At 36.5% G+C, this 576,716-nt stretch overlaps 20 protein-coding genes, 2 long non-coding RNA genes and 1 pseudogene across 29 annotated transcripts; 9 read left to right on the forward strand and 14 right to left on the reverse strand.

The window, feature by feature from the left end:
- The first annotated feature begins 15,744 nt into the window (after window positions 1–15,744).
- Window positions 15,745–68,711, forward strand: LOC105834878 (branched-chain-amino-acid aminotransferase, cytosolic). 4 transcript variants are annotated; one of them, XM_012677703.3, is made up of 8 exons: window positions 15,745–15,957; window positions 16,049–16,261; window positions 42,280–42,387; window positions 42,474–42,683; window positions 44,813–45,043; window positions 46,554–46,863; window positions 68,012–68,166; window positions 68,249–68,440. In XM_012677703.3, the coding sequence occupies exons 2-8, from the start codon at window positions 16,244–16,246 to the stop codon at window positions 68,438–68,440; spliced, it is 1,224 nt and encodes a 407-aa protein (XP_012533157.1). In that variant the 5' UTR covers window positions 15,745–15,957; window positions 16,049–16,243. The 4 variants fall into 4 exon arrangements, with proteins under 4 accessions (XP_012533157.1, XP_012533156.1, XP_028048793.1 ...); XM_012677702.3 differs by having other exon boundaries at window positions 15,745–15,940; XM_036284836.1 differs by lacking the exons at window positions 15,745–15,957; window positions 16,049–16,261 and adding exons at window positions 29,427–30,089; window positions 30,187–30,355 and having other exon boundaries at window positions 68,249–68,711.
- Window positions 68,712–89,498: 20,787 nt separating this feature from the next.
- Window positions 89,499–100,843, reverse strand: LOC105840677. 2 transcript variants are annotated; one of them, XR_004962763.1, is made up of 3 exons: window positions 100,677–100,843; window positions 100,052–100,136; window positions 89,499–91,528 (listed from the first exon to the last, which is right to left on the reverse strand). It is a non-coding gene; the product is annotated as a solute carrier family 35 member G1 (long non-coding RNA). The 2 variants fall into 2 exon arrangements; XR_001139404.3 differs by lacking the exon at window positions 89,499–91,528 and adding an exon at window positions 99,631–99,812.
- Window positions 95,575–98,267, forward strand: LOC118645007. Its single transcript, XR_004962767.1, has 2 exons — window positions 95,575–95,611; window positions 96,215–98,267. It is a non-coding gene; the product is annotated as an uncharacterized LOC118645007 (long non-coding RNA).
- Window positions 100,844–109,484: 8,641 nt separating the features above from the next.
- Window positions 109,485–110,682, reverse strand: LOC118647252. The gene is made up of 2 exons (XM_036291760.1): window positions 110,041–110,682; window positions 109,485–109,985 (listed from the first exon to the last, which is right to left on the reverse strand). Exons 1-2 carry the CDS (start codon window positions 110,680–110,682, stop codon window positions 109,485–109,487), a joined length of 1,143 nt encoding a protein of 380 aa, XP_036147653.1.
- An 8,969-nt stretch (window positions 110,683–119,651) lies between these two features.
- On the reverse strand, window positions 119,652–120,548 carry LOC118645004. The gene has a single exon (XM_036285182.1). The coding sequence runs from the start codon at window positions 120,294–120,296 to the stop codon at window positions 119,667–119,669; it is 630 nt and encodes a 209-aa protein (XP_036141075.1). The 5' UTR covers window positions 120,297–120,548; the 3' UTR covers window positions 119,652–119,666.
- Window positions 120,549–189,515: 68,967 nt separating this feature from the next.
- LOC118647652 lies at window positions 189,516–197,358 on the forward strand (annotated as a pseudogene).
- Window positions 197,359–198,496: 1,138 nt separating this feature from the next.
- LOC105836037 (cilia- and flagella-associated protein 44) lies at window positions 198,497–446,068 on the forward strand. Its single transcript, XM_036295384.1, has 24 exons — window positions 198,497–199,907; window positions 226,107–226,246; window positions 234,677–234,971; window positions 243,674–243,818; window positions 250,060–250,250; window positions 301,553–301,792; window positions 325,659–325,840; window positions 348,715–348,853; window positions 348,928–349,198; window positions 351,846–352,080; window positions 352,551–352,821; window positions 364,601–364,767; window positions 377,809–378,027; window positions 393,986–394,099; window positions 394,164–394,380; window positions 394,489–394,677; window positions 400,938–401,129; window positions 401,311–401,826; window positions 425,466–425,637; window positions 438,282–438,568; window positions 442,006–442,202; window positions 444,526–444,743; window positions 445,338–445,480; window positions 445,547–446,068. The coding sequence occupies exons 2-24, from the start codon at window positions 226,116–226,118 to the stop codon at window positions 445,760–445,762; spliced, it is 4,947 nt and encodes a 1,648-aa protein (XP_036151277.1). The 5' UTR covers window positions 198,497–199,907; window positions 226,107–226,115; the 3' UTR covers window positions 445,763–446,068.
- LOC118648877 (ATP-dependent DNA helicase PIF1-like) lies at window positions 303,486–306,966 on the reverse strand. The gene has a single exon (XM_036295379.1). The coding sequence runs from the start codon at window positions 305,014–305,016 to the stop codon at window positions 304,117–304,119; it is 900 nt and encodes a 299-aa protein (XP_036151272.1). The 5' UTR covers window positions 305,017–306,966; the 3' UTR covers window positions 303,486–304,116.
- Window positions 358,959–359,875, forward strand: LOC118648879. Its single transcript, XM_036295381.1, has 2 exons — window positions 358,959–359,549; window positions 359,628–359,875. Exons 1-2 carry the CDS (start codon window positions 359,225–359,227, stop codon window positions 359,759–359,761), a joined length of 459 nt encoding a protein of 152 aa, XP_036151274.1. The 5' UTR covers window positions 358,959–359,224; the 3' UTR covers window positions 359,762–359,875.
- LOC118648880 lies at window positions 408,209–425,472 on the reverse strand. The gene is made up of 2 exons (XM_036295382.1): window positions 424,604–425,472; window positions 408,209–408,720 (listed from the first exon to the last, which is right to left on the reverse strand). The coding sequence occupies exons 1-2, from the start codon at window positions 424,654–424,656 to the stop codon at window positions 408,384–408,386; spliced, it is 390 nt and encodes a 129-aa protein (XP_036151275.1). The 5' UTR covers window positions 424,657–425,472; the 3' UTR covers window positions 408,209–408,383.
- Window positions 410,098–411,285, reverse strand: LOC118648881. The gene has a single exon (XM_036295383.1). It carries the CDS (start codon window positions 411,049–411,051, stop codon window positions 410,641–410,643), a length of 411 nt encoding a protein of 136 aa, XP_036151276.1. The 5' UTR covers window positions 411,052–411,285; the 3' UTR covers window positions 410,098–410,640.
- On the reverse strand, window positions 420,083–422,624 carry LOC105834488. The gene has a single exon (XM_036295378.1). It carries the CDS (start codon window positions 422,590–422,592, stop codon window positions 420,139–420,141), a length of 2,454 nt encoding a protein of 817 aa, XP_036151271.1. The 5' UTR covers window positions 422,593–422,624; the 3' UTR covers window positions 420,083–420,138.
- Window positions 422,671–424,607, reverse strand: LOC118648878. The gene has a single exon (XM_036295380.1). The coding sequence runs from the start codon at window positions 423,557–423,559 to the stop codon at window positions 422,678–422,680; it is 882 nt and encodes a 293-aa protein (XP_036151273.1). The 5' UTR covers window positions 423,560–424,607; the 3' UTR covers window positions 422,671–422,677.
- A 168-nt stretch (window positions 446,069–446,236) lies between the features above and the next one.
- On the reverse strand, window positions 446,237–478,798 carry LOC105838034 (E3 ubiquitin-protein ligase HECW2). Of its 3 annotated transcripts, none has more exons than XM_036295386.1 (11): window positions 478,417–478,798; window positions 476,375–477,203; window positions 475,364–475,709; window positions 472,928–473,913; window positions 462,315–462,602; window positions 461,392–461,593; window positions 455,231–455,763; window positions 454,813–455,150; window positions 452,339–452,539; window positions 450,643–451,602; window positions 446,237–450,138 (listed from the first exon to the last, which is right to left on the reverse strand). In XM_036295386.1, the coding sequence occupies exons 3-11, from the start codon at window positions 475,671–475,673 to the stop codon at window positions 450,027–450,029; spliced, it is 3,930 nt and encodes a 1,309-aa protein (XP_036151279.1). In that variant the 5' UTR covers window positions 475,674–475,709; window positions 476,375–477,203; window positions 478,417–478,798; the 3' UTR covers window positions 446,237–450,026. The 3 variants fall into 3 exon arrangements, with proteins under 3 accessions (XP_036151279.1, XP_036151278.1, XP_012538748.1); XM_036295385.1 differs by having other exon boundaries at window positions 476,375–477,291; XM_012683294.3 differs by lacking the exon at window positions 476,375–477,203.
- Window positions 478,799–485,163: 6,365 nt separating this feature from the next.
- Window positions 485,164–489,486, reverse strand: LOC118648882 (protein ALP1-like). Of its 2 annotated transcripts, XM_036295388.1 has the most exons (6): window positions 489,228–489,486; window positions 488,942–489,145; window positions 488,594–488,851; window positions 488,306–488,521; window positions 487,841–488,225; window positions 485,164–485,584 (listed from the first exon to the last, which is right to left on the reverse strand). In XM_036295388.1, the coding sequence occupies exons 2-6, from the start codon at window positions 489,021–489,023 to the stop codon at window positions 485,572–485,574; spliced, it is 954 nt and encodes a 317-aa protein (XP_036151281.1). In that variant the 5' UTR covers window positions 489,024–489,145; window positions 489,228–489,486; the 3' UTR covers window positions 485,164–485,571. The 2 variants fall into 2 exon arrangements, with proteins under 2 accessions (XP_036151281.1, XP_036151280.1); XM_036295387.1 differs by lacking the exon at window positions 485,164–485,584 and having other exon boundaries at window positions 487,729–488,225.
- An 8,465-nt stretch (window positions 489,487–497,951) lies between these two features.
- Window positions 497,952–507,565, reverse strand: LOC118647254. The gene is made up of 3 exons (XM_036291779.1): window positions 506,461–507,565; window positions 498,958–500,230; window positions 497,952–498,152 (listed from the first exon to the last, which is right to left on the reverse strand). The coding sequence occupies exons 1-3, from the start codon at window positions 506,481–506,483 to the stop codon at window positions 497,952–497,954; spliced, it is 1,497 nt and encodes a 498-aa protein (XP_036147672.1). The 5' UTR covers window positions 506,484–507,565.
- On the forward strand, window positions 500,295–501,868 carry LOC118648883. Its single transcript, XM_036295389.1, has 3 exons — window positions 500,295–501,109; window positions 501,744–501,748; window positions 501,856–501,868. Exon 1 carries the CDS (start codon window positions 500,600–500,602, stop codon window positions 501,089–501,091), a length of 492 nt encoding a protein of 163 aa, XP_036151282.1. The 5' UTR covers window positions 500,295–500,599; the 3' UTR covers window positions 501,092–501,109; window positions 501,744–501,748; window positions 501,856–501,868.
- A 10,318-nt stretch (window positions 507,566–517,883) lies between the features above and the next one.
- On the forward strand, window positions 517,884–519,083 carry LOC118647256. Its single transcript, XM_036291785.1, has one exon. It carries the CDS (start codon window positions 517,884–517,886, stop codon window positions 519,081–519,083), a length of 1,200 nt encoding a protein of 399 aa, XP_036147678.1.
- A 747-nt stretch (window positions 519,084–519,830) lies between these two features.
- On the reverse strand, window positions 519,831–520,673 carry LOC118647835. Its single transcript, XM_036293497.1, has 2 exons — window positions 520,505–520,673; window positions 519,831–520,413 (listed from the first exon to the last, which is right to left on the reverse strand). Exons 1-2 carry the CDS (start codon window positions 520,549–520,551, stop codon window positions 519,831–519,833), a joined length of 630 nt encoding a protein of 209 aa, XP_036149390.1. The 5' UTR covers window positions 520,552–520,673.
- Window positions 520,674–525,342: 4,669 nt separating this feature from the next.
- On the reverse strand, window positions 525,343–528,531 carry LOC118646411. Its single transcript, XM_036289200.1, has 2 exons — window positions 528,326–528,531; window positions 525,343–527,075 (listed from the first exon to the last, which is right to left on the reverse strand). The coding sequence occupies exon 2, from the start codon at window positions 527,072–527,074 to the stop codon at window positions 525,458–525,460; it is 1,617 nt and encodes a 538-aa protein (XP_036145093.1). The 5' UTR covers window position 527,075; window positions 528,326–528,531; the 3' UTR covers window positions 525,343–525,457.
- Window positions 528,532–539,508: 10,977 nt separating this feature from the next.
- Window positions 539,509–543,369, forward strand: LOC118645902. Its single transcript, XM_036287808.1, has 2 exons — window positions 539,509–540,653; window positions 540,733–543,369. The coding sequence occupies exons 1-2, from the start codon at window positions 539,533–539,535 to the stop codon at window positions 543,302–543,304; spliced, it is 3,693 nt and encodes a 1,230-aa protein (XP_036143701.1). The 5' UTR covers window positions 539,509–539,532; the 3' UTR covers window positions 543,305–543,369.
- A 135-nt stretch (window positions 543,370–543,504) lies between these two features.
- LOC118647259 lies at window positions 543,505–544,428 on the reverse strand. The gene is made up of 3 exons (XM_036291789.1): window positions 544,145–544,428; window positions 543,802–543,970; window positions 543,505–543,714 (listed from the first exon to the last, which is right to left on the reverse strand). Exons 1-3 carry the CDS (start codon window positions 544,426–544,428, stop codon window positions 543,505–543,507), a joined length of 663 nt encoding a protein of 220 aa, XP_036147682.1.
- Window positions 544,429–551,249: 6,821 nt separating this feature from the next.
- On the forward strand, window positions 551,250–552,459 carry LOC118647292. The gene is made up of 2 exons (XM_036291894.1): window positions 551,250–551,819; window positions 551,891–552,459. The coding sequence occupies exons 1-2, from the start codon at window positions 551,700–551,702 to the stop codon at window positions 552,101–552,103; spliced, it is 333 nt and encodes a 110-aa protein (XP_036147787.1). The 5' UTR covers window positions 551,250–551,699; the 3' UTR covers window positions 552,104–552,459.
- Window positions 552,460–576,716: the final 24,257 nt, after the last annotated feature.

The following is a 576,716-nucleotide window of genomic DNA, read 5'->3' on the forward strand; positions in this document are numbered from 1 at the left end:
CCTCCATCTCTTGGTTCCTTATGAATCTGGCTTTTTCGATACTATCCATACGGGAGAGTTGTATGGAGATACAGATGGGGGTGACAATGTCCTTGTCGATTAACTTCTGTACTTGGCGTATTATCTCCTCTCGATGCACAGGCGGGAAGCGATGTTGTTTGCTATAGTGTATAGATATATCGTCGGAAGTAACAATCTTGTGAGCTTGCAAATGAGTTTGTTTTACATATTCGTTAGGTATATAAAATCTATCATTATGTACCTTTACTAGGGCTATAAGACTATAAAGCTTTCCTTTTCCGATTTACTTAGATGCTCTAATTGCAGTAATTGGAGTTTCGCGGATACTCGATCGCAGTTAAATGATTTAATATCGTTTATTTCGCTAGACGCAAGGTATAATCTTTTTGTTTTTTGTGGCGTGTGGGCGCGTTATGCTCGATCGCACTCGTAGACATGGTTTATTTTTACATTTTTTGTACGTTTACAATTTATTTCAAATATCGACGCTGAGGAAGAGATTAGAATGGCGCGCGAGTTCCGCATGAAAGGACTATGTCCTTTGATACTCAGGAGAGAATGATTCGATCGGTGAAAATTTAGTATAAGTGACGACCGATGAACAGAAAGATCCCTCTAGAGAATCTGAATTAAGATGGAGATTAATGCAATTAGAAGACTCAGCGAGATTTATAATTTTAGCATTTGTAGGTAAATTTGTTTCGTTAGTAACGCGTCGATACAATTTATCAGTGCTTTTTGGTGCGTCGGAGAAATGGCATTTCTCGTGCAAATCGGGGTTATTTTCCTTTTTATTAATGTGCAAGTGTTCGTTATTAACGACGCAGAATAGCGATTTAAATTCAGTGGAGCAGTCGGTGTCGATTAAACCATTATCAGATTTTTTTGACTTAGTAGGCGAATTAATGGATTGTTGCGTGTCAGGTTTAATTTTGTGAGGTACAGGAGGTAGGCAAGCGTAAGATTGTGAGGAGTCAGTAGGTTGACTTGGTTCGTGACGTTCATCAGAATGGTACAAAGGAGTGTGTTTCAAATTAAAGGGAATTTCCGAATGCGGAGAACTCTCCAGTTGACGACGGGACCGAGAGGGGGATTGCGTTCTTTAAAAAAATAATAACAAATAACGACGTCATTCTAACTGCTTTTTTGTCTCGAGTCTCTTGATCAGCGTAGGCGATGAAGCGTCGCTAGATTCTTTTTTTTCTTCTTTCCATTCATTCTTTTATTGATCGGCAATGTGTTAACAGGCGAAGCGTCTGATCCGTGAATCATTCACTTTTCGTAAAATTTACATTATCTAGTGTGGTGGTTTGAATCATTCTCATCTCTATTCAAACCTATTTAAAGAGAAGTGAAGCTTGCGAATCGCAAGATTAGTGGTGTTACACCAAAACGAGATAAAACAAAAGGAGCGAATACGTACAGATATATCTCATTGTCTCACAAGGAGAATTGACCGAAACGCTTCAACGGCGACGTCCTTCTCCATCTCACCCAAATTCGTGCGAAGCGCTACGACGAATCTCAATCCTTCGCTCCCGAAAGGCGGACCCTTCGTCATAGAAAGGCAAATCTATCTTCCTGTTGGACTTGCGAAGCGCAGAGCCGCATCTTCAATTCTTTATCTAACTATTCATACAGGTATCGTTCATAACTCTTGTTAAAAAGTACTCATACCTTCGCGGGCTAGCATCGAAGATCGGCAACATGCAAAGTTCACACCGTATCGGTTTTCTTTAACTTGAATTAAGATACGAACATTATTAATTTATTATCGAATGTTTACGAACATTATTAATTTAATATCGAATAGATACGCATCAAGTGGAATTATACATTCGTAAATAATACAAGAATAATTTCTACATATGATTCTTATCGAATAATTTATTATTTTTCTTTTCATCGTATTCCTTTTCAGCTACTGTTCATAAAATTGTTTATTAATCTTATTTTTATAAAATCATGATTAATTTGACTTCTTTTTTCTTCAAATAATTACCTGTTTCTACGTTAAAATTTGTTTCAATGTCCTATTAATAGTACAATCATTAAAGAATAATTGATTGAAAATTATTGTAATTTAGATTAAAAATAAATATAAATCCTTCAAAATTATTCCAATTGGTTTCCCTTTGCATGACCTACCACAATTTTTATCGATACGCATCCTATTTAGTCTAAATGTTTCAGTAAATTTTTCAACATACAATTAACCAAACAGAGTGCTTGAGATTTCGGCAACTTCGAGAAGTTTTACGGTAGGTACTAATATTTCAACTTTGTACTCGAGAGTATTAATAATTCTAGTACAAGTTTTGTCATTAATACAGGTTACGAGAGAGTCACTAGCGAGGACTCCACGGTGGGCGTGTAAGCGCGGGAGATACTCCGTTTTTATTTCAGGGTTATAGACGCGATTCTCTTTCCTTAAATGGAAAGACGTGATTGCGACAGGTGACATTATTGCTTCCATAAATTATGCAAGCATTGTGTTCTGTAAAAAATGATCCTAATATGCCTTGTGGTATTATAGGAAAATTATCAGCCACGATATGGAAAACCACTGAGATATCGACTATGCGAGCCTTTATAGATCCTAGGGTGTTAAGGGCTTCTTCGGTGATCCCGGTAAGTGAGAGTATGTCATTTTGATTTATTTTAACGTTTTGTTTAATACATCTCTTTTTTAGAATATTGAGCTGTGCCCCAGTGCCTCCAGCATAAATGCTACTGGTCCACGGAAGCATGGAGATTCGAGCTCGACGACGGGTATATCTCCGTTATCTTCTCGGAGTATGTGGACGGATGCCTGGGATGCCTTCCAGCGGGAGTACGGGACGAGCGTTCCCTTGGCCTCGGTGTATCTCATTGGCCGAGACCGTCAAGTAGTTTCCCGGTTTCTGAGCAGTAGTGCTATTTCCGTTATTGGTCTCTGCGCGATTATAATTATTAGCGTAATTCTCGCAGTATTGACGTTTACGACACTCGCTTACTAAATGACCGAAATTTTTGCAATAACTGCATTTTTTCCGCCCGCCGCTATCTGCATTTTTGACGAGACGTGTATTACTTTCCGAAAAGGTCGAAGGAGAGTCAGAGTTATTGCGTTTAAATATTTGAACTGGTGGTTGCGCGGTGGTTGAATCGGCACGCGGGTTACGCGAATTCCTGTAGCGCGCTTCTTCTCTTTCGAGCCGTTTGTAAATGGTTATAGCTTTAGAGCATGCCTCTGAAAAATTATTGTATTCTTCGGCTTTTAATTCTAAGCGATATTCGCGTGGGAGTCCCTTATAAAACACTTCCAACGCGTATGAATCTATAGACTTTATTTCGGTATCATTTAATGGGCAATTGAGTGTGACTTTATCACATTCGATAATTGTGGTTTTTAGATCCTTAATACGACCGATGTAATCTAATATATGTTCCCCCGGTTTTTTATAAGCAATACTAAGCTCTCCGCGATAATAACACAAGCACACAAAAAAGAAAAAGTGGTTGGTCCGACGGACCAGATTAGTCAATCCTTATGTATTTTGACGCGCTGAATCCAAATCCAAGGTCAAAATTGCAAAGTTAGCACGTATTTCCTAACTTCAAAAAAAAAAATTTTTTTTAATGTTGGTCCGGCGGACCAGGCTAGTCAATCCTGGTGTATTTTGATCCGCTGAATCCAAATCCAAGGTCAGAATTGCAAAGTTAGCTTGTATTTCCTAACCTCAAAGACAATTTTTTTAAAATGTTGGTTCAGCGAATCAGACTAGTCAATCCCTATGTATTTTGACACGCTGAATCCAAATCCAATTGCTGAATTGGTTCATTTTTTCCTAACCTCTGATATGTGATACTATAAAACCGGAAAAACATTAATGACAAAATCAAAGATCTCTACAAAAATTCCTTCTGTATCAAAATTGCGAACCAAGAATCCGATTGGGTTCCCCCAAAAATATGTAGTTTTTGTCATCCCTTACGGAAAAAACACTCTAATTTTGAGAGTTTACATTCAAAATTGAGTGTTAATACTCGATTTTAGGAGTTTACTCCCAAATTTAGGTGTATACGCTCAAATCTTGAGTATTTACACTAAAGATTGAGTGTTTATACTCGAACATTGAGTGTGTACACCCAATAATTGAGTGTTCATACCAAAGTTTGGATTTAAATACTGAATATTTGAAAGTATACTCTCAACATTTGGATATGACACTCAATAAATGAGTGTATACTTCCAACATAAAGTGTGAACACTGAAACGTTGAGGATGTACATTCAACATCTATCGGTTGAAGGTATACACTTAATATTGAGTGTGCACTCTCAACCATTTAATTAGAAAATATTAAATAAAAAGAAAAACAAGACAAGCAAGTTCAATCCCTAACAGCACATGATATCCTACGTATTATCCCATTTTAATACTCAATGTACTGTGATCATCGTAGAATGTTAAAATCATCACTATAATATCTTTTACAGTATTATTCGGTTTTCTTTCGTGCGCGTACATTCTCAGGTTGTACTCAACGTACGCAAATGATACTTACGCCTTTCTATCGCGCGCGTACATACTCAGGTTTTACTTAAGATACGGAAACGGTACGTATACTAACGACATCTGCATACGTCGAATCACTGTTCCAATCTCTTTTCTACGGACCCGCATGGTAATATATATTAATTATATTGAAGCGTGATTGATATAAAGGTAATTTTTCTTTATAACTTTTATTTCATAAAATATTGAATAAAGTTAGCAAAACAATTGTTACGTAATATAAATTACGCGATATTTTTTAATATTTTGTACAACTTCGTAAAACTTCTGATTAAGAGGTTATCCTTGGTCACAAAGCCGCATTTAGCAGAGGTATTATTCATGCTAAAAGATGTAAAACTATAATAATTAAAACGTTTTGCGTTAAATATCTTATTTGATATACATACAGTTTCCAAATAGTGTCGCAAACGTGAAGTGATACGGTCAGCATATTCGTCTAAACTTGTATATTTTTGAAGGTTACTGATACAATCAACCGTCTTTGTTGTATTTGTTATTATTTTTGTGAGAATGTCCGGAACGTCACGCGAATCTTATTACTATATTGGTAATTATGTCTTATAACATTAACAATACATAAAATTGCTTTCAGAGGTGCTTACTTTTGCGGTTCAATTTCTTTGTATTATTTGGATTGGCTGCTGGTTATTAGTTCTACGCTGTAGAAATTTACGTGACAGGTATGCTTTATTCAACACATAAACTTAAAATTAATTTAGTTTTATTATATTTTTTTAAAGATATAATTTGAATTTGTTAACTTGTAATTGTACAATTTATATCTGTTACAGGCAAAGCTCGCATGGTGTGACAGCCTGCTCGCCGAGTGGTTGAATATGTGATTGATTGGCTCTATAAGAAAAAATCATATTTAATCGCTCGGCGAGCAGGCTAGCTGCTTTGTCATCTTAAACGCGCAATAACCTTAACCTAATCCTAATCTATATGTAAGCGCGCGCGTCCCACTGCGTAAATGTGTGCGTGAATAAGTGATCGACTGAAGCCTTCCCATTTTCATCATTGCGTCAATCTATAGACTTTCGCAGCGACATTCTATGGGAGAAAGTACCGCGGACATTCGAACGTTCTCAGAATGTACTTGATTAATCACAGTACGTAATGCGATTGTTCTGAGAATATACGCAATATACGTTTGCGATATTCTCAGAACGTTCTCAGAATCTCCGTGTGCTGTTAGGGACCGAGATTAAAATTAATCTGCATTGGTAGAAATGGATATAAAACAAATATCTAAAATAAACATTCAACTATAGAGTGTTCAGCTGGCTTTGAATATTAATTTGAGTATTACTTTCAACTTGGATATTTGCCATTTAATTGAGTGTTAATTTCAGTGTTATTCTTAAATTTAGGATTAACATTGAAATTAACACTCAATAAGATGGCGAAGGTTGAGAGTAATAACACTCTAATTAAAAGTAAATTAAAGAGCGAACACTCAAGTTGAGTGTTTACACTGAATTGAATGTTTACCTCTTGTCCCAAATTATACTTAACTTGAGTTTTTTTAAGTGTTATTTTTAGTGTTTTTTCCGTAAGAGATAAAATGTTGCGAAGTAAAAAGAACAAGACAAAACTGAGAATGAGAGTACCTGCCATATGAAAGAAACCGATGATCAGAAAAGATTGCTATTTCTGTATGACAAGTCTAAATGGAATAAAACACAAAAAGTCGGTATTATGCTACGCCAATGTTTCGAGTTTAACGAAACCTATATATGTATCAGCATCCGACGAAACAAACGACGAAGTCATGGATACAAGTATTACTTCTGAACTCAATCGAATGGAAATTTGGAAGTTTGGAAGGATCTGAGAATGAAACTGAGAGCGAGACTGAGAGTGAAAGTAAATCAATTAATGGTGACTATGTTCCGTATAATATTTCAAAAAAGCCAGAAAGAATAACACATTAGAAGGTGAACGATCTCGTTCGAGATTTAGGTTTGCTCAAGGATGGAGCAGAATTTCTGGCGTCCTGGTTGAAACACAATGCTAGGGAGGCGAAAAATGAGAAAACTTCCTATTATTGTGACAGAGAAAAAGAATATCGGCAATATTTCTCTGCAGATAAAAACATTTATTAGTCTATTGTCACGATGTTATCGGATTAATGAACAAACTAAAACCAGGATGTTACAAGTCTGATGACTAAAGACTATTCATCGATTCTTCTAAAAGAAGTTTGAAAGCAGTGTTACTGCACAATACTAATGTATATGCCTCCATTCCTGAAGTGCACTGGGTAGTGATAAAAGAAGAGTACACAAACCTGAAAACAGTTCTTGAAAAAATTAAATACACAGAAAATAGATGGCCTGAAAATTCTCATCATATTATTGGGTCAACAATCAGCTTTCACAAAAAATCCATGCTTCCTATGTGAATGGGATAGTAGAGATCGAACGAACCATTACATAAGAAAAGAATGGCCAACAAGAACGTCTCTGCAACTTGGGTCTAAAAATGAACCGTTAGTTGAGCCTTCAAAAATTCTTCTTTCACCTCTTCATATCAAATTAGGACACATGAAACAATGGGTGAAAGCTCTAAATAAAAAAAGTAAATGCTACCAGTATTTACAAAAAAAATTTTCCAACATCTCTGATGCAAAATTGCGGGAAGGAATTTTCGATAGACCTCAAATACGTAAAATGTTGGGAGACGACAATTTTGTCATCAAAATTAATAAAGATGAAAGAGCAGCATGGCTGAGTTTCAAAGATGTTACAAAAAATTTTTTAGGAAACCACAAAAGTCAAGATTACAGAGAAAGGGTGGCGGAAATGATAGAGAACTATAGAAAACAAAGTTGCTTAATAAATCTTAAGTTACATTTCTTGGATTCTCATATCGACTACTTCCCAGAAAATCTAGGTGATTATAGTGAAGAACAGGAAGAAAGATTTCATCAGGATATGGAGTATCGATATCAAGACAAGGGGGGTGCGAACATGGTTGATTTCTGCTGGACGGTCAAATAAGATGTTTCTGTGAAAGGGAAGAAACGTAAGAGAAAGCCATTGCACAGAACCTTCTAGAATAAAAGAGTTAGATATAATAGAAAAGGGGAGTGAATTTTCTACGCTATTCATTCACAGAAGCTCAGACTTGTCATACGTATTGAATTTTCCCCAGGTAATGTGGTTACGCAAGCCTGCACGCTCCAGATTATACATTTGTGACCCAAACTGCTTTTACAAAGTGTTTTTTAGGTTAGGAAAAAATGAGCCACTTCAGCAATTCTGACTTTGAATTTGGATTCAGCGGGTCAAAATACATAAGGATAGCCTAATTTGGTCCGCCGGACCAACATAAAAAAAATTTTTTTTTAGGTTACGAAAAAATGAGGCAATTTAGCAATTCTGACCTTGGATTTGGATTCAGTAGGTCAAAGTACATAAGGGTTGACTAGTCTGGTCCGCCGGACCAACATTAAAAAAACATTTTTTTAGCTTAGGAAATACGAGCTAACTTTGCAATTCTGACCTTGGATTCGAATTCAACGGGTCAAAATATATAAAGATTGACTAGTCTGGTCCACCAATCACTTTTTTGTGTGCCTATGTAATTAGCGCTTCTACCTGGCTCGAAGGCTCTTTTCAAAGCGTCGAGGAATTTGTCGACGATTAAATGCGTTTCGTCTTCGACTGCTAAATACACGTGATGCGATAGTTTATTACTAAGCATTCGTACGGAAGCGTCCCAGATGCGCACAGTAATAAACGGACACAGCAGGCTGACTGAAACGGACACAGACCAAATGTGCACGGACCAAATGCGCACAGACTAAACGGACATAGTAACCAACAGACTTATCACATGGGTTGCGACTTTTCGGGCACCTCTACCGACGGAGTGGGTGCGGGAGGGAGGGCAAAGCCCTCCTTGCACCACCCCGTGTGTATGTGTGTGTGTGCAGCGCAGCGATGTTTCATCTCCCACGTTGTTCGCGAAGGAGAAAGAATGAAGCACCACCGATCAGCTTGGCGCTCTGAAATTCGCGAATAAAGAGGAAAAAAAGGAAGGGAAAAAATAACTCGGCTCAAATTTAATAATGGCGCTGATGTACTTTAATAAAGAGAAATAAATAAATAATTGATTAATAAGAACTCGCACCTTACAATCGCTGATTTCGCTTTAAAGTTCGAATGCGCACGCGCAACGCTCGCAACGGTCGTTGTTTTGAGTCTAGAAATATAACAGAAATCGAATTAATTGAATAAGAGGAAAGTCGCTACCTTGAATTTGTTTCAATAACACGAAAATATTCTAAGTTCGAAAGTCGGAAATAATCTAAGTTCAAAGAGCCAAATTTAGAAAAGTTTGGCTAAGTCAGTAAGTCTGAAAATATTTTAAGTCCGCAAAGCGGAATTTTTCTAAGTTCGAATGTTGGAAAAATAATTCTAAGTCTGAAAATCAAGAAAACTTCTAACAAGTAACATTACCCAAGTACTCACCGATTTTGATATGCTTAGAATGTTCTAGTTTAAGTCAAAATAAGAGACATTGAAGTGATGAAAACTTTTTGAAGAAAAATCGGTTTTTATTTTTCTAAGCAAATATCGTCGAAACAATAGAAGATATAAAAAAAATTTCAAACAAAATTTTTATGGTTTCTAATGTACTTTAAAACTGTGCAATCAAATTTTTCGAAAATTTTATGTTTTTCGAAATCCTTCTCTCCCCTCTCAATTTTTGAACATTAAAAAATTTTGTTTATAGCAAAAGTTATAGTATATTTAACAACAAATTTAACCATATATGATAAAGTAGTTTTAAAGTACATTAGAAACCATAAAAATTTTGTTTGAAATATTTTTTATATTTCCTACTGTTTCGACGATATTTGCTTAGAAAGATAAAAACCGATTTTTTTTGAAAGAGGGTTTTCAATGCCTGTATGAGCAAGCACGTATAAAAAATACATGTCTCTTATTTTGACCTAGACTACAACATATTCTAAGCATATCAAAATCGATGAGTGGCACTTGCGTAGTATTACTTGTAAGTCCGTAATCCGAAAATTAAGAGACACGGTAGTGGCTCGCGCCAAGTAAACGCGCAGCGCGAGCCCAATCGTGCTTTTTACACGAGTACGCGACTTGCGAGCCGAGATTATCGGATTTCAGAAACGGCTAAACGGATCGAGTTCTAACTAGGTTCAATCGAAAGCTTGAAGTCGATTTGTATAAGAAAACTATTTTTATTTTTCCTCTACGTACCCTATGAGAGGAGATATCACGACGCAAAGTCCAAATGTCAAAATTTTCATGTAAGAAACGTCGTCATTGTCGTCATTATCGATCTCTCAGATCAGAAAAAGTCACTTTCACACTTTTGATACAAGAGGCGCTTGTGTGCTATGAACGCGCATCAGGTTATTTAAGAATCTGTCATACCGACGAAATATAGCGGCGGTTACATTCACATGACTCTTGGACATTTCGTTTCACGCGTAATAATGTCAAACGTTAATCATGTGCGTAATAAAACGGAGCGCAGCCATTCGCATCGTCACTACGGCGTTTGCATCGTGTGTAAAGAGTTTTGTGGGTCGCCAGGGGTTCACGTGAAATGACGTGCAGTGTGAGATTATGTTGTTATGACAGTTCGTGAAGTAATAATGCATATTATATCGTTATGTTTAATGCAAGGTCTACACTGTCAACAGGAGTAAGACCGAAGAATAAAAATTAATATTATAAAAAACGTTTATTTAAAATTTTATTTAAGTTAATTAATAGTTGTGAATATTGATTGACAATTGGAGCAATATTTAACTGATTCACAATTCTATATAACACAACATCTCATCTATCTCATCGACACCTGTGTAATGCAAGGTCTACAATGTCAGCAGGAGTAATGGAGTAGGAGTAAGAAGTAAGAAATATGAAATAATATTTGCCCATTTCGTTTACTCCCAGTTTTTAATTGGTCAATTGCTGCTCTTACTCCTTACTCCATTGCTCCTGCTGACATTGTAGATCTTGCATAAAATCTGAGCTTCTTACTCACTGATTATTTAATTTTACATTGGTTAAGTTGTACATGTGGTTAAATATTAAAAGGTATAAGTATATGAAGCATCTTTTGTCACTAATTGCATGGGCAATTATTATCATCACACGTCATCTATTTAATCATCAATATCAATGTAAAATTAATTAATCAGAGAGCAACATAACTCAGATTTTACACTAGTGTCGATGAGATGGATGAGATGTTGTGTGATATATAGGGTGCGTTCGGGGAGCTCACTATTAGCGCTACGTAGCACTACCGCTGTTCGCGGAGACGCTGGATAGCGCTATCAAAATTATGATGATGTCACTGTCCGTAGCGTTTGACGTCATAAACGCGCGCTATCCATGCTACTGCTTCCGAGGTAGTGCATGGATAGCGTTTGGCTCAATCCCCACCATTGTCTGTTTAAACATCACGTGCTATCTCTCTTTTAAGGTTAGAGAAAATTTATGCGTGATCTTGAAAGTAGAAAATAAGAAATTGTTTATATGTCCTAATGAAAATATTTAATTAACATAAAAATCTCTCTTCATTGAGAGAGAGAGAGAGAGAGAAAGAGAGAGAGATCTGTTTCATTGAAATTTATTAAATTTATTAAAATATATTAAAATTCCTTAATATATACTCATTTAAATTTGTTAAAATTTCTTAAAAATCATAAAATTTATTTCATTGTTATTTATTATATAAATAAATTTTTTAAATTTTAATAAATGTTAAATATTAATTTTTAATAAATTTTAATGCATTTTAATAAATCTTAATAAATAATAAAAAGGGATCAAATAAAAAAGTTTCTGTGAAATATTTCATTAATATATTTCTATCAAGGTGATCAAGACTGGATCTTTGAGTTTAATATTATTTTTCATCAAAATATGTATATAATAATATATACTATTTTGATTCATTAGACTGCATGTACTGTTTGTCTTAAAATGCAATCCTTTTCTATACCAATTGCAAATATGTAAACGACTTAAGTATCATTATTATCAATTAAATTGATAACGTAATCATATATTATTTTAAAATTTTAGTTTAAATAATTAATGCAATTCAAGAGCGACAGTATACGACATAGTGCAAAAGAACATAAATTTACATAAAAAAATTATATTAGGCATAAGCTTCAAACATATAATATTATGTAAAATAAATATAAATTAATAATTAATTAATTTAATTTTGAATTGAGATAGAAAAATGGAACAAAATAAAAATTTATAGGAAATTGTTTAAATTATTTTATTTTATTACATATAAAATAATTTTAATTAAAGAGTAATATATAGGACTTATTAATTATTATTTAATTTATTTAAAAATTAAAAAATTTATTTAATAAGATCGTAAATAACTTTAATAATTTTTATTTTGTGAACTTCAATAATTTCAATTTTCATTGAAAAATTTAATTGTTTAATAATCATTTTATAATTATTAAAATATTGAATATAAAATAAATGTAAACAAATAAGTATCATATATATATAAAGAAAAATAATAATAAATATACTAAGTAACATTGTTAACATAAATAATTATTAATATATATATAAACATTTTGTTAATATTGCTGGCAGTGGCTAATCAACTGCCCAACAGTGTTTGCTACGCTATAGCTGTTCACGGAACTCGCTATCACTACCGCGCTATTGGCTCCACGAACAGTTCAGATAGCGTTAGCGTTTGTAGCGTTAATAGTGTCTCCCCGAACGCACCCATATAGAATTGTGAATCAGTTAAATATTGCTGTAAATGTCAATCAATATTCACAATTATTAATTAGCTTGAATAAAACTTTAAATAAATGTTTTTAATAATACTAATTTTGGTAATTATTTAGATTAAGGGACACCGCACCGATGACCTTGACCTTGACATATGTTGTCAAGGACATGACCCTGAGTAACTTTTCCTTATAACTTAATCGGCGGTCATTGTTCGTTAAAGAGTTATTAACAAAAGAAGTTTAAAAAATATTCATGTAAAATAGAACATACATGCACACACACACACACGCACGCAAAGTGCAAAAAGGAACGCGTGAGCGAAGGAGGGGCTCCGCCTCTGGCCCTGCACCCCTTCCCCGTAATTTTTCCTAATTCTAATCTACCAATTTTACGTCACTATTTGATTGATGTGAAAATATTGGAAACGAACAATCGCAAACCCATGTGGTACAGTACAAGCGTGGACATCATTTCAATCAGATTACTATTTTAGTTAATGTTAGAATAAATTTATAGAATTTGACTGGTGATGTCCGTTTTACACTGTGCGCATCTGGGATTCACTCCCTTCCTCTTGCTTACAGAGTGTATGAACGCAATGATATTATGTGTGCAATGTGCATATGCGCAATAATGTCATGTGCGCAATGTGCATGAGCGTAATAATATCATGTGTGCAATGTGTATAAACGTTTTAATATCATATGTACAATGTATTAATATTGTTCCTTTAGCTTATGTGTGCAATAATGTCATGTGTGCGATGTGTTTGTGAGCAATAATGTTATGTGTGCAATATGTATAAATGTATTAATATCATGTGTGCAATGTGCATGTGTGAAATAATATCATGAAAATTATTCGAAGAAAACGCTTTTACACAATGCACACAACCCGACGCGAAAACTCAATGTCAACAGAACGAGAGATTAATATTTTTTGAAGAGCATTAAGTGTAAATCTGTTGATAACTGCAATCGATAAATCAATTACTCTGATACCACGGTAATGCAGAGTATTAATTAATCGGCAGTTGAACGTTTCGAAGAATTATTATGTATTGTTATTTAAGCGAGACTTACATATGTATCAGTTTTTAATTATTAGAAAAAAAGACAAATCTGTCTTAAAACTAAAATAAAGTTGGTGCAATCGGACGTTAGCAATACATATATGCTTTGGAGCGTTCTACTGCCGATTAATTAATACTCTGCATTATCATGTTATCAGAAAAGACACTTCGTTATAGTGTTTTGGAAAGCTCGTGATTTAAGCTACAAGAATATGTAATAAAAAGAATGTTCCATTTAAGAAATTAAAGCTGACCTTAACGCGACCTTCAAGCGATTAATTAAGGTTAAACCGATGGCACCACCTTATGTTCTTCTTCAAACACAATAACTTTTGTCTGAAACATTTTCCTCTAAAATACTTCTGAGATATAAATTTATAACACTTTTGGTGACTTACCCTATATATAGTTTATCTGATTAATAGTTGATAAAAATATAAAATGAAATTTATGATCAAAATATTAATATTTACTACTAAAACAATTGATTTTTTACTCACAAACAAAATAATTTTTTATAATTGCGGGGAGCGGAGCCCTCCACAAATCCCTTAACTTTACCGCCCTAACTCTCCACTTCCGCCCTGAACCACTTCTTACCTTTATCATTTCTTACGCATTTGTAACAAAAAGTAAAATATGTTACTCGTGTGGATTGGCTATTTCCACTCGTGCAGGTGAACGTACTCGCACACTATGGCTCGTACGTCCACTCTCCGCACTCGTGGAAAATAGCCGATTTTTCACATTTGTAACACAAATATCTATTACCAGGGTTAAAGTTATTTGGCTAAACGTACATTGTAATAATGCATTTTTATTTTTCTTGTGTTTAAAATAGCTATCTTAATGCTCTGTGTAACAAGTTATCTTTTTCTTGTAAATGCATTCTCTTGGTCCATGTATTGATAATAAACCGATTAAAGAAGTAAACGTTTCATTTGGATCACATCTAAAAAAAATTTTTTTTATATGTATTTTTTATAATTATTAAACTTTTTCTGCATTTATAATATTTAATTGTAAAAAGATAATAATAATATAAACCTCTGAAAAATTGAAAAATTGAGAAAATAAAATTAGCAACCGAAAGTTAGCTCAATTAAATTATAATTAATCATTGTAATTAGTGCGTAATTTTTAAATAAAATTTTAATAAGAAATAATAAAAAAATGTAAACATTTCGGTGCCCATTTTCGTCATCAGTTGCGCAAAGTTTCAAATCGTCTATTGGATTGCATCATACAACGTCGATCAAAATCATTCTCGATAGAATCAAATGTTCCACAGCTGGATGGATTCAAAGATTCATATATGTATTTTAAGAATAATGCCTTAATAAAATGTTAAAATTAACTATATGTAGATAAAAAATTCAAAATTCTGTGAAGAAATAAAGATTAATTTACAAATTCGCAGCAAATAGGTCACACTACAAAATGTATTGCATATATGAGTGTAATAAAGTAAAATATAATGTAGTTTAATATTAAAATAACAGACATTGTGGGATGTATTAATATTTAAAATGAATAAATCATATAAATAAACAATTCAAATTTTGAATCAGTGAAAACACAGACTGTGATTAGTAAATGCATTTAAATGGAGCGTTTCAATTGCTGTTAGGTTACGCACAGACGTTGTTTCGCGTTAAAAAAAAAGAACTTGAAAATCGGCGTATCTGCCATACGTCACCGCTTGATGTCGTTTTCCTTGTAAAACTTCCCGCAAATTGCAACAAAAATTGAAAACATTGCGTATAGACGCCACGCCTCCAGTTAATATTCATAAGATCGTGTACTTTCGAGAATCGAATGAGTGTTTCGTTTCTTATGAATAACATGCGTGTGTTGTCTTTCGTCCGCTTATCAGGCGCGGAGGGGGCGCGCGATTATCACATGTTTTTGACGTCCTGTTCGCGCACGAGCGAGCCTGTGTACGCTCTGACGCAATTTTTCCTCCCCTTTCCTGGGCGATCATGCGATGCCGTTGTTGTGTTTCCGACATCTTCTTGTATACGTAAAATTGTCAATTTATTCCCACTCCCTCCTTTTTCGTTTCGTCATCGTCAAAGATGACCAGCACGCTGTTCGATTGGGAAAAGGAGGGACGTTGGTTCTTAGCAGTCGAGTTCTTGCTCTTTCCCTCCCTCCCTCCTCTCTTCCCTCTCTCTCCCTCCTCTCTCTCTCTCTCTCTCTCTATTTTTCTCCCTCTCTCTCTTTCTCTATCTATTTGCCTGGTTCCTCTTTTTCTCTCCTTTAAGCTTTACTGATAAATAAAATATTAATCGACGCTTAATTCGAGCACACTGTATTCGTGATCGAGCGACCGTATCAGTAATCAGTGAGCGAGCGGACAAACGAGTGAACGAACGAACAAACGAACGAACGAACGAACGAACGTTCCACCTGAATAAACGCGCTCGTTTTTTCCACTTGCTGATATTATAAAACTTACTGATACTAAACCACTGACCGGCCTCCGTGTGATCCGTACGTGATTTGTTCGAGTTAGTGGGCCATTTCAGGCATTGAGAACTGGCACGAAAACCGTTTTTCCAGACATTAATTGTTCTTTCTACATCTTTTCCGCGATTGCAGATTTAACGAGGACGACTTGTCAATTGTTCATTTTGTTTCCTAATTCCGAGAACGACGTTTGCATCTCAGAAAGAAATTGCAGAGCGAACGTTCACATAGAATAAACTTCGCGAAACTCAAAACAGCGCAAACGATCGTGTATTTTCTATTGATTTTCTCTCTTTTTTTTCCTACTAATCGGATATTCAACTCAACATGGTTCTCCGACGCAAAGTAAGTAATCCTATTATTACAGTAGAGATATTAAATTAAGAGATTTTTTTAAATTTGGTTTTTGTCATTTTCATGCAGAATTTTTTAGAAAGATAAAGAATTTAGAATTTTTAGAGAAGGAATATATAAAGATCAATGTCAATTCTTTTAGAAATATTGTATTGATTTATATTACATTAATTTTTTATTATAAATGTTTGTAATAATTATATGTTTTATATTTTTCTTCCTTTAAAAACGTTTAAAATTTTTTATTTTTTCAAAAATGTTAAATTTATTGACGTATAGAGGAATTGATATAGTTCATATATATAAATCCTATTACTATTATTAAATATTTATAACACTGCCCTATTACATTATTTACATTTGTTCCTCGGTCAGGGTTGCATAGTCAAGATTGCTTAGAAAATCGAATTTTCAAACGGTAATTTTATACGCTCAATTATGCATAAAAGAAAATTGTATTCTCATTTTAAGAATATATGTATCACATATCTCAAAACATTACTAAAAATATAAAAAGTTTATAGATTGTTCTGTTATTATATTCTATTATGTTCCATTTTATTTAAGTATCTATGTAAAATTTGAGCATAATTGGTTTCCAAATTTCTAATTGATTTAGAAGTTATTTAATTTTTGTTTATTTTTGTTTATGTAAAACACAGTTTTGCAGTTATTTGATGAGAAAGTAACATTATGGATTAAATCAATTTTTTATATATTCTAATAAAACTTTAATAAATATTTGTGCAAAAATTTATTCAGATCCACTTATGTTTACTTCTATCAATATAAATTAACTGAGATTAATTTCAGTTTAACTTACCCAGATAACACAGTGTCTTCTTAAAGAATTCATAAAGTAGTCTTCCTTTCTGAACAGTAATTCCTGAGGAATTCATAGAAGAATACTTTAAGAATAACCTAGGAAGTTACTATGAATTCCTATGCACTATGAATTCCTCAGGACTTCTTAAAATATTCATATAGAATTATTTGTTAGAATTCCTCAGAACTTCTTAAAGTATTCATATAGAATTACTTGTTGGAATTCCTCAGAACTTCTTAAAGTATTCATTAGGACTTCTCCAAGTAGATATGTCAATGCAATTAAAAAATTTATTTTCAAGATTTCTGATAAATTTTCCGATTTTTATAATATTGGGACGTTTTTCAGAAAAATTTAAAAAATAAAAAAATTTGATTAATTTGGTAAGAGGAAGATTATACCATGTTTCAGTCAAGCCATAGTCGTACCTGTTAAAGCATGTTTAATTTCTGTACCTGAAAAAACGGTCACCCATCCAAGTGTTAACCATCGCCAACGTTGCTTGACTTCAAAGACCGTACGCATTCTAACGCCCCGTGATGATCCATGAACACTTCTTGTTTATGCATACATATTTGTTATAGATTATTACAATAGATGTTGTCAGAAGGATGAAACATATGTATAGTTAACACAAACGAGGATAAATGTTGCATCATGCAAATCATGCGTGAAACGGAACGCGACACTCTGTCGTTGCAGATCAGCACGCTCTTAAGTTGTATATTAATTGTTTTGTTAATTATATGTAGCGCATTTCGCGTATAAAAGTATAAATTAGCATTTATTAAACGATATATAATTATACAAATGTAATTGAGATTATCCAAACACTCGAGTAATTTCTGATAAATACTCAAAATATTCCAAATAATAAATCGCGAGGTATTCATTGCAATGAACTCTTAAGGAATACTTCAATGTGAACTCATTGTGGCTAATTCCTCAAGAATTCTTTATGTATTCATTTTTTTACTTCGCCAAGTATTCTTTAAAATGACTTCTTTATGAATACTCTAAATGTTCCAAATAATAAATCGCGAGGTATTCATTACAATGAACTCTTAAAGAATACTTCAATGTGAACTCATTGTGGCTAATTCCTCAAGAATTCTTTATGTATTCATTTTTCTACTTCTCCAAGTATTCATTAAAATGACTTTTTTAGGAATTTTTGTTCTTCTCTGTGTTATCTGGGTATTCTTCTCATCTTTTTCTCGTTTTTATAAGAGACAAGCAACCCAAAAGTTCAAAAAATTTTAAAACTTTGTATGCAAGTAGAGCAGTTTATTCGATTTTCTCTGATCTAGACATGGAAACAATAATCCGTAGCAAAACAATTTTTTGTCAGATTATAGTTTAAGGGGGTAAAAGGTACCTCTTGAAAAATGTAGATTTTTTTCGGAATAACTACTCACACAGCACCGCAAGATTTCAAAAAATTTTCAGAAAACTGTCAATAAAATATGAAATATTTCAAAAAAATATTTCAGACCTGTTTCAGATATGTTTCTGATACATGAAATGTCTGCTTTCATATAATGAGAAATATTTCAAATACATTTCTGACATTACATAAAAGCGGACATTTTATGTACCTCAAATATCTGATCGAAGTATGTCTCAAATATTTTTTTGAAATCTTTCACATTTCATTAACAGTTTTCTGAAAACTTCCTGAACTCTTTCGTGCTGTGTGAGTATTGCACCCAGAAAAACGGTCACCCGTCCAAATGTCAGCAATCGTCAACGTTGCTTGACTTCGAAAATCGTACGCAATCTAACGCGTAGTAATGATTCACGATAAAAAACTTTAAAACTTTATATTTATTTATAAAAATATAAGTTGACCTTACATGTTTTATCCTTCTGACAGCATCTATTAAAATGATCTATAATAAATATATGTACGCATAAACACGAAGTATTTATGCGTACATATATTTATTATAGATCATTTTAATAGATGCTGTCAGAAGGATAAAACATGTAAGGTCAACTTATATTTTTATAAATAAATATAAAGTTTTATAGTTTTTTTTACTAATTTCCCACACAGCAGATATCTTTCAGAAAACTTTTTGCAAAATGTGCTGTATGGCGCTGTACTCTGCTCACGTTGACGCGAAAGAAAAAAATATTAATAAAATAAAAGTAATAATGTTAATAATATTTTAGAAACTATTTTATATTTGTATTAAATATTTTAATATCATTCAAGATTATTTCAATGTTGGCTGTCATATTAAATATCAGATTTTTTAAAACTTTTAATGATATTTTATACATTACATACGAAATGTTTCTGAAATATTTCAAAATATTTCGCTGAAAAAGTCGGAAATAATTTTGATGAAATATTTACAAATATTTTTGAATGATTACTATGTTATATTTCAATATTAATTTCCAAAATATCTTTCAGAAAGCTTTCTGAAAGATGAGTGCTGTGTGAGTACTGAACAGTGGAAAATATTGAGAAAAGCTACACCTTTTTTTATATCTACAAAGCTGTATATAGATAAATGTTTAAAAAATTCTAAAGTTACCACTACCAATTGCTCTTAAAATTGCTTAGTTTTATGATAGAAAAAAGAGATGAAACTTTTGTTTAAACTTTTTTTCAATATTTCTTATTTGATAGTACTACAAAAAAAGAAAAATTTTTTTTCTGGAGTGATTTTACCCTTTTAAACTATAAAATGGAACAAACAAAAATAGTTTTGTGCTGCAAATAAACCGTTCTTGCAAAATTTCAGAATTTTCTGACATTTCGAGTTGCTTTCTAAAACTAGAGAAGGAATAAATTAAACCGAGACCAAAATTAATTAACATTGGTAAAAATAAAAATTATTTATTTTATTCAAAAATTATTTAATAAAAAAATTACAGTAAAATAATGTTTCCACTACGTAAATCAACTTTTTGGAGTTGGGTTAGAATAAAAATTGGACATTTATAACCAAAATTTTGGTAAAACTGTATAATAGGGGCCTATACGAAAAATCAATTCAAAGGTAGTAGATCTTATATATTTTTGATCCTTGAATCCAAAACTGTTGTTAGAATTAGGGGGTCACTTGTATTTTTTAAGATATCGTCATGAAAATAACAAAAAACGGTAAATTTGCGTTTAACGAAATACAACACACACACACACACACACACACACACACACACACACACACACACACACACACACACACACACGCACGCACGCACGCACGCACGCACGCACGTACGCACACACACACACAATATATATTCTCAGAAAACGTGTGGGCGGGGGAGGGGCGGAGCCTCCCCCCCTCCCTGTAATTTTTCCTAACTCTAGCCCATCAATCTTATGTCGCTATTTGGTTAATGCGAAAACATTGGAAACGAACAGCGTTGAAAGTCGCAAACTTAGATGGTCCTGAACAAGCGTGGATGTCGTTTACTTTACGTAAAGCACTGGGCCCCGATTCTTGAATTCATTCGCAAGAGAAACGTATTCGCAAATTCTGTTCTTACAGAAAAGTTGGAAATTTATTGGCTATCGTATGACTTTCAACCAATAAACTTGCAACTTTTCTGTTAGAGCGGGTATTTGCGCATACGTTTTCTTGCGAATGAATTCAAGAATCGAGCCCCTGATATCATGTATCGTATTTATGAAACGTAAAGTAAACGATGTCCACGTTTGTACAATATCACATAGGTTTGCGATTTTCCACGCTGTACGTTTTCAATGTTTTCGCATTAACCAAATAGTGACATAAAATTAATGGGTGAGAGTTAGGAAAAATTACGGGGAGGGGGTGTAGGGGGTGGGGCGGATCCCCACCCCCGCCCACGCGTTTTCTATACCATATAACTTTACTTTTCACAAATTTCATTCCATATTAGTCAGAAAACAATGGTACATCTTTTAATCTTTTTTACCTCTTTTTTACATCTCTCTTCCCCTGCTTACAGAGCAAAGCAGAGAGACGAAGCCTCTCCCTCTGCATCCTTCCCACGCGTTTCTGCATCCTACTCTCCTCTCTGTTTCAAAACTAATAAAATTAAAGCAAGAAATTAAAAAAAAATTTTTGTGTATAACTCGGAAACTAAGGCCGAGTGACGGTAACATGTATAGGGAAAAGTTGTTCAGAATAATGATTCTGACAACATACATCAAGGTCATTGAAATCGGTGAGGTTGCCCTCTATCTGCATAATTACCGAATACGTTTTTTTGTGTGATTTTGCACATCATGTAGATTTGAAATTTATCGGTGGAAATTTGCACTTACTGATCTGAATATATGGGAGAGCTAACTTATCCAAAAAATATTGTACTTATTCGCTAAAATACCATAAAATGCAGTGCAAATTTCTAACTTGTGTATTATCAACAAAAAACATCGTATCGATGTATATTTCTTTTAATTGCTTAGAGAAGAACGAGCTTTAAAAATCTGGATTAATATTAGCCGAAATGATTTTAACAAAAAACTTGTGAAAAAGGATAACAAACTTTTTTCAATAAAAAGAAAAACATGTTTGGTTTTCATGCGATATGAAAGGGTCACACTTGATAAATCAAACTTTTGTCTAGGGATTTTTAAGGTAGAGTCTTTACCCTTTAATTAAAAAAAATTATGTACGTAAAGTTTGATAAGTAAAGTAATTTGGATTTTTTGTAAAGTTACGTCACTTTGAAGACTACCTAAAAATTCAGTCAAAATTTTTGTCCCGTTTTTTTTGCGCCAGTGTCTAATAAAATATATGGATTCGACCATTCAAATTTTGTGAAAACGAAATGATAATCTCGTGCTATAGGCGCCGCGCTAGAAGTAGTGTTGCGTTATTTTTTTAGTCGCGTCGCATTCTATGTAACTGCCTCTTCTGCATATATTTTTATATTAGAACATAAAAACTAATCTTAACGATATATTGTACGATGTAAATCATAAATGCATATGTAACACAAATATACCTACATATGTTAATTTTGTTACGAAAAACAATCTGCAAATACATGAAATTTCCTACAGAATCTATAGGAATCTATGAATGGTTTAAGAAAATTATGAGGAGCTTTGTAGAGATTATTTCTGCAATATTTGAGCCATTTTCGTGAGAGGCCAAAAAGTGGCCTTATAGGCCTTCCTCCTTTGCCTTTGCCAGTGAAAGCCGCAAAAACGGGATTTTTTAACCTTTAGTAATTACACCTCGGAACAATTTAATAATAATCACATAGGATCATTCCGACCCCGATGATTTTGAACGCTTGCGGCACCAAAAGTATGTGTTCTATTAAGATTAAAAAATTCTTATGCATAATTTGTACATTAAAGAATATGTTTTCATAATTTAAATAATAAATATTTAAAATATTGAGAAAAATTCTTGAAGAAAAAAATAAAAAGTCTCTTTTTACTCAAAAATTTATAACTCTGTCAATATTTTATAATTTTACCTTAAAACTAGGGTTCTACTTTTAAGATATAATACTCTAAGAATAAAAATACTGGGTGCTTTAAAAAGTATATTTATTTCGAAGATTAAATTCGATGATTTTGGGGCAAAAAATGCGGTTATTCAATAGTGAAGAGTGTATTTATTTAATTATGAAAATAATTCTAATAGATTTTTATTCTTGAAAATTCATTCAATTTTTTTTTCTTGAATTTTCATTCTACAATCGAGTGTGAACGCAAATTATACAATTATACCATCTAAATATTCAGAAATCACGAGAAAACGCAATAGAAAAAAAATTTGATAGAACCACAATATTACTTATCATTTTTTGAGACGTTTGGAGTACAAAAATGGCGGAAAAATAATTGCCCGAAATTAACAAAAAAGTTATGTTCTAATCACACTTAGGATTGCTGTGGCCCCAGATTTTGGAACGTTTACTTCAAACACAGCTGGAAGCACACTGATGTTTTGCGAGTTGTGGCATGTATACAGTCGTGGACTAGACACCTCATACCATCAGGAAATGTTGCGCACTCTTTTGAGAATTTAGTACTTGTAATATTGATGTGAAAATTTATTGAGATCAAATAGACTCCGGGTGATACTTACTAAGAGTTAACATTGTCCTTTTGAATATTATTTCAATATGATGTACTATATTGTAATATTGATTTTGATGTCACTTTGATGTTGATTCGATAGATTATTTTTTGTTGGATAAAATTGATAAGATACGTTGAAAGAGAAAGTTGTTAATAAAAAGTTGACAAAATTATGGAAAAAGGCGAAAATGAATATCATTAAATTTTGATAAATAAAGTAGAAAGATAATAGAGTTTTGGATTTATTTTACATTTGGTTTATTGAATTTGAATTTAAAAAATGGTCAAACTTTGACTTTATATTTGTAATCAACTACTAAAAAATAGAGTTTCAAGTAACAAGATCTATTTTTTATATTTGTAGTGCGCTAAATACCATGTCGAATCCATCATTTTAAATTTTCAAAAATTCAAAATTTAACTTCACTATTTGTAGTCAGCCCCCAAAACACCTGTATACTAAGAAATTCATAAGAAAAGATGTTTGTTTCAAATTCAAATGATGATAATTTAATTGTCAAGAACATAACTTACAAAATTATATGAAGAGCAGGAATAGTATATTGTGTAACAAGTGCGAAAAGTTAGTTATTATCCAGGAACACGGGAAGTCGATATATAAGTCGAAGGCGGGAATTGTATTTAAAAAATCGTCATTCTTCCAGGAAACAATTTTTTCGTACAAATAATTCATTATTTCATCGTTTTTGTCCTGTTAACAAATAGTACAAACAGTGAAATAATACATTCTCCCTCTACTTGTTTTATGCACGCTACTTCTTATTACTCGTATGTGCGGCATTTTGTAGCGCATATGATAACGTATGAACTCTCACAGAATTATCAATATTACGTCGCTTTCACAAACTTAATTTTAGTTAACTTGTCAAGTTCGGTTTTTCCGAAAATAGGATGCAACGGCTTCCCACGCACTTGCAACAAAAAATTATTCTATAATGTTTTTAAAACGTCTTGATCTAAACGTCTTGATTAAAAGCATTTATAATATGCCCTATAGAAATATATCTTATATCTCATTTATTGATGCGTTAGTTGTGGGAACCTGTGATATGATGATTTTGAGAAGATAATAGCTTAGAGTCGATATCTTTTTACAGAGTTGTTGTTACATAAGAAAATATGTTGCAATTATTGCTTTTTCTACATGCTGTTGCTACATTATTTTTAGCAGAAAATTGTTACAAATTATTTAATGCATCTGCTGTGCTCTCCACGAGTTGTAATTTTTTAATATGTTTACATAAAATAAGCTGATAAAATTCTAATTTGGATTACTGTAAATACATTTATGTCCAAAACAATCTTTTCTTGTCATTTTGATAATGTGTCTGTTTAAACATTAATTACACAGGCACACAAAAAAAAGTGGTTGGTCCGGCGGACTAGACTAGTCAATCCTTATGTATTTTGACCCGCTGAATCCGAATCTAAGGTCAGAATTGCAAAGTTAGCTCGCATTTTCTAACCACAAAAAAAATTCTTTTTTAATTACACAGGCACACAAAAAAAAAGTGGTTGGTCCGGCGGACTAGACTAGTCAATCCTTATGTATTTCGATCCGCTGAATCCGAATCTAAGATCAGAATTGTAAAGTTAGCTCGCATTTTCTAACCTCAAAAAAAATTTTTTTTTAAATATTGGTCCGGTGGGCCAGACTAGTCAATCCTTATGTATTTTGACCTGCTGAATCCGAATCCAAGGTCAGAATTGCAAAGTTAGCTCGCATTTCCTAACCTAAAAAAAATTTTTTTGAAGTTAGGAAAAAATGAGCTAGTTCAGCAATTCTGACCTTGGATTTGGATTCAGCGGGTCAAAATACATAAGGATAGACTAATCTGGTCCGCCGGACCAACATTTAAAAAAAATTTTTTTTTAAGGTTAGGAAAAAATAAGCCAATTCAGAAATTCTGACCTTGGATTTGGATTCAGCGGGTCAAAATACATAAGAATAAACTAGTCTGGTTTGCCGGACCAACATTTAAAAAAAAAATTTTTTTTTTTAGGTTAGGAAATGCAAGCTAACTTTGCAATTCTGACCTTGGATTCGGATTCAGCGGGTCAAAATACATAAGGATTGACTAGTCTGGCCCACCGGACCAATATTTAAAAAAAAAATTTTTTTGAGGTTAGAAAATACGAGCTAACTTTGCAATTCTGACCTTAGATTCGGATTCAGCGGGTCGAAATACATAAGGATTGACTAGTCTAGTCCGCCGGACCAACCACTTTTTTTTTGTGTGCCTGTGCTAACTGTAATATTTTTTCAAGAATAAATTTATACATTTTGAGACATAACGGTTCATCAGTTGTATGTGCCGTAAAGAGAAAATTGAGTAATTGTGTGACTTTCATTCAATTTATAATCCTCAAAATAATTTTAAAACAATATATTTAGAAGAAGAAGCATAATGACAATAATTAAATTTATAAAAGTAGGTTCTTTTAATATAGTGTTTAAATCAAAAGAAACAAATAAAAAAGCTTTGTGAATATCTGATTATCATACATGCGCATCATAGTATATATAACTATTAAAAAATGTTAAACATTAATGTTTATAAAATGTTTATAAAATAAACAAGTTTTGTGGTAGGTAATTATGAAAAGCATATACAGATTTAGCTACTCTTTTACTAAATTAGTAATTTCATCCATTTGAACTATTATTTGAACAATAAAACCTGTTTTTCTTATAATGGATATGGAAAGAATATTTTAGTGACAAACAGAATCAATTTACTTATTTTTAATATTTATTATGTTGAAAACTTTAACGCTCAGAGTGTTTATTATGCGCTGAGTTCTTTTATAATACTGTACAATAATATCCCACACAGCATGAAATATTTTGAAATTTTACATTGCAAAATTTAAAATGTCTGTTAGAAATCCTTTATGAAATATTTCTAAAATACAAATATGTCCATGAAGGATCAAAGTTTTGAAATATTTCTTGAAATATTCATAGTGTTTCATACAATATTTTCAAAAATGTATGAGAAATATTTTATAAGATATTTCCTAAAATATTTCTGTATCATATGAAAAATGTCATCGATTCTTTTATTAATTTTGACATCTTTTATAAAATAATTTAGAAATATTTCAAAAATCTTTCATGAAATATGACAAGCAATATATTTAAAATTTTTCTAAAAATTTGATAATGAATATTTTAAAAATTTTTCAGAAATAATTTAAGAAATTATTCACGAAATATTTTGGGTTATATATATATATATTATATTTAAAAAAATGTGTGTAAAGGTTTTCTTGAAATATTCGGGTACCTTTATGGTGCACAGAATTAAACAAAATTAAATAAAAAAGGTATTAAAATTGAGCAATTGCTTAAAATTGTACAATAAAATAGCTTAAGGAAATGCTGGACTGTCTCTCAAACTTGATCGGGATTGATAATGTACCCAGTGAACACATTTTATAGCGGCAATATAACATGGAAGTTACATGTAATTTAACATTGTTATTCTTGTGATATGTAGTTGCTATATGACATGGAAATAACCTGTTACATAACATTTGTTATACGCAAGTAATATAGCTGTTATACATCGTTTTGGCGTTACAGTTATGTAACAAAAATTGTATAATCGTAACATAACACGCTCGTATCAATGTTATTACGGAACGATGCGTCGTAGTTGACTCAGAAATCAGACAACATTATAACATCCTGAATGAGAGATCTATTTGATATTTAAAAAACTTATCGTAAAGATAATGTTTTAAAAAATAACGGTTTATCTACAATTACTGCACACAAAAAAATGCACAAAATCTAAATTCATCATGTACTAAACAAAAACAGAATAATAAATGTACTATTCAATTTTTCTTAGAATTATGATCTATATAATTAACCATCTAATTAATCATTTGAACGCTTCAAAGATTAGTGCTAAATAGATCGCAATTTCCATCAAATTATTAAGGTTATGAAAAAAGATAAATTTAACAATGAAATTAATAAATAAATAAATTAATGCTATTTATTTTTAATATGTTTTGCAAAATTTAGTTGCTTTTATAAAAAATAATATAGTTGCGTCAGTTTATAACATATAGGTAGACATATATGTAGACAATAACAAGTACTCATATCGATGAGTCAAATTGGCGTAGCAGGTAGAGTACAAGGTTCGTCATCTTAAGGTCCCGGGTTCAAACCTAGCAGCGGCAAGTAAGAATAAAATAAAAAATAACATAATTTAAATTTAATTAATTAATTAAAATTTATTCTAAATTTAGTATGTGCTGTTGATAAAAATAATTTTAAAAAAATGAAATTTTTATTTTATTTTATTTTTTTTGTAACTGTTGTGTGACGGTTAGATAACATGTAATTATAACATGTTATATTGCTGAGTCGGAAATTGTAACTTACATGTAAGTTACGTGTAACTTCAGAGTAACGTAACCTGTTATATTCGGTTACATTGCTGTTACACTGCTACTATATTACTGTGTTCACTGGATAGAGTCATTTGTGCATACCATTAATGAGATTTTGTATATATTTCTTTTATAGATTTGAAAATTCTTTTCCAGAATTAAAGTACAAATATTAATATCAATCTGTGAATTGGATTTTATATCGAGAACGAAAAAATTTTTTTCATATTACTCTACTTATCGACTTCTTCCAAATCCGCCCTCACACATACATATGAAATATTCAGGTACATTATTCTTCTATACCAAAAGCTTCTAAGTCATTTCTGAAAGCACATTATTATTATTTCCTGTAATGACAAGGGTGCATAATAGTTATTTCATATGTATAGAGTCTTTAAAACTTAGTGCTGCAGATTAATTTTCTCTGGAGTTATATTGGCCTATATATTAAACATATATGTATTCATCATATATATTATTAGGTGTACAAATAAGTTTCCGCCGTTTTTTATAAAAAATTGGGCATTTATTTATTGGGCATTTCTTGGGGGAGCATTTATTATTTTTTTAAATATATTAACCATATATGAGAGCCAGACTTTAGAAAACATATTATACAAAATAACTATTTGCATAAAAATTTTGTGCTACGTTAAAAAATTATAATCTTAATAAAAAAACATTTAAAGCTCAGAAAACGTATCTTAAAATTTTTTTTTTAATTTTTGTTTAATGATGTTTTGTCAAGCTATGTAATATTTTAAAGTATTGAAAAGTATTGAAAATATTAATTTTCAATTTTATGTAATTTAGGAACAAAATATCGTAAAAACGAAAGTAGAAAATAGATTATTATGGAATAATATTAAAATATTATGAAATATTATTTCAAAATTTATTCAAATTAAATTTCCGTATAGTATTTTTAATGTGTCAATGTACATACAGGTCATAGTCATATGACGTAAGAATGCGTTCTTACAGTTGTCACGCGACATTACACGTGCTTTCGTTCATAAAGTAATCTTATCTTCTAATTTACAATTCTAATTCCAGTTAAGTGTCTTTAAGAAATTAGTCTATTCAACTATATTTCTTATATTATTTGTACTTATAATGAATAAATAAATATAACATATTTTTTGTAATTTATTGATGTTGTTATATTATGTATTTATATACATGAATGTGTGTGTGTGTGTGTGTGTGTGTGTGTGTGTGTGTGTGTGTGTGTGCGCGCGCGCGCGCGCGCACGCGCGTGTACGAATATTTTTGCATTTTGAGACAGAAAATAGAGAATGATAAAATGTAAAAGAACGCAAATAAAGTGAATAGAGTAATATTTATGCCAACATCAGTAGATCATTTGATTTCAATTTAATCAAGTCATGTTTGCTTGTTCGCACATGATTTCCGATGAGTGACATTGAACGCAATTTGCGTGCAGATTTTCCATGACTTTTAATACATGTCCATTGACATATAATACATTTTTTCTAAGTATGTATTAAATACATTATACAGAGTGTACAATAACAAAGAGAAAAAAATTTAAGGCGCTACCTATATGATAAAATAAAATTAAGAAAGAAATTACAATTAAGACTTACAATTAGTTTTTTTAATTTTCTAATTTTAAATATTTAATTATTCACGTAAAAGGGCTTAAAACATGTTAATATTTATAATCTTAAAAAATCCTTTAATTTAGTTTTTCTTGGTTTTCTTATTTTATCATTTAAAGGCACCCCTTAAATTTTCTTCTACCTGTCGATTTTACATATCAAATATGTACCTTTAATAAATATATATTTCTAATAAATATTTATAAGAACAGGAGCACAGACTTTTACATAATGCATAATGTATAACGCATAAGAAAATAATCCAATCAGAAATCTTCTATCCTGTGGAGAGAAATGGACGATTTTAATTGAGCGATTCTATTATGCGTTATGCATTAAGGTGTCTTTTCATGCTGATGCTTGACGCTCATTTTAGCGTCAAAACAGGTCACGTGATCAAACCTGATGCTGAGATTTTAAAAGATGCATGAAAAGAGGTTTAGCATTAAGTTTAAAGCGTCAGTGTTCTGCATCAGTGTCAGTACATTGTGTTGTTCAAATATTTACATCATGTCATTCAAAGAGAAATATCATATGTGGTTAAATAAGTATACAAGAAAGATATTAGAAATAAAATCAGTGACGTAAACTTTTGGCAGCAGTTCTAACGAACGGATTACAACAACAAAATAGAAAAAATTATCGTAGGAAACGTTATTGAAACGTTAAATCCAATATTCTTAGATTGATATGTAACCACAGATTTTACTATTTGATTTTTTCGATTATTTTGAAAGTAGCACGATTTAGAAATTATTTTCGTATGACTCCTACACAATTTAAAAAGTTGTTGAATTTAGTAACACCATTTATCGAAAAGCAGACAGTGGTTTGAAAGCCTATACTTGCAACAGAAAGATTATGCCTGACACTAAGGTAAATTTATATATAGAATTAATTTTATTATATACTTTTATTATATTTATTTATTTATTTTTATTATTTATTTATATATTAAAGTTTTTTATATTAGATTCCTAGCTTCTGATGATTCGATGACATCTATTTCATATTAATACCTTATCGGATTAAGAATGTTGGTGCCAAAATGATTTTCTTCAGAATTGCTTGAAACTTGGAGGATACCTTGATCGCAATAAATTCTTAAAAAATTTAGAAAGATAGCACGTACAGAAATTGAGGTAATTAATTTTAAAATTCGATCCTTAAACATGTAAGCTACTGAATCATATCAAGCTACTGAAAAACGTTATTCATTAGCAATTGGGAGAAAACGGATTTTACCAAATAAACCAAAAACTGACACTCATTAATTCATAATAGTACAAATGTTCTGTCAAAAATTACGAAAAGTGACACGTATGGTTTTCGAGAAAAGTTAATACAAAAAGCAATGTAGAGGCATTCTTACGCGCGGAGAACGCACGTCACTGAAGATGTGGCAACGCTGCTCGTCTTTCAGGGAACGACCGAGCGCGTACGCGGAGTGATTTCCGTATAAAACTCGGATCTTTTCAACTCACTTAGATCGAAAGGCACAGACTTGAAAAAATAAACAAAAGACACATATTGACAGAATTTCGCCTGCTCTTCAAAGTGGTATTATTACTTTTCATTTAAAATGGTTTGTTCAAGGTGAAATCTGCGTTTAAATTTCAAGATGATTTCCAAAAAAGTATTACATTTTTTTATTAACGTCAATTAATTTTATAAAACCAATTATTTTGAAGATACAGATTTTTTTTAAATATTATAAAAAAAATGTTTACATTGTAAACAAAATTATACGTCAGTAAACCTAGCACCCCCATCACTAAAAAAAAATTCGGACCTACCGTATAATTTTCTGCTAATTTTCTGCCCTAGTCCCGAATTTTTTGCTCCTACCCGTTTGCAGGAAACTAAGATCAAAAGTGGGGGTGCTAGCTTCGCGTGACGCAAGCATCCCCACTTTCAATTTTAATTCCCTGCAAACGGGTAGGAGCAAAAAATTCGGGACTAGGGTAGAAAATTAGCAGATAATTAGCAGAAAATTATAGGGTAGGTCCGAATTTTTTTTTAGTGGTGGGGGTGCTAGGTTCACTGACGTTATAAAAATATACGCATAAAAGGCAGTTATTGAGTGTGACGCGACTAAAGAAATAACGCAACACTACTTCTAGCGCGGCGCCTATAGCACGAAATTATTACTCGTTTTGCCAATAATTGTAGAAATGGTGGAACCCATACGTTATTATATGTGAATGGATTCGGCTTTTAATGCTCTTTAATTTTTATTCGTACAAAATTTTTCAAATGTTGCAAAAAAGGAGTGGGGTAAAGGTAAATTAAAAAATTTAAAATTTTTGAAAAATATAAATATACCATTGTAAAGAGTATAAGTAGTATGTATTTATTAACTGCTTCCCCTCAGGGTTTGCAGACTCATTTAATCATACATCTCATTTTACAACATAACATTCTAAAAACTAACCCCCTACGCGCCCTGGCCATTTTGCAACCCTTACATACTCTTTCTCCCTCCCCTCCCCATCCCTATCTCCACCTGTCCCCTGTTCTTCCCGTTCTTTCTACCCCATACCTTACTCACTTTCCTCCTTCTCCTTCCATTCCCTCTTCTCCCCTGTCTACCTCCATTTCTTCCTGTCCACTCACATTTCCCTATTTGTCACCCTCACATTTCTCCCCCTCGTCCTCTCCGCTTTTGCTGCTTCTCCTCCATCTCATCCTTCTCTCCTCCATGCTTAAATCCTCGTCCACCCATATTCCCCATCGTCCACCCTCCCCACCTCCCTCCTTGTCCAGGAGATCTGTCCTCCGTGTCTTCCAGCTTCGTTATCACCACGTACCTTTTTGCTTCCCCTTTTCTTTCTTCCATCATGCTTATTCCAACCTTCTTGCCTATCACCTCCTCCATCACTCATTCCACGTAGCTCTTTCTTTCTGTCTCATCTTCCCCTTGCACTCCTCTCTTTCCTGTTCTTCTCCTCCTCTCTTCTCTTCTCCCTGTCCTCCTCTTCTTTCTTCCTCTCCCTGTCTATCCTCTCCGCTATCTTCTCCATCCGTCTCCTCGCTTTCCTTTCTGCTTCCTTCTTCTTGGATCTCTTCCGTTGCTCTTTCTCCCACTTACTATCCTCTTCTTTCTCCACTAACCTCCACCATTCCTCCATTCCTCTTGCTTTCCTCCTCCTTGTATCTACTCTCCTCCTTCTTCCTTTCCTCTTCTTTCACTACTCTCTCTTTCACTTTCCTTCTTTCTTTCACTGCCTTCTCCGTCTTTTCCTCTTGCTCCTCTCCTCGTTTTTCTCTTCTCTCTGCCGCTTCCTTGTCCACCGAACTCTGTAAATCACCCTTTCTCCTCTGCTTCACCTTGCCTCTCTCCTCACCCTCTATCCTCTTCTCACATCCTCTTGTCTCCTTCTGTCAATTCCTCTGGCTTCTCCCCCTGCTTTCTCTCTTCTTCTTCTCTTCTTTTCCTCTCTTCTTTCTCCTCTTCCTTTACTCTTCTTTCCCTCCTCATCTCCTCCCTCCACCTCTTCTCCTCGAACTCCTCCTTTTCTTCACTGCGATCTCTTTTCTGCGATCTCTCTATCTTATTCTTTGCCTCCTGTCCCCGACTTAACCTCACTTCCCTTTTTGCCTTCTCTCTTTCCTCTTCCCATCTTCTCCATATTCTCACCATCTCCTCCACCCCTCTTCTAATCTCCCTCAATTCCTTCACCATCTCCTCCATGCCTCCAATTTCTTTCTTCATAGAACAAAACTTCTCTACTTTCTTTTCCTTTCACTTTTCGTCTAGGCTCACTCAATTATTGTGGACCACGCGTCTCGTGAACATATGCGTTCCCAAAACCCGCTACCATCTTCCCCTTTCTTACTGCCATCTACCTGCTCCCGTTGCCCAATCTCTTTCCTCCTGCTTACGACTCTACCAATCTTCTCCATATCTCGTTTCCTCCGCCAATCATTGCCTCTCTCCTCGTATATCGATGGTCGATCTGTCGATCATCATGTCCTCTCCTGTAGAGTGGATATAAGGAGAGTGGAGCCAATGCTGGTTCTTTTCCCTGATTGGTTCCGCCATTTTACGATCACTTTCCGGCAGCCAGCCAGCCAATTAGGTCGCCCGAGTGGGTTAAGTGCCACATACATATAACCTTACTTTACTTTTTTTTGTTTACTTCACATTTGTGTAAAATTAAATGATAAGTTATTGTTTTTACGTCATAATTACTAAAATGCCAATTTTTTAACACTTAAAATGTTTAATTGCCTTTTAAGAATTTGAAAATTTGAAAATGACAAGCGGATTGAAGAATAAATTATTCATTTACGTAGTTGAAATTTACGCGCCTCAGTTCCGCTGTCATCATAAAATGGCGACTTTTGGCTTATTGGCTCCACTCTCCTTATATCCATTCTACTCTCCTGCCACCTGTCACGCCATTTGCCGACTCTTCAGTACACTTTCTCCTCACTCCCCAGACAGCACATGTAGATTATGAGAACGATAGTAGGATATTGCGAAAGTATATTACAATATTTGTATAATATTGGAGATACGTCTGTGATATGCCGAGTATATACTTATAATGCACTATGTCCACATTGCCTTATCCCATAGAATTTCGCTGGCAGTTTGTGAAAATATACCGAATATATCTCAAAAATGTTATACGTATGTCTAAAGTATATCTTCAGCAAGACCGCGAGGACGGGCGTCACGTTCTTCCGCCACAGAATAACGCGCACGTACAACGTAAACGTGGAAGATTTCAGAAACCTGGCTTGCTTACTGACAAACGTCTTGAAAACAAAAAGCCTGAGGCGATCGTACGGAATGACGTGCGTCCGTTTTTACGTGTGCCAGCACGGCATGCGTTTGCCAAAAATGAACGAACGAAATTTATTGTCGACGTACAAAACGAGCATATTGACAATGGATTTTTGACTCCAATTTCGAGTAATTGTCGACTTTCGTTTTGACATCGTTTACAACAGTCATGGACAAAATTTTTCAAAGTTTTCTACTATAAAAAGTCAATAGCCGATGAAAAAATTTATATCAACTTTGAGCCGCCATATTTAATTTCTAATAGAAAATTTTGAAATTTTGACCCCGGAATCTGAAAGAGCAACACTTTTTACGTAGAAGAGCATATTTTGTTTTAAGTTTTCATGTGATCTCATCACTTTTCTGAGCCGAAAACCAATCGACTATAAAATGTCCGCTTGGGAAGTAATGGGTTAAATAAGCCAAAAATAAAAGAAGAATACTTTCACTTTCCCAACTCGAATCAATGGACGAGTTCAAGTCAGCCAAACGGCTAGGTCTGCTTGCCGAACGATTAAACATGATTGTTTTCCACCTTTGGATCCAACCAATTATATTTAACTGCTTGGCAGGCCTAGCCGCTTTGCTGACTTGAACTCGTCCATTGATTCGAGTTGGGAAGGTAACATTATTCTTCCTTTATTTTTTACTTATTTAAAATAAAAGATGGTTGAATTTAAAAAATATAAGATTATTATAAACTTTTTCGCGTTAGAGCCCCCGCACATGCTTTTGCATAATGTATGTACATAAGCAAATTGATTGGTCCATAAGCAAAGTGCATAAGAAATTCAACCAATCGAATTTCTTATACATTTATGTTATGCGTTATGCAAATGTCTGTGCGGAAGCCCTTACGCGTAACCAATCAAAAACATTACGCGGGAAGATCTTTCTTTTTCTCTTTCTCTTTCTCTTTCCCTAATAGGTATCTAATATTTAATTTCTATTCCTAATATTTCCTCTATTGTGCGCAGGGCCTTACATCTCTATATATAATTGATCACGCGATATACTTTACGGGAAAAATCTGTACCATAGGGACAGCATCTTTTATCCGATATTAAAAATCGAAAATCTGAAATGTTGAATGAAAAAACAATTGATCAATTGCATTAGTTAATTGGCAGAATTATTCAAATGTCAATTTTCTCTCTATCCGGAAATGTCGAAATAAGATCGAAATAATATCAACTGTTGGAACGTCGAAATGAGATCTAAATAACATCGATTCAAATTTTGAATGAAATCTTTGGGAATATAAGATTATATATCATATATATATATACTTAAAAATTAAAAAATATTGAAAACTCTCATTATGCTTTATTTATACACAATTATTGGTTACTCGAAAATGTTGAAATTTCGACACAAGTTTCGAATCGACAGCTATTTGATATTAACGACATCGAAACGACAACATCGTTTCGAGAAATCATTTCTGACTGGGCAGTTCGTCCGCCAAGATGGCTCTACCGACGGACTGGGGCCACTTGGCGGCATACGTCGTATGCCGCGGGTACGCCAACGCGTCGTGCGCAACACTAAAAAAATGTGCGTCCTTGACGCGTCAGTACGTGCGCGACTTGGTATCGTACACGAATAATTATGTAAGATCGCGTCACGCACTACGCGTCGAGGAGGTGTTAACTCTCGACGCAAGGAAAATAAACATTTAAGAGGCGTAATAATATGAAAACTTGTTAAATAATACATCAAGTGCATAATATTGCTCTCTTGTACATCAATGAATCTTGTAAAGATTTATAGATGTACAAGATTTATGGATGTACAAGTATTTTTGACTCTTATAATAAATGTTATAATAAATTGTGATTATTAATGTTTAATTTGACCTCAAATTCGTGTTCCGCGGCCAAAAAAACATATATGTACCCATTTTGAGGTAAATATGTTTGATATCATAGGCGAAAGTATCATTTGATAGCATTTTAATGCTTTTGACGCTCTATTCCTATCCGCCATTTTGTATTTCAACTCTATATCGATAATGCCTCAGCATTACGTCAAAGAGCAAACCTTAACGAGTAAAACAAGCCAAACAAACTTAAAATTGGCTGAGAATTGCACCGTCGGTAGATTTTTGTCCAAAAAATGAGCTTTTTTTCCCACTGTGCGCCATTGCGGGATCGTCCAAACAAGACGTATCTTACTTGGCCCCGCGTCCTATCAGCATCGCGTCGTCGTCGTCGTCACTACCGTCGCCACGGGCACCAACAACACCGCCGAAAATGCCGTCGCCACCGGTTGCCTCCGTTGATAACGTTAACGATTGTCGTCGCTTACCGGTGACCATTTCCTTGACCCGTTCGTCCGCGCGACTCTGAGCCAAGAAACGGGTAACGTTTAATCTGCCGCACCACGACGTTCCATTATCCGTCATCTCACTCGGGTCGTCTTCCTCGGTTGTCTCTCGGCCCCGAATAAGAAAGACGGTCGTCACTCGTCAAGAGCACGATGAGTGCTTGCTAATGCACGCTCTGCACACGTGCAACTATACAAAGGTCGCACAATGGTCCCGACTTAAAAGGGAAAAAGAGGACCTGTTTAAAAACATCACGGTGCAGGAAATGAAAAGCAGAGTCCTGCAAATTTCGCGGGGATTGGTTTTCCCGACTTTTCTATCAAAGCACGAGGTCATCAAGAGGCCATATATTCACAATATATCTTAAGAATATTATATGTATGTCTAAATTATATCTTCAGTATATTCACAATCCCAGATAGCACACGGACGTCCTCAGGACGTCCAGGACGGACTTCGTGGATATCCTGAGGACGTTCTGATTTTATCCCGGGACGTCCTCAGGACATCCTGAGGAATAGCAAACGAGCGCCACTTTTTAGTCCTCAGGACATCCTGAGGACAGTCTATCGGACATTCTGAGGACAGTCCATCGGACGTCCTGAGGATACCATAGGATTTCCTCAGGACATCCTCAGGAATAGCAAACAATGACCACTTTTTGTCAGATTTTTTAGATTTTTTTTTTTTAGGATTTTTGATAAATGTATCGATTTTTTATAAGAATTGAAACGTTTCTCAGAAAAATTTAAAAAATAAAAAATTCCGATTAATTTAGAAAATGTTTTAAATATTTCTAAGTATTTTTAACAGTTTTTGAGAATTGAAAAAAAACTTTAACAAAAAATTAAAAGTTCTAATTATTTCTACGATAATTTTGTAAGAGGAAGAAGACTATACATGTTTCAGCGACAGTTGTACCTGTTAAAGCATGTTTAATCTCTGTACCCGAGAAAACGGTCACCCATCCAAGTATCAACCATCGCCGACGATGCTTGACTTCGAAGACCATACGCATCCTAACGCTTCGTGATGATCCATGAGTACTTCTTGTTTATGCATACATATTTGTTATAGATCATTACAATAGATGTTGTCATAAGGATGAAACATATATAGTTAACTTATATTTTTATAAATAAATATAAAGTTTTACAGTTTTTTAAAATCATTTTTACATATGCGCGCGAAATAGCATGTGGAATAACTTATTAAAAAACTGTTTTTGCGCCGTTTGTATAAAATAAAATTAAAAAATTATTTAATGTCATTTTTTATAATTTTTTAGTATTGTTAATATGCCATATTGTTTCAATAAGTGTAGACATTCAATCTGACTTTAAAGTCAACATTTTTACACATTTGATTTTGCAATACATTCTAGAAATACGTACGATATTCAAAGATTTCTCATTTGCTATATTAATTTACGTTTTTTTAAAAAATTACTATACGTCCAGGATGTCCCTGAATACTATTTTAGGATGTCCTGAGGATTTTCGTAGGATGTCCTGAGGACTCTCTTAGGACGTCCTAAGGACTGTCTTAGGATGTCCTGAGGATTGTTTTAGAACGTCCTGAGGAATTTCAGGATATCATATTCTTAGAACATTCTGTGCTATCTAAAATGTCTGGTATTTATACAGTCATTATATTTAAGTTTATCTTCAGACATTTTGTAGCTAATGAAACTCTTTATACAATATTTTAAGAATAACGTTTTCAGCTAGAATACATATATCCTCAGGACATCCCAAGAATGTCCTCAAGACATGAGTAAAATTTCAATTTATATTAATACTATTACAGAATTTAACATTCTAAACTTACTTTAGAAGTCAAATTTATACATAAAATATTTACAATAATACAACTATTATATCCTGACAAGATCCCAGGACATCCCGGGACATATTCAGGATGATCCTGAGGACGTCCTGTGCTATCTGGGATATGTCTACAGTATGTTCGCATTATATGGGTTCATACATAATGAGAGGAATAAGGAACAAGAAATTAGCATGAAGAAAGAAGAAGAGAAATTAATCATTTCGCACATCAGGGAGCTATCGCGAGAAATGAAGTGTAATATCTGTTGAATACGCTGGGGTGCGTTGGGAAATTATGCTCAGATAATTGTAGGTTATAACCTAAATAATATAATATAATATAGTAACACGTAAACCAAACATGTTTTTTTTAATTGAAATAGTTTATGTTACTATATTATATTTTATGTGCATACCAGAATTATCTGGGCTTAATTCCTGAGAAAACTACGTTGTCCGTGAATTCGTGTTCGCACGTTCACATTTTACACTTTACCACGTGCCTGCGTCACACGACGAAAATGCGTAACGTTACAGATCACAGATAGCGTTGACATGATTCACTTTCGATATTAGACGGATATTTTGGAAATATGTGATAGATATACATGAGATATATCATAGAATATTCTACGGACGTTTTGAGTATATTAGATATAATCTTGTACATTCAATAGTAGTTGCGAAGTTCAGTTGCTATATTCTAAGTTTATTTTGAGGATATACCAAAATGACATTCTACTGAGACGTTATATGAATGTTATACGTATATTCGGTACGATCACAGTACATTCCGTATGAGAGTAGAATATTCGCACGATATCTGGTGCTGTCTGGGTCTCCACTCTCCGACTCTCATCTCGTTTTACATGCTACCTCCCTGTTTCTGTCCGCTCCTGCACATTGACTCCTCCTCTAAAACTCGCTATCTCATCACCGTCACCTGCTCCGATTTTTCTCCATCTCTCCTGTCTCTTCACCTTCTTTCTCGCACCTCCTTTCAATGACCGAGGGACTTATCCTCCTTCTTCTCTTCTTTCACTTACTCTCACCTCCTTTTTCATCTCCGTTCCACTTTTTCACTACTTTAATACCAAGAGCACACCTCCCAAACAACCATGTCGTCCACCATCTTTTTCTCTCCTCCTCTTGTAAAGAGTATAAAATGCCATAAAACTTTTGTGTAGAACATTTTTTCATAAACCTTACATTTTCAAAGATATTCGCCAGAAACGAAAAAATGCGTCATTTTCGAGGGGTAGTTTCAATCTCTAAACGTCGAGATACATCGCTAAAAAAAAATATGATTCTAATATTTTTTTTATATTCTACAAAATATTTTATATTCTACAAAGCTCATTAAAATCGGTGAGGAACACTTCTCTCCGTTCCCTTGTTAGTATACCTTGACAGTTTTGCGCAAAAGTCGCTCTCGCTACCGTGCGCGAAGGAATATGTGTTTAACCAAGCTTGGATTGATAGTTACTTAATTCTCGATATAATTACAGCATGGTTTGATACCATCTTTTGTGTATAAATTTTGTATATAAATTTCGTATTAATTAAGAAAGACTAAAAAGAATAATAGCGTATAATTGTCGTAATTTATTCTATTACATAAAAACGAAAAACCTTACAAGGTAAAAAAGATACGCCAAGTACATAAATGGATTTGAAAATGAGTACAAAATCAGTAAAATTAGCCAAGTTGAATATTTTAGAAAAAAAATTTTTATAGATATTTAAAAAAAAACTTAGAAAAATCTTATAAAAATTTTTCAAGAATTATTTAAAAATGAAAATGTTATCAATGATAACAGATAGTAGAGCAAAGACTTGGCGTCAATGATTGAAGACAGAATATAAATTACATACATCATAAATATGAAATTTAGTTTAACAAAAGTAACGATAAAAGTAACTGTTTAATTCGTTACCGTTACTAAAAAAATGTAACTACGTTACCGTCACAGTTACAGAAAGAGAAAAGTAACGCCATTATCAGTTCGTTACCAAGAAAAGTAACTATAACGGTAACGGTGTTACAAGTAATTAACGGTAACGCGTTACTTTCCAACCCTGTTATGAATGTTGGAATACAGAAAATTTTCCATTGCCATTTTCGTTAGAATAACGAAGTTATCAGCAAGCAAGACAAACTTTTTCGATAAGATGTTCCTGTTATTTTATGTAAGTACATGATCGTTAAAGAGTTTTATCCAAAAATAATTAAAACAAAAATTTTATATTTTTCTATGCTTTTATATTATTACATATGGTAATTCTCTACGTAGAACATTTTATCTTTTCTCATTCATTTTTTCTATTACTATTTTAGTTATTCGTAACATGTTTTTCATCTTAAAGCTTATACTACATCCTTATCTTATAATTTTTATTGAGAAATTATAACATTGATGTTATGTTACTAATAGATGATGTTTACCGTGTTTTAATTGTTTCAAAAAAACTTTGTCCCTCATAGAAAGTAAAGATTCATTTCAAAAACATTTAGTTCTTGTCTGTCATGCATATGCAAGTACTGCTTGTAATATAAATTGTTTTACGTATTTATAATATAAATTATAAAATAAGTATAATTAAATACTGCTTATAATATAAATAATATAAATCTTGTTAAAAAATTAAGTTTATTTTACCAGATGTTTTAAGCCTTAATTCTTTAAAATATTCTTTAAAATATTCTTTAAAATATTCATTTAATTAGTCGAATAATTGAACAAATACGTCTAGTTGATGTTTGTGTCAATGAATATACAGAATTGCAATCGCTGGTTTCTTTTATTGATATCTACGTATTTTTCTAACTGATAATTTAATTTCGTAATAGATCGCATTTTTTTTCTTTTTCTTTCAAATGCATATCAATTTGAAAGTCTAATGAGGTCATAAAATTACACTTTTTATAGTAGTGCTTCTACTTTCTATGTAACAAATAATTACACTGATCAAACAACAAAATTTCTTCTTTTTTGTAATGCGAGTATGAATAATCATTTTCAAATATATTTTTACTTGCTAAGCATAAACTTATTATTCAAAGTTGAAAAATATTAAAGTAGCAAAATTTTGATTTTAAGAGACTTTATGACTATATAAAATTTTATTCTAAATTTCATTAAAGTCATGTGAAAGTATTAACTTTTAATATTTAAAATGTATTTTTATGAGTAATATGAACTATTCAATGTATATATCCGATATATATCCGATGGATACATTCGGATGTACTTATGTCTATAAACATAAATTTGTTGACCAAATTAAATCACAATACGTCGCACTTTAATAAATAAATTAATGATTAATTAGAGATTTCTAAATTTATTTTTAAAAATAATTTTCTTTAAATAACCATATAGTTTTTTTTTTAATAACTTTTGAAAATAGCAGAGAGAGAGAGAGAGAGAGAGAGAGAGATTGTGTGTGTGTGTGTGTGTGTATGTGTTTATGTGTGTGTCTTATGAAAAGAAAAGTTTTAGCACTTTAAATAATTTAATTTAATATTGGCGACATATTTTTATTCGTTTTTTAAATAATTTAATCACATATATAAATATTTTAAAAAATTATAAAAAATTTATAGAAAAAATAGAATTTAAAAACATTTTGGAATTAAAAAAATGAAGTTTTATCTATCATTTTCGTGTAAGAGTATAAAGTATTTATAAATTATACAATTCCCTTTAAATTGTGACGTCACACTGTCAAAATGTAGTATGGTTGTTGTTATTACATTTAAATTATTACTATAGATAATTTTTTTTAATTTTTGTAACATTTACATTTATCAATATTATAAAGAAAATGTTTAAATAATAAATAATATTTTATTTAAATTTTGTTTAAATTTCATTACTTTGAATACGACAGAAGCTCTTATATCAAAAGAGATATATGGATAAAAAGTCACATAATTTCTTTCCATTCTAGGGAACTGTTTTAATGTTCGTGATGACGCGTGACGCGTTTTAAATATAACGTTAGAAACATTTTTTTAATTTATTGAAGGTATTCCTTTGTAAAGATATACATCCTTTAGGAAGAAACACTTTCTTATAAAAAGAAATAAATGTATATGGTTTATTCTAGATTTTATCCTTTGGGAACGTAGTTAACCAGTTGCAGCAGAACGTTAAATGGAGCTCTTTTTTGAAAACCAAAGATAAGAATTTTGTACGACCGCAACGTTCCTTCAAGGTATTTATCTCTCTTGTCACGACAACAATAATTGAGTAATTAATTTTAATACTCGAAAAAAGTAAAAGAGCGTAATCTCTTTGCAGTATGTAGATCTATCTGTCCGCCTCGCTGAACCAAAACAGTTAAATATCAAACCCAATGTTGATAAACTTGCATTTGGGAAATATTTTACTGATCACATGCTTAAAATACATTATTACGAAGGCATGAACGGTTGGCAAATACCAGAAATTATACCTTTCGAAAACATAGTTCTTCATCCAGCTGCGAAAGTTTTTCATTATGCTGTGCAGGTATATCTAATATTACTTTATATTATGAAAATTACGCGTGTGTATAACATTTTAACAATATTGCAGAAATGTTGCTGCAACCATATTGGAATATTTTGTGCTACTGTTCTGTGTTGTTTCAATAATTTTTTAATAACAATTAGAATAGATTTATTTAAAATACATATCTGAATAAAGCTGGCAAGTCATTTTTTATTAGACGGGGACATTATATTGCGCGCGCTTTGCGCACGCCATTTAGCTTTCTCTCTTTCTCCCTCTTTCCGTTCTTTCTTTCTGCAAAAGTCGCTGTTTCTCCTTCCAATTTCTTACATCCTCTAATCCTTTTCTTTTTTCTATTTCTCAATCTATCTACCTATCTCTTTCCTTTCCGTCTTCTTTCTTTCTAAAAAATTTTTTAATTTTAAAGATATGTTATTATTATTTGGTCTATTTTATGTATTATTTCAAAGTAAAATTTTTAATTAAATTATAAATTATATTATAAATTATATTATATTTTAATGTTATTCCCTACTTCTTCCTCTTTACCCACCTATCTATCTATTCCTCTTTTCCCTTTTTCTTTTCCCTTTTATATTACCTTTTTTCTTGCTTTCTTTCTATAAACTCTGTCAGATACGAAAAGTATGCGAAATATCAAATTAATGTTATTCCTCATTTTATTTCCTTTTCATTTACAACAAACAACTAACAATTTTACCTGATTTTTATCTTCTTATTTCTTTCGTTTCTCCCTCTCTTTTTCTCTAATTTCTTTTCTTTCATTCTCTTTTTCTAAAAAAATTCCTGCTCTGTTAGATACATAAAGTACGCGAACTGTTAAAATGTATCATTTTCATTTAAATGTTTATTTAAATTATTAATTATATTATATTTTAATGTTATTTCTTATTTTATTATTATTTGATGTTTCTCCTTATCTCTTCTTCCTCCGTAAGTCGTACATATGACTATTATATAGTCTACTTTATGTCACGACATGTATAGATTACATTTTTCTCTGTCTTACTCTACGACCACGACTACGGCATCTACGTCTCGTTCTCTGTCTTCGGTCTTACTCTTGCAACACTCTCTCTTTTTCCCTTTCTCTTCTCTTTTTCACTTTCTCTTTCAGTTTCTTCTTCTTACAAAAGTCGCTGTTTTTCTCTTTAAATTCCTCTTCCCTAGTCTTTCTCTCTCTCTCTCTCTCTCTCATTTCTTTCTTTTTCTGCTTTCTTTTTGAAAGCTTACGCGTGCTTCGCGTGCGCTATTTAACTTTTCAATTTTTACTTTTAAAAAATAAATTGCAAAGATAATTGCATAGTTACCCTTTATACAATTTTGACAGCTATCAATATTCAATCGTAATGACAGTAAAGCCTGAATCACACTAGCGATTGGCGACGGCGTCTGCATTCGGTTTGCATCTACGATTGTCTCTTGACAAATAGATGAATGGCTAAATAAGATTCGCTGATCGTAATCGTCAGCAGCTGCCTTCTGATTGATCAAGAGACAATTGTAGACGACAAACGCAATCGTGTGATTCGGGTATAAGGCTGAATGCAGAGAACGAGACGTAGATAGTAGTCGTGGTCGTAGTCATAGAATAAGGCAGAGAAAAACGTAAGTCGTACATATGACTATTATATAGTCTACTTTATGTCACGACATGTATAGATTACATTTTTCTCTGTCTTACTCTACGACCACAACTACGGCATCTACGTCTCGTTCTCTGTCTTCGGTCTTACTCTTGCAACACAAAGTGAGTCAAGCGAGAGAATCAGCATCGCGGAAAAGCGGCAAGAATACCGTTCGACCACGAGCGAACTTTTCGCGTTTCCACGGCCTTTTTTATTATATATATATATAGATGGATTAAATTTCCATAAAGAAATTATTGAAACATCTTCTGCAAATGAAAGATTCATTTGGGGAAAAAAAGATTTGAGTGATAAGAAAATTAGAATTTCGAAGGATATTTATTCTATCGTCCGTGAATCTATTAGATACAAAATGTACATATTTAAAATTGTATTATATGCAAAGATTATTAGACTAATTATCTAATTATCGGAGGTGAAATTCCTTGTACGCTTCAAATTGACATGATGGTAATACATATATAAATCTTTCCTTAGTTGTTTGAAGGGATGAAAGCTTATAGAGGTGTTGATGGCAAAATAAGATTGTTTAGGCCAGAGCTAAATATGGAGAGAATGAATAACTCAGCAGTAAAATCCGGTTTGCCTTCTTTTGGAGGGGAAGAATTAATTAAGTGCATTTGCAGATTAATTAGTATAGATCAAGAATGGGTGCCACATTCTACTTCCTCTAGTCTTTACATTCGTCCTACGCTCATAGGCATCGATGTAAGTACTGTTTTATTATTAAAAATGTGTTATCGACTATTATCTAGTCTTTAACGTGGAAAAATTTTTAGAAATTTTTGAAAAAAGACGATATTTTTTCAGCTTTCTTTTTCTTATGTGTTTCACGTTTTTTTTTTCTTTTAACATAATATCACCTTATTGTTTTTTTCAATAGGTCAATAGGTTTAAGATTTCTTCACATTTAAGAACGCTAATCAAATCTGCTATCATTACTACTATCGAAAAAAAAAGGAAAAACCGAATTGTTTCTAAATTTTATTTTCCTAGAATGTTAAGAACATATACTAGTAACATCCTGTTAGTATTTATTTTATTAAAATTTACTTATTGTAACGATATACGGTAAATGATGTAATTGTATGACCATTTGTTATATTAAGTCAAACATAGTCAACGAAAAGCAACATTCAGGTTTTACTTAAATGCTACCAGACATTATGAAGACCGTTTTGTGTGTGTGTGTGTGTGTGTGTGTGTGTGTGTTGCGTGTGCATATGCGCGTTATTAATCGTTACATTTCTCAATACTTTAATGATAATACTTGATAAATGGAATCACAGTCTTTTGTTAGCGCACAGTCACATGTTACATACGAGACGAGATTCACATCCAATCATGTTATTTTGACGTAGTTTGATTTATCATTTAAGAGCTTTTTCACTTCCTTTTTTTCGATAAATTTGATATGATAAAAGTCGAACATCACTTTCACGTATAAGTATCATATATATATCAATTCTTACTATATAAAAATGTAACTCAAAACCTATTAAATTAATAGAAAAATTATGTTTATCGCCAAGATTGGATGCAGATCGTATAAGCAATCAACTTCATTTATATATATAAAAATTTATATTTTTAAAAATATTTTTTATTTTAAAGTCTTATATTTGAAACTTTTATTCTACTGTATTCTAATAAAACATCATCAAATAAAAAATAATTTCAAAATAGGCTTTTTTAAATTTTTTAATGCTTTTTTTTAATTACTCATAAAAGATAATTTTTCACAATAATATGTGTGCGTGTGTGTTTGTCGTGTGCGTGTGTGTTTGTTCGTGTGCGTGTGTATACATGCGTGCGTGCGTGCGTGTGTGTGTGGTAAACCCTTTATTTCATATTATATCTTTTCAAATTTAAAACTATAAATAAAAATAGAACAAAGTTAAAAAATGTTTATTATGTATTATGTTATTATGTGCTTGATTTGCATAAATTTTCTTGAAAAATTTTAAAGACTTATACTTAAATTTTTATGAAATGCAAAAAAATTTAAGAATTCCCCAACTTTTAACCGACAGTTTAAATTAAAAATTTGTTTTAATATTACAAAACAAATGAAACAAAAATAAATATAAATTTCAACTTTTAAAAATTAATGCGTACGTAAAATAGTTCTTGAAATAATGTTGCATCCTTAAATTTTAATAAAAATTTATCTAATTTAAAATTGAATTTAAGCGAACTTTTACTTGTCCTTATATAGCCTACACTTGGAGTCGCAACCTCGGATTCAGCTTTATTATATGTAATCCTATCTCCCGTCGGATCTTACTTTATATCTCCAGGTCAGCAAGTCGGGATTTCCCTGCTTGCAGATCCTAGATATACGAGAGCCTGGCCTGGCGGTTGTGGTGATGTCAAATTAGGTAGCAATTATGGACCTACGATTCATATTCAACAAGAAGCCGTTGAGAAAGGTTTACATCAAGTACTGTGGCTGTATGGCGAGAATAATGAACTGACAGAAATTGGCACCATGAATGTCTTTGTCGTTTATATAAATGATAACGGAGGTAAGAGAACAATCTTTGGAGAACAATCCACGGGGCATGTAACATTGCTATAATATTGTAATAATCGGAAATGGTACAGAAATATTTCATTAATATTTTAATTATAACTTTGCATCCGAAATGTTTCAGAAATGTATTCGTACTTTCTTTATATTTTTTCATAATATTACAAATGCAATATTTTTGAAATCTTTTAGAAACATAAAACAGTTTATTTTTACATTTAAATCTTTATATAGTATTACAAAAGAAATGTGGAAAATAATATTTTAGAAATATTTCTAAGACATTATAAAAGTAATATTATATTTACATTGCAAATAATATTTCTATAACATATTAAACAGTGTATTTAAAATATTACTGAAAACTTTCTGAAAAATTGTATAATAAAAATTTAAATTAAGATACCTGTACCCAACATCACTATGTACCAATTTGGCTCACCTCATTTTCAAATAGTTATACAATAAATTTCACATATAACACTAATATATTGCTCAGGAAGTCGATATAATGTATTTATGCTAGTTAACTGCTCAATATCTCTTTTTTTAAGATTGTAATTGCATTTTAATCAAAATGTGTTGTTCTGAATCTAAAATTTCAGAGGTAAGTTTTTGCTTTGTGTAACTATGACGTAAAATTTATAAATATCTACAATTCCTATTATTGTAGCTCTTAATTTGTGCTTTTTAACACTATATTTATTTTAGATTTTTATTGAAACTTCTTGTTTATAATTAATGAAAGAAAGATCTTTGTATTCTAAAACTATTATGGCCAAAGACACTACTAAAAACACAATATATCTTATTAATATACAAGAAAGTTAAGATTCTGTTTATTTATTTAATGTTTAATTTTTGATTAGTATTTCTTATCTTTCTTTAGTTAGTTGAACTTTTTGACAGGTAAAAGTTAATATAACGTCCTTTGTAATAAATAAACACATTTTATTATTTAATGAATAGCTGTATGTATAATATTTCCATAAGTATGTTAATAAATGCTTAATTAAACATTGTTGATTCTGTTATTTTGCATTTTTTCAAAAATATTTACGAAAAAGGGGAAAATAGATAACTGAGCCATATTGGATATTTATGTAATCAGTATAACTCAAATGCTATCTTTACTATACTTATATAAATAATTGAAAGTATTTCATATATTTTTTTATTTAAAAAATATTTCTTATTTTAAATTTGACCTTTATTTTTCAAATTTCGTATTTATCAAAAAATTAGAAAAATCTCAAAGCTTAGTGGGGGCATATTGGGTACAGATACCTTATAATAAAATAACTATTATATAAAAACTTTATTGCATTTGATATCTTTGTTATTAAATAGTATTTTGGCTATACCTCCGAAAGCATACCTCCGATTTTTTTTGAAACTGTGTATTCTTACGTATTTTGTCACGCTGATTACAAATATAATAGTGAAAATTGGCGCAAATTTGATTTTCATGGCGAAAACCATAAAAAAATCATAAAAATCACGGTTTTTTCCATTTACATATTTCCGTAAATAATAGAAATTTCAACAAATACTTCAGATAAAAGTTGTAGATCTCATTGAAATACATATTTCATGTTGTATTGATTTTTTCCATAAAGACAATAAGTTTTAAGAAAAATGACGTTAAATGTTCAAAACTTTATAAAACTCATTTAACACAATTCGAGTTTTATTAGTTAATTTTGTTAGTTAATAATGGAAGGGGGTGTGGCAAAACCTCTTTTTCGCCTACGTGTTTTCTGTATTACATGAGTTTGCAACGTTACGAGGTTCGCCCATACCCTTCTCTCCTCTCGCCTTGCTTACAGAGCGAAATACAGACGTCCACGTTTGTGCTGTACCACATGGATTTGCGACCTTCTAGACGTAATGAGGTCCATTTTTGTACTGTATCACATAGATTTGCGAATTTCTACGTGTAGCGAGATTTACTCTTGTACTGTACCACATAGGTTTGCGACTTTTTATGGCACCCCTATCGACGCACAGTGGGAAAAAAGTGCCTCTTTTTGCAGTTATTTTCGTTTACAGAGTTAAGTGCACCAGGATAGAACTATGTTATGTTACAAGACAGAAAATGTGCAAGTTGCATGCGTGCGCGTACTCGTGTTTACGTTCAGCAGACCGCGCGCCAGGTGAAAATTGACGATCACTACACATATCACTTGTACGCAGCGATGCTCAGTGCGTGACATGAGATCTCGCACGAACGTCTACAACTTGCACATATCATTTGAGGTGACTTTTGATCTTAGATGTACAATGATTGACGAGAAGGTTTGTCATGTTCTTACTGGACAGAAGACGTCCAACCGTTGTAATATATGTCATGTCGGACTCAAGTTGGTTAATAATTTATCTTACGTTAACAATCTTTTATGTAAAGCGGAAAGTTACAAATTTGGGCTCTCTACCTTGCATTAATTCGATTTATGGAATATTTATTACATATTTCATACAATTTAGAATTCAAGAAGGGGTCCGCAAGAACAAAGGAGGAAAAAGATTCGAATAAGGTAAGAAAGACATTAATCCAAAAATCTATGAAAAAGTTATCAAACACAGTGGATGTTGTTAAGCAGGGAACTGGAACAACGAACACGGGAAATGTTGCTTGCACTTTCTTTGCACAAGCTAAATCTGTTGCTACAGCTATTGGATTAAGTGAAGTTCTAATCACAAGACACTCAGGGTGTCTAGCGGTCATGGAAACCTGGAAAACCTGGAAATGTCAGGGAATTTTCGGACATCTGGAAAAGTCATGGAAAAGTGATATTTTGTGATTTTTCTGGAATTTCGTAAAATCCTTAAAAATGATATTTTTACTGTCCTTTTTTATCTCGCAAAATTTTGCATTTTGGAACAGAAAGAGACACGGCATTGATGTATACATATTTTTTTTTCTTACCCGTATTCTCGAATGATCCGAAATCTGGCGTATTATTATCGTCGCTAGATGTCGCAAAGTGTCAGATCTCATCGTCAAGGTTAAGGTTATATTTAGGAAGGTTGCGATATTTACGTTATATCTGTCATTTTCGACAATATAGTAATACAAGACAAATTGTGTTCTTGAACCATTTATTTAACGACGGTAAGCAATATATAAAAAAGTTTATTTTGTATAATTAAAGTTTCGCGATAAAGTAATTCATAAATATTAATAAAGCCGAAATGAAAGTAAATGAGGTTAGATGTGTTTATCATTACTTTATTTTGATATATATGTCATGTTTACTTGTAGCGTTGGTGTCGACTAGCAAAGTGTATACCTCTATTTAGCTGAATTTCTTGCAAGCTAAAAAAACAAGCCTTTAGTGTGGCATTTTTTAAATATGAAAAACAAAAAGCAGAAATATTCTTGTGCGGATTAGAAAACGAGTTATGACTAATGAAAAAAATATCAAATAATTTATTTTATTCTCTCAATTTTTTCCCTTTCGGTTTAAACTCCTACCAAAAATAAAATAAATAAATAAATATTGTTGATAAATATTATGAAAATTAACAAGATTTAATAAACATTAACTTACCATTACAGAAAGAAAATTATTTTTTATAAAGAAACTAAGTTTTAAAAAATAATAGAAAAGCGAAGTATCAATTTAGATTTACATTTTTTTTTTGTCTGTTAATATTTAATTTCATATTTTTGTTTTAGCAATTTTTAAGCCTTTACTTTTCTTTGAAGATCCCGATCATCAATTAATGCATACGCCATGTCAAATACCAATACAAACATTAAAAAATGTAGTTTCAACAAAAAATGGACTGAAGAGTCCATTTCTCATCATGGGTAAAGGAATCTTTAAATGACAAGTTTCCTGCCTCATGCTCCTTAGGTAATTCAACATTTTCGTTGAGCAATATGGATCGAGCAGCGTTACACAGTCATATGAATAGCAAAAAACGTCAGAACATCATAAAATATAAAAACTCAATAAACGTATCGTTTGTCGATGGGAATGTAACTAAAGCTAGAAAAAGAGATGCGAGCACTGTAACTCTGTCTACTCCAGATCCCAAAAGAATTCTTCAGTCAGCTTCATCGGTATTGTCACATGAAAATCATTTACTCTTTAAATACTGTACGAACGTTTGCATGGAACATTGCTGTGACTCCGAAATATCTGCTGTGACTCAACAAGGAAAATTAACAAAAATGAAAAATTTTGTATTGACGGATGAAACATCGAAGGCGGAGATAATGCTGTGTCTGAATGCAGTGATGGGTCACAACTCTTTAAGAGACGTGGAAAGTAGTGTCTCGTTAATAAAAACTATATTCCCTGATAGCAAAATTGTAAAACGGATAAAATTGTGTAAAGATAAAGCGTACACAATTACGTATGGGATAACAAAACACTTTCAACAAAAACTTTATCTGTTAATCCAAAAATGTAATGAACTAGTCATATCGTTTGATAAAAGCTTAAATAGATAGATAGATAATTCTTTATTCTTCCTCTTGGGGATTGAATGGCGTTTTTGTAATAGGAACGCTCCCAAACCTTTACATCATTTTGTACATTTTCTACACTTTTATTACAATTCTTTACGTTTCCTTACATCTACATCTCATCGTATCGCATCGCATCGCCGCTCATCGCACGCACCGCCAGCCGCCTTCTTATTTCTCTACCTGCCTATTGCACGCAGCTCAATTCTGCCTACTCCTTACCTGCCTAATTCTCTCTCTCTCTCTCTCTCTCTCTCTCTCTCTCTCTCTCTCTCTCTCTCCCTCTCTCCCTCTCCCTATTCCTATCCGACCTTGCGCCTAAGGGATTTCCGTTTCCTTTAATCATCATTCATCTCACTCTCTCCACACATACGCATTTACTCTCCTCTACATCCATTCACCCCCCATCCTTTCCCCCCTCTCCTCCTCCACCTCCCTCATCCATTTCTCCCCCTCTCTCCCTCCTCCCAAAATCCTCCCACACACCTCCTTCCATATTCCCCCTCCTCCCTCTGTCCACTCCCTACATCTCGCCCATACGTGCTCCCATGATTCCCTCTCACTTCCGCACAACCTACAAACTCTCTTTTCCTCCTCCTCCCAATATTTCCCCTCTAACATTTCATTTCCTAACCTAAACCTTGCTATCCTCCTCCATCTGCTCTTTCCCCATCTCTTCTTCAGGTAATCCGGGATTCCTTCCTCCTTGATTAAACTATACCATCTATTGTACCTGGTCTTTCTTATCTTCTCCTCTCTCTCCTCTCTCTGTAACCTCGTCTCCCTCTCTTCGATCTCCTCCCATACCCCCCCTCTTCCTCCATCTCCCTGTTATCTCCTCCTCTTAATTAAAAAAAGTCCCTTCTTTCCACCTCCCACCCTCTCCAAGCCCACTTCCTCTCTCCGCTCTTTTCCTTATCTCTCTCAGACATTCTCTCACCCATACTCCTCCTTCTCCCTCTATCACTCTTTTTTCGAAACCCCATGCTCTTCTTCCTGCCCTCAACCTCATTTTTTTCCTTTTTAATTCCTCTCTTATTAGATACCCCGGTGTCCTACTCTCCACTCCTAGCATCCATCTCAAAAACCTTTCATGCGTCCTTTCAACTTCCTCTTCTTCCATCCCCATATTTCCACTCCATACTCCATTACTGTCCTCACCAGCCTGTCAAACAGCCACATCCTTCTACCCCAATCCTTCCCGTACCTTCTCTTTCCAATTCCCCAAACCTGTCCCATCGCCGCTGCCGCTTTTCTCACCCTTTCCTTTATATGTGTTCCCTGCCCATTCGCCTGTAACATGTAGCCCAAATACCTGTACTCCCTAACCTCTTCTATTTCCTTCCCCCTCTATCTCCATCTCATCTTCTTCTTCCTTCCTCTCCTCTTCCTAAATCTCATAATCTTCGTCTTCTCTACGTTTACCTCCAGATCTTTCCTCTTTATATATCCTTCCAGTCTCTCTATCATGCTCCTCGTCTTCTCCCTCCGCGATCAGTACCATATCATCTGCATACGACAGCGTGAATATTTTTCCTTCTCCCAGGGTCACTCCTCCCCATCTTACCTTTCCCATCTCCTCCTCTAGATCTGCTAGCACTATATTAAAAAGCATCGGGCTCAGGGGACATCCCTGCCTCACTCCTCTTGCCGTCCAGAAGCCTTCCCCTACTTCCTTTCCAATTCTCACTCTGCTCTTCGTTTTCGCTAGTACCTCCCCGATCCTACCAACCAAATCTTCTCTTACCCTTCTCTCCTTCAAGGCCCTCAAAACTGTCTCTCTTCCCACCGAGCCGAAAGCTGCCTTTAGGTCGACAAACAATGCCAAGCGTCCTTTTTTTCTTGGTCACTTGCCTGTTTATCAGGTAGTTTAATATGTACACCGCATCCATCGTCCCTCTCTCTTTCCTGAAACCAAATTGGGTCTCAGACAGTAATCTTCTGTCTTCTATTTCCTCCTTTAACCTTTCCGTTAAAATCGACACGTATTTTTTATATAGTGAAGGCATTAGCGTCACCCCCCTATACTCTTCTACCCTCTCTCCATTTCCCTTCTTTACTATAGGAATTATGACCCCCTCCTTCCATCCATCTGGTCACCCCTCTCCCTTCCATATCCTCCCACACATTCTCCACACCCATTCTGTCACCCTCTCTCCCCCATACTTCCATACCTCGTTTGGTATCCCATCTATTCCTATAGTCTTCCTATTTTTTAGCTTACCTAACGCTCTTATTATCTCCTCCCTCGTTATACTTCCCTCTCTATCTTCTGTCCTTCTCCCTCTCCTATCCCCCATGATCACTCTCCTTTCCACCCCTCCTAGTAGGTTTCTAAAATACCCCTCTCATTCCTCTAACTCGATACCTTCGTTTATCCCCCTCCATCTCTTCCTCTCTCTGTTTATCACCTCCCAAACTTGCCCCTCCAGTTTCGCCTCCTCCACCATCCTCTCCCACCTCTCATTCTCCTCCTTTTTCTTTTTACATAACTTTTTATATTCCTTTTTTCTTTTTCTATATTTTTCTCCTTCACTTCTTCCCTTTCTCCATGCTCTCAGCTCTCTCCTCACGTCCCTCTTTTTTTCCCTGCATTCTTCATCCCATCAGCCCCTTCTTTTCCCTTTCCTTTCTCTCTTCTGCCTCCCTTCCACCTCCTCTAAGGGAGCCTTTCTCATTCTATCCTCCATTTCCTTTACTTCAGTCATACTCAAGTCCCTCTGTCCATCCTCATCTTCCTATCCTTCTTCCTTCTTGATCCCACCTTTCTTCCTTTCCCCTCCTTTAGCCATATCGTTAAAGGGTGATAATCCGAGTCAATCTTATCTCCTACCTCCATCCTTCTCACCTCGCTCCTCTCCTCCTCCCTCACTAGCACATAATCTATCACTGACTCCCCTCTCCCTCCTGTATATGTCCACTATCTGTTTTCATTTCCACTTATCCCTCCGTTTAGTATTACCCACCCCTTCTCCTCTATAAAATCTACCATTTTTCTCCCCCCTGTATTGACCTTCCTGTCCTTTGACTCTCTCTGTTCCTCCTCCCCTTTTCCGTCTCAGCCCGCGACATTCCCTCCCATCTTCCCTGTTCTCACATTAAAGTCCCCTCCCACTATTGTCTTTACCTTATACTCCTTCTCTTCCATCCATTCTTTCAACTCTTCTAATTTACTCTCCAAATCTTCGTTTACGTATACACCTACTACTCTCCTTTTTTCCTTACCCCACCTTATTCTCCCCACTATTATTCCTTCCCTATCTTTAATTTCTTCCTCTTCCTCATCGATCAAATCCTTCCTGATCCCCATGATCATCCCGCCCATCGCCCTCCTTTTCCTGTTCCTTCTCCTTGCCCATTGATTTGTCCACACATAACCCTTTGGAAGCCTCTCTAACAGTCTTTTCCATCCTTTCTCCTCTACCCATGTCTCTATCAAAATCATAATATCCTAATTCTCTAGTTCTTTCCAAAAATCCTCATCCTTTCCTTGCAACCCTGCCACATTCCAAAATGTTATCCTCACTCCCCTTTTATCCCCCTCCCCTCCTCCCCCTTTAACTGTTACTTCTCTCACCCTTCGCTCACTTCCTCTTTCGTCCTTCTTTTCTTCTTCTAGCCTCCCCCCTTTTTTCCTTTTTCCGCAATTCTTTATCTCCTCTCTTACACCTCTCTCGTCCCCCCTTTTTATTCCCCCTGCTCTCCTCTCTCCATCTCCATCTCCTCTCCTTTTTCAACTCGACCTTCCTTCTCCTTTCCCTCCTCCCATCTCCTTTCCCTGCTGTCTCTCAGCTCCTCTTTTTCCTCATCCCACAGTCACCATACCCCCTCTATCCTCAGCTTTCCCTTACCTATCCACACTCTGACTCCTTTTGCCTCTTCCTTTAAGGCTATCTGTCTCAACCTCCACCTCGTTCGTCTCTCCTTCCATGATAGATCTTCTTCTATCCAAATCCTTCCTCCCTTTAGTTTTCTTTTATTCTCCATGACTTTTCTTTTTTCCTCTATATTCCCTAGCCTTCCCTAACCACTGCCATCCCTCCCCACTCCTTCCTCCCCGTCTCCAGACTCCTCACCTTCTCCACTTTTACCTCCACCCCTATCCCCTTCAGTATCTTTTTTATTTCTCCAACCTTGCCTTTTCCCTTCTCTTTTAGACCTTTCACCACTATATTCTTTTTTCTCTCTTCTCTCTCTCTTTCATCTCCCATAACCTTTCCATCCTTCCCACTCTCTCCTCCACCTCTCCTGTTTCCCCTCCCTCACCTTGCTTCTCCTTATCCTTCCCCTCCTTCACCCTCTCCCCTCTCACTTCTTCTATCATCTGCTCCAACCTCCTCAGCTCCTCTCTCATCTCTTTCCTTTTTTTCTGCCTGTCCTCCTCCCTTTTTTTTAATCCTCCTTCAATTTCTCTATTTCCTCTCTTACCAGCTCCTTTTGATTTATCGCCATTTCCTTCATTTCTCTACTTAGTTGCCTCATTCCGTCTCCTAGTTCCACTTTCATCTCTCTAAGTATACTCTTCCAATCCTCCTCGCCATCTCTCTACTATTATCTCCACGCCTGGACTCTCGCTCCTACTCACGCCCTGCTATCTATCTCGTTACTTCCTCTATGCCTACTCCGTCTCGCTTTACCCACGCTCCCGTCTCACCGGCCTGATGCCCCTCTCTAATCCAATTCTTTCCGTGCCCGCTCGTGCGTCTCTGCTTCCTCGTCTGTTTCCTCTCTCTATTTTCTTGTTCCTTGCCTATACTTTCGCCTGCTCGGCCTCCCCTCTCCCTCTTTCTAACCTCTTACTCTACCCACTTTTCTCACCTTTCCTCCACCCTGTCCTAAGGTCGCCCTTCTCTCCCTTCACTCACACCCACTCACACCCCCCTTCTCTCCTACTCTCAATACTCATTTTCTCTCTATCCTCTCCCAAACACTCGCTCACACTTCACTTTTACTCTCGCTCTCTATTTCACACCTTCTCTCACTCTACCGGAAACGGAAGTCCCGTCTATGGAAGCTTAAATAAAATATGCCAAAAAGAACAAATGGACATTGTGATCCGGTTCTGGGACGATGAGAAAAATGAAACTTCGACGAGATATTTAATTTCAACATTTCTTGGACACACAACGGTAATCGATTTATTTGAGGCATTTAAAAGCTGTGTATCACCGAATATGCTTAAGAAGATGATACAAATTTCAATGGACGGGCCAAACGTCAACTTCAAGTTTTTGAGAAATCTGAAACTCGATTTATCTTTCGATCCAGAAAACAAGAAACTACTTGATTTAGGCAGTTGCGGATTGCATACTATGCACTGCGCGTTTAAAGCAGGCATAAATGCAACAAAATGGAACATAATTCAATTTCTTCGAACTCTTTACAATCTGTTCAAAAACGTACCAGCTCGAAAAGCATATTATATTAACGCTTCTGGTTCTGCAGATTTTCCTTTGAAATTTTGTGGAATTCGGTGGTTGGAGAATATCGCTGTTGCTCAACGTACTTGTGCCATTCTACCGAATATCCGTAAATACGTGGAGAAAGTTACTAAAGAAAAAAATTCCGAAATGCACCAGTTTTGAAACGGTTTTGACCGCGTTAAATGACCCATTGCTCGTTCCAAAATTGATCTTTTTTCAAACCCTTGCGAGCGATGTACAGCCATTTATGTCCGAATTTCAATCCAATCATCCGTTGGCGCCATTTCTTTACGATGAAATTTATGCACTTGTGAGGTCTCTCATGGAGAGATTCGTAAAGGATGATATCTTGAAGAAAATGGATCTTTTCAAAGTTGATATTACTAAAAAAGATAACTTGGTAATAACGAAATACATAAAAGTTGGATATGCAACTGAAGCTGCACTCAAGCACAAAAAAGGTGTTTTAGATCTCGAAATACTACAATTTAAAGACGAAGTACGCAAATGTTTTCAAATCTTTGTAGACAAAATTATGGTTCGCTCTCCTCTTAAATTTTCTCTAACGAAATCTATTTCTTGTATGGATCCGGCCATAGCAAGTCGAGGAGAAATCGCTTATAAGCGATTGTCTTCCGCATTACGGATTTATGTGAAAAACAATTTGATATCGGGAATAACAGCTGATAAAATCGACCGTGAGTACAGACATCTTACTGGTTCTCCATTGTGTCTCCAATCTCCATTGTTCAAGAGAAGTTTAAAACTTTCAAGCGATTTGAGATTCGTTTAGATCATTTCTAGAGCAATCTTATTACGAGTTGCAGTAAGAAAAATTATGAAAATTTATGGAGTTTCATGAAAAGCGTCATAATTCTTTCTCATGGAAATGCTGCCGTAAAACGAGGTTTTTCCATAAATAAGGAATGTCTCGTCGACAATCAAAAAGAAAAGTCCTTGATTGCTCAAAGAACCATCTATGATACAGTCAATGCCAAAGGAGGACTTCAAAATTTTATTGTAACAAAAGATTTGATACATGCAGCTCGTAATGCGCATACATGGTACAAAGAGGAGCTTGCGAGAGAAAATCGAGAACAGAGAGATGCAAAAGAAATATAAGAGAAACGAAAACGAGCGGCGAGGGTTTTAGGAGAACTCGAGGCAAAAAAGAAACAAATTCTTAACGATGCAATTAAAGAAACTGCGAAAATCGACGATGAAAGGCACAAAAACTGTGATTTTATTATTAATATGATTAATATGTTATATTTTATTTGTTAATACGGATAGAAACTATATATTCTCTCATTACTAACTCAGATAACAAAATACGTCAAATATATTTAATAACTTCAAAAACATATATCTTGCTACCTAGGAATGTAGTAAAGTCATTAGTTATTAAAGTAAACTAAGAATACAACTAATGGATGTTTTGTGATAACAAAAGTATAATCATATTTAAGTTTTAATCATAAAATTATTTAATTGCTGTATTAAAGTTTATATAAGTTTATATAAACGTTGTATTAAAAGAGTTTATATAAATATTACAAGATTTTAAACAAATTGAATAAAAAAGCTTTATGTTGAAGATTATTTTTATAATAGGATGTAATGTGTTGTAATTCTAAAAATTAACACTTCACAAATAAAATAATGTTTTCTTCCATCCTGGAGTATTATAATTTATTTTATTTGTATTTTACCGAAAACTAACTTTTTTATTAACTCTCGAGTTATGGATTAATGCTCTTGTAGACACAAATATTCGTTAAAAAATGGTCATGGAAAATTGAGATTTTTTATCTGGAAAACCTGGAAAAGTCATGGAATTTTACCGCTTGACTCGACTAGACACCCTGACACTATATTCTAGTGCTTACATGTGGTAACATGGTAAATTGTAGAAAATTTGAAAATTATTATTCGAGGACTACTGAGTTGTGTGTTGAACTTCACCCATGGTACAAGCTATTCTCATCCGTTCACAAAGTTTTACTTCACGGGAGCAAGATCATCGAGTCATTTGCGTTGTCTATTGGTTTGTTTTCAAAGGAAGCACAAGAGGCAAACAATAAAATTTTCAAGAAAACTCGAGCAGATAACAGTCGAATGTGTGAACGAAAACTTACCAATGAAGACATTATGCATCAACTGTTAATCTCATCCGTTCCACTCATTAGTTCTCGAAGAATAAAGGAAGACAAAAGAAAGAAAGCGTTGTCAACAGAAGCTGAGGAGCTGTTATTAAAGGATCATTAATTCAGAAATTTGGAAATGTGCTTACCTAGATAACTTTATGGTTGAAAGAAGATATTTTATGCAAAGAATTCATTAATGATTGAATAAACTGGCTGAAATAACAATGGATGAAGAATAAACAGTCCAAAAGATAAATAAAAATGAAAAAAGAAAAAAGGAAAAACAAAGCCACTTAATACATAAATTTACACACACTGTCACACACATACCTATACATACACACACGCGCACACATTCACGCTAAAAAAATTTTAAAAATCATTAAATAATAGAAATAAAAATCATACATCTAAAAATAAACTTGAAAAAATATTTCAAAAACATAAAAAACAAAAAATTAACATAAATCTAGAATCGGCCCTTTTCAGGGCCAAATAATGTGCAAAGACTGATCGAGCAATCTCCATATGGTGCACATTGGGTAATGCTAATGCCGACAGCAAGGTTAGATCGCATCATTTTGCATTTGTAGCAATCATAGTCGACACATCATAGTGGACGATTCCCTGAGTATTTAAAAAAAAATTCATTAAAATCAATGAAGATTTGAATTGTCAGCAGATTTTTGTCCAAAAAGAGGCACTTTTCTCCCACTGTGCGGAAGGGGAGAGGCGAAGTCTCCCTTGCACCCCCGTGTGTATGTGTGGGGGGGCTATAGCAAAGAAGTGTCGGTTGATTTGTGTTGGATGAGTTATATGAAGTTTTGAACATTTAACACCGTTTAAAAACTATTGTCTTTATGGCAAAAATTAATAGAACATAAAATGTGTATTTCGATGACATCTACAACTTTTATCCGAAGTATTTCTTGAAATTTCCATTATTTACGGAAATAAATAAAAAAACCCGAGTAGTCACGCGCCGACACATATATTCATGCCCTTTTCCACGTAAAATCTACTAAAAATGAATTTGTCAAAAGCGATAATTTTATTTGCATAATTTTCTCTTGCAAATTGCACAGTGTAAACACTGTAAACAATAATGAGTATATTATCTATGAAGACTAGAACCAGGAGACTGATCTCTGTGATTTTGAGTGAGGCGAAAATCTGTTAGAAATGTAGCACCAAATGGTGGCGCTGACGATACATCAGAATATATTCCAACTCTAGATACAATCGTCTAGTCTAAGTTTATCGTAGTCAGCCGTGCTAGTGGTGCTAAGCTGTACGCAGTTGTATGTTTGGTATAAGAAAACTGAGATAAGTAATTTAAATATAAAATTAAAATCTAAATATAAGATTTTTATTATAAATTTGCATTTATTGTCAAATGCTTGTCATTATACTCCATATTGTTTCTGGTAAATCATTGTCGCCAGCGCCACCATTTGATACAATTCTAATAGATTTTCGCCTCACTTTTGGAGGCGAAATCAGGTTTAGTTCGGTCTCCTGGTTCTAGTCTTCATAGTATTATCAATAACATTACCATCATTTCACATGTTGATAGTTTCTTAAAACTGTTTTTTTTTAAATTTTCTTTTTTATATTTGTTTTGTAGTACAGTTGTAAATATAAAGTTGTGGTATGTGCGTAAATTGGAACACTCCGTGAGATTAGAGGTCTAGTAATGATAAATGTTACTATACCGTGACCGTAGTATAACTAAGCCGTGATCGGACTTAAGGTCGAAAAAAGCGTACCTGTTAAAAAATATGCTTCTTAGGCAAACCTAACAGAATAACATAGAGTCTATAGAATTACGTAATTTAAATAAGATGTATGAATTAATGAAATGTAACATTAATACTTCGTATCGGTTCCAAACTAGCCGTCCATTTCGTCAGATGCCCTTTTCGACATGTATAATAAAAACAATAATTATTTAAAAAATACAAAACAGTATTGTAAAAATTACTACATTATTTGATAAAAGATACTTTGTAACTTAAATTTGTATTTTCAAAAGTGTTTTTGTAATTATTTAAAAAATATAGTTCAAAACAAAGTGGTGTTCCAAATTCTTTGCCTTTCGTCTATAAATATTCTTGGAATATCTTTGAAATTACAAATATTACAGAAATATTAAAATGACCACAAAAATAAATTATAGTAATATAAAGAATAAACAACTATGTAGTCGACTGACTGGCTAAATTTCTTTATTAAGTTAAGCAATTACGACGTTTCGACCATGAGATTTAGTCCTTCTCAAGTGATTACAAATTAATTAATTGCGAGATTACAGTCGTTAAAACGACACTTGTTTGCGCTCATACACGCTTAATGATAAATATAATCTTGTTGTAACTTCTCGGTGTAAATGAATTTGACGTGTCTTTATTATATTCATTGTTTCACCATTGATTGACCAATGAATTAATAAATTAATTTGTAATCACTTTAGAAGAACCAAATCCCACGATCGAAACGTCGTAATTGTTTAACTTAATAAAGCCAGTCAGTCAACTACCTAGTTGTTTAATCTTTGAATTTAATTACTGACGACAATAAGCGATCCCTGCTGATTATAGTAATATAATAATAATGTACCACAATTGTATTATTATAATATTTTTGTCTTTACAAATATTTAACTCATTTTAAAATTTTTGTATAATATTACAAATATATTGCTGTTATGTTATTGTATATAATTCATTTTTATCTCGAAATCTACCCTTCCCAGTTTTGGAAGGTTCATCTTTAAAAAATAACATTTTATCTGATATTGTTTCATTAAAACATAGCTGAGAAATCTTAATATCGTATCTTTCATTTTATCCTGGATGGGTTTTTAATTACAAGAAATACGAGTAGAACGCCCATTTGTTGGCCATATATTGTTTGTCTATTGTAATATTTGTGTAACAATATAGTAATATTTCAAAATTATATATTACACTGCAATACCAATATTATAGAAATATTACATTGTTACATATTTCGTTATAACATCTTAATAATACAACTACAATATTAAATTATGATATATCACAAAATAGTTCCAATTTTCATTTTATTGTATTAGTAATGTAATAATAGTTCGTAATATTACTGCAATATTGTAATATTTTAACCTTTGTTGTGCATTGTGAGGTCAAAACAATTTCAATTTTCAATGATGATTTACAATATATTAATCTTCGAATATATGACCCCTGTCGAGCTGGCCCCCCCACCATGCAAGTCGACGTCAACTCAGCCCCCCCCCCCCCACAAAAAATGTTAAATTCCTACTCAGAATAATGAGCTCAAATATTTTAATTGGTGGCATGTAAGAGCTCATAAATAGCTCATAATTGAGAAATTGAACGAACTTACCGTGAAGTTCGATTACAATTATGCTGTCTCGTCCGGATGGATGTATTGTAGTAGCGTTCCGCTGCACTATCCTCAACAGGTATATTTAAAGATATTATAAAAACATTATAATATTATTAATAAAAAACTGAAGGTGGCGTGTATGGCGCACACGCCGCGTATGCCGCGCTCGTGCTTACGTATCCAGGGTCCTTCATTAATTCAAAGCCAACAAATCTGTTCCTAGGAAGCGGGTGGAGGGTTTGTCCATCCGGACGAGACAGCATAATTGTAATCGGAACTTCACGGTAAGTTCGTTCAATTTCTCAATTATGCTACGTCTCGTCCGGATGGATGTATTGTAGATATTTAAAGCACAGATTTGTTTAATAAAAGTTAATGAACTAAACTTTTAAATCCAATATTAAAAACAATTTATAGGTTTGAGAGTATCTCCGATAATCGACAATAGCAAATTGTGTTAAACAACATAAACTATATTGAGAATTGTAGATTGAAAAGAAGAGGCTTCGACTATTGGCCGATTATAGAATCGCGCGAGAACTTCAGAAGACCTACTCCAACCGGCCGCACGCCGAATTTCATCTAAACTAACACCTCTACTAGCCGCGAGAGAGATGTCGAGGCGTGCCAGAATGAGCTGAAAAAATTGAAGCATTAAGCTCAGCTTTAACCCAACGACCTAAAGTTTGAGCAGAAACTGCGTTATAGGGGGAACGAAAAGAAATAAAAAATGAGTCAACTATTTTGTCGAAGCTCTCGAGTGAGCTCGACGTAGTATTTAGATAAGGTAAAAACGCATAGTTCTGACTTAGCAACAAATGGCTTAAAAATAAGTAACGGCTGAGATTTTCTGATCCCGGAAGTCTTAAGTTTCGCTGGAACTTTAATAATTAACGAATTCGAAATAGAGACATTAGAAAGCTGCATGGATGCGAGAGTCTGAAACCTCTGCGCGGTAGTAAGAGCCAAAAGCGTTACTAATTTTTTAGATACGACTTCGAGCGAAAGACTTTCATGAAGGTATAACTTCACTAAAGGGTGAGATCCAGCCTCATCAGAGGAGAGCAGAGAAACAACTGATCTGTATGTATTCGTGTATGCCCTTAGGAAAATTTACTTTAAATGAAGTTAAAGTTTTCAAAATAACCTTACAAATCTAAAAGTTTACTGAAGAAATTTTAAGGTAATTTTTAAGTAATTTAAGGTATGTAAAAAGTTTATCTAAAGTAATTAAACCTTTTCCTAAGGGTGTATTCGCGTGGAATATGATCCCACTTGGGATAGAGAATTGGATAAAAAATCAAGGAATAAACCATAACTTAAAAGGTTTGGCATATTGAGCAACTGTCGAATCTGAAATCAAGACTAGCGTAGCCTTCAACGCCGATACAAAAGTATCTTTGATTAAAAAAGGCTTGGCGGATAAACTCGCGGCTGCCAAGGAAAATCTGCTCCATGCCGGGTGAAAATCTCTGAAAGGAGATGATAACATGTTAATGTCAGGGACAAAATGAATCGGAGGACAGAAAGAAAGAAGACGGTAAAAGGGAACTATTAAGGCTGGGCCGGCCACCAAGGAACTATCATCACCCTCTCTGCTCTGTCAGTGATGATCTTGCGTAAAACTCTTAAGATCAAATTGAATGGAAGGCAAGCATAAAAATAAAAACCACTCCAGTTTAAGGAAAAGGCATCACTGCTTCCGCAAGAGGGTCTGGGAGCCAAGAAGTAAAACAAGAGCATTTTGCGTTGATAGTTATGGCAAAAAGATCAATGTCAAACTGATCGAAAAGAGAAATAATTCTATTAAAGTAGCCCTGATCTAAAGACCATTCAGAATCTACAGAAACAATTTGAGATTCAGCGTCTGCTTCAAAGTTTTGAGCTGAAGGGATACATACGGCATATAAAAATAAATCTCGATCTGCACATCAAGACCAGATTCTACTACCGAGATTAGAGAGATGTAGAAACTTGATCGAGCCTATGCGGATAATGTATGAAAGGGCGGTTAATGTGATATAGTTTTTCTTTTACGGACCAAAAACCGTGAGTCCGAGCATCACCACAAACGGCACCCCAGCCTATTAAGGATGCGTCCGTAAAAATTTCAAGACTGAAAACGCCTGATGTAATAAAGTTACGATGCGGTGAGTTCGCAAAAACAGGTTTCCACCAGAGAAGGTCTTTTCTAATCGAAAATGGAAAAGATATTTGAGCATCAAAATTCTCGTCCGCAGCTACGAGAGCTAGAAATTTTTCTCTCTCTCCAGGATCTTGATATGTAACATACTGTACTGCTAGGCAAACAGATGTTAGAGAACCAATGTAACTGGCAAAAAATCGAATTTTGCAAGATTTCATACCTAAAAAAGTAAGCCTCGCCTGGAGAGGTTTATTTCGTCTGTCCGATGGTATCGAAATCGAGAATAATTCTGTATCAAATATAAAACCAAGATATCGACAGGACTTCGTTGGGATAAGCATGCTCTTTCGCTCGTTGATTTTAAAACCTAAAGGTAAAAATAAATCTCGTGTGACAAAGATATTTTTTTTTAAATAGATCGTAAGATGGTGCTATAGTAAGAAAATCATCTAAATAAGAAAATGACAGAAAGCCCTTTTTTTTAAAAGAGTAAAAAACTGGTTTTAAAATTTTTGTAAAAATATAAGGGCAGATGCTAATCCAAAGGGTAAAGCTTTAAATTTAAAAAGTTGACCCTTAAATCGAAATCGTAAGAACTTTCTATCTTCTTGGTGAATTGGCAGCAGTAGATAAGCGTTCTCTAAGTCGATAGACGCGAGAAAATCGCCTGGAGAAATAAGGCGGATAACTGTCTTTCAATCCTTCAGTCTAAAATGCGGAGCGATAATAAATTTATTTAAACGTTTCAAGTTTAAAATAATTTTCCAGCCGCTTAAATATTTTTTTTTTTTTTTTTTTTTACAAGAATTAACCTTCACAGTCAGAGACCGGCTCGATTGTTCCCTTATTACACAACCTTGAAATTTCTTGAGAGCAAATCTTTCAGATAAGAGATAAGAAAGAAGGTTCTGTAAGCTGAAGAGGCGGATGGTGACTAAAAGGTAGCCTATACCCCGCAATGGATTCTAAAATTACTGGATCAGAAGTAATTTCTCTCTAGCGAGAAATAAATAAATAAAAAGTCTGCCAGCCGAATGTATCTCTTGTTCGTCTACCTCCTCCTGGAGTGAGATCTGTGGCGATATGACGACCTTCGACTGTTGTTCGCCCCTGCAGTCCTAGTCGTCGTTGGTCTCGAAATTTCGTGTAGGGGCTCGGAAGTTTCCCGACTTCATAGAAGATGTCTGGATTGGCTGCTTAATAGGTTGTTGAACCTTTCGTGCAACGATCAAAGGGGTCTTTACGATGTCCTTCGAAGATCTTTCCATCGAAGTTGCCTCTTATTCGCCACCAAATAAGGCACCAAAGAGGAAAATGTCTGCAGGGATAGCATCGGCAATATTTTTGGCGATCAGATTTAAGGCAGGTAGGATCTGCACCCTTCTGGAAAAGGAGAAACAATAAAGAAGGCCTGATAGGATTTTCGCACCATCAATGACCTTTGCTACCGCCAAACGCGCCTCGGAACTAAAAGTGCCTTGAACTTCCGGTTTCAGAAAATCCGAGATTGCTCCGCCGAAAGCGCATAGCGCAATGCCCATCTGATTCTGATCCTTGCAGTTAAAATCGTCTCGCTTAACTATCGAGTTGTTCCTCAAGGCCGCTCTGCATTCCGGATTAAACTTGGAGGCTCTAAGAAAGGAAATCGTATCGGAGGGAGAGAATTTTCTTAAAAGCGGGTCTCGTTGTTTTGCCAAAAGACCTTTGCGGGTAAAATCCTGCCACTTAAGAGTGACTAAGTCTTTCCAAGCTGTCCGCATTGTCCTCAAGAGTAGGAAATGGATAATCCACCAGAGTAACAATATTAGCTCGAGAGGACGTAGAAGACACCTCCTCCGCCTGATTACTTACCGCATCAGAAAAATACCTTGATATGCTCAATCAAATAAAAAAAGGCTGTGTCGTTATGCCGCCTGTATTCCGCAAATACAGATCCAGCAATCACGTACATACCTGTAATATGCGGATCCACTGGCCCTTCCTGACTCGCAGGCGCTGCCAGAAAATTGCCCTCCGATCCGGATCTCGATCGGTTATTAACGGTGACGTCAGCTCAGTCCTCGGAAAAAGGTTCACCTTGAATCCCCTGGATATCCCGATGCAACAGAGATGCGGAAGAACATTGAGGAGGAGGGCAGATTGACGCTCTATTCTCCTTATGAGATAAAACATCAATAAGACGGGATAATTTTTTCTCCAGGCTCGAAATACAATCACCGGAGAATGACCACCTCCTCTTCCTACTATTATGAGAAGACTTTTCCATCCTAGGAATTAATAACTTAATAAAACTGTGAGACTATAAAAAATAGATGTTGAGGAATCGCACAACAAGAAAACAATGAAGGACCTTGGATACAAAAGCGCGAGCGCGGCATACGCGGCGTGTGCGCCATACACGCCACCTTCAGTTTTTTATTAATAATATTATAATGTTTTTATAATATCTTTAAATATACCTGTTGAGGATAGTGCAGCGGAACGCTACTACAATACATCCATCCGGACGAGACGTAGCATAATTTTGCGTTATTCGTTTTTTTATTTTTGCATGGTGGGGTTCGACAAAGATGAAAATAGGACTTGTACTACTATCTAGTGTTAGTTTTGTGTTTCCTCTTTCAACTCAAGCACGATGCACCATAATCTAAGGGTCAATAAGATTCTGAGTGTGAAAAATCCTGATTTCAATTCTCAAAATAAAAACTTTTTTTAAAATCCTATTATTGTATTTATAGTTTTAAGACTCGGGAAAAAACGGTTTTTTTCATTTTTTTCCGCGGATTTTTTCGGTTTTATTTAGAAATGTAGAAAAATTTATTTCGAAAAATTGGCATATGTGTTTGTAAAACTTACATTTTGTACTTTCGTATTTCTAAATAACTAGAGTTAGTTTATAGTTGGTTTGTAATAAATTTTTGGTTTTTAAAGTACTTTTTAATTAAAAATAATATTACAAGGGAAACATCAAATCACAATAAATAAAAATAGAATTATTGTTTTTAAATAATTCATATATTTTTTAAGTAAAATATATTTTATCTTCAAATTAAATCGTAAACTTATAATTTAAACAAAAACATATTATACACATATTATAAACTTTACAAAATAGAAATAGAAGCATTTATATGTTTTAAGCAGATTAAAATAAATTATAAAAAATTTTTTTAATAAAATAAATTATAAATCTTTTTAAAAACTTAACCTTATTCGCAGGTCTAAGAATTAATGTTTTTTGTAACCCCTAATATTATAAGTACAATACGTGTGCGTGCGTGCGTGCGTGCGTGCGTGCGTGCGTGCGTGAATAAAAACTATGCTATTATTTAAAAATATATTTGAAATATGTTCTGGAATTTTTTCCAGTCTAAAATTTTATATTTTATTGTAGCACACATTTTTGTAGCTGGGGTCGCAAGAGACCCCAGTATGACTATTATGCGATTCTAGAGAAGTGATCACAACAAGGGTTAATATTATTGACATATTATGTACTATATGAATCGATTTAACAATCCGATTTAGTGACTTGATTACTATGTTATTTCCAGAAATGGAATTACTTACACCACCCTTGAATGGTTTGATTTTACCCGGTATTGTGAGAAGCTCACTTCTAACTATAGCTAGACAATGGAACCAATTTAAAGTTACGGAGAAATCTATCACCATGAAAGAGATCATGCAATTACTTTCGGAAAACAGGGTAAAATTAACAGATGCTATTTTTTCTCTCTTTCTATCCCCTTTATCATCGTCCTTTCTTACAATTAATTCTTTTATTACAGCTTTTAGAAATGTTTGGAGCGGGAACTGCATGCGTAATTAGCCCCGTGTCTTATATTAACTTCCATGATCAAATATTGTATGTACCAACGATGGAACAACCCAAACCAATTTATCAGAGGCTCAAGAAACATTTATTGGACATACAATATGGTGTTATACCTGATCATCCGTGGAGTTTAGTTATTGATTGAAATGTTGATATAAAATTGTATTTAAAATTATTTGATTTCTAGCCATATTAATCGCCATATTCAGACACACGCATACACATGCACATACACACATTCATTTGTATGGAGTTATATGGAATGAGTTAAGTTAATATTTATTTATATTTGTGAAAAAAGTACAATACATATAAAACTCAAGTGTGAAGTATAATCGTGCGTTGTACATAAATTTTATACATAACGTACTGATGACTGGTACATATATAAATATACGTTGGAATATAAACTTAAACACATTTATTGCTGTATATACATAATATTAGAATAAATTTTACAATTTTACAATTTTATACATATGTTAATTTTTATTAAATCTTATTATATGTCAATTTATTTATAAATATAGTTCTAGATTTGTAAAAATGCTGTTTTTGATAATAATAAAAAATTGCATAATAAAACTTATTCCTTTATGTGTTGTACTTAACCAGATTAGCAAATCGTGGATATTCCACGTTTATTTTATGATATAGAAAACAACATAATTGATTCTTTTTTAATTAAATATGACCTTGTAAAAAGTGTGGACACCTTGATTATTAATTTTTGATTATTGATCAATAAATGGAATTAAAAATCTGAATTTCAATGATTAATTATTGACCCTATGAGCAAACGTATCTCGAGCAATTATTATTTTAAAACAAAGTAATTTTGGTGTTTATTCAATTGCTTCGCTTGGAAAGTACGCAAATATGAAAATAAAAAGTTATTAACGCTAGCTAATACACAAATTACATTAAGAGAAACGTAAGTGTCTCGCGCTAAATAAAAGCGCAGCGCGAAACAGTGTATATTTACGCGAAGCTACACACAGATCGACACCGTAACATCTTGGTCTTTTGGGTATAGGCGGAAACTCCCTAAAGGCGATAGAAAAATCGACGTCGGCTGGGATTCGAACTCGGGATCCTTCGTTCCGATGACTAACATTCTCACCGCTACCCCACGACTTGCGAGCATCTAAGATTATTAGATCTCAATAACGGCCAAACCGATTGAATTCTAACTAGGCTCAATCGAAAGTTTGAATTTTATTTATATAAGTAAACTTTTGTCATTTTTTTGTATCCTACGAATGGAGGTATTGCAACGCAAAATCAGAAATCTGAAATTTTCATTTCAAATACGTCATTCTATGTCGAGTTCATATTAGCTCACGCTAATTGGCGCTCGTTTAATCTGTTCTTTGCATATCTCGAAAACGGTTAGCGATGCAAACTTAGGATAAGCACTAGTATCATCAGAACACTTCAGAGAGTTAATGCTTATCTAAAATTAATTAATTAATTAATTAATTAAACCTTATAACATGCATATATCGAGAACAATTGGAGATACGAATTTCGTTGGTACGATAGGTTTCTAAATAACCGCGTTCACTAGATGCAAAATGTATCACATGCAGTATAGCACACAAGCGCCTCTTGTATCAAAAGTGTAAAAGTGACATTTTCTGAAGTCGATGACGACGTTTCTTACATGAAAATTTTGACATTTGGACTTTGCGTCCTCTCTCATAGGGTACATAGAGGAAAAATAAGAGCACGAGGTATAACCACTAGTATTATCAGATGTCTTCGAATCAATTAATTAATTAATTAATTAATTAATTAAACTTTAAAACATGCGTATCTCGAGAACGGTTGGAAATGCGTACTTGGGATAAGCGCTATACCTTTGGAAAACTTCAAAGAGTCAATACGTATTTAAAATTAATTAATTGTTTAATTAAACTTAAAATATGCATATCTTGAGGTTGGAGATGCGAACTTGAGATAAACACTTGTATCATCGGAACACTTCAAAGAGTCAATGCGTATTTATAATTAATTTGTGACGAACGTCACTTAGTCCCGGGGCCGACCACCGCCCCACTACACTTCCCACCACGCTGCTGGTCACAAGACCGCTCTGCCGCCTGACGTACGGCTTTCGACTTCCTGATTCTCGCCGACGAAGCAGGTCGTCAGACCGTTTCGCCGCCTAGCGCACGCCGGCTTTCGGCTTCCTAGTTCCCGCCGATGAAGCAGATCATCAGATCGTTTCGCCGCTTGGCGCACGCCGGCTTTCGGCTTCCTGACTTCCGCGTAACCCTGCGACCGCGAGCCAAGGTGCTGCGCATCAGCGCGCTCTCGTCTGACCGACATCACTAGGCTAAGATATCTTGTAAATACATACATAGGTTAAGTAATGTATCTAGGTTAAGATAATATGTAGGTTAAGGACTTTAGTAGACTAAGAATCACATGTACGCAGAAAAGCATAAATAAAGAATAGTTAAGTCAAGCTCGGTGTACGCAAGTCGGCTTCCCCCCTTCTTCCCTCTACAAATTAATTAATTAATCAAGAGACGGTAGTAGCTTGCGCCAAGTAAACGCGCAGCGCGAGTTTGACCTGTTCTTTACGCGCGTACGCGATTTGCGAGCAATCGAGATTATCGGATCTCAGAAATGGCTAAATTGATCGAGTTTTAAATAGGCTCAATCGAAAGCTTGGGGTCAATTTGTATAAGAAAATTGTTTTTATTTTTTCTCTACGTACCCTATGAGAGAGAGTAAGTTCCAGATGCGCACAGTAATAAACGGACACAGCCGGCTGAGTGAAACGGACACAGTAACAAACGGACACAATGCGAAACGGACACAGACTAAATGCGCACAGACCAAACGGACACAGTAACAAACGGACACAATAATAAACGGACACAGTAACAAACGGACACAGCAATAAACTCACACACTAACGAACGGATACAGGTCAAATGCGCACAGACCAAATACGCACAGTGCGAAACGGACAGTCACAAACTCATGTGGTGCAGAGAATGCTTTGCACACACACACACACACACACACACACACACACACACACACACACACACACACACACACACACACACACACACACACACACACACACACACACACACAGGGGGGGGGGCAAGAAGTGCTTCGCCCCCCTTCCGCACCCACCCCGTCAGTAGGGGTGCCCTGAAAAGTCGCAACCCATGTGGTAAGTTCGTGCGCATTTGGTCTGTGTCCGTTTATACTGTATCCGTTTCACTTAGCCTGCTGTGTCCGTTTATTACTGTGCGCATCTGGGACGCTCCCATAAGACAGGAGATATCACGACGCAAATGTCAAAATTTTAATGTAAGAAACGTCGTCATCGACTTCAGAAAATCAGTCACTTTTACACTTTTGATACAAGAGGCGCTTGTGTGCTACACTGCAAGTGATACATCTTGCATCTAGTGAACGCGATTATTTAGGAATCTAACGTATCAACGAAATAGAGTGGCATGAATATGCGCAGCAATCACATTCGCATGCTTCTTGCATCGTCACTACAGCGCAGGGTTGACACGTTTTAAATACATCAAATATGCCAGTGTTGCTAATCAAACGCGCCACATTGCGCCCAAAATTTTTAAACGTTATAAAACATTACAGATACTTTATTATTATGTATGTTACGTCCTAGATTTTTTGTATGCGTGTGTGCCGGGACGTAAGGTGAATGAGAAAAATACGAGTGATGCGTGAGAATGCGTGCGTGAGTGTTTCGCGTATATAACTGTATTTTCGTATTTTTACGAAAAGTATCGCCACGGGGCCGAGCGGTAGACTACGGGCGATACAAGGTGTGTTTTTGAGTCAACTTATGGATAAGGAGAAGGTTTGAGAGGATAAGAAGTAGAGCGCCTCAGACAGACCAAGCGCGTCTACTCTACGGGAGGTAAAAAAATTGTAAGGAGGGGAAGCGATGGAGGATAGAGCGCCTCTGACAGACCATGCGCGTCTATCCGAAGGAAGGTGTAAGTCGTTTTAATTCCTTTTCTCCCCTTTTTTATATTATTATTATTTTTTATTTGTTTTTATTCATCCATGAATTTTATGTTTTTTTTTCTTCGATTATAAATGTTTTATTTGTATTTGTGTCTTCGGGGTCTATAATTTGCCTGATATTATACCCCTTAGGGGGAATTAATACTATGACGCACCCGGTGAATGGTACGTTATGAGTTATTCGGGGTTTTGAGAGAAAAGTCGTTCCTTGTATCCCTGGTTTGTCTGATCTGGCGGTGGACGGGTAATGGGCGCGTAGGCTTTCTGGTGGGTATCGGATCTAATACGGGGTGTGATATCCTCTGACTTAATGAGAGTGTTTTTATGTGTTGCGTCAGAGGAAGAGGAGGTGAGCGTTTGGTTCGCAGCGCGAATGGGTCTGGTAATGGCGGCCGTTCTGATGGATCTCTCGGGGAATACTACCACCCGGTTGAAAATATGCGAGGGTCGAAATTTTCGGTTACGTAGTATGATTTCTTTAATCGCTCTAATTGGCGCCTCCATTCGTTCTTACGCCCTCATCCCATAGCGTGTCACTATGAGAGAAATGTTACATATATCCATTATTATATTTTTAGATTATTGAGGCTTTTTAGATAGAGGTGGTTTCGAGGTTGATTTCAAAGAGAAATAGGAAGGGGAAAAGGTAGAGCGCTTCTGACAGACCAAGCGCATCTACAGTGGCGCTCAAAAAAATAGAGCCAGTGCAATATTAGGGAAATAACTTAAAATTTTAAAGCAAAATATATTTTTATTATAGAATAAGCAATTTTACATATTATAAGGAATGACTATTGACCAGAATTTTATCACATTTTATCTCTACTGACGCGAACAAGATAAAATAATTCTAATGCAAATCTTTTGCTTTTAATTAATTAGGCCAAAATAATAGAGCCACTTAATAAGTTCACTTGTTTATTAGGTTTAACTAATTAACAAAAATATTTTTTGTTATTTTGGTGCTCTAATACTTTGTAGGGAACCCTTTGTTTTTCAAAACAGCTCGACATCTTCTACCCATAGAGCCTACTAAACATCTACATTCTTCTTCAGAAATTGAATACCAAGCTTTTTGGATTTCCTCCCAAAGGTTGTCAAGATTTGTAGCTTTCGAACGATCGATTCTTTTATCAATTGTATTCTACAGGTTTTCTATCGGATTTAGATCCAGACTCTGCGGTGGCCATTCCAAAATGGAAATTTTTTCCGTCTCAATAAACTTTTTTATTATATTAGCAGTATGTTTCGGATCGTTGTCGTGCATAAATTTCCATATCAAGGGCATCTCACTTCTGGCATACATCTGGCACACGGTAACATAACATCTTTAAGAATGTGTTTGTACATTTCTGCATTCATAATGCCATTGATTCGAAATAATGGACCAACGCCATACCAGGAGAAACATCCCCAGACAGTAACATTGCCGCCACCATGTTTCACAGTTTTTAAAGTGTACTTAGAATTGTTTTCTTGATTTGGTGGTCGTCGCACATCCACTTTTCCTTCCGAAGAGAACCTATTAAACTTTGATTCATCGGACCACAACACATTATGCCACCATTTATCGTCTTTTTCTCTGTGGCTTTTAGCAAAAGTTAATCTTTTTGCAATATTTCGTTTAGACACATGTGATTTTTTCTTAGCAATGCGACCATTAAGTTTTGCATCACACAGTCTTCTTTTTATAGTTGATGTTGATAGTTTAATATTATATTGACTGGATATCATCTCTTTCAAGCGTGGCACACTCAAGAAAGGTTCCTTTTTAACTTGTAATATAATTTCTCGGTCAAAGCGCGCAGAAGTTTTTTGAGGCCTTCCTCGATTTTCAGGTGTTGGTTTTGTTTGTTTCGCTTTCTTAATTGCATTCTGAACGCGTTTTCGAGAAACATTTAACTGTTTTGCAATCTTATTCATTATTGAACCATTTTCCACATTTGAAATATTTGTTCGCGTTCATCATTACTTGTATGCTTTGCTCTTCCCATTTAAAAGTACGAATAATATATTTTAAATAAATAAATAATATATTTAGTACATATTATTTATTTATTAATAATAATATAGTACGAATAATATATTTTAAATAAATGTGAAATAAGATGGCTCTATTATATTGACCCAATTAATACTGACCTTTAGGTTACGTTCAACTTTTCGTATCACACAACACTTTTCCGCGACAATAAACTAGCATCAATGTCTTCTCTACACTCGTCTAACGGCCACAAATTGCTGTGCCTCATGTGTAAATAAGAATAACTGGTAATAATATGATTCATTCTGTTTCCGTTAGAGGTGGCTCTATTTTTTTGAGCGCCACTGTACCTTATGAAAGGTAAAGAATGGTCGATGGTAGCGAAGTGAAGAGAGAAGGAAGGATAGAGCGCCTCTGACAGGCCAAACGCGTCTATCACAAAGGAGAGGGAGAGAGAAAGAGAGAATTATATCTGTAGTCTTTTTATATATACATATGTGTATATATATATATGTGTGTGTATGGTCAAACCCCGTTGCGCGGGCGTTCCTAGGATTGACTGGTCAATGCGCGGAATAACCAAGCGTTTTGGTCAAAGCCCGAAATAGTTTTGTATTTCGGTCTTTGACTGATATGTTTTTAGTCCATCCTAGGAGTAACTAACATGGCTGGTCAAAGCTAGAAACTGAAAAAATCACTTCGGACTTTGACCAAAACGCTTGATTGTTTCGCGCATTGACCAGTCAATCTTAGGTATGATTACAATAACGCCATCTAAGCCTGTTATGTGCCTTGCAGTTGTTGTAATCTGTCTGCTATTCGTGAGCGATTCACGGCACGAATGCGTTGCTGTCTAGCACAAGCCAAAAGCAAAAAGTGCGCGAATTTCAAATGTCTATATGTATTTTTATGAGCATCTCGTTTATCGTGGAAAGTCGCAAACCCATGTGGTGCAGTGAATTTGCACGCACGCACACACACACACACACACACACACACACACACACACACACACACACACACACACACACACACACACGCGCGCGCGCGCGCGCGCGGGGGGGTGCAAGGGGGGCCTTTGGCCCCCTCCCGCACCCACCCCGTCCAAGTCGTTAACCTATGTGGACTTTACTTTGCTTGCAATGTATATGGGCAATCCACGTACATTGCAAGCAAAGTAAAGTCCACATAGATTAACGACTTGGACGGGGTGGGTGCAGAAGAGGGAGTCAAAGGCCCCCCTTGCACCCCTCGTGTGTGTGTGTGTGTGTGTGCGTGCGCGCGCGCGCGCGCAAAGCATTCACTGCATCGCAGGGTTTGCGATTTTCCACGCTAAACGAGATGCTCATAAAAATACATATAGACATTTGAAATTCGCGCATTTTTCAGAGTACATTTTATGTTCTTAAAAGAGAATATATTTTATGTTCTAAATATTTACCAAAGGTTTGTCTATTTTAAGTAAAATCTACTTTATGTTAACAATAAAAATATTATTAAAAAATCTTGGCTTTATTTTTTAAAGTCTGAATTAAGCCACACCTAGGATTGACTAGTCAAAGTCCGAATTAATTTTTTCAGTTTCTAGCTTTGACTAGAGATACTATAACAGAGATTCGCCAATGCATTAACGATTTCTGATTGGCTCCCGTCGCTTGGGGTATAACCGGAAGTATGAGAGAGAAAGATAGATATAACTGACAGAGAAAGCCTAGCCGATCTAATCTGTCACCTGTCACCTGTCAAAAGAAAACAGAGTGCCTACCAAATAGAATATGAAATCAGAGAGAAACCTGAGGAATTATAATATTTGAAACTTCTATTCCAAACGCTCTCCACATTGCTCGATTGCTTGGTCCCATATCCGAAGTGACATTATGAACAATTAAACCAATTTCCTTAGCTTTTTTTATAATTGTTTCAATTATAGGTTTCAATTTTTCGCCGTTTACTTTATTACCAGTTAAATAATAAACCACTTGTTTCCATCTTGAAGCAATTCCGGCTAACATAAACACAAGACCATGAGTAGCAATAATACTTGTATCATGATCTGGCAATGTAACGTTGCCAATGATCGTGTTTGTTGATGCATCATAAAAAGTACCAGCGGTAATGCTCATCTCGTCGAGCACTAATGTACAATCTTTATCAATCTCCTTCTCGAATACAGAAATTTTTATAGTTGAAATATGTGTGTAAACCTTTTTTTTAAATATATTGTGTTTTAATATTCATTTTGTTCACGATTATTAAATATCAATAACTACAAATAAAAAAAAATATATATATATTGTATTCTTACATTTACAATCAAAATAAACCGCCATCGAAAACGTCATATCCGATATCCGGTTTTACCCCAAGACGGCGAATCTCTGTTATAGTATCTCTAGCTTTGACCAGCCATGTTAGCCACTCCTAGGATGGACTAAAAACATATCAAAGGCCGAAATACAAAACTATTTCGGGCTTTGATCAAAACGCTTGGTTATTCTGCGCATTGACCAGTCAATCCTAAGAATGCCCGCGCAACGGGGTTTGACCATAACACATATATATAGTTAAACTATTAATTTTCTACATCTGGTTTTATATATATATATATATATATATATATATATATATATATATTTGTCTTTTGTCATTTTATTATATAAATAAAGTTGATAGTTTACTGCGTATTATTAATTATGCATTTTGTATCGATAATTTTTTTTTATTATCAATTCTTTATTAAACGTATAATATGTACTTATAGTATTTAAAAATTTTTGAAAATATAAAAAGACATCGCAATTTTGGAAATTGTAGATACATATATCATATTCATCAAGTTTTATAAATAATTAATAATAATAATCATTTCTTAAATCTAACATTTGTAATACTTTGTTACGTTCAACGGGGTTGAGGGAAGGAGAGCAAAGAGAAAAAAAGAAATTACAGAAAAATAAGTTTTATTATTTATTTCTGGAAGTATTAGCTCTCTTGTCGCGGGTATACAAGTACACAGGGACAAGGCTTTTACGACGATTATTACGGGCCCCTGTCCGTCCAGAGTAAAGGAATGCCACTTCTATAATTGGTGTTGAGTCGACGCGTGGCTCGATACGATTTAGGGAAGATGGTTCGGAAGGTTGCCTTTATTAACAAGAGTAATTTGGCCGCTGTGATCGTCTTATAGTTACTGACGAGACTGTGAGAGAGAGAGAGAGAGATAGGGACCACGTCCAGTCCCTCTGAGGGAGCGCTAAGAAGCGCTCGCGCAGGGCTGATCGGAGTAACCGCGCTTCGGGGAGGGGACGCGAGCATCGCGCGTTTCCCGAAACGCAAGATATCTCTTCTCTCCTCCGCAGACGTAATCGCGAAAAAAAGAGAAAGGTTGTCTCGATACGGAGACACGCTCAGATGATAGGAAAAAAGAGATTGATTGATTGATTGATTGATTGATTTAATTTATTAATGCCTTAGATAACTATGAGGCAAATAAAAATTAAGAAATAGCTACAGTAGATTTAAAGATAAGTAATAATACAGTAGGCTAGCATACAAAAGACTAAGATTGCAAGAATGACTAGTAACAAAATAGCGATACGCTTATCTAAGATATAACAAGATTGGGTTAAGGTTAAAGTACTATAAAAGTAGGCGAGTATGGAGTAAGCGAGAGAAATAGCGCACGTGACCCGTTACGGAGGGTCACTGTGCATGGGTGCACTTATACATTCGCGCGAAAACAAATAGTCATGTAGACGCAGTTTGAAGGCGGAAAAAGAAGTCTCTAAGGTGATAGTGAGTGGAAGAGAGTGCCAATAAAAAACACCAGATAATTGAAAAAAAATCCGAAGGGATGAAGTGCGATGGAGCGGAATGTGAAAGTAAGCAAAAGACGAAAGGCGAAAGGAGAAACGAATAGTGGGATCTCTACAGACGAATAATTCATTGAGATAAGAGACAGTTTCACCCCGCCGAATGCGAAACATGAGCAAGCCGAGAAAATAAAGTCTGCAATTTCTGACAGACAACCATCTCAGCGATACGAGGTGATGTGAACATCACGCAAATCAAAGATGAATCTGATTGCACAGTTGACCAGTTTTTGCAGCCTGGAGTTAAGCTCCTCAGTCAGATCATTGGGTGTTTACGATAATGGCTATCCGAGTAATTTTTTCTACGACCGAAATATATGATAAGCACAACCATCTACTATCATCATGATTCGTGACAACTCAATGCTGTCCGGTATAGCCAAATCATCACGAGCAAGTTGCGAGTTGCGAGTTCCGTGAGTTTGTAGCAGGTAACCTAAAAAGTACGACATAAATAATTTGATTATTACAATTAAAAATAATCTGTTTTTAATGTATGATAAAATTATTAACTTTAAAATAGTAATTATATGTAACACAATCATGTATTTTTAAAGTATTGTCTAAAGTAATATCAGAGATTATTTTATTTACAAATATTTATTTTGTCTATCAAGTTTCTATCATAACGGTATTATTTCAAAACCTAAACCCACATAGACATACCCAAATTGCGAGCAGACGAAACGTACGGGATAGACGAGCCATTCACGCTAACAGGCGGAAGAGAGTGAAGGTCAATAGAGCGAACATGAACGTCACTTTCCAAGATCATAACCTTAGACTTAGCCAAGTTTAACTTGAGACCATTAGTAGACGTATAATTAAACCCCTCAGCCGCATCAACCGCTATACTCTCCAAGCCATGGGCCAATAGGTTTGGATAACAACTGAGGTAAATCTAGGAGTCATCGGCAAAGATCATATGACTGGAAAACTTAAGGCAGGAGCCGATATCATTAATAAATAATGAGAAAAGGAGGGGGTCAAGTACCGATCCTTGGGGCACGGCAGCAGTCACTGGATGCCAATAAGTGGTGTTATGGTTTCTGTAGTGTCCTATACGTTACTGCATGTGTGTGTGTAAACGATTTAACCCAAACAAACTTGTAGCCTCTCTTTTTAGTCAAATCTTTAGTGCGTCGCAGTAAATTATAGGTGTCCACGGCCAGCACCTTATTGACATATATGTTGCCATTGTGTAGAGAATCAAATACTTCTTTGATGAGTAGACTACGTTTAGCACGCTTCTTATTAATAATAAAATCTCTGATCTGAGATGACTTAAGAGAAACTACAAATGATTGAGACGAGGGACTAACAGAGCCTGTAGCGGATTGACGGCTAGCAACAGGAGTAGATTTTCGGGATACAAGACAAACACCGAGAACGTCTGAGATCAAATCAGGGGCACCGAGGGCACAGAATACACTACTGATAACATGTCTCGAGTCAACTTTGATCTTACAGGAAACTCCAGCAATGATAATTTCCGATGAACTGCTCTCAGAGAGCTGCCGAGGTGCCGACGATTTAAGTTGCTCTAGTTCCTTAGTAAAACTCGCGTTTTGACTCATTAATTGATGTATAAGAGTATCATGTTTATCAACTTTTTTTATGAAACCAGGCAGGCCGCTTAATCTGTCAGCCATACTTTAGTTGGTAGCTGTTTGGTCATTGATAAATTTGTCCATTTTAGAATCAGAGGCATTTGGCAATGATCTGCTGTAGCAGGAGGTTGGTATTGTCTGTCGAGTCATCGTGCATTGCTGCAGAGGGAGATAAACTCATAACAGCACTAATCGGAAAGAGATCATTGACAAGATATTTAAAGTTGTTAACACAACAGATGCTCGCGGATTTGTATCTAATATACGATTTACAGCAGCCAGGGTGAAATACTTTGAGACACTCGGTACACTTAAGACTGTCGCCGACAACAGTTTTAGAACACTTGAAACACGTTGACATAGGTACAGAGTTTAAGTATGTAGCTCCAGTAAGTACTCCGGGCAGTTGGCAGCAGTGCAGCGCAGCAACCACAGAGAAACAGCTGATGAGTTCAGGAATACAGCAAGAACGCTGTCACAGGCGCAGGCGCAGGGTAATGGCAGGCAGCGATAGCGTAGCAATCCGCATGCGACACAGGCAAAGAAGCAGGAAAAACTCCACAGAAAAGCAGAGAACAATACTCACAAGAGCAGAGTAGCATCTAATAAAATAGCTTAGATACATAGTCTGGAAAGGCAACAAGCGGCAGAAAAAGGCACACAAAAACGGAGCGATGTTAAACGTGTCCGATGATACTCACGTGCCCAGAGAGACGAGGGAGGAAGGGAGGGAGGGAGGGAGGGAGGGGAGGGAGGAGGGAGGGAGAAAAGGGAGGGAGAGAGGGAGGGGAGGGAGAGAGGGAGAGGAGGGAGGGAGGGAGAGAGGGAGAGAGGGAGGGAGGAGAGAGGAGGAGAGAGAGAGAGGGAGAGAGGGAGAGAGGAGAGAGGAGAGAGAGGGAGAGAGGAGAGAGAGGAGAAGAGGGAGAGAGGGAGAGAGGGAGAGAGGAGAGAGGGAGAGAGGAGAGAGGAGAAGATCGGGAAGAGGACGAAGGGAGAGAGGGAGAGAGGGATGGAGGGAAGAGGGGAGAGGAGAAGGAGACGAGAGGGAGACGAGGAGAGAGGCGAGAGGAGGGAGAGAGGGTGAGAGGGAGAGAGGGAGAGCAGGAGAGAGCGGAGCGAGGAGAGAGGAGCGAGGGAGAGAGGGAGAGAGAGAGAGAGAGAGAGAGAGAGAGAGAGAGAGAGAGAGAGAGAGAGAGAGAGAGAGAGAGAGGTGAGAGGAAGAGAGAAAGAGAGAAAGAGAAGAGAGGAGAGAGAGAGAGAGAGAGATGAAGATAAGTATTACAGAAACACTCTGAAACTGCGGTACTATGGGGACAAGCACTACAGGAACAGGCACAGCAGTAAAGATCTTATATATTGCACCGTCAGTCTTCGTTAGTTCTTGGTCATATACACTACTACTACTACTATTAGTAATTCTCTCTTTTCCTGCTGTTATAATTATAAAATATGGACATCGTTATCGATATACAAGGCTTCAAGGATACTGAAGAATCTTTTTTTCCAAAAGAAGTTGCTGTTGTCTCTGTAAAGAGGCCCATTGCGCTCATTGGATCATTGCGCAGCCGTATTCTTTTACTGAACTGTCTGTCCGTTCAAAATCTCAAAACAATTGGCTCAGTAAAAATTTCCATGGTATTGAGTGGTTTGAAGGAGACACGCCGTATAAAAACTTATGTCGACATTTGAGAGCTGTTACACAACTTACCAACCGAATATTCACTAGAGGCGCTGATAAATTAGCATTTATCCAACGTATTACTAGCAGAAACATTATAAATTTAGAAGAAGAGCAAGAATGTCCATCATTTCATCGTTTGCCACAGTTAGAGCAAACTTGTCTCATTCATAACATAAAAAGTAAAACAAATAATAGGGAATATACATGTGCTTTAGTATTTATCAAAAATTTGTACCACTAAAGTATTTAAAAAGGGAAAAAGAGAGAGAGAGAGAGATTTCATAAATGTAACAGATTTCATAAATGTAACATTTGTACCACTATAGGGTAGCCGCCTGTGACACTGAAGCCGTCGTAGAAAGGTGGGGAACGGCGCCAGTGACGTCACAGGCGTCTCCCCATAGTGGTACATACCTACTAGCGGACCTTGGTTCGAGAACTTCCGATGGAGATGAGGTACGCCTCGTCTCCTGGTGGCCGAAGGTTACGTCGAGAACGCCCGACGGCCAAAAGGCACAGTCACGGGTGAACGACCGGCTTAAATACGCGCTCGGACATCCCCACTCCGCGCCGGGACAGGCGGCAGTGGTGGAAGGGATGACCACAGGGCCGTAGGGATGGGGAGTGGCGCGGTTGGCGGTGGCGGCGGCGACGGGGGCGCAAAATAGAAGCGGCCTTGAGACCATTACGGTCGTGACGATACCCTATCGTCACATCTTGAAATTCAAAATATATTATAGTCTTATTTCAATACTATAAGTATTATTTTAAAAATATGATACAAGTGTTTTGATAATTTTATTCTAAAAAAATTATGATCTTCGATTTAAACATGTAGTATTTACCATCCAATACTTTTTCTTTTCCATTCAAGAAAATTATTCTTAAATATCAAGAATATTATTTTCTTAGTTAAACTACATAATATTTTAAAATAAATCTTCATTCAAGTAAATCTTTTTAATTTAACAAGAATATTCTTTTTTTCTGTGTATGTTTCCAGAGAAGTGAATATACGGAAAGTGGATAGTTGATTTAATTTCTTTATATTTTTTTATTTCTTTATATTTGAGTTAAATAAACAATAAATAATCATGAAAATGTTATTTTTTATCGTTTTATTCACAAATATTTTGATGATTTCGATTTTATAGTATTAACCGTTAGATCGAAAAATAGTGAATATTCATATCTTTAAAAGAATATACTTTTTGGTACAAATAAAAAAATTCATAATAGATTCTTAAAATATAACTCTTCAGCTTTCCGATTACTATATTTTAAAGATTATTTTCTTTTTTTTTTCTACAAAATGCAGCCGTTTAAAAAAAAACAATTTTTTATGCAAAATTTTTTGATTTATTGTCTGTCTAACAAATATATCTCTTTCCACTTTATACATACGATTTTCTAACCTATTTTATCACAATTCTGAGAAATTTTTCTTAGGAATAAAATGTTACGTCCGGCAGACTCCACGATTTCTCTTCTTCGGAGAAACAAATAAGATTACAAAAGAAATTCCGTTTCAACGGTCTCCGATAATTTTTTTTTGCATCTAGGATTAATCCGTTAGAAACGTGACGACAAACATGGATGGACGAAACGACCAAGTTGATAATTTCAACTCCTTTTGAATATCGAGCCAACAAACAATAAATTTTGAAGGTAGAAATACAAAAAACAAACTCGGGTTCAAAACAAAGTTTCACGTTTCTTCACAAAAATGAGTAATAAGCGTTATAGCGAAACAGCTATAAGCGTTTTCGGAATGAGGCCAATTTTGCGATTCGTAGAGAGAAGAAAGTATTCCTATCTCGCTCACTCTCAGCCTCCTCTCCTCGTTAATTCTGGCGTAACTTTTCAATCCTTGGTGGCACACGCTCCCCCTCCTTCTCCTTCTCCCTTCCTGCCCACCTCCTCAATCTTTCTCTCTTAAATGACCACTTTATTGATTCTCTTCCGGCTTCTCCTCATTCACCTGAATTACTATCCCGTCTATCTTCCTCTCCTCCGTCTGTTGCCAAAAACTTCAGCTTCTCGCCTATCTCTCCTCGTGAGTTGTTCAATATCCTCAAACACATCCGCTTCACATCCTCTGGTCCCTTCGACATCTCCGGCAGGATGCTTCTTCTCTGTCTTCCTAACTGCTTAGACCCTTTCCTCCATATTTTAAATACGGCACTATCCACTTCCATCTTTCCTACTTCCTGGAAACACTCAATTATTCTTCCTATTCCAAAAACTCGAAACCCGTCCTCACTCTCGTCTTTCCGTCCTATATCTCTTCCCCCTTTCCTCTCTAAGTTGCGTGAACATATTTGTTATATGCAACTTAGCTCGTTCATCGAGACGTCTGCTATCCTCCCCGAGCATCAGTCGGGCTTTTGTCGCATGCATAGCACAACGACGGAGCTACTCCACCTCTCTCACTGTGTTCTGCGTGGCTTCGACTCGGGTCATCTTTCGGCCATTGTTGCTCTTGACCTTACCAAGGCCTTCGATACTATTAACCATGACCTTCTTCTTGCCAAGCTCAGGATCTATGATCTCTCTCCCTCTGCTATCCTTGCTTTGCTCCTTTCTTTCTAATCGTACGCAACAAGTCCTTGTCTACAACCCATCTCCCTTACTATCCTCTCCTCGTCAGGTCATATCTGGTGTTCCACAAGGCTCTATTCTGGGCCCGCTTCTTTTTAACATATTCGTCTCTGATCTGACCTCCATCTCTCTTTCTTCGCAGCTGTTCACGTACGCAGACGACGTTATCCTTCTTAGCTCTTTTCATCCCTCCGCCTCTTCCAGATTAAACGATCTTGCTATCGTTGCCAACTGGGCGTCCTCGAATGTCTTCTGCCTGAACCCCTCGAAATCCTCCCTCCTGATCGCTGGTTCTCCTGCTCTTCAGTCTCGTCTCCAAGCTTTTGATATGTTCCTTGACTCATCATCTATCCCTCACTCTTTTTCCGTTAAGCTCCTTGGTGTACATTTTGATTCCTCCTGGTCCTTTAAACCTGTGACGAATGTCACTAGGTCCCGGGGCCGACCATCCGCCCCACTACACGGGACTCGGCGTCCACGGACGCCCCTCCCGAAAGTCTAGTATCCCCGTCGGGAACCGATCCCACCACGCTGCTGGGAGCGCGTGGGGATTGCCCCGACGGGTATAAAAGCCGAGCTCGATCCGGATCGAGCACCATTCCTCGTCGACAGAGCTGGTCATCAGACCGCTCTGCCGCCTGGCGCACGCCGGCTTTCGACTTCCTAGTTCCCGCCGACGAGACTGGTCATTAGACCGCCTCGTTGCCTGGCGCACGCCGGCTTTCGGCTTCCTTGATTCCGCCGACGGAGCAGATCATCAGACCGTTCCGCCGCCTGGCGCACGCCGGCTTTCGGCCTCCTAGTACCCGCCGACGAGACCGGTCATTAGACCGCCTCGCCGCCTGGCGCACGCCGGCCTTCGGCTTCCTTGATTCCGCCGACGGAGCAGGTCATCAGACCGTTCCGCCGCCTGGCGCACGCCGGCTTTCGGCTACCTGAAATCCGCAACCCTTGCGACCGCGACCGCGTGCTACAGTACTGCGCATAAGCGCGCTCCCGTCCGGATACCGTTAGACTAGCCTGTAAATATATTGTAAATATATCTCCGTAGGTTAAGGTATGCAGCGAGCATAAGATTACCCGTAGGCTAAGTATGTACATAGAATAAGCTTTATAATAAAAGACTGTTAATTTGATATCAGTATACGCAAGTTGGTTTCCCTTCTTCTCCCAAATCCTGGCATCCGGCGAGCCTGTCCGAGGCGATCGGGAAAAAAGAACAAACCTCATGTTACGGCTAAATATCGTGCAGCTTTCTCTCGGCTACGCTTCTTTTATCCTTTCCGTCACATCCTCTCGTCTTCTCAAAAACTTGTTGTTTCTCAGTCCATGATTGTCTCCTTGTTCAACTATGCTGATGTCGTTTACGCACCTGCTCTCACCCAACATCTATCTGATCTTATTCAACGTGTCCAAAACTCTTGTCTTTGTTTTTCCTACGGTATCCGTAAATTTGACCACCTTACTCCTCTCTTCAACAGCTCAGGTTGGCTCAAAATGCGTCCTCGCTATATCCTCCACCTGTGCTGTCTTGTTTTCTCTCTTCTTCGCTCCAATTCTCCTCGATATCTTAGGCGGCTTCTTCAACTCACCTCCGAACTCCATTCAGCCTCAGCGCCTGACACTCGTCACAATCACCTTCTATCCTTCCCCACTCATCACTCCTTTAAATTTCGTGCCTCCTTCTTTTATATTGCAGTGTACTATTATAATCAGCTTCCGTTGTCCATAAAATCCACTACCTCCCTTCTTTCGTTTCGCAAGGAAACTGCCCGTTTCATTTCATCATCCTTCTTCTCTCTTAATGTTTAAACCTGTTTACTTGTTTTGCGTTGTTCTTCTATGTATGCGTATTCAATTCTGTCGGCTGAGTCAGACTTTCTATTTTCGAATTTTGTGCGACTTTTCTTTTTTTTTGTTTTGGTTCTCTTTATTTTTTATTTTTTTTATTTTTATTTTTACTTTATTTATTTTATTTTTAAATGTATTTTACCTTAACTTCTTATGCTTAGTGCTTGCTTGTGTTTCTCTCTTTTTTTTCATGTGTTTCTGGAAGGCTTCATAGCAATATTCTTTGTTGTAGCCTTTCCTATTGCTTGTACATGCTCTGTAACTTTCCTATTGTATTCTAGCTGTTTTGTTATCAAGCAATAAAGTCCTATTATTATTATTATTATTATTAATAAAGAATCCAAACATTAGCAAAAAATAAATAACCGTTTCCTCCATCTACAAACAATACTGTCACACGTCTAGCACGATAAAGAATTATTTATCTTTTAAACCCAAAGGGAAAATAACCTACGCGATAAGTCGGATCCCTTCGATAAAATTAAAGGAATGTGGGAGGAAACAGAGAAACTTTTGACAGATTACTCAACGTATGATTGGTCAAAAAGAAAAAACTATTTTTCCAATAAGAAAACGTAGAATTCACCCACCACACAATCCTGAAAAAGAGTCCTACCAACTAGAATATTTGAACCACCTACTGGATCTTCCCTCTGTAAGACTCTGTATATATAAAACCAAATCTTGAAGAAGAGAGTTCAGTTCAGTTAATTAGTCAATGAGTAAGAGAGTTAGTTAGTAGCGACTTAGTTAGTAATCGGTAACGAGACAAGTAGTTAAAAGAAATAATCATGTAGAATCAGTGCGCGAGTAAACTTTAGTGCCGTTCCACCCGGTCAAGAAATCTTTCCCTTTGATTCCGACAGATTTGTTCGAGAACCAATAATGAGTAAGTGCTTGATTAGTAATTAGTCTTGTTAGGGACTAATTATTACAGAAATATTATTAGCAACACATAGTTATAAAAACTTAGAATACTAAAATTTTTTTTTGAAAAATGTGTCTAAATTGTTTTGTGCCTAATTGTACGTGCATATATAGCAATTATAAAGACAAAATAATATAATTATACAATAATATTATTTATACCTACCACTACATATGTTATTGGTATTTGTTTCGTCATGATAATTTTTGCTTATTCTGTCTGTTCCGTTGGAACACAGCTAACCCCAATAATATTGAGCGAGTGCTGACTCGCCCGGGATTTGTCGATCGAAGAGACGTCGATCGGCAATCATTCGCGGGCGGGTCCCCTCTTCGCAGCACACCAATTTTCTCGAGCGTCACCGGCGGCGCTGCTGCGGGGGGGACGGGGGCTTGTGGACCGGCCGGCCACGAGCTCTCACTCTCTTCCGGGCAACCGATAGATTCAGTCTTCTTAGATTCAGTGCTCATCGTGCTCAGTGATACGATCAAATCCATTTCGAGAAAACGTGCTAGTGCAGACTTTGGCTACGTAGCCGCGCTTACACATTTCACGCGAGATTTAGATTCTTTTAGATTATCCACGCGCGGCCGCGCTTATAGCCGGCCCGCGACGAGGCCGAGCCTCCCTTTTGCGTCGCGATCTCTAAGATCCGACTCACGGGAACCGCCCTTCCCGCCTTTTGCGTGATCCGACTCGTTGGGATCTACGTATCCCATTCGCACAGCGACCTTCAGATTCGATATCGTTTAATTCAATCATACGACGCTCGCACTTCAAACCCGCGTTCTTTAGTTTTCTTTTATATACATAGATCAAACTCAGTGTAGTGAATTTCCTTTCAATAAACTTTCAAAGGGGGTTTTTGCCGGGCTCGCTCTTGCGGGCTCGGACTTTCCTCCTTGGGTTCGCCCTAATCATTGTGTTTTATTACAAAAATTCAAAGATTCCCATAACATTGCTCGTTACAAACTATCTCGCCTATTGACAGGGTCGAAAGGCGGGAACGCGATTACGCGCGATCGTACACTGTCAGTTTTAATATCAAAGCTTTTATTTATTTTATTAATTTTAATATCACAACTTTTGTTTTTATCAACCTTCTTTTTGTTTCCATTATTAAAATTAAGGTTTTCACATAATATGTAGTGTATTTTTTCCACATTTTCTTTTATTCTTTACACTTTTATCATCTATAATAAGAAAATTTTGTTTGTAATACGTTCCGTGATACAAAAGCGAAAAATATCTTGTAATTTACCAATTTTTGTTATGATATTTGCCGCGTAAATACGTAAATACATAAGTTACGCCCATCATTGTACGTAACTTTTGTAATTTCTTTACAATTAGTTATGTGTTTTGATCGGGTTACGTAATAAATTCTATCTTCATATTGCACTAATGTATACATTTGTCACTGTACTATTCAATAATTTTGCCGGATCGTTAATATTAAACAAATTAATTTTAGGGTACATTCCGTTTCATATATGATACGCATATGGGCGAAAACACGGATTTTTGCATTTTGGCCGGGTTTACAATAGGTATAGTAAGCCTTAAGCCATAAAAAATTAACCAATTATAAGGCGATTTTTGGCAATTGTTTGGTACATGTATCAAAGTGTACTAAACTGTACTAGAACCAATGAGATATTAATAAAGTTTTCTTATTGGTTCTGATACAGTTTAGTACATATACCAAACAATCGCCAAAAATCGCCTATAATTAAATGTAAGAAGAATCAAATGTAATTAGTTAATTCTTTACTATTTAAGGCTTACTACACCTATTCTAGACTCGGTCTTAAGGTTGATTTATAGATATAAACTGTTAACTTATGCCGAAATTGTAAAGTTTCGGCCAATCGTGTAATGTCATAGCACATAAAAAATTTGTGACACCCTGGGGATTGATCATCGTAATTTTTTGAAACTAAACTTTTTACTTTTCCATATAAATTAAGATTGCCTACAGTGGATCTTGATAATAGTTTTTAATGGGCGTCAATATTTTCTATTGGTTGTCAGGATAAGCGACAAAATTTTAGCGGAAAAAATTTTGTCGTTTACGTTGTAATGTGATGGGATGTTAAAATTTTTCTAGCGATAATGTATAATTACGATATTTATTAATACTCCCGCACATAACAATATTATTAAATTATTACTTATTAAAATAATGAAATTATGTAAAAGTTCAAAATTGAAATAATACATAATATTAAAAATAATTTATTTGATTTTGTTTTTAAAAAGTACGTTTATGTATATATTAAATTTCATATGTGATGCTTTTTTTAAATTATTTTAATTATTTATTTCTTTTTAATTTGACTTTTTAAAATTATTTTTTTGCTGTCGTCAAAATCGCTAATGTACCACTTACTGTCGTCAAAATTGACAATGTCGTTAATGTAGCCATTTTATTTATAGATGTTATTTTGACGACGTCGTCAAAGTATACGATACGTCTGTAAAACTTTGACGACGGTCGTCAAAATAGCCAGAAGTCATCAAAGTAGCTAATAGTTATGTAAAATCGCCGTCAAGTATCCGATTCACACGCACAAACGCGCGCGCGCATGCAGGTACGCACGCACATGCACACACACATATATAACAATATACACGAAAGAAACAGATGCAACCAACTGTATTTTTATCCTTTACATCAGCAGATCATAGTTTTCACAGAATGAAGAATGCTCGCTCCATTTATAATACAGAACTCAATAATACTCACTGAAAATATATAATTTACGTTATGTACACTACACACTATTTGTACATTATTCATCGTTTATCCAGTATGCAATTGGTCATAAGTCCAATAGATTTTACATTCTCAATAAAAATCACTGGAAGCCGCCAAATGAGATTCACTGGGATTTACGCTGACGTCACTACCTCTTTTTGCCAATCCTCCTCTTGCCCAAAAACTCGACAATGAGGCAACCTTATAATCTAATAATTTTTTTATCACATGAGATATTTCTTTAATATCATAACGCGTCCGCAGTTCTAATATGCTATCCTGAGTAGCATATGTGTATGCACCTTTGAGGTCATATTATATGAATGCATGCTGAGTACACTATGACTTTATACGTATAAACTTTATACGATTTGGCAATTCCAGATAGAAAAATAAATTCATAGTGTGCTCAGCATTATACTATAAAGCATCATACTATAAAGTCATATATTATGTCATTGCAACATTCACCAGAAATTTCACAATTAGTTACGTGATATCGATATACATATGAATCATGTTTCAATACTAGTTAAAACGCCAACAACAAAACGTACGAGTTAAGACATCATAATAACGTGCGTGCTACATACAGTGTTGGCAGGTTTTAATACTAGAACAAACCCGTCAAAATAATGGGTGTCAGATTTATGGATTAAATTACAAATGTGATTTTCGTCGGATTTTTTTCAAATTAATTATTTAAATATTTAAAAAAATAAAAATAATGTGTAAAGAATTTGAAAATAAAAACAAAAAATAATAGAAATAGGTACATATTTAATGCCGGTTGTTCTAGTGTTAAAGTTAATTAATTTAGTTTAAATAAAGTTTCCTTTTTCATCTCTAAAAAATCATCGTTTACATCATTAGGATCCTAAGAAATTTTTTAATATTCGATGTTTCCGGTAATGAAAGAGCCCATTTTCTTAATCCTATTAACAAAACCGAGCTAGTGACTAATATAGCCCCGCCTATGGAATATCGATTTGGTATTTCGTTAAAAAATAATACCTGCCAAAAGAACGCAAAAACAATGTCTGTGGACCTTGCTATGGCCACTGGACCAGCTTGCTCTATCTGAAGCGCTAAAGTCAACAAGATTTGACCCGCGAAACTAAACAACGCAAGCACGACAACCAACAATCTATCCGTGCCACAATGTGGCATGCACAACGCGCCGATCGCCCATGATATAAGCGTGGTTTGAATTAGGGCAAATGAACCAAAGTTCGTCATTATAACAGAAAAATGAAGATCTTTTAACGCACGAAGTAAAACATACGCGTTTGCTCCAAACAAAGTAGCTGAGAAAGCGGCCATAGCACTCCATAAATCCGCATTCTCCGGCTTAACGTGGCCATCCGAGAGAGATTCCACAGTGTGACTGAAAATTAACGACGGTCGCGTTATTAGAATCACGCCGATCAACGTCAGACATATAGTGACAACATTGAATAAGCCACAGGGCTCCTTCAAAAATATCCGTGCAAATATTGCCACGAATACCGGAACAGAAAATACGATAACCGAAGCATCCGCCAATGGCATATACCTAAATGCATAGAAACTTAACATAAGTCCCGTCGTGCCGATGAAACTCCTTAAAATAAGTATCAGTCTGCGTCCTTTCGGAAAAGGATGTTCGCCTTTGTAAATCACAATTGGAATAGCTGGTAACAATACTCCCATAAATCGGAAGATTGCCATTTCCATGGGATTTATCTCCACCAAACTCTTAACGATAACACTACATAAAGAAAAAAATAGAGACGATAGTATTGCTAATGTTAGGCCCCAATATGGACACGATTTACACAATATCATAGAACATTTTTTTTTGTAATTTGTCATATTACTCTCCACATCGGCGTCAACCAAGTGTTGTAATTCCACATGCTCTGACATATCTGCAAGAAACATAATTGATATTACAAAAATGATTATAAATAATTACAAAAATGTTTACACATACGCGCGCGTACACACACACACGCACGCACGCACGCACACGCACACACACACACACACATTAGTATTTGTAATCACATATATTAGTATTTGTAATCACACACATAATTAGTATTTGTAATCACACACATATATTAGTATTTGTAATCAGCTATATATATATATATATATTGCGATCGCTAAAATGTTAGAGGACTTTTCTACTCGGTTTGGTCCGTTTTTCCTCTATACAAGTGTGATGTTAAAAATTTTTGTTTATTTTGAACAATATTTAAGATGTGATCTATATATCTTAAATATTGTAACTTTTATATCAATAATCTGATACTTGTGTACCCATAAATACTTTTCGTAAAAATTTTTGTTTCGGTAATGATTTTATTATTGTCGTTATAAATTGTCGTGATTTAAACTATTTGAAAGTGAAATATACTTTTATACTTCTTTTTTGTACTAAAATATAAAAAAATATTGCGTTAAAGTTAACATAATTATTTTCAATAATACCTGGGATACCCATCTCTATGGAGACAAAATTTATAAATAAGTTAGAAATAAAAAAATAATAAGCTACCTATATCTGTCATACGACCCACCTAAGCTTTGGAAATTTGTTTAATTTTTTTTAAATAAATACGAAAATTAAGAGTTAAGTTTGAAACATTTTTGATAGGAAACACTTCTAAACCCAAAGAAAAATATATTTTCAATTATTTATGTACAATAATATAAAATAAAGATTTTTTTTAAGTATTATTTGAGCCATGTTAAGTACGTATGCATCTAGTAAGTTGAATAATTATGGTTATATATTTTCTTTTATAAAAATTTTATTTATAAAATGTAAAATAAAAAATCAACATATTTAATTTATTACCATGCTTATGGAAAAAATACATATACAATTATTAAATATAAAACTGTACTTATTACGAGGCGTTATTTCAACTTTTAGTCATCAAAAAGCTAACCTTTAGCTAACAAAAAGACAAATAGAAATACTAATCCAAAATTAAACACAAGAGACTATTGTATTGTGCAAACAAACTGTACATCGTTTGTGAATAATAATTTATTTATCAGATTCTTTCTTATCACCTTCATCACTATAAAGAAATTGATTTTTTACATAATTATATTTTCAATATACAAATTCTTTATAGCAAAACATTAATATGCAAACATTTAGGATAATACAATTAATGCATTTCCCATATTCTTTCTATCTTTATCACATTTATCTGTTAAATAAGTACTGTGTAATTTATCTTATCAAATTACTTACTAAAAAGATAGTATAAATTTTACTGAAAACTTGAAAGTATGATTTTTAACATTAAATAAAATAGTTTTATAGTTTCATTGTTTATCTGAAGATGGAACAAAATAAAGAAATACCGGCCCTAAATAAAGAAATGAATTCTGTATGATAATAAGGTATAGTATATTAGGTATATTTAGGTATTTTTAGGTATATTTAATAATGTCCCTGGCCATGTCTTTATTTTACAAAGTTTTTTTCTTTAATTATAAACAAATTTTTCTTTAATTATAAACAAAAAGTTGTGATAAAAATGTAAAGTAAATATAGTGTTAAAAAGCATAAATAAAGAGCTACAATAATGTGAATTGCAGATATTAATAATAATTACACAAAGAAAAAACCTCTGAAATTTTAGATTTAAGATACAATTTGAATAAAGTGTAAATACAACCTACCATAGTCCTCTTCAGTCGTAACAAATTACTAATATTTATGAACTTAAATATGAATAAAAAAACGCAAACGAAATTATAATTGTGTAGCTTGTGAAGTTACACGTGAAATTCCAAGTACAGTATTGTAGGATTCAATGCATGCCGAAAAAAAATAAAAACAGCAAATTTCATTGCAAAATGTCTTATTGTACATTTTGTGCTTCAATAATAAAAATAACGAGTTCTTCCCTAAACTTCCTCAAAAACAACTTTTATTATTTTTTTGGGCAACATTTTATTATTTTAATAAAAAATAATAAATAATATATGCAAGACGGGCGATTATAAAAAAGAGCGAGTCTCTACCTGTTCGTATGCCGACGTAAAATATCCACCTAAAAGTTGATCCATTTTATATACTCGGCCTTATATGAATTTTAGACGATTTGGGGACTGCACAGCAAACGCGAATTTCATACGTTTTTTTTGTATTTTTTCCGTAGAATTAAAAAATCGACCTTAAAATTACGCTTAGTAAAGGGAAAAATAGTTACAGATATTTAAACGTTAATTTTCTTTAAAAATTATGCATTTTCTAACATTGCTACTTTAACTCTTGGGGTGCGTTCGGGGAGACGCTATTAGCGCTATCAGTTTATCCTTGTTCTACTTTTAATGAGTAATGAAGATGGACTGATGCTGGTAGCGCTAATAGCGTCTTCCCGAACGCACCCTTGAACGGTATACCCATATTTTTCGACCTCAAACGTTTTACTGAGTTAAAAATGTACCCCATTCGTTCTAAAACGTGCTGCATTGAACAGATGAACTAAAATCAATACTGTGCTACATGAATTTCTTCGTCTTTTCATAACAAAGATGATTATAATTATCATTAAACATGTAAAACATTAATTTAAACAAAATAAGGTTACAAAAAATCGCAAAAATTCTTTTTCTTTAATTTATCGTATTTTCGTCAATTTTTTACGAATTTTTAAAAACCAAACGGTTTTGGAAAGGTAAAAGATAGATCTAGAACTAGGATAAAATAAATTTTAGGTATCGTTTAAAAAGTATAATTATTTTGACAGATAAAAATTGGAAAAACGATATGTTGAAAAAAAATAATAAAAGAAATAAAAACAATTAATCTTTTTTATTTTGCTATAAAATTGTAAAAAATGTTTCTTTTTTAAATATAGAATATATTAAAGTAACGGTTCTTATAAGTCGACAAACTGAAATAAGCGATTAGTCTTACCACGTTGTAATTTCCACTTGATAAGGACCAAAAATATAGTCGAAATGTTGTGATGTTCTTTAGATTGATAAATAAAAAATCTTTTACCAGTTTTTGTGTGTGTGTGTGTGTGTGTGTGTGTGTGTGTGTGTGTGTGTGTGTGTGTGTGTCGACTTATAAGAAATACTTTATTTCATTACTGGCAAGTGTTAAGCATTCTCTTTTTTACTATGGAACATATTATTAAAATAAAAAATATTATTAAAATATTTTCATAACTTTATTCATTATTTGTTTCATTATTTATCATTTTGTACAAGTTTCTCGTGAAAATCTTGCTAATATTAATTCAGATCCTTAAAGTTCATTCTTTTCTAAGCAATTAAAAAAAAACATGTCGATGTTTTTTGTTGAATGCACACGAGTTTGAAATTTGCACTGCATTTTAGGGTATTTTAGAGAATAAATACGGTATTTTTTGAATATCATGAATTTTGAATATCAATATGATATTGCACATTGATTTTATTCGTGTTTAACTCAATCATACCACCGTCATCAAAGTGACTCGATGTGCACCACGTGGAAAATAACGGTCGGATTTTGTACATCATGTGGCTCTGAAAAAGCTGATTTTTTTAAATAAAATTTGAACTTTTATTTTTTATGTATGAGTATGTGTACATGTACCCAGCTAGCCAGGTCTGTTAAAATCACATATCGTGAAAGCTTTACAGCAAGGATTGTTTCAATTTTGACAACAATTTTATGACAAGTAATTGTCTGTTGCTTTGTCTTCTAAAAGTTTCGAGCAAATTTATAGCAAAAGTTTTCATCACACGATACTGCAAATAACAGAGAAAGACTTGTACATAAATATTACGTAGATAAATTACAAGATTTGCCCTGACACGTTAAAATGCAAAATTTAAGCAAATAACAGAGCAAACCTTGCTACACGACATGACAATAAATTTATTGCAAAAACAGGAAATCTTGTTAGGTACTGAATAACGGCAAATTAGTAGCAAGAACAAAATAAAACTTGCCGAGCACACTTTTGCAACAAAATTGCGACAAGGTGTGTCCGTAAACAGCTTAGTTTTTGCTGGCAAAGATTGTCGCAAAAAGTATGACGTATATTTTATGCAAATAACAGGGTTGCATTATCGGATTTTAAACTTTATTTCTGAGTGACTTTACTATCTATCTCGAGATGGCGCATTTCTCGTGAAAAAGATTTACCTACTGAATTAATAAAAGGAGCTCGTCGAGATTGTCGAGAACAGAGAACCAAGTACGATTGCACCATTCACATATGATATTGGACTAATCAGTCCAATATTTCTGTTGATCTTAATTTCGACAAGATTTGTCCTGTTCTTGCCACAAATTTGCTATCATATTGTGCATGGCAAGGTTTGCCTTGTTTTTGCCACAAATTTGCTATCATACTGTGTAAAGCAAGGTTTGCTCTATTCTTGCCACAAATTTGGTATTATATTGTGTACAGCAAGGTTTGCCTTGTTCTTGTTTCAAATTTGTTGTTATGCTTTACTAGAAAATTTTACACTGTTATTTGCATAAAATATGCATCATACTATTTACAACAAGCCTTGCCAGCAAAAGCTAAGCTTAATGCGGACACACCTTGTCGTAATTTTGCTGCAAAGGTTTGCTCAAGTTTGCGGTAAACTTCGCGCAAAGTTTACGTCATTTTGCTAGCTGGGTATGTTTACATGTAAGCGTGGGTTTATGAGTATCTATGAATATCTAAAAGCCTAAAAATTATTTTTTATTATTACATGCAACATTTTTTAATTTTTTGAATTTATCAACAAAAATAATTTTTTACATTATGATTGATATATGACTTTTAATGCATTAACAGATAGATATATAAATTCTTGCTTGCATGCCGTAAATGTTAATTTGAGAAAAATGTAATATCAGTGACGTTTCTTCTCTACCTAGTGTATACAATGATACTGTGATACGAGGTACATTATATTCATTAAATATACCTGTCATAATTACCTTAAATAAATTAAAATGATTCTTTTATACTAAATGCATTATATTTCAACAAACAATATTCTTTCCTTTTATACTTGGTCATTATTGCGATTAACTGTAGTGATTTAATATCTAGACAGATAATAATTTAATAAATAATATTTTTTTCATTTTATTAAAATATTTTTTTTATTGCAGTATTTGAAGAATTTTATCTATTGCTCATAAAATAATTTTATATTTTATATATTAATTTTTATACTTTGATAGAGATAATAGAGATATTAATTCTTGCTTAGAAGCAATAAACAATAATTTGACTAATTTAGAAACAATTTTAAAGCTATTTCATCCGTATTAAATATAGATAATAATCTATTTCTAGTATACAGTGTTTTTAATAAACTATTTAAATAGCATTATTTTTCATAAAAATTTGAATTAAAAAGTATAAAGCGAAAATGTTGAGATTTCAATAATTCGAGATACAAATGATCAAAGAAATAAGGCTTTTTATTGAATTATGCTTTAAAGAATCACAAATGAATAAACAAATTATTTTTTCGATTAATTTAGAATAAATTTTTGTATAACAGAATTTTAATTTAGAGTTTAGCTATAAGTATTTCTTAAAAGGTCACCATAAATAATTCTCTTTCGATAGAATAATTCTTTCGATAAAATAATTCAAAAATTTTTTTATTTAATTTTTCATAAGAAATAACGTGTAAATAATGAATGTTAATTGACCTATACATGTATATTCTAGAATATATTTTTATAATCTTTTATATTTTCAATATTCTATCTAACAGTTTTTTTACATTTTTTATATCAATATATATTATATTTAGGCAAAGAAGTTTTTGCTTTTTATATTTCTATTTATATATTAATGTATGACATTTGTATGTATGACATCTGCACGTATGACTAATGTATAACTGTCTTATATTTCCAAATAATAACATTATAGTATTAGGAAATGATGAAGAATGTCACAACCGAATACTGCCTTAGACATGATAGACACACAATAATGATTTACGCTTATATATGACTGATAACTGTAATAATATTACAGAAAAAATTACTCTTAATGCTCCATAGACAATATTGACAAATAATCATGTATTAAATTGTATGGGACTTTTATTTTTTTATTTATTTTTTCTGTTCTGTAAATCTTCAAAAAATTTTTTTTTCTTTCTCGTGTACATATATATTGAGATGCATACATGAACAGTTCTTTCATTTCTTGTATTCTTGATACATTTGTTATTACAGGTGATAGTGACATAAACACCATAGTCGCATTTGGCATTGCTTAACTTCTGCAATTAGAAAAACGATCACCCATCCAACTACTGTGAACCACTATCGACGTTGTTTTACCTCGAAGATCGTACGCTATCTAACACTTCGTGATGATCCATGAACACCTAATGCTCATGAATACATATTTATTATAGATTAGTTTAATAGATGTCAGAAAGATAAAAAAAATTATAGAAATAGGTACTCGGGTATCTCGCTTATATTGAACAATGTTATAAGTTATTGACATAAGAGTTAAATAAACTTTGTTATACATTTTAGAATTAAAACTTGTATATACTTATAGTCACAAGATACGATAAATTTTGATTTTGATTTTTGTTGTTCTATTGTTTTATAAGTAAAACATATTGACATAAAACAAATATTCAATAAATATTAAATAAAAAAAATAAAAATAGATTAGTAAATTATATTGAATCTTATGCTAATTTTATATTGTAAGTTAAATATAGTCATTTAAATTTATAGCATATTTCTTACATAATAAAAAAAATAGATTAATGAATACAAGTGTAGTTTGTGCTATGCGAAATGTAAATTAGTTTATTGAAACTTTCATAATAACAGTATTAACGTTGTTTAATTACTTTATTATAGCAACAAGATAAATAAACTATTTATAATTTGTTTCTTTTGGAAATTAAGGTGAGGCACGCAAGCATAATTTTCTTTATACATAATATAATTTAAATATAAAATTAATAACATTTTCGATAATTCTTTATCCTTTTAATATTTTTTAAACATAAAAATGAGATTGCTCATATAAGCTTCCAATGGATTTTGGTGCTTAATGATATAATGTTGTAAATTTTTACAATCTCCAGCTCCTACAAATTGCGCAGCTCTATTTTATCTTAAAATATAGTCCTTACATGAAACGTAATACCATAAATTAAATTGACTAACAATTTAATAGTATCAATGCTAAGAAGCATTTATAAGATTTCTTGTCCGAAAAAATGGTATAAAATTTATTTAAAAATTATTTAATATTTAATAATTAATATTTTTAATAGGCACTGAAGCGTATTACAAATTCTTTTAACATTGTCAAGAAATTTCATACTAGTTTTCTTTAACATAACTATGTATAAAAACTACTTGTTATTATAATATTTCACAGGTTTGTCGATCTAGTTCTTTCTATAAATACTCTATAAGATTAATATCCGCACTTTGCGACGATCAAGATTATGATCAGTAAAGATATATTATTTCTAAAAGTCATTTTGTGACCCCTAACATCATGCTTAGGATAATTTTATTAGAATATGTAGTTCTTTATCTTTTTCAAACTTTTGAATAGAAGTGAATACATTCTGTTTCAAAAGATTTCTATGTATTATATTCTCAACAATTTGTTCTCAATGACAATAAGATTTTCAATTTACTCTTTAAGCAACAAACATAACCATGTTTAATAATAAGATTATTAAATTTTGTTTAAATGCATTACTTTCTTTTTTTCATACATATTTCCCTTTTTTATTAAATTTTATTTCAAATTTTAATTCACTATTCCAAATAATTTTTTTCTAAAATAAAAGTGAAATTATTCTTTTATATTAATTTTATTTTAAACAGTTTTCTTATTTTTTACATTTTGTTATGTTAACAAATGTTTCTTATTGTAATAAAGTTAACTAAAAGTATTTCTTAAACTTTCAAATATTTAAAAATAATTAAATATTTAATTATAACAATACATTTTTATGTATGAATATTTGCACATTAGTTGCTATATGTGTGTGTGTGTGTGTGTGTGTGTGTGTGTGTGTGTGTGTGTGTGTGTGTGTGTGTGTGTGTGTGTACACACACACACTACTCTGTAGAAATTAAATTTATATTCTATGTTTCCAAAGTGAGACTGATTTGTCAACAACTATGACAAAGTTACAACTTAATGTAAACAATAGAAAGTCCTAAAACAATAAATAAAAAATTGTAAGTAAGAAAATTGAAAATTTCTAAAATATATAGTATCAATATAAATTAACACTACATACATTAGAAAAGCTCTTAAAAATGTTTTGACTGTACAGTGTTATCAAGTTATTTAATAACGTAACTTAAACGTAACAGTAGAACAACCTATAAATTGTTCTGTTTTTTTAAATAATACTTTAAAGTGTACATCCTTAATCATATTGTTGACACTTACCTATTAATGTATTAACGATTTCATCAGATACGTTTGTGAATAACCATGAAATTATCTAATCAGTAATGTAGCCACAAAATGTAGCCTAGATGGAAAATAAAAAATATATAATTACGATTTGTTGATAAGCTTATGATATGTAATATTCATATGCCATTAGACATGCCCATCTTATTCTAATGATTAATTGCCACATTTTAGCAGTCATATTATCAATGTTTTTATTTTTGTTATTAACAATTATATTTCAGCTATTACATTGTCAACTCTAATAGGTCTGCATATTAATAGAGATTTATATACTTTAATCTATAATCTTACAGCTAAACTGGTATGCAATCTCTATACTTAAACTAAATAAGATACATATTTAGAATTTAATAAAAGTGAGAAGGAAAATTCTAGTGAGGACAGTCCATAATAAACAACAGATTTAACAATAAAAATTGGAAATCTTATTGCGTTCGTACTCGTAACTTACAAGTGATTTTAATAAACTCACGAGTTTTACTTGCAAATGCCCTCCCTTTCATTTATTTCTATTTCTGTTTTTTAAATTATTATCTTGTATACCAATACAAAATAATAATACAATAATTATTTTATTAATAACAAAATATTTTACCGTTTAACTGTGGATTTGCTCATTTTGACTGTACTCTTTTGCATTTTCTAGCTTTAAAGAAAATGAACGTATAATTGTTTTTTGAATTGAGAGACGAGGAAAAACAAAAGGTAAAATATGCAACTAACAGATCTGTACTGATCCTGCACTGGTGCTGCTCAAATACAGTGTAGCACAGTCTCCGGAAACTCAGTAAGTCACAGTCATTGAAAATAGGTATACGAGAACGCCTATTGTTAACACCAAGGTCCGTCGATGGACAGATGGCGCTAAGTAAGGTCTTCGCACTCAAGTTATTTAGACTGAAAATGGCGACGACTCATAAGCTCAAATGCTGTAATTTACACACAAACATCAATACATACACACATAGTAACAACTACAGATATGATCCGTGTCATGACACGCACTAATAGCGTTTTCAACCGGTCTAGGATTCGCTCTAGGAGTCACTCCAGGAGCGATTAATGACGTCATAAGACCAATCACATTCTTCTGAAGAAGGGAATAACTATGATTGGCCAGTTCTAGAAAAAAAGAACCTGAGACGGGTTAACCCAGCACCGGTCGAAAACGCCATAATACAACTCAATGGACAATGGACTATAAATGGCTGACTATGCAAAGAGGGAAGGTTTCCTCCCCCGTTAACACATATTTTGATAGCACACATCTACTTATATCGGCCGATGCATAGAGATTTACTGCTAGACTACCAATTAGAAAATTTTATATTTAATTGGCCAATTGGCATTGTGAGCTCTTGGATCTTTCTCATGAAGAACTTATTAGCGCTATCTGTCCATCGACGGACCTGGTCGAAACCACAGACTTTTATAAAGCTGCCAATTGATGTAGCAAAAAAATCGCTGCGAATAGAGACCACGTGGTCATTCGCAGTTCGCTAACGAACAAACACTATTTGCTAGATTTTTTCAACTTTTAGCGAGAGTTTGCTAAAATCATAACGTTGAAATAAAGCGATAAAAAAATTGCAACATTATTTCAACAAACTTAAGTCATTAATCAAATTTATAGGTACTTTGTATATTTACCTATTTTATAAACACCTTTGCTAACTTAACTGTTAAAGACTTTAACCTTAAATATGAAGCAAATCTGTAGAATGTACCTTGATATATGAATTTAAAAATATAAGTTTTTACTACCCGGGAAAAATTTTTATATAAGAACATATATAAATATGTATAAAATATGTGACTATCAGGAGACATGATAGTAGCTTGCGTTAAGTGAAAGCGCAGTGCGAGATCGACCGTGTTCTTTACGCGAGTATGCAATTTGCGAGCATCCGAGATTATTGGATCTCAGAAACGGTTATGCAAACTTGGGATAAACACTAGTATCATCGGAACACTTTAGAGAGTCAATGCTTATCTAAAATTAAATAATTAATTAATTAATTAAACTTAGTAACATGTATATCTGAACGGTTGGAGATTATTATCTTTATATCACATGTGCGTCGAAAAGTGCCCTTTTTTTAACAGTTTTCCGTGTGAAAAGTAGTCAATCGCACACAGTAGGCTACTTTCGGCACGAAAAGATCATTCGTACGCGACGTGACGTCATCAGTGCCGAAAATGATAGTAAGATGTGCCGAAAGAACATCGTCGCACGGATTTTAACGTTATCTCTCAGCACACTTTGCACAACAACGTGCCATCATCAATGTCTTTCGCACACTGTGTTTAACGCCATTTCTCAGCGCACATAAAGAAGTTCTTGGAAATGCTTCAGCACCTTCGCAGAGCTAACCTCTCACAATAGTCTTTGTGAAATATCAGTCGTGGTCAGTCCTATTAACCAAAAATTTTTATAAATTTTAAACATGAATCAAAACGAGATCAATAGTGATAGCCCACTCACACCGGCAGAGATAGTGCAAACTGCTCAAAGCACAATCAAAAATCTTTTGCCACAAAAATCAAGAGAAAGATACACAAATGCCTATAACCAATTTATGGACTGGAAAGCTAAAAATAAAGCAAAATCATTCTCCGAAACTACAATCTTGGCATATCTAACAGAAATGTCACACACTCACAAGCCAACCACTTTGTGGGGAATTTACTCGATGCTGAAAACCACTCTGAACATCAACAATAATATTAATATTAACAATTATTAAAAAGTTATCTCGTTTCTAAAAAGGCAATCACAAGGATTTCAGTCCAAAAAATCAAAAGTTTTGACATCAGAAGACATTAGTAAATTTCTTAATGAAGCTCCTGACTATACCCAGCTAGCAAAATGACGCAAACTTTGCGCGAAGTTTGCCGTAAACTCGAGCAAACCTTTGCAACAAAATTACGACAAGGTGTGTCCGCATTAAGCTTAGCTTTTGCTGGGAAGGCTTGTTGTAAATAGTATGACGCATATTTTATGCAAATAACAGGGTAAAATTTGCTAGTAAAGCATAACAACAAATTTGCAGCAAGAACAAGGCAAACCTTGCTGTACACAATATGATAACAAATTTGTGGCAAGAATAGAGCAAACCTTGCTGTACATAGCATGATAGTAAATTTGTGGCAAAAACAAGGCAAACCTTGCTATGCACAATATGATAGCAAATTTGTGGCAAGAACAGAACAAATATTGTCGAAATTTAGATCAACAAAAATAAAATATTAGACTGATTAGTCCAATATCAAATGTGAATGGTGCAATCGTACTTGGTTCTCTGTTCTCGACGAGCCCCTTTTATTAATCCAGTAGGTAAATCTTTTTCACGAGAAATGCGCCATCTCGAGATAGATAGTAAAGTCACCCAGCTAGTTGACAGTGATTTTATTTTAATACGCGAAATCTGAAAGAACTGTTGAACAAATGATCTTAAATGAACAATTACGAATAAATAATTTTGAATGAATAATTAAAATTATTAAGCAACTACAACGAAACATATATTGAGATTCACATTCCCACAGTCTGGTGACTTCTTTGAGCAATCCCGCGTTCGCGTTAACATTGTTTTCTATTAATTTGGCAATAGTCTGAATGTGTCAACACCTAATTAAGGGGTTACACCAACCTAGCGGAAAAAAAATTCGATTTTTTTTTTATTACATTTTCTTGAAGCTTCAAGTTTCGAGAATATATCCTGAAAGTTTTATGTTGATATCTGAAAAAATGCCGGAATTACAGAGAGTTGAGTAAAACGGGATCGAGCGTTCAAGTGCTCGAATTGGAGCAATATCAACATAAATCGCCACTGGACGATGATGTGATTAAAGCCATTCGTCCAATATTTGAAAACAACTTTCTAGTGATAATTTACTGGAGAAATGCGTCGGTGGATTTACGCAAAACGTTAACGAAAGTTTGAACAATCTGATTTGGCGCATAGCGCCAAAAGTGCAGCACAGCGGTGCACACGTTGTGCAAATTGCTGCCAATATTGCTGCATACACATTTAATGAAGATGCTGCCGCATATTTATTAATGATAATAAAAGAATTGTGCTGCATATTGCGAAAATCAAGACCGAGCGCGCATCAATGTGGCCGAAGTACGAGCGCAGAAGGCGACGCGCGAAGAAAAGATTGCTCGCTGTCAACAAAAGTCTTCACAAAGCACTGCTGTTATTGATGTGGAAGGAATCTCATATGGCCCCAGAATTGTCGACTAGAGGTAAAGTGCAAAATTCGGCTATTAACAATAGTAGAACTAAACTTGAAACTTTAAACGCGTTTTTCTCAAAACATGGTTTTCAAAGTCGATGACCACCAGATCTCAAAAACTAATGGATGGATTGTTTTCAAATTTTTACACAATACTCTCAGAAACATTCTTTTGTCGGTGACGATCTATTTTTTTTTTAATCGGTCTTCATTAAAAAATAAAAAAATGAAAAGGACAAAAATTTTTCGTTTTTTTTTTTTAATTTTAACTTCAAATCATCGCCATTTTGTAACAAACGATAAAATCGACAATCGGCGATCGTCACCGACAAACCACTACTGTTAACTTAAAAACACCATTTTGTTTTTTTTTTAGATGGATCGTTTAGACGGGACAGTGGTCACCGCAAAATGCGTTTTTCCAAACCTCAATGTGTGTCGGCGGCCATATTTCTGCTTTCCGTCGCCATTGTTTAATAAAAAAATTTTTTTTATATTGTCGAAACATAAGTCAATAATCACCCAAAATTTCATTTAATTCCCACTACCCGTTTAGGAGGAATAAAATATCAAAGTTAGGCCTGTTTTTCGACCGTCTAGGTTGGTGTAACCCCTTAAGGCAGTTGAGTTCGCGTGCAGCCTATACATCTGTCTATTGACGGGTGTACACTAGATTAGCCTGACGGAGATGATCCCCCATGTGAGAGGAATGAACAGTAACCGCACAACGGTCGCTCCACATTTAGAGAATACCACTAGTTGTTAAATGTAAATCCGTTTCGCTAAATCAAATCAAACTAAACCATTTCAAACTAAATATTTAATTTACGATCGCTCATCTTCCATACACATCCCGATATCATTCCTACAATCTATACAAGGATCTTTTCTTTTTGTTTATCGCCTATGTCACTTCACAAATCAAGTAAGACGCTTAAATAGTAACAGCATTAACCATTCTTCAGACGTGGAGAATTTGGCTGGACTGGCAGCTCTACTCAACAATACAACAAGAAATATTCATCATAAGTTTTTGCAATCAATAAAGTAAATAATTTTCGTTCAGATTATATAATCAATTAAATCAATTAATTTCATAAATCGATCTGCCATTATTGAATGAATAAATGTTGACATAACTTATACCTTACCTGATTATCAATAATTTAATAACGTACTTATCTTCACTATTTTATTCAATCATTTCATATGCATACCTTGGCCTCACCTATTACATACCTTTTTGAATAATAAGAAGCATTGACTTATCCGTTACAAGGCCACTACATATGAATATGTGAGATAACACGATTATGAACAAACCGATTTTTCAGTTTGTTTCTCGCGTGGTAGATGTCAGGAGCGCCCCCCGCCTTTATGTATTGTGGACTAACCCAAGTCAGACGAACTATATCTGTGTAACACGTCTGTTGATCTCTTAATAAACATTTATATATTCACACAAATTGTCATTCTATCTGCATCATTACGATATCCACAACAATTAGCAGCAGACCATGGTCTCTAGAGGAAGCAGAAGGCAGGAACTGTGACGAATTCGACAATTGTGAGAAGAGAAGCGAGAAGATACACAAGAGGTTAAATTGCATAAAGATGGCGGAGAAGACGGCTCTACCCACTGTCCCATTATTAACAGGAGACAATTACTTCCACTGGCGAGTCAAAATGGAATCAGTCTTACAATTAAAAAGGCTGATATGTGTTCTTACAAGCGATCGGCCATCGGGAGATGAATAAGAAAAAGAAATAAGAAAAAGGAAAAAGAAGAGTGGGACGAAAAGAATGCCGATGCCATAGCATGCATCCGCTTATCGTTGAGCGACAACCACCCAGATAGCCAAGCGAGATTAAGCATATCGGGCAAATTAATGCACTGCATGTATGTTGTGAACTTGCTCACAATTTGCTGTCATTGTAATTTAACGTGGAACGAAGTTAACATCAGGAGAGTAAATAACCTTCATGAGTTTATAAAATTATAAGTGCATGCATTGAGGAATAATAAACTTGTCACATTGACAGCAATTGTGCATGCATGTTGACAACTTGCCGTCAGTTTGTTGAATTCTAATGTAGAATTTTACATGATGTCAGAACAACAGACAGTTTGAGGAAACACCTTGGCTTTAGTTTGATAAAATTAATAGGGAATAAGTGACAGCAAAATAACAACACGTTGCCTTTATTTGGCTATCTGGGCAGATATTACAATTCGCATGAAATAAACGCAAAACGATTGTGGAAGTCAATCCATGATACATACGCTGGTCCGGCCGAAGACAGAGCAATTGATGCCGGCGAGGAGTTGAGAAACATCAAGATGCAAAACAATGAGACAGCCTGCGAATATATAAGCCGTGCGAGGGGTCTTGCAGTAAAATGTACATCTGCAGGATTAAATATATCGAAACGGCAGCTAGTGTGGTCAGAGGACTACACAGCAAATTTGGTCAAATACGTGAGATACTGAAAACTCCACGGGAGAAAAAATTTGAAGAAATTCTTGAAATTCTCGTGAGAGTATTCTCGTTTTGCCGAATAGTTCTTTCACTGTTATCAATGTGGGCGATAGTGGCTTGCATTATTTTTATTTGGTTTTTTATTGAGTGTTTGTTTAATTTATGTGAGTCGTGTAATACGTTCGTTAATTAATTTTTCGTCGTTTGCGTCCATCATACCGAACAATGACTTTGCGACTGATCCTATCCCGTCGATTAATCCTCTTCAGTGTATTCTTGTATTGTATGTTGAGTTTATGCGTTCTATCAGTTTATTAGTTCTTTCACACCCTTTTGCAATAACGTTGTGTAGATTTTCGCATGTTTCTTTACCTATGACTGCTATCATCTTGCATAGATTATCTGTTTTGCGTACGTATTTTTCTACCTGTGTGAGTCGTTTTGATAGTGACGTCACGTCTATCTTGATGATCACCTTGCAGAAAGATTCAACCTGTATGTAATTATACAGGTACATAAAAATGTAGTCCTCTTAGTTTTTCAAAAATATATCCCTGGATGGTGCGTAAATTTTTCTATTTCATACGGCGCTTTCGTGCCCGGGTTTTCTGCGGAACTTAGCATCACCCAGATTATAAATCGGGAAAAACCGCTTATCAGAAGTAAACTGATATCCCGCTTATCAAACGTAAACTATTTTGCGGTGCCTTTGAAAAAACTTGATATGTTTTTGAAAACTTGATATGTTTTTATAAGGGGGTATTGATATAAAAAATGCTACTTTTTACCCCCTCCCTGTTTTAAGTGTTAGAGGGGGGGGCAACGTTGCATTAAACATGTTGCAACATGTTTCGCGATAACGTGATTGGCTCTCGATGATCACGTGATTTAAACGTTGGCAACGCTGTAATTTTATAAACGTCGGCAACGCTGTAATTTTATTGGGTGTGATGAGTGCTCCAGTTGAGACAAAGGATTAAAAAATTTGTGGAGGGGTGTACAATATAAGAAGAGTTCTGACAATGGTACCGCATCACTCGCGTGTTACAAGACGGACAGCAAAACTTCTCGTTTGCTCCTCAGTCGGTGGAAGACAGACTTCAAAAGCTTCCCGAAACGTACAGCATGAACTATTACGTTCCGATCCAACAGAACGAGGCGAATGATAAACCGTAAGTATTTTTTATAATTTTTAAAATTTTCTTCGTATTAATATCTTATATTTTTCTATAGCGAGCTATATTTTTTTTACAGAACATTATCGCAGCCGCGTTATACTCCACGCATCTTGGGTAGGAGATACGTCTTGACCGCCACGGCATACAAATACTTGGATATTGCAATCGGCGTGGGACCTATATCTTATGTGGAAATACTGCTTGGTGACAACAGGGGCAATCAAATAATTTTGCCATACGCAACATGGAAAACGTTTATAGATCGACGGGTGGATATTGAACGATTTGTGCGGTCAGCTTATTTTGACTGCACAACGATTTGTGCAGTATCTTCAAGATTTGCAGTTTGTGATCTGATTATAAAACTTGTAAAAATGCGCGATGAAAATATTATAAAGTTGGTGTTGCATGATAACTGCATGTACATGAAGCCGTCAACCTTACTGTTCCTATATGAACTTGAAGATTGTGTTGATTATGTATGTCATCAATTAGATCAACATACGTACAGCGTGAGCGATAAATATAAGAAGTTTATTACTATTTTGCGTCAAAATCATATTACTAATCAAAGCGACGCTGCAAAGTTATTACGCGAAAAATATGATAAAACATGTCTCGTAGAGTGTGAGCTAATTGCTTACGCTTTCGATAATATTGTATATGATGCTTTATATGACAAGTAAAATGTGTAAAGAAAACCAGTCTTGTAAACTGTAAGCTAATTACGTTGTGAATCATATTGTACGTTATGCTTTATATAACAAAATAAATGTATAAAAATGATATTGTTTGAATTATTTTTTCCTATATAGTTTTAAGTTAAAAATTGTATACATAAAACGAGATGGGGAAAAAGGGAAATATGAGGGGGTAAAAGAATGTAAAAATGGATACGATATATATTTTTTATTCTTAGACCACCAATTAAACAGCTTAAATACATTTTGTAAAGCACAGTTGTTCACATGATTCTGACATCGTAAAGTGTACATAATGTCCAACTTGTTTAGAGGTTCTATGTCTTCGTAATGCGTCTCGATATTCTCGACGTAAGCTTCCTGTCTCGCCTCGTCCAGAAGCAAATAACGCAACCATTCTCGTTTCTCACATCCCTTGACGTACACGAGAATTTCATCATCGGTTGCGGTTGTACCCATTACCGCCTTTGTAATCAAACTCCTAGCCATGCTGTGTGGAATTAATCCATCCTCCCATGATATTCCATGATGATTCACTTTCAATCATGCCACCTGACATCTTTCTGCCTTGGTAAGGTATTCCCATGGATAAGTGGGTGTAAACAAGTAGTGAGTGAGTTCAAATCCATCTTTGAGAGAGGCAAATTCCTTAACGATAAATTTTCCTCCAACGATGAAACCTTGCAGGTCTACGAACGTTGGTACAAGCATGACAGCTGTCGTTGAGAATACTGTGATTGACTTCGATGCGTCGTAGAGTTATATGTTGTCTTATCTCCCTCTCCTTTAATGTACAACGTTGTTAGGTGATTTTGCGCACAACGTTTGTCAACGGGTTGTACTGAACCACGCGGTCGTGTATGATGAGGCAGTACGCGGTGGTATTCATCGACACATTCTCTTTGCATTCAAATTCTATGCGCACGTCCACGGTTGCGCTCTTGATCGATTTATTTTGTCGAGAGCAATCGATGATTACGAATGGACCGTTAAGTAGAAAAGTTGAAGTGGTGAGGTTTGGCTCGAGATACTCGTATCCATAATAACCCTTGCAGAAACGCGCGTACATGTCGTACAGAATCGCCCATTTATTTTTATCGAAATCCAAGTTCATATCGTCGTATGGATAACATTCCGAGTTCAGATACAGTTTCACGTTTGTCAATTTGCAATGATCGAATCGGCTTAAATCCTCGGACACAATGTTCTTTCGACCCGTCTGCAGAGCAAAGATAACATATCGCTTCGACGGCTTCTCAAGCTGAGTAGCGGTCTTGATGGTCCACGAATGCTTAGTTGTTTGCTGCAATAGTGGAAACTCGTACAGATCCCACGAACGAAAAGCCATGCTCAGGTACCGTCCGCTCTCCAGAGTACGACAACTTATGTATCTCGTTCAGCAGTACGTGAGGCATGCGCCATTGTATCTTGAATATATCAATCGTGGATTCCAACTCCGAACTTCCCATTAGACTGTTGTTATCGTTACGCGCGCGTATTAAAATTAACTCGTGACGAGCGTTGATCACCACGCGTCTGTAATCCTCGCAAAACCCCAACAACATGTTGAGTGGTACGCAATAATTAAAGTATCCATTCACGTCCCAACCCGAAATCCATCCTGCGTTCCTCAGAATCACGTTTTTGTCTGACGACACAGTTGCATAGTTTTTCAGTGTGCTGGTTATTCCAACATTTCTGTTGCGATCAATTTCTACACCGTCGAGTTTGTATCGAATCTCATCGAACATGAACGCGACACAATTATTTCCCAGTACCACCGAAAATCCCTCGGCTGGTTTGTTTATTGTCACTTTTCCCTCGATGTATAGAAAACTTTTGAACGGCAATGTGTACAGATCCTGTTGGTGTATGGGTATTCGTATCTCGTCGCTGTGCCCGAACGTTGTGTTGGCAAACGGATTGTACGTATGAGTCTCGATCTTGACGATGCGATCATCGAAAATCGGCTCGTCTCCGATGTTTAGAATGTCAGTCATCGTTATCAGACGTTTCGCACCGCGAATCCCAGAGATTGTAAAAATTTAACGTTTGACGCGTTGAGCTTCTTTTTCTCGGGACAACAGGATGATTGAACATTATTAAACGTTGTCGCAAGAGTATCGGGTGATTGTTGGAATGTTGGCACTGGTGTGGAGATAATGTTATCTTTCGCGCGCTGCGATGTGTTTAGCACGAGCATCTCACGTTCGCGTTATTGTTGCAACCGTCGTCGCACGTGCAGTCTGACGGTGATTTCTTCTCCTCGAAAATCAAGCAATCGTCCGTTCTGATCGACGGCGCGTATTGTCAGATCCGTAATGCACCGCACGATGATTGGCAGATAAATGATTTGTGTGGGCCTTTCCGATATCTTATATCCTGGTGGCACGCTCGGTGAAAACTCATGTATCGTGTGTACACTCTTATTGTTGCTGTACGCGCCCGCGGTCACGTTGCATTCCACGCGAATAATGTTCACGTTCATTATGTTGATCGACACGTCCGATTCGTGCCATTTTCGCGGTAGCAGTACACCACGCTTTGGTGAGAATCCTAGCAGCGATCCTATGTTGTTGGGTTTACCAAAATGTATACTGTAGGCGCATTTGATCTCACATCTCATTGTATTGTAGTTGGCGCGAAGCGTTATCGGATACTCCCCATCATTATCATCATCGTTGCCCCCACGCGTAACGTCACCGGAATGAGTTCCATCGTGTTGCGGACGTTTTCGTGAAATTGTGCGTTTCAAAAATTCGTTTATAGCTCGCAGTTCGTAGGATCCCTCGGGAATCGTAATCTCCGTGTTATCCTTGTCAAAGTAAAACGTATTGTTTGAGGCATTCACGTTCGGTATCGTGTTATAGGTTTCAAAAATCGTTAAACCGAGCTCATAATCATCGTCGCTCAAATCTATAGCTGGAGAATAGTGTGCCGCGAGAACGCTGCTCTTGCCGCTCAGGGTAAACGTCAGCGACATGATGGTGGTGAAATACTGAGTTTTTGCGGTACTAGTTCAGCTTTTTAAATTTACACGCGTTGAAGAAACTGCAGGCAGAGTTGTCCACAAATGCTCTGATCGTACGTTTGATAGGACGTTCGATTATACTCAATCGTTATCACCCCGTCCCCAAAGTATCGTACTAGTTCTCTAGGTGGTCGAAGATTGCCGAAACTATCGAAATACGCGACGTGGTTACCCCTCTTTGCGTACGCCAGTGAGTGCCGGGGCCCGTCGTATCGTCCAAATTTATGATACCACTCTCGTTTAGACGCGCACCACTCGTCGGTAACGCGTTACGCATAAAAACACCTCTGAAATATGGAATACGCGCGCGTTTTGCTAGTTGCGTCAATTGCACGTTCGTCGTCGCACCTGTGGGTAGTGTTAATGTTTCTTCGACGTTTTTTTCTTCTTCTGTACACCTTTTCCATGTTTGTACGGGGCGAGATACAGTCCTCGCCCGCGTTTGTATGGGGCGAGATATAAGCCGTGACCTTCCATCGCGCGATTGTGACGCTGTAACTCCTCGAACTGACGTCGCGCGGCTTTGTTGTCGTTCACCGCCTTTGCCACACCAGCCGCTCCACCAATCAAGGATCCGAGTGCACCCAATATTGGTAAAATCGGTAATGCACCACCTCGTTTTGCAGCCTGAAGTATGCGTTTTTTTTTCGTCGATTTTTTCGTTGAATTCTTCTTCATACCCATACCAATCTTCGTCTTGGCTTTCATGGCTGCCCAGACAGCAGCAGCTGCTGCTCTTTCCCCGAGAGGTGAATCTTTCGCGATTACCCGTTTTAGCGCTTTGTCCGCGAGTATCTTGTCCGCCGCGTGTCTGTCGATGAGCTCGTTGCTCTGGGAGTACGCAATGTCGTGTTCGCGACACGCCGCGTCGAGCGGATTTATACCTTGATCACCTCTGGCCAATCGTTTTTTCAGCCGAGTACCCGGACCGCAAAACTGGTAACCGGGAATATGTAATTCGAAAGGAAGAGCGTTTATCGCGCGATTCAGCAGTTGACCACAACCGCGTTTTACCGTTGCGACAGCCGGCATTCGACACAATTTTTGATCAACGGCGCGGATCCGTCGATGTGCGTCCGCTGCCACGGTTGATTGTAATGCTCGTAGCAACGACGATAGCTTCGAACCTCTAGATCAGCCCTTATATGTTCCGGAAGCCTGTCCCACACGTGTTCGATGTAGTTGCCACACACGCGTAGCAAAATAGGTTTTGGCACGAATTCTAACTGCTCGGCGCTCAATTCGAGTATATCGGAGGGGTGTGACAGTATAAGATACGTGTTTGATACTGAGCGATGCGTGATTTTACACGCCTATAAATAGCCTCAGATCGCAACATGTTTCGTTCTGAATAAAGAAAAAAATATATAGAGAGATGTTAAACATGAAACGGTTATACATATACGTAAGGATGTTTAAAACGTGAAATGAACGTAAGAAGTACGTGAACGAACGTGGAAAGTACGTGAACGAACGTGAAACGAACATAAGAAGTACGTAAACGAACGTGGAAAGTACGTGAACAAACGTGAAACGAACATAAGAAACACGTAAACGAACGTGGAAAATACGTGAACGAACGTTAAAAGTATGTGAATGAATTTAAGAAGTATGTGAATGAACGTAAAAATATTAATTCTATATTAATTTAGCAGTCATCTTCAACAGGATCGCCCATCAGTACGCACGGTGATAAGTTGTGTCACGCCCGACTATTGATAAACACAGCGATCACGCCCAATCATTGCGGGGTATAGCGTCACGCCCGCGCAGCCATTGATACACGCTGCGACGAGCTTAACTTCCTTCTTCGCGCGGCCATTGATACGCGCCGTAATGAGCTTATCTTCTTCCTTTATGCTTTCTCTATCCGTACGCTGCATTCACACACACGCACACATACTCATATACAGCATACGCTGCACTCACTCGCCTATAAATAGGTCGTTCGATTCCACTATATAATCAGATTCCGAAAACATGAGATTTGTGCGACAGCCGTTGGCGATATGCGTTACGAATTACGATGACAAGTTACGACTAATGGGGGATGACGGAGAGAGGCGCAAGCATGGCGCGATGCTGCCTACTATCATACGCGCGATTATTTGTGGCCCATCGAACTGCGGTAAAACCAACATTATGATAAACTTGTTGGAATGTGCGCACGGTGTACGTTTCGAGAACGTGTACGTGTACTCGAAATCTTTGCAACAGCCAAAATATCGGTATTTGGAAAATTTGTTAAGATCGATGAATGAAATTAACTATTTTACGTTCTCCAATAACTGTGACGTCATTCCGCCGAATGAAGCGCGTCTAAACTCAATTTTCATCTTTGACGATATTGCGTGCGACAAGCAAGATGCCGTGAGAGAGTATTTTGCGATGGGTCGGCATTCGAACGTCGACTGCTTTTATCTTTGTCAGTCGTACGCGAGGATACCTAAACATCTTATACGCAACAACGCAAACCTGCTGATCCTGTTTAAACAGGATGGTACCAACCTGAAACATGTGTACAACGATCATGTTAACACCGATATGTCATACGATGATTTTTGTGCGTTATGTCGTGATTGTTGGCGGCGTTATTATGGATTTCTAGTAATAGACAAGGATAGTTCACTTACTAACGGGCGATATAGAAGAGGATTTAACGAGTTCGCGATGCTGCGGAGCGATTAGTCGTCATCGATACTTCGTTGGGGATGAAACGTGAGCGATCGACGCTGTCTGTCAACATGATTGGGAACAATGAAACGCGTGAGCGCGAGAAAATCGCGAAGGAAATTGAGAAAACGAGCGAATCGATTCGTAAGAAACATCGCGCTTTGAAGACCGGTAGGATCGAGGAGAATATCGCGGCAAAGAGACACTTCGAGCCGCTCATCGAGCCGCTGCAAAAGATCGTCGATAATTCCGGCGTCCGCGTGATAAAGGAAGAACCGCGTGTCGATGACATAGGCATCGAAACATCGTTCATCCAGAAGGATGTGATAAAAAATAAGAGAAAACGAAAAGACAGTTCAGTGGACCATGCATTAAATGAATCGAACAAATGGATGCGATATATGTCAAACGATGCAATGAATTTACCGTCGCCATCGGTGCAGCATACGTCAAACGATGCAATGAATATACCGTCACCGTCGGTGCAGCGTACGTCCAACGACGTGATAGATCCGTCAGCGATAACGTCCACACCGCGTACGGTAGCTGTACAATCAACGATTGAAGCTCCAAAACCGTTAAATAAGGCTCTCGAGACTGTTTTTGAATCCGCCGACGATTCGTTTGCGACAACCATTCGAAATCGATTACAAACGTCAGAAGGTCTAGAAACGTTATCTCAGCACTTGGGGCCGCTGGGTCAAAAGTACATCGGAGATTTTCTCAGCGGTCGTGGTGAAAAAGAGAAAATTATGAATACCGTGTACGGCGTTCGTTTAGACAAGGATGGTATGATGTTGGGTAATAAAACGTTCGACGTCAACAGTAGTGATCACATAATTATCGGTGATGTAAAATACGTTGGTACACACGGTCTTTACGAACTGATCTTTAAACTGATATCCCAACGATTCAGTCTACACGGAAAACGATAAACGAAAGTACAAAGATATATTGTTGGTTACAAACGCGCATAAACGTAATTACGTTACACACGGCCGATTATTAGCCAATAAGGGATACAAGTATAAATATATAATTGCACCGTTATTAAAATATGATTTTACGAGCGGAATGGGATTACCTCGCGCTATGACACCAAACGATGATGCAATCGGAAAGGAATTACCTCGCGCTATGACACTAAACGACAACATGATCGATTACGTGCATTGGGACGATCCTAACGAACTGGTGGATCGTCTACGGTTGCTAGAAGCCTCGCATCGGGCTGGTCATAACGCTCATGGCAACGAGATGCTGTCCATCATCGAAGAACTTCGCGAGGCAGGCCTTATTATAAATTAACTTGCGTATCGTCAAAACAAATCAGTTGATCGACGTCACCCCATACATCAAACATGAAATTACCGAAATCTAATGTTAGTTCCGAAAAACGACGACTCGTCGAGGAACTGCACGCTACAGCGAGAAAAAATTTTCCACGGAGACACGTCATAGTTCGAGGATACGATGATCTGTGGCAGGCCGATATCGTCGAGATGATTCCGTACTCACGTTTCAACAAAGGTTACCACTACATACTTACCGTCATCGATGTGTTGAGCAAGTACGCGTGGGCTATACCGCTCAAGAGCAAAAGTGGAAGCGAGACAGCTGACGCTATCGCTGAGATAATTCGAGAGAGCGGCAGACGTCCGAAAAATTTACAAACCGATATGGAGAAGGAGTTTTACAACGCCGACGTGCAGAAACTATTGCAAAAACATGACATTAACCATTATTCCACGTACTCGGTAATGAAGGCGTCGGTCGTCGAACGCTTTAATCGCACGCTGAAGAACGATATGTGGAAGCAGTTTACGCTCAACGGTAATTACAAGTGGATTGACCTGTTATCACGTCTCGTGTCGAATTACAACGTTCGGAAGCGCCGAACGATCGGTGTGCGACCCGTCGACGTAACTCCTGCGATGGCTGAAAGACTCTTGGATACGATATACAGCACTATAAAGATTGCTGGTCCAGCGAAATTCAAAGTAGGCGACTCTGTACGCGTGAGCAAGTACAAGACAATTTTCGAGAAAGGTTACACACCAAATTGGACAACCGAGGTGTTCAAGATCGTTAAAGTGCAGCGTACCAACCCCGTAACTTATTTACTCGAAGATTATCGCGGAACATCTATCGCTGGAGCGTTCTACGAGCATGAGTTGCATCGCGCGACTCACCCGGACGTATTTCTGGTAGAGAAAGTATTGCGCAGGAAAGGAAACGAGGTTTATGTCAAGTGGTTGGGATTCGATGGATCACACAATTCGTGAATACACAAAGACAATGTTATTTAATCAGTATAAAAAATTGTTTTTTATTATAAACATAAAAAGTGTAGTGCATACATTATATAAAAAATATATAATTTTTGTGACATATATGAAGCATCTTTATTATCCTTCCATCGTCCATTTCTAACGTTACACATAAATTATCAAATAATTTTTAAAAATACATATAACATAAAATACACAATACGTGTAACACGTAAAATATATGAAGTATTAAATATAAAATTATAAAATAAATGTAAAACGTAAAATACATAAAATATAAACTATAAAATATGTGAAAAGTGAACATTAAAATATAAATGTAAAATATAAAATACATAAAACGCAAATATAAAAATGGCTGTACAATACAAAAATATTATAAAGGTATTTGATAATGCCCCCACGGCAACGTCTTTACCGAATCAGGTACGAGATACCGCTTGTCGTCGTATGGACTTAGAGCGATTTTCGTTTCACGTACTGTGTATACCTCATGCAATTTAGATCGTATACACATCTGATGACGCGTCATCTCTATCTCATCTCGCAGACACCGCATGTAGTCGTCGAATGTTATCGTTCTTGCGACAACGTTACACTTTACACCCTTTGCCTTTTTAGCGTCATTCTTTCCATCCACTTTTAACGCGTACATTTTTGCGTTGTTTTCGTCCTTCATTAGCTCGGGAACTTTCTTGTTCGCAAGAGGCATACCGTACGCGTTACCAGTCGGATAATCGCTCGTGTCGAACCTTGCGATATCACGTTTTATATTTTCATATACGTCGTCGCACTCGATGTGATACACGAGACTATCAGTATCTGTGTACATCACTCTAGATTTGTCATGGTACAAAGATAGCATGTACTCGTGGTGAAATTCATACAAGCAAATTTTCGATATGTCTAGTATACACATACCTACATAAATCGGCTTGTTGAATTTCACTTCAAGTTTTCGGAGTTCGACTGCAATTAAATTTTCTGCAAAAATACTGCGACTATGGAAATTTGGTTTAGCGATCATTGCCTCCGCACCGTATCGTCCTGTCCATTTTGTCAAAAGTTTTTTACATCTACGTGATTGCGCACATTTTCCATAGTTTTTCCGAATACGGCGTTATTCATCAATTTATATAAATTTTTCTCAAAATCGTTTTTCGCGAGGGTACGAAATTGTGTGTTTAACTCGATATAATCGCGAAGCCAGGTAAATTGAACGAATTGTAATACACGATGTATCCGTGTTATACGGAGACCATGACGAGTGCATTGCTGCAAGTTGCGATAATGTATGACGTACCGCTTCTTATCATGCAAGGTCGCTAAAAGTTTACGTTCTCGCTTGCCAGGCGGCTTATCGCGCGTTGGGCAGAACGGTAGGTCAGTGTGTCGATCATGCAGATATTGTGGATACTCCAGATCGACTTCAAGAATGTACCCTGTGGGCGAATCAACAGCGATCGCGTTTACGTCAAAATTTGAGACGTCTTGGACCCATCGAAATTCTCCATAGGGCAGCGGTTGACACATTGCCCATCCGTACAAATTATTCACATCGAAATACATAAGGTACGACGATGGTTTCGATGAGTCGTACGTCTGCATGTACTTGTTGTTAGCCTGCGCGTATCTGCCGGAACATTGACTCAGACCTCCGCGTATACCGCGCTCGATAAACATTACCATATCGATGTCGGTGAGCAAATCGAAATTGACGCGTGTATATTTAAGCATAGCGTCCCACGTGAATCCCGGTAATGTATAGTAATGTGCGGGGTCAAGACCATAACTTTCGACACATTTGTCACGAAAATTTTCAAAAACGTCGGCTAACAACAATACATCTGTTTTCAAATACAGATCGCTGTATTCGCCCAGCGTTCGAATAGAGAACCGATCCCATACGTTCTTGGCGTGCGCGTAATCGCTCTCGGACACGGTATCGCCCGTCAACGAACTAAAGAATAATTCGCGCGATGGCAAACGCGTTTCCTTCAATTTTGTGACACAGTCAACATACTCGTATGGGAATATGCCTTTACGAGTCAATAAATCGAATTCTTCGTTAGATAAATTCAAAAATTCCTTACGTACAATTTTTAGTTTTTCTTTACCAAGAAATGATGCCAATTTTTCAAGACTAGAATTGAGAAATTTATATGAATCTATGAATCGTAATTTTATGTGATTGTGTGGGTCTAATTCATCGGCGGTACCTATGACATGCTTCGTAAAAGAAATATATTTTTCTTTTGTAACGGGAAGCACATCGATATTCCCTTTGAATGTTGTGGCTATTTCTCTAATAATAAAGTGTGAATCGTATCCGGATAAATTATGAAAAATTACCGGTATGCACAACACATTCTGATAACACAAGTTACAAAGCGAATGCGCGGGACCGCGATAACGACCGTTGAGATGACAATGATCTCGCACTCGTGTATCATCCGGTGCGAACGGCTTATCACAAATATGACACTGCTTTGCGTTACGATATGCCTCCCATTGCTCTTTCGATAGAGTTTCCATGGGGACCTTAGCAGATAAAATTGATTTTACGCGATGCGCTAATTCTTCTAGCTGTTTAGCGAACCACGCGATACAATGCTTATCGCGATGAAACCAATACCTCGATAATGTGTCATCGTACGAACAGTGTACATAATATCCCAAGCTAAATACTTGATGATGATGCTGTTGGTATGATATTTCCATATCCTCCTTCTCCATCTTCTCCAATGTACACTCTAGATCGGCATAGACGACAAACGGCACACGCTCCTTATTGTTGATGTTGCGGAAGCTCAGCCATTTCTCGTCTTCAGTAGGTAGTTGGATGGCGCAGTCGTTCATTTTCTGACAATCTACGCTGTGGACATCCAACTTTTCCACAGAACTAAAGTAATGTAAACATCTGTAAAAAATAGCGTAAATTTTTATTTTTTATTATAAAAAATTAATACAACATTTATAAAATTATTACTCACCGGTCACAAATATATTTTTTGTGTTCCTTTTTACTGAGTTGTGAGATCACTAGACGAGACAGATCCTTGATGCATGCAAAGTGTCCCACGTTGTCTTCGCGTAGATCTTGCACGTATAGCAGATTAACATGCTTCTCCTTCTTGTCGTTGGAGAGTCTTAGCGGGAGAATTTTATAGGTTTCAGTTTGATCCTTTTGGATCTCGTAGACGTTGACCGAAATATTATTTAGTCTCTCGAATTTTTTAATGTCTTTTAACGCGATTGGAAACTCAATGTCATCGAAATTCAGAACGTTTGTATAATGAGGGTATGATGACTCCCTTTCTGAATTTCTTTCTGCGGGATATAGAGCGGCTATCACAGACCATGCGAAGCAAGCATTGTCCATCGATTTCACGTTAACAACCGCACGCTTTGTTATTATTTCCCGCGGTAATGTCATGTGACATCCCGCGCGCATAAAATTGTACTTATTCACATTTACAGTCAAATTCTGTATACGCGACAACGCCCGCCCACTATCACGTTTTTGGAATTCCTCGAGCGATGCTAACGTGGACTCGATAACGCACCGCTCGTACCACTCATCCAAGTCCGATGTTCTAAAGAGATCACTGTTTTTCATGGTAATACTTTTATTGGCGCGTTTGTCGCCCGTTACAAATACGCCATTGAATGCGGTGTTCACTTTCACAGAGTTGTGTCTTTCGATAGCGTCCCGCACTCGCTCGAGTACTATACCACCAGCGTCTTCTAAAAACTTTCGCGGTTCAATGTAGTTCCCATTGATAACCGCTCCTGTCAGAACGCGATTCTCAAACGCGGTGTCAATTTCTCGCCACACGAGTCTGTCCGCGTTGTCACTCGCGTAATTACCACCGACGTGCACGAAACGTCTTTGCAGTCACGTCTTTTCACCCGCGAGTCGCGCGATTCTCGCCACCAAAGATTGTCTTTGTCTAACGTTGAGTCGAGGGCGCTTGACGCGGTTATGTTTCTCTAGTCGTTCGATACACTCGTCGCACCGCTGCAACCACTCGAAACACTCGCCCAAGGTAGCGACCCTGTCAATTTGGTCCAACAGCTCGCGCTCAAAATGTTCCATTTTTAATACTATTTTTTATCAATAATTATTAATAAGTCTTTACACTGTGCAAACCGGACACAAGTTACTGGGAATCATTACAAACATGGGCTGTCTACAATTTGAGCAATATTTTCCATCCAGCCTACCGAACGCATTAGTAATATATTTACTAAAAGCATGCATTATTCCGAAATCAGTGTCCGCTATTCGCATAATGCATTCGGCACATACTGAATATGTACCACCCGTGGTGTAATAAAAGTATATACCGCAATGTTTCGATCTTGCGGTTATGGCACGCACTTCCGCAGGTGTCAAATGTTTCTCAACGACATCGATATAATCCTCGCTGTCCTCGCTGCAATCATCACTAATGTAGTTACTATCTTCCGATGCTACGCTCTCTTCATCCATTATATCCTCAAAATTAATGTCATTCACAACGTCTATTATCTGGGCATTGTCCATTTGTTGTATATTGTCCACAACATTAAAGTTTTCCGGATGATTATCCGCAATGTTTATCACATTATTTGCACCATCCACAATATCTATCACTTCGTTTTCATCGTCTGCAATGTCTATCATTTCGACATCATCATCGTCCGCAATGTCTATCACTTCGACATCATCGTCCGCAATGTCTATCACTTTGACATCATCGTCTGCAATGTCTATCACTTCGACATCATCGTCCGCAATGTCTACAAGTTCCACCATCACTTTATTCGAAGTCATTTTTTCACGTCACACTGATTCGCTCACATGAACTTCTCACATCTTGAACTTCAAGTCGACTGTGCGATCGTGCATTTTCTGACCATTTATATACTTCCTATAACCCTTTGTCTTCCTTTGTCTCAACCAGAACATAGGCATCGCCATTTTTGTTTATATATAATTTCAAAGAAAGCTCCTAATTCTGCGAACAGCTGGATATCGGTGCTAAACCGCGAATCGCATCCCTTGTAGCGATTGAGGTGTCGGTGCGACAAACGTCTTTTATTTCTCCATCCTATACCACTTCTCAAGTTTTCACATTATTTTATCTTCGATGGATTTCAAGAGTATCTTCTCCCATGACTACGCGTCTCATAAGTTAGCAGCCGATAAAAAAATTATAACATTGTTGTTTACAAATTTTAACCGTTTGGACAATAGATTTCGTCTATCGCTGATAGTAGAGAGAATTTCAAAATTTTTTTTCCAACGACTTCCCCCTACCCACATCTAATCTTTGTATATTTTATCTTTTTTCCCTTTGTCTCAACCGAAGTATTTTGTTATTTTGTTTTTTTAACTATACAATTTCACAGCGAGCCGCTATTTTTACAAGCAACTATCAGATATCGATACTTAACCGCAAATCGCATCCCTTCCACGAATCGCATCCCTTCCACGAATCGCATCCCTTATTTACAATTCAGTTAAAACGTCAGTCGGTGTGACAAACGTTTCTTATTTTGAATTATACACCACTTCTCAGATTTTTTTATATTATTTTGTCTTCGGTGGGTCTCAAAAGGTATCTTCTTCCACGACTACGTGCATTGTCCCCCCTCATTAGTCGACGCCGACACAGAAAATTACGGCGTTTCTATTTACAAAATTTTAACTGTTATGGCGACACATTTTGTCTATCACCGATAGCAAAGAGTAAGATTATTCCCACGACTTCCCCTCTCCACGTTTTCCCTTATTAATATCATGAGCTTGGTGTGAGTAAAAACGTGCAAAAATATATATGCGGTGAATGAGAGTAAGAGCGCGCGAGAGAACGCTAGACCGCATCCCTTATTTACAAGTTGTATCGATCGAAGCGTTGGCGCTGTCTTATCTAACGTCTAAATAATAACTTCCGACTGATGAAAGATTCCGCTACGTACGCAGCATCTCGCACAATAAGAAAGATGTACTTACTCATTATCAGTCAGTCAGTCTCGAGTCGTCCACCCGTCGAGATGGACATTTCCGCGTCGGGACGGGCGTTTCCGCGAATTCAGTTTTTTACGCTTGTGAAAATTACATGCAATCGGTCGCATGGTGGATGACTGCACTTCGCCTTCGGAGTCCGAATCATTCATGTCGTAACTGTTTTCCCCTAATCGATAAATTGTTATATTTGTAAAAAACTGGTAAATATCGAGGTCTTGCGTTAGATCTTGAAAAAATTTTTTCACAAATTCAGAGTCCATTAGCTCTTTTTGCTCCCAGTTCAACACACAAGTGACATATGGATTACGCAAGTGACATGGATTACGTGAAAAAAATATCTCCTAACACGACGAAAGTCGTAATGTAAGTCTAAAAACTATACGTTTCTAATATCTTGGGGGAGGGGGAATCTTTTGAAGTCGGCTCATCGTTAAAAAAATTAAAAAATCTAATGATGGCTTGATTCCAAAAGATCTTTTCATTCCCAGTACAACATGGTATACAGTGACATATGGAGTACGTGAAAAATCTTGGGGGGGGGGGGATTGGTTTAAAAACTCCTGAGCTCCGAGGGGAGTGTGGGGGTGCGGGGGTCTCTTGCTGTTAAAGGAGCAGGGGGCGTCACGTTGGTGGGGAGAAAATGACGCCTCCCCTCCCCTTTACCAGCAAGAAATCCCCCGCACCCCCGCACCCCCCTCGGAGCTCCCGAGTTAGAACCGGCTTAGCTTTCCTACTATCTAACCATTGTTACCAAAATAGCAGATTTTTATGTCTGCTATTAATTGGTTGAAGGGATCTGCCTCCAATTTTTTAACTCGTCGCCGCCATAAAAATTCACAGAGGTGATCTGCAAGATTGCTCTTTTGGACGCCACCTCAAGAAAGGAATCGCCTCATACCCCGCCAAGAAGACTCAATGTTTTGAGTGTGAGTTCCAGTATTGGGATCCACGAAATTCTCGGAATGATTCACAGTTCTATGTATAAAACCATGATTTTCAATGTTTATGTATCTTTTCCAACAATCGGTATGGATCTCTGTCCCTTCTGCAACGTGTTTCTTGATCAAGCCAATTAATGTGGCTTGGTCTCTTTTATTATCGGGACAAATCTCCAAACGATAATTGTGTGCATGGCCTCTATGAATCATTCCAAGGATCCAGGATCCTTCCACAATACGTCCTCTCTCATACTTCCGACGCCCAATTTTGCACTCGTCAATTTCAACCACTTGACCAACATCTCCAATTTTACCTTCTTCTTCTAAGTGTTGATCAAGAGCAATCAAGCAGACCTTTCTGCAAAAAGAGAATCTATCGGCGACAGTTTCGGATGAAATTGCTTGTCCCTCAACAATACTGCTCTCACGTATAGTTTGCTCAAAATTAAAATTAAGAGCAAAATTATACGTAATTAGCATGCATGCTGCTGCTGAAATATGGCATTTTTCAAACCAAGTGTTTTCAGCAACAGTATGTACATGCCGATCTTTTTTTTTTCACAAACAAATCGACCACAAGTCATATATGATTCTTGTAATATCATTCTCTTCTTATGTTTCCTACAAAATCGTTAAACTGGAATGAGTTCTAAATCCCTTAACCATTGGAGAGTCTTCTCCCGATCTTGTAGAATTAAATTTAAATTAAAAATATTATATTTTTGATCCATTAGGAAGAGAAAAAAAAAACAAGAAGAATAAGAAATGAAAGAAATAAAGATAATATATAAAACAAAAAAATCGGGAAAACAATTGCCTCTGCTCACTATAATATCGCCTCAAAAATACTTGAGAAGAATAACAAGAACGCACGGTCAACAGCTCTGCTTATATACCGCGAACGCTAAGATAGTTTTGTACCATAAACACTGAGGTGCAATGGTGTAATCAGTGCTCAAGTTTAGCTGCCCTTTCCAAGCCGATTCCCGAAGCGACGCCTCTTATCGTTGCAGCTTCCACCACCGCGCAAAGCCTTGACGGCCGAGCCGCCGATCTCGCGCGTGACGCTTTGTCTCAGTCACTGTATGCGGACCCCCCCTCCTCCCCACTAACAAGACCATTTTGGTGCTAGCGTCCAAAAACTTACATCACAGATAAAAAGGTATGGGTAGATCATGCTTCGCATGGAAAGTCAAAATCCCAATGGTACAGAAAACACATGAGCGAGGCTCACCCCGTTCCAGTATTAACAAATAAAATTAACTAATAAAACTCGAATTGTGTTAGATGAGTTATATGAGGTTTTGAACATTTAACGTCGTTTTTCTCAAAAACTATTGTCTTTACGGCAAAAATTAATAGAATATAAAATGTGTATTTCGATGAGATCTACAACTTTTATTTCAAGTATTTTTCAAAATTCTCATTATTTACGAAAATAAATGAAAAAAACCATGATTTTTATGGTTTTTTCATGGTTTCCGCCATGAAAATCAAATTTGCGCCAATTTTCATTATCATATTCGTAATCAGCGAGTCAAAATACATAAGAATACAAAGTTTCAAATAAATCGGGGGTCCGACCTATTCGGAAGTTTATCCCCCGCTTCACGTTGCGACTTAGCGCGTCGGCGTTCGCGTTCGCTGGACCGGCCTTATAAATGATTTCGTAATCATATTCCTCCAGCTTTAATCGCCATTGGGTCAATCTTGATCTGGGGTCATTCACGTTAAATAGCCATATGAGGGGTTTGTGGTCGGTTACTTAAATCTCGTTCCATAAACATATGGTCGAAAATGTTTTACAGCCCACACTATTGCAAGTAGTTCTTTCTCTGTGGTGCTGTAGTTTTGCTCGGCGCGGTTTAATTTTCTGCTCGCGTAGGCAATGGGACAGTCTATTCCTATCGGTCCCTGTGACAGTACGGCGCCTATTGCATAATCTGAGGCGTCGGTAGTCACGTTAAATTCTTTTGTAAAGTCTGGATACCGGAGTACGGGTGCCGTTGTTAATTTCTCTTTTAACGTATTGAAGGCTGTTTGCTGTTCGGCAGTCCACGCGAATGTTTCCGTCTTTTTTGTTAATTTCGTTAATGGTTTTGCAATCTTGGAGAAATTGCTGATAAATTTTCTGTAATATCCGGCCAGGCCTATAAACGATTGGATATCTTTGACCTTTTGTGGCTCCGGAAAATCTTTTATGGCTTGCAGTTTTGCCGGGTCGGGCGATATTTCATCGTCGGAAATTACATGTCCTAGGTAATTTATTCCTTGCGCAGGAACTCACATTTGTCCGGTTGCAGCTTTAAGTTCGCTTCTCATAAGCGTTGCAATACTTCCGTTAGACGTTTATTATGTTCGTTTAGACTCGATCCGTATATCACTATGTCATCGAGATATACTAAACATCTGAATTCTTGAATTCCCATGAGTACCCCCCCCGTATCCCCCGAATATCCCCCGAGTTCATCAGCCTCTGGAATGTGGCTGGCGCATTTTTTAATCCGAAGGGCATTCGACTATATTCGTAATGTCCGTATGGTGTCGAGAACGCTGTCTTTTGTTTATCTTGCTCAGCCATTGGTATCTGATAATACCCTGACGCTAAATTTAGCGTCGAAAAATATTTGGCGTTTCCCAATTGGTAGAGGAAAAGAATCGCCAATTGTCAGATCGTTAAGCTTTTGAAAATCGATCACGATTCGAAGCTTTGGTTTTCCAGACGAGTCAGCTTTTTTGGGTACCACTAGTAGTAGTGCATTCCATTGGCTCGTGCTGGCTCTGATAATGCCATCATGTAGCATTTGTTTTATCTGTGTATTTACCTCTTCCTTATGCTTCGCGGGGAGGCGATACGGCCGTACGTTGACCGGCGATGAGTTGGCTTGTGTACGTATCTCGTGTTTCACTGCTGCAGTGCATGTTAGTGGTTCTCCATTTAGGTGGAAGGTATCTTGGTATTCTTCATATATCCGTGTAAGGGCCTGTCGTTCTTCCGAATTGAGATGCCGGGTACGCAATGTTTGTCAGATCCGTTCCGCCTCGTTGATAACCGCGATATCTGGTGATCATTTTCGTCGTGATCTTCTATGATCACGTGCGGCGTGCGTATCTCTACCGGCTTATCAAGGTCGGAGAGAGGCTTTTGCGATAGTATTTTAGTCTCCAGAGGGCACCGTTTACTCGGCTGGAAGTGGCCCCAATTTGCTCCGACCAGTTTAGGGTGCTGGAGAGACGAACGCCAAGATTTGTCGCGCTGTCGACGAACTCTATGGAAGACCCGTTTAAAGATAGCTGTAGGCTCCCGCCTGCGCGCATAGTATGCACGAAACGGGCACTGCCCAGCAAGAGCGCCTTCGTCTTCCCAGCATTGAGCGCCAGTCCATTTCGTCGAGACCATCGCTCAATAGCGGCGATGTCCTCCCTGATTCGTCCCAGAGCCGTTTCTAGGTCGCGCGGTGGAAAGTGAAGGTAGAGCTGCAGGTCGTCTGCGTAGAGGATGTGGTGACAGTGAGAGATGGAGTACCGTAGGTCATCGATGAAGATGGCAAAGAGGAGGGGGCCAAGAACGGAGCCCTGAGGGATACCACTGGTGACAGGGATCCAAGACGAGAGACCATCCGGTCCACGCACGCATTGGTGTCTGTCGGAGAGGTACGATCCGAGCCGGGCGGCGCGTGAGAGGCGGAAAATGGACAGCTTTTGCAGGAGGAGGTCGTGCCGAACCGAATCGAAGGCTTTGGAGAAGTTGAAAAGTATAAGCAGGGTAACCGATTGGCGATCGATGGCAGACCTGATATCGTTCGTTAGTTTGATAAGCGCTGTTTGCGTGCTGTTACCGCTGTGAAAACCAGTCTGCATGGGGTCAAGAAGATTGTGAGAAAAGAGATAGGAAGAGAGCTGGTCGAATACAATTCGCTCAAGGATTTTGGACAGGTAACAAAGAAGAGAGATAGGGCGGAAATCGGCGTGGGACAAGGGGGACTTTATCTTAGGAAGAGGGATAATATGTAATTTTTTACAGGGGGAGGGGAAAGTGGAGGAGTTAAGAGAGAGATTAAAAAGGTCGAGGATACAGGGGAAAGTGATGGGAAGGCTGTTTAAGACAAGACGGCGATTTATGCCATCGGGACCGGCAGAGTTCGAGGAGCACCTGGAAAGAGCGGAGCGCAGGGTGACTGGTGTTATATGAGAGAAGAAAAAAACAGAGGAGTCGAAAGATGGAGGGAAAGGGGGATAGGAAAGAAAGGGTGTAAAGAAGGGGGAAAGCTAGGAGGAGAGGGAGGAGGAAAAGAGTGAGAGGAGGCAAAATAACTATTGAGGCTATCAAGAGAGAGACTCAAGGACGCTTGGGAAGATTTGGGCCTAGCGAGCCCCAGCGCTCGGAGCTCCGCCCAGAGCTGAGACGAGCCTACTGCGGCATTGAGACGTTGCATCAGATAGCGGTTTTTGGCAGAGGCGATGCAGAGACTGACCTCGTTGCGCAAGGCAAGGAAAGCAGCGCGGTGTGCCGCGGAAGGATGCCTGGAATGTAGTCGTCTAGTGGCATCTCTCCTGCGTATCAGAGAACGAATCGTCGAGTCTAACCAGGGAGCAGGTGGCCTTCGTGCGAGGAAGAAGCGCTGGGGGGCAAGGAGGTCGCGCGCGGCAGTGAAGTGCCCGGTGAGACACTTGACCCTCACATCCACAGAAGGGGCGCGGTAAGCGAGAGACCAATCGAGTAAATCTAGCAAGTCGCAGAAGGCATCGGCGTTGAAACGGGAGTAGTCGCACACGAAGACAACGCGTGGGGACATCCGATAAACGTGGAGATCGAGCGTGACCTCGATGAGGTCGTGAGCGGAAAGAAACGGAAGCGGTTTTTGGGAGTGGGATATAAGGAGAGCACGGTCGCTGATGAGGCAATGGTCAATCAGAGTATGTGAGGATGCGGTATGATGCGTAGGAGAGAAAGGAACGATATATAGGTGCGAGGAGGTGCAGAAATCGAGGAAGATGTCGGATTCGAAAGAACGGCGATTTAGGTCGACGTTTAAGTCACCCATGATGACTGCGATGGGAAGAAAGGGATGTAGCCTCTCGAAATCGGTCCAAAAGATGTCGAGGTGACCCACCTTGGGAGGGCGATAAACGAGAGCCAGTAGGAGAGACCTCCCGTTCGCTAAGGATAGGTCCAGGAAAAGGTATTCGGGCTGAGCGTAGTACGGATTTAGAGACGCGGCGAGGAATTTTGTTTTTAGTTCTGCGTGCACGTAGCAGCCAATCCCTCCATCCCCTCTTCCCACTCGTGTCTAATTAAACTGTAGCCATGGAGACAAACAAAAGAATCAGGGGTATGAGACTTAAGCCATGTCTCAGACATGGCCACAATGTCGTATGAGTTTCGGGAGAAGAAATCATCAAACTCGGCAAAGTGGGGGAGGAGGGACTGGCAGTTCACGTGACAGAGGCGGAGAGAACCACCACGATCTACCGGGGGTCACTTCTTTGGCCGGGATGGCTGCTTGGGGACCGCCCCAGGATCGGCAGCACGCCCGCCCGACGAGGCCGCAGGGCGCACCGCAATCGCGTCAAGAGATGTAGAGCCAAGGCACTGGGAAGCAGAAAGCCCTCCCGCACTCGTGGATCGACAAGGGACTGGGGAGCACGGAGCCCCAGCGGCAGGAGCAGCAGACCCCGTCGAACGCAGCCGGAGGGGGTCGGCGATGAGCTCGGCGAGGTGGCAGCCATGGCGCAACCGAACGGGAGATGCGGAGAGATCGCATTTAACATATATGTAGCCGTTGCGGACCCAAACGCGGTGAAGCCGACCCTCCGCGGCCGCACGTCTCGCCTCGCCGAGAGTACGCCTGGTCGTAGCAGGCAGCCTCTCATTTACGTCTATCCTGGAGCCAGCAAGCGACGTCCGAACCCTCGAGAGCTCCCCGGGTCCTCTTCCCAGCCAGCCAGCGGTTTCGGACCACAGGCGAGGAGAGCCAGACTATCGGAGGGCGAGGGCGATCCCCGCGCGCCGGATTGCGTCTGCACGATATTATGTCATCCGGGGAGACAGCGACCCCCAAGGCCGCGGCGATACTGGCAGCCACGACGCGAGGGTCCTCCGCCGGGCGCTCCAGGACGCCGAAAAGAATGAGCTCGGCGCTGATTCCGGCGCGCTCAAGGGCCTCCAGCCGCTCCTCAAGGTCAGCACCGCCGGAGCCCCCGGAGACGCGCGCACTCCACGAGTCTCGTCCGGTCTCGATCGTGAGCGTGGTCGCAGAGAGGTCGTGGGTCCTGAGGTCGAGAGCATCCGTCCAAGCAGAAAGGTCGGTCAGAGAAGAGGCGAAACCCTGAATGCTCCGCTCCAGTGAGGACAGCTGCGCTCCAATGGAGGAAAAGCCCGCAAGCGTTGATTTGATGTTGGAAATCTTGGATTCAACGCTTATGAGTTTGGAAAGAAGTGTCGAGTGGAGGTCTCCCGATGCAGCAGAGGCCGCCGGAGAGACGTCGCGAGCGCCCGTCGCGGCCGCCGCCGCGCCGCCGTGCGGCGCAGGCTCAATGAGCTTGTTTGATTTGCAGATCGGACACCAAAACTCCACACGAGCCGCGACGTCAGCGTCGCCTGAAACATCACGGACAAGACAGTATTCGAGATGAAAAAGGTGTTGCGGAAAACGTTCACATCGCCAGGCACCGGTGGCCGCGATAAATCGTTTGCATATGCCACAAGCGAATGTCATTGCTCACCGTGACGGTGTATTGCGAGTCGGCCAACTTACGATGATAGTAAATAGAGAAACGGCCGCGTCGAGCTCCAAAGTTGTCGGTAGGCCGGTGTACGCACGTCAAGCACAAGCAGCACAGGCAGCACAAGCGGAGGGGACAGATCAACGACCGGCAGGCAGATATAGAAAATTCTGTCCACGGTCCGTGAATCCGAGCCACAGGAAAAAATGGAGAAATCTCGATGGAAACAGAAAGAGTACTCACGATGCGTGTTGCTGAGTCAAGCAAAAAGGCCCTTGACCAGATATCTGCAAGAAAAAAGGGGCAAAAAACAGCAGAAACAAGCGCGAAAAGCGGAGCACCAAATTAACACGTCCAAAGTGATACTCACGTGAACAGAGAAGAGAGGTCGAAAGGAAATTCTATTATGTCTTGTGTAGGAGACCCAGCGCGATGAATAGGACGGTTTGAAAGGATATTAGGTAAATCAGAGTTTCTTACAATTATTGGGAACTCGGGTAGCGCAAGAAATAAGGGTAGAATTTCGTTTAATTCTTGTACCGGTTTGACGCGAATGGTTGGACGTGTAATGCTCCGTATTGCATTGCGGCGATTATATCTGCTACGTGAATTCAAATGTGAATGTCCTCTATTAGACAGGACCATCTATCGATATTTAATCGTTTAATAATAACAGATCGGTTTGTGAAATATGATTGAGTTTTATGAAAGTCAGACAAAAATCCCTTACTTTATTGATAATGAACTTACGATGAATATTTCCTGTGAATAATTGAGTTGAGCCGCTTGTTCAGCAGAACTCCCGACACGTAGGGTGGTTAATGCCTGTTAGTATACGTCTTACCTGATTTGTGAAGCGACATAGGCAATAAAGAAAAAGAAAAAATCCTTGTATAGATTGTAGGAATGATATCGGGATTGTATGGAAAATGAGCGATCATAAATTAAATAATTAATCTGAAATAATTTAGCTTGATTTGTTTTAGCGGTACGAATTTAAATTTGGCAACTAGTGGTATTGTCTAAATGTAGAACGACCGTTATGCGGTCACTGTTCGCTCCTTTCACATGGGGGATCATCTCCGTCAGGCTAATCCTGTACATCCGTCAATATCATAGACAAATGTATGGGCTGCACGCGAACTTAACTGCCTTAGTTAGGTGTTGACATCTAGACTATTGCCAAATTAATAGAAAACAATATTAACGCGAACGCGAGATCGCTCAGAGAATTTACCAGGCTGAGGGAATATGGATCTCAATATATGTTTTAATGTTGTTGCCTAATAATTATAAATATTCATTCAAGATTATTCATTCAATGTTTGCGTTTAAAGAGTAAGATCGCTGTCAATTAGGTTGCGTGAACGTATTTTATGACTCCATTCTTGCTCTTCGGCGGAGTTTTCCACGTCACGTCGGGAGTAAAAAAAAAAAATAAAAAACAGAGTCAGGAATAACCAGATTGACAGGATATATACAGGGTGTCCCAACGCACGTGGATCATTACTCGTAAAAAGGTAAAAGGGATCGAGATGAACATAAAAGTCCAATATTGTCTTGGGTTAGGTCTGCAAATAATCGAGATATTAACGTATGGAATTCTCAAATAATCGAATTAATTTCTATCGTAATTGTGAACAGTAAATAATAAAAACTTATCAAACATTCATAATAGATTTTTTTTCGTGTTATGGCTCAAGCGGATCGAGCTCTTCTCGGCGCGCTCTCATTCGCATAATTTGAAAAATTAATACCTTGATTATTGGTGGACCTAATCCGAGACTTAACCCAAGACCTAACCCAAGACAATATTGGACTTTTATGTTCATATCGATCCCTTTTACCTTTTTACGAGTAATGGTCCACGTGCGTTGGGACATGTATATTGTAATATAATCAAACTTAGCAAACCGATGGATTAAAGCTGGTATTGCGTAGTAGATATTAATATCCACTGTTCAGCTTTTAAAGGAGCTATAAATTTGTAATATTTGTTGATGAAGCAACTCTTTTGTCACGTTCTGATTTTAACGTCCGTTTTGGGTCAATACATTTAAGTAATTGACCCGGGGATGGACAAGTTTGTGAGAAAAATTAATCTTTACCGAAAATATAACGAATTTTATAAATTTGATAACGAAGATCTGTTTTCTTAATATTTTTAAAATAAGGAAAGTTAATTTCAAAATCAACTCTTTTGGGTTTATATTTATTTGGTTCAGAAGATTGACTCAAGAGTTTATCTAATTCAGTTATTAATTTCAGAGGATCGCGATTTGAGATTATTGCTTGATTAATTGATATCTCAATCTTTCAATTCTCAAACATTTACCATTCTTTTTGGGCATTTAATATTTTAGAGTTAGATTAAAATTCTCTGTTGCCACACCTGAGAAAGAGTCAGGATTCAGGCGATCTGTTGCCACGCTAACGTCAGGACCCGAAAAATCAATCTCAATGCTCTCGGCAGCAACAGAGTTTTGATTTGATCTGTTGCCACTCAAAGGCAGCGACAGAGTTAGAAGGAAAACTAAAATGATCTTGAAAGAGAAATCAAGTTAATTACCTTTATTCCGAAAATCTGATTTCGAAACAACAAACCGAACTGAGCCTAAATGCTTAGAGTAAGTCCGCTAAGGACTTCGATTAAAGATCGCTCGAGTTTAAAGGTCACGACAACCCCAGACTAACTGATTAACTGTCGGACTAACCTAAGTTACCGTAAGCAAAGTATCGCAATAGACTTTAGACTATGGACTGAGGACTAAAGACTGACAAGCGTTATTATTCCCTCATATTTATATCTAATTTCTTATACATTTTTGCCCCTACTCAATCTTATTTTTCTAGTGGAGGAGGAAGGTTGTGTCTCGGCGTGTAACCCTATGCTCTATCGATTTCGATTCCGGTATCGACCTGCGCCTAGTATCACCAGTAACTGAATAACAAATCAATACTCATGCATTCCAATATTAAGATTTAATTTAAAATAATAATTATTATTACAATTTAAATTTAGGTGTTCCTGCGTACGTTACACTTTAGTCAAATATTTGAAAGGTAGAAGGATGCGATCATAAATTTACATATTTAGTTAATTTATTCAAATAACCTGAGTATAAAAGAACGATTCATCAGATCACGAGTGATATTCCCTTGTGATCTGACTATTGTAATATCCGAGATCGCATATAGGATTAAGGAGTATGGGAGCACTTCACTTGATTTCTTATGTCTAAATTAATAAGAACATGCAATAATTACAATAGGCAATAATAAAACACTAGTGTATAAATCAATGATTAAGTCAAATAATATAATTGTGCAATTAAATTGATTGAGTCTTGAATGCGTTTATGAAATCAAGTATATAACTGTTGAACTTAGAATAATTATTGAATTGTTGCGTATAAATTATTGTAATCAATAAATTGAATATTATTTTATATTAAGAGGCGTAAAACGTAACGTAGAATATCGTAATAATGATTAGATTGTAAACGTACAAGTTGGATATTAAATAAAGTTAAAATGGATGGAAGAATATTAAGTCATAAATTAAATTGCATTAAATGAAATTAAATTGAATTGAATAGTAGTATAAGTCGTATTTAATTAAATTGAGTTGTCTGATTTGTTGTATTAGATTGAATCGTGAATTAAATCGGATCGTGAATTAAATCGCATTAACATGAATAAAATCAAATCGAGTAGTAGGTTGTACACAGTATTAAAATGAATTAAATTAAATTAAATTAGAATATCAATGCACATTAACATAAATCAAATTAAATCGGATTGTAGAATATATCACATTAAAATAAAATAAATCAGAATATCAGAATATCAATGTACCAATATATCAATGTAACAGAATGTCAATGTGTCAATCAAGCTGCATTAAATTGAATTAAATTAAGTTGTCTTGAATTAAAATAAAATCAAAGTGTGAATTAAATTGTTTTAAATTAAAATTAAATTGTTGAAATTGTGAATTAAATTGAATTAAATTAAATTAAATTGTGAATTATAGGCATGCAAAATCGCGAATAGCAAACATGTATCTCATACTATCACATCCTTTCAATATTATAAATTTGAGCGCTGAACAATAACAATTCGTACCAAAGATCGTTCTGTTACGCGAGTGCGACAACTATGTCGAACACGTGTGAGACAAGCTCCCGGAACATATAAAGATTGTTTTCGAAGTTCAACAATATCGTCGCTGCAACGAGCATTATAATCAGCCGTGGCAGCAAACGCACATCGACGGACCCGCGCCGTTGATCAAGAATTGTACCGAATGCCAGCTGTCACAAAGGTGAAAAGCGGCTGCGGTCATCTTTTGAATCGCGCGATAAACGCATTTCCATTCGAGCTACATATCCCCGGTTATCAATTTTGTGGACCGGAAACGCACTTGGAAAAACGATTAGCTAGAGGCGATAGGGGAATAAATTTGCTGAACGCGTCGTGCCGCGAACACAACATTGCGTATTCTCGGAGCAACAAACTCGTTGACAGACACGTGGCGGACGAGATACTCACCGCGAAAGCACGAAAACGCGTAATCGCGAAAGACTCGGCTCTCGGAGAAAGAGCAGCCGCCGCTGTCGTCTGGGCAGCCATGAAAGCCAAGACAAAGATAGGTATGGGTATAAAGAAAAAAAGGTAGCGAAGAAAAACGTATACTTCCGATAGCGAGACAAGGCGGCATGTTATCAATTTTACCGATGTTGGGCGTGCTCGGATCATTGATCGGCGGAGCGGCTGGTGTAACAAAGGTGGTAAACAACCAAGCAAAGTTGCGCGACGTTAGCTCGAGGAGCTGCAACGTCACAATCGCGCGATGGAAGGGCGCGGAATGTATCTCGCCCCATACAGAGGCGGACAAGGGCTGTACCTCGCTTCGTACAAGTGCGGAAAAGGGGTGAAAGCGAAACGAAAAAATATGTCAAAAAGGCATTAAACACCCGCAGGTGTGACGACAAATGTGCAACAACATCAATTGGCAAGACGATTGCGTATTCCGTATTTCAGAGGTGTTTATGCGGAACGCGTTACCGACGAGCGGTGCGCGTCGAAATGAGAGCGGTATCGTAAATCTGGACGGGAGTATCCCGTTTGGACACGTAACGATTGGACACCGCTCGATTGGGCACGCACGGTTGGACACGCACGATTGGACACTGCACGATTAGACACTGCATGATTGGACACCGCATTATTGGATACCGCATTATTGGACACCGCACGATTGGACACCGCACGATTGGACACCGCATTATTGGACACTGCACGATTGGACACCGCACGATTGGACACCGCATTATTGGACACCGCATTGTTAGACACCGTACAATTGGACACACACACACATTCACGTGTGTGTATGCAGATTTCTAATACAGTTTACATGGGTTAGCAACTTGGACAGGGTGGGTGCGGGAGGGGGGCCGAAGGTCCCCCTTGCACCCCCCCCCGTGTGTGTGTGTGTGTGTGTGTGTGTGTGTGTGTGTGTGTGTGTGTGTGTGTGTGTGTGTGTGTGTGTGTGTGTGTGTGTGTGTGTGTGTGTGTGTGTGTGTGCGTGCGAGCATTTTCTGCACCACATGGGTTTGAAACTTTCCACGCAAAACGAGATGCTCCTAAAAATACGTATATAGACATTTAAAATTTAATTTTTTTTTCTGGCAAATCGAAGCTTTTTTCTGCCAGATGTTTCTAAGGTTAGATAATCTGTTATATAATATATAAATGTTATTCACTAGAAGACTGCGGTGTCCAATAATGCGGTGTCCAATAATGCGGTGTTCAATAATGCGGTGTCCAATCGTGCGGTGTCCAATCGAGCCGTGTCCAAACGTGCGTGTCCAATCGAGCGGTGTCCAATCGTTACGTGTCCAAAAGGAAGTCACCCAATCTGGACGATGCGGAGGGTCCCAAACTCACTGGGTAGCGTACGCAAAGAGGAAAACCACGTATTTCGACAGTTTCAGCAATCTGCAGCCACCCAGAGAACTCGTACGATACTTTGGGGACGATGTGACAAAGATAGAGTACAATCGAACGTCATATCAAACTTACGATCAAAGGAATTGTGGACAACTTTGTCTGTTATTTTTACACTCGATTTAAAGACTGACATTGCGCTGTTTAAACTCAGTATTCGTGCAAACATGTCGCTGACACTTACACCTGCAAGATTTTATCGTTGGTGGAGAATTTATCGTTAAAGAATTTGCCTCTCTCAATGATGGATTTGAACTCACCCATTACATGTTTACACTCACCTATCCATGGGAATACCTTACCAAGACAAAAAAACGTCAGGTGGCATGGTTGAAAGTGAATCATCACGGAATATCATGGGAGGATGAATTGATTCCGCTCAGTATGGCTAGAGATTTAATTACAAAGGTAGTGATGGGTACAACTGCAACCGATAATGAAATTGTCGTGTACGTAAAGGGAAGTGAGAAACGAGAATGGCTGCAGGACTTACTCCTGGACGAGGCGACAGAGGAAGCTAATGTCGAAAATATTGCGAGATGCATTACGAAGACATAAAATCTCTAAACAAGTTGGACATTACGTACATCTTACATTGTCGAAATCATGTGAACAATTGCGCTTTACAGAATGTATTTAAACTGTTTAATTGGTGGTCTAGCAATAAAAAATAATTTTTTTTGTGTTGTGCATTTCTTTATATTTCCATTACCCGTTTATATTTTCTCTTCCTTATTTTATTAATTAAAATAGTTTTTAAGTTAGGATAATTGGTAGGAAAAAATAATTTTAAAACAATATTTTAAAACGTTTAAATATATACATATTTATTTATTATTCAAAGTATCATATACAATATTGTCTGATGCATAAGCCATCAGTTCACAATCTACGAGCGATGTTTTTACACATATTTCATTTAATAGCTTTACAGCATCGCACTTATTATTAATGTTATTTCGTTGCAAGCAGTTTACAAATCGATCATATTTTTCTTTCACTACAAACATATCCCGCGACAACTCAAAGTATACATTATTGATGACATCTTCAAGATTTAGTAAAAATTGCACGGTCAATGGTTTCATATACAAAGCTTTGTTATTCAATGTAAATTTTACGACACTCTCGTTATGTAATTTGACGAGTTCTATAAGAAGATTATCAATCCACAGCGATGTAGCGGTGCAGGCGACTGCAGGAGTCGCTCAATATTCATGCGTTTCTCGATTATTATTATCCATACGTCACGTGACAGCGATATCTGATTGTCTTTGTTGTCACCAAGAATCATCTCTACAAAAGGTTCAAGTCCCACACTGACTCCAAATATTTGTAGGCAGTGGCGGTTAAAGCAAATCGCTTTCCTAGGATGCGAGGAGTATAACGCGGTTGCGATAATGTTCTGTAAAAAGAATATATCAAGTTATAGAAAAATATAGAAAATATATAAGATTTAAATATATAAAAGATTTTAATTTAATTAAAAATACTTACGATTTATCGCATCCATCATTCTGTTGGATCGGAACATAATAGTTCATCTCGTACGTTTCTTTCTTCAGAAGCTTTACAATCGGACTTCCACCAATTAACTGTTGCGGTAACGTTGTTGAAGCTTTACCGTTCGTATTCCACTAATTGACAGTTGCAATAACGTTGTCGGGGACTCTTTTTATGTTATTATCCCCTCTACAAAATATCTCAATTTTTATCCCTCTCTACAAAATATCTAATTTTATCCCCTCCACAAATATCTAATTTTTAACGCGTTCACTGCCGATTCATTATCTAGAAATTTAAGCTGCCGACGATTCGGCGTTTCGTGCAATAAATATTCTTAGAAATTTGTAATTGTTTATATTAGGTTGCAACTCGCATATTATTTTACTTAGAAATGTTTATACTGATAAGCGACAGAATGACCCATACCCATAGATAAAAATTATTTATACCTAATTACTACTCTTAGCCGCAGAGTCTAATTGTTTATATCAGGTTGTAACTCGCATATAGTTTTACTTAGAAAGGTTTATACTGATCGATAAGCGATAATCGATAAGTAATTGTTTATATCAGATTACAACTAAGTTTATATAAAAGTTTATACTGATAAGCGGCGATCGACTGGTATTTGTTTATATCAGATTACAACTAGCATGTTGTTTACATAAAAGTTTGTACTGATAAGCGGCGGCACCCGCACAAGTGACGTCACCCCCCCCCCCACGTGACGTCATACCCCTCCCCGCAAATACCCCCCCCCCCCCGCGCCTCACCCCCCTGGGTCAGAACCACTCTATATATCCTACTTATCAGCAATTTCAATCTGTAAAAATAAAATATTGGGAACACTGAATATTAAATATATATATATATATATGTAACGACAAAAGAAAAATTAATATCAATAAAAAAAATCACGAACTTGATGTTAAAAGAATTATTACGATCGAGTCAAGGCTGTTAATTAATGAAAAGAATAATCAGAAACTAACTGCTACAGCTAATTAATTAATTAATGATTTAATTAAACTTTTAATAAAGTGACAGTTCGAATACATCACTCGAACTCTTGCCCCTTGTACGAAGTGACTGCTTGAATCACCTTTTGATTTGTTCAATTTGATTTATTAAATAACTCTTGTTAAAATTATCACAATTTTATTATCTGCTAAATAATAGCTTAATTTAATGGTAACATGTCATCTTGATTAAAATTTACGAAAAGAAAGAGTGCTTGACATTAACAATAACCATTAATTTTTATTTTGTCGAATTTATACGTTGTGCCTATATGAATTATCTCTTGTGAATGTATTTACAATTGAACGATTTATTGATGTGTCTATTATGTATTTGTGCCTATTCTTGCTTGATTTGACTTGAAATTTTAATAAGTACTGTAACTACCTATGCAACTTATTTTGGCAGTCGCTGCGCGCATGCGAGTGACAGCCAAGATCTTTGCTTAATCAAACCACTATGAATTATTGTGAATGAACCTATTTTAATTGTATTATTGTAATTTATGTGTATTCAGCAATCTTAAAACTTGATCTGAACTGCTGTATTAGTAATATTTAAAGAATTTAACAAATCATTTAGATTGCTAGGAACATTGTAAGAATCTAAGGCACAGTTTAGCTATAACCAGTTACGACAGTACAGTCGGAACCTTTGATGTTTATGTTACCTAGTTACGTGACCATCCGCCATGTTTTGGATTGTAAGAAAGCGCGTTATTCGAAGATATAAAACAAAAAAAGATAGTAAAAATATTTCTTATGATTCGTGTCGAATTGTTATTAAAGAGATAAGTGAATAAATAAAAAAAATTACAGAAAAAGTTAAAGTTAAATTCTGAAATGAGGTTAAACAATAATAAATAAATGGATTTTTTGGAAAACAAAAAAATTTTATTCTTGCGTTTCGTCCAGATATGTTTTTACACATGACACAGAAAAATCCACCTTTACTAACTTTACTCATTATTATAATTTATTTCAAAATAAATAATATTGAAAAAAACACTGAAGATGATCTTCATTAATAATCTTTTCAAAATAATACCTAATTAATATCGCTTAATATCATTGAAAAATTATTCACACAATATAACCTCTAACACGCAATTATCACATGTCTAGCTCATAGCTTCGTACCGCGTGGCTCGCCATGTCCGCCATATTTTAGATAGTACAGTTGACGCATGCGTCGTAAAATATTATACGAAGAATTTCGCTGACTGTCGTAACTGGTTATAGCTAAACTGTGTCTAAGGCCTTATATGCATACAAGCATGCAATTGGTCGATTTTGATTGCATGTAATTGGTCAATTTTATTTAAGTGCCTGAACATTGTAATTTTTTATTAATTCGCGTACAATACCGACGAACATTCAATACCCCTTACTGTCAACCTGTATCTTTGAGAATATGTTGTGAAAAATCGAAAATTACTATTGTACTGTGGAAATCTCCAATACCTGTTTTGTGATTGGTCGATTCATTGAAACTGCGAAATTCTGAGCTATCATTGAAGTTTGAAATATCTTGTCTAAACCCTGTTAGGTGCTCCTCTATGAACCCTATTATCCTAGTTTAACTCCTGTACGATCCTTATTTTGATTAAATTGTGCTTTTCTGAAATAAATGAGTATAAAGGATCCCATTGTGCAAAATACGTAGCTATAATTGAATAGTATTTGGCGGCCTGGCGGCACGCGACGCGCACGCGCGCACAGCGTCCGGCGACCGCGAATAGTGCGCGTGGCCGCCACTAGGCGAAAGCGCGGCGCCTTAACTCGGGAGTAAAGTGACAGCATCTGGCTTACATAAGGAGATCACCCACGACGAAGGATCAAGCTAAGCTTCCTACGCTGTATAGTGAGCTCGACAGAGCCTATACCAGCAGCTTCCTTTTTTTCGTACGAAGTACTTCAGGGCCTTGGTATTCTGATATTTGGCCCAAGAGAGCTCACATACTTCTAGGATCTCCTCCGGGAGACACATCTTAGAATCCTGCCTCGCTGCCGCTTACCTGGCCACCGTGGTCTCCGGACCAATCTGGTGCGACCGGACAACAGAAAGCCTTCAAGGCCTTCGGAGTCCGAAAAACCACCAGCGAAAAAGGCTGTCATCCCGTGGCGACTCATCCGGATAGAGTTCTCCCCGGAGAAGCTGAGGGACCCGCGACTCCAGCCTAGAGGTCCTCATCGCTATCCCTCGGTCACCAGGGCTACGTAAACCGTAGGACGCGGAGCGACGCAGACCACAACTTCTGGTCCTGCGATCACCATCGGCCGATCGACACAGACCAAGACTGGACCTCGAGTCGTGTCAGACCTCATCACCACGACCTCACAGACGACACCTGAGGCTATCATCGATTCGCCGGAAGCTGCCAGAACGCCTCGTACTTTGATGAGATAGTTAACGCCGTGCCTAGGAACATCGCCTCTCAACGGTCCCCGCGTCGCGCACCCCCTCGAACAATAAGCTATCCCCTTCCAGCAACAAGGGCGGCAACACCACCCCTAAATTCGCCCTCTAATCCCCGGCAGCGCGACAGCTGATATTGAAGAAGCCCTTAGAGACACAGTAGAGTGGAATCGTTTAACACCATACCGGCAGAGGCACTACCTAGCGTAAATCAAGAAGAATTTGACGAATATTTACGGTCTTTGGAATTGCACTCAGCTCCCCCTCAATAAATTACTATGTCAGTAGTCTCGACAAGAATAGGTCAGAAGTCATAGGAATTTTGGAATTTTGTATAACAAATAAAAGTAGAAGAAATTTTATTTGACTAAAGAACTATTTCTATTTCTTTTGCGCACGCACTCGACCCTCCCCACACCGATCCTAGCTCTCGACATCCCGAAGTATTGCCGGCCCAGCAGGTAACCTCAAAAGCACAGAGAGCACCCCTAATTTGTGCGACTTAGGTACGCATAAGCTAGGAAAGTCACTCTTCCGGGACGTGACACTATTATGACAGCCATTCAACTGTCGAAACAATTAAAAGCCGAAAATTTGAGAAAACCTAGCACGATTCCTAGACCACCCCCTCTTGTACGAGCCGACGTTTATAATGGAGGAAGACGTCCTCCAGATAATGGTAGCGAAGTGCCACCGAATAATTCCCCTGCTGCTTTCCAAGCTCCTTTTATCAAGGATAAAACGTTACAAACGATTTGTAAATAAGGGATGCGGTCTAGCGTTCTCTCGCTCCTATCCATCGCGCGCTCTCACTTCCACTCATCGCATATATATTTTTTGCGCGTTTTTACTTACACTAAGTTCATGATATTATAAGAAGATGTGGGGAGAGAAAGTCGTAAGAATAATCTTACTCTTTGTTATCGGTGATAGACAAAATGTGTCGCCACAACAGTTAAAATTTTGTAAATAGGAACGCTGTAATTTTCTGTGTCGGCTGCCGACTTATGAGAGAAACAATGCGTGTAGTCGTAGAAGAAAATACTTTTGAAACCTATAGAAGACAAAATAATACAAAAATCTGAGAAGTGGTGTATGATTTAAAATAAGAGACGTTTGTCGCGCCGACTGACGTTTCAACCGTTACGAATTGTAAATAAAGGATGCGATTCGTGGAAGGAATGCGATTCGCGGTTTAGCATCGATATTCGATAGTTGCTTGTAAAAATAGCGGCTCGCTGTGAAATTGTATAGTTAAAGAAACAAAAAAATGACGAATGCTTCGGTTAAGACAAAGGGAATAAAAAAGTAGATGTAGGGGAGGGGGAAGTCGCTGGAAAAAAAAGATCTTTGAAATTCTCTGCTATCAGCGATAGACGAAATGTATTGTCCAAACAACTAAAATTTGTAAACAACAATGTTATAATTTTTTTGTCGGCTGCTAACTTATGAAACGCGTAGTCATGAGAGAAGATACTCTTGAAATTCATCGAAGACAAAATAATATGAAAACTTGAGAAGTAGTATAGAATGAAGAAAATAAAATACGTTTGTTACACCGACACCTCAATCGCTACGAGGGATGCGATTCGTGGTTTAGCACTGATATTAAGTTGTTCGCAGAGACTTGGTTAGGTGGTGTGAAAGTGAATGGTCGTGTTATGCCTCTTATTAGTAAGAGACACGGTATTTCGGGATCGCTGTCGTTACTCCTCGGATCAGGTTTTGTGAGAGATAAAGCCAATTGTTAATTAATATGTTTACTATATCTTCTTACATTGAGTTACAATAGTTCGTACAAATGGTATGCTGAGCGACACAGGTACGTCGCTGTATGACACGCAAGTAAGCCCACTCGTTGTCTGTACCTCAGTGTTTATACAGGGTGTAATGTAATCGGAAGCCATCCCGTAATGGAAAGATAGACGGAATCGAGATGAACATAAAAGTCCAATATTGTCTTGGGTTAGGTCTATCAATAATCGAGATATAAATTTTTCAAATTGTACGAATGAGAGCGCGCCGTGTGAAGGGCCGAGACGCTCGAGCTGTAGCGCGGCCCACTGTGTCGAACATTGGCTGCCGGCGGCGGGGAGAAGGAGGAGAAGCGGCGCCGCTGCCTGTGCTTCGCCGCCCTCACGTCCCGCAGCACCGCGTCTAGACTCGCGTCGTTACGCACATTCGCAATTACTTGACAAAATTATTTAGCAAAGATAGGGACAAATTAAAACCGTAATAAACTGCTGTGATTAAGAAAATCGAAAGAACGAAAGCGATAGATACTTATGGAATCTACAAATAATCTAATTTCTATTGTAATTGTGAATAAGTAAATTAATAAAAGTTTTTCGTACATTCACGAAAGATTCTTTCTTTTTCTTAAATATCTTATTTACAGTATCATACAATTCTAACTTTGTTTCTTATCGAATTGTGTCGTACTGTTAAATCCTTGATGAAAACATTAATAAAAAATTACCATAAATTCACGATTGATTCTTAAAGTGATAATTTTCTTTTATAAGTGTATTATAATATTTGCCGCATCAAATTCTCTCATCGTTTCTTATTGTTTTTTTTCCATGGAATGTTAAATTAACGAAGATTTATCACGATTAATATCTACGATTGATTCTTCCCACCAAACACCAAGTTACATGTAACGTACCTGTTAGTTGTAATTTCCCACTCAACAATGTAATTGTAATATAACACGTGTGTTATATTGCAATTATATTATTGAGTGGGAAATTACAACTAACAAGCACGTTACATGTAACTTTGTGTTTGCTGGGTTCATATATTCTCATTTCGTAAATATTTAATTAGAAAATTATAAAATGCGCGATATATCCGTATAATATGTTACACTCATTGTTCATAACACGATAGAAAAGTATCTCTTGATGTAACGATTTCACAATAGATTATGCCTTCTACGATAATTATGCTTAGAGATGTTCAATATCAAATATTATTAATAACGAAGAGTTTTTTAAACGAAGAAGTATTCATGCCTGATCTAACGATTTCGTGATAAATTATACGATACGATCGTAATTATATTTGGAGATGTTAATGTCACCAGTATGGTTAACAACAAAGTGTTTTCTTTCGTAATTATACAATAGAGAACTTAAGTTTACGAAATATTCCAACCGAACTATTAAACACGATGTCTCCGTAGATATTTTGTCATATTCCAACGAGAAAATATACTTTCCTAACAGGAAACGAGAGAACGATAGACAATGATATCACTTCTTGAAATTCTTTTTTTTTTATTCAGACAAGTAATGGATTACAAAAGAGAAATCAATTAGATTCTCGTATTTTTGTTGGTATCTATTCTAAATCAATCAGTGGAAATCTGTCGTAATTAATAATGTAATTAAAGATAAAAGAAATTCCGAGTTCCCTATCGTTATGAAAGAAAAACTTTTCGTTATATTAATAATATTTGATATTGAACATCTCTAAGCATAATTATCGTAGAAGGCATTATCTATTGTGAAATCGTTACATCAAGAGATATTTTTCTATCGTGTTATGAACAATGAGTGTAACATATTATATGGATATATCGCGCATTTTATAATTTTCTAATTAAATATTTACGAAATGAGAATATATGAAGAATCAATCGTAGATATTAATCGTGATAAACCTTCGTTAATTTAACATTCCATGGAAAAAAAAACAATAAGAAACGATGAGAGAATTTGATGTGGCAAATATTATAATACACTTATAAAAGAAAATTATCACTTTAAGAATCAATCGGGAATTTATAGTAATTTTTTATTAATGTTTTCATCAAGGATTTAACAGTACGACACAATTCGATAAGAAACAAAGTTAGAATTGTATGATACTGTAAATAAGATATTTAAGAAAAAGAAAGAATCTTTCGTGAATGTACGAAAAACTTTTATTAATTTACTTATTCACAATTACGATAGAAATTAGATTATTTGTAGATTCCATAAGTATCTATCGCTTTCGTTCTTTCGATTTTCTTAATCACAGCAGTTTATTACGGTTTTAATTTGTCATATCTTTGCTAACTCCTAATTTGTCAAGTAATCGCGAATGTGCATAGCTGCCATCGCCACGAGTGTTGGCGCGGTGCGGTGAGACGCGAGGGCGGCGAAGCCCAGGCAGCGGCACCGCTTCTCCTTTTTCCCTCCCGCCGCCGGCAGCCAATGTTCGACACAGTGGGCCGCGCTACAGCTCGAGCGTCTCGGCTCTTCACACGGCGCGCTCTCATTCGTACAATTTGAAAAATTTATATCTCGATTATTGATAGACCTAACCCAAGACAATATTGGACTTTTATGTTCATCTCGATCCCGTCTATCTTTCCATTACGGGATGGCTTCCGATTACATTACACCCTGTATACACCGTTTTTGGGCGTATGACCGGGGAAGGTACATCCGCGGTCACTGGCCTTTGGACAGTGTATTTGCTTAGCCAGCAATTGCTGGCTACGCGGATTTCACTCCAAAATCAGATGATTTTGGGTGTTATGTCTTGAGCAACCGGGTGCAGTGCCCGGTGCGACGCCCGGTATGGAGGCCGGGCGATGTCCGCGCGCGTCATTTGACACCTTCTGTCGCTTGTGACATTTCTTATGTAAATGTGATGCACTTACAACAGTCGTGTGGCGATAGCGGTGTGAGAATAGGGATAGGAATAATCGGAATAATGAGATTTAGGTTGTAAAAATTGTTGTAAGAGGGAAGAAAGGAGAATAAAGTTGTAAGATAATTGAATGGAACGCGTTAGAAATAGGAGATAAGGTCAGAATTGGGATAAACGATTATAGGAATGGAGGTTAGAATACGTAGTTGTGCGCGGAAAAAGGCATAGAGAGGAAAGTGGAAAAAGAGGTAAAGAATGTTAGAAGACGGCTAGAGAAATCGAATAGGTAAGATATAAGGTAGATACATGTGTCATAATGAAGTGATAGAGGATTGTAAGAAAAGAATGAGTATAGAAATGAGCAAGAGAAGTTACGTTAAGTTAACGTTCGAAGGTCTGAGTGAGTCCCAGATGCGCACAGTAATAAACGGACACAGTAATAAACGGATATAGTAAGTTACTGTGTTCGTTTTACTCAGCCTGCTGTGTCCGTTTATTACTGTGCGCTCTGGGACCCTCTCGAAGGTTCTAGAGAGATGACAAAACGAAAATAAGAGGTAAAGTGTATATGTTAATGAAAGCGAAGGTAATATAATTATAGAATATGTAGGATAGGTATGTAGAATAGATAATAATACTGTCTCGCTAAGAATAGGAAATTTAGAACACAGGAAGAAGTGAACTCAGAACACATGCCCTAAATAATGAAAATGACAAGGATAAAGAAGAGGAAGAGGAAAGGGAATGCACAAAGGACAAGGATAAGAGAGGACAATTCACCTACAGAATGATAAGAAAGAGTGGGAAAGGTAAATGGATGAAGACTCTGGTAGGTTAACGGCTGTACACTAGAGAAGAGGAAAGCAAGGTTTTATGAAAAGGCAAACAAAATGTAGAAGAGATGAATAAATTAAAAAAAAAAAATCAAAGGGTTTTCTGGTCCGAAAACAAGAAAATAATGGATCAGAGATGCAGTAGAGAGAAGAGATAACGGGTCTAGGATAATGGCAGTATACATTAGAGAAAAGAAGAGATAAGTGCTATGAAGAGGTGAAAAAAAGGAGAGAGGAGTAAGATAAAAGAGTAATTTAAAGGACTTTTTGGACCGGAAACAAGAAAAAATTAAAGCAGTAATGCAAGAGAGAGAGAGAGAGAGAGAGAGAGAGAGAGAGAGAGAGAGAGAGAGAGAGAGAGAGAGAGAGAGAGAGAGAGAGATAAGACAAGAGGAACTAATAAGGTAAAGGATTAAAAGGAAAGAAGCGAAGGATACAGTTTTATTGGTGATCCATATAGTACGGACTGCGTGGAAAAAGTAAAGAAAAAAGAGTTGCGGTCTCCTTTGGGTTATGGATCGGGACTTGAAAGCAGCTTACAATAGTACAAAAAGAGAAAATCCAGGAGATACACAAGAAGAATGTAAAATATAGGAAGAAGTGAAGATGGAAAGAAGATTCGAGAACACGAGGGTGACAGGAGGGATAGAAGAATAAGGAGTAACAAGTACAACGAATTTAATATGACGAAGAGAGCAAGACTGGGAAGAGGCTGTGCGATGGGTTCATTGTCTTTTAGAGAGTAGATAGTAGATAGCGAAATAGATTAGCTGCACGTGGAGTAGAGGGATAGGAATTATAAGTAGAGTAGGAGAAGAAAGAATTATCAATGTATGTAGGGAATGGAAGAGGTAAAGCAGTTTAATTATCTTATCGTTGTCATTGGTATATTAGAATATTGAAAGTAGCGAGAAAAATGATTTAAGGAAGATTATATTGTATTCTATGTAAGATTCTCTTCTTGGCAATGGATGCTGAAAAGAAAAAAAGATTTGTTGTATAAAAAGGATTCTTGCGATTATAGGGTAAAATAAGATAAGATATATTACATACATTACATTAGGTTTATAGGTATATAGGTTTATTTGATAGTGAGAAGCCATGCGACTGGAGATTAGGATAGAAGGCTAGTTAAATGATTGAAGGAATATACGTAAAAATGTAGAAGATATAATATATAAGATATAGTATAAGATATAGAAAAAGAAAAGGTGTTTAGAAAATAGAGGAATTGAATGTAAATAAACAGGTAAATGTCAAGAGAAATAATGATTAAGAAATTAGGAGTTTAGGTTAAACCAGTATAAGATAAGGTGTGGATAAATGCAAGGTTAAGATTTCGAATGTAAACCAAGTCCCTTCTTGGAATTGGAAGCAATTGTATATGCTTGATGTAATAAAGATTCTTCTTCTTCTTCAGTTGTTTGCGGAACTAGGAGCTCGTTTTCAAATTATATAAATAACGAATGCCGATGTTCTGGTTGAGACAAAGAGAGATAAAGGGTTATAGGAAGTATATAAATGGTCAGGAAATGCACGATCGCACAGTCGGCGTGAAGTCTAAGATGTGAGCGAATCAGTGCGACTTGAAAAAATGGCTTCGAATAAAGTGGCGGAACTTGTAGACATCACAGATGATGTCGAAGTGATAGACATTGCGGATGATGTCGAAATGATGGACATTGCGAATGATGTGATTGTAACGTACGCGGGAACATTTAAACTAAATTGTAATAATTACCTTAAAACTAAATTTAAATAATAGAATACATGAGCATTGATTTCTTCTGTATTGATTTCTTATTCGGTTGCTGGCATTATCAAGTGCAAGTCGATATCGGAATCAAAATCGATTGAGCATAGGGTTACACCCTGAGACAAAACCTTCCTCCTCCACAAGAAAATAAGTTTGCGTAGGGGAAAAAAATGCGGCTTAAGTAGAGGGAAATTAAGTATAAATAAATGAGCTAAATGCTCAGCGTCAGTGAGTCTTAATCTCAGTCTTAGTCTTGAATCTTAAGTCTTAAGTCTAAGTCAATTGCGATACTACTCGGGTTAGTCCGACAGTTATTCAGTTAGTCTGGGATTGTCGTGATCTTAAACTTGAGCGTTCTTAAATCAAAGTCTTTAGTGGACCAATTCTAGAATTCAGGCTCAGTTTGTTGTTTCGAAGTAGATTTTTGGAATAAAAGGTAATTTAGTTAAATACTTCTCAAGTTCATTTAGTTTTCCTTTCAAACTCTGTCGCTGCCTTTGAGTGGCAACAGATTCAATTGAAACTCTGTCGCTGCCGAGAGCATTGAGGCAGATCTTTCGGGCCCTGTCGCTGACATTTGTGTGGCAACAGACCTGAATCCTGACTCTCACTCAGGTGTGGTAACTGAGTGTAATTAATTTAAACTTAACTCTAATATTAAATGCCCAAAAAGGGTGGTAGGCGTGTAAGAATTAAAAAACTAAGATATCAAATTAATCAAGCAATAATCTTTAATCGTGATCCTCTGAAATTTATTTACGAATTAGATAAACTCTTGATTCAACCCTCCAAAAAGCCTAAAGAATTAAATAAATATAAACTTATCAGGATTGATTTTAAAATTAACTTTCCTCATTTCAAAAATATAAAGAAAAAAGATCCAAGATATCAAACTTATAAAATTCGCTATCTTTTTGGTGAAGATTAATATTTCTCACAAACTTGTTCATCCCCGGGTAAATTACTTAAATGTATTGACCCAAAACGGACATAAAATCAGAACGTGACAGGAGTAAATTTTTGGTGACAGCGGTGGGATACAAAACGTTTGTGAGGACCAACAAAATAAAACTCAAATCTGTAATGTTTTAAGGGAAATGTGCCCGCCTTATCGTGTTGCGCGAAATTCAATAGTGATACATCAAGAATCGTACGTAGAGTGGAGAGAAACCGCGTTTTGTGCCGTAGCATTATTTTTCCGAGATCAAAATAATAAAATTATTTGTGACGAGTGCTACGAAGATTACCCGGAATCAAATTCTTTTAGTCGGGTATATCGGCACTATTTACATTTCGGAAATCGCGAATTATTCGAGGAGTGTGAAAATTGTTGCGTAATAATACCAATAACGCGTTCATATCAAGATTGTCAAACGACGATAATATTATCCGCGACGATTTTCTACAATACTTAGAAGACTCAGAGGAAGAGCCATATAATTATTTTGACTCAACAATAGTAGCAATCACTCAAATTGTAACACCGCCAACAGAATAATAATTAGCCGGTTAACGTAAATAATTTTGAGTTAAATAAATCGCGTTAAAGTACAACGTAAAACTTTAAAATGATACGAACACCCCGGACACCACCTCCAGAACCAGCGGAATCTTCAGAAAGAAGTTTAGAAGAAATGGACCTACAAGAAATCCGAAGAATAGTAGCACAACAACAACAAATGATTCAACAACTACAACAAAGTCAACGTTCTACCGAAATATCATCAAATCAAGGATCAGCGGGAATGGTAATAAATGAAGGAACATTAGGTAATTATCTACATTTTTCATTACGAGATGCCTTAGAAGCTGTGCCAAATTTTGACGGGGGAAATATTCCATTCATATATTTTGTCGAGGGTTGTGAAGAAGCGCTCAGCATGATCACTCCTGTTCAAGAAATGAATTTAGTTCGAGCGGTACGAAATAAATTAAAAGGAGACGCACATAAAACCATTTTAGGAAAAACATTTAATTCAATGCAGGAATTTGTAGAATTTTTAAGAACAAAATACGGTTCAAGGGAAACAGTATATGAAGCTCAAGGACGTCTAGCATATTTATGTCAAAAGAAAGATGAAAAAGTTGTAGCATATGCGAATCGAGTCCGCGAATTAGGTAAACGAATTTTAGACGCTCAAAAAAGAGAAACCGGACAAATAAGTTTTGAATTTCGAAATTCAATTGATAAACATTTAAAGTCGAGTTTCACGCGGGGATTAAATAAAGAAATAATAATAAATAAAGAAGGAACTTTTGAAGAGGTAGAAAGTCGTGCAATTGAAGCTGAAAGAGAATTAGAGACCGCTAATATGATAAGACGCGTAGTACTTGCAGAGAATATAACGACCGAAAAACGAGCTCCAGTGCGATATATGTAAGGTGAAACCGTGACATGTCAGTATTGTAATAAGAAAGGACATACGGCAGACAAATGTTGGCAAATTAAATCTCGAGAAAATAATCGGATTCCAAATCAAAATAAATTTTATCCACAGTCCAAAAGCTTTAATAATATTAGTAATAATAACAATAATAACCCAAGACAGTCAACATTTTCCGGAAATACGCAAAATTCAAGAAATGAAAATTCAGGCGCGATAATAACTTGCAGATATTGTAAAAAGATTGGTCATACTTTAGAAGAATGTCGGAAAAGAATATATAATAACAGTGTCCGTCAGAATGCGCAGAGTCAGGGAAACGAAAAGGTTCCCGAGAGGACAGGGGCGACCCCGGGAAATGTCAAGACTCGCCCCACGCGAATAATTTCGGGGGAACCGGAATTAAATTCCGAACAGTAAATATAGCTCAAATAGAGGAGGTCCCATCAGTAAAATTAAATAGTCAAAATTTTATTAATGATTTAAAATTTTTAATAGACAGCGGATCAGGACCAAATATTATTAAAAGAAATTTAATAACACCCGAAACCACAGTGGATAGGAAAGAAACTCTAAGACTGAGTGGAATTACGACGCACTTTGTGGACACCTTAGGGCAGGCACAGGTAGACATCTTAGGATGTCCAGTCGTTTTTCATTTGGTCGAAGAAAATTTTCCGATTCCACAAGATGAAATTTTGGGAACAGACTTTTTCAAACAATTTCAAGCAAAAGTTAATTATGAGCGAAATCAATTAGAATGGGATAATATAAATATACCTTTTGAAGAAAAGGAAGAAATATTTGTAATTCCTCCCAGAGCAGTTTCAGTAATGCATATTAAAATCAGAAATCCGGAATTAAAAGTAGGATATGTTCCGCGATTAAATGTAACAGAAGGAATTTATTTAGGAGACGGTTTAGTCTCAGTTAAAGATAATAAGGCATACTTACGAGTTATTAATACAAATGAAGAAGAAGAAAAAGTTTATATTCCTGAAGTTAAAATATATGAGTTTGAAATCGATCAAATTCCTAATTCAGATACAAACTCGAATTACTTAGGTAATTCAAATCCAAAATCGAATTCAAACTCTGATACAAACTCGAATTACTTAGGTAATTCAAATTCAAAATCGAATTCTAATTTTAAACCTTGTCTTAATATTAAATCAGAAAACAGAAAGGAGAAAATAATTAATGCGCTAAGACTAGAACATTTAAATTCAGAAGAGAGAGAACATGTTGAAGATTTAATAGAAAAGTACGCAGATCGTTTCCATTTACCTGAAGAAAAACTTGAACATACAAATGTCTTAAAACACAGAATTCCAACAATTAATGACATTCCAATTAATACGCGACAATATAGATATCCAGTTGTTCATAAAGATGAAATTAATAAACAAGTTAATGACTTACTGGAACAAAATATAATTAAGCCATCGAAGTCACCGTATAATACGCCTGTATGGATAGTGCCCAAGAAGGCAGACTCAAAGGGAAATAAGACATGGAGAATAGTATTAGATTTCCGTGACCTAAATGATAAGACAGTAGGTGACGCGTACCCACTACCAAACATAACAGAGATATTAGATCAGCTGGGAGGCGCGAAATATTTTTCGGTATTTGACCTTGCATCAGGTTTTCATCAGATTAAAATGCATCCGGAAGATAGTCATAAAACAGCATTTACAACTCCCCATGGTCATTACGAATTTGATAGAATACCTTTTGGACTTAAAAATGCTCCTGCAACTTTTCAAAGATTAATGAATTTAGTTTTAACAGGAATTCAGGGAAATGAAATGTTTGTATATCTAGATGACATAGTATTATATTCAAGTTCATTAACAGAACATGCAATTAAATTTGAAAAATTAATGTCTCGATTACGTGAAGCAAATTTAAAATTACAACCAGATAAATGTGAATTTTTGAGAAAGGAAGTAACTTATTTAGGACATGTAATAGGAGAAAATGGAGTCCGACCAGATCCTAAAAAGATAGAAGCAGTGCAAAATTTTCCAATTCCTAAAACTCCAAAAAATGTTAAACAATTTCTGGGTTTAGCGGGATACTATCGTAGATTTATCAAAGAATTTTCAAAAATAGCCAAACCTTTAACTAATTTATTAAAAAAGAATTCTGCTTTTATTTGGGGAGAAAAAGAAAAAGAAAGTTTTGATATACTAAGAAATGCACTTTGTCAGGAACCAATATTACAATATCCAAATTTTACAAAACCTTTTCTTTTAACAACCGATGCATCCGGAACTGCAATCGGAGCAATTTTAAGTCAAGGACAGATAGGGAAAGATCAACCGATTAGTTATGCCTCGCGAGTATTAAATGACGCCGAGAAGAATTATTCCACAATAGAAAAGGAACTTTTAGCAATAGTATACGCTGTACAACATTTTAGACCTTATCTTTACGGAAAAAAGTTTCAATTAGTAACAGATCATAAACCGTTAATTTGGATTAATAAAATTAAAGACCCAACCTCACGTTTAGCAAGATGGAGAATAAAATTGGCAGAACAAGATTATGAAATAATTTATAAGCCTAGAAAGATAAATGAAAATGCTGACGCTTTATCTAGAAACCCCACGACAAAAATATATCCAATAAATCCTTTTTATGACTTAATAGAAGAATGTCCAGAAGATGATGAAGCAAGACAAAGAAATGCAAATCCTAAACCTTTACCAGCTTCACCAAGAAGGGGAACTATGGTAGAAGAACCGGAACCAATCGTTTCAAGAATGCAAACTAGGAAATTTGAAAAATCACAAGGAGAAAGTGTACCTTTTACTCGTAGGGAGTTAGAAGAGCCATCTTCGATTGAACACATAATTCAAGCACAAATACATAATTATCCAACAAATCAAACAAACAACACCTTATCAATCACAGAAACAAATAACACTCATTCAGAAACAAATAATACTCATTCGGAAACAGAAAATATTGAAAACGAAATTCAGGAAACACTTGAAACAGAAACAATACCTTTAAGAAACTGTAGCAACAATAATTTTAACACTTCACAAATAATAATACCACCTAATCTTTTACAAATAATAAACAATTTAACAGGAGACGAGGATGAAAAAATTGAGAGCGGGGAAATAAACGAAAGAGAAGAAGAAAGAATAGAAGAAGATAATAACGACGAAGTAAGTGACCGTGACGAAGACAGTGACGACGACCTTAGTGATAAAGACATTGATGAAACATATAATGAAATCAATTTGGACAAAGGGACAGATAATATTGAAAGACAAATAATAACGCGTGGACAAAGACATAGTATAATAAACAGTCGTGATCAAATTTATATGAGAAAAGAAAATTATTTATACTTTTTAACCGCGGATGGAAAACCTTGTGATGAGGGCTCGAAACAACTTCAAAAACAAAATTTAATCCCTAAAATAAAAGAAAAGAAAGTAGGAGATTTTGAAATTTTGAAAAAGGGAAATAAAACACATTTAATTTTTATTTGTAAAGAAAATAATAAAGAAAAGATAACAAAGGAAATTTTATTAGAATTTACAAATAAACTTCGTCAAATAATTAAAGAAAACTCAATCAAAATAGTAAATATAGCCAAAACAAAAGAGTTAGATAATTTCTTATGGGACGAAATCTTAAGTTTTATACGAGAATCAATTCTCGGAATTCCAATCAAAATAATAATTTGTCATGGCTTAGTTAAAGTACCAGAAATTAATGATAGGAAAGACATTATTGAAGAAGCACATTCATCCAAAATAGGAGGTCATAAAGGAATAACTAAAACCTATAATTGAATAAGACAAAATTTTTATTGGAATAATATTAAAGATGATATTAGAAATTATATTAATCAATGTTTACAATGTCAAATCAAAAAATTAGTAAGAATTAAAACTAAACAGCCAATGATAATAACAGATACCCCTTATTCTTCTTTTGAAAAAATTTCAACAGGTATAGTAGGACCATTACCAGAAACTTCGAAAGGAAATATATATATTTTAACAATACAAGATCATTTAACAAAATTTTCTCTTGCAATACCTCTTAAATCAATTACTGCAATTAAAGTTGCTGATGCAATTTTAAAATATTTTATATGTATTTTTGGAGCCCCTAAAACAATTTTAACAGACCAAGGAAGAAATTTTACGAGTAATTTAATGAAAAGATTTGCAAAACAATTCAAAATTAAACAACTTAAAACAACGGCCTTTTATCCACAAGCTAACGGAGCTTTAGAAAGGTCACATTTAATATTAATAGAATATTTAAAGCAATATGTAAATAAATTTACAGAATGGGATGAATTACTGGAATATGCAACATTTTCATATAATACAAGTACTCATGAATCGACTGGATATACTCCTTATGAGTTGGTATTTGGCAAAATAGCCAGACAACCATCCAGTGAAATAATAGAAGATATAAGAAAAGAACAAACATATGATGATTATTTATTTCAATTAATAACAAATATACATGATTTGCAAGAATTAGCAAGAAAATGTTTAATTGAATCAAAAATAAAAACAAAACATTATTATGATAGGAAAATTAATCCTTAAACCTTTCAAATAAATGACGAGGTTTTTCTATTAAGTGAACCTAAAAAAGGAAAATTAGGAGATCAATATTCAGGACCACATTTTATAATAGATATTTTACCTAACGGAAATATTAAAATTCAAAATAAAGGAAAATTTAAAATTGTTCATCCAAATAAATTGCGAAAAATTAAATAAATCCTTAATCTTATAGGCCTGAACATGAAGATAATAATTTGGTTAACAATCATTTGGATTTGTAACATTCAAGGAGCCAAAGGAATTATTGGATATGACTGCGCAACAACCAACCTCAACGTGACAACAATTTCATTATTGGATATAGAAGATTGTGAAATTCCTGTAATCAAACCTCATGTACAAGAAACGAAAATTCAATTGTTACAATTGTCAAAATTCGAAACAACAAACATTATACAATGTAAAATTGTAATTTCAAGAACAATTTATTATTGCGGAATGAATTCACATATTTCAACTGTATCAAATGCGCAGGCAGAATATATTTTAGAAACTACTTTAGATCAATGTAAAGGAATGCATAACACAGGAATACTTGTAATAAACGTAAATCATATTATTAATGGATTAAGAGTAAATCAAACAACTTCACGACCAATAACTTTCGCGGGATCCGTAAATTCAAACGGACTATGTTATGGAACACAGTATTCAGATCCTTATGGAACTTGGCAAAATGTAGTCGTACAAGGAATAATAACAATTACTTTATATTCTTATCAGGCATCAGTAAATATTGAAGCAAATAAAATTTATTTAAAGTCGGGAACAATTTGTCAATATTCGGATGGAAATTGCATAGATATTGAAGGTAGATATACATTTTGGGAAACCATAAAAAACGATCATTGTAAATTTAATCATTATGACGTTTTATTTGAAGAAAAAGCAAATAAAATGGTCAGTCAAATGGATGAAAAATTAGAAATAATTTATTCCTTGTCAACGCAAGAAATAATATTTGCATTAAAACAAACAGGCGAAGAACTTCTTTGTGGATATACATTTGTTAAAACGGAACACCCAAAACTCTTAATCTTTGAAATTAAAAATGGAGAAATTATAACAAATAAACGCCAAATTTCAGTAGAAAATTTAGACATCTTTGCATATGTAAATTCAAAATTTGTTTATGTTAAAAGACATATTCGTACACAAATAAATCAATTATACACAGACATTTTAAAACAAAGTTGTAATTTAGAACGACAAATAATGAAAAATGCATTAAGCTTGGCAATACAATCACCGGATAATTTTGCATATCAGATTATGAAAGGACCAGGATATATGGCAGTAATCTCTGGAGAGGTAGTGCACATAATTAAGTGTACGCCAGTTGAAGTAAAAATTCGAGAAACAAAAGAGTGCTATCAACAATTACCAGTACTAAAAGGAAATGAAACATATTTCTGGGCCCCAAAAACTCATACTTTTTAAAACAGGAACTCAGATTACTTGCAATAGAGTAATCCCAGCAACATATTATCTAAATGACGGATGGTATCAAATAACTCCAGCAATAGAATTCAGCAAGACACCACAAACTTTAAAACCAATGTCAAAACCAACATGGCAATATAATGATCCAGGAGCTCTAGCAGTGAGCGGCATTTATACTAATAATGAACTTGAAAATTTGAGAGATCACATTATGTTTTCGGCAGAAAAGAACAGTATATTAAATACAATGGCACGCGGCGTAAAAGGAGAACCAACGTTATCTCAAGGAATATCACTATCGCACCTTTTGGACGAAAATTCTTTAGAAAAAATAACAGAAAGTACATGGAAGAAAATCTGGGGAACATTTTTGTCAGTCGGAAACGCGAGCGCAGGAGTAATTGGAATATACTTCTTTATCAGAACAGTTAAACTTATCATAGACACTGTCATTCATGGATATGCATTACATACAATCTATGGATGGTCAATTCATCTTATTGGAGCATTATGGGACTCAGTGACAAATTTATTATTACATCTGGCTAAAATAGGAAATGAAGAAAAATCAAGAGGAAACAAGAATGAAGAATCAAAAGAAGAAAATCAAAACTCTGAAGAATTTAAAGAAGATCAAACACCTAAACTTGAAAAAGAAAACGCAAAAATAAACACTTACAACATTCAACATAAACAAATTGCAAGTTATCACATTAAAAATGAAAAAGAAAAGATAATCCACAATGAAATACCAAAATTATACCCATCGTTATAATTTATAAATAATTTGTTTAAATTTGTAAAAGAACAATAAGTGGAAAAACCTTTTAATTAACATTTACTAAAAGATTAATTTTCAAATAGATCATTCAATACATTTTTAAATAACCGCTTATTGTACTTATTGAATTAATAAATGGAATTCAAGCCTCTACCTGTAACGAAAGAGGACACGCGAATTAAACAGGTAGGAATAAGGTGTCAATAGATAAGAGAATCGGAAAGAAACGATCGCGAAATAATTCAGTGTAAGTTCAACCGCACAATAAGACACGTCATTAAAATTTAAATAGAGGAAATAATTTAATATAAAAGGTAAATTTAATTAATAATTTTAAACAACAAAAGATTACGTGAATTTAAAATTTCAAGGATGGCTCCACCCGTTCCTGCAAAAATTGTCACCGATATTCAAGAAATTGATGGAGTAGACCCATTTGATTTCCCGGTAAGGTACCATCATTTACTAAGAAGCACCTGCATAACACCCAGGGAAAGGTGCTTCGTCGAAGAGGAATTCCCATGGAGACGTGTATGCCTGAGATGCTACAGACCATCAAGACTAAGAATGCATCTGCGGAGTCAACGCTCTCATGGATTTAAATCAAGACTATCAGAAAACGAAAGCTTTGAAACAATTACGCAATGTTTTCGGTGCCCAAGACAAATAATGGACACAAAACCAGCCGGTGAATGTAGAAGATGTATAGAAGTTTTCTTAGAAAATGAAATAGAGATAAATGATGCGGTATCGGTGGATATATTAAGTTTTGAAAAATTCGAATAATATGAATTATACTTAATAACTATTATTATACTACTAGTTATTATTACGTAGTTATAAAATCATTATTATCATTATCAGTATATACATATAAACCAAACAAGTATAATCATTTACGATGAAATTTAAAACCTCAACTGTTAGCGAACGAAGAGAGAAAGACGAAAACTAAAGTGTTGATAGATAAGAGAACAGAAGCAGAGAACCCTTGTAAACAGTTTCAGTGTGAAATCGACCACAGAAACGTACAGACGACTTAATTAAGTTTTTAATTTGATATTTAAGAAGAAGCAAAAAGGTAAAATATATATATATAAAATCTAACATTAAGACATTAAATCTAACATAAATGAAAAATCTTAAAGATGAGACTAAAAGAAATCTAACATAAATGAAAAATCTATAAGATGAGATTAAAATGGAAATCGATGGAGTGCGCCCCATCGACTATCCAAACGTTTACAAAAACTTTCTGCGGAGTATCTGTATGCGAACTGAGGAAAGATGCTACATAGAAGAAGAACATCCATGGCAACGACTGTGTTCGCATTGTTACCATCCAGGAAGATTCGGATTCAGTTTGAAAAGAGAAAACTGTCACGGATATAGAACACAATTAATAGAAGAGGATGCATGGGAGTCTGTAATGGAATGCTTCGAGTGTTCCAAAGAATTAATATATGTTAAACCAGCTAGAGAGTGTAAAGAATGTATAGAGGTATATATGAACAAAAAAGAGGAAATAGATGAGGCAGTAGCGTACGGATATGAACAATTTGAAAATTAATTAATAAGTATTATTATTATTATTATTATTATTATTATTATTATAATCATTACTAACCATTACTTTTAATTATTAATCAACATTTATATATAAATAATCAATTTTTTTTATAACATTATAATAATCTGGAATATTAAAATATAAGTAATTAAAACTATATCAAATGTAACTATTATTAATCCTTTATGAATGTAAAACACTCATACGTGGTAATTTAAATACCACGTATGACTAAAAGGGGGAAGGTACATAAACAAATTAATCATTTAAAAGAGCCTAAAGTTAAGCGGGCAAAGATAAGAAATAGCATACCGAACAAGGTGTTAGATTGCACCTCGGGAGAATACCTTCCTCCTACGCTAAGAGTCCAATCGCCCCTCCATGTCGCACGATGTAATAGCTAGGAAGCGTGTCTCTTTCTTTTTCCTTCTCACTCTCTCTCAGTGTCCGTCTCTCCAAACGAAGAGAGATTAAGCGAACGTATACAAAACATCTAACTAGATAATCAATTCATTAATCTTACTCTAATAATTAAAATAATTCGAATCAACATTAAATAAATAAAAATTAGTAGATAAATTAAAGAAAAAGATAACATGAAGCCGTTTTACAATTAAATAATAAAATGTTTCCTAGCAACGAGACACCATGCGATATATCGAAATTCACTAACAAACAAGCGATACACATAAATCTTCCGACCAAAGTTATTATTATTATTATTATTATGAATATCATGTTTTAAGGATAAAGCTCATACGTAGTAATAAAGTACTACGTATGACTTAAGGGGGAAGGTGTAACGTACGCGGGAACATTTAAACTAAATTGTAATAATTACCTTAAAACTAAATTTAAATAATAGAATACATGAGCATTGATTTCTTCTGTATTGATTTCTTATTCGGTTGCTGGCATTATCAAGTGCAAGTCGATATCGGAATCAAAATCGATTGAGCATAGCGTTACACCCTGAGACAAAACCTTCCTCCTCCACAAGAAAATAAGTCGATATGAGAATCTAAGAAATGCAACTTAAGATTCATTAGGCAACCTAGTTTTTTATAGTTCTCCATCATTTCCGCCACCTTTTGTCTGTAATCTTGACTTTTGTGGTTTCCTAAAAAATTTTCTGTGACACCTTTGAAACTCAGCCATGCTGCTCTCTCATCTTCATTCATTTTGGTAACAAAATTGTCGTCTCTCAACATTTTACGTATTTGAGGTCCATCAAAAATTCCTTCTCGCAATTTTGCATCAGAGATGTTGGGAAATTTTTCTTGTAAATACTGGTAGCATTCACCATTTTTATTCAGAGCTTTCACCCATTGTTTCATGAGTCCTAATTTGATATGAAGATGTGGAAGAAAAACTTTTGAAGGCTCAACTAACGGTTCATTTATGATATTTTTAGACCCAGGTTGCAGAGACGTTCTTGTCGGCCATTCTTTTCTAATGTAATGGTTTGTTCGATCTCTACTATCCCATTCACATAGAAAGCACGGATTTTTTGTGTAACCTGATTGTTGACCCAATAATATGGTGAGAATTTTTAGATCCCCACAAATTTGCCACCTATGTTCTGTGTATTTAATTTTTTCAAGAACTGTTTTTAAGTTTGTGTACTCTTCTTTTATCACTACCGAGTGCGCTACAGGAATGGAGGCATATACATTAGTATTGTGCAGCAACACTGCTTTCAAGCTTCTCTTAGAAGAATCGATAAATAGTCTCCACTCATCAGACTTGTAACATCCAGGTTTCAGTTTGTTCATTAATCCGATAACATCGTGACAATAGACTAATGAATGTTCTTCATCTGCAAAGAAATATTGCCGATATTCTCTTTCTCTGTCACGATAATAGGAGGTTTTCACATTTTTCGCCTCCTTAACATTGTGTTTCAACCAGGACGCCAAAAACTCTGCTCCATCTTTGGGCAAACCCAAATCTCGAACAAGATCGTTTACCTTCTCTTGTGTTATTTTTCCTGGTTTTTTTGATATATTATACGGAACATAGTCATCACCATCAGTTGATTTACTTAAACTTTTAGTCTCGCTCTCAGTTTCAATCTCAGATTCTTCCGAACTTCCATCAATCACTATTCGATTGAGTTCAGAAGTAATACTTGTATCCATGACTTCATCGTTTGTTTCGTCGGATGCTGATATATATATAGGTTTCGTTAAACTCGAAACATTGGCGTAGCATAATGCCGACTTTTTTCTGTTGTTTATTCCATTTAGACTTGTCATACAGAAATAGCAATCTTCGCTTAATGAATCTTAAGTTGTATTTCTTGGATTCTCATATTTATACTACTTCCCAGAAAATCTAGGTGATTATAGTGAAGAACAGGGAGAAAAATTTCATCAGGACATCAAGGAGATAAAGCATCGATATTAAGGCATATATAAGGCATTGGGATGTGAACATGATGGCTGATTTCTGCTGGACGCTCAAACGTGATGTCTCTGTGAAAGGGAAGAAACGTAAGAGAAAGCCATTGCACAGAACCTTCCAGAATAAAAGAGTTAGATATAATAGAAAAAGGGAGTAAATTTTCTACGCTATTTATTCACAGAAGCTCAAACTTGTCATACGTATGGAATTTTCCCCGGATAATGTGGTTACGCAAGCCTGCACGCTCCGGATTATACATTTGTGACCTAAACTGCTTTTATAAGATGTTTTTTTGAGGTTAGAAAAAAATGAGCCAATTTAGCAATTCTGACCTTGAATTTGGATTCAGCGGGTCAAAATACATAAAAATAGATTAGTCTGGTCTGTCGGACCAACGTTAAAAAAAAATTTCTTTTTAAGGTTAGAAAAAAATGAGCCAATTTAGCAATTCTGACCTTGAATTTGGATTCAGCGGGTCGAAATACATAAGGATTGACTAGTCTAGTCCGCCGGACCAACCACTTTTTTTTTGTGTGCCTGTGTTATTATTATTATATTACTAGTTATTATTACGTCATTATAAAATCATTATTATCATTTTAAAATTACCAGTATATATATAAACCAAAACAAGTATAATCATTTATGATGAAATTTAAAACCTCAGACTGTAATAAGCGAACGAAGGGAGATAGACGAAAACTAAAGTGTTGATAGATAAGAGAACAGAGGCAGAGAACCTTTGTGAACAGTTTCAGTGCAAATTCAACCATAGAAACGTACAGACGACTCAATAAAAGTTTTAATTTAACATTTAAGAAGAAGAGACAAGGTAAAATATATATATATAAATTTAAAAATCTAACATTAAAACATAAAATCTAACATAAATGAAAATTATGAATCTTAAAGATGAGACCACCAATCAATGAAAAAATAGAAATCGATGGAGTGCGCCCCATCGACCATCCAACTGTTTATAAAAATTTGCTACGGAGTATCTGTATGCGGACAGAAGAGAGATGCTACGTAGAGAAAGAATATCCATGGCGACGACTGTGTTTGCGCTGTTACTGTTTAGGGAATACCGTTTGACAAGAAAGGACTGCCACGGCTATAGAACGCAACTATTAGAAGAGGACGCATGGGAATCTGTGATGAAATGCTTTGAGTGTTCTAAAGAGCTAATATATGTAAAACCAGCAAGAGAATGTAGGGAATGTATAGAAGTTTACATAAACAAAAAAGAAGAAATAGACGAGGCAGTAGCATTAAATATGTACGGATATAAACAGTTTGATAATTAATTGTTATTACTAAACAAGTATTACTATAATTACTATTATTACTAATCATTACTTTTAAGTAACTATTATAACTACTACCAAAATATATTACTAATTATTAATTATCAATATATATATACAAATAACAAAATTTCGACATCATTATAATCATTATAGATTATGAATATTAAATATACAAACAAACTAAACACTTATACCAAATGTAATCGTTATTAATTCCATTATTAAATGTAATTAAAACTCATACGTGGTAATTTAAATACCACGTATGACTAAAAGGGAGAAGGTACATTAATCATTTAAATAATAAGCCTGATGTATTAAGCGGGCAAAGATAAAAGGTAGCATACCGGACAAGGTGTTAGATTGCACCTCGGGAGAATACCTTCCTCTTACGCGAAGAGTCCAATCGCCCCTCCATGTCGCATGATGTAACAACTAGAAAGTCTCCCCCCCTCCCCCCTCCCCCTCCCTCTCCCTCTCCCTCTCCCTCTCCGTCTCCCTCTCCCTCTCCCTCTCCCTCTCCCTCTCCCTCTCCCTCTCCCTCTCCCTCTCCATCTCCCTCTCCCTCTCCCTCTCCCTCTCCCTCTCCCTCTCCCCCTCCCCCTCCCTCTTCCCCTCCCCCTCTCCCTCTCCCCCCTCCCCCTCCCCCTCCCCCTCTCCCTCTCCAAAACATGATTGATCATAATAGTAACAATCCCACAACTATGTGGAAATCATTAAAAGAAATTATTAGAGGAGGACCAATAGGCGCGAAATTTGTAGGAAACATAGATTTTGAAATATTAGACAATAATATAGAGTGTGATATAGCTGATAAATTTAACTTATATTATATACAAAGTATTAAAGACATAATAAAATCTATAGATAAAAATTATACAACGAGCACAAATAAGAGAACTATTTATTGTATTGAAAAGAAGGGAGAGCTAGAAAAATTTGAATCAATTACGACAGAACAAGTAAGAAAAATCATTAGGGAATTACCAAAAAAGAAAGGTACAGAAGAAGGAATAACTAGCGATATATTAAAAACGGTATTTTGTGCCATAGAAGAGGAATATTGTGATATAATAAATAAGTCATTGAGTGAAGGTTGTTTTTTGAAAGAGTGGAAAACATCCATGATAATTCCAATACCAAAAGTAGAGAAACCTAAGAGGGCAAGTGATTATAGGCCTATTAATATATTACCAATATATGAAAAAGTATTAGAGATAATAGTTAAAAAGCAAATTGAGGTCTACCTAGAAAGTAATAATATCATAACGGGAACATCAGTCGGGCTTCAGGAAAAATTATTCGTGTGAAACAGCAATTCAAACAGTTATAGATGAATGGAAATTGATTATTAGTGAGAGACAAATAGTAGGAGTTATTTTTGTAGATCTTAAACGAGCTTTCGAGACAATTGATAGAGAAAGATTATTAGAGAAATTATACCAGTATGGTATTACAGGAACAGTTCTAGAATGGTTTAGGTCGTACTTAAAAGATAGAATGCAACAAGTTCAATTTAATGATAGGTGGTCTAAGATAATGACTACGGAATACGGAGTGCCACAGAGTTCGGTATTGGGCCCATTGTTGTTTATAATATATATGAATGATATTGTTAACGTTTGCTCGGATATGTGTAATATAAAAATGTTTGCGGACGATACCCTAATATATGTAACAAGTGAGAGTAGTACGGAAGTAGAGAGAAAATTGAATATTGCATTTAACGTAGTGGAGGAATGGATGAATATTAATAAACTGAAGATGAATTCGGGGAAAACAAAATATATGTTAGTTAGAGGGATAAGAAAAGAATTGAGAGGCAATACTACTGTGAGATGTTTGGATGGAAATGAGATTGAACGTGTAGAAATAATAAAGTACTTGGGTATAATTATTGACGATAGACTTAGATTTAACGGTCACTGTGATTACATGCTAAAGAAAATAGGGAAGAAGATAAGTTTTTTAAATAGAATAGGGAACTTTATCTCGGCTTACACTAGATGTACGATATACAAGACAATAATAGCACCTCACTTTGAGTATTGTGCGACGCTACTATTAGATATGGGAGATACACAGTTAAGTAGGCTCCAAAAAGCGCAAAATAGAGCTATGAGAGTCATATTGCAATGTGACAGACGTACCAAAGTTAAATGTATGCACCAAGCGTTGCAATTTATGACCATAAAACAAAGGCTGTATTACAACACGTGCATATTTATTTTTAAGATTTTAAATAATATGATGCCGGAGCAATTTAGTAATAGACTTAGAATAGTAGAGAGTGAACGCGAAACTAGGCAGACAGGGGATATTGTTATTGAATTTCGAAAAACAAGAAGCGCGCAAAAAAGTTTATTTTATGAGGGTGTGTTAATGTATAACGCATTACCACCCGAAGTTAAACATTGTAATCGTTTAGAAATGTTTAAAACGAATGCTAAAAAAGTTTGTTTTTAATAATGTAGCATAAAATTGTATATATATGTATTGAAAATAGCTGAGAAAGCTAATAAAAGATCAATCAATCAATCCCTCTCCCTCTCCCTCTCCCTCTTCCTCTCCCTCTCCATCTCCCTCTCCCTCTCCACCCCCTCCCCCTCCCTCTCCCTCTCCCTCTCCCTCTCCCTCTCCCTCTCCCTCTCCCTCTCCCTCTCCCTCTCCCTCTCCCTCTCCCTCTCCCTCTCCCTCTCCCTCTCCCTCTCCCTCTCCCTCTCCCTCTCCCTCTCCCTCTCTCTCTCTCTCTCTCTCTCTCTCTCTCTCTCTCTCTCTCTCTCTCTCTCTCTCTCTCTCTCTCTCTCTCTCTGTCCGTCTCTCCATACGAAAAGAGATAAAGCAAACGCATACAAGTCCTTCAAACTGGATAATCAATCTTGCTTCATTAATCTTGTTTTAATAATCAAAATTATTCGAATCAACATTAAATAAATTAAAATTAATAAATATATTAAAGAAAAGGATAACATGTAGTCGTTTTGCAACCAACCTTTAATGTTTAAACGTTTCCTAGCAACAAGATACCATATATCGAAATTCACTAACAAACAAGCGATACAAAGAAATCTTCCAACCAATGTAATTATTATTATTATTATTATTATTATTATTATTATTATTATCATTATTATTATTATCATTATTATCATTATTATCATTATTATCATTATTATCATTATTATCATTATTATCATTATTATCATTATCATTATTATCATTATTATCATTATTATCATTATTATCATTATTATCATTATTATCATTATTATCATTATTATCATTATTATCATTATTATCATTATTATCATTATTATCATTATTATTATTATTATTATTATTATTATTATTATTATGTTTTTAAGACCAAGCTCATACGTAGTAATAATGTACTACGTATGACTTAAGGGGGAAAGTGTAACGTACGCGGGAACATTTAAACTTAAATTGTAATAATTACTTTAAAACTGAATCTAAATAATGGAATACATGAGCATTGATTTCTTATTCGGTTGCTGTATTGATTTCTTATTTGGTTGCTGGTATTATCAAAATCGAAATCAAAATCGATTGAGCATAGGGTTACTGAGACTAAACATTCCTCCTCCACAAGAAAATAAGTTTGCGTAGAAGAAAAATATGCAGCTTAAATAGAGGGAAATTAAGTATAAATAAATGAGCCAAATGCTCAGCGTTAGTCTGTTAGTCAGTCTTGTATAAGTCTAAGTCTTCTTCAGTCATAGTCTTAAGTCTTCGTCTTCGGAAGTCATGCTTCAAACAGTCTATTCTCAATCGCGATATTTACTCGGGTTAGTCCGACAGTGATTCAGTTAGTCTGGGGTTGTCATAACCTTTAACTTGAGCGATCTTAAATCGAAGTTCTTAGCGTATCTATCCTAGAATTCAGCCTCAGTTTGCTGTTTCGAAGTAAGATTTTGGAATTAAAGGTAATTAAGTTAATTTCTCTTCAAGATCATGTAGTTTTCCATTCAACTTCTGTCGCTGCCTTTGAGTGGCAACAGATCAAAATTAAACTCTGTCGCTGTCTTTGAGTAACAACAGATCGAATTCAAACTCTGTCGCTGCCGAGAGCATTGAGACAGATCTTTCGGGCCCTGTCGCTGACATTTGTGTGGCAACAGACTTGAATCCTGACTTTTCCTCCGGTGTGGCAACTGAGTATTATTAACTTTAATCTAACTTTAAATATTAAATGCCCAAAAAGGGTGGTAGGCGCGTATTAAAAGGCGAATTAAAAGACTGAGATATCAAATTAATCAAGCGATAATCTTTAATCGCGATCATCTAAAATTTATTTATGAATTAGATAAACTCTTGATTCAACCTTCCCAAAAGCCTAAAGAACAAAACAAATATAAACTCATCAGGATTGATTTTGAAATTAACTTTCTTCATTTTAAAAATATAAAGAAAAAAGATCCTCGATATCAAACTTATAAAATTCGCTATCTTTTCGGTGAAGATTAATATTTCTCAAAAACTTGTCCATCCCCGGGTAAATTACTTAAATGTATTGACCCAAAACGGACATAAAATCAGAACGTGACAATAGTAACTACATTAGAGATGATTACAGCGAGGACAGCGAGGATTATATCGATGCCGTTGAGAAACATTTGACACTTGCGGAAGTGCCATAACCGTAAGATCGAAACATTGTGGTATATACTTTTATTACACCACGGGTGGTACATATTCGGCATGTACCGAATGCATTATGCAAATATCTGACACAGATTTCGGTATAATGTACGCTTTTAGTAAACATATTATTAATGCGTTTGGTAGGCTGGATAGAAAATATTGCTCAAATTGCAGACAGCCCATGTTTGTATTGATACCCAGTAATTTGTGTCCGGTTTGCAGTGTAAAGACTTAATAATTATTGAAAAATCAGTATTAAAAAAACATGACACATTTCGAGCAAGAAGAACGCGAACTGTTAGAGCAAGCCGACAGAATCGCAACCTTAGGTGAAGGTTTAGAGTGGTTGCAGCGATGCAATGAGTGTATCGAACAACTCGAGGAATGTAGTCGCGCGTCCTCGGCTTACCGTTGGCCATAGACAATCTTTGGTGGCGAGAATTGCGCGACTCGCGGGCAAAAAGACACAAGAAGAAAAACGTTTTGTGCACGTCGGCGGTAATTACGCGAGTGACAACGCGGACAGACTCGTATGACGAAAAACTGACACCGCATTCGAGAATCGCGTTCTGACAGGTACGGTTATCAATGCGAACTATATTGAACCGCGAAGGTTTTAAGAAGACGCTGGTGGTATAGTACTCGAGCGAGTGCGGGACGCTATTGAAAGACACAACTCTGTGAAAGTGAACACTGCGTTCAATGGTGTATTTGTAACGGGCGACAAACGTGCCGATAAAAGTATTACCACGAAAAACAGTGATCTCTTTAGAACATCAGACTTGGATGAGTGGTATGAGCGGTGCGTTATCGAGCCCACGTTAGCATCCTCGAGGAATTTCAAGAACGCGACAGTGAATGGGCGCTGTCGCGTATACAGAATTTGACTGTAAATGTAAATAAATACAATCCTATGCGCGCAAGATGTCACGTTACATTACCGCGAGAAATAGTCACAAAGCATGCGATTGTTAACGTGAAATCAATGGACAATGCATGCTTCGCATGGTTGGTGGTAGCCGCTTTATATCCTGCAGAAACCCACAGTGATAGGGAGTCATCGTACCCACATTATACAAACGTTTTGAATTTCAGTGACATTAAGTTTCCAATCGAGTTAAAAGACATTAAGAAATTCGAGAGACTAAATAATATTTCGATTAACGTCTACGGGATTGAACGAGAAGAAAAAATTATTTTGTTGCGGCTCTCCGACGATAAAAAGAAAAAACACGCTAACTTGCTATACATAGAAGATCCGCGCGAAGACAACGTGGGGCACTTTGCATGCATCAAGGATCTGTCTCGTCTAGTTAGCTCACAAATTAGCAGACACAAATGTAGAAAATACATTTGCGATCGGTAAGTACACACACAAAAATGTAATGAAAAAGAAACAAAATTCTTCTATCCTATAATTAAAAATAAAAAAAATCTCTTTGTTTTTGCAGGTGTCTACCCAGCAAACAAAGTTACATGTAACGTGCTTGTTAGTTGTAATTTCCCACTCAACAATGTAATTGTAATATAACACGTGTGTTATATTACAATTACATTGTTGAGTGGGAAATTATAACTAACAGGAATGTTACATGTAACTTGGTGTTTGGTGGGTACATTACTTCAGTTCAAAGGAAAAGTTGGATGCCCACAGCGTAGACTACCAAAAAATGAACAACTGCGTTATCAAACTACTTGCTGAAGACGAGAAATGGCTGAGCTTTCGCAACATTAACAATAAGGAACGTGTGCCATTTGTCGTCTACGCTGACTTGAAGTGTACATTGGAGAAGACGGAAAAGGAGGATATGGAAACATCGTACCAGCATCATCAAGTATTTAGCCTAAGATATTACATACACTGTTCGTACGACGACGCGTTATCGGGGTATCGGTTTCGTCGCGATGAAGATTGTATCGTATGGTTCGCTAAACAACTAGAAGAATTAGCGCATCGTGTAAAATCAATTTTATCTGCTAATGTCCCCATGGAAACTTTATCGAAAGAGCAATGGGAAGCATCGTAGCGCGACGCGATGTCATATTTGTGATAAGCCGTTTACACCGGATGATACACAAGTGCGTGATCATTGTCATCTCACTGGTCGTTATCGCGCATTCGCTTTGTAATTTATATTATCAAAATGTGTTGTACATATCGGTTATTTTCCATAATTTATCCGGATACGATTCACATTTTATTATCAGGGAAATGGCTACAGCATTCAAAGGGAATATTGACGTACTTCCCATCACAAAAGAAAAATATATTTCTTTTACAAAGCATGTTACAGGTACTGCTAACAAATTATACCCACATAGCTACATAAAATTACGATTCATAGATTCATATAAATTTCTCAATTCCAGTCCTGAAAAATTGGCATCATTTCTCGGTAAAGAGAAACTCAAAATTGTACGTAATGAATTTTCGAATCTATCTAACGAAGAATTCGATTTATTGACTCTTAAAGGCATATTTTCATACGAATACGTTGACTGCGTCGAGAAGTTAGAGGAAACGCGTTTGCCATCGCGCGAATCATTCTTTAATTCGTTGACGGGCGATACCGTGTCCGAGAACGATTACGCGCACGCCAAGAACGTATGGGATCGCTTCTCTATTCGAACGCTGTGCGAATACAGCGATCTGTATTTGAAAACAGATGTGTTGTTGTTAGCCGACGTTTTTGAAAATTTTCGTGACAAATGTGTCGAAAGTTATGGTCCCGATCTCGCGCATTACTATACATTGCCAGGTTTCACATGGGACGCTATGCTTAAATATACGCGTGTCAATTTCGAGTTGCTCACCGACATCGATATGGTAATGTTTATCGAGCGCGGTATACGCGAAGGTCTGAGTCAATGTTCCAGCAGATACGCACAGGCTAACAACAAGTACATGCAGACGTACGACCAATCGAAACCATCGTCGTACCTTATGTATTTCGACGTGAATAATTTGTACGGATGGGCAATGTGTCAACCGTTGCCTTATGGAGAATTTCGATGGGTCGAAGACGTTTCAAATTTTAATGTGAACGCGATCGCTGTTGATTCGCCCACAAGGTACATTCTCGAAGTCGATCTGGAATATCCGCAACATCTGCACGATCGACACACTAACCTACCGTTCCGTCCGACGCGTGATAAACCGCCCGGCAAGCGAAAACGTAAACTTCTAGCGACCTTGCATGATAAGAAGCAGTACGTCATTCATTATCGCCACTTGCAGCAATGTATGCGTCATGGTCTCCGCGTAACACAGATACACCGTGTATTACAATTCGTTCAATCCGCATGGCTTCGCGATTATCTAGAGCTAAACACACAATTTCGTACTTTTGCGAAAAACGATTTTGAGAAAAATTTGTACAAATTGATGAATAACGCCGTATTCGGGAAAACTATGGAAAATATGCGGAATCATATCGATGTAAAACTTTTGACAAAATGGAAAGGTCGATACGACGAAGAGGCAATAATCGCTAAAGCAAACTTTTACAGTCGTACTATTTTTTCAGAAAATTTAATTGCCACCGAACTTCGAAAACTTAAGGTGAAATTCAACAAGCCGATTTATGTAGGTATGTGTATATTAGACATATCGAAAATTTGCTTGTATGAATTTCATTACGAGTACATGCTACCGCTGTACCATGACAAATCTAAAGTGATGTACACAGATACTGATAGTCTCATGTATCATCGAGTGCGACGACGTATATGAAAATATAAAATGCGATATCACAAGGTTCGACACGAGCAATTATCCAACTGGTAACGCGTACAATATGCCACTCGCGAATAAGAAAGTTCCCGGGCTAATAAAGGACGAGAACAACGGTGCAATAATGACCGAGTTCGTTGGACTCAGAGCGAAAATGTATGCGTTAAAGGTGGATGGAAAGAATGATACTAAAAAGGCAAAGGGTGTAAAGTGTAACGTTGTCACAAGAACGATAACATTCGACGACTACATGCGGTATCTGCGAGATGAGATAGAGATGACGCGTCATCAGACGTACATACGATCTAAACTGCATGAGGTATACACGGTACATGAAACGAAAATCGCTCTAAGTCCATACGACGACAAGCGGTATCTCGTACCTGATTCGGTAAAGACATTACCGTGGGGACATTATCAAATATCTTTATAATATATATATTTTTGTATTGTACAGGCATTTTATATTTGCGTTTTATGTATTTTATACTTTACATTTATATTTTAATGTTACATCTTGCGTTTCGCATATTTTATAGTTTATATTTTATGTATTTTACATTTTACACTTGTTTTATAATTTTACATTTAATGCTTTATGTATTTTACATGTTACACATATTGTATAATATATTTTACATTTTATGTTTTTCAATTAATTGAATAATTTGTTTTTTAATTAATTGAATAATTTATGTTAGAAATGGACGATGGAAGAATAATGAAAATGCTTCATATATATGCCATAAAAATTATATATTTCATTATATATTTCAATCATTTTCTTATATGATTATAATAAAAGTACTTTGTATAGAGATTAAATAACACTGTCTTTGTGTATCCATCAATTGTGTGATCCATCGAATCCCAACCACTTGACGTAAACCTTGTCTCCTTTCCTGTGTAATACTTTCTCCACCAGATCAAATACGTCCGGGTGAGTTGCACGATGCAATGTCCAATTTGGTGTGTAACCTTTCTTGAAAATTGTCTTGTACTTGCTCACGCGTACAGAGTCGCCTACTTTGAATTTCGCTGGACCAGCAATCTTTATAGTGCTGTATACCGTATTCAAGAGTCTTTCAGCCATCGCGGGAGTTACGACGGGTCGCACACCGATCATTCGGTGCTTCCGAGCGTTGTAATTCGACACGAGACGTGATAACAGGTCGATCCACTTGTAATTGCCATTGAGCGTAAACTGCTTCCACATATAGTTCTTCAGCGTGCGATTAAAGCGTTCGACGACTGACGCCTTCATTACCGAGTACGTGGAATAATGGTTAATATTATGTTTTTGCAATAGTTTCTGCACGTTGGCGTTGTAAAACTACTTCCCCATATCGGTTTGTAAATTTCTCGGACATCTGCTGCTCTCTCGAATTATCTCAGCGATAGCGTCAACTGTCTCGTTTCCACCTTTGCTCTTGAGCGGTATAGCCCACGCGTACTTGCTAAACACATCGATGACGGTGAGTATGTAGTGGTAACTCTGTTGAAACGTGAGTACGGAATCATTTCGACGATATCGGCCTGCCACAGATCGTCGTATCTCCGAACTATGACATGTCTCCGTGGAAAATTTTTTCTCGCTGAAGCATGCAATTCCTCGACGAGTCGTCGTTTTTCGGAACTAACATCAGATTTCGATAATTTCATGTTTTCAGGTTTGATATGATGTATGGAGTGACATCGATCAACGGATTCGTTTCGACGATACGCGAGTTAATTTATAATAAGGCCTGCCTCGCGAAGTTCTTCAATGATAGACAGTATCTCGTTGTCGTGAGCGTTATGACCAGCCCGATGTGAGGCTTCGAGCAACCGTAGATGATCCACCAATTCGTTAGGATCGTCCCAGTACACATTGGTATACTCGATCGCATTGTCGTTTAGTGTCATAGCGCGAGATAATTCATTTCCGATCGTATCGTCGTTTGGCGTCATAGCGCGAGGTAATCCCATTCGGCTCGTAAAATCATATCTTAATAACGGTGCAATTATATAATAATTTAATCGGCCGTGTGTAACATAATTACGTTTATGCATATTTGTAGCTAACAATATATCTTTGTATTTTCGTTTATCGTTTTCCATGTAGATTGAATCATCGAGATATCGTTTAAAGATCAGCTCATAAAGACTATGTGTATCAACGTATTTTACACCAATAATTATGTGATCACTACTGTTGACATCAAACGTTTTATTACCCAACATCATACCATCTTTTTCTAAACGAACGCCGTACACGGCATCCATAATTTTCTTCTTTTCACCATGACCGCTGAGGAAATCTCCGATGTACTTTTGATCCAGTGATCCCAAATGTTGGGATAACGTTTCTAGATCCTTTGACGTTTGTAATCGATTTCGAACGGTTGTCGCAAACGAATCGTCGGCGGATTGAAAAACAGTTTCGAGAGCCTTGTTTAACGGTTTTGGAGCTTCAATCGTTGATTGTACAGCTACCGTACGCGGTGTGGACGTTATCGCTGACGGATCTATTGCGTCGTTGGACGTACGCTGCACCGACGGCGACGGTATATTCATTGCATCGTTTGACGTATATCGCATCCATTTGTTTGATTCATTTAATGCATGGTCCGGAGTGTCTTTTCGTTTTCTCTGTATCTTATTCAGTATCGCATCCTTCTGGGTGACGACATTTCGACGCCTACATCATCGACACGCGGTTCGTCCTTTATCGCGTAGACGCCGGAATTATCAACGATCTTTTGCAGCGGCTCAATGAACGGCTCGAAGTGTCTCTGCCGCAAAATTCTCCTCAATCCTACCGGTTTTCAAAGCGCAATTTTTTTCACAAATCGATTCGCTCGTTTTCTTAATCTCCTTCGCGATTTTCTCGCGCTCACGCGTCTCGTTGTTGCCAATCATGTTGACAGAGAGCGTCGATCGCTCACGTTTCATCCCCAACGAAGTATCGATGACGATTAATCGCTTCGCAGCACCGCGAACTCGTTAAATCCTCTTCTGTATCGTTAGTAAGTGAGCTATCCTTGTCTATTACTAGGAGTTCATAATCACGCTACCAACAATCATGACATAACGCAAAAAATCATTTTATATCGGTGTTAAGAGGATGCTAAACTGCCCATCAAACTTGATTGAGGTCGATAATGCAGAGTCATTATTTATCCTTGTTCATGAAAAAATTTGCTTTAAAATACAAGTTATATAGCTTATACTTACAAATAAATGGTGTCTCGCAGTTTGGAATAGAAGGAATAAGACTATATTTGTCAAATTACGTTTACAAGCCGTAAAAAAACATATTTATGTGATCAAAAATTTTATTCATTTAAGCGCTTCTATTTTTAAAATATCTTTTTTGTATGGCTTGTAATCGTAATTTGACGATTATAATCTTATTCCTCAATCTATTCCGAACCCGGGAACACCATTTATTTGTACGTATAAACTACATAACTTGTATTTTGAAGCAAATATTTTTATGAACAAATAAATTTTAAAAAATTTTTTGCATTTTTGGTCTTTATCTAATCGTCCCCGGGTTCATTTGTGTACGTACTTTAAAAGTGTAAAAGGATTATCAATTCTTTAAATTCAATTCGAAATTAAGTGATAAATACAGAATGTCGGTAAAACACACGGTTTTAGCATCCTCTTAACATGATCGTTGTACACATGCTTCAGGTTGGTACCATCCTGTTTAAACAGGATGAACAGGTTCGCGTTGTCGCGTATAAGACGTTTAGGTATTCTCGTGTATGATTGATAGAGATGAAAGCAGTCGACGTTCGAGTGCCAACTCATCGCAAAACATTCTCTCACAGCATCCTGCTTGTCGCAATATCGTCGAAAACGAAAATTGAGTTTGGATGCGCTTCGTTTGGTAGAATGACGTCACAGTTATTGGAGAACGTAAAATAGTTAATTTCATTCATCGATCTCAACAAATTCTCCAAATACCGATATTTCGGCTGTTGCACAGATTTCGAGTACACATACACATTCGCGAAACGTATACTGTGCGGACATTCCAACAAGTTTATTATAATGCTGGTTTTACCGCAATTCGATACTGCAAATGATCGCGCGTAGTGATCGTGGTAGTAGGCAGCATCGCGCCATACTTGCGCCACTCTCCGTCATCCCCCATTAGTCGTAATTTGTCATCGTAATTCGTAACGCATATCGTCAACGGCTGTCGCACGAATCTCATGTTTTCGGAATCTGACTATATGGCGGAATCGAACGTCCTATTTATAGGTAGGTGAGTGCAGCGTATGCTTTATGTATAAGAGTATGTGTACGTGTGTGTGAATGTAGCGTACGGACAGAGAAAGCGTAAAAAAAGAAGATAGGCTCATCGCGGCGGGTATCAATGGTTGCGCGAAGAAAGATAAGCTCATTGCAGCGTGTATCAATGGCCGCGCGGTCGTGACGCTACCTCGCCATGGCTGGGCGTGATCGCTGTGCTTATTATGGTCGGGCGTGACGCGTTATCACTGTGTATACTAATGGGCGATCCTGTTGAAGATGACTGCTAAATTAATATAGAATTAATATAATTCAATGTAAATTAACATACATAATAGTTTTTATTGTATAAAAATTAAAATATTACTACATGCGTTTATTGTTAATATATATTTTTTATTATGTAGAGCCAACATAAAGAGTCAGCAACGATTCAATGTTTTATTCACGTTATTAACGTTTTAACATTGTTTTGTTGTGAGCGTTTGCTCGTTTCGGGAATTCTTTCTTGTAAGTAGTTGGGATTCGTCCTGCCTTAGGGGTTAAGACCCAAAGGGTGAAGGTTCGGCTCGATGTATGAGAAAAGGAACACTCCTTACTTGCTTTTTCGTTACTTCTTTATTTCTTGCTTGGCGATTACAGTCAGGTGTAGCGGTGTTAGGTATCACTTGCGATAAGGTTTGTAGTACGCGACGTAGCTCGGACATTGTTATGTTACTCTCCGCTCGGTCACGGCGTGGTCGCGCTTATATATGTTGGTTTTTGGCGCAATTTTAGGCGCCAATGACCGGGCGTCGGTAGCTTCCGCGAGGCTAAGCGTTTCGACATCGGAACGCGGTAGCCTTGCAGTTTAATTGTGCAGCGTAGGACCTATTTCTAGGGCGATACAGAACTGTTTATGAGCGCGATGTTGCAATCTTACGGAAGTTACTTGGGACTTCCGTGAACGCGGCGAATTCTTGTGCGTCTTTCGAAAGAGGTGCTTCTTGCAACGTCTTTCGAAAGATGCGTTTTGCAATTGTGATAGATACGGTTGTAATCAGCTTACAACACTTTTAACGTTTGTTTCACGTTCGTTCACGTACTTTTCACTTGATCAAGAATTGTGTCGAATGCCAGCTATCGCGATGGTAAAAAGAGGCTGTGGTCATTTGCTAAATCGTGCGATAAACGCTCTTCCTTTCGAGCTACATATTCCCGATTACCAGTTTTGCGATCCGGGTAAAAAATCGGCTAAAAAAGCGATTGGCAAAAGTGACCGAAATATAAATCCGCTCGACGCGGCGTGTCGCGAACACGACATTGCGTCTCCCGGAGCAACGAGCTCACCGACAAACACGCGGCGGACAAGATACTCGGGGACAAAGCGCTAAAGCGAGTAATCGCGAAAGATTCACCTCTTGAGGAAAGAGCGGCAGCTGCTGCTGTTTGGGCAGCCATGAAAGCCAAGACGAAAATCGGTATGGGTATGAAGAAGAATTCAACGAAAAAATCGAGGAAAAAAAAACGTATACTTCAGGCTGCAAAACGAGGCGGTGCATTACCGATTTTACCAATATTGAGTGCACTGGATCCTTGATTGGTAAAGCGGCTGGTGTGACAAAGGCGGTGAACGACAACAAAACCGCACGACGTCAATTGGAGGAGTTACAGCGTCACAATCGCGCGATGAAAGGTCACGGCTTATATCTCGCCTCGTACAAACGCGGACGAGGACTGTATCTCGCCCCATACAAACACGGAAAAGGTGTACAGAAGAAAAAAAAAACGTCAAAGAAACATTAACACTACCCGCAGGTGCAATGACGAACGTGCGACGACAATTGACGCAACTGACAAAACGCGCGCATATTCCATATTTCAGAGGTGTTTTCATGCGTAACGCGTTACCGACGAGTGGCGCGCGTCTAAACGAGAGTAGTCCTATCTAATAAAAAGCATGTAAAGTCGATTGCTTGCATTTCTCGAAGTTTATTGTTGTCGCTTTTCCGCGATGCCGATTGGTTCTCTCGCTGCGCATACTTTGTGTTGCAAGAGTAGCTGTCATTGCAATTTTGACAGCTGTCAAATTTGTATAAATATTATCTATACATTTATTGTTGTAATTTATTTTTAAAAAGTAAAAAATAAAAAGTTAAGTAGCGCGCGCGAAGCGAGGAGGGAGCGAGGAGTGAGCGAGGAGGGAGCGAGGAGGGAGCGAGGTGGGAGCGAGGAGGGAGCGAGGAGTGAGCGAGGAGTGAGCGAGGAGTGAGCGAGGAGTGAGCGAGGAGTGAGCGAGGAGTGAGCGAGGAGTGAGCGAGGAGTGAGTAAGGAGTGAGCGAGTGAGTGAGTGAAAAAGGGAGGAAGGGAGGGAGCAAACGAGCGAGCGTAACTAGATAAATATGTAGCTAGGTAGCTAGGTAGCAGTAAGTATGCAAGTAGGTATGTATGTTGGTCTGTATGTATGTAGGTAGGTATGTATGTATGTATATATGTATAATTAAACTTTACATTTTTTTATTCAAAATTGCAGAAGACGTTTGATTAATGTAAACGAAAGATAGAGAAAATCAAATTGCAATTATTATTATTTTTAAAGTGAAAAGTCAAATAGCGCGCGCGCAGCGCGCGCCCGTAATGTTCTAGTATCGTAAATTTGGACGATACGGCAGGTCCCGGTACTCACTGAGTGGCATACGCAAAAAGGAGTAATCGCGTCGCGTATTTCGGCAATCTTCGACCGCCTAGAAAACTAGTACGATACTTTGGGGACGGAGTGACAGCAATCGAATATAATCGAATGTTCTATCAAACCTACAATCAGAGCATTTGTGGACAACTCTGCCTGCAGTTTTTCCAGCACGTGTGAATTTAAAAAGCTGAACTAGTACCGCAAAGACTCAATATTACATCACTATCATGTCGCTGACGTTTTCGCTGAGCGGCAAGAGCAGCGCTCTCGCGGCACACTATTCTCCGGCTACAGATTTAAGCGACGATGATTACGAGCTTGGTCTAGCGATTTTTGAAACTTATAACCTATAACACGATACCAAACGTGAATGCCTCAAACAATACGTTTTACTTTGACAAAGACAACACAGAGATTACGATTCCCGAGGGATCGTACGAACTGCAAGCTATAAACGAATTTTTGAAACGCACAATTTCGTGCAAACGTCCGCAACACGACAATTCGTTCCAGTGAAAAAGTCGATAACGTCACGTGTGGAAACAACGATGATGATGACGGAAAGTATCCGATAACGCTTTGCGCAAACTACAATACGATGAGATGCGAGATCAAATGCGCCTACATTTTGGTAAACCTAACAATATAGGATCGCTGCTGGGATTCTTACCGAAGCGCAGTGTATTGCTACCGCGAAAATGGCACGAATTGGATGCGTCGATCAACAAAATGAACGTAAACATTATTCGCGTGGAATGCAACGTGACCGCGAGCGCGTACAGCAACAATAAGAATGTACACACGATGCATGAGTTTTCACCAAGGGCGCCACCAGGATATAAGATATCGGAAAGGCCCGCCCAGATCATTTATCTGCCAATCATTGTGCAGTGCATTCTGACAGTAGTACGGATCTGACAATACGCGCGGTCGATCCGAACGGACGATTGCTTGATTTTCGAGGAGAAGAATCATCGTCAGACTGCACTTGCGACGACGGTTGCAACAATAACGCGAACGTGAGATGCTCGTGCTAAACACATCGCAGCGCGCGAAAGATAACGTTATCACCACACTGATGCCAACGTTCCAACAGTCATCCGATATTTTTGCGACGACGTTTAAAAATATTCAATCATCCTGTTGTTCCAAGAAAAAGACGCTCAACGCGTCAAACGTTAAATTTTTACAATCTCTGGGTTTTGCGGTGCGGAACGTATGATAACGATGATAGACATTCTAAACATCGGGAACGAGTCGATCATCGATGATCACATCGTCAAGATCGAGACTCATACGTACGACCCATTTGCCAACACAACGTTCGGGCACAACGATGAGAAACGAATACCCATATAGCAACAGGATCTGTACACGTTGCCGTTCGAAAGTTTTCTGTACATAGATGGAAAAGTGATGATAAACTAACCAGCCGAGGGATTTTCGGTGGTACTGGGAAATAATTGTGTCGCGTTCATGTTCGATGAGATTCGATACGAGCTCGACTGTGTATAGATTGATCGCAACAGAATAACCAGCACACTGAAAAACTATGCAACGGTATCGTCAGACAAAAACGTGATTCTCAGGAACGCCGGCTGGATTTCGGGTTGGGACCTGAATGGATACTTCAATTTTTGCGTACCTCAACATGTTGTTGGGGTTCTGCGAGGATTACGACAAGACGCGTGGTGATCAACGCTCGTCACGAATTAATTTTAATACGTGCGCGTAACGATAACAGCAGTCTGATGGGAAGTTCGGAATTGGAACTTATGGTTGATATATCCAAGATACAATGGCGTATACCTCACGTACTGCTGAACGAGATACATAAGTTGTCGATGTTGCGTACTCTGGAGAGCGGACGGTACCTGAGCATAGCTTTTCGTTCGTAGGATATGTACGAGTTTCCGCTATTGTAACAAATAACTAAGCATTCGTGAGCCATTAAGACCGCTACTCAGCTCGAGAAGCCGCGATACGTCATCTTTGTTCTGCAGACGGGTCGAAAGAACGTTGTGTCCGAGGACCCAAGCGGATTCGATTATTGCAAATTGACAAACGTGAAGCTGTATCTGAACTCAGAATGTTATCGGTACAACGATATGAACTTGGATTACGATAAAAATAAATGGGCGATTCTGTACGAGATGTACGCGCGTTTCTGCAAGGGCTATTATGGATACGAGTATCTCGAGTCGAACCCCACCGTTTCGACTTTTCTACTTAACGCTCCGTTCGTAATCATTGCTCTCGACAGAACAAATCAAGAACGCAACCGTGAACGTGCGCATAGAATTTAAATGCAAAAAGAATGTGCCGACAAATACCACCGCGTACTGCCTCATCATACACGATCGCGTGGTTCAATACAACCGTTGACAAACGTTGTGCGCAAAATCACCTAACAACGCTGTCTCGTTGTACATTAAAGGAAAGGGGGATGAGACGATATATAACTCTATGACGCATTGAAGTCAATCAGTCTTCTTGAAAACAATAGTCATGTCTGCACCAACGTTCGTAGACCTGCAAGGTCTCATCGTTGGAAGAAGCTTTGTTGTGAAAGAATTTGCCTCTCTCAAAGAGGGACTCGAACTCGCCCATTATGTTTTTAAATGCTCCACAACATGGCATAGTCTCACCAAGGCGGAGAGACATCAGGCGATGTGGTTGAATAAGAATTATCACGTAATATCATGGGATGATGGAATGGTTCCACACATTATAGCTAGGAGTTTGATTACAAAGGCGGTGATGGGTACAACGACGACCGATGATGATGAAATTATTGTATACGTCAAGGGACGTGAGAAACGAGAATGGCTGCGTGATTTGCTTCTGGACGAGGCGAGTCAGAAAGCTTACGTCGAAAATATCGAGACACATTACGAAGACATAGAACCTCTAAACAAGTTGGACGTTACAAACACTTTACGATGTCAGAATCATGTGAACAATTGGGCTTTACAAAATGTATTTAAGCTGTTTAATTGATGATTTAAGAATAAAAAATAAATATATATTATATCCATTTTTTACATTCTTTCATCCTCTTGTATTTCCCTTTTTTCCCTATCCTGTTTTATTTATACAATAATTTTTTTAACTTAAAGCTATATGTAGAAAAAAATAATTCTAACAATATCATTTTTTATACATTTATTTTGTTATAAATATAAAGCATAACGTACAATATGATTCATAACGTAAGTAATTAGCTCACAGTCTACAAGACTAGTTTTCTTAATAATTTTTTAACACATTTTAATTGTCATATAAAGCATCATATATAATATTATCTAAAGCGTAAGCAATTAACTCGCATAAGACGAATTTTATTATATTTTTCGCGTAATAATTTTATAGCGTCGCTTTTATTAGTGATATGGTTTTGACGCAAAATAGTAATAAATTTCTAATATTTGTCACTCACGCTGTACGTATGTTGATCCAATTGATAGCATACATAGTCGACACAATCTTCAAGTTCGAATAGGAACAGTAAGGTTGACGGCTTCATGTACATACGTATAATTATTGTGCAACGTCAACTTTACAATATTTTAATCGCATATTTTTACAAGTTTTATAATCAGATCGCGAAGTGAAAATCTTGAAGATACAGTTGACTGCACAAATCATTCAATATCCACCCGTTGATCCATAAACGTCTTCCATGTTGCGTATGGCAAAATAATCTGGTTGCCTTTGTTGTCACCAAGCAATATTTCTACATAGGATATAGATCCCGCGTTGATTCCAACATCCAAGTATTTGTATGCTATAGCAGTCAAAGCGTATCTCCTACCCAAGATGCGAGAAGTATAATGCTCGCGGCTGCGATTGTAAAAAAGAATATAGCTCGCTATAGAAAAATATAGGATATAATGTACAGAAAAGTTTTAAAAATTATAAAATACTTACGGTTTATCATACGCCTCATTCAGTTGGATCGGAACGTAATAATTCATGTTGTACGTTTGTTTTCGGGAAACTTTTGAAGTCCGTCTTCCACTGATCGACTGAGGAGCAACGTTATCGAGGAGTTTTGCTGTCCGTCTTGTGACACACGAGTGATGTGGTACCATTGTCAGAACTCTTCTTATATTGTACACCCCCTCCTCTCTCCTACAATTTTTTAATCCTTTATTTCAACTGGAGCACTCATCATACCCGACAAAATTACAGCGTTGCCAACGTTTTAGTTAGATCACGTGATCATCTAGAGCCAATCACGCTATCGTAAAACATGTTGCAACTTGATTAATGTATGAAACGCTTATTGCAACGTTGCCCCCCCCCCCCGTGCACATTATCTAACACCCAAAACAGGGAAAGGGTTTTTTGATATCAATACCCCCCCCCCCTTAAAAACATATCAAGTTTTTCAAAGGCACCCCTAAATAGTTTACGTCTGATATGCGGAATATCAGTTTACTTCTAATAAGCGGTTCTTCCCAGGGGCTCCGTGTGACATCATCCCTCCCTGCCGTAAATCCCTCCACGCCTACAAGTTCCCCCGCACCCCCTTCAGAGCTCCCGAATTAGAACCCCTCTTGAATTTCTACTAGTAAGTATTAATATCATTACCCATAAAGCTTAATAATAGCACCCGCGTTGAGGCCCAAACTTTAGACGCATCTTTGCAATCCTTTGTTGATGTAGTAACTGAACTCCAACTGACATCCCTTAGCATCAGCAAAACAAAATTCTTCGATGATCTTCCTTAGCGATACGTAGAGAAACAACTGCGTGCCTATTTAATAAACATCCCTTTGAACCTTATTATCTGTAAAAATTTAATAGACACCCGACTCTCTAACCCGAGAAGTCTTGATAACAGAAAGTCACGCGTCCGCTTGTGGTGGACACAAAGGCGTAATAAAGACGTATAACCGCTTGAAAAGTTAATTATTACTGGAACACGATGAAAAGGGATATTCAGAAATTCATCCAACAATGTCGAAATTGTCAGCTAAAGAAACTGACCAGGATAAAAACCAAACAACCAATGATCATCACGGATACCCCCGGAGGCCCCGGAAAAGCGTTTGACAAACTCGCCCTCGATATCATGGGACCTTTTCCTGTTACAAAAAACGGAAGTCGATATATACTTACCATGCAGGACCTCCTCACAAAATACTCTGTTGCCGTTCCTTTGAAAGAAGCTACTTCTTTAACTATAGCTGATGCCTTCGATAAAAATTTTATTTGCACCTATGGTACACCCAAAGCTATTTTAATTGATCAAGGAACGAATTTCCTGTCCTCTTTAATCCGTAATCTTACACAAAAATTCGGTATCCAGCATTTTAAAACTACAGCATACCACCCGTAATCTAACGGATCTTTGGAAAGATCTTATCATGTTTTAATGGAATATCTGCGTACCCAAGTAAATAAGGAAGAAAATTGGGACGACTACATAGAACTAGCTATGTTCTCATACAACATTAGTGTTCGTGAGGGAACACAATACTCATCTTTTGAACTAGTCTTCGGTAAGCTAGCCTCCCCCCGCCTACCCTCAGCGCACTTGCCGATTGACGAAATTCTCGAAACCATCTATTACAAATACCCGTCCAACTTGTTTAATAAATTACGCAATCTACAGGAAGACACGCGACTTAATCTTACGAGAGCAAAAGAGAAAAGCAAACATTACGATAAAAGACTACACTCGCAAACCTTCAAAGAAGACTCTTATGTATTGTTCAAGGAACCACTTAAAGGAAAATTCTTTGTCCAATACTGCGGACCCTACCCCATCACTAAAATTCCACCTATTTAACAATAATGTTAAAATTTTGATTGGCAAACAAACCCGAATCGTACATATCGATAAACTGAAAATTGCGCATATTGATCCTGGATGAAATACTAATATATTTTTGTATGTTCACAGATGCCAACAGTGATTCGTGGAAGTCTTAAAACACTGGATATTTCACAACCTCCATCACCATCAGTCAATCATTTCTTACATTTTGGTCAATGTTGCCGAATCGTTGGCTACATTGAGCCCGGGAAATTCACATGTATTTGCCATATTTGTCTCGTTCGACGTGTTCCCACTTTAGGCCACTAATATTACGAAAAAGTTCTGACTTATTTTGCTAAAGACGGACCTGACAATCTTTTTATACGTTGTACTTTATGCTACACCGAACTCCTCATACAGCAATCAATCGCGTGCTGTTATGATTGCCGACGCGCATATGCGCTTATGTTAACACAGCTTTTACAGACAAACCGCGATTACAGAAACCTAGATTTCTGTAGGAATCTTCTTCTGTAGGAAGGAATATTCTTACACGCCGGACAAGACTGTAACATAACAAACTCCGGAGAAATTCTTGTCCTCGGACACTATTCTTAAAATAAAAATGTGCCCGCCTACGTCCTGCTTGCCTTTTACAGGCATATTTCGAAAATATTCCTATTTATATAAAGTCCGATGCGCAAAGGGGTCGATTTACACTTACGGAGACATTAAATTATGTTCCACTTGCGGGAACGAGAATTCCTAATCTATTCCGAGAAAAAGCGTACCACAATTTTGTCTACGGTTATGTTATTCGTAACAAATGCTACCTATGAAAACAATTCCTTACCGCTGAAAGACCTCCCTCTGAATGTATAGATTGCATAAGAGGCTACATACGATGCGTTAATCATTTTAGAGCCCAGGAAAAGTCTTCCGATGACATAGAATTTTTATTATTTGATACCGAACAATATCATAATACGCCTAACAATAGCGTAGACTCTGAATCTAGCTTAAAACTTTATTATATGCCGTATTATATGCAAGTCTCAACATATTAACCAGTATTATACACACTTTATATATATATATAATTTATTTTTACTAGCTCTATATACATATTGTTATCCGTACTCTACGTCTTATCCATAATTACGACGACTATGAAAACAAACAAAAAGAATCACCTTATTTTATTTTATTTATATACATATTCTGCGTGTACTACTCGTAAACATGTTACACAAGTGTAATAGTATTAACTAACAACAATATTTACGATAAATTAATATATATTTCTTGTGTTTACTATAATAATTCTAAATACACATACTGTATATTCTCCACGATCATAAAAGGGAATAAACTGAATATCTGTTTACACATATATTAATATTAACCAACATATGTAGGAACTTATCATGCGCCCTGCAGTAATGTAATTCCGTTTGCTTAACAAATAATATACATATTTAGATTAAGCATAATTATTTACCTTTATTTGAAAATCTTATATATTCCAGATTATGTTACTCTATCTTACCTTTGTAATATTTATATCGAGTGGAAGCGCTCTGATGGGTGTTGCGGTGGGCAACACCTGAATATGACCACGATATCACTACTTGACGTTGGAGAATACAATCTCAATATACGAAAGCTAAACATCAGCCGAGTACCGTCACGCTGAAGTCATGCAATGTAAGATGGAAATTTCACGAATCATATACAAATGCCGAATTTCACCACATCTCCGTTGTGCATAATGGACGAGCTGATTATGTCCAAAAAACCGGATACGCCCAATGTAAGAGACTGTTTCAAGACGGAACTATCTCTATGGGAGCAGAAATTTATTTACATGTAATACGAGTAAATCAGACTACGACTCGAAGCCTTATCCTTGGTGGCCAGATCCAGATGGCCAATGCCATATCGTGCAGCAATACTCTGACCTTTACGGAACCTGGGATGACGTAATGGTTCAAGCTGTCGCCAAAATTACTTTAAAATCTTTCTACGTTCCTGTAAACTTGAATGCAGGAAAGGTAATACTGAAGTCAGGAACAATGTGTCCTTTAAAAGACAAATTCTGCATTGATTCCGAAGATGGATACACCTATTGGAAACCTGCTGTATCGTCGAAAACTCTCCTCTCGGAGAGATCTTGTTATTTCGAATGAAAGGATAGGTGATAGGAAATAAATACAACGATTTTTTGAGCCAACGAACCAAGTTCTTTATTGGCTCAATGGGGAAAAGTCTTGCGGCATAAAAATCCCAAATGAAGAATTGTATATTGAAACTTTATAATGTGCGATTCGTATAAATGATATAATTAAGGCAATCGTTTAATCGAGTCCCAAGTAGCAAACTGACGTCTGTTATACCTTGCGGTATAACAAATGATTTTTGCCGTACCTTGCAGTGTGATAATAGATTTTTATGGGTTCGTTGCTGCCCAAGGAGTAGGAACTCGCGGAAAAGGCGGCTTTTGTTGGCAGGGTCCACAAATCACTAACTCACTGATTTTATGTTAATTTAATAAAAAGGTTTATTCTATCTTGCGATACACAATAGTTGCGGTCGGCTAAGGTGCCGCGTCGTGTTACACTGAGTTGATTAGATACGGCGCGTGACTCGAAGATAGCGCGTCGTATGCTCGCTCGAGGTTTGCCGCGGCTAAGTCCTGAACTCTGTCGTATTCTAATCGTGCGGGCCGTACGTATCGGCTTGATTATAAAATGTCAGATCCCGCGGCCCGCGGTTCGGCAGCGGCTTAAGTAGTGCCGCGGAATTGATATAATAGTGGGGCAACGGGTCCTCCGCATGACCATATATGGTCATTCCTGCGCGCGTCCGGCGCGCGGGAAATATTCGCGAGCTTAGCAACAATTGTCAAAACACAAGCTCAGTATGCATTTCCGGTGACATGATTGTTGCTAAGCTGGCTTTGCTAAATTCTTTAAGGTGGTTGGTGCGTTGGCCAGTGCAATGACCGGCCGGCAGCGCACGAGGCATATGTCACTTGACACCTCGTGATAGCGAACCTTCCTCGGCGAGCTATATGATATCTTTTCTTAGTTTAATTTTAATATTCTATATTCTATATTTTATCATATTATTTTATTGGTTGCGAGTGCTTCGCGCACAACATCCCTCCCCCGTTGGAAAAACAAAAACGGAGGTACGAAGTTTTTGTCTATCGCAATTAAAACCGTGTGCTATTGCTACGCTTTAAAATAGATCTGAGAATTGTATATTCCGCATCTATATCTAATGTGACTCGCTTCTCAGGGCTATTTCGTTTTTTCTTTTTTATTACAATAACGATTATTATTACTGCTAGTATTATTACAATAATTGTTCCGCTGGTAGCCTTTGGATAGATAAAGTTCGGTGACTGAAAAATTGAATTTGATTCTTCATTTAATTTTTTGTCCATTTCAATAATTTTTTTGTTTAATTCCTCTAATTTTGAGGAATGTAGGACAATGTGTTTTAATTTTGTCGGTTGCACTGCATTTGTGCTTAGTTTTGTTTCGTTCTCTAGTATTGAAATATTGTACTGCGGTAGAAGATACGTTTCTATTTCCGTATCGTGTGACAACTTAGGTGACTTTATTATTGTGTCTTCCGTCATTAATTTGCAGTTACTCTTCAATGTTATTTTACCCACTTTTTTCAATAACTTCCTTTATCTGACCGTGGTCTTTACAGTATAGTTTTACAGTTCGTTTTTCCTGTACGGAATATAGCCATGAGTGCGAGTCGCTTAATGCTATCCTAAAACTATAGTTAGATGCAATGTTTTTAATAGTACAATTTTCGTGATACCTATCGGTTTCTAGAAATATTTTGACTTCGCACACGGAGTGCGGATTAATCCTATTTGTAGGATAGTTTCGCTCGCATAGGTAATCTTTATTTATTTTTATACAATTTTGTAGATTGATACGCGACAAAGTTATGTACGTGTGCTGATCCCCGTCTATCGCTATGATAGAGTAACTGATATCTATTATTGAAAATGTGTTGTTACGCTGTGGCACAAATAGTGCAATTACATTTAATATTTCGTATTTAGACGTTGATATTAATGGAAAACGCAAAATCGTGTATATATTTGTGCTATCGCAGTACACGCTTACAATTGCGAATTGTTCAATGGTTGACCATTCTTCTTGGTTCGCTCTAAACGGAAAATAGACTCCTTCCGGGAGTTGGGAGTTCGCGTCTTTAAGCAATTGTATTAGGTGGTCTATAGGCGTTAGTCTGTGGTGCATCATACCCTTTTTTAATAATGTGACGTAATCTAAAACGTCTTCCGCATCGCGAGTTAAATCTGATAGTATTGTGTTGATAATTATAAAATTCGATTGTATGTTGTTTGCGCGTTTGCTTTCTAGTAATTCTAGCTTTAAGTTTTTGGTCGCGTTCGCGAGGAGGTATTCGTTATGTTGTACCGTCTTTTCAGTCTCATCGATGTGTGCTATAGTCGCCTGCATTATTTTTAATTGATTTTATACAGCGTGCTTTGTTGATTGTTGTGCGTCGTGTAGCATTGCGAGTTGCTCGTCAATTACTTTTTTGTCGTCGGCGTCCATGGTACCGAATAGCGATTTTGCTATTAAGCCTACTCCGTCGACCAGTCCTCGTTTTTGTACTGTCGGCGTCTTATATGTATCAGTTATACGGAGGATCAATCGGTTTGTCCTTTGATATTTTTTTGTTATGGCTGCGTTGAAGCTGTCGCATATGGCTTTATTTATTACCGCTACGATTCTACATAAATTGTCTGTTTTTTATACATATTTTTCAATTTGCGTCAGTCTTTTTAATAAAGACGCAGTGTTTATTTTAATTATTAATTTCCACTGCGATTCAATTTGTCGGAGTCTTCCTATTTTTTCATAGTATATCCCCGGATGACGGATGAATTTCTCTACTTGATACGGCGCACAGTGGTGCCATGTATAGGGAAATTGCGGAAAAAATTATATAACTCATTAATTGTGCAATGTTTGTTTATAATACGATTTGATATGTATGTAATAATTAAAAAACTTCAAATTTACATACACAAGGTAAGCCAAAAAGTGTGACGTCGATAAAATATCTTAAAAACAAGACATTTAAGAAAAAAATATTTCATCTAAAAATTGTATAATCTAAAACGGGAAAAATAATAATAAAGTTAATGTATGTATACATGCATGTATAAGTTGTTTTGATAAAATATATAATTATGCAATGTACAAAAACACAAATACATTTTATTAACATAAAATCGTGTAATATAAGTTTGAAAGGGATTTTGTTTGAAATTTAAACACGATTAATAAATAACACTTTTAATTTATTAACAAAGTAAATCTTTGGCTTCTTTATTTAATTTATAAATTTTTTTATATGTTTCATTTTTGAGACAATTTATAAAAGGATCAGAAGACACAAGCATCATGTGCATAATATCTGCATTCGTAAGGACATGGCTGCATTTTCTTGTATGATTGAGTCGATATCGCTTGTAGTCTTTATTCCTAGCCTCTTGAGTTTCTTTTGATAATGCTCCAATGGGTAATCCTGCATTTTCTATAATTTCTTTACCTAATTTAGACAGATTAAAAAAATCGCCAAATTTAAATTTAAAACACAAATATTTTTTTACTGTAAAAGTCGTTCTTTATATAAAATTTTATTAAAGTGCAATTTTTAACGTTGCGAAAATTCTATGTTATAATTTATTTATCTATCTATCTATCTATCTATCTATCTATTCATTTATTTATTTCTCTTACCATGTAGAAGGATTTTGTGAACTGTTACTGGCATGAAATACCAAGAATATTTTTCGACAAATATTTCTGCTGTTCTGTAAGCATATGAATCGAATTTCACTGGATCTATGTTTGCTTCACAATTGATTACTTGCAATATTATAGAAAATCTTTCAATTAATTCTTCGTCAACTCCAGTTATTTCTGCTGTAATTTTTGGATCAGCAAAAAATCGTCGTGAAGTGTTTCCGTCGTTGGATGATCCGAAACCTTGTTTGACGATATCTACTCTTAATCCAAGTTGATTGTAGAACGCAACTTGTATTCTTTTTTTGCCTCTTCTTTTTGAATGCGCGTTTCCGAGGTTACTGACCATTTCTTAAATGACAGATTATAGGCAATGTGTAATATACACTCCATAAACTTAATTCGTGCATGTAAAGGTGACATCCCGAACTTGAGAGCTTTTTCTTTGTTCGATCTTAGCCTAATTTCGAATAAGTCATTTCAGATGGTTTGGAACCGCAAATGAAACATACAGCTGAAGAACCCGTGTCTTACAAATTGAGCTATTTTACTATCTATCATAGTAAATATCATTTCGTGTTTTACTTTAAACATAATTCCGAATATGTTTATTTCTGTTTGACGTAGTTGAGCAATTTCAATATTCATATGTTGTACTTCATTTTTTATCTCTCTGCAGTTTCTTTACCATATTCGAATTTTATTGCCCGACAGTATCTTGTTGAAGAAGGTCGATTATTATTCCAAATTAAAATATTTTTATTGAAAGTTGAAACGAGACTTAAAGGTATCATTGAGATCATAAACATACATCCATCAGATGTTTTGTTATCTTGTGTAAAATATTGTTTATATTCACTTTGACCCGACGATCCGTCACAGCCCCATTTTGTGAGTTCGTTAGAATAATGTCAGTTCGTTAGAATTGATATCAGCAATATCCTTTTTATTTATTGTTTTGAGCAATCTCGTGGCAGTGTGATCCAGTAATTTTTGTAAATTATTTGATGCTGATATTTCTGTAAAATTAATATTTTCCGGATAACATTTTTCTTTTGTGATGAAGGATTTTTTTATATGACGGAAATATATCAAATCCAACATTTTTAGTTGCAGCTCTTATCGTCTCATATTGCCGTTTTGATAATTAAGCATCCAACATTAATGCTAATGCAGTATCAGGATTGAAGCCATTCTTTTCTTGTTTTTCTTGAATGTCGATCACAGCAGCCTTAATTAATTCTTCTGAATAAGTATTACGTAATTCTTTTTTTTTTGTATCGTTTTGCACGATCGCAGCATTCACTGAAATTTTTTCTCGGTATACTCCGGAGTATTGCTCTCTCACTTCTATAAGTGAATATAAATCTATGGAATAAACGCGCGCGCCAACTTCAACTTGTTGAATCCCGTTGCTAAGCAACCAAAACATCTCCGAAAATCAATATATGTCAATCGGCGGTCAATTCAGCTAATGTGGGGATCGTCCCGACGGGTACAAAAGCCGAGCTCGATCGGGATCGAGCACCATTCCTCGTCGACAGGGCTGGTCATCAAACCGCTCTGCCGCCTGGCGCACGCCGGCTTTCGACTTCCTAGTTCCCGCCGACGAGACAGGTCACTAGACCGCCTCGCCGCCTGGCGCACGCCGGCTTTCGGCTTCCTTGATTCCGCCGACGGAGCAGGTCATTAGACCGTTCCGCCGCCTGGCGCACACTGGCTTTCGGCCTCCTAGCTCCCGCCGACGAGGCCGATCACTAGCCGTCTCGCCGCCTGGCGCACGGCGGCTTTCGGCCTCTTTGACTCTGCCGACGGAGCAGGTCACCAGACCGTTCCGCCGGCTGGCGCACGCCGGCTTTCGGCTTCCTGACATCCGCATAACCTCGCGACCGCGACCGCGTACTACGGTGCTGCGCATCAGTGCGCTTCCGTTCGGATACCGTAGTCTAGTCTATACACTCTAAAAAATATTAGTGTAAAATTTCACCACACCCATGTAGTTAAATAATTCGGTGTGAATTTTAACACCGAAATTGTAGAGGATCTTTCACACCGACAATCGCGGTGTGAAACGTTGACGCCTATTGCTTTGTTTTCACATCATGCGGTGTGAAAACGCGACACGCGACTGCAAGCAACCAATCGCTACAGCGTTTAGGTTATCGTACCAGTTATTAATCCGTGTTTGCGCCATCCGTCATAATTACTAAGAGGAAATCCGGGAAAAGTATAAAAGACTTCACAGTCTTTTTTGTTGTTTTAAGTTATAATAGTATTTGTGACAATTGTGTATTATTGAAAAAGATAACTCACGCAGCTCGACAATATGCTCGTCAAGGTAAAGTACCATAACCTGAAGATTTAGGTACAAGTGATTCAGCGGAAGAATTCATTGTTAGAGATAAAGTTATGTGTTTTAAGCAACAAATATATCAGAAACGTGGCAAGCAGAATCTTCTCGTGATATGCATCAGTTTGCATTCAACGTACACGCATCAGCAGAAATGTCTTTCGGCGTAAAAGTTGGGGATCGCGCCGGTGTTGCATCTTTCGCTAACACGGCATGCTCAAAAAAGATAGAATTATAATGAGTAAGAAGACGTCATACCGATTCGCCGGTGTTTTACTCGTACTCAAGTGAGAGACGTCATTAGTATCGAGTGCGAGTGAAACAGATATTGAACACCGGCAAATCGTTATCATGTCTTCTCACTCATCATAACTCTATCTTTCTCGAGCGTGCAGCGTTGGTAAAGGATGCAATACCGGCGCGATCCCCAATTTTTTCGTTTCTCCTCGTCTTCACTTTACCGCGCGCCTAGTAACACATATGGCGCTTCGTGTGTGTAGGTAATCTCCGTGCTGGACTCCGAAGGACGCGTCTCTTTCTGTCGGTGCGCGTATGTACATACATGTTCATTGCAGTTATGTATCTGTGTTCACTGGAAAAATATTTTATAATAAATTATTTTTCTCTTTACTAGTACGTAACAAATTTATGACAGAAATAAAAGACGAAAAAATAAAATTTCAAGATTCAGATGAGACTGAAATAGACTCTGACGATCTGATAGAGTGTATATTGCAAAAGCAGTCTGACAGCTTTATTTTGAATATTGTTACAGAAACTTCAACTGCTTCCGGTAAGTCCGTTATAAACCTGGTAATATATATAATTGTGTACATTCAGAAAATATATTTTCAAAAATTTTGTGCTAATGTATTAGGATTTATGGTGCAGTATTCAACAACAGCAATAGATTTATTGTTTGCCAGTACATCATCTGCTTGTGACAACATTATATTACCTATTGAACAGTATCTGGAAAATACTAAAGAGAATGTTTCTGCCAGTACATTTGCTTATGACGACGTTAACATTTCTGTATTACCTATTGAACAATATCTAAAACCTGCTACAGAGAATGTTTCTGCCCGTACATCATCTGCTTGTAATAACATTTGTACATCACCTAATGAACAGAATCTGAAAACTGTTAAAAAGAATACTTTTCTGCTGAGTCAAGATCCAAAAAAAGTACTTCAATAGACAACATATTAATTTGCACCCAGTGAGAAATAGTACATCGAATCGACATCGAATCGACATCAAAATGATGATTTCGATGTCGATTCGACGTCGAATTGATGTCGAATTCATTACCGTTTCTCGCTGGGCAGTAATATAAGATTACTTTAAAAATAATTTAAATAAAAATAAAAATTAAAATTAATGCATATGTAGTTGTGTTTTGATGATACCATACAATATTTTTATACAGGTAGTTAACAAAACTTTGAATGAAACAGCAATTGGACGCAATCTGCTAAAAGAATCTGAAGTAAGTGCTACTCTGAAACCTGAATCTCGTCGAGCTTTGGTTAGATTGATTATTGGACATATTCAAGAACAGCATGGGTAAATAATCTTTCTCGTGAATCTTTCTGGTACATTATATAATAATTTATACTTTATTTTTTCTCTTTTATGCAGAATAATCCCAAGTAAAAATGTTAAGATTTTTTACGCAAAAGGCATAGTGCAAACATTTCCAACATTACGGGATCCCAGTACTGCAGAGGGATGCGTAAGTACTTATGTATAAAATTTAGCTTGAAAGAATAAGGATTTTTTTTCTATACATGCACACATATATATACACACAGAGGAGCTATTCTACAATCCTAAGGACAGAAGCGGTTATTTGACCTGGCGCCTTCGTACAGTAAATAGGATAATAGATCCTTACCATGTACCAAAAAAAGCCAAGAGAGAAATAACTTTGCTATCTAATAGTAGCCCTGAAAATCCGAGAATTCCTGACAGTCAAATAAATGAAAATCAAGAAAAGGAAATTGTTGAGTGGCTGAAAAATGCATCTCCAACGACACAATTGGCTGACATTGAAATTAGAATGAGACAATCATTAAAATATCGACGTACTATAATACTAGATCCAAAAATCTCCAAAAGTATACTTACAGAATTCCCACGATTTCTAGATACGCCAGGTTTGGTAAGCTTTTTTTTAAATTTTAGTTTGAAATTAAATAAAAGCAATATAAGTTGTTTACTTATTATTTTTTTAGATACAAAAAGATTTTGAAGCTCTAATGCCAGAACATGCGTCCAAATTAATTGAAAACTGGCAGGAATTTGAAACTAGAATAATTAAAGTATCTGAGACCACAATAAAAAATAAGAATAAAGATATTGCATGTAAGTATTTAATAATGCACAGAATTACGAACTTTTGTTGTTTTTCATTGATGTTGTGAAGCGCAATGTATAATATATGTTTATTGGCAGTGTTACGTCCGGTTAAATCATTCTCACCGTCCATTACGAGCATGCGGAGCACCGCGCCGAAAAATCGTGTTGCCTGGTAGCTAGGCGCTAGCGTTCACGCGCCGCCGGGCTCAGGGTATCACGCGCTGTAAGCATGCGGTCCATACGGATGACACGCATGCTTAATATAAAACGCTAATTATGTGCAAATTACCGAGGGAAACGAAAAATCTCCAAAGGGAAGCGACCCCTTTTTTTTGGGAGATTTATTCTGAGGCACCTCAGCCTCAGACTGATAAAATAAACCGCATAAATTAATTAATTAAATTAACTTGATAATGATTCGTTAGAGAGGAGACGGGACTCTACTGTTGCGCGTGGCTGTGCACCCGCGATCGTGGGGAAGTATTCGGCGCGGGGCGGCGATGGCCGAGTGTCCTTAATTAGCGATAAATAACTCCAGCGGACTCCGGGCGCGATGAGGAGCACGCAGAACCTCCGTGGTCGCTGAGCGTCGTATCCCGAGGTCCGTAGTGAAAAACTGGAGTTAGGAATTCGTTCGATTAAAAAGAGTGGGCGATAGTCCCGCTCCGCGCAAGTGGAGAATATGAGCGCGGGAACGGAATCCCATCCGACGGAAGTAGAATCAAACATAAAAATTGACTAATTGCGGAAATAATTGACAGGCGTCGGGTAATTTACGACCCGCCGCTCATAGCTCTTCACCCCCGATTACCCTCACTTTGAAGTATATAAGGCGAGATTTTCGGCCGAAACCCGGATTTGCCTTCTCGATTCTGACGGAGAGTACGTAGCGTGTCATTATTAGAATTGCTTTTCGGACTTAGAATATTTCTGCGAGAATTGAAATCGTGATCACGGACTTAGCCGTTCGAGAGTGAAATCAAATCGCGAAGTTCGGACTTAGATTATTTCCGCGAGATCATGCTCCGGACTTAGCCGTTTAAGTGAGAATTTAAATAGTGAATTTCGGATTTTTGATTATTTCCGCGAGATCATACTCCGGACTTAGCCGTTTAAGTGAGAATTTAAATAGTGAATTTCGGATTTTTGATTATTTCCGCGAGATTATACTCCGGACTTAGCCGTTTGAGTGACAATTAAAATAGTGAATTTCGGTCTTTAATTATTTCTGTGGTTTATACTCAATCTGTGTGAATCGAGGCGGCAACTTCCGTACCTAACCCTCTTTTACGTTTTTTTCTTTTTTTATATATATATATTATTATTATATAGATCCGGTTGCGAGCAAGTGTGCGAAAACGTGTGTAAAGGTGCTAGAGTTCAGCGCTGTTCCCCTTTGTTCTATATATATAAAGTGAGTGATTAATTCGAAATTTGAGCGATTCATTTTTTTTTCTTCTTTTCTTTTCTCTTTGCCTAGTGAAGAGTTCTACGGAGGAGAGTGAGATTTGCTTGCGCATCGGGAGGACTCGCGACGTCCGCGCGTCTTCCCCGATAGCGCGGCCACCCCGGTTCCCCCTGCGTGAGCGCGCCTTTCGCGCTACCTCAGAGGGATCGGACGTTGACCCTCTCTCTCTCTCTCTCTTGTGCTCTTTTTCTTTTTCTCTTTCCAAAGTAGATAACCGCGATAGTGTCTTGGGGAGGGGAGATTGAGATTTGCTTGCGCATCGGGTGGACTCGCGACGTCCGCGCGTCTTCCCCGATAGCGCGGCCACGCCGATCCTCCCCGCGAGAACGCGCTTTCCGCGTTTCCTCGGAGGGGTCGGGCGCAGACCCTCTCTCTCTCTCTCTCTCTCTCTCTGACCGACTGAGCATTTCCGCGCGAATCTTTTATGCCATCTCAATTGTAAGGCGATCAAGCGATTAAATAATTCTCAAAATAAAGAGATCCCCATCCCATCCTCAGTAATTGTCGATATCAAACCACGCGTTTTATGCGCGCTAATAATAGAAATGGCATTACTGCGTACAGAATGGGCAGAGCACGGCGAGCCGGACGCCGTATTCAGTTGAAGCGGCTCCAGGCAGAATACGAGTCCAGAGGAGTGTTCGACCCGCGGGTGTTTTTGCCTCCACTCCCTCAGGGGCTAGTTAGAGCGCCAACGGCACCCCTCCCGACACCTCGGGAGCTTTTTTCGGCTCGCGCGCCAGCGCCGCCAAAACCGCCAACGCCGCCTCCCGGAAAGGCTGCCCCCGACGCCGGGCCATCTACGGCCGACGCGATTAACGGGACGCCCCAAGGCCAAGGCACTCCTTTCCAATCGGGCTATCGAGGGCCCGTAATACTCGAAATTAAACCAGTAAGGTCGGACACTGTAATCCCGGCCCGAATAAGACTGGTGTTACCGGAAATAAATGAATTAAATTAATATCCGTTTTCGTTCGTTTTCCTTATTATTCCGCTCATACGCTCCCTAAAATCCCGCCGGACGTAACAGCAGTATGGGACAAAACTATACAAACACTATTTTTACTTCTGCATCTTTTACCACCAACAGCTAAAGGAAAAAAAAGCCGAATCGTGCAACTGTAAATGTGGCAATGTCACGTCTTATATCGTTTCATCAGGTAACAAAATAAATTAAGGGGTTACACCAACCTAGACGGTCGAAAAACAGGCCTAACTTTGATATTTTATTCCTCCTAAACGGGTAGTGGGAATTAAATAAAATTTTGGGTGATTATTGACTTATGTTTCGACAATAAAAAAAAATTTTTTTATTAAACAATGGCGACGGAAAGCAGAAATATGGCCGCCGACACACATTGAGGTTTGGAAAAACGCATTTTGCGGTGACCACTGTCCCGTCTAAACGATCCATCTGAAACAAAAAAACAAAATGGTGTTTTTAAGTTAACAGTAGTGGTTTGTCGGTGACGATCGCCGATTGTCGATTTTATCGTTTGTTACAAAATGGCGATGAGTTGAAGTTAAAATTAAAGAAAAAACGAAAAATTTTTGTCTTTTTCATTTTTTTAATTTTTAATGAAGACCGATTAAAAAAAAAATAGATCGTCACCGACAAAAGAATGTTTCTGAGAGTATTGTGTAAAAATTTGAAAACGATCTATCGATTAGTTTTTGAGATCTGGTGGTCACCGACTTTGAAAACCATGTTTTGAGAAAAACGCGTTTAAAGTTTCAAGTTTAGTTTTACTATTGTTAATAGCCGAATTTTGCACTTTACCTCTAGTCGACAATTCTGGGGCCATATAAGATTCCTTCCACATCAATAACAGCAGCGCTTTGTGAAGACTTTTGTTGACAGCGAGCAATCCTTTCTTCGCGCGTCGCCTTCTGCGCTCGTACTTCGGCCACATTGATGCGCGCTCGGTCTTGATTTTCGCAATATGCAGCACAATTCTTTTATTATCATTAATAAATATGCGGCAGCATCTTCATTAAATGTGTATGCAGCAATATTTGCAGCAATTTGCACAACGTGTGCACCGCTGTGCTGCACTTTTGGCGCTATGCGCCAAATCAGTTTGTTCAAACTTTCGTTAACGTTTTGCGTAATCCACCGACGCATTTCTCCAGTAAATTATCACTAGAAAGTTGTTTTCAAATATTGGACGAATGGCTTTAATCACATCATCGTCCAGTGGCGATTTATGTTGATATTACTCCAATTCGATCACTCGAACGCTCGATCCCGTTTTACTCAACTCTCTGTAATTTCGGCATTTTTTCAGATATCAACATAAAACTTTCAGGATATATTCTCGAAACTTGAAGCTTCAAGAAAATATAATAAAAAAAAAATCGAATTTTTTTTTCCGCTAGGTTGGTGTAACCCCTTAATAATTGTTTGCTTGTTATTGTTCAAAACTAATATCGTAACCTTGTAGATATGTATTTGTACATATATCCGACGTTGCATATATTTTATATTTTAGATTGGTCTTTCACTGCCATCCGAACAAGAACTTACAAAAATCAGTTTGCAGCCATTTCTACTAGCAGTTGGTTCTAATCAACAAGCAATCAGCAATTTTTATGTGGTCTTTGATGGAAAGCTTTTGCCATGTCCTCCTCACACGTCAAGTATTAGCTCCTTTGACACTCTATTTAAAACTCATTATGTATTTGGCTGTAAATATGAAGAATCATTAGAAATATTCTGGAAATTTGTGCAGATGATATTCTATGATATTGATGTTCATAATCATAATTTTACTCCAAAAATGCGTGAAGTACGTGCTCGTATTTTTGTAACCGTGAATTTTTAATTATGATGTGCTACGGATAGCCGCGGGTAATTCAGGGTTCGGGCGGCGGGCTGGTTGAATGAATAACGGAGGCAAGCGGTATATATTTATAACTATGATTTATTCTAATATATGCCTATCTAATATATACAGGTTCCCTACTCTAATATGTGCAACTTACAACTAAGATCTCGCTATGCGAGTCGCGGGCGATTGGTTATGGCGACGTGTGTCGCGGAGCGCATGTGCGCGTTGAGTATTCGGTGCCGGATTGGCTGCGGCGGGCGTACGGCCCATGTATCGGTCGGTGAGTCGATCGACGGTAGCGGCCGGTCTTACAGACTACGATGCTCGTGGCGGTGTAATGTGTGGCGGCGTTCGTGTCGGTCGCGGCGGTAGCCGGATTGGCTGCGGCGTTACGGTCGCGGCTACGCGGTACAGTGCGGCGTTCGCATTCGCCGAGTCGGTCGGTGCGGCGTTATGACTGGCCGCGGCGGTGCGCGACTGCGCGGTGCGGCGCGGAGCTTGGCTCGACAGCCACGGTGATCAGCTGTTTGACAATCAGCTGTTGTTATCGTCTAGGAATCATCCCACGTGGATGATCCTCCGCGTCGGCGGTTTCCCCTCAGTGCGGGGTCCCCGTGTACGGTCGGGATCGGTAGCTCAGTACGCGTACCGGGATCCGGGTGACGAGCGGGGCGGTGTTCTGCCACTGCGTGGCGCGAGGAAGCGCTCAGTGCGCGCTAGTAAGGAAGCCGGTTTTAGGTTAAGTTCGGCACTCAGTGCGTGCTCTGGATACTCAGCTCAATTCGCTGAGAGGATCGGTCGGCTCAGTTCGCTAGACCGGGGAGATCTGCTTTCTTATCACCAGCGGAGGGCTTTTATAGCCCCCGTTTGGTGACAAGAGGAGCGGAGATGTGCGGGGAGACCGAGATAAGCGGAGGAGACTACACGAGGTAGGAGGGTAATGGCCTCGTATCTATATGCCTTAACGTGGCGGAGGAACGGCTCGTTACATTTTTAATATAATTATTGAATAATAAACATGGAGGGATATTTTTGTAGCATATGCAAGAAGAAAAACTTTAATATTCAAAAATTAGTGTGGCATTTACGCAACAGACATTCTATGCATCTATATGGGAAAAATAACCTTTCTTGTGGACAACCGGGTTGTGCATTAAAATTTTTTACTTTTACTGTTTTAAAAAAACATTTGAAAATTGCTCACAGTAATTTTAATCTTCATACAGCAGATTGGGTTAAAAGTCAAAATAACATTAATCTAAATATACATGAAAATGAAAATAATAATATAAATATGCAATGTGAAAATGAAAATGCCTGTAACAATACTCTACAAGAAAACTATGAAATTGATATAGCATTCGTTTCTCAAACTCCTAAAATTAATAAAGTTAATTGTACTACTGATTTAATTCTTACTAGTGTAAAATTGAAAAGTATTACTTGTAATTTCGTATCACAATTAATTGCATTGGGTATGACTGATAATGCTATGAATTCTGTAATCAATGCAAGTACAGAATTAATCACAGTGATTGCCAACAGTGTAAATGCTCTTCTTCAGTGTGGTCAAGTAGATCATGTGCAAAATCATCTAAAAGATGTATGCGGTGTATTCGAAAACATTAATTCATCTTATAAAAGAAAAAAATTTTTTCAAGAAGAAATGGGAGTAGTACCTGTAATTGAAATAAATATTGGTACAAAAGCTGTTACAAGATTTGATAGAAATACAGGCGCGAGCAAAGTTGTTTTAATGCCAAGAACGTTTATTTATGTATCAATTATAGATTCTTTAAAATTTCTGCTAGAAAACGAAACTTTGAGAAGTTTCATAGTTAATCTGCAATCCATAAATAAGAAGTATTTTACAAATTACTGATAGTTTACATTGTATGTCACACGATTTATTTTCTAAAGATAATTAGTCTTTAAAAATAATGATTTACTATGATGATTTTCATGTTGAAAATGCCCTAGGAATTAAAAAGAATAAACATAAACTTGGAGCAATTTATTTTCAGCTAAAAAATATACCTCCTGTTTTTAATTCTCAGCAACAACATATTCATTTAGTTAGTTTGTTTTATGCTAAAATTGTGAAGGAGTTTGGTTTTGATGTTATACTGCGCCCACTAATCCGTGATTTAAAAACATTGGAATCTTCTAGAATACATATTGAAGGAATAAATATACTTGTCAAAGGTACTATTATTGCCGTCAGTCACGACAATCTTGGTGCAAACTCTTTGTATGGTTATACCGAAAGTTTTAATTCTACATATTACTGCAGATTTTGTTACTGTACCAAGAATGAATGTAAAATTATTACCACAGAAACCGATAAGACAGTTCAACTTAGAACTCGTGCTTCGTATATAAGTGATATGCAAAAATTGGATAATGGAACGACGATTAGCAAAGGGTTAAAGCGTCGTTGTGCTTTGAATGATCTTACATATGTTCATGTAACAGAGTGTCCTAGTGTAAATTGCATGCATGATATTTTAGAAGGCTCTTTGCAACTAGTCATTAAACTTCTTGTCAGTACGTTAATTAAGGAAGGTTATGTAAGTCTTGAAGAAGTAAATGCTCGTATCGATGCACTTTTTGTCCAATATTTATACTTTTCATATCAAGTTTTATAGCACACGGTTTATTGCATTGTTCTAAATATCCTTATGGATATTTAGAACAATGCAATAAACCGTGTGCTATAAAACTTGATATGAAAAGTATAAATATTGGACAAAAAGCGTCTCAGGCTTGGTGTCTTGGACGCTTTTTACCATTAATTTTGTGCAATGACACTTATATTGATGAAAGAAGCAAAGATTTGTGGCATGTACTTACATCCTTTCTAGAAATAATGAGTATAATTTTTTCTCCGAAACTGTCTCTTTGACGTATTATTTGCAAGAATTAATATCTCAGCATTTGGAATTATTTAACAAAATATTTCCAAGGAATATTATACCAAAACAACACTTTTTATTGCACTATCCAAGAATAATGCGTTTAATGGGTCTCGTTGTTCATATGTGATCAATGAGATTCGAGAGTAAACATGGCTTTTTTAAGAGAGTTTCTAGTAATGTTGTTAATTTTAAAAATATTTGTAAAACATTGTCAACAAAACATCAACGGCATTTCTGTAACTTGTGGAGAACAACTGATGTTTTTAACAAAGTAGAAGTTGGACCAAATAAATTACACAAAGTATCAGAATTGCCGTTGCTAGAAGATTTAAACATTACTGAGGACGTGTATTTCCTAAACTGGGTGGTATATTGCGGAATAATGTATCGCCAAAAGTTTTTTGTTTGTTTTGGAATTGTTGATGATTTACCAATATTTTGGCAAATTAAATTTGTAGTTCAAATAGAAAATGACATATTTTTCATTGTTGTGAGTGTGATGCACTCACACAAGAAATGTCGCAAGCGATATAAGGTGTCGAATGACACCTCGCGCGCGGACATCGCCCGGCCTACATACCAGGCGTCGCACCGGGCAATGCACCCGATTGCTTAATAAACAACACCCAAAATCTCCTGATTTTGGAGTGGAATCTGCATAGTTAGCAATTGCTGGCTAAGCAAGAACATTGACCAAAGGTCAGTGACCGGGAAGTACCCTCCCCGGTTACACACCAAAAATCGGTGTATATAAACACCGAGGTACAGACAATGAGCGGGCTTTGCTACACATTATACAGCGACGAACGTATGTCGCTCATTCTTTTATATTTGTCACGGGTATTAACGAATTAAGTCAGTGTAACTCAGTGTAATCAAGATAGAAAATATATACACATTGTTATACGACAATCGGCTACATTCTCTCAAGAAACCTGAACCGAGGAGTATCGACAGCAATCCCGAAATATCGTGTCTTTTATTAATAAGGGGCACAACATTATACTATCTGAATGGTAAACATTATCATTCTCAGAACAATTTCAGGCTTATAATGTTTGTGTCCTTACAGAAGAACACGATATAATGTGTAATATGAAAGAATTAACTTACCCTCAGTCTTATGAACTGCATAGTCCTCTTGGATTGATTAACAAAATGTATATTGTTCCTCGATATCATATTTTTTAAATGTTACATTAAGCTCTCACACTAAGGGCCGGTTTTATAATCTTCAGTTACCTTATTTTCTTAAATAAGTAAATAACTTGTAGCTGAGCTATTGTAATAAATCATTAATTTAAAAGAATATTTCTGTTTAATGCTAATTATCACCCTTATATGACCCTTAATGGCTGCAATAGTATTGCTCTGTATCTCATAATGTGTATAATACGCATACAGAACTATTGCAGTGTTTCTGATAACACCATCCTTGATGTAAACATCACACTGCCAGTAGTGTTAAGATTCACACCGTTTTCGATGAGAAAATTCACACCGCAACAATGTCAATTTTCCACAACAAACACAGAGTGTTAATTTCACACCAACATGGTGAGAATTATATAAACACCCATATGGGTGTACAATCCACTCCATTGGTGTTAAATTCACACCCATATTTCTTAGAGTGTATATATTATACATATCTCTCCGTAGGCTGAGGTATGCGTCTAGCATAAGATTACCAGATAAGTTATGTATATAAAATAGGGTTTCTAATAAAGGACTGTTAATTTGATATCGGTATATCAGTTGGTTTCCCCCCCTCTCCCGAATCCTGGCATCCGCTGAGCCTGTCCGAGGCGATCGGGAAAGATGAACCGTTACAGCTTTAACACATTTATTATTTATAAATGTAAGGTCTAGCATACCAGACTAGTTTTTAATTATTGCTTCAACACACTAATTGTTTTATAGATGTGAAATCTAACTTACCAGAAAAGTTTTTAATTAGTTTAAAGTTTTATTTAAAAATTTTATGATTCATTATATAGATAAAATTTATTGTATTAGTTGTAATGTATATATATATATATATATATATATATATATATATATATATATATATATATTATAGTTATTATTACCAATGTTGTAATAGTAATTGCTATAAAAATGATATTCCTAACTGTAATCATTTTACTATGCAATTGTGATGGTTACAAATACAACACATTTTTCTATCAGTGTACAAACAACGAGATGAGTATCGAGAGACTTGGCTCGCGCCAAGTGAACGCGCAGCGCGAGCCCGACCGTGCTCTTTACGCGAGTACGCGACTTGCGAGCACCCGAGATTATCGGATATCTCAGAAACGGCTAAACGGATCGAGTTCTAACTAGGCTCAATCGAAAGCTTGGGGTCGATTTGTATGAGAAAACTATTTTTATTTTTCCCCTACGTACCCCCCTATGAGAGGAGATATCACGACGCAAAGTCCAAATGTCAAAATTTTCATTTAAGAAACGTCGTTATCGTCACCTCCTGATCGACCTCTCAGATCAGAAAACGTCACTTTCATACTTTTGACGCAAGAGGCGCCTGTGTGCTATGCGCCTCGGGTTATTTAGGAACCTGTCATACCGACGAAATATAGTGGCATGAGCAGCGATCACATTTGCATGCTTCTCGGGTAACGTTCCGTTTCACGGATAATAATGTCTAATGTTAATCATGTGCGTAATAAAATGGAACGCAGTCATTCGCATCGTCACTACGACGTGTGTAATGGATTATGTGGGTTGCCCATGTGGGTCGCGTGAACTCGTGAAGTGACGTACAGTGTGATGAATGTTATGTTATTGTTATGACAGTTTTCGTGAAGTAGTGCATTTTTTAATTTTTATTATACCGTTATGTCTAAACAATGACTGATGTGTCTCTTTTTAAGAATTTATTTGCAAGAGAAACGTATGCGCAAATACACGCTTTAACAGAAAAGTTGCAAGTTTATTGGTTAAAAGCCATATGATAGCCAATAAATTTTTAACTTTTCTGTAAGAACAGAATTTGCGAATACGTTTCTCTTAGAAATGAATTCAAGAATCGAGCCTCAGAGAGAAACCTCTCCGAGGTTTTTCTCTGTGGAGACTGTGTGCAGACTTGTTCTTTATTAATTGTTTGAGGTACTCGTGATCATAGAATGGAAGAGAACTTCGAGAGAAAGAGAACAGCGAGAGCGGTCAGTGGAAAGAATGGGGACTGAAATGCAGCTTATATTATTTTGTGTATGATGGCTATTTTAACCTGTTGCGGGTTTCACGGCAATGATATGATAACTTGTATATTACATCGTGGATTACATCGTGGAGGAAAATACAGCTGTGCTTAATTTGAAGATCAGATAAGTTACACAAAATTTGCATTTTTTGTTAAGTATTCTGAGATAAGAGTAATACTTTGTTATGTTTTAAATTTCAGTTAAAAAGAAGAGAGGAAGAAACATTTCAACCAAAAGAAAATTAACATCAAAGCTCAGACTTTACAGTGTGCCAGGTATGCTGCTGTTGACTGTTGATAAGTTCACTGAGATTTATCCCATTTTAAATTTAGTGAAATATCGTATTAGAGAATTAGCAAGGCAATTTGTATCATTTCCCAAGTATGCCATTATCTTATGGCAAGTCGGGTAAGAGAATATAAGTATTGTTCGTTTTGTCTGTTCTGGGTCTACTTGGAGCAAACCCAAGCAGACCAACGCATTCTAATAGGTTGGCGTCATCGGAATCTGCTTGGGTTTGCTCCGAGTAGACCCAGAACAGACAAAACGAACAAGGCTATAATTACAGATGTTATATATTGTTTTTTTTTTCCAAAAAATATCGTATTGCAACGGTGTGGCTCTTAATGATATCATACAACCATCTTTTTTAGATTTTGAAATAAATGAAATATGTGAAATCTTGTCTCAAATTTTTATAACAAATTATATAGGCTAGTGTCACCCAGCTAATTTGTTGTCGATGACGTGGCCATGTAATATTGGAGATATTTTTATTGATATGAATGCCAAAGATTATCTTTACGTCTGTCTATTTAGTAACTGTCACACTCTACATTCTATGCGAGCTGGATATATGGATATGACACAGAAATATACAGACAAGGTTTTTAGTCAAATCAAAAACTAAAAAGTAAGTATTTAAATACTTTGTTCCCGAAACAATTCATTCTAATTAATACAACTACCTCTTTAAAAAAAAAAATAAAAATAGTCGCCGAGTGTGAGCGTGCGCCTCTAAAAAAAAACTATTATATTAGGTAAATTGTCTTATTATTATGTTGTTTTTTTTATCTCATTGTCTTCTCTACAAAGTGATTGATATGAAGTACATGCGCCAACTATGCGTCAACCTTGAAAGGGAAAAAAGATAGACCAAGTAATAAACGCGTGCTTTCAAAAATAAATGTAAGTTCAATACAATTAGGGCGGGTTTATCAATGCTCAGCTAAGTTAAATTTGACTAATAGTTAAATACTAACTGTAAGCTATGTGTTTATCAAAGCGGAATAACTAACAGTTACGCATAAACTTCTGGTTAAAGTGTTTGTTACAAACACTTTAACCAACAGTTTATGCGTAACTGTTAGTTATTCCGCTTTGATAAACACATAGCTTACAGTTAGTATTTAACTATTAGTCAAATTTAACTTAGCTGAGCATTGATAAACCCGCCCTTAGACATGTATATTAAAAAAAAAAAACACAAAATAATTAAATGATTAAAATCAATTAACGGGATTATAGTGAAGCAAAAACTTGGCGTGCCCGGCTCTCAATTTGTTCTATATTTCCAAGATTCTATATGAAAAAATATATATACAAGAATGCCATTAATGTGGCTTGGGTATTGTTTTACTCTATCAGTTTTTGCTTCATTATCTTTTATTATTCGTAACATTTCCATTTTTTATATAATTTTTAAATAGATTTTATAGAATTTTTCTGTCTTTTTTTCAAATATACTTGGCTAATTGTATTGATCTTACATTTATTTCTGAAGACACGCGTTTATGTACTTGGTCTATCTTTTTTTTATTTCAATGTTGACGCACAGTTGGCGCATTTACTTCATATCAATCATTTTGTAGAGAAGATAATGAAGCAATATAGTAATGAGACAATTTACCTAATATAATAGTTTTTTTCTCAGATGCGCGCGCACGCACACACACACACTCGGCGCCTTCTTTTATCTCTTTTTAAAAAGGTTTGAAATACATAATAATTGTGATACACGTGCCGACATAAAGAGAACATTCATTGTAACATTATTAAGTTAATTGAAACCAAAAAATTCTATAAACTTACTGATTCTATAAACTGACTGAAACAGTTCAAAGTTACTAAAGTGACTTCCGGACCTGTAAGGGCTAAAGTAAAGACTAAACTACAGAGTTCTCTGCCGTAAACAATATGAAAAATACCCACTAATCGATGTCAAATTAAAGTAATATAATAAATATAAATATAAAGTAAAGTAAATGTAAATTGTTAATATAATTTTTACTTTAGGAACACTTTAAAGAGGAGGAACCATAGTAGGACGGTTATTATTAGGATGAGTGCGTATAAAATGAAGGTTTTAAAACGTAGACGAGGATCGTGTGTGACGGTGTACGATTCGTTCTGCGGTTCTACATTTCTAGGCATCTCCGACATCTCACAACGACCTAATGGGATGCTAATGTGACGGTTGCTCGAAGCAATGCACTCCGATGAACAATACGTGCCCATTGCAATGGCATTGATGGCCTCCGCGGAGGAATCCTCCGCACCCGGCTCATCTACTGCAAAGACTTCCTCCGGCGTGATTTCTATAACAGACATATCCATCGCGACCACGATTATCGTCTCCCGACGAACAGACAACGATGGTCTGAAGAATCGGAGTAGTACAGCGGCCTTATATAGTAGTACTGCGGCTAGTACCTGTTGGGTGGGGGGCGGCAGAGGGAAGGGGAAAGTGGCGGACGGGTCTCCTAACCTCTGATTGGCTAATGTACGTGAGGAGGGATAATTGGGGTAGACATAGACCGGCCCCTACCAGACCCCCGTAACTCGATTACGGGCCTACCGCCAAATATCGGCAAGAACGCGGTAGCGCGATGCGGATTAAGACCGTCCAGCGAGACGCGCGTCCGTGGTCGCTAGGAAGTTGTTTACAAGGAAATGTATCTGTCTAAATATATTATAGTTTGTAATTTGTTTTAAATCTTTATATTTCAAAATTTTGAGAAAAGTCGTGCATAATATGATCATATATAAATGTGAATAATTAAATACGAATAATTTGTATATATAATTTTTTTGATCTAATAGCACATATACATATATATTTTTATATAATTGTATATAATAATAACCGAATTTTGGGCCGATAAATTCTTATATTTTTGTAATCATATTTGTTTAGATCTTTCAATCATATGTAACTGTATATGATTACATACAGATAAAATTGTATCATTTTCTCCTCCAAATATTATATATGATTACATATAATGTGTAACATATGATGATATTACACTTAATTTTGTATAATTATATTTATACTGGTCAACAAAATTAGCGCATACGAAAGTTTTGCATAATTTCAAATAACTATAACACCGCGGAAATTCATCGCATTTTCATTTTTCAAAAAGCATTTTAAGCTTGAACTCTCTACTATATTAAAGGATAGTATATCAAAAATTATTATATTGTATAATGTGTATATTTTGTATTTTTTCTTTTTCTCTTAACAAGTCTCATTTTTTTCCAACCAGTGGTATTTTTAACTCTTTAGTTTAGTCGGTTATGGTATTTAAGAGAAAAACCATTAATATCTAAATATAATATATTAGATTTTCATAATATTACGTGTACCTACAGTAACTGTTTTATGCATTTGGAACGCCAATGCTTGTGGCGGTGATAAGGATTTGATTATTAAATCGGCGTTCTTTGTGTTCACTGTATAGAAAAAGTATATGTGACTATTTATTTTTTCTTATGCGTGGACTGATCGTACAATGTATCTGCGATGTTCACGGCTCTACTTTCGGACGCGAAGTGCATGGTGCGATCAGGCGGATGACAGTTTGCTCGACCAGGCCAGCGATCATGTAACTTCTTCCTTAGGGAGGGAACGTGAGTAGTGAAAAGTTTCGTGTAACTATCCCTTTCTATAGGTATTGAATAGAAAGGGACAGTAACTTTTCACTTTTCACACTTCCGCCCTACGGGAAAAATTACATGATCGCAATACGTACCCTGATCCGAATACGTTGAATACAAACATACCAGCAACTTAAGCCACCAGTCGTCAACAGTCGTCACGAATAATACAATTAAACATAAATACGATTTATATATAGAAACGTTGATATAAGTTGTTAACTTTTTTTTATTAAAGAGCGTTATTACTATTAATTTAATAAAAATTGTCCTGTTCTAGTATACCACAAGGACAAGATTTTCTTGAATTGAAATAATCCGTTGCTACATAGGGGAAAAGGTCTTTAAATTACATAATACTGTGTGTAATAAATATTTTCAGGATCATGCTATTATTTATATTAGAATGATAAAAAGAATTACAGACAGAGGCACTTCCGCTCTGGAGCTGTGTCCACTTTACATTATACAAAAGAAAAAAAAATTCAATTCTTAATATCTGATTGAATATGAGTGAATATTTTTTTCCAGTTTTATTCCAGTTTTATAAATGTATAAAAATTAATTAAAAAAAGTTTCTCAGTAAAATAAATATATTAGGTGTGGCGGTCACGCCACTCTAGCAGCGCGCCTGAGCTAATGCGCTCACGGCGTACACCGGTGCGTCAACCGACGCGCGCTCACCGCCCACGCCGTGAGGCGCCAGCGGAGCAGTGCGCGGCGCAGCCGATAGAGCGGCCGCGGCACTCGGGAGTAAGGTGCAGCGGCCCGGCTATATAAAGACCACCCGCAGCGCTGAAATTCAATCTAATCTTAGATTCGCAGAGAGGATATTTTCCAAAGATATTCTCTGTACTCTTGTTTTGTGTAGTGACGGGCCTCCCTCTCGGAGTGTGCTCGTCCGAGATAACATTGGGCCTCCTTCGTGGAGTGTGCTCACCCGGGCCTCCTTCGTGGAGTGTGCTCTTGTCGGGGCCTCCTTCGGGGAGTGTGCTCTCCCCAGGGCCTCCTTCCTGGAGTGAGCTCAACGGCAGCATCCTGCCGCGAAGACGGAAGAGCAACCGGCCGACACGGCCGGAGGGGCGACCAGCACCCTGGATCAAGGACCTGCAGACATCGAGACTCGACTCTGGGCAAGCGAAGTTGCCTTGGAGGCTAATTCCTTTGGATCTTCCAACGACTCCTGGCCTAGTACGCCTTCAGGGAAACCCAGGACTCCACGGGCCCCCAAGAAGAGGACGCAAAGCCATAGCGCCAAGATCCAACTGAAGCCACAGGACCTCTACGCGGAGTTCGTAGCATCGATCAACGCGGGACAACCGTCCTTATAAGGACGCCAGATAAACCGCCCTTTTCAGGGCGACCAAAAAGCTCCACGCGGTGGAACATCTCAAGTGGGGAGTAGAGTACATTAGCTACCGAACCTACCCACATTAGATATTATGATACAAGAAACGCGTTTAAATAAGGATAATGAAACAAACATGTGTAGATAAAGAGCGTCAACGACAGAATTTTATTTATCCCAATCAGGGACCCGGTCCGAAATAAAGTTATTATGGTTCGGTTTCAGTTACGATTTAGTAAAATATTCGAAAACTGTTACGGTTTCAACTTTAGTGTAACGGGTTCTATTTTTTGACAAATAAAAAAAACCGAAAATTGTTTAAACTACGAATTTTTTCAATTCCGGTTCCGACTCTAAATTTTCCAGTTCTCAATATGTAATATTAATAAATAATAGTATTTAATAATATTTAATAATAATTTAAATAATTGTGTGCATTGATAGAAAAATGTGTTGTATTTGTAACCATAATTGCAAATAGCACTTATGACATGGTTGCTGTAACCAAAATGGAGATCTTTATATACAGTTAGTTGTGTACCATAAAATGATCTTTATTATAAGCATTTACCATATATGTGTGTGTGTGTGTGTGTGTGTGTGCGTGCGTGCGTGCGTGCGTGCGTGCGTGCGTGCGTGCGTGCGTGCGTGCGTGCGTGCGTGCGTGCGTGCGTGCGTGCGTGCGTGCGTGCGTGCGTGCGGCGTGCGTGCGTGCGTGCGTGCGTGCGTGCGTGCGTGCGTGGCGTGCGTGCGTGCGTGCGTGCGTGCGTGCGTGCGTGCGTGCGTGCGTGCGTGCGTGCGTGCGTGCGTGCGTGCGTGCGTGCGTGCGTGCGTGCGTGCGTGCGTGCGTGCGTGCGTGCGTGCGTGCGTGCGTGCGTGCGTGCGTGCGTGCGTGCGTGCGTGCGTGCGTGCGTGCGTGCGTGCGTGCGTGCGTGCGTGCGTGCGTGCGTGCGTGCGTGCGTGCGTGCGTGCGTGCGTGTGTGTGTGTATTATATACATTTTATATACAGGGTGTTAATAAACCTTTGCATAATATTTATACCATCGTGTTGCCCACGAAAATCGAAGACGAAAATCTCTCTCTAAATTTTTTCGATTCCATGCGTACAGTTCTTATAATTATTGTCGGAAAATATTGAAATATTGCCAATTTACGCACGGCTATAACGGAAACACAAACGCGGTGGGAAACAAGACGATCGTCGCTCGTCGCAAGGCGAGAAGAGCGCAAACAAAATTCATTGCTATCCACAACTCTGTTCGTAACGGTCAGCGATAGGGACTAAGGATGGTCGACGATAGCTTATAACTAAAATTTACACATAGACTTTTAAACTGTACTACATAAATTGCAAAGTTAAAAAAAATTAAAAGTTGATTGAAAGCTTTCAGAGAATTATTTCATAGTATTTTTATTGATATACTTAAATTTTAAATTAATGAAGGCGAAAAATTCGTTGAAAATCCACCACAGCTTATGCTCTCTCGTAATTTTACAAACTTATCAGAACTCTATGTAAAATTAATGTTTTTTATTACTCTCTTTATACTAGCAGGCCACTTTACAGCTTTCAGAAGATGCGCCATAATATTTTCAATAATAATCTAGAATTTTAAATCAATAAAAGGGAATAATTTATTAAAAGTTTACCGCTTCTGATTTTTTTTCGCAATTTTTCAACTTTATTGATTAAATATGTAAGGTTAATATTTTTGGCCATATATTTTGTACTTGCAGACCATTTAACAGTTTCCAAAGAATATGTCATATTAATTTCATTGATATACTTGAATTTTAAATAAATAAAAGCGAATAATTCGTGAACAATTAATTGTTCTCTATTCGTTTTGGAAATTTTGCACGTTGGAATAAATTCCACAAATTGTGAAGTCCGGCGTCCGTGAAAATGTCTACTTTCATTTTATAAATATTACGTTTTGTGTACGTTTACGATTTGTGACAATACAATTGCCAATAATGTGTAAAAAGTTTTGGTATGGCAACATAATTCCTTTTTCCCTTATCAGGATTGTCGTGTATGTAATATTAAATAACGAATATTTTAGTTTAATTTCTTGACGTGACTCATATATATTTGGTTTTTATGGCTAGAATTGTAGTTAGCTTCTGTATCATGAAAATAATTAAAGTACATTGTCATTTTATTGTAGTATATGGAAAGTTTTAAATGATATTTTTCAAAGTGTATAATAATATAATACTTGAAAGAATGAACGACTAAATTTGAATGCCAATGTTATTCATTGATTATTTATCAATCTAAACGAGTAAAATAATTTGGAGTTCATAAAGTAATACTATCTTACTAACATAAGTGAAGGGCAAGTATGATTAACGAAATAATGAAGAAGTTACAATAAAGTTTAACGTCAATAATTATGATTTATTTTATCAGTGAGTACAAAATAAAGTCAACGTTTCTTCAAAGTTAGATAATGAAAAGGTATAATGAAACAATAATTTTATTAACAAATATAACAATAATTTTATTAACGAATAATTGTATGAAAAACAATTTTATGGTATATGCTCAAAGTGACCACCTCCCACATCTAAACACTTTTGTGCTCTACGTGATACACTTTCTGTTGCCCTTCGAATCATATCTGGATCGATACTTGCGAAAGCCACTTCGATAGCTTCTTCTAGATCATTCCGCGTTTCAATTCTTTCAAAATAAACATTCCCCTTTACACATCCCCACAGAAAAAAGTCGCACGGATTGTGATCGGGTGAACGAGGTGGCCAACAAATGGGACCGTTTGTGCCATTCCAATTATTGCGATATACTTCGTTTAAATAATTCCGGATAATCCCTAATTCAACAATTAACAAAAGAATTTATGTAGTAAAATATAATTATTTTTACACTGAAAAAAAAACTAGATTCAAATAAATATTTCTTTGAATAGTGCCAAGAAAATAGTTTGTAGAAAATTAATAATATTTATTTAAAACAAGTACTATTTAGTTTCTATAATTTAGAAAATGTTACTCTTGTTTGAAATAAATATTATTCATTTTTTATAAAATATTTTCTTAGCACTATTAAAAAAAATATTTGTTTGTATTTAGCAAAATTTTCTAGCAAATCGCATTACTTGCTGTATGAGCAGGTGCACCATCATGCATGTAAATAATACGTCTCCTGTTTAGGGGCAAATCTTCTAATTCAATATTAGGAGGTGCCAACAAGTCAGGCAACTCATATCTCAGAAAATCGAGATAGGTCTGTGCATTTAAACGTTTTGGTAAGAACACAGGTCCTATCTGAAAGAATAAAAAGATGTTTTTGAGTAATTTTATAGTTATTAATAATTTTAATAATTTTAAAGTAATTTAAATAATGTCGAATAATTTTAAATTATAAAAAATATGGAAATTATAAGATAAATTTTCTAAATATAAATATGTTATACTAAGATATTTTTAATTCAGCAAAATTCAGAAAAAGAAACATAGACATGCGGCTTATTTAAAAAATGTCAATTGATGAAAAATGTAAAATCAATTTTTTAAAGTGTTGAAAGATTAAAGTAAAACGTTTCTTTTTTCAATGTTTCTTTTTTTATATTTAAGAAATTTTGCGAAAATACAAAGTTTATTATTATTGTAATTTGAATAAATTGTCAAATTGTAGAAAGAGAACAGTAAAACTCTATCAATCAACTCACCAAAGTTTCTCCAATCATGCTGGCCCATACATTGACCGAAAACTTATGTTGAGATGATCCTTCCCAAGTCAGCAGTGGATTATCATGGGAATAGATATGATAATTGTGGAAATTGAACATTCCATTTTTTTGAAATGTACATTTGTCAGTGTACAATATTCGTGATATTGTTGAGTTATCCAACTGAATACGGTTTAGGAGAGACTCAATGAATCAATAAAAATACTATGAAATAATTCTCTGAAAGTTTTCAATCAACTTTTAATTTTTTTTTAACTTTGCAATGTAGTACAGTTTAAAAGTCTATGTGTAAATTTTAGTTATAAGCTATATATCGTCGATCATCCTTAGTCCCTATCACTGACCGTTACGAACAGAGTTGCGGATAGCAATGAATTTTGTTTGCGCTCTTCTCGCCTTGCGACGAGCGACGATCGTCTTGTTTCCCACCGCGTTCGTGTTTCCGTTATAGCCGTGCGTACATTGGCAATATTTAAATATTTTCCGACAATAATTATAAGAACTGTACGCATGGAATCAAAAAAATTTAGAGAGCTTTTCATCTTCGATTTTCGTGGGCAACACGATGGTATAAATATTATGCGAAGGTTTATTAACACCCTGTATATACGCAAATATACATGCAAACGATATGCAAATATATGCGTGCGTGTTAAATATATAAAAAGTGTTTTTATAAATTTGCAAAAAAATTGTATGGGGACCAAAGATCGCCTTCCTATCACTAATGGATATACTAATGGATGAATATTTTACTAAAGCCTCATATGATGCGCCTGCACGAGAACAACCGGTCCGTCTATCAACACTGATATTAAACTTATTCGCCCGTGTCGTCTGCAAAATGTGTATATATATATATATATATATATATATATATATATATATATATTATATATATATTCGTATAAATCTATTTTCAAACTCATTAAATTAAATTATATAATTATATTATCTTTATTATCAGAGTGTGCTATGTGCATATAGTGTAAATAATATAATTATGCAAATAGTTATTGCAATTTATATTTTATACTTCTTTCTTAATATTATATATTTTGTTATATTGCATTTGCAGTTTTAAATATTAAAAAAATATTTTGCTTTATATTAATCTATATTCGCATTTGTAACAATAAAAATGTACGTACGCACATACGTATATATATGCTACTTTTGTTATATATATGCATTTATACTTTATATTGTGTAATACGTTGACTATTATGTAATTAAGGTTTTTATGTTCTAATATAAAAATATACGTAGGAGAGGCAGTTATTGAATGTGACGCGACTATATGCGCTTTAAACTGTCAAAATTGTTTTAGTCGTTAGTCGGGGAAAGATGGGACATGACCATCTTTCGTTGCGACACCAACAGCCGACATGCGATAACTTTTGCGACAGCCGACATTCCACCCCAGCAAACACAAAGTTACATGTAACGTGCTTGTTAGTTGTAATTTCCCACTCAATAACATAATTGCAATATAACACACGTGTTATATTACAATTACATTGTTGAGTGGGAAATTACAACTAACAGGTACGTTACATGTAACTTGGTGTTTGGTGGGACTGTGCATGCGTTCGGCATTCGACTCCGACAAACGTACACGACAGACGTATTGTAGAACTGGCAGTACATTCTATCGTTACGGAAAGTATGTGCGGCAGCCCTTAGCAACACGTATCTATGGTAACTCTTGTTATCCTTTCATGACTTCTTAGTTGCATGCATTACTTTCATGACTTCTTAGTTGCATGCGTTGTTATGCATTGGCAAATCAGATTTCTATGGTGTATTTTTGCTGAACTAAAATATCTATTGACATAATAAAATGAATAAGTCGCGAGAACACGTGCGGGAGTCTCATGACGAAGAAGAAACAAGAAAATACGGTGACAGAATGCACGAGAGAATTTACGATTCGAATAAATACATATCAGAAGCGAGTCGCGCGCCGAATGGAACCGTGCCCATTAACATTTTACAGTTTCAGTATCCTTTTTTTATTATATAATTGTAAATATGTACATTTAAAAAACAAAGCATATTATTAAATGCTTACTTATTTGCTTTATCTGCTGAATATATCTAAAATCTTTAGATTCCTCCCTTACTCTTTTGAAGCTATGTAAATGTTTACTAGTGCATTGGAAAATTGAATACACAAATTTTTTGTAAAATATTGCTTATCTAAACAAATCATCTCCAAAAATTTTAAAAACGCATATATATTATTTATATTATTATCCAATTTACACAGATATATGCATACGACGTTATACTTCAAAGTTAGATTTCTTTAGATTTAGGAGGCTTTTAAAAAGTGAAGAGAAGTTATCTAAATTGTCACTTATATACATGATGTTCGGCAACGGATGAAAGAAAATATATATATACCCAGCAAACACAAAATTACATGTAACGTGCTTGTTAGTTGTAATTTCCCACTCAATAATATAATTGTAATATAACACACGTGTTACAGGCACGTTATATGTAACTTGGTGTTTGGTGGGTACCCAGCAAACACAAAGTTACATGTAACGTGCCTGTTAGTTATAATTTCCCACTCAACAATGTAATTGTAATATAACACGTGTGTTATATTACAATTACATTGTTGAGTGAGAAATTATAACTAACAGGCACGTTACATGTAACTTTGTGTTTGCTGGGTATATACATAATAATAATATAAGATTGAAATTGAGAAAAATTGAGAAAAACAAAATTATTATTGATAAATTTGTGTACAGCTTTGTTTTCCAATTATAAATGTTTAAATATTCACGTGTTTTAGGCACTTTTTATAAGATTATTTAACCCTAATCTTGATACGTTTTTTGACACACAGTTTTTTTTAAACACCTGATTGTAATACGTTCATGGATCTATTATGTGGCTTTAACGTTATTTTTTTCTATTTTAAAATATTTTAAAAATCTAAAAAGAGTTATGAAATATCTGTTATAACGTTGTAGTAAAAAAACATTGCATAGTTATTTTGATATTTACTGTTAAATTGAATATTTTATTTTTAGCTTAGAACATGAATGAAGAAAAAAAAACTAACTTTATCTATTTGTGTCTTTTTTTTAATAGAAAAAAAGTCGTTTAAGAATTTTTATTTTAAAGATGTATTTAAGAAAAAAAATAGCAAAACCTGTAGGAAAAAATTATGCAAAAATTACTGCACAGAAAATTGCATATTTTTGTGCATAAATTTCTGCAGTTTTTATAGATTTTTGTACAAAGTTTTCGCTTTCAGAATTTTTCTATAGAATATTTTACAGAATTTTATGTAATGTTTTCTAAAGGTGAAAAAAAACTTGTACAAAAATCTGTAAAAACTCATACAGAAATTTATACATAAAAATATGCAATTTTTTGTGCAGTAATTTTTGCATAATTTTTTCCTACGGGAATAATCAGCAAAAATTGAATTATTTAGAAATGTATCAAAACAAAAAATTTTTTAGGGAAATTATTGATAAATTTGAAAAACAAAATGTAAATATCTATATATGATCTATTTTTAAATTATTTATTAAAAATTTATGAAATACATATAAGAAAGACTGAAATGTACTTTATTTTGTAAGAAACACATTTGATGTATATTATGCATCAAATGTGTCTCCAATACTTCTCACATATTATTTTTTACAATTATTTTGATTTTTTAACTCCTGTTGCTTCTATAATTATAATAAATTTTTTACAATAACTAAATAAAAGAGCGACAATTTATCAAAATATTTTAAAGAGACGTTATCTTGATTAAAAAGATTTTTTACAAATAATTGACAAAATTTCTTTTGCATAAGAGGAAAAATCACAATTAATGAACACTTAAGTTTCATATATATATGCGAAATTGTATCTGTTCTGCAGTATTCAGCACTGTATTTATTTTTCGTAATAGGTTCGAAGCATTGAATCCCTTCTACCATGTAGCCTTTTAACTGCAATTTTTTATTCTTTTTATTTTATTATTTATAAAGAATACCTTGACTTCTTAAAATCTTTTTACATCTGTTATCAAACATATTATATATCTTTTACAGAAATTTTTGTCATTTTCAAGATAATAAATAATTTTTGTAAAATTTAAGTAATATAGATAATAATTATTATAAAATATTTTTATAATAACAAATTACAGAAGCTTTTGTCATTTTTAAGATAATAAATAATTTTTGTAAAATTTAAGTAATATAGATAATAATTATTATAAAATATTTTTATAATAACAAATTATTATCTATATCACCCTTAAATTTTACGAAAATTATTTATTATCTTAAAAATGACAAAAGCTTCTGTACTTATAAATATTGATGTGAAAAAAACTAAAAAAGAATTTTTTATATTGATGATTTAAATGATTTAAAAATAATAACGAGCAATATTACCATATCTTCGCTACATGACATTAGAGTTTAAAAAATTAATATTTAATTTAAGGACATTTCATACTTTTACACAAAAATGATATGATAAAACTTCATCTTTTTAATGAAAACAAAATGCTTTATAATCTCTATTGTTTCTTGCGAATATAATTTCACAAAAATTTTTTAGTTTATTTGCAATTAAATTACTTAGAACGTTTTGTCACAAGATTATTTTAATTATTTTGTAAAGTTATTTATAAAAAACTATACAAACAAGAAATTTAAAAAAATCAGGAATTTTTACATATTAAATATATTAAATCTTAATTCTAAAAAATTTATTATAAGTTGAAAAATTACAGATTATGAATTATATGTTATAAAGTTTATAACTTATAATCCATAATATAATATATAAGATAACCTATAGTTTATATTTATAATATAAAATATAGATTATCTTATATATTATATGTAAAAACTGAGGAATCTCTTTGATGCATTAAGTTTCAGATAATTCCTATGTATGTTTTTAAATTCTTAAATTGTTTGAATGAGTTTAATTAATTCTTAATAAGTATTTAAAGTAGCAAATAAAAAATTAGTAGTATCAAATATGTTTTTTTAGTTTTAAGCAAATAATTTTAATTACGCATTTTAATTGCTCATGTATTTTTATTGTTTAAGTGTTTTAATGGTTTAAAGTACTTTCTCAGAAATTTTCATAATGTAAAATATAAAAAATTTTTTTAAATATTATAAGAAATTAATTTTTTCACCAAGATTTAATGAATAAACTTAGATTGTAATCTCAGTGTAATCTAATTAAACACACACACACATATGTATATATATGTTCCTTAAATAATATCAATTATCAGTCACTCTTTTTCATACGATTGTCAGAGATACTTTAATCTTTGTGTGGTAGAGCCGAATGTTGTGGTTTTTGCTTCTGGTAACATTCTACATTTCTTTAACACTGTGACAAAAAAGCTGTGGTTTAGAAGAGGATACACGGGTAGTGGAATCGGACACGTAACGGTATTTTTTATTTATCTATTATAACATAGGGGTCTAGTTTTCTTTGAGATATTAATTTACACCTATTGACGTAAAACTAAATTTAAGTCAATAGAAATACATTAAACTGCGCTTTATTTCCACTTTGACAAGCTTTATCGAAGTGACGGAGAATTGACACGGAAAATTAAAATTTTAGTTCATGAAATGATTGAAAATTGGTAATGCCATATATTTTTCATTATTTGTAAAAGTTATCATTACTCTTTCAATATTGTACACATCTTTGGCCACCTTTTAATTGCACACAGGTGCGAATTTGTAGTACATAATTTTGACAAAATTGCACAACTTTGCTTATGTTAATGTTAATTTAATCAATTTTTTTCAATTGATAGTAAAATAGAGCTACAACAAATAATTCTGATTTGAAAATAACATTATAAAGTCATAAAACATCGTTGAATAGGTTCAATAAACTTATATATTGCATAAAAAAGGCACTTTTTATCCAAAATAAATTTAATTTATTTTAAACATGTAATTTTTCTAAAATAAAAGTTTTACACAATTCCATCCTTCTCATTTTTCTGCATCTTTTTTATAGATTGACTTTAATTAGCCAATGTTATATGTCAATGGCGAATCTTACTTCCTTCACGCTCTTGGTGGACCTTTTTTATTTATGAAAAAGGGCATTTTATTTAGGAAATAACACGCTACGTAGCGATGGGTGGTGAAAAGAATACCATCTTAAAAATAAAATATACTCCACACAAGCTTAGTTACTAACCCAATATTTAAGCATGTTATCTTTAATCCAAAATGAGCTTTCTAATTATGTATCTAAGTTTTTGTTTTAATCATATACGATTTTAGAACAAAGAATACCATCTTAAAAATAAAATATACTTTACATAAACCTATTTATATCGATGTAAATAAATATTTCTAGTTGATGATAGCATTTCATACTTATATCAAAACATATAACATTTAAGAATAAAAATTTACTTGCAATAAAGATTCATTTTTTCTGTGTAAGAATTAAAAATAAGTCTTTTTAATTAAAGTAAGTAATAAAAACTGTGTATTTTTCAAAGCTTGAAATTATATTTTTTGTAACTTAGAATTTTTAAGCATATCTTTATTTTTTGCGACATATTGAAATTCTTTAATTGTTCCAGACATTATTACAAAGCGAAAATACACACTCCACTCATATTAAAAAATCAAATGTTCACTGAGTTCTCTCTACTGAACGCAGTTATGGAGATCGTGTTTTTTAGGTGCAAAAATTTGATTTACGCTTTACATTATGATAAATCTGGACAAATAGCGTTCCGCGTAAGGTTTTTTCGGAACAGCTCTAATGAAAGTAAAAAATCGGGATATTCCATAAAATTTGGGACGGTTGGTCACCCTAGTTATATCGTAGACTTACCAGAAATTTAATGCGGATAGTTGCTGCTAATTTGCTATTATACTACATTTAACTGGAATATAAATAATATGCATCAGAAAGATTTGAAGAATTAAACAAACTATTTTATTGCATTTATGTGCCTTTGTATATCTGTGTATGTGTAAATGCATGTTTTTAATAGATTAGATTATCATATTTAAACTTAGCATCCTCAAAACTATAAAGAAAAACTAAATCCCAAGATTTCTTCCAATTAATAAAAAATTGCTTTTGTTCGACATTTCTTTAAAAAGATTAGTCCCAAAAGTCCTTTAGAACGTTCTAAACTTTGAAAATGACCTAAAATTCGAAAATTACGACCCTAAAAACTTCTAGATATTCATTATTAATTAAAATATTATTTTCTAATATCTTGATCGAATATTCTGCGGATAAATCAATAATTTCAGTCCCAATATGGCGCCATATTGTTACTACGATTTAGAATTTTATTTTTTCGACTTTATATTCGTAATCAGCGACTCTAAAAATCCCTAAGTATCCATTTTTAGTTAAAGTATAATTTTTTTATATCTTGTTTGAATATTCTACGGGCAAATCAGTGATTCCTAATATAACGCCATATTGTCATTACCATTTTGAATTGTATGTTTTAGACTTTATATCTGTAGCCCTGAAAACCCTTAAATACCCACTTTGAAGCCTATATAGCGTGTTCTGGCATTTTGAATGTTGTGTTCATAAATGAGAGAATATAGTCGAGAGGGTTCCGTTTGCCTACGTTCCCGATTGTTTACTGCTTCGTTTGCACACGAATTATGCAGAAATTTCCGATTGCCGACATTCCCGATTGCCCACGTCCCGATTGCCTAGTGCTTCGTTTGCACACACGAAAATAATCAAGGTACAAAATACACATTGCACACGTTATATTATTACGCTCATACACATTGCACACGTGACGCTATTGCACACGTGCACATTGCACACGTTATATTATTACACTCATACACATTGCATACGTGACGCTATTGCACACGTGCACATTGCACACGTTATATTATTACGCTCATACATATTGCACACGTGACGATATTGCACACGTGCACATTGCACACATGATATTATTACGCTTATACACATTGCACACGTGACGCTATTGCATACGTGCACATTGCACACGTTATATTATTACGCTTATACACATTGCACACGTGACGCTATTGCACAACCCATGTGGAACAGTACGAAGCGTGGACGCGGCGCACACACACACACACACACACACACACACACACACACACACACGCGCGCGCGCGCGCGCGCGCGCGCGGGGGGGGGGTGCAAGGGAAGGCTTCGCTTCCCCTCCCGCACCCACCCCGTCGGTAGGGGTGCATGGAAAGTCGCAAATCCATGTGGTAATTGTCATGTGTGCAATGTGTATGTGTGCAATAACGTCACGTGTGCAATGTGTATGCGCGTAATTATATCACGTGTGCAATGTGCACGTGTGCAATAGCGTCACGTGTGCAATGTGTGTGAACGTAATAATATAACGTGTGCAATGTGCACGTGTGCAATAGCGTCACGTGTGCAATGTGTATGAGTGTAATAATATAACGTGTGCAATGTGCACGTGTGCAATAGCATCACGTGTGCAATGTGTACTTGTACCTTGTAACTTTGTACCTTGATTATTTTTGTGTGTGCAAACGAAGCAGTAGGCAATCGGGACGTGGGCAATCGGGAATATCGGCAATTGTGAATTTCTGCAAAATGTGTGTGCAAACGAAGCAGTAGGCAATCGGGAACGTAGGCAAACGGGACCCCCCCATATAGTCTCAATTTGGCATCATATTAATACTGCCATATGTTGAAATTTTCAAAAAGTGCCAGACGACATTTAAAAATGAACGTTCTCAGCTCCAACTTGCGCACATAACGTTTTGCACATATAACATAACGTTTAACAAATATTTTTTAAAATATTACTTAATAATATTACTGTTCTAATATTATTAAAATATTTTAAAAACATTTATTAATATGTTTATTAAATGTTATTAAACGTTGTGACATAACGTTTAATAAATATTTTTTAAATATTACTTAATAATACTACTGTCCTAATATTTAAAAAATGTTTTAAAAACATGAGTTACATGTGTTTTAAATGTTATTAAACGTTGTAAGAATTTTATAAGTATTATAAAGATTCTTAAAATATTATTTAATAACATCTAAATATTTTTTAATAATTTTACAGACAAATTAAAGTAATTTTTCAAATGTTTGTAATACGAATTATGTTATCGTATAAATTTATAAATTATTAAATTTTTAAATTTTGCTTGTACATATTTATATTCATGTGTTATATATGCATATATATAGATCAAAACAATTACATCATTGCGCGTTTTTTAAATATAATTGGTTCTTCTCTTTGGTCTAGGAATCGGTTTTATTCTAATCGGATTAAACTATCAAGGTCAAGGTCATAGGGGCAAGCTCCCCTAATCGAAATATTTACCGAAAGGTCCAATCACATTGCTAAAACGAAGGTTTATAGTACGATTACTCTTCAGTAATAAACACTAATGTTCTTTGCCCAATTACTTATGATGGCACTAACAACGTATTTTAAAATAATATTAAAATAAATATTAAAATAAGAAGATACTATCGGAGCTCGCCAAGGAAGGCATATTATTACGAGGTGTCGAGTGACACGTGCCTCGTGCGCTGCCGGCTGGCCATCGCACCGGTCAACGCATCGGACATCGTGCCAAATCCAGCTAATCTCAGCTTAGCAACAATCATGCCACATTTCCACCGGAAATGCATATTTAGGTTTTGGCGATTGTTGTTAAGCTCGCGAATATTCCCGCGCGCCGAATACGCGCGGTTATGACCAAATATGGTCATGTCAAGGGCCCATTCCCCCACTAATATGCTGATCTCGTGGCACTATTTAGGGGACCGCGGGACAGTCACAAGTCAATCGAGCCGAAACGTACGTTCCGCGAAATTACACTATATTGCAGGAGTATCTATCGTTCGGGACTTAATCAAAGCTAACCGCGAGCGAGCGAATCTACAGCGCGCTCTCTCAAAGCCGCGCGCCGTATCTAATCACCTCTTGCGTAATATGACGCGGCACCTTCATCGACCACAAGTGTAAGAACTACAATGTACCATAGAAGAAATAAACATGTTCTTAAAATTTATAGTGACGAGTGTCTCAGTGATCTCCAGAGGATCCAGCCTTGATTCACTCTCCTTCCGCGAGTTTCCACTCCCAGCGCAGGAACAAACCCGATAAATATATTTGTTGCACCACAAGGTGCAACATACTGCTTGTAAACGTTCTTATATGTTTAGGCACTTCTCAATAATGTCTTGTGGAATTTTGTGCCAAATTTGCCTAAGCGCTTTTCCCAACTTATCACTTAACATTTGAAAGTGCAAACTTTTAATTTTCCATTATTATTTTGCAGAAAGCTGTACGTTGATCTATTCACAAGAAATAAGCGATGAAAATCAAAATGTTTTTCTTAAAATCTATTTTTTCTTAAAATCTTAATAATTCGATTTAAAAAAATTGCACAGCGATGAACAACCACTCAAAATAAAAAAAAGAACTAATTAAAAAAAACCTTTATACACACATATAAACACATATATTTTAATTGCCTTTCTTACATATACATATAAATATGTATATAACATATATATATGGGACATTCCACGTCAACTGCGACAGAGCTGTGCCCAAAATTTAACGCAACAAAAAGAAACGTTTGAGGGCTCAAATTAATCGTATTTTCATGTATTTTTGAATGCAATATGGCGTTGTTAAAAAATTCAATATGGCGGTTAATATGGCGTCCATATAATATCAAACCTTATCCGAAAAATGGCCACGCCCAAAATTTAACGCAACAAAAAAAACGTTTGAGGGCTTAAATTAATCATATTTTTATGTACTTTTGAATGCAACGTGGCCATTGCATCGAATTTCTATACACTAGATTTTCTTTAAATTTATTATTTGGGGGCTTTTGAAATCTCTGATCACGATTATGAACTTAGAGTTTTGAAATTCAAAACTAGATCGATTTGTATTGTGGTATTATTCTGCAGTATTACAGACAAACTGTGCAGAAAGGTAAAATGTGGAATATTGAAGACAGTCTCAACCTTGGTAAATGCAGAGAGCTTTCTACATGATAAGAACAGTATATTATGTAAAAAACTCGGTGATACAAATACAAACTACCATTCTATGAAAGATGATCTTTTGTCACTTGGCGTACGACGCTTTTCGTTTCGACCCTTTGCCTTCCTAATCTTCCGACATTTTACCTTCCTGCACACTTCGCTTGTAATACTGCAGAATATAATGCCACAATACAAATTGGTCTAACGCTTTGAATTTCGAAATTCTAAATTCAGAATTATGAGATTAGAGATCTCGAAAGCCCCTGAATAATAAATTTAAAGAAAATCTAGTATACAGAAATTTGATACAAAGGCTATGTTGCACATAAAAGTACATGAGAATAAGGTTAATTTGAGCCCTCAAACGTTTCTTTCTGTTGCGTTAAATTTTGGGCTTGGCCATGTTTCGGATGAGATTTGACATTTCTCTTACGCACCAGTGCACACACACACACACACACACACACACACACACACACACACACACACACACACACACACACAAAATCATAAATTGTCAAAAGTTCACTGTCAAAGTTTGATGATTATCAAACGTGACAGCAGCAGACGATAATGTGAAGCATATCACAGAGTATGAATTTGACACAAACAATCAATTAAAGCGATAACAAAATCAATAACACGGCTTTTTAAAAAGTGGATTTAAAACAAAAAAACAAGTTTTAAACAAAAATACAACATTATTCTTTTGTAAACACAACATTTTTAAATTATTTGGAAATATACATTTTTGACAAAGTAGAAATGCAAGTAAAATCTAAATATACATTATTTTTTCATTAATTTTTAATAGAATTTTCTTAAAGAAAAAATAACAATTTTAATATAAAAATATTCAATATGATTTTTCATAATATTGTTTTCTCTCTGTAGAAAAATCCGATGTTTGATCATATTGCCGTTGGCGAGAATGGCATTAAACCTCCTATAATAATTTATAAATGGCCTTCAATGGATATCGTGACAATTTTACATAATGGAACGCTGAAATCCTATTGTCATTTAACATACAGGTAACTTTTTAATTAAATTATTGTAGGTATTTAAAAGTATCTATATAAAAATACACACACAGATATGTTCATGTGTGTAATATTTGTACATATGGAAAAATGAAAAAAATAATCAACAAATAATTTACATTTATTAAAATACAGTTATATAGTTATTATATGGTATATAATTATTAAAATAACTTTTTATTTGTTTTTTATTAGAAGGTGTTGATGTACTTAAACTTATAGTAAATTCGGTCGCCTTACACTGGCACTGAACTCGTGTTAATTAAATCGTACGAGTGCAATATTAAGCCCAAAATAAAGAAACAGAGGATATCTATCGAACGCATTGCACTACAAAAATTTGCACTCAATGTATACTAGTGCAGGCGACCAAATTCGCTATTAATAATTATATAATTTTGCAATATTTTACTTTTTTCTACTATTTGAAAAGAACAGTTTTTCTGCTTTTATTGCACTAAATTCGAATTCTTAAAAAAAGTATTACTTTCAGTTCTTGAGGAAAATATAGTTAACACTTCAAAAACATTTTTTACTATTTAAAAAATTTGTAACTAACAAATCCGATGAGCGAGTAATTTAAAAAATGGACAAATATAAATATATTTTAATATTAACATATTGTATTTTCTACTGCCGGCGATATCGTCATATTTCCGATATGTTTTATTTGTAGGAACGGCTGTATAATAATGTAGGAAGTGTAACATGTACGAGTATGCGAGCGTATCGAGAATTTGGCAATGAACGGTGTGCGAGTATTTTCCGTTTGTCTTTTTTTTTTAAATAAAATATGAGAAAGAGAATTTTCGAGTTTTTGACGAGCAAATCTTCTAAGAAAAAGTCAAGTCGGGAGAATAGAAAAATCATTTAATAATTCTATTAACTCTGAGCAACGATTCGCAAACTGAAAGTCTAAGCTTGTAAGATTTATTTTAATTCCCTAAATATACACTTTAAAAATATCTCCTACAATAATTGTACAGAGTCACTTATAATTAGAATAATTATTTTGTGCAGGTTTAGTATGAAATACTATTCCAAATAGTAAAAATGTCAACTATTTTCATATATAAAAATAAAGAATTATATTTCGTAGAAAAGATATTTTATTAATGTAAATTATAATTATTAATAATATAACTAATAAAATATGTAACGTCCGTTTTTTTCCGGAGTAGGTTTAGAGGATGGATGCTGCAAAAGGGAATAAGTAGAGAGCAGTTGAGTTATTTTATATACATTTTATTCGTTGAATTACGTCCTATTTTTTTATCATACACTGTTTCCAGCCTTTTTCTTCGGGAGGAGGTTTATGGGATATAGAGTATCCCGGGGAGGGAATAGTAGTTGTACGATCCCGCGAAGGGGCTTGTTCTGTATCACCCGACACTTCGGAGTCGAGGTAAGTGACTCGGGTGCCTAGGGCGGCCTTATTTGGCGCTGGACTGGCACGGGGCGCGTCAGAATTCTTGTCGGGGCTACGTCAGTAGTTCGCGGTTTCGCGGGTTGTTTTTGGGTAAGCTTTGTGATTTTTGGGGGAGGGGAAAGCACGAAAGGGTCCGGTGAGGGAGGGTCCTCGTATGAGTCGTTTGCGGCGTCGGGCAATGGAGCTCGATCAAAGATTGAGGGGTCAAACTCCCCGAAGCTGTAGTACTTCTTTTTAAGGCGTTTCAGGTACGCCCTCCATCCACCTTTATAACAGCCCATGATTCTTCTAAAAAGGCGGTAGCCATGGTAATTCCTTTTTTTTTTGTTAATGAATCGCGAATGAGAAGTTATCTTAATGTATGTATATGGATATTTTTATTATTAATAATTTTTAATTGTAAGAGTTTCGAAGCGAGGCGAGGTTGTTAACGTGGAGATAGGGCGATGTGAACAGTAATGTTGCTTTGATCGACTGCGCACAGTGCCGGCGAAAAATGGCGATAAGAGAGAGAGAGAGAGAGAGAGAGAGAGAGAGAGAGAGAGGGGGGGGGGGGGGGTGGGGGGTTGTTGTCTTTCTGTTTTCTGCTCTCTTTTTCTTCTTCGCTCTTTCTGCTCCTCCCTACTCTCTCTGTCTCTTCATCTCTCTGCTCTCTCTCTCGCTCTCTCTCTCTCTCTCTCTCTCTCTCTCTCTCTCTCTCTCTCTTCTCTCGCTCTCTCCTCTCTCTACGCTCTCGTCTCTCTCTCGCTTCTCTCTCTCGCTATCTCTCTCTCTCTCTCTCTCTCGCTCTCCTCTCGCTCTACCCTATGCTACTCTCGCTTCTCTCTCGGCTGCTATCTCTCTCGCTCTCTCGCGCTCTCTCTCTCGCTCTCTCTCTCTCTCTCTCTCTCGCGCTCTTCTCTCTCTCTCTCCTCGCTCTCTCTTCTCTTCTCTCTCTACTCTCTCTCTCTTTCTCCTCCTTCTCTCCTCTTCTCTCTCTCCTCTCTCTCTCTCTCTCCTCTCTCTCTCGCTCTCTCTCTCTCTCTCTCTCTCTCTCGCTCGCGCTCGCTGCGCGCTGCTGCGCTCGCTCTCGCGCGCTCAGGCGCCCGCCTCTCGTCTCGCTCCTCTCTCGTCTCTCTCTCTCTTCTCCTCTCTCGCTCTCTCTGCGCGCTCGCGCGCTCTGTCTCTCTCTCGCTCGCTCTGCGCGCGCTCTCTCTCTCACTCTCTCTCTCTCTCTCTCTCGTCTCTCTCTCCTCTCCGCTCGCTCTCTCTCTCTCTCTCTCTATCTCTCGCTCTCTTGCGCGACTCTCTCTCTCTCTCGCTCTTGTCTCGCGCTCTCGTCTCGCTCGTCTCGCGCGGCGGCTGCGCTTCTCTTCCTCTCTCTCGCTCTCTCTCTCCGCGCTCTCTCTCTCGCGCCTCTCTCTCTCTCTCTCATCTCTCGCGCTCTCCGCGATCTCTGTCCGCTCTGCTCGCTACTCGCTCTCTCTCTTGCTCTCTCTGTCTCGTCTCTCTCTCTCTCTCTCGCTCCTTGCCTCTCTCGCGTCTCCTCTCTCTCGCTCGCTCTCTCTCTTCTCTATCTCTCTCTTCTCCCCTCTCTCCTCCTCATCCCGCGCTCTCTCCTCGCCTCATCTCTCCCTCTTCTATTTCCTCAGCTTACCTTTCTTCTTTCCTCCGGGGTTTCCAACACACGTGCCTCCAACAGGTCAAGTACGATACTGATTTGGAAAGAGAAGGATTGTAGTGGTAGTGTGCCTCAGACAAGTCAAGCACAGTACCGTGAATGAAGGATGAGAGAGTGAAATAGTGAGTGGAGAAGAAATGAGAAGTTCCAAAAGTCTTGCCGAATTTGAATATAATTTCGATCCTTCTTACAGTGATACTTACAATGGTGTATAAGATTTCGCTGTAGAGTCTTTCTGCGTGATCTGTTTGGCCAGAGAAGCTTCTGTTAAACTTATCTGATCAAGACTATTCGATTTTTACCAAATTTCGCTCGCTTATATATTTTGGTGATGGTGTGGCGAGGGGATAGTAAAATTCGGGGAAATTAGGGTGGTAAATGGTGGAGTAATTTGTTAATTATTTCCGAAGTTGTTAATACTATTATTTAAAGAAATTATCTGTAGTACGTTATTTTAACTTGCTATCAATATTCTTTTGTTTCTGTCTTCATTAATTTCGGAGTTATTAATCAGCCCTTTTTTCTTTATAGAGATTTATAAGGCTTTTCGTAGCGCATGCCGTTTCCGCGTGATTAATAACATGAATGAAGTTCGTGCCTAAATCGCAAGATTTCATTTATTAATATTAAGATCTGGAAAAAGGCGAACTGTATTTTGAAGCATACTCTTATTTGACTATCATTAAATAAAGAAAGAAGAGTCTAACTGATTTAATCTATTGTTTAATTGATACTTTATCGTTGTTTAGATTTTTATGCGTTTTATTCAAAATTTTATTTTGATAGCAATTGTGTGAATAAATTTTGACTCCAGGATTTATCCCTATTTCTGATATCTCTTTAATCCGCGTTACAATCAAATTATAGTATTAATAATGCTAGATTGATTTTGAACATGCGAGCGCGTCACGCTTGCGCCGCGTGGACGATGTGCGGACCGCGGCGCGCGCGTGATCGAGCGCGCGCGCTCAATCAGCTGATCGCGAAATGAATTTAATGTCTTTAATTTTTTCGTATGCGCACAGCACGATTGTCCGGTAGATGTTAAGTCTTCCTTTTGTTTCCTCCTCTCCTTGCACGCTGCCCGAATGGCGCGACGGGGGAGGAGAATTTCACGGGCGGCCAGAAAAGAAAAGAAATTTTCTGCGCCGGACGTAACAAAATAAATAATTTCTTACAAAATATGATCTTTTTTTTCCAAGTAATACATCAAATTCACTGTTGATATTTATACTATTTGCAATACTATTTGCAAACTTTTCAACAGAATAATCGTTCTACTTGACATTCTGTGACTACACCCATTTCTAAAAACAAAGCATGCTAGAAAGGATATCGATAAAAAATTCATTAAATATTTTTATACACTGGAACCCCTTGTTAGTAGACTGTTCAGGGCTCTGAATCTACTAACACGGAGTGACTTTTTATTGCTGAGTTTTATTCCCACTCCGAAATTCAGAGACGTAGTAATATTGTTATTTAACCAATTTATGATTTGGACTTCAAGACTAAATGTATTCAGTACTTAATTTATAAAACTGTAAAATATATTTAAAATTTATAGATATATTATAAAATACGTATTATTAGACAAAATCCAGGTTCGATTGCAATTAATATTTCTTTATTTATGTGATTATACTTAAACAATTTACTAAATTATTGTTGGCTATTTTATTTACATTTACGTAAATTTTTTAATAAAAAAATTATATAAGAATATATTTTTCATTAAAAAAAACGCTCAACACTCAACACCTTACGATCTTTGTTTCTGTTTATCTAAAATATTAGCCATTTTTTAAATAAATTGATTAGATCACAATCTCGCACAAATCTTAATTTACATAAACATGTCGTAACTATGAAAATTGTTTACTACACGACTGCATTACTATTCCCCACTTACGGTACTCACGTGCGCCGAGTGCATATGGGGGAAAATTTCTACTAACGCAGATTTAACTGACGTGAGGTTTCAGGGTATTAAAGTATAGTGTCTAAATATTAATTTTCACTCTTTTCAAAATCTCTCAAATATCGAGTTTGTCAGTTACAAATTTTAATAAATGCGTTTTCAATGAGCTTTAATATTTTTCTTAAAAAACCTGACAAGATGTTACATTTTCACTTACGAACTCTTATTTAACACATCACTAGAAGATCTGCTCAAACAGCAAAAACTATACAACTCTGTATTGTGAATATGAAATTGTGTGTGTATATGTGTGTATTATATAGTATTTTATATGTAAATATTATTCATAAAACAGTAAAATATATTATAACGAACCCCGACCGCTGGCAACACCGACCGCGCTCGACCGAACAACCGTCAAGCCGTCATACGGGCATTGGCCCGCCATAAGCATTTTTATTTCGTCGAGACGACAATCGTCTCGACGATACGCGCGCTTCCCCCAGCCAACATCCCGAATAGCGGGATGCTGAGCAAAGGGGGAGACCGAGGACTACCGAGAGTTCCCGATCCTTTATCAAGCTCAGTATAAAATCGGTTCTACAATACATCGTATGTCGCAGTAGAATGTCGGAACGCCATTCCATTTTCAAAAAGGAAATTCTCTCATTGGACCATTGGCTGCGTCCTGTTTAAACAAATTTTGTAAACAAATTATTGTATCCTCAGTTTTCAACCGTTAGGTTTCGTTTTTTAGGAGAATCAACTACAAACAAATACAAATAATCAATCAATTACAAATGAAATTAATGTAACTTTTATCGCCTATAAAGGTTCTAGCAGCAGTGCTTGTGCTTCTGGAAGTAGTGGTCTTTCATTTTTTATGGGCTCATTCCTCAAGCTTCCTAAATAAAGATCCGCAGAAACCAGCAAGAAATGCATCAAGTCTTCATTTGTGTTAATGCGAGATGATTTTCTAGTATTATTTTCTCTGCACCTTTTCAAGTCTTTGTTCCTTGCTTCTTGTGCTTCTTCTGATAATTGTCCGATTGGTATTACGAAGGAACTTATTATGTTTGCACCATGATTCAAAATCTTGTGAACTGAAGCAGGCATGTTAAACCAACTGTATTCTTTTATGAAAAGTTTTGCAGTGGTTCTAGCAAACAAACGAAATCGTTCGACATGAATGGCTTTATCACATGCCAGCGTTTGCAAAATTACATACAAATTCTTAAGCAGTTCTTGGTTAAGACCGGTAATTTCCGATGTTGTCTTGTAATTCTCAAAAAACCTTCTGGCTGTATTACCATCGTTTGAAGAACCAGCTCCTTGTTTGGGAGTATCTATGATCAAACCCAGGTGTTTGCGCTCTCGAAACCCTACGAACCTCTACCTGGACGGGTATAAAAGGCCGTGCCGGTGGAGGAATAGGTCACTTCTCGACCGACCGTATTCCGACGGCAATCTTTTTCGCCCGATACGCCGAGAAGCCCTACGATCAAGAGACAGAGTGGAGAGTCTTCGCTTTCGCCAAGCGCTCTTGGCCACGATCGACTCATCTCCTTATCCTGAGCTCATCAGCCGAGGGTGGAGTATTCTCCGCCTTCGCCGAGGCAGTCTCGGCCGCAGCTCACTCCATCCTAGCACACGGCCCAGATACACGAGATCGAGAGCTCTCCGTCTCTCCCGAACATTCTCGGGGACCGACGCCGTTCCTTAAAATCCATCTATCCAGCATCATCAACGCGATACGGGAAATCTTCATACGACATCGCGCGCACCGTCGATCACCCAAAAACTGCGTGAACACGGCTCAGCGCCCACCACGCCGCGCGCTCCCGCACCCAGAAACTCGAGCTCGACACAACGGGATACCGCCCAACCTCGCGTCGCCTCGGCTCCTCCGAACGCCGCGCGCAAGCCAGCGAGAACAGCTGACTCCGAAAGTCACGCGCATCCTGTAAATAAATCTGTAAATACACCTGTATATAATAATCGTTAAAATATAATTGTAATAGTCAGATATCACCGGTTACGATTCATTGCCTCAGGACTCTTCCTACCCTAGATCCCGGCGAGCTACGTCCGTGTAGGAAAACGATCGTTACAATATTTAACGTCAAACAATTTGTAGTCAATTCTGTTGAAAGAATGAAGTTTATAGAGTAAGAAATAGCTAAAGTATGTATTTGTTTATTAGATTTGTTTATAATATTAAAAATTGTTTTGGACTTTTAACAAATTATAATTAAGCATTGTTTTTACGTATATCTTGCATAAAAAATTTAAGAATAAAGTATCCAAGTATTTCTAATTCTGAAGAAACGCTTTTACTCATTAATTTGTTTATAAAAAAATAAACAATTTTATTTAAATCTTCTAAACTGCTGGATATTATATTTGGAGAGTGTCTTTACTAATTTCTTAATATTTCGAATAAATATGAATGTTTAAATATGAAGGTTTAAACAAAATGGGAGAATTTCCAAGAAAAAAACAATTTTAACATTTGTTGTTTAATAAAAAAAATTTTTTTTTTTTCAAAAATCGACTTTCACAAATCTCTTTGGAATTTAGTTAACTTTTATTAAAAAAACAAAAATTTTAATCGGATGAAAATTGTAAGCTCTAGACTAATTTGTCCACAAGTACGTTTTTTGTTTGTGTACGTTCCTGGTATAGCGTTGCGCTCACTGTGCGTCCGCGCAACGCTATACCAGAACGCGGCATGTATCCAGAAGCCCATTCTAAAAGCTTTGGAAGCATTTCTAAAATCTTTTAGAAACATAAAATATATACTTTCATGTATCTATAATATTACGAAATAAATGTAACAAATATAATATTTCAGAAATATTTCTAAGATATTATAAAAATAGTATTATATTTACATTGCACAAATAATATTTCTGTAAAATATTAAACGCAAAGTTATTGTATTTAAAATACTTTTGAAAACTTTTTTAAAAGATTGCATAAATATTAAAAAATTGAATTACAATAAAATAGTTATTATACGAAAACCTTATCATATTTCTGTCATTAAATAGTATTTTTATGACATATCCTAGAGTTGTGTTCATTTCACAGCTCTTGCCTACCGAGATATTCTACATTTTTGTCAAAACATTACAAATGTATTTCCGTTAGATATAACATAATGATCTGTTTCGAAATTAACTGCAACACATTTTTCTGATTTAAACTTAATTTTTTATTCCCATCATGTAACATAATTTTAACTAGCTTTATCACAAGAATAAAGCAAAAATGAAGTCCGAAATCTACATTTAGCAATTCTAATTTTATTTAATAATGTTCACATGTTGTATTTAATTTTTTATAATCACATTTTGTATTTTAAATATCGGATTTTTTAAAGATTATGTATTTTTCACATTTTCGCAGCGCAGATGGTTTATTGCTGGTGTCACAAGGAGGATATCCAGATTACACAATTACTCTTTGGAATTGGCAGAAAACTGAAATAGCATTAAAATGCAAATCTTACAATCAGGACGTTTACAATGTAACGATATCTCCATCGTTACCTGGATATTTAGTGACAAGCGGCTCAGGACATATAAAATTTTGGAAAATTTCCAAAACATTTACCGGACTTAAATTAAAAGGCGAAATTGGTAGATTTAGACAGACAGAGATTTCTGACATTGTGGGCGTATATATTATGCCAGATGGAAAGGTATAAGAATTGTTCTAACCTGTACAGCATATAATATTTATAAAAAATTTACAAAAATTTATAATAATTATCTAAATGTTTTCATCATTTATGGCTCTTTCTTTGGGCCAAAGGTCACCTTCCTTTTTAGGGTGCCCACGTAATTTCCAGCATTTGTTCCGGGCGTATCCGGATTTTTTGCAGTAATCGCAGTATGCGTTTAATGTATTTACGCGAGAGCGTCCTTCCGGTCTTGGTAATTTAAACTGATTTAAACGACTGATTGGCATGTCGACTGTTGCGATATTCTCGTTTATCGTGGCCAGTTTTCCCGCACTTTTTGCATTGGGGAGTCGGTTTGTGGTTATTCTGCTGAGATTCAGTCTGGACCTCTTTTCTGTGTCCATTGGTTCGTGCATTAGGTCCTTTGATCTTTCCTTCTGCGCTCGCTTTTGCGATTGTTTCAAAATATTGAGTTGCAAGATCCCTCGAAGTCTTATTAATCTCAGGGATTATATTCCGTGCTTCTTTTAAGCTTAAATATTGGATGTGAGATCCGCGCTGGTGCCGTAAATCTCTGAGCGATCGCCCATGTGAAAGATCTAGCGCGTGGCTAGTAGGGCGTCGCGTATTCCTATTTTTCCCATTTCCCTCGGCGGAGAGTGAACTTTGTTTCGGTTTCCAAGTTGAAAACGAAGTTCACGAATTTCAAATAATAGCTCATGGAGCATGTTCTCCATAGGGTGTATCGGTCGCCTATTTATTTGTGGCGCTGCCGGTGTATTTCCACTTTGCTCATGTGAGTCCCGAAGCTCTTGTGCTTCTTCTTCGGGTTCTTCCCGGATTACGCGGGGTGATGCCTGTGGCGGGGAGCGTGTCAACGGTCCCGCTACGTCTGTCCCCGTTGGTGAACGTGTGTCCATATTATCGTTATTTATTAGACTAAAGTCTGGTCCCTGTATCGAGAACATGCGTTCGGTTGTTATATTCGGAGAGTTCGCTCGACTATCCAAAATCCGAATCGCGTTATTAATTATCGCTGTTAACGCGTCTTGAACTACGTTAAACGCTGTATCAATGTTTTGCTTGGTGGACATTTACGTTCGGTTATAAGCGTGCGTGCTGAGTTTGCGCGTTACAGCTTATTTTGCAATATCGCGTATGTCGCGTTGCGCTAGTACGTTGGCATTCGTGTGCCTTTTGAATTACAGTAGCTATCCTAGCTATTTCTTTTACGGTAATCGCAGTTACCAGGAGTCAACCGATATTTTGTTCTATTCGCGTTACAATTTTGTGTCGTCCTACGCTGTTTCTCGTTACAATTTAATGTATGTCGGACTTACATAAGTATGACGATGAGCTGCATGGTGCGGCGATCAGCTGATAGGTAGGTCTCGGCGTCGTCTCGAGTTTCACTCTTATCGCTGACGCGCTATGTACGCTCCGGCTGACTTCCTGGCTTGTACAGCTGATTGCTCGGTGACGCTTGGTTTCTCTTGGATCTTCTTTTTGGCAGTGCAAATCCCACCACTGCCACCACTGTTGTATCCCTCGTTGTGAGTACGTTAGGGATCGCTGCCAGAGATCTCGCGAGGAGAATATTTAGTCACTCACACCGTTATTCGTCTTGAACACTTTTATTATATTGTCTGTTTTACAGTGTGCGATTAGATCGCGATCTCGCAAGGCAGAATGTCACGTCTATGAGTGCACTATTCACGACCCCGCAAAGCAGAGTGTCGTGTGTTATCTCGGTTTGTCGACTTCGGATTGACCCGTCTCTTGACGGCTTCTGGTTGACCCATCCCTCACTTTCTTTCGGCGGTTTATATATCCGTTAATTTGGTAGTTGGATCGAGAGAAGGGGAGGATTGCGTGAGGGCATAAATTGGTCAGTATTTCAAAATCTTGCTTAGACAGCAAGTGCTGTCTCAGGAGCATTGCGCTAATTGTCGAGCGAATTGCGCGAAACCTCGCGCAATGCGCTCGATGCTGACTGCTGCAGCTGACCGACTTACGTCATCGGTGCTACTGACACCTTTCTTATCGGTGTGTCATTCATAACAAATCTATAACAAATATGTATGCATTAACATAAAGTATTCATGGATCATCACGAAGCATTAGGATGTGTACGATCTTCGAAGTCAAGCAACGTCGGGAGTGGTTAACACTTAGATAGGTGACCGTTTTTTCAGACGCAGAAATTAAACATGTTCTAACAGGTACTGTGGCTTGGCTGAAACATGTATAGTCTTCTCCTCTTTACAAAATTATTGTAGAAATTTATGATGCTGAGATTACGTTGAATTTAATCAAAATTATTTAATAATGCAATCAATTTTTTGCTTTTGTTATAAATATGTTTAGTAAATATTAAAAAAATCAATTACCAAATGTCAAAAAAACATTTTCTTAAACTTTGAAACAAATATTTATTAAATGTTAGAAAAATATTTGTCCAAACATTTAAAAAAACGTTTTTCTAATTTAAAAAAAAAACTTTTCTCATTATTTTTAACATTTTTAGAAATGTTTTTTTAAATGTTTTTTTAAATATTATTAAAAACATTTTTTTAATATTGTTTTGCTGATTGGGGTTTTTAGGACGTCAACAAGATCGGCCTACGGTAAAAAAGCGGACATTCCTTATCTTTCCATTTTTTATTATTTTATAGGCACTTTTTCGTGCATTTGCTTTTTTTCATATGTGCATTCGAGGAAATTTAATTTGCAGCAAAAAAAGTGTCTTGTACTTTTTTCATAAAATGCATAGTTTTCGAGATATATGTAATATAAGAAAATACTTTTCAAAGTATAGTGATTCTTTAATCAAAAATACTTTTCGTTCAAATTTAACCGCAAAAGCGAAAAACTAAGTAAAAATGCTTAACTTCCGTTAACGATATCTCGATAACGTGACTATTAATGAAAAATACTTTAACATGGGCTCATTTTGTTCATTATAATGTATATTTTAAGTTTTTGTAAGCGTATAGCCAACCCTATTAAGGCAAATATTAGTAAATAAACAAAAATGTAAAAATTGGAATTTTTTTGCCAATTTTCGTTATTTTTTGCCATTGTTTTTTGCTTATTTTTTGTTTTTAAAGAATTGTAAAAATTTTTTAAAAATACACATTCGATAGGAAATTTAATTACAAAAATGTTCTGTAGCAATTTTTTCGTACTTGCCTTCGTTTTTGAAATATTTCGAATTTAGTAAAAACCTACCCTTTTTGTCTATATCTCAAAAACGCATCCCCAAATGTAATAGCATTTTGCGGCTTTTCCACTTTTTTGGTCCAATATATTATAACAATCAATAAAATTGCTTGAAGGAATTAGTTGCTAATTATGCCCGATTTTGAGCTCCAGTTACTAGATTATAATTCTAATAATGTATTACTACAGAACATCTCTCGATTTGCCATCTACATCCGATGCTTCTTCAATAATATTACATTCTTCTAATATCAGTTCAACTACATCGTTTAAAACAAAAAAGAATAGCTCTTTATATAAACAAAGAAAAAACAAATAGAAATAGAACAGAAAAGAATACAGGCAATTAATGACCTAAAAGAATCTTTAAAAGAGAGTAACGAAATTCAAAGAGAACGAAATAATTTAATAAACAAAATTACTTCTATCATTACAAGAAAAATAAAATTATTTTTCATGTAAAATAGAGAAGACTTATTCTTTGTTAACATTTTTTTTTATTAAAAATAATTTATTTTTTGCTCTTGTGTTTATTCTATACATTTATTACATGTATTCAACATTACATTTTTTTTATTGGAAGAAAAAATATTTTTTATGTTAAATATATCCAAAGAGCACACTATATTTTTTAAGCGTTTTTAAATATTTATTTTTAATTATTTTTACATTATTAGCGTTTATTGTACAAATAATATTTATTTAATATTTATGTATGATTTATTTTACATTTAAAAAATTGTTTAAAACAATATTTCGAAAAATATTTATCTAATATTGATTTAATATTTATGTTACAATAACTAATTATTTAAAATAAAGATTTAGGACAAATATTTATATAATATTTGATTGATGTTTTTATAACATTAACTTAACATTTTAATAAATTGTTTAAAATAGTATTTACGTAGCATTTATTTAATGTTTACGTAATAATTATTTCACATTTAAATAATTTAAAATATTATTTTAAAGAATATTGGACTCATTGTTAGGAAGCTTTATTAAAACATCGCAACATAAAAGTGGAGATTAAGACAATATATATTGCACTTATCGAAACAATATGGATATTAACAATACACAAAAATTATAAGAAATAACATCTATCCTTTATTTTTTTACGAACGGAGCAAAAATGGATCTTTTTAGACGTTATTCTACACAGCTATTTCACATATGTAAAAATTAGTAAAAAACTGTAAAATTAAGAACGCTTAGTACTCAGAAATCTGAAATAGAACAACAACATTTTATTTTTACAAGCAGACAAAGGAAACACCACGGTGGTTATGGATAAAGAAGATTACTGCAATAAAATCAAGGCTATGCTCTCAGATCACAAAGTTTATAAAAAATTTAAACGCATCCCGACTTATACTATAGAGAAGAAAACGATCTCTTCTCAGAAATGTAGATTTTTCTCCTCAAACTCTTAGAAATTTAATTCCCAGAGAATCTTTGACTCCTAGACTCTACGGTCTTCCTAAGATTCAGTGCCATATTACGCATCATTGTTAGCAACATACAGATGGATCCACCTATATAATTTGGCCACTATCTCATCAAATCTCTCCAAACTTACTGGACTCAATGATTCTAATATTAAAAATTCAATAGATTTCGTGAACAAAATCATTAAAATCAAGACAAGAACTAATGATATCCTTGTAAGCTTTCATATAGCTTTATTGTTCACAAATGTTCCAGTCCAGGACATTTGGAACATTATCAGAAAATCCAACAGAATTTCTACAAATCTCCTTCCATTAATAGAACACTGTTTAACGTCAACTTATTTTCAGTTTCAAGGAGAATTCTTCGAACAAACTTCTAAAGCAACAATGGGCTCTCCCATCTCATCCACCATCGCAAATATCTTTATGGAACAGTTTGAAAATCAAATTCTAAAAAACGCACCTCTCAAACCATCTATATGGTTCCCATATGTTGATGACACTTTTGTCATCTAGAGCCATGGCAGAGATACTCTTCCTCAATTTCTTGCCTTTCTCAACTCTCAGCATTCTAACATTCAATTCATAATGGAAGTAGAACAAAACAACCAAATCCCTTTTCTAGATGTGTTGATTAGAAAGGAGATGGTACTTTAAGCCATCAGATCTATCAAAAACCTACACACACAGATCAATATCTTTACGCCACCTTTTACCACCACTCTTCGCAAAAGAATTCAGTTATTAGTTTACTGGTATACAGAGCCTTCACAATTTCCGAATCAATAATTAAAATAAAAAATACAAAATGCCATTTCTGTTTTAAATACATATTTAAAATGGAACCATTTCATACGTTATCTAGCTCTGGCGCCGACTTAGGAGTCGGCAGATCTGGTATACCTTATCGGATATTATTTTTTATTGGACAAAACACTTTCTTTTTATCCGTTCAAATGTAATGTCCTACTAACAATAAGTTGTCGGTATATCTTATAAAATTTTAACGGATAGACTTATAGCATTGCATTTTCTGTTCGCATTTTATCGGAAATTGCATTTTAGCGGATAAAAATATTGATCGTTTCGTATCCGTGAATTTTCCGATTACGAAATGATTGGAAAAGGACTGAAACGGTTATTTCCAATCAAAACAATTAGACATTTTTCTCAGTGTATGTACAATATATGTACATGTTTTGTGGACACTGTTCCGTCATATAGTCTACACTTCCCTTTTTTTTCTTAGTATCTACTTTCTTTCACCTCATTCCCCAACTTAAATGTAGCTATTTTCTTTCACCTCTATGTTTCCCCTCTATTCCTTTTTCAGGTTTTCCGGTACTCCTTCCTCTTTCACTCTCCAATACCACCTGTTCCGACTTCCTATTTTTTTCCGTCTGCGTTTTCCTTTGCTTTTTCTTATCTTTAGTTTCTTATCTCCTTTGCTTAAACATCTTCTTTTTTCTCATCTTTCTCTACATTTTCGATTCTCATCTCCTTATTCTCAAAGAACTTCCTTCTTTTCCTTTCCCAATCCGATGTATCTTTCTTCTCCTTCGCTCTTCTCTTTATCTCTCTCCTACATATCCCCCCCCCCATAACTGCAATTTTTCTCCTCTTTAGTAAATTGTTATATATAATTATGTTTGCTTTGTATATTTGAGGAATTTCTACTAATAACAAAAAAACATTTTATACAAAAGTTTTACAGGATAAATACTTCAATTTAACTATGCTATTCATTTAAAAAGAAAATTTTGTTTTTTCAAAAAACTAGTCGAGAAAAAATGGACATTAATATGATCAGATGTAAATATGCATAATTAGATATGAAAAGATCTAATAATATATGATCATATATAATCAAATCCGAAAATTGGCGCGATGTAATCATACATCATAAAATATATAATTAAATATGAAAAGATCTAATAATATATGTGTATTTTATATGATCATATATAATACCTATTATATAATCATATAAAAAACATATATTATTAGATCTTTTTATATCTAATTATATATTTTTATGATTATATATGATCATATCGCGGCAAATTTCGGATTATATATAATTATATATGATTAGATTATATATGATTATATATTATTAGATCTTTTCGTATCTAATTATATATTTTTACATCATACTAATATCCATTTTTTCTCAAATATTTTTTAAAAATAAATAGCATATAGTTAAATATAAGTATTTATGCTATAAAACTTTTGTATAAAACATTTTTTGATATTTTAATATTTTACAAAATATATTGAGAAAGAGCAAAATGTCTCAACTTTTGAAGGGTGGTTTCACCCCTTCAAACCGTTTTTGAGTCCAAATAAAAAATTTGTGAATTCTTGTATTTATCACCTCTACATTTATGCCAAGTTTCAATAAAATTGGAATTTTCAGGTTTGCGAGGTTCTCTTGTGAGTTATTCAACTAAAAAAAAATGGTACACTGAGAAAAAAAATTGCTAGATACAAATAAATATTTCTTTGAATAGTGCTAATAACATATTTTATAGAAAATCAATAATATTTATTTCAAACAAGTAATATTTTCTAAATTATAGAAAACTAGTACTTGTTTTAAATAAATACTATTGATTTTCTATAAAATAATGTTATTAGCACTATTTCAAGAAATATTTATTTGAATCTAGTATTTTTTTTCTCAGTGTAGTTTCTAATTCTCTTTTCTCGTCCTTTATATATATATATATATATATATATATATATATATATATGATCTTAAACAACATTAATAATATGTATATGGGGCGTTTTTTGTGAAAACGGCCACCCCTCTGCACATTTTATTTCTTGAGATAAATAAATGTTTAAGTGCTGAAAATTTTTGTTGATCTTTTTATTTTAGAATGCCGTGTGGCAAATTTGGAAATGCAAAATGGCGGACCCAAAATGGCAGCCAAAACAAAAAAAAAGCAATTATTTATAATGTAAAATAACATTTGCACATTATTTGACTTTCAAAAAGGCCAATTTAGGTGTGTCCTGACTTTTAGACAGTGTTGTTAATCCTTAAAATATACTCTGGGTTAAAATAACCCCCCCAAAAAATTATAAAATTAAACTTAAAATTAAAATTTTTTGATATTTATTTTGAAACAATTGGATTAACATTAATATTAAATGTTTTAAAAATACACCTAATTTTTAGTTCAAAATAATTTATTTTTTTCTCGCAGTAACCATTGAAAGTGGCTTTGAGTCATTTTTGACATCATTAGAGTACTTTTTTATAAGTTCTTTATTGACGGAATCAATAGATTAAAAGAATTGTGCTACTTTTTAATCTTTAAAATCTAATCCTACACACTTTCTATGAGACATAGATATAATACACATTGGATCAAGATGACCCAAAACCATTTTCAATGGTTACTGCGACGAAAAAAATAAATTATTTGAATTAAAAAATAGGTGTATTTTTTAAACATTCAAAATAAGGTTAATCCAATTGTTTCAAAATAAATGTCAATAAATTTTAATTTTAATTTTAATTTTATACAATTTTTTTCAAGTTATTTAACCCAAAGTGTATTTTAAGAATTAACAACACTGCTTAAAATCATAACATACCTGAATCGGCCCTTTTCAGAATCAAATAATGTGCAAATGTTATTTTATATTACAAATAATGGCTTTTTCTTTGTTTTTGCCGCTATTTGGGTCCGCCATTTTGTATTTCTCAATTTTCCACACGGCATTCAACAGTAGAAAAATCAACAAAAATTTTCAGCACTTAAATAATTACTTATCTCAACAAATAAAATGTGTAGAAGGGTGGCCGTTTTCACAAAGAATGCCCCATATATAAAATAATTACATAATATGTTTTTAAAAATAAATAACAAATATAAATTTATAAATATTTATGTGTGCTGTCTAGAAATAAAGATTTCTCAATTAAGTTATTTTTATATAAACGAATGGAACAATTTGTTTAAAATTAAATTGTTTAATTCACACGAATAAATTTTGTTTAGAATATGTTATTTTTAGATTGTATCAGGCTGCGAATGGGGAAACATTTTATTATGGGAAGAAGGCTTAATTACTTTCGAAATATGCAGAAAAAATCGGCAGCCATGTCATGCTAAGCCAATCACACAATTTGAATATATAAACGGAGAACTCATCTCAGTTGGTAAGTCTTTTTCAAATCGTTATTATTATTAGCACGATAACCATTTCCGAAGAGGCAAATGTTGGCAACAGATTCTGTTTGCCGAAAGGCAGTAGATATGAAACAAACTTTGATATTAAAAATACTGTGCGCATAATTCTAGCAAAAATTCACCAATGGCAGTCAACAGATTACTTAACAAAATGATGGTAAATAGCCAGTAGATTTGTCAAGAGCATTGACGAAAAATTCATGACAAACATTAAAGTAGCTTTGTTTAGTGTAAATTGTCATCAAACTGTCCGCACAAATGCAACAATATAAAGGTTATCAAATACATCAAATTAGCGATTAATAGCATGCAGGTATATGTTAAACACGTTAACAATAGATTGACACCACAAATGAGGCCACAAATGCAGCAGATTAATACATTCAGTAGTAGGTAATAGAAAGCATGCAAATGTACTAAACGTAAATCAAAATTTATAATCTATTGTTTTTCGTTTAATTTGCGCGTTTATATATATACATATATACCATTATATATATAAATGTCACATCTGTAAGAAAAAAGGCACGAAAGAGTACTTTCTACCGGAGTACTCTCGGTATTTTTTTGTAAAATAAATATAAATTCTATAAATAATTAATATAATTTTTATTAGATATCACGTACACATGTTTTAAAAAATTAATGTATGTGCGATAGAATAAGGTATCTAGTGTTAGATATTTATTTTAAATGATAATGTAACGTACGCGGGAATATTTAAACTTAAATTGTAATAATTACTTTAAAACTGAATCTAAATAATAGAATACATGAGCATTGATTTCTTATTCGGTTGCTGTATTGATTTCTTATTCGGTTGCTGGTATTATCAAGTGTAGGTCGATATCGGAATCAAAATCGATTGAATATAGGGTTACACCCTGAGACTAAACCTTCCTCCTCCACAAGAAAATAAGTGCGTAGGGGAAAAAAATGCGGCTTAAGTAGAGGGAAATTAAGTATAAATAAATGAGCCAAATGCTCAGCGTCAGTCTGTTAGTCAGCCTTGTATAAGTCTAAGGGCGGGTTTATCAATGCTCAGCTAAGTTAAATTTGACTAATAGTTAAATACTAACTGTAAGCTATGTGTTTATCAAAGCGGAATAACTAACAGTTACGCATAAACTGTTGGTTAAAGTGTTTGTTACAAACACTTTAACCAACAGTTTATGCGTAACTGTTAGTTATTCCGCTTTGATAAACACATAGCTTACAGTTAGTATTTAACTATTAGTCAAATTTAACTTAGCTGAGCATTGATAAACCCGCCCTAAGTCTTCTCAGTCCTAGTCTTAAGTCTATTGTCAATTGCGATATTACTCGGGTTAGTCCGACAGTTATTCAGTTAGTCTGGGATTGTCGTGATCTTTAACTTGAGCGGTCTTAAATCGAAGTCCTTAGCGGACCAATCCTAGAATTCAGGCTCAGTTTGTTGTTTCGAAGTAGATTTTGAAATTAAAGGTAATTAAGTTAATTACTCTTCAAGATCATTTAGTTTTTCTTTCAACCTCTGTCGCTGCCTTTGAGTGGCAACAGATCAAAACTAAACTCTGTCGCTGCCTTTGAGTGGCACAGATTGAATTCAAACTCTGTCGCTGCCGAGAGCATCAAGACAGATCTTTCGGGCCCTGTCACTGACATTTGTGTGGCAACAGACCTGAATCCTGACTCTTCCTCAGGTGTGGCAACTGAGTATTATTAACTTTAATCTAACTCTAAATATTAAATGCCCAAAAAGAGTGGTAAGCGCGTAAGAATTAAAAGACTAAGATATCAAATTAATCAAGCGATAATCTCTAATCGCGATCTTCTGAAATTTATTTATGAATTAGATAAACTCTTAATTCAACCTTCCCAAAAGCCTAACGAACCAAACAAATATAAATTCATCAGGATTGATTTTGAAATTAACTTTCCTCATTTTAAAAATGTAAAGAAAAAAGATCCTTGTTATTACAAACTTGTAAAATTCGGTATCTTTTCGGTGAAGATTAATATTTCTCACAAACTTGTCCATCCCCGGGTAAATTACTTAAATGTATTGACCCAAAACGGACATTAAAATCAGAACGTGACAATAGTACAAATGTTCTTTCAAAAATAAGGAAAAGTGACATGTACGGTTTCCGAGAAATGTTTATGCAAAAGCAATGCAGAGGCATTTTTACGTGCGGAGAGCGCACGCCACTGAAGATGTGACAACGCTGTTGCATATGCTGTTGCATCCCATACAGCACAATATCTTTCAGAAAGCTTTTTGAAAGATATCTGAGAGGAGATATCTTTCAGATAGCTTCCGCGTCTAAAGCGGTTTAATTTTTGTATCTGACGGTAGCGTACCAACATCCTTAAATAAAAAAGACTTGCGTTAATAGAGCGCGGAAGGAAATAAGATTTCACCATCGATATAATATAATATTATACAATGCTATACTGATATATGTCTATAAAAGAGATTAAAATGGAATAAATAAAAGTGATGTCTTTTTCTATCGATATTCAAAAGAAAAAGACATTGTGAACTAATACATTTTATTGTTAATCTATCTTTTTGCAGACAGATCTACCTCATGTTTGTTGTCAGTTTGTCGTCGTTTCTGCAAACAGATCTGCTTTGGGTTTGTCAATTTATTGTAAATTCTGCACACAGATCTGCTGAATATTTGATGCAATTCTGTTATAAATTTTTAATCAATTTTGTCAATCAATAGTCAATTAATTACACAGGCACACAAAAAAAGTAGTTGGTCCGGCGGACTGGACTAGTCAATCCTTATATATTTCGACCCGCTGAATCCGAATCCAAGGTTAGAATGGCAAAGTTAGCTCGCATTTTCTAACCTCAAAAAAAATTTTTTTTTTAATGTTGGTCCGGCGAACCGGACTAGTCAATCCTTATGTACTTTGACCCGCTGAATCTGAATCCAAGATCAGAATTTCCGAATTGGCTCATTTTTTCCTAACCTAAAAAAAAATTCTTTTTTTTATGTTGGTCCGGCGGACCAGAATAGTCTATTTTTATGTATTTTGACCCGCTAAATCCAAATTTAAGGTCAGAATTGCTCAATTGGCTGGACCAAGATTTAAAAAAAATTTTTTTTTTAGATTAGGAAGAAATGAGCCGATGCAACAATTCTGACATTGAATTTGGATTCAGCGGGTCAAAATACATAAAGATAGACTATTCTGGTCCGCCGGACCAACATAAAAAAAAAAATTTTTTTTTAGGTTAGGAAAAAATGAGCCAATTCGGAAATTCTGATCTTGAATTCGGATTCAGCGGGTCAAAATACATAAGGATTGACTAGTCTGGTTCGCCGGACCAACATTTAAAAAAAAATTTTTTTTGAGGTTAGAAAATGCGAGCTAACTTTGCAATTCTGACCTTGGATTCGAATTCAGCGGGTCGAAATACATAAGGATTGACTAGTCTAGTCCGCCGGACCAACCACTTTTTTTTTGTGTGCCTGTGTTATCAATCAATTTTGTGTTAGAATATGATATCAAGTTCTGGTTGCAATTGAAGCACACAGTAAGCCCTGGATTTAGCAATCTTACTCTGCAGAAAATTATTTCCCTATTGTTAGCAATTTGGCAGCAAATGGTTAGCTGGATATATGGACAAAAAAGAGAAGGAGAAAGACAGAGAAAGAGAGAAAAAGAAACGAATGGTACCCGGTTGCTCACGTCAGTACCGGCCACGCTTGCGATTGACCACGGGGCAAATTGATCACATCAACATGGATCACGGGTCAATATTGTCCAGGTCAATATCGCCCAGGTCAATATTGCCCACGGCAATTGTTGCCGTTATTTTTGTCAATAATATGACATGGCTAGTATTAACATGGCTAATACTTTTGCGTGGTTAATATTGACGTGGACAATATTAATGTATAGCCAATATTGACGTGAGCAATATTGATGCGTGGTCAGTATGTAAACAATATTACCGCTTGACCGTTAATGACGATATTAACGTGAACGATATTGACATGAGCAACATTGATGTTGGCAATATTGACACGTGACTAATATTGACATGGCCATTTTTGACGTGGGCAATCCGCCCCGTAGCCAAGCGGAATCGTGGCCGATATTGACGAAAGTTATCGGGATCGTAGCCTATATTAACGTAGGCATATGTGACGCTCCAGAGAAAAACCAACAGAAAAGATGCTCATTAAAAAAAGTATTGTACAGAAAAAAAAAATTTAATTAAACAATTTTAAAAATTATTACATGATATTAAAATATTAATTTAGTAAAAAAATATTACGCAAAGAAAACATTAAAACTGATTGTGTACAATATCGAATTCAAATTAATTTTTAAATTTCTAATATTTTTTCGCAAGTTCAATAATATTTTTTATGAAAAAAAAAATGATGTCGATATATAGTACATACATATTAAAGTTTTAATGAAAACATTTTGAATTGTTTTTATAACAAATTTATTATGAATGAACAGAATTGGTTTCTTAATGAAACTCTTATGGCATATTTGTTCAATAATTTATTGAACAAAAATGTTATTGTCAAGCGCAGTTGAAAGCACCTTTATCACTAACATCACTGAGCATGTGAAATTCTAGCTCTGTCATTCGTGATTTTTAAACTCTTCCTATTTGAAAATTATTATAGCCTTGACATTTTTGTATTAGAATTTTCTTCTCAAAATGTTACAAAGAATTTGTTATTAAAAAATCTCGTATCAGTTTAGGTACACCCTGTATATACAGGATGCGGTGCCAAAATCCGGACAAATTAAAGATTTTTTTCAAACATAATTTTTAATGCAAAAAACGGAAAAGTTTACAAATTTTTTTTTACTAAATTGTTTGTAAGGTCATAAAAAACACATTTACTCAATATATCCTCCCCCTGCTTGAATGATCGCCTCCATTCTCGGTCTGAAGCGTTCGCAGGTCCGTTTTAATGTGTCACGGTCCATAACGGTCCATATCGACGAATGCCGTTTCAATAGCGGCTCTCAATGATACGATGTTTGGATGTTTGATCTTGTTGGTGACCCTTTCATCCACGCTTCATACATAGAAATCCAAAGGATTTAAATCTGGGCTGTTGGGAGGCCAGAATTCTTTGGACCAAAACATGTCAACGTTGTCCGACAACCAATTTTGAACCAAATTGTGTGGGCGCACCGTCCTGCTAGAAAACATATGGCTTTCTAGACGACACAGTTTTCATCCACGGCTTCACTACATTGTCAGAACACGCAAATAAACTTCTTTTGTGACATTTTCCTTTTTGTTAAAGAAATGCGGTGGCATGACATCACCTTCACTGGACACAACACTTAGCACGTGAACATTCGCCGGAAATTTTGTTCTGGAAATAATGGGAACATCTTCAGGGTCATGGGGGAGCCATCGATCATTCCTTCAATTGATTTTTGCATCGATAGTAAAAATTTTTTCAAAAAAAACCTGAGGCGTCCGACAGCATTGTTTCTTAAGGAACACAAAAACAGGTTGCAGCATTCAACTCGCTTTGTCCTGGCTGCTTTGGAAAGCATCTGTCTCACTTTAATTGTGTAAGACTTGTAGCGGAGGTCCTCCTCGGCGATTCGACGCATAGTTTTTTCACTCACACCGACAACTGTTGACAATTTTCGGATTGACTGCCCTGGATCTTCCAAAATCAGTTCCTGAGCCCGTTGAATGATGTCAGGCGTCCAGACAACGTGCTCCTTTGATTGAATTTTCCTCACCGGTGTTGCAAAACCTTCGTTGGACTTCTCCAACTCATTATACTTCGCGATGACATACACGGTCGATGTCGCGTACCCAAAGAACCGAATGATTTCTGTCGCTGAGCGCCCAGCGCGAACACTTTCGATAATCATGGCTCTTCGGTTATACTCCGCACTTGGTTTCAACATTGCGACTTGTTTCGAAATTATGACTGTTTAGTACATGCATCAAGCTATTTGGACGCCAATCGTGACCATTACAAGTGGTACAGAACGGCGGAAAATTCAAATTGATTTTTGTCCGGATTTTAACGCCACACCCTGTATAAGTATATATAAATATAACTTATACAGTGTAATTAAATAATAAAAATGTGTACCATCGCAATTTATGTTACGAAAATTATGTTGTTACACATAAAAGTGTGAGATTTGAGATTTAGGATTAGAAGGATTCAAATAATAAATTTTTTGACGAATGTCTGGTAGGTATGGATGGATGGATTCGAATTTGGTTCTATGAAACTATAGATCAAGCATATTTCTACAACGGACAACGTTTCCTAGAGATTCAACCTATATATGAATATTATATCGGTGACAAAGCTAATGGTTCAATGCTAATGTGTATATGCAAGCAGGAGCCAGATAATCCAAAAAGTACATTTTGGTATGCTCAAGTACGTAACAAATTTCCATTATAAGATTAAATATTTGATAATAATGCTAACAAATTTAGTATATAATGTTTTTATAAATAAATAAACAAGATGCTACCGAGAAAATTTGAAATTTTTAAGGAAATGTATTTTTTATCCTTGAAAATCACACATGGATGAATCACTCTATGAGATTTTATTAATACTTAGAGGAACTTTTAGGATCTTTCTGTTTTATTGGTTTTTGATGAAATTATTGCTTTGATTATTTATCTTACAAGGGAACCTCACAAACCCGATTCTAATTTTAATGAAACTTGACATAAATGTAGAAAAAATAAACATGAATATAGAAATATTTTGTTTGGGCTTATAAACGGTTTAAAGGGTTGAAACCACCCTTCAAAAGTCGAGGGTTTTTCCCTTTTCTCGATGTATCTCGTAAACTAAACAAAATATCAAAAGTATGTTTTATATGTTTTATAGTTTTACAGCAATAAATACTTCTATTTAACTATGCTATTCATTTTTTTTAATTTAAAAAAAAAATTTTTTTAATAGTTAAATAGAGGTCTTTACTACTCTGATCAAAAAATAAAGTGAATTTTTTATTTAAACTTTGCGGGTACTATAAAATCATGAAATTATTTTTTTGTGAGTTGGTAGTACTGTCTTTGACACCTATGCAGAGTTTCATGTTAATATATTCAATTGCTGCAGAGCTACACGTGTTTTTGTAAACATACAAAGGTGAGTTTTTTATTTTTACTATGCCTGATTTTGTTAAGCAAAGAATTTGCATTAAATTTTGTTTGCGGAATGAATATTCTGCCGCGGAAACGTTGAGGATGTTACAGAAGGCCTTTGGTAATAAAGCAAAAAAATGTTTACAAGTGATACAAAAACTTGAAAGAAGGCCGAGAATGAATTCAAAACGAACAGTGCCCTGGACTAGTAATAAAAAATAATAATACATTGTTGTGAATTGTGTTTTTATCATTTAAAAAATTCTGTATTTTTAGTTTTAATTTTTTAGTTTTAAATCTGTGTATTGTGGACAGATTATTATACATTATATATCGCTTGCGGAGAAGGCGGAGAAGCGCGCTGTTGCTTGTGCTTCGCCGCGCTTCTCCTTTTTTCTCCCGCCCAGCGCCGACAGCCAATGCTTGACACAGTGGGCTGTCCTACAACTCGAGCGGCTCGGCGCTTTCCTCGGCGCGCTCTCATTCGTGCAATTTCAAAAATTAATATCTCGGCTATCATTAGAGATATCCAAAAACTATGGTAGACTTTTATGTTCACTTTGATTTCGTCTATCTTTCCATGAAGATTTTCATACCTTGTGCAGAACACCCTGTATAAAATAAAAGATCCGAATATTCCTCTGTTTGTTCCGCAGATAAAATTCGAAATTATTCGCGAGATGCTAAAGAAGTTCAGTTCTGGTACTAAAAGAATTGTAAAGTAAATTTATCCCAATTATAAACAAAAAGATAATGTGTTGTTTGTTCGAAACATTTGTCTGGAAAAAGAACATCCTTCAATTGTAAAGACTGCGTCGTATCTTTATGCATTGTACCTCCAAGGTCTATCACACTAAAGAGAATTTTTAAATGTGTTTTACATTTTCTGCCAGAATAAAACATTTGTATGTGTCTTGTTATCACAATTATTATGTATTTCAAATACTCACCTTGTTGTTTGTAAAATAAATTGATATAAAACAAACAATTAATTTTTTTATTTCAACCACATAAATTGTGGTAAAAATGTTTTTACACAAGTTATTTATGAAATATTACTTTAATTTTTTATTTAACAATTATTCTTATGATAATTATTATTATTTAACCAACAAAAGTAAAAAAAATGAAATAGGTATGAATTTTTTGCTTTAAGCCGGAAGCCACTATAGTGGCACGAGGGGGAGTCAGCATTTTTACCATTCAACCCAATGACACTAATGAAAAAGTTCTAGTATTAAAAACAAAAAAGTCACGCTTTATCTATTAATTACTTCAACTCCAGAAAATTACTGAATGTTTTCTGAACTTATTAAAATAAAGTAGCATAGTTATTTTTAAGAAATTATAATTTTAAGTTAATAAAAAAGATTTACGTAAAATAAATTCCAAAAATACGCTTATTTAAAAAAATTTTTTTTTTCTTTATTTCAAATATTTTAAAAAAATTATTTCGTGGTTATGCTCTAAAAATGTTATATTTTAAGATAAAAATAAGTGTTGTCCGCCTTAGGACCCGGAGGGGTAAGAATGCGACTCATAGGTTGGAATGAAAGACGCTTCTTACTTGATTAGTCCTTGGTCTTTTATTCTGTTGTTCGGTGCTTACACTCAGCTGTTGGCACGTAAAGTGTCGGGTGTCGCTCGCGATAAGGCCCGTATAGTAAACTGTCGTCGTATATTATCACTCTCCGTTCGGTCACGGCGCATCCGTGTTTATATTGGCTGATTGCGTGGCGCAATTCGAGGGCTAGTAACCGGTGTCGGTGGTTTCCGCGAGGCTAAGCGTTTCGACATTGGAACGCGGTAGCTTCGCGGTTAATTGTGCATCATAAAGCCTTATTTCTGGGACGATACGGAACTGCTTCCGAGCTGTTCCGTATCGAGATTTTGTGCTCACAATAGTTATTTGGGACTTCCGTAAGTGCGACAAATTCCTGAGTATTTTCAAAAGACGGTACCTTTTACAACGTCTTATGAACGGTAATGTCTTTCGCAACGCTATCTTATCTGTTAGTTGTAGCGCGGACTACAACATAAGCAATGCAGTGGGTGTTTAAAAAAAGTATTTATTTTGGTTTTGTTGTGAGTGAAACAGAATCACTCACAACAATATTATAATATTAATCACTAATATTATAATATTAATCACTAATATTATAATATTAATCACTAATATTATAATATTAATCACTAATATTATAATATTAATCATTAATATTATAATATTAATCACTAATATTATAATATTAAAATGGAAATATACTGAAGTTAGAAGCATATCAAAACGCTTCAAGAAAGGTTGCTTATTACCGCGAGAAATCAAGTAACACGTGCCTCGTTCGCTGCCGGCCAACCATCGCACCGATCAACATACTAAGCATCGCTTGGAATCTTATCGATCTCAGCTTAACAATGATCATGCCACATTTCCACCAGAAATGCAAGTTCGCAGTTTGGCGATTGTTGCTAAACTCGCGATTTTTTTCCGCGCGCCGGATGCGTGCGGCTATGATCATATATAGACATATCAGGTGATTTTTGGTACATGTATCAAACTGTACCAGAACCAATAAGATAAAAGTTTATTTATATCTTATTGGTTCTAGTATAGTATAGTACGCTTTGGTACATGTACCAAACGATCGCCTATTGAAGACCCACTGCCACTCCAACTTACATATTTTGCGGTATTATTTAACCGGCTGCTCATCGGCGAATAGCGGATCAGTAACGAATCAATCACGCCGCTACGTGTGTCCCACGAGTAAATATTATGTACGGGCCTTAAATAAATTAACATTCGGGACTTAACCGGGAAAACGAATCTTGAGCGAGCGACCGAGTAACATGCTAACACAGTGCCATGCCGGCGCTTCCCTCGGCGCGTCATTCATTCGTACAATTTATAAAATTAATATCTCGACTATTATTGGAGGTATCCAAAAACTATGGTGGACTTTTATGTTCACTTTAATCCCGAAAATAAATTATTGTACCTTTTTCGGTGCAACAAATGTATTTTGGGGATCGTTCCTGCCCAAGGAGTTGGAACTCGCGAAAGGAGTGCTGGGGAGGACCGGGTCCACAGAGACACGATACCAAAAATACATTTGTTGCACCAAAAAGTACAACAGTTTATTTTCAGGATCAAAGTGAGCCTAAAAGTCAGTAGTTGATTATAATTGTCCCAACTCAGGAACTCCGAGGGTGGAGCGGGTGTGCGGGAGGTACTTGTAGGCGCGGGGGACATGACATCACGCGGATCGGGGATCTCGCGATGCGCCGAGATGAATGGAAGAGAGGATTATGTTTCGCGGTCACGTTTCGGGGTCCGCGACCGTCCCCGGTAAACAGCTGAGTGGAAGGAGTAAATCGCGCTCCGGAATAATGCGCGCCCACCGCCGCTACCGCCGTCACCGTCGCCGTCGCCGTCCGCCATCGCCACTGGACCGCGCCCACTGTGGTCATCGTAACTATCGCCGCAGTGCTCACTCTTTCCCTCTGTCCATACGTGATATCTCCAACCATTTGCCCATACAGTCTTATTATTCCGGCTCTTCCTTTTTCACTCGTTGTGCTCTTTTATACACAGTCTCCCATTCACATACATGCGTTTCCATCGCACTTTATCTATGTAAATTTATATTTGAGAATCTATATTATAATTGTTTCAATCTAACTTAAATAAGTAGGAATAGAAAGGTGGTTCTGATCCAAGGGATCTCAGGGGGGTGAGAAGAAGGGGTATGACATCACGGGAGGTATGACGTCACGAGGTGAGGGGGGGGGGCTTATTAGTATAAACATTTTATGTAAACTACAAGTCAGTTGTAACCTAATATAAACAAATACCAGTCGATCATCGCTTATCAGTACAAACTTTTGTGTAAATAACATGCTAGTTGTAACCTGATATAAACAATTACTTATCGATTACTGCTTATCAGTATAAACCTTTCTAAGCGAAACTATATGCGAGTTGCAACCTGATATAAACAATTAGATCCTGCGGCTAAGAGTAGTAATTAGGTATAAACAATTTTTATCTATGGGTATGGGTCTTTTTGTCGCTTATCAGTATAAACATTTCTAAGTAAAATAATATGCGAGTTGCAACCTGATATAAACAATTACAAATTTCTAAGAACATTTATTGCACGGAGCGCCGAATCGTCGGCATCTAGAAAACGATAAATTTATTCGGCAGCTCTTGGAAGCTATAAACATAAAATAACGCTAACCATATCCGGTAGCGGCTTGTTATAAACAATTTTTTTATCGCACAAAGCGCCGAACCGTCGGCAGCTTAAATTTCTAGATAATGAATCGGCAGTGAACGCGTTAAAAATTAGATATTTGTGGAGGGGAAAAAAATTAGATATTTTGTAGAGGGGGATAAAAAAATGAGATATTTTGTGGAGGGGATAATGATTTAAAAAGAGCCTCCGACAACGTTATTGCATCAGTCAATTAGAGGAATACGAACGGTAAAGCTTCAACAACGTTACCGCAAAAGTTAATTGGTGGAAGTCAGATTGTGAAGCTTCTGAAAAAAGAAACGTACGAGATGAATTATTACGTTCCGATCCAAAAGAATGATGGGTGCGATAAGTATTTTTAATCAAATTAAAAAATCTCCTATATATTTAAATCCTATATATTTTTTCAAATTTTTCTATAACTTGATATATTCTTTTTACAGAACATTATCACAGCCACGCTATACTCCCCGCATCCTAGGAAGGCGATTTGCTTTAACCGTCACTGCCTACAAATATTTGGATATCGGAGTCAGTGTGGGACTTGAACCTTTTGTGGAGATGATTCTTGGTGACAATAAAGGTAATCAGATACCGCTGTCACGTGACGTATGGATAATAATGGTCGAGAAACGCATGGATATTGAGCGACTCTTGCAGTCAACCACCGTTACATCGTTGTGGATTGATAATCTTCTTATAGAACTCGTCAAATTACATAACGAGAGTGTCATAAAATTTACATTAAATAACAAAGCTTTGTATATGAAACCTTTGACCGTGCAATTTTTACTAAATCTTGAAGATGTCATCAATAATGTATACTTTGAGTTGTCGCGGGTGTAACGTACGCGGGAATATTTAAACTAAATTGTAATAATTACTAAAAAAAAAAAACTAAATTTAAATAATAGAATATATGAGTATTGATTTCTTATTCGGTTGCTATATTGATTTCTTATTCGGTTGCTGGCATTATCAAGTGCAGGTCGATATCGGAATCAAAATCGATTGATCATAGGGTTACACCCTGAGACAAAACCTTCCTCCTCCACAAGAAAATAAGTTTGCGTAGGGGAAAAAATGCGGCTTAAGTAGAGGGAAATTAAGTATAAATAAATGAGCTAAATGCTCAGCGTCAGTGAGTCTTAATCTCAGTCTTAGTCTTGAATCTTAAGTCTCAAGTCTAAGTCAATTGCGATACTACTCGGGTTAGTCCGACAGTTATTCAGTTAGTCTGGGATTGTCGTGATCTTAAACTTGAGCGTTCTTAAATCAAAGTCTTTAGTGGACCAATTCTAGAATTCAGGCTCAGTTTGTTGTTTCGAAGTAGATTTTGGAATTAAAGGTAATTTAGTTAAATACTTCTCAAGTTCATTTAGTTTTCTTTTCAATCTCTGTCGCTGCCTTTTGAGTAGCAACAGGTCAAAACTAAACTCTGTCGCTGCCTTTGAGTGGCAACAGATTCAATTCAAACTCTGTCGTTGCCGAGAGCATTGAGGCAGATCTTTCGGGCCCTGTCGCTGACATTTGTGTGGCAACAGACCTGAATCCTGACTCTCACTCAGGTGTGGCAACTGAGTGTAATTAATTTAAACTTAACTCTAATATTAAATGCCCAAAAAGGGTGGTAGGCGTGTAAGAATTAAAAAACTAAGATATCAAATTAATCAAGCAATAATCTTTAATCGTGATCCTCTGAAATTTATTTACGAATTAGATAAACTCTTGATTCAACCCTCCAAAAAGCCTAAAGAATTAAATAAATATAAACTTATCAGGATTGATTTTAAAATTAACTTTCCTCATTTCAAAAATATAAAGAAAAAAGATCCAAGATATCAAACTTATAAAATTCGCTATCTTTTTGGTGAAGATTAATATTTCTCACAAACTTGTTCATCCCCGGGTAAATTACTTAAATGTATTGACCCAAAACGGACATAAAATCAGAACGTGACAGGAGTAAATTTTTGGTGACAGCGGTGGGATACAAAACGTTTGTGAGGACCAACAAAATAAAACTCAAATCTGTAATGTTTTAAGGGAAATGTGCCCGCCTTATCGTGTTGCGCGAAATTCAATAGTGATACATCAAGAATCGTACGTAGAGTGGAGAGAAACCGCGTTTTGTGCCGTAGCATTATTTTTCCGAGATCAAAATAATAAAATTATTTGTGACGAGTGCTACGAAGATTACCCGGAATCAAATTCTTTTAGTCGGGTATATCGGCACTATTTACATTTCGGAAATCGCGAATTATTCGAGGAGTGTGAAAATTGTTGCGTAATAATACCAATAACGCGTTCATATCAAGATTTTCAAACGACGATAATATTATCCGCGACGATTTTCTACAATACTTAGAAGACTCAGAGGAAGAGCCATATAATTATTTTGACTCAACAATAGTAGCAATCACTCAAATTGTAACACCGCCAACAGAATAATAATTAGCCGGTTAACGTAAATAATTTTGAGTTAAATAAATCGCGTTAAAGTACAACGTAAAACTTTAAAATGATACGAACACCCCGGACACCACCTCCAGAACCAGCGGAATCTTCAGAAAGAAGTTTAGAAGAAATGGACCTACAAGAAATCCGAAGAATAGTAGCACAACAACAACAAATGATTCAACAACTACAACAAAGTCAACGTTCTACCGAAATATCATCAAATCAAGGATCAGCGGGAATGGTAATAAATGAAGGAACATTAGGTAATTATCTACATTTTTCATTACGAGATGCCTTAGAAGCTATGCCAAATTTTGACGGGGGAAATATTCCATTCATATATTTTGTCGAGGGTTGTGAAGAAGCGCTCAGCATGATCACTCCTGTTCAAGAAATGAATTTAGTTCGAGCGGTACGAAATAAATTAAAAGGAGACGCACATAAAACCATTTTAGGAAAAACATTTAATTCAATGCAGGAATTTGTAGAATTTTTAAGAACAAAATACGGTTCAAGGGAAACAGTATATGAAGCTCAAGGACGTCTAGCATATTTATGTCAAAAGAAAGATGAAAAAGTTGTAGCATATGCGAATCGAGTCCGCGAATTAGGTAAACGAATTTTAGACGCTCAAAAAAGAGAAACCGGACAAATAAGTTTTGAATTTCGAAATTCAATTGATGAACATTTAAAGTCGAGTTTCACGCGGGGATTAAATAAAGAAATAATAATAAATAAAGAAGGAATTTTTGAAGAGGTAGAAAGTCGTGCAATTGAAGCTGAAAGAGAATTAGAGACCGCTAATATGATAAGACGCGTAGTACTTGCAGAGAATATAACGACCGAAAAACGAGCTCCAGTGCGATATATGAAAGGTGAAATCGTGACATGTCAGTATTGTAATAAGAAGGGACATACGGCAGACAAATGTTGGCAAATTAAATCTCGAGAAAATAATCGGATTCCAAATCAAAATAAATTTTATCCACAGTCCAAAAGCTTTAATAATATTAGTAATAATAACAATAATAACCCAAGACAGTCAACATTTTCCGGAAATACGCAAAATTCAAGAAATGAAAATTCAGGCGCGATAATAACTTGCAGATATTGTAAAAGATTGGTCATACTTTAGAAGAATGTCGGAAAAGAATATATAATAACAGTGTCCGTCAGAATGCGCAGAGTCAGGGAAACGAAAAGGTTCCCGAGAGGACAGGGGCGACCCCGGGAAATGTCAAGACTCGCCCCACGCGAATAATTTCGGGGGAACCGGAATTAAATTCCGAACAGTAAATATAGCTCAAATAGAGGAGGTCCTATCAGTAAAATTAAATAGTCAAAATTTTATTAATGATTTAAAATTTTTAATAGACAGCGGATCAGGACCAAATATTATTAAAAGAAATTTAATAACACCCGAAACCACAGTGGATAGGAAAGAAACTCTAAGACTGAGTGGAATTACGACGCACTTTGTGGACACCTTAGGGCAGGCACAGGTAGACATCTTAGGATGTCCAGTCGTTTTTCATTTGGTCGAAGAAAATTTTCCGATTCCGCAAGATGGAATTTTGGGAACAGACTTTTTAAAACAATTTCAAGCAAAAGTTAATTATGAGCGAAATCAATTAGAATGGGATAATATAAATATACCTTTTGAAGAAAAGGAAGAAATATTTGTAATTCCTCCCAGAGCAGTTTCAGTAATGCATATTAAAATCAGAAATCCGGAATTAAAAGTAGGATATGTTCCGCGATTAAATGTAACAGAAGGAATTTATTTAGGAGACGGTTTAGTTAAAGATAATAAGGCATACTTACGTTAACCTTCAGTTAAAGATAATAAGGCATACTTACGAGTTATTAATACAAATGAAGAAGAAGAAAAAGTTTATATTCCTGAAGTTAAAATATATGAGTTTGAAATCGATCAAATTCCTAATTCAGATACAAACTCGAATTACTTAGGTAATTCAAATCCAAAATCGAATTCAAACTCTGATACAAACTCGAATTACTTAGGTAATTCAAATTCAAAATCGAATTCTAATTTTAAACCTTGTCTTAATATTAAATCAGAAAACAGAAAGGAGAAAATAATTAATGCGCTAAGACTAGAACATTTAAATTCAGAAGAAAGAGAACATGTTGAAGATTTAATAGAAAAGTACGCAGATCGTTTCCATTTACCTGAAGAAAAACTTGAACATAGAAATGTCTTAAAACACAGAATTCCAACAATTAATGACATTCCAATTAATACGCGACAATATAGATATCCAGTTGTTCATAAAGATGAAATTAATAAACAAGTTAATGACTTACTGGAACAAAATATAATTAAGCCATCGAAGTCACCGTATAATACGCCTGTATGGATAGTGCCCAAGAAGGCAGACTCAAAGGGAAATAAGAGATGGAGAATGGTATTAGATTTCCGTGACCTAAATGATAAGACAGTAGGTAACGCGTACCCACTACCAAACATAACGGAGATATTAGATCAGCTGGGAGGCGCGAAATATTTTTCGGTATTTGACCTTGCATCAGGTTTTCATCAGATTAAAATGCATCCGGAAAATAGTCATAAAACAGCATTTACAACTCCCCATGGTCATTACGAATTTGATAGAATGCCTTTTGGACTTAAAAATGCTCCTGCAACTTTTCAAAGATTAATGGATTTAGTTTTAACAGGAATTCAAGGAAATGAAATGTTTGTATATCTAGATGACATAGTATTATATTCAAGTTCATTAACAGAACATGCAATTAAATTTGAAAAATTAATGTCTCGATTACGTGAAGCAAATTTAAAATTACAACCAGATAAATGTGAATTTTTGAGAAAGGAAGTAACTTATTTAGGACATGTAATAGGAGAAAATGGAGTCCGACTAGATCCTAAAAAGATAGAAGCAGTGCAAAATTTTCCAATTCCTAAAACTCCAAAAAATGTTAAACAATTTCTGGGTTTAGCGGGATACTATCGTAGATTTATCAAAGGATTTTCAAAAATAGCCAAACCTTTAACTAATTTATTAAAAAAGGATTCTGCTTTTATTTTGGGAGAAAAAGAAAAAGAAAGTTTTGATATACTAAGAAATGCACTTTGTCAGGAACCAATATTACAATATCCAGATTTTACAAAACCTTTTCTTTCAACAACCGATGCATCCGGAACTGCAATCGGAACAATTTTAAGTCAAGGACAGATAGGGAAAGATCAACCGATTAGTTATGCCTCGCGAGTATTAAATGACGCCGAGAAGAATTATTCAACAATAGAAAAGGAACTTTTAGCAATAGTATACGCTGTACACCATTTTAGACCTTATCTTTACGGAAAAAAGTTTCAATTAGTAACAGATCATAAACCGTTAATTTGGATTAATAAAATTAAAGATCCAACCTCACGTTTAGCAAGATGGAGAATAAAATTGGCAGAATACGATTATGAAATAATTTATAAGCCTGAAAAAATTAATGAAAATGCTGACGCTTTATCTAGAAACCCCACGACAAAAATATATCCAATAAATCCTTTTTATGACTTAATAGAAGAATGTCCAGAAGATGATGAAGCAAGACAAAGAAATGCAAATCCTAAACCTTTACCAGCTTCACCAAGAAGGGGAATTATGGTAGAAGAACCGGAACCAATCGTTTCAAGAATGCAAACTAGGAAATTTGAAAAATCACAAGGAGAAAGTGTACCTTTTACTCGTAGGGAGTTAGAAGAGCCATCTTCGATTGAACACATAATTCAAGCACAAATACATAATTATCCAACAAATCAAACAAACAACACCTTATCAATCACAGAAACAAATAACACTCATTCAGAAACAAATAATACTCATTCGGAAACAGAAAATATTGAAAACGAAATTCAGGAAACACTTGAAACAGAAACAATACCTTTAAGAAACTATAGCAACAATAATTTTAACACTTCACAAATAATAATACCACCTAATCTTTTACAAATAATAAACAATTTAACAGGAGACGAGGATGAAAAAATTGAGAGCGGGGAAATAAACGAAAGAGAAGAAGAAAGAATAGAAGAAGATAATAACGACGAAGTAAGTGACCGTGACGAAGACAGTGACGACGACCTTAGTGATAAAGACATTGATGAAACATATAATGAAATCAATTTGGACAAAGGGACAGATAATATTGAAAGACAAATAATAACGCGTGGACAAAGACATAGTATAATAAACAGTCGTGATCAAATTTATATGAGAAAAGAAAATTATTTATACTTTTTAACCGGATGGAAAACCTTGTGATGAGGGCTCGAAACAACTTCAAAAACAAAATTTAATCCCTAACATAAAAGAAAAGAAAGTAGGAGATTTTGAAATTTTGAAAAAGGGAAATAAAACACATTTAATTTTTATTTGTAAAGAAAATAATAAAGAAAAGATAACAAAGGAAATTTTATTAGAATTTACAAATAAACTTCGTCAAATAATTAAAGAAAACTCAATCAAAATAGTAAATATAGCCAAAACAAAAGAGTTAGATAATTTCTTATGGGACAAAATCTTAAGTTTTATACGAGAATCAATTCTCGGAATTCCAATCAAAATAATAATTTGTCATGGCTTAGTTAAAGTACCAGAAATTAATGATAGGAAAGACATTATTGAAGAAGCACATTCATCCAAAATAGGAGGTCATAAAGGAATAACTAAAACCTATAATCGAATAAGACAAAATTTTTATTGGAATAATATTAAAGATGATATTAGAAATTATATTAATCAATGTTTACAATGTCAAATCAAAAAATTAGTAAGAATTAAAACTAAACAGCCAATGATAATAACAGATACCCCTTATTCTTCTTTTGAAAAAATTTCAACAGATATAGTAGGACCATTACCAGAAACTTCGAAAGGAAATATATATATTTTAACAATACAAGATCATTTAACAAAATTTTCTCTTGCAATACCTCTTAAATCAATTACTGCAATTAAAGTTGCTGATGCAATTTTAAAATATTTTATATGTATTTTTGGAGCCCCTAAAACAATTTTAACAGACCAAGGAAGAAATTTTACGAGTAATTTAATGAAAAGATTTGCAAAACAATTCAAAATTAAACAACTTAAAACAACGGCCTTTTATCCATAAGCTAACGGAGCTTTAGAAAGGTCACATTTAATATTAATAGAATATTTAAAGCAATATGTAAATAAATTTACAGAATGGGATGAATTACTGGAATATGCAACATTTTCATATAATACAAGTACTCATAAATCGACTGGATATACTCCTTATGAGTTGGTATTTGGCAAAATAGTCAGACAACCATCCAGTGAAATAATAGAAGATATAAGAAAAGAACAAACATATGATGATTATTTATCTCAATTAATAACAAATATACATGATTTGCAAGAATTAGCAAGAAAATGTTTAATTGAATCAAAAATAAAAACAAAACATTATTATGATAGGAAAATTAATCCTCAAACCTTTCAAATAAATGACGAGGTTTTTCTATTAAATGAACCTAAAAAAGGAAAACTAGGAGATCAATATTCAGGACCACATTTTGTAATAGATATTTTACCTAACGGAAATATTAAAATTCAAAATAAAGGAAAATTTAAAATTGTTCATCCAAATAAATTGTGAAAAATTAAATAAATCCTTAATCTTATAGGCCTGAACATGAAGATAATAATTTGGTTAACAATCATTTGGATTTGCAACATTCAAGGAGCCAAAGGAATTATTGGATATGACTGCGCAACAACCAACCTCAACGTGACAATTTCATTATTGGATATAGAAGATTGTGAAATTCCTGTAATCAAACCTCATGTACAAGAAACGAAAATTCAATTGTTACAATTGTCAAAATTCGAAACAACAAACATTATACAATGTAAAATTGTAATTTCAAGAACAATTTATTATTGCGGAATGAATTCACATATTTCAACTGTATCAAATGCGCAGGCAGAATATATTTTAGAAACTACTTTAGATCAATGTAAAGGAATGCATAACACAGGAACACTTGTAATAAACGTAAATCATATTATTAATGGATTAAGAGTAAATCAAACAACTTCACGACCAATAACTTTCGCGGGATCCGTAAATTCAAACGGACTATGTTATGGAACACAGTATTCAGATCCTTATGGAACTTGGCAAAATGTAGTCGTACAAGGAATAATAACAATTACTTTAAATTCTTATCAGGCATCAGTAAATATTGAAGCAAATAAAATTCATTTAAAGTTGGGAACAATTTGTCAATATTCGGATGGAAATTGCATAGATATTGAAGGTAGATATACATTTTGGGAAACCATAAAAAACGATCATTGTAAATTTAATCATTATGACGTATTATTTGAAGGAAAAGCAAATAAAATGGTCAGTCAAGTGGATGAAAAATTAGAAATAATTTATTCCTTGTCAACGCAAGAAATAATATTTGCATTAAAACAAACAGGCGAAGAACTTCTTTGTGGATATACATTTGTTAAAACGGAACACCCAAAACTCTTAATCTTTGAAATTAAAAATGGAGAAATTATAACAAATAAACGCCAAATTTCAGTAGAAAATTTAGACATCTTTGCATATGTAAATTCAAAATTTGTTTATGTTGAAAGACATATTCGTACACAAATAAATCAATTATACACAGACATTTTAAAACAAAGTTGTAATTTAGAACGACAAATAATGAAAAATGCATTAAGCTTGGCAATACAATCACCGGATAATTTTGCATATCAGATTATGAAAGGACCAGGATATATGGCAGTAATCTCAGAAGAGGTAGTGCACATAATTAAGTGTACGCCAGTGGAAGTAAAAATTCGAGAAACAAAAGAGTGCTATCAACAATTACCAGTATTAAAAGGAAATGAAACATATTTCTGGACCCCAAAAACTCATATACTTTTCAAAACTGGAACTCAGATTACTTGCAATAGAGTAATCCCAGCGACATATTATCTAAACGACGGATGGTACCAAATAACCCCAGCAATAGAATTCAGCAAGACACCACAAACTTTAAAACCAATGTCAAAACCAACATGGCAATATAACGATCTAGGAGCTCTAGCAGTGAGCGGCATTTATACTAACAATGAACTTGAAAATTTGAGAGATCACATTATGTTTTCGGCAGAAAAGAACAGTATATTAAATACAATGGCACGCGGCGTAAAAGGAGAACCAACGTTATCTCAAGAAATATCACTGTCGTACTTTTTGGACGAAAATTCTTTAGAAAAAATAACAGAAAGTACATGGAAGAAAATCTGGGGAACATTTTTGTCAGTCGGAAACGCAAGCGCAGGAATAATTGGTATATACTTCTTTATCAGAACAGTTAAACTTATCATAGACACTGTCATTCATGGATATGCATTACATACAATCTATGGATGGTCAATTCATCTTATTGGAGCATTATGGGATTCAGTGACAAATTTATTATTACATCTGGCCAAAATAGGAAATGAAGAAAAATCAAGAGGAAACAAGAATGAAGAACCAAAAGAAGAAAATCAAAACTCTGAAGAATTTAAAGAAGATCAAACACCTAAACTTGAAAAGGAAAACGCAAAAATAAACACTTACAACATTCAACATAAACAAATTGCAAGTTATCATATTGAAAATGAAAAAGAAAAGATAATCCACAACGAAGTACCAAAATTATATCCATCGTTATAATTATAAAATTTTGTAAAAGAACAATAAGTGGAAAACCCCTTTTAATAACATTTTCTAAATGATAAATTTTCAAATAGATCATTCAATACATTTTTAAATAACCGCTTATTGTACTTATTGAATTAATAAATGGAATTCAAGCCTCCACCTGTAACGAAAGAAGACATGCGAATTAAACAGGTAGGAGTAAGGTGTCAATAGATAAGAGAATCGGAAAGAAACGATCGCGAAATAATTCAGTGCAAGTTCAATCGCACAATACGCTACGTCTCAGTGTCAACCGAATCGACAACCGCAGAAAAGACATTTTAAAGAAAATTCAAATTTAAAAGGACTTTGATCTTAAAAGGTAAATTCAAATTTAAATAATAATTTTAAACAACAAAAGTATTCGAAAATTTTAAATTTCAAGGATGGCTCCACCTGTTCCTAAAGAAATCGTGGTAGACGTTAAAGAGATCGACGGAGTTAAGCCGATTGACCACCCGGTCAGGTATCAACAATACCTACGAAGCACCTGCTTAACACCAAAAGAAAGGTGCTTCGTTGAAGATGAGTATCCATGGAGACGCGTGTGCCTGAGGTGCTACAGACCAAGCAGGCTTCGGATGCATTTTCGAAGCCAACGCTCTCATGGATACAAGTCAAGGCTTTCGGAGGACGAAAGCTTTGAGACAATCTCGGAGTGTTTTCGGTGTCCAAGGCAAATCATGGACGTAAAACCTGCCCGTGATTGCAGAAGATGCCTCGAAGTATTTTTGGAAAATGAAGAAGAAATTAATAACGCAGTATCCGTAGACATTTTAAGTTTTGAAAAATTTGAGTAATTTAAAATTGTATATAATATTATGTTATTAACTATTATAAACAAGTACTATTATTATTACTAACCATTACTTTTAAGCAATTATTATCCAAATATATTATTTATAATTCACTATTAACATTTATATAATAATAACCAATTTTTATACTATTATAATATTCTGGAATATAAATATATAAGCAATTAAACTTATATAAATGCAACTATTATTAATCCTAATATAAAACACTCATACGTGGTAATTTAAATACCACGTATGACTAAAAGGGGGAAGGTACATAAATAAACTATTTTTAAAAATAAGCCTGAAGTATTAAGCGGGCAAAGATAAGAAGTAGCATACCGGACAAGGTGTTAGGTTGCACCTCGAGAGAATACCTTCCTCCTACGCGAAGAGTCCAATCGCCCCTCCATGTCGCATGATGTAATAGCTAGGAAGTGTCTCTTTCTTTCTCTTTCTCACTCTTTCTCAGTGTCCGTTTCTCCATTTGAAAAGAGATTAAGCGAACGCATATAAAACATCAAACTACATAATCAATTCATTAACCTTGCTCTAATAATTAAAATAATTCGAATCAACATTAAATAAATAAAAATTAGTAGATAAATTAAAGAAAAAGATAACATGAAGCCGTTTTACAATTAACTTTAAATGATAAAATGTTTCCTAGCAACGAGACACCATGCGATATATCGAAATTTACTAACAAACAAGCGACATATAAATTTTCTGACCAAAGTTATTATTATTATTATTATTATTATTATTTATTATGAATATCATGTTTTAAAGATAAAGCTCATACGTAGTAATAAAGTACTACGTATGACTTAAGGGGGAAGGTGTAACGTACGCGGGAACATTTAAACTAAATTGTAATAATTACTAAAAAAAAAAAAAAACTAAATTTAAATAATAGAATATATGAGTATTGATTTCTTATTCGGTTGCTGTATTGATTTCTTATTCGGTTGCTGGCATTATCAAGTGCAGGTCGATATCGGAATCAAAATCGATTGATCATAGGGTTACACCCTGAGACAAAACCTTTCTCCTCCACAAGAAAATAAGTTTGCGTAGGGGAAAAAATGCGGCTTAAGTAGAGGGAAATTAAGTATAAATAAATGAGCTAAATGCTCAGCGTCAGTGAGTCTTAATCTCAGTCTTAGTCTTGAATCTTAAGTCTTAAGTCTAAGTCAATTGCGATACTACTCGGGTTAGTCCGACAGTTATTCAGTTAGTCTGGGATTGTCGTGATCTTAAACTTGAGCGTTCTTAAATCAAAGTCTTTAGTGGACCAATTCTAGAATTCAGGCTCAGTTTGTTGTTTCGAAGTAGATTTTGGAATTAAAGGTAATTTAAATACTTCTCAAGTTCATTTAGTTTTCCTTTCAATCTCTGTCGCTGCCTTTTGAGTGGCAACAGGTCAAAACTAAACTCTGTCGCTGCCTTTGAGTGGCAACAGATTCAATTCAAACTCTGTCGTTGCCGAGAGCATTGAGGCAGATCTTTCGGGCCCTGTCGCTGACATTTGTGTGGCAACAGACCTGAATCCTGACTCTCACTCAGGTGTGGCAACTGAGTGTAATTAATTTAAACTTAACTCTAATATTAAATGCCCAAAAAGGGTGGTAGGCGTGTAAGAATTAAAAAACTAAGATATCAAATTAATCAAGCAATAATCTTTAATCGTGATCCTCTGAAATTTATTTACGAATTAGATAAACTCTTGATTCAACCCTCCAAAAAGCCTAAAGAATTAAATAAATATAAACTTATCAGGATTGATTTTAAAATTAACTTTTCTCATTTCAAAAATATAAAGAAAAAAGATCCAAGATATCAAACTTATAAAATTCGCTATCTTTTTGGTGAAGATTAATATTTCTCACAAACTTGTCCATCCCCGGGTAAATTACTTAAATGTATTGACCCAAAACGGACATAAAATCAAAACGTGACACGGGATATGTTTGTAGTGAAAGAAAAATATAATCGATTTGTAAACTGCTTGCAGCGAAATAACATTAATAATAAGTGTGATGCTGTAAAGCTATTAGATGAAATATGTGTAAAAACTTCGCTCGTAGATTGCGAACTGATGGTTTATGCATCAGACAATATTGTATATGATGCTTTGAATAATAAATAAATATGTATTTCTATAAACGTTTTAAAAAAAATTGTTTTAGAATTATTTTTCCTATCAATTATCCTAACTTAAAAACTATTTTAATTAATAAAATAGGGAAGAGAAAATATAAATGGGTAATGAAAATATTAAAAAATGCACAACACATAAAAAAATTATTTTTTATTGCTAGACCATCAATTAAACAGTTTAAATACATTCTGTCAAGCGCAATTGTTCACATGATTTCGACAACGTAAGGTGTACGTAATGTCCAACTTGTTTAGAGGTTTTATGTCTTCGTAATGCACCTCAATATTTTCGACATTAGCTTCCTCTCTCGCCTCGTCCAGAAGTAAGTCATGCAGCCATTCTCGTTTCTCACATCCCTTTACGTACACAACAATTTCATCATCGGTTGCAGTTGTACCCATCACTGCCTTTGTAATTAAATCTCTAGCCATGCTGTGCGGAATCAATCCATCCTCCCATGATATTCCGTGATGATTCACTTTCAACCATGATACCTGATGTTTTTCTGCTTTGGTAAGGTATTCCCATGGATAGGTGGGTGTAAACATGTAATGGGTGAGTTCAAATCCATCTTTGAGAGAGGCAAATTCCTTAAACGATAAATTCTCCACCAACGATGAAACCTTGCAGGTTCACGAACGTTGGTACAGACATGACAGCTGTCGATGAGAACCGTCTGTGATCCGTCTCGACGCGTTATAAATTTTTATATCATCTTGATATTGTTTTGGAGAAAAAGTGGCGCCGCACTTAGGTAATTTTGCGCACAACGTTGGTCAACGGGTTGTACTAAATCACACGATCGTGTATAATGAGACAGTACGTGGTAGTGTTCGCGGGTACATTTTCTCTGCATTCAAATTCTAAGCGTACGTCCACGATTGCGCTCTTGACCGTTTTGTCGAGAGCAATCGATAATTATGAATAGATCATTATGTCGAAACATGGTGACTGATTGATTCGACTCGAGATAATCATATCCGTAATAGTTTTTACAGAAATGTGCGTACGTCTCGTACAGAATCGACCATTTATTTTTATCGAAATCCAGATTCAGATCATCGTACGGATAACATTCCGAGTTTATATAGAGTTTCGCGTTGATTAATTTCAGACATGATATTCTTCCGACCAGCCTGCAAAGCAAAAACGATGTATCGAGGCTTCTTGAGCTGAGTAGCGGTCTTGATGGCCAACGAATGTTTGGTTGTGCTTTGCAATAAAGGATACTGGTACAGATCCCAAGAGCGAAATGCCATGCTGAGGTATCGCCCGCTTTCCAGAGCACGCAGCATCGACAGTTTATTTATCTCGTTCAGTAACGTGCGGCATTCGCCACTGAACTTTGAGTAATTCAATCTTTGGCTCCAATTCTGAACTTCCCATCAAACAATTGTTATTGTTACGCGCGCGTATTAAAATCAGCTCATGGCGAGCGTTGATCACCACGCGTCTCTAATCTTCACAAAATCCCAACAGCATGTTGAGCGGTACGCAAAAATTAAAGTATCCGTTCGGAAGATTCCACGGATCCCAGCCGGCGTTCCTCGCGATTACGTTTCTGGCGGCTGACATAGTTACATAGTTCTTGAGGGTGCTGGTTATTCCGACGTTTCTGTTTCGATCAATCTCCACACCGTCGAGCTCGTATCGAATCTCATCAAACATGAACGCGACGCAATTATATGCCAATGTCACATCAGATCCCGCAACTGGTTTCTTTATTATAAGTTTTCCTTCAATATATAGAAAATTTTCGTGCGGTAACGTGTAAAGATCCTGTTGTTGTATAGGAATTCTTATCTCATCGTTGTATTCGAATGTTGTGTTGGCAAACGGATTGTACGTGTGAGTCTCGATCTTGATGATGCGATCGTCAAAGACCGGCTCGTCCTCGATATTTAAAATATCCGTCATTGTCGCACCGCAAATCCCAGAGATTGTAGATATTCAACATTCGACGCGGTGAGCCTCTTTTTCTTGGAACAGTCGAATGATCGAATATTATCGAACGTCGTCGCAAAAGTATCGGATGACTGCTGTAACGTTGGTGTTTTCGTCGTAAAGATGTTTATTTTTCTGGCGCGTTCCGACGCGTGTAGTACGAGCATCTCACGTTCGCGTTATCGTTGCAGCTGTCGTCGCATATGCAATCTGACAGTAATTTCTTCTCCTCGAAAATCAAGCAATCGTCCGTTCTGGTCAACCACGCGTATCGTCAGATTCGTAACGCTCCGCACGATGATCGGCAGGTAAATGATCTGCGATGGCCTTTCCGAGATCTTATATCCAGGTGGAACGTTCGGTGAAAATTCGTGTATCGCGTGCACGCTCCTGTCGTTGCTGTACGCGCCCGCGGTCATGTTGCACTCTACGCGGATAATGTTTACGTTCATTATGTTGATTGACACGTCCGACTCATGCCATATTCGCGGTTCTAGTATACACTTCGATGTGAATCCCAGGAGCGAGCCGATGTTGTTTGGTTTGCCAAAATTTATTTTGTATGCGCATCTGATCTCGCATCTCATCGTATTATAGTTTGCGCGGATCGTTATCGGACCTTTATCCCCACCATTACTATCTTCAGCCGCGACGTCACGTCGCGGACGTATTTGCGAAATCTCACGTTTCAAAAACTCATTAATGGCATGCAAATCGTACGATCCCTCGGGAATCGTAATCTCCGCGTTGTCTTTGCCAAAGTAAAATTTATTGTTTGAAGCATTTACGTTCGGTATCGTGTTATATGTTTCAAAGATCGCTAAACCGAGCTCGTAATCGTCGTCGCTCAAATCTATAGCTGGAGAGTAGCTTGCCGCGAGAATGCTGCTCTTGCTGCTCAGCGTAAATGTCAGCGACATGTTTGAACGAATACTGAGATTAAACAGCGCAACCGGTCTTTAAATCGAGTGTAAAAATAACAGACAAAGTTGTCCGCAATTCCTTTGATCGTAAGTTTGATACGACGTTCGATTGTACTCTATCTTTGTCACATCATCCCCAAAATATCGTACGAGTTCTCTGGGTGATCGTAGATTGCCGAAACTGTCGAAATACGCCATGTGATTTCTCCTCTTTGCGTACGCCACCCAATGAGTACCGGGGTCCTCCGCATCGTCCAGATTTACGATACCGCTCTCGTTTCGACGCGCACCGCTCGTCGGTAACGCGTTACGCATAAACACTCCTCTGAAATATGGGATACACAATCGTCTTGCCAATTGATGTAGTTGCACGTTCGTCGTCACACCTGCGGATATTTTTAACGCCTCTTTGACATATTTTTTCGTTTCGCTTTTACACCTTTTCCGTACTTGTACGGGACGAGGTACAGTCCTCGTCCGCCTCTGTACGGGGCGAGATACACTCCGCGCCCTTTCATCGCGCGATTGTGACGTTGCAGCTTCTCGAGCTGACGTCGCGCAGCTTTGTTGTTGTTTACCACCTTTGTCACACCAGCCGCTCCGCCGATCAATGATCCGAGCGCGCCCAACATCGGTAAAATTGGTAACATGCCGCCTCGTCTCGCTGTTGGAAGTATACGTTTTTTTTCGTTACCTTTTTTTTCTTTATGCCCATACCTATCTTTGTCTTGGCTTTCATGGCTGCCCAGACGGCAGCGGCGGCTGCTCTTTCTCCGAGAGCCGAGTCTTTCGCGATTACGCGTGTTCATGCTTTCGCGGCGAGTATCTCGTCCGCCACGTGTCTGTCGACGGAGCTCGTTGCTCCGAGAATACGCAATGTCGTGTTCGCGGCACGCCGCGTCCAGCGGATTTATACCCCTATCGCCTCTAGCTAATCGTTTTTCCAAGTGCGTTCCCGGTCCGCAAAATTGATAACCGGGGATATGTAGCTCGAATGAAAGCGCGTTTCAAAAGATGACCGCAGCCGCTTTTTACTTTTGCGACAGCTGGCATTCGGTACAATTCTTGATCAACGGCGCGGGTCTGACGATGCGCGTTTGCTGCCACGGCTGATTATAATGCTCGTTGCAGCGACGATATTGTTGAACTTCGAAATCAGTCTTTATATATTCCGGGAGCTTATCCCACACGTGTTCGATATAGTTGGCGCACTCGCGTAACAGAACGATCTTTGGTACGAATTGTAACTGTTCAGTGCTCAAATTTATAATATCGGAAGGATGTGATAGTATGAGATACATGTTTGCTACTGAGCGATGCGCGATTTTGCATGCCTATAAATAGTCTTGCGAGGTTTTTGTTTCTTAGTAATTTTTTTATTATTCGCTTTAAAAAACCGTGCGAGTACTATTATGAAAAAATAGTTTTCAAGCCATGAGTGAAACGTCACAGGGCAATAGTTTACTCGAGCGTCGACGATAAGCTCAAGTGACATCTCCACAGCGTGGGGATGATAAGTACCAAAATCATAAACAGTAGCCTTCGAAGCCGGACTGACCGTCAGTTCAATCTGAAGTTTCGCGAAGACAAAATGAATTTTTACAATTCCGAAACAATGGCACTGGTTGTAAGTATTTCTTACCTATTTTTACATTATTTATATTAATTTATATTATTTAAATTAATTTATATTATTTATATTAATATTAATTAATTTTTTGCAGTGCCTTTGCTGTGAGGAAGAGGTGCAAATAGCACTTCCGAAATGTTTCCTGGCTATAGGATATATATATATCCATAGCCGGCAGGCGGTGCGCACAGCTCGTCGCCATCCAAATACTTTTCCCCCGTTAGACCCGGCGGCATGCATCGATTTGCCTGCAATCATTGTAAGTACCATTTTTATATTTCAACGTATATATTGCGTATTTTTAATGAATAATTACATATAATTTGTGCTTGTTTTAGTGTATGTGTTCGGGTGATGTAATTTTAAGAACCGATATATCCATTCCGCAACACGTAAACATTCAACAGTACCGATTGCGGGTGCAGTGCAGCCGTCGGATAGAACGCAAGTATCATGACTGGATATGGGGAGATATCGAGGATGATAATAACTACAATTATGAGGATATTTTCGACTTGCGGTACTTATTCGGAATGGAGGTAGAAAAAGAAAAAGAAAAGGAAAATTGAGACTATGACAGATATGCGAATCATATTTTAGATCAAATTGAAAATATTTTTTAATAGAAATTAAGAAAAAAAATATAATATACATTTTATAGTTATACATAGTACTTTTTATATTATTTTAGATATATTTTATAGTTATATGTAGTATTTTAGATGTATTATTACATTATATTATATTATATTATATTATACAATGTCTTTTTTTAGTTTCATAGTTATTTTATACAGTATTTTTCGTAATTGCAATATTAATATTTTAAATATATATATTATAGATATACCGCATATCTTTTTTATTCATCCTTCAATCTTGCATGCTATCCTCTTTTCTCTTTTTCGTCTCGCTCGCGCGACCGTCAATACGGTCCTTTTCCCCATACGCTGCGTTTACACACACACACTTGCGCACACACACCTTCTCTAGCACGCGACCGTCGATACGCTTCTTTCTCTACAGGCTGTGTTCACACATACTCACGCCTTCTTTAGCACGCGACCGTCGATACGCTTCTTTCTTTACACGCTGTGTTCACACATACGCGCACATACTCACGCCTTCTCTAGCACGCATACACGTCTAACCGTCTTCTCTGTTACGTATACACATGCGCAAGTGCCTTCTTTAGCACACACACACACACACACATACACGTCTTTCTCTATCAAGCGCCTTCTCTCTAGCACACACGAACGCACGCATACGTTTCTTTCTCCGTGCGCTGCATTCACAAACACACGCACACACCTCTATCACGCATGTGCAAATATACAAAGGCGTATTTCCATAGATCGTACACCGCACTCACACACCTATAAATAGGACGTTCGATTCCGATATGTAATCGGATTCGGAAAACATGAGATTCATGCGGCAACCTTTGACGATTTGCATAACGAATTACGACGATAAATTACAATCGATGGGAGGCGGCGGAGAGAAGCGTAAGCATGGCGCGATGCTGCCGAATATATACGCGCCATCATTTGCGGTCCGTCGAACTGCGGTAAAACCAACGTTCTAATAAATTTGTTGGAATGTCCACACAGTGTACATTTCGAGAACGTGTACGTGTACTCGAAATCGCTACAACAGCCGAAATATCGATATCTGGAGAATTTGTTGTCGTCGATGGACGAGATCGGTTACTTTACGTTCTCCAATAACAGTGACGTCATTCCACCGAGCGAGGCGCGTCCAAACTCGATTTTCGTCTTCGATGACGTTGCGTGCAATAAGCAGGATGTCGTGAAAGAATATTTTCAATGGGTAGACACTCGAACGTCGACTGCTTTTATCTCTGTCAGTCGTACGCGAGAATACCTAAACATCTTACACGTGATAACGCCAACCTGCTGATCCTGTTTAAGCAGGACGGTACCAACTTGAAACACGTGTACAAAGATCAACACCGACATGTCGTATGATGATTTTAGTGAATTATGTCACGATTGTTGGCAGCGTGATTATGGATTTTTGACGATAGACAAGGACAGTGCACTTGCTAACGGGCGATACAGAAGAGGATTCAACGAGTTTGCAATACCGCGAAACAGTTAGTCGTTATTGATACTTTGTCGAGGTGAAACGTGCGATCAACACTCTCTGTTAACATGGCTGAGAACAAAGATACACGTGAGCGTGAGAAAATTGCGAGAGAAATTAAAAAAACGAGCGAATCGATTCGAAAGAAACATCGTGCTCTAAAAACCGGCAGGATCGAAGAGGATATCGTGACTAAGAGACATTTTGAACCGAGAGAGCGATGTAGACAATATATACGGTGTTCGTCTCGAGAATAATGGAATGATGCTTGGTAATAAACATTTCGATGTGGACAACGAGGATAACATAATTATCGACAATGTACGTTACGCTGGTATACCTGGTCTTTATGAATTAATCTTCAAGAAAATCCTCGCTAATGACATCTACACAGATGATGATTTACAAAAGTACAAAAGCATATTGTTTGCTACAAACGTGCATAGACGCAATTACACCAAGGATAGTCAATTACGGAGCAACAGAGGATACAAGTACAAACACCTGATCGCACCGTTGATGTCGATCGAACCTACGCCGAAAAAGAAGAAATCCGGAAAGGGATTAAGTAGGAATACAAGACCGGTTCTAACTCGGGAGCTCTGAGGGGGGTGCGGGTGTGCGGGGGGGGCGGGGGGATGTTACGGCGGGGAGGGGGTGACGTCACCCGGGGCTCCGGGAAAAACCGCTTATCAGAAGTAAACTGATATCCCGCTTATCAGACGTAAACTATTTTGCGGTGCCTTTGAAAAAACTTGATATGTTTTTGAAAACTTGATATGTTTTTATAAGGGGGTATTGATATAAAAAATGCTACTTTTTACCCCCTCCCTGTTTTGGGTGTTAGAGGGGGGAGGGGGGGGGGGGGCAATGTTGCATTAAACATGTTGCAACATGTTTCGCGATAACGTGATTGGCTCTCGATGATCACGTGATTTAAACGTTGGCAACGCTGTAATTTTATAAACGTCGGCAACGCTGTAATTTTTTTGGGTGTGATAAGTGCTCCAGTTGAGACAAAGGATTAAAAAATTTGTGGAGGGGTGTACAATATAAGAAGAGTTCTGACAATGGTACCGCATCACTCGCGTGTTACAAGACGGACAGCAAAACTTCTCGTTTGCTCCTCAGTCGGTGGAAGACAGACTTCAAAAGCTTCCCGAAACGTACAGCATGAACTATTACGTTCCGATCCAACAGAACGAGGCGAATGATAAACCGTAAGTATTTTTTATAATTTTTAAAATTTTCTTCGTATTAATATCTTATATTTTTCTATAGCGAGCTATATTTTTTTTACAGAACATTATCGCAGCCGCGTTATACTCCACGCATCTTGGGTAGGAGATACGCCTTGACCGCCACGGCATACAAATACTTGGATATTGCAATCAGCGTGGGACCTATATCTTATGTGGAAATACTGCTTGGTGACAACAGGGGCAATCAAATAATTTTGCCATACGCAACATGGAAAACGTTTATAGATCGACGGGTGGATATTGAACGATTTGTGCGGTCAGCTTATTTTGACTGCACAACGATTTGTGCAGTATCTTCAAGATTTGCAGTTTGTGATCTGATTATAAAACTTGTAAAAATGCGCGATGAAAATATTATAAAGTTGGTGTTGCATGATAATTGCATGTACATGAAACCGTCAACCTTACTGTTCCTATATGAACTTGAAGATTGTGTTGATTATGTATGTCATCAATTAGATCAACATACGTACAGCGTGAGCGATAAATATAAGAAGTTTATTACTATTTTGCGTCAAAATCATATTACTAATCAAAGCGACGCTGCAAAGTTATTACGCGAAAAATATGATAAAACATGTCTCGTAGAGTGTGAGCTAATTGCTTACGCTTTCGATAATATTGTATATGATGCTTTATATGACAAGTAAAATGTGTAAAGAAAACCAGTCTTGTAAACTGTAAGCTAATTACGTTGTGAATCATATTGTACGTTATGCTTTATATAACAAAATAAATGTATAAAAATGATATTGTTTGAATTATTTTTTCCTATATAGTTTTAAGTTAAAAATTGTATAAATAAAACGAGATGGGGAAAAAGGGAAATATGAGGGGGTAAAAGAATGTAAAAATGGATACGATATATATTTTTTATTCTTAGACCACCAATTAAACAGCTTAAATACATTTTGTAAAGCACAGTTGTTCACATGATTCTGACATCGTAAAGTGTACATAATGTCCAACTTGTTTAGAGGTTCTATGTCTTCGTAATGCGTCTCGATATTCTCGACGTAAGCTTCCTGTCTCGCCTCGTCCAGAAGCAAATAACGCAACCATTCTCGTTTCTCACATCCCTTGACGTACACGAGAATTTCATCATCGGTTGCGGTTGTACCCATTACCGCCTTTGTAATCAAACTCCTAGCCATGCTGTGTGGAATTAATCCATCCTCCCATGATATTCCATGATGATTCACTTTCAACCATGCCACCTGACATCTTTCTGCCTTGGTAAGGTATTCCCATGGATAAGTGGGTGTAAACAAGTAGTGGGTGAGTTCAAATCCATCTTTGAGAGAGGCAAATTCCTTAACGATAAATTTTCCTCCAACGATGAAACCTTGCAGGTCTACGAACGTTGGTACAAGCATGACAGCTGTCGTTGAGAATACTGTGATTGACTTCGATGCGTCGTAGAGTTATATATTGTCTTATCTCCCTCTCCTTTAATGTACAACGTTGTTAGGTGATTTTGCGCACAACGTTTGTCAACGGGTTGTACTGAACCACGCGGTCGTGTATGATGAGGCAGTACGCGGTGGTATTCATCGACACATTCTCTTTGCATTCAAATTCTATGCGCACGTCCACGGTTGCGCTCTTGATCGATTTATTTTGTCGAGAGCAATCGATGATTACGAATGGACCGTTAAGTAGAAAAGTTGAAGTGGTGAGGTTTGGCTCGAGATACTCGTATCCATAATAACCCTTGCAGAAACGCGCGTACATGTCGTACAGAATCGCCCATTTATTTTTATCGAAATCCAAGTTCATATCGTCGTATGGATAACATTCCGAGTTCAGATACAGTTTCACGTTTGTCAATTTGCAATGATCGAATCGGCTTAAATCCTCGGACACAATGTTCTTTCGACCCGTCTGCAGAGCAAAGATAACATATCGCTTCGACGGCTTCTCAAGCTGAGTAGCGGTCTTGATGGTCCACGAATGCTTAGTTGTTTGCTGCAATAGTGGAAACTCGTACAGATCCCACGAACGAAAAGCCATGCTCAGGTACCGTCCGCTCTCCAGAGTACGACAACTTATGTATCTCGTTCAGCAGTACGTGAGGCATGCGCCATTGTATCTTGAATATATCAATCGTGGATTCCAACTCCGAACTTCCCATTAGACTGTTGTTATCGTTACGCGCGCGTATTAAAATTAACTCGTGACGAGCGTTGATCACCACGCGTCTGTAATCCTCGCAAAACCCCAACAACATGTTGAGTGGTACGCAATAATTAAAGTATCCATTCACGTCCCAACCCGAAATCCATCCTGCGTTCCTCAGAATCACGTTTTTGTCTGACGACACAGTTGCATAGTTTTTCAGTGTGCTGGTTATTCCAACATTTCTGTTGCGATCAATTTCTACACCGTCGAGTTTGTATCGAATCTCATCGAACATGAACGCGACACAATTATTTCCCAGTACCACCGAAAATCCCTCGGCTGGTTTGTTTATTGTCACTTTTCCCTCGATGTATAGAAAACTTTCGAACGGCAATGTGTACAGATCCTGTTGGTGTATGGGTATTCGTATCTCGTCGCTGTGCCCGAACGTTGTGTTGGCAAACGGATTGTACGTATGAGTCTCGATCTTGACGATGCGATCATCGAAAATCGGCTCGTCTCCGATGTTTAGAATGTCAGTCATCGTTATCAGACGTTTCGCACCGCGAATCCCAGAGATTGTAAAAATTTAACGTTTGACGCGTTGAGCTTCTTTTTCTCGGGACAACAGGATGATTGAACATTATTAAACGTTGTCGCAAGAGTATCGGGTGATTGTTGGAATGTTGGCACTGGTGTGGAGATAATGTTATCTTTCGCGCGCTGCGATGTGTTTAGCACGAGCATCTCACGTTCGCGTTATTGTTGCAACCGTCGTCGCACGTGCAGTCTGACGGTGATTTCTTCTCCTCGAAAATCAAGCAATCGTCCGTTCTGATCGACGGCGCGTATTGTCAGATCCGTAATGCACCGCACGATGATTGGCAGATAAATGATTTGTGTGGGCCTTTCCGATATCTTATATCCTGGTGGCACGCTCGGTGAAAACTCATGTATCGTGTGTACACTCTTATTGTTGCTGTACGCGCCCGCGGTCACGTTGCATTCCACGCGAATAATATTCACGTTCATTATGTTGATCGACACGTCCGATTCGTGCCATTTTCGCGGTAGCAGTACACCACGCTTTGGTGAGAATCCTAGCAGCGATCCTATGTTGTTGGGTTTACCAAAATGTATACTGTAGGCGCATTTGATCTCACATCTCATTGTATTGTAGTTGGCGCGAAGCGTTATCGGATACTCCCCATCATTATCATCATCGTTGCCCCCACGCGTAACGTCACCGGAATGAGTTCCATCGTGTTGCGGACGTTTTCGTGAAATTGTGCGTTTCAAAAATTCGTTTATAGCTCGCAGTTCGTAGGATCCCTCGGGAATCGTAATCTCCGTGTTATCCTTGTCAAAGTAAAACGTATTGTTTGAGGCATTCACGTTCGGTATCGTGTTATAGGTTTCAAAAATCGTTAGACCGAGCTCATAATCATCGTCGCTCAAATCTATAGCTGGAGAATAGTGTGCCGCGAGAACGCTGCTCTTGCCGCTCAGGGTAAACGTCAGCGACATGATGGTGGTGAAATACTGAGTTTTTGCGGTACTAGTTCAGCTTTTTAAATTTACACGCGTTGAAGAAACTGCAGGCAGAGTTGTCCACAAATGCTCTGATCGTACGTTTGATAGGACGTTCGATTATACTCAATCGTTATCACCCCGTCCCCAAAGTATCGTACTAGTTCTCTAGGTGGTCGAAGATTGCCGAAACTATCGAAATACGCGACGTGGTTACCCCTCTTTGCGTACGCCACCCAGTGAGTGCCGGGGCCCGTCGTATCGTCCAAATTTATGATACCACTCTCGTTTAGACGCGCACCACTCGTCGGTAACGCGTTACGCATAAAAACACCTCTGAATATGGAATACGCGCGCGTTTTGCTAGTTGCGTCAATTGCACGTTCGTCGTCGCACCTGTGGGTAGTGTTAATGTTTCTTCGACGTTTTTTTTTTCTTCTGTACACCTTTTCCATGTTTGTACGGGGCGAGATACAGTCCTCGCCCGCGTTTGTATGGGGCGAGATATAAGCCGTGACCTTCCATCGCGCGATTGTGACGCTGTAACTCCTCGAACTGACGTCGCGCGGCTTTGTTGTCGTTCACCGCCTTTGCCACACCAGCCGCTCCACCAATCAAGGATCCGAGTGCACCCAATATTGGTAAAATCGGTAATGCACCACCTCGTTTTGCAGCCTGAAGTATGCGTTTTTTTTTCGTCGATTTTTTCGTTGAATTCTTCTTCATACCCATACCAATCTTCGTCTTGGCTTTCATGGCTGCCCAGACAGCAGCAGCTGCTGCTCTTTCCCCGAGAGGTGAATCTTTCGCGATTACCCGTTTTAGCGCTTTGTCCGCGAGTATCTTGTCCGCCGCGTGTCTGTCGATGAGCTCGTTGCTCTGGGAGTACGCAATGTCGTGTTCGCGACACGCCGCGTCGAGCGGATTTATACCTTGATCACCTCTGGCCAATCGTTTTTTCAGCCGAGTACCCGGACCGCAAAACTGGTAACCGGGAATATGTAATTCGAAAGGAAGAGCGTTTATCGCGCGATTCAGCAGTTGACCACAACCGCGTTTTACCGTTGCGACAGCCGGCATTCGACACAATTTTTGATCAACGGCGCGGGTCCGTCGATGTGCGTCCGCTGCCACGGTTGATTGTAATGCTCGTAGCAACGACGATAGCTTCGAACCTCTAGATCAGCCCTTATATGTTCCGGAAGCCTGTCCCACACGTGTTCGATGTAGTTGCCACACACGCGTAGCAAAATAGGTTTTGGCACGAATTCTAACTGCTCGGCGCTCAATTCGAGTATATCGGAGGGGTGTGACAGTATAAGATACGTGTTTGATACTGAGCGATGCGTGATTTTACACGCCTATAAATAGCCTCAGATCGCAACATGTTTCGTTCTGAATAAAGAAAAAAATATATAGAGAGATGTTAAACATGAAACGGTTATACATATACGTAAGGATGTTTAAGACGTGAAATGAACGTAAGAAGTACGTGAACGAATGTGGAACGAACGTGTGAAGTATGTGAACGAACGTGAAATAAACGTAAGAAGTATGTAAACGAACGTGGAAAGTACATGAACGAACGTGAAACGAACATAAGAAGTATGTGAACGAACGTAAGAAGTACGTAAACGAACGTGGAAAGTACGTGAACGAACGTAAGAAGTACGTGAACGAACGTGGAAAGTACGTGAACGAACGTGAAACGAACATAAGAAGTACGTAAATGAACGTGGAAAGTACGTGAACGAACGTGAAACGAACATAAGAAGTACGTAAACGAACGTGGAAAATACGTGAACGAACGTTAAAAGTATGTGAATGAATTTAAGAAGTATGTAAATGAACGTAAAAATATTAATTCTATATTAATTTAGCAGTCATCTTCAACAGGATCGCCCATTAGTACGCACGGTGATAAGTTGTGTCACGCCCGACTATTGATAAACACAGCGATCAGGCCCAACCATTGCGGGGTATAGCGTCACGCCCGCGCAGCCATTGATACACGCTGCGACGAGCTTATCTTCCTTCTTCGCGCGGCCATTGATACGCGCCGTAATGAGCTTATCTTCTTCCTTTATGCTTTCTCTATCCGTACGCTGCATTCACACACACGCACACATACTCATATACAGCATACGCTGCACTCACTCGCCTATAAATAGGTCGTTCGATTCCACTATATAATCAGATTCCGAAAACATGAGATTCGTGCGACAGCCGTTGGCGATATGCGTTACGAATTACGATGACAAGTTACGACTAATGGGGGATGACGGAGAGAGGCGCAAGCATGGCGCGATGCTGCCTACTACCATACGCGCGATTATTTGTGGCCTATCGAACTGCGATAAAACCAACATTATGATAAACTTGTTGGAATGTCCGCACGGTGTACGTTTCGAGAACGTGTACGTGTACTCGAAATCTTTGCAACAGCCGAAATATCGGTATTTGGAAAATTTGTTAAGATCGATGAATGAAATTAACTATTTTACGTTCTCCAATAACTGTGACGTCATTCCGCCGAATAAAGCGCGTCCAAACTCAATTTTCATCTTTGACGATATTGCGTGCGACAAGCAGGATGCCGTGAGAGAGTATTTTGCGATGGGTCGGCATTCGAACGTCGACTGCTTTTATCTTTGTCAGTCGTACGCGAGAATACCTAAACATCTTATACGCGACAACGCAAACCTGCTGATTCTGTTTAAACAGGATGGTACCAACCTGAAACATGTGTACAACGATCATGTTAACACCGATATGTCATACTATGATTTTTGTGCGTTATGTCGTGATTGTTGGCGGCGTGATTATGGATTTCTAGTAATAGACAAGGATAGTTCACTTACTAACGGGCGATATAGAAGAGGATTTAACGAGTTCGCGATGCTGCGGAGCGATTAGTCGTCATCGATACTTCGTTGGGGATGAAACGTGAGCGATCGATGCTGTCTGTCAACATGATTGGGAACAATGAAACGCGTGAGCGCGAGAAAATCGCGAAGGAAATTGAGAAAACGAGCGAATCGATTCGTAAGAAACATCGCGCTTTGAAAACCGGTATGATCGAGGAGAATATCGCGGCGAAGAGACACTTTGAGCCGCTCATCGAGCCGCTGCAAAAAATCGTCGATAATTCCGGCGTCCGCGTGATAAAGGAAGAACCGCGTGTCGATGACGTAGGCATCGAAACATCGTTCATCCAGAAGAATGTGATAAAAAATAAGAGAAAACGAAAAGACAGTTCAGTGGACCATGCATTAAGTGAATCGAACAAATGGATGCGATATATGTCAAACGATGCAATGAATTTACCGTCGCCATCGGTGCAGCATACGTCAAACGATGCAATGAATATACCGTCACCGTCGGTGCAGCGTACGTCCAACGACGTGATAGATCCGTCAGCGATAACGTCCACACCGCGTACGGTAGCTGTACAATCCACGATTGAAGCTCCAAAACCGTTAAATAAGGCTCTCGAGACTGTTTTTGAATCCGCTGACGATTCGTTTGCGACAACCATTCGAAATCGATTACAAACATCAGAAGGTCTAGAAACGTTATCTCAGCACTTGGGGCCGCTGGGTCAAAAGTACATCGGAGATTTTCTCAGCGGTCGTGGTGAAAAAGAGAAAATTATGGATACCGTGTACGGCGTTCGTTTAGACAAGGATGGTATGATGTTGGGTAATAAAACGTTCGACGTCAACAGTAGTGATCACATAATTATCGGTGATGTAAAATACGTTGGTACACACGGTCTTTACGAACTGATCTTTAAACGATATCCCAACGATTCAGTCTACACGGAAAACGATAAACGAAAGTACAAAGATATATTGTTGGCTACAAACGCGCATAAACGTAATTACGTTACACACGGCCGATTATTAGCCAATAAGGGATACAAGTATAAATATATAATTGCACCGTTATTAAAATATGATTTTACGAGCGGAATGGGATTACCTCGCGCTATGATACCAAACGATGATGCAATCGGAAAGGAATTACCTCGCGCTATGACACTAAACGACAACATGATCGATTACGTGCATTGGGACGATCCTAACGAACTGGTGGATCGTCTACGGTTGCTCGAAGCCTCGCATCGGGCTGGTCATAACGCTCATGACAACGAGATGTTGTCCATCATCGAAGAACTTTGCGAGGCAGGCCTTATTATAAATTAACTTGCGTATCGTCAAAACAAATCAGTTGATCGACGTCACCCTATACATCAAACATGAAATTACTGAAATCTAATGTTAGTTCCGAAAAACGACGACTCGTCGAGGAACTGCACGCTTCAGCGAGAAAAAATTTTCCGCGGAGACACGTCATAGTTCGAGGATACGATGATCTGTGGCAGGCCGATATCGTCGAGATGATTCCGTACTCACGTTTCAACAAAGGTTACCACTACATACTTACCGTCATCGATGTGTTGAGCAAGTACGCGTGGGCTATACCGCTCAAGAGCAAAAGTGGAAGCGAGACAGCTGACGCTATCGCTGAGATAATTCAAGAGAGCGGCAGACGTCCGAAAAATTTACAAACCGATATGGGGAAGGAGTTTTACAACGCCGACGTGCAGAAACTATTGCAAAAACATGACATTAACCATTATTCCACGTACTCGGTAATGAAGGCGTCGGTCGTCGAACGCTTTAATCGCACGCTGAAGAACGATATGTGGAAGCAGTTTACGCTCAACGGTAATTACAAGTGGATTGACCTGTTATCACGTCTCGTGTCGAATTACAACGTTCGGAAGCGCCGAACGATCGGTGTGCGACCCGTCGACGTAACTCCTGCGATGGCTGAAAGACTCTTGGATACGATATACAGCACTATAAAGATTGCTGGTCCAGCGAAATTCAAAGTAGGCGACTCTGTACGCGTGAGCAAGTACAAGACAATTTTCGAGAAAGGTTACACACCAAATTGGACAACCGAGGTGTTCAAGATCGTTAAAGTGCAGCGTACCAACCCCGTAACTTATTTACTCGAAGATTATCGCGGAACATCTATCGCTGGAGCGTTCTACGAGCATGAGTTGCATCGCGCGACTCACCCGGACGTATTTCTGGTAGAGAAATTATTGCGCAGGAAAGGAAACGAGGTTTATGTCAAGTGGTTGGGATTCGATGGATCACATAATTCGTGGATACACAAAGACAATGTTATTTAATCAGTATAAAAAATTGTTTTTTTATTATAAACATAAAAAGTGTAGTGCATACATTATATAAAAAATATATAATTTTTGTGACATATATGAAGCATCTTTATTATCCTTTCATCGTCCATTTCTAACGTTACACATAAATATAAACTATAAAATATGTGAAACGTGAACATTAAAATATAAATGTAAAGTATAAAAATACATAAAAACGCAAATATAAAAAATGGCTGTACAATACAAAAATATTATAAAGGTATTTGATAATGTCCCCACGGCAACGTCTTTACCGAATCAGGCACGAGATACCGCTTGTCATCGTATGGACTTAAAGCGATTTTCGTTTCACGTACCGTGTATACCTCATGCAATTTAGATCGTATACACGTCTGATGACGCGTCATCTCTATCTCATCTCGCAGACACCGCATGTAGTCGTCGAATGTTATCGTTCTTGCGACAACGTTACACTTTACACCCTTTGTCTTTTTAGCGTCATTCTTTCCATCCACTTTTAAAGCGTACATTTTCGCTCTGAGTCCAACGAACTCGATCATTATCGCACCGTTGTTTTCGTCCTTCATTAACCCGGGAACTTTCTTGTTCGCAAGAGGCATACCGTACGCGTTACCAGTCGGATAATCGCTCGTGTCGAACCTTGCGATATCACGTTTTATATTTTCATATACGTCGTCGCACTCGATGTTATACACAAGACTATCAGTATCTGTGTACATCACTCTAGATTTGTCATGGTACAAAGGTAGCATGTACTCGTGGTGAAATTCATACAAGCAAATTTTCGATATGTCTAGTATACACATACCTACATAAATCGGCTTGTTGAATTTCACCTCAAATTTTTGGAGTTCGACTGCAATTAAATTTTCTGCAAAAATACTGCGACTATGGAAATTTGATTTAGCGATCATTGCCTCCGCACCGTATCGTCCTGTCCATTTTGTCAAAAGTTTTACATCTACGTGATTGCGCACATTTTCCATAGTTTTTCCGAATACGGTTATCCGAATACGCGTTATTCATCAATTTATATAAATTTTTCTCAAAATCGTTTTTCGCGAGGGTACGAAATTGTGTGTTTAACTCGATATAATCGCGAAGCCAGGTGGATTGAACGAATTGTAATACACGGTGTATCTGTGTTATACTGAGACCATGACGAGTGCATTGCTGCAAGTTGCGATAATGTATGACGTACCGCTTCTTATTATGCAAGGTCGCTAAAAGTTTACGTTCTCGCTTGCCAGGCGGCTTATCGCGCGTTGGGCAGAACGGTAGGTCAGTGTGTCCATCGTGCAGATGTTGTGGATACTCCAGATCGACTTCGAGAATGTACCCTGTGGGCGAATCAACAGCGATCGCGTTTACGTCAAAATTTGAGACGTCTTGGACCCATCAAAATTCTCCATAGGGCAGCGGTTGACACATTGCCCTCCGTACAAATTATTCACATCGAAATACATAAGGTACGACGATGGTTTCGATGGGTCATACGTCTGCATGTACTTGTTGTTAGCGCGTATCTGCCGGAACATTGACTCAGACCTCCGCGTATACCGCGCTCGATAAACATTACCATATCGATGTCGGTGAGCAACTCGAAATTGACGCGTGTATATTTAAGCATAGCGTCTCACGTGAATCCCGGTAATGTATAGTAATGTGCGGGGTCAAGACCATAACTTTCGACACATTTGTCACGAAAATTTTCAAAAACGTCGGCTAACAACAATACATCTGTTTTCAAATACAAATCGCTGTATTCGCCCAGCGTTCGAATAGAGAATCGATCCCATACGTTCTTGGCGTGCGCGTAATCGCTCTCGGACACGGTATCGCCCGTCAACGAACTAAAGAATAATTCGCACGATGGCAAACGCGTTTCCTTCAATTTTGTGACACAGTCAATATATTCGTATGGGAATATGCCTTTACGAGTCAATAAATCGAATTCTTCGTCAGATAAATTCGAAAATTCCTTACGTACAATTTTTAGTTTTTCTTTACCGAGAAATGATGCCAATTTTTCAAGACTAGAATTGAGAAATTTATATGAATCTATGATTCGTAATTTTATGTGATTGTTTGGGTCTAATTCATCGGCGGTACCTATGACATGCTTCGTAAAGGAAATATATTTTTCTTTTGTAACGGGAAGCACATCGATATTCCCTTTGAATGTTGTGGCTATTTCTCTAATAATAAAATGTGAATCGTATCCGGATAAATTATGGAAAATAACCGATATGTACAACACATTTTGATAATATAAATTACAAAGCGAATGCGCGATAACGACCAGTGAGATGACAATGATCACGCACTTGTGTATCATCCGGTGTAAACGGCTTATCACAAATATGACACTGCTTTGCGTTACGATATGCCTCCCATTACTCTTTCGATAGAGTTTCCATGGGGACCTTAGCAAATAAAATTGATTTTACGCGATGCGCTAATTTCTCTAGTTGTTTAGCAAACCATGCGATACAATTCTTATCACGATGAAACCAATACCCCGATAATATGTCATCGTACGAACAATGTACATAATATCCCAAGCTAAATACTTGATGATGCTGTTGGTACGATATTTCCATATTCTCCTTTTCCATCTTCTCCAATGTACACTCTAGATCGGCATAGACGACAAACGGCACACGCTCCTTATTGTTGATGTTGCGGAAGCTCAGCCATTTCTCGTCTTCAGTAGGTAATTGGATGGCGCAGTCGTTCATTTTCTGGCAATCTACGCTGTGGACATCAAACTTTTCCACAGAACTAAAGTAATGTAAACATCTGTAAAAAATAGCGTAAATTTTTATTTTTTATTATAAAAAATTAATACAACATTTATAAAATTATTACTCACCGGTCACAAATATATTTTTTGTGTTCCTTTTTACTGAGTTGTGAGCTCACTAGACGAGACAGATCCTTGATGCATGCAAAGTGCCCCACGTTGTCTTCGCGTAGATCTTGCACGTATAGCAGATTAACATGCTTCTCCTTCTTGTCGTTGGAGAGTCTTAGCGGGAGAATTTTATAGGTTTCAGTTTGATCCTTTTGGATCTCGTAGACGTTGACCGAAATATTATTTAGTCTCTCGAATTTTTTAATGTCTTTTAACGCGATTGGAAACTCAATGTCATTGAAATTCAGAACGTTTGTATAATGAGGGTACGATGACTCTCTTTCTGAATTTCTTTCTGCGGGATATAGAACGGCTATCACAGACCACGCGAAGCAAGCATTGTTCATCGATTTCACGTTAACAACCGCACGCTTTGTTATTATTTCCCGCGGTAATGTCACATGACATCCCGCGCGCATAGAATTGTACTTATTCACATTTACAGTCAAATTCTGTATACGCGACAACGCCCACCCACTATCGCGTTCTTGGAATTCCTCGAGCGATGCTAACGTGGGCTCGATAACGCACCGCTCGTACCACTCATCCAAGTCTGATGTTCTAAAAGTGTTGGTGGGACAAACGTCTTTTATTTCTTCATCCTATACCACTTCTCAAGTTTTCACATTATTTTGTTTTCGATGGATTTCAAGAGTATCTTCTCCCATGACTACGCGTCTCATAAGTTAGCAGCCGACAAAAAATTATAACATTGTTGTTTACAAATTTTAACCGTTTGGACAATAGATTTCGTCTATCGCTGATAGTAGAGAGAATTTCAAAATTTTTTTCCAACGACTTTCCCCTCCCCACATCTAATCTTTGTATATTTTATCTTGTTTCCCTTTGTCTCAACCGAAGCATTTTGTTATTTTGTTTTTTAACTATACAATTTCACAGCGAGCCGCTATTTTTACAAGCAACTATCAGGTATCGATACTTAACCGCAAATCGCATCCCTTCCACGAATCGCATCCCTTATTTACAATTCAGTTAAAACGTCAGTCGGTGTGACAAACGTTTCTTATTTTGAATTATACACCACTTCTCAGATTTTTTATATTATTTTGTCTTCGGTAGGTCTCAAAAGGTATCTTCTTCCACGACTACGTGCATTGTCCCCCCTCATAAGTCGACGCCGACATAGAAAATTACGGCGTTTCTATTTACAAAATTTTAACTGTTATGGGGACACATTTTGTCTATCACCGATAGCAAAGAGTAAGATTATTCCCACGACTTCCCCTCCCCACGTCTTCCCTTATTAATATCATGAGCTTGGGGTGAGTAAAAACGTGCAAAAATATATATGCGGTGAATGAGAGTAAGAGCGCGCGAGAGAACGCTAGACCGCATCCCTTATTTACAAGTTGTATCGATCGAAGCGTTGGCGCTGTCTTATCTAACGTCTAAATAATAACTTCCGACTGATGAAAGATTCCGCTACGTACGCAGCATCTCGCACAATAAGAAAGGTGTACTTACTCATTGTCAGTCAGTCAGTCTCGAGTCGTCCATCCGTCGAGATGGACATTTCCGCGTCGGGACGGGCGTTTTCGCGAATTCAGTTTTTTACGCTTGTGAAAATTACATGCGATCGGTCGCATGGTGGATGACTGCACTTCGCCTTCGGAGTCCGAATCATTCATGTCGTAACTGTTTTCCCCTAATCAATAAATTGTTATATTTGTAAAAAACTGGTAAATATCGAGGTCTTGCGTTAGATCTTGAAAAAATTTTTTCACAAATATAACAATCTATTGATTGCGGGAAACAATTACAACATGAATGATTCTGACTTCGAAGGTGAGGTACTTTTATTCATCACATGGCCCATCGCCTTATCAACTGTGTTAGTGAAAGTGGCGAGTCGCCTGATGGATGGGCACACTTCGCATCACCAACGAAAAATACATTCGCGTCACTGCCATATAATCGGCAATGGCATGTTACGCTATTGATGCAAATATATTTTTCTTTGGTGATTCGAGGTGTTCTTATGCATCGATCGACTTGCCACCATATCATCGTAATTAAATTCATTTGTGTGATAATTTCAAAAACGGGAAAGGGGAGGGGAAGATTTTTGGACTCTGATTAATACTAGAAAAATTAAAAAATCTATTATTGCTCAGAGTCCATTAGCTTTTTTTGCTCCCAGTTCAACACACAAGTGACATATGGATTACGCAAGTGACATGGATTACGTGAAAAAAATATCTCCTAACACGACGAAAGTCGTAATGTAAGTCTAAAAACTATACGTTTCTAATATCTTGGAGGAGGGGGAATCTTTTGGAGTCGGCTCATCGTTAGAAAAATTAAAAAATCTAATGATGGCTTGATTCCAAAAGATCTCTTCATTCCCAGTACAACATGGTATACAGTGACATATGGAGTACGTGAAAAATCTGGGGGGGTGATTGGTTCAAAAACTCCTAAGCTCCGAGGGGAGTGTGGGGGTGCGGGGGTCTCTTGCTGTTAAAGAAGGAGGGGGTCACGTTGGTGGGGAGAAAATGACGCCTCCCCTCCCCTTTACCAGCAAGAAATCCCCCGCACCCCCACACTCCCCTCGGAGCTCCCGAGTTAGAACCGGCTTAGCTTTCCTACTTTAATCTAACTCTAAAATATTAAATGCCCAAAAAAGGGTGATAAGTGCGTAAGAATTAAAAGACTGAGATATCAAATTAATCAAGCAATAATCTCTAATCGCGATCCTCTGAAATTTATTTATGAATTAGATAAACTCTTAATTCAACCTTCTGTAAAGCCTAAAGAACCAAACAAATATAAATTCATCAGGATTGATTTTAAAATTAACTTTCCTCATTTTAAAAATGTAAAGAAAAAAGATCCTTGTTATTACAAACTTGTAAAATTCGGTACCTTTTCGGTGAAGATTAATATTTCTCACAAACTTGTCCATCCCCCGGTAAATTACTTAAATGTATTGACCCAAAACGGACATTAAAATTAGAACGTGACAAGAGTAAATTTTTTAAGAGAGAGTAACGGAGAGAGGGAGAAGGATTGCGACATTCTAAGGGAACTATCCTGAAGGAAAATAATTTCAAGCAACCATGTATAAATTTATATATATTGTTGTGCCTTGCAGTGCAACAAATAAATTTGTCGAGTTCGCTGCAGCTCTGGAAGTGGGAACTCGCAAAAGGAGTGTCACATAGGCCGTATCCTCGAATTACTGACACACTTGTTCCTTGATAATTGAGAAAGTGTTTATTTCGAAAAACGACAAAAAATTTTTAAACTGTTGGCTGGTAAAAATTTTAGACCTTGTATGCACAAATCAAGCCTGAGCCCAAATGGCGCAAACATTTAGAAACAATACTACGCTTTCAGATTGAACGTAAGCGTTCTAATAAAAAAGTTTAATGGGTACGAAAATTTTGTGTCTAAAAAGAATAATTTGAAAAATTTTTTTAAATTGTTGATATGAAATTCAATTTATAAGCTGATATTAATAAATAAACTTTAATTCTGAAAAAAGATTTTCAAATTTATAAAACAAATACGTACAAAATTTTGTTAATGTGTGCGCAAATGACTCTACATTATCAACCTCGATCAAGTTTGACAAGCAGTTTAGCATCCCCTTAACCACGGTGTACAGTCACGTAAGAATTGCAACACCCGCGTGATTCAAAGTAGGTGACTTGGGCGTCAGCAAATTCAAAACTGTTTGGAGAAGGATTACACACCAAATTAGACTTCGGAAATATTTAAAATTTTTAAAGTGTAGAAAACTAATCCTGCGAAATATTTGCTGAAGGATTCCTGTAGAAAACCTATCGCTGGAACTACGAATATAAGCAGCATGTTACAAATCCTGACGTGTATCTCGTTGAAAAAATATTGCGCAGGAAAGAAGACGAGGTTTCAAATGGCTGGGATTTGATGAATCGCATAATTCATGGATACATAAAGACACTGTTATTTATCCATATAAAAATTGTTTTTATATTCATATAAAGGTACTATGTAATCATATAAAGATAAAAAACATTTTTTATATTATGTGAGGTTTCTTTATCATCCTTAATACATTCTTGTTATTAATACTTGTTTTTAACATAAAAATACATAAAATTATATGTATAATGTGAAACTATAAAATCCATATAAAATACAAAATATAACTATGTGTAATTATATATTGTAGTGGTATTTGATAATGTCCCCATAGTAACGTTTCAACCGAATCGCGTATCTCTTGTCGTCGTATGGACTCAAAGCGATTTTTGTTTCGTACACCGAATATACTTCATGGATCTTATGCACGATTGGCGATGTGTCATCTCGATCTCATCTCTCAAACCGGATGTGATCATCAAACGTTATGGTTCGCTCTACTACATTATTCTTGACACTTTTCACCTTTTTAGTATCCTTCTTTCCATCCACCTTCAACGCGTATATCCTTGCTCTAAATCCAACGAACTCGATCATTATCATGTCATTGTTCTCTTCTTTCATTAGACCCGGAACTTTTTTATTTTCAAGAAGCATACGCGTTGTCGATCGATAATTGCTTGTGTCGAATCTAGCAATATCACATTTCATCGTCTCGTCAATATCCTCATACTCGACGTGTTATACGAGACTATCAGTGTCAGTATACATAACTTTAGATTTGTCGTGGTACAGAGGTGGTAGCATGTATTTGTGGTGAAATTCATATAAACACGTTTTAGAAATATCTAGAATACACATGCCTACGTAAATCGGCTTATATAATTTTACCTCAAGTTTTCTAAGTTCAACAGCGATTAAATTTTTTGCAAAAATACTTCGACTGTGAAAATTCAGTTTCGCAGTCATTGCCTCCGCACCATACCGACCCGTTCATTTCGTCAACAACTTAACGTCAACATGATTACGCATTCTCCATAGTTTTCCCGAATACTACGTTATTCATCAATTTATACAAGTTTTTTTTTTAATTATTTTTGGTGAGGGTTCAGAATTGCTTGTTTAACTCTATATATTTACAAAGTCATGGAAATTGCGCGAATTTTAACACGCGATGTATCTTCGTGATGCGAAGACCATGACGCGTGAACTGCTGCAGGTTACGGTAGTGGATGACGTAACACTTCTTATCATAGAGTGTGGCGAGTAGTTTACATTCAAGCTTGCCAAGTGGTTTATCACGTGTCAGGCAGAAAGGTAGGTCAGTATGCCGATCGTGAAGGTCTCGAGGATACTGGAGATCGAACTGGAGAATATATCCCGCAAGTTAATCAAGAGCGATTGCATTCACATTAAAATTCAAAACGTCTTCGACCCATTGAGATTCTCCATAGAGCAGCGGTTGACACATCGCCCAGCCGTACAAATTATTAACGTCGAAATATATAAGATATAAGGATGGTTTTAATGGGTCGTACGTCTGCATGTACTTGTCGTTAGCCTGTGCATATCTGCCTGAACATTGACTGAGACCGCCGCGTATATCACGCTTGGTGAACATTACCATGTCGATGTTAGTAAGCAGTTCAAAAGTGATACAGATGTATTTTAACATTGTGTCTCACGTGTATCTGGGGTGAGTGTAATGCGCGGAATCGAGACCGTAACTTTTGATACATTTATCGCGGAAATTTTCAAAAATGTCGGCTAACAACAACAAATCCGTTTTTAAATATAGATCGCTGTATTCACCCAACGTTCGAACGGAAAACCGCTGTCAAACGTTGGTTGCGTGCGCGTAATCGTTCTCGGATACAGTATCATCGGTCAGGGAACTGAAAAATGATTCACGCGGTGGTAAACACATTTCCTGCAGCTTATCAACGCAGTCAATGTACTCGTACAGAAATAAACCTTTTTGTGTCAATAAATCAAAATCCTCGTCAGATAAGTAAAAATTCGGAGCATATAATTTTTAATTTTTCTTTATCCAGAAATGTCAATTTTTCGAGAATAGTATTTAAAAATTTATATGAATCTATAAACCATAGTTTTATGTAATTGAGTAGGTCTAATTTATCGGCAGTGTTTATGACATGTTTTGTAAAAGAAATGTACTTTCGTGATGGGAAATACGTCGGTCTTTCCTTTGAATGCTATGGCTATTTCCTTAAAATGTGTAATAAAATGTGAATTATAACACGACAGATTATGAAAAATAACTGGCATGTATGATACACTTCAGTAATTTAGATTACAGCGAGAATACGCGTGTACGACCGTGCGTGATCGTATTCCCGCCTTTCGAATCCCTTTCGATAGGCGAGATAGTTTGAGTGGGATGATAGTGTGGAAAACTTTTTGATTCAATTAAAAGACTGTAGTTAGGGCGAACCCAAGAAGGAAAATCCGAGCCCGCAAGTGCGAGCCCGGCAAAAACCCTCTTTTTGAAGTTTATTCGAAGAACTATTACACTGAGCTCAGTACACAAAAAAAAACAACGAAGATATTATAAATCAGAGGTGCGAGCGTTGCTTTCGAAGATGCGCGAAATCACGTTGAGAGGTTCATGGCGCGAGTCGGACCACGAGGATCGCAAATGGGGAAGTTCGATCCCCGGAAGTCAGATTACGAGGATCGCGACGCAAATGGGAGGCTCGGCTCCCTCGCGGGCCGGCTGTCGACCGGCCGCACATGAAGAGTGTATTGAGAAGGACTCGAATCTCGCGTGGAACGTAAAGGCACGGCTACGTAGCCCAAGTCCGCACAGACACGTTTTTTTAAGAACAAATTTGATCGTCGCACTCAAATCACTATCACTAAATGTTCGAAGAAAGCTGTCGCTTGATCGATGGCTCGGAAGAGAGTGAGAACTCGTGGCCGGCCGGTCCACAACCCCCGCCTCTCCGCGGCAGCGCCGCCGGTGACGCTCGGGAAAAATCGGATGCGCTACGAAGAGAGGACTCGTCCGCGAATAATTGCCGATCAACGTCTCTTCGATCGGCAAATTCCAAGCGAGTCCGCGCTCGCTCAATGTTATTGGTTTTGGCTGTGTTCCAACAGAACAACGCGGAACCGCGGTAATGACCGGTCAAGCAGGTATGACACTGCGTCACGCTACGATATGCCTTCAATTACTCTTTTGAAAATGTTTCCATGGGAACATTGGTGGATAAACAAATTTTAACATTATGCGCTAATTCTTCGAGTTGTTTCGTGAATCAAGACATGCAATCGCGATCGCGACGGAACCGGTACGTGGATAACGTATCGTTGTACAAGCATGGCACGTAGTATCCGATGTTAAATAATTTGTGTTATTGATACGTGTACACACATCGGTAGAAAGTGTTCCTCGGCGTAAAAATTCGGGGTTGCGCCGGTGTTGCATCCAACGCCGCACGCTCAAGCGAGAGATTATCATTAGTATCGAGTGCGAGTGAAACGAATATTAGACACCGGCAAATCGGTATCATGTCTTCCCACTCATCATAATTCTATCTTTCTTGAGCAGCTTTGGTAAAGAATGCAACACCGGCACAAGCCACAATTTTTTTGCTCCTCCCCGTCTTCACTTCACCGTGCGCCCAGTAACACGTACCGGCGCTTCGTATGTGTAGGTGATCGCCGCGCTGGACTTCGAAGGGCACCATTTCTGCCGTACGACGCTTGCTCTGTATCATGTTTGTCTTACGCAGCACACGCTCGAGGTCTGCGTAGACGACAAAGGGCACTCATTCCTTGTGGTTTATATTCCGGAAATTCAACCACTTGTCTTCGGCAGTGTGATAGCGCAATCGTTTATTTTTTGGTAGTCCACATCGTGCGATTGCAGCCTCTCGCAAAATGGGAAATAGTGCAAACATCTGTAAAGATAAAGAAAAAATTTTAATTACTTTTTTTGCTATGACACAAGAATATTCTTTTAATATAGTATACATACCGATTACAAATGTATTTTTTGTGCCCATTTTTACTCACAAAGGAACTTCGCAAACCCGAAAAATCTGATTTTAATGAAACTTGGCATAAATGTAGAAGGAGTAAATACATGAATTTAGAAATTTTTTGTTGGTGCTTATAAACGATTTGAAGGAGTGACACCACCCTTCAAAGTTGAGACATTCTTGATGCGTTTTCTCGATATATCTCGCAAACTAAACAAAATATATAAAAATGTTTTATACAAATGTTTTACAGTATAAATGCCTCTATTTAATTATGCTATTTATTTTTTCAAAAAAATTTTTTCTACTTATGCTTCGCTTAATTAAAAACAATTTAACAGAAAAATCAAGCACACGTTAAAGGTGATACTGATACTGATCAAGCACACGTTAGACTTGATACTGATGTGAAAATGACGCGTAACATCATTAATAAAGATACCAAACTTTATTAATACGTGATTTCCATTTCATATATGATACATATCGTGACATGACGAATATAAAACTTGAATGTGAAATATGTGACGTAGACAGAATGAACACTGTGTGAAAGCAACGTGACTACTCTAATATTGCGCAACTGTTAGATAAAAACTAATTCATACAGGGATGCAAATAATATAAATGTGTAGTATTATAACATAGATAATAATATATAACATATATAATATACACATAGATGATATAAATAAAACGTAGTATGAGATAGTATAATTACTTTACAAATGCTATATACATAAAAGTTAATTTTATTGAAAATTTATTTTAATTTAAAAAAAATTTTTTTTTTTTTTAAACAGCGTAGTTAAATAGAGGTATTTATACTGTAAAACTTTTGTATGAAACATTTTTTTATATTTTGTTTAGTTTGCGAGATATATCGAGAAAACACAAAAATGTCTCAACTTTGAAGGGTGGTTTCACCCCTTTAAACCGTTTACAAGTATCAACTAAAAATTTCTAAATTCATGTATTTACCCTCTTTACATTTATGCCAAGTTTCATTAAAATTAGAATTTTCGGGTTTGCGAGGTTTCCTTCAGAATATTGAAAATTTTATTTATTTAAAAATTACAGCTCGATTTTCAACGAAAAATCAAAATTTTCACGAATTGTTTTTCATAAATCTTTAATTTACTATCATTTATGATTTTTAAAAATTACCGTATCGCGTCCTATATGTTTAAGCTTTTGAAAAGCATGCAGCATTTTTTTTAAATCAAGATGGTGGAAATAAAATGGAGGCAAATAGATGGACATTTCTCGAATTTTCTTATTTTTGTTGAATTTTAGTGCAGTTATAAATGAAAAATATAGAACTTTGCAGATTTCTTGAATCAAAATTATTTTTTTTTATAAAAAAATGGCTGATCCAAAATGGCAGCTCAAAAGTCGTATCATGGTAAAAAACTAATACTTACTTAGAAAGCCTGACTAATATCGTTGAACCCAATCGAAAAGTAGTTGCTGTTCACAAATACATGTGTATATCTCTATGCAAGTATGTATCTATGTATATGTTGCGACGTTACTTTTTTTGCGTCTACAACTTCGTCGTGCTCGTCACTTTCTTACTATAAGTTGGGCGCCAGGCGTGGAATCCGCGCCGCACCAAAATCGCAAAACTCGGTACTTCGCACAACGGCCGAATGCCGGCTAGCCCGCCTCCACACGAAATGGCAGAGGGGCGAGGTTCTTTCTCGGTACGCGGAATAGGAAGGAGAGGAAAGGTCTCGCGTGAATAACTAGATCGAATTAATAAATATAATAAGCGTGTATTGAAATTAGGATGGCAACAACGTTGTCATCGAATACAATTTAATCGTTTGACATGACTCTCTGGTACGGCTGTATCGTACTTAACTCGACATTTACAATAGCTCGAAAATTACAATGTATAGGCTACACTCTACATTCAATAATACGACACGCGACGTTAAGAACAGACGATGGACGGGATAGGCCGCGACGTAACGTGAGCATTCCGTGTAGATATTCTCATCTACGGAAGCTCGCCTCGGTACTGTGCACCTGACTCACACTCTCGGTATGTGGCAAGTGAATCCCGGTGATATCAATTTACACGCTATCCCGTCGCGAGACTTTAATTCTTACACAAACACAGAGATCGACTGTCGGCTCGACATACTCCCCGAGGGAGGAGACAGTAGGCGCAATAAATAATCTATACGAGGCGGAGATCGACACGGCCCTGCTACGTGGTGACTCGACTCTTGGTATCCCGAATATAATTATCTCACCCAGCGAACGCTCGGTAGGGTAATTAGTCTTACGAAATGCCGGGCCGGCCGTCTCCGCCTTTACCGCGTGGTCGAAGTGGTGGCCTTACAAGCAGGTTGACGTCGTCGAGGACCGTGGAACCGCTCAGTAGGTTGTCTCGCCGAACAGTGACAAACCGTGAGCGGTCGGGGGCGCCGCGGACGCCGACAGCGGCCCGCGCATCGATCGGGCTTCGATCCACGCACACCGATCGCTAGCCGATGAGGGGTCCTCTGCCAGTCCTGTAGGGTCCCAGCGTCCGAGGGCGCCTCTGTTCGTGACGCCGCGCGATTTGAAGACCGCGGATTGCACGCCTCGATGTCCTTCGCCGTATCGGCTGCTGCTGGACCGGCTCGGGGTTGATCAGGCTCCGTCCGGCTTACTCCTCGAGGCCGTGGCTACCGCGCCGGCTGGGGCTTCCTCTACCCTGGTCGTCGGGTGTAAGGGCGCACGCTCTCTCCCCGGCGTCGTCTCCGGCTGCACCGGACTGCTGCTCCTCTCTCTACAATAAAGTATAACGGCAGTGTTTGTCCCTTGACTTTTCTAACGTACCTCGGTACTGTACGTAATTACTTGCCCTTGCTCGCTGTCCTTCGGCTGTCCGGGGCCCCGCCGCTCGGTCGTTTATGTTTCTTCTTAACCTTCCCTCGACGGCTGCTCCATCAATTACAACTAGTAGTCGTGGCACACCACTTCTCCCGCGGATCGCGACTTCCGCTTGGCGGATACCTAAGTGACTTAATACTAAGAGAAATATTACTGGGGAAAGGAGAGGCCGCTCCCCCCCCTCGGGGTAATGAGCGGCCCCAAATGACTTTTCCCGGTCGGGCCATCCGACGAAAAACGTCACGTCACAACTCATACACACACGCACGCACGCATCTATATACACACGCGCACATTGTGACGTGACGTTTTTCGTCAGTCACAAGGGCCGGATGGCCCGACCGGGAAGGGTCATTTGGGGCCGCTCATTACCCCGAGGGGAGGAGCGGCCTCTCCTTTTCCGAATAATAATTTTTCTTAGTTACTAAGACACGTAGGTATCCGTCAAGCGGAAGTCGCGATCCGCGGGAGAAGTGGTGTGCCACGATGACCATTTGTACCTTGTGGAGCAGCCGTCGAGGGAATGTTAAGAAGAAGCATAGACGACCAAGCGGCGGGGCCCCGGACAGCCGGAGGGCAGCGAGCAAGGGCAAGTAATTGCGTACAGCACCGAGGTACGTTAGAAACGTCAGGGGACAAACACTGCCGTTATACTTTATTGTAGAGAGAGGAGCAGTCCGGTGCAGTCGGAGACGACGCCGGGGAGAGAGCGTGCGCCCTTACACCCGACGACCAGGGTGGAGGAAGCCCCAGCCGGCACGGTAGCCTCGAGGAGTAAGCCGGACGGGGCCTGATCAACTGGACCGAGCCGGTCCAGCAGAAGCCGATACGGCGAAGGACATCGAGGCGTGCAATCCGCGGTCTTCAAATCGCGCGGCGTCACGAACAGAGGCGCCCTCGGACGCTGAGACCCTACAGGACTGGCAGAGAACCCCCCATCGACCAGCGATCGGTGTGCGCGGATCGAAGCGCGATCGATGCGCGGCCGCTGCCGGCGTCCGCGGCGCCCCCGACCGCTCACGGTTCGTCACTGTTCGACGAGACAACCTACTGAGCGGTTCCACGGTCCTCGACGACGTCTGCATCTGTAAGGCCACCACTTCGACCACGCGGTAAGGGCGGAGACGGCCGGCCCGGCATTTCATAAGACTATTTACCTTACCGAGCGTTCGGTGGGCGAGATAATTGTATTCGGGATACCGAGAGTCGAGTCATCGCGTAGCAGGGCCGTGTCGATCTCCGCCTCGTATAGATTACTTATTGCGCCTATTGTCTCCTCCCTCGGGGAGTATGTCGAGCCGACAGTCGATCTCTGTATTTGTGTAAGCATTAAAGTCTCGCGACGGGGTAGTGCGTAAATTGATATCGCCGGGATTCATCTGCCACATACCGAAAGTGTAAGCCAGATGCGCAGTACCGAGGCGAGCTTCCGTAGATGAGAATATTTGCACAGAATGCGCACATTACGTCGCAGCCTATCCCGTCCATCGTCTATTGTTAACGTTGCGTGACGTATTGTTGAATGTAGAGTGTAGCCTATACAGTTTAATTTTCGAGGTATTGTAAATACTAAGTTAAGTGCGGTACAGCCGTACCAGAGAGTCATGTCAAACGATTAAATTGTATTCGATGACAACGTGGTTGCCATCCTAATTTCAATACACGCTTATTATATTTATTAATTCGATCTAGTTACGCGAGACCTCTCCTCTCCTATTCCGCGTACCGAGAAAGAACCTCGCCCCTCTACCACTTCGTGTAGAGGCGGGCTAACCGGCATTCGGCCGTCGTGCGAAGTACCGAGTTTTGCGATTTTTGTGCGGCGCGGATTCCGCGCCTGGCGCCCAACTTATAGTAAGGAAAGTCACGAGCACGACAAAGTTGTAGACGCGAAAAAAGTAACGTCGCAGTGTGTAGTGTTTAATGTACCTGATCTGCAAATTCTACACGATCTTTTTTCTTCCGAAAATCTTAAATCTCATTCCTTGACTTATTAATTTGTATTATTCTGCCACTTTGTTTGGTACATTTATATATAAAACTAATCTAAATCCTTTGCTTTAAAAATATATTAAACTGCCAAATCTAAATGGCATTTACAGAACTCAAATTTACAGACTCATATTGATATCTAGAAAATACTTTAATTTAAAAGAATGTTTATTAAAAACTTATTTAATTTATCTTAAAAATAACAAATTTTTTATTCATGGTATTTATGGTATTTATGGTATTTATGTACCTTATATATGAATAAAATAAGAATTTTGAAAATTCATGTTTATTGATTAAAGAGTCGTGCATGAATCTCCTTAAGCTGGGTATACACTTAGCGAACAAACACCGAACGAACAGCCAACGCGAACGTTCGTTATTGTTATTCGGCAAATGTATACGCCAAAGCGAATGCGAATAGAATGTTCGATTCGCGTTCAGCTCGATTCCCTCATGAGGCGGTACATCAAATAGAGTTCGTACGCCCTTTAGGGAATTAAAAAAATAAAATTACGTATTTTTTTATATTTTATTAATATAGAATGGATGAAGGACATTAAAAATTAAATAGTATATTATTTTATTATAACATAATAAAAAACAGTATTTCCCAAAGAAACAAAGTTTCCGAAAAAATCGATTTTTTCTGATTTTTTTCGATGATTTAAAAGAATGACTTTTTAAAAACTATGTTTTTTTTTAGGATGGAAATGGTGGAATTTGGCTAATAGATTTACGTACCTTGAAAGCAGAAATACCACAAAAAGTATTCACTTGCCACGCGGGAGCTATAGCTGACATAGATAATGCAACGTGGGGTCCCTTTATAGCTGCGCTTGGTAAAGCAGGACAATTGCATATTTATAATTACCTAAAGAAAAAATTAATCCTGGTACATAAATTTAATGATATTGGCAGTCAAGTTGTTTGGTTTCCATGCCAGGTAAATTTGCATTAGAAATTTATTTATATTTCCAATATAAATATATTTTTATGTAATAAGTTGTGACAAATACAGAAAGAGAAAATTTAAAAAAATTAAAAAGTGATTTTAGATGATAAAATATGATAGAAATCAATAATAAAATTGCAAAAGCTAAATTTTTTACTACAAATGTTAAAGATTTTCTATAAAATATTTTTATGGCATATAAACATTTAGGCATTTTAATTAGAATACGCAATGCCTTCAAAAGTACATTATTCTGAATTTTGTAATTTTCAATATTTACTTAAAAAAATTCCTTAAGAACATGATATTTTATGACATAATGATATTCAAACATTTATAATTAAAACCAAAGTTTAGTTACACTTCTGTACGCATTTTTTATCTCTGGCATTATGACTTTCGGGCTACGTTCTCTCTCCTATCCATTACATTTTTGAAACAACTAGAACAACACTTGCGCGCGTAGCGCGCGCGCTATTTAGCTTTTTTTTTAAATACTAATATTTGAAATAATAATTATATAAATGTATAATTATATTCTTATGTAATTATGCTTTCTCACTCTTTCTTTCTTTTCTAAATAACATAAAAGTTGAATACAATTAGAAGTTATTATATTTTTTAAGATTATGTTCTATTAATTAGAATAAATACTTTTTTTTCCAGAAGAAGACAATTTTCAACATTAGATTACAAATCAAGATAAATATTATTCAACTTTTTAATAAGATTTACTTTTTTATTTTATTGTAAATGTCTTTTTTTCTAATCCTTTTTTTTTTTTTTTTAAAGCTGAAAAAGTTATGTAATAACTTCATTTATCTAAATATGCTTTCTCACCCTTTCTTTCTTTATGAAATAACAAAAAAGACGAAAACACTAATTTTTTTTTGTAAGACTATGAAAACTTTTTTTTGTGTTAAAATATTTTGTTAATGTTCCCAAATTCTTATCCATAATTTTTGATTATTCTCTCTTTTATTTTTCATAAATATACATAAGTTTTTATATTTTTTCAAATTATTTTTACTTCTTTTCCTCTTCTTTTTTTTTAAATTGTTATATATTTTTATTTTTTTATTCTTTTATACTATTTTTTCTAATTTTTATCTTTTTTAAAAAATATTATACACATTAAGTATTTAACAAAATTAATTCAAAATACCTTACATACCTAAATCTTTTTTTAAGGCTGTTTAACATTTATCTTGATTTGTAATCTATTGTTGTCTGTTCTTTTCTTTTTTTTAATGTTTTTTAGGATATATTTAGAATAATATTATCTTTTTTTATTGTCATATTTTTCATAGTATTACATTATACTACATAACTTTCTTAATTCTTTTTATTTTGCAGTATAATTTTTTTTTTGTTTCGGGGGGGGAAATCCTCATGGATAACCTTTGTACTTTTTCTTTTTCTTCAAAGGTTATGCCGGACTCTTACCGACTAAAACCCCCTCGGGTCTCTTTGTCGAGTACCAATCAAATTTTTTTTTTATTATTAAAATTTCATTTAATTTTTTTTTAATTTAATGTTTTTTATTTATTTTATTTTTTTTAATTTTCTTTTTTTCTTTGTTCTTGCTTTTTTATTTTTTATTTTTTTTATTTTTACTTTTTCTTTTTTTTCTTTTTTTTCTTTTGCGTTTTTTGTATATTATGAATATATTTCTTTATATACATAATTTTTTACTTTTCTGTTATTTCGTTGTTCTCCCAAATAAATTTTTATTGCTTGCCTTGATCTTACTCGGGATAATGCTACATATAGTTGTCCATGATTGAATACATCTTTACGTAGATCTATTCCTATTGTTGTGGCCCTTCTTAGATAAAGGGTCACAGGTAATAGGGATCGTCTGCCGATGCTCCTCGGGTCGGGTCTTGGAGAGATAGTAGCCAGTTGTATGATCACAATATATATTTACCGTCTGGGTTACACTTGATAACACTTATATATAATAAACCGTAACGAGTATTACAGAGTCAGCGACATACGTGCGTCGCTGTATACGGTGTAGCAAAGCCCGCTCGTTGTCTGTCCACCGGCGTATTTATACACCGGTTTTGGGCGTATGACCGCGGAAGGTACTTCCGCGGTCACTGGCCTTTAGACAGTGTATGTGCTTAGCCAGCAATTGCTGGCTATGCGAATTCTACCCCAAAATCAGATGATTTTGGGTGTTGAGTCTTAGGCAACCGGGTGTATTTCCCGGTGCGACGCCCGGTATGTAGGCCGGGCGATGTCCGCGCGCGAGGTGTCATCTGACACCTACTATCGCTTGCATTAAGCCGTATGTGAGTGTGATGCACTCACAACACTATTTTATCAAACGTTTGTCCCTGTGCTTTATTAATCGTCATTGCAAAAGCTATTTTAATTGGAAATTGTCTTCTTTTAAAAGTAAAAGGATATACATTTTCGCAATATAATGTTATTCGATTTATGAAAACAATTTCTCCAGCTTTATCACCTGTTAAAATTTTACATTTTAATAAGTGATTTGCTAACTCTATAATCATTAATCTAGTTCCATTGCATAGTCCTTCATTGATATTTAAATTACGTATTAACATTACAATGCTATTTGGTCTTAAACGTAATTCATGTGGTGGTAGAGATGGTGGTGATAAACTATTTAAATATTCTGGTAGTAATGATTCGCCGATATCACCATTATCTCTATTGTTTTCAGCAATATCTACACTTGTATAAATTCGTTCTTCCGTTATATTTAATAATTCGACAACTTGTTTATTTATTTCATCTACATCTTTATTTCTCCCTGAAAGTATTGCACATTTAGCTACTTTATTAAATTCCTTTTTTTGAATTAATTCGCCATATATATCTGTCACAATATTTGCATTAGGCGATGCTATGCAACATTCTGGAATTTGTATATTATCATTTATATCATTTAATTTCCCATCTCCTAAGTCTACTAAAAATTTTGTAAATTCTATTTCTTCATGAAGTACTCGCATATTTTGAGTTAAATTTAATTTTAAAAAATATTTCCAGCATAAACTAAATTTAATTGAAAGATTTATAATTTCACTTCGAGTGCCTCGTACTTTAATTGGAAGTAGTTGTCTAAAATCTCCGCCCAATATGACAATTTTTCCTCCAAATGGCAAATTATTTTCCATAATATCTTGTAATGTTCGATCCATAATATCTAGTGTATCGTGGTGCCATTGGTGCTTCATCCCATATAAAAATGTCTATTTGTTTTAATTTTTTTGCTTCTTTAGATTGAATTTTAATGATTGATGTTGAATCTGCAAATAATGGTACTGGTAATCCAAAAGTTTTATGTACTGTTCTTCCTCCTGGAAGTAATGTTGCAGCAATTCCTGTAAATGCCATAGTACATACCTGTTTCTTTTGTATTTTTGCTAAGTAATAAATTGTTGTGTATACATATGTTTTACCTGAGCCACCTGGTTCATCAATAAAAAAACAATTATTATTATGATTGTTATTCTCCTTTCTGTATAATATTAAATCAACAATTTTTTGTTGTTGTTCATTTAATTGATTATATTGTCTTGTGCCAATTTCCATTGCTTATTCTATTGTAACATAATCATCGTCTTCGTTATTTACAATTATTTGTTCCATTTGTGGAAAATCTGAAAAATTTTTTCCTTCCGCTACAAGCATTGCTCCAATTTGTTTATAGGTTTTTTTTCTCCTTGTATTTTACCGTAATGTCGTACATAATCTTCAAACATTGAAACTTTAAATTTATTCCATATTTCTTCAGGATGTAATGGTTGACAATGTAATAAAATTCTCACAAATAATTTACGTAGTTGTCGTGGCATCATCCATCCTACGGCTTCATTCATTGCACGAATCCATTCATCATCATCTTCAATTAAGCCTAAAGCTAAACATGTTTCTGAAAATGTTTGATAAGTTTCTCCATTTACAGTTTTTAAATCATTATAACATATTGCACCTTTAATAGTTAGTAATAACAAACGTAAATGAAATAATTCTGATAGATGTATCAAGAATGTTGCTGTTTTTTTAGAATAGTAATAATATTAAAACAAATTAATATTTTTACTATTGTTTTTACTAACCTTTGGCGTCCAATGTAATGTCTTTCCTCTAAATTTATTTTAAATTCTTGATTCTTAATTCTTTGACTATTTTCTCAAAAAACTTCTTTTTCTTTTTGATTTTAGTTTTGTTGCGCTAAAATATATAATGTGTTACTATCAAAAAACAAAAACGCGGTCATAAGATTGGAAATACAAGTTTAATTAGAAAATAACTATCAAAAAACAGACACGCGGTCAAGAAAAAAGTCTATTTACGAGAATTTTTTATTTATTCAAATTGCAATTTTTTCAGGATTGAAATATTCTTTAGGCATTAAGTATTAATAATAATTTTTAAAAAATTTTTTATTGAATAGAATAAGATATATTTATCAAATTAATCATATGTAATGTGCGATGTGATAGATTATATACTATATATCGAATTTAACTTGAAATGCTAAATATATGACATGAATAAAGTTGATGAATAAATATTAAAATCTTAATTATTTTTAATGTCTATTAATAATAAATTAATTGGTATACAATTTTGTAATTTTTTTTGTTAGTTATAGTATTAACTGGGATTTAAGGGAATCAAAGTAATTATAAATTACATTTTAATGAAACTATTAATTTAATATTTACGAGAATTTTTTATTTATTCAAATTGCAATTTTTTCAGGATTGAAGTATTCTTTTGGCATTAAGTATTAATAATAATTAAAAAAAATTATTTAATTAAAAAGAATAAGATATATTTATCAAATTAATCATATATAATGTGCGATGTGATAGATTTAACATAATAAAATATACTTAAAATTTTGTTCAACATCAAAAGTTTACTATCAATAATTAGTAATATTTTTCTAAGGAAGATTTTCCAAAAAAAGATTTTCCTTTTTTAAAATAAATTTATCATGTTATAAAATTAAGCTTAGAAAAACTAATATAATATTATTGAGATCTTTATTTGCATTATAAAGTAATTAAAGTTTTGATTTAGATTTTTGTATATCAAATATAGTCGTAGTTAATAACTGGGATTCAAGGGAATCAAAGTAATTATAAATTACATTTTAATGATACTATTAATTAAATATTTACGATAATTTTTTATTTATTCAAATTGCAATTTTTTCAAGATTGAAGTATTCTTTAGGCATTAAGTATTAATAATAATTTAAAAAAAATTTTTTATTAAATAGAATAAGAAATATTTATCAAATTAATCATATATAATGTGCGATGTGATAGATTATATACTATATATCAAATTTAACTTGAAATGCTAAATATATGACATGAATAAAGTTGATGAATAAATATTAAAATCTTAATTATTTTTACAATTAATTTAATATTTACGAGAATTTTTAATTAATTCAAATTGCAATTTTTTCAGGATTGAAGTATTCTTTTGGCATTAAGTATTAATAATAATTAAAAAAAATTTTTTTATTGAATAGAATAAGATATGTTCAACATCACAAGTTTACTATCAATAATTATTAATATTTTTCTAAAGAAGATTTTCCCAAAAAAAGATTTTCCTTTTTTAAAATAAATTTATCATATTATAAAATTAAGCTTAGAAAAACTAATATAATATTATTGAGATCTTTATTTGCATTATAAAGTAATTAAAGTTTTGATTTAGATTTTTGTATATCAAATATAGTCGAATTTAATAACTGGGATTCAAGGGAATCAAAGTGATTATAAATTACATTTTAATGACACTATTAATTTAATATTTACGAGAATTTTTTATTTATTCAAATTGCAATTTTTTCAAGTTTAAAAAAAAAGAAGGAGAATAATTTTAAAGCAATGTAAAATAAAGATGTATCAAGAATAAAAAAACTTACCTTAAAATTTACCCGAACAACGCGTCAATCACATAGACGCGCACAAGCGCGCCTCTTCACCGCAATGTCTTTTTCTATATAAGAATGTCTTTAACGTACTTTGTCACACTCTAATTAAAAATCTATTGAAAAAGCAATGTAAAATAAAGATGTATCAAGAATAAAAAAACTTACCTTAAATTTTACACGAACAACGCGTCAATCACATAGACGCGCACAAGCGCGCTTCCTTTCAAGAATAAAAAAACTTACCTTAAATTTTACACGAACAACGCGTCAATCACATAGACGCGCACAAGCGCGCTTCCTTTTTCTATATAAAAATGTCTTTAAAGCGCGCCTCTTCAACGCAATGTCTTTTTCAGTATAAGAATATCTTTAACGTACTTTGTCAATCTCTAATTAAATGTCTTTAACGTACTTTGTCAATCTCTAATTAAAAATCTATTCACTTCGAAATTCATTGAAATGACACATATAACAAAAAACAATCACGCAGACAGTCAAGCTATGCAAAACGAGACAAACGAGAGAACCAATCAGCATCGCGGAAAAGAGGCCTCAAGGAATCAATATGAACGAAATTCACACAGGTGACACGGCTTTTTTAGAAAGGGATTTCATTGATTTGTTTTTCATAAATTAATTGTATTAATTTGTACTAATACGACCCCCTAGCCGCACTATCCCGATCACCATCAGTCGCGGGTGTTCGATTGACCAATCGAACAAAGGCGCTCGATGCCTCATAAATAGTTTTGAAAAAAATAGCCTCCGCCAAGAATTGTCGACAGTCGAATTGCTATTATCCTTTTTCCGCACAATTGAAAACTTCATTTTCGCACTTTGCGAATTAGCATCGCGATTGCGTTTGCACCGGTGTAATCTCGCGACCGCGTGTCATCTGTCGACCCGAGAACTGGCGTCGCCTAACGAATTTAAATTGTGTTTGCAGTCCGGCTCACGAAACACTTAATTACTTGGGCAATCTACATACGAATAACTATCGCGATGCGTGTGTATCAGATTTAAATACAATTATAACGTTGCTTCCTACGTACTTACAATTAGATGTATGTATATGTGTATCGTCGACAATTTGTTTTGTCAATCATGAAATGTTGTTGGTTTAATCGATATAAACGCGATTAGTAATAAAGTCATGTATCCCTAACATAAAAGAAAACTGGAAAGAAAATATAATTAACCCGTTACAACCAAACGGACGATTTTTTTGGAAACTTGTTCGCTCAAAAAATTCATCATGTTCTAATTCTTAAAAAAATTCAACCTTAAGTAGTTCTTGTGTAAAATTTCGTGTTCTTTCAGAATCCAACGTTGTTTTTTGAAAAAATCAATTCCAAAATCGTTATGAACAATTTTTTTTCGAAAAAAAAACGTAAATTTCAACTGACAGATTCTTTTCAATCAACAATATCACATTGAAACTGCTTGAGCTCAATTTTGGGGAGTAAATTTCTTGCGTGGGCACCAAACTTCAGGATCAGTGACTAAGTTTTTTAAAATTTACCATAACATCGACCAAAATAGCGCTCTAAAGCTAAAAAATTCGACCGTTTCTTTTCTACGCGAGAAAAAGGAACAGTTGGATATTGGCAGGATTGAGAACGTTACCATAAAAAAGTAACTCGTTACTGTTACCGTTACTTAGAAAATAACGATTTGTTACTTTTTTCGTTATTTGAAATGCTAGTAAAATCTTAGATTATAAAATTACATTATTTAATCAATATTAAAACTTAAAACTTTAAACTAGTTTCTGTAGTTGTATCTTTCGTCTCGGGATACCGTGCGGGACCGATGACTCCTCGAGATCAGGCTTCCAAGAGATAACGCCGAGAGTTGATAATAAGAGATATATATATTTGTTCTAACGTTACAATTTCTTTAACAAGCCCGAAAGGTAAATAATTAAGTATAGTTCGTTGATTCGACGAACGACGTAGATTCGTCGCTATTATTATTAATAATTAGCCCACTCGTTCTCTTTCCGCGGCGTTTATATACTCCGCTTTTTGGCCTGTTACCAGGGGATGTCACTCGCGGTCACGGGTCTTTGGCCCGTGCTCTAGCTTAGCCAGCAATTGCTAGCTAGGCGCATTCCACCGGAAATCGAGAGATTTCGAGTGGCGAAATGAATAGTCAAGCCAATTAGCCAATAGTTATGCTGGTTACAACGGAAGTAACCTAATTTCCGTTGTGATCCGTTGTGATGAGCATAGCTATTGGCTATTTGGCCCGACTCTGACCCGATTTGAACCTTCGGTGGAATTTTACTCAATGAGAGAAATAAGGAACAAGGAATTAAATATAGGAAATTAGGAATAGAGAATCAAATTTCGACCAATAGGAAGCCATGCTTTCGCATGTGTTCACAATAAAGAAAAAAGGAATTGGCTGCGTTCAGCAGAAAAAGCAGCTTTGTAACTGTTGTAAAATTCTTCAACACGATTGGTTCTTACTCTTAGTTCTTGTTAGATCTAAACGTATAAACCAGTAGTGTTTACTACTTGCGGTAAACAAAAGATCGCCTTAATTTATAGACAAAAACGTAAGTAAACATATAACAGCTTATCTACTAAAAAACGTTATCTGCTTGCTAGCGAAAACAGATTGGTCATTATCAGGAAATAAAGAATATTACCTTCGGATTGCATTTACAAAAAAAAGGAAGTAGCTAAATCGGAATGATAATTACCGAATTTGATAAATTCGCTCACGCAAATTTTAATATCCGCAAACAAAACTATTTAGAACAATACGAAATTAACGCTCGGAATTAAAAAATATTATAATAACGAAAGAGCGGATCTCGGACAGGTGCGAGATGGCGATTTTCTCTAGAACAGAACGGAAACAGGAATATTAATAACCCCGGAATCAGAATAAATCGGCGCAGAGAACACAGATTTGTCCGCTCCAACGGACCTAGGTCGAATTACCCGATGGAGACAAAGTACACCCCGTGGTCGAATACGGAATATCTCGACGGAGATAGGGACACCCTCCTAGTATCTAAAAGAAATCAAGTACGCTTGGTGGAGGCAGAATACGCTCTCGCCTCCTGCAAGAAGTCACCGAATACACCGGTGAGGTCAGGGCATGCTCTTACTCGGCCAACTGCCGAAGTGTTCAAACCGAGATCTGGTCAGGCCTGGATCGCCCCCCTGGTCAACGGCCGGACTTTATATACGGCTTGGTCATCCCCACCCGGCGCACTGAAACGGGTGCTAGAGGTGGTGGGGATGGAATCGCTGGGGTGGGGTGGCGACAGCGACGGTGACGGGGTCGCGAATTTGGTTCTCATCCCGCTGCTGCCGTGACAAAACTCTATCGTCACAATGTTAATGAGGTTAAAGACTCATCAGAAAACTATAAAAGTGGTGATGATTTATTGATAGATCTTGTACGATCCTATCCTCATTTGTGGGACAAGTCAAACAAAGATTTTAAAGATTCTATGAAAAAGGCACATTATGGGATGAAATAGCAACTGTATTTAATATGTCAGGTAAGAATTTTATCATACTTTTTTTTTTAATCATAAAAAATAATCTAACCTAACTTAACTTTTATAGCGGAAACCTGTAAGAACGATGGGAACGATTACGGCAATATTATTCCAAAGAACGACAAAAATAGGATTTTGAGGCTAAAAGCGGAAGCCAAAGAGTACAAAAAGAACAATGGAAATTTTATAATGCAATGACTTTTTTGAACCAACATGTGCGTAGAAGAAAGTAGAAGAGAGTAAGCGAAGCTACAATTTTTAATTATTATTGTTAGATTACAATAAGTTATATTAGAACATTTTTGTGAAATAACGCTTTTGAGTTGATATGTTTTATTACAATTATTTATTTTAATTAAATTAAATTTTGTTTTATGTAATATTTCAACACATTTTCGAACTTCTCTCTGAATAATATCACCAATTTAGAACAATAACAGATAAAGGAGAAAGGTGAAGAAAGCATTGTTTTCGATTTTGATGCATTAGTAAGTTTTATTAATTTATTAGGTGCGCAACTAAGTTCTCGCCGATTTTCAAGAGATGGCTCCAGCAGTAAGCGCTAGTCGATTGTGATATATCGCTTGGCCCGTGGTTGGCACCGCTTGGCTGTATTCTCGGACTCCAGATCGATCTTGACAGCTTTAAAATCTCCCTTTGAATACCATCACAGCTCATACCTTATTCTTCGAATCAAAGCTTTACTTCTTAAAATGTCCAAGACATACAACATTGAGGTCAGACTGTTTTGGATCCCTAGTCATAGCGGCATTGTCGGTAACGAGCGGGCGGACCTCTCGGCTAGGGGGGCCATTCGCAAAGGGATTGATACACGGATAGGAGTCCCGCCTGGGGAACTTCAAAATTTGTGGAAGAAACATATGTTTGACGAACTATTTCTGTGGGCAGAGCGGGAGTCACTCAGCCGCGGTGCCTTTTACTGTCAAAATTTTATAACCAACTCTACACGAACTTAGTTCAGGGATTTTGATATCAACAGAAGAACAGTTACCTCGATCAACAGGCTAGGTAGTGACCATACCTCACTTAGAGTTAGCCTATTTCGTTTCCAAATTGTGGACTCGCCGCTATGCCTAAACTGTAATGTAGACGAGACTCCGGACCATATTTTTGGGAATGCGAGAACTTCCGGAAACAACGGATGACCCTACAAAGGGCCCTGGTCAGGACGCGCGGCTTCCTTCCTCACTGCGTCAACTACCTACTAGCTACACTGGACTGTGATATCATCGACGCGTTAAACGACTTTATATGCTCTATAGATAAGTTTATCTGAAGACTCGACAGAGGCTTGTATTGTCTTGATCACAAATGTATTTGCTTTCGCAACTACATGTTAAGTTCTCTAGTCAACTTAATATCTAATGTTATTTTTGACCGAATCTATGTCTTTAGAATAAGTATAGAATACTCAGTCTTGTCTCTTTTTTTCTTCCCTCTCCCCCCTCTTTCTCTCTTTTTCTTTTTTTCCCCTCTTCCTTTTCTCTTTTTTCCTTTTTCTCCTCCCCCCCTTTTTTCTCTTTCCTTTCTTTCTTTATTTTTCCCTTTCTTCTTCCCCTCTATTTTTAAGGTTTTTCGTCGGTCGCGCGCGTTTCATGTTTAGCTTAGTTAACCCAAAAGGAACGAAAAAGAAAAGATCTTACTGCTTTAATAACAGGGGGGCGCGTTTTGCCCGGCGATAGGGTATTAGTGAATAAACCTAGAGTATGCATCTTTTAGGATTAAGAGCGATTCTTATGACACTAACGCATGTACTCGTACTTCCATATAGATTTAAGTTGATTTCCTATGATGTACGTACAACCATTCTTATATGTTTACTGACCAGCTAAATGGGCTCGCTCTCAATGGCTTCACTTTTTTCTAATAAAAAAAAAATTGTGACATATCCAAAACGTCATAAACCAAGCTTAGACATATGGTAAACAAACCGCTTTGACACATTAGTGATTTTGTTTTTGCGTCATATACTTTTGGTTGTGTGAAAATGTCTGATTTTGTGCCAAATAATCGTCATTTGCGGGAAGTGTTGCTTTTCTTCTTTCATTCGAAGAAAACGGCGGTTGAAGCGCATCGAGAACTCCAAAAAGTTTACGAAGATGCTGCTCCAAGTGAAACAACGTGCCGTGATCGGTTCCGTCGCTTCAAAGACGGTGATTTCGATGTTGACGACAGTTCGCGTGAAGAAAGACCAAAAACCTTCGAAGACGCTGAATTGGAGGCATTGCTCGATGAGAATCCGTGCCAAACGCAAAAAGAGCTTGCTTCAGCATTATGAGTTACCCGCCAAGCCATTTCCAAGCGATTGCATGCGCGAAAAGCGGCTACAATACGAGCAGAGGCATGAAAAAGTGATTCTACAGCATGACAACGCTCGGCCTCACGTTGCCAAACCCGTTAAAACCTACTTGGAAACGCTCAAATGGGAAGTCCTACCTCACCCGCCATATTCCCCAGAATTGCGCCGTCCGGTTATTACTTGTTCCGTTCGATGGCACATGGTCTGGCTGATCAGCAGTTCCGCTCATATGAAAACATCTCAAAATGGCTTGATTCGTGGATAGCCTCAAAAGACGAACACTTTTACCGTCACGGTATTCGAGCTCTGCCAGAAAGATGGGAAAAAGTTATCGCTAGCGATGTGCAATACTTTGAATAATTCATTTGTAACCATTTTTTCACAATAAAGTTGCATTTTCATCAAAAAAACAGCGAGAACTTAGTTGCGCACCTAATAATTAAATTATTTTGGACCAATATGGTACATTTTATTCTCAATTTTCAACACTCTATCTTTTGATGTAATCAACCTAGTAAAAATTTTTTGAATACTATTTTCGAACGCAAAAAGCCTCCTCTTTCAGATGTCGTCGTCAAAATTGACCTACGAAGTCTTTGAAAAAAGTTACAGCTCATTTTTTCGAAAAAAAAACAATTTTTTCGTAATTTTTTTTCAAAAATCCCATATTTTGAATTCAAAAACAAAGTGGCCACAACATCTTTACCATAGTAGAAAATGTCATCTGTATCTGCTCTAAAAGATCTCATCGCGATTTTTTCGAAACTTTAATATGGCGACTTCAAATTTCAGCAAATTCCAAAAAATCGATATTTCTTAGATTTTTTCATGGTGATCTCACTAAATATAATCTAAAACCGACGAGAATTTATCAACACCACATATAAAATACTTGAAAATTATAAATATTCCGATATTTATTGTCAAATCATTGTCAGTTCTAAGAATCTATGATCTTTGATGCACAGGCACTAATGTCAGCATTAGCGTAATCACTCAAGATACACCGGCGTGGAGGTTGCTCGGATTTGTATTTCTTGTGCGCGCGCGCGTGTGTGTGTGTGTGTGTACACCACGAAATGAGATCACCATGAAAAAATCTAAGAAATATCAATTTTTTGAAATTTGCTGAACTTTAAGCCGCCATATTGAAATCGCCAGATTGAAGTTTTGAAAAAATCGCAATGAGGTCTTTTAGAGCAGATACAGATGACACTTTCTACCATGGTAGAGATGTCTCAGCATCTGAAAAAGGAGACTTTTTGCGTTCGGAAGTGGTATTCAAAAAATTTTTACTAGATTGATTACATTAAAAGATAGAGCGGTGAAAGTTGAAAAGAAAATGTGGCATTTTGGTTCAAAATGGATTAATGATATAATTAAAAGTTTTATTATGTTCATTGGAGTACAAATACATTTGTTATAATTTATGCAGACTGAAACAGAGAAAATATCAAAATGGGATACAAATAAGACTACATATTGAGACAAAACTAATGTAATATATGTATTAAAATATAATATCAATGTAATATATGTATTTTAATATTTTTTTTATATATAAAAAATAATTCTTTGCAGGATTTATCATTATCAAAAACAAATACACGCTCAAGCACTTCAGAATAATTATTATGCAGTTCGATAATACAAGATGTTTTACGATCTATATTGCCTTCACCAAAGTTGATACAACTTTCTCCATTGCCATCATCTTCTCCATCGCAATCACCTTCACCAAAATCAACTTGGTTGCATAAACCTACACAAAAAGATGATGAATTGGTGCAAATTTATCATACAGCAACTTCTTCTCTTACAAAACTAACAGATAAATATGTAGACGGAGAAGGTGAAACGAGAGATCACGCTACGGCTAATATGATATTAAGAGAATTACAAACTGCCAAAGAACCAATTTAATAGAACACTTTAATAGAACACATGACTTCTAATGATTAAAAATAAGAATGATTTATAACACAAATAAAAGTTACATTTTACTTTTACAAATAGTATATAGATATTATTCGTTAATTCCATGTAGTCCTCTAAAGCTATATTCAAGCTGTCATGATACTTGTCCTTCATTCATCATTCAAGTACTTATGTTGTTACGTTAGTTGTATGTCTCAGCAGTAGATTTATGATAATGTGTTGTTGCTAATGATCTTAATCCACTTTCAATATTCTGACATAGATGTATTTCACAATTTTTATTATTTTCTACATCAATAAATTGTGTGCGAAAATATTGTCTTGCACTTCTTTCCTCATTTTTTTCCTCTATCATTATAAGATTATGAAGAGCTACACATGCTGCAATTATTTTTTCAATGTTATTAAGATTCTTATTTATTCCTTTTTTAAATATTCACCAGCGCAAAACTAAAATGCCAAAAGCATTTTCTATTACTCGTCTAGCTTGGGATAATCTATAATTAAGAGAACGTCCCAGATGCGCACAGTAATAAACGGACAGCAGGCTGAGTGAAACGGACACAGACCAAATGCGCACGAACCAAATGCACACAGACCAAACGGACACAGTAACCAACAAACTAACCACATGGGTTGCGACTTTTCGGACACTTCTACCGACGGGGTGGGTGCGGGAGGGGGGAGCGAGGCCCCCCTTGCACCCTCCCGTGTGCGTGCGTGCGTGCGTGCAAAGCATTATCTGCACCACATAGGTTTGCGACTGTGCGCATTTGGTCCGTGCGTATTTGGTCCGTGCGCATTTGGTCCGTGCGCATTTGGTCCGTGTGCATCTGGTCCGTGCCCATTTGATCTGTGTCCGTTTCATTCAGCCTGCTGTGTCCGTTTATTACTGTGCGCATCTGGGACTCACTCATAATTAAATATTCTTTGTTGAACTGTAAGATTCTTACCAGAATAAGATCTCATCATACAACAAGATATTTTAAAAACTTCACTTCTCACGAAGAAATAATGACTTTTTATATTTGATTTAGGAAGGCAAACTTTAAGTAAATTTAATGCTTCTTTCTGTATTGCTTGTCCAAAAGATGATCTCTAGAAGATTCCCCCATCACTCTCGCTTCCAAAGACTCCAATGTCAAATAATATTTATGCACCCACCATCGTTAATTTGCCCATCTCTTATGATATACTTTTCTTTTTTTCCTAATTATTAGTATTAATGCTAATAGGATAACATGTACATTTAAAGCAATTAACGGGGTTATTTGATTATCCATTTTATAACCAACATCTATTTCTTATAAGAAACACACATCTCGTAAAAACTTGTACGTTTTTATTTATTATTCTCTATTTCTTATTGTGAATTGTTTTATAGCTTATATGTAATATTTTATATTTAATTTCTTATGTTTATTTCCTTGTTTCTTATTCCTTTATTTTATTCTTTATTTCTCTTATTGTGTCTGACCCCTAAAAACTGATCTTGAAGTTTGGGATTCATAAACGCAAGAAATTTACTCCCCAAGATTGAGCTTAAGCAATTTCAATGTGATATCTTTGATTGAAAAAAATCTGTCAATGGAAATTTATATATTTTTTTAAATCGTATATAACAATTTTGAAATTAATTTTTTGAAAAGAAATGACGTCGGGTTCTAAAAGAAAACGAAATTTTACGTAAGAAAACTTAAGCTTGAATTTTTGGAAAAACTAAAACATGATAAATTTTTTGAGCAAAAAAGTTTGTAAAAAGTTATCCGTTTGCACATTAAGATGGTTCTTGCAGTACTTTTAAGTCACAAAGGCAACTATAGTTATTAGTGAAAAATATGAATAATTTAGTATGTAAAAATCAACATACATTTAAATAAATTATTCCGTAAGATTTTTTCTCATTGGACCGTCGCTATAAACTGAAAATATCATAGAGGAATCACAAATTTGATTAGAGTTGAAACCATATATTTGATAACATCGCGATTTGACCGCCAGAGCGTCTGGTGTATCACGTTATTAAATTGTCAGTACGTGTAAACATAAGCAAACAGCCTCGACGTCGTTTTGAAATGAAACGAAGAATGGTAGAACACGCGCCTTGTGCGTCAGTTGACGTGTGCGACGTTGCCAAGCAGCCATTCAAAACGGAAGCGGTGCATTAGCACACGGTTCAAATGAACACGGTGCATTTGCACACGGTGTTTTTGGACACGATATTTTGCGCACCGTTTATTTGCAAACAGTGAGAAATAACTATGCCGAAGGCACCCTACCGGCAAGGTGGGTGCAGAAAGGGGGTCGAAGGCCTTGCATCTCGTGTGTGTGTGTGTGCGTGTGCGTGCGTGCGTGTGTGTGTGTGCGTGCGTGCGTGCGTGCGTGTGTGTGTGTGTGTGTGTGTGTGTGTGTGTGTGTGTGTGTGTGTGTGTGTGCGCGCGCGCGCGCGCGCGCGCATGTATATGTGTCCGTTTCTTTTCGTGTCCAACTGAACGGTGTGCAAATGAACGGTGTCCAAAAGCACCGTGTTCAAATGAACGGTGCGCAAGATATCGTGTCCAAAAACACCGTGTGCAAATACACCGTATCCATTTGAACCGTGTCTAAGTGAATGCCACCCTTCAAAATAACCACCATGACTCTCGTGCAGTGTCGAAAGTTGTCGAAAGTTTGTCAAAAATTCTGCTTTATTTATATACGATTATACGGTCAATCAGTTTGGTGTTGCGTCAGTAAGGTAAATGTTCCTATTCCCGATCCCTATAAGGCCGAACCAACAAAAAAATGTCATTGTCAACCGTGACGAAAATACATTCGATATAGAGATTCATACTGGTGGATAGTTTTATCCATGCACACTTCCCAAAAGTCGCAGACTCAATCCATTCTGTCGAGTATTTTTCTAGATGGAGAGGAATAAAGACGCATTAGTGCGTGCCCCCTCTACCGACCAACTGTGCCTAATTCTGACCGGGCATGCCCCCATTACCGACCACCTTTTTTCAGAGCATGCAAGGCGAAGGTTTCAAACAAAAAATAAACATAAATCACTGATAAACATAAAAAATACACATAAATCATATAAATAGGTATTTTATTTTAATTCTTAATATTTGTAATTTTATATATAATATTTGTAAAATATTATTTTAAAATTTACAAAATTTTTAATATTTTTACAGACTTTTTTAGTGTTTGACAATACACTGACGTTTACGTGTAATGGAGACATGAAGACGTTTTGCTGTGCCTAGTCTCAACCATTGAATAAATTTAAAAAATGATAGTTTTCGATTTATTTTTGTTTTCAAGTATAACAATCAAATTGTAACAAACCATTTAGCGCTTGAATTACTCCTAAAAGGATTTTAAACATAATACGGACTATTTAGGCAACCGACAATTCTTAACCTCACTCTTAATCTCACCTCTGTCTACACACCTTATTTTTCCCCCGATTCCTACACACAGGGATTACGCTAACCCCATTTCGTTGACTTATATCTCCAAATGTACACTGAGCAACAAAGTTAACGCAACAAAAATTTTGACCAAAATTTCACTCAACTTTAAATAATCGTAACTTCGCGAAAACTTATCGTATTGGAAAGTTCATTTTTCATTTTAAAGCTTAAAGCCTCTACTTTAAAGAGCGTCAGATTTTGATCCTTTCCTTTTCCCTTTTCGGTATCTCTTTAAAAGTAAGAACATGTTTTGTCTTTAAAAATTTTCATACTTTGACGTATGGGGTGTATGCATTTAGTTCAATGTACTGTCGTAAAGAAAGATCCAATCACATCGCTAAAGCAAAGTTTTATAGTACAATTACTCCCCAGTAATAAACACTAACGTTCTTTGATCAATTACTGCTTGTAAACGTTCTCATATATTTATACATCTCTCAATAATTTCCTGCGGAATTTTGTGCCAAATTTGCCTAAGCGCTTTTCCCAACTTATCAATTAATATTTGAAAGTGAAAATTTGTAGTTTTCCATTTTTTTTGCGGAACGTTGTACGTTGATCTATTCACGAGTAATAAGCAATAAAAATCAAAATGACCTTTTTTTTTTAATTTTAATAACTCCGCCAAAAAAAATCGTACAGACTTCAATTTTTTTTCAATTTGTAAGGAAAAGTTCATATTTTACGATAATTTTTATAAAGTTTATGAGAAAAAATCACTGTACCCTGTGGAGCGCGTCAAAGTATGAAAATTTTTAAATACAAAATACATTCTTACTTTTGAAGAGATGCCGAAAAGGAAAAAGGAGAGGATTAAACGCTCTTTAAAGTAGAGACTTTAAGTTTTAAAATGAAAAAAAGAACTTTCCAATACGATAAGTTTTTGCGAAGTTACAATTATTTGAAGTTGAGTGAAATTTTGGTTAAAATTTTTGTTGCGTTAATTTTGTTGCTCAGTGTTTAATCAATTTTAATTTCTTTTTTTTAATCGAAAGGAAAAATCTCAGAATTATGATGGTCTTGGCTAAAAAATCGAAGATATTAAAAGAAAAAAGATTTTTTTTTTAAGAATGAAAAAAGAACAAAAAATTTTTATAAAAATTTACTTTTTCAAACGCCCGTTATTAGAAAAAAAGATAAAGTAATTAAAATGCTAATCAATGGAAAGAGGAAGAGTTGTATTTTAAAAATCTATGGTCAGTTTTTGATTCTGTTAAAAAAATATCTACTTATTTTGTAATGTGAATTTAGTAAAAAATAAATGTAATCCAAATACAATAGTAAAAGAAAATAGTAATATTTATTAAAAAAACATAATTATTAATACACAAAAAAATAATTATTAATACAAAAAATATTTATTACAAAAGATTTTATTTGTTATAGAAAAAATTTTTAATTTATAATACTACAATTGCAGTATATTTTCAAAGTGATCGCGACATTGGTAATATATATAAGTACTGTATGCGTAAATGATACTTAATAAACAAAAAAATAACTTTTACTTACTCTTCAAATTTGGAACTTTTTCACTTTTTGTTACGTTCCCTACACACGCGGTAACTGTAACCCCAACACACACTTTCGATGTTCCTACTTCTGCTGTTTTCAAAACACTGACAATGCCCAAAGAGGAATAAGTAGAGCACAGTTCAAACTTCCTCCCCCCCAGTCCCAGCGTCCCCTTGCTGAATACTTTTAAGTAGCGGGCATTTCAAAATCGGCTGAGGTTTACTATAACTCCATGTATAGACAGAGGGTTAAGAATACGCATTGGATGGTGACGTGTGGAAAGAAATGCAAATATATATATATACAGGGTGGGCCATTTTAAAAAATACAGTCAATTTTCTCGTAAACTAAGCGAAATATCGAAAAATGGTTCAGACATGTGTTGCATGGTTTCGAAGGGGCTATAAGATGGTGCCATTGGTTTGACCTTGGATAATCATTTGAGGGTCACGTGAAGGTCACCTCAATTTTTTTAAATGGAACCCCCTATTTTTTATTACATATTCTTGTAGCTGACCTCGAGAGCTTTCCAAAACACTACAGTCAAATGTATTTTCATTGTGTACTTTTCGAGTTATAAAGCTCGAAAGTTGTAACATTTTGATAAAAATACAAAATATCTCTTAAAATATTCACTTTCCGATAGTCTTATTTTACATGCTCCGACTAATCAAGGCAAGATACGAACGCGGATCCAGCCAGTCAAGGCAAGATACGAACGCGGATCCAGCCAGTCAAGGCAAGATACGAACGCGGATCCAGCCAGTCAAGGCAAGATACGAACACTGATCCAGCCAGTCAAGGCAAGATACGAACACTGATCCAGCCAGTCAAGGCAAGATACGAACACTGATCCAGCCAGTCAAGGCAAGATACGAACACTGATCCAGCCAGTCAAGGCAAGATACGAACGCGGATCCAGCCAGTCAAGGCAAGATACAAACACTGATCCAGCCAGTCAAGGCAAGATACGAACGCGGATCCAGCCAGTCAAGGCAAGATACGAACACTGATCCAGCCAGTCAAGGCAAGATACGAACGCGGATCCAGCCAGTCAAGGCAAGATACGAACACGGATCCAGCCAGTCAAGGCAAGATCGTTGATGGTTCTGTCAACTAAAGTAAGATCAAGAAGAATCCCGCCACCGAAGGCAAAATCGAGAATGATCCAGTCAATAAAGATTTATCGAATCAATTGTTCGAAGTTGTCTCCATTGGCTTGGATACATAATGCCAACCTATCTTGGAAATGTCTTACTGTCTTGAGTAACATATCGCGCGTTATTCTTCTGCAAGCTTCTCGTATCCTTTCTATCATATTTTCTCTTGTTGTAGGCGTTTGCTCGTACACGACATTTTTCAGGTATCCCCATAAGAAAAAGTCGGGCGACGTCAGATCAGGAGATCGTGCAGGCCACGCGACGGGGCCACCTCGTCCAATCCATCTGTCATTATACGTTTCATTCAGGTAATCTCTCACATATCTTGTATAGTGAGGTGGCGCGCCATCGAGTTGTATCCATAACCTCTGGCGTGTTTGCAGGTCAACGTTTTCAAGTAATTGTGGTAAATCATCTCTAAGAAATGCCAGAAAGTTTTCCCCGTTGACATTTCCGTCAAAGAAATAGGGACCAATCAAATACCCATTCACAATTCCGCACCAAACATTGATACTCCAACGATTCTGATTATCTATTGGTCTATGCCAATGGGGATTAACATCTGACCAATAGTGACAATTATGCCTATTTAGCTCACCATTATTTTTAAATGTCGACTCATCAGAGAACATGACAAAATTGAAAAAATTTTGTTCAGCTCTGATCATTTGTTGTGCCCATTGACAAAATTGGATACGCAATTGCATATCCCTTTGACTCAGAGCTTGTGTCAACGTTATGTGGTAGGGATGGTATTTAAGTTTCTTCATAATCCTCCTAATTGTTGATCTTGGAATACCTAGTTCCCTTGCCAAAATCCGTTGACTAACATGAGGATTGAGATGAATTGCTGCCAGGAGCGTGACCACACGATTGTCATTTTCATCATACACATGATCTTTCCTTTTACGTTTGAGATCACCTTCACGAGCTCTTCGTTCGAGGTTTCGGATTAAAGCAGGATTGGGGTGTCTTTCCCTTTCAGGATACCGATCTCGGTAAACTCGCGAAGCTTCGTGATAATTTAAATGACATTCTCCAAGAATGAGAATAATATCAATGATCTCCGAGGGTGAATAGTCTGGCATTATTTTTTCCGTAGTTGCAAAATCCTTGAGCGATAATGAAGGGATACAATTGATAATTTGTATACAGATTTTTCCTTTAGTAAGTATAATAACCATTTGTGCATTATTATCATATCCCTCTGTATGTCCCTGTAAGATTATCACCATCTCCTTATCTGACGTCGCCCGACTTTTTCTTATGAATATACCTGAAATAACAACAACGTTGGCGTTTGCTTGTACACGACAATTTTCAGGTATATTCATAAGAAAAAGTCGGGCGACGTCAGATAAGGAGATGGTGATAATCTTACAGGGACATACAGAGGGATATGATAATAATGCACAAATGGTTATTATACTTACTAAAGGAAAAATCTGTATACAAATTATCAATTGTATCCCTTCATTATCGCTCAAGGATTTTGCAACTACGGAAAAAATAATGCCAGACTATTCACCCTCGGAGATCATTGATATTATTCTCATTCTTGGAGAATGTCATTTAAATTATCACGAAGCTTCGCGAGTTTACCGAGATCGGTATCCTGAAAGGGAAAGACACCCCAATCCTGCTTTAATCCGAAACCTCGAACGAAGAGCTCGTGAAGGTGATCTCAAACGTAAAAGGAAAGATCATGTGTATGATGAAAATGACAATCGTGTGGTCACGCTCCTGGCAGCAATTCATCTCAATCCTCATGTTAGTCAACGGATTTTGGCAAGGGAACTAGGTATTCCAAGATCAACAATTAGGAGGATTATGAAGAAACTTAAATACCATCCCTACCACATAACGTTGACACAAGCTCTGAGTCAAAGGGATATGCAATTGCGTATCCAATTTTGTCAATGGGCACAACAAATGATCAGAGCTGAACAAAATTTTTTCAATTTTGTCATGTTCTCTGATGAGTCGACATTTAAAAATAATGGTGAGCTAAATAGGCATAATTGTCACTATTGGTCAGATGTTAATCCCCATTGGCATAGACCAATAGATAATCAGAATCGTTGGAGTATCAATGTTTGGTGCGGAATTGTGAATGGGTATTTGATTGGTCCCTATTTCTTTGACGGAAATGTCAACGGGGAAAACTTTCTGGCATTTCTTAGAGATGATTTACCACAATTACTTGAAAACGTTGACCTGCAAACACGCCAGAGGTTATGGATACAACTCGATGGCGCGCCACCTCACTATACAAGATATGTGAGAGATTACCTGAATGAAACGTATAATGACAGATGGATTGGACGAGGTGGCCCCGTCGCGTGGCCTGCACGATCTCCTGATCTGACGTCGCCCGACTTTTTCTTATGGGGATACCTGAAAAATGTCGTGTACGAGCAAACGCCTACAACAAGAGAAAATATGATAGAAAGGATACGAGAAGCTTGCAGAAGAATAACGCGCGATATGTTACTCAAGACAGTAAGACATTTCCAAGATAGGTTGGCATTATGTATCCAAGCCAATGGAGACAACTTCGAACAATTGATTCGATAAATCTTTATTGACTGGATCATTCTCGATTTTGCCTTCGGTGGCGGGATTCTTCTTGATCTTACTTTAGTTGACAGAACCATCAACGATCTTGCCTTGACTGGCTGGATCCGTGTTCGTATCTTGCCTTGACTGGCTGGATCCGCGTTCGTATCTTGCCTTGACTGGCTGGATCAGTGTTCGTATCTTGCCTTGACTGGCTGGATCCGCGTTCGTATCTTGCCTTGACTGGCTGGATCAGTGTTCGTATCTTGCCTTGACTGGCTGGATCCGCGTTCGTATCTTGCCTTGACTGGCTGGATCAGTGTTCGTATCTTGCCTTGACTGGCTGGATCCGCGTTCGTATCTTGCCTTGACTGGCTGGATCCGCGTTCGTATCTTGCCTTGACTGGCTGGATCCGCGTTCGTATCTTGCCTTGATTAGTCGGAGCATGTAAAATAAGACTATCGGAAAGTGAATATTTTAAGAGATATTTTGTATTTTATCAAAATGTTACAACTTTCGAGCTTTATAACTCGAAAAGTACACAATGAAAATACATTTGACTGTAGTGTTTTGGAAAGCTCTCGAGGTCAGCTACAAGAATATGTAATAAAAAATAGGGAGTTCCATTTAAAAAAATTGAGGTGACCTTCACGTGACCCTCAAATGATTATCCAAGGTCAAACCAATGGCACCATCTTATAGCCCCTTCGAAACCATGCAACACATGTCTGAACCATTTTTCGATATTTCGCTTAGTTTACGAGAAAATTGACTGTATTTTTTAAAATGGCCCACCCTGTATATATATATATAATTATTGTACTTACTCTGCACGTTACAATTCTTTTGTACTGCACGAATTCCGGAATTTTTCCATTCTACTAATAAACGTCTTGACGAATCAATAACCTCGTAAACAACGTTTCACGTCAAAGAGGTCGGTAGAGCATTGTCGGTAATAGGGACATTTACCTTGTTTTTAAAAATTTTTATTGCATCGATTAAACAATTTTTTATTCATCTAGTCGAGAAGTATGAATACATTCTATGAATATGCAATCTAATTCCCTTTTCCTTATTATCACCATGTAAAATTGGCAAAGTTTTCAGACAAATATTTCCGGAACCAAACGGTAAAAAAATCTGAAATTTTGCAGACACACTCTAGGAACATTAACCTTTTATTTGATATCTTTTTTCTGGGCTATCTACATTTGACCTAAATGCAAAAACCACCTTAACAGGTTAATTTTCCTTCTTCTGGCTTAAACCTCTTTCGACCCCGGACTTACGACAAGGTTACCCGCGTTTGGAAATCAAGTTGTTTCAAATTTTTATATATTGAAGACAAAAAAGTAATTTTGTTTTCTAAGTATTTTTTAAATAATTTTGTATAAAATTAATGCATAAATTTTTTTCTTACATTCAAGATTGAAGCAACAGGATCAACACTTGTTTGTGCCTTCGAGAGTGGTATTATTCGTATAGTTGCTGTAGCGGTATCATCGGCTGACGCCACTGATGATATAAAAAGAGATTACGTCAGGCTGATTCAAATCATAAAACCGCACAAAATGGCGATAACTGCAATGTCTCTAAATCCATCATATCGGTATGGTCAAGTATTATTTTAACTCTTTCTGACTTTTCTAGAAATAATTAGCGTCTCAATTACCAACACGAAAAGCATTATCTTAACTCTTTCGTAACTCTAACTTTTTTCTACGAATAATTATCAAGTAATGTATATCTTAATCAAGATTTTTGAATTGCTAATAATAGCATATGTAGGAGAATTCTAATCTTTAGGGTAATAAACGAGAAAATTGACGTCACGTGTAAATATATCTGTCACGGAAGTAAATATATCTGTCTCGATTTTTTTTTCTAAGAAGAGCATTGCCAATCTCCCTTTACCTCACAATTTTGATTACGGCTGTATATATAGAGTTTTGAAGTTTATGCCGATGTTCTCATGGCCAGAAACGCATGTTATCATCTCCTCGCCTACTTGCAATTTTTGACAGCCTATAGTTTAGAATTATCTTACATATGCTATTGCTAATTATAAATCTGTAGTCAAAGTTTCAAAATTAAAAATGATGGATTAAAATATATCTCATTCAAATCAAACAAAATTTAATCAGTATTTGTCTGCATGTTTGTCATATTAAATTCATCATTTTAAATTCAAAAAGAAACGATCTTAACTTTATAGAAGTTATGAATTTTTGAAGAATCAGGATGGAATATATGTGTAAAAGCAATCAATATTTTTTTATAGTGTTTATTACACATTTTGCATTAATATCTCGTAATGCAAACTTTTTTTAGAATATAATTTTTTATATAATTTTTTAATAAGTTGTTTATATAGGTTTTCAATATTTTTATATACTTAAATTTCAATATACATTTCGGAATTCTTAAAAAACCTCGCAAATATAATTACCGTAACAAAGATATAAAATAATTATAAGTAGATAATACTAAACCGGTTCTAACTCGGGAGCTCCGAGGGGGAGCGGGTGTGCAGGGGGAACTCGTACGCGCGCGGGTGACATGACGTCACGCGGGGAGGGGGATCTCGCGGTGCGGAAATTGCTGACGCGGGATTTTCGGGTCCGCGGCCGCGATGCGGGAATTGTTGATGCATGATTTTCGGATCCGCGACCGTAGAGGGGAAATCGGGGTCCGCCGCCGCTCGCCGCCCGCCGCCCGCCGCCGCCGCGGTGCTCGCGCTCTCCCTCTATTGTGAATCTGTCTCTCTCGCTTTAACTATGCAGTCTTATCATTATCTCGCTCTTTCTCTTTCATCCGTTCTTTCATATGCAGTCTTCCATTCACGTACATGCGTTCCCACTTATCTTATCTATGTACCTCCTATCAAGTTCCGCACGTCATTATACCTCAAAGGAATAGGACAGAAAGAAAATAAGTTAGAATAATTATTTATGAATTTTTTCATTTATTTATTTCATAACGTATCATATACAATATTTGTCTGATGCATAAGTTCACAATCTATGAGACTTTTTTCATTTATTCGTTTTGTAAAGCATCATATACAATATTGTCGGATGCATAAGCCAATAACTCACAATCTACGAGACACGTCTTATCATATTTTTCATGTAATATCTTTACAGCATCACTTTTATTAGTGACATGATTTTGACGTAAAATAGTAACAAATTGTTTATATTCACCAAAAATATAAATATTTTGATGCAATTGATAGCATACTTGTTCAACACAATCTTCCAGTTCTAACAAGAATTGTATGGTTGATGGTTTCATATACATATTAGTATTATATAATGTTAACTTTACAATATTTTCTTCACGTATATTTAAGAGATCTATAACTAAATCATAAATCAAAATTCTTGAAGAAGGTACAGCTGCCTGCATGAGTTGCACAATATCCGCACGTCTCTCGATGAACATTTTCCATATCGCATAAGTCAGGTGTAGGTGACCTATGCGACTTCGGTTGTCACCAATCAATAATTCTACACAGGGCATAGATTCCACCCTGATTCCGATGTCCAAATATTTATATGCTGTAGCAGTCAAAGCATATCTCCTTCCCAAGATGCGCGGAATATAGCGCGGCTGCGATAATGTTCTGTAAAAAGAATACAGGGAGTTAAAAATAAAAGTGCGAATAAATGTAGAAGGAAATATAGAAGAAAATATAGAAAAAATTTAAAAATTAAAAATACTTACGGTTTATCACACGCTTCATTTTGCTGGATCGAAATGTAATAGTTTATCCTTGAGAAGTTCGTCTTTCACCGATTGCAGTAACGTTTCAGAAACCTTTGCTGTCCGGTAACAAACGGGTACCGATGCTTCAACTCTTTTTATACTGTACACTCCTCCACATACTCTAATAAGAGTAGTGGGAACAAATCCCAGTCTTCATATTTTTGATGAGATTATTTAAAAATCATACATTCAAAGAATGCAAATTTTGCAAAAGTCAGCGCCGATGTATGACAGCTGTGATGCAAAAATATGCTTTAGGCACGTACACAAATTATTTGATACATATTTTCTAATGAGATCATTCAAAATCGTGCATTCGAAGAATGCAAATCTTGTAAAAGTGAAGCACAAATACTAATGCTGATATGACAATGCTTTGGTTAAAACAAAGAAATGAAGAGAATATATATAACTGGTCGGGAAGCGCATGATATAACATTTGATGATCCGAACGCGACGCGAAAAAGTGATTCGAGTGAATGTGAATTAACACAATTTGAAACTATCATCAACCGGGGTAATAATTTCATATATGTCCAGTGTGCGTAAAGACAAATGCATTTTAAAATTTGTGAAAAATATAAATTTAGCATTAGTTGCTACCGAATTACATGCAAGTGCTCAATTGAAGATTGTGCGGTTTAAAAAAAGTGCTAAAAAGACATAAAAAATGGAGAATAATTTTGAGCGTGAAGAGCTAGCAGAGCAAGCAAATAGAGTCGCTAACTTGGGCAAGTGTTTCATGTGGTTACAGCGATGCGACGAATTTGTACAATAGCTTGAGGAACATAACCGCATCAAGCGTCCTCGGCATGCCATCGGACAGAGACAATCGTTGGTTGCGAGGATCGCGCGACTCGAGAGTGAAAAAACGTTATTACAAAGACGTTTTGTGCATGTAGGCGGTAATTACGCGAGCACTAGTAATAACGCGGACAGACTCGTGTGGCGGGAAATAGATGCAGTGTTCGAGAATCGTATTCAGACAGGTGTGGTGATAAATAGAAACTATATTGAACCGCGAACGTTTTTAGAAGATACAGGTGGTATAGTGCTTAAGCGAGTGCGGGACGCTCTAGAAAAACACAATAGTGTGAAAGTGAACACTGTGTTTAACGGCATGTTGTAACGGGTGATAAACGTGCGAACAAAAGTATAAACACAAAAAATTGCGAACTATTTCGAGCGTCAGATTTGGACGAGTGGTATGAGCGACGCGTTATCGAGCCCACATTAGCGTCGCTCGAAGAATTTCAAGAACGTGATAGCGGATGGGCGCTATCGCGAATTCTCAATTTGACTCTAAATATAAATAAGTACAATCCTTTACATGCTGGGTGTCACGTGACATTACTGCGAGAAATAATGATGAAACGTGCGATAGTGAACGTTAATTCAAAGGATAATGCATGCTTCGCGTGGTCAGTGGTCGCCGCGCTACACCCTGCCGAAAGAAATTCAGAAAGAGAATCATCATATCCGCATTATACAACAGTTCTAAAGTTTGATGACATCGAGTTTCCCGTTACACTAAAGAACATTGGAAAATTTGAGAGTCTTAACAATGTATCGATCAACGTCTACGGGATCAAAAAGGAAATGGCGATGCTAAAGATTCTTCCGCTGCAGCTCTCCAACGACAAAAAAAAGAGGCATGTCAATTTATTATACTTGCAAAATCTGCGCGAAAACAGCGTAAGTCATTTTGCATGGATAAAAAATCTGTCCCGTCTCGTCAGCTCCCAACTAAGTAAAAAGGAGCACAAGAAATACATTTGCGATCGGTATGTATAATATATATAAAATTCACATGATCTAGCAAAAAAAGTAATTAAAAATGTTTCCATTATTTTTTACAGGTTCTTGAACTATTTTTCATCATGCGAGAGGTTGCAATCACATGATGTGGACTGCCAGACAATGAACGACTGCGCCATCACACTGCCCGCTAAAGACGACAAGTGGTTGAATTTCCGAAATGTAAACCACAAGGAACGAGTGCCCTTTATCGTCTACGCGGACCTTGAGTGTGTACTACGGAAGACGCAACACGATACAGAGCAAGCGTCGTACACATATCAACAACACGAAGTATTCAGCATCGAATACTACGTGCGATGCTCGTACGACGACGCGTTATCTACGTATAGGTTTCGTCGCGATAAAGATTGCATCGCGTGGTTCACGAAACAACTCGAAGAATTAGCGCATAATATTAAAACTCTTTTATCCACTAATGTCGCCATGGAAACGTTTTCGAAGGAACAATTGGAGGCATAACGTAGCGCGACGCGGTGTCATATCTGCGATAAGCCGTTTGCGCCAGACGATACACGGGTGCGCGATCATTGTCACCTGACCGGTCGTTTCCGCGGTCCAGCACATCCTCTTTGTAATCTAAATTATCGAAATGTATCATACATGCCAATTATTTTTTATAGTTTATCTGGATACGATTCACATTTCATTATTAAGGAAATAGCCACTGCGTTCAAAGGGAAGACCGACGTACTCCCCATCACGAAAGAAAAGTGCATTTCTTTCACAAAACATGTCATAAACACAGCCGATAAATTAAATCCACACAATTACATAAAACTACGGTTTATAGATTCATATAAATTTTTAAATATTAGTCTTGAAAAATTGGCATTGTTTCTAGGCAAAGAAAAATTAAAAATTGTACGTTCCAAATTTTTACACTTGTCTGACGAGGATTTCGATTTATTGACACGAAAAGGTGTATTTCCGTACAAGTACGTGGATTAAGGACGCATCTCAACCACATCCGCCTACCACAGGTCACCATATCCGCGAACTATGACACGTGTTCGTATGACACTACGACACCTCTTCGAGGAAAATTTCTTCTCGCCGGAGCATGCAACTCCTCAACCAACAATTGTTTCTCAGACATGTTTGGAATATAATATGTAAATGACACATATATTCGATGTATCGACTTTTTTACTCTGCACGATGAGTCACCGCGTCGAGCTGTCTTTGAAACTCGTTTAGCATATGAGCTGTAATTTCCACTCTACTTTGAAGTGTCTCAATCTTCCTCTCGATTTCATCCTGTCGATCCTTTAAAATTTTCACGGTCTGCTGCACGTATCGTTTATTGGCTGCATCAGTATCGTCTACAGGCAGCGCTACACGTCGAATTTTGCGCGACTTTGCATCAAAATCAGTGGCAGCCATGCAAAGAGCGTTATCGCGCACATAATTTCTGACTAATCCACTCCATTGATAGTATGGTTCCGCACCACCTCTTCCAAGCGATGTTCCAAACTTGTTGATTGACATTTCGATGTTGACTAAATGATTTATTTCATGCAGTTTTAATTTATAATAAAACCAGCCTCGCGAAGTTCCTCAATAATTGATAGAATCTCGTTGTCGTGAGCATTGTGCCCTGCCTGGTGTGAGGCCTCGAGCAATCGAAGGCGATCCACAAGCTCGTTGGGATCATCCCAATGAACATAATCGATTTTGTTATCATTTAATGTAATAGCACTCGGTATACCTTGTCCAACTTTTGCATCTGTTACTAAGGGCGCAATTATATTTTTATATTTAAACCCTTTGTTGCCCATTACTTGATTATGTGCAATATGCCCGCATCTATAAGCATTTGTCACCAATAGAATGTTTTTATAATTCTGCAGGTCATTATTTGTGTACATGTTGGGCATTTTCATGAAAATTAATTCATACAGACCAGGCGTTCCCACATATATTTTACATCTATGACTATGCTGTCATTCTTATGTATGTCGATGCGTTTATCGCCGAGCATCGTTCCAAAGTCGGTGAAATAAACTCCGCAAACAGTATCTATTATGACTGGTTTTTTACCATTCAGAACAGCTCCCATATATTTTTGACCTAATGGACCATAGTGTGTGTGTGCAACTTTTCACGTCCTTTTCGCGTTTCCAACTGTTATCGAATAGACGTCACAAGCGGTTCATTGGTTGCGACTTCAAAAACGTCTTCGACAGAAGGTACATGACTGTATGATAAATCACTATCATGTAATATTTGCGATGTTTCATTCAAATTAGTTGGTACAGTTTTTGATCGTCTCATTTTTTTAACAGGAGTAAAGGTCATTATAGAATTGTTAAGCGAAACGTTTAATCGCTTTCGTTTCGGTTTTGGTTCTAAGTATTCGTCTTCCCTCGAAAAGAACGTTTCATTCTTAATCGGATCTGATACATCACCAACGGTGTTTTCAACAATCTGTTTTAATGGTTCGACAATGGGCTTAAAGTGTCTCTCCAACGCCATCTCTTCTTGCACTTTACCCGCTTTCAAAGCACGATATTTTTTGCGAATTGAATCACTCGTTTTCGCAATCTCTTTCACAATCTTCTCACGATTCATACTGTTATCTGTGTTATCCATGTTGAGAAACGCTACTTGGTCAACGTATCGAAAACAACTAACTGCTTTATGGTATTGCGAAGTCATTAAATCCTTTTCGATACAGTCCATTAGCGAGCGCACTATCCTTATCTATCACTAAAAATCCATACTTTTGTTGCCAACAAGTATGACATAAATTGCTAAAATCCTCGTAAGACATATCGGTGATTACATGATCGTTGTACGCATGTTTTAGATTAGTACCATCCTGCTTGAATAAAATTAGCAAATTTGCATTGTCGCGTATAAGATGTTTCGGTATCTTTGCATACGTCTGACAGAGATAGAAGCAGTCGACGTCCACGTGTCGCCCCATTGCAAAGTAGTCTCTTATCGTATCTTGCTTATCACACGCCACGTCATCAAAGATAAAAATGGAATTCGGAAGCGCTTCACTCGGCTGAATGACATCACAGTTATTGGAGAATGCAAAATAACTAACTTCTTCAATCGGTGTCAATAAATTTTCCAAATATCGATATTTCGGTTGTTGTAATGATTTCGAGTACACATACACATTCTCAAAACGTACTCCATGCAGACTTTCCAACAAGCTTATTAATACGTTTGTCTTGCCACAATTTGACAGACCGCAAATTATACCGCGTATAGAACTCGGCAACATGTTTCCATGTCTCCGTATCTTTCGTTCGGACATTATCCTGTCATCGAAATTTGTTATTTTAATCGCTGGTGAATGTTGTACGAACCGCATATTTTCCCCTCTCATAAGAACTGATAAAAATTATATTAAGACCGATCTATTTATAGAGACGCGCCGAGCAAAATTGCTCAGTATGTAAAATGTTTCTCATATTGTCACATCCCTCTGATATACTCGATTTGAGCGCCGAACAGTTAGAATTCGTATCGAAGCCTATTTTGCTACGCGTGTGGCAACTATATCGAACACGTGTGGGATAGGCTTCCGGAACATATAAAGACTGATCCAGAGGTTCAAAGCTATCGTCGTTGTTACGAGCATTATAATCAATCGTGACAGCAGACACACATCGACGGCCCCGCACCGTTGATAAAGAATTGTCGCGAATGCCAGCGGTAGGTCGCGGCTTGTTAAATCGCGATAAATGCGCTTCCTTTTGAACTGCATATACCTGGATATCAATTTTGCGGTCCGGGTACTAGGCTGAAAAAGCGATTGGCCAGAGGTGATCGGGGTATTAATCCGTTGGACGTGGCGTGTCGCGAACACGACATTGCGTACTCCCGGAACAACGAACTCACCGACAGTAGTGATGGGCGATACAGTATCGATATTACAAATATCGATACTTCAATACTCAAATATCGGTATTTTTGTATCGATACTTTATTATTCGATATTTTGGCATATCGATACTCAACCCCTGAATATCGATCTTCGATACACCTATGAATGTGGTCTATTCGACGCTACAGACCTAGTTTACACCGAGCACTTGGTACGCGTATCAAATAGTAAATAACTAGTGAATGTGTTTAATCATTGGTTGATCAGCTTAAATTCACTACTTGATACGCGTACCAAGTGCTCGGTGTAAAGGGTGCTTTCCATTTAGTAACACAAGTCGACACAAGCATCGTTCTATCTTTTTTTTGTTCAATGAGTAACAAAGATAGAACAACACTTGTGTCGACTTGTGTCATTAAATGGAAAGCACCCAAACTAGAGCATTAACTACAAATGCTTCGAAGCATTCTTAGATTGGTTAACTCATAAAATTCTTTGTTCTAATTGGTTAATCAAATGCTTCGAAGCATTTGTAAAAATCAAATGGATCGCATCTGTTTGTCAGATTAGCGTTTTCGATCAGCTTGGGTTAATTGCTCCGGGAGCGATTAATGACGTCATAAGGCCAATTACAGCTATTCTTCCGAAGAAGGGAATAACTGTGATTAGCCAGTTCTAACTTACATTATATTTAGGATGTATAACATAATAATCTGTACCCAGATAGCACAAAATATTTATAAAATGTTTATAAGAAGGAAAAATATTTATGATAAATATTTTGTACATATTTTTATGTCCGATTTGTCAGGTATAAAAAAAGTATATATATTCTTTAAAAAATATTTTTTGAAAATAAATTTGTAAGATATATATGAATATTTATGATAATATTTTGTGCTATCTGGGTAATAACAAATGTAATAATAAACAAATTCAATATTTTAGTTATTCTAAGTTTCAATTAGTTATTCTAAGTTTAATATAGAAAATAAGTTAATATAGGTTTAATATAGAAAATTCTCAAATAAGAGATAAATACATACTATTTACATAATATTTGTGATTTTTAAATTAAATGCAATATACCCAATGTTATTTTAAATTAATATTTTGTTTATGTAATTTTCAAGTATCGATATTAATGATATCGATACAAGACGTTCGATATTTTCTGCGTATCGATGTTTTTATCCACGATACATATCGATATGATGTATCGATACTTTTAGCTTGTATCGCCCATCCCTAACCGACAGACACGCAGCTGACAATATACTCGCTGCGGAAGCGCGAAAACGCATTACAGCGAACGATTCGACTTTTGGAGAAAGAGCTGCTGCAGCAACCGTTTGGGCAGCTATGAAGACTAAGATGAAAATCGGTATGGGCTTGAAAAAGAAAAAAAGAGATAAAAAGAAAAAAAGAGATAAGAAGAAAAGAACGAGTAAACGAATACTTCCGGTAGCGAAACGCGGAGGTGTTTTACCCATTCTACCGTTATTGGGAGTTCTCGGGTCGTTGGTCGGCGGAGCGGCGGGAGTTGCGAAAGTTGTGAATGATAACAAGGCAGCGCAGCGTCAGCTGAAAGAATTGAAACGTCATAATCACGTCATGGAAGGTCATGGAGTTTATCTCGCTCCATACAAACGTGGACAAGGAGTTTTGATGAAAAGAAAAAAAAAACGTCAAAAAGACGTTAAAAATGCCGAAAGGTGTAACTACCAACATGCAATTATTACAGCTAGCAAAACGTATACGCATTCCATACTTTAGAGGAATTTTTATGCGCACGGCATTACCAACGGCTGGAGCATATCGAAACGAGAGTGGTATTGTAAATTTAGATAATGCTGAAGGATCGGGTACACACTGGGTGGCATACGCAAAGAGGGGAGATCGCGCTATATACTTTGATAGTTTCGGCAATCTTAGACCGCCGAAAGAACTGGTGCAATATTTAGATGTAAAGCGGATCGAGTACAATCACACGCCATACCAACGTTACGATCAAAGCAACTGCGGTCAACTGTGTTTGCGTTTTCTCCAAACAGTTAATAATCAATTTAAAGGCTAACATTGTGCAATTTAACTCACAAGGGGACCTTACGGGTCATGGAACACCGATTTTTTTTATACTTATAGGATTTGAAGATCAGTACCCGGACTTCAATTTCCTAAAGCAGTACGATGCGCTTCTCAAAAATACTCGAGAAAATGGATTTTGAAGATTTCCGATATCTGTAAGTACAGAAAATTTTAACCTTTTGTCAGAGCCGCTCGTAGCCGAGCGCACAGAGCTCTAGTTTCGTAAGCGCGGAGTCGCTGGTTCGATTCTCGCTCTGGCCTCAATTTTTTTTTCATAAGTTAATAAAGTTTTTTTTTAATCCTATATCTTAACATTTATCAAATTGAAATGCTAATTAATTATTAAATATTTATTCGTTATTTTTTAAATAAGAATTAAATTGGCTCATGTAATACTGACGAGTAATGTCAAATGTATTTATTATTAATATATTTTATAACATACACGAATTAATAACTCATAAAAATTAAACAACCATTTTTATAAATATTATTTTTGTTTTTTATATTATTTTTGTATTTACTCGTAATCTCTTAAAAAGTATTTCATTTTCCTTAATGTTTTCCATTTTTTGTACCAAATTTTAATTTATTATAAATATTCGCATTTTCAATCAAGTAGTAATTAAAAATAAAAAGATGTTAATTTTTATTTAAAAAATAACGAATAAATATTTAATAATTAATTAGCATTTCAATTTGATAAATGTTAAGATATAGGATTAAAAAAAAAACTATTAACTTATGAAAAAAAAATTGAGGCCAGAGCGAGAATCGAACCAGCGACTCCGCGCTTACGAAACTAGAGCTCTGTGCGCTCGGCTACGAGCGGCTCTGATAAAAGGTTAAAATTTTCTGTACTTACATATATCGGAAATCTTCAAAATCCATTTTCTCGAGTATTTTTGAGAAGCGCATCGTACTGCTTTAGGAAATTAAATTCCGGGTACTGATCTTCAAATCCTATAAGTATAAAAAAAATCGGTGTTCCATGACCCGTAAAGTCCCCTTGTCAGTATTCGTTTCAATATGTCACTGACGTTTACGCTAACCGGCAAGAGTAGCATCCTCGCGGTAAGCTATTTTCCAGCCGTAGATTTGAGCGATGGCGATTACGAGCTCGGCCTCACAGATTTTGAAACATATTATACCATACCTAATGTAAATTCATCGAATAACAAATTTTACTATGACAAAGACGACAAGGAAATTATGATTCCGGAAGGATCGTATGAATTGATATAGATAGATATTTGAAACGCGCAATTTTGCAATCTCATCCCGATGTTGCGGGAAAGAGGACGTTTCGCAAAGAAAATGAAGACGAGAGCGAATATCCGCTGGTGATTCGTGCTAACAATAATACAATGAAGAGCGAGATTATGTGTGCTTATCGGATAAATTTCATTAAACCTAACTACATCGGATCGCTGTTGGGATTTTCATCGCGTCGTATTCTTGAATCGCGATTGTGGCATGAATCGGATGCACCTATAAATATCATAAACGTAAATATTATTCGCATAGAATGTAACGTGACTGCAGGTGCGTACAGCAACGACAAGTGTGTACACACGATACACGAATTTTCACCGAGGGTGCCACCAGGATATAAGATATCGGAAACACCTGCACAGATCATTTACCTTCCAATCGTCGCACGGAGCATTACTGATTTGACGATTCGCATTGTGGATCAGAACGGTCAATTACTCGATTTTCGCGGAGAGGAGATTACCGTTAGATTACACGTACGAAGACGATAACGTGAGATGCTCGTGTTGAATGAGCAAGTGAAGGACACAATTTTTACACCAATCAAGAATATTCGACCGTGTGACATAAATTGTACGACAGTTAAAAATATTCGATCGTCTGATAAAAAGAAACTCTCCGCGTCAAACGTTGAATTTTTAAAATCATTGGGATTCGTCGTACGAAATATCTAAGATGTCTAACATCTTGAACATTGGAGGCGAGCCGATCTTTGACGACAGCATCGTCAAGATTGAGACTCATACGTACAATCCGTACGCCAACACCACTTTTGGATACAGCGATGAAATAAGGATACCCATACAACAGCAGGATTTATACACGTTACCATGTGAAAGTTTTCTCTACGTCGAAGGAAGATTGGTGATGAAGAAGAAAGACGATAAGGATAAAGATGAGATAAATCTCGGAAATAATTGCGTGGCGTTCATGTTTGATGAAATTCGATATGAACTCAACGGCGTGGAAATTGATCGCAACAGAAACGTTGGAATAACCAGCACTCTCAAGAACTATGTATCGTTGTCATATGACAAAGCAGTAATTATGCAGAATGCAGGATGGGAATTTTTGTATAACCTACCGGAAGGATACTTCAACTTTTGCATACCGCTTAGTGTATTATTGGGCTTTTGCGAAGATTACAAACGTGTGATTGTTAACGCTCGTCACGAATTGATCTTGATACGAGCGCGCAACGATAACAATTCTATCGTCGGAAATTCTACGGCTCAACCGGAAATTGAATTATTTAAAGTGCAGTGGCGAATACCGCATGTTACGTTAAACGAAGTCAACAAATTGTCATTGCTGCGAGCTTTGGAGAGTGGACAATGTCTAAGTATGAGTTTTCGCTCCTGGGATGTGTATGAGTACCATTTGCTGCAGAGTACGACGAAACATTCATGGGCTGTTAAAACTGCAATTCAGCTCGAGAAACCGCGCTTCGTTATCTTCGCACTGCAGACTGGTCGAAAAAATATCATGTCACAAGATGTTACAACCTTTGACGACTGTAATTTGATCAACGTAAAACTTTATCTAAACTCCGAATTTTATCCGTACAATATGAATTTAGACTTTCGTAAATCTAGATATGCAATTCTGTATGACATGTATCGACGTTTTGGTAAATCTTATTATGGATATGAGTGTGAAACGCTGCTCAACGTAATCACATTCCTGGAAAAAGGACCTTTTGCGGTCATTGACTGTTCGCGACAAAACGAATCCGTCAAGAGTGCTACCGTAGATGTGCGCATAGAATTTGATTGCAAAGAAAATGTTCCCGCGAATACTACCGCTTATTGTCTCATTTTACATGATCGTGTAATTGAATATTATCCGTTGTCCAACGTAGTGCGCAAAATCATGTAACATCAAATTGATAAAAACTGAGATATTTGGTATTAAAGTACAGTCTTGAAGAGTTACTCATAATGATCGTACCGACATTTGTGGATCTGCAAGGATTCATTGTCGATAAAAAATTTATCGTAAAGGAAGTGGCGGTACTGAGAAAAGGATTCGTTCTCACGCATTACATTTTTGCTAGCCCCATGCCATGGCGTGTTCTTACAAAATCCGACAAGTCTTGCGCTTCTTGGTTGATTGCATATCATCATGGATTGCAATGGAAAGACGGGATGATACCGTACAGCATAGCGAAACGTCTGATTACATCTGCAGTGTGTAATACGGAAGATGATGATGACAGAAAAACTATCGTATACGTTAAGGGACTTCAGAAACGAGAATGGTTGATAAACATACTCGATACCGATGATGGGATATATATCAAGACATTGGATGCGGATTACGACGACATTGAATCTTTAAATAATCTAGATGTTAGTAATACTATACGATGTGAAAAACATGTTAAGAATTGTGCTTTACAAAATGTATTTAAAATATATAACTGGTGGTCGCAACACCAAAATAATTGCGAAATTTTTTCAAAATAAAGAAAAATAAAACGCAATAAAATGTTTATTTCTACTTTTTCCTGTACATATAAGATATATAGATGTATGATGCAGTTTGATAACGGTTCGATAGCTGTACAATGCGGTTCAATAGATGTATGATGCAGTTTGATAGCTGTACGATGCGGTTCAATAGCTGTACAATGCAGTTCAATAGCGGTTTAATAGTGGATCGATAGCTATATAATACAGTTTGATAGCAGTTCTTTATCTGTATGCTGCAGTTTGATAACAGTTTGATGCAGTTTGATAACGGTTAAATAGCTGTACAATGCAGTTTGATAGCTGTACAATGCAGTTTGATAGCTGTATGATGCAGTTGATAGTGGTTACATAGCGGATCGATAGCTGTATGATATGGTTTGATAACGGTTCAATAGTGGTTCGATAGCTGTATGATGTGGTTCGATAGCGGTTCAACTATGATTCGGCAGCTGTATGAAGCAGTTTGATAACGGTTCTTTATCTGTACGATGTGGTTTGATAGCAGTTCTTTATTTCGATCGAGACGTTGACCGAGGCGTTGGCCGAGGCGTTGACCGAGGCGTTGACCAAGACATGATATAAAACGGTCTCGTTGATAAATCACGTACGTTTTGTTAGACAATGGCGAGCGCAGATAAAAAATTTTATGAAAGCTGACGTGGCTGAGAATATGCTTTTCAAATTTTATTTCTCAAGCGATGGTTTAATTGTGATTTGATAGATGTGTTTGGTTGCTGTACGATGTGATTTGATAACGGTTCAATTCTAGTGATGCAGTTTGATTGCTATATAATGCTGTTCTATAGACGTATAATACGGTTTGATAGCGGTTCAATTCTGGTTCAACAGATGTACAATGTGGTTCGATGGTGCAGTTTGATGTATATGATTCAATATAATACATTTAATATGCTCTTTATGGAGTTGTTTTAAACACTGCTTTACTTCGACAGAGACGTTGACCGAGACGTTGACCGAGACAGCATCATATAAGATAATCTTGCTGATAAATCGCATACGTTTTAGTTCTTGTTAGACAATGGTAAGCGCAGATAAAAAATTCTACGAAGCTGACATGGTTGAGAATCTTTTTCAAATTTGTTTCTCAAGTAAAAGTCACGTACATCTTCACTATATAATGATGGGGGTCTGCTCCTCAACGCTAGTTTGGATCGCTCGTGTCGTAGTTGTAAAAGCTTGTGTCGAAGTGAACATGTCAAACTTTGTTGGCCATAGATTGCGCATTGAGTATCCGGTTGTGGGGGTAAGTACAAAAAATCACTCTCAAATTGAAATATATTCAAATTATAGCAATATATTTTTTTTAAATTAAAAATATTATAGTTTTATTTCAATACTGCTAGTGTATTATTTTCTATTATTTTTTCTATTCGACACTTTTTCTTTTTTTGTTTAAGAAAATTAAATAATAAAGTATAATTTTCTTGATTAAACTTTTTTATATAAAATTTTAAAATAAATTTAATAAATTTAATTTCAGTACGTGTACGTTGGTGACGTCCCACATGGACCGGCCACGGCCGTTCACGGCCGTACCTATGTTCGGGTGCCGCAGAGCCACATGTCAATTATTTGGCTAAATAATGTAGTGTCCATACGTAGGCCCGTTGGTCAGCAGGTATATAATATTTGTTTTTGGATGCAACTATACAAAATTTGTTTTTGGATACATGCAGCATAATTAAATAAAAATGTTTTTTTTTTACAGCCCTATTTTGGATTCGATGAAATCCGTATATCTGGGTTCATTAATATCGCCGCAGCTCGGTGGAGGCGGTATTTTCGGCGGTATTGGCGGTATTACCAATGGCGGAACGACCAAAATAGGGAACACGCATACGGGCATTATAATTTTAATGCCGATGTGTGGGACCTTAGGCGATTATTTGACATGGAGCCATCGTCCGAAGATGGGGAAATCTGGGAGTGACATTATAATTACTTTTATTACTTTTTTAAAAATAATTATTACACTTTTATTACACTTTTATTATACTTTTATACTTTTTATATACTTTTTATACTTTTTAAATACTTTTTTATACTTTTTTATCCTTTTTTTTACTTTTAATACTTTTATACTTTTAATAATTTTTATATAATAAATTAATATACATATATATAATGGTTTAAAATTGTTTATTTTCCCTCTTGTTCCCTTAAAATATTACAGTCCCTCTCCATCACTCTCTGTTCTACAATCTTATTGTACATTAAATTTCATTTAATTTTTATCACATCGTTTAATAACCTAATTTTTTTAAATAATTAAAGTTTTAAATATTAAAGTTTGCCAAACTAAAATTTTTTAAATTAATTTATACTATTTTATTAAATAAATTATTTTATATATATAAATCATTTTATTAAAATAAATATTATAATAATCATGTGTACGAACGGATAATTACAGTTAAATTTGCAAATGTTATCATATTGTTCATTTTCTTTAAGTAGTTGATAAACGAACCGAAAAGGTGCGATGAGTGGGAGCGTATGTGGTCGCGTATAAATGAACGGATGAAAGAGAAAGAGATAAGGTTGCATGGTTGGAGATATCATGTACGGGCGAGAGAGACAAATTTACAATAGAGAAGGAAGAGAGCGAGCATCGCGGCGATGGTGGAAGAAAATAATACACTGCTGTACGATGCGGTTTGATATCAGTTCAATACCATGACATGCAATGTAATTTCATAAACATATTCGTAAACATAGTCCTTCGTTAAGGTGTATGCAGGTATAAGAGGTGATTAGAGCGAGCTATCGTGTCATGATTGAGATATGTGATCTCTGCTTTCTCTGAAGCAAACTCTATCATTTTAATATGTCAGCTCTTTTAAGCTCTCTCGCGACTGTCATGCTGTCTTCTCAGTTCTTTATATTAGTCGCCCACGGTTTTTTATGGTGTGCATCACGTTGTGCATCACATTATGCATTCGTATATTCCATCACCCCCCGCATCACCCATTCCGGGAATTTTGGCGATTGTTGATGCCGCTGAAGATGCGGGGGAAGTGGTCGACGAACTAGTAGACCTACGCGAAATCCCCGATCGGGAACAGAATAATGATAATGATAGTGATAGTGATAGTGACGGTGACGGTGACGATAACAGTAATAGTGGTAGTGACAATGATGATTCCAGCGGGGATGAGCTAGACTTTAATCCCCGCGAGGTCCTCCAACCCCTTGTGGTCCCCAATATGGACCACATGGGGGTATCCGATTTTGAGGGGGATAGTGACTCCTCCGAGGAGGGGGAGGAGTAACAAGTAATTTTTAGTTGTGTAGTTATAGTTTTAGTTTTAGTATTCTTATAGTGTAGTTTTATAAACTGAGACATGGGGCTGCTTCCGCGGTGAGTGATTATTTTATTATTTTATTATACTCATTGTTCTCTTTCACACTTTGCATGCTCTCGCTCTAACTCCCACACATACTGTTCTCACTCTCTTTCTCTCATATTCGTATGTGCTCTTTCGCTCAACCGTTCCACGGTGACGGTCACAGCTGTGGAACGTGCCTGTGAAACATGATCCCGGTGGTAAGAGCACCGCGGCGATGGCTGCTGAAAGAGATCGCGGGTGAGAGAGAGAGCGCGAGTACCGCGGCGGGCGGCGGGCGGCGGGCGGCGGCGGCGGTCGCGGACCCCGATTCCCCCTCTACCGGTCGCGGACCCGAAAATCCCGCGTTAGCAATTCCCGCACCGCGGCCGCGGACCCGAAAATACCGCGTCAGCAATTCCGCGCCGCGAGATCCCCGATCCGCGTGACGTCATGCCCCCGCGCGCCTACGAGTTTCCCCCGCACACCCGCTCCCCTCTCGGAGCTCCCGAGTTAGAACCGGCCTAGTCTTAACTACTCCGCGCGATTTAATACTCGGCTTTCGTAAGCAATAGGACGGTCGCTACCTACCGGTCCCTGTGACAGGACTGCTCCAATTGCAGCCTGTTGCAGTCGGAAGCATCCGCGGTCACGTTGAATTCCTTGGTGAAATCCGGATATTGTAGCACGGGTGCCGTCATCAACTTTTCTTTCAATATATCAAACGCTATCTGCTGTTCGGTAGTCCAGACGAATTTTTCGGATTTCTTAGTTAGCTTCGTCATTGGTTTAGCGATTTTGGAAAAGTCGCTGATAAATTTTCGGTAGTAACTAGCAAGTCCGATAAAGGATTGAATGTCCTTGACCTTGCGTGGTTCCGGGAAATCTTTTATTACCTGTAATTTTCTGGCATCGAATATCCCGTCTTCAGAAATAATGTGGCCTAGGTAATTTACCTCTTTTCGTAGGAACTCGCACTTATCGGGTTGTAGCTTTAGATTAGCTTCCCGTAAGCGTAGTAGCACTTCTTCTAAGCGCTTGTTATGCTCCTGTAGACTTGAGCCGTATATTACAATGTCATCTAAATATACGAGGCATCTAAGTCCTTGCATTCCAGTAAGCACAGAATTCATTAGCCTCTGGAATGTGGCTGGCGCATTTTTTAATCCGAACGGCATCCGATTGTACTTGTAGTGTCCATACGGTGTCGAGAATGCTGTTTTCGGCTTATCTTGCTCAGCCATAGGTATCTGGTGGTACCCTGACGCTAAGTCTAGGGTTGTGAAATATTTAGCATTTCCTAATTGGTCCAATATTTCATCAATATTTGGCAGTGGAAATGAGTCACCAGTTGTCAGATCATTCAACTTCCGAAAGTCGATTACTATTCGGAGTCGTGGTTTTTCAGTCGAGTCAGCTTTTTTCGGCACAACTAGTAGGGGTGCGTTCCACTGACTTGTACTAGTGCGGATAATGCCATTGTTTAGCATTTCCTTTATTTGTGTATTCACTTCCTCCTTATGTTTGGCGGGGAGGCGATACGGTCGCACGTTCACCGGCGCGGCGTCCGCTCGCGTGCTGATTTCGTGTTTCACCGTCGAGGTACACGTCAGAGGTTCTCCGTTCAAATGAAATATATTCTGCTATTCATTGCATATCCTGTTGAGTGTCTGTCGTTCCTCTGGATTGAGATGCTGTGTGCGTAATAGTTGTCATATGCGTTCTCCGCGGAGAAGCTTTGTCTTGCAGTCCGTTTCGGAGGTCACGACATAGACGTGTTGCATGATATCTTCTTCGATATCTTCCACGATAACGATATCTTCATCGGTGTGTTGATTTCCACTGATTTATCCATGGTGTTAATTATGCTTATTGGGCACATGTAGTTTTTTGGCTCTACCATGCATCTTCCAATATAGATGCCTGACGAAGTTTCTTTGGCTCGGATTACTCCGATTTTGTTTCTGTTCGTTACTGCACGAACGATGGTTTTACTGCACGGTTTCAAAACAATTTTGTGATGTGGTTTAAGTCGCAGGGTGACGTCTTCTATGGTCACCGTTTTATTTCCATAATCGCATGATACATGCTGTTTGCGCAGGAAATCGAGGCCGATTACTCCCCCGTATTCCATAGGGAAATCGTCCTTTACCACATAAATGGCGTGTTTGATTTCTCGCTTGCCTATCTTAATAGTGGCTTGCATCTTTCCGATAGTATGCACTCGGTGCCCAGTTATTCCTACCAGTGCTACTTTTTCGGGATAGATTCTCGTTTTTCCTTTTAGGTTTTTTACCTTTATTAAGGAGAGCGTCGCGCCTGAGTCGAACAACATGTCGAGTTTGCCAGCACGTGTTTCTTTGATTGGAAGTGTAATTAGATCAAGACCATCGCATCGTGCGGCGTCTCGTCTTACGTGCGTCACATGATACGCTCGAGCGCGCGTACTCTGCTTATCGCTCGTCTCTTCTTCTTCCTCGCTACTATGCTCGGAGTCGGAGTTCTTTTTCTGTGTTATCGCTTTCTTCTTCGCTCCCGTTGTCTCTGCGCTTTGCGTCTTTCTTTGCGCATTTGGTGCCTTTGCCTTAGGCCGTCCGTGGAGATCCCAACACTTGTTGCGAGTGTGTCCGCGCTTTTTGCAGTGTTTGCAATGTTTGTTTATTGCATTTATGCGTTTGTCGGGTTGCGGCAGGGCGTATCGGTTACTACTCCTGTTATTTCGGCAATCCTGACTATAGTGGCCATATTTGCCGCAATTTCGGCAACGGGCATCAGACTTGTCGTCGTGCCTCGGCGAGTCGGGTTTCCATCTTGTGTTACTCATGGCGGGACTCTTGATTCTTTCTTCTGCGCTTGCGGCTGCTATCGCGTCTTGCAGCGTACCCGCGCGATCGGACTACCGCCTTTGTATCCTCGCATAGTCCTATTTGGTAGTTTTCTAATACTTGCTGCTGCAGCATTTCTAAAATGATGCGCGTAAACTCTGCCGTGTATTGTTGTTGGCCTTCGATCATTGACTCGTACAGGTCTATCGTGAGCTTATCTGTACGTAGTCGTAAGCTCGAGCGCTTTCCCCAGGTCTTTGCCTCAGAGTATTAAAATCGAGCTGTAAATGCGTTGTGCTCCGTTTACTTGCATAACATGCTTCCAGCTCCGTTTTTAATTGTACGAAATCACTTATCTTTCGCGTCTGGAAATCTAACATGGCGCGTCCCTTTAATTTAGTGCATAATATTGCTCCTAATAAAGGTACTTCGTTCGACGGGTCCATATTCTCAATCGCGTAGGTCATTGCGCTCAAAAATTCTTGTAATTTATTTGCGTTGCCATCGAACTCCGGTATTATGCCGCGAGCGTCTTTTAACGACAATATCCTGCGGCCTCTCTGTCGGCGCACGTCGTCATCTGGATATTCGAACGCGGTGTCGCGCCGGTCGAGGCGCGTTTGTCGAGGTGCGTTTGTACGTAGTGTTCGCGAATTCGTCTCTCGCACCTCGTCGATTTCGGCGGTCAGTTTTCTGATGTCGTGCATCATTGCGCGTAAGGCTTCCCGTATCTCCTGCACGTTTTCTCTTTGCGTGGTCGTCGGGCGTGCGGGCCTTGGCTCATTTGTGCTTAATTCTCGATGCAGGTTCTGCATCGGCGATGAACTGTTGAGTTTCCGTTTGCTCGTCGTTATTCATCGCGTTTGTTTGAAAAAATTCCGCTGGGTTGAGAATGTCGGACTCGTAGGACGTGAGTGAGAACTCGCCTCGTGACAAAATACGGCTAGGGGTGCGGCTCTCGTACGGTCTCGTTCTACACGGTGTTGTCGTGTCGCGTTGAGTTCGTTATAGTGAAATAAACTTGCGTCAAGGTTCGCGAATGGGAATTCTTGTTCGCGGACGACGTTTTCGAGTAGCTCGCTATCGTACGGGTCTAGTTCCCTACGGATTCTATCGCGTGCTTCTATGAAGTCTTGTGCACAATACTGAATAGCTCGGGTGGCTTGCTCGCTATGCAACCACGAGTCGTTTGCTATAGCGGCGTCGTTATTTTCCGACATTCACGCCTATTAGTTACGTTTACGATAACCGCTTTTCGATTACCGGGGGATCAGCACGTTTTTCGCTATTAGGGCTTATCGCCTTGTCCTTGGTATATCGCTTTTACAGAATTGTGTTTCGACTTACAATAACGCTGCGCTTCGCTCCATGTCGTCAGCTGTGTAGTGCGATAGGTCGATGCTCCGGTGTCGCTGACAACGCTGCGTTGGGTGTTTTTTTTTAAATATGATTTTAGATAAAACACACATGTAATTAGGTCCCCAAAATAGTCCTAGTTGTTTACGGTAGTATGTTGTCCCTTTGTGTTTCTGTTCATCCAAGTGGTGGGTTTTTTAATGGATTCCACATACCCCCATGGACCGACCATGGGAGACACACAATGCATTTTTCCCATTCACGAAAAAAAACATGTAATTAGGTAAACAGATGAATTTATAAATTTTCAAGTCCCGATCAAAAGCGATCTAAAGGATGAAACTACTCCTGATGTATAGAGCAGATCGATTTTTGCTTTCTTCGACAATTTTGAAAAGTATTGGAGATATCAAAAAATGTTTTATACAAAAGTTTTACAATAAAAGTACTTCTATCTAACTACATTAATAAAATTTAAAAAAAAATTTTTTTTTTTCAATTAAAAACAATTTTAAAAAATTTTTTTTTTTTTAATTTTTTTACTGTAGTTAGATAGAAGTACTTTTATTGTAAAACTTTTGTATAAAACATTTTTTAATATTTTGTTTAGTTTACGAGATATATCGAGAAAACGCAATAATGTCTCAACCTTTGAATGATGGTTTCACCCCTTTAAACCGTTTTTGGGCCGCTACTAAAAATTTCTAAATTCATGTATTTACCCCCTCTACATTTATGCCAAGTTTAATTAAAATCTGAATTTTCGAGTTCGCGAGGTTCTCTTGTAAGTCCCGAACTCTAAGTTCCGTACTCTAATCTCGCGGACCGTACATATCAGCTTAATTGACTAATGACTGTGTCCCGCGGGCCGTTATTTGGCGACTGCTTAAGTAGTTGCCTGGTTTGGTATAATAGTGGGGCAATGGGCTCTCAGCATGACCATATTTGATCATATCTGCGCGCATCCGGCGCGCGGAAAATATTTGCGAGCTTAGCAACAATTGCCAAAACGCAAATATGCATTTCCGGTGGCATAATTGTTACTAAGCTGAACTTTGCTAAATTCCACGAGATATCCGGTACGTTGACCGGTGCGATAGTCGACCGGCAGCGCACGAGGCAAGTTACTCGATACTTCGCGATAATGAGTCTTCCTCGGAGAGCTCTAATAATATCTTTTTCAGTTTAATTATATCGGTTGTGAGTGTCTCACTCACAACAGGTTTGTAGTAAATTTTTGTACTTAATATAATTTTACTATTAATTTTATATTCTCAGCTAATATAAACTACACGCCGACAATTTCATCAGCCTTGAAACACAGTTTTAAGGTAAATATCGATGTTCAAAAGCATTTTTTAAATCCCTCCTTACCTAATAAAACTGTAAATAATTTATTATGGAAAATATCCTGGATGAGGTATTATTTTAATTGAAATTGTTGTATGACTTTTTTTACACTCAGTGAGAAATGACTCATTAAAACGACATAGAATCAGTATCTTTTCATTAAAAAGTAATTAATGCGGCGTTGATTTGAGGTCATTTTGTTCATCATTTCTCACGAGAAAGTTACAACATTTAAAAACCAAAACAGTCCAGACAGTGCACATCCGTTTTTTTATCAAAGAGTGTAGCTAGATAGTATAAGATTAATTTACATGTGAGAAAACATATTTCAGCTTATTGGTGACTGGTAGTGAAGATTCAACAGTATTTAATTTCGCCATTACGGTAACCGAAAGTTTTCCTGTTATTACACCAATTGGCTTTATCAAAGTACCTTCGGGAGTCACATGTCTCACGTGGAAACTACAATGTGTAAACGACATATTTCTATAATTTATATCGGACTCATATTCACAAACAACACTCTTAATTTAAGTTTTTTACAGGAAACAACATTATTAATCGGATGTTTAAGAGGTGATTGCGTAGAAGTTGTATTACCGAGCATATCTCAAACTTACACTACCGCTTCGTACGAACTCATTCATTGTCAACCGAAAGCGTTTAAATTCCATTCCGTAAAATCTACTATACGAAGAGAATTAATACGTCTTCATCGAGAAAAAGAAGGTAAGGAGAAGGTAGCAAAAAAGTGTAAAGAACTAGAGCGATTAATAACTGAAAGTCCTGGACTAGAAATTAACGAAACTTATCTCGGTTATCACATTTTTTATGATAATTCTTAGTAACGTCTAATTATTTGATGAAATTTTAATGAATAAAAAAGAAGGTAATAATATGATCATTCATATTATCTCCGTTATTAGCTGACTGTTGTGAGCGTTTGCTCGTTTTGGGAATTCTTTCCCGTCGGTAGTTGGGATCGTTCTGCTTGAAGGGTTGGGACCCAAAGAGTGAAGGTTCGGCTCGGTGTATAAGAGAAAAGAAGACGCTTCTTACGTGCTTGTTCGTTGTCTTTATTTCTGTTTCTTGCGCTTACAATCAGCTGTGATGGTGTTAGGTATCACTCGCGATAAGGTGTATAGTACGCGACGCGGCTCGGACGTTATTATGTTTCTCTCCGGCTCGGTCACGGCGTGGTCGCGTTTATATATTATGATATCTGGCGCAATTTCGGGGGCCAGTGACCGGGCGTCGGTAGCTTCCGCGAGGCTAAGCGTTTCGACATCGGAACGCGGTAGCCTTGCGGTTTGATTTTTGCAGCGTAGGACCTATTTCTAGGGCGATACGAACTGCTTCCGAACGCGCTGTTGTAATCTCACGGAAGTTACTCGGGACTTCCGTGAGCGCGGCGGATTCTTGTGCGTCTTTCGAAAGAGGTGCTTCTTGCAACGTCTTTCGAAAGATGCGTGTCGCAATTTTAATAGATATAGTTGTAATCGGCAACATGACGAATTCTAATTATTTATAGTATTATTTGCGAGTATTATTTGATCTTGTTTAATATTTGATAAAAAACAAGGATAAAATAATTCCGCGGTTGTTACGAGGTAACTTTAATTAAGTTTTTTTTTGTTTAAATTTAATTAGCAATGAATAACAATCATCCTTTTCACTTAACAATTTATTTCATATAATTTTCCAACAAAATACCGTGACTTTAATATAAAATTAATTTTTTACATTTATTTTTGTGATGATTATATTACCAGCCTTGTTTCTCTTCATCCCATTATGCAATGTCATTACGTTTTTCTAAATAATATGTAATATAGTAAATATTTCATAACATTGGATTTAAAATTTAGTAAACCACATTTTGTTTAGTAAACCACATTTAGTAAACCACATTTCAATATAATCGTTAAGTTTCCATTTAAAATATTAATTATTAACAAACCTATTAGATAAACCATAAATGGGTGGCCATATTACCACCTTCCTCTCCATTCAATAAAATTTTAATTATATTTCAAGAAAAGATATTTCTTGCATTTAATAAAAACATAATATTTATTACATCCCATACAGAAATTGGCATCCAGTGGATGTCCATTAACTCCATAGCTCCATGGGACATCTATTTTCATGATGGAAATCAGATAGACGTCCATTAGGGATCCATTAAATTTCCAAGGCTCCACTGAATGTTTCCTTCCGTGACGGAAGTTAGAAAGACATCCATTAAAGATCCATTAACTTCTATAGCTCTATGGGATAGTTATTTCCATGGTGGCAGTCATATAGATGATCCATTTTACCTCCATAATAGATCTCTGTCAAACATCTTGAAAGATATCCATTACGCGGATCATGAATAGATGCTTCATGGAGCCTCAGTGGACGACTGACCGACATTTCGTGGACAATTAAGTAGAGACTTCAATAAACGATTGATTGACGCTTCATGGAATCGAGGCTCCGTGAAACCTCTACTAATAATCCACAAAACGTCTGTTAATCATCCATCGAGGTTCCGTGAAACCTTCACTACCCACCGCTACGTGGTTCTTGTGAATAAAATGCACGTTTTAGGTGATTAAAAGGGGCTCATCAAGAGCGCAGAAGAAAATAAAATATCGCAAGCGACATAGACTGAGAAAAACGTTTGATTAATGGAAGAGTCCAATAAATTTTACTGTATTGTTCCAGTAAGATGTATAAAGTTAAATCAACAGAAGATACTATACTTTTTACATGACTACATACAGTATTATTTAGCAGACTCGTTGACAATGCAGGTTTAGATTAGGTTAAATTAGGTTTTAACAAATAGTTGCATTATTTTTACAGGACTTCTCGCATGTATAAGCTTAAGCGCCGATCCAATAAGATTTACTGGACTAAGATTGTATATTTAATGGAACTTTTTTCGGTGTATAGTACTAGACTAAACTCTATTAGTTTGTAAAAAAGATTGATAAAAGTGAGGACAAAATGAAAACTTTTATTTTAAATAAATAATATGTTTAAAGAAATATTTATAAGAAATAGAATAATGTTTAATCAAAAAACATTTATACATAGCGCTATGTTAAGTATAAAATATTCTTCAATCAAGGCACTTTTATATTTTGTTAAAAATACATTTTTTGTGTGTAATGATCCATGAAACATTTGTTAGACGTCCATCAAGGGTTCATGAAGCCTCTACTAATGATCCACAACGTCTAAATCCATTAGACTTCTTTGACGACGTCTATCTCTCTTCACAGAAATATTTAAAATATGTATTTTTGAAAACATAAAATTAAAAAATAATTTAAAAATTTTTAACAACTTTTCTTTAAAATTTTTCTCAAATTTTTCCAGAGAATGTATTATTTTACTTTTATCATACATTTTAAAATAGTAGAAACAAAATTATAATAAAATTAAACTTAAAAAATTAATATTACGACAGGTATAAAAGAAGAAAAACCGTTACCAGAAATCTACATACCGAAAATACCCAATAAAGTATTAATGGCACAATACATCAGTCGTGATATTATTTGGTTGTCAATGGCGGGATTTGACGCAGGATATATGTATGAATATTCAAGTCCGGAAGTTACCGAAGTAATTGGAGAGGAGCCAATTAAAAGCACCATGATACACGATGCGGACGACGTAGAAATACGAAGTTGTCTCTTCTAGTAAGCGCGGATAAAATTTATTATTTGTAACACTTACTGTGTCAGTCAATATAGACAAATAAAAATAACTGTATACAAATTAGGTTAAAAAATGAATTAATTAATAATTTATTATTTTAAAGTTTTAATTTAACAAATTTGTGAATCCTTATTTACTGTAGTGATTATTCAATGACTGATTCAGTAACTCTGTATTGAAATAGCATATTTAACAAGTGCGATAAAACAGCTATTGCCCGTAAGTGCGGGAAGTGAACGAACCAAAGGTAAGTGCGTTCATTCGCACAAGTGGGCAATAGCCGATCCGCACATGTTGTACACAATATTTTTTGTTACCTGTACGACGAAATGTGGTCCTTGAGTGTAAATTGATAAATGAGAAAAGGACCACTTTCGGTGCACAGGTAGCAAAAAAATAATTTTATATTCGTATGACATATTGTTATCTGTTTATCTCGTGTTATTGATAGCAAAAAAAGAAAATACTTATTTTTGGGAATGGAACACGGACAAATACGGGTTTGCAAATGGAAACCCCAAAATTATACAGATCTTTCAGATTATTGGATACTTCCGATGCACGATAATTATAATGGCTACATCCCAAAGATAATTCTCAGTCATAATCAAAAGATGCTATTTACGTGTGGACATGACGGAAATTTATTTTCTTATGAAATAAAAGATGATACACCGCTGGAAAGAATTGAATTTGAGAAAATCAAAAGGATCTTGTCCTTGGTATATTTGTATTTTTATTAATTACATATTCAAACAATATTAAATTGAAGTTAATATACCATGATGGAACAATTTCAATAACGTTCTAATGAAATTTCAATATTTTGTTAAATTTGAAGTATTCTAGAATATTTTAATTAATGATATCATTAAAATTTCATTTAAAATATATTAATTTCAATAAAATATCGTTAATTTATCAATAAAATATTTATGACTCTTTGTTATAATTTTATTAAGGGGGAAAATACTTTTAGACGAGAGAAATATTTAAGAATGACGGAGATATGGCACCGTTTGTCGGGAAAGTTATGACACGAGTTGCATAACTTCTAGCCTCTACTGTATTGGTCTGAAACAAAAGACGTAATAACGTTTTATTATTAACATACAATGTGCATAAACCTCAAAAATGTGAAAAAAAAATTGAAGAAATCGCATGCTTCTTAAAAAATTTGAATTTTACACAAAATTTTTTAAATAAAATTTTTTTCTAAAAGGCGTGCGATTTCTTCAATTTTCATTTTTTTCACGTTTTTTAGGTTTACGCAGACCGTATAAATGTTAATAATTAAAAAAATTTTACGTCTTTTTTCAAATCAATACAGCAGAGGCTAGAAGTTACGCCGTTTAACAATTCTCACGTCACAACCTTCTCGAACAAACAATGCCATATCTCTACCATTTTTAACCCTCGATTGTCACACTGAATACAGTATACTTATGCGTCAACTTTGAAATCAAATAAGCCTTACTTATAGCCTGCTTATGGTACTAGTAGTGCTATTTGTTGGAAGATTGAAATCTCCTTTATGACGCCAAGCTAATGTGAAGCCGAGAAACGCGTCAGTTTGTTTTTGGCAGTCATTACCCAGATAGCACACGGACATCCTCAGGACATCTAGGACGGATTTCATGGATATCCTGAGGACGTCCTGATTTTATCCCGGGACGTCCTCAGGACATCCTGAGAAATAGCATACGAGCACCACTTTTAGTCCTCAGGACATCCTGAGAACAATCCACCGGACGTCCTGAGGATACCATAGGATTTCCTCAGGACATACTCAGGAATAGCAAACAATGACCACTTTTTGTCAGATTTTTTAGATTTTTTTAGGATTTTTGATAAATGTGTCGATTTTTTTATAAGAATTTAAACGTTTCTTAGAAAAATTTAAAAAATAAAAAATTCTGATTATTTAGAAAATTTTTTAATATTTCTAAGTATTTTTAAGAGTTTTTGAGAATTGAAAAAAGACTAACAAAAAATTAAAAGTTCAAATTATTTCTACGATAATTTTGTAAGAAAAAGAAGACTATACATGTTTCAGCCAAGTGACAGTCGTACCTGTTAAAACATGTTTAATTTCTTGTTGTGAGCGTTTGCTCGGAACGGGAGTTCTTCCCGAAAATAGTTTTGGGATTCGTCCTGCCTTAGGTGTTAGGACCCAAAGGGTGAAGGTTCGGCTCGTCGTTTAAATGAAGAACACTTCTTACTTGTTTAATTCGTCTTCTTTATTCCTTCATTCAATGCTTAGAGTCAGTTGTGTTGCGTGTAGCGGTATCAAGTGTTACTCACGATAAGACTTATAGTAAACCGACGTAGCTCGGACGTTGTTGAATTACTCTCCGCTCGGTCACGGCATGGTCGCGCTTATACACAATGGTTTCGTGGTGCAATTTTGGGGCCAGTGACCGGGCGTCGGTGGTTTCCGCGAGTGAGTCCCAGATGCGCACAGTAATAAACGGACACAGCAAGCTGAGTGAAACGGACACAGTAACAAACGGACACAGTAATAAACGGACACAGTGCGAAACGGACACAGTAACAAACGGACACAGTGCGAAACGGACACAGTAACAAACGGACACAGTAACAAACGGACACAGACCAAATGCGCACAGAGCGAAACGGACACAGTGCGAAACGGACACAGACCAAATGCGCACAGAGCGAAACGGACACAGTGCGAAACGGACACAGACCAAATGCGCACACTGCACATGCGCACAGACCAAATGCATACACGGAAAGTCGCAAACCCATGTGATGCAGTGAATGCTTTGCACGCACACACACACACACACGGGGGGTGCAAGGGGGGCCTTCGGCCCCCCTCCCGCACCCACCCCGTCCAAGTCGCTAACCTATGTGGACTTTACTCTGCTTGCAATGTACATGGATTGCATTTGGTCCGTGCGCACGTGCAGTGTGCGCATGTGCAGTGTGCGCATTTGGTCCGTGTGCATTTGGTCCGTGCGCATTTGGTCTGTGTCCGTTTGTTACTGTGTCCGTTTCGCACTGTGTCCGTTTCGCACTGTGTCCGTTTCGCTCTGTGCGCATTTGGTCTGTGTCCGTTTGTTACTGTGTCCGTTTGTTACTGTGTCCGTTTATTACCCAGACAGCACCAGATATCGTACGAATATTATACTCTCATACGTAATGTACTGTGATCATACCGAATATACGTAAAACATTCATATAACGTCTCAGTAGAATGTCATTTTGATATATCCTCAAGATAAACTTAGAATATAGCGACTGAACTTCGCAACTCCTACTGAATATACTGAGATTATATCTAATATACTCAAAACATCCGTAAAATATCCTATGATATATCTCATGTATATCTATCACATATTTCCAAAATATCCGCGTAATATCGAAAGTGAATCATGTCAACGCTATCTATGATCTGTAACGTTACGCATTTTCGTCTGCCGTGTGATGCAGACACGTGGTGAAGTGTAGGATGTGAACGTGCGAACACGAACTCACGGACAACGTGGTTTTCTCAGGAATTACGCCCAGATAACTCTGGTATGTACATAAGATATAATATAGTAACGTAAACTATAATAATATATATATATATATTGTATATATACATATATTATTTAGGTTATAACCTACAATTATCTGAGCATAATTTCCCAAAGCACCCCAGCGTATTCAACAGATATTACGCTTCATTTTTTGCGATAGCTTCCTGATGTGCGAAATGATTAATTCCTCTTCTTATTTCTTCTTGCTAATTCTGTATGTTTAATTCCTTGTTCCTTATTCCTCTCATTATGCATGAGCCCATATAATGTGAACATACTGTAGACATATTGTGAATATACTGAAGATATACTTTAGACATACGTATAACATTCTTAAGATATATTCGGTATATTCTCATAAACTACCAGCGAAATTCTATGGGATAAGGCAACGCGGACATAGTACGTTATGAGTATATACTCGCCATATCACAGACGTATCTCTAATATTATACGAATATTGCAATATACTTTCGCAATATCCTATTATCGTTCTCATAATCTACATGTGCTGTCTGGGTACTGTGTCCGTTTGGTCTGTGTCCGTTTGTTACTGTGTCCGTTTCACTCAGCTTGCTGTGTCCGTTTATTACTGTGCGCATCTGGGACGCTCCCGTTTCCGCGAGACTAAGCGTTTCGACATTGGAACGCGGTAGCCTTGCTTGCAGTTCAATTGTGCAACGTAGGGCCTTATTTCTAAGGCGATACGGAACTGTCTCTGAGCGTGATGTTGTAAGCTCACGGAAGTTGCTTAGTACTTCAGTGAGCGCGGCGAATTCTTATGTCTTTCGAAAGATGATGCATTTCGCAAAAGGTGCTTTTCGCAATTACAATAATATATGGTTGTAAATCGGCTTACAACACTCAGTACCCGAGAAACCCATCCAAGTATCAACCATCGCCGACGTTGCTTGACTTCGAAAACTATACGCATCCTAACGCTTCGTGATGATCCATGAGTACTTCTTGTTTATGCATACATATTTGTTACAGATCATAAAACATTAACTTATATTTGTATAAATAAATATACAGTTTTACAGTTTTTTTTTTAATCATTTTTACATATGCGCGCGAAATAGCATGTGAAATAACTTATTAAAAAAACTGTTTTTGCTCCGATCGCATAAAATAAAATAAAAAAATTGTTTAATGTCGTTTTTTATAATTTTTTAGTATTGTTAATATGCCACATTGTTTCAATAAATGTAGACATTCAATCTGACTTTGAAGTCGACATTTTTGCACATTTGATTTTGCAATACATTCTAGAAATACTTACGATATTCAAAGATTTCTCATTTGCTATATTAATTTACCGTCTTTTGCAAAAATTAATATACGTCCAGAATGTCCCTGAATACTGCTTCAGGATGTCTTAAGGACTTTCGTAAGATGTCCTGAGGATTTTTTGCACGATGTCTTGAAGACTATCTTAGGACGTCTTGAGGACTGTCTTAAGACATCCTGAGGACTATCTTAGGATGTCCTGAGGACTATCTTAGAACGTCCTAAGGACTGTCTTAGGATGTCTTGAAGACTGTTTTAGAATGTCCTGAGGACTGTCTTAGGATGTCCTGAGGACTGTCTTAGGATGTCCCGAGGACTGTCTTAGGATGTCCTGAGGACTTTCAGGATATCATATTCTCAGAATATTCTGAGCTATCTAAAATGTCTGGTATTTATACAGTCGTCATATTTAAGTTTATCTTCAGACATTTCGTATTTAATAAAATTCTTTATACAATATTTTAAGAATAACGTTTTCAGCTAGAATACATATATCCTCAGGACATCCCAAAGATATCCTCAAGACATGAGTAAAATTTTTATTCATATTAATACTATTACAGAATCTAACATTCTAAACTTATTTTAAAAGTCAAATTTATACATAAAATATTTATATAAAATATTTACAATAATACAACTATTATATCCTGACAAGATCCCAAGACATCCTGAGACATATTGCCTGCGTTTGAAAATAGCTTTAGCTGATGTTGAGAAAAAAGGTTAAGTTGGTAGTATTGAGAATTCCCAACGCTGTGTTCGTTTTCTCCCAGCTGGAAGTAGTTGGAGATCGATCGAATAGGTGCATTTAGTGCAAATAGCAACGAAATATCTTGATAGGCAATAACGCACGTGTTTTATATAACTTATATTAATTACCTACGATTGTTGAAATTTAGTAAATTCAAGGTAATCCTTTTCCTTTGTTTAATAACATTTAAATGTAAAATAAAGTAAATGTAAAATAACATTATTAATAAATAAAAAGCAAGAAATAAGAGGAACATTAAAATTCTCTTAATATCTTTTATTGTTATGTGTGGTCGTGACGCATACATAAAATTTAACAAATTACTTAAAATAAAATATTTTCTTAATGCAAATTTATAAATTATTACTTTTCGTAAATTAACTAATCAATATAAAAAATTACTAAATATATAAATAATTATTTAATATAATGTATTTACAGGCTCTTTCTTTTCGTATTGTTGAACAAGAAACGAAAGTCAATAAAAAGAATATACAAATTTAATCAACATTATTATTATTAAGTTATTATTGAAGAATATTTTCTCGAAAACATATTTGATTCTTCTAGTATAGTTTATCATCTAGTAACAGTGATGACGACGATGAAGAATTACAAAATATCTTGTTCAGATAACAACACAGATGAAAGAAGAAACGTACCAAAAATAAAAAATTATTTGGAACACATTGTAGCAATTAAGTTATAATAAATGAAGAATTATCAAACTATTATTTGTATACGGTTGTACCTTCTATTTTTGCTACCTGGGCATAGACAGTCACAACCATACATTATAATAAAAAATATTAATAAAATTTAATGTTTCTTTCATTCTTTGCTTTTTATTTATTAATAATGTTAAACTTTATTTTATATTTAAGTATTATTAAACAAAGAAAAAACATTATCTTGAATTTACTGATGAATTTTGGTTATATAAAACATATGCATACGTTATCGCGTCTGACAAGATATTTCATTGCTATTTGCACTAAATGCACCCATTTGATTGATCTCAAACTACTCCCAGCTGGGAGAAAATCATCGATATATAGTACTGGATAGAACATGCGGCAAAATTTCTTTGATGTTCCATCTGGAGAGATCTAGAAAGAGAGAAGTAGATGTGTAAGCTCGGATCTCTCTTTCTACTCTCTCTTCATTGGTTGAATTTTGTGTTAGGAGAAAAAGAACAGTACCGTATCCTACAACGCTTTTAACCGTATTGCTATACATGTGCAACGGGCAACGTGTTTTGACGTGTGCATGAACTATCGATATATTCGTTATAAATAATTAATAAATGTGGTTTCTGCCTGTTTATTGTGCAAAACGAGTGAGTTAAACAAAGATGTATCAACTCATGCGTAAGTAAATTAATATTATAGTTATATATTTGCGGCATGTTAAATAAGGTTATGTAATGTTTTATGTTTTATTATAATGTAATATTATCGATAGAAAAAATATATTTATGCATTTGTATCTAATATATCTATTCGGACCTCAGGGCTCCATAGCTCCATGGGCCGCTCCTACTCACACATCGTCTTGTCTCTTTCTACGTCCGTCAAGACGATTTTCGTCATATGCTCCATTCAGTACTATATATCGATGGAGAAAACGAACGCAGCGTTAGAAATTCTCAATACTACCAACTTAACTTTTTCTCCCAACACCAGCCAAAGCTATTTTCGAACGCACCTATTCAGGATGATCCTAAGGACGTCCTGTGCTATCTGGGTAGAATTAAATATAGAGTACGCTCTACCCGTGAAATGTGAAAACAGTGTTGTTTTTTATTATTTGAGAAACACTTCTGTTTTCACGTGGTTTTTACATAAAAAGAGTAAGTATAGTGTGCGATACTGAAAAAAATTTTTTTTTTAGTAATCATTTTCTAAGGTTATGTGTTATAAATGTTTAGCGGTATGGCATATAATCTATGAAGCAGTCCTATTCGAAACGTATTGCTGGAAATTGACAATGCGATATTTGCAAAGCCTCAAAAGACCAAAAGACATGGCTCCAGGGTCTGTCGTACTTACGGCCAATGTGTAACGAACATAGAGTGTATTTATGCACAGACTGTGGAAACTCTGATTATCTTACCTATTTTCATATACTGTAATATAAGAAGCACTAATATAACCATTTTTGTACGTTTTTATTGAATTAATTGATTTTTTCTACATAAGCATATCATTTTTCTATTCAAAAAGTGCCTCCCTTCTACCTTCAAAATAATTTTTTTTTCAGCACCGATTAAAAAGATACTTTTTTTCTTAAAGTACTATATATATTAACAGTAACCACCTAAATTTTTATTTTAAAATATTTAAAACTAAAAAAGATATGATTTTTTTGTAAAAACTGATTTTATTCGGAAATTACAATTTCAAGATTTTTTTTAACATAAAGCTTTTCAAGTTTTAATATCATAATCAAATAATATTCTAAAAAGTTTGAAGTTAATCCCAAATTTTTTATTTATCATATCTCTAATAGTTTTTAAAATCGTAACCGTTTGAAAATCGATATGGATACGCTGTACCCAGTGTGACAACGATGCGACTGGAGATAAGTGTGACAAGCGAGGGTTAAAAAATTAGAATTAAAAAAACATCGTGATAGTTAAAAGTAACAATAAATAATATCTAAAGTTTCAAAAATGTGAGACATATTGTTTTCTTTTAAAACAAAGTTCATAAAAATTGACTATAAGTCAATTTCACCAGCCTAAAGGTATTTTTCCCTTAAATATTCATTAAAATTAAAATAAAATTTCTTTTTCTATAAATAGCATTAATAATGTTTTGTTAAAATTTTATAACATTTTCCCTAAATTTTCGTTAAAATGTTATCTGTTTTTATTAAACATAAAAAATAATCTTTTTATATAAATTTAAAGCTTTGTAGATATATATATATATATATATATATATATATATATATTCATTGAAATTTCACCAAAAAACGATGTCCAAAAGTAGCCAAAATTTATTTATAAAGCATTTGCATGAAATTAAACACCTTTATGTTTTTGGACCTGTTAATCTCGAATATAATACTTAAAATTGTCCAAAGAAGAAGAGCTCTTCCTCGAGATGCTCGAGAGACAAAAGACGCTCACATCGAGACTATTCGCGAGATTCCCCAAAATTTGGTGAGAGATCGCGGGTGAGCTCCCCGGCATCGGTATAGAATGGCGAGGCCACGATTCTCGAAACTCTCCTCTTATCCGATCGCCGGTCATCGAGGGATTTCTTGTGAGAACGTGCGTTGAGATACATAACTTCCTCACTCAGAGACAGTCTCGAGAGGCAGCAACAGCGTTAAACGCGTCACATTAAGCCGAGGTAGTCGTAGATTCGATGAGGATAGAGAGGCCGACGTCCCTGCTCTCGGGCCCTATACTTGCCGTTGAGCAATTCACAGAAAAACGGACGGTTACACAAGGTGACCGCGGCGTTGTACCAGGTATGTCCTTTTGTCGACTTAATTTCTTTGAATTATTTCTAGCAAAGAAAAGACATAACCGATCTGTTTTTTCCCCTTCTCCTATTCTCCCCTTCCTATTTCTGATCCCTCGGCGGAGGATTTACTTCGTGCCAATTGCCGAGTTGGTATCGGAGTTTGTGAATCTCAAACAATAAGTCATGGAGCATCATGTTCTCCATGAGGTGTACCGGCCTATTAGTTTGTGGCACTGCTGATGAATTTTTGCTTTGTTCACTATAATTACAGAGCTCTTGTGTTTCTTCTTCGGATTCTTCCCGAATTACACGGGATGACGCATGTGGAGGAGAGCGTGTCGACGGTCCAGCTACATCCGTTCGCGTTGGTGAACGTGTGTCCATATTATCGGCCGTGCCGTTATTTATTAAGCTAAAGTCTGGTCTCTGTAACAGGAAGGCGCGTTAGGTCGTTATATTTGGAGAGTCCGCTCGATCCAGAATTCGAATCGCGTTATCAAATATTTCCGTTAAGGGAATGCTAAAGTTGTCCTGTTTTATCGATAATTTTATTTCTCATTAATCTTTTAATTGCATTTACAAAATTAAAAATCCTTCTCCAGAATTATAGATAATAACAAAGCCGGGCCGTAGCGATTTTGTAGGAAAAACGACAAAAAATTTTAAAATTGTTGGCTTCTAGCGTCGACTCGTAACAAAATGTCTGATGTAAAAATTTTAGATTGTATGCATAAATCAAGCCTGGGCCCAAGTGGAGCAAACATTTAGGAATAATATTACGCTTTCAGATTGAGCGTAGACGTTCTAATAAAAAAGTTTAATGAGTACGAAAATTTCGTGTTTAAAAAGAATTTGAAAAATGTTTTTTAATTGTTGTATAAAATTCAATTCATAAGCTGATATTAATACATAAACTTTGATTCTGGAAAAGGATTTCCAAATCTATAAAAAAAATACATACAAAATTTTGTTAATGAAGTGCACGAAAGTCTCTACATTATCGGCCTCGATCAAGTTTGATAAGCAGTTTAGCACCCTCCCTTAACCCGTCTTGTACTACGTTAAGCGCTGTATCAATGTTAGTTTGCTCGGTAGACATTTACGTTCAATTATAAGCGTGCGTGCTGAGTTCGCGTTACTGTTTATTTCGCGATATCATATATCGCGTTGCGTTGCCACGTTCACATTTATGTGCCTTTTTAATTTTGGTAGCTATTCTAGCTATTCCTTTTATGGTAATTGCAATTACCGAGGGTCAATCGGTATTTCGGTTCAATCGCTTTACAATTTGTTTTGTCCTACGTTTAATTAGCATTACAATTTTATGTGTGACGGACTTACATTAATACGGCGATAAGCTGCATGATGTGGTGATCAGCTGAGTCTTGTCGTGGTAGGTCTCGGCGTCGTCTCAGGTTTTGTTGTTATCTTTGACGCGTTGTGTACGCTCCGGCGTGGCTGGCTTCCTGGCCTGTACAGCTAATTACTCGGTGACACTTGGCTTCTCTTGAATCTTCTTTTTGGCAGTGAATTCCACCGCTGCCACCACTGTTGCACCCCTGGTTTGGAGTACTGAAGGGATCGCTGCCAGAAATCTCGCGAGAAGGGATGGAGTGACTGTGTCTTTGTAATGAACACTTTATTATATTCTCCGATTACAATAATGTAGTTAGACCACGACCCGGCAAAGCAGAGTGTCGTGTGTTAAACGCGGATTGGCCCGGATTGACTCACTTTCTTTCGGCGGCTTACTGGTTAATTTGGTTGTCTGGTCGAGGGAAGGAGAGGATTGTGCTAGGACGTAAATCGATCAGTGGTCCAAAATCTTCCTTAGACAGCAAGTAAGAAGCATTGCGCTAATTGTCAAGCGGATTGCGTGGAATCTCGCGCAATGCGCTTGATATTGACCGATGCAACTGATTGACTTATGTCATGTGCTACTGACACCTTTTTTATTGTTGTGAATGTGTCATAACAGTGCGGAGGCATAACTATAGTTATCCATCCAGACGAAATAAAAGATAATTAGAATCGAACTTCACAGGTAAATTCGTACAATTTAACAATTATAGTTCAAAGTTTAAGCTTTACTTTGAGTCCTTATAGAAGTCTTTAAAATATTAGGTTTATTGGCTACATTACTTCAAAAAAGGCCAAAAACAGTTGTTTTACTATTTAATCCTGTTTTTCTGAAAAACGTGATGTAATAGAACACTTTTCAAACTCGTAACCTACGAAGAAAACGTATCGAAATGACTTATCGCTCTTTCAGAAGCAAAAAATCTCCAAAACCTTGTACGGTAACATTTTTCTCGAAACAAGACGTTTTATGCAGAAAACCTACATTTTCACAAAGTTCTCTGGATTTTGAACAATTTTAAATGACATACTCGAGTTTAGCAGTTCCAAAAACATAAAGATAGACCAATTTCATGTAAATGCTTTATGGGCAATTTTGGCCACTTTTAAACATTGTTCTTTAATAAAATACCAAGTTTTTTAAAATTTTATTCAAATTTTAATAATTTTTTTTCCAAAATAGTATTTAACCAGTAAAAGACGGAAGATTAAAAAAAAATCTTAAATTTTGATTGCAAGGGTTTTTGAGGTTTTTAATATAAACAATACAAATTTATTATCAGAATTTTAAAATTCAAAATAACGAATCCAATATAGCGGACAAAGTAATCAATTTTGACATATTTTATTAATTTTGAAACTTTATCCATAGTTGTGTTTTTATGTAAGATTCGAATTTGCAATTATTATTTTAAAATTTTAAATGTAAAAAATAACAAGAAAAACAAAAAATCACATAAAAAATTGTAGTTTGTTAATTTGCTTTTTTTATCTGCCATATTGAATTAGCCGCCGTTAAATCTCAACAACTCCAAAAACTCATAAAAATCAAGATTTTAAAAGTAATTGAAAAATATCAATGTTTGGCATTTTCCTCTGCCACATTAAATCTATCATTTTTAATTTTGAAAATTTGATAACAATAACAAGCGACTCTAAGAATTTTTAGATAAACGAGGATTTAAAATAATTAATTGAAAAACGTAAAAGTACGCTACTTTTGTCAACTATATTGGATACGTCATTTTAAAAAATCCGACTGTATATTAATGATTCAAATCCCTGTGATTAAAAAATCCCTGGATATTATTTGCTGCTAATTTTTAATAATTTTCTTTTTAAATAATTTCAAATTAAAATGATGTCATACTCTCTAAATTGCAATTAATGTATTACGTGTATCACTGATTTGCAGTGATATACCTTGTAGCTTCTTATTAATTTCACTAACTTTTCACTAGTCATAATTTAAGAATATGATAAGATGTGGCCCGTCCTTTACTGACCTGCAAATGTATATAATCTATCTTATATAATCTAATGAATTCTTGAAATGATAATATAGCCGTACACTAGTATTGAAGATATCGAAGAAATTGATTATCCAAGTTTAGAAGAGACGATTCAGCAAATTGAATACGATAGAATTGCAACTGCAGCGAAGCAGAGTAAACAGCAGACCTTGGAAATATTATTCACATTGAGCGAAGAATATAGGAAGATTGTGGAAAGGTTAAATAATAACAAATATATATATAATAATTTACTGATTTCTTAGAAAAACTAAGTGTCTAAAAATTACGTCTAAGAATTTAAATTTGCAAGAATCGAAAGAATTTTTATTTTTAAACTGTTCATTGTGTAAATAAGTGATATTTTTTTCTGGATAAATTATGGGTATAAGAATAAAGGTTTGCGGACTCTAATTAACCCTCAACATATACACATCAAAAAAATTACACAACATACACACGGAGTGGACAATACACTAGCCACTTAAAACAGCTTTTGTGCTTGAAACATTGTATCTGGAAGTCTAGAAAAATGTATGTATATTTCGGCCTCGAACAATCTAAAACTACGCCTAAATGTAGAAAATAAAATTAAATAAAATTTCGCTGGGGTCTCGCATGTTGAGCAAAGCTGGGTAAAATGCTTTTCAAATTGCATTTAAAGTGTTTTTACTGTTCACATTGTGATGAAATATCTACGAAAACATTTAAATATCGTACATTTTCGACTTTAGATAAATTCACATTACGCAATACAAACCAAGCCAATAGCAGCATGTTTCATTAATTTAGGTTTCTGTTATTGGCTATTATTGCATGTTTAGATAAAATTGCTTTGTTATAGCGTTATGAATACGTGCTCTAATAAGCGTACATACACATCTCACGTATTTATATATATAGATATTGTATATAGATTATTGTTAAAGCGTTCTGAATACAGGTCAATAAGTATAAACCTTACCTAGTGAGCAGTTATCCCAAAAAATCTTCTTTTCGATGACGATCAAATATTAGCTGTAATACATACATACTATAGTTTATCCCAAAGTATCTGTCAGGTGCTGTAACATGGCTGTGTATTTGGTATCCACCCTTGACCGTAACATTTTTCTTGTCATTACGGTCACAAAATTTGTCAGCTTATTATAGCCATTGTCCGAATCTTACCACGAGGAGATAAACGTGAATAAGATTCACTTGTTTTTGTTCTTTTATATTTTTTTTCTGTGTTTACAATTTTTTTTTGTAGTTTTTATTTATTGAATATGCGGGGGATTGTGGTTAGGACTGGTTGATTAATCAGAAGGCCCTTTTAAAATATAAATACGTGTCTGGTATATTTAGTCTCTTTAGTATACAACTGTTAAGGTGTCAGTGTGTATTTAATGTGATCTCGAGGTAGTCCCGGAAAAGTATTCAGTTTAGTTGTCGTCTGCCGCAGGCCTCTATGCCTCGAGGGTTGTCTGCCCTGGTTGTGGAAGGATTAGGCGGCACCCGAAGGTGCCTAAAGGAGGTTAGGACTCTTCCTAGTCGTCACTGTCGCTTCCGAAGAGCTCCCGAAAGACTTCCCGCTTTCGTTCGAGTACGGAGCGGGGAATATGTTTCCCGGGCGTACGAGGAAGCATACGAGTCCTGAGTATCGATCATGTAATTTTTCTCCTAGGGCGAAAACGCGAAAGGTGAAAAGTTTCAAGTTACTGTCTTTTTATATTCAATACAATAGAAAGAGATAGTTACATGAAACTTTTCACTTTTCACGTTTCCGCCCTAAGGAAAAAGTTACATGATCGCTGCCCTGGCGAATCGATGATAGCCTCAGGCGTTGTCTATGAGGCCCTGGTGGTCAGGTCTGATACGACCCGTGGTCCCGTCTTAGTTTGCGTCGGTCGGTTGATGGTGATCGCAGGACCGGAAGTTGTGGTCGGCATTGCTCGGGTGACTGCTCCCCGTTCTATGGTCTGCGTGGCCCTGGTGACCGGGGGATAGCGACGAGAATCTTTAGGCTGGAGTCCCTTGGCTTCTCCGGGGAGAGCGCTATCCTGATGAATCGCCACGAGATGACGGTCTTCGTCACTTCGGGCTCCTCGGGCTCTGAAGGTTTCTTGTCCGGTCGCACCGGATTGGTCCGAAAACCACGGTGGCCAAGTAGGCGGCAGCGAAGCAGGATGCCAGTATGTGTCTCCCGAAGGAGATTCTTAAAGTACGTGAGCTCTCTTGAGCCGAATATCAGAACACCAAGGCCCTGAGGTACTTCGTACAAAAAAAGAAGCTGCTGGTATAGGTCCTTGCTCGAGCTCGCTATACAACGTAGGAAGTTTGATCTCTCGCCATGGATGGTCTCCTTATGTAAGCCATAAGCTATCACCTTACTCCTAGAGACCATGAAAGGGGAGACTGACATAAGTTCTAGTTGGATAGAAAATGGTGGACGTAACTAACCTGAAAAGTGAAGTATCTAATCTAAATAGCCACAAATGTCAGAATACGCTGAGTAAGCTGAGGGCATACTAAATACCCTTCAAAAAATAAATGTAATGAAGAAAAAAGAATTATCTGCTAGCTATAAAAATAAAGGTATAAGAATAAAGTCAGTTTTATAATTTTAGTTACATAATAAATAATCTAATATATAATAAATAATCTAATATCTTATACAGGGTTGGGAAAGTTACTTTTTAAAAGTAACTCGTTACCGTTACCGTTACTCTTGATAAAAAATAACTCGTTACCGTTACTCGTTACCAGTCGTAAAAAGTAACGCGTTACCGTTACTTTAAAAATAACGAAAAATCGTTACTTTTCGTTACTTTTTTTCTTAATGATAAGACAGATTTATAGAATAGGATACTAAGACGTACAGAATATAAAATTGGAAGATAATTTATCTTTAAATACTTTTATATATTTTCAGTACATATCTATATTACATATTACATTTTTTATATACTTTGTACACTTTAAACGTTTATTTCATATACCTATTATCCAGATAGCACAAAAAATCTAAAATAATTTTTTTAGTAATTTTTTTTATCACCAATTATGAATTCTTCTTTAGATGCAAAAAGAAATCTTTTTCTAAGATGAATTCTTTTTTTAGATGCAAAAAATTATTTTCTTCTCCTGTTCTCTAGTCTTCTTGCTTTCTACCAGACAGCAAAAGTATTTCCACGTTTATGTACCGGCCATATATTTAAAAGTAACGATAAAAGTAACTGCGTTTCGTTACTCGTTACAAAAAAAAATATAAGTCGTTACTTTTTCGTTACTAAAAAAGAAAAGTAACGGCGTTACCAAATCGTTACAGAAAAAAAAGTAACGGTAACAGTAACGACGTTACAAATAACGCGTTACTTCCCAACCCTGATCTTATAGAAAATGACAGGCTGTTTTATTTGGGATTGTAACAACAAAAGTGAGGAAGGATATGTCATAAAACGCTTTCCAATAAATCCACTGATAAAAAAAGTATGGTTAGAGACTAAAATTTGTTTTATTAAATTTAAAATTAAAACGAGTTGTCGTTTAGAACGATTAAAAAAACCTGTTTTTATCAGCAAAATTATGGCTATGCATTCAATGATAACATAATATTTTATTTTATTAATAAGTGCCTAGCCATAGTCTTGCTCTGTTATGTATATTTTACTTTGCCATAAGTGCGTATATATTTAAGTACAAAACTAATTTTGTTTGCATATATATATATATATATGTGTGTTTATTCTTTTATATTTTTTTTGTTTTTATATATGTATATATATATATTTATTAAGTATACGAGCACGTGGTCCACCGGCAATGGCAACAAGTAAGACAGCAATAAGTAAGAAGTGACAAGAAGAGGAGGCTGCAGAGTGTGAGAGAGAGAGAAGAGGAGAGAGGAGAGCAGAGAGTCAAGGGAGAGCAGAGGTGAGGAAAGTGGGGAGTCAGTTAGCAGAGATTAAGGAGAGAAGACGAAGTGGACAAAAGGAGAGGTGGAGCAGACCAGCAGAAAGCAAATGGAGAAGGAAGGTATAGCCAGAGCGGAGAGATTCAAGGAAATATAAAGAAGCGGAATGAGAAAGAGACAAGGAGAGAGGGTGGCGGAGAGAAGAGAGAGGGCAGCGGATCAGAAAGAGAAGAACGGTCAAGCAGATGGAAGAGAGAGGAGCCGAGGAGAACAGAGAAGGAGAAAGAGAGACAAGGAGAGGAGTTTACAAAGAGCAGGAGAGAGAGAAGTGCAGAGATGAGCGTAGAGAGTCATGGGGGCTCAACAGCACGGAAAGTGGAGAGATGACGGCAAGTTTGGTGAGAGGAATAAAGGATAAAGAAGGAGGAAGAAGACCAGAAGAGACGGAGGAGGATGAAGAGAGGAAGCAGAGGAGACGCCAAAGACGGAGAGATAAAGGAAGCTGAATGGAAACGAACAGAGGAGCAGGAGGTGGAGTACGGGCATCGCAGGTCGGAGAAGAAGGAAGGAGAAGATATAGCGAGGACAAGAGGCTGGCTGATGATCTGACAAGAAAGAAGAGAGAGGACCGCGAGATGGAGGAGATGGAGAAGAGATCTGGGAGAAGAAGGGGCAGAGGAGGAAGGGCTGCAGGAGGGGGGCGGGAATGGGGGAAAAAAGGGTATGCGAGCAGGGGTAGGAAGGCTATAGGATGTAATGGTCGCTGATGGCCAAGTCGAATCAGAGATTGGGGTTATGATGCAGATGTAAACGGTTTGGGAACGCTCCGTATCAAAAGCGCCTTGTAACTCTCCTGAGGGAACACAATAAAGTCTATTCTATTCTATATATATTTATTATTTTATATTTTATTATTTTTTTGTTTATGTTTACTTATGACCAGTTTATTTATATTTATAATGTTTATTCAATATTGTGATTAAATAAAACTGTGATGTTAAACTGTAATTTACTTTAATTTCTTAAATTTCTATTTAAATTTTTCGCGTTTCCACTTATCATTGATTGACTCCGTCATTCCGTATCAAGCCAATCAAAGTTGGCCCACTTATGCCAGTCTCCCCTTTCAGGATCTCTACTTACTCCCGAGTTGAGGCGCTGCGCTTTCGCCTAGTGGCGGCCGCGCGCACTACTCGCGGTCACCGGGATCGCTGACCCGGCCGCGGACGCTGCGCGCGCGCGCGCATCGCGCTGTGACGTACCGCCACAGAATATTTAGTTTTTATTTATTAAATACGCAGTTTATGAAAAAACATACTGCAAAAGGCTTTGCTCTAAAATGTAACTGATTATTATTTGAAAAAAGCTAAAAAAAAAGTAAGATCTCATAAATTAAGTAAAGCTGATAAGAAAAAGTATTGTTCAAATACAAAGTGTCAGATTCGAATTCAGCCATACTGCAATAAATGCACTAAATATTTTTGCAAAACTTGTTTGGTCAATTTGCATAAATTAAAATTTTTTAAAATGAAAGAAATATAAACCCAGACAGCACCAGATATCGTACGAATATTATACTCTCATACGTAATGTACTGTGATCATACCGAATATACGTAAAACATTCATATAACGTCTCAGTAGAATGTCATTTTGATATATCCTCAAGATAAACTTAGAATATAGCGACTGAACTTCGCAACTCTTACTGAATATACTGAGATTATATCTAATATACTCAAAACATCCGTAAAATATCCTATGATATATCTCATGTATATCTATCACATATTTCCAAAATATCTGCGTAATATCGAAAGTGAATCATGTCAACGATATATCTATGATCTGTAACGTTACGCATTTTCGTCTGCCGTGTGATGCAGACACGTGGTGAAGTGTAGGGTGTGAACGTGCGAACACAAACTCACGGACAACGTGGTTTTCTCAGGAATTACGCCCAGATAATTCTGGTATGCACATAAGATATAATATAGTAACGTAAACTATAATAATATATATATATATATATATATATATATATATACATATATTATTTAGGTTATAACCTACAATTATCTGAGCATAATTTCCCAAAGCACTCCAGCGTATTCAACAGATATTACGCTTTATTTCTCGCGATAGCTTCCTGATGTGCGAAATGATTAATTCCTCTTCTTATTTCTTCTTGCTAATTCTGTATGTTTAATTCCTTGTTCCTTATTCCTCTCATTATGCATGAGCCCATATAATGTGAACATACTGTAGACATATAATTGTGAATATACTGAAGATATACTTTAGACATACGTATAACATTCTTAAGATATATTCGGTATATTCTCATAAACTGCCAGCGAAATTCTATGGGATAAGGCAACGCGGACATAGTACGTTATGAGTATATACTCGCCATATCACAGACGTATCTCTAATATTATACGAATATTGCAATATACTTTCGCAATATCCTATTATCGTTCTCATAATCTACATGTGCTGTCTGGGAATATATAAGTGAAAAAAAGATAAGTATTCAATAAATAAAAAAGACTAAAAAAACAAAAATTACATACACAAAAAATAAAAAACCGAAAACAAAAAATCTTATTCACGTTCACCTCCTCGTGATAAGATTCTAATAATAGCTATGATTGTAGACGACTAAGAAACGTGAAAAAATACATGTATCCGTGAGTACATAATTACAAACGCACATGTATCTGCATACAAGAAATCTGCAAAGTTCTATATCTTTCATTTATAATTACATTAAAAATCAGCAGAAATAGAAAAATTCGAGAAATGTCCACTTATTCGCCTCCATTTTGTTTCCACCATCTTGATTTTTTTTTAAATGCTGCATGCCTTTCGAAAGCTTAGACATATAGGACGCGATATATCCACGTTTCTATAATTTTCAAAAACCTAACCATAAATAATTGTAAATTATAAATTTACAAAAAACAATTTATGAAAATTATAATTCTTTGTTGAAAATCAAGCTGTAACTTTTGAACAAATACAATTTTTAAAATTCTGACTGCATCTGAAAGAGCAACCCTGAAAATATAAAGAATGACTTTCATACAATTTTTTTCGCTGTAACATAAGAAATTATGGCGATGAAAATTGCATAGAAAAAGTGTCCATTTGGTCCTTAAAAGGTTAACATAAAATTATATTATATATACATATACCAGGTCTGTAACTTTAAAATGCGGGTTTTCTTCCAAGAAATGGAGCACAAAACCTATATATGCTGGTGTCATAACCAATATGTCATTTTGTAGCTATGATAGTTGGCTTCAAAACGCCATATTTGTTTAAACGTTTAAGTGTTAGTAGCATTTTTTTTCGGTGGTAAACATGTCGAGTTTTGAGCCGAACAAAGAGCATTTGCGGCACGTGCTGATTTTCTTATTCAATCAGAAGAAAAAAGCAGCGGAAGCACATCGAATACTTGTGGAAACATACGGTGCACATACTCTATCTGTCGATACTTGCGAACGGTGGTTTAAACGATTCAGAAGTGGTGATTTTGATGTCAGTGACAAAGAACGTGAAAATCGACCGAAAAAGTTTGAAGACACCGAATTGCAAGCTGAAACCTGGCGAAACAGTTAATACTGATCACTACCGACAACAAATGATCAATTTGAATTATGCGTTGGTCGAAAAACGACCAGAATGGGCTCAAAGGCATGGGAAGGTGATTTTGCTGCATGACAACGCACCCAGTCACACAGCAAAACCGGTTAAAAACACTCTGGCAGCACTTGAATGGAAAATATTACCTCACCCGCCGTACTCACCAGACCTTGCTCTTTCCGACTACCACCTGTTTTCATCCATGGGACACTCACTTGCCGAGCAGCATTTCCATTCTTATGAAGACGTTCAAAAATGGCTCGACGACTGGTTTGGCTCGCGCAACTTTCAATTCTTTTGGAATGGCATCCATAATTTGCTTACTAGATGGCAAAAATGTGTAGAAAGCGAGGGCCGATATTTTGAATAAAATATATTTTTCCATTTTGTCTAAATTATTGCGTATTTTTATTGAAAAAACCCGCATTTTAAAGTTACAGACCTGGTAATGTTAATAATATTACATTAATAAAAATGATGCTAAATGATACTTTACCTTCAAATGGTTAAAAAAATTCGTGGTTGAACTGATTCGACCTTTTATTCTATGCTTACATTTTGTACATTCTCCTTGTACCTTTTTGGATTCGATGTAAATTATCTTAAAAAATGTGCCATCTAAAATATTAGAGGTATTGTTTTATTATTTAAATTAACGTTAATGTTTTCGTATTTTTGTCTTCTCCGATGTCATTACCCAGTGAGAAATGGTAAATTGAGTCAACGTCGAATCGATCAAATTTCATCGATTACGATTTTGCCAGTTGCTGAACATCGAAATTTTAAATATTTCGAGATTGTTTCGATTTTTTGATAAATGTGCAGACAGTATTTATTGGTAACAGTAGCAATACAATGTAATTCTTTTTCCAAGATTTTCAACATTTTTTACACGTTTTTGTTCAATATCGATTCGATGTCAATCGACATCGATTCGACATACAACAGATAATCTAATCAAAAACCACGTACAAATCCAAAAAAGGCATTTTGTTTTTTTAAGTAGATCTAAATATGTGGTCCTATTATAGCTTTTAAAATATAAAAAACATACTTTTATTTTTATTATTTTTAATATTTGATACATTATTTTAATGAAGCTTAAAGTAAAGTATGTAAAACTATCGACATTAAAGAGAAAATACTTAATAAAAATTTTTTATTATCAAAATATTGAAACATGAACATTGGCCATCTTTCACAACTTTTAGGGAAAAGATGGCCATAGTATTATAGAAAAGTTAGCTATACATAATGATTTTTACTTTTACATTCACACATCATATGGCTGAATTATCATCAATATAGAAATTGATCGTTTATGTATTTTTAGATTCTTATAAATAAAAATTATTTGTATTACAATTTTATTTAGATATCCTTACAAATAATTTTGTGCCATTATAAGTATAAATTATTGTAAGTTATGCAAAATTGTTTGTAACGTACAAGAAATGAAGATTGTATATCTTACGAACTATAGTTCTTTATATGTTGTATGTTTATTAGAGTTTTTTATATACGACGGTACAAAATTATTTGTAAAAATTTAAAGTGTAAGTGAGATGAATATCATGGGTGCGTTTCAATATTCACTACCAGTACTGAAAATCTATAGTTTACGTCACATACATGTAGATTTTTAATACTGGCGATGAATATCGGAATACAGCCCATGTAAAAACAATATCGAAACTACATATATGCCAGATTGACATTGTTTCAAAATGAAATTGATGTGGAAATTAAAAACATTAAAATAGCAATCGGTCTATACCCAAATAGCACTGGATGTTTCAAGGACGTCCATTTTAAGTCCAATTCAGGTCCGTATGTCCATGGACATAAAATGAACATTCACTGGATATCCATTATTGGAATTTAAACGGATGTTCTATTCAGAACGTCCTGTGCTAGATATTTGATTTATGTCCGCACTTGTATCTTACTTTTATATAATTTATCTTTATTATTTTTATTATATATATACATATATATATATATTATTTACAATATTTATAATTAACATTAATTTATAAATAATAATAAATTATATTATTTTTAATTTTTAAAAGGTTTATTTTAATTGTTCTATTTTTAGATATAATATGAAATAATATGAAATAATACGTATTATTTTTTTATTTATTATTAACATTATTAATTATTGGTATTTTTTTTAATGTTTGTTGTAATATATTATTGTTTCTTTTTCGTTTTTTATCGTTTTGTTTTTTTTTTTGTTTCTTTTTCTTTTTCTTTTTTTTTCGTTTTTTTTTGTTTCTTTTTCTGGCTAAAAAAGGGACACAGCAATTGATCCGGGTCAAGAGCTGTCTCTGTCTAACCAGTAGCATAATGGTCGCTAGACAGAGAAAGAAATTGACCCGGACCACATCTCCTCTTTGTCTTTACGCCGGACACTTTTCAAGAGCTTTTTGCAGGAAATGCGCAGTCCATGCTTTATGTCGATGATTTTTACAAAATGTAGATTAATCCACTATTGCAGCAAGCCCTTTTATTGAAAAAGACCCAAAAGAAATAATCAAACCATAATAGGTCCAAAATTTGGTTTATTTCGAACTTTCTATGAATGTCCGAAATTGTAACAAACGTATATCCGATGGACGTCCATTATAGGACTTTCTATGAATGTACAAAGTTGTGCCAAACGTATATCTTATGGACGTCCATCGAATGTCCGACGGACCTTATTTGGACTCTTAATGGACGTCCGAATGTCCAAAAGCGGATATCCATTGGACATACAATGGATGTCTTTGTGCTATCTGGGTATTGATGATAATACAGTCAAAATATCAAAATTTCGTCGAAATGATAATCGACCCAAATCAATGTGATTTTGATGTCAAAAACACCTCTAATTATGGGTCAGAAATCTTTGAATCGATACGAGTTTCGATGAGAATTTGACATCATCATTTCGAGGTCGATTCAAGATTGAATCGACATATTTTTTCTCACTGGGTATCTTCTTGATTGCTTGTCATTTTCAATTGCAAAACTGCGAACATACCACATTACATACTACATCGACTATACAGTCGATAATGCTGATACCGATACCCAATGCAAAGAGATTGTGTCCACAGAGATTTTCAGCGCGTCGTCATTTGTCAGAAATAAGTTTTTGAGAGTGAGGTGCCAGGTGCCAGGCCCAGGTCAGGTTACAGATTATAAATTATTATCTTTTGTTTGGCTAAGGTGAACGTCACGTGACCTGTTGTCCTGCGGCTTGGCGCCTCTCTCTCCTAGAGGCTCTCACGCGAAAGCGCGATTGGCGCGAAGACCTCGTATGCACACGCATAGGCGTCTTATATCATGGTAATGCTTAGAAAAACCATTTTACAAATGATTAAATACTTAAACGTATGGATATTTCCATTTCAAATGTAAAATGGAAATGCATTTTCCAAAAAAGCATTTAAAATAAAAAATGCAAAATGCCATTTTTATTTTAAATATGTATTTAAAATACTACATATTTTTTTTAATACACATTTAAAATAAAACAATTTTATATGTTACCTAGCTCTAATGTTGAGGGTTAATATTTTAAAGACTTTTTCAAAAATATAAGTAAAAAAATGTCTGGACTTGTTTGGCTCTTTGCAAATATTATTGTATATACTTACACTATATATTATATAATAATATTATGGTAATATTTTTATATTATTATTATACTTATATATTACCTATACAGGCTAAAACGGGAATATTATTCATTATTTAATGCGAAAATAAAAGAGATTGAGGTGAACGGAAAAGTGCACCATTATTTCGGGATATCACAATAATAATCGAAATACAAATTTTTCAAATTATACAAATATGAGCGCATCGAGGGAAGTGCTCGAGCCGCTCTAACTATAGCATGGTTCATTATGAATACGTTCGGGGAGACACTACCCAGACAGCACATATAGATTATGAGAACGATAATAGGATATTGCGAAAGTATATTGCAATATTCGTATAATATTAGAGATACGTCTGTGATATGGCGAGTATATACTCATAACGTACTATGTCCGCGTTGCCTTATCCCATAGAATTTCGCTGGCAGTTTGTGAGAATATACCGAATATATCTTAAGAATGTTATACGTATATCTAAAGTATATCTTCAGTATATTCACAATATGTCTACAGTATGTTCACATTATATGGGCTCATGCATAATGAGAGGAATAAGGAACAAGGAATTAAACATACAGAATTAGCAAGAAGAAATAAGAAGAGGAATTAATCATTTCGCACATCAGGAAGCTATCGCGAGAAATGAAGCGTAATATCTGTTGAATACGCTGGGGTGCTTTGGGAAATTATGCTCAGATAATTGTAGGTTATAACCTAAATAATATATGTATATATATATATATATATATATTATTATAGTTTACGTTACTATATTATATCTTATGTGCATACCAGAGTTATCTGGGCGTAATTCCTGAGAAAACCACGTTGTCCGTGAGTTCGTGTTCGCACGTTTACACCCTACACTTCACCACGTGTCTGCATCACACGGCAGACAAAAATGCGTAACGTTACAGATCATAGATAGCGTTGACATGATTCACTTTCGATATTACGCGGATATTTTGGAAATATGTGATAGATATACATGAGATATATCATAGGATATTTTACGGATGTTTTGAGTATATTAGATATAATCTCAGTATATTCAGTAGGAGTTGCGAAGTTCAGTCGCTATATTCTAAGTTTATCTTGAGGATATATCAAAATGACATTCTACTGAGACGTTATATGAATGTTTTACGTATATTCGGTATGATCACAGTACATTACGTATGAGAGTATAATATTCGTACGATATCTGGTGCTGTCTGGGTATTAGCGTTATCAAAACCAGTTTTTGTTCTATTTTTAATGAGTAATAAAGATAGACTGATGCTGGTAGCACTAATAATGTTTTGCTAAACGTATTCTATATCAAGCATTGGCGGGCGGCGAGAGAAAGGAGGAAAAGCGCACCGTCTCGCCGCATCGCACCAATGCTTGATACAGCGCTCCTTTGCATATTCTCATCCTTGTAGTAATCATGTGTTTTTTATAAATTTATCTTTTTATGTAATTTTTCTCCCACAAGTCACCGAGAATTTAAGACTGATATGTCATCATATCAGCAGAATAACCACTCCCAAAAGAATAACTCAACTCCTTTGACTGGCCGGATCGTGTCCCGATCTTAGCTTGTAATTTAACAAGTACTTAACGAAAAGTTACTTTATTTAGTGTTTTAGAAAGCTCTTGAAATAAGCTACAAGAATGTGTAATGAAAAATAAGGGGTGTTATTTAAAAAATTAAAGGTGACCCCTTCACATGACTTTCAGAAAATTATCAGAAGGTTAAATCAATAGCACCATTTTATGTCTCTCTTCGAGCCAAACATCTTTTATCTGAAACATTTTTATCTACTGCGTTTAGTTTTCGAGATATAGGCTGGATCATTAAAAATGAGACACCCTATATATTTATATTTATAACTTTTATTTTCTATTTTACTCTTGCCGAAATAAAATTGTTCACAATATGATACTATTGATAGAGAATTTAGTGTGACAATTCAGATTAAAAAATAATAAACTTCTTTCGTTTTTATAAGAAACTTTTTAATTGAAAGCAGCTTTAAATAAGAAGTCATATTAATTTATATCTTAATTATTAGAAATAATGCGTTGCCAAAGTCTCATCAAATAACTTACAAAGAATGGGAGCTGGATCCTAGAATTACAGTTGATTTGAATAAAGAATTGGATACGGAAATAGCCGTGGTACGCGAGAAATTGGCGTTTAAAGTGGAAAAAAGCGAACTTGGTTTGCAGAAATTAGTAGAATATTTTGTTCGACCTATTACATGTATACCATTTGTCATCTCCAAAATATTGTAAGTAAAAAACGCTTTAAAAATGTAAATTGATGAAAACATTATTATATTTCATATTTTAAAAAAATTTTTTTATTCTAAAGGACTTCGTATCAGATCATATGAAAAATGGCTTTTAGTCTTGATTCTTTTGAAACTTGGGGAAAACATTCTTCAGAGCATGCTGATGAAAAATTGTCACAAACGCAACTCGGTCGTATAGAGTATAGATTGTTTTCGCTCTAAAAGGTCACAAAGGTCAACATGTATAGGCACGGTTACGGGCACCATAGACCTTATAGATATGGACCGGCAATTGCCTACAGTTTGTGTATAGAAAACGGTGTCCAGAAGAGGTGCGAGAGAGAAACAGACTTTTTAGTACTTCTTTCTCTAAAGTTACCGGAAATAACTATCGCGCATGTCAGCGCACATGCATACATATATATACATATATATATACACATATTAAGTTAAAACACGTGACTAGATCCGTGACCAATCATTGGATTTCAATGTATAATATGTGCAAGCATGCGCGAAACATATTTCCGGATTCTTTAGAGAGAGAAGTATGGACATGGTTTCGCTTGGTATTGCCAGTCCGTATCTATAAGGTCTATGACGGGCACATACGATTATGAGAAAGAGATATGCGCGCGCGCAGGAAAGAGAGAAAAAGAGAGAGAGAGAGAAGAATGGGACCGCAGTTAGGTGACTGGTGGAGTGCTGGCTTTAGTTTTGAGGAAGGAAAGAAAGATGAAGGGAAGGACAGTAGGAGAAGATGGAGTGCTGGGAAGAAAGAGGTGAAAAGTCGATCTAAGACGAATCGATGGGGAGAGAGGAAACCAGGACGTACAGGCGGAAGTCTGAAAGAAGGAGTGAAGACGAGAAGATAGAGACAAATGGTGATAGGACAGAGAAAGATAAAAGGCGAGTATAGCAGTGAGATATCAATAATAAAAGCATGGTGGAAAGATATAAGATGAGGCAATCCTCGTGACGAGTTTCATTCTGTTCTGCGTAGCCCAGGCATAGTGGAGGATCCGCACAGTTTCGGCCATCTTTTTTCACTAACACAATGTTACAACAGTATAACTGTGTGACGATGTGGTTACGCAGTATAGTGAAACAGGGCCAGTATTTCGTACACGGTTATCGATAGTTGTCGGTTTGATAACTGTCGTTGCGCATATATTTTCAAATATCAAAATACATGCGCAACGACACTTATCAAACCGATAACTATCGGTAACCGTGTACGGAATAGCAGCCCAGTGAAACACATCTTGTTTCATCGATCGAAAAATAAGGTTATTTCGGAAAAATGTTTATTTATCTTTCAATAATTATGACATTTTTAAAAAATTTTGAAAATTAACAGAGAAAATCGTTGAGTGAGAGCCTAAAAAGATTTTCCTATCCATTCATATTTATTTAAATTTCTTAGTTCAGTATACTGTTCAAATAAACCGCTAGTAACGGCCGACAACTGTGCGGCGTTCTCTATTGGCTGATCCCAAATTGAAACTCAATGATGCGCATTGCCTCACTTTATATTCTTCCATCATGGATAAAAGGATCGAAGAAGAGAGCTGAGCGCGTGGAAGTGAGGTTAAGAGTCAAAAAAGGAAAGGCAGCAGAGCAGATAGGATATATGACGTGTGCATGTATGCGTAAGCGGCCATCTTGAGGCTCACTTTTTATATATAGGACACGTCCGTCGCCCTCTCTGAAACCAAATGCGGTTTCCTATGATTCTTTACTCTTTGAGTGCCTCAAAGTGTTCCTGAGCATTCCCATGCGATAGCCTAAGTATTTCTATGCGATAATCAGAGTGTTCCTGTGTGACAGCCTGCGTTATTTATTTATTTATATTAACTACTAGAAATATTAAGGGGAGTCTACTATTTATAATGCAAATTATAAACCTTATAATAACATTAGTAACAATAATAAATTAAAAATAACGTTATTCTTTAATGGTGGTATTTTCACTATTACTTGCCATGGTATTTTTAGTATTATTACTTTTTGCAACTTTCAAGTATAAATTAATACTCTAATAGCTTTCGATATTTACTGTCAGCACTGAAAACCTAATTTACGTTAAAGGGATGCTGGACTTGTCTGTTTTGCCGATTAAACGTTATTATTTTTAATTAGGCCTATTTTTTACTGATTTCATAGAATTAAAAATCCTTCTCCAGAATTAAAGTATAGACAATAACAAATAGTGCCTACCTATAATTTCATGTAAAAAACGAAAAAAGTTAGAAAATTATACTTTTGTGCAGTCGTCTCATGTCTTTCATCTGTAACACAAGTTTTAAAGATTCTGTATGTATAAATAACTAATACGCACTAATCTTATTACATGAAAGAATAATAAAATGCAGAAATGAGCTAGAAACTTTGGTATAAGAAAAAAGCCTTAGAGAAATTTTTTTATATATATGAGTGAGGAATCGGTCCAAGGCGGTCCGAGGATAGAAACAGAGCATTAGTTTAATTCACAGATTAGTATTAATATATGTACTTTAATTCTGGAAAAGAATTTCTAAATCTATAAAAGAAATATATACGAAATCTCATTAATGATGTGCATAAATGACTCTACATTATCGACCTCGATCAAGTTTGAAAGGCAGTTCAGCATCCCCTTAAGAGGGAGTAAATTTAGGAACGTAGCCTATATTATGATATTAATTTAGCATTTCAATTTTGCGTTTGCATTCTTGGTCATTTTTTATTGGCACACTATACGTGACGTACACTGACGTCACGGCATAATGCGCAAAGGTTTACCTACACTATCCTTACACTACGGTTGAAAAGAGGGTGTATAATAAAAGGTGAAAAAAAAGGCGGAAAAAGGATAAAGAAAAACATAAAAAGAGAAAAAATGAGGAAGGAAAGGTAAAGGAAGGCGGAGGAAATGACAAGAGGGATAGAGAAGAAAGAGAGGGGAGCAGGAGTGCAACAGGAGGTCAGGAAAGGAAATGAAGAAGGAGATGGAGGAAGAGAAGAAACGGGAGAAGACATAGGAGGAAAAAGATGAAAAAGAAGGTGAAAAAAGAACGAAATAGGAAACAGAGGATAGGAGAGGAGATGGAGGAGCAGAACAAGGAGGGAAGAAGAAAGATGGGGGTTACAGAGGAGGCGGAAAGAAGTAAGGGAAGGAGAAAGAAAAAAACAAGCTTCGAAAGTGAGAAACAAAAGGATGAGTAGAAAGAGAAAATGAAGGAGAGAAATAGGGAATAGAACGGGGGGAAAGCCGATAGAAGAGGAGAAGAAGAAGGCTGAAGAAAGAAGGGAGGAAGAAGACAAAAGAGAAAAGAAAAGGGAAAAGAGAAGAGTCCAGGGGTGGAACATGTACGAGTCAGAGGAGAACGAAGGGAGTGAGGGAGATAGGAAAAGGAGAGGAGAAGAAATAGAAATGAGTGATGGAGGAAACTGAAATAAAAGAAGGCATACAAATGGAGGGAGGAACAGAAGAGAAAGGACAGTCAGAGAAGGGAAATAGAGGAGAGAACGAAGAAAAGGATCGAGGAAAAAACGGAGAGACTAAGAAGAAAGAGGAAGAAGGAAGAGGAGGAAACAAAGAGGAGGGAGGAGAGTAAGGAAGAGGACAGAAAGAAATGGCAGAAAAGATAGAAAGAAGTGCAGGAAGAAAAAAAAAAGAAACAGGTTTTGAAAGATAAAAATGGGAGGAGAAACCAATAGAAGAAAAGAAAGAGAGGAAGATCAACGAAGGGAAGGAAGAAGAAGAAAGAAGAAGGAAGAGGAGGACAGAATAATAGACCAGAGATGAAATATGGATGGATCAGAGAAGAAATAGTAGAGTAAGAAGGAAGAGAAAAGAAGAAAAGGGACAGAAAGAGATAGTGGAAAATGATGGAAAAGGAGGAGGCGAAGTGGACGAAAGAACAGAAGAGGAGGGTCAGTGACAGGAGGGAAATGAAGGAGAGAATACAGAAAGGATCGAAAAAAGGTCTGAGAGATTAAGAAGAGAAAAGAGAAAAGAGGAAAAAAGAAGGGAGGAGGAGAAAGAGGAATGTGATACGGAGAGGAATAGAAGGAAAGGGCCAAGAAGAAAGATGCTTTGTGGAAAAAATTATGAAGGAAGCAAGTTGTATTGTTTGTAGGACTTTATACTGTTTTGATTAATTGACAATATGTAAAAGGTTTGATGTATCCTATGAAAACATCCCGGCAACCATAAGGTGAATCTGGGATAAACATACATACATACATATTGTCGTGCCCCTGGTCTCGGGACATAGTACGAGATCACTGCCGATGGCTTCTCGGATCAGGTGTCCAAAAAATAATGCCGAGAGTAGATACAAAAAGATATATTTGTTCCAACGTGGTTACAATCTTCAATTAGCGAATCCGAATAGACAAGTGTCGTAAACGATTAAGTATGATTATGCATTACGACGAGCGACATAGATCCGTCGCTGTATTGATTTGTTGCGCCTTGCGGTACAACAAAATATTTTTGCCGTACCTTGCGGTGCGACAAAAGATTTTTTGGGATTCGTTGTCGCCCAAGGAGTTAGAACTCGCGGAAAGAGGCGGTTTTGTAGGCAGGGTCCTCAAATCACTCACTCACTGATTTTAATTTAAACTGATATAAGATTTATTTCTGTGTTGTACACTGGTTGCGGTCGGCGAAGGTGCCGCGTCGTGTTACAATAGATTAGATACGACGCGTGACTCGGAGCTACCGCGTCGTCTCGTTGCTCGCTTGCTAGCGGCTAAGTCCCGAACTCTTAATGCACTTGTACGGGCCGTACGTATCGGCTTGATTTCTGATTACTGATCCCGCTGGCCGTTGTTCGGCAGCGGCTTAAATAGTGTCGCGGATTTAATTATTAGTGGGGGCATCGGGCCCTCCGTATGACCATATATGGTCATTCCCGCGCGCATCCGGCGCGCGGGAAATATTTGCGAGTTTAGCAACAATTGCCAAAATGCAGGTATGCATTTCCGGTGGCATGATTGTTGCTAAGCTGGCTTCACTACTTCGTTAAGGTGGCTGGTGCGTTGCCCAGTGCGATGACCGGCCGGCAGCGCACGAGGCATGTGTCACCTGACACCTTATGATAGCGAGCCTTCCTCGGCGAGCTATCTTATTATTTTAATATTTTATTTCCTTTATTTTATAATATGTATTTATTGGTTGTGAGTGTTTCGCTCACAACATCCCTCCCCCGTAAAAAAAAACAAAAACGGAGGTACGAAGTTTTTGTATATTTAATTAAAAACGCGTGCTACTGCTACGCTTTAAAATAGATCTGGGAATTGTATATTCCGAATCTATGTCTAGTGTGACTCGCTTCTCATGGCTGTTTCTTTTTTTCTTTTTTATTACAATAACAGTTATTATTATTGCTAGTATTATTACAATCACTGTTCCGCTGGTAGCCGTTGGATAGATAAAATGTGGTGATTGAAAAATTGTATTCGGTTGTTCGTTCAATCTTTTGTCCATTTCTATAATTTGTTTGTTTAAGTCCTCTAACTTTGAGGAATGTAGGACAATGTTTTGTAATTCTATCGGTTTCACTGCATTTATGCTTAGCTTTGCTTCGTTCTTTAGTATAGAAATATTGTATTGTGGTAAAAATGTTTCTATTTCTGTACTGTGTGATAACTTAGGAGACTTTATTATCGTGTCTTCCGTCATTAATTTGCAGTTGTTCTTCAATATTATTTTACCCGTTTTTTCAATCACTTCCTTTATCTGTCCGTGGTCTTTACAATAAAATGTTACAGTTTGTTTTTCCTGTACGGAATATAGCCATGAGTGCGAGTCGCCTAAGGCTATCCAAAAACTATGGTTAGACGCTATGTTTATAATGTTACAATTTTCGTGATATTTATCGGTTTCTAAAAACGTTTTGACTTCACACACGGAGTGTGGATTAATCCTGTTCGCAGGATAATTTCGCTCGCATAGGTAATCTTTATTTATCTTCATACAATTTTGTAAATCGTTGCGCGGTAAGGTTATATACGTGTGCTGATCCCCGTCTATCGCTATGGTCGGATACCTGATGTCTATTACAGAGAATGTGTTATTATGTTCTGGCACAGGTAGTGCTATCACATTTAATATTTCGTATTTTGACGTCGATATCAATGGAAAACGCAAAATCGTGTATATATTTACGCTATCGCAGTATGCGCTTACAAGTGCGAATTGTTCAATAGTTGACCACTCTTCCTGGTTTGCTCTAAATGGAAAGTAGAGTCCTTCCGGGAGTTGAGAGTTCGCATCTTTAAGCAGTTGTATAATATGGTCTATAGGCGTTAGTCTGGGGTGCATTATACCCCTTTTTAATAGGGTGACGTAATCTAAGACGTCCTCCGCATCGCGAGTTAACTCTGACAGTACGGTGCTGATAATTATAAAATTTGACTGTATGTTGTTTGCGCGTTCGCTCTCTAGTAGTTCTAGCTTGAGATTTTTGGTTGCGTTCGCGAGAAGGTATTCGTTATGTTGTACTGTTTTTTCTGTCTCGTCGATGTGCGCTATAGTTGCCTGAATTATTTTTAATTGGTTTTTTACTGCATGCTGTGATGACTGTTGTGCGTCATGTAGTATTGCGAGTTGTTCGTCAATTGTCTTTTTGTCATCGGCGTCCATTGTACCGAATAGCGATTTGGCTATTGAGCCTACTCCGTCGATCAGTCCTCGTTTCTGTACTGTCGGCGTCTTATATGTGTCAGTAATTCGCAGGATCAGTCGATTTGTCCTTTGGTATTCTTTTGTGATGACAGTGTTAAAACTGTCGCATATAGCCTTATTCATTACCGCGACGATTCTACATAAGTTGTCAGTTTTTTGCACATATTTTTCGATTTGCGTCAGTCTTTTCGATAAAGACGCGGTGTTTATCTTAATTATTAGTTTCCATTGCGATTCTATTGGTCGGAGTCTACCTATTTTTTCATAGTAGATCCCCGGATGATGGGTGAATTTTTCCACTTGATACAGCGTGTCGCTTCCTTGAGCTGCTGTTGCCAGGTAGATACATATGAGAAGTCCCCTGCAAGGTGGTTTATTATTACTGCCTTGCATCTTATTAATCAGCAATATTTTATCTCGTCGACGTGCTCTTCTTTAATTGTGCGTGAGAAGAGGTGTAATGTTTATCTATCTCGGCTAATGTTGCCTTTGGGTCGACTGTCTTGGACTGTTCTAAGATCAGTCTTGTCCGAGCTGTCGTGCGAGATATTTTTTATTTCTTACGGTTCGCGGAAAAGAAAAAAGTTTTCATTATGCAGTTATTAGTGCCGCCGTCGCCACCCCCGTCGCCTAATCCGGGGGTCATCGCGTTAGATGATGCGTCTCCGGACGAGGGCGAAATCGTCGGGGTCTTCGAAGACCAGGTGGAGGACGCGGCGGAGTATGAGGGCTCCGAGGAGGAGCAGAACAATGTGTCCTCCAGTGAGGATGAGGATGTGTCCTCCAGTGAGGATGAGGACTCCGATGTCTCCGAATCCGGGAGTGCTCCATATGCTTTTCCCCCGTCTCCCGGTATGATAGACCGGTTACTGGAGGATATTGGGGTCTCCGACTCCGAGGAGGAGTGGGACCGAGGTTTCGGTGCCCTGGAAGGACACGGAAACTTTCTAGGGGAGGGGGGGAATGAAGAGTCGGAGGAGTAGTTATTAGGACCTCCTCTCTCTTTTAGTTTTTTAATTTGTAGTTCGTAAGTTATAGTTTAAGTGTAGTGTTTAGTGTTTGTTCCTCCCCCTCTTGAGTTAGTTATTTCCCCCCTTTTTTTTTCTTTTGCGTGCCATTTGGATGGGATCGTTTGGGATGGATTACTCAGGCGTTTTTCAACCTGGTGAGTCTATTTTTATTTATTTATTATTGTTTCTACTCTCTCTCTTCTTTTATTTTCGCGTTATCCCTCAATAAACGGTTTAATGCGATTTACGTGTACGCGAATTGTCCGTCTTCCCCTTTTTACCGTATAATTAACGTGCGAATGTCTTTCGGTAACTGTATAGGGTCCGGTCCATTGCGCGTCTAATTTTTTAGAACGCCCTCGGCGAAGCGTTTCGTCGAAGAGTAGAATTTTATCGCCAATTTTATAATTAGTTTCCTTCACGGATTGGTCGTAATAATCTTTCGACTTTTGTTTTTCGTCCCTTATGTTATCCTTGGCGATACTATTAGTGGCGCGTAATCTTTCCCGTAACTCGAGCGCATAGTCGTCGTAACTGTACGTCCTTTTAGGCGGCTTGGCTAGCGCTGTTGGTAATTCGGGGGGATGCCCGTAAAGTAATTCAAAGGGAGTGTACCCTGTTGCGGTGTGGGGGGTGGTATTATAGGTGTAGTTAGCATACGGAATCCACTCGTCCCGGTCCGTCTGATCTTTATTAATGAAATGCCTTAGATACTCGGCTAAAGTTCGATGCGATCGTTCTAATACGCCGTTGCTTTCAGGGTGATAAGCAGTCGTCTGTATCTTCTTAATTTTGAGCAGCTTGCAAGTATTCTTAAATACTTCGCTCATAAAATTAGTTCCCTGATCTGTTAAAATGCATTCCGGAATTCCATATTCTAAAACGATTTTCGTCACGAATGCCTTACTTACGGTATTCGCTTCTTGGTTAGGAAGGGGCATAGCCTTAATTTTGTTAGGTGGTCCTGAAATGTCAGCAGATACCGATTTTCGTTATTTGTTATGGTTAACGGTCCGACGATATCCAGCGCGCACTTTTCAAAGGGTCGGCTTGGTGTATCGGTGATAACTAGCGGTGCTTTAATTCTGCGAGAGAGTTTGTTCTTCTGGCAGAGTTCGCATTTCTTTATGTATCTCTCTACGTCGGCTGTTAATCCATGCCAGTTGTGTTTCAGGCGTATTCGTCTTATCGTTCGCTCAATTCCCTGATGTCCTCCTGTCGGGGCATCGTGGTATTCATATAGAATCTGTTTCTTTTCTTCTTCAGTATACTCCTGTATACTTTCATTATTTTTTATCGGCGTGCTTAGTTGTGTGTGTACACAGTCTTCTTCGAGCGCGAGGATCTTATCCGAGTCTTCCGTAACGTGAGCCTCCCGCTTCACGTTTCGACTCAGCGCGTCGGCGTTCGCGTTCGCTCGACCGGCCTTGTGTATGATCTCATAGTCATACTCTTCTAATTTTAATCGCCATCGAATTAGTCGCGATCCGGGGTCATTTACGCTAAATAACCATGTAAGTGGTTTATGGTCTGTCACTATTTTAAATTTTACGCCGTACACATATGGGCGGAAATGCTTAACAGCCCATACGATTGCTAGCAGCTCCTTTTCGGTAGTGCTATAATTTTGCTCCGCGCGATTTAACACTCGGCTTGCGTAAGCAATAGGACGGTCGCTACCTACCGGTCCCTGTGACAGGACTGCTCCGATTGCATAGTCGGAAGCATCCGTGGTCACGTTGAATTCCTGGGTGAAATCCGGATATTGTAGCACAGGTGCCGTCATCAATTTTTCTTTCAATGTATCGAACGCTATCTGCTGTTCGGTAGTCCAGACGAACTTTTCAGTTTTCTTTGTTAGCTTCGTCATTGGCTTAGCAATTTTAGAAAAGTCGCTGATGAATTTCCGATAATAACCTGCAAGTCCGATAAAGGATTGAATATCCTTGACTTTGCGTGGTTCTGGAAAATCTTTGATTGCCTGTAATTTTCCGGGATCGGGTGCTATCCCGTCCTCTGAAATAATATGGCGGAGGTAATTCACCTCTTTTCGAAGGAACTCGCACTTATCGGGTTGTAGCTTCAGATTAGCTTCCCGTAGGCGTAATAGCACTTCTTCTAAGCGCTTGTTATGTTCCTTTAGACTTGAGCCGTATATGACAATGTCGTCTAAATACACGAGGCATCTAAGTCCTTGCATTCCAGTAAGCACAGAATTCATTAGCCTCTGGAATGTGGCTGGCGCATTTTTAAGTCCGAACGGCATCCGATTGTACTCGTAGTGTCCATACGGTGTCGAGAATGCGGTTTTCGGCTTATCATGCTCAGCCATGGGTATCTGGTGGTACCCCGACGCTAGATCTAGCGTCGTGAAATATTTGGCATTTCCTAACTGGTCTAATATTTCATCAATATTCGGCAGTGGAAATGAGTCGCCAATAGTTAAGTCATTCAACTTTCAAAAGTCAATCACTATTCGAAGTCGTGATTTTCCAGTCGAGTCAGCTTTCTTCGGCACAACTAACAAAGGTGCGTTCCACTGGCTCGTACTAGAGCGGATAATGCTATTTTTCAGCATTTCCTTTATTTGTGTACTCACTTCCTCCTTATGTTTGGCGGGGAGGCGATACGGTCGCACGTTCACAGGCGCGGCGTCGGCTCGCGTGCTGATCTCGTGTTTCACCGTCGAGGTACACGTCAGAGGTTCTCCGTTTAAATGAAATATATCCTGATATTCATTGCATATCCGATTGAGTGCCTTTCGTTCCTCTGGATTGAGATGCTGCGTGCGTAATAGTTGTCATATGCGTTCTCCGCGGGGAAGCTTTGTCTCGCATTCCGTTTCGGAGGTCACGACATAGACTTGTTGCATGACATCTTCTTCGATATCTTCCACGGTAACGATCGGTGTGGTGATTTCCACTGGTCTATCCGTGGTGTTAATTATGCTTATAGGGCACATAAAATTTTTCGGCTCTACCATGCATCTGCCAATGTAGATGCCGGGCGAAGTTTCTTTGGCTCGGATTACCCCGGTTTTATTTCGGTTCGTTACTGCACGAACGATGGTTTCGCTGCGCGGTTTTAAAATAATCTTATTATATGGTTTAAGTCGCAGGGTGACGTCTTCTATGGTCACTGTCTTATTTTTGTAGTCGCATGATACATGCTGTTTGCGCAGGAAATCGAGGCCGATTATCCCTTCGTATTCCATAGGGAAATCGTCTCTCACCACGTATATGGCGTGTTTAATTTCTCGCTCGCCTATCGTGATAGTGGCTTGCATCTTTCCTATAGTATGCACTCGGTGGCCAGTTATTCCTACCAGTGATACTTCTTCGGGATAAATTCGTGTTTTTCCCTTTAGGTTTTTTACCTTTATTAATGATATCGTCGCGCCTGAATCGAACAACATGTCGATTTTACCAGCGCGTGTTTCTTTGATTGGGAGCGTAATTAGGTCAAGACCGTCGCATCGTGTGCCGTCTCGTCTTACGTGCGTCACTTGATACGCTCGAGCGCGCGTACTCTGTGTGCGGCTCGTCGCTCCTTCTTCCTCGCTACTGTGCTCGGAGTCAGAGTTTCTTTTTTGCGTTATCGCTTTCTTTCTCGCTCCCGTTATCTCGGTGCTTTGCATTTTTCCTTGCGCGTTCGGTACCTTTGCTTTAGGCCGTCCGTGTAGATTCCAACACTCGTTGCGAGTGTGTCCGCGTTTTTTGCAATAGTTGCAATGCTTGTCGATTGCATTTATACGTTTGTCTGGTTGCGGCAGGGCGTATCTATTACTGCTCCTGTTATTCCGGCAATCCTTACTGTAATGGCCATACTTGCCGCAATTTCGGCAACGGGCATCGGACTTGTCGTAATGCCTCGGCGAGTCGGGTGTCCGTCTCGTGTTACTCACGGCGGGACCCTTGATTCTTTCCTCTGCGCTTGCGGCTGCTATCGCATCCTGTAGCGTAACGTATCCGCGCGATCGGACTACTGCCTTTGTATCTTCGCGTAGCCCTATTTGATAGTTTTCCAATGCTTGCTGCTGCAGCATTTCTAAAATGATGCGCTTATGTTCGGCCGTGTATTGGTGTCGGCCTTCGATCATCGACTCGTACAGGTCTATTGTGAGCTTATCCGTACGCAATCCGTAAGCTCGAGCGCTTTCCCCTGGCCTTTGCTTCAGGGTATTGAAATCGAGTTGTAAATGCGTTGTGCTTCGTTTACTCGCATAGCACGATTCTAATTCCGTTCTTAATTGCACGAAATCGCTTATTCGTCGTGTCTGAAAATCTAACATGGCGCGTCCCTTCAGTTTGGTACACAATATCGCGCCTAGTAAGGACACTTCATCCGACGGATCTATGTTCTCGATCGCGTAAGTCATGGCGCTCAAAAACTCCTGTAATTTACTCGCGTTGCCGTCGAACTCGGGTATCATTCCGCGAGCTTCTTTTAATGATAATATTCCGCGACCTCTCTGTCGGCGCACGTCGTCGTCCGGGTACTCGAACGCGGTTTCTCGCCGGCTATATCGCGTTTGTCGAGGCGCGTGCGGACGTAGTGTTCGCGAATTTGTTTCTCGCACCTCGTTGACTTCGTTGGTCAGTCTCCGGACCTCGTGCATCATTGCACGTAAGGCTTCTCGTATTTCCTGCACATCGTCTCTTTGCGTGGCAGTGCGGGCAAGTCGTGGTGCATTAGCACTTAGTTCGTGGTGCAGATTCTGTAATTCCTGTTCTGCACCGGCGATGAATTGTTGGGTCTCTGCTTGATCGTCGTTAGGCATTGCGTCCGTTTGAAAAAAGTCAGCTGGGTCGAAAATGTCGGACTCGTATGACGTAAGTGAGAACTCGCCTCGTGACGAAACGCGACTAGGGGTGCGACTCTCGTACGGTCGTGTTCGTCGTTCTACACGGTGTTGCCGTGTCGCGTTGAATTCGCCTTGAAACAAACTCGCGTCGAGGTTCGCGAATGGGAATTCTCGTTCGCGGATGACGTTTTCCGGTAACTCGCTATCGTACGGATCTAGTTCTCTACGGACTCTATCGCGTGCTTCTATGACGGCTTGTTCGCAGTATTCGATAGCTCGAGTGGCTTGCTCGCTATGCAACCACGAGTTGTTTGCTATAGCAGCGTCGTTGTCTTTCGACATTCACGCCTATTCTACGCTTACGATAATCGTTATGTGATTACCGGGGGATCAACACGTTTTTACTATTAATAGGGCTTATCGCTTTGCCCTTCGTATTTCGCTTTATACAATATTATTTCGACTTACAGTAACGCTGCGCTTCGCTTCATGTTGTCAGCTGTGTATTGCGGTAGGTCGGTACTCCGGTGTCGCTGATTACGCTGCGTTGAGTGTGAGCCGTGGCTGAGTTCTGCTCGGCGGGCTCGTCCAGTCAGCTGGTCCTCGAGGTCGTTCAGCTGCTCTCGGCTCGTGACGTCGGTCCCTTGGCCTTGTAGGTAGTTCCTCGTTGGAGTTGTTTGCCTTCCTTCCTGGCAGTTAATCGATCCCACCGCTGCCACCAATTTTGTTGCGCCTTGCGGTACAACAAAATATTTTTGCCGTACCTTGCGGTGCGACAAAAGATTTTTTGGGATTCGTTGTCGCCCAAGGAGTTAGAACTCGCGGAAAGAGGCGGTTTTGTAGGCAGGGTCCTCAAATCACTCACTCACTGATTTTAATTTAAACTGATATAAGATTTATTTCTGTGTTGTACACTGGTTGCGGTCGGCGAAGGTGCCGCGTCGTGTTACAATAGATTAGATACGACGCGTGACTCGGAGCTACCGCGTCGTCTCGTTGCTCGCTTGCTAGCGGCTAAGTCCCGAACTCTTAATGCACTTGTACGGGCCGTACGTATCGGCTTGATTTCTGATTACTGATCCCGCTGGCCGTTGTTCGGCAGCGGCTTAAATAGTGTCGCGGATTTAATTATTAGTGGGGGCATCGGGCCCTCCGTATGACCATATATGGTCATTCCCGCGCGCATCCGGCGCGCGGGAAATATTTGCGAGTTTAGCAACAATTGCCAAAATGCAGGTATGCATTTCCGGTGGCATGATTGTTGCTAAGCTGGCTTCACTACTTCGTTAAGGTGGCTGGTGCGTTGCCCAGTGCGATGACCGGCCGGCAGCGCACGAGGCATGTGTCACCTGACACCTTATGATAGCGAGCCTTCCTCGGCGAGCTATCTTATTATTTTAATATTTTATTTCCTTTATTTTATAATATGTATTTATTGGTTGTGAGTGTTTCGCTCACAACAGATTGATCCGGGTGTTCGGGCGATGTTGGCGTCGTTGGATCCTCTGTTGGTGAAGCTGGAGGGGCCTCCGACAGCGTTTACGTGCCCTGGGTAATGACACTGCTTCCGGCAGTTTGAATCGCCCTGGTCACCTGGTCGATCAGGGTACGTCGATGGGGGTCCCTCGGCTTCTTTGGGGAATCAATGCGGATTAGCCTCTAGGAGAGATAGAATATTTCCGCGGCCACTGGCCGGATATTTCCAGAATAGCCCGCGAATTCCGAGCGGGAGTATAGTCAGACCCTGCGGTCCGGTTTCTTGATACTCTCCTCCGCGGGAGCATCCCAGATGCTCATAGTGTAAAACGGACACCATCAATCAGATTGTTGAGTTAGTTAGGGTTAGGATGAATTTATAGAATATGATTGATACTGTCCGTTTTACACTGTGCGCATCTGACACTCCTCTCCACTATCTCCCGAAGGAGACTTTAAAAGCCCAAGAGCGCACTCCGTAATTATGAAGGTCCAAAAGCTCTCTTCGAATGTTACTCTACTAGCTGTCAGGTAGGCCTTCAGATACTCTACCAACACACAGCGTAAATTGATTTCTTGCGGATGGTCCAGTTTTAATTCCTTTAGGCCGTCATGTTTCTTACTAAAAACCCTGAAAGAAAGATTGGCCATTGTTAGTCTCCATCTAATTGAGTGGCCCTCAAGATGGCGACACCAATAAAGAATCCAGTTTACCGAGCGCGACAGGCATAAAATTTAAATATACCCAATAAAAATATTTTCGCTTACATTTATATTATAGTGGTATGTGCGTAGTGGTGGTGTATGTATGTAGTGGTGTGTAAGTTTACGTATGTATGACTGCCATTTTGGGCACGTGGCCAGTCTCTCTTTCAGGGTCTCTATTTCTTGCGGGTGAAACGCGCTGCGTTTTCGCTTAGCGGTGGTCTCGTACACTACTCACGGCTACTATGGTCGCGGCCGTGGCTACGGATGCTGCGCGGCGCCGTATTGCGGTGTTTAGTAGCTGCCACAGTACACACACACACACATGCGCGCGTGCGCGCGTAAACACTTATCGCTCTTTTTCCGTGATCGTATGTGTCCGTAACCGTGCCTATAGATGCTGAAAGTGAGTGCCAGATACGAACAGTAATAAACGGACACAGCAAGCTGAGTGAAACGGATACAGTGCAAAACAGATACAGTCGCAAACCCATATAGTGCAGAGAATGCTTTGCGCGCACGCACGCACGCACGCACGCACGCACGCACACACACACACACACACACACACACACACACACACACACACACAGAGACGGGTGCAAGGGGGGCCTCCGGTCCCCTTCCTGCACCCACCCGTCGGTAGGGGTGTTCTGGAAAGACACAAATCCATGTGGTAAATCTGTTTGTACTGTGTCCGTTTCGAGTGAGTCCCAGATGCGCACAAATCGAAACGGATACCACCAATCAAATTCTATAAATTTATCCTAACTCTAACTAACTCGGCAATCTGATTGATGGCATCCGTTTCGATCTGTGCACATCTGGAGCGCTCCCGATGCTGACCTTTCTGACCTAGAGCGAAAACGATCCATACGATCGAGTTGCGCCAGTGACAATTTTTCATTAGCATGCTCTGAAGAATGTTTTCTCCAAGTTTCAAAAGAATTGACTGAGAGCCATTTTCTATATGGTGTAATACGGGATCCTTTCTAAAAAAATATTTAAATTTTTCTTTAAATTTTCTTAAACTTTTGTTCAAAAATTATAAAAAAATAAATCATGACCCTCTATTTTAAAATTTACATATGTCAAATTTTAAAAAGATGTAAATTTTTGTATTAAATTTATATGAAAAATATGATCTTTTTCTGAAAAGTTCTAAAATTATATAGAATGTATAAAAAATCTATATATATAAATATTCTTAAAAAAGTATGTAAAAAATCTAAGAAAATTTCATCCGAAATATAAAAATATGATCTGATATTTATGATGTAGAAAACCGGAAAAAATTGTATTTTCTTTACGCCAGCAAGTCTTGGACATTGACGTTCCTTCACAGCATATCGATACGACAAAACATACACACGAAAAAGAAGAGAATGAAAATAGGTAATTCATATGCTTCAATAAATTTATTGTGAGCAAATTCATATGTCTGTCTTTATATAAATAGTATAATGGATGGCAAAATGGAACATTATAAGAAGCAACAAGAACAAGATAAAACAGAAATAAGCGATGAAATTAAAATAGCAGAAATCAGACCAGTCGCAGAATTTTTAAAGGACATGAATTACGAAGATTTAGACAGCAGCCTGGGAATTCAATTAAATCAAATGTTACGTAAATATATCTTGAGGAAAACTAAATTGGAACAACGCGAGAAAGAAGTTAGTATAGCACAAAATAAATTAGTATAAAATTAAATACTTTTGCTATTATTATATAATATTTATTATGTACATTATTATTATTAATAATTCCTTAATTTTATTCAGTGGAAAGTTATATATAATGACAAACCAGACATAACTACCACTCATACGCACGATATATTGGTTATAGAGGAAGCAAACAAAACTATCGGCGATTATAAATTAAAGACATCTTCCACTTTCAATTTGCTGTCGGAAGAACGAGATACTATCTCTTCGAAATATGAAGAATTATTAAACTGTCAAAAAAAGGTATATATATATCCTAATAAAAAAAAATTTAGTAATTATTTAGATTAGGAAACATCACGTCAATGATTTTTATAAATTAGTCGGAGATGTGGTATAGTTTTGAGGTAAATATTTCAATCAGGGAAGCCCGCCTCGATGACCTTGACCTTGATATATATTATAAAGGTCACCCTTCTGAATGAGGAACCTCAAAAAATTTTTATCCATCGCTCATGATTCGTTAAAAAGTTATTAACAAAAAAGTTTTATAAATATGATACATAATATATCTGCTTTACTTAAAGTCATAAATCCATATGGTACAAAGAACACGTAGACGGAGTACTTCGCTCTTCCCCTACATCTCCGCATTAATTTTTATAAAACACGTATTTTTACGTGCTTTAAAATAAGAAAATCTATAAATTTATCATTATTCTAATCTAAATCCTATAAAGAATTATGAGTAAATCTTAACAAAAAGGCTAATTATGTAGTTATACGAAGCCACCTCCAATTTCAATGTCCTTTACTTTGTTATCAAGGTCATCATCCTGAGTAATGTTGTGAAGGTTTTAGGTTCGCGCTTCGCATTTATTAAAAAGTTATTAACTTAGAAAGTTTTCACGAATTATTTGTAATGGTAATTCTTTCGAACCACGGCTCCATTTCTAAATGAGCTGAAATTTTTGGGAGCGTCCCAGATGCACACAATAATAAACGGACACAGCAGGCTGAGTGAAACGGACACAGTAACAAGCGGACACAGACCAAATGCGCACAGACCAAATGCACACAGACCAAACGGACACAGTAATAAACGGACACAGTAACAAACGGACGTGTCCGTTTGTTACTGTGTCCGTTTGGTCTGTGCGCATTTGGTCTGTATCCGTTTATTATTGTGTCCGTTTGTTACTGTGTCCGTTTATTATTATGTCCGTTTATTACTGTGTCCGTTTGGTCTATGTCCGTTTCGCACTGTGTCCGTTTGTTACTGTGTCCGTTTGGTCTGTGTCCGTTTCACTCAGCCTGCTGTGTCCGTTTATTACTGTGCGCATCTGGGATTCACTCTAAGAAGCCACTATAAAAAATTTCAGCCTATTTGAAGATGTAGCATGGTTCGGAAATTACCGTTTCAGCTGCGGGCAGAGTGAGCCTGGTTATTCAGCTCTTCTTTTTCTAAGAGCTCGGATGTGGGGGTGCGCCATGCCCCAGAGAGGTATTCCTTCCTGCACTGCGTGGATCTTAGGCGCAAGACTTGAATTTGAACATATCCTTCGCGATTCCTCTCAATTTCGCCGGCGACGGCGGCTCCATCCTTCTCGAGCAGTCGTATCCCCGTTCCTCGGGATGTCGCTCCCCGACTCTCTTCTCGTGCGTGGTTCAACGAAAAATGTCTTCCGTTTCCGCTCTCCTCGTCGGGATTTGCGTGAAGCCTGTCCGGATGCCGTCCTATCTATGCGCTAACCAAAAGTGTTTGCTCAGTAATTCATTTTTGCGACAGTATCGAAATTCTCATAATTGTCAGTAATCTAATGCCAAAAAAAGGGTGATGTGACCTGTGTGCTCCCGCTCTTAATGGGGTCTCGGCGGCAGCTAGTTCTTCGCTAATGTTCCGGCGTTCTCTTGGCGTCTTCGGCGAGACAAGGCGTCAAAATTATAAAGCCCTACATGTAGTCGCCAACTTCCACCGTACTCTTAATATAACGCTTAAAAACTCAGATTAAATAGAAAACGGCACACAAGATAGCACACGGACACAAACGAAACGCACCACGCTTTCGCGCCTATTCCCAAGCGAGAGGATGCAGGACCCTCGTGGTGAAAACGCGATCGGGCATTTGCAGCCCTTGTGACGAATGACAGCCTGGAGCTGTCACGTCACAAGATACATTTTAATTTTTTTCATGGTACTTTTAAACATTTTTCCTTAATAGTTCCATTAAGAAAAAATATTTTTCAGAAAATCGATATTTTCAAGATTACTGATTGCACATAACCCCTTCAAAAAATAGGCCAAAAACCAAGTTTTTTAAATAGATTAGGTAGTAATTTATCGAGTTATAGCAGATGTATTGTATATAAATCGAGCATTGCGCTTCATTTTGAATATTGTGCGACGTTATTAATATGAGAGAGACACAACTTAGCAAATTGCAGACAATGCAAAATCGAGCCATGCGGGTCATATTATAATGGGAGCTTTTCAGCAAGAGACACAAATTGACACAGCAGTAATTTTGTCCTTGTCTCTCATTAAATATCAAACAAAGACAGAAATATTATTGTGTCCATTTGTGTCATTTGTTCGAAAGCTTCCAGCGTAAGCGAGAGACCAAAGTTGAATGTATTTTGCAAGCGTTGCGTTTTATGTCAATAAGGCAGAAGTTATAATATGTATATGTCTTTTGTGTTTAAAATGATGAAATTACTATTACCTGACTATTTCAAAAATAGGATACAAGTAGTAAGTGATGTAAGTGGAAGAAAAGCGCGCAAAAAAGTATGTTTTATAAAAGAATAAAAATGTATAATAATTTACCAATAGAAATTAAGGATGTATCGGACTGAAATTCAAAATGGTACAAAGTTGCTAAAAATTTGTGAAATTGTTTATTCAGTTTCCCTAATGTACTGTAAAAAATTGAAAACGCATCCACTAAATGGTTGCTGAGTTATAACTATTTTAATTTTCACTGATTTTACATGGTATCCTTTTCTATCTTATAGAAAAGGACGATCTTGACGGATGAAACAGCTAAAAAATATAGAAGGAATAGTACCAAAGGTTTCAATTTTTTTGTACATCTAGTATATGAATAGATGAAAATATCTACGAAGTTTTAATTGTCTTTACTACACCGTTTTAAAAAAATAAAATATAACTTGAGATAATTATGCATTTTCACTGTCAAAAGTTTAAACTCATAAGTGAAAAAAATCGCAAATACGTAAAAAATACCTTTGTAAGAGTAAAAATAAGACTCCAACTATCGTTCAAGTTTCTTACATCTAGATTTACTATGCGTTGGGCATAGATACTTAAGTATTTCAAATTTCATGCACTTTTGTCTAACAAGGGGACCTTACGGGTCATGGAACACCGATTTTTTTTATACTTATAGGATTTGAAGATCAGTACCCGGACTTCAATTTCCTAAAGCAGTACGATGCGCTTCTCAAAAATACTCGAGAAAATTGATTTTGAAGATTTCCGATATCTGTAAGTACAGAAAATTTTAACCTATTGTCAGAGCCGCTCGTAGCCGAGCGCACAGAGCTCTAGTTTCGTAAGCGCGAAGTCGCTGGTTCGATTCTCGCTCTGGCCTCAATTTTTTTTTCATAAGTTAATAAAGTTTTTTTTTTAATCCTATATCTTAACATTTATCAAATTGAAATGCTAATTAATTATTAAATATTTATTCGTTATTTTTTAAATAAAAATTAAATTGGCTCATGTAATACTGACGAGTAATGTCAAATGTATTTATTATTAATATATTTTATAACATACATGAATTAATAACTCATAAAAATTAAACAACCATTTTTATAAATATTATTTTTGTTTTTTATATTATTTTTGTATTTACTCGTAATCTCTTAAAAAGTATTTCATTTTCTTTAATGTTTTCCATTTTTTGTACCAAATTTTAATTTATTATAAATATTCGCATTTTCAATCAAGTAGTAATTAAAAATTAAAAAATGTTAATTTTTATTTAAAAAATAACGAATAAATATTTAATAATTAATTAGCATTTCAATTTGATAAATGTTAAGATATAGGATTAAAAAAAAAACTTTATTAACTTATGAAAAAAAAATTGAGGCCAGAGCGAGAATCGAACCAGCGACTCCGCGCTTACGAAACTAGAGCTCTGTGCGCTCGGCTACGATCGGCTCTGACAATAGGTTAAAATTTTCTGTACTTACAGATATCGGAAATCTTCAAAATCGATTTTCTCGAGTATTTTTAGAGTATTCTCGAGTATTCTCGAGAAGCGCATCGTACTGCTTTAGGAAATTGAAGTCCGGGTACTGATCTTCAAATCCTATAAGTATAAAGAAAATCGGTGTTCCATGACCCGTAAGGTCCCCTTGTAAGATTGTTTGATACACCCTTAAGCGTAGTGAGAGACTGAAGCATTTTAAAAGAAAACTTAAAGGACATATTTTAGGTGCAAGTTAGTATTAAATTAGTTTAAGGGGTTAGTGGCAGTCAGCAGGCCAAAAAAATGCACTTTTGTTTTTTTTTTCGGAGACTTATTTATATTTTTAACCTTTAGAGGACGGGAAATTTTCAGTGCAAATCAACCTCTTTTAAAACGTGTAATTTATATTTAAATCGAATGTATAACTTAGGACAAATCTCCGATCAAGTAAGTGGTCCCTAAAGGGACCAGTCTCGTCCGCAAGGGAAAGGTCAATGCAAAAAAATTGATGCAATGATTTTTGGGTGTTTTTCAACGTAATTTTTTGCGCTGAATACGAAAAAAATAGTTTAAAAAATCCTAGATGCGTCCTTTACCTCGAAAAAGGTCATTTTAAGGTCAAATATTTGTTTCCCTATTTTGGCCTGAGACATATCCACGCTTCGCAATTTCCCCCTTTCTTACTACGCGGGCCGGATCTCTTTTTTTCACTATTTTTCCCGTATTCAGCACATCGAATTACCCTCAAAAAACATAAAAATTTTGTTTCTCAGGGTGGTCGCTTTTGGGACCAGTCCCGTCCTCTAAAGGTTAATGAAAACAATTTTAATATATTATAGAGTAAGTTTTAAAGAATGTGTACAAAAATTTTCACGCAAAAATGTTTATTTGTTTAGCCATAACAGCCAATGGCGTGGACGGCCTTTTAAAAAAGGTGGTTTGCGGTGAGCAAAATTTCTCAAGACTGGATTATCTAAACAAAAATACGAATTAATTTAGAAAATATATTAGTTTAGCGGGTCCCTGATCGAAGGATTTTGGAAAAAATTAATTGGAAACAAAATAGTGGACATTGGAAGTAAAAACTAAATTTTTACCTAAAAAAGAAGCATTTGTTTTGACATTAAAAAAATGTATATAAAGAAATAAAAAATCCTTCGATCAGGGACTCCGCCCTGGTGAAAATGTAAAATCGGTGCGTAAGTTGAATGTAAAGTTAGGGCCACAACTAATTCCTATGGTATTACGTGGCATCGTGTACTTGTAAAAAATAACTGATCTGCTCTGCTCGAAGTGAGAAGCTATACTGAAGGTCTTTGTAAATTTCGACTAGGATTTCGTATCACAGCTGATTCAAAACATATTCTAACACAAGTATAAACTTATACATTACTTGTATGTATACAAGTATAGTATATGACCCCTCCGCAGATATACACACATACTAGTATTCCTAACAAAAGCAGAGAGCAGCTGCCGCCGGTGCGCTGGGCTACCTGCTCCGAACAGAGCAATCGTTACAGCTCTATAATTCCGTCCCTTTTCATCAGATTAGCTTGAAACTTTCAGGGAATATTCTTGAAATGTCCTACTTTTTGGGAATAACAAAATTGAAAAATCGATTTTTTTCAAAGTTACTGACTGCCACTAACCCTTTAAGTTACTTAATGTATTTTAAATAGCTAAGAAAACTAATAAATATCAATCAATCACACACACACACACACACACACACACATACCACAGAGAGTGATGGAGAGGAGTTCTCCTCTTACATTCTCACCAAATTGCGTGTTAGAAAAAGACACAAAGACTTACGCTAAAGACCTATAATAAAAGATTCGCCAATGACCCCCCACCATGATTCCTATCCACCATCTTGTACCCATACTGGATGGGGGCTGGGGCCTGGGGCTAGAGTAGTGGAGATAGTAAACAATGCGAACCTGCTCCAAGTTGTACGCAGTCATATAACAGCTGCAAATTTAATTTTTCTTGTTCTTCCTGAGTGTATCGTCAAAATATAGTGACCCTCGAGAGTGCAGAGATTGAATTACCTAATAATTTCTGACACATTCCTTTAACCTATGCTGCTCAGCACAGAGCACTCTCCCCTCTCCTTCGCCCAGCGTAGATACGCAATGGCGAATAAACCACGTGACTCAAGTGACCAATCAAAATTGTGTTCGCCATTGGCGAATCTTTTATTATAGGTCTTTAACTTACGCTATCGCTCTGTTTCAACACTCTTCTTTAATTTGTACTTATATTTAATTACTTAACTTTTTTAATTTTCTGTACTAAATTTTTATTACTTATAAAATATTTTTATGATATCTGCAGCTTTACTATCAGCAAGAAATTTTCAACACGAAATTGAAAACTGTGAGAACAGAAAAGGAGCACTTGCACACGGAAGTACTTTATTTCATAAAAACACTTAAAAAGATTCATGCTGAAATACCATTGAAAAGCGTAAAACCTTTGCCAATTATACCTACGGTAAATATTGATATAGAATTTCTCGAGAAAAAGGTAATAATAATAATATTACTTTAATATTTTATAAAATATTAATAATAGTAATTATTATTAATAAATTATATTAACAATTTTATTAGTAAAATAAGAAAAGTTAAAAGTGTAAAGCATAATGTTTAAATTATATTGTGGATATATATGTAAGAATATACTTTAATTTTTGCCACATACGTAGATCGAGGAATATACATTAAAAGTAGATAAACAGAGAGGAACAACATTAATTTTACCGGAGCAGACATTTACTTGTCCAGACGAAGAATACGAAGTGTTGCTTTTAGATGAAAAATTTTCGGAAAACACACAAACTTCCAATGGATCGTTCTCCGTTGCAGAAAAAAAGATTAAAATTCAACCCGCAGTCCAAGATAACATAAAATTACTTCATTTGAGAGACGATGTCGAAAGTCTATGGGAACGGGAGATGAAATCTTTTCGCATGCTACGCAAAATGTACGAGCAGGACAACATATTAAGACATGTACAAATCAGCTGCGAAAATATAGACAGGAAGTTAGACAAATTGGAACGCGATAGGTTGGATATTGTCGCTGAAAATGTCAACCTTAATTTATTCTTATTAACGCTCCGTCAGGAATATATTATTTTGAAAGAATTCGAGACAATGGAGAATATATTGCATGACCAAGTTAATCGTAGCTCAGAAGAAGTAGCAGCAGTGAAGCAGAAAGTTAGTTGTATTTTATCTACTTTTTTCTTTGCAGACATGTATAAGAAAAGATGCGCATATATGCGGAGAAAATAATTTTGCTAAAGTAGAAATATGAAAATTAGACCAAATACAGATCTGAAAATAATTATGTCGGACGATTAAATTAAATTTAAAAATTTAAATTATTAAAATTAAAATTAATTTAATTGTAATATTAAATTAATTATTTAAAATTAATTTGTCTAGAACATTTCTGGGGATTAAAACTAATTATCAACATTTTTTATTAGAAAATATATTTGAATTAACTTTACAGAATTGCCAATTGTTTTACACAATTAGAGTACACACAAATGAAGAGAGCAAAAGACACTTTTATGTCAATAACAAAAAATTTTTTTTATTATTTTTCAAATGTAAATTATTTTTGTTATTGATAATCGCTCTTTATTCTTTTCATTTTTGTTCAAATCTTGATTGTATAAAAGAATCTGCTTTTTAAAAAAGAATCTTTTTTTCTAAATTCTTAATCTTAGCAAATAATAATATAAAAAGGGCCAATAAACGAGCTGATTCAAAATAATATGTACTTTATTAAAAAGACATTAATGAGTAAAACTTGTCTAATAGAAATTATACGAAATAAAACAATTACTCTCAGAATATTAGGTTTCGACTAATACAAAGTCCTCTTCAAAATAAATTGTACGACGCACTCTTTGACTTCAAAATTTCTATCTACACACATACTATTGTCGCTGGATGTATCTTCTCTTTTCACAAACGTTCCTCAGATTCTTGCATTACATAGCATTGCTAACAGATGGACTTACATTGAAAACAACACACCCATACCTGTAGATAGCTTCATCAATGCAATCAAATTTATTCTTTCGTCTACTTATTTTACTTTTAACAACAATATCTTCAAACAAACTTTTGGCCCTCATAGACTCACCCATCATAGCTGACTTGGCAAGACCTTGAGAACAAAATACTAAACGCTCAATCTCGAAATACCGTTTTATTACAGATATAACATTTTACTGTCCGCACCTGCTAACAAAACCACCAAATAACTTATTTTTATATAACTCCAAAATAACTTATTTTTATTACAAAGATCTATGTGCAAAATATATTATTAATGATATATATGTATCAAGATATTATACCCACACAGCACACTTTATCCTAGGGATGTCACTGAGATATCATTTTGGGATATCGCAACATCGTTAGATATCTGCGTTAGATATCTACCGCCTGAGATATCCAAGGGATATCCAAGGAATGCACAAATGTCCACCGATTTGACTCTCGTTCGAACTGTGGTGGAGTTCGGTGGTAGTCCCGCGGTTACCGTGATATCTGTCTCATTGTTAGTCCAAAATAGTTTAATTTCTTGTACCTGAAAATAAAAAGTTACGTACGGTTACAGTAATTCTAATTACGTCTAGTTATTTGTCTAACTTGTCCCGCCCCCGCACTAATTTCGAGGGTGAATCGGTGGGCACGTGTGCGCAGCGTGCTCCGCGATTGAACGGAGGAACGGACGAATCGGGCAACAGGCACAGGACCGCCTGAGGACAGAGACGTTGCGGCTGGATTGCGGTAATAAAAAGGGATTCCAACCACCAGCGGAATCTCTGAACCAGAAGTTAGAAATCAAGGGTCTTACAGTAGATATCTCAAACGATATTCAGAGGATGTCCAAGGGATTTCCTGAGATATCGTAATACATTCTAGTGAAAAAATTTCACAGAATTTTTTAGATTTTTTTCAAGATTTCTGATAAATGTTCCGATTTTTTATAAAAATTAAAACGTTTCTTGGAAAATTTAAAAAAATGAAAAATTCTGATTAATTTAGAAAATTTTTTAATATTTCTAAGTATTTTTAAAAGTTTCTAAGAATTGAAAAAAACGAACAAAAAATAAAAAATTCTAATTATTTCTACGGTAATTTTGTAAGAGGAAGAAGATTATAGAACATGTTTCAGCCAAGCCACAGTCGTACCTATTAAAGCATGTTTAATCTCTATATCTAAAAAAACGATCACCCAAGTGTCAACTATTGCCGATGTTGCTTGACTTCGAAGATCGTACGCATCCTGAGGCCTCGTGATGATCCATAAACACTTCTTGTTTATGCATACATATTTGTTCTAGATAATTACAATAGATGTTGTCAGAAGGATAAAACATGTATAGATAACTTATATTTTTAATAAATATAAAGTTTTACAGTTTTTTTATTCATTTTTACATATGCGCGCAAAATAGCATGTGGAATAACTTATTAAAAAATCTGTTTTTGCTCTGTTCGTATAAAATCAAAAAAAATTTTTAATGTTATTTTTTATAATTTTTTAGTATTATTAATATATGCCACATTGTTTCGATAAGTGTACTTTCTTTATGTTCTGTTTTAATCTACGTTTCTTAGAGATTTAATTTACGCTTTTGTCACTCATTTATTACATTATAATTCACATTACTTTTACACTTGATTTATGCTCCATTAATTGTAGAGATAAAAGGAGTGGATATAATTTGCCCACGTTCAAAATGGCCACGCGTAAATTGTAACCACTTTTGAAATGGCCACGTTCGAAATGGCCACGGGAAATATTGCACGAAGTTCAATTTGCCCACGTTCGAAACGGCCACATCCGAAATGACCATGTTCGGAATAGCCACAGGAAATATTGCACGGAGTTCAATTTGCCCACTTCCGAAACGTCCACGTTCGAAATGGCCACGTTCGGAATGGCCACGTTCGAAACGGCCACGTTCGGAACGACCACGTTCGAAATGGCCACGTATATTTTACTTGAGCATGCGCAACGGTCATATCCTCATGCTTCTTAGTCACAAGCGCATGCTCTGTCTAGCACAAGCCATGCAAAAAAGCATAAATATCAATTGAGAAACCCAGCAGGAAACGATAATGAATTCGACACTAATTCGACGTCGAATCGACATCGAAATGATGATTTTGATGTCGAATCGATGTCGATTCGATGTACTATTTCTCACTGCAGATATATAAATATCTACATACGTATTTTAACGAGCATCTTGTTCTGCGTGGAAAGTCGCAAGCCCATGTGGTGCAGAGAATGCTTTACACACACACACACGCGCGCGCGCGCGCGCGCGCGGGGGGGGGCAAGGGGGGCCCTCGGCCCTCCCGCACCTACTTCGTCCAAGTCGCTAACCCATGTGCATTGTATTAGAAATCAAGTAAAACATACGTGGCCATTTTGAACGTGGCCATTTCGAACGTGGCCGTTTCGGACGTGGCCGTTTTGAACGTGGGCAAATTGAACTCCGTACAATATTTCCCGTGGCCATTCCGAACGTGGTCAAATTTACGCGCGGCCATTTCGAACGTTGCCATTTCGGACGCTCTTGATAAAAGATATGATGGGATATTATTTAAATGTAATAGGATATCGTAAAATATTAATAGAATATTTTATGATATCTTATAATATTTTAAGATATTTTTTGGGACATTGAAATATATTAATAGGGTATCATATGATATCTTAAGATACTTTACGATATTTTAAGATATGTTTGTAGGATATCCCGAGTGCTACTCACTGGGATATTCATGGGATCGCCTTCGTCTGTCTGGGATAATTTTGAATATCCTCAGGATAAAGTGTGCTGTGTGGGTAGTAATTGTGTTAATATTTTATATAATATTTTTTAAGAAGACAAAGAAAGTTATTTCAAATTAAAACCGTATGCAATATCTGCCCACCGAAAAGAGAATACACAGCAGCGTAATTGATACCACGGCATTATCGGTAATTAATACACGCAAATTATATGTGCTCATTATTTGCACAATTGCACAAGTATAATTATAATAAAATATTATATAATAAATGTATAACTACACGTTACACAATACGTATGTATCATATTGACAGCTGTCATAAAATTAACCTATTATCTCAGGATCTTAAAAAAAACATGTGCATTAGATTTTTTACTAAAAGTTGTCTTAAAGACGTCTTTTCGGTAACGTCTTAAAGACATCTCTTTTAAGATGTCTTTTCGATGTCTTAAAAGAGGATGTCTTTCAGAAATTACCAAAAGTCCTCTTAAAGATGTCTTTTTGGCAATGTCTTAAACCTTATGTCCACGATCCGAGAACTTGATCCAAGTTGGATGCCAAATATAAAAACTACTAGAAAATTATTGCAAATGTTAGTAATTTTCTAGTAACTTTTATATCCAACTTGGCATTTTGGCATCCAACTTGGACCAAGTTGGATCGTAGACACAAGGCTTTAGAGACGTCTCTTTTAAGACGTCTTTTCAATGTCTTTTAGACATGCGTCAGGGATGGAACACCGAAACATAAAAACTATTGACATAACTTTTTATTTAACATTTTGAAAAAATCAATTTTGTAACAAATTATTATCAACAAAAATTGACTACAAAGAATTGATTACGCCAATCGATACAGAAGTTATTTTTTACAGTCATTTTTCACAAACAATTTATTTAAAACAATTTGTGGCAAAATTGAATTTTGCGTAGTATATTTTATGTCAATAATAATTTTTTAAGGCGATGCTGGACTGCCTCTCAAACTTGATCGAGGTCGATAATGTAGAGTCATTCATGCACATTATTAATGAGATTTCTTATATATCTCTTTTATAAATTTGAAAATTCTTTTCCAGAACTAAAGTACACATATTAATATCCATCTGTGAATTGGACTTTATATCGAGGACAAAAAAGATTTTTTTTTATTGCTCTACTTATTGACTTTTTACGCGTATGTAACCTAAATTTTCGTTTCACAATTTCGTCTCAATTAGGCACTAAAATCTAATTTTCGAAACTCGACACTATTTGTTCTCATCGTCTACTAGTCTGTGAATACGAATTTCGTAGGTACAAACTGTAGATCTTCTATATTAAGCAAACATTGTTATGATGTGACAGCAAATTAACAATTTTTTCTCGTTTTTGGAGGAAATTCCACTTCACAGACTGATAGCAATGCGTATTCTCTTATTCTGGAAAAGGATTTTCAAATCTATAAAAGAAATAAAAAGATATTGTTAAACAAAAATTACTATCTTTTTGTGGGTAAAACAGATAACTTCAGCATCCCCTTAAGCTCCAATCCTATTTCCTACAATTATTTTCACAGTGGCTTAGCTATTTTAAAGGACTAGTTACAATAAAAGTTAGCCCTGGTAAAAATGTAAAATCAGAGCGTAAGTTGAATGTAAAGGGAGAGTAAGAGCGTAAGTCAAATGTAAAGGGAGAATAATAGAAGCGTTAACAAATCTTCTACGAAGCGTAAATTGAAACATTGAAATGTAAAAGGAGCGTTAACACTTCTTTTACATTTTATTGTTTCAATTTACGCTTCGTAGAAGGTTTGTTAACGCTTTTATTACTCTTCCTTTATATTCGACTTATGCTCCGATTTTACATTTTCACCAGGGAGAGTTTCAATAAATCATTATATTTATTTCTTTGTATTAACAAAAAACGAGTAAAAAGAGTTATGTGTGTTTCTTCCACAACTTTTTCCGAAACATCGACTGATATAATCAGTTCTTTATTGTAATCAATTTTTAACAATTTGTTGCAAAATTTGCTTCAAAATTTGGGATAAACTTTCGAAAACGATCGACATACCTCTGATTTTTTTGAAACTGTATTCTTACGTATCTTGGCACGTTGATTACAAATACGATAGTGAAAATTGGCGCAAATTTAATTTTCATGGCGGAAACCATAAAAAATTACGATTTTTTCCATTTATTTCTATAAATAATGGAAATTTCGAAAAATAATTCAGATAAAAGATCTCATCAAAATACACATTTTATGTTCTATTGATTTTTGCCATAAAAATAATAGTTTTTAAGAAAAACGATGTTAAATTTCAAAACTTCATATAACTCATCCAATACAAATCAATCGACACTTCTTCGCTGTAGCCACACACACACGCACACGCGCAAGGAGGGGCTTCGCCCCCCTCCCGCACCCACCCCGCCGATAGGGGCATCCTGGAAATCCACGTCGCAAACCTACGTGGTACAGTACAAGCGTGGACGTCATTTCGCTCTAAGCAGGATGGAGAGTGTAAGTGGACCTTGCTAAAATCTATGGGAATCCACATACATGTGGATAACCATCTGGATTTTCATGTCATCTTTTCAACGGGGCATGAAATATGTATTTCGATAATATCTACAACTTTTATCTGAAGTATTTTTTGAAATTCTTACAACTGCGGAAATAAATAGAAAAAAACCGTAATTTTTATGGTTTTTTTATGGTTTCCGCCATGAAATTTGCACCAATTTTCACTATCATATTCGTAATCAGCGCGCCAAAATACGTAAGAATACACCCACACAGAACAAAATATCTAATAGATATCTAATAAATATCTACATATCTATATGATGTCCATATCTACTATGGATAACTAGTAGACATCTAATAGATGTCTTAAATATCTATATCTTCTGAATAACTAGCAGGGATATCTAATGGATATGCACACATTATCTACATATCTATGTCCAAACAGCTATCCATTAGATATCCATGCGTTGTCCACATATCCATGTCCATCAAATAGCTACCAAGGATATCTATTAGATATTCATGCGTTATCCACATATTCACGTCCACCAAAAAGCTACCAAGGATATCTATTAGATATCCACGCGTTGTCCACATATCCACATCCACCAAATAGCTACCAAGGACATCTATTAGATATCCACGCGTTGTCCACATATCCACGTCCACCAAATAGCTACCAAAGATATCTATTAGATATCCACGCGTTGTCCACATATCCACGTCCACCAAATAGCTACCAAGAATATCCATTAGATATTTAAGTAGTATATAGAGGAGGGTTCTGAGCCATGGGGCTCCGAGCGGGGTGCGGGGCGCGGGGAGTACTTGTAGGCGCTGCGGGGGAATGACGTCACGCGGGGAGAGGTAAGGGTCAGGATGATATCATCCGGACCTTTTAAAAAAATTCCGGTTTTATGGAGAAAAACTAATCTTATGAGATAACAATAGATTATATTGGTTATCTTTTAAAATCCATAAATTATGGGTAGAAGGCTGATATCTGTAACCTTTTTTCTCACTCTATTCATTGTGATAGTATCCGGTATGCATCAAGCATGTGTGACATATATATAAATATATATATGTTTGATTATCTCACATATTTTATTAAGATGTTTATTATTATTATTATTAATGTTTATAAATATAAACAATTTCTTCGCGCCGATATTTTGGCTGCGCTTAGGTATGAAAAGGTATAGCGTTGAATCACGACTTTTAGAAACGTCTACCTAAGGTGCATAGTACAAAAATGTGTACAACAATGTTATCAGTTTTTTTCATCAGACCTGGCTCGAACGTAAACTGCTTTTACGTATTACTCTTAACCGAAAAATTCATGTAAAAACCATATCCTCACGTTCAGGTCAAGAGATATAGACGAAATATAACTGCTTAGAAAGTGCATAGGGTTACAGTCAGTGTGAGACCTTTGACGCAAAGAATCGAAGTAATTCCCAAAAAATGGCTCTGAATAACGCGGAAGTAATTGATATCGCGAACGATGCAATGGTGATAGATATCGAGGATGACGTGGATAATGTGATAGACATCGTGGATAATGTTCAAGATAACGAGGAAGATGTCATCGTGGACGATGCTGACGACATTATGGATGTTAACTTTGAGGATGTGATGGACGATGAGGATGAAGAAAGCGTAATATCCGAGGACAGCAATTATGCTAGTGATCACAGTGAAGCATTTAACGATACTCTCGAGAAACATCTAACACACGCAGAAATAAGTACGATATGTTTGCGTACAAAACATTGTGCGATATATTTTTATTATACAACAGGAGGCACTTATTCAGCATGTGCTGAGTGTATAATGCGAATAGCAGATACAGATTTCCAAATAATGCATGCCTTTCGCAAGCATGTAACTGACGCGTTCGGTAGGCTGGATAGCAAATATTGTTCGAATTGCAGACAGCCTATGTTCGTCCTAATTCCATGCAATATGTGCCCAGTGTGCACACAGTAAAAAGACGTTGTAAAAAAAAGAAAAGGACAACTTGATCAAGTAAGTTTTTTTTTAGATATATATTTAAAGTATATATATAAAATGTTAAATTAAGAGATTAATTAATAATTTATTTTTTTCCCAGCCATGCGTATGGAGAATATGGATTGACAGATGTATGGGATCAATTATTTGGAATGCCACCCGTTAATGGATAAAAAATCATGAAGTTTTGGAATTAACAAAATATATATACTTGAATTTAATTATTAAATAATGTATTATTAAAAAAAATATATGTATTAAATATATATGAAATGCAAGTTTCACTTTCCCATCCAACAATATTTCTCGTTCGCTCTCTCACCCTCATTCCTCGCATGCTCTTGCTCTCACTCATCGCTTTTACCCATCGCACGCTCTCACTCGCACTCGCACTCATCACACGCTCTCGCTCCCACCCGTACGCCACCATCTTTACACGCTCTCGCTCTCACTTGCACTCATCATACGCTCTCGCTCCCACCCGTACGCCACCATCTTTACACGCTCTCACTCGCTCACTCACTCATTGTGTACGCTCTCATTTGCGATATTTTTTTATTAAGGAAAAAAAGATATATGAAATAAAGAAAAAAATAGGTAATATAAGTTTTACAAATATTTATTTTTTTATATTTATACATATAAAGAGGTGTAATAATTTTTCTTACATATTAAATGCTAAAGCTAGGAGCTCACAATCGACGAGCCGATGTTTATCAAAAGTGTCACTGGTGCGTATCGCGTTAGGTATTTGATCAGGATTTGTTACGTTGGACGCGATATTGGAGAACCGCGTAAACTGTATGTCGACATTATCGACGATTTTAAGTAGTCGATCAAACGTTAATTCGATACAATCATCAAGCTCGAACATACGGTGTATGGTCGGCTCAGTCATTACCATGCGTACGTTGTTAGATTCTAAACGTATAAAGTTGGCGTCGTTGATCACACAAATTCTAGCCGTTAACGGTCCAACGTTTATGAAGTTGTTTGCGTCTTTGTAATTAGTCCGAAGGAGATTGAGAACGTTTAGTCGCTGCTCGTAGAGTCCCTTCCACGTTTCGAAAGACATTATCAGTTCGTTCCCTCGATGATCTCCTATGGATATCTCCACGTAACTAGGTGGACCAACATTGATGCCAATCTCAAGATATTTGTACCATGTATTTGTTAGCGGGTATCGCCTGCTTAGTATGCGAACCGCGCGACGCTCCAACAAAGTACTGTAGAAAAAGCAAATAATATAAAAGTAATATTTTACAAGTAATAATATAAATGTTGAAAAATAAGAGTTTACAAAAATCAAACTTACGCGTCACATTTCTTCTCACACGACATAGTATCGTAACAACGTTTCATACCACTGCTGCTGCTTTCTTTGGCGGAGAACATTTCGTTCGAGTAGTTCATACAATACTGATCGTATGAAAAATAGTCTGACTTACCAGTTACGATAGAGGGGGAATTTTTTTTTAAGAGGGAAAAATTCTTCAAAGAGAGGGAAAAATTTTTCAAAGAGAGGGAGAGACAAATATTGAAATTTAATATCCTCCCTTCGGGAAATAATCTCGAACATGTCATAACATGTTTCGATTCAAAAGTAAAAAAATGCTAAGAGAATGTAAATAAACGTACAAGAACATTAAAAACGTCAAGTGTAAAACGTGAACGAACGTGAAACGTATGTTTAACGTTCGTTCACGTTTTTTTCACGTACGTTTCACGTTAGTTCACGTTCTTTTACGTTTTACATTTAACGTTTATTACGTTCTTTACGTTTTTTTCACATACGTTTAACGTTCACGTTTATTTACGTTCGTTTCACGTACGTACATAAACGTGAACGAACGTTAAACGTATGTGAAAAAAAAACGTAAAGAACGTAATAAACGTTAAATGTAAAACGTAAAAGAACGTGAACTAACGTGAAACGTACGTGAAAAAAACGTGAACGAACGTGAACAAACATACAAGAACGTGAACAAACGTGCAAGAACGTTAAACAACGCTAAAAAGTGTAAAGAACGTAATAAACGTTAAATGTAAACGTAAAAGAATGTGAAAGAACGTTAAAAACCTGAAAAATAACGTAAACAGATTGCAAGGATGGGGATAATAAGAAAAAAAATGATATATTTATAAAGAGTATATGTTTATTTACGACAATGCCACCAATTAGATATTTTAAATACATTTTGTAAAGCGCAATTTGTCACATGTTGTGTACAACGTAAGGTATGCGTAACATCCATCTCGTTTAAAGATCCTATATCTTCATAGTGTGCCTCAATATTTTCAACGTATATGTCTTCTCTCGCGTCATCCAGGAGTAAATTTTGCAACCATTTTTGTTTATCATGTCCTTTGACGTATACGACGGGCGATGTTTCGTTCTTAGTCAGCGTCGTTGTAATCAATTTCTTAGCCATGTCATATGAAATTATTCCATCATTCCATTGTAATCCATGATGATGCGTAAGCAACCACGATGCCTGACGTTTGTCAGCGTTGTTGAGCCGATGCCATGGCATGGGATTTCGAAAAATGTAGTGAGAGAGTTCAAATCCATCTCCGAGAGCGGCAAACTCCTTAACAATAAACTTTCCTCTAACGAAAAAACCTTGCAAGTCCACGAACGTTGATACGGACATGACGGTGTCTCTGTATAGGTAATCGAGAAGACTGCTCTCGACCTTCGATGCAGTGTAGATTTATATATTGTCTCCAAATTGATTTCAGGAGAAAAGTATGGCGGTACACTTAGGTGATTTTGCGCACAACGTTGGTCAATGGGTTGTACTGAACCACACGATCGTGTATGATAAGACAGTACGCGGTGGTGCTCGCGGGTACGTTCTCTTTGCATTCAAACTCTAAGCGCACGTCCACGGTCGCGCTTTTGACCGATTCATTTTGTCGAGAGCAATCGATGATTACGAACGGGCCTTTTTGCCGAAAAGTTGTGACAGTTTGATTCGGCTCGAGATAATCATATCCGTAATAGGTTTTACAGAAACGTGTGTATGTGTCGTAGAGAATCGACCATTTATTTTTTTCAAAATCCAGATTCATATCGTCATACGGATAACATTCCGAGTTTAGATATAGTTTTACGTTTGTCAATTTGCAATGATCGAATCGACTCGCGTCCTCGAGCATGACGTTCTTCCGACCGGCTTGCAGAGCGAAAATGATATATCGTGGCTTTTCGAGTTGAGTAGCAGTCTTAATGGCCCACGAATGTTGGGTTGTGCGTTGCAACAGCGGAAACTCGTACAAATCCCATGAACGAAAAGCCATGCTCAGATATCGTCCACTTTCGAGAGCACGCAACATCAACAGTTTATTTATCTCGTTTAGCAGTACGTGTGGCATTCGCCACTGTACTTTGAATAATTCAATTTCAGGCTCTCTCGCCGGTTCACCAACTAAACAATTGTTGTCGTTGCGCGCGCGTATCAAGATCAACTCATGACGAGCGTTAATCACCACGCGTCTGTAATCTTCGCAAAATCCCAGTAGCATGTTGAGTGGTACACAAAAATTAAAATATCCGTTCGGGGGATTCCATGGATCCCAGCCGGCATTCCTTGCGATTACGCTTCTGTCGGATGACATAGTTACATAGTTCTTGAGGGAGCTGGTTATTCCAACGTTTCTGTTGCGATCAATCTCCACACCGTCGAGCTCGTATCGAATCTCATCAAACATGAACGCAATGCAATTATTTCCCAATGTCACATCGGATCCTTCAGCTGGTTTTTTTATCGTAAGTTTTCCCTCAATGTATAGAAAACTTTCAGATGGTAACGTGTATAAATCTTGCTGTTGTATAGGTATTCTTATCTCATCGCTGTGTTCGAACGTTGTGTTGGCGAACGGATTATATGTGTGAGTCTCGATCTTGACGATGCGATCGTCAAAGATGGGCTCGTCTTCAACGTTTAAAATGCTAGTCATTGTCGCACCACAAATCCTAGAGATTTAAAAAATTTAACGTTTGATACGGTAAGCCTCTTTTTCTTGGAACAGTCTGATGACTGAATATTATCCAAAGGTATAGCAGGGATATCGGATGACTTTTGTAACGTTAGTGCTTTTGTCGTAAAGATGTTTGCGTTTATTCTTCTCGCCCGTTCTGATGCGTTCAGTACGAGCATTTTACGTTCACGTTATCGTTGCAGCCGTCGTTGCACGTGCAATCTAACGGTGATTTCTTCTCCTCGAAAATCAACCAATCGTCCGTTCTGATCGACAACGCGTATCGTTAGATCCGTAACGCTTCGCACAATGATCGGCAGGTAAATGATTTGCGACGGTCTTTCCGAGATCTTATATCCAGGCGGCACATTCGGTGAAAACTCGTGTATCGTGTGCACGCTTTTGTCGTTGCTGTACGCACCCGCGGTCACGTTGCACTCTACGCGAATAATGTTTACGTTCATTATATTGATTGACACGTCCGACTCGTGCCATATTCGCGGTTCCAATACACGCTTCGACGTGAATCCCAACAGCGAGCCGATGTTGTTAGGTTTACCAAAGTTTATTTTATAGGCACATTTGATCTCACATCTCATCGTATTATAGTTCGCACGAATCGTTATCGGGTATTCTTTGTCTTCATCTCCACCATTATTGCCTTTAATCGCGATGTCACCGTGCGGACGTATTTGCAAAATTTCACGTTTCAAAAATTCGTTTATGGCATGCAGCTCGTACGATCCCTCGGGAATCGTAATCTCCACGTTGTCTTTGCCAAAGCAAAATTTATTGTTCGAAGCATTCACGTTCGGTATCGTGTTATATGTTTCAAAGATCGCTAGACCTAGCTCGTAGTAGTCGTCACTCAAATCTATGGCCGGAGAGTATCTAGCCGCGAGGATGCTGCTTTTACCGCTCAGCGTAAGCGTCAGCGACATGTTTTAACGAATACTGAGTTTAAACAGCGCAATGTCAGTCTTTAAATTGAGTATAAAAATAACAGGCAAAGTTGTCCACAGATACTCTGATCATAGGTTTGGTAAGACGTTTGGTTATACTCGATCGTTGTTACATTGTTCCCAAAGTATCGCACCAGTTCTCTAGGCGGTCTAAGATTGCCGAAACTGTCGAAATACACAACGCGATTTTTCCTCTTTGCGTACGCTACCCAATGAGTACCAGGACTCGTTACATCGCCTAGGTTTACGATACCGCTCTCATTTAGACGCACACCGCTCGTTGGTAACGCGTTACGCATGAACACTCCTCTGAAATATGGAATACGCATACGAATAGCCAGTTGCAATAATTGTACGTTCGTCGTCGCACCCGTGGGTATTTTTAACGTTTCTTTGATGTTTTTTTTTTTGGTTTCACACCTTTTCCATACTTGTACGGGGCGAAGTACAGTCCTCGCCCACCTTGGTACGGGGCAAGATACACTCCACGACCTTCCATCGCGTGATTGTGACGCTGCAGCTCCTCAAGCTGACGTCGCGAGGCTTTCTTGTCGTTCACCGCCTTTGCCACGCTGGCCGCTCCGCCTATCAATGATCCGAGTGCGCCTAATATTGGTAAAATCGGTAATGCACCGCCTCGTTTTGCTGCTGAAAGTATACGTTTTTTTTTCTTTGTCGTCGTCTTCTTCTTCTTCACACCCATACCGATCTTTGTCTTGGCTTTCATGGCTGCCCAGACGGCAGCAGCGGCAGCTCTTTCTCCGAGAGCCGAATCTTTCGCGATTACGCGTTTTCGTGCTTTGTTAGCGAGTATCTCGTCCGCTGCGTGTCTGGCAGCAAGCTCGTTGCTCTGAGAATATGCAATGTCGTGTTCACGGCACGCCGCGTCCAACGGATTTATACCCCGATCGCCTCTAGCTAATCGCTTTTCCAAGTGCGTTCCCGGCCCGCAAAACTGATAGCCTGGGATATGTAACTCGAAAGGAAGCGCGTTTATAGCGCGATTCAACAGATGACCGCAACCGCTTTTTACCGATTTGTTCGTCGCGAAAGCTGACATTCGCTACAATTCTTCATCAACGGTGCTGGGCCGTCGATGTGCGTTTGCTGCCACGGTTGATTGTAATGCTCGTTACAGCGACGATAGCTTCGAACCTCTTGATCCGCTTTTAAATGTTCCGGAAGCTTATCCCACACGTGATCGATATAGTTGCCGTACTCGCGTAACAGAACAATCTTTGACACGAATTGTAACTGCTGGGCGCTTAGGTCGAGAATATTGGAGGGATGTGATAGTATGAGATACATGTTAGATACTGAGTGATGCGCGGCTTCGCACACCTATAAATAGGGTGTACGATCATTCTCTGTAACCATATTCTAAGAACATGAGATTCGTGCGACAACCGTTGACGATTTGCGTTACAAATTACGATGACAAGTTACGACTAATGAAAGATGATGGGGAGAGGTGTAAACATGGTACGATGTTGCCGAATACTATACGCGCCATCATTTGCGGTCCCTCGAATTGCGGTAAAACCAACGTACTCATAAGCTTGTTAGAAAGTCCGCACGGCGTACGTTTCGAGAACGTGTACGTGTACTCGAAATCGTTGTAACAACCAAAATATCAATATTTGGAGAATTTGTTGACGTCGATCGATGAAATCGGTTACTTTACATTCTCCAATAACAGTGACGTAATTTCACCAAGCGAGGCACGTCCGAACTCAATCTTTGTCTTCGACGACGTTGCATGTGACAAGCAAGATACCATAAGAGAATACTTTTCAATGGGTCGACACTCGAACGTTGACTGCTTTTATCTCTGTCAATCGTACGCGAGAATACCAAAACATCTTATACGCGACAACGCAAACCTGCTGATTTTGTTTAAGCAGGATGGTACCAATCTGAAGCATGTGTACAACGATCATGTGAACACCGACATGTCATACGATGATTTCAGTGAATTATGTCACGATTGTTGGCAGCGTGATTATGGATTTCTAGTAATAGACAAGGACAGTGCGTTTACTAACGGACGATACAGAAGAGGATTTAACGAGTTTGCGGTGCCACGGAGCGGTTAGTCGTTATCGATACGTTAACGTTGGACGAATGTCGACATGGCTGAGAACAAAGATATGCACGAGCGTGAGAAAATCGCTAGAGAGATTGAAAAAACGAGCGAATCGATCCGAAAGAAATATTGCGCTTTGAAAACCGGTAGGATCGAGGAGAATATCGCGACCAAAAGACATTTTGAACCATTGATCGAACCGCTGCAAAAGATTATTGACAATTCCGGCGTGCGCGCGATAAAAGACGAGCCGCGGGACAATGACGTAGACGGCGAGACATCGTTTGCTCAGAAGAATGCGATACAGAGTAAGATAAAGAGGAAACGAAAAAACACTTCGGTAGATCCTTCGTTAAGTGAATCATACAAATCGATGCGACATACGTTTAACGACGCGATAAATTTACCATCGATGCAACAGCATACGTTAAAGGATGCAATGGATTCGCTAGCGGTAGATTCACCAGCGATGACATCTACGCCGCGTACGGTTGATTCGCTAGCGATAGCATCCACGCCGCGTACGGTAGTTGAACAACCGAAGATACCCAAGTCGCTCGAGAACGAAGATGTTTTCGAAACTGCAGACGATTCGTTTGCAAACGATTCGTTTGCAGCAATCGTTCGAAATCGTTTGCAAACACCTGAGGGTGTAAAAGCGTTGTCGCAGCACTTTGGTCCATTAGGTCAAGAGTACATCGGAGATTTCCTTAGCGGTTATGGTGAAAAAGAGAAAATTATAGATATTGTTTACGGTGTTTATCTGGGCAAGGATGGAATGATGCTTGGTAGTAAAAAGTTTGACGTGGACAACGAAGATAACATAATTGTCGACGGCATGCGATACGTTGGCACACCGGGTCTTTACGAGCTGATCTTTAAGAGATATCCCGATGATTCCCTCTATACGGAATACGATAAACGAAAGTATAAAAACATATTGTTGGTTACAAACGCGCATAAACGAAATCACGTTTCACACGGTCGATTATTAAGCAACAAGGGATATAAGTATAAATATGTGATTGCACCATTATTAAAAGATGAATTTAAGATTGGAAAAGGATTACCTCACGTTATGACGTTAAATGATAACGCGATCGATTACGTGCACTGGGACGATCCCAACGAGTTGGTGGATCGCCTGCGATTGCTCGAAGCCTCGCATCGAGCCGATAACAATGCACATGGCAACGAGATGTTATCCATCATCGAGGAACTTCGCGAGGCTGGTCTTATTATAAATTAACTCTCACATTACCAAAACGAATTAGTCGATCGACGACACTCGCATCGTATCAACGTCAGAAGCAGCAACAATGAGCAACGAACGACGAAAGGACGGCTACGAACGTTTAACGAACAACTACGAACGGTTCCTGAATCAACAACGGACGACTCAGGAACGATTGTCTGACGGCTATCATACGGTACAGGATCGCTATCGAACGACTCAGGAAAAATTATCGAATAGTTATCGAACAGCCATGGATCGGGTTAGAAATGGTTACGAACACATATCTAATCGATCGGTGCCGGAAGACAAAGAACGGCTATTGAAGGATGATAGAAAAAAATAAAAAATATCGTTTAAAACGAACTATAAATCGTAGTATAAGTTCATCGCATGTTATTACGCGATCGATAGTTGTGTGCGAAACATGAGACCGTCAAAATCCAATGTTAGTTCCGAGAGGCAGCAGCTCGTCGAGGAACTGCACGCTCCGGCGAGAAGAAATTTTCCACGAAGACGCGTCATAGTTTGTGGATACGATGATCTATGGCAGGCTGATATCGTCGAGATGATTCCATATTCACGTTTCAACAGAGGCTACCACTATATTCTCACTGTCATCGATGTATTAAGCAAACGCGCGTGGGGCGTACCTCTCAAGAGCAAGGGCGGAAGCGAGACCGCTGACGCTATCTCTGAAATAATTCGAGAGAGCGGAAGACGTCCGAAAAATTTACAAACCGATATGGGGAAGGAGTTTTACAACGCCAATGTGCAGAAAGTATTGAAGAAACACAACATTAATCATTATTCCACGTACTCGATAATGAAGGCGTCGGTCGTCGAACGCTTTAACCGCACGTTGAAAAACGACATGTGGAAAATGTTTACGCTCAACGGTAATTACAAGTGGATTGACTTGTTACCGCGCCTCGTGTTGAATTACAACACTCGGAGACACCGAACGATCGGTATGCGACCCGTCGATGTAACCCCCGCTGTGGCAGAAAAACTATTGACTACGGTGTACAACACTATAAAAATTGCGGGTCCGGCGAAATTTAAAGTGGGCGACTCGGTACGCGTGAGCAAGTACAAAACGGTCTTTGAAAAGGGTTACACGCCAAATTGGACAACCGAGGTGTTTAAAATTCTTAAAGTACAGCATACCAATCCCGTGACTTATCTACTCGAGGACTATCGAGGAAAATCTATAGCAGGAGCGTTCTACGAGTATGAGTTGCATCGCGCGACTCACCCTGACGTATATCTCGTGGAGAAAATATTGCGCAGGAAGGGAGACAAGGTCTATGTAAAGTGGCTGGGATTCGATGGATCGCACAATTCATGGATTGACAAGAAAAATGTAATTTGATTCGTACAAAAAGTTTTTTTTTGTTATAAACATATAAAAGTACAATGCAACTATATAAAAGTATAATGTAACCATATGAAAATAAAATACATTTTATGACATACACAAACACACATGAAGCTTGTTTATTATCCTTCAATCATACATCCTTAATACATGTAAAAAATCTTAATTCTTACGAGTTTTAGACATATCTACTCTAAAATACGCATGAAAATGCAAATTATGAAATAAAAAATTACAAAATATAAAAAATTTACAAAACTACATAAAACGTAAAATATAAAATGTAAAATAAATGTAAAAGGTAAATTATATGAAGCGCTAAATGTAAAATTATAAAATAAGTGTAAAATGTAAAATATGTAAAATATAAATTATAAAATATATGAAACGTAAAATGTAAAATTAGTAAATATATGTAGAATATAAAATACATTGACTACAAGATACATATAATATTACAAAGGTATCCGATAATGCCCCCACGGCAATGTCTCGACCGAATCAGGTATAAGATATTATTTGTCGTCGTACGGACTTAGAGCAATTTTCGTTTCGGATATTGTATATACATCGTGTAATACAGATCTTATGCATGACTGGCGACGCGTCATCTCGATCTCATCTCTTAAACAGCGTGTGTAATCATCAAATGTAATAGTACGCGCCACGACACTACATTTTACACCTTTCGCCTTTTTAGTATCGTTCTTTCCATCCACCTTCAATGCGTACATCTTTGCCCTAAGTCCAACGAACTCGGTCATTATTGCACCATTGTTCTCGTCTTTCATTAAACCAGGCACTTTCTTATTCGCGAGAGGCATACCGTACGCGTTGTCGACGGGATAATCGCTTGTGTCAAACTTAGCGATATCGCGTTTCATTGTCTTGTAAATATCCTCACACTCGACGTGGTATATGAGACTGTCGGTGTCGGTGTACATAACTTTACATTTGTTTTTGTACAGCGGTAGCATGTATTCATGGTGAAATTCATATAGACACGTTTTAGAAATATCTAAGATACACATGCCTACGTAGATCGGTTTGTAGAATTTCACCTGAAGTTTTTTGAGTTCGATAGCAATTAAATTTTCGGCAAAAATACTTCGACTGTGAAAATTGGGTTTCGCAATCATTGCCTCCACACCATACTGACCCTTCCATTTCGTCAATAATTTAACGTCTACATGATTACGCACATTCTCCATGGTTTTTCCGAATACTGCATTATTCATCAATTTATACAAATTTTTTTCAAAATCATTTTTTGCACGGATTCGGAATTGCGTGTTTAACTCTATGTATTTGCAGAGCCATGGAGATTGTGCGAATTTTAACACGCGGTGTATCTCTGCGATACGAAGACCGTGACGCGTGCACTGCTGCAGGTTTCGGTAGTGGATGACGTAACGTTTCTTTTCATATAAGGTTGCTAAAAGTTTATTTTCACGCTTGCCGGGTGGTTTATCGCGCGTCGGGCAGAAGGGTAGGTCGCTGTGTGCATCGTGAAGGTCTCGAGGATACTCGAGATCGACCTCAAGAATATATCCTGTGGGTGAATCCGAAGCGATTGCGTTTACGTTGAAATTCGAAACGTCCTCGATCCATTGAAATTCGGTGTATGGTAACGGTTGACACATTGCCCAGCCGTACAAGTTATTAACGTCAAAATACATAAGGTATGACGATGGTTTCAATGGATCATACGTTTGCATGTATCTGTTATTAGCCTGCGCGTATCTGCCGGAACATTGACTTAAGCCACCGCGTATACCGCGCTCGATGAACATTACCATGTCTATGTCAGTAAGCAATTCAAAAGTGATATTAGTATATTTTAACATCGCATCCCACGTGTATCCGGGGAGAGTGTAATAATGCGCTGGATCGAGACCGTAACTTTCGATACATTTATCGCGGAAATTTTCAAAAACGTCGGCTAATAATAGAACATCTGTTTTTAAATACAAATCGCTGTATTCACCCATAGTTTGGATGGAGAACCGATGCCAGACATTAACGGCGTGCGCGTAATCGCTTTCAGATACTGTGTTATCGGTCAGGGAACTGAAAAATGATTCGCGCGGTGGTAAACATGTGTTCTGCAGCTTATCCACGCAATCCACGTACTCGTACGGAAATATACCCTTTCGTGTCAGTAAATCGAAATCCTCATCGGACAAGTGTGAAAATTTTGAACGTACAATTTTTAATTTTTCTTTATCTAAAAATGATACCAATTTTTCAAGACTAGTATTTAAAAATTTGTAGGAGTCTATAAACCGTAGCTTTATATGATTTTGCGGGTCTAATTTATCCGCGGTACTTATAACACGCTTTGTGAATGAAATGTACTTTTCTTTTGTGACGGGTAACAAGTCAATTTTTCCTTTAAATATTGTCGCTATTTCCTTAATAATAAAATGCGAATCGTATCCGGATAAATTATGGAAGACTACCGGTATGTACGATACATTTTGATAATTTAAGTTGCAAGAAGAATGCGCGGGACCGCGGTAACGACCGGTCAGATGGCAATGATCACGCACCCGTGTATCATCCGGCGCAAACGGTTTTTCACAGATATGACACTGTGTCGCGCTACGGTATGCCTCCAATTGCTCTTTTGATAACGTTTTCATGGGAACATTAGCGGATAAAATACATTTAACTCGATGTGCCAATTCTTCGAGTTGTTTGGCGAACCATGTGATACAATCTTTATCGCGACAAAACCGGTATACGGATAACGCGTCGTCATACGAGCATCGCACGTAGTATCCAATGCTGAATACCTCATGTTGTTGATAGGCATATGTCATCGGCTCCGTATCAGGTTGTGTCTTCCGCAGTACGCATTCCAGGTCAGCGTAGACGATGAAGGGTACTCGCTCCTTGTAGTTTACGTTGCGGAAAGTTAACCACTTGTCCTTTTCCGCCGGCAATATGATGGTACAATCATTCATCTTTTGACAGTCTACAGTGTGTGATTGCAGCCTCTCACAAGATGAAAAATAGTGCAAGCACCTGTAAAGATATAGAAATTTTTTTTTAAGAGATAGAAACACGAGAGTATTTATTTTTTATATAATATACATACCGATTACAAATGTATTTTTTCCCATTATGCTTGCTCACTTGCGAGCTCACTAGGCGAGATAGATTCTTGATGCACGCAAAGTGTCCCACGCTGTCTTCGCGCGAATCTTCCACGTATAGAAGATTAACATGCTTCTCCCTCTTGTTGTCCGTGAGTCGTAGTGTATAAATCTCAACCTGTGCGACGGAGGCGATAATTCTCATCCCGTAAACATTGACCGACACATCGTTGAGTCTCTCAAATTTCTTAATATCCTTTAATGTAACGGGAAACTTGATGTCATCGAACTTTAAAACCGTTGTATAATGCGGATACGATGACTCCCGATACGAATATTCTTTAGCAGGGTGTAAAGCGGCGACCACCGACCACGCAAAACACGCATTGTCCATCGATTTTACATTCACTACCGCTTTTTTCAAAATTATTTCTTGCGGCAATGTCACATAACACCCTGCGTGTAAAGGATTGTACTTATTTATATTAATAATCAAATTCAATATACGTGAAAGCGCCCACCCGCTATCGCGTTCCTGAAACTCTTCGAGCGACGTTAACGTAGGCTCGATGATGTGTCGCTCGTACCACTCGTTCAAGTCCAATGTTCGGAATAATTCACAATTTTTCGTGGTAATGCTTTTGCTAGCGCGCTTTTCACCCGTTACGAATTTACCGTTAAACGCGGTATTCACTTTTATACTGTCATGTGTTTCTAAAACGTTCCGCACTCGCTCGATCACTATACCACCTGCGTCTTCGAGAAACTGTCGCGGTTCGATGTAATTTGTGTTAATTATCGCACCAGTTAAAACGCGGTATCTATCTCGCGCCATACGAGTCTTTCCTCGTTATCACTCGCGTAATTACCGCCGACGTGCTCGAAATGTCTTCGTAATCGCGTCTTTTCACCTTCGAGTCGCGCGATCCTCGCCACCAACGATTGTCTCTGTCCGACGGTGACTCGAGGACGCTTGACGCGACTACGTTCCTCAAGCCGCTGTATAAATTCATCACATTGTTGTAACCATGCAAAATATTCAACTAGAGTAGCGACTCTGCCAGCTTGCTCCAGGAGCTCACGTTCCTCTTGATCAAATTGTTCCATGTTTTTTTCAACACCTTTTTAACACTTTTTAGCAATCAATTACTTTCACGTTATTCAGAGAATTACTTCGATTCTTTGCTATACTTCGATTCAAAGGTCTCACAGCGACTGTAGCCCTATGCACTTTCTAAGCAGTTATATTTCGTCTATATCTCTTGACCTGAACGTGAGGATATGGTTTTTACATGAATTGCAGTATACCTCGGTCAAAGATAATACGTAAAAGCAGTTTACGTTCGAGCCAGGTCTGATGAAAAAACTGATAACAGTGCTGTACACATTTTTGTACTATGCACCTTAGGTATACGTTTCTAAAAGTGATAATTCAACGCTATACCTTTTCATACCTAAGCGCAGCCGAAATATCGGCGCGAAGAAATTGTTTATATTTATAAACATTAATAATAATAATAATAAACATCTTAATAAAATATGTAAGATGGTAAAACATACATATATATGTCACACATACATGCTTGATGCATACCGGATACTATCGCAATGAATAGAGTGAGAAAAAAGGTTACAGATATCAGCCTTCTACCCATAATTTATGGATTTTAAAAGATAACCAATATAATCTATTGTTATCTCATAAGATTAGTTTTTCTCCATAAAACCGGAATTTTTTTAAAAGGTCCGGATGATATCATCCTGACCCTTACCTCTCCCCGCGTGACGTCATTCCCCCGCAGCGCCTACAAGTACTCCCCGCGCCCCGCACCCCGCTCGGAGCCCCATGGCTCAGAACTCTCCTCTATATACTACTTATTTACGTGTTGTCCACATATCCACGTCCACTAAACAGCTACTAAAGATATCCATTGGATATTCGGTCGCCGCGCACTCGCCAGCCGAGTAGTGCGCGGTGTCGCCGATAGAGCGGCGTGCAACTCGGAAGTAAGATGCAACAACCACGCTATATAAGGATCACTCGCAGTGCAAGAAACAAGTCTAAAATTAGACTTCCCCAGCGACGAGGGTGTTTCTGTGGTAACTACAGGACCTCTCAGAGCATGCTTGACGGGCCTTCACCCACTTTTGATGATTTTTATGACATCCTCCCACACACAACGTAATATGTATTACATATCTAATGGATATCCATGAATATATAAAATATATTCATTAGACATGCTATAAATATCCAAATGTCCGCAATATAAGATCTAGTAAATATCCATGGGATATATAGATCAATATCCAATCGACATCCATAGCAGTATCTAGTGGATATTTATGTAGATATCCACTGGATATTTTATAGATGTCGACTGGATATTGATCTACATATCCTATGGATATTTATTAGATTGCATATTGTGGACATCTGGATATTTATAGCATGTCTAATGGATATTTCCTATATATTCATGGATATCCCTAATATCTGTCGAGGATATCCATTAGATATGTAATACATATTATGTTCTGTGCACAGTTTCAAAAAAATCGAAGGTATATCTTTCGGAAATACACTCAAAATTTGTTACAAAATTAATAGTTTAGCTGTGAGCTTTAATGGGTTAATATTATATAATAATCTAAATTTAAATTACTATAGCGACTAAATTAATATTAATTTTACTATTAATTTAAAGCTTTACTGGCTCATTGAATTTTAATGTTTTCAGATACAGACGACAACCGATAAAATTGACGTTAAAACCAAGGAAATTACAAGATTACGTAACCAGATTAAAGATATCTTTTCTGAATACATGCATCGAGTAAACGATAATAAGTTCCGTAATTTTCTAAATAAAATATTGAAAAAAAAATATAAAGAAGCAAAAGAAGAAGATGGTAATAAGAACTAGTTCAAATTTGATTCAGAAAAATTTACATACGGGTATAATTTAAGAAATAATTCTAAATGATAAAATAAGATGAAAAAATAATAAAATTGCAATTACAATTTAATTATTTTATTATAAATATATTAATGTGCATTAAACTTTCTACGTTAATATTTAATTCAAAATTAACAAAACCACAAATAACAAAATTGCAATTAAGGAGAGATTTTTATATAATCGGTTTAAAAAATCGATTTTTTTACATAAATTGACAGTTATCCACCTCGATTGTTAGAGCACAATTTCAATTTAATAAGTTGAGTGTGATAGAGGAAGAAATCAAAACATTAAATTATGATTGGTTTTGCTGTATCCAGTCTGAGTGCTAGCCAACAAGTAATAGTTTTCTATAATTTAGAAAATATTACTTGTTTGAAATAAATATTATTGATTTTCTATAAAATATGTTATTAGCACTATTCAAAGAAATATTTATTTGAATCTAGAATTTTTTTCTCAGTGTATATGTAATTATTATGTTATTATGTAATTATATGTAATTATTATTGTAATATTAAGTAATTATTTATGATATCATTTTTTTAGTAGCCTACTGTTATATAATGATGCTAATATAACAAAACACAACAGTCAACATTTGTTATAATTTGTTATAAAGCATTTTTACTTTTAATAATTTCGAAAATTTTTTAAGGTACACTTTAACATTTAATTACACATACTTCCTCATTCTTTTTAAACTTAACCGCATTATCACCCAAATGTATATATGCTTGAGTACTTTCTTAATTAACTTTTTATTCGGCTGTATATATTTCGAATTCTACAAAATTAAACGATGATATAGGATGTTGTTAATATAGCCATCTAAGTGTGCTAGTGAGATTTCTTCGAGTTAATGTTCTCAAAGGCTGTTAATTTAATACTGTTAATTAAGACGGTTTAAAAGCTGTAAATTTAAGGCTGTTAATTTTTTTAAATCCTTTATATGAATAAGGTTCTTTAGATTTAAGTTAATTTTTATTTAGCTTTCATTAAATGTGAATAAAAATCACCTGTTTCAATATAACAACTTATTCTATATAAATATATATGTTTCTTTTATGAACAAAATACTGTAACCTTTTTAAACGAAACCAATTTTTTTACATTTATTTTTGTGGTGGCCATATTATCGTCCTTATCTCTCTCCATTAGGTATTATAATTTACATTTTTATGAATAATATATAATATAATAAATATTTTATAACTTTGAATTGAAAATCTAATAAGCAACACACTTTGATGAATATACCCGGGAAAAAATACCTCTTATTTTCATATTAACAAATATATGTTTATATATGTTCATATATCGTTATATAAGAAATAAAAGTGCAATTATAAACGATTTTATACGACCATATATGAGAATATGTGATTAAATCATTTTTGTAAATCCTGTTTAAGTATGGTCTTATTTAGCCATATATGGTCTAACGTTTTTGTATATTATCATATATGATCATGCGAAAGCATTTATATGATCAAATACCCAGTGAACACAGTAATATAGCAGCAGTGTAACAGCAAAGTAACCGAATATAACAGGTTACGTTACTCTGAAATTACACGTAACTTACATGTAAGTTACAATTTTCGACTCAGCAATATAACATGTTATAATTACATGTTATCTAACCGTTACACAACAGTTACAAAGAAAAATAAAATAAAATTAAAATTTCATTTTTTTGAAATTATTTTTATCAACAGCACATACTACATTTAGAATAAATTTTTATTAATTAATTACATTTAAATTATGTAATTTTTTATTTTATTCTTACTTGCCGCTGCTAGGTTTGAACCCGGGACCTTAGGATGACGAACCTTGTACTCTACCTGCTACGCCAATTTGATTCATCGATATAGGTACTTGTTATTGTCTACATATACTTATATGTTATAAACTGACGCAACTATATTATTTTTTATAAAAGCAATTAAATTTTGCAAAACATATTAAAAATAAATAGCATTAATTTATTTACTTATTAATTTCATTGTTAAATTTATCTTTTTCCATAACCTTAATAATTTGATGGAAATTGCGATCTATTTAGCACTAATCTTTGAAGCGTTCAAATGATTAATTAGATGGTTAACTATATAGATCATAATTCTAAAAAAAATTGAATAATACCCGGGAAAAAATATTCATATCTCTTCATAAATGATCATATATATTTGGTCACGTCTGGTCATATATGAAAATTGGCCAGATATGATAAAAAATGATTCGATAATATTATATATGTTCATGTTTGATCAGGTACGATCAGGCACAAACAGACATATTCGTATTAAAAATATCCATCCATACATAATTCAATCTAGCCATATATAATTTGATGACCTCCAACATTATCATATTAATTTATACAAATTTTGATATAATTACATATAATTGCGTGTAGTAATTTATCACTATCAAGAAAAAATATCTCTTATATGCTTTTATATGCTCATATAAGAAGTAATATTATGTGCTCATGTATGAATTTTGTCTGCAAAAACTCATATATGATCATATATGATTATCTGTCATATATTTGAGCGTATATATTTAAATAAGTTTATATTTGAAGGTATAGTATTGTGTTGATCTGATTATACATAATTCTATAAGTTTGTATATAATTATACAAAATTTTATTTTTATATTTTCTCAATTTTCGGAAGCTCTCTCTGAGTTGCGAAGGCCCACGAACTCTCTTCGTATAACAAAAACAATATATACTACACTTTGCTGCTAGTGAAGTACTAACTGCTAGAAGTAAACCGTGAGTGACGGTTTTCTTTTATAACCCTTTTGGAGTAAATTTTCTCACGAGAAAAAGAAGCGCCGTGCCTTCGCCTAGTGGCCATTTTGCGAACTACTCGCGGCTGTATATATTTAAACAAGCTATTTTGAGATATAGTATTGGACCTGATCATATATAACTCTATATGACTATATAAGTTTGTATTTGATTATATATTTTCAGTTAAAATTATAATGCTTTTGCTAAATGACATTCTTAATATATTTGTCTATATGAACAATATATAATATTTATTAAATATATATGTATGTAATATACGTATATATATACATATGGTTGTAAAAAAGAAAATTAAACGTTAAATTATTGACAATCGGATTTGTTCATAATTATTAAGATATAAAAGATTTTTAAACATTAAATGTTGCATAGTAAAAATATATTACATAATAAATTATTTATTTTTGTAACATTTTAATTTTATTATTTAAAAACCTTAAAGTTTAAAAAATTGTAATGGTTATGTATAATCATATATGAACATATATATTTGGATCTATTTATAAGCACGGACCAGTTATGGATAGACCTAGTATATATGTTCATATATGATTATATTTGATCATATAAATGCTTCCACATGATCACATATGATAATATACAAGAACATTAGACCATATATGACTATATAAGACCACTTAAATAGGATTTACAAAAATGATTTAATCATATATTCTCATATATGGCCGTATGAAGTATATATGTTTATAATGTATCACATTTTTTTGTATTCATCCCAATTGATCATATATAGAGATAGATAATCACATATGAATATATATGCTGCATAAGTGGACATGTAAAACTAATTATATTGTTCATATTTCATTCACATATGTTCATATACTATTAAATATAAAAATTTATTCCCAGATACGGTGGCATATTTAACTACATGTATCATTATGTCTGATCATATATGAACTAATATGATCACATTTTGTGCCATGTTAAATGTGCAATTTGATCATGTATGGCGATAAATAACGACATATGAATGTATATGCTCCATATATGGACATGTAAAATTTATACTGTTCATAATTTATTTATATATGTTCATATACTATTTGATATGAATATTTATTCTCCGGCACAATGTCATATCTGAATACATGTATCATTATGTCCGATCATATATGAACTAATATGATCACATTTTGTGCCATGTTAAATGTGCAATCTGATCATTTATGGCGATAAATAATCATATATGAATATATATGCTCCATATATGGACATGTAAAATTTATATATGTTTATATCTCATTTATATATGTTCGTATCTCATTTATATATGTACATATAGTATCAGAAATGAATATTTTTTCCCGGGTATACATTTATTATTGTTTTTGTTCAGCACATGATGAATTTAGATTTTGTGCATTTTTTGTGCGCAGTAATTGTAGACAAACCGTTATTTTTGAAAACATCTTTATAATTTTTTTTATTATTAAATAGATCTGTCATTCAGGATGTTATAATGTCTGATTTCTGAGTCAACTACGACGCATCGTTCCGTAATAACATTGATACGAACGTGTTATGTTACGATTATACAATTTTTGTTGAATAACTGTAACGCCAAAACGATGTATAACAGCTAGATCACTTGCGTATAACAAATATTACGTAACAGGTTATTTCCATGTCATATAGCACCTGCATATCATAAGAATAACAATGTTAAATTACATGTAACTTCCATGTTACATTGCCGCTATAAAATGTGTTCACTGGGTATAATCATATATGAACATATATAATTAGATCTATCCATAAGTGGTCCGTACTTATGAATAGATCCAAGTATATGTTTATATATGATTGTACATGATGATTATAATAATAAAATTAAAATGTTACAGAAATAAATAATTTATTATATATTTTTTACTATGCAACATTTCATGTTTAGGAAATATATATCTTATATTTCTTAATTTTATATCTTAATAATTATAAACGTTTATATCTTAATAATTATAAACAAATCCGTCAATAATTGTTTAATTTTCTTTTTACAAACATATGTATATATATATATATATATGTATATTACATATATATTTAATAAATATTATATATTGTTCTTATAAACAAATATCGTTTAACAAGTATTATAATTTTAACTGAAATATATAATCAAATACAAACTTACATGATCATATAAAGTTATATATGATCAGATCACAATACTATATCTCAAAATATAAGCTTATTTAAGTATATACAGCCGCGAGTAGTTCGCAAATAGTTCTTCTACCTAGCACTTCACTAGCAACAAAGTGTAGTATATATTTTTTTTGTTATACGAAGAGAGTTTGTGAGTCTCTACAACTTAGAGAGAGCTTCCAAAAATTGAGAAAATAAAAATAAAATTTTATATAATTACATACAAATTTATGGAGTTATATATGTTCAGATCACAATACTACACCTCCAAATATAAACTTATTTAAATATATATCCTTGAATATGATTAGATAAACACATATATGATCATATATGAGTTTTTGCGGACAAAATCCATATATAAGCGTATAAAATTACTTCTTATATGAGCATATAAAAGCATATAAGAAGTATTTTTTCCCGGGTAATCGTAAAATTTCAACTGAAAACATTGATTTACATATTAACAAAGTTATTAAGTAAAATATAAATGAGTAACCATATTACCACCTTCTCCTCTATTAATGTAACTGGGAAGTACAAAAGCAACTATGTACATTGTATGCGAGTGTATGTGTACGTACATCTAATTCAGAGTATCGATCATGTAATTTTTCCTCTAGGGCGGAAACGTGAAAAGTGAAAAGTTTCAAGTTACTGTCTCTTTCTATTTGACACCAATAGAAAGAGATAGTTACATGAAATTTTTCACTTTTCACGTTTTCGCCCTAAGAAAAAGTTACATGATCGCTGCCCAGGAATTATAAGTGAAAATTGATCACATTACTGATTTCTGAATTGTTTTTTGCCAATGACTTCATGTCAGAGTTACCGATTCTCACCGCGTCGAAGCGAACGATTATGGAGAATCTTCGTTTATGTTTTGTTTTTTTTTGTATTTTTTTATATTTTATTAACTTTTAATAATTTTTTATATTTTTATTTTTTAGTTAAATTTTTTTTTAATAATTGAATCTGATAATTCTGTTCGAAACATGTCTTATAAAAATAATTAAATTGCAATGTTTACAAAATCTTCTTGTTCTTACTGTACATGTTTTTGTTCAACAATATTTCTGTGACCTAACTGATTTGGCATTCCTTCATATTGTTAAAGTAAAGTGAGAACAAAAAATTATGGAAACATTACAATTCATATTTTTGTAAGACATATTTCGAAAATATTTATTAGATTCAATTACAAAACAGAATTTGGTAATTATTTATTATAGTTTAGGGGACATCGCGCCGATGATCTTGACCTCGACATATGTTATCAAGGACATGATCCTGAGTAACTTCCTTATAACTTAATCGGCGGTCATTGTTTGTTAAAAAGTTATCAACAAAAAAAGTTTTATAAATACGATACATATCTCTGCTTTAAAAGCTTAAAGTCGCAAACCCATGTGGTGCAGAGAACGCGTGGGCGGAGTACAAAGGGAGGGCTAACCCAGATAGCATAAAATATTATCATAAATATTTATAAATATTTTACAAATTTATTTTCAAAAAATATTTTTTAAAGATTATATAATTATTTTCATAAACTAATTAGAAATGGTACAAAAATTATTATCAACAATATATAGAATATGTTTTTAAAATATACTGAAAAATATTTATGGTGTATAAACTTGAAATATTTTTTATATTCTTTGATAATAATGGTATAAATATTTATTTTAAATATTTTCATAAATGTTTATCATAATTTTTTTTATACCTGACAAACTCAGACATAAAAATATGTACAGAATATTTGTCATAAATATTTTTCCTTCTTATAAATATTTTATAAATATTTTGTGCTATCTGGGAAGCCCTTCCCCTACATTCCCGCATTAATTTTTATAAAGCACATAAATTAATAGATTTTCGGTAAAAATGCCGAATAGGGAACCCAGCCCCAATGACCTTGACTTTGACATATGTTGTCAAGATCATGACTTTGAGTAATGTGTAAAAGGTTTTAGCCGTTGTTCATTGTTTATTAGAAAGTTATAAACACAAGAAGTTTTATGAAATACATATAATTTTTTAAAACTACATAACCAAAACTACATCTTTATAAAAATTATTGCATGAAAGTCAAGTTTTGCATGAAAAGTCATGAAATTATATGGTATAGAGAACGCGTGGGCGGGAGAGGGACTCCGCCCCTTGCCATCTTCCCCGTAATTTTTCCTAACTCTAACCCAACCAATTTTATGTCGCTATTTGGATAATGTGAAACATTGGAAACGAACAGCGTGGATCTTGCTTAGCGTGAAAAGTCGCAAACCCATTCGGCACTTTTTCCGTGATATTAATAAACGCTTGTACTGTATCATATGGGTTTGCGACTTTTCACGCCAAGATCCACGTTGTTCATTTCCAATGTTTTCGTATTATCCAAATAGCGACATAAAATTGGTTGGGTTAGAGTTATGAAAAATTACAGGGAGGGGGCGCAGGGAGAGAGCCTTTACCCCTCACCCACACGTTCTCTATACCATATAATTTCACGACTTTTCATGCAAACCGTGATCTTTATAAATATATTCGGTCTCCTATTGGACATTTTTACTATAAATTATGACTTAGGGCTTCGCCCCTCCCCCGCCCACACGTTTTCTTTTTGCACATCCCCCCCCCCCCGTGTGTGTGTGTGTTGTTCTATTCTACATAAATATTTTCCAAATTTCTTTTACTAATAACTTTTTAACGAACAATTTAACGACCGCTGATTAAGTTATAAGGAAAAGTTATTCAGGATCATGTCCTTGATAACATATGTTAAGGTCAAGGTCATCGATGCGGTGTGTCCCTTAAATTAAATAATTATCAAAATTTTTAAGTAAAAAATGACAATATAAAAAATTATTTTAAGAATTAATATTTTAAAAAATAAAACAAAGAAAAGAAATTGATAATCGTCCACCTTCACGCGGTGAGAATAGGTAACACTGACATGAAGTCATTGGCAAAGGACGATTTAGAAGTCAGTTATGTTATTAGTTTTCACTTATAATTATTTCGTAAATTGGACGTACATACATACACATACAATTGCCCATATAATAGCGTACATGGTTGCTTTGGTACTCCCCTATCACATTAGTACACGGAAATATAAAAAAAAATACAAATTATACTAGTTTTTGGTGTTCCTACCAATCCTAGTCGCCATATTGAAAGTGCAATATTGGATTTCAGTTTTTAAGTTACAAACTAATATGGTCAAACGTTTCTAAGTAATTAATGAGCATTAGTAAATCAAAACACGATTGAATAGAAAACATCGTATAAAATAAAAATTTCCAAAATTTTTTACTTTTAGGTGGCCATACTGGATCCGCCATGTTAAAAAAAAAATTTTGCAATGCATAGTCTTCAAGTACAACAAAAAAGTGCACGTTTTATACAATTCCGATCCCAATCATACACACACACACACACACACACACACACACACAACAGTGTCACAAACATTTATACATGCAGATATATGTGTATATACACATGCGAGCAAGTTGATAAGTACAAACGCACGCAGTAAACTTTAAAATAATAATTTTCAAAAATTTTTATCTCCGAAACTATAAACATAGAAAGGTCGCACAAATTGTAATTTTTTATTAGGGCTATAAGTACTACAATATATAAAAAATTCAAGGAAATTGACCGAGCTTTTTCTTTATATAAATTGTGCGGGGAATTATGATCTATACAGGGTGTTACAAAAGCATCGGATTTGCTTAGCACCGTGCAATAGAGAATGAAAATCTAAGAAGAAATGTCTAATACTATTTTTCAATACGGTAAATAGTTTTGCCTTAATTTATCATTGTAATAAGTCAATAAGCGCGGAGGTACAAGAGAAAGTCAGTGACGGAGAATGCGTGAAGTTGACTCCTTGATATTAAAAATTGAAAAATGCTTCTAATGCTAATAATTATCGATAAAATTCTTTGAAAGGCTACCAAATTTTCAATAGAACTGTCAATTACCGAAAAATATTTCCATTTTGACGGAAAGTATCATAAATAGAGCATTTTGGTAGCCTTTCAAAGAATTTTATCGATAATTATTAGCATTAGAAGCATTTTTCAATTTTTAATAACAAGGAGTCAACTTCACGCATTCTCCGTCACTGACTTTCTCTTGTACCTCCGCGCTTATTGACTTATTACAATGATGAATTAGGCGAAACTATTTACCATATCGAAAAATAGTATTAGACATTTCTTCTTAGATTTTCATTCTCTATCGCATGGTGCTAAGCAAATCCGATGCTTTCGTAACACCCTGTATAGTTAACCATCTAATTAATCATTTGAACACTTCAAAGATTAGTGCTAAATAGATCGCAGTTTCCATCAAATTATTAAGGTTATGGAAAAAGATAAATTTAACAATGAAATTTAGCATTTTAGAGGGGATATATACATAAATTAAACAATTTTTAGTTGGTGCCCAAAAACAGTTTAAAAGGGTGAAACCATCTTTCGAAGATAAAGACATTTTGTCCTTTTTCTATATATCTCGTAAACTAAACGAAATATCAAAAAATGTTTTATACAAAAATTTTACAGTATAAATACCTTTATTTATCTATGCTATTTATTTTTTGAAAAATGTATTTATACAACATATGTGACGCATATCGTGGCATAATAAATATAAAACATGACAATGATATATGTGACGTAGACGAAATGAACACTGTGTGAAAACAACGTAATTACTTTTATACTGCGCAGCTGTCAGGTAAAAAAAAATACATAGAGAAATGTAGATAATATAAATAGATACACACATAGATATAAATAACATGTACATATTAAATGTAAAATAAAAATATGTTAATTATATAGTATTATTACTTTATAAACATTAGATAATAAGTAAATTTTATTAAAATTTTTTTTTATTAAAAAAATTTTTTTTATTAAAAAAATTTTTTTTAATGAACTGCATAGTTAAATGAAGGCATTTACATTGTAAAACTTTTGTATAAAACATTTTTATATGTATTTTGTTTAGTTTACAAGATATATCCAGAAAAGACAAAAATGCCTTTATCTTTGAAAAGTAATTTCATCCCTTTAAACCGTTTCGAGCACCAACTAAAAATTTTTTAATTTATGTATATATCCCCTCTAAAATGCTAAATTTCATTGTTAAATTTATCTTTTTCCATAACCTTAATAATTTGATGGAAATTGCGATTTATTTAGCACTAATCTTTGAAGTGTTCAAATGATTAATTAGATGATTAACTATATAGATCATAATTCTAAGAAAAATTGAATAGTATACATTTATTATTCTGTTTTTGTTTAGCACATGATGAATTTAGATTTTGTGCATTTTTTGTGCGCAGTAATTGTAGACAAACCGTTATTTTTGAAAACATTATCTTTATAATAATTTTTTTTATTATCAAATAGATCTGTCATTCAGGATGTTATAATGTTGTTTGATTTCTGAGTCAACTACGACGCATCGTTCCATAATAACATTGATACGAACGTGTTATGTTACGATTATATAATTTTTGTTAAATAACTATAACGCCAAAACGATGTATAACAGCTATATCACTTGCATATAACAAATATTACGTAACAGGTTATTTCCATGTCATATAGCACCTACATATCACAAGAATAACAATGTTAAATTACATGTAACTTTCATGTTATATTGCCGCTATAAAATGTGTTCACTCGGATATCAATTTTTAACGACATGTGAACACCAATGCCTTCAAAAGTTTTTATCATATTATTAAAATTAACTTGACATTGTTCGCCCGTTGTTTTCTCAGCACATTTGCTATGACATTTTTTATTGCTTGCCACGCAATTAACTCGTTCGTACTGAGTTTTTCTTCAAATGCCTTTTTTCTCTAATCATCGAATCAGAACCATTCAGAATGCAAAAAACGATATCACTAGTACAATAAAGGACAATTAAACAATTACACACAAATCTTCCTACACTATCTTCTTTGATTTTTGAAAATGTTGGTTAAATATTTAAAAGCTTCTTCATTAGAATCCAATAGCAAGAGACACCACGGACTTATACGGAAAGACGCATAAAAGAAATAAAATAAATAATGCTTTTTTTTGTTCTATTACACAACTAAATATATTCAATTATATAAACTGTCAAGAATAAATGCATAGTCATCGCAAAATCAGCTGTTTTAACTCGCCAATAAAACCAAAAAATTTGCATTATATGCATTATTTTTTATTTGCCTACTTCAGTAAAATTTTCCGAGAGACACAATAGAATCACTTTTGAACCGCTCCGAACTTCCCTTGCTTCTCATTTTTACAATTTTTGGTAATTTTTCGCAAAATTTTCCCAAAACGAGGGTGTGAAAAGTCAAAGAAGAATTTCGGGAAAATCAGGAATTTCCATTGTCTTCTTCGAAAAATTTTACTAGAAATTTGTCTTTATTTCAACTTTCTATATCGCCATTCTGTATAGCGCTATTTTCGTCGAAAGACCAAAAATAGTCAAAAATTTGTCAACTTTAAATTTTGATTAAAAGACTCTATACAGCAAAATCAAGGGGAGCGTCCCAGATGCGCACAGTAATAAACGGACACAGCAGGCTAAGTGAAACGGACACAGTAACAAACGGACACAGACCAAACGGACACAATAATAAACGGACACAGTAACAAACGGACACAGACCAAATGCGCACAGAGCAAAACGGACACAGTGCGAAACGGACACAGACCAAATGCGCACGGACCAAATGCACACGGACCAAATGCGCACACTGCACATGCGCACACTGCACGTGCGCACGGACCAAATGCAATCCATGTACATTGCAAGCAGAGTAAAGTCCACATAGGTTAGCGACTTGGACGGGGTGGGTGCGGGAGAGGGGCCGAAGGCCCCCCTTGCACATCCCCCCCGTGTGTGTGTGTGTGTGTGTGTGTGTGTGTGTGTGTGTGTGTGTGTGTGTGTGTGTGTGTGTGTGTGTGTGTGCGCGTGCAAAGCATTCACTGCATCACATGGGTTTGCGACTTTCCGTGTATGCATTTGGTCCGTGCGCATGTGCAGTGTGCGCATTTGGTCTGTGTCCGTTTCGCACTGTGTCCGTTTCGCTCTGTGCGCATTTGGTCTGTGTCCGTTTCGCACTGTGTCCGTTTCGCTCTGTGCGCATTTGGTCTGTGTCCGTTTCGCACTGTGTCCGTTTCGCTCTGTGCGCATTTGGTCTGTGTCCGTTTGTTACTGTGTCCGTTTCACTCAGCTTGCTGTGTCCGTTTATTACTGTGCGCATCTGGGACTCACTCAAATCAAGCATAGTTCAGTTTTTTAGGTTTTTTCCTCTATCATACTCAACTTGCAGAATTAAAATCACGCTATAACAATTTTTCTTGTCGCATAATGTTATTTAAATACATATCATAATTAAAAAATTGAAATCAATGGCAATTTTATTTTTCTTTATTTTTATTTTATTTTTATCATTTAGAATCATTCCTTAAATTTTTTCCCATCCGTTGCCGAACGTCCAATAATAATAATTAAAGCGTATGAATGATTATTTATTAATACTTCAGAAACCACTACAACGACTGAAACAGAAACAGATGAAACAGACGATGGGGATAATGGAGAATCTGAATTAATTTACCTTGATGAAAACGTGTGTCCGCCAGGATGTGATAGAACACTATATGACTTGGCATTTTCAATGAGAGAAAAACGATACGTCTGTGAACATCAAATTAGAGATGCGCAACAAGCTGTGGAAACACTTAATAAGGAGATTCAAATTCATATAAAGAAGCTAAAAATTACAGAAAGTGGTTTAAAGAAAAACGAAGACGATTTAAAAATATTTATGGTATATTGTAGATACATTAATTCGGATGAAGTTCCAAAAAGTTTCTCCAGACCTCCGATATTTTTGAAACTATGTATTCTTACGCATTTTGGCGCGCTGATTAGTTAACTTGTATGATAGTGAAAATTGACGCAAATTTGATTTGGATAAAGTTCCTAAAACCGCAAACCTTCGATCGCGCTGAAATTTTAAAGCTTACCCTTGATTAAAGAAGAAAGTCCCTAAAAGGATTTTTGGCAACAAAGCCTCGTTTGCCCCCAGCCCTCTTCAAAGTTTTTACAGTTCTTACTAAATATCTCCGAAAATATTGATTTCAAAGAAAAAAGTTTAAAACAAAAAATGAAGCTCATAAAAAGCTCTACAAAAAAGGTTATATACATTTTTTATGTATATTATATACATTTTTACCTATTATTTTGTCAATACTTTGAGAATAAGAACTGTCAAAACTTTGAAGGAGGCTGGGGGGGGGCAAACGAGGCTTTGTCGCCAAAAATTCTTTTAGGGACTTTTTTCTCTAATCAAGGGTAAGCTTTGGTTAAAATTTCAGCGCAATTGAAAGTTTGCGCTTTTCGGAACTGTACCCTTTGATTTTTATAGTGAAAACCATGAAAAACCCATAAAAGTCTTCCATTTATTTCCGTAGAGAATAGAAATTTTGAAAAGTATTTCAGATAAAAGTTGTAGATCTCATTGAAATTCACATTTTATGTTTCATTAATTTTTGCCATAAAGATAATAGTTTTTGAAAAAAACAATTTGAAAATAACGTTAAATGCTCAAAACTTTATATAAACTATCCAACACAAAATGAGTTTTATTAGTTAATTTCAATGCTTACTGTAATTATATTTAAGTATGTTTATTATATGTAAACTACTAGACAAAATTAAAGGAACAAAAATTTGAAATAACGCCAAGTTCGTAAAAATTAAGCAAAAAATTTGAATTTTTTATATGATAGCCCGAAGTGCCGACTTGACTCCTGTAAAGTCTCCCAGCTGTGGGTCTGTAGTAGTTTCGGGATTACGCCCCTGGAAGAAACTTCCTGTTAAAAACAAAAGTTACAAGGTTGCAGTTTGGAAGATACAGGACAATCTGATGCGGAAATAGGTTCGGAAAAATTCGGAAACAGGCTAAGTCGGTTCTGTAAGTGTCCCTGGTTTTCCCTGATACCCTCATCTCTTTTCAACCTTAATTCGCAACTCTTCTGTTTTAACAGTGGCGACAACGTTTTGCGTCGCGTCCGTTTATCCGATGACAACTCTCTAACACTGCTCGACATTAAAACCGTTAAATGTCAAAGGGGTCTCACTCTTCTATAACCCCCTATCACTCTGTGAAGGTAAATTGTACAATCACCCCTAACATTAATCAGCCCTTGCAGGTGCCACCATGCGTCCGGAAAATTCGGAAATGGGCCGAATCGCATCCGTAAAGGTCTTTGGCATTCCTTCCTGACCACGCATCAAATCCACCCCTTTCAATCTCTACATGCTACTCTTTTAATCGGACAGCGAGTCGCGGTTGCGCCAGGCTCCAGATGATCACTTCAGGGCATGACTTGCATTCGAGATCAAAAAATCCTTTTTTTTTCTTTAGCCATCTTGTTTTTATTCTCTCTTTGTATTAGGTTTCCTGTTCACCTAGATTTTCCATATGTGTATCTTTTTTTTTGCTTTCATGTCTTTTCCAGCTGGCTCTTCATCTGCGTTTTTTTTGTTCCTAATTGCCCTTTTTGTTTTCCTTGAAAAACGCATTACTTTTCATGTACTCTCTCACATCTCCTTCATATTTTTCTGTTTTTTATGTTGTTTGTGGGACAGCAAAACTTTGTTAAAGCAAAACAAAAAAATTGTCGACACAAATTTATTACTCCAAGGCAATGCGTCTGTACAAAAAAAAAACAAAAAAATGAAAACATGATTCACAAAACAATGCATGCCGCCGACTAAAAAGAGCGGTTTCGATAGACGGAAACGTTAAAATTTCATTTGTTTTCAACTTTCTTGTTACCATCTGTTTTATTTTTATTTCCACTTTTTTTTAGTTTTCTTATTTCCTTGTTTCGTGAGTCATGTTTTGTTTTTTATTTGCTTTGTTTTTTGTAAAAACGCATTGCCTTACAACAATAAATTTGTGTTTACAATTTCTTTGTTTTGCTTTAACAATGTTTGTCCCACAAACATAAAAAAAACAACAAATATGAAAATATGAGAGAGTACACGAAAAAGTAATGCGTTTTTTTAAGGGAAATAAAAAGGGCAATCAGAAAGAAAAAGAACGCAGACTAAGAGTTAGCTGAAAAAGGCATGAAAGCAAAAAAAGACACATATGGAAAATCTAGGGAGGAAAATAAACCTAACACAAATAAAAACAAGATGGCTGGAGAAAAAAACAAGGATTTTTTTCATCTCGAATGCAAATCGTGCCCTGAAGCGATCACCTGTAACCTGGCTCAACAGCGACTCGCTGTCCGATTAAAGAAGTAGCAGGCAGAGATTAAAAGAGGTGGATTTCGTGCGTGGTCACGAAAAAAGGTTAGAGATTTCTATAGGTGCGGTTTGGCCCATTTCCGAATTTTCCGGACGCATGGAGGCACCTGCGAGAGCTGATTAGTGGTAGAGGTGATTGCTCGATTAACCCATCCTCGCAAGGTGGTAGGGGTCATAGAAAAGTGGGACCTTCGACATTTAACGGTTTTAAAGCCGAGCGGTACTAAATAGTCCTCGGATAAACAAACGCGACGCACAACGCTGTCTTCATTATTAGAACAAAGAAATTGCAAATCAGAATTGAAAATGGATGAGTGTCAGGGCGCACCAGGGACATTCTAAGGGACACATACAGAACCGGCTTAGCCCATTTCCGAATGTTTTCCGGGCCGTTTTCCACATCAAATTGCCCTGTATCTTCCAAACTGCAACCTTGTAACTTTTGTTTTTGACAGGGAGTTGCTTCGATGAGCGTAACTCCAAAACCACTGGATCCACAGCGGGTAGACTTTGCAAGAGTCAAGTCGACACTTCATGCTACGTTATATAAAAAATTCAGATTTTTTTGCTCAACTTTTACGAACTTGGCACTATTTCAAATTTTTGTTCCTTTAATTTTGTCCAGTAGTTTATATTTAACCCAGCAAACACAAAGTTACATGTAACGTGCCTGTTAGTTGTAATTTCCCACTCAATAATATAATTGTAATATAACACACGTGTTATATTACAATTACATTGTTGAGTGGGAAATTACAACTAACAGGCACGTTACATGTAACTTGGTGTTTGGTGGGAAGTATGTGAACAGAACAATTATTGACGTAATTTTATTGGGCCATAAGCACTAAGAAGGAAATAAAAATATTTAAAAGGTCCTTAAAAATATTATAAAATAGAAATTTTTTAATAAAAATGCGCTTAATTATTTGTTTGTTTAAGCTTAAAAAACAACGGAAATTAAACGATGTGGATGTCACGGTACTAATGGATTTGCATCAGCTGCAGTATTTTGAAGAGTCCCAGATCCCATCTAAGGTGCGCAATTGTGTGGTATTCGATAAGAAGAAATTATCTAAACTATACGCAAGAATACAAGAGTTATACGAGGAAACACTTGAATTACACGTTAAACATAAGTACGTAAAACTTGCAAAGCAAATCCAAAAATAATGCTTGAGATCGCTTAAAAGAATCTTTTATTTTGTCGCGCTGATTTTTTATAGATTTAAAAAATTCTTTTAAGTTAACAAATATATTTTTTTTAATTATTTTTTATCTTTTATTTATTATTGGAAGAGTTATTTTCTATTTTGTTAAATCAAGAATATAATTAATAATTTCTTAATTGTTAATAATTTCAATAAGTAATGATTTCCACACGGTTTATCAGTTATTATGATTCCAGACTTCCAGTGGACTAAAATTAATTCAAGCATCCTGTGTTAAGGAGTAACACTACCTTGACGGGCCTAAATTTTGAGGATTTTACGTGTAAAAATAAATAAAATAAACAATAATTTGCTTTTTGCCTTTTATTATATACATTCAAAATTTATAAAAAAATCTTTTATTTTTTTTATGATGTCCAGAAATATGTAAATATACCGCCAAAGTTAAAAGGTCGTACTGTATCATCAGACAGGTAACAGCCGCAAATAAGCTAGAAAAAAAACCCCAAAATTTTGAAAACTACATTAAATTCGCTAGGGAACTATGTAGGAAATTATCAAAATTTTGATTTTTGTGGAAATAGTAAAGATTTTTGAAACAAAAGATTTTAAAAACAAACTTTTTTAGAAAAATCTTCACAAATCTATTTCCATAAAAATTAAAATTTCGAAAATTTCCTAGGTAGTTTCTGGCAAATTTAATGTAGTTTTCAAAAATGTTTGAATTCTTTTCTAGCTCGAAATTTGCGGCTGCTATCTGATAGTACAGTGCGACCTTTTAATTTTGGCAGTATATTTACATATTTCTGTGAGCATCATAAAAAAATTTTTTTAATTTTTTATAAATTTTAAAATGTATACAATAAAAAGAAAAAAGCAAATTATTGTTTACTCTATTTTTACACTAAAAATTCTCAAAATTTAGGTCCGTTAAGGTGGTGTTGCCCTTTAAACAGAATATATTTGCGGTTATTGTCAAAACCAAAATCATTTTAATAATTTGATTTTTAATACGTGGACACCACAGACGCGCTACTTAACTTCTTACTTTTTAAAAATAAATTACAACGATAATTATAATTGCATAGATAATATCTATACAAATTTGACAGCTGCAAAAATTGCACAACTACTCTTGCAACACGAAGTAAGCGCAACGAGAGAACCAATCGACATCGCGGAAAAGAGGCAACAATAAATTTTGATACATTCGATATATGCAAATATCGATGTTACATACATTTTTTTAAAAAAGGAGGAGGACCTACGCAAAACGCGCGCTTGTATTGACTAAACTGTCAATTTCTTATCTCCCCTAATCTCCCCTAAAAAATTTTTCTCTCTCTTCTCTTTTTCTATTTCTCAATCTATCTACCTATATATTATTTCTTTCTTCTCTATCTTTTTTCTTTCTAAGATTCTAAAATTTTAAAGATATTATTATTTGATTTTTATTTTATATATTATTTTAAGTAAAATTTTTAATTAAATTATAAATTATATTTTAATGTTGCTCCCTGCTTCTCGAAATTTTATTAGAAAAAGAGAAGAAAAGGAAAGAAATTAGAGAGGGGGGAGAGGGAAAAATAAGAAAGTAAAATATCAGGTAAAATTGTTAATCGTTTGTTATAGATTCTATAACAAACGATTAACAATTTTATCTGATATTTTACATTCTTATTTTTCCCTCTCCCTCTCTCTCTCTCTAATCTCTTTCCTTTCTTTCTCTCTTTCTCATAAAATTCATGCTGTCAAATACATAAAGTACGCAAACTGTTAAAATGTATTATTTTAAATTAAATTTTTATTTAAATTATAAATTATATTTTAATTTCTTATTTTATTATTACCTGATATTTTTCTTTTTATTTCTTCCCTCTGTTTCTGTCTCTCTGTCCCTCTCTCTCTCTCCTGAAAGCTTACGCGTGCACTTATTTTGAAGTGTTATTTATTTAATTATTAGGTGAAGCAAAAAATTCTTTCTATGATATCCAGGAAAAAATATTTTATATATTCTAATTAAAATAACGTTTTGAGTTTTCAATTTCAGTTCATTATTAAATTCGGAATCGATGAACCATACAGAGGTCAAACAGATCTATCAATAAATTGTTTATTTAAAAAAATCATTAATTTGTAAACAAAAATGAATAAAAACCATCCAGTAATTTTAACAAATACTTAATTAAAAATGTTTTTCTAAAAAATTTTAAAATTATTCTTAAAAAATCAACGTGATAAAAAGTAGAAAACCTCTCTAATTGATCTTCTAACAAAATATACGTTGTAGACAAACTCAAACGCATCTACAGAAAATTAAACTCGATTGCAATCACATGCGTGTCAACAATAAAAATTTGAAGAATGAGATAAAATTGCAGATAATGAACAAATTTGGCCAAAATGTGTCCTTAAATAAATTATATGAAACAATACTTCGTCGAATAGTATATGACATTAAGGCCAATTTGAACGAGACAACGGCGTATTTCATTAAACGAATCAAACGTAAGTTGTGTTCTACATTAATATACGTGGGTGGTTTGAAAAGTCCGTACAAAGTAAGAAAAATAGCACTACTAGTGCGTATCGAAATTATTTTCAGTTAGTAGTATCTCTTGGAAGAACACACACGAAGTTTCAGCCAGATCGGACTATTTCTTTGTGTTTGGCGTTCGTTTGAATTGAGGAAGTCGAGTGATTTTCAAAAAATGGACGAAAAAGAATTTCGTGTGCTGATTAAACATTACTTTATGAAAGTAGTGTTTAATTGGGAAACAAGTAATCCGCTGCGGACTACTACTTGTTCCCCAATTAAACGTTACTTTCATAAACTAATGTTTAATCAGCACACGAAAGTCTTTTTCGTTCATTTTTTGAAAATCACTCGAAAATTCCTCAATTCAAACGAACGCCAAACACAAAGAAATAGTCCGATCTGACTGAAACTTGGTGTTCTTCCAAGAGATGCTACTAACTGAAAATAATCTCAATACGCACTAGTAGTGCTATCTCTCTAATTTTGCACGGACTTTTCAAACCACCCACGTCATTTATTTTTTTATTTCATATTTATATTTTTCGTGTATTTATATTTTACAGATATCAAAGAGAATTACACGCAAGAATTAATCATATTTAACAAGCTGGTCCGAGAACATACGCAAAAGTTGAGCTTTTTAACACTTTTAGTGGAAGAGCAATCGAAACTTCAAAAACTGTTAAAGCGACGCATCATGTCAGACGTAAATAACATTCGTATATCAGTTAAATATGTAATCTAATATTTATTGATATTGTTACTATTGTAGGATGATATGCTACAGTTGGAGGAAAAATATAAAAATGATGTAATAAAGCTAGAAAGTATCCTTGAAAATCAAGTGCGACAGAAACATTTATTTCGAAACGACATCAAGAATCTTAGATTAAAAACAAAGTCGCATCCAGTCCAGTGTAAGAAAATAGCATCCAGTGATAAAGGTGGAATTATCCAGATAAATATGAAAAGATATCTTACGTTGTAATATTTTAGTATCATTAGTCATTATCGTTTGTTTTAAAAAAATAGATAAATGCATAAATACTGTTTTCTTAATTTTATTTTAAATAATAGTTGTATGTATAATAAATATATAAAACGTATTTAAATATTGATTTTACAGGAACACTTTGAATCTGTTATAGACAAGAATAGACAAGAATAGACAAGAAACACTTTAAACTTTGATAACTTTTAGATATATCATTATAAATTAAAATATTAAAATGTTATATCATTATATATTATATATGTAATATTTATTTAGTATTCAAAAGATAAATAGTAGTTAATTAAATACAGACAGATTAATTAATATACAATTAAACTTTGCAATTATTTTATGACTTCGTAATATTAATATTATAAATTATAAATTAATTTATAAAATAAATCATATATTAAAATAAAAAATAATTGATGTAACTAGATTTAAGATATTGTTCGATAAAAACATCAGTTTTTATGTTCATTGCATTTTATTTATCATTTATATATAACAATTATATAACTGTACAAATACATAAGTTCGCTGTGTGTGTGTGTGTGTGTGTGTGTGTGTGTGTGTGTGTGTGTGTGTGTGTGTGTGTGTGTGTGTGTGTGTGTATACACACATAGCAATTCAATAATAAATAATAACGTACTTGCTTAATAAAAAGGTATTGTAATAAGTCTATCTTTCTCGTGTATGTTAATTATTCCTTAATAGATTCCTTTATTGATGAATTCCTTAATGAATTTCTTAATTTCCTCAAAAATTTTTATACTATATGTGCAAAGTTTTTTTTAAAGATTATACTTATATCGTTGTTATAACTAAGCAATAATAATATGTAACACGAATTTTGTTCCTGTGTCGTGACTACGATTTTCTACTTGCTTTTATGAAAATGTAAGGAAAATTGGCATTCTACTCATAAAACTTTGAGTTTGAGGTCAGGACATTAAAATTTCAAAAACTTCTGAGCAAAATTATGATAATATCAGCCCCTCAATTTGATAACACTTTTAAAATAATTTGATGTGTGATGATTACGAATATGACCTACCTTTTAATGAATAGAATAACCCTTAGAAATAATAAATTTTATAGGTTTTTGAAAATGATAGGAAACGTTATCTTTTGCACAATAGAATTGAAATATCTCAAAAATTTGACGTAATACGATATTTTCAAGGTCAGATTCGTAATAAGCGCATTAAAATCTACCGGAAATACTTCATTTACTTTAAAGCCAAAAAAAGTCGAAATTTTGTCGATCAATGTTATTTTGTTCCGAAAATCACTTCAAATTTTATTTTTATCAATCGAAAGTGAGGTAATATAATATTAAGATATATAAAAAGTGTAGAGCATTCACACACACACACACACACATACACGCACGCACGCACACACATATATACTGTAAGCAGGCTGTTACTTGATTATGTGCAGTTATGAAAGTAAATAGAAAATTTTCAATTTTACTATTATAAATACTGTAATTAATGTCCTCGATTAACACAAATCCAAACTTTGTATTAAACGACAATTCTTTTTTATACGTTTGAGCTACAAGCAATCAGGAAAATGTATTTTTATCACAGGAACAAGTAATTTTTTTTTAAGTGTCACATAGTGTAATAAGTAGACGCAAGATAAAAATGCTGCTTCAGCCAATTTTTTTAAATCGCCAATTTATAGAGGTGCGATATTTATTTTCTGCGTTATAACGTGTCACTTCATAAACTCTTCAAATGTAACTAACAACAATTTTCGGAATGTTAAGATATATTAAAAGGCAGCTGCATGTGAAATTCCAACTCACGGACTAGAAACATCGGTGATGACCAATTAAATATTCAGCAATGATACACTCAGATCTCGATGTATAACCCGAAATAAAAAAAATTATACATATAAAAATATATATAAATTTTTTTTAATATTAGTAGAACTGCAAATAATCTCTCTCAATACAATGGACGCGTTCAGCAGACAGAACAAATCAGTGACCGCTTAGTAATTTTTTAATATGATTGATTCTTGCATTCATTTCTTATATCTAGAAACAGGAACTAATCACTGAGTGCTTATTGATTTATTCTGTCTGCTAAACGTACCTAACGTTATCTTTCAAACTCTATGTTAAAATCTTATTGTAAAAAAAGATATAATGTTAAAATAATAAGAAATAATACAGTCACACAAAAAAATTGATCTGTACAACGGACCAGACCATGATATGCTTATGTATTTTGTGCCGCTAAACACAAATCCAGCGTCAGAATTTTCCCATCACTCACCTTTTTTTTAATAAAAAAAGTGACTTAAAAATCCTAAAAATCGCAATAATTTTGTTACACGTAGAAAATAATGCGTGATGGGGCAATTCTGATATAGGATTTGTGTTCAGTAGCTCAAAATACATAATATCTTACAGACAATTATTTTTTTGTGTGGCTATATAATTATCAATCACTATCAATATTAATCAATATTATTACTAATATTAATTGATATTCTCATATTAATATTAATACTAATACTATTTGATATTAATATTAATATTAATCAATATTAATACTAATATTAATTGATATTAATATATTAATAACAATAGCAGTAGCAGTAACAGTAGCAATAGCAGTAGCAGAGCAGTAGCCGTAGCAGCAATAGTAGTAGCAATACACTAAGAAAAAAAATTTGTTAATTTGAATACATTTTTCAATTCAATTTCTTTGGTTTAAATATTTGTATATTTAAATAATTTAAATACATAAAATACATAAAATAAAATAATATTAGTGCATTACTTCTAACCGTAATATGTTAAACATATCAATGAGTTGTAAATTGCCTACAACGGTTAAACATCGGATCTTAGTGATGGATATGATTTTTTTTTTTTTATTAATTTAACTTTCTTAGCTTTATTTTAAACTGCGACAGGATTCGTCAGACTTAAGACACAGTTAATAAGCTAAATTTTGATGTTCGAGAGCATCTTAAAATCCCCCCTTCCAGTCTTTTCCAAAAAACTGTAAATTGATTTATTGCGAAAAATAATACCTCAGCCGAGGTTCGAACCCAGAACTCTCGTCGTTCAATTTGATGAGCGTCACGCCACCAAGGCATAATGGGGGAAGATTTTCGGGGAAGATGGGAAAGGGGGGATTTTAAGATGCTCTCGAGCATCGAAAGTTAGTTTTAACTGTTGGACTGTTCTTTTTAGCTGCACTGCTGCACTGGTGCAATAAATTAATATGAGAAAAATATATTCGTCTCACTTTAACTTGTTGCACCAGTGCACCAGTGCATCTAAAAAAAAACGGGCCATGTGTCTTAAGTCTGACGAATCCTGTCGGCGCGCAGTTTAAAATAAAGCTAAGAAAATTAAATTTAATAGAAAAAAAAATCATATCCATCACTAAGATCCGATGTTTGACCGATTATAGACGATTTACAACTCATCAATGTTTAAAATAAAATACATACAATACATAAATTTTATTTTAAATATTTAAATTAAATATATAAATACTTGTTTTTTAAAAACTTTTTTCTCAGTGTACATACCAATAGCGGTAGCAGCAATAATAGTAGCGATATTAAAAATATACAATAATAATAATAGCAGAAATAGTAAATAGTGTAGTAATATTAGTGATAGTAGCAATAATAGCAACAGCACATATTCTTTTGCATTTATCTAAAAAATAATTACTTGAATCTTATTTTTATAAATTTTTATAAATCCACACAGTAAGAAAGTTTAAAGATTCTAGAAAGGATTTATTCTTATTAAAACTTGTTATAAATTTATAAAAAAAGGGAGATTTGGAAAACTGAAAGATTAGCCTCACTAATTAGAGAAAAATCCAAATTAGAAAAATTGTAGGTTTACGAGATCTCAGTGTGTACATAACGCATTAACAAGTATGAACTTTCACAATCGACGAATCAGGTATATTCACAAATTTGAAGAGAGAGAATATTCAATCATAATGCTATATATCTTACATATTTTACATAATAAATTAAACACATTGTCTGATCATAATTCTAAGAGATTGTAAAGCTGCTGACTATTTCATTATTTACATCGCATATCCGATTTGAATAAATTAGTAATGATGTAATTCACAAATCGTTAGGCCTGTACAATCTCATCTTATTTTTCTTAAAAAATGCAATCTGGATAACTATTTCCATTCTATCAAACAATCATACATATTCTTTATAATTACAAATCTACTTCGTCGCTTTATTCTATACCAAATGTATTTGTTTCTTCTACAGCCAATAGCAGCTTTTCGTACAAAATCTCGGGCGTGGGGTAAGGGGGAAGATCCAAACGATTGAAGCACGTATGAGCCCTAAAATTACAAAGATGATAAAACAAAGTAAAATTAAATTATTATGAATTTATATGTAAGAAAAATAATAAAAGTACACAAATTTTTCTCTTAGAATTTACTTATAAAAATACTCATAATTGACGAAATGGAAAATCAGAGAATTTTATTATAATTTTAATATAATTTTACTAAAATTGTAAGTATAATTTTAAAATAGAATTTTATTATAAATTTACTACAATTTTTTAATAAAAATTTACTATAATTTTATTATAATTTTTATTTACATCAGTAAAATTTCTAAAATTATAATAATTAATATTTTTACTAAAGTATAAATAATTTATAATTTCCATAAAAATTACAGTAAATTATTTCTAAAATTATAATAAAAAATTTATTGATATTATTTTACAGTTACCATGATTTTAAAGGTAAATTTCAAGAAAAAATTCTCTTCGTACATGCAATACTCAATAACTAAATTTAAGTCATTATTAATGAATTAAAAGAAGATAATACCTAGGTAGACTGTTTGGTCTTCCCCATTTCTCAATGCAGAATTTTCTTGGCCCTGTGGATCCCCGCAAAGCCGCAAACCCCTCGTACGGAATGCTCGAGGTGCCAGTGACAAATTGCAGTAATCTAAGACGTTGCTCATTCGTGAATCTACTTATACTGCTCCAAAACCATTCCACCACCGGATGCGCGTCATGGTAGCCGCTTCTGTACTCTGTGTGTGTCCTCCAGTCGTTCAGGTCGATCTCAGCCGCGCCCGCAATAACCAATTCTAATTCACGGGCGTCGAAAACGGACACCAAACGTGGATCCACCACTTCGTAGAAACCGCGGACCAGTGATTCTGTCTGCTCCGCAACGCCACGTTCAAGTCGCCAACGCACTACCCTCTCGAGATACTCCTTCTTATTCTTTTCGGTGACCGCAATGTTTCTACCGCCCGGCTTCAACTCGCGTTCGGCGACTCGTCCCAAAAGTTCTTCCGTCACTGAAAAAGTCAATTCTAACGGTTCGATACTGATATCCTTCTCCTTAATCCACATTAAACTCTGATGGAACTCCTGATCCAAGCTCTCCAGATCGCTCAAACTCGCCGGTATCCTCAAGAGCGCCTTGTAAAATGGTCTCGTGAAGAACGCATCGAGTAGGTACTGATGAACCAATGCTAAACCCAGAACTCTGCCTGAGAATCTGAACCAGTCATGATAGTTGTCCACGAAGGCCGACATCGGCGAGATTTGCACTGTATAAGTGTCGTTAGCGGAATATTCGAATAGTCCGTAATAAGGATTAAACAGTTCGCGCGATAAATGAAAGAAAAATTCTCGCGATGGTCCGCCATAATCTAATCCCTCTTCGTGATCAAAGATAACTACCAGTTTACCTTTCTGCAAATCTTTCTTCGACGCAGCCATTATGCGCGTAAAGGCATCTTCGAGTAAATGTTCCCTCCTGATGTGCAATCTAAACATAAATAACATAAACATTTCTCGATAAATACAATTCTCGAAATGTATTTATAAATAAATACACAGAAAAAATATTACTATTAAAGTAATAAAGATTAAATCCAACAAACTTCAAACAACAACTTGGTATATATTTTTTGCCTAAATTGCAATGCTTCGTACAGCAAATAAAAAGAAAAATTAAAACTAAATTAAAAGAACATAGAAATAATATAAAAATTCTTCTAAACTTTCAATTATTTCCAATCATATTATCAAAATTTAATCATACTTTTGACTAAGACAATACTAAGATTTTTAATTTTAAACCTAAATATTACAAAAGATAAATATACATTCAGGCATTGGAGACAGAAAGCAAAGACTCTAGTTGCAAAAAGTGCAAGTAACACAAACAGACCTCTTGTTTAACAAAATAAACAAAGAAAAATGATGCATTGTGTATGAAATAAAACACATCCTATGTACATATTTTATATAAATGGTTTTCTTCCATCACGTTAAACTAAGCAATCTACTTGACGCTACAAATATTTCAAAGCATTTTATTCCAATCGGAATAAAAAATTTTACAAATTGGCCAATCAAAAAATGACCTTAGTCTAAAACACTACTCAATACAATTAAGCCAGCAGAAGCCTTACATTTTGAAAACAAAACCATTCTCAAAACAAATACGTTCTTTTTTTCTGTGTCATGTTTGAGATACATATAAATGTGCTAAAACGTACTTCAATTTTCCCGGACCTTGCCCATAACCCTTACTTTCCAGCTTTCGATAAAAGGTTCGAAGTTTAGCTTCGAAGTCTCTTCTATATGGTGCGGGAGCTCTAGCGGAAGCCCTTGTCAGCCCGGGTGACGCATGCGGACTGCCAAGAGGAGACCTACCCATACTACCAGGTACATAGGACATTATTTCTTGCTCGAATAAACTGTAACAACATATATTATTCTATTGTTATTAATGTGTTATGTAATAATATATATAGAATATTCAATAATAGATGGGAAAAAAATTAAGAATTTTAATTAAGAATAATAAAATTGCAATTAAGATTGTTCTTAATTATAAATTTGCAAATATTAACATGTTTTCAATACATTTTACAATATCAAAAAACTTAATATAAGATAAGCCAATCTGTAATTACGGAACATACATTATCTCTCAATCATAAATTTGATTGGACCAACCCTAACAAAAAAAAATATAAAAAAAAGAAAGAGATCGCTGGAAATGTTTTTATTAAAAAATTTAACTATTATTTAAATATTAATCTACAAAAAACATATTTAAATAACATATTTAGATAATCTTAACACTATATATAACAGAATAATAAAAATAGTTTAGAACAGTGCTTGAGCCTAGTTGCCCTTTTCGAGCCGATTCCCAAACGCACCGCCTCCTATGCCCCCACTACCGCGCGCGGCCTTGACGGCCGAGCCGCCGATCTCGCCCGTACGCTTTGTCTCAGGAGCAGCTCTGTATAAGAAATGGTGCCTTGCACCACAAAATTCATTAAAATTACTCTAAGTAAATAATTTTTGTTTTTATAAACAAAAAAGTACTAACTTTTTTATTACTAATTTATTTTATATGTAGTATAACAATATGTAAAAACATAATATATAAATTAGAATTTTGACAATAGTTTAATTTCCACATCACCCGTGAGGTATTATTAATGCTTTTTTTTAAGTGGTTTTCTCAGTAGGCCTAATCCACTAAAAGATGAAATATAATATATAGCTTGGCATTCTTCTAATTTTCCTGTCGTTTTTATATATCTTACAATATATAAAATTTTGTTTTCCTGCCAAGCTATATATTATATTTCATCTTTTAGAGGATTAGGCCCACTGGGGAAACCACTTAAAAAAAACGCATCAATAATAGTACCTCACGGGTGATGTGGAAAACTATTGTCAAAATTCTAATTTACATATTATGTTTTTACATATTGTTATACTACATAAAATTAATTAGTAATAAAAAAGTTAGTACTTTTTTGTTTATAAAAACAAAAATTATTTACTTAAATTTTAATGAATTTTGTGGTGCAGGGCACTATTTCTTATACAGAGCTACTCCTGAGACAAAGCGTACGAGCGAGATCGGCGGCTCGGCCGTCAAAGTCGCGCGCGGTAGTGGGGGCATAGGAGGCGGCGCGTTCGGGAATCGGCTCGAAAAGGACAACTAGGCTCAAGCACTGGTTTAGAACGTGCAAACAAAATATTTAAAGTCATGTAAATATAATAATTTTAAAATTTTACTTTCACACAATTTCATCGATCTCATTTCACAAACAAATATTGTTATACATGTGGAGTACAGACGTGCGTTTCAACACAGAATACGAAGCAATGGGTGCTTTCCATTTAATGACACAAGTCGACACAAGTGTCGTTCTATCTTTGTTACTCATTGAACATAAAAAAAGATAGAACGATGCTTGTGTCGACTTGTGTTACTAAGTGAAAAGCACCCAATAAGTAACGGAGAAAACGAAATGTAACCAATCTATAATTGTAAAGTTAAACGACTTAATGAACAAGAAATTCATATATCAATTGTTAATAGGATGTAACATATTTAGATAATATTAAATTTTTTGACACTGTAGATATATTGTAATAATCAAATTATATACGTGATAAGAGCCGAAAATCATCTGACCGAAACATCGTGTAACCAACATCAAATAAAAAATAAAACTGCCAGACTAGTCAACATATAAAAAAGTTGTTCATTAATATAAATTAAATAGCATATAACGATCTGTCCACAATACACGGATTTAATTCATCAGAAATATGGAATTCAAAATGTGATTAAATACACAAGAGCAGCTTGAAGCGATGTATATCCTTCATCATTATTGATTTTTTCATATAAACTCATAAATCACACAAGATGTACATAGATGTATATCATATTTATTACTAATTGATTACTAATTGATTACTAGTCGATATTTTGTAATATTATTAAGAAAATATGATCTAAAGAAACAATTTTGTTAGAAAAAGAAATAGAATTTAAATTTAAAAATAAAATTCTAAAATTTTTCCTAATTATCAAATTTCAATAAAATTCCATGAAAAGTCATTGGATTTTCAAGGATAAAAAATTATATGAAAATTCCAAATATTCTCGACTTCTCTAGATAATAAACACCCTGAATAAAACATTCGTTTTTACCTTAGCAATAATGCTAAAGGAACGTCGTGACCCCATCTCTGTAACGCTGTAGTCCCTTCGACTCTTATGGTGTTGACTTTCTCTCGAAGTGCAATATTCTGTCCTAACGCAGAATGTCTCTCCTTTAGAATATCCATTATATTAGGCTGACGTAGAAAAGCAACTACTTTGTCATTGTAGGCCACAGGTATATCAGAAGTAGCAGTGACGGACGCCTGCTGTGGCCTGGGTGGTGGAATGGGAGCCTCATCCAACAACGCTCGTATGTGAGCGGCTTCTGTGGGTAATCGTGGATCAATAAAGGATGTAGCCTTCCTAGCGTGACATATGAAAAATCTCTGAAATCACAACATTTGATAAATATCCCCTGATCGCAGTGTCTTTCTTTTTCTCTCGTGAGGTTCAATGAGAAACTTACTTTGCCTGTCCTGTCGAGCTTTGACTCATACCCTCTTGGGAGCTCCTTGTTTGGATCGGCAAAGACATTAATTAAGGCAACTAAATCTCTATTATGCTCGTATCTCGGGAAAACTATCGGATCTCTTCTGACCCTATTGATCATGTGTTTTAAGCTTGGATTACGATTGTACACCTCCATGGCATCCGCGTTAGTGTGCAGCACAGTAAAAAAGTCGGGCCGCGTTAGGAACAATACCGGTGGTATCGTGGTGATATCGAACGGCTCGGATTCGCCCCTATCCGTGCGATCGGATCCACTCAACCGCTCGGTGTTATCGAAAGAATTGCCATTCGAGCCATTCGCTTCGCGATCTATGTTATCGGGACGCGAGATGGTTCGTCGTACGCTTTGATAACGCCTATCCAACTGTTGTCTCCGTAGATCACAGCCAGTGTTACGTGTCGTCAAGCTTGGCCTTTGCCACGTTGTAGTTCGATTAATGTGGTCTATATAAAATACTCGGCCATGGCTATCTATTCTCGCTTCCCATGCTGAAATACACACGATAATTAATCAATCAATGTTGAGAGAAAAGCGTGGAGACAGGAATCACTGCATTAGTTAATAAGAAATTAAAAACAATCTAATATAATTATATTTTCAAGTAAAAAAAATTTAATTAAATCTATAAAAATTAGATCCAAAAGTATCTACTAATTTGCAATTAGCTATATTTTAGTCTTAATTTAATAAATAATTTATAATTTCTTGAAACAATAACTTAACAGAATATAAGGGCATGAGAATTAGGTGCTGTAGTTGATGCACATATACACTATGCAAAACAATTAATAAAGCACTTAAAAAATTGTAAATTGTGCTGATTGTGAAAGACATATCTCAGCTTTAGGTAATCATAAGGCAATGTTCTTTAGCGCGTTTTAAATAGTAAAGCCTTGATTTTAAAAAGAATAAGAACGCATTTTTCGCTTCATTTAACTGTTTATTTCTGACGATTAATAGTGGTGTTAAATCTTGGAAATTTCATGACTTTGCAGTATTCTGGAAAAACTACAAATGTGGCGAAACATATAATTATATAAGTTTTAAAGTGGGAAGCTTTCTCTTTAAGATGATTTGATACTGACTTGATCTCTAATCAATAGCACCACCAACAAATACGAAACTTTCTCAAATTCATAGAAATGATCCCTAAATTCATTTAAATTTTAAGTTGGTAATTTCCCTGATATTTTAGTTTTAGTTCATCTTTATCATCATCTTATTATTCATTTTGCAATAATCAGAAATTAATTTATCACTCGGTTGATGAGCAACGGCATCGGACGCAGAGCATTGCGCACGCGTTAACGCCGCACCGGCTTTCTGCTAGCAGAAAGGTACGCATAATCTCATAAACATTTTCGCGATTCTTAATAAATAACTTATATCATTGTAAAGTTTGTGATTTCAAGTTTTGGTGGCTAGTTTTTAAATTTACTGACCAGTTTTTTCCAAAAGTTATTATATGACTGGTAGAATATTGAAAAACTCCCACAAGAGCAAAGCTAAAAAGACAATTTTCAAACAGCTGTTTTCCACAATTCGCGTTTGCTCGCGGAGAAAAATGTTAGTCGATTTTGCGGTATCAATGGCTCGTGACTTGTAGCCGATGGCGTTCTGTGCGGCGATGTCGAGGTGAAAGGCGTGCGCATGCCGATGAAGTTTTATACGGTACCGGATAGCGTCATGGCGTGTAATGCTCTCCTCGGTAGAGATTTTTTGAGTTGTCCGTCACTGCAATTTACCTTCGGGGAAAAGCTAGAAATCGTAAATAGGGAAGAGAACCAAACTATTAGTGAGATAATGCATCTAAAATACGATGGCGACTCTGCTCGACCAGGCGACGAGTTACAGATCAATCCCGCGGTAGGCGAGACGGTAATTTCGGAAATTCGTGCTGCGCATGAATCGCGTTATCTTGGCAATATTCGCGAGAAGAGCGTATCGGATTTCGAAATGGTGATTGCACTTAAGCACAAACAACCGTTCATGCGCGCGAAAGCTGTCGCTTTTCGATAAGCGGGTATTGCAGGAAATCTTAGACGAGCTTTTGGTGAGGGGTATTATTCGGGCTAGCTATTCGCCGTATGCGAGCCCAATTATTAGTGAGGAAGAAAAACGGCAGCTTGCGACTGTATGTCGATTTACCGCGAACTCAAATCACGATACGCGATAATTTCCCGGCCAAGCTCATTGATGATAATATTAATATCTTAGATGGTAAGAAATATTTCACGATTTTGGATTTGAAAGATGGATTCCATCACGTAAAAATACACGAGACATCCGTGAAGTTTACCTCGTTCGTGACACCCTTGGGACAATTTAAATATTTATACATGTCGTTTGGCTTAACAAACGCGCCGCGCGTATTTCAGCGTTATCTGCATAGAATATTTGAGCCGTTGTTAAGAAATAATAAGATTCTACTATATTTAGACAATCTGTTAATCGCTTCAATGACCATAGACAAACACGTTAAGACCCTGGTGGAGGTATTCGAACTGGCGGGGAAATATCACTTACAATTCAGATTAGACAAGTGCCAGTTCGCGCAAACCAAAATAACATATTGGGCTATTACGTAAATTCAAGGAGCATTCGCCCTAGCGATGAAAACATAGCAATTTTGAATTACCCGGTGTCGCGTAGCATTAGAGAGGTGCAGCAATTCGTTGGGTTAGCGAGCTATTTTCGGAGATTCATCCCTGGATTTTCCGTTCGAGCGAAGCCGTTATACAATTTGCTCAGAAAAGGCGCTTCTTTTAGTTTCGGAGCGATTAAGCATTCGACAGTCGAGATGCTTAAAAAATTATTAACGAGCAGTCCGATTTTAGCCATTTATTCTTCTCGCGCAAAGACGGAACTCCATTGTGATGTTAGCGCTAGCGGATGTGGTGCTGTTTTGCTTCAGAAACAGGGTGATGGCACGTGACGTCCGGTCTCGTTCTGGAGTCAGCAGACGACCCCTGTTGAATCAAAGTATCATAGCTTCAAGCTAGAATGTCTTGCTTTCGTTTACGCGCTAAAAAGATTCCATATCTACTTGGCGGGACTAAATTCCGAATTATTACCGTGACAGTTTTCGTCTCACGTTGGCAAAAAAAGATGTGAATCCCCGGATCTCGCAATGGGCCTTATTTTTACAAAGTTATGATTACGAAATAGTACATCGCCCAGGAAGACGAATGAGCCACGTCCTGAGTCGTTGTATAGTGTGCTTATGCTCGAAGGAAGTACGTTCGAGCGGACGTTATTGATTTGCCAGGATCGTAATGAAGAAATTACTAAACTCCGTAATAAACTCGAGAAATCGGAAGTTAAACTATATGAACTGCGCGATGATTTAGTTTATCGGAAAGATAAAAATAAAAAGTTATTATTTTATGTGCCCCGGTCTATGGAAACAAACATCATTAGGACGTGTCACGATGATCATGGACACGTGGGCGTCGACAAGGTCATCGATAATATTACAAAAGTCTATTGGTTTCCAAACATGCGTAAGAGGGTACAAGAACATGTAGCTAATTGTTTGCAATGCATTGAATTTTCACCGGCTAGTGGTAGGGCAGAGAGTCTACATAGCATACCTAAAGAAAATGTACCGTTTGCCACCGTTTATATCGACCATTTAAAGCCATTAGAAAAATCGAGAAAAGGATACAAACATGTATTAGTGATTGTTGATGCCTTCACAAAGTTTATTCGAATTTACCCATGTAAATCTACAACGACGGGAGAATCGTTAGGCCACCTCCATGATTATTTCGGGCGTTCAACCGACCGAAGCAGTTAATGTCGGATAGAGGTACTTGCTTCACGTCGGAACCGTTCAAAGAATTTGTTAAATCGGAGACAATCGAGCACATACTAATCGCCGTGAGCACTACGAGAGCAAACGGCCAGTTAAAAAAATTTAATAAAGTAATAGTGCCGATGCTAGCAAAATTGAGTGAGACGCCCTCCAGCTGAGATCGGGTGGTAGAGAAAGTTGAATATGCTCTAAAACTCTAAATAATACGATTAGTCGTGCGACGCATAATGTGCCATCTTGATTGTTATTCGGCCTTGAGCAAAGGGGTCTATTCAACGACCTGGTTAGCGGAACCGGAAATAATTAAGCCCGTTGTAATTGAATATGTTGCGGAAAATATTAGCGCCAATGTGGGTTAGGAACGGATAATTTGCGATACATTTACCGAGACGGCCAAATAGTCAGAACAGCCGAACTATAAGCGATTTGCGAGGAATCGACTCCGCTCGGTCGTATTGTTGACGAGGCAGCGTGTTTTCCTCGCATTGCCTATCATTATTGTTTTCTGTAGATCATTGTTTATCAAGCGGGTATTAAGCTTGCCTCGTGACGGGCTGAGTCACCGTTTAACGGAATTTCTACCCCGCTATGAGGAATAAGTCAAAATTTGACAAAGACGTGCCGACCCTCGGGATTGATCGTGGCCAACAATCGGGGATTCCGAGAAGGGTTTAAAGAGACCAAAATGCAAGCGCGGCTCTCTCTCGCTCTGTACGAAGGAAGAAATAAAGTGTTATTAACCAAGAGCAGTGTGTCCTTCGTCGTGCGTTCTTCCTCATCCTCGACGCGTTAATATAACGAAATCCAGCTCCTCTTCAACAATTGAAGAAAAAGAGATTACAAAATGGTACATTGTAAAGCATATGACGTAACCGGAAAAGCTCAAAATTATGAAATAACGTATAATAAAAAAAATTTAATATTTTGGAGGTTATCTGTCTTACTTCTAATTTTTGGCGCCAGAGTGGCCATCTGTATAGGAGCCACTTTTATATATAGGACATCCGTTGCCGCCTTCTCCGAAATCAAATGCTGTCTCCTGTAATTCTTTATTCTTTACCTACAGAAGCTTTGTCAAAAAGTGCGTTACAACACCTAAGAGATTTCCTTGAGATATGGCTTCTTTAAAATCCGCAAAATTTGCCATATTTAAAGTGCTCCCGTAATTGTCTTGCGTAGTGTATATTAACAATTTAATACAATATTATTATTTATAATAATCTCAAAAATAAAGTGTCCAAATGTTTCAATTTTGAATCACACCTTGAAGGGAAAATTATTTTATTTTCTTATTTTTTTATCATTTCTTTACTATATTATTTTAATTTTTTTAAGCAATTATTTAGTATTTATTGGTAACCCAATATTTACTCAATCTGTCAAGGAATTTTCCGAGAATTCCTAGATTCTTTAGAAATTTTGTTCAAAATTCCAGGTAAAATTACAAAATTTTTTAATATAGTTTTGAAATAATTCTATTAAATATGCGCTTGTTAACTCTTAGCTAACACACTTCGTCAGAATTCCACACTGGCACACTGGGACTTTAATACCCTAACCACTAAAGTGCATACTGAGAAGAGCTATCAACTTTCGTGACTTGAAAAAAAATCTGAGATAGTGTTCTAATATTGTTTTAAGAAATACCATAAGCTTTTCAACTAAAAGCAATTGTAAATCTGAAAAAAAAATGAAAACAAACCCATTATTAGGTGGGTTAAATTGAAGCTAAACAAAACTGAGGCTTTTTGTAGTAGAACATTAACCTTGGCTAAGGGTTAATGTTCCTTAATTAAACAAGAAAAGCCACTTAAATGTTTTTGAAAACTAAATTTTTAAAAGTACTAAAAAGAAATAATATGAACTAATCCAGATAAATATGTCATGCTGTACATAACATGCAAGCATTTGTTTATATTTGTGACATCATTGTAACAGCATAAAATTGTAGCATCTTTCATTGTTTTATATCTAGAATTTAATAATAATGGATTAAATATATTTTCTTCTAGCAAAAGCAGCATATTATCACAATATTTACAGTGTCAAAAAATTTCTGTCATTACTGACAATGTCTAAAAATGCATCAAAAGTACATAAGTTATCGTTTTCAATCTTTAAATTTTATTACTATGTAGATATATCAAAATATGTCAATTCGGGAAATAATTTGTTCATAATACATAGATCTAACTCAGTAAAAGCACAAAATTCAAAAAGTGAGTAGAAAAGGTTTTCCCGATAGTAAACACCCTTTGACTAGTGCAATGTTAATCTAATCGATGTTTTATTCACTTACATGGAGGCAAAGTTTCTTCTGAAGATAGAGACACATTTGATGTTTGGCACACTGGTAACGGACACAAGGGTTTAGGTCGATGTATGGGTGTGGGCGGGCATTCCAATTGATTAGCCATTGATGATGATTCTGGCCTGTCTCGTTGTCTGTGCGATCTCGGTGAACTCAACAGAGCAATACTTTTTGTAACTGCTGTCCTTAACTGAAACATTAAATAATTTACATGTAATTTAAACGCGACAGCATCGCATTGAATATAACAATCAAGTTAAACAATGATGAATGAGACAAAACTGTGGTATACATAACACAATTGAATGGAGAAAAGAACCAAAGAACGAATAGAACAAAATCTTAGTGCTTACTAATAACACTGTCCAAAAAAATTTGACTTTTTTTGTAACACAAATGCGAAGAATCACAAAAATAGTGTCGGACAGTGTAATTATTATGTAATATATATTTTCTAGTTCTTCTCTGCATTTCTTCTCATCAATTTCGATCATAAAACTTAGTTTTAAGATTTAAAAAATGTGTATAAAATTACATAAAAAATAATCTTAGCTAAAAGTATTAGGCACCTATGTATTTTTTCATTTATTTATTTTTTATTGATATTGGCATTATGATTTACATTACATAAGAGTTTAAAGGATTCTTTAAGCAAAAAATAATTCACATTTCAATTTGTTTAAATCTCTGCAGTTAAAAATTTTTTTTAATATATGTTGCCTAAAACTTTTAGCAAAGTTGTATAATATTAGCAACACTTTCTATATCAGATTAATTTTTATGTGATTGTTCATAAATATAATAAATACGTGGGTCACTAATGCAACACAAAATGTTAAGCATTACGATCCTGCTCTAACAACCGTTTATCGGCTCTTCTCTCCATTTAATCAAGTTTGATATCGATCAACCTTGAGATTCGAGGCTTCATCGACATCAACAATCTCGAATCCAAAACAATCCTCTGGGTGTAGAGGCGCAGGATGCCTCTGATGTCGTTTGGGTAACTCTGGTGCGCTACTTGGTAAAGCATTAGTTCTATGTAACGGTCGATGAACCGCTCTTGGTGGAAGCGGTGGTGGCATTGGATAGAGAGTTTCATAAAGAGATTCGGGAGACGAGCGGCCACCCGTACTGCGCCATAACTGATAATATTCTGCTCCTTCTTTCGTTACAACTCCATTAGGTCTGCACTGTCTCTGAAATAAAGACATAAAGTTTATGTTACTAAAAAATGCTAGATTATGCAAGAAATTGATTAAAATTATGAGAAATTATGTATTTTAAAATAAGTTACATTTTAATATTATAATCTTATTTCTTATATATCTAAAATATTATAATTTTTGAGAATGACAAGAGTTTAGAAATAGAAATGCAGTTTAATAAGTAGACACTAAAAAAAATAAATAAAAATATAGATATAACAATTTATCCATACAGTATTTAAATAAAAAATTATAAATAAAAAAATTGAATACAAATATGTAATTACTAAAGTAATATAACACTTTATCAATGAGAAATATAAACATAAATTAAAGATATTTCTTACAAACAATACAGGTGATATAGACCCAGTGAACACAGTAATATAGCAGCAGTGTAACAGTAATGTAACCGAATATAACAGGTTACGTTACTCTGAAATTACACGTAACTTACATGTAAGTTACAATTTCCGACTCAGCAATATAACATGTTATAATTACATGTTATCTAACCGTTACACAACAGTTACAAAGAAAAATAAAATAAAATAAAAATTTCATTTTTTTGAAATTATTTTTATCAACAGCACATACTACATTTAAAATAAATTTTTATTAATTAATTACATTTAAATTATGTAATTTTTTATTTTATTCGTACTTGCCGCTGCTAGGTTTGAACCTGGGACCTTAGGATGACGAACCTTGTACTCTACCTGTTACGCCAATTTGACTCATATAATATGGGTACTTGTTATTGTCTACATATACTTATATGTTATAAACTGACGCAACTATATTATTTTTTATAAAAGCAATTAAATTTTGCAAAACATATTAAAAATAAATAGCATTAATTTATTTACTTATTAATTTCATTGTTAAATTTATCTTTTTCCATAACCTTAATAATTAATTTGATGGAAATTGCGATCTATTTAGCACTAATCTTTGAAGCGTTCAAATGATTAATTAGATGGTTAACTATATAAATCGTAATTCTACGAAAAAATTGAATGGTATACATTTATTATTCTGTTTTTGTTCAGCACATGATAAATTTCGATTTTGTGCATTTTTTGTGCGCAGTAATTGTAGACAAACCGTTATTTTTGAAAACATCTTTATAATAATTTTTTTTATTATCAAATAGATCTGTCATTTAGGATGTTATAATGTTGTCTGATTTCTAAGTCAACTACGACGCATCGTTCCGTAATAACATTGATACGAACGTGTTATGTTACGATTATACAATTTTTGTTGAATAACTGTAACGCCAAAACGATGTATAACAGCTAGATTACTAGCGTATAACAAATATTACGTAACAAGTTATTTCCATGTCATATAGCACCTACATATCACAAGAATAACAATGTTAAATTACATGTAACTTCCATGTTATATTGCCGCTATAAAATGTGTTCACTGGGGAGGATCACTGAGTGACCAACCAAGGTATCTGTAATTTTTAATCATGTTAACAAATTTTTAACCCTTTAAAATTAAAGGCTTTTTGCTTTTTGATGTCTCGGGATTCCTTAAGACATATTTAAAAAATATATATAACCACAAATTTGTATTTATTTACTTATTATAAATAAACAAATACCAAAAATTTGCTTTTTTTTACAGAAATTAATTTTCTCTTAGAGAAGAGCGCCAATTTCTACAAAACTCTACATCTGATGTAGTTTTTGAGGTCGCTGATTACTAATCCGTTATTAGATTTTCAAAAATGGCAAATGCAATATGGCGGACACAATACTAAAGATTCAATCAATTTCCATAAAACTTACAAAGAAACCTCGCAAACCCGAAAATTCTAATTTTAATGAAACTTGGCATAAATGTAGAGGACGTAAATACATGAATTAAAAAATTTTTCGTTTGAGCTTATAAACGGTTTAAAAAGTTGAAACCACCCTTCAAAAGTTGAAGGTTTTTGCCTTTTCTCGATGTATCTCGTAAACTAAACAAAATATCAAAAGATGTTTTATACAAAAGATTTACAGCATAAATACCTCTATTTTACTATACTATTCGTTTTTTGAAAAAAATTGTTTTTTTTTAATCTTGTTTGATTTACGAGATTAAAAAATCAAGAAAAAGCAAAAATGTCTTTAACTTTGAAAGGTGAGTTTCAACTCTTTAAATCGTTTATAAACCCAAACAAGAAATTTCTAAATTCATGTATTTACCCCCTCTACATTTATGCCAAATTTCATTAAAATCAGAATTTTCGGGTTCGCGAGATTCCCTTGTTAGTATCTAAGAGTTTCGTCATATTGGATCCGTCGTTTTTAATTTTGAAAATCTGACAACGAATTCATAATCAGCACTCAAAAAAACCTTAGATATTAAGTATCAGAGGATTTAGTTTAATTTTTACTTTTACGTCCGTCATATTGAATCCGCCATTTTTAATTTAAAAAAATCTGATATTAGATTCGTAATCAGCGACCCAAAAAACCTAAATACAGAGTTTTAATTTAAGCAAGAATAATTTGTGGCTTAAAAAATTAACTTAAAAAATAAAGACTAGATACGGTGTTGATTAGAACTTTGGGGTAATTATTCAGTTTAAGAGAGACAGCTTCGATGACCTCAACCTTGATATATGTTATCAAGATCACCCTCCTGAGTGACCTTCAAAAGATTTTAGTCGTCACTCGTGATTCCTTAAAAAGTTATTAACAAAAAAAGTTTCATTAATACGACACTTGATAATTATTCAGTAGAGGAATACGTCACATGGGTTTGCGACTTTCTACGCGAGGTCTACCCACACTCTTCCCTCCCCTGCTTACAAAGCGAAACGACGTTCGCGCAATAAATTAATCGATTTTCTTATTTTAAAGCATGCAACATTGCGTGCTTTATTTTAATAATACATAAATATCACATGATAATCACATGATAATTATTCAGTGTAGGAATACATGGGTTTGCGACTTTCCACGCGTAGCGAGGTCCACTAACATCCCTCCCCTCCTGCTTACAGAGCAAAACGATGTCCACGCTTGTACTTTACCACAAGGGTTTGCGACTTTAGATTTGAAATTGTGGCCAAATAGTGACTTTAAAATGTTTGGATTGGGATTAGGTTAAGTTAGGTTAGGTTAGATTTCGAGGTTGGCCAGGGGACGGCTTCGTGTTGCCATCAGGAACTCCAAGAAACAGGCGTGGAGTGAGCTGCTCAGTATCTTGGAAGAAGATCCATGGGGTCGACCGTATAGGATAATTCTTAAGAAGCTTAAACCCGCAGGTATGGCTCTTACCGAAGAGTTATTGCCGGGTACGGTCAGACGAATAGTAGATACGTTGTTCCCGACGGGCCGGGCAGGCCCCCCGGCATTGGAGGAGAGCGGTGATTGCAAATTTCAGCCGGTTAACGAGGGCAAAATGAGAGCGATTATAAAGAAGGTCTCAAACAAAAAGACACCGGGTCCTGATGGCATCAGCGGGGCCGTCCTGAAGCACTCGGCCGAGATGCTGGTTGAGGATTGGGCAGGCTACTTCAATGCTTGTCTGGGTGAGGGGGTGTTTCTGCCAAGATGGAAGCGTGCCAAACTGATGCTCCTGCCGAAGCCTGGCAGGCCAGCTGGCGAGCCCTCTTCTTACCGTCCAATATGCCTATTGGATGAGGGTGGTAAGTTATTTGAAAGGGTCATCGCGCATAGGGTGTGGGACCATCTTGAGACCGTGGATGGTGTTTCCGAGAACCAATTTGGGTTCAGGCGGGGCCGCTCTACTGTGGATCGCAATATTAAAATTTAGGGATATAGTTAGGGAGGCGGTCGGCGTGGGTAGATACGTCGTGGCAATCAGTCTTGATATTGTTAATGCGTTTAAGTCTCCCATGGCTGCATATAATCAGGGCGTTGAATAGAAAGGCGGTTCCTTTCTATCTTCGAAGAGTAATTACTAATTACCTTAGCAACCGATATATTCTGTATTACGGCAGGGACCGACACCTGGTGAGGCACAACGTGACGTGCAGAGTGCCTCAGGGGTCGGTGTTAGGTCCAGTTTTATGGAATGTGGCCTTCAACGCAATATTGGAGCTTCCTTTGCCGGAGGATTGCCACACAATTTGCTTCGCGGACGATACCCTCGTATTGGCAATTGACGACATAGTGGAGAGGGCTCGGGACAAGCTGGAGGTTGCCCTTGAGATCATAGGTGAGAAAATAAAAGGGTTGGATCTGGAGATTTCGCCGGAGAAGTGCCAGGCCCTGGCCTTTTGTAAGAGACTAAATCAGGTGGTTGAAATTCATCTAGGGGATTCGTCGGTGGTCACGACCAGATACATCAAGTACCTGGAACTGACCATCGACGATAAGTGGAACTTTAAAGAGCATCTCGGTGGTCTGATTCCTAGGGCTGAACGTTTTCCCTGGCTGTCGGCAGGCTGATGCCTAATTTGCGGGGTCCGAGTGAGCGGCGTCGGCGTTTATACGCCGAGGTGGTTCACTCGGTTTTGATATATGGTGCCCCGGTAGGCGAAAACGCTGCACCGGAACAAATGGGCCAGAAGTGGCCTACGTCGTTTGCAGCGTAAGGTGGCGTTACGAGTTATTGCCGCATATAGAACGGTGTCCTTTGGCGGCCATGTTGTTGGCCAGGATGATACCGGCGAATGGCACACACACACCAGAGTTTTTTATGCATTGCGCGAGACGCGCATGGCAAGCCTGCTGACCGACAGGGTGTGTGTGATGGTTAAGGAAAGGGAGGCGAACTGGGCGTTGACTAGGTGGAGGGAGAGGCTAAGGGAAATGGGCCCCCTCGACTCGGGACTTAAAATTAAAGAGGCATTAATACTGGTTTTGGAGCGGTGGTATAACCGGTGTCACGAGGGTGTCTTAGTTTTAGACTGACCCAAGTGATGACCGGCCACGGCTGCTTCAATTCCTTTCTGCACAGGATAAGGAAGGCTCGGTACCCTTTCTGCGACCATTGCACGGAGGGAGAGATGGACACTTCCCAGCACACTTTGGAAAAGTGTGCGGTTTGGGAAGGGTAGAAAGCGGGATCGCTGGAAACTTTTGACGGCAATCTCGCACTGCAACATGTAGTGAGCGAAATAGTAGAGGATGAGGAGAAGTGGAAAAGCGTAGCAGCGTTTTGCGAAAGGGTAATGAAGATTAAGGAGAAGGAGGAAAGGATCCGACAACGGGGCCTCCCTTCCCCTCCTTCTTGACATTTGTGAGTCCATCCAATTTGAAATTGGACATTTTAGTTGGTAGGGGTAAAAACCTTTGTTAGGGTAGGGGCACGTGTATTTTTTATCCTTATGGAGGAATCTATGTTCTACAGCGCTGTGTTGGGGAGAGGGTCACCGAAGTAATGATTTGTTTCGTCCCGAGGCTCCCTTCTCGGTAGCGCGGTGATAGGTTATTGCTAGGTTTTGTAGCGGGTAGGTCTTGTGGGTACGACGGCGGGGTCTTCGCTCGTTCAGAGCGGGGTCTCCGCGGGGTTGCGTCTGCAGAGAATCCCGCACACCCGGGAGTACGGGCTCCCGGACGTCTTTCAAAGATTTTTCCTCCTTCCGCAAAAAAAAAGGTTAAGTTAGATTAAATTAGGTTAGGTTAGGTTAGAGTTAGGTTAGGTTTTCGAGGAGGGGTGTTCCCCTAATGAGTGGAAGGTAGCTAAATTGGTCTTGATTAGTAAGCCAGGAAAGGCTGAAGGGGAGTTGACCTCATATAGACCAATCTGTTTGATTAGCAAACTGGGCAAGTTCTTGGAAAGATTGATTAGTGACAGATTAATGTCATATATCGAAGCGACTGGAAATATCTCTGCTGGACAGTATGGGTTCAGGCATGGCAGATCAACATAGAGGTGGATGCCATAGAGGAGATCAAGAAAATTATAGAGGCGCATATAGAGGAAGAAAGGACTGTGCTGATGATAAGTTTAGACATTAGTAATGCCTTCAACTCGCTCCTGTGGCAGGTTATTATGGAAGCAGCCAAAAAGAAGAATGTACCAAATTATTTACGCAAGCTATTAAACAGCTATTTAAGCAATAGAAAAATTGTATATACAGACAGAAACGATAAAGTGGTCTATAGAGCGGTCACATGCGGAGTCCCGCAGGGATCCGCATTGGGGCCCATCCTATGGAACATGACCTATGACGAGGTGCTCAGTATGGCTCTGCCGGAGAATGTGGATTTGATCGGGTTCGCAGACGATACCCTTATATTGGTGGCGGATGAAGATATCGGGCAGCTCATTTTGAGAGCGGAATGGATAGCGGAAATGATGTGCTCAAGAATAAGACGCCTTGGGCTAAAAATTGCTACGAAGAAAACGGACATTACGTTATTTGCGATAAAACAAAATCTTATTCCTAACCTTGTGATTAATATTGGTAGAACAAAATTGGAAATTAAAAATCATTGAAGTACCTGGGGCTCATAATTGACAATAGATGGGACTTCAATGAACACTTTAAAGTGACAATGGCGAAGGCGGAGAGAGTGATCTGTCACTTATCCAAAATAATGCCAAATTTGGGGGGACCGAGTGAGCGGCGTAGGCGCTTATATACCGAAGTCGCCCACTCGGTCCTGATGTACGGTTCACCGGTATGGTATAGTAGAATTTACAGCCGTAAAGAGATCAGAACAAAGCTAAGAGGGATCCAGAGGAGAATGGCTCAGAGAGTCATAAGAGCCTATAGAACTACCTCTTACGAGGCGTCAATTCTGCTGGCTAGAATGATACCCTTGGACATAATAGCAAATAGGAATAGAAGGGTATACAGTAGGATAAAAATCATGCAGAGAGGAAACAACGTGGTAACGCTAAGGGCCAAGGAAAGGATTAAGGAAGAGAAAGCCAGTGAAGCGTTGGCGAATGAAAAAGCCGAGTTGAACAAATGAACGAGGGAACATCAGGAAGAAGAGTCAGAGAAGCCTTACTACCTATATTTGATGAATGGTATGCCAAGGAATGGGAAGGTGCACTCACGTTTAGAGTCACACAGATATCGACGAACCATGGGTGCTTCAACAAGTTCCTGCACAAAATTGGGAAGTCAAGCACACCGATTTGTAGCCACTGCGACTTTATAACCCATGATGCGCAACACACTCTACAGTTTTGTGAGGCGTGAGTCAGCAAGCGTGATAGGCTGAAAGAAGTATGTGGAGAAGACCTCAAACTGAGTGCATTATTGAGTAGCGTCATTGGTGACTCGGAAAGGTGAGCAACGCTGTTGAAGTTTGCCGACAGAGTAATGCTGGCCAACGAAGAAGCGGAACGTAGCCGGCAAAACCCGGGTAGAATTAGGCCTCCATAAATCATGAATGTAGCTTTTTCCATATTAAGCATAGTATAGTCTGCGGAACATATATAAATAACTATTAGATTGTAAATATAATATAATGCTAGTTACCTGTAAAAGTAAAGGATGTATAAAAAGAACAGGCGCTCATAAGCGCGATTATTCGCAGGAGGGTTAAAATCTATGATTTAAAGGGATTAACCTGGGACTTAGCGCACCCCCGAATCCGAGCTAATTAAGTAGGTAAGGTTATCATTGGGTTATATTGCCCTTTGTAACCATTATTAGATTACTATTATCATCGTCTAATTAGTGTTAATAAATAGTCAAAATTGTTATTATAGAGAATGGATAAAACCCGTACAGGTAGGGGAGAATTCCCAAATCACATAGGCGGTCCCTACTGATGGAATGGCTTGCGCCAGTACCGAGGAGCCCGTCACTAAATGATGTGTAGGATAAGCCGTATAGGGAGTGGGTTTTAGTGGGAGGCTATGTGCGCAGTATCTGCCGCGATGTGTGCACATAGAATCCTACACTACCCGGGTGTGCGGGCACCCGGGTGTCTTGGGCCGCCTGGTCTCCTTACCGCGTAGTGGTTAGGACTCCTGACCACGAGCGGTTCGGACTCCTGGATGGCCCTTTATGAAGATTTCCCACTTCCTCGCAAACAAAAAAAAGGTTAGGTTAGGTTAAGTTAGGAAAAAATACGGGAAATCGCAGGGGGATGATACCAATCTTGTATTGTCATCATCCGGGGCATGGCGCACCTTCGATCCCAAGCCAAACAAAGAGGTAGGATATATGCATCCCTCTCATTAGGAGGCTTTTGCATTAATTGAAGTTAAAGATAATAATCTATATATTGTATGCTCATTTTTACTTGTATTAAAATGGAAGAACCTATATGTAGTATAATCTTTAGTTGGGTTAATTAAATATAATTTAGACAATATTAATAAGTAGGAAATATACCCGCAAAGAACTTGTACATAATATAGACTTAGTTGGTTTAATTAAATATAAGTTAGATTATAATAACAAGTAGGATAAATACCCACATAATCGAAGGGAGATAATATCTCCAGAAATATTTTAGGGTTCTGCCACTGATGAATTAGCCAACGCTATACCGGGCGGGAGGGGCTGTTATACATTCAATTACATGTTAAGTCGAATAGGAAGTGGTTTTTAGTAGGTAAGGCTATGTCTGTAGTATTTCACGCAATGTACAAGCATAGAATCCCACTACCCGGGCGTGCGGGCGCTCAGGTGTCTTTGATCTCTTGATGATTACGACTGCTTGCAGTCGTTCCTCCAAGATGATCTGTACGAAGATTTTCCACTTCTTCGCAAACAAAAAAAATATGGGGAAGGGGTGCAAGAGGAGGGGTGGAGCCCCTTTTTTATTAATAACTTTTTAACAAATCACGAGCAACGGCTAAAATCTTTTGAAGGTCACTCAAGAGGGTGACCTTGATAACATATGTCAAGGTCAAGATAATCGGAGCTGTCTCCCCTAAACTGAATAATTACCCTTTTTTTCACACAATTCATAATTTTATTTATGTTAAATTTTTACACAAAGAAAATATTATATTATATTTAAGCTCGTTCATCTAAGTTCTTAAAAAAGCAATAACAATAAATACAGACTTTATTAAAAAGACTAGCACAATTGCAAAATACTCTTTAAACCTTTAAGTAATATTTCGTTAGGTTTCTTTCATAATATAATTTTAAATTAAAGCTAGCCTTGTTAAAACATCTCTTAAGAGGATGCTAAACTGCCCGTCAAATTTTATCGAGGTCGATAATGTAAAGTCATTCGTTTATCCTTGCAGCTTATATGTACAAATAAATGGTATCCCTCACTTCAGAATAGATTGAGGAATAGACTATATCCGTCAAATTACGATTAAAAGCCTTAAAAAAAGTTATTTGTGTAATTAAATTTTCAGAAATCTGTAGTGAAAGCGCTTAGATAAATAAAATTTGATTACACAAATAACTTTTTTAACGGATTTTAATCGTAATTTGACAAATATAGACCTAGTTTACACCGAGCACTTGGTACGCGTATCAAATAGTAAATAACTAGTGAATGTGTTTAATCATTGGCTGATCAGCTTAAATTCACTACTTGATACGCGTACCAAGTGCTCGGTGTAAACTAGAGCATAGTCTTATTCCTCAATCCAATCTGAACTGAAAGATACCATTCATTTGTGCATATAAGCTACATAATTTGTATTTTAAAGCGAATACGTAACTACGAATAACTACAAATAAACTTGTAAAATTATAATAAAAACATAGTTTTAATCACAAATCGCAAAATGTGCGCAAAAATAACATTATGGTGCCAAAAAATAACATTATGCATTGTTGTGCGCTCATAAATCACATTCTATTGGTACTTAATAGCTTAAAATAATAAAAAGTTTGTTTTAATAAATTGTTACAAATTATGCGATTATACACAAAACGATTAAACTTTATGTCCTTAATCTAAAATTAAAAAAATAGTAGCATCTTTAAAAATTTGTTGTAAAAAGATTAAAAAAGATAAGAGAATATTTTTAAAATACAAAAGATATAAAGAAATATTAGAGAAATTTATTATGAAAATATAAAAATATCAAAAATCCTGGATGTTCGGCCGTTATGTGGAAATCAAGAGATGTGAGTAATTATCAAATATCAAATGTTAGCAATTATCAATGTTATTAATTAGCAATTATCAAATGTTCACTTTACTGTAATACATTAGAAATTGCTTTTGTGATATCCTGTAAAACAATCATTATAAACAAATCAAATTGCTCACGTTTATTTTGTGAAAAAAAATAAATAAATAATAAATTAATTAATTAACAATAAATAATACAACTTTAACACTTCCATTAAATATAATTAGCGAGATTTGTTTACTATATTAAATATGTGTCAGTGACAATAAAATCTGTCAATTTTTTCTAAAAGAAACATAACAATAAGATTCACATACCTTCTTAACATCATTATTACTTGCACTCGCGTGTTGCGACTCTATATCCGAATTACTTTCCTCACTGCTGTATGACGAACGAGGCTCCAATTCTAAGCAACGGACTCCCTCCAATTGATTTTGTCTGGTAAACGACGAATCTAAGAGCGCAACCGCATTCTCCTCGATCTCAGGCTGCTGAACACTGGCAGTTTTAGGCATCTTCTTTAAGATTGGCAGTTTAAATGGTTTACTCGTACTTGCGGACTCATCATAACACGAGGAAGCAAATTCCGCGTCTCGCGATGTTGACGTCTCCTTGCAAATGCGTTCGGACGACAAACCGGATAATTTACTTCCGTCAATCGCGTTTTCAGGAGAATTCTCATTATTATTGTCCGACGTGTTTAGAGATGCCTTCGCATCGTCAGTAGCATCATTGTAACTAGCTGAAACCAACGCACTTTGCGAATTCGACAATTCTTTAGACGTATTTAAAGATAGAGACGTTAATTTATCTGCCAATAAATTGCTATCTACGTGATCTACACCGCAATCTTTATCATCATCATTGCTAAACGTTTTTAATATGTTCACGCGACTGTCATGACTTGCAACAGAATTGTCATCTTTTAAAGATCGCTTACGAATATGCGGAGGTATCGTATCTTCGATCGACCTGTGCCTAATATCTAAGGCGTCGTCGATGTTATTATTACACCCCAGTTTCCCCGTTTTAGATTCATTATCGTATTCTTCGTCAATACTATGATTGCTCTCAGGCCCGTAAATTTTCCCGTTTTCTGAAATATCATTAGAGCGGGCAGCTGATTCTGAAGTATTATGACTTTCAGAAATACTGTCTACTAATAAGCCTTTCTTTCTGGTCAAATTTCTATGAGTAAGAAAAATTGAGTTTTTACTCGAATTTTCAAGTACCATATCGTTGCATGTAGTACCTGCGTCATTGTCACTCTCTTCGATTTGTTCAACCGGTACCAATGTATCTATAATTTCCAAAAATTTTATGTCTTTATTATATCGTATACATCTTTATATATTTTTATCTTTATATATTATTAATCTAGAGATTAAGAAGGTTTTCTAGTTTAAAAAATGGAGAGGAGTCGCGTAACTTTATATATATATATATATATATATATATATATATATATATATATATATATAAATATATACACAGGGTATTACAAAAGCATCGGATTTGCTTAGCACCATGCGATAGAGAATGAAAATCCAAAAAGAAATGTCTAATACTATTTTTCAATCTGGTAAATAGTTTCGCCTTAATTCATCATTGTAATAAGTCAATAAGCGCGGATGTACAAGAGAAAGTCAGTGACGGAGAATGCGTGAAGTTGACTCCTTGTTATTAAAAATTAAAAAATGCTTCTAATGCTAATAATTATCGATAAAATTCTTTGGAAGGCTACCAAAATTTTCAATAGAACTGTCGGTTACCGAGAAATATTTCCATTTTGACGAGACTTGGAAAATTTTCGAATTTGTATCTTCAACTAAAGAAATTTTTTATTCCGCAGCTTACAGCTTTGAGTGCTAATAATTATCGATAGAATTCTTCAGGCGGCTACCAGAACTGCCGATTTTTACCGGAAAGAATAAACGGTCTCAATTACATGAAATTTTTGCGCGATGAATTGCCAAATTTATTATTAGCATTAAAAGCATTTTTTAATTTTTAATAACAAGGAGTCAACTACACGCATTATCATGTCACTGACTTTCTCTTGTACCTCCGCGCTTATTGACTTACAATGATGAATTAAGGCGAAACAATAGTTTACCGCATCAAAAAATAGTATTAGACATTTCTTCTTTTCATTCTCTATCGCATGGTGCTAAGCAAATCCGATGCTTTTGTAACACCCCATATATATATATATATGATAATTGTCTATGTGCACATGCTTTGCTATCAAATGTATATAATTTGTATTTGTAACTTTATCTTAAAGTATCTTTCTAGTTTAATTATTTTAGTATTATAATAAGAGTGAATAAAATGTCTAGACATGCTTATAGACATTGTTGCTGACGCCTCATATATTTTGAAGTGCTACTTTCATTTTGCCGAGATAAACGTTTCTCTTGTACTTGAAGAAAGTTCAATGATAATAATAATAATAATAATAATAATAATAATAATAATAATAATAATAATAATAATAATAAAATTATTTAAATTTTTCATAATTTAGAAAGTTATTTAAGGAGAACTAAGAAAAAACTGTTAAAAATTCTACAAAAAAGTATTACAAATATTAATCAAAAGCTTATTCTTAAAATTTGGTTAAGTTCTTATAATATGTGAAAAGATTGAAAAACCTTCTATAAGATTTTTGCAGTATTCTTTATATCTTATTTAAAAAAGTTAAAATTTAATTAAGACAAGGTTTTATAGGTTTACCGACTCTCTACCTGTTATATTATCTTGAGAACATAGATTCTCTGCTTCCAACGAATCATTCATCATTACAAAGCTATCGCTCGCTGTTGACACTACATCATCAGTCGAATTAAAGAACTTGGCTCTGATGTCAGATGTGGACACCTTGTCACCATTAGCGTTCGTTAGATGACTATCTATATGCTTTGCGGACACATTCGAATCTTGAATCGGATCCGTAGAATTTAAGGTCATCAATGTGACAGATTGCTCATTAGATCTCTCAGTGTCCTCCTCCTCCTCCTTGGAAACACTACCTATAGCATCTGTCTCAGATGGCATCTTTCCTCAAAACATATTCGAAGGTTCCATGAAATTCTGTGAAAACAAAAAGAAAAAGCCAAGGAAACAGTTAAATATGAAAAAATTTCAACTCAATTCGATTAAACTTTAATTCAAGCCTTAAATTAAAATTTAATTTAAAGAATGATGGATAAAATGGGCTGATTTTGAATAACAAGTAAAAATAATATTTTCTTTTAGTTTTCTAATTGCTAAATCTAATTCTAATCTTCAAAAAATTTAAATATATATAAAATTTATCAAGAAAGTAATATGATCAATAAAATTATTAAACATCAACTACTAGGAATTATTATTATCAAGCTTTAATGTATTAATTTTTTTCCTCACTAGTATAATGATTATGCTCTTATCTCTAAGAGTTCAAATGTTCTACTAAATAAAAAAATTAAAAAATTCTATCCTATCCTATCCATAGAGATATAAGAATAGAGTACGTAAGAGAGCCGAAAAAGCGATAGAGGAATAAAAAAAGAGAACCGAATAAAGGCCCCTTCCATCCTTGTTCAATCGTGCTACTGTTTTGAAGTTAGATAAAGACAGAGAGGGCCTTTAAAGTCTAGCTTTCTCTTTCTATCTCTCTATCGCAGCCACTTATATGCTAATATACAACTCACGCACTCTATTCTTATATCTCTATGATCCTATCTAAAAAAATGAATATAAAGTCGATTGCTCACATCTCTCAAAATTTATTGTCGCTTTTCTGCGATGCCGATTGGTTCTCTCACTGTGTTTATTTCGTGTTGCGAGAGTAGCTGTCATTGCGATTGAATTTTGACAGTCGTCAAATTTGTAGATAGTTATCTATACAATTATCGTTGTTTTACTAGGCACTCACAGTCGCTTCACGCGCGCTATTTAATTTTTTATATTTTATTTTTTAAAAATAAATTGCAAAAAAATAAAAAAATTAATATCTAAAAAAACCATTATTGATAGAAACTATTGTAATTTGACTAATGCACTACTTGAGAACATTATTGTTCATTACTTCTTTCAAAGACTTTCTTAGTAGATAAAGTAGATATTCTATAGATAATTATTTACATTAGCAATTTCTCACCAATTTTGATGACCTTTAAATATGTTGTCATGAGGCCCATTCTTTGTCGTTGCACTGCTGTACTGGTGCAATAAGAATAAAAAAAAATATATTTGTCTTATTCTAACTTATTGCACTAGTGTAGCAATGCAGTGACAAAAAACAGGCCTAAGATCATTATTCTGAACAACTTTTTCCTATACATTACCACTGCTCGGTCTTAGTTTTTGAATTATACACAAAAGTTTTTTTTTTTATTCCTTGCTTTGACTTCATTATTTTTGAAGCAGAGGGGGGTGGGCTGCAGAAAACGCATGGTTTTGCTCCTCTCCCTACATCCCTGCATTAATACTTATAACATATCCTATACTGTAGCACAGAACAAAGGAAACAGCACAAATCTTGTTTAGCATGGAAGGTCGCAAACCCATGTGGCACAGTACAAGTGTGGACATTGTTTTGCTCTGTAAACAAGGAAACAGCACAAATCTTGTTTAGCATGAAAAGTCGCAAACCCATGTGGCACAGTACAAGTGTGGACATTGTTTTGCTCTGTAAACAAGGTGTGGGTAGACCTCACTTCACATAAAAAGTCACAAACCCATGTGATGCAAAAAAACACATAGATGGGGAACAGGGAGAGGAGCTTTCATGCTTTCCACATCAAACAAGATCCACGCTATTTGTTTCAACATTGTTCTGCGTCACAGAGATAGGATCATCTGCTTTAACCAAAATACACTGTATTTCTTATTTATATTCAGTTAAAGCAAAAAATATATTCTCTGCTTTAATTAAATTTTGCCCTTTGCTTTCACTCAGAAGAGTGACCTTGACAAAATGTTAGTCAAGGTCATCAGAGCTACCTCTCCTATATTAAATAATTATCATGTATTGTATTTATAAAACTTTTTGTTAATAACTTTTTATATATAACTCAAAAACTAAGGCCGAACAGTGGTAACATAAATAGGGAAAAGTTCTGAATAATGACCTTGACAACATATTTGAAGGTCATCAAAATTGGTAAATAATCGCTAATGTAAATAATTACTATTTTATATTGTAATATTTTACTATTGAAAACTATAAAATTTACATAAAATATTTATAGGTACCAAAATTTTTTGTAATCGAGTAAAATTTCCATTTATTAACTTCTATTGTTCATATGTGTGTGGATGATTTTAATTTATTATTTAATTATGGGTTTACACTTTTATTAACATACTATTTCTCATAATGGTTTTTTATATATTTAATTGTTTTTTATACTTATTTTAACTTTCCCAACAAGTTAGTTTTTAAAGATTTAAATTCTGCAGCTCAAAAACTACAAAAAAAGCATGCAGTTTTATTTATCACTGCAGAAACAAAAATCAGTCCACTTTTTCCTTTCAAACTTCAATTACAAAAGTGTGAAAATTACAAGCCTTCAAATAACGCGATTTTATAATTTTGACAACGTAAAGTTCCAGAAGAACGAAGAAATAAATCTTGAATCAATGGTTGAATATAGATTTTTTTTTAATACTTAGTGTGCTCTTAGTCCACTCAGCGTATTTTGGCTATTTGGATACCCAATAAAACAGAATGGAGAAATGGAAGAAACAGGTTAAAGCTCCATTAAAACATCGAGAAACGAATCGACAATATCAATTGATTATCAGGAATTACCTCATATAAAAAAACGGTGAGTCGGTGCCTGACACAAACAGAAATATCTCGTCGACGTTTAATTTACCATGGAAATTAACGACGCTTTTCGGCACATCTCACTTCCACATATACGCAAGGCCGAGGTGCACGCGAGGGCAAGAATATGCGCTATGTGGGGAAGGTTGTTCGTTCGCCGCGGTACCCAGCGTAACCGCATGCTTGACACATAATGTAACAGGATTCTCTTCAAGGGGTCGTTCCTCTTTTTTTCCACGTAATATATTCGCCGTTTTATTTAGGCTTGACTTTAATCTCATCAATCAATTATCCACGTACACGCGTGAACGGAGATAATTTTGACAGCGGAGAAGTAGCAGACTATATACGCGAGGAGTGCTATAGTGACTTTAGATGCTAGAGACCCTAGAGAATCAAAGGTATGTACATTTTCATATTCGTCATGTTAAGCGATGGGTGCCGCCACGGTGCGAATGGCAGATCTATTTAATAATAAAAAAAATTATTATAAAGATGTTTTCAAAAATAACGGTTTGTCTACACCCAGTAAACAAAAAGTTGTCTTAAAGCGCTCATTAAGTTAACTTTTATATGATGAAAGATGTCTTTCGGGATATCTAAAAGATATCTTTTTGCAATTACTGCGCACAAAAAATGCACAAAATCTAAATTCATCATGTGCTGAACAAAAACAGAATAATAAATGTATACTATTCAATTTTTCTTAGAATTATGATCTATATAGTTAACCATCTAATTAATCATTTGAACGCTTCAAAGATTAGTGCTAAATAGATCGCAATTTCCATCAAATTATTAAGGTTATGGAAAAAGATAAATTTAACAATGAAATTAATAAGTAAATAAATTAATGCTATTTATTTTTAATATGTTTTGCAAAATTTAATTGCTTTTATAAAAAATAATATAGTCGCGTCAGTTTACATATAGGTACATGTAGACAATAACAAGTACCCATATCGATGAGTCAAATTGGCGTAGCAGGTAGAGTACAAGATTCGTAATCCTAAGGTCCCGGGTTCAAACCTAGCAGCGGCAAGTAAGAATAAAATAAAAAATAACAATTTAAATTTAATTAATTAATAAAAATTTATCCTAAATGTAGTATGTGCTGTTGATAAAAATAATTTCAAAAAAATGTAATTTTTATTTTATTTTATTTTTCTTTGTAACTGTTGTGTAACGGTTAGATAACATGTAATTATGTAATTCGTATTATATCAAACAGTTTTTTTAGTGTACGTACGTGTATGTGTATGTGTATGTACGTTGTATGCATGCTCTTGAAACGATGCACTTGCTCTTCGTACGCAAATTGAGTCGCTGAATAATTATGATTATTTAATACGGAAATACACCTGATGTTTACAAATGTTTTCGGCTTCCTATCACACTCTCGATTTGCGATAATTGGGCGGTAGGACCGGAGTGAAAGTTGAGGGGAATATTACAGATAAAACAATAAAAAACGCAATCACTTTTTGATTTGCAGCCATGGATGCTTCAGGCACTCGGCTGCAGTAGCTCGCATACTCGGATTGAACTCGAGCATCGGTATTAGGAACTCTGCGAACTCGCGCGCTTCGCTCGGCGTCCACTCGTATTTTTCCGTCAACACTTCGTACACTTAACATGTATAACTTAACATGTTATATTGCTGAGTCGGAAATTGTAACTTACATGTAAGTTACGTGTAATTTCAGAGTAACGTAACCTGTTATATTCGGTCACATTGCTGTTACACTGCTGCTATATTACTGTGTTTACTGGGATGTTTAATTAGATAAAAGTTATATATAAATATATTAAAAGTATTATTATACTTCTAAGTATTTAATTTTAATGTAACAAATATTTTTCACTTAATTTACAGGACAGAAATGATGTGATATAGAAAAATCTACATGCACTGATATTAAACAGAAATGAGGCAAATTAAAAAACACTGTCAAAACAATGTATGAAGCGGTACCAATTAAAAAATTTTGTCATGGATTACAAAAAGAATGTAATTACATGGGTACCCGAAATTAGTCCATGTATGTTAGATGAACTTGTGCAATGTATATTAAAAGGTTATTAATTAGTTTATTGTATAAATAATAAATATACATTTTTCACATAATGTATACAATCAAGAATTTTTGCAGATAAGAAAAACAGTATGCTTATAAATTAAAAGAAGGCTACAATAAATGAGAAAAGGTCTGCACTTAATACTGCTCCAAAGAAAAATATATTTATTACCGCAGAAGAATGCAAATTTATCTTTAGTCAGACAATTTGTTCACCAATAGAAAATGATTCGCTTTTATATAATGTGATTACAAATTAACTAACTTTGAGTACCTTGTAATTACATTCTTTTTGTAATCCATGACAAAATTTTTTAATTGGTACCGCTTCATAGATTGTTCTGACAGTATTTTTTAGATCGTTTCTGTTTAATATCAGTGCATGTAAATCTTTCTATATCACACTTTTCTATCCTGTAAATTAAGTGAAAAATATTTGTTACATTAAAATTAATTAATTAGAAGTATAATAATACTTTTAATATATTTATATATAACTTTTACCTAATTAAATATATAAGAGCTGCTATGCAGTACTTGCATTATCCAGACCTGGCTTTGCACGAACATGAACATTTAATAATTTTTTAATCAATATTTTGTATAATTAATATTATTTTTTATAATTAACATTAATTTCATATGGATTACTGTACGTATAAATCGCTTATTGACTTCAGACATAAAAATATTAAACTTGTTTTTTCTTCATCATCACCTGTGATGCCATTATACATCAAGTGATGTGCATTCATAACATTTTCCCCTTCAATATATTTGCGACTGCCCTCACTGCGTAGTTAAATAAATCGGTTAAATTTATCAAAAAAGTCATTTTCTCTTAAGTTTTTTACGAAGCATTCAAACAGCATATCTTGGACCTATTTTTAGTTACCGTTTGCCTCCGCACCGTGGCGGCACCCATCGCTTAACATGACGAATAGCGTTTTCGATTTGTTGAATCGACCCGACTCCGGGTCAATGGTCTGTTCTTTTTATCTTCATTTCTTACACATGTGACGTCCCGTCGTTCCCTCCCCTCCTCTTTTCTATTTTTTCAATATTTTTTCTTATATTTATCCTCTATTAACCCCATGGCTTTCCCTGATACTCATGGACCTAGTTTACACCAAGCACTTGGTACGCGTATCAAATAGTAAATAACTAGTGAATGTGTTTAATCATTGGCTGATCAGCTTAAATTCACTACTTGATACGCGTACCAAGTGCTCGGTATAAACTAGAGCATAGAACAAGTGGTCTGTTCTTTTTCGCTGCACTGCTGCAACTAGCACTGGTGCAACAAGCTAGAATGAGAAAAAATATATTTGTCTCACTTTAACTTATTGCACCAGTGCATCAGTGCAGCTAAAAAGAACAGGCCAAAGGATTAAGGTCCATTTGAACTATGCTCTAGTTTACACCAAGCACTTGGTACGCGTATCAAGTAGTAAATTTAAGCTGATCAGCCAATGATTAAACACATTCACTAGTTATTTACTATTTGATACGCGTACCAAGTGCTCGGTGTAAACTAGAGCTATGAGACGAGTACAGACTACCAGGGTAATATCGAACTGACTCAACGTAGTAAATTGAACAAGCCTAAAGGCCTGTGTCCACGATCCGAGAACTCTGTCCTAAAGACCTATAATCAAAGGGTGTGTTCGGAGAGACACTATTAACGCTACAAACGCTAACGCTATCTGAACTGTTCGTGGAGCCAATAGCGCGGTAGTGATAGCGAGTTCCGTGAACAGCTATAGCGTAGCAAACACTGTTGGGCAGTTGATTAGCCACTGCCAGCAATATTAACAAAATGTTTATATATATATATTAATAATTATTTATGTTAACAATGTTACTTAGTATATTTATTATTATTTTTCTTTATATATATATGATACTTATTTGTTTACATTTATTTTATATTCAATATTTTAATAATTATAAAATGATTATTAAACAATTAAATTTTTCAATGAAAATTGAAATTATTGAAGTTCACAAAATAAAAATTATTAAAGTTATTTACGATCTTATTAAATAAATTTTTTAATTTTTAAATAAATTAAATAATAATTAATAAGTCCTATATATTACTCTTTAATTAAAATTATTTTATATGTAATAAAATAAAATAATTTAAACAATTTCCTATAAATTTTTATTTTGTTCCATTTTTCTATCTCAATTCAAAATTAAATTAATTAATTATTAATTTATATTTATTTTACATAATATTATATGTTTAAAGCTTATGTCTAATATAATTTTTTTATGTAAATTTATGTTCTTTTGCACTATGTCGTATACTGTCGCTCTTGAATTGCATTAATTATTTAAACTAAAATTTTAAAATAATATATGATTACGATAATTTAATTGATAATAATGATACTTAAGTCGTTTACATATTTGCAATTGGTACAGAAAAAGATTGCATTTTAAGACAAACAGTACATGCAGTGTAATGAATCAAAATAGTATATATTTATTATATACATATTTTGATGAAAAATAATATTAAACTCAAAGATCCAGTCTTGATTATCTTGATAGAAATATATTAATGAAATATTTCACAGAAACTTTTTTATTTAATCCCTTTTTATTATTTATTAAGATTTATTAAAATGCATTAAAATTTATTAAAAATTAATATTTAACATTTATTAAAATTTATAAAATTTATTTATATAATAAATAGTAATGTAATAAAATAAATTTTATAAATTTTAAAAAATTTTAACAAATTTAAATGAGTATATATTAAGGAATTTTAATATATTTTAATAAATTTAATAAATTTTAATGAAACAGATCTCCTCTCTCTCTCTCTCTCTCTCTCTCTCTCTCTCTCTCTCTCTCAATAAAGAGAGATTTTTAATTAAATATTTTCATTAAGACATATAAACAATTTCTTATTTTCTTCTTTCAAGATCACGCATAAATTTTCTCTAACCTTAAAAGAGAGATAGCACATGATGTTTAAACAGACAATGGTGGGGATTGAGCCAAACGCTATCCATGCACTACCTCTGCTCTAAAGCAGTATCATGGATAGTGTGCGTTTATGACGTCAAACGCTACAGACAGTGACGTCATCATAATTTTGATAGCGCTATTCAGCCTCTCCGCGAACAGCGGTAGTGCTGCGTAGCGCTAAGAGTGAGCTCCCCGAACGCACCCAAAGATTCGCCAATGGCGAACACAATTTTGATTGGTCACATGGTTTATCCGCCATTGCGTACCCACGCTGGACGAGGAAAAGGGGAGAGTGCTCTGTGTTGAGCAGTATAGGTTAGGGCCACCGCACAAACTCTTCCATAACGCGTTACGTTACGTTAAGTACTCCATACGAACCTAAGTTGTACTTAAAATTTAACTTAAATCAACGCACAAAGAAATCCTTAACGTAAGTTCTTAAGTTCTTACGTTAAGGATTTCTTTGTGCGCTGATTTAAGTTAAATTTTAAGTACAACTTAGGTTCGTATGGAGTACTTAACGTAACGTAACGCGTTATGGAAGAGTTTGTGCGGTGGCCCTTACACACACATACAATCCGTAAATAAGTACAAAAGTGCACAAGAAGTGCACAAGAAGTGTTGAAACTGCGGTGCAGATAATGGCTTAGTTTACATCGTCAAAACCTTAGTACGCGTATTAAGTTTGGTGCGCATCAAAGCCTTAGTACGGGCGCGTTTACATCGAATGTACTAAGCATGTACTGTGAAAAATATAATACAAATTTAATTCATGTTGATGTCTCCTACTAAGACATTTTCACACCGGTTTTTAGATTTTAGCACTGAGGTTATGCTCAATTGCTAAATTCTCTCTAAAATGCGTTTTATGCGTTTACATCGACATTTGTATCACTTGGTACGCGTATCAGTTTAGTACGATACTCCTACTTGATACGCTCGTACCAAATTGATCCGGCAGCGTTTACATCGTGCGTACTAAATATTTAGTACGAATTTGATACGAATATGGTACCTGATACGCGTATCAAATGCACGATGTAAACTAAGCCAATGATATTAACGCATGCGCAGAGAAAGCGAGTATCATGATATACCTTTCTCTCTCGCACAAATCTTGGACACACTTTCGGTCTACATGAAACCATAGCAATTCCTCCTCCATGTATATATACTCAAAGCCCAACCCCCATCCAGTCTTCGTATGGGTACAAATGGATAGCAGTCATGGTGGGAGGCCATTGGCGCATCTTTGATTATAGGTCTTTACTCTGTCCGAGTTCTAGGGGTGCGTTCCACTTAAAGCTCGCAACGACCGTGGGATCATTTCATCCTTGTTGGTTATCAAATATTAAACAAGGATAAGCAACGCTCATGAACGTTGCGGGCGTTAAGTGGAACGCACCCTAGGATAGAGCAGGATAGAGTTCTCATCACCATATAGTTGTCCTCGAATGACTACAGATGGCATTATAATAAATTACATGAAGATAATAATCAAGTACCAACTTTACAGATAGGCACGTAAAATTCTTTTCGTACTACACTCTGAAGAAAAATATAGAGTACATATATATAAATATAATTTTACTGTAAGTTTTTATTGTATTATTTTTTGTTTATTAATTTTCATTTGTAACGACGTAGTAATAAATTATTTAAATATAGTGTTAAATTTTATATTTTTTAAGTCTTGGTATCAGCCCCCTGACACGGCTCTCAAAATCCTTTGTTACACATGAGGCTTGTTCTTTTTCGGTGAACTGGTTGTACTGGTACAAGTAGGGTGCGTTCCACTTAATGCCCGCAACGCTTGCGAGCGTTGCTTATCCTTGTTTAATATTTGATAACCAACAAGGATGAAATGATTCCACGGTCGTTGCGAGCTTTAAGTGGAACGCACCCGTAGTGTACACTCAAGCGTTCTTTTTCACGGAAGTGACATTATGCACGCTGTTCTTTTTAGCAGTGCAGCGGTGCTCGGTGTACTCAGTTCACTGCACTGCTTGCCCTAGGTCTCGAGGTAGTACAACAGTACAGTTCAATATGGCAGCCATGGCAGGTATATAAGTTAACCTCTAAACCTAAACAGTAAAAAGAAACATTTATTATAAATATAAGTAAACATCCCAAATATACATATTTCTACATATAATATTGGGAATGTTTAATTACTTTTGATTATTTGATTTAACTTTATTATCTTATTATTTATATTATTTATATTATATATATATATATATCCCAGGTAGCGAGGTGACGTTAATACGACGTCAATAATTCGTCATTTAAGGTCGCAGACGTCATGTTACCAAATTAAGACGTAATAGTAACGTCATTTTTTGACCTATTAATTACGTCAGTCATTTATCCATCCTACAACGTATTTCCGACGTCATATTCTTGACTAATTAATAACGTCAGTTAATTGATCATTTTACGACGTATTAATAAGATTTTATTAGTGACTAATTACTGACGTTAACTATAATTCTTTGTAATAATTGACGATTTAACCTCAAATGACAAATTATTGAGGTCTAGTGGACAACACCTTGCTACCTATAACTATTAATCATTATTTAAAGATTGGTTAATAAACAACATTATTAAAATTAATATAATATTTTATATAATTAATACTATCAATATTTTAGAATCATCCCAAGCAGCACATAATATTTATGATAAATATTTATTAATATTTATTAATATTTATTTTTTCAAAATATTATAAAAATATTTTACACATATTTTATATATACGAAGAAAAAAATCTTTATTCAACATATTAAAATATAGATTAAATATTTTATATAATATTTATGGTAAATAAAAGATAAAGATTTGTATAAGTAATATTTTGTAAATATATTTATAAATATTTCATAAATATTTTTATAATATTTATGATAAATCTTTATGATTTGTCAAATCTAAGACCACAAAAATATTTATAAAATATTTGGATAAATATTTATAAAATATTTAAATAAATATTATAAATATTTTATCAATATTTTATAAATATTGCGTTTTGTCTGAGGTATAATTTAGCTTTATCAAAAGAACAAAGCAAAAACATATTTCTATAAGTTATTCCACATATTATTTTGCATATGTAAAAATCAGGAAAAAAACTGTAAATTTATATTTATTTATAAAAATATTAGTCAACTACAAGTTTTATGTTTCTCGCATCTATTGAACTGATCTATAACAAATATGTATTCATGATCATCAAGTGTTCATGGATCATCACAAAGGGCTAGGTAGCGTACGATCTTCGAAGTCAAGCAACGTCGACGGCGGTTCAGAGTTGGATGGGTGACCGCGGAAGTTAGGCAATTCCAAATGTGACTATGGTGTAGTGGGTCGTGATGCTTGTTGAGAAATAACGTAGATTTTTTTTTACATTATAATTATGTTATTTCGATATTTTCATAATGCAAGTACTGCATATATAGGACATGTACCCGAAATATTTTCTAAAACGTCAAAATAATGGCTTTTACTACCTGGGATAGTCATAAAAATGACGTTAAAATGTCGTCTTTATTAAATGTAATCTAAAAACCTATGTTTTGTCATAAAAATAACAATAAAATACCGTCAAATGTACGATACTAGCTTCTTGAAAATGACGTCAATAATATGAAAATAATGACGTATTTTTGACGTCAATATATGACGTCGTTAAGATGAGACAAATGTACGTCAGTTTTACGACATTTAAACGTCATTTTATCTCGACATTATGACGTCTGGTTCGTCATAAAATGACCAAAAAATGCCGTCAATTAGACGTCACCTTGCTACCTGGGATGTGTATGAATATATATATATATATATATATATATATATATATATATATATATATGTGTATGTATAGATGACAACTGTGATATGGAAACTTTCGACATCGCATACATGACAAGAGATGCATCAGGAAATATTTTAGTAAATCAAAATGGATTTGTTACATGCACTTCTGAAGGTATAGAGAGAGAGAGAGAGAGAGAGAGAGAGAGAGAGAGAGAGAGAGAGAGAGAGAAAGAGAGAGAGAGAAAATGTGATAGAAAGATCTCGAGAGATAAGACTTACTATAAAATAAGTTAGAAAATGAGTTACAATTTAATTACGTTATGTTGCAATATTATGGATTAATACATTTTTATTTTTTTAATAATTAGATTTTTTATTAAAGTGATTTTTATTTTATTTTTTGTTTTGTTTGTGTAATGCAAGATAATGTACAAATAAATTTTGTTTTGTTTGTGTAATGCAAGATAATGTACAAATAAACACTTATTTGAACAAATATTTATTCAGATACTTGCCGACATATTTCATTACGAATTTGCACTCCACTTTCATATTCTCTGTATACTTCATTTTCTTCAATATTGCGTACTTCTACATCAGGATACTCATTATCAATAGGCGGTTCAAAGAATTGCAAATCTCTTGCACTTGCCATATTGTGAAGTACGCAACATGCGTGTATCACACATACTATTCTAGTAATGTCTCTTAATTTGAGATGATATAGTTGTCTAAATCGCTGCTTCAAACATCCAAAAGCATTTTTTATTGTAACACGGCAAGAACTTAATTTTCTGTTAAAAATTCGTTGGCCACAAGTTGAATGGCCATTGTCTCTATAAGGTACCATTAATCCTCTTAAACAAGGATACGCACTATCCCCCAGTAAATAATAATTATCTACAAGAAAAAAGTTATTACAGTGAAATATAAAATTTATTTTTTATAATTCACATGTTATATATTCCTTTTTAATTTACCTGAACATAATTCACGAAGATCATGATATAATGACGAATTACGAAATACTCTGACATCATGAACTGATCCTGGGTAACCAATAAATACATCTATAAATTTCATTTTATGATCAACTGTCCCTTGAAGATGTATAGAAAAAAATTGTTTTCGATTTATATAAGAATCAGAATCTTCAGCAGGTCGATCTATTCTAATATGTGTTCCATCTACTGAACCTAAAAATATAAATATATTATAATATGTTTAAGTCATATAGATATATTGAAACAAAAATATATTAATATTACCAATAATATTAGGAAATCCTTTTGCATTTTGATAAAAAATAGCAGTTTCTGCTTTTTCAGCTGCATTTGGATATCGAATTATATTATTTGCTAAAGTTAGAATAAAATCTGTTACTCTTGTAATTATATTGTACAAAGCACTTAATGTTATGCCAAATCTATCAGCAACATCACGATAGGATGCGCTGTGATGTCCTACAAACCAAAGATAACAAAGAATATGTTTCTCTGCAATTATCTTTTGACGTCCTACTTCGTCTGTAAAAAGATATAAAAATTACAATCCATTTAATGCTTTATAGCATTTTATTAAATAGACCGTAGCCAAAATAAGTTAATATCACATACCTTGTAGGGAAGTAAATATTTCGGATTCACTGAATTGATTTATTAATCTATACGTCACTTCTCTTGATAATCTAAAATGCATGATGAAATCTATATTGTCATAATTTCTAACAATATTTTTAATGTAGTTATTTATTTTTACATGCTGTATTCTTTGCAACACTCCAAAAATTGGGTGAAATACTTGTAATTCATTATTATGATCTAAAATAACAATTAGGTTAGGTTACATTTATTTCGTTATAAACTTTTAAATTGTAATTTTTTCTCTTTTATTATATATTACCATTATCATTTTCGTCTAGGATTGGTTCTAATGGAAGTGGTATTTAAAAAAAGTCTTCTTCATCAGATGACTCCATTAATTCTAAATTTGCAATGTTTCTGACAAAGTGATGCGCCATGTTTGTAAACAACTGCACTGTTGCGTTCTTTTACCTTGTCCTGTACTGGATGAACTCGACTGTACTAGCCTGTACTAGCTTGTCCTACCACTGTTCCAGTTCAGTGCCAGTTCAGTCCCAGTGCAGCGAAATAGAACAAACCTATGGCTACTTAATGACGCCTGGCCACTAGCGGCGCTGCCTGCCATTCGTGCCTGTTTACACTGATAACAACCCCCGTGACTGGCGTGACTGCCGTGACCGCTGTGGCTGCAAGGCGATTTCCGTGTGGAGTTCCTCCAACAGATATATTAAGTGTGGATTAGTTTGGTATCTAGTGTACGTTACTCCCCACTTGAGATGTTCCACCGCGTGGAGTTCTTGGTCGCCCTGAAAAGGGCGGTTTATCAGGTGCCCTTATAAGGACGGTTGTCCCACGTTGGCTGATGCGACGAAGTCTTCGTACAGGTCCTGCGGCTTCACCCGGACCCTAGCGCGATTGCTTTGAGTCTTCTTCTTGGGGGCCCGTGGAGTCCTTGGCTTCCCGGACGGTGTGCTGGGCCAGGAGTCGTCGGAACCGCCGGAAGACTTAGCCTGAACGCTGGCGTCGACCTTCGGTCGGGTCGACGTAGTCTGCGTCCCTGTGATGTTCTGCAGGAAACGTGGAGTCCGGTTGGTCCGCAGAATCGGCGGAAGGTCCCAGGGAATTAGTTTCCAGGGTAGCTTGGTTTCCCCCGGGTCGAGTCTCGGTGTCCTCAGGTCCTTGATCCGGGATGCTGGTCGCTCCTCCGGCCGGGCCGGCCGGTTGGTCTTCCTTCTACGCGGCAGGATGCTGCCGTCGAGCACACTCCCAGAAGGAGGCCCTGGTGCGAGCGCACTCCTCGAAGGAGGCCCGGGTAAGAGCACACTCCACGAAGGAGGCCCGGGTAAGAGCGCACTCCACGAAGGAGGCCCGAGGTCGTTTCGGACGAGCACACTCTGAGAGGGAGACCCGTCACACACACAAAAGAGAGAGTACAGAGAATACCTTTGATAGCTATCCTCTCTATCAATCTAGGATTAGATTATTCTTCAGCGCTGCGGGTGGTCTTTATATAGCCGGGCCGCTGCATCTCACTCCGGAGTGCCGCGGCCGCTCTATCGGCTGCGCTGCGCACTGCTCCGCTGGCGACTCGCGGCGTGGGCGGTGAGCGCGCGTCGCTTGACGCATCGATGTACGCCGTGAGCGCATTAGCTCAGGCGCGCTGCGTGACCGCCACATTAAGTAACATAAAAACCGACGGCACTGAAGGACAAATAATTCATGCGAATTAAAAAATGTTTAATTTAATTAAATATCTAGGAAATTTATTTATAAAACATTGCCATCGACCTGATGTTTTTGAACAAATAATTGAAGATATTTATACACTTGTTTTGTCATTTCCGTGTCAAAATCATAGTGACCAAGTACTAGCACAAATAATTGAATTTTACATAACTATGCGTATGCGACAGTATGCAAATAAAATAAACAATGAAAAAAAGAAAATAAATCTACGAATTAAAAAAAAATGCAAAATTTTCTGGAAGTTAAATAAAGAATATTATTTACAACATGTGTTCTTCTTTTTATATTTATACAAAGTTCTATCCTATTTTATTTTATCCTATCTTATATAATTTTAGCAAAAAATTACATGTTTATATTACGTAAACTATAGATTTTCAGTATTTGACAGTGTATACTGGAACGCAGCCCTGGTGAAAATGTAAAATCGGAGCGTAAGTCAAATGTAAAGGGAGAATAATAGAAGCGTTAACAAACATTCTACGAAGCGTAAATTGGAACAATGAAATGTAAAAGAAGCGTTAACACTTCTTCGTAGAATGTTTGTTAACGCTTCTATTACTCTACCTTTATATTCGACTTACGCTCCGATTTTAAATTTTTACCAGGGAATCTATACCCAGATAGCCAAGCGAGATTAAGCATATCGGGCAAATTAATGCACTGCATGTATGTTGTGAACTTGCCCACAATTTGCTGTCATTGTAATTTAACATGGAACGAAGTTAACATCAGGAGAGCAAATAACCTTCATGAGTTTATAAAATTATAAGTGCATGCATTGAGGAATAATAAACTTGTCACATTGACAGCACTTGTGCATGCATGTTGACAACTTGCCGTCAGTTTATTGAATTCTAATGTAGAATTTTACATGATGTCAGAACGACAGACAGTTTGAGGAAACATCTTGGCTTTAGTTTGATAAAATTAATAGGGAATAAGTGACAGCAAAATAAAAACACATTGCCTTTATTTGGCTATCTGGGTAGCTGCGTTCTAATATTCACTGCCAGTACTAAAAATCTATAATTTATGTCACATATACTGTAGATTTTAAGTACTAACAGTAAATATCGGAACGCAACTTATATATATCAACCGGCACGAGTGTCCGCCAGCGCGAGGCATCATTACGTAGACACGAGAACTACTTTTGCGCCAGGGGGCTGCTTAGTATCATTCAATTTAATTTATATATAATTAACATTTTTAGAAAATAACCAGTAAGAAACGAAAATTACAAAAGTTGATGGCTATTGCTTTATTAGCCGAAGCTGTCGATCAAGACCAAGAATTTGAACAAAAAGAATTCAAACGACAAAGATGTCGCCGATCAATTTGGACGCGCGAATGGATAATTCGAAGAAATCGAGATCTGAAGGGAACAATTCATTTAGCGCAAGCAAAAGCACAAAGAATTGAGACTTGAAGATAAAGAATACTTTCAAAGATTCTTCAGGATGCGAGCTGACTTATTTGATCGACTTGTCGATATAACAACACCATTTATACAACGTCAAGATACAAACATGAGACAGTGCATTTCGCCAAGAGATCGAGTATCTACCCAGGTAGCAAGCTCACGTTATTTTGACGTCCCAAAATGGTCATTTACTGACTATTCTTGACGTCACGAAATGACGTCCTTATGACGTTAAAATGACGGTCGAATGTCACAAATTCCTGACGTCATGAAATGTACCGTGTTTTGACGTCATGGAATAACGTGAACAATATGTAGTCAAAAAAATCTCTTAAATTATCCTGTTTCTGAATATAATAACATAAAGAGACTTCTAAAAGATAATATTATAATGTCAGAATGTTAACTAATGCGTCGTTTTTTGAGAAAAGAAAGATATCCGATTTCTTAAATCGGATATCTTTAAACTGCAAGTAGAGAAAAATAAAATAAAATAAAAATTTCATTTTTTTTAATTATTTTTATCAACAGCACATACTAAATTTAGGACAAATTTTTATTAATTAATAAAATTTAAATTATATTATTTTATTTTATTCTTACTTGCCGCTGGTAGGTTTGAACCCGAGACCTTAGGATTACGAACCTTGTTCTCTATCTGCTACGCCAATTTGACTCATCGATATGGGTACTTGTTATTGTCTACATATACCTATATGTTATAAACTGACGCAATTATATTATTTTTTATAAAAGCAATTAAATTTTGCAAAAAATTAAAAATAAATAGCATTAATTTATTTATTTATTAATTTCATTGTTAAATTTATCTTTTTCCATAACTTTAATAATTTGATGGAAATTGCAATCTATTTAGCACTAATACTTCAAAGCGTCCAAATGGTTAATTAGATAGTTAACTATATAGATCATACATTCTAAGAAAAATTATAGTACATTTATTATCCTGTTTTTGTCAGGGTGTTGCACTTGACTACAGTGTAGTCTAACGGGTTGCGTATCCGTACGGGTTGCTATTCCGTCGATAAAAACGCGTGCCGATTTTATCAATGAGTGCGTGCGCGGAGAGAGCGGATTAAGTAGGCATGCTGTATACGACCCGCAGCCTGCCTGCGCTTCGTCAACGCGCTTGTGCTAAAACCCTTTTTTAATGTAGTAATGACGAGTTAAGAGAATAGCGCTTAAAAGTGTTTTGAATCTAGCACAGTTCGAAAGAAAATAATACTGCATGCAAATAAGATAATCAATTTGAATACTCGCCGCAGCAATATTGAATGATAATGTCAGAAGCGAGAAGTTACATGGATTTTTCTTCTTACTTTGTACGCCTGCAGAGATAATTTTAATTAATTTAAGATAAATAATAATTTAAGATAAATTTAATTAATTTTTTCATAGGTCAAACTGCACGTTCATAAGTAATAACAAAATAGGTAACATAATAAGTATTAGCAAAATACCAGGGTTCAATAAGTTAATATATTTTTTTAACTAATAAGATTAAAGTTAATGGCTTATAAAATTAATTTAGTTAAGTTAATACCCAGTGAACACAGTAATATAGCAGCAGTGTAACAGCAATGTAACCGAATATAACAGGTTACGTTACTCTGAAATTACACGTAACTTACATGTAAGTTACAATTTCCGACTCAGCAATATAACATGTTAAGTTATACATGTTAAGTGTACGAAGTGTTGACGGAAAAATACGAGTGGACGCCGAGCGAAGCGCGCGAGTTCGCAGAGTTCCTAATACCGATGTTCGAGTTCAATCCGAGTATGCGAGCTACTGCAGCCGAGTGCCTGAAGCATCCATGGCTGCAAATCAAAAAGTGATCGCGTTTTTTATTGTTTTATCTGTAATATTCCCCTCAACTTTCACTCCGGTCCTACCGCCCAATTATCGCAAATCGAGAGTGTGATAGGAAGCCGAAAACATTTGTAAACATCAGGTGTATTTCCGTATTAAATAATCATAATTATTCAGCGACTCAATTTGCGTACGAAGAGCAAGTGCATCGTTTCAAGAGCATGCATACAACGTACATACACATACACATACACGTACGTACACTAAAAAAACTGTTTGATATAATACGAATTACATAATTACATGTTATCTAACCGTTACACAACAGTTACAAAGAAAAATAAAATAAAATAAAAATTACATTTTTTTGAAATTATTTTTATCAACAGCACATACTACATTTAGGATAAATTTTTATTAATTAATTAAATTTAAATTGTTATTTTTTATTTTATTCTTACTTGCCGCTGCTAGGTTTGAACCCGGGACCTTAGGATTACGAATCTTGTACTCTACCTGCTACGCCAATTTGACTCATCGATATGGGTACTTGTTATTGTCTACATGTACCTATATGTAAACTGACGCGACTATATTATTTTTTATAAAAGCAATTAAATTTTGCAAAACATATTAAAAATAAATAGGATTAATTTATTTACTTATTAATTTCATTGTTAAATTTATCTTTTTCCATAACCTTAATAATTTGATGGAAATTGCGATCTATTTAGCATTAATCTTTGAAGCGTTAAAATGATTAATGATGGTTAACTATATAGATCATAATTCTAAGAAAAATTGAATAGTATACATTTATTATTTTGTTTTTGTTCAGCACATGATGAATTTAGATTTTGTGCATTTTTTGTTTGCAGTAATTGTAGACAAACCGTAATTTTTGAAAACATTATTTTTATAATAATTTTTTTTATTATTACATAGATCTGTCATTCAGGATGTTATAATGTCTGATTTTTGAGTCAACTACGACGCATCGTTCCGTAATAACATTGATACGAACGTGTTATGTTACGATTATACAATTTTTGTTGAATAACTGTAATGCCAAAACGATGTATAATAGCTAGATCACTTGCGTATAACAAATATTACTTAACAGGTTATTTCCATGTCTTATAGCACCTACATATCACAAGAATAACAATGTTAAATTACATGTAACTTCCATGTTATATTGCCGCTATAAAATGTATTCACTGGGTAGTTACATGAACAGAAACTTGGTTAAAGTTATTCAGTTAAGAGTGAATTAACTCAAGTTAAATTAAAAGTTAATTTTAAAAAGCATTATTAATATTACATTAAACAGTTATAATTTATATAAATTAGAATATTAATACAATATAGATTATTAAATATATTTAATATTTTATCTGTAAATTAAATCCATAAATCTAAGTATTTTCTCTTCGTAGAATTTTATCTTCTTCTTTAGGATGATTCGTAAAAACTTGAAAGCAATAAAAGATTTGTAACTATAATGCACATTGTTTATCTTTCCATTGAAATAATATGTATTATAGATATAAATTGTGAGGACGTGAAAGCCACAGTAAAGATTGTGCCAATTATTTCTTTAAACTTTGCTTTGCGTGTCATAGATGCAATCTACATATCCCAGCAACATAAAATAACAGTCATAAGTGTTAATTGTAATTTAGCATTCAACAATCTAACCGTACTATAACATGTCGGATATATAACAGTTGCGTGAGCAATCTGTTTTAATATGTCCATGCTCTGCTGTGAAGGGAAAATAGATATAATTAAGGAAGACAAGTTTGGCGTTGTTGTAAATAAGCATGTATTTATACGTTTATTTATTTATACCAAATATCACAATCAATATGCAATCATAAAGAAGTTACAATAAAAATATATAATAAATAAATTTTTATGCCAATAAAAGTTATAAATGGCAAGTCAAATGATAAAATGAAGCGATTAAAAAATGAGTCAAATGATAAAATAAAAAAGTTATAAATAGCGTCAAATGATAAAATAAAAATATATAATAAATAAATTTTTATGCCAATAAAAGTTATAAATGGCAAGTCAAATGATAAAATGAAGCGATAAAAAAATGAGTCAAATAATGAGATAAAAACGATAGAAGATAAAACAACAGAAGAAGCAATGGTCAATCGCTGATAACAATTTCGTCAAAAAATATAGATATTATAATAAATATATAAATAAACAGTTAAAAACGTATAAAAATTTTAAATCTATAAAAAAACAAATTTTATATTTATAATAAGTGTTCGAAATGTCTTTCATTATTCTCCAAGCAAAGCGCTACTCGTCGCATAAAATTTTCACGTACTTTTAATAATGTGTCAGGTGTTATCATAGCGCTTGCTTGTCGGATACGATTTATGAGGTCTTCTCTATTACGCGGTAAAGTCAAATATACTTTTTCTTTCAAGTATCCCCACAAAAAAATCCATAGGAGTCATATCCGGAGAACGCGGAGGCCATTCGAACAGAGGACTTTGAATCCCTATCCATCGATTGGGAAACATACGATTTAAACAATTCCGCGCCAAATGAGATGTGTGTGCCGGGTGACCATCCTGTTGATATATAATGCGTGGACAGAGGTCTAGCGGAACGTCCTCTAAATATTCGATCAAATTATTTTCCAAAAAAGCGGTATAACTTTCTGCATTAATAGCTTCGTCAAAAAAATGTGGCCCAATCACATAATTATCGATAATACTCATCCACACGTTAATGCTAAATCGTCCCTGCACATGCACCTCTTTGCGGCAGTGCGGATTTTCTTCGACGTAATGATGTTCGTTATGCCGATTAACTCTTCCATCGTTGTGGAAGGTGCATTCATCCGTCCAAAAAATTTGTTTTAGAAATTCGTTATTCCCCATATGATCTGTTGTATCCCTGGTCTCGGGATACAGTGCGGGGCCGCTGCCGATGACTCCTCGGGATCAGGTTTCCAAGAGATAACGCCGAGAGTTAATAACAAGAGATATATATTTATTCTTCCTGTACAGTTTTCGTTAGCGAACCCGAAAGATGAGTTACTTCGTCTAGTTTGTAGTTTCGACGAGCGACATATACTCGTCGCTATTATTATTGATTATGAGCCCACTCGTTCTCTTTCCGCGGTCTTTATATACTCAGCCTTTCGGCTTGTTACCAAGGGGTGTCACTCGCGGTCACGGGCCTTTGGCCCGTGCACTAGCTTAGCCAGCAATTGCTAGCTAGGCGCATTCCACCGGAAATCAGGAGATTTCGGGTGGCAAAATGAGTAACCGGATATGTAGCTCGGTGTGATGTCCGGTGTGAAGGCCGGTGCGATGCCCGGTAGCAAGGCCGGACGGTGTCGTCGCGCGAGGTGTCACTCGACACCCTTCTCGTTATTACAAGTAGAGTTTGTGTGAGTGTCGCGCACTCACAACATCCCTCCCCCTTATTGAAAAGAAAACGAGGGGCTGAGTTTTCGCAACTAATAGTTTACGCTATCTTATCGCTTTTCCTTAGTGAAAAACTATATACTAATCGCTATTTCTTTATTGTTTTATACTAATAATTACATACCATTCGTAGCTGGTATTGCTCGTTCTCAGATTCGCGTACACACAGGTTTTAAAATCTTTCAAAACTGAACATGTTCATGTCCAGGGTCTCGTTTACGGCCTCTTCTTCGTCGAGGAATATCTCGATGCACTTCCGGCAGTTTCTGGCAGGGCACACGTTCATTAACACTTTTCCGCATTTGAAACACTCGGTGATCGTTTCCCAATGTTCGTCAGGTGAGAGCTGCGTCCGGTATCCGTGTGCCGATGGATCTCGTATGGTGCAATAAAGCCGGTATCGTTGGCGATAACAGCTTCGGCACCATCTTCTCCAAGGAAACTCTGTTTCCACTAGACATCTCTCTGTTGGTTGGAGGCAGATGCTTCGTAGAAGTCTTTCGTATCTTTCTGGGTGGTCCAATGGGCGCACTCCATCGATGGGCTGACTGAGTTCAAATTCCATAGGAATTTTCATCCTGTCCTTGGAGTTGGTGTGTGTGTTGTAAACTCTATGTCACCGGGGTAATTTGCGGGGCTGGTTCCGCCTGGCTGCTGCTGTTGTTCTTGAGCTTGAACTTTGTTTATTGTAACGACAGTATCGAGTCTTTGGGGCTCGATTGGGTCGTCAGTTTTTATAATCTCGTAGGAATGGAAGTGGTGGGGTGTAATTCCCTAAATCGGGCCATATATGGTCATAGTCAATTCAGCTATGCACATCCGGTGTGTGAGCGAAATTTGCAGAAATAAGTTTTTTGATTCTTTGGTTCCGGTGTAACGCAATATATCGTGTGGTCTGATTTTGTTAATCCGAGACGTAGAGCTGTGCAAACTAATGCCACGTTTTTTCCCGCAGGAAATAATGGATCAAATTGTATATGATATATATAATAATTACTATTACATATAGTTGTTAATTACTATTATATATATATACATATATATATATATGTTTTTTGTGTTAGAAACGTGTGCTGTTGCTTCGTTTTAGGATAGATCTCGGTATCGTATATTCTGTATCTATATCTAATGTCACCCGCTTATTGTTATTCCGTTTTTTCTTTTTTATTATAATAAATCCTATTACTACGGCTATTATTATTATTACAATTGTTGTTCCGCTTGTCGCCATTGGAAAAATAAAGTGTGGCGACTGAAAAATCGAACTTGAATTTTTATCTAGTTCGTTGTCTATCTCCTCTAATTTATCCTTGGAATTTTTTAATTCCGTCGGATTTGGTATAATATTTTTTAATTTTATTTCTTTGAGACCTGTATCGTTTTCTAAACCAGGCTTCTGTAGTAGTGAAATATTATACTGAGGGAGATATGATTCTACTCTTGTCTCATGTGACATCTTGGGTGATCTTATAATTGTATTTTCTGTCACTAACTTACAGTTATTTTTTAATGTAATTTTACCTACTTTTTCAATTGTTTCCTTTATTTTTCCATGGTCTTTACAATGTAGAGTAATTACTTGCTTTCGTGGTGACGAGTATAGCCACGAGTGTGAATTACTTAACGCTATCCAAAGACTGTGGTTCGACGTCGCATTTTTTATGTTACAATTTTTATAATGATCTTTCGTTTCTAGATACATTTTTATCTCGCAGATAGAGTCTGGGTTTATTCGATATACGGGGTGATTTTCCGTGCATAGGTATTCGGTATTTATCTCTATGCATTTCCGCAAGTCGTTCTTTGCGAGGGTTATGTAAGTACGCTGTTCTGTGTCTATTGCAATCAGGGGATTGTTAATTTCTACGAACGAGAAAATGTTGTTCTGACTTGGGATAGGTAGCGGAATTACACTTAGTATTTCGTATTTTGGCATCGAAATTAGAGGGAATCGTAAAATAGTATATATATTTATTTGATCGCAGTATGCGCCTACTGTCGCAAATTTCTCTATTGTCGACCATTCATTCTCTTTTATTCTGAATGGGAAGTAGAGTCCTTCGGGCAATTGCGAGCTAGCGTCTTTAAGTGATTCTATTATTATTGATATGGGTGTTAACCGAGGATGCAGAATTCCTTCTTTTAAAAACGTTAAATATTCTAGTACGTCTTCCGCGTCGCGTGTTAGATCAGACAGTACCGCGTTAATTATTATAAAATTTTCGTGTAAGTTACTTTGGCGTTCGTCTTCTAATAATTTTGTTCTTAGTTTGTCTGTCGCGCCCGCGAGAGTATTTTCGTTTTGTCGGATAGTTCTTTCACTGTTATCAATGTGAGCAATAGTGGCTTGCATTATTTTTATTTGGTTTTTTATTGCGTGTTTGTTTAATTCCTGTGAGTCGTGTAATACCGTTAGTTGTTCGTTAATTAATTTTTCATCGTTTGCGTCCATCGTACCAAACAATGATTTTGCGACTGATCCTATCCCGTCGATTAATCCTCTTTTGTGTATTCTTGTATTGTATGTTGAGTTTATGCGTTCTATTAATTTATTAGTTCTTTCACACCCTTTTCCAATAACGCTGTGTAAATTTTCGCATGTTTCTTTCCCTATGACTGCTATCATTTTGCATAGATTATCCGTTTTGCGTACGTATTTTTCTACCTGTGCGAGTCGTTTTGATAGTGTCGTCACGTCTATCTTGATGACCACTTTCCAGAAGGATTCAACCTGATGTAATCCTCCTAGCTTTTCAAAATATATCCCTGGATGGTGCGTAAATTTTTCTATTTCATACGGTGCCTTCATGTCCGGGTTTTCTGCGGAACTTAGCGTCACCCAGATTATAAATCTGTAATTATTTTGTTTTATTTAAAAAAAATTTTTTTTTTTTGTATATATTATTTTTACTTGCTACAAAAGTATTTTTATATGTGATCGTTGTGGGACCGTTGGAGCGGAAAAGGATTCTCAAGTTCAGATGGGAGCGGAAAAGAATTCTCCAATTTGTATCGTTTATCATTTCGCACTTCGAAATGTGTCATATTTTCGTTTCCGTTGCCTGTGTATCTCGTTGATTCCTCATTTTTTATCGTATGCTTAGCGTTGCATCCTGTTATCTATTTACACCTTTTTTCGTGTGTCTTTTCTTCTCTGGACGATCCGGTCCTTTAGTCTCTTGTCGGCTATCTGTTCGTGCGTTTGCTTGTTTTTCATAATCATGTCTCGTCGTGAGTTTTTCTTCGCGTCTTCCAGTGAAGAGAGTGCTGAGGAGAGTGAGAACAGTTTCGACGATTTCAGTGATCTTGACACTGTGGCTCTTTTGGACGAAAGTTTTTCGTCCGTTGATGAGGAGTGCACGGGTGCCGCTGAGCCATTGCTCGTTAGTGGGTTTGAACATTTATCAAACCCTGATAGTGCTCCTTATGGAGATTTAGATTTATTCATGGACCTTTCTCGGGAGTCCGAAATGTTTGTTCCCGCCGGTGCGGAGGGCGAGGTGTTCTCCGAGTGTTTTCCGACCGATGAGCTTGGGGAAATTTTGATACCCGCCCCTTTGCTTGCTCGTTTTTTAACTAATGATTATAGTGAAGAATTCGGTGGTGACCTCGATCTGGAGTTCGAGTTTGCCGTGGATCAATATTTGCGCGAGGGGGACTTGCCTCATCTGGATCTTCCGCCGGAGGATCCAGACATGGACGCGGTTGACTAATCCGTGCATAGATACTTTGTAGTATAGTAGTTTGTAGTGTGTAGTTTAGTTTTAGTGTTTAGTTTAGTTTTAGTGTATAGTGTATCCTCTTTTGCTGTTATGGATTATGTTCCTGGTTGGCGGTCTTCGTTTTGGTGAGTCTAATTCTTTTTTATTTATTATATTTCTCTTTTTTCTTTTTATTGTGTATGTGCGTGCATGTGAGCATGTTTTTTATCCTCTCTTTTGACCGCGGGTTAGGCCTCAATAAACGGTTTCAGACGGTTTACGTGTACGCGCGTCGTTGTCCTCCCTCGCCTTATTGTATAGTTTATATTAGAATGTTTTTCGGTTACCGTATACGGTCCGGTCCATTGCGCGTCGAGTTTCTTTGATCTTCCGCGTCGGAGCGTTTCGTCGTAAAGTAATACTTTTTCGCCGACTTTAAATCTTATTTCTTTTGTCTTTTTATCGTACTGCGTCTTGGCCTTGGCCTTTTCGTCTTTTATATTTTCGCGTGCGACACGATTAGTGGCTCTTAACCTTTCCCGTAATTCCTGCGCGTAATCGTCGTAGTTGTAGGTAGGTTTAGGCGGTTTTGTCAGGGCCGTCGGCAGTTCTGCCTGTCGACCGTAGATTAATTCAAACGGTGTATACCCTGTCGCCGTATGAGGCGTTGTATTATACGTGTGCATCGCGTACGGGATCCATTCGTCCCAATCGGTTTGGTCCTTATTTATATAATGTCGCAGGTATTCTGCTAAGGTCCGATGTGATCGCTCGAGGATACCATTGCTTTCGGGATGGTATGCGGTAGTCTGAATTTTATTTATCTTCAGTAGCTTGCACGTATTCTTGAAAATTTCGCTCAGGAAGTTAGTGCCTTGGTCTGTCAGTACGTATTCTGGCGTTCCGTATTCCAGGACGATCTTCGTGACAAATTCTTTGCTCACGGTATTTGCTTCCTGGTTCGGTATAGGTATTGCCTTACTAAATTTTGTAAGATGGTCTTGGAATGTCAGTAGGTACCGATTTTCATTTTTCGTTATTGTTAGTGGTCCCACTATATCCAGTGCACATTTTTCGAAAGGTCGGCTAGGCGTGTCCGTGACGACAAGAGGGGCTTTTATTCTCCGAGAAAGTTTATTTTTCTGACAAAGCTCACATTTTTTAATGTATCGCTCTACATCGGCCGTTAATCCGGGCCAATTATGTGTCAATCGTATTCTTTTTATTGTTCTCTCAATTCCTTGGTGCCCTCCCGTAGGTGCATCATGATATTCGTATAGAATTTGTTTTTTCTTTTCTTCTGTGTATGCTGGTTCGCATACGTTGTCTTCTTCCTTTTCATCTTCTGTAGATGCACGTGCGTATTCGCCGTCTTCGTCTAGTGTGAGGATTTTATCAGCTGCTTTGGTAACGTGAGCTTCCCGCTTCACGTTGCGACTTAGCGCGTCGGCGTTCGCGTTCGCTCGACCGGCCTTATGAATAATTTCATAGTCATATTCCTCCAGTTTTAATCGCCATCGGATCAATCTTGATCCGGGGTCATTTACGTTGAATAACCATATAAGGGGTTTGTGGTCAGTTACGATTTTGAATTTTGTCCCATAGACATATGGCCGAAAGTGTTTTACAGCCCATACTATTGCAAGTAATTCTTTCTCTGTCGTGCTGTAGTTTTGCTCGGCGCGGTTTAATATTCTGCTCGCGTAAGCAATGGGACGGTCTTTTCCTATCGGTCCCTGTGACAGTACGGCTCCTATTGCATAATCTGAGGCGTCGGTAGTCACGTTGAATTCTTTTGTAAAATCTGGGTATTGAAGTACGGGCGCCGTAGTTAATTTTTCTTTTAATGTGTTGAAAGCTATTTGCTGTTCGGCAGTCCACGCGAATGTTTCCGTCTTTTTTGTTAGTTTTGTTAATGGTTTCGCGATCTTGGAAAAATTGCTGATAAATTTTCTGTAATATCCGGCCAGGCCTATAAATGATTGGATATCTTTGACCTTTTTGGGCTCCGGAAAATCTTCTATAGCTTGCAATTTTGCCGGGTCGGGCGATATTCCATTTTCGGAAATTACGTGTCCTAGGTAATTTACTTCCTTGCGCAGGAATTCGCACTTGTCCGGTTGCAACTTTAAGTTCGCTTCTCGTAGGCGTTGCAATACTTCTGTTAGGCGTTTATTATGGTCGCTTAAACTTGATCCGTATATCACTATGTCATCGAGATATACTAGGCATCTGAGTCCTTGAATTCCCATGAGTACCGAGTTCATCAGCCTCTGGAATGTGGCTGGCGCATTTTTTAATCCAAAGGGCATCCGATTATATTCATAATGTCCGTATGATGTCGAGAACGCTGTCTTTTGTTTATCTGGCTCAGCCATCGGTATCTGATGATACCCCGACGCTAAGTCTAGCGTCGAAAAATATTTGGCGTTTCCCAGCTGATCTAATATTTCCTCAATATTGGGTAGGGGAAAAGAATCGCCAATTGTTAGATCATTTAGTTTTCGGAAGTCGATCACGATTCGGAGCTTCGGTTTTCCAGACGAGTCGGCCTTTTTGGGTACCACTAGCAGTGGCGCATTCCATTGGCTCGTGCTGGCTTTGATAATGCCATCATGCAGCATTTGTTTTATCTGTGTATTCACCTCTTCCTTATGCCTTGCGGGGAGGCGATACGGCCGTACGTTGACCGGCGATGAGTCGGCTTGTGTACGTATCTCGTGTTTCACTGCTGCAGTGCATGTCAGTGGTTCTCCACTTAGGTGGAAGGTATCTTGGTATTCTTCGCATATCCGTGTGAGTGCCTGTCGTTCTTCCGAATTGAGATGCTGGGTACGCAATGTTTGTCAGATCCGTTTGCTTCGTGGGAGTTTATTCGCACGTTCCGCCTCGTTGATAACCGCGTATATTTGATGATCACTTTCGTCGGGATCTTCTATTGTCACGTGCGGCGTGCGTATCTCTACCGGCTTATCTGTGGTATTTATGATGCTGACTACGCATGCAAAATTCTTCGGCTCGACCATGCATCGTCCGATATATACGCCGGGCTTAGTTTCCTTCGCCTGGATTACTCCGGGCTGATTTCGGTTAGTGGTTGCTCGGACAATAGTCTCGCTGCGCGGTTGTAGAATTATCTTACCGTAAGGTTTTATTTTGAAAGTGACGCCGGCGATGTTCAATTGTTATTTGTCGTAATCGCAGATCACGCGGTGATTTTTCATGAAGTCTAGTCCCAGTATTCCATCGTACTCCATGGGGAAGTCATCCTTGACCACGTACATGGTATGTCTTAATACCTGTTCGCCTATATTAATGTGGGCTTGCATGCTTCCGATTGTATACATTTTGTGCCCCGTTATTCCCGCAAGGGTGATTTTTTCGGGGGAAATTCGAGTTTTCCCTTTTAAGTTTTTTACCTTGATGAGTGAAAGGGTTGCGCCCGAATCGAAAAGCATGTTTATTTCTCCTGAGCGCGTTTCTTGTATCGGAAGCGTGATTTGATCTAGGCCGCTGCTCGGCTGGGCAGCTCGAGTTACTTGCGCGACCTGATACGTCTGAGCGCGCTTATCTTTCTTTCCGGCTGTTTTCCTTTCGTCTTCGCTACTAGACTCGGATCCGGAATTCTTCTTTTTACGCGGTTCGATCGCTTTTCTAGGGTTGTTATTTTTATTCCCATTATTTTGTGGTCGAGGAGGGTGATATGGCGTTTTGTTGCGAGGCCTCCCGTTCAAGTGCCAACACTCGGCTTGTGTATGGCCACGTTTTTTGCAATGCTTGCAGAATTTCTCTACGGCATTTATACGTGTTTTATCAGGTTGTGGTAGTGCGAACCGGTTCGAGTAACGACTGTTGCGACAGTCTTTTCCGTGGTGTCCTAACTTTCCGCACTTTCGACATTGTAGCTTATTTTTGTAATTATCTGCGGCCGGCATATAATATTTTGGTTTCGGGCGGGAAACTGTTGTTCCCTTTATTCGTTCTTCTGCGGTCGCGGCAGCTATCGCATCCTGCAACGTTGCATATCCTCGCGATCTGACTACGGCTTTTGTGTCGTCGTTTAGCCCTATCTGATAATTCTCAAGCGCCTGTTGTTGTAGGATATCTAATATCGCGCGTTTATTTTCCGTTGTGTAATGTTGTCGACCCTCTATCATGGACTCATACAGATCCATTGTTAATTTGTCGGCTCTAAGTCCGTAGGTCCGTGCATTTTCTCCGGTTCTTTGTTTGAGAGTATTAAATTCAATTTGCAAATGTGTGGTGCTCTTTTTACTCACGTAGCACGCTTCTAATTCCTGTCTTAGTTGTTCAAAATTGCGAATCTTTCGCGTTTGGAAATCCAACATTGCGCGCCCTTTCAACTTGGTGCATAGGATAGCTCCTAACAGAGTTACCTCATCGTTCGGATCGATGTTTTCGACCGCATATGTCATGGCGCTTAGAAACTCTTGTAGTTTACTTGCATTCCCGTCGAATTCAGGGATCATGCAGCGCGCTTCTTTTAAGGGTAGGGACCCGCGACCTCGCTGGTGGCGAACATCATCGTGATCTACGTAGGTTGTGTCTCTCCTACTGAGTCGCGATGGTCGATAGTCGTGAATGCGCTGAGTGTGAACTTGCGTTTCCCGTACGGCGTCTATGTCTGTTTGTAACCGACGTAATTCTTGAATCACCGCGCGCAGAGTGTCTCGGACTTCATTGTCTCTCTCTTGCGCTACGTTTGGCGGTGCTGCTCGTGCAACTGGGTTTTCGCGGATTTCATGGTGTATTTCTTGAAGTTCCCGCTCTGCGTCGGCTATGAAATGTTGAGCCTCTGATTGTTGAGTTCCCGAGGGTTGAGCTTGTTCGTTGGTACTCATTTCGTATCTCTCGAAAATTTCTTCAGGGTTAAAGATATCGGAATCGTACGAGGTCAGTGAAAATTCACCTCGTGAAGATACGCGGCTCGGAGTGCGACTAACGTACGGTCTCGTCCGTCTGTCCACGCGGTCTCGTCTTGTCACGTCAACTGCGTCGGTGGAAAATAAACTGGCGTCTAGGGCCCCGAAAGGAAATTCTCGCTCACGTATGACGTGCTCGGGTAGCTCGCTATCGCTGTCTAGGAGACGCCCTAAGGCCCTGCGATCGTTATCTCGATCCTCACGGAGGGCCTGTGCCGCTCGCCAAGCTAGTTCTAACTCGCGATAGTGTATGGATCGCGCCGCCGCTCTACTGAATAGCCACGATTCGTTTCTTATCGGTGTGCTATTGTCGTCGGACATTCGCTATCGTTAGTACGCGTTTCGGTAATAGTGTTACCGGGGGCCTAATCAATTCGGGTTCGCGTGTCGTTTTTATTACAAGGTTTTTTGGTATACAAAATAATTTCGTGGACTTACATTACCGCGATGTATCGCCGCATGTTGTCCGTCGCTCAGCTGCTTGTGGCTGGTGCGTCACGTTGCGGTAGGTCGGTGTCGTCTTAGATAACACTGCTATCGCTGTTGTCCGATGCTATCTTCCTTCCTTGTCTCGGAGAATCAGCAGGTCGGCTTCGTTGCGCCTCGGGTGAATTGTCGCCCTGGCTTTAATGTTTCTCTTCGGCGGTTTTCTTCTGTGCGCTGAGTCCGTTAGGGAGCGTTTTTTTTTTTCTTTTTCGGTATTTTTCGGCAGTGAATCCCACCGCTGCCACCAATTTGTTGTATCCCTGGTCTCGGGATACAGTGCGGGACCGCTGCCGATGACTCCTCGGGATCAGGTTTCCAAGAGATAACGCCGAGAGTTAATAACAAGAGATATATATTTATTCTTCCTGTACAGTTTTCGTTAGCGAACCCGAAAGATGAGTTACTTCGTCTAGTTTGTAGTTTCGACGAGCGACATATACTCGTCGCTATTATTATTGATTATGAGCCCACTCGTTCTCTTTCCGCGGTCTTTATATACTCAGCCTTTCGGCTTGTTACCAAGGGGTGTCACTCGCGGTCACGGGCCTTTGGCCCGTGCACTAGCTTAGCCAGCAATTGCTAGCTAGGCGCATTCCACCGGAAATCAGGAGATTTCGGGTGGCAAAATGAGTAACCGGATATGTAGCTCGGTGTGATGTCCGGTGTGAAGGCCGGTGCGATGCCCGGTAGCAAGGCCGGACGGTGTCGTCGCGCGAGGTGTCACTCGACACCCTTCTCGTTATTACAAGTAGAGTTTGTGTGAGTGTCGCGCACTCACAACAGATCTACATCAACCTGCAAATAAATCGTTTACATTAGCTAAAGTTCTTTTTTTCATTGTGACATAATTTTGATGCATTTCGCTCACCTGCTCAGATATCCAATCACAGAAAGCCTCTCTACGAAGAAAGTCTTTTTGGCGTAGTAACTGAGTGGTGTGGCGTTTAAAAGGAATCATTTTCAAATTGTTTTTAATAATGCGATGTACTTTTGTGTGATCTATATTTAATTCTGTCGCAATAGCCCTTGTGCTTGTGTGTGGATTTTCCTGTACTGCCATTCTTACAGCGTTGATTGTTTCGTCATTTCTATAACGCATGTTGATATTTTGTTTCGGAGTAGGAATAGAAGGGTGGTTCTGACAGATGGGATCTCAGGAGGGGGTGAGGGGCGGGGGGGATTTGCGGGGAGGGGGTATAACGTCACGGGGGGTATGACGTCACGGGGGGGTATGACGTCACGGGGGGGGGGTATAACGTCGCGGGAGGGGGGTATGACGTCGCGGGGGGTATGACGTCGCGGGGGGTATGACGTCGCGGGGGGTATGACGTCGTGGGGGGTATGACGTCGTGAGGGGTATGACGTCGTGGGGGGAGGGGAAGGGGAGGGGGGCTTATCAGTATAAACATTTTTATATAAACTCAGTTATAACCTGATATAAACAAATACCAGCCGCTTATCAGTACAAACTTTTATGTAAACAACATGCTAATTGTAACCTGATATAAACAAATACCAGTCGATAACCGCTTATCGGTATAAACATTTATGTAATCTCAGTTGTAATCTGATATAAACAATTACTTAAACCTTTCTAAGTAAAACTATATGCAAGTTGCAACCTAATATAAACAATTAGACCCTGCGACTAAGGGTAGTAATTAGGTATAAACAATTTTTATCTATGGGTATGGGTCTTTCTGTCACTTATCAGTATAAACATTTATAAGTAAAATAATATGCGAGTTGCAACCTGATATAAACAATTACAAATTTCTAAGAATATTTATCGCACGGAGCGCCGAATCGTCGGCAGCTGATAAATTTATTCGACAGCTCTTGGAAGCTATAAACAAATAACGTTAACCATATCCGGTAGCTGCTTGTTATAAACAAATTTTTTATCTCACGGAGCGCCGAACCGTCGGCAGCTTAAATTTCTAGATAATGAATCGGCAGTGAGCACCGGTAGCTAAAATATTTAAACATTTGATCGACATTTATCGCCCGACAGCTCTAAGCGGCTAGCTATGCATAACTATAAACAAATGTATGAGACAAAGGGCTAAGAGTGAAATATAATTGGTCTGGAAGAGCACGGTGTCACAGTAAGCGTGAAGTCTTCAACCCGAGCGAATCAAAGTCTTGTGAATTAATTTCTAAGTATCGTGAAATTTATAACTTGAAGAATGGTTAATCAGTTAAATAAAGTGGAAATTATAGATATCGCGGACGATACAGAAATTGTGGATATCGCGGACGATATAGAAAGTGTGAATATCGCGGACGATATAGAAATTGTGAATATCGCGGACGATATAGAAATTGTGAATATCGCGGACGATAAAGAAGATATTGATATCGCAGGCAGTGATTACGAAAACTCCAACGATGAAGACATGATAGTGATTGATGATTTCGAAAATTTCTACGAGGATGATGAAGACAGCTTAGTATCCGATGCTAATGATTCTACGAGCTATTCCATTGATGTTGTCGATTGCGTGGAAAAATGTGTTTCACACGAAGATTTTCTTAACTTGAACGAGCGTTCCGAACATTGCGCATTATTTTTCTTTTATTCTACGGGTGGTGCTCTAGCTCTCTGTGCCGAGTGTATGATTGACATGTGGGACATTAGAGAAGGGATGAGTGCTGTTAGGGAGCATCAAACGAATCGTTTAGAAAATTTGGATCATCGGGCTTGCTCGAATTGCCGTCAATCCATGTACGTGATAATTCCGCGCAACATGTGCCCAGTGTGCAGCTTGTAAAGACTTTAAATACATAACCGTACAACATGGATCAGGAGGACATTGAAGATATCAAATATGTTCTTAACAATAAATGAATATCACCAGTGCAATTTACACGCGATCGAGAACTTGGTATACGTGGAACGCTTGAACGCGTTGCGATACATAGAGTGTATATAAAGAATGAATCTATTTATCCCTGGCCTTATCACGTGAGACAGGAAATATATACCATGGCATTGAATCAGTGTCCGAATGATGAAATCGCTAAAAAGATGCTACGTGAATACGATACTATGTACATTAAAATTCCTGCTGGTATTGAAAGGTGTATCAAATTGTTGATAAATAATATGGTTAAAGTGTTCTTAAAAAATCCTAAAATAACAAATATGCTGCACACGTATGATGATTTTTTTAATGCATGCAATCGTTATGCTTATAAAGACGATGAGAATAATGATCATTTTGAGCGTATGATGAGAACTTCTGTTTTCATTCTGCATGAAAAAGAATGCAAGAAAATGCACTATGAAGTGCAAGATTCGGTGCGACACTGCAAATTATGTAGACGTGTCACGTGCAAGTGCTCCGTTGAAGAATGTAACGTGATTTAAAAAGTGCGAAAAAACACTAAAACATGGAACAATTCGATTTAGAGGAACGCGAGCTCTTGGAGCAAGCAAACAGAGTTGCTACTTTGGGCGAGTGTTTTACGTGGTTGCAGCGATGTGATGAGTGTATACAACGGCTCGAGGAACATAGCCGCGTCAAGCGTCCTCGGCTCGCCGTCGGGTATAAACAATCGTTGGTGGCGAGAATCGCGCGACTCGAGGGTGAAAAGACAAGATTACAAAGACGTTTCGTGCACGTCGGCGGTGATTACGCGAGTGATAACGCGGAAAGACTCGTGTGGCGCGAGATAGATACCGCGTTTGAGAATCGCGTTCTGACCGGTGCGGTTATCAATACTAACTATATCGAGCCGCGACAATTTCTCGAAGACGCCGGGGGTATAGTGCTCGAGCGTGTGCGGGGCTCGAGCTGTACACCGTATTCAAGAGTCTTTCAGCCACAGCAGGGGTTACGTCGACGAGTCGCATACCGATCATTCGGTGTTTCCGAGAGTTGTAATTTGACACGAGATCCGGTAACAGGTCAATCCACTTGTAATTGCCGTTGAGTGTAAACTTCTTCCACATGTCGTTTTTCAGCGTACGGTTAAACCGTTCGACGACCGATGCCTTCATTACCGAGTACGTTGAATAATGATTGATATCATGTTTTTTCAATATTTTCTGCACATCGGTATTGTAAAACTCTTTTCCCTTATCAGTCTGTAAATTTTTCGGGCATCTTGCGCTCTCTCGAATTATCTCGACGATAGCATCAGCTGTATCGTTTCCACCCTTGCTCTTGAGCGGAACGGCCTACGCGTGCTTGCTCAACACATCGATGACGGTGAGTATGTAGTGGTAGCCTCTGTTGAAACGTGAGTACGGAATCATCTCGACAATATCAGCCTGCCATAGATCGTCGTAGCCTCGAACTATGACGTGTCTTCGTTGAAAATTTCTTCTCGCCGGAGCATGCAGTTCCTCGACGAGTCGTTGCCTTTCGGAACTAATATTGGATTTCGGCGGTTTCATGGATCGCATACCGATCGTTCCTGTTTTTTCTATTCCGTTTCCATTCTTTGTCTGTTCTGTTCCTGTTTTTTTCTGTTCCGTTTCTGTTCCGTTTCTGTTCTTTCCCTGTTTTTTCTGTTCTGTTTCTGTTCTTTCCCTGTTCTGTTCCCGTTTTTTTCTGTTCCGTACCCGTTCTGTATCCGTTCTGTTTCCTGTTTTTTTCTGTTCCATTATGTTCCGTTTCTGTTCTTTTCCCGTTCTGATACTGTTTTTTTCTGTTCCGTTTCTGTTCTGTACCCGTTCCGTTCCTGTTTTTTTCTGTTCCGTTCTGTTGCGTTTCTGTTCTTTTCCCGTTCGAATCCTGTTTTTTTCCGTTCCGTTTCCGTTCTGTACCCGTTCCGTTCCTGTTTTTTTCTGTTCCATTATGTTCCGTTTCTGTTCTTTTCCCGTTCTGATACTGTTTTTTTCTGTTCCGTTTCTGTTCTGTACCCGTTCCGTTCCTGTTTTTTTCTGTTCCGTTCTGTTGCGTTTCTGTTCTTTTCCCGTTCGAATCCTGTTTTTTTCCGTTCCGTTTCCGTTCTGTACCCGTTCCGTTCCTGTTTTCTCTATACCGTTTCTGTTCTTTCCCTGTTCCATTCCTGTTTTTTTTTTGTTCTTTTCCTGTTTTTTTCTGTTCGGTTTCTGTTCTGTACCCGTTCTTTCGCGTTCGTTTCACGTTTGAATTATCTTTTATCACTGCTTTCTATCGTCTTTCAGCAGTGGTTCTTTGTCTTCCGGTCTTATCGATCGATCAGACAATCGTTCGTAACTATTCCTGACTTGATTTACAACCGTTCGATAACCGTCCGACAATCGTTCCCGAGTCTTTTGATAGCGATCCTGCACCGTTCGATAGCTATCCGACAACCGTTCCTGAACCGTCCGCTGTTGATTCAGGAACCGCTCAAAATTATTCGTTAAACGTTCGTAACCGTCTTTTCGCCGTTCGTTATTACTCATTGTTTTTAATCTTGATACGATATGGGTGACATCGATCAATCGACTGACACGTTTCGCGATTACGCAGATTAATTTATAATAAGACCCGCTTCGCGAAGTTCTTCGATGATGGACAGAATCTCGTTGTCGTGCGCGTTGTGACCGGCTCGACGCGATGCTTCGAGTAACCGCAGACGATCTACCAGTTCATTGAGATTGTCCCAGTGCACGTAATCGATCGCGTTATCATTTAACGTCATAGCGTGAGGTAATCCCTTTCCAGATTTCTTCGTTTTCGGCGTAGGTTCGATCGACATTAACGGTGCGATCAGGTGTTTGTACTTGTATCCTCTGTTGCTCCGTAATTGACTGTCCTTGGTGTAATTGCGTCTATGCACGTTTGTAGCAAACAATATGCTTTTGTACTTTTGTAAATCATCATCTGTGTAGATGTCATCGGCGGGGATTTTCTTGAAGATCAATTTGTAAAGACCAGGTGTACCAGCGTAACGTACATTGTCGATAATTATATTATCTTCGTTGTCCACATCGAAATGTTTATTACCGAGCATCATTCCATTATTCTCGAGACGAACACCGTATATATTGTCTATGTCTACATCGCTCTCTCAGTTACCGCTCAGGACAGTCACGACATATTTTTGACTCAGCGGACCAAATTGAGCTTGCAATGCTTTTCGTCCTTGCGACGTCTGTAATTGATTTCGAACAATCGTCGCAAGCGAATCATCCGTCGTTTCGAAAACATTCTCAAGCAATTCTATCGGTTGTACGGTTGTAGGACGCGGTGTGGAGGTTATCATTGGTACGTCGTTTGAAATTTGTAAATGATTAGATTTTTGCGGTGTTGCAGAGATATCGAACGAGACGTTCGACCGTTTTTTCTTACTGGCATATTCTTCCCCCTCTTCCTTCTCACGTTTACGGGTGAACGAAACGTTATCGATCGGCTCCTCTTTTATCACGCGTACGCCGGAATTGTCAATAATCTTTTGCAGCGGTTTGATCAACGGTTCAAAGTGTCTCTTAGTCACGATATCCTCTTCGATCCTGCCGGTTTTTAGAGCATGATGTTTCTTTCGAATCGATTCGCTCGTTTTTTTCAATTTCTCTCGCGATTTTCTCGCGCTCACGCATATCTTTGTTTTCAGCCATGTTAACAGAGAGTGTTGATCGCACGTTTCACCCCGACAAGGTATCAATAACGACTAACTGTTTCGCGGTATTGCAAACTCGTTAAATCCTCTTCTGTATCGCCCGTTAGCAAGTGCACTTGTCTATCATCAAAAATCCATAATCACGCTGCCAACAATCGCGACATAATTCACTAAAGTCATCATACGACATATCGGTGTTTACGTGATCGTTGTACACGTGTTTCAAGTTGGTACCGTTCTGCTTAAAGAGGATCAGCAGGTTGGCGTTATCGCGTATAAGATGTTTAGGTATTCTCGCGTACGACTGACAGAGATAAAAACAGTCGACGTTCGAGTGTCTACCCATTGAAAAATATTCTCTCACGACATTCTGCTTATCGCACGCAACGTCATCGAAGACGAAAATCGAGTTTGGACGCGCCTCGCTCGCTGGAATGACGTCACTGTTATTGGAGAACGTAAAGTAACCGATCTCATCCATCGATGACAACAAATTTTCCAGATATCGATATTTCGGCTGTTGTAGCGATTTCGAGTACACGTACACGTTCTCGAAATGTACACCGTGTGGACATTCCAACAAATTTATCAGAACGTTGGTTTTACCGCAGTTCGACGGACCGCAAATGATGGCGCGTATAGTATTCGGCAGCATCGCACCATGCTTACGCCTCACCCTGCCGTCTCCCATCGATTGTAATTTATCGTCGTAATTCGTTACGCAAATCGTCAAAGGTTGTCGCACGAATCTCATGTTTTCCGAATCTGATTACACATCGGAATCGAACGTCCTATTTATAGGTGTGTGAGTGCGGTGTACGATCTATGGAAATACGCCTTTGTATATTTGCACATGCGTGATAAAGGTGTGTGCGTGTGTTTGTGAATGCACCGCACGGAGAAAGAAACGTATGCGCGCGTTCGTGTGTGCTAGAGAGAAGGCGCTTGATAGAAAAAGACGTGTATGTGTGTGTGTGTGTGTGTGCTAAAGAAGGCACTTACGCATGTGTATACGTAACAGAGAAGACGGTTACACGTGTATGCGTGCTAGAGAAGGCATGAGTATGTGCGCGTATGTGTGAACACAGCGTGTAGAGGAAGAAGCGTATCGATGGTCGTGTCTAGAGAAGACGTGAGTATGTGTGCGTATGTGTGAACACAGCGTGTAGAGAAAGAATATCGACATCAACGGTGCGATATCGCATATCGACCACGACGGTCGCGTGCTAGAGGTGTGTGTGCGTGCGTGTGTGCGTGCGCGAGTGTGTGTAAACGCAGTGTATGGAGAAAAGGAATGTATCAACGGTCGTGTGATGAGGAAAGCATGCAGGATTGAGGGGTGATTAAAAAAGATATGCAATATATCTATTATATATATATATATATTTAAAATATTAATAATAGAATTATAAACTGTATAAAATAATTATAAAACTAAAAAAAGACACTGTATAATTTATTTAAAAATACTACATATAACTATATCTAAATATAATCATAAAATATATCTAAAATAATATAAAATCTAAAATATAAAAAGTACTATATAACTATAAAAAGTATATAATTTTTTTTTTTCTTAATTTCTATAAAAATATATTTTCTATTTGATCTAAAACGTAATTTGCGTAACCATTATAATCCCAGTTTTCCGGTTTTTTTTGCTTTTCCACCACCTCCATTCCGAATAAATATCGTAAGTCAAAAATATCCTCGTAGTTGTAATTGTTGTCATCTTCAATATCCCCCCATATCCAGTCGTGATATTGTCGATCTATCCGGCGGCTGCCTGCACCCGCAATCGGTGCTGTTGGATGTTTACGTGCTGCGGAATGGATATCTCGGTTCTTAACATTACGTTGCCGGAACACATACACTAAAACAAGCACAAAGTATATTATTTAATTATTTATTAAAAATACGCACTATATACGTTGAAATATAAAAATGGTACTTAAAATGATTGCAGGCAAATCGATGTATCCCGCCGGGTCTAACGGGGGAAAAGTTGTTGGATGGCGACGAGCTGTGCGCACCGCCTGCCGGCTATGGATATATATATATCCTATAGCCGGGAAACTTTCTGGAAGTGCTATTTGCACCTCTTCCTCACAGCAAAGGCACTGCAAAAATGAATTAATATTAATATAAATAATATAAATTAATCTAAATGATATAAATTAATATAAATAATGTCAATTAATATAAATAATGTAAAAATAGGTAAGAAATACTTACAACCAGTGCCATTGTTTCGGAATTGTAAAAGTCCATTGTGTCTTTGCAAAACTTCAGACTGAACTGACGGTCAGTCCGGCTTCGAAGGCTACTATTTATGATTTTGGTACTTATCATCCCCACGCTGCGGAGATGTCACTTGAGCCTATTGTCGATGCTCGAGTAAACTATAGCCCTGTGACGTTTCACTCATGGCTTGAAAACTATTTTTTCATAATAGTACTCGCACGGTTTTTTAAAGCGAATAATAAAAAAAATTACTAGGAAACAAAAACCTCGCAGGAATCACTATTTATAGGCATGCAAAATCGCGCATCGCTCAGTAGCAAACATGTATCTCATACTATCACATCCCTCCAATATTATAAATTTGAGCGCTGAACAGTTACAATTCGTACCAAAGATCGTTCTGTTACGCGAGTGCGCCAACTATATCGAACACGTGTGGGACAAGCTCCCGGAATATATAAAGACTGATTTCGAAGTTCAACAATATCGTCGCTGCAACGAGCATTATAATCAGCCGTGGCAGCAAACGCACATCGACGGACCCGCGCCGTTGATCAAGAATTGTACCGAATGCCAGCTGTCGCAAAGGTAAAAAGCGGCTGCGGTCATCTTTTGAATCGCGCGATAAACGCGCTTCCATTCGAGCTACATATTTCCGGTTATCAATTTTGCGGACCGGGAACGCAATTGGAAAAACGATTAGCTAGAGGCGATAGGGGTATAAATCCGCTGGACGCGGCGTGCCGCGAACACGACATTGCGTATTCTCGCAGCAACGAGCTCACCGACAGACACGTGGCGGACGAGATACTCGCCGCGAAAGCACAAACACGCGTAATCACGAAAGACTCGGCTCTCGGAGAAAGAGCAGCCGCCGCTGCCGTCTGGGCAGCCATGAAAGCCAAGTCAAAGATAGGTATGGGCATGAAGAAGAAAAAAAAGGTAACAAAAAAAAACGTATACTTCCGACAGCGAGACGAGGCGGCATGTTACCAATTTTACCGATGTTGGGCGCGCTCGGATCATTGATCGGCGGCGCAGCCGGTGTGACAAAGGTGGTAAACGACAGCAAAGCTGCGCGACGTCAGCTCGAGGAGCTGCAACGTCACAATCGCGCAAAGGAAGGGCGCGGAGTATATCTCGCCCCGTACAGAGGCGGACGAGGGCTGTACCTCGCCCCGTACAAGTACGGAAAAGGTGTAAAAGCGAAACGAAAAAATATGTCAAAGAGGCATTAAAAATACCCGCAGGTGTGACGACGAACATGCAACTACATCAATTGGCAAAACGATTGTCTATCCCGTATTTCAGAGGAGTGTTTATGCGTAACGCGCTACCGACGAGCGGTGCGCGTCAAAACAAGAGCGGTATCGTAAATCTGGACGATGCGGAGGGCCCCGGTACTCACTGGGTGGCATACGCAAAGAGGAGAAATCACATGGCGTATTTCGACAGTTTCGGCAATCTGCGGCCACCCAGAGAACTCGTACGATATTTTGGGGACGATGTGACAAAGATAGAGTACAATCGAACGTCGTATCAAACTTACGATCAAAGGAATTGCGGACAATTTTGTCTGCTATTTTTACACTCGATTTAAAGACCGACGTTGCGCTGTTTAATCTCAGTATTCGTTCAAACATGCCGCTGACATTTACGCTGAGCCGCAAGAGCAGCATTCTCGCGGCAAGCTACTCTCCGGCTATAGATTTGAGCGACGACGATTACGAGCTCGGTTTAGCGATCTTTGAAACATATAACACGATACCGAACGTGAATGCTTCAAACAATAAATTTTACTTTGGCAAAGACAACGCGGAGATTACGATTCCCGAGGGATTGTACGAGTTGCAGGCCATTAATGAGTTTTTGAAACGTGAGATTTCGCAAATACGTCCGCAACGTGACGTCGCGGCTGAAGATAGTAATGGTGGAGATAAAGATCCGATTACGATCCGCGCAAACTATAATACGATGAGATGCGAGATCAGATGCGCACACAAAATAAATTTTGGCAAACCAAACAACATCGGCTCGCTCCTGGGATTCACATCGAAGCGTATACTAGAACCGCGAATATGGCATGAGTCGGATGTGTCAATCAACATAATGAACGTAAACATTATCCGCGTAGAGTGCAACGTGACCGCGGGCGCGTACAGCAACGACAAAAGCGTGCACGCAATACATGAATTTTCACCGAACGTTTCACCTGGATATAAGATCTCGGAAAGGCCGTCGCAGATCATTTACCTGCCGATCATCGTGCGGAGCGTTACGAATCTGACGATACGCGTGGTTGACCAGAACGGACGATTGCTTGATTTTCGAGGAGAAGAAATTACCGTCAGATTGCATGTGCGACGACAGCTGCAACGATAACGCGAACGTGAGATGCTCGTACTACACGCGTCGGAACGCGCCAGAAAAATAAACATCTTTACGACGAAAACACCAACGTTACAGCAGTCATCCGATACTTTTGCGACGACATTCGATAATATTCGATCATTCGACTGTTCCAAGGAAAAGAGGCTCACCGCGTCGAACGTTGAATATCTACAATCTCTGAGATTTGCGGTGCGACAATGACGGATATTTTAAATATCGAGGACGAGCCGATCTTTGACGATCGCATCGTCAAGATCGAGACTCACACGTACAATCCGTTCGCCAACACGACGTTCGAATACAACGATGAGATAAGAATTCCTATACAACAACAGGATCTTTACACGTTACCGCACGAAAGTTTTCTATACATTGAAGGAAAACTTATAATAAAGAAACCAGTTGCGGGATCTGATGTGACATTGGCAAATAATTGCGTCGCGTTCATGTTCGATGAGATTCGATACGAGCTCGACGGTGTGGAAATTGATCGAAACAGAAACGTCGGAATAACCAGCACCCTCAAGAACTATGTAACTATGTCAGCCGCCAGAAGCGTAATCGCGAGGAACGCCGGCTGGGATCCGTGGAATCCTCCGAACGGATACTTTAATTTTTGCATACCGCTCAACATACTGTTGGGATTTTGTGAAGATTACAGACGCGTGGTGATCAACGCTCGCCATGAGCTGATTTTAATACGCGCGCGTAACAATAACAATTGTCTGATGGAAAGTTCAGAATTGGAGCCGAAGATTGAATTACTCAAAGTTCAGTGGCGAATGCCGCACGTGTTACTGAACGAAATAAATAAACTGTCGATGCTGCGTGCTCTGGAAAGCGGGCGATACCTCAGCATGGCATTTCGCTCTTGGGATCTATACCAGTATCCTTTATTGCAAAGCACAACCAAACATTCGTGGGCCATCAAGACCGCTACTCAGCTTGAGAAGCCTCGATACGTCGTTTTCGCTCTGCAGGCTGGTCGGAAGAATATTATGTCTGAAAACATGAGCCGATTCGATCATTGCAAATTAATCAACGCGAAACTCTATTTAAACTCGGAATGTTATCCGTACGATGATCTGAATCTGGATTTCGATAAAAATAAATGGTCGATTCTGTACGAGACGTATGCACATTTCTGTAAAAACTATTATGGATATGATTATCTCGAGCCGAATCAATCCGTCACCATGTTTCGACATAATGGTCCATTCGTGATTATCGATTGCTCTCGACAAAACGAATCGATCAAGAGCGCAACCGTGGACGTACGCTTAGAATTTGAATGCAGAGAAAATGTACCCGCGAACACTACCGCGTACTGTCTCATTATACACGATCGTGTGATTCAGTACAACCCGTTGACCAACGTTGTGCGCAAAATTACCTAAGTGCGGCGCCACTTTTTCTCCAAAACAATATCAGGATGATATAAAAATTTATAACGCGTCGAGACGGATCACAGTATTCTCAACGACATCTGTCATGTCTGTACCAACGTTCGTGGACCTGCAAGGTTTCATCGTTGGTGGAGAATTTATCGTTAAGGAATTTGCCCTCTCAAAGATGGATTTGAACTCACCCACTACATATTTACACCCACCTATCCATGGGAATACCTTACCAAGGCAGAAAGACGTCAGGTGGCGTGGTTGAAAGTGAATCATCACGGAATATCATGAGAGGATGGATTGATTCCGCACAGTATGGCTAGAGATTTAATTACCAAGGCAGTGATGGGTACAGCTGCAACCGATGATGAAATTGTCGTGTACGTAAAGGGATGTGAGAAACGAGAATGGCTGCATGACTTACTCCTGGACAAGGCGAAAGAGGAAGCTAATGTCGAAAATATCGAGGTGCATTACGAAGACATAAAACCTCTAAACAAGTTGGACATTACGTACACCTTACGTTGTCGAAATCATGTTAACAATTGCGCTTTACAGAATGTATTTAAACTGTTTAACTGGTGGTCTAGTAATAAAAAATAATTTTTTTATGTGTTGTGCATTTTTTTATATTTCCATTACCCCCGTTTATATTTCCTCTTCTCCGTTTTATTAATTAAAATAGTTTTTTAAGTTAGGATAATTGATAGGAAAAAATAATTCTAAAACGTTTATAGAAATACGTATTTATTTATTATTCAAAGCATCATATACAATATTGTCTGATGCATAAACCATTAGTTCGCAGTCTACGAGCGAAATTTTTACACATATTTCATCTAATAGCTTTACAGCATCGCACTTATTATTAATATTATTTCGCTGCAAGCAGTTTACAAATCGATTATATTTTTCTTTCACTACAAACATATCCCGCGACAATTTAAAGTATACATTATTGATGACATCTTCAAGATTTAGTAAAAATTGCACGGTCAAAGGTTTCATATACAAGGCTTTGTTATTTAATGTAAATTTTACGACACTCCCGTTATGTAACTTGATGAGTTCTATAAGAAGATTATCAATCCACAGCGATGTAACGGTGGTTGACTGCAGGAGTCGCTCAATATCCATGCGTTTCTCGATCATTATTATCCATACGTCACGTGACAGCGGTATCTGATTGCCTTTGTTGTCACCAAGAATCATCTCCACAAAAAGTTCAAGTTCCACACTGACTCCGATATCCAAATATTTGTAGGCAGTGACGATTAAAGCAAATCGCCTTCCCAGGATGCGAGGAGTATAGCGTGGCTGCGATAATGTTCTGTAAAAAGAATATATCAAGTTATAGAAAAATATAGAAAATATATAGGATTTAAATATATAGGAGATTTTTTTTATTTAAAAATACTTACGATTTATCGCACCCATCATTCTGTTGGATCGGAACGTAATAGTTCATCTCGTACGTTTCTTTCTTCAGAAGCTTCACAATCTGACTTCCACCAATTAACTGTTGCGGTAACGTTGTTGATGCTTTATCGTTCGTATTCCACTAACTGACTGATGCAATAACGTTGTCGGGAGCTCTTTTTATGTCATTATCCCCTCCACAAAATATCTCATTTTTTATCCTCCTCTACAAAATATCTCATTTTTATCCCCTCCACAAATATCTAATTTTTAACACGTTCACTGCCGATTCATTATCTAGAAATTTAAGCTGCCGACGGTTCGGCGCTCCGTGAGATAAAAAATTTGTTTATAACAAGCAGCTACCGGATATGGTTAACGTTATTTGTTTATAGCTTCCAAGAGCTGCCGAATAAATTTATCAGCTGCCGACGATTCGGCGCTCCGTGCGATAAATATTCTTAGAAATTTGTAATTGTTTATATCAGGTTGCAACTCGCATATTATTTTACTTATAAATGTTTATACTGATAAGTGACAGAAAGACCCATACCCATAGATAAAAATTGTTTATACCTAATTACTACCCTTAGTCGCAGGGTCTAATTGTTTATATCAGGTTGCAACTCGCATATAGTTTTACTTAGAAAGGTTTAAGTAATTGTTTATATCAGATTACAACTGAGATTACATAAATGTTTATACCGATAAGCGGTTATCGACTGGTATTTGATTATATCAGGTTACAATTAGCATGTTATTTACATAAAAGTTTGTACTGATAAGCGGCTGGTATTTGTTTATATCAGGTTACAACTGAGTTTATATAAAAATGTTTATACTGATAAGCCCCCCTCCCCCCCCAGACGTCATACCCCCTGCAACGTCATACCCCCCCGTGACGTCATACCCCCGTGACGTCATAAACCGCGACGTCATACCCCCCCGTGACGTCATATCCCACCCCGCAAATCTCCCGCCCCTCACCCCCCCTGAGATCCCATGGGTCAGAATTACCCTTTTATTCCTACTTTTCGGTGTATGCAGTGATCCATATCTGCGCATATTTTGTTCTAAATTCCTAAAAATGCTATAATGTGGATGACGTCTTTCGGGAAAACGCTCTGCATAAAGTGCTGCAGCTCGCCTTTCGTTTCGTTCACACTGCGCATAAATGAACACCATGTCGGTAAGTTCGTCGTTCCCGTACCAAGCCATTTTTTGTTTTATTATCTTCTTAGAATCGTCGAAATAATTATCTATCAATGTAACACAATTGTTGAAACGTAAAACAATTGAAAATTTGTATTGCGCGCTTTCTTTGCAAGACGTTTCAGGATAATTAAGCATGTCAAAACTTAAACTGAAACTTTAAAATCACTTACCTTGATGTTGATGAATATTCGTTTCAGTGCTATGATTGTCAGTCGTAATTGAGTCAATGTGCAAAATTGCAGAGTCAAAAAGTAAAAAATATAAAATGTAAAAAAGTATAAAATTTAGTTACATTGAGTAAACCCTTACGAAAAAGACACTGAAAATAACACTTAAAAAAATACTCAAGTTGAGTATAATTTGGGACAAGGGGTAAACACTCAATTCAGTGTAAACACTCAATTTGAGTGTTCGCTTTTTAATTTACTTTTAATTAGAGTGTTATTACTTTCAATTTAAATGTTCGCCATCTAATTGAGTGTTAATTTCAATGTTAATCCTAAATTTAAGAAAAACATTGAAATTAACACTCAATTAGATGGCAAACATCTAAGTTGAAAGTAATACTCAAATTAATACTCAAAGCCAGCTAAACACTCTAGTTGAATATTTATTTTAGATATTCGTTTTATGTCCATTTTTACCAATGCAGATTAATTTTAATCTTGGTTGAACTTGCTTTTTTTGCTTTGTTTTTATTTAATATCTTCTAATCCAATGTTTGAAAATGCACACTCAATATTAAGTGTATACCTTCAACCGATAGATGTTGAGTGTACATCCCCAACGTTTCAGTGTTCACACTTTATGTTGGAAGTATATACTCATTTATTGTGTGTTATATCCAAATGTTGAGAGTATACTTTTAAATATTCAGTATTTAAATCCAAACTTTAGTATGAACACTCAATCATTGGGTGTACACACTCAATGTTAGAGTATAAACACTCAATCTTTAGTGTAAATACTCAAGATTTGAGCGTATACACCTAAATTTCGGAATAAACTCCCAAAATCGAGTATTAACACTCAATTTTGAGTGTAAACTCTCAAAATTAGAGTGTTTTTTCCGTAAGGGAAGACTGAATTGAGTAAAGACTAACACACTTGATCTTGTTCGTCAGGAAAATGAGACAAAACCAAGAACGTTACATTCGATACGACAAAGTCGTAAGATAAAAACAAATAAAGAACAATAATATATACATGACAATTACAAATCTTCTATTGCTTTCAAGTTTTTACGAATTGTCCTAAAGAAGAAGATAAAATTCTACGAAGAGAAAATACTTAGATTTATGGATTTAATTTACAGATAAAATGTTAAATATATTTAATAATCTATATTGTATTGATATTCTAATTTAAATAAATTATAACTTTTAAATTTAATATTAATGGCTTTTTAAAATTAACTTTTAATTTAACTTGAGTTTTTTATCTTATCATTTGACTCTTTTATCGTTTTTATTTTATCATTTGACTTGCCATTTATAACTTTTATTGGCATAAAAATTTATTTATTATATATTTTTATTGTAACTTATTTATGATTGCATATTGATTGTGATATTTGGTATAAATAAATAAACGTATAAATACATGCTTATTTACAACAACGCCAAACTTGTCTTCTTTAATTATATCTACTTTTCCTTCACAGCGGAGCATGGACATATTAAAACAGATTGCTCTCACAATAACTGTTATATATCCGACATGTTATAGTACGGTTAGATTGTTGAATGCTAAATTACAATTAACACTTATGACTGTTATTTTATGTTGCTGGGATATGTAGATTGCATCTATGACACGGAAAGCAAAGTTTAAAGAAATAATTGGCATAATTTTCACTGTGGCTTTCACGTCCTCACAATTTATATCTATAATACATATTATTTCAATGGAAAGATAAACAATGTGCATTATAGTTACAAATCTTTTATTGCTTTCAAGTTTTTACGAATCGTCCTAAAGAAGAAGATAAAATTCTACGAAGAGAAAATACTTAGATTTATGGATTTAATTTACAGATAAAATATTAAATATATTTAATAATCTATATTGTATTGATATTCTAATTTATATAAATTATAACTTTTTAATGTAATATTAATAATGCTTTTTAAAATTAACTTTTAATTTAACTTGAGTTAATTCACTCTTAACTGAATAACTTTAACCAAGTTTTTGTTCATGTAACTATTAACTTAACTAAATTAATTTTATAAGCCATTAACTTTATAAGCCATTAATCTTATTAGTTAAAAAAATATATTAACTTATTGAACCCTGGTATTTTGCTAATACTTATTATGCTACCTATTTTGTTATTACTTATAAACGTGCAGTTTGACCTATGAAAAAATTAATTAAATTTATCTTAAATTATTATTTATCTTAAATTAATTAAAATTATCTCTGCAGGCGTACAAAGTAAGAAGAAAAATCCATGTAACTTCTCGCTTCTGACATTATTATTCAATATTGCTGCGGCGAGTATTCAAATTGATTATCTTATTTGCATGCAGTATTATTTTCTTTCGAACTGTGTTAGATTCAAAACACTTTTAAGCGCTATTCTCTTAACTCGTCATTACTACATTAAAAAAGGGATTCAGCACAAGCGCGTTGACGAAGCGCAGACTGCGGGTCGTATACAGCATGCCTACTTACAAGGGAACGGACAGAACTGTCCCTCACCGATTTTAATGAGCTTTGGATATGTTGTAGAACATAAAAAAATATTAGACTCATATTTTTTTTTATCTGCGTATCTCGACGTTTAAGGGTTGAAACCACCCCTCGAAAATAACGCATTTTTTCGTTTTTTGCGAATATCTTTGAAAATATAAGGTTTATGAAAAAATGTTCTATATAAAAGTTTTATGGCATTTTATACTCTTTACAATAGTATATTTATATTTTTTAAAAATTTTAAACTTTTTAATTTATCCCACCCCCCACCCCCTTTTTTCAACATATAAAAAATTTTGTAAGGACAAAAATTAAAGAGCATTAAAAGCCGAATCCACCCATGTATAATAACATATGGGTTCCATCATTCTCAATTATTAGCAAAACGAGATAGTAATCTCGCGCTATAGGTGCCGCGCTAGAAGTAGTGTTGCGTTATTTCTTTAGTCGCGTCACACTCAATAACTGCCACTTCTGCGTATATTTTTATATTAAAACATAAAAATGGATTAATTTTAATTATATAATACGCAACGTATTACTCGATATAAAGCATAAATGTATATATATAACAAAATTAGCATATATATACGTATGTGCCTACGTACATTTTCATTGTTACAAATGCGAAAATAAATTAATATGAAGCAAAATATTTTTTAACATTTATAACTGCAAATACAATATAACAAAATATATAATATCAAGAGGAAAATATAAAATATAAACTGCTATTATATAAATATAATAACTATTTGCATAATTATATTATTTACACTATATGCACGTAGCACGCTCTGATAATAAAGATAATATAATATATAATTTAATAAGTTTGAAATATTAATTAAAAAATATTATTAAATAAAAATGAAAGTATAAATAAAGGAAAAGTGAAAAGAGGTTGAAATAATTGTTACAAATATAATTTTACCAATATAAAATTTTTATTAAACAGAAATAAAAGAATACCAATATTTATTGCATGGGTAAGGAAAACTGCTAAAATCTTACCAAACATGTTTATAAATGTCTTATATTTATGGCACATATTCATTACAAAGATGATGTTCGTGGAAAAAATGTGTTATACAAAGCGATTTTCTACACCAAGAACAAGTTATAATGGCTATTTCGTCACAAAGATCGCATTTTACTTTAGAATTCTTTTTAAAACAAAAGTCTACTGGTGTTTCAAATTCTATTGGTATAACTTGCAGGTATTCATCGTATGCATTCTCTACGTACCCACTTTTAGTCCACGCATATTTAAATATATTTTGAAACCTGGGCGACGAGAATTGATGGTGTGTTAATGATTGTAATTTCAAGATATTATTTCTATTATGAAGATCTAAAGCCAGATTTAACAACATAATAGTATCAGAAAAGTATTTAATGAAATTCTTCCACAATCGAAATCCGTATACGTCTAATGGCTGTATTTTTCCCGTTGTACCGGCTGGAATAGTTAGGAAAACAATATCTGTTGCAGAATCTGGTTTAGTTTCTGAAACTATGTTAGGACAATGTCCACTCCACGAATCTAACAACAATACTGATTGTGGCCCGACATTCGGAAAAAATACTTCCTTTAGCCAAGTTTTTACATGATTTGATGTTAATTTGCCTGACTTTGAAGCCGTAACAAAGATATTAGGCGCGTTGAATAATATTTCTTGTACTCTCGGACCAAATGTTCCTGTAATTTCTTTTAATACTATGAAAAGAGGTGATAATAATCTACCATCAGCCGAAATAGTCGGTTGAATTGTATAGCTATGCGTGGTTGCTGATATAGACTGTACTGTAGATTCTACGTTTTTAATACCTTTTTGAGCTAAAGTACGACCAGAATGAAATTCTAACTGAAATCCACTCTGATCTGAATTATAAATATTTTCCACGCCAAATCGATTAATATAATATTTTACGTTTGCAATAAATGTCTCGCATTTATTTTCTAAATCAGGTTTTGATAATAGAGACTTTTTTGTAACAAATTTTGTTATTTTTCTAGATACAATATTATGTGCTTTTTTAAATCTTTGTACCCATTTCTCTGAAGCTTTAAATCCTGCCACATTTTCTTCATTTTGTGCTTGAGAAGCCCATCGAGCGATGTCAATGTCATGAATGATGATTTTTCTTTCAAGTGCTTCATTAAAATGATCTAATGTGTATTGAGAAATTTTTTTTAATTTTTCTGGCCTACTACCACCTTGGATGAAATAGTTTTCCCATCGTCGTAATTGTCGTATCGATGTAACTTGTCTAAATTTTTGCTTAACTCCTTCAAGCGATCTTGGTTTTGTCTTACCACTTTTCCAGTATTCCACAGCTTGCCTCTTATAGTCATTTGATATTGTTTTTTCAACTGAATCACAAATAACTTCTTCTGGAAAATAGATTTTTTCTTCATCCGCTTCTAATAAATCAACTTTTTCCGCTTCTGGCACCTCATACTCATCATAAAAATCTAAAGTTTCTTCCTCTTCTAATTGAAATTGTTCTTCATTTTTTATTTCTAATAGCATATGTTCAATTTTTTCATTCACTCGTCTTTCCTGCGATGTTATCGGAGTGTTCGGATAATCCAAACCATTGAAAGTTATAGCGAGTAAAAATATCACATTATATGGATTAAATTGCAGCATTCTGAAATATTAAAATTAAATATATATCTCAATCTTTTATTATATGTAAAAAATAATACACTTCATAATCAATAAATAGAATTGTCTTCCCTGGTGGAAATATTTTTACAATTTTTTATGCATTTCTATAAAAAATTAAAATTTTTTACAACAAATCAAAACTTTCTACAAATTAATGAAAATTGTAAAAATTCATGACAATTTGTAATTAATATAGTATTTTTGAGTTTCTACAATTTTTTACGAGCACTTTCATGAGCGACGTAATTAATTGTAGAAGTTGTACATTGTTGTAAAAATCACAACTATTCACAACTATCTACAACATTTTACGAATATTTTTATGACCGCATGTAATATATATACTTATAATATTTTTATCATTATTTTTATATTTTTACAACATATCTAATATTAGAATTGAATACGTTAATACCACTAATAAAAATATTTTTTAAATTTTTTACGCAAAAAATGCAAACACCACAATTTTTATGATATAATTACAACTTTGTACGATACATTATTTGTATGTCAAACAACGCGATTTGGGCCATGCTTGTAATATTTTATAGATTTGCATAGAAAATTGTAATTTTCTATAATATTACAACGCATCTACGAAAAATTATACTTTTCATAGATGTTTGTAATTTTTCATAAATGTTTGTAAATTTTCATAGATGTTTGCAGTTTTCCATAAATTTTTCTACGTAAATCTATGAAAAATTATAAACATGGCCCAAATCGCGTTGTTTGACATAAAAATGAAGTAGATGTATTGTACAAAGTTATAGTTAAATCATAAAAAATTGTAGTCTTCGCATTTTTTGCGTAAAAAATTGTAAAAATATTTCTACTAGAGTTTCTATGATAGTTATGTCGTTTCAAACTCTCTTGATAAAAAAAAAATAATAAGTCAAAATGAATTAAGTCACTAAAACTGAATAATAATTATAGGGAGACTACAGTCAAGACATTAAAATAAATATTTGACATTTAAAGTAAATAAAAAATAATTTTGTAAACGAAATAGTTGTGCTAATACAGATGATTACAAAAAATATGTAGAATTAATCACAACATCAATTACAACATTTATTGTTATGAAAATTGCTCTAAAAAATAATTTTTTTAGAAATATGAAATCGGAGAATAATATGAAAGATGACAAAAAATGAATGACAATGACAGAATTAAACGGCACACATTAAGAGAGTAAAGAGTAATAAATTAAAAGCAGATACTTACATGTTCACGAAAGAACAATACTTGTGACAATACACTATCCAATATACTTGTTCACATTACCAACTACGAACTGAAACGGCAGCTTCTCCTTTATATATTTATACGAATGTATATATGCAATACATTTTGCACACGACACCGGCGTATAAATTTAGCAACAATGATAGACGGATTGGTTGTTCTTGCGCAGGCGTGAGGCTTTAATAAAGTATCTATTAGTAATAGGAAGGAGATGTTTGGTCCCCATACAATTTTGCAAAAAATCTTACCAGTATTTATCAAATAAAATACAATATTTATAAATTATTCTATTTAATACGAGAAAATATACATGCGTGTTTAATATGTGAAATGTGTTCACGTCTTTATAAATTTGCAAAAAATTGTATGGGGATCAAATATCTCCTTCCTATTACTAATAGATGCTTTATTGAAGCCTCACGCCTGCGCGAGAACAACCGATCTGTCTATCACTGTTGCTATATTTATACGTTAGTGTCGTGTGCAAGATGTATGATCAAAGATCTCCTTCCTATTACTAATAGATATTTTACTGAAGCCTCACGTGATGCGCTTGCGCGAAAACAACCGGTCCCTTTATCAACAGTGATATTAAAGTTATTTGTCCGTGTCGTATGCAAAATGTATATATACATCCGTATAAATGTATTTTTAAACTTCAAATTAAATTAAATTATATACTTATATTATCTTTATTATCAGAGCGTACTACGTGCATATAGTGTAAATAATATAATTATGCAAATAGTTATTATATTTATATAATAGCAGTTTATATTTTATATTTTCCTCTTGATATTATATATTTTGTTATATTGTATTTGCAGTTATAAATGTTAAAAAATATTTTGCTTCATATTAATTTATTTTCGCATTTGTAACAATGAAAATGTACGTAGGCACATACGTATATATATGCTAATTTTGTTATATATATACATTTATGCTTTATATCGAGTAATACGTTGCGTATTATATAATTAAAATTAATCCATTTTTATGTTTTAATATAAAAATATACGCAGAAGTGGCAGTTATTGAGTGTGACGCGACTAAAGAAATAACGCAACACTACTTCTAGCGCGGCACCTATAGCGCGAGATTACTATCTCGTTTTGCTAATAATTGAGAATGATGGAACCCATATGTTATTATACATGGGTGGATTCGGCTTTTAATGCTCTTTAATTTTTGTCCTTACAAAATTTTTTATATGTTGAAAAAAGGGGGTGGGGGGTGGGATAAATTAAAAAGTTTAAAATTTTTAAAAAATATAAATATACTATTGTAAAGAGTATAAAATGCCATAAAACTTTTATATAGAACATTTTTTCATAAACCTTATATTTTCAAAGATATTCGCAAAAAACGAAAAAATGCGTTATTTTCGAGGGGTGGTTTCAACCCTTAAACGTCGAGATACGCAGATAAAAAAAAATATGAGTCTAATATTTTTTTATGTTCTACAACATATCCAAAGCTCATTAAAATCGGTGAGGGACAGTTCTGTCCGTTCCCTTGTTAGTCCGCTCTCTCCGCGCACGCACTTATTGATAAAATCGGCACGCGTTTTTATCGACGGAATAGCAACCCGTACGGATATGCAACCCGTTAGACTGCACTGTAGTCAAGTGCGACACCCTGACAGTACATGATGAATTTAGATTTTGTGCATTTTTTGTGCGCAGTAATTGTAGACAAACCGTTATTTTTGAAAACATTATCTTTATGATAATTTTTTTAAATATCTCTCATTCAGGATGTTATAAGCTGCGTTCCGATATTTACTGTCAGTACTGAAAATCTACAGTATATGTGACGTAATATATAATTTTATATATTATTATATACTACTATATACTTATATATTACTATAGATTTTCAGTACTAGCAGTGAATATCGGAACGCAGCCATAGTGTTGTCTGATTTCTGAATCAACTACGACGCGCATGGACGACTCAAAAATCGAACAGCATTGTGATATCTTTTATGAGACAATAAGCTGATATTGTTTTTAGTTGATATCATAAGGAAAACATTTTCAATGAGATATCTCAAAGACCGCTCTTAGTAGACGTCTCTGATAAATGTTATCATTTTGATATCATTTCTAAGATATCTAAATGTTTTTTTAAAAAAGTTCTCTTAGGCCAGTATTCATAGTCGGATCTTATATTTAAGATCATCTTAAGTACTGTCTTAAGATGCCATCAGCCAATCACAGAGCTGTATTAGCATCTTAAGATATTGCTTGAGACGATCTTGAAATAAAATTCGACTATAAATACCAGCCTTAAAGTTGAATATAATATGCTTATACAATATACTTATGCCTTACGCCTTAAATCTCATTGTAGACACCACTTTAGACCGTGTCTAAAATACGTCTTAATGACGTCTTTATGTCCCGATCTTGGATGCGTGCTGTCTGGGAAAATAATCGTCAGATCATGACTGAAATATGATTTTGAAATGACGTCACTTTTAGGCCATGTAAAAAAATGGTCATTTTGACGACATATGACCAGATATGATCATTTTGGGACGTCAAAATGACGTGGGCTTGCTACCTGGGATATGTATTATTAGCTGATAATGCTTTTCTTTTGCAAAAGCATATTTTAAAACCGTATTCATTACGAAATTTAACATATGATGAACGAATATTAAATTATAAAGTTAGTAAAGGGAGAAGGGTTGTTGAAAATAGTTTTAGAATATTAGCAAATAGATTTCGTGTTCTTTTATCAACAATATATTTACCAGTCGATACTGCTCCAATTATTACTTTTGCGTGTTGTGCTTTGCATAATTATCTTAGTTATGAAAATGGTGCATACTTATATGAAGCAACAGACATTGAAAATACCCATATAGCACAGAAACCTTTCAGAGATATTTCAGAAAAGTTTCAAGTGAAAAGTGAAACATTTCAGAAACGTTTCCAAATGTTTCTGAGACAGCTCTCAGACAGCTCTGAGATAGCAAAATGCCCGCGATGCTTGCACTTGAAACATTTCTGAAAGTGTACTGAAAGGTCGCTGATACATGTCTGCAACCTTTCTGAAAACATTCAGAAGTCAAGTGCAAGCATCGTGGACATTTTGCTATCTCAGAGCTGTCTCAGAACTGTCTCAGAAATATTTTGAAACATTTCTGAAATGATTTACTTTTCACTTGAAACATTTCTGAAATATCTCTGAAAGGTTTCTGTGCTATATAATAGGTGCACTACACGCAGAAAAAGGATTCGTTACCAAAGCTAAAATCTTTAGCCATGAAAGATGTGTCTTTAAGACACAATAATAAATATCACGTAGGCCCCGACAGCTTACTACGATAGCATAGGTTGATCCGTTTTCTGTCACCGTGGTCTACTTTATATAGCTTGTGAAGTGTGAATTGCATTACGAGAAAGATGCCGCGTGCGTCACCTAGTGACGGTCCGCGAACAATATATGTGCTGGATTATTTCATAAGAAAGTTTTCAAAGATAACTCAACTGAAAGTTTTCAAGATAGCGTGTGTGAAAGATGTAACAAATAACTCAACTGAAAAATTTATTAAATTATTTTATGTAAAAGGTTTTGGAAATAACTCAATTAAAAAGTCTGTAAAAATATGTCAAATAAAATGTTTTAGGGATAACTCAACTAAAAGTTTCAAATTTATTGCATGTGAAAGATTTCAGAAAAAACTCTTTTGAAAGTTTGTTAAATTGTTTCATGTGAAAGGTTTCAGAAATAATTAAACGGAAAGGTCTGTAAAAATATTTCATACGGAAATATTTGTCCGTATGCTGCAGTAGAACCACGTCGCGTATATAGACATCCACCAGCCTTTCCAGCGTCTTGAGAAGAAAAGACGTCAGGCTGATTGGACGAAAATCCTTGGCGGAGCTGTAACCCGTTCTTCCCGCTTTGGGAATGAACACAACTCTCGCCTGCCTCCAAGCCCTAGGTGTATAGCCCAGTGCCAAACAAGCCCTTAGCGTCCGCGTGAGCGGCCCGGTGATCTGCTCCAGCCCCTCCTGGAGAAAAGCCGGGAAGACCCGGTCCGGCCCAGCTGACTTAAAGGGCTTGAAACCTCTTACGGCCCATTTGACCTTGTCAGGCCCAACGATTTTTGCCGCAAGAGACCAGTCTTCTCCTCGTATCCTACGGAGATTTGAGTTTCCCTGGTGGACGTCTCCCTCTGGGCCTCCGCGGAAGCCCGGAAAGTTCGACTCCAGCAGGTGTTTTAGGCATCGCTCTCCAGACGCCATCGTCCCATCGTCGAGCCGAATGGCCTCCAGAGCCGCGTCCCGATCTCTGGCTAAGATTCTGCTGAGCCTAGCGGCTTCAGGTATCCCCTCTACCGACTCGCAGAACCTCCTCCAGTTCTCTTTTTTCGCCCTCACTACAGAGTTTCTATAGGCTTTCTGAGCCCTTCGGTGAAGGTCCCAGTCGGCCTGGCGGCCCGTGTTCCTGGCTTTGTTCTAGGCACGACGTGCAGCACTTCTGAGCTTCTGCAGCTTGGGGTTCCACCAGGAGACTTCCTTCGTGTTTCTCACTATCCTCTCTGGACAGTTGTTCTCAAAGCTGCCAATGAGAACCCTTTGCAGGTGCTCGACGCACAGCTCGATCTCTTGCGGGGTCCCATGTCTTTTGGGAAACTCCCTGAGACCGACAGCCAGGTCTTCTCGAAATGAGTCCCAGTCCGTCCTCCTTGGATCCCTCACTGTTCTCACCTTTGCTTGCACCTTGGCCAGTCTGAAGGTGATCTGTCTGTGGTCCGACAATGAGGGCTCGTCAGAGACCCTCCAGCCGGTCACCTCCTGCACTACCTGTCTTGAACAGATGGTTAGGTCTAGGACCTCCCTCCTCACCGCAGTGACAAAGGTAGGCTCCCTGCCTCTGTTAAGAATCTCTAGGTCTGTGGACACCAGAAATTCCAATAGCTTCTCTCCTCTCCTGTTGGTGTCCGTGCTTCCCCACACCGTGTGGTGCGCGTTCGCATCGCACCCCAGTATGAGGGGAAGTCGCTCCTTCTGGCAGAACTCCACCAGTCGTACCACCCGGTCCGATGGCAGCGGATCGCCCTCCTCATGTGGGAAGTAGCCTGACGCCACTACCATCCTCATCTTGATTCCGGTCTCGCTGGCGTCCTCAATCACAACTGCTACCAAGTCCCTAGAACAGAAATCCGGCAATAGCTGGCTCTCCAGCCCTTTAACGGCCACACAGGCCCTGGGCCGGTCTTCGTGTGGTGGCCTGAACAGCCTACCGCACCCCGCCAGACCCCTAATACAGCCTCGGACCAGCCAAGGTTCTTGTATTAGTGATATGGCTGTGTGTACCCCAGCTTGGCGCCTGGCAAGAACAGCCGAGGCTCCTTTGCTGTGATGCAAGTTGATTTGGGTGAAGCCCACCCCGGTCAAGCCCACTATGAAGACCTTTGGATCGAGCCCCTCCCTACCCGGTCAAGCCCACTATGAGGACCTTTGGATCGAGCCCCTCCCTACCCTTTCCCGCCTCCTCTTGGGATGGACCGGTCACTTTAAAAGTGACCTGGTCCATCCCAAGATGGGGCCTAAAGTCCAGCGCCTTAAGCCTATTGACGCTGGACTGGGGGATGCCGAGAATGAGATTTCTACCTTCGCAGGTAGCCCCTACATTCTCAGCATAAACACGCCAGCCCGAGGTGACGATCCCCGGATTCTGCCGCTCCAGCAGCCCCAGGACCGCAGCCGCGCCCACGGGAGGTCCCGGGACCCACACCGCAGCTCTGTACTGCTTTTGCAGCACCTCCAGTCCCGCCACCCTGAGCTTGGCGCCCTCCCACGGCACGATGCCCCCGATCCGGCTTTCGAGCCATTTCAGGGACTCCGCGTCCGCGCACCTCACCACCGCAGCCCCCCCCCCCCTCAGAGGGGTGCTGTCGAATCTGGGCAGGGTACCTCTCGGGTCCCCTGGATCTGTTTGAAGACCGCACCCCTCAGCTGCGCCAACCGCTCAGCCGTCATTGCAGCATCAGGGTACCCCTCCTCGACAATCACCCTCGTCAGAGGGTCAGCGGCGTCCACGTAAGCATGGGTCCCCTGGACCCTCTGCTTCTTCTTCGCTCCTTCCGCCGATTGTGGGGTCCTATCGGGGTCCTTCCGGCGTTTATTGCCGGAGTTCCCCTGAGGCCCCCTAACCGGCGTCTAGAAGATAACCGAGGACGAGGAAGAAGAGGTCCCCGGAACGGCCGGCGGAGGCCCAATCTCAGTCCCAGCCTGAGCTTGGGACTGAGCCCCCCCTTCGCTTCCGAGCCCTCCTCCTCTTCGCGGCTCCGGAGAGTTTCTTTTTGCAAAGATCCTCTTCCTTTGCCGGTTCGTCCGTTGCGGCTTCGGTGCCTCCCGTGCCCCCAGGGGCCCGCTCGGCACTCGAAACCACTCCCCCCTCCGCGGTCCCGGTGTTTCCCGTGCCCCTAGGGGTCCGTTCGGCTCCCGATCTCGCTTCTTCTACCCTTCCGGAGTCCTCGGTCGAAGCCTCCATCGGGGTGTCTTCAGTGAGTTTAAGTTTAAGTTTGATTTCATCCTCTATTTTGTTCCCACGAGCAGCTAGGGAAACATACGGTCCACCCACGCAGAGCCCCGCATGCGTGGGTAAGGCTAAATACTCTGGGGTTTCGCCTGGTTCCCCAGAGGCATCGTTCAAGATACTGCCTCCCCAGTGCCACGCAGCCCTCGTCACGATAGCTTCCAGCTTGGCTTGGGTCAAGTTGGTCCGCGGTATCGGCTTTCCCCACCCCTGGGCAGGGTTTTACTTCCGCCGGGGCAGGTTATAACCGTTACTACCCGGACGGTCCGCCCCGGCACGCGGGGGTTTAGGCCCGGACCGGGGTTTCCCATCCGGGTGTCCTCCTATCCGCCACCCGGAGACGCGCCCGCTAGGCACTCAATCTACGGGTTGGCAATTGTTGCTAAGCTTGCAAATATTTCCCGCGCGCCGGATGCGCGCAAGAATGACCATATATGGTCATGCGGAGGGCCCGATGCCCCCACTAATAATCAAATCCGCGACACTATTTAAGCTGCTGCCGAACAGCGGCCCGGGGGATCAGTGATTAGCAATCAAGCCGATACGTACGGCCCGCACGAGTAAATTACGAGTTCGGGACTTAGCCGCAAGCAAACCTCGAGCGAGCGAAGAGACGACGCGCTAACTCCGAGTCACGCGCCGTATCTAATCAAGTGTAACCCGACGCGGCACCTTCGCCGACCGTCGCTATTGTACATTATAAACTAAATAAACCTTTTTATTAAATTCACTTAAAATCAGTGAGTGAGTGATTTGAGGACCCTGCCAACAAAAGCCGCCTTTTTCCGCGAGTTTCTACTCCTTGGGCAGCAACGAATCCCTAAAGATCTTTTGTCGCACCGCAAGGTACGGCAAAAACCATTTGTTGTACCGCAAGGCGCAACAAAGCGTTAAAATGCTATCTATGATACTTTTTGCCTACGATATCAAACTTATTTTATTACACCTCAAAATTGGTACATATATGTTTTTGGGGCTGCGAAACACGAATTTGAGGTCAAACTGAACATTCAATAATCACAATTTATTATAACATTTATTATAAGAGTACTCTTAATAAATGTTATAATAAATCGTGATTATTGAATGTTCAGTTTGACCTTAAATTCGTATTCCGCGGCCCAAAAAACATATATGTACCCATTTTGAGGTAAATATGTTTGATACCATAGGCGAAAAGTATCATTATAGATAGACATTTTAACGTTTTCGACGCTCTATTTCTATCCGTCATTTTGTATTTCAACTCTATATCAATAATGCCGCAGCACTACGTCAAAGAGCAAACCTTAACGAGTAAAGTAAGCCAAACAAACTTAAAATCGGTTGAGAATTGCACTGTAGGTAGATTTTTGTCCAAAAAATGAGCTTTTTTCCCACTGTGCGCCGTCGCGTTGATAATAAATTTTGTTTTGGAGCCGTTCGGATCATGCAAATTTTTAAGTATTCAATTGCGTTGACGAGATATCGTTTCTTTAATGACAGGTTTTATCTGACGGTGCACGTGCAGAGGGCCTTTACAAATATCCGGTTCTTATTTATCTTAAAGTTAAATGATCCTCGACGAACCCATAAGCAATACTGGTGGTAAAGATATTAAGAACTTAGGATTTTTAATAATTCGATTGCCTATGCGTTCGTGCCAAGAAGAAAGTTAAAATATAGTACTAGATGTAACTTAAAGTGTATTATAATATTGATATATTTGTGTAAACATAATTTTAAAGTAAAATTAAGTTAGCGTTTAATATTTTATAGCGATCTCATATAGCACAGAAACCTTTCAAAGATATTTCAGAAAAGTTTCAAGTGAAAAGTGAGTAGTTAATACTATGACAGTTCTAACTACGGGGCTCCGAGGGGGGTGCGGGTGTGCGGGGGGTACCGGTAGGCGCGGGGGTATGACGTCACGCGGGGAGGAGGATCTCGCGGTGCGGAAATTGCTGACGCGGTATTTTCGGGTCCGCGACCCGGGAGCGGGAGAGAGGTGTGCGGGGGGTACCGGTAGGCGTGGGGGTATGACGTCACGCGGGGAGGAGGATCTCGCGATGCGGAAATTGCTGACGCGGTATTTTCGGGTCCGCGACCCGGAGCGGGAGAGGGGGAATCGGGGTCCGCGACCGCCGCCGCCGCCGCCGCCGCCGCCGCCGCCGCCGCCGCCGCCGCCGCCGCCGCCGCTGTTGTAGCAGCCATCGCCGCGGTGCTCGCTCTCTCCCTCTATTCCGAATCTGTCTCTCTCTCTCTCTCTATCTCTTTCATCCGTACGCGATATTTCCAGCCATACAGTTTTATCATTCTCTCGCTCTTTCTCTTTCATTCGTTGCGTTCTTTCATATGCGGTTACATACATGCGTTCCCACCCATCTTATCTATGTACCTCCTACTCGGTTCTGCGCACGCCATTATACCGCAAAGGAATAGGGAAGAGAGAAAATAGTTATAATAATTATTTATAATTTTTTTCATTTATTCCTTTTGTAACGCGTCGTATACAATATTGTCTGATGCATAAACCATCAGTTCGCAATCTACAAGTGAAGTTTTTACACATATTTCATTTAACAATTTGACTGCATCACACTTGTTATGAATATTATTTCGCCGCAAACAGTTTACAAATTGATTATATCGTTCTTTTACTATATGCATATCATCCCATAACTTAAAATATGCATTATTGATCACATCTTCAAGATTTAGTAAAAATTGCACAGTCGATGGTTTCATGTACATAATTTTGTTATTTAAAGTGAATTTTATGATACTCTCGTTACGTATTTTAACGACTTCGATGAAAAGATCATTAATCCACAACGATGTAGCGGTTGTCGACTGCAGGAGTTGCTCGATATCTGTCCGTTTCTCAATAATTATTACCCAGGTATCACGTGACAGCGATATCTCATTGCCCTTGTTGTCACCAAGAATCATCTCTACAAAAGGCTCAAGTCCCACACTGATTCCTATATCCAAATATTTGTAGAATGTAGTCGTCAAAGCAAATCTCCTCCCCAGAATGCGTGGAGTATGACGCGGCTGCGAGATTGTTCTGTAAAGAAAAAATGTTGCAAGATATAAAAAATAAAATCCAATTAAATATGTAACAAAATTTGATTTAATTAATTTAAGAAATACTTACGGTTTATCGCACGTTTCATTCTGCTGAATCGGAACGTAATAGTTCATTTTCAGGGAAACTCCGACTTCTTTTGATTAACTAATGCAAGATTGGAACTTTACCGTCCGTATTCCACTGATTAACTGATATGATACCGTTGTCAGAACTCTTCTTATATTGCATACCCTTCACACATCTCAGTAGAGGGGACAATCACATATTTTTCACACATCTCAGTAGAGGGGACAATCACTATTTCAAACTTTACACATTCAAGGATGACTAATGTTTCAGAGGTCAAGCGCCGATGTACGGCTGCTGCGGCAAAATATGTTTTAGGCACATACATTTGATACTTACTGATGAGATCATACGAAAATCACACATTCAAATAATGTGAATCTTTGAGAGGTCAAGCGCCGATGTACGGCTGCTGCGACAAAATATGTTTTAGGCACATACATTTGATACTTACTGATGAGATCATACGAAAATTGCACATTCAAATAATGCAAATCTTGCAGAGGTCAAGCGCCGATGTACGGCTGCTGTAACAAAAATATGTTTTAGGCACGTACATAAATCATTTGATACTTTCTTGATGAGATCATTCAGAATCGCACATTCAAATAATGCAAATCTTGCAGAGGTCAAGCACCGATGTTAAGACAAAGAAAATAAAGAGTTATAAAAAATATATAAGCGGTCGGGAAGCGCATAATATCGCATTTGATGCGAAGTTTAAGATCCGAGTGCAAGTTGAAACCGTCATCAATTCGGAGTAATAATTTAGTGCAATATGTGTTCAGTGTGCGCACAGTAGAGACTTCTTAGTATAAAAACTAGATTATTATAACATGAATGACGATATCGTAGAAGATGCCATTTATGTCCTTAACAATAATGATGATTCCGAAAAACGAAAGGATGTGCAGAGAATATCACCAGTGCAATTTCTACGTGATCGAGAACTCGGTTTACGCGGAACGCATGAACGCACCATAATACAGGAAGTTTACATACACGACCAATTTGTTGATAACTGGCCTCATCATATGAAGCACAAATTATATAAAGAGATACTCAATTCGGTTGACACCGATGAAAATGAATATGATATAGCAAAACAAATCGTAGAAAAGACTCAGGAATGCTGTTACCATCTCATTGAGATACCAGCAGGTGTTGGAAGGTATATCGAAGTGATAGCAATAACGTCCCACTTTGCTTATAATACTGAGAATCCCTATGTAGAGAAAATGCTGCGTACTTACCACGAATTTTCAAACCTTTTGAACAATGATGAGGATGAATACATTCTGTCTGAGCAAGAGAAGGAGATATGTTTTTATATTCGGTGTGAAAGACAAAGCAAGCTAATGCAGTTTGAAATTCAAGACAAATTTCGATTCTGCATTAGGTGCTACGAAACTATATGCGAGTGTCCTGTTGAAGATTGTATGGTGTTGTTTTAAAACAGTGATAAAAGACAACAGTGATAAAAATGGAGAATAATTTCGAGCAAGTGGAACGCGAGCTGTTGGAGCAAGCAAATGGAGTCACTACTTTGGGCGAGTGTTTTATGTGGTTGCAGCGATGTGATGAGATTATACAACAGCTTGAGGAACATAGCCGCATAAAGCGTCCTCGGTTTGCCATCGGACAAAGGCAATCGTTGGTGGCGAGGATCGCGCGACTCGAAGGTGAAAAGACACAATTACAAAGACGTTTCGTGCATGTAGGTGGTAATTACGCGAGCACTAGTAATAACGCGAATAAACTTATGTGGCGAGAGATAGATACAGCGTTCGAGAATCGCATTCAGACAGGTGCAGTGATAAATACAAACTATATTGAACCGCAAACGTTTTTAGAAGACGCAGGCGGTATAGTGCTCGAGCGAGTGCGGGACGCTCTAGAGGAACACAACAGTGTAAAAGTGAATACAGCATTCAACGGCGTGTTTGTAACGGGTGATAAACGTGCCAACAAAAGTATAAACACTAAAAATTGTGAACTATTCCAAACGTCGGACTTGGACGAGTGGTACGAGCGACGCGTTATCGAACCCACATTAGCATCACTTGAAGAGTTTCAAGAACGAGATAGTGGGTGGGCGCTATCGCGAATTCTCAATTTGATTCTAAATATAAATAAGTACAATCCTCTACACGCGGGGTGTTACGTGACATTACCGCGAGAAATAATGATGAAGCGTGCAGTAGTGAACGTTAATTCAAAGGACAATGCATGCTTCGCATGGTCAGTGGTTGCCGCTCTACATCCTGCTGAAAGAAACACAGGATTGGAATCATCATATCCACATTATACAACAGTCCTAAAGTTTGATGACATTGCGTTTCCCGTTACAGTAAAGGACATTGGAAAATTTGAGAGTCTTAACAATATATCGATCAACGTCTACGGGATGAAAAAGGAAATGGCAATGCTAAAGATTCTTCCGCTGCGGCTCTCCAATGACAAGAAAGAGAAGCATGTCAATTTATTATACGTACAAAATCCGCACGAAGACAGCGTGGGTCACTTTGTCTGGATAAAAAATCTGTCCCGCCTCATCAGCTCCCAACTGAGCAAACATGATGGAAAAAGATACATTTGCGATCGGTATGTATAATATGTTTAAAAAATTCACATGATCCAGCAAAAAAAAATTAATTAAAATTTTTTAAAATTATTTTTACAGGTGCTTGCACTATTTTTCATCATGCGAGAGGTTGCAATCACACACTGTAGACTGTCAGAGGATGAACGACTGCGCTATCACATTGCCCGCTGAAGACGACAAGTGGTTAAATTTCCAGAATGTAAACCACAAGGAACGAGTGCCCTTTATCGTCTACGCGGACCTCGAGTGTGTGCTGCGGAAGACGCAACATGATACAGAGCAAGCGTCATACACATATCAACAACATGAGGTATTCAGCATCGGGTATTACGTGCGATGCTCATACGATGACACGTTATCCACGTACCGGTTTCGTCGCGATAAAGATTGCGTCGCATGGTTCACTAAACAACTTGAAGAATTAGCGTATAATGTTAAGACTCGTTTATCAACTAATATCCCCATGGAAACGTTATCAGAGGAACAATTGGAGGCATACCATAGCGCGACGCGGTGTCATATCTGCGATAAGCCATTCGCGTCGGATGATACGCGGGTGCGCGATCATTGTCATTTGACTGGTCGTTACCGCGGTCCTGCACATTCTCTCTGTAATTTAAATTATCGAAATGCATCATACATGCCTATTATTTTTCATAACTTATCTGGATACGATTCGCATTTCATTATTAAGGAAATAGCCACAGCGTTCAAAGGGAAGACTGACGTACTTCCCATCACGAAAGAAAAGTACATTTCTTTTACAAAACATGTCGTAGACACAGCCGATAAATTAGATCCACACAATTACATAAAACTACGGTTCATAGATTCATATAAATTTTTAAATACTAGTCTCGAAAAATTGGCATCATTTCTAGGCAAAGAAAAATTAAAAATTGTACGTTCCGAATTTTTACACTTATCTGATGAGGATTTTGATTTATTGACACGAAAAGGTGTATTTCCGTATGAGTACGTTGACTGCGTGAACAAGCTGCAGGACACATGTTTACCGCCGCGCGAATCATTTTTCAGTTCCCTGACCTCTGATACTGTATCCGAGAGCGATTACATGCACGCTGAGAATGTCTGGAAGCGATTCTCCGTTCAAACGTTGGGTGAATACAGCGATCTATATTTGAAAACGGATGTGTTATTGTTAGCTGACATTTTTGAAAATTTTCGCGATAAATGCTTAGAAAGTTACGGTCTCGATCCAGCACATTATTACACTCTCCCCGGATACACGTGGGACGCTATGTTAAAATATACAAAAATTACTTTCGAACTGCTTACTGACATTGACATGGTAATGTTCATCGAACGCGGTATACGCGGCGGTCTAAGTCAATGTTCCAGCAGATACGCACAGGCTAACAACAAGTACATGCAGTCGTACGACCCGTCGAAACCATCGTCGTACCTTATGTACTTTGACGTTAATAATTTGTATGGTTGGGCGATGTGTCAGCCGCTGCCATATGGGGAATTTCAATGGATCGAAGTCTCGAATTTTGACATAAATGCGATCGCTGCTGATTCACCAACGGGATACATTCTCGAAGTTGATCTCGAGTATCCCCGAGACCTTCACGACGAGCACGCTGACCTATCTTTCTGCCCAACACGCGATAAACCGCCAGGCAAGCGTGAATGTAAACTTCTCGCTACGCTGTATGATAAGGAACGTTACGTCATACATTACCGCAACCTGCAGCAGTGCATGCGTCACGGTCTTCGTATAGCAAAGATACACCGTATATTACAATTCGCACAATCTCCATGGCTCTGTAAATACATAGAGTTAAATACACGATTCCGGACACTCGCCAAAAATGATTTCGAAAAAAACTTGTATAAATTAATGAATAATGCGGTGTTTGGTAAAACCATGGAGAATGTGCGCAATCATGTTGACGTTAAGTTGTTGACAAAATGGGTGGGACGGTATGGTGCGGAGACAATGATCGCGAAACCAAATTTTCATAGTCGGAGTGTTTTTGCAGAAAATTTAATCGCCGTTGAACTTAGAAAACTCGAGGTGAAATTATATAAGCCGATTTATGTAGGCATGTGTATCCTAGATATTTCTAAGACGTGTCTATATGAATTTCACCACGAGTACATGCTACCTCTGTATCGTGACAAATGTAGAGTCATGTATACCGACACCGACAGTCTCATATACCTCGTCGAGTGCGAGGATATTTACGAGACGATGAAACGTGATATTGCTAGGTTCGACACAAGCGATTATCCGGTCGACAACGCGTACGGTATGCCTCTCGAGAATAAAAAAGTTCCGGGCTTGATGAAAGATGAGAATAATGGCGTGATAATGACTGAGTTCGTTGGACTTAGAGCAAAGATGTATGCGTTAAAGGTAGATGGAAAGAAGGACACTAAAAAAGCGAAAGGTGTCAAGAATAATGTAGTAACGCGAACCATAACATTTGATGATTATACCCAGTGTTTGAGAGATGAGATCGAGATGACGCGTAGCCAATCATGTATAAGATCCAAGCTACATAAAGTATATACGGTGTCCGAAACAAAAATCGCTCTAAGTCCATATGATGACAAGAGATACCTTATACCCGATTCAGTTGAAACGTTACCGTGGGGACATTATCGAATACCACTATAATATCTTTAACATTATATAGCTTTTAAATTACATGCACATTAAAAATAATTATATATATATTTTTATGTTAAAAACATGTATTAATAAAAATGTATTAAGGAAAGGATGATAAAGAAATCTCACATAATATAAAATTAATATAATAATGTATTTGGTTAAATTGTACTTTTATGAATATAATAAAAACAATTTTTATTGGATTAAATAACAGTGTCTTTATGTATCCATGAATTATGCGATCCATCGAATCCCAGCCACTTGACATAAATATCATCTCCTTTTCTGCGCAATATTTTTTCAACGAGATACACGTCAGGATTTGCAACACGCTGCAGCTCATATTCGTAAAATCCTCCAGCGATAGGTTTTCCAGAGGAATCTTCCAGTACATATGTCACAGGATTGGTACGCTGTACTTTAATAATTTTAAATATCTCCGTAGTCCAATTTGGTGTATAACCCTTCTCAAAAACAGTTTTGAATTTGCTGACACGCACCGAGTCACCGACTTTAAATCGCGCGGGTGCCGCAATTTTTATGTGACTATACACCGTGGTTAAGAGTTTTTTAGCAATTGCAGGCGTAACATCGATGGGTCGCATGCCAGTAGTTCGATGCTTTCGTGCATTGTACTCTGACATGAGATGTGGCAGCAAATTAATCCATCTATAATTTCCATTGAGTGTAAATTGTTTCCACATGACGTTTTTTAATGTTCGGTTAAAGCGTTCGACAACTGATGCTTTCATTATAGAGTATGTAGAATAATGATTGATATTATGTTTATTTAATAGTTTCTGCACGTTGGTGTTATAAAATTCCTTTCCTTTGTCTGTTTGCAAATTTTTCGGACATCTGCCATCTTTCTGAATTATCTTTGCAATCGCAATAGCAACTTCGCTACCGCTCTTGGCCTTCAGCGGCACAGCCCATGCATGCTTGCTCAGCACGTCGATAACGGTGAGTATGTAGTGATAACCTCGGTTAAATCGTGTGTAAGGACGCATCTCAACCACATCCGCCTGCCACAGGTCATCGTATCCGTGAACTATGACGCGTCTTCGAGGAAAATTTCTTCTCGCCGGAGCATGCAACTCCTCAACCAACAATTGTTTCTCAGACATGTTCAGAGTATGACATGTAAATGGTGCATATATTCAACGTACTAACTTTTTTACTCTGCACGATGAGTTACTGCGTCGAGCTGTCTTTGAATCTCGTTTAGCGTATGAGCTGTAATTTCAACCTTACTTTGAAGTGTCTCAATCTTCCTCTCGATTTCATCCTGTCGATCCTTTAAAATTTTCACAGTTTGTTGCACGTATCGTTTATTGGCTGCATCACTATCATCTACAGGTAACGCTAAACGTCGAATCTTGCACGACTTTGCATCAAAATCGGTGACAACCATGCAAAGAGCGTTATCACGCATGTAATTTCTGACTAATCCGCTCCATTGATAATATGGTTCCGCACCACCTCTTTCGAGTGATGTTCCAAACTTGTTGATTGACATTTCGATGTTGACTAAATGATTTGTTTCGCGCAGTTTTAATTTATAATAAAACCAGCCTCGCGAAGTTCCTCGATAATTGATAGAATCTCGTTGTCGTGAGCATTGTGCCCTGCCTGGTGTGAGGCCTCGAGCAATCGAAGGCGATCCACAAGCTCGTTGGGATCATCCCAATGAACATAATCGATCTTGTTATTATTTAATGTAATAGCGCTTGATAAACCTTGTCCAACTTTTGCGTCTGTTACTAAGGGTGCAATTATATTTTTATATTTAGACCCTTTGTTACCCATTACTTGATTATGTGCAATATGTCCTCGTCTATATGCATTTGTCACCAATAGAATGTTTTTATAATTTTGCAGGTCATTATTCGTGTACATGTTGGGCATTTTCATGAAAATTAATTCGTACAGACCAGGTGTTCCCGTGTATATTTTACCATCTATAACTATGTTATCATTCTTATGTATGTCGATGCGTTTATCGCCGAGCATCGTTCCAAAGTCGGTGAAATAAACTCCGTAAACAGTATCTATAATGACTGGTTTTTTACCACTCAGAACAGCCCCCATATATTTTTGACCTAATGGACCATAGTGCATGTGCAACTTTTCACGTCCCTCTCGCGTTTCCAATTGTTGTCGAATAGACGTCACAAGCGGTTCATTGGCTGCTATTTCAAAAACGTCTTCGACGGAAGGTACATGACTGTACGATAAATCACTATCATGTAGTATTTGCGATGTTTCATTCAAATTAGTTGGTACAGTTTTTGATCGTCTCATTTTTTTAACAGGAGTAGAGGTCATTATAGAATTAAACGAAGCGTTTGATCGCTTTCGTTTGGGTTTTGGTTCTGCGTATTCGTCTTCCCCCGAGAAGAACGATTCATTCTTAATCGGATCTGATACATCACCAATAGTGTTTTCAACAATCTGTTTTAATGGTTCGACAATGGGCTTAAAGTGTCTCTCCAACGCCATTTCTTCTTGCACTTTACCCGCTTTCAAAGCGCGATATTTTTTACGAATTGAATCACTTGTTTTCGCAATCTCTTTCACAATCTTCTCACGATCCATATTGTTATCTGTGTTATCCATGTTGAGAAACGCTACTTGGTCAACGTATCAAAAACAACTAACTGCTTTATGGTATTGCGAAGTCATTAAATCCTTTTCGATATCGTCCATCGGCGAGTGCGCTATCTTTATCTATCACTAAAAATCCATACTTTTGTTGCCAACAAGTATGACATAAATTGCTAAAATCCTCATAAGACATGTCGGTATTTACATGATCGTTGTACGCATGTTTTAGATTGGTACCATCCTGCTTGAATAAAATTAGCAAATTTGCATTGTCGCGTATAAGATGTTTCGGTATCTTTGCATACGTCTGACAGAGATAGAAGCAGTCGACATCCACGTGTCGCCCCATTGCAAAGTAGTCTCTTATCGTATCTTGCTTATCACACGCCACGTCATCAAAGATAAAAATGGAATTCGGAAGCGCTTCACTCGGTTGAATGACATCACAGTTATTGGCAAATGCAAAATAACTAACTTCTTCAATCGGTGTCAATAAATTTTCCAAATACAGATATTTCGGTTGTTGTAATGATTTCGAGTACACATACACATTCTCAAAACGTACTCCATGCGGACTTTCCAACAAGCTTATTAATACGTTTGTCTTGCCACAATTTGACGGACCGCAAATTATACCACGTATAGAACTCGGCAACATGTTTCCATGCCTCCTTATTTTTCTTTTGGACATTATTCTGTCATCGAAATTTGTTACTTTAATCGCTGGTGAATGTTGTACGAACCGCATATTTTCTCCCTCTATACTCTGATAAAAACTGACAAAAATTAATAAGACCGATCTATTTATAGAGACGCACCGAGCAAAATTGTTCAGTATGTAAAATGTTTCTCATATTGTCACATCCCTCCGATATACTCGATTTGAGTGTCGAGCAGTTAGAATTCGTGTCGAAACCTATTCTGCTACGCGTGTGTAGCAATTATATCGAATACGTGTGGGACAGGCTTCCGGAACACATAAAGGCTGATACGGAGATTCGAAGCCATCGTCGTTGCTACGAACATTACAATCAATCGTTGCACCAGACGCACATCGACGGCCCCGCACCGTTGATAAAGAATTGTCGCGAATGCCAGCGGTAGGTCGCGGCTTGTTAAATCGTGTGATAAATGCGCTTCCTTTCGAACTGCACATACCAGGATATCAATTTTGCGGTCCAGGTACTAGGCTGAAAAAGCGATTGGCCAGAGGTGATCGGGGTATTAATCCGTTGGACGCGGCATGTCGCGAACACGACATTGCATACTCCCAGAGCAACGAACTCACCGATAGACACGCAGCTGATAATATACTCGCTGCGGAAGCGCGAAAACGCATTACAGCGAACGATTCGACTTTCGGAGAAAGAGCTGCTGCAGCAGCCGTTTGGGCAGCTATGAAAACTAAGACAAAAATCGGTATGGGTTTGAAAAAGAAAAAAAGTGATAAAAAGAAGAGAGCGAGTAAACGAATACTTCTGAGAACGAGTAAACGAATACTTCCGGTAGCGAAACGCGGTGGTGTTTTACCCATTCTACCGCTGTTGGGTGTTCTCGGGTCGTTGGTCGGTGGAGCGGCGAGAGTTGCGAAGGCTGTGAATGATAACAAGGCAGCACAGCGTCAGCTGAACGAATTGAAACGTCATAATCGTGTCATGGAAGGTCATGGAGTTTATCTCGCTCCATATAAGCGTGGACAAGGAGTGTCGACGAAAAAAAAAAAAAACGTCAAAAAGACGTTAAAAATGCCAAAAGGTGCAACTACCAACATACAATTATTACAGTTAGCGAAACGTATGAGCATTCCACACTTTAGAGGAATTTTTATGCGTACAGCATTACCAACGGTTGGAGCATATCGAAACGAGAGCGGTATTGTAAATTTAGATAACGCTGAAGGATCAGGTACACACTGGGTGGCATATGCAAAGAGAGGAAATCGCGCTATATACTTTGATAGTTTCGGCAATCTTAGACCACCGAAAGAACTGGTGCAATATTTAGATGTAACGCGGATCGAGTATAATCACACGCCTTATCAACGTTATGATCAAAGCAACTGTGGCCAACTATGTCTGCGTTTTCTTCAAACAGTTAGTAATCAATTTAAAGGCTAACATTATGCAATTTAACTCAGTATTCGTTTCAACATGTCACTGACGTTTACGGTAACTGGCAAGAGTAGCATCCTCGCGGTAAGCTATTTTCCAGCCATAGATTTGAGCGATGGCGATTATGAGCTCGGTCTCACAGATTTTGAAACATACTATACCATACCTAATGTAAATTCGTCGAATAACAAATTTTATTATGACAAAGACAACAAGGAAATTACAATTCCCGAAGGATCGTATGAATTGCGTGATATAGATAGATATTTGAAACGCACAATTTTACAATCTCATTCCAATGTTGTGGAAAAGAGAACGTTTCACAAAGAAGATGAAGAAGAAAGCGAATATCCGGTGGTGATTCGTGCTAACAACAATACAATGAAGAGTGAGGTTATGTGTGCTTATCAGATAAATTTCTTTAAACCTAACAACGTTGGATCGCTGTTGGGATTTTCATCGCGTATTCTTGAATCGCGAATGTGGCATGAATCGGATGCACCTATAAATATCATAAACGTAAACATTATTCGCATAGAATGTAACGTGACTGCGGGTGCGTACAGCAACGACAAGTGCGTACACACAATACACGAATTTTCGCCGAGGGTGCCACCAGGATATAAGATATCGGAAACGCCTGCACAGATCATTTACCTTCCAATCGTTGCACGGAGCATTACTGATTTGACGATTCGCATTGTGGATCAGGACGGTCAATTACTCGATTTTCGTGGAGAGGAGATTACTGTTAGATTACACGTACGAAGACGATAACGTGAGATGCTCGTGTTGAATGAGCAAGTGAAGGATACAATTTTTACACCAATCAAGAATATTCGACCGTGTAAAATAAATTGTAAGACAGTTAAAAATATTCACTCATCTGATAAAAAGAATCTCACCGCGTCAAACGTTGAATTTTTAAAATCATTGGGATTTATCGTACGAAATATCTAAGATGTCTAAGATCTTGAACATTGGAGGTGAGCCGATCTTTGACGACAGCATCGTCAAGATCGAGACTCATACGTACAATCCGTACGCCAACACCACTTTTGGATACAGCGATGAAATAAGGATACCCATACAACAGCAGGATTTATACACGTTACCATGTGAAAGTTTTCTCTACGTCGAAGGAAGATTGGTAAAGAAGAAAGACGATACGGATAAAGATGAGATAAATCTCGGAAATAATTGCGTGGCGTTCATGTTTGATGAAATTCGATATGAACTCAACGGTGTGGAAATTGACCGCAACAGAAACGTTGGAATAACCAGCACTCTCAAGAACTATGTATCGTTGTCATATGACAAAGCAGTAATTATGCAGAATGCAGGATGGGAATTTTCGTATAACCTACCGGAAGGATACTTCAACTTTTGCGTACCGCTTAGTGTATTATTAGGCTTTTGCGAAGATTACAAACGCGTGATTGTTAACGCTCGTCATGAATTGATTTTGATACGAGCGCGCAACGATAACAATTCTATCGTTGGAAATTCTACGGCTCAACCGGAAATTGAATTATTTAAAGTGCAGTGGCGAATGCCGCATGTTACGTTAAACGAAGTCAACAAATTATCTTTGCTGCGAGCTTTGGAGAGTGGACAATGTCTAAGTATGAGTTTTCGCTCCTGGGATCTGTATGAGTATCCTTTGCTGCAGAGTACGACGAAACATTCATGGGCTGTTAAAACTGCAATTCAACTCGAGAAACCGCGCTTCGTTATCTTCGCACTGCAGACAGGTCAAAAAAATATCATGTCTCAAGATGTTACGATCTTTGTCGACTGTAATTTAACCAATGTAAAACTTTATTTAAACTCTGAATTTTATCCGTATGACGATATGAATTTAGACTTTCGTAAATCTAGATATGCCATTCTATATGACATATATCGACGTTTTGGTAAATCTTATTATGGATATGAGTGTGAAACACTGCTAAATGTAATCACATTCCTGGAAAAAGGACCTTTTGCGGTCATTGACTGTTCGCGACAAAACGAATCCGTCAAGAGTGCTACCGTAGATGTGCGCATAGAATTTGATTGCAAGGAAAATGTTCCTGCGAATACTACCGCTTATTGTCTCATTTTACATGATCGTGTAATTGAATATTGTCCGTTGTCCAACGTAGTGCGCAAAATCATGTAACATTAAACTGATAAAAACTGAGATATTTGGTATTAAATTACAGTCTTGAAGAGTTACTCATAATGATCGTACCGACATTTGTGGATCTGCAAGGATTTATTGTCGATAAAAAATTTATCGTAAAGGAAGTAGCGGTACTGAAAAAAGGAACTGTTCTCGCACATTATATTTTTGCTAGCCCCATGCCATGGCGTGTTCTTACAAAATCCGACAAGTCTTGTGCTTCTTGGTTGATTGCATATCATCATGGATTGCAATGGAAAGACGGGATGATACCGTACAGCATGGCGAAACGTCTGATTACATCTGCTGTGTGTAATACGGATGACAGCAATACTATCATATACGTTAAGGGACTTCAGAAACGAGAATGGTTGACGGACATGCTTGATACCGATGATGGGATATATATCAAGACTTTGGATGCAGATTATGAAGACATTAAATCTTTAAATAATCTAGATGTTAGTAATACTATACGATGTGAAAAACATATTAAGAATTGTGCATTACAAAATGTATTTAAAATATATAACTGGTGGTCACAATATCAAAATAATTGTGGAATTTTTTCAAAATAAAGAAAAATAAAATGCAATAAAATGTTTTCTATCCTTTTCCCATATAAGATATAAGATATAAGATATATAGATGTATGAAATGGATATAAGATATATAGATGTATGAAATGGAATATGATATGTTTAATATCTTAGTACTACTACTACAATCTTAATATGCTCTTTGACTGAGACGTTGACCGAGATAATATAAGACGATCTCGTTGATAAATCACGTACGATAGAAAAAATTATATGAAGTCACGTACGATAGAAAAAATTATACTTTAACACAACTTTTTTCAATTTATTTCACAAGTGATAGTTCAATATCGGTTCGATGGCTATATGATATAGTTTGATAGCTGTACGATGCAGTTCAATATCGGTTCGATAGCTGTATGATACAGTTTGATAGCTGTACGATGCAGTTCAATATCGGTTTGATAGCTGTATGATGCAGTTTGATAGCTGTACGATGCAGTTCAATATCGGTTCGATAGCTGTATGATACAGTTTGATAGCTGTACGATGCAGTTCAATATCGGTTCGATATCTGTATGATGCAGTTTGATAATGTCTGATATAGATGTATGAAATGGTTTGGAATATGTTTAATGATTTTTATTTCGAACGAGATGTTAACTGAGACGTTAACCAAGACAGCATTATAAAGCTTTGAAATGAGAATGCGTGCAGATAAAAAAATTCCACAAAGCTGACACGGCTTTTTCAAATTCATCTCTCAAGTGAGAGTAACGCACATCTTTAGTCTACTGCTTCTCGACGGTGCAGACAGATCGTACAAACTTGTGAACAAAACTTGTGAAAATGCAGAGCATCCGCATTGAATATCCTGTCACTGGCGTAAGTGATAGTGCAAGTTTATGACAGGTGAAGTGTAAAAAATTAAATAATAATAATTATTTTGTTTTTAGTATGTATGCGTTGATGGGATGCCGGTTCGACGGGTCGTTATAAACAACGAGGTACGCGTGGAGGTACCACTTCCAGGTCCTCCAATCAACATCCCTTTAGGAGGGTTATTGTCGGTGCGCGAGTCAATAACTAATCAAGTAAGTTTTTAGACATTTATATTTTAAAAAGATGTTAAATTATAAGATTCTAAAAAATGCTAATTTTTTAGCCATGGATCTACCGAGAGGATATCAGAATACCCGGTTTTATCAATATTAACAGGAAATTTTGGACGCATTGGAGAAGGGATTTATTAAGAGCGCAGAACGACGATGTATTAGAACGTTCGTGCGGCCTATTTGGCGAAGCCGACGTGTGGGACCTGCGCCGTCTATTCAGCATGCGTCCTTTAATAGACGAAAATCATGAAGTTTGGATATAAATACATAAATATATGAATATATGAATATATAAATGATTAATTTTGGATATAATTATATAAATATATAAATATAAAGTTATATAAATATATAATATGCGTTCTCTTTCTCACTCCCTTCCCTCGCTTTCAGTTGCACTCATCCCACCCATTAAATACAATATTCTCACTCTCTACACTCATCGCACGCTCTCGCTCACACATACCGCATGCTACACATCGCATACTATTCATCACGTTCTCTCCTTCCCACCCGTTATATCCATATTCCCGCATGCTCTCTCACTTACACTCATCACATGTTCTCACTCATACACATCGCATACTATCCATCACGTTCTCTCGCTCCCACCCATAACGTAGTACATTCTCGTTCGCTTGGCAGCGGGCGGCGGCGGCGGCGGCGGCGGCGGCGGCGGCGGCGGCGGCGGCGGCGGCGGCGGCGGCGGCGGTCGCGGACCCCGATTCCCCCTCTCCCGCTCCGGGTCGCGGACCCGAAAATACCGCGTCAGCAATTTCCGCATCGCGAGATCCTCCTCCCCGCGTGACGTCATACCCCCACGCCTACCGGTACCCCCCGCACACCCCTCTCCCGCTCCCGGGTCGCGGACCCGAAAATACCGCGTCAGCAATTTCCGCACCGCGAGATCCTCCTCCCCGCGTGACGTCATACCCCCGCGCCTACCGGTACCCCCCGCACACCCGCACCCCCCTCGGAGCCCCGTAGTTAGAACTGTCATAGTATTAACTACTAAAGTGAAACATTTCAGAAACGTTTTCAAATGTTTCTGAGACAGTTCTCAGACAGCTCTGAGATACCAAAATGTCCGCGATGCTTGCACTTGGAAACATTTCTGAAAGTGTACTGAAAGGTTGCTGATACATATCTGCAATCTTTCTGAAAATATTCAGAAATGTTTCAAGTGCAAGCATCGCGGACATTTTGCTATCTCAGAGCTGTCTCAGAAATATTTTGAAACGTTTCTGAAATGATTTACTTTTCACTTGAAACATTTCTGAAATATCTCTGAAAGGTTTCTGTGCTATATAATAGGTACAATACACGCAGAAAAAGGATTCGTTACCAAAGTTAAAATTTTTAGCCATGAAAGATGTATCTTTAAGACACAATAATAAATATCACGTAGGCCCCGAGAGCTCACTACGATAGCACCCAGTAAGAAATAGTACATCGAATCGATATCGATTCGACATCGAAATCATTATTTCGATGTCGAATTGATGTCGAATTCATTATCGTTTCTCGCTGGGCATAGGTTGATCCGTTTTCTGTCACCGTGGTCTGCTTTATGTAGCTTGTGAAGTGTGAATTGCATTACGAGAAAGTAGAGATCCTATAAGAAGAGTTGTGCCAATGTGACGGAAGTCGCCATTTTCCGTTTCATGGCATGTAAAGGTGGCAAATTTCAAGTCTTATTCAAGTTTTATTTCAGTCTTATTTCAAGTCTTATTTCATTTTCTATCCATATTTTTCGACGTTCTAAAGCTTGTGGAAACATTCGCATCATTGCACCTTTTTTTGATGTATTATAGCATCCAAAAGCTACACAATTCGGCATTTTCTATTTTTAACATTAATACAGGATATTACATATATATACCCCAGCTAGCAAAATGACGCAAACTTTGCGCGAAGTTTGCCGCAAACTCGAGCAAACCATTGCAACAAAATTACGACAAGGTGTGTCCGCATTAAGCTTAGCTTTTGCTGGCAAGGCTTGTTGTAAATAGTATGACGCATATTTTATGCAAATAACAGGGTAAAATTTACTAGTAAAGCATAACAACAAATTTGCAGCAAGAACAAGGCAAACCTTGCTGTACACAATATGATAGCAAATTTGTGGCAAGAATAGAGCAAACCTTGCTGAACATAGCATGATAGCAAATTTGTGGCAAAAACAAATCAAACCTTGTTATGCACAATATGATAGCAAATTTGTGGCAAGAACAGGACAAATATTTTCGAAATTTAGATCAACAAAAATGATTATTAGACTGAAATATTAGACTGATTAGTCCAATATTAAATGTGAATGGTGCAATCGTACTTGGTTCTCTGTTCTCGACGAGCCCCTTTTATTAATCCAGTAGGTAAATCTTTTTCACGAAAAATGCGCCATCTCGAGATAGATAGTAAAGTCAGAAATAAAGTTTAAAACCCGATAATGCAACCCTATTATTTACATAAAATGTGCGTCATACTATTTGCGACAAGCCTTGCCAACAAAAACTAAGCTGTTTACGGACACACCTTGTCGCAATTTTGTTGCGAAAGTATGCTCGGCAAGTTTTATTTTGTTCTTGCTACTAATTTGCCGTTATTCTGTGCTTAACAAGATTTCCTGTTTCTGCCATAAATTTATTGTCATGTCGTGTAGCAAGGTTTGCTCTGTTATTTGCTTAAATTTTGCATTTTATTGTGTCGGAACAAATCTTGTAATTTCTATACGTAATATTTATGTACAAGTCTTTCTCTGTTATTTGCAGCATCGTGTGATGAAAACTTTTGCCGTAAATTTGCTCAACACTTTTAGAAAACAAAGCAACAGACAATTACTTGTCATAAAATTATTGTCAAAATTGAAACAATCCTTGCTGTAAAGCTTTCACGATATGTGATTTTAACAGGCCTGGCTAGCTGGGTACATAATATATATATTTGTATATATAGATATATAATTGTAAATAAAATAAATGTGATTGAAAATGCTGTGGAATAAAGGAAGGATATATTTGTAAACGTAATCTCAAAAATGCTAAAGTTTTTCAGCATTTTTAAGGTTACATTTACAAATATATCTTTTCTTTATTCCACAACATTTTCAATCACATTTATTTTATTTACAATTATATTACAATTTCAATAGTATAATTAAAATATCTTCAATATAAACCCTTTGCTTTATATATGGATACACAAAATACTGATGTTAATGCATTGATGATAGCTATACTAGGGCTACATTCCAAAACGTCCTTTCCGAGGAAAATTTTACTCGATGTAATATAGGATACGTTACGTGTACTATATATTTTGAGTAAAATTTTCCTTGGAAAGAACGTTTTAGAATGTAGCCCAAGATTGCCAAATTGTGCTGGAAATGGCTAAAACTACCGGAAGCTTAACGGAAAATGGCGGAGCCAATCACAATCGAGAGCGGTATTGGCACAACTCTCCTTATAGGAACTCTACGAGAAAGGTGCCGTGTGCGTCAGTGACGGTCCGCGAACAATATATGTGCTGGATTATTTCATAAGAAAGTTTTCAAAGATAACTCAACTAAAAGTTTTCAAGATAGCGTGTGAAAGATGTAAAAAATAACTCAACTAAAAAATTTATTAAATTATTTTATGTGAAAGGTTTTGGAAATAACTCAATTGAAAAGTCTGTAAAAATATGTCAAATGAAATGTTTTAGGAATAACTCAACTAAAAGTTTCAAATTTATTGCATGTGAAAGATTGAGTAAGTCCCAGATGCGCACAGTAATAAACGGACACAGCAGGCTGAGTGAAACGGACACAGTAATAAACGGACAAACACCCGCTGCACGTGAATCAGCACGCGTATCGCACGGAATATTCCACAGAATCGGCGCTTCACTCCGCTGTATCGTTTATCGAGGAGCAATTGGAGAGGAAGGGCTTCGTAGTTGGCGCCTTTCTAGACATAGAAGGAGCCTTCAACAACACACCGCACGAGGTGGTGTGTGAAGAAGCTTCTCGCAGGGGCGTGCCGGAAAGAATCGTGGATTGGATCAGAGGCATGCTCGGGCGGCAGGTAACGGCCTCATTGGGAACAGTGAAGGTCAGTGAATGGGTGAAGAGAGGCTGCCCGCAAGGAGGAGTTCTCTCTCCACTATTGTGGTGTCTGGTGGCGGACAGACTGCTCAGGACGCTGAACGAAAGGAGCTTCTTTACATTAGGATATGCGGATGATCTGGCTATCCTGATACGAGGACCCTTTTTGGAGACGCTTCTGGAGCTCACGCAGAGAGCCTTAGAGGTGATTGAGGAGTGGTGTGGCGAGACTGGTCTGGCGGTGAATCCACTGAAGACTGAGCTCGTGATCTTCACTCGCAGGTACAAGGTAGGCCCGGTGGAGGGGCCGGTCCTTGGGGGAACGAGATTGGTTCCAACCGTATCGACTAAATATCTGGAAGTGATCTTAGATAGGAAGCTGGCATGGAAGGAACATCTCGAGAACCGCTGTAGAAGTGTGTGCTCCTACTTCTGGATATGCAGAAGGACATTCGGGCAGACCTGGGGTTTCAAACCGAAAATGGTCCACTGGATATACACGGCGATACTCAGACCTAGGCTGCTTTACGCGTCTGTCGTATGGTGGCCAAGGGTGCTGGGAAAAACCGCTAAGTTAACGTTGGAGCACGTCAGAGCTCTAGTTTTAAGAGGGGCTCTGGGGGCCATGCGGACCACGCCGGTGGCGGCGATGGGGATGCTGCTTGGCGTCGAGCCCCTCGATCGGGTGGTAGTGGCGGCTGCGGCGGCGGCGGCCTATCGCCTAAGGTGTGAATCAAAGTGGAAGGCAGGAGCCCTCCACACGAGATTCCCTGAAGGAATCCTATTGGGCACCATTTTTGCAATGGGACAGGATAGGAGGCCAGTGATTCGTACCTTCAAAAGAGGGTACAGAATAAGCTTCCCCGGGCGCTGGGAGTGGAACGGCTCTAAGGGACCGGTTCCTCGGGACGGGGACGTCTGGTTCACGGACGGCTCCAGAACAAGTGCGGGCTCTGGAGCTGGTCTTTACTGCCAGCGCGACCGGGCAGGAATCGTCGTTCCGCTTGGCGAGCACGCTACGGTTTTCCAGGCGGAGGTGTTAGCCATCATGAGATGTGCCCAGAACCTATTAGAGTCTGATAGGGTGGGAAGGCGCATTCGGATCTGCTCGGACAGTCAGGCAGCGCTTAAGGCGCTTGAGGGTCCAAGAATTAACTCGCGACTGGTCTGGGACTGCAAGTGCGTACTGGACGAGTTGGCGGAGAAGAATGATGTTGGCCTAGTATGGGTCCCTGGGCACGCAGGGATCAAGGGAAACGAAATGGCGGACCTGCTTGCTAAGGAGGCGGCCGAAACAAGGCTGTTGGGACCTGAGCCGGCTGTTGGGATCTCCTTCTGCCTAGACAGGGGGAGAATCAGGAGCTGGCTCCGGGACCAGCATCTTGAATACTAGAAGAAAGAGACAGAGAGCAAATGCAGACAGGCTAGGGTCATGCTGGGGGAATGCCCTAGCAGGGACCTGGCCAGGAGCATAAGATCTCTGGGTAGGGGGGACGCCAGGCTCGCGACACAGCTGCTCACGGGCCATGATGACCTTAACTACCATCTGCACAAATTGGGTCATAGTGATACGCCCAGCTGTAGGTTGTGCGGTGAAGAAGAGGAAACTAGCCTCCACATTCTTGGGAACTGCCCAGCATTGGTCGGACCAAGAACACGCCTGCTGGGCTCAGGTTTTCTGGAACCGAACCAGGTAAGGCAGCTGCCTGTGGGGGATTTGCTCCGCTTTTGGAAGGAAGCGGGGCCCCGCTAGGGCAGCTGATAACGGGGAGGCACAATGGACTCGGTCTGAGTGCCAAAGTGGGCTTCACAGGAGGACCGCCCCCGTCACCATTATTATTATTATTATTATTATTAACAATTGCCAAAATGCAGGTATGCATTTCCGGTGGCATGATTGTTGCTAAGCTGGCTTCGCTAATTCCTTAAGGTGGCTGGTGCGTTGCCCAGTGCGATGACCGGCCGGCAGCGCACGAAGCATATGTCACCTGACACCTTGTGATAGCGAGCCTTCCTCGGCGAGCTATATGATAATTTTAATACTCTATATTCTTTATTTATAATATAATTTTATTGGTTGTGAGTGTTTCGCTCACAACAAGGTTTTGGATATAACTCAATTGAAAAGTCTGTAAAAATATGTCAAATGAAATATTTTAGGGATAACTTAACTAAAAGTTTCAAATTTATTGCATGTGAAAGATTTCAAAAAAAACTTTTTTGAAAGTTTGTTAAATTGTTTCATGTGAAAGATTTCAGAAATAATTAAACGGAAAGGTCTGTAAAAATATTTCATACGAAAGATTTCAGGGATAACTTGTACTGAAAGTTTCGACAAATTCTTTTCATACGGAAGGTTTCAGAAATATTTTTGTTGAAACATTTCAAATGACATATTACAGAATTCTTTCAAAATTATTGCACATGAACTGTGAAAGGTTGAAACCTTTCTGAAAGCTTTCTGAAACAATCTGTGCTATATGGGATTACTTGTCTCATTAATATATTATATTAAATATTTTGAGAATCTAATTGTTCTAATAATATTGAATATTTTCCCAAAATTATTACATTAAATATTTTGCTGAGTCATTACTCATCTTATTAATATCAAATATTAAATATTTTCGTGCTTTGGTAGCTTTAACCTTATCTCGAACTTATTGTACTGAATTATTTTATTAATTATTCTTGTGAACCTATTGTTTTCTTAACATCGAATTTATCCAAAATTATTATACCAAATATATTGCTAAAATTATTATTTGCTTAAACAATATTTCCCTGCAAGTTGCTGCTATGACAATTATCTTAAATTTATTATAATTTTATTGTATTGAAAGTTATTATAAATTGTTTAACCTTATAGATTTGTTACACTGCATGTTATCTTGAATTTAACATACTGAATACTGCGGTGTGGATTTTTTATATCGAATATCCTCGCAAACTCACCATTCTTAATTCGCACTCTCGTCGACACCTGTCGTTTTATTATACTACACCGCAACGAACATTATATTAAATCACCACCTCAAATATTGTAGTGAATTTATTATGCTGAATAAGATTTTTTTTTAAATATATTATCAGGTATTAAAACGAGATGTCTTATTGAATACCATTACGAATAATCATTTTGAATAATTTTGTGAACCTTTTATACTATGTTAAATTAAACGTTGCTCTGATTCTCTATTTCGTTGAATTATTACTACTAAATATCCCTGTACATCATTATTCAGAATATCATTCCGAATTTAACATATTAATTGTATCACCTTTAATCATTACTTTACCCAGAGACAGCCCTTACGGAAAAATACTAAAAATAACACTTTAAAAAATACTCAAGTTGAGTATAATTTGGGACAAGGGGTAAACACTCAATTCAGTGTAAACACTCAACTTGAGTGTTCGCTCTTTAATTTACTTTTAATTAAAGTGTTATTACTCTCAACTTGAATGTTTGCCATCTAATTTCAATGTTAATCCTAAATTTAAGAATAACACTGAAATTAACACTCAATTAGATGGCAAACATCCAAGTTGAAAGTAATGCTCAAATTAATACTCAAAGCCAGCTAAACACTCTATAGTTGAATGTTTATTTTAGATATTCGTTTTATGTCCATTTCTACCAATGCAGATTAATTTTAATCTCGGTTAAACTTGCTTTTCTTGCTTTTGTTTTTATTTAACATTTTTTAATCCAATGTTTGAAAGTGCACACTCAATATTAAGTGTATACCTTCAACCGATAGATGTTGAGCGTACATCCCCAACGTTTCAGTGTTCACACTTTATGTTGGAAGTATACACTCATTTATTGAGTGTTATATCCAAATGTTGAGAGTATACTTTCAAATATTCAGTATTTAAATCCAAACTTTGGTATAAACACTCAATCATTGGGTGTACACGCATCGGCAGAAATGGTGTCCTTCGGCGTAAAAATTGGGGATTGCGCTGGTGTTGCATCCTTCACCAACGCCACACGCTCAAGAAGGATAGAATTATGATGAGTGAGAAGACGTGATACCGATTCGCTGATGTCCAATATCCGTTTCACTCGCACTCAAGCGAAAAACGTCATTAGTACTGAGTGCAAGTGAAACAGATATGGACACCAGCGAATCGGTATCACGTCTTCTTACTCATTATAACTCTATCTTTCTTGAGCGTGTAGCGTTGGTGAAGGATGCAACAGCGGCGCGATCCCAATTTTTTTTGCTCCTCCGCGTCTCCACTTCACCGCGCGCCTAGTAACACGTACGGCGCTTCGTATATGTGGGTGATCGCCGCGCTGGACTCCGAGGGACACCATTTCTGCCGGTGCGTGTACACACTTAATGTTCAAGTATAAACACTCAATCTTTAGTGTAAATACTCAAGATTTGAGCGTATACACCTAAATTTGGGAGTAAACTCCCAAAATCGAGTATTAACACTCAATTTTGAGTGTAAACTCTTAAAATTAGAGTGTTTTTTCCGTAAGGGAGAACATATTTGGAATTATTAAACATTATTTCAGCATCCTTGCCATTATTCCTGAGTTCCTCTTAGTCCCTAATAGATTTGTATCACAAGCAAATTAACTTGAATTTCTCTGCAAACTCGTTTGAACGCTCTTTCTCTTCCGATATAACTAAACAAATCCAATAGCCATACTATTTGTCCTAAAGATTCCACAACTGTGGTAGTAACGGAAAACAGGCCAACGTCCGAATGCGAGACGAAAAAGCCTTATGTCTGAGATCTATGCAGGTTCTCAGGTTTACATGTGCTGAGAGACCCCGGTAGAAACGCATCCGCCTATAACTGAATAGTTGCTTGCGGCAAGTGTAGACCGGCATAAATAAAGTTGTAAATTCTTACTTTTGCTAATAGTATGGTCTTACGCGAATAACAATAAAAACATTAAGAGCAAGCAATAAAAGTCCTTTCGCCTTCTTTCCCCTATAAAACATTAAATCACTTAATTTTATCTCTCCTTAGGACAGCAGGTTCATCCATCGTGTACTAACTCTTATCAAGACAGGGTCTCGACCACTCTTATTCAAATTTAAGACCACTCACGAAGTTTCTCATTTCTTCATTCATGTAGATGACGCCACCAGCTGACAATACGCGGAAAAGGCGTTACTTTCGGCGAACAGTACGTAGGGGCGCGCTCGCGCATCCTACGTTTGATCCGCTCTATCGACGTAGACATTTCCCATCTACTTAATTTGACCCACCTAGCCCCCCAGGTTCAAATTGCACTAAACACGACTACAAGAGCCTGCTTTGGATTAACCCCTACGGACATAAACGAACATCAGACCACCAACCCTCAGCCCACCCTCCAGACATCAGACGCCAGCACCTCGACGGACGACCTCCCCTTCACCATAGACTACACCCCCCTTGAATCTCTTTCACCCCTAACTCAACAAGACTTTGACGATCTGCTAGGATCCCTCGCAAACCCCAATCCTACCACAGAATAACAGTATAGACATCACATATATGTACCCCCACCCCTTCTTTTCTTCACCCCTTTTTATTATAATTCGTGCCCCCTTTTTATAATGATCAATAAAGAGAAGTAGCAAAATAAAACAAGATTAATTATCATAAGAATCATTTTATTCGCCTACGCATTAACCCTCCTATACCGATCCTTGCTCTCGACATCCCGAGGTATTGCCGGCCCAGCAGGTAGCCTCAAAAGCATAGAGAGCGCCACTATTTTCAGCGACTTAGGTACGCCGGAAATAGGAAGGTCCGTCTTCCGGGACGTGATACGGGAAAATGTCATGTAACCAATACAACTAGCTTTTGACGCCTCCACTAGAATTAAATTAGCTTTGGACTCCTTCCTATAGACCTACCTCCCCAACCGACTATCACCCCCCCTCCAACGTCCCAAAAAGTTGACGCTAGTACTTCTACTGACGACCTCTTTCCAACAGAGTATATCACCCTTGACTCCTTCTCTCCCTTAACCCAATCTGAAATGGACGAATTGCTGAACTCGTTTACGGGCCCCAACCCTACCCCGGAATAGCCCTTTCTCCCCCTTTTCCCTTTTCTTTTCCTTTTAATTTTCCTCCCATTTTTATATGCTTTTTATATTTTTTCTTATTTTTCTATTTTTTATACAGGGTGTAATGTAATCGGAAGCCATCCCGTAATGGAAAGATAGACGGGATCGAGATGAACATAAAAATCCAATATTGTCTTGGGTTAGGTCTATCAATAATCGAGATATAAATTTTTTTAATTGTACGAATGAGAGCGCGCCGTGTGAAGAGCCGAGACGCTCGAGCTGTAGCGCGGCCATAGATCTTATAGATATGGACCGGCAATTGCCTACAGTTTGTGTATAGAAAACGGTGTCCAGAAGAGGTGCGAGAGAGAAACAGACTTTTTAGTACTTCTTTCTCTAAAGTTACTGGAAATAACTATCGTGCATGTCAGCACACATGCATACATGTGTATATACATATATATACACACACATAAGTTAAAACACGTGACCAAAACATATCCAATCATTGGATTTCAATGTATAATATGTACAAGCATGCGCGAAACATATTTCCGGACTCTTTAGAGAGAAAAGTATGGACACGGTTTCGCTTGGTATTGCCAGTCCATATCTATAAGGTCTATGAGCGCGGCCCACTGTGTCGAGCATTGGCTGCCGGCGCCGGGGGGAAGAAGGAGAAGCGGTGCCGCTGCCTGTGCTTCGCCGCCCTCGCGTCTCACCCATAGAGATATATAATATAGAGTCAACCTTCTGTGAGCGGAGCTGTCCGCATCTTCTATGGGATAGAATGATATGTAGTAAGGTGTTGTCTTCGTCACTCAGCTAGGCTGGTGAGAAATTCAGAGGCGCGCTCCCCGCTCCCCGTACCTCACGATGCCGTTTGTACCCCACGCACGCTTCGATGTACGGGGAGCGGGGAGCGCTCTCCCACCAGACTAGCTGAGTGACGAAGACAACACCTTACTACATATCGTTCTATCCCATAGAAGATGCAGACAGCTCCGCTCACAGAAGGTTGACTCTATATTATATATCTCTATGGTCTCACCGCACCGCGCCAACACTCGTGGCGATGGCAGCTATGCACATTCGCGATTACTTGACAAATTAGGAGTTAGCAAAGATATGACAAATTAAAACCGTAATAAACTGCTGTGATTAAGAAAGTCGAAAGAGCGAAAGCGATAGATACTTATGGAATCTACAAATAATCTAATTTCTATCGTAATTGTGAATAAGTAAATTAATAAAAGTTTTTCGTACATTCACGAAAGATTCTTTCTTTTTCTTAAATATCTTATTTACAGTATTATACAATTCTAACTTTGTTTCTTATCGAATTGTGTCGTACTGTTAAATCCTTGATGAAAACATTAATAAAAAATTACCATAAATTCATGATTGATTCTTAAAGTGATAATTTTCTTTTATAAGTGTATTATAATATTTGCCGCATCAAATTCCCTCATCGTTTCTTATTGTCTTTTTTCCATGAAATGTTAAATTAACGAAGGTTTATCACAATTAATATCTACGATTGATTCTTCATACATTCTCATTTCGTAAATATTTAATTAAAAAATTATAAAATGCGCGATATATCCATATAATATGTTACACTCATTGTTCATAACACGATAGAAAAATATCTCTTGATGTAACGATTTCACAATAGATTATGCCTTCTACGATAATTATGCTTAGAGATGTTCAATATCAAATATTATTAATATAACGAAGAGTTTTTCTTTCATAACGATAGGGAACTTGGAATTTCTTTTATCTTTAATTACATTATTAATTACAACAGATTTTTACTGATTGATTCAGAATAGATATCAAGAAAAATACAAGAATCTAATTGATTTCTTTTAAAAAGAATCTAATTGATTTCTCTTTTAATTCGAAAATTTTTAAGACATCTTTTAAGATGTTTTTTAGAAGTCTTTTAGATATCTTTTAGAAATTCTATGAAGATATCTTCGACAAAATCTTTTTAGATATCTTTTAGATATCTTTTAGAAATGTCTTGAAGACATCTTGAATAAGATGTCTTTTCGATTTCTACAAGATATCAATGTTTATTGGGGTATTTCTGTCCACGTGTGTAATACAAATAAAGTATATAATTAAATATATGGTTAAAACGTAATTAGATATTATTATTACAAATTAATAATTAAGCTACTTAAACATACTTAATTATTCTTTGAAGGTCTTGGACGCAATGATGTACCGTCACTTTGTTGACGCCATTTTGCATTTGCAAGCCAAGAACTAACAATTTTTTCCGCGGCTGTTATAGCTTCTCCTTCAAAACTTTGCAATAATAAAGCACCTAAAATCAAAATGTTACTGATAAATACGCTATAAAGTATTTGTAGTGTACTTATACATTTGACAATTTTTTTATTATACATATAACAAATCTTGACACTTAACAGATTATTTTAAAACTAACATCCACATAGTATACAATATAAGGAAATGCAAGTAATGTTTTAATTTTATCACCTTTCTATATATGTGTGTGTGTACATACATATATACATATACATACACATACATATATATATATATATATATATATATATACAGGGTGTCCCAACGCATGTGGACCACCACTCGTAAAAAGGTAGAAGGGATCGAGATGAACATACAGGTCCAATATTTTCTTGGGTTAGGTTTACAAATAATCGAGATCCCAAATAGCATTGGATGTTCCAAGGACGTCCATTTTAAGTCCAATTCAGGTCCGCATGTCCATGGACATAAAATGGACATTCATAGGATATCCATTATTGGAATTAAAACGGATGTTCTATTCAGAACGTCCTATGCTCGATATCTGATTTATGTCCGCACTTGGATCTTACTTTTATATAATCTATCTTTATTATTTTTATTATGTAATCTAAAAGAAATATTGTAAATTATATATATATATTATTTACAATATTTCTAATTAACATTAATTTATAAATAATAATAAATTATATTATTTTTAATTTTCAAAAGGTTTATTTTAATTGTTTTACTTTTAGATATAATATGAAATATGTAATATGAAATAATACGTATTATTTTTTAATTTATTATTAACATTATTAATTATTGATATTTTTTTAAATGTTTGTTATAATATATTATTGTTTCTTTTTCGTTTTTTATTGTTTCGTTTTTTAATTTTCGTTTCTTTTTCTTTTTTTTTCTTTTTCTTTTTCGTTTTTTTGTCGTTTCTTTTTCCGACCAAAAGAGGGATACAGCAATTGGTCTGAGTCAAGCGCTGTCTCTGACCTAGTTTACACCGAGCACTTGGTACGCGTATCAAATAGTAAATAACTAATGAATGTGTTTAATCATTGGCTGATCAGCTTAAATTCACTACTTGATACGCGTACCAAGTGCTCGGTGTAAATTAGGGCTGTCTAACCAGTAGCATAATGGGCGCTAGACAGAGAAAGAAATTGACCCGGACCATGTCTCCTCTTTGTCTTTCTGCCGGACACTTTTCAAGAGTTTTTTGCAGGAAATGCGCAGTTTATGCTTTATGTCGATGATTTTTACAAATTTTGGATTAACCCACTATTGCAGCAAGCTCTTTAATTGAAAAAGGCCCCAAAAAAATAATCAAACCATAATAGGTCCAAAATTTGGTTTATTTCGAACTTTCTATGAATGTCCGAAATTGCGACAAACGTATATCCCATGGACGTCCATTAAAGGACTTTCTATGAACGTACAAAGTTGTGCCAAACGTATATCCTATGGACGTCCATCGAATGTCCGACGGATCTTATTTGGACTTTTAATGGATGTCCGAATGTCCAGAAGGAGATATCCATTGGACATACAATGAATGTCCTTGTGCTATCTGGGATATCAATTTTTTTAATTGTGCGAATGAGAGCGCGCCGCGGCGCGCCGCAGGAAGAGCCGAGCCGCTCGAGCCGTAGCGCGGCCCACTGTGTGAAGCATTGGCTGCCGGCGGCGGGGAGAAGGAGGAGAAGCGGCGCCGCTGCCTGTGCTTCGCCGCCCTCACGTCCCGCAGCACCGCGTCTAGACTCGCATCAATGGCCGCTCTCGCCTCCCGCCGCACCGCGCCTAGACTCGCGTCGTTATGCACATTCGCAATTACTTGACAAAATTATTTAGCAAAAATAGGGACAAATTAAAACCGTAATAAACTTCTGTGATTGAGAAAGTCGAAAGAGAGAAAGCGATGGAAACTTATGGAATCTTCAAATAATCTAATTTCTATCGTAATTGTGAATATAGTAAATTAATGATAGTTTTCGGTACATTGACGATATATTCTTTCTTTTTCCTAAATATCTTATTTACAGTATCATACAACTCGAATTTTGTTTCTTATCGAATTGTATCGTACTGTTAAATCCTTGATAAAAACATTGATAAAAATTTGTAAATTTATTCGTCAAATCATTATCGTAAATTCACGATTGATTCTCAAATTTATAGTTTTTTTTTTCGTCTATTATAATATTTGCTACATCGAGTTCTTTCATCGTTATCTTTTTTCTCTTACACGATATATTCATAAATATTTCTTCATATTTAATCAAAATGATGCAAAAATGGATCGAACTTTCCCAACAGGAAATGCTAGAACGATAGAAAATATCATTTCTTTAAATTTGTTCTTTTTGATTTAGAGAAGCGATGAATTATGAAATAGAAATCAATTAGATAAGTGAGCAACAGTGATTGATGTACACGAAATAGGATAGCACATTTTCTTAAAAAAAAACGGAATTTATTCAAAACACTCCGATACACGAGCTCGACAGCTCGAGAACCGACATAAACAGCAATACGACAACGTTCTTCTCTATAGCAACCAGCTGACTCACGCGGCCGGGCGACGCGTGCAGTACGCGTGCAACAATAGATTAGGGGCGATGCGTCTTCTACGATAATTATGCTTAGAGATTAACGTTCAACATCACGTATTGTCAATACAACTCTAAGTTTTCTTTCATGACGATAGAAAACTTAGAGTTTCTGCTATCTTTAATTGCATTATTAATTACGATAGATTTTCAGTGATTTATTTAAAATAGCAACACGAAAATCTAATTGATTTTTATTTTATAATCCATTTTTAAATCAAAAGGAACAAATTTAAAGAAATGATATTATTTTCTATCGTTCTCGCATTTTCTGTTAGAAAAGTTTGTTCCATTGTTGCATCATTTTGATTAAATATGAAGAAATATTTATGAATATATCGTGTAAGAGAAAAAAGATAACGATGAAAGAACTCGATGTAGCAAATATTATAATAGACGAAAAAAAAAACTATAAATTTGAGAATCAATCGTGAATTTACGATAATGATTTGACGAATAAATTTACAAATTTTTATCAATGTTTTTATCAAGGATTTAACAGTACGATACAATTCGATAAGAAACAAAATTCGAGTTGTATGATACTGTAAATAAGATATTTAGGAAAAAGAAAGAATATATCGTCAATGTACCGAAAACTATCATTAATTTACTATATTCACAATTACGATAGAAATTAGATTATTTGAAGATTCCATAAGTTTCCATCGCTTTCTCTCTTTCGACTTTCTCAATCACAGAAGTTTATTACGGTTTTAATTTGTCCCTATCTTTGCTAAATAATTTTGTCAAGTAATTGCGAATGTGCGTAACGACGCGAGTCTAGGCGCGGTGCGGCGGGAGGCGAGAGCGGCCATTGATGCGAGTCTAGACGCGGTGCGGCGGGACGTGAGGGCGGCGAAGCACAGGCAGCGGCGCCGCTTCTCCTCCTTCTCCCCGCCGCCGGCAGCCAATGCTTCACACAATGGGCCGCGCTACGGCTCGAGCGGCTCGGCTCTTCCTGCGGCGCGCCGCGGCGCGCTCTCATTCGCACAATTAAAAAAATTGATATCCCAGATAGCACAAGGACATTCATTGTATGTCCAATGGATATCTCCTTCTGGACATTCGGACATCCATTAAAAGTCCAAATAAGATCCGTCGGACATTCGATGGACGTCCATAGGATATACGTTTGGCACAACTTTGTACGTTCATAGAAAGTCCTTTAATGGACGTCCATGGGATATACGTTTGTCGCAATTTCGGACATTCATAGAAAGTTCGAAATAAACCAAATTTTGGACCTATTATGGTTTGATTATTTTTTTGGGGCCTTTTTCAATTAAAGAGCTTGCTGCAATAGTGGGTTAATCCAAAATTTGTAAAAATCATCGACATAAAGCATAAACTGCGCATTTCCTGCAAAAAACTCTTGAAAAGTGTCCGGCAGAAAGACAAAGAGGAGACATGGTCCGAGTCAATTTCTTTCTCTGTCTAGCGCCCATTATGCTACTGGTTAGACAGCCCTAATTTACACCGAGCACTTGGTACGCGTATCAAGTAGTGAATTTAAGCTGATCAGCCAATGATTAAACACATTCATTAGTTATTTACTATTTGATACGCGTACCAAGTGCTCGGTGTAAACTAGGTCAGAGACAGCGCTTGACTCAGACCAATTGCTGTATCCCTCTTTTGGTCGGAAAAAGAAACGACAAAAAAACGAAAAAGAAAAAGAAAAAAAAGAAAAAGAAACGAAAATTAAAAAACGAAACAATAAAAAACGAAAAAGAAACAATAATATATTATAACAAACATTTAAAAAAATATCAATAATTAATAATGTTAATAATAAATTAAAAAATAATACGTATTATTTCATATTACATATTTCATATTATATCTAAAAGTAAAACAATTAAAATAAATCTTTTGAAAATTAAAAATAATATAATTTATTATTATTTATAAATTAATGTTAATTAGAAATATTGTAAATAATATATATATATAATTTACAATATTTCTTTTAGATTACATAATAAAAATAATAAAGATAGATTATATAAAAGTAAGATCCAAGTGCGGACATAAATCAGATATCGAGCATAGGACGTTCTGAATAGAACATCCGTTTTAATTCCAATAATGGATATCCTATGGCCGGTATTCATAGTCGGGTCTTATATTTAAGATCATCTTAAGTACTGTCTTAAGATGCCATCAACCAATCACAGAGCCGTATTAGCATCTTAAGATATTGCTTGAGACGATCTTGAAATAAGATTTGACTATGAATACCGGCCTATGAATGTCCATTTTATGTCCATGGACATGCGGACCTGAATTGGACTTAAAATGGACATCCTTGGAACATCCAATGCTATTTGGGATCTCGATTATTTGTAAACCTAACCCAAGAAAATATTGGACCTGTATGTTCATCTCGATCCCTTCTACCTTTTTACGAGTGGTGGTCCACATGCGTTGGGACACCCTGTATATGTTTTTTGTGTTAGAAACGTGTGCTGTTGCTTCGTTTTAGAATAGATCTCGGTATCGTATATTCTGTATCTATATCTAATGTGACCCGCTTATTGTTATTCCGCTTTTTCTTTTTTATTATAATAAATCCTATTGCTACGGCTATTATTATTATTATTACAATTGTTGTTCCGCTTGTTGCCATTGGAAAAATAAAGTGTGGCGACTGAAAAATCGAACTTGAATCTTTATCTAGTTCGTTTTCTATCTCCTCTAATTAATCCTTGGAATTTTTTAATTCCGTTGGATTTGGTATAATATTTTGTAATTTTATTTCCTTGAGGCCTGTATCGTTTTTTAAGCCAGCCTTCTGTAGTAGTGAAATATTATACTGAGGTAGATATAATTCTACTCTTGTCTCATGTGACATCTTGGGTGATCTTATAATTGTATTTTCTGTCACTAACTTACAGTTATTTTTTAATGTAATTTTACCTACTTTTTCAATTGTTTCCTTTATTTTTCCGTGGTCTTTACAATGTAGAGTAATTACTTGTTTTCGTGGTGACGAGTATAGCCACGAGTGTGAATTACTTAGCGCTATCCAAAGGCTGTGGTTCGACGTCGCATTTTTTATGTTACAATTTTTATAATGATCTTTAGTTTCTAGGTACATTTTTATTTCGCAGATAGAGTCTAGGTTTATTCGATATACGGGGTGATTTTCCGCGCATAGGTATTCGGTATTTATCTCTATGCATTTCCGCAGGTCGTTCTTTGCGAGGATTATGTAAGTACGCTGTTCTGTGTCTATTGCGATCAGGGGATTGTTAATTTCTACGAACGAGAAAATGTTGTTCTGACTTGGGATAGGTAACGGAATTACACTTAGTATTTCGTATTTTGGCATCGAAATTAAAGGGAATCGTAAAATAGTATATATATTTATTTGGTTGCAGTATGCGCCTACTGTCGCAAATTTCTCTATTGTCGACCATTCATTCTCTTTTATTCTGAATGGGAAGTAGAGTCCTTCGGGCAATTGCGAGCTAGCGTCTTTAAGTGATTCTATTATTATTGAAATGGGTGTTAAACGAGGATGCAGAATTCCTTCTTTCAAAAACGTTAAATATTCTAGTACATCTTCCGCGTCGCGTGTTAGATCAGACAGTACCGCGTTAATTATTATAAAATTTTCGTGTAGGTTACTTTGGCGTTCATCTTCTAATAATTTTGTTCTTAGTTTGCCTGTCGCGTCCGCGAGAGTATTTTCGTTCTGTCGAATAGTTCTTTCACTGTTATCAATGTGGGCGATAGTGGCTTGCATTATTTTTATTTGGTTTTTTATTGCATGTTTGTTTAGTTCCTGTGAGTCGTGTAATATCGTTAATTGTTCGTTAATTAATTTTTCGTCGTTTGCGTCCATCGTACCAAATAATGATTTTGCGACTGACCTTATCCCGTCGATTAATCCTCTTTTGTGTATTCTTGTATTGTATGTTGAGTTTATGCGTTCTATTAGTTTATTAGTTTTTCTTTCACACCCTTTTGCAATGACGCTGTGTAGATTTTCGCATGTTTCTTTACCTATGACTGCTATCATTTTGCATAGATTATCCGTTTTGCGTACGTATTTTTCTACCTGTGTGAGTCGTTTTGGTAGTGACGTCACGTCTATCTTGATGACCACCTTCTAGAAGGATTCAACCTAATGTAATCCTCCTAGCCTTTTGAAATATATCCCTGGATGGTGCGTAAATTTTTCTATTTTATACGGCGCCTTCATGTCCGGGTCTTCTGCGGAACTTAGCGTCACCCAGATTATAAATCTGTAATTATTTTGTTTTATTTATTTTTTTTTTTTTTGTTCGTGGGTATGTATTATATCTAGTTACTATAAAAGTATTTTTATAATGTGGTCGCTGTGGGACCGTGGGAGCGGAAAAGGATTCTCAAGTTCAGATGGGGGCGGAAAAGAATTCTCCAATTTGTATCGTTTATTATTTCGCGCTTCAAAATGTGTCATATTTTCGTTTCCGTTGCCTGTGTGTCTCGTTGATTCCTCATTTTTTTATCGTTGCTTAGCGTTGCATCCTGTTATCTGTTTACACCTTCTTTCGTGTGTCTTTTCTCCTCTGGACGATCCGGCCCTTTAATCTCTTGTTGCTATCCTTTCGTGCGTTTGCTCTGGAGTAATCATGTCTCGGCGCGAAGTTAATTTTGCCTCTTCTGGCGAGGAAAGTGGTGAAGGGAGCAGTGATAGCTCCAGTAATTTTAGTGACTTAGACACGGTGATGCTTTTAGGCGAAAGTTTTTCGTCTGCTGAGGGGGAATATTTCAATTCTGCTGAGCCTTTGCCTGTCAGCGGCTACGAGCATCTGTCCGGGCATGATGGTGGTCCAGCTCTCTGGGAGGGCATGGACTCCGAGGATTTTATTCCAGCCGGAGCAGAATCCTCTGGTGCAGGGGTGCACCCGTATTCTGAGGATCATCTCTCCGAATATTCCGGGGGTTTTGAAGGTCTCGCGGAGGGCTTGTTTGCTGCTCTCCTTGATTGTTCCCTGTCTGGGGAGGAGAACGGATCTGGGTCCGCGGAGTTAAACTCTGCGGGCGCAGTAACCGGGGCGGTTCCGGTCGAAGAGGGCGAGGGAGTCGTGATCCCCGGCCCCTTGTTGGCTCACTTTTTGACTCATGACTATGGTGAGGAATTTGGGGACAACCTCGATCTTGAATTCGAGTTCGCGGTTGACTATTTTCTGCGCGAAGGGTTTTTGCCGCCTTTTGAACTTCCTCCGGAAAATCCGGATATGGACAAGGTGGATTAATTAACTTGCAACAACATTATTCTCCCGTCTAGTTTGTAGTGTATAGTGCTAAGTCTTTAGTGTAGTGTGTAGTTTTAGTTTCTACGTTTAGTGTATAGTTCTTGTTTTTTGACTGACTGCCGTTGGAATTATTAAGGTGGATTATGTCCCTGGCTGGCGGTCTTCGTTTTGGTGAGTTTAATTCCTTTTATTTATTATATTTCTCTTCTTTATTTTTATTGTGTATGCGTGCATGTGTGCATGTTTTATTCTCTCTCTTGACCGCGGGTTAGGGTTCAATAAACGGTTTCAAAGGGTTTACGTGTACGCGCGTTATTGTCCTCCCCCGCTTTATTGTATAGTTTATATTAGAATGTTTTTCGGTTACTGTATACGGTCCGGTCCATTGCGCGTCGAGTTTCTTCGATCTTCCGCGTCGGAGCGTTTCGTCGTATAGTAATAATTTTTCGCCGACTTTAAATTTTATTTCTTTCGTCTTTTTATCGTACTGCGTCTTGGCCTTGGCCTTTTCCTCTTTTATATTCTCGCGTGCAACACGATTAGTAGCCCTTAACCGTTCCCGTAATTCCTGCGCGTAATCATCATAGTTGTAGGTAGGTTTAGGCGGTTTTGTCAGGGCCGTCGGAAGTTCTGCCTGTCGACCGTAATTTAACTCAAACGGTGTGTACCCTGTTGCCGTATGAGGCGTTGTATTATATGTGTGCATCGCGTACGGGATCCATTCGTCCCAATCAGTTTGGTCCTTATTTATATAATGTCGCAGGTATTCTGCTAAGGTCCGATGTGATCGCTCGAGGATACCATTGCTCTCGGGATGGTATGCGGTAGTCTGAATTTTATTTATTTTTAGTAGCTTGCACGTATTCTTGAAAATTTTGCTCAGGAAGTTGGTGCCTTGGTCGGTCAGTACGAATTCCGGCGTTCCGTATTCCAGGACGATCTTCGTGACAAATTCTTTGCTCACGGTATTTGCTTCCTGGTTCGGTATAGGTATCGCCTTACTAAATTTTGTAAGATGGTCTTGGAATGTTAAAAGGTATCGATTTTCGTTTTTTGTTAGCGTTAGTGGTCCCACTATATCCAGCGTACATTTTTTGAAAGGTCGGCTAGGAGTGTCCGTGACGACAAGAGGGGCTTTTATTCTCCGAGAAAGTTTATTCTTCTGACAAAGCTCACATTTTTTAATGTACCGCTCTACATCGGCCGTTAATCCGGGCCAATTATGTGTCAATCGTATTCTTTTTATTGTTCTCTCAGTTCCTTGGTGCCCTCCCGTAGGTGCATCATGATATTCATATAGAATTTGTTTTTTCTTTTCTTCTGTGTATGCTGGTTCGCATACGTCGTCTTCTTCCTTTTCTTCTTCTGTAGATGCACGTGCGTATTCGCCGTCTTCGTCTAGTGTGAGGATTTTATCAGCTGCTTCTGTAACGTGAGCTTCCCGCTTCACGTTGCGACTTAGCGCGTCGGCGTTCGCGTTCGCTCGACCGGCCTTATGAATAATTCCATAATCATATTCCTCCAGTTTTAATCGCCATCGGATCAATCTTGATCCGGGGTCATTTACGTTAAATAGCCATATGAGGGATTTGTGATCGGTTACGATTTTGAATTTTGTCCCATAGACATATGGGACCGAAAGTGTTTTACAGCCCATACTATTGCAAGTAATTCTTTCTCTGTCGTGCTGTAGTTTTGCTCGGCGCGGTTTAATATTCTGCTTGCGTAAGCGATGGGACGGTCTTTTCCTACCGGTCCCTGTGACAGTACGGCTCCTATTGCATAATCTGAGGCATCAGTAGTCACATTGAATTCTTTTGCAAAGTCTGGATATTGAAGTACGGGCGCCGTAGTTAGTTTTTCTTTTAATGTATTGAAAGCTATTTGCTGTTCGGCATTCCACGCGAATGTTTCCGTTTTTTTTTTTGTTAGTTTCGTTAATGGTTTCGCGATCTTGGAAAAATTGCTGATAAATTTTCTGTAATATCCGGCCAAGCCTATAAATGATTGGATATCTTTGACCTTTTTGGGCTCCGGAAAATCTTCTATGGCTTGCAATTTTGCTGGGTCGATATTCCATCTTCGGAAATTACATGTCCCAGGTAATTTACTTCTTTGCGCAGGAATTTGCATTTGTCCGGTTGCAACTTTAAGTTCGCTTCTCGTAGGCGTTGCAATACTTCCGTTAGGCGTTTATTGTGGTCGTTTAAACTCGATCCGTATATCACTATGTTATCGAGATATACTAGGCATCTGAGTCCTTGAATTCCCATGAGTACCGAGGTCATCAGCCTCTGGAATGTGGCTGGCGCATTTTTTAATCCGAAGGGCATCTGATTATATTCATAATGTCCATATGGTGTTGAGAACGCTGTTTTTTGTTTATCTGACTCAGCCATCGGTATCTGATGATACCCCGACGCTAAATCTAGCGTCGAAAAATATTTGGCGTTTCCCAGTTGATCTAGTATTTCTTCAATATTGGGTAGGGGGAAAGAATCGCCAATTGTTAGATCATTAAGCTTTCGAAAGTCGATCACGATTCGGAGCTTTGGTTTTCCAGACGAGTCAGCTTTTTGGGGTACCACTAGTAGCGGTGCATTCCATTGGCTCATGCTGGCTCTGATAATGCCATCGTGCAGCATTTGTTTTATCTATGTATTCACCTCTTCCTTATGCTTTGCGGGGAGGCGATACGGCCGTACGTTGACCGGCGATGAGTCGGTTTGTGTACGTATCTCGTGTTTCAATGCTGCAGTGCATGTCAGTGGTTCTCCACTTAGGTGGAAGATATCTTGGTATTTTTCGCATATCCGTGCGAGTGCCTGTCGTTCTTCTGAATTGAGATGCTGGGTACGCAATGTTTGTCAGATCCGTTTGCTTCGTGGGAGTTTATTTGCACGTTCCGCCTTGTTGATGACCGCGTATATTTGATGATCACTCTCGTCGGGATCCTCTATGGTCACGTGTGGCGTGCGTATCTCTATAGGCTTATCTGTGGTATTTATGATGCTGACTACGCATGCAAATTCCTTCGGCTCGACCATGCGTCGACCGATATATACGCCGGGCTTAGTTTCTTTTGCTTGGATTACTCCGGGCTGATTTCGGTTAGTGGTTGCTCGGACAATAGTCTCACTGCGCGGTTGTAGGATTATTTTACCGTAAGGTTTAATTTTGAAGGTGACGCCGGCGATGTTCAATTGTTGCTTGTCGTAATCGCAGATTACGCGGTGGTTTTTCATGAAGTCCAGTCCCAGTATTCCATCGTACTCCATGGGGAAGTCATCCTTGACCACGTACATAGTATGTCTTAATACCTGTGCGCCTAGATTAATGTGGGCCTGCATGCTTCCGATTGTATACAGTTTGTGCCCCGTTATTCCCGCAAGGGTGATTTTTTCGGGGGAAATTCTAGTTTTCCCTTTTAAGTTTTTTACCTTGATGAGTGAAAGAGTTGCGCCTGAATTGAAAAGCATGTTGATTTCTCCTGAGCGCGTCTCTCGTATCGGAAGCGTGATTTGGTCTAGGCCGCTGCTCGGCTGGGCAGCTCGAGTTACTTGCGCGACCTGATACGTCTGAGCGCGCTTATCTTTCTTTCCGGCTGCTTCCCTTTCGTCTTCACTACTAGATTCGGATCCGGAATTCTTCTTTTTACGTGGTTCGATAGCTTTTCTAGGGTTGCTATTTTTACTGCTATTATTTTGTGGTCGTGGAGGGCGATAGAACGTTTTGTTGCGAGGTCTCCCGTTCAAGTGCCAACACTCGGTTTGGGTGTGACCACGTTTTTTGCAATGCTTGCAGAATTTCTCTACGGCATTTATACGTGTTTTATCAGGTTGTGGTAGTGCGAATCGGTTCGAGTAACGACTGTTACGACAGTCTTTTCCGTGGTGTCCTAATTTTCCGCACTTCCGACATTGTAGCTTATTTTTGTAGCTATCTGCGGCCGGCATATAATATTTGGGTTTCGGTCGGGAAACTGTCGTTCCCTTTATTCGTTCTTCTGCGGTCGCGGCAGCTATCGCATCCTGCAACGTTGCATATCCTCGTGATCTGACTACGGCTTTTGTGTCGTCGTTTAGCCCTATCTGATAATTCTCAAGCGCCTGTTGTTGTAGGATATCTAATATTGCGCGTTTATTTTCCGTTGTGTAATGTTGTCGACCCTCTATCATGGACTCGTACAAATCCATTGTTAATTTGTCGGCTCTAAGTCCGTAGGTCCGCGCATTTTCTCCGGTTCTTTGTTTGAGAGTATTAAATTCAATTTGTAAATGTGTGGTGCTCTTTTTACTCACGTAGCACGCTTCTAATTCCTGTCTTAGTTGTTCAAAATCGCGAATTTTTCGCGTTTGGAAGTCCAACATTGCGCGCCCTTTCAATTTGGTGCATAAGATAGCTCCTAACAGAGTTACCTCGTCGTTCGGATCGATGTTTTCGACTGCATACGTCATCGCGCTTAGAAAACTCTTGTAGTTTACTTGCATTCCCGTCGAATTCAGGGATCATGCAGCGCGCTTCCTTTAGCGGTAAGGACCCGCGGCCTCGCTGGTGACGAACATCATCGTGATCTACGTAGGTTGTGTC

This window comes from Monomorium pharaonis, chromosome 1 (genome assembly GCF_013373865.1).
Source record: "Monomorium pharaonis isolate MP-MQ-018 chromosome 1, ASM1337386v2, whole genome shotgun sequence".
NCBI lineage: Eukaryota > Metazoa > Arthropoda > Insecta > Hymenoptera > Formicidae > Monomorium > Monomorium pharaonis.

Coding starts and splice junctions, on each gene's coding strand:
- LOC118648877 (XM_036295379.1), bottom strand. CDS start 305,016: ATGAAGCACCAATGGCACCACGATACACTAGATATTATGGATCGAACA.
- LOC105834878 (XM_012677703.3), top strand. Junction 42,388..42,473: donor GACCGCAACGTTCCTTCAAG/GTATTTATCTCT, acceptor ATCTCTTTGCAG/TATGTAGATCTATCTGTCCG. Junction 42,684..44,812: donor TTTTTCATTATGCTGTGCAG/GTATATCTAATA, acceptor ATCTTTCCTTAG/TTGTTTGAAGGGATGAAAGC.
- LOC118648883 (XM_036295389.1), top strand. CDS start 500,600: ATGTCTCGTCGTGAGTTTTTCTTCGCGTCTTCCAGTGAAGAGAGTGCT.
- LOC118648878 (XM_036295380.1), bottom strand. CDS start 423,559: ATGGCGCGAGATAGATACCGCGTTTTAACTGGTGCGATAATTAACACA.
- LOC105836037 (XM_036295384.1), top strand. CDS start 226,116: ATGTTTGATCATATTGCCGTTGGCGAGAATGGCATTAAACCTCCTATA. Junction 394,678..400,937: donor TATTAAACTGTCAAAAAAAG/GTATATATATAT, acceptor TGATATCTGCAG/CTTTACTATCAGCAAGAAAT. Junction 444,744..445,337: donor TTTCATTAAACGAATCAAAC/GTAAGTTGTGTT, acceptor TATATTTTACAG/ATATCAAAGAGAATTACACG.
- LOC118647252 (XM_036291760.1), bottom strand. CDS start 110,682: ATGACTGACATTCTAAACATCGGAGACGAGCCGATTTTCGATGATCGC. Junction 109,986..110,040: donor CGTACTCTGGAGAGCGGACG/GTACCTGAGCAT, acceptor CCACTATTGCAG/CAAACAACTAAGCATTCGTG.
- LOC118648879 (XM_036295381.1), top strand. CDS start 359,225: ATGGGCCGCTCCTACTCACACATCGTCTTGTCTCTTTCTACGTCCGTC. Junction 359,550..359,627: donor GTGGTTTTTACATAAAAAGA/GTAAGTATAGTG, acceptor ATAAATGTTTAG/CGGTATGGCATATAATCTAT.
- LOC118647835 (XM_036293497.1), bottom strand. CDS start 520,551: ATGAACTATTACGTTCCGATCCAACAGAATGATGGGTGCGATAAATC. Junction 520,414..520,504: donor AATGATGGGTGCGATAAATC/GTAAGTATTTTT, acceptor TTCTTTTTACAG/AACATTATCGCAGCCACGCT.
- LOC118648881 (XM_036295383.1), bottom strand. CDS start 411,051: ATGTCTTTCGAAACGTGGAAGGGACTCTACGAGCAGCGACTAAACGTT.
- LOC118645004 (XM_036285182.1), bottom strand. CDS start 120,296: ATGAAAAACAGTGATCTCTTTAGAACATCGGACTTGGATGAGTGGTAC.
- LOC105834488 (XM_036295378.1), bottom strand. CDS start 422,592: ATGAATGATTGTACCATCATATTGCCGGCGGAAAAGGACAAGTGGTTA.
- LOC105838034 (XM_012683294.3), bottom strand. CDS start 475,673: ATGCCATCTGAGACAGATGCTATAGGTAGTGTTTCCAAGGAGGAGGAG. Junction 451,603..452,338: donor CAAGGTCCGGGAAAATTGAA/GTACGTTTTAGC, acceptor ATTTATGTTTAG/ATTGCACATCAGGAGGGAAC. Junction 450,139..450,642: donor AGACCAAACAGTCTACCTAG/GTATTATCTTCT, acceptor TTGTAATTTTAG/GGCTCATACGTGCTTCAATC.
- LOC118648880 (XM_036295382.1), bottom strand. CDS start 424,656: ATGGATATCTTTAGTAGCTGTTTAGTGGACGTGGATATGTGGACAACA. Junction 408,721..424,603: donor GATATGTGGACAACACGTAA/ATAAGTAGTATA, acceptor TATACTACTTAA/ATATCTAATGGATATTCTTG.
- LOC118647292 (XM_036291894.1), top strand. CDS start 551,700: ATGCCGGTTCGACGGGTCGTTATAAACAACGAGGTACGCGTGGAGGTA. Junction 551,820..551,890: donor GCGAGTCAATAACTAATCAA/GTAAGTTTTTAG, acceptor CTAATTTTTTAG/CCATGGATCTACCGAGAGGA.
- LOC118647259 (XM_036291789.1), bottom strand. CDS start 544,428: ATGTCTGAGAAACAATTGTTGGTTGAGGAGTTGCATGCTCCGGCGAGA. Junction 543,971..544,144: donor GGCAGATGTCCGAAAAATTT/GCAAACAGACAA, acceptor TGGAAATTATAG/ATGGATTAATTTGCTGCCAC. Junction 543,715..543,801: donor GATTTAAAGTCGGTGACTCG/GTGCGTGTCAGC, acceptor ATTAAAGTACAG/CGTACCAATCCTGTGACATA.
- LOC118647254 (XM_036291779.1), bottom strand. CDS start 506,483: ATGCGGCGATACATCGCGGTAAT. Junction 500,231..506,460: donor CGGCGATACATCGCGGTAAT/GTAAGTCCACGA, acceptor AAATAATTACAG/ATTTATAATCTGGGTGACGC. Junction 498,153..498,957: donor ACTCGTCACCACGAAAGCAA/GTAATTACTCTA, acceptor GGCCCGATTTAG/GGAATTACACCCCACCACTT.
- LOC118647256 (XM_036291785.1), top strand. CDS start 517,884: ATGACGGATATTTTAAATATCGAGGACGAGCCGATCTTTGACGATCGC.
- LOC118648882 (XM_036295387.1), bottom strand. CDS start 489,023: ATGCATTTTAGATTATCAAGAGAAGTGACGTATAGATTAATAAATCAA. Junction 488,852..488,941: donor AATATTTACTTCCCTACAAG/GTATGTGATATT, acceptor ATCTTTTTACAG/ACGAAGTAGGACGTCAAAAG. Junction 488,522..488,593: donor AGGATTTCCTAATATTATTG/GTAATATTAATA, acceptor TTATATTTTTAG/GTTCAGTAGATGGAACACAT.
- LOC118646411 (XM_036289200.1), bottom strand. CDS start 527,074: ATGCTGCAATTTAATCCATATAATGTGATATTTTTACTCGCTATAACT.
- LOC118645902 (XM_036287808.1), top strand. CDS start 539,533: ATGGAGAATAATTTCGAGCAAGTGGAACGCGAGCTGTTGGAGCAAGCA. Junction 540,654..540,732: donor AAAAGATACATTTGCGATCG/GTATGTATAATA, acceptor TTATTTTTACAG/GTGCTTGCACTATTTTTCAT.